Genomic DNA, 433,627 nt, shown 5'->3' on the forward strand with positions numbered 1-433,627 from the left:
GGTGGGGAAGAAACTCCAGTTACCTTTTGAAAAAGACCTTTGGGATAGGAATGGGGCAGATAGAGAGTCCTTCTACTATTATCCTCAAACAGCCCTTTCATTTTAAGTGAAAAGTTCAGAGAAAGCAAACAGTATTCCTGCTAAAGTTATGTAAAATCTCCATTAGCAGGCTTATTAAATATGTTAATAAGTATTTAATCAGTATTTTCAGTGACTTAAGCTAGCTCTGCAAGTTCACTGATTCATTCATCCAACTTATACGGCTGCCCAAAATGCAACAGAGATTCTTTGCTTTCCTTTCATTTGTTTGCATTTGATTCTCAGGGACTGGCTGGACAAGTCTCTGCAGTTTCCTTAGCAAGGTTTTTCAGAAGTGGTTTGGTGATGCCTCCTTCTTAGGGCTAAGAGAAAGTGACTGGCCCAGTCACCCACCTGGCTTTGTGCCTAAAGTGGGGCAAGAACTGTGAGTCTCTGGGGTTTATAGCCTGATGCCCTAACCATGATACCAAACTGGCTTTATTGAATAGCTAACATAAGCTAACAATGTATTTCAAAAAATAAAGTACAAAACAAAAACCTATAATTGCAACAGGACAAACACAAAACACAATGAATAGTCTGTCTGTCTGTCTGTCTCTATCTATCTTACCTCTTTTTTGAGACGTTTCATGTTTTCTTTTAATTTTCTCAGCAAATTGCCTTCCATCGCAAAATCAGCGATGGCAGCTAGAAGATAAAGTAATAGGTGAGAAAGCAGACAAGCATAAATATTTTTATTTCAAAAACTGGAATGTAGGTCTTGAGAAACAATGTTTAGAACAGCACATAATTTTTTAATTGCATTTATCCTCCAGTTCAGTGGTTCTCAACCTTCCTAATGCCATGACCCCGCAACCAGTCATAAGTCGAGGACTACCTGTATTTCCCTGCCCGGGAGCACCGCGCATACGTGGTGCCACCCCCTGCACCAGCTGAGGCGTAGCTGGCAAGCAGCAGAGACGGCGCAGGCCGACCACCGGCTGGGCCACCAGCTGGCCCAGCCCAAGGAGGTAAGGCACCCGTCGGGCCCCACGCGTGCCAGCAACCCTCCCTGCGCCCACCGCTGCCCCGCTAGCCTTACCTTGGCCATCGCCCATTCATGGCAGCGGCAGGCAGGCCCAGGGGCTCCTGGGCGGCCACGGCAAGCGGCAGCGACGGCGCAGGCCGACCACTGGCTGGGCCACCAGCTGGCCCAGCCCAAGGCAGGTAAGGCACCCACCAGGCCCCACGTGGGCCAACAACCCTCCCTGTGCTCACCCGCCTCCCACCTCCCACTCCTGGCCCTCTTTTACTTACTTTTAGTAGTTGCTCAGCAGGGAGGGAAGCTTTCTAGAAAGTTCGCCTTGCAGCACCATTTGCAGACTGGGGCTTTTGGCAGGCTCAGCAGGGCAGAGACAGCCTGGACAATTCCTATTGGCTTTTGAAAGCCAATAGAATTAGACTCTATTCAAGAGAGTCTATTCTATTTCGAATAGATTCTATTGGCTTTTAAACGCCAATAGAATAGAGTCTCTTGAATAGAATCCATTCTATTGGCTTTCAAAAGCCAATAGACTTCCGGTGGCGACGGCCGCAGCGATGGCGGTTTTCTTCAGCCGTCCGCCCTGAGATGTGTCAAAGCCAGCTGAGACAGCGAGCAACAGCTGTCTCGCAGCTTGGAACCTCTCTCCCAGGGCGAAGGGGAGGAGGTGAGCTTTCCTCAAATAGTGGTAGAGCTCTCCGAGACCCCAAAGTTTTTTTTTTTTTGGAGGTCAGAGGGTAAGAGCTCCCACGGAGTCTGGGGTGTTCTCCACATCCCAGGATGCCTTTGCCCTGATTTTCCCAGGGCAAAGCTAGATGCTGCTTCCATATCTGTGCTTAAAATGAATTTATGAGTAAAATTTAAAGCAGACAGAGCTGACCAGGAGAGATTAAAATGGGGATTATTTCGAGACTTTAACTCTGGAAAAGAACTTATCTTCTCCTTCTTTTAATTAAGAGTGGTGAAAAATGGCACTGAGGTGTTGTTTCTTTGAGTGAAAGGACCGGAATTTCTTTTTGGAACAATGTAACAGATTTTGTATTTGTATAAATTGCAAGAATTTTCTTTTTTTCTTTTAAGGGGGCTTTTGTCTTTTTTTCCCCTCTCCTTTTTTCTGTTTTTTTTGGGGGGGGTATTTGTTGATTTTATAAGATTTTAGTAGACTTTTTACAAGTGGTCTTAAAAATAAAATGGCTTCAAAGCGTCTCGGAGCTTCTTTTGCTTCTAAAGCCTCGATCTTCCCGGTAATGCAGACAGCTCAGCAAGCTAAGTCTAAGTTTCCACCACCTTCTCCATTGCCTTCAGCATGTATACTTAAAAGATTTACAGGATGCCTTGGAAAAAAAGGCACGACAGATTAAAGAAGAGATGGAGGGTTTTTTTGAAAATAAATTCATGAAACTGAGAGAGGACATAGTGTTCGCGTTTCAAAAGTTTGTTGGTCACATAGATCATCTGGATGAGCGTATTGATGATGTTGTGGAAAATTTTGAAAAACTGGAAGATCGAATTGACAAAGTGGAAAACAACGTGGAAATAATACAGGATGAAATTACTATGTTACAATACAGAAACATGGAATTTGCTTTAAGAATAAGGGGAATGAAGGAAAATGTGCAAGAGGATTTGAGACAAGTGGTGGTAAAAGATATAGCTTTCATTTTGGGGGCTGAGCCTGAAGAAATATTGAGAGAGACGGAAAAAGTTTTTAGGGTTAATTCTAGGGTTGCGAGACAGAGGAATTTGCCACGAGCCGTGGTTATCTATTTTTCTAGGAGATCACTTCGTAATGAAATTTTACAGGCTTTTTATAAGCAGAGATTTCAAATTGCAGCTCAAGATGTTATAATTTTAAAAGAAATACCTTCAAAAATTCTTAGAAAAAGAAAGGATTTTGCTTTTTTGGTTGATGAGCTCAAAAAACGACAGGTTCGATTTAGATGGGAGATACCGGTTGAAATAGTGCTGAACTATGCAGGGACGTATTACAGACTTAATACAATGTCAAAGGCGAAAGATTTTTACATTTTGGTTTTGAAGGTGGACTCTCCATCATCTTTACGACCTGAGATAATAGAAGAAAAGTTGGAAAAGCAGCCGGTTGAAAGTGTTACGGTATTGGATGTAGGAGACATACAGTCTGAACCTTTGCAGCAGTCTCTTCAGACAGAAGATTTTTTAAAGGAACCGAGAATGACTCGTGCAGCCTATAGACGTAAATTAAAAGAACAGCAGAAGATGGATGTTGGAATAAAGAAAAGGAAATGGTGAACTTTTGTAGTAGTTTTTTGAGATAGAAGATGTTTTAAAGGAATAGTGAATGATTTGTATTTAGTATGTTTTAAAGGAACAGTGAATGATTTCTGTCGTATGTAGATGTAAAGAAAAAGAATAATAGAAGGTGTTGATTTAGTGGAAAAGTTTAAATATTTGGGAGTATATATATTATAAATTCTTAATTTAAAGTGAAAAATAATTATGAGATATTATGGGTAAATGTGTAAAAGAATTTAAATTCTAATGATCTCTGTTGGTGAGAATTTTAGAAGATGAATGGTTTGCTGAAACTTTTTAAGTAGGAGGGTATTAATAGACTTTCTTAGGGGTAAAAAGCAAAGAGCCAATTTTATCGAACGTAAGTTTGTTGGTTAGGTTATAATGGAGGGAAAATTTTGTGTTTATTATGGATGAATGGTTGTTTAAAAGAAATATACACCTCAGCGAGGTGAGGATGGATAAATTATATGTAGAGTAAATATGGGTTATGATATGGGTTTAAAATGCATTATGCAGATTATGAATAATTTTTAGTTCTCAATTTGGAAATGCTTATATTGTTAAAAAAAAGTTTTTTCCTTTTTTGTATTTGAGTTAAAGTATATTACTGATTTTATTATTTGTATAGTTGGATAAGTTTATTTAGAATTTGCTTGTTTATTTGTAACCCTGTAACCAGCTCTGGGAAGTGAGGGGGGAGGGAGGGAGGGGGTTATTTTAGGGGGGGATATTGTTAAAACTTGTATAAAACTTTTCAATAAAAAAGCCAATAGAATAAGAGGGAGTAACACAGCTAAAGAAAAGGGGAAAAATGGCAGACAGCCTTGTTTGGCGACCCCCGTGAAATGGTTGTTCGACCCCAAATGGGGTCGTGACCCACAGATTGAGAACCGCTGCTCCAGTTCCTCTAATCCAGGGGTCCCCAACCCCCAGTTTGTGGACCAGCATTGGGCTGTGGCATGCCAGAAACCAGGCCACGCAAATAAGCAAAGCCACATCTGCGGGATGCAGGCAGTACATGAAACCAGCCCCCCTTTGGTCCACAGAAAAACCTCTCTCCACGAAACTGGACCCTGGTGCTCAAAAGGTTGAGGACCTCTGCTCTAATTTGAATGATCCTTTAGGACAAATGTTGAACATTTAAAGTAACATAAAAAGATAAGGAAATAAATAATGTTTCTGTCCTAAAGGATTTAAAGGAATAGTCACAATAATGAAATATGTGATTGGTAAATTAAAATCCAAACCATAAAATCATTGGCCCCTAAAGACCATACTAAAAAATAAGTGTTTTTACTGTATGTATTTTATAAACACAGAGCTTAGCAAAAGGCAACTGCTTCAAGAGAGCCTTTTAAACTCTGGGAATGTTGCAGGAAAAGGCCATCTTCCATCTGCCTAATAGATCAGTCTCAAAGAGCAGAACAACTTCTGGGCTTCTCCTGCAGAGTTCAACATCTGCTGAAAGGCATTCTCTTAGGTAGTCAGGCTCTTAAGTGCTTCAAAGGGCAACTCCCATTGCCTCCCCTAATAATAACCAGTCCAATCTTCCTGGATAGCAGCTGGTTGCCCATCCCTCTCCAGGAGTTTTCACTTTTCTTTTTTGTTTCAACTAAATATTTGGCATTGTATCCTAACTGATAAGATCCCACTAGCCTCAAGCTACTTTTCAATTTCCTGTAAGTTACAGGGGGAATTTATGATTTTTTTTCATGAAAGCAGATGGGTGAGCCAATTCAACATGTGGGAGACATTCTTGTTTCCCTATGTGATTTCCACCTATTAAATTGTTTCTAGAAGCTTCAACCTACATTTTCCATTGCAACAAAAGCATATCTAAGCCCCATAGAATTCAGCTTTCCTATTTATTTAACATATAAGTGGCCCATCTTACCTAGAGGCAACACTAGGTGGCTAAACCAAATAAACATTAACATATTAAAACAAGAAATATCAACACTAATATTGTTTTAAAAATGTAAATCCTACTATCTAGGGCAGGGGTACCCAACCTGTGGGCCGTGGCCCGGTAGTGGGCCATGGACTACTGGCCATCGGGCCGCAGGACAGGGTGACTAGTACACACACTACCACTCGTGCTAGCACTGTGGCCGCGGGGCGTGAAAACAGGACACAGCACCACGCGGTGCAAAAATGGGTTGCTGCTGCACCTCGGGGCACAAGAACAGGCTGCTGCTGTGCCTCGGGGCACAAAATGGGCTGCTTTGCACTGCGGGTCACAAAAAGAGGCTACTACCATGCTGCGGACACAAAAGCAGAATGTCACCACGCCACAGGGTGCAAAAACGGGCCACTATCATGCCATGGGGCATAAAACAGACTGCTGCCACACCATAGGGCACAAAAATGGGACACCATGCTGCCGTGCTGTGCAAAAAATGGGCCAACACAACACCTCAGGGCGCAGAAATGCTTCCCCCTCCCTTTCTTCCAGTCTGCCAACCAGACTGGTGACCTCTGATCTAGGGGATACAACAATGGATCTGCTGAACTATCTAGAATGATCTATATAACTGGCCATGAATATTCTCCATGAAGAGTTTTTGATTCAAAGAACATTTTTCTCTTTTACACAGACACAAACAATTCAAAACAATTTATAGAGGTAAAGTTTTGGATTCAGCATGGTAAAAGTTCTTACTTTGTTCCCAAATGCCAATCTGTAAAGATATCCCAACAAGTTGCTTTCTCACAGTTTAGGTAGTACCATTTTGTGAGATCACAACTGTATCAATAAAATTTGCAATGGTGATGAGAGCTTCATATGAAAAACAACTATTGCTATTTGCAGCTCTTTTTCTCCAAAGCTTGATCAGGTCAATGAATAGCTGAGGTCTTCTTAATATTCTATATTCATTCTATAATTTATCTGCCTTTAAGATGGGGATTGGCAACAGAATTTTACAGACATCCACCAACGTGTCTTCCACCCAATTTCAATGTAAAAACTAAATACTGAAAGCAAAATTTCATAAAGATTTGATGGGCCAATCACTGCTCCTTTTGTTTACTGGATGGAGCATTTTTAGAAAATACAAGGTGGGTGATGACATCTCAGTGCTTTCTCTGGAAGTGTAGTATCCTGCTGCCCTCCCTCCTTACCCCCAAAAGGCAAAGGACCAATGGTGTAGGAGAAGACATTCTGACCAAATAAGGATGGACTTGGATCTCTTATGTTGTTAAACTTAATTTGAAATATCTAGTAGATGACCTGTTACCCATGGGGTCATCTTTCCAGAGGTGTGTCCTTACCAGGATCCTCAGCACCTCAGCTCCTCAGCACTTCAGCTGCTCAGCACTTTAGCACCTGGGCACTTCAGCTGTTCAACACCTTAGCTCCTCAGCACTACAGCACCTCCACACCTCAACTTCTCAGCACTTCAGCTCCTCACCACTTCAGCACCTTAGCACTTCAGCACTTTAGCACCTAAGCATTTCAGTACCTCAGCACCTCTGCATTTAAGTATCTCAGCACTTCAGCACCTTAGCACCTCAACTCCTCAGCACTTCAGCACCTCAGCACTTTAGCTGCTCAGCACTTCAGCTGTTCAACACCTCAACTTCTCAGCACTTCAGCTCCTTACCACTTCAGCACTTCAGCACCTTAGCACTTCGGCACTTTAGCACCTCAGCGTTTCAGTACCTCAGCAACTCTGCACTTAAGTATCTCAGAACTTCAGCATCTTAGCACCTCAAATCCTCAGCACTTCAGCACCTCAGCACTTTAGCTGCTCAGCAGTTCAGCTGCTCAGCACCTCAGATGTTCAACACCTCAGCTCCTCAGCACTACAGCACTATAGCACCTTAGCACTTCAGCACCTCAGCTTTTCTGCACTTCAGCACCTCAGCACTTTAGCTGCTCAGCACCTCAGCACTTCAGCTGTTCAACACCTCAGCTCCTCAATTTCAGCATCTCAGCACTACAATACCTTAGCACTTCAGCACCTCAGCTCTCCTTAGCACTTTAGCACATCAGCACTTTAGCTGCTCAGCACCTCAGCTGCACTGCACCTCAGCACCTCAGCTGTTCAACACCTCAGCACCTCCGCACCTCAACTTCTCAGCACTTCAGCACCTTAGCACTTCGGCACTTTAGCACTTCAGCACCTCAGCTCCTCAGCACTTCAGTACCTCAGCACCTCAGCACTTAAGTATCTCAGCACTTCAGCACCTTAACACTTCTGCTCTTCTGCACTTCAGCACCTCAGCTCCTCAGCACTTCAGCACCTCAGCACTTCAGTACCTCAGCTCCTCCACACTTTAGCACCTCAGCACCTCTGCACCTCAACTTCTCAGTACTTCAGCTGCTCAGCACTTCAGCACCTCAGCACTTTAGCAACTCAGCACTTCAGCACCTCCGCTCCTCTGTACTTCAGCACCTCAGTTCCTCAGCACTTCAGCTCCTTAGCACTTCAGCTGCTCAGCACTTCAGCTGTTCAACACCTTAGCTCCTCAGCACTACAGCACCTCCACACCTCAACTTCTCAGCACTTCAGCTCCTCACCACTTCAGCACTTCAGCACCTTAGCACTTCGGCATTTTAGCACCTCAGCGTTTCAGTACCTTAGCACCTCTGTATTTAAGTATCTCAGCACTTCAGCACCTTAGCACCTCAACTCCTCAGCACTTCAGCACCTTAGCACTTCAGCACCTCAGCACCTCAGCTCCTCACTACACCACAAGGATTGAAACCTGGAAATAGATATATATATATGCAGCAAGCCCAATGTCATCATAATCAATGTTTCATGATGTGTTCTATTATGTCATAATCTCTATCTAGCTGTAGATAGATGCTAGGGGTGCAGCCTCATATGCCTCACATGAACTGTGCACCTTTGAAAATGAAGGGGGATAAGGGATGCCCTCATGCCACCAAAACAGGCATATCACAGTTCCAATACCCAAGTTGAATGGCAATTCTTTACTCTAAAATTCCCTCATTCCCTCTATATGTGGTTTTTTCATCCACTTTTTGGCTGAAAGTCCCAGCTCAGAAATAGTTTCAGTGATTTTTAATTTGATGGGGGATTCAAATTCAGCCTATTTCTGAAATCCCAGATCAATTAATCAGAGGAACAGCTTGCCTCCAGACATTGTGGTTGCTCCCTCACTGGAGGTTTTAAAGAAGAGATTGGACAGCCAGTTATCCCACATGATACAGGGACTCTTGCTTGAGCGCAGGGGGGGGGGAGAGTTGGACTAAAAGACTTCCAATGTCTCTTCCAACTTTGTTGTTTTCTTAAACAAAGACAATATGAGAACTGTATTGAATGTCATAGGATATTTACAACATAAAGAAAAACAAAGCATGTTTTGCAGAAAAAGCTTTGATGATTGGAATTGGTCTTTTTTGTTTAAGATTCTGGAAATTATGGATTTTGGCAACAATTTTATTCAAGGAATTAAGTCAATATATACATCTCAGAAGGTTCAAATTATGATAAATGATGATATAACTAGACTATGTGATATCCAGAAGGAGGAAAGATTAGGTTGTCCTTTGTTTCTTTGGCTGTTTCTTTTGGCTCCTGAAGTATTGACTTGTCATGACCCATGAAAGGAGAAAGGAGAGCAGAAGGAAGGTTCCATAGGTTAGTTGCCTAGTAACAGAGTAAGGATTCAGATAATGGAAGTTGGCTGCAGAAACATTCTGAGGAATGACAATCTATATAGTTTCCTCTCTTCTCTTAGCAAGGAATGGGGTTTAGCTCAGATGTGATCCCTGTGTATGAATTTCACTCTTGAACCTTAGACCCTTGGACTGGCTGACAACTCTGACTCTGCTCTTAAGCCTTGGACCAACTTTAGATTACTCTTTTGCATGCTCATATTTGGAAAACACACTTTGCAGAATGAACTTCCTCTGAACAGCCAGTTTCAGGAAGGATTGGCAGAAATTCTGGAAGAGTTGGCAGATACTGAGGGTCTGGGCACAATTCACTAATTCAGCTGTGCTTGCAGACAGATGGGCACTTATAACAACAATAGGTCAGAGCCTGAAGTCATAAACCTGTTGCCATGCCTGCAATACTTCAGCCCATGTATAATGCTGAAAAAACCTCCCCCGAGGAGCCCTTGCAGATTGGGACTACAGGGCCTCCATTGACAGAGGCAGAGAAGGCACAGAGATGGAGAGAGGGGCTTTCCTTCTGCTATGGGGACTAGGGACATATGGCAGCAAAAGACCCTGCCAGGAAATCCAACCCAGCCCTTTTGAGAAGCAGTTTAGGTCAGGGGTGTCAAACTCAATTTCACTGAGGGCCGTATCAGCATTGTGGTTGCCCTTGGGGAGCCCGGTGGGTGTGGCCAGGCTGGGTGTGGCCTACTGGGTGGGTGTGGATGGAGTGGGTGTGGCCTACTGGGTGGGCGAGGTCATCTCTACATCATTTGCATTAAGGGTGCCTGTGGGGCCCTGGGCAGGAGTGGGACAGATCTGGCAGAAAGGAGTGGGACCAGGGCAGAGCCCATCAAGCTGGATAGGTGAAGTAGGCAAGGGCTATTTTCTGGCCACTTCCAGACGATGGTGCATTTCTTCATTCCTCACAAAGGGTGACACCTCCCCAGCATGCACCCAGGGGGTGGGGCCGATGCAGCAGGGGTTGGTTCCTCGCTGTTTCCAGATGGCCTTGTGGAGCTAAGAATGAATGTGTTTCAGCATAGATGGCCACTACAAAATTGTACGTTGGCTCCCGGCCAGCCTGGGCCAGGGCCAAGGCAGCGGGGGTCATTCCCTCACTTTTTCCAGGGTGGCTTCATGGGCCACATGAAACCACTTCACAGGCTGCATCCAGCCCCAGGCCTTGTGTTTGACATGTCTGGTAAAGGTTTAGCTGGACTTCTAAATTGGGGACACGTTCTGGCAAACCAAGCCCAAACAACATGTCCTCCATCAAAACACCCAGATGTTTTGGTGTCATGGCAGATACCAGGGAAGCATATTTTGGAATGCCTGGCCATTTTTTTATTCTGGAGGTACAACCAACTTTTTAGACTTCCAGTTTGTAGTAGATCATAGCATTCCTGCATACGGCCTCCAATCCCTCCTAGTGTTCAGATCAATCAATGGCTGTCCACTATGATGTGGTACTGGAACTTGGGCTACAATACCATTTTTTTTAAAAAAATCCTTTCTCACTAATTTCAGAACAGCTAGGACACCTCAAAAATGCTTGGCTGTTTATCAGGCTGGATTTTAGGGATGCTTCTGCTATGTCCATTATACCAAATGTCAAACTATTACAGGTCATGAGACCATCTCATCTTCAAAATGATTATTTTGAAGTTACACTATTTCAACAAGTGTCCATCTACTTAAATTGCTGGGTAAGTCACCCCTTTTGGTAGCAGATTGAGGCTGGACCACTCACAAATGATTCCAAAAACTTTGAGCATTTCTCAGTTTCTAGCATGTATGCTTTGTCTCATCCCTCTGGTGAATTACTATCCAACTTTATCATCCTATTTAGCCTATGGAGAAATCCTTGGGACACATCTATGCCAGTAACACAACACAGATTAGTGTTCTCATGTCAAGGATGGAACAGGCCTATGTGACTCTCACTTATTGAAACAGTTCAGCTATGAGCAAGGTGACTGAGGGAGGGTCCTTCTGCCTTCCTCCCTTCTTTGTGGGGATGCCTTTTAACTGTAGCATGAGGACATGTTGACAGAGTGACTGATTAATCTCATAAAGAGAATTTTAAGGGAAAAGGGAATAACTGTCTCCAGAAGAACCTGAGAGAGAATTGACTTTTTCTCTGGTGCTTCAGAAGGCAGAATCAAAAGATGGAAGGTTTTCAGCTGGACATTAGGAGAACATTCTTCAGTGAAGGGAAAGATCAGAGAATGACTGCCATCATTTTTTCCTCCCATCTTTGGACTTCAAAGCCCCCACTTTATCCTTCTCTCTTTTTTATATAATATTTTATTGATTTTCTCATTTTACAATTGAATATTTAAAAAGCAACATGACTGGGTTGATCAATAGTTCAGTAGCGTACATAAGTCTTTAGTATAAATCTCATATTCCAACATCAAATATTTCCTCTCTTTTCCCATTAATATCTGCTATCTCAAACAGTTCTTATTATTATCAACTAAATAAAAACATCTTTGTTACAATTAGATCCATTTTGAATCTAATTCTCACTAACAGAGATGAAATGATAGACGGTGTTGAAGCCATAGGAACCCTGGGAGGAAGTGATCATGCAATATTAGAATTCAACATTATAGAAGCACAACCAATAGAACACAGTCAAACTAGAGTCTTGGACTTCAAGAGAGCTAATTTCAATAAACTTAGAGAGGGCTTGGGAAGGATTCCATGGATGAGAATCCTCAAGGGGAAAACAACTCAAGAAGCTTGGGAAATTTTGAAAAATGAGATAATAAAAGCACAGTCTAGCACAATACCAACAAAGAGGAAAAATAACAGCTCTCAAAAGAAACCAGCATGGCTGCATAAAGAACTCTCTGACAAATTGAAAGATAAAAAGGACAAGTATAGAAAGTGGAAAGAGGGGAACATAACTAAGTCAGAATATCAGCAAATAGCCCGAGCCTGCAAAGATGAAGTGAGGAAAGCCAAGGCTCAAAATGAACTAAGGCTTGCGACCAAAGTCAAAAATAACAAAAAAAGCTTCTTTCAACATGTAAAAAACAAGAAAAAAGTGAAGGAAATGATTGGTCCATTAGTGGGTGGAAGTGGCAAGAAGGTGACAAGCAACAGGGAGAAAGCAGAACTATTTAACTCATTTTTTGCATCTGTCTTTACACAAAGGGAAAAAACAGACCAACCTATCAAAAATAGTGCCATAAAAAACAAAACAGAAACACAAGTTAAGATAGGCAAGAAAATGGTTAGGAGCACCTGTCCAGCCTAGATGAGTTCAAATCGCCAGGACCAGATGGATTACACCCCAGAGTTCTCAAGGAACTGGCAGATGTGATATCGGAGCCACTGAACTATATTTTTCAAAGATCCTGGAACACAGGGGAACTACCAGAGGACTGGAAAAGAGCTGATGTAGTTCCCATCCTCAAAAAAGGAAAAAAAATGGATCCAGGAAATTACAGACCTATCAGCCTGACCTCAATACCTGGGAAGATCCTGGAAAAGATAATCAAACAACGAATCAACGAACACCTAGAGGCAAACAAAGTCATTACTAAAAGCCAACATGGGTTTGTCAAAAATAGATCATGCCAGACAAATCTTATTGCATTCTTTGACCAAGTGACAAAATTAGTGGATCAGAGGAATGCTGTGGACATAATTTACTTGGACTTCAGTAAGGCATTTGATAAAGTAGATCACAACCTACTACTTGACAAGATAGAAAAATGTGGGGTAGACAGAACCACCACCAGATGGATCCGTAGCTGGCTGACCGGCCGTACTCAGCGAGTGGTCCTCAATGGAACTGCATCTATATGGAGGGAAGTGTGTAGTGGGGTGCCCCAGGGCTCTGTTCTGGGCCCAGTACTCTTCAACATCTTCATCAACGATTTGGATGAAGGGATAGATGGGGAACTCATCAAATTTGCAGATGACACCAAGCTGGCAGGAATAGCCAACACTCCAGAAGACAGGCTTCAGGTACAGAAGGATCTGGACAGACTTGAACACTGGGCACTAACTAACAAAATGAAATTCAATGGTGAAAAAAGCAAGGTTCTACATTTAGGCAAGAAAAACCAAATGCACAAGTACAGCATAGGTGGCACCATGCTCAATAGTAGTAACTGTGAGAGGGACCTCGGAGTCCTAGTAGACAATCAGTTAAATATGAGCCAGCAGTGTGCGCAGCTGCCAAAAAGGCCAACACAGTGCTAGGCTGCATTAACAGAGGGATAGAATCAAGATCACGTGAAGTATTAATACCACTCTTCAATGCCTTGGTAAGGCCACACTTGGAATACTGCATCCAGTTTTGGTCACCACGATGTAAAAAAGATGTTGAGACTCTAGAAAGAGTACAGAGAAGAGCAACAAAGATGATTAGGGGACTGGAGGCTAAAACATATAAGGAACGGTTGCTAGAATTGGGTATGTCTAGTTTAACGAAGAGAAGGACAAGGGGGGACATGATAGCAGTATTCCAATATCTCAGGGGCTGCCATAAAGAAGAGGGAATTAAGCTATTTTCCAAAGCACCTGAAGGCAGGACAAGAAGCAACGGGTGGAAACTAATCAAGGAGAGAAGCAACCTAGAACTAAGGAGAAACTTCCTGACAGTGAGAACAATTAATCAGTGGAACAGCTTGCCTCCAGAAGCAGTAAATGCTCCAACACTGGAAGTTTTTAAGAAGAGACTGGACAGCCATTTGTCCGAAATGGTGTAGGGTTTCCTGCCCGAGCAGGGGGTTGGACTAGATGACCTCCAAGGTCCCTTCCAACTTTACTATTATTATTATTATTATTATTATTATTATTATTATTATTATTATTATTAATTATCAATAATTTTTAGCTTATACATATCTTAATTGCGTTTGCACTCAATCCTTGTATACAATCAATGTCCTGTTATTGCTTTTTTTGTCCAGGCTTTAATTTCCTATCAATATTCAAATTATCATTATTTATAATTTCCAAATATTTTATATTTAGGTGACCAAAGTTTCCCTTATCTCAACTTCTCCCTTTCCCCCCTTTCTTAGCAAAGTCTAATATTCTAGTTACACATCTTATCTATTTGATTATAGCAGTGATGGCGAACCTTTTGGAGACCGAGTGCCCAAACTGCAACCCAAAACCTATTTATGCATCATCAGGTGCCGGGTAGGTGTGAGCCATTGGCTGGGTGTGGCCCATTGGGTGGGCATGGCTGTGGTGGTAACGGCAGACAGGTGGGACTAAAAAGTTCAATCAATCAATTCCAACTTTGCAAGATCTTTTTTTCCCCTCGAGAAGTTGAAATTGACTGATTGAACCTTTTTTTTCTTGCACATGGCGGTGGAGGCCTAAAGCGAAAAGGTTTTATAAAACCCAGCTGAAGGCCTAGGACTGGGGCGACGGTGCGCGTGCCCACAGAGAGGGCTCTGAGTGCCGCCTCTGGCACCCATGCCATAGGTTCGCCACCACTGGATTTTTACTGTTTTCTAAAAATTATTTATTTTCCATCATGCAAACCATCTAATTAGTAATACAGTATCCCCTCCAATAAGTCAAACCATTATATGTGTTGTCTAGGACTAGATTAACCAATAGTTCAGTAATATACTTAAACTTTTAGTTTAGATCTAATATTAGAAGCTCAAATACTCCCTCTCTCTTTCCAGTAATATCTGTTATCTCATACTGGGCAAACAAAATTCTTATTTTCAACTAAGTAAAAACATCCTTGTTAGATTTATCAATACTTTTTAGCCAATGCATAAACTTTAATTTCCCATCAATGTTCAAAAAAGAAGAAGAAACCATTATTATTTATGATTTCCAAATATTTTATGTTTAGGTAGCCAAAAGGTTCCCTTATCTCAACTTCTCCCCTTTTCCCTTTTCATACCAAAGTCTAATAGTCTAGTTACAGATCTTACCTATTCAGTTATAACGTTACTCTATTTTTTAAAAATTATCTATTTTCCACCATATTCAACCATCCAATTAGTAATATAATATCACCTCTAATAAATCAAAGCCATTATTTTCTTCAGCCTTACTCTGGCTTTCTTCCTTTGCCAGTTAACCTTCCATGTCAGTGCCTTTGAATCATCAAATAGTTCTCCCTCTATTATTATAAATATTATCTGGAATAAGAAAGACCATTTGGTTGAAGTTTTTTTGGATCTTCAGTGTGGACCTGGTCTTTCCATCAGACATCATGCTGTCAAATTGTTGCCATTTCATCCCTGGGTCATAAATTAATTATTCATGACATCATGTGACAGCTTTAGTATAGTCTCCTTTACTGTATAATCTTTATTTCTTTGAATGCTTGGAGAGCTTAAATTCTTTGGCTTGGGAAATGGGGGAAGGGAAGGCACATTCAAGCAGGAAATGTTAAAATTTGCTGATGTATAAAAGGAACACTTATGGAACTGTCCCTGAACAACAGACTTACTGTATACATTCTCTCATATATAGTGCCAGGGTAGTCTGCTCAAGCCATAAGTCCAATCCTCCTTGAATTCTGTTTTCTCTCATCTAACTACAAGCAGGTGCTAACTGTTAATTGAGAAGATTCCCGTGCCTAGACTGTTTAGCAATAAATTTAATTGGATCTTCAGTGTGGACCTGGTCTTTCCATCAGACATCATGTTGTCAAATTATTGCCATTTCATTTGTATAGTCTCCTTTACTCTATAATCTTTATTTCTTTGAATGCTTGGGGATCTTAAATTCTTTGGCTTGGGGGCCAGTGATCTCTATATTTTCTTCATGCTTATAAAGTGGCTTTATTGCAGTCTCCAAATGCTTTGGTTCTTCTTAAGGGAGTAGATTATTTTATGCAACAGACAGTAATGTACTCAGCACCTAGATCAGACATGTCAAACACGCGACGTCACATGACGCCATGCAACCTATCAGAGCTTTTTTTGCCATTGCCAGCAATGGGGTAGGCGTGGTTTCCCGATGACGTGTCCAGCCCGTGGGCTGGCAATTTGACACCACTGACCTAGATCCTATTGTAACTGCCCCAGGATCAAAAACAGATTTAGGTTGTGATTGCTAGTATCTAGTAGCTCTCAGCTACTTGTAACAGTTCCATGGTGGATATGAATTTTGGACTGTCCCAGACTTAATAGCACTCCAGAGGATTTTACCAGCCTCAAGGATTCTACCACTAACCCAGCAATGAAATTTAGCAGCTGAAGGGGAAATGATGCCGTATCATTTAGAGCAGGGATGTCAAACTCACGTCAGATGATGTGTTGCGATGTATCACAACTTTGTTTCCATTGCTGGCAATGGGGTGGACGCAGTTTTTCCATGATGTATCTGGCCTGTGGGCCAGCAGTTTGACACCCCTGGTATAGAGGTACAACAGCAATAAACCCAACTGCTCTTTAGAACCCCAGCTTCAGTCAGATAATCCCACATCCAGTTATGTGCGAAAGCCTCTGAAAGCCCCCAAGGATATCCAAATGATTGCTGCCATCCTACCTACCCATGTTCTGAAGTCATGGCCGCACATCCCACAGCAACCAGTTATATCCACACCAGATCACATCATCCACAATCTCCAAAAGGAGAACTTTCACTCAGACCTTGGTTATTCACACTAGATCACCTCATCTACAATTAAGTCATGTATAAGGAAGACCTTACCACATTACTGACCTGGCATTCAAAAGCACCATTAAATCTTAAACATTTACACTGACAGGATTGGATTTTTAAGGGGAAGTTAAAAGCAGGTTAGAAATAAGGACTAGTTTCTTGCCTCCTTTTCCTACTAACACAGTTTGATAGGCAGCATTTTAAAAAAATATTTCTCCATTTTTGACCTATCGTCCTCTTCAGATAAGGAAGGTGTTTTTTCTGTTCAAATTCTGAATTTTAGTATAGGAATTGCTACAGTGGGAGAATTAATTTTGTCCCCATAATGTCAATAAGAAATTTCCAGGAAGGTACTAAAAGTCCAGCATATGCATCACAGCACAAAGTAAGGCAGCATGAAATGCACAGGAGCTAAAGATCACCTTATTTTTCTCTTCATAAGGGGTAGTGAGGGATCCAAGGGTTTCTAAGTGAAGAATAGAAAGCATTTGTTGATTCACTCTGGCAACAATAGGTTGTCTCTGTGTCTCTCCTTCTTGTCCTGTTTGGGGAATGGCTTGGGGCATGTATGAATATGTTGCATACTGTATACTTTCATGAATGATTACCACAATGGTCTTTTCTATTTAAGAAACAATTGCTGTGGGATGTGCAGCCAATTAAAAAGCAGCTTAACTGGCCTTTTAACATAGGAGGTTTTGCCTGCCACAATTCTGACCTTTTTGAATGCCTCTGTCACCCCAGCTTATCTTACTCCTTTTTTTTTAATGGATGACTGGCACTTCCAAAGAAGGTACTGATTTGATGCTCTGATTTTTGGGCTCACTGAAAGGCTGTGGGGGACATCTCTTGCTTAAAGGCATTGCTGGAAGTAAAGTTGATCTCGGAAGCTCTCCTTTTTCCTTGCAACATGCCAGTTTCACAAAAAAGAATAAAAGTCTCTGAAGTAATCCAAAACAGATGAGGCTCATACTCACAATTCCAATTTGAAGGAATAAATTAGTCTTATCTCTTCTGTAAGATGTGGTTTACATGGAATGAGCAAAGGTGCTGCATGTTTGTTCATCTGTTTGACATCTCCTCTAGGCAATATGCAAAGAATTGGAAATACAGAAATAAAATGTAATATAGGGAGCAATATAAAATACTACCGTACAATGAAACAATAATACACCAAATAATATAGAAACAATAACCATTTCTTAAGGAACAAACTACAAACCATACAAGATTTTTAAAAATTTTTTTTATTCATAATACAATTAAAACAAAAATGGACAAACATGACATTCCAGAATGAATTTTCCTAACAGTTTGTTTCTCATGGTACAAAAACTTAATACATCATTCTTAACCTCTATATAAGCCTCATCCTTCTATACAATACAATTATATATACAATTATATGTACAGTTATATATATCTTTTAATTCTACCATTAACTTGAAGTCCAAGCAGTTCTCCTTAATTCATACCAACGATAAAATTCGTCCCAGATTTCAAAGTATTCGTGTTCTGTCTTGTCTTTCATAATCATTGTAAGCCTGTCCATCTCAGCACATGATAAAATTTTATGCAGGATCTCTTCTTCCGTTGGAGTTCCCTTATTCCTCCAATTTTGAGCAAGAACCAGCCTGGAAGCCGTTGAAATGTGTAACATTAAATAAAGTATGCCTTTGTCATGCTTTTGCATAGTTAAACCTAATAGAAAGAGTTCTGGTTTTGGTTCTACCACTCACTCTAATATTTCTTCCAACCATACTTTAATCCTGTTCCAAAAATCACGAGCTCACATGCATTCCCACCACATATGATAGTATGTTCCACTTGTCAGATTACATTTCCAACATTTAGGGGAGACATTGGTACACATTTTAGCCAATCTTGTGGGTGGGAGATGCCATCTATAAAACATTTTGTAGAGGTTCTCTTTGTAAGAGGTGGCCAAAGTAAGCTTCTTGTTTCTGGCCCATAGTTCTTGCCAGATGTGCAGATCAAAATTAAGACCAAAGTCCTTGCTCCAATTCAACATAGTCACTTTTACTTGTTCCTCGTACATTGCCTGATCTAACAAATAGTGGTATAATTTTTTAATCATTTTATCCTCCGACCCCAATATTATTTTATCCAATTCTATTGGTTCTAATTTAATGCCTAACTCTTTTTTATCTTTCCAATATCTCACCTGCAGTTGCAGGTATGCCCACCATTCTAATTCTATCCCTTCATCCTGGAGGGTTTTCCTGGATTTCAATTCCCCTCTTTCATCTAAGATATTTTTATATATTATGGTCTTGTCTAATTGGGTAAATTTTGGGTGTACATATATTTCTAACGGTGAGATCCAACTAGGTACTTGAGTATAATTTGGTTGCCAAATTTTTGTCCATACATCAATAAGAGCTTGCCTAATATAGTGTCTTCAAAAATATTTATGTACTTTATATTTATGATCCCATAATATGGCATGCCATCCTATTTGTAGGTCATGGCCCTCCAGATATAATAGTCTCCTGTTCTTTAGTAATATCCAATCTCTTACCCATACTAATGCTGTAGCCTGGTAATATTTCTCCAAGTCTGGAAGACCAAATCTCCCCCTTTCCTTTGAGTCCGGCAATAATTTTAATTTAATCCTTGCTCTTTTTCCTTGCCAGATGAATTTACACATCATTTTATTCAAATTTTGAAAAAAATTCTTGTCTAATTTTATAGGTATACATTGGAACAAGAATAAGATTTTTAGCAACACATTCATTTTAATCACTGCAATTCTGCCCATAAGAGAGAGCTGTAGGTTAGTCCAAATATCAAAGTCTTTTTGAATCTGTTCTATTAACTTATCATAGTTATCCCTTTTAAGTGTAGTGCATCTGGCAGTCAATTGTATCCCTAAACATCTAATTTTATTTGTGATTTGAACACCTATTCTGTTTGAACTAACATTTAAGGAGTAGAAATGCTATTGTGAAAATGTTTATTTCAACAATATTGTTTCTGACCACGAGAGGGCATACTTAACTCAAAGGAGAAGAGGCTCTAATTTCCAAGCCATTTGAAAAGGAGGTGAGATCATACCAGGATTAATAATTAGAAGAAGAATAGGAAAAATTACATTCCTGTATTGGCGGAGGGGAGAATGCACAGTATACAAATGAAATGAAAAATATACAGTCCATTTCTGAGTGATTGATTTCATTAGAACAGTTAAATGAAGATATGATTAAATGTCTTCATTAAAATAAATGTGATTTACAAATGCTTAACTTCAGTGATTGCACTCAAATTCCTTTAAAAAAAAATACTTGCAATTTGGGCAGTTTTCTGCAGGAACCTAAGCAGCACTATAAATTTTACAGCACTTGTAAAAATGAATACTTAAGCAGTACAGTTATGCACGTTTACTTATATGTACTTTGGTAGATGTACACATGAAGATGTAAAAATCTTACAAAGGTTATTGAATTACCTCAAGTTAGTTTTTTCTGCATCTAGACTATATCAGAGACTTGTTTGGATGATGAAACGGGCTTCCCAGAGTCAGTATGTTACTGTAAGTGACAGGACTAGGGATATTTCTTGTAATGGTTTTCCATGTTCTTAGATTAAGAGTTGTTTATTTTACATCATTCAAACTCAGCCTCAGATTTTTTTTTAGTTCATCTTCAACTTCTTTACTGCTCTCCAGTGAACAATCCATATAGGAGATGTTTGTGACATCTGTGCAGTGGTGGGATTCAGCCAGTTCGCATGTGTTCAGCAAAACCAGTAGCTAATTTTTTGTTGCCAGGGCCCAGAATGGACTTCTGGAAGCAGCATCACACAGAGAACCGGTTGTTCATATATTTGAATCCCACCACTGCATCTGTGCCACTGTCTGCAAATATTACACTGTGGTCAGCAAGCCTGGAATTGGTTATCTAGTGGGTTTCCTCATTCTATACTCCTTGCTTTCTGTAAAAAAATTCCTTATTATAGCATTGACTACTGTATGACATTGAAAGTAGGGATGAGATCACATAACCTTGCAGAACATGATTTCAAACTGAGAATTGAGGCATACAGTAGTTGCTGGAAGTAAGCACATGCACAATGGCATATGATTTGGTGACCACATTGATCAGTGTTCAGTGTTTTCCAGAAAGCCAACAAATATACACTATTGAAAGTTGATGGAATTCAGTGATTGTTCATTGGTCTTCCATGAGTTGTCTGATGGTGAAGATCTGATTTTAACATCCTAAGTTTGGGCAGAAACCAGCTTGCTGTTGTCTGTTCTCGATGTTTTTGGAAACATACTTGAATGATTCCCATAAAAATATTTCGAATGATAGGTTAAGGGTTCATGCCCCAGTAGCTTTGCATTGTAGCTGTTGCCACTTTACAAAATAGGGATTATAATATCTTTCTGCCAAATGAATGAATGCAGTGACTGCAGTTGATTGTTGACATGATCTCCACCATTTCCATGTCCCTTACACTTCATGTCTTCTAGGCTTAGCATCTGAAGCTTAATTTTCTGGTGCACCAATGCAATGGACCTGCTGGTGGTCCCTGTGGCTCTTCATGGTGGCGTAATTGTTGGAAAAATTCTCTCCACATTTGAAGCTGAAGTTTTTGTACAGTCTTTTCCAGTTCCAGGGCCACAGCATTCCAGCATGCCTCACACTCTGCCTTAATGGCAAACTTCAGGCAGGCAATTGAATTGTTTGTATCACACATTGTCAGTAGGTTTGGCTCATTTTTTGGGTGTCCAAAGTCTAAACACTTATCTAAAATCCATACTTATGTCTGGTGATTTAATGTCAGGACACGCTTTTGGCAAATACATAAATAGCTTCAGAGAATTGGTTTTCTTCCATGTTTACACCATCCAGCAGTTTCAGGACAGCAAATATATTTGCTAATGTTATTTGGAAATCTTATTTATATCCTGAGGGTTAAAAATTAGAGTGAGCTCTTAGAATAGCACAATGTATGGACTCTTCAGGCTCCATACCCATGTTACCGATGCAAAGCCATTTTTTAGACCCTACTTGAAGACCTGCACAGTTTCTATCAGGGGTAGAACTATATTGTTGGGTATCATCAGCATATTGATGATACCTCAACCCATGGCTACAAAGACCTACCCAATAGCTTTGTGTAGATGTTAAAAAGGAGCAGAGAAAATACAGAACCCTGTGGCAATGTAGGGACCAAGTAGGGACCAAGTACAGAACAGCTTATTCCCAATCAACATTGCCCAAATTGGTTGCAAAGGAAGAAGGATCAGCAGAATTATGGTGCCACCCACCCTAATCCTGTGCAATAAGTCCAGAAGGATAGCACTGTTTTCAAGACTTTCAAGAAAATTTGCTACGCATTTGTGTTATATATAATACTGAAGTGAGTCTTCTGATTTTAAAGGAAGATGATCCACATGATTCTTCAAATAATGTTAATAGTTATAAATGGTAGCTGTAATGTCTTGTGAAGGAATTAAACAGCTTATTTCAGTTTTACTGTAGCTGAAATATTAACATCAGGTTTCCATCAATAATTTAGTTTCAAGTTCTGTAACATCCTCAGTTTTCTGTTCTTTTTACTGAATATATCTACTTCAGTGTTTAAAAAAGGAATAAAAGAAGATGGAAGAGCTCAGAATCTAAAGATTGTGTCCACTAGTTCAGGGGTCCCCAACCCCTGGTCCGGTTGTCTTAATTTGAAGGAAATCACAATAACATTTCAAATGTTATATGGATAAACTCAACCATTCTTTTCTTTATATTGTAGATATTTATAGGTGTACATAAGATCAAATTTGGTGCAAAACACAAACCAAAAAAATAAGCAATGGAATAGGATGTTGTTGTTAATTGCGAAGTCGTGTCCAACCCATCGCGACCCTATGGACAACGTTCCTCCAGGTCTTCCTGTCCTCTACCATCTTCTGGAGTCCATTTAAGTTCACACCTACTGCTTCAGTGACTCCATCCAGCCATCTCATTCTCTGTCGTCCCCTTCTTCTATTGCCCTCAATCTTTCCCAGCATTAGGCCCTTCTCCAGTGAGTCCTTCCTTCTCATTAGGTGGCCAAAGTATTTGAGTTTCAACTTCAGGATCTGGCCTTCTAAAGAGCAGTCGGGGTTGATCTCTTCTAGGACTGACCGGTTTGAACGCCTTGCAGTCCAAGGGACTCGCAGGAGTCTTCTCCAGCACCATAGTTCAAAGGCCTCAATTCTTTGGCGCTCAGCCTTTCTTATGGTCCAACTTTCACAGCCATACATTGCAACTGGGAAAACCATGGCCTGGACTATACGCACTTTTGTTGGCAGGGTGATGTCTCTGCTTTTTAGTATGCTGTCTAGATTTGCCATAGCTTTCCTCCCCATGAGCAAGCGTCTTTTAATTTCTTGGCTGCAGTCCCCATCTGAGGTGATCTTTGAGCCCAGAAAAATAAAATCTGACACTACCTCCATTTCTTCCCCATCTATTTGCCAGGAATTGAGAGGGCCGGATGCCATGATTTTGGTTTTCTTAAAGAGCCAACTTTTGCACTCTCCTTCTTCACCCGCATCAAGAGGCTCTTTAGTTCCTCTTCACTTTCTGCCATTAGAGTGGTATCATCTGCATTGAAATAGGATAGGATGAAACAAAGTAAAAACTAAGAAAAAATACTCATTTGGAAATAGTTCATCAATGAATAAAATTAAAAGTTGTTACCCTGACTTTAATTCAGTTTTAATTTTTCTTAAAATTAAGCAAATACATTGTTTTTATTTAGTGTTGAGCTTAGTAATTATTCTTACTTATAGAAATTTAAACAGACAGGTATATAACTTCCTGAAATTATCTTTACATACAGCAAGTGATTAATGCAGCAAGGAGTCCATCAATTGTAACTTCTAAATCTATTACTAACTAAAATTAATGTAATTCAGACTTCAAATTGGGTTATATTTCTATGAGCATTTTCAATAAAAGTGAATATGTCAACAAAAGATTGTCAGGATTTTTTTTTATTGAGGCTTATTCAATCCGAATAGAGCTGGAAAGGCCCTTAGAGGTCTTCTAGTAATCCAATCCCCTGCTCAAGTGGGAGATCCTATACATTTTCAAATAGGTGGCTGTCCAGTCTTTTTTTATAAACCTCCAGTGATGAAGCACCCACAACGTCTGAAGGCAAGTTATTCCACTGGTTAATTGTCCTCAGGAACTTTCTCTTTAGTTCTAAGTTGCTTCTCTCCTTGATTAGTTTCCATTTATTGTTTCCTTTTTTTAACAAAACAAAGGTTTATTGGAGAATAACATAAACAGAATAAAAGAGAAAAGAAAAAGAATAGAAGAGAGGAGCATTTGCAAACGCGCCCCCCCTGGATCCTTCCCTATGGATTAGATTCCAGGAGCACACTGGCCTGGTTTCAAGATCTGCATTTTATACCCCTATAATGCATGTCACATCTAAGCAGCTCTTTCATCTTTATAGATGTACTCTGAAGTTGTACTTTGTTAACCTGACCTCTTCCATCCATCTGCTGTTATCTTGTTTATTTGTAATTCTCAGCTTGGGTCAAAATCCCCCTCTTTGATAGTAGGATTTCTAAAAGTGTAAGTTCCTGTGTCCGGAGGATTTTTAGGCAGGAAATAGTAAACATATGGTCATATATTGGCATTGCATTGTTACATTTGTGTTACAGTGTTACATTTGTACTAAAGAGACAGTTTAATATAATGCCATTACATTTCTACAATTATTTCTACAATTATTAAAAGAATAACTTTTATTTCCTTCAATCCTCCCTTTTTCTCTTCCACCTGAATTTATTCTTTTATACTTTTAACAGTTCATAACTTCCTATATTTTCTTTAGATTCCTGTGCAAGCAAGTTTTCATATTCTGAGTCTTCTTTCCCCAATGTTCCTTAAAGTATTGGGCCCATGGTCCTTCCTTCTACCAAAGAAGGTACTAAGGAAACAACAGTAGCAGAAGAAAAACTTTTCAATACATAGTCCAGGTTCTAGGAACAGGTCCAATCCATTGAAGTTTTTCTCCCACTTAGATGGAAACAATTCAACAGGTGAGGCAGGTTGAAATTTTATTTTCAGGCCGTCCAGCTGCGGAGTTTTTCACTGGAGAGGATATGACGGGACTTTCCATGGACTCATGCCTTGATTCCTTAAATCAGGAGGATTTGGCATGGTTGAGACCACTCAGGACTGGTATTTCTAGGTGACAGTTCTTTTCACCTGAATCCACTCTCCAGGAACAATGGCCAGAGACAGATGGTAAGGCAGCCTGGGCCTGTACTGAGATAGAAGACAAAACCTGCGCCACATTATGCAAATACTGAGTAACTTTCTTCTCTTCTTCATTGACATTCTTGAATCTTCATGTAACAAAAGCCTCCCATTTCAAAGAAACAAAAACAACTTTCCAGTTGAGGCCTATATTGACATGGCCTCACCACTAAATGTTGTAAAGCTTTTTTTTTTAACTTGAATTTTATCACATATTTGTTTAACTAAAGTATAAATACAACCATCCTGTTTTAGAAAATATTAATCATCCCTTGCAACCCCCCTTCAGTGGCTGCTTCTATGTTCTAGCCATTGTTTGTTGTTGTTTTTTCTTTTTTTTTTCAACATCCCTCTCCCATCTTGCAACATCCACCTCCCATCTTTAGTACATTCTTGTTCCTTCAACATTCTAAGGCTTGTGTTAAGGCATACAATTCACATGTTTGGGCTGACCACGTTAATGGCAGTCTCCCTGCTTAATGCATGCAACTCACAAGTCTGTGCAAACCAACTTAAAACAACTTTCCTGTTTCTTTCTTCTATTATCCATTCCTTCCTTCCCTTCTGCCACTCTAGCATAATTTCTTTTCTCCTTCCACCAGCATTCAAGACTCCATAAACATACTTGGAGTCAGTGTATATTTTCTCCTTCTCCCTTTGTCATTTTTACACATTACTTACATGACTCTAATGGTTGGACAGGTTTTAAGAGTATAATAAGAACCCGCCCCCCCACCAGACATACCACCTTATCTTGCTTTCTGATGCTGTGGAAAACAAGTTGTCCACCTCTTCTTTGTGGCAGCCCCTCAAATACTAGAATACTGCTATCATGCCTCCCCCCAGTCCTTCTTTTCTCTAGACTGACCATAACCAATTCCTATAACCGTTCTTCATACATTTTAGTCTCCAGGCCTTTAATCATCTTAATTGCTCTTCTTTGCACTTTTTCCCAAGGTCTCAACATCTTTTTTTGTAATGTGGTGACCAAAACTGGATACAGTATTCCAACTGTGGTCTTACTAAGGATTTATAAAGCGATACTAATATTTCATGTGTTTTGGATTCTAAGCGTCTGTTTATACAACAAAGGATTGTATTAGGTTTTTTTTTTTAGCTGCTGCTGCAAACTGCTGGCTCATATTTAAGTGATCGTCCACTAGGACTCCAAGGTCCCTCTTTTACTGTTTTTGAGCCAGGTTTCGCCTAATCTGTACTTGTACCTTTGGTTTTTCCTGTCCAGGTGTAAAACCTTGCTTTTCTCCACATTCAATTTAATTTTGTTGGATAATCCCATTGTTCAAGTGTCAAGAACTTTTTGGATCCTGAGTTTGTCTTCTGGGGTGTTGGTTATTCCTGCCAGCTTAGTGTCATCTGCAAATTTGACGAGTTCCCCTTCTATTCCCTCATCTAACTCATTTATGAAGATATTGAAGAGTACTGGGCCTAAGACAGAACCTTGTAATACCCCACTGCTCACTTCCCTCCATGTAGATGTAGTACCATTAAGGACTACTCACTGAGTACAGTTTGTCAGCCAGTTACAAATCTGTCTAGTGATGATGCTTTCTATCCCACATTTTTTTAGTTTACCAAGAAGTAGGTTGTGGTGTACTTTGCCAAATGCTTTGCTGAAGCCCATGTATACTATGTCCACAACATTCACTGGTCTACTAATTTAGTCATGTTGTCAAAGAATGAAATAGGATTGGTTTGGTGTGATCTGTTTTTAACAAACTCATGCTAGCTTTTACTTATAACTTTGTTTCTAAATATTTACAGATCTCTTTTTTGATTATTTCTTCCAATATCTTTCCAGGTATTGATGTTAGGCTGATTGGTTTATAGTTTCCTGGGCCTGGTTTTTTTTTTTTTTTAAAGATGAGAACCACATCAGCTCTTTTCAATCCTTTGATAGTTCACTAGTGCTCCAGGATTTTTTAAAGATATGGTACAATGGTTTTGAGATAACATCTGGCAGCTCCTTCAGAACTCTGGGATGTAATCTGTCAGGTCCTGGTGATTTATATTCATCAAGGTCAGACAAGTGTTCTTTTACCATTTTCTTGCTTATTTTAATTTTTATTTCAAGTCTGTCTTGAAATAGGTTTTTGATAGGTTGGGTTATATTTTCTTTTTGCATGAAGATTGATGCAAAGAATGAGTTAAGCAACTCTGCTTTCTCTCTACTACCTGTTACTTTCTTTCCATCGTGTCTCTTTAGTGGACTCTTCCTTGACTTTTTTTCTTTTTATTTATATGTTGAAATAAACTTTTTTTAAAATTATCTTTGACTTTTGTTGCAAGTTTTGTTCATTCTGAGCCTCTGCTTTCTTGACTATGTCTTTGCAGATTCAGGCTATCTGTTGATATTCTGCTTAGTTATGTGTTCCTCTTTACATTTTTTTGAACTTATTCTTTCGGTCATTCAGTTTATCAGTGAGATCTTTGTGTAACCATGCTGGTTTCTTCTTGGAATTCTTGTTTTTCTTTTTCAGTGGTATTGTGTCAGACTGAGCTTTTTTGACCATATTTTTCAGTGTTTCCCGTACTTCTTGAGTTGTTTTCCCCTTTAGTATTTTCATCCATGGAATTTTTTTTAGGCTGTCTCTGAGTTTGTTAAAATCAGCTCTTTTAAAATTTAAGACACTGGTTGGATTATATTCTATTGCTTGTGTTTGCATTATATTGAATTCCAATATGATGTGGCCACTCTCACCCAAAGTTCAACTCCCTCTATCACTTCTTGATTAGTAAGAATTATATCCAGTATAGCTTTCCATCTAGTTCCCTCTTCTACCTTTTAGATGCCAAATTGCCATCTAAGTTGGTTAGGAATCTGTTTGATCTGTTAGTTGCTGCAGAGTTTGTCTCCCAGTTGATATCAGGGTAGTTAAAGTCTCCCATTACTATTATGGTGTGATTCCCCCATGCTTTTGTTAATTGATTAGCAAAGAGTTCATCTATTTCTTCTGCTTGGTTGGGTGGCCTGTAGTATATGCCTATGGCAATGTCATTCTTTTTTCCTTTTATATTGACCTGTAAGGATTCTAAGAGGTTTTCATCCTTCATTTTTCTATTTCTGTAGAGATATAGTGATCTTTTATCTATAATGCAACTCTACCTCCTCTTTTGTTGGCCTTTTGTTGGAAGTATAGATGAAAACACCACTTGTGCTCCTAATTCTTTAACTTTTCTCCTAGCTATCTCTTGTTATTGTTTTTAGATTCATTGTTGTGTCACTGGTCCCCACATGTAGGAGAAGAACGGGGTAGTATTCCATGGGGTTGATTATTTTAGTAAGGTACTCAGTTACATCTTTGATTTTTGCTCCAGGGAGACAATATACAATAAAAAAAAATATTGTTTGCTATCAATATTATATTGTTTCCTACCTTACCAAATTGAAATCATATAGCATAGAAAAGAGCAGACTTCTTTATTTGATGCTGCTCTATATTTGAAAAATATATATTTCTAGTCCATCTGAATATCCAGGATTTAATATTATTTGAAAATATTATAATGTTGCATATTTTATCTCCACTTATAACTTCACTAAGATAATCTTTATATTCATTCATTACTTTTGTAAGTTTATGATCCTATTAACCTCAGAACTAGTAGATGTATAACCGGATAAATAAATTTTCTATAATTACATTCTATATATCTTTTGCTTGGTTAATGGGACCTAATTTTTGTTGGTTATGCTGTTAATAAAATTTTATTCTTTTTCTGACCTTAGGAGTTAATAATTTTGAAGAACGATTTCCAAACTATGTTACCAATAAATGAAAGTGATAAAAATGTCAGCATTTCCAGCTTTTGCATTTCATCCCTTTTTGCTTTTAATTCTTCCTTCTTGATATGCTTATGGTATGTCTTCTAATGGCACCTTTCATGGTGTCCCACATAGTACAAAATTCCATTTATGCTTGAAAATAATTCTGTATTTCTTTTAAGGTTTAATCTTATATTCCAAGTGCTGCATAATAATTAAGGCCTGACCGCCATCTAAATCAATGGAAAACTAAAAACGGGATTAAAAAATCTGGAGCATGATCAGAATTCTTACTGTGGTAATTATATGTTTATTAAATATGGAACTAGTTTAAATGAAATTAGAATATTATGTATTTTAATAAATGTAATAAAACATAAAAGATATTCTCATCTGATAAAAAGTTGTCAACCTGCTACATGTTTTCTTAAGTCCTTGTTGTCTAGTTTATAGCACATCATGTACTGCTCTTAATAAATGCAATTTCTCTGGCACAATTCACTGCTTAAAGGATGATTGTGCAATTACATCATCTGTGGTTATCCAAAATCTGTCTAGTTTCATACCAGTTTCTCCCTATAAGCTGATATAAAAATGAGATTCCTTTATCCAAGCCAGCTTTCTTATGTTGCTATGCTGGGGTATAACATGACCTGCTGGTTAAATTCTTTCTTATTTATCTGGCAGATTTATATTGTTCAATTCCAATGGCTCTTGCAAACTTAAAAAAAGAAGTCTGTCTCAATCCAGTGGCAGTTTTACAATAAAGGTGTTTTCTATTAGTTTTGTGCTAATCCTCATGTATCACTTCATGTTCTCCTGGAAGGGCCGTAAAGTAGCTGTGAAGAACCTTGGAAAAGCTGCTGCTTCTTTGTGGTTTTTCACCAAAGTTTCAGAAGATGCTTCACTCAACATGTCAAAGGATCTGTACAACCCTACTGCTCAAGTATATTCGTCCACTCACCACTCAACTGCTGTGTTTAATTCTCACCTTGTTTTTATTCCTTTGCTACTTACTGAGAATTCTTGCATCCTCAAATTAGTCTGTGCTGAACCCACAAGATGCTCTTGAGTGACTGTTTAGGTCACCCAACTTCATCAAAATTCTCTTCTTTGTTCTATAGTCTTCCTTTTCTTAAAAAATATAAATTTTAAGATAAGAAGATAATATATACTTAAGTCGCATCCTATCATTTTTCAGAACAAAAGTATTTTCCATGAGGAAAGGAACAACTTGGTGTGGCCAGCTCTGTGTGGGCAAGTCACCTGTGCCAATGACTTATCATGGCCAATTCACCACAGGGACAACTCACCACAGCCAGCCAGAGGGAAGACTGGCTGCCCAGGTGCGTGGGTTGGCAAGCAAGCAGGTAGGCAGAGCACAGGGCAGTGGGGGCCAGGGCTTCCCATTTTCACATTGTTCTGCTACCACCACTGCTGACACATTGAGCTCCACACCATTTGGAATTTGGGCTGTTTGGCAGTGGTGGTGTTCGGGCCATTCAGGGGTAGCAGCGGAGGGTGGAGCAGGTATCAGAGAGCTGGTAGATATTGGGTGAGTCTCATGTTCACACTCTCTCACTGTTACCATCCCTGCCTCACCCACTGCTGCCCCCCAAAATGGCTAAAACACCACCGCTGCTGAACAGCCTGCAGCAGTGGCAGTAGCACAGGGTGTGAAAATGGGATGCACCCAGCCTCCTCTGCCTACCCACTGCCCACCCCATCCACCACCACTGCCTATGAATGGCTCAAACACTGTCGTCATCAGCTAACAACCCAAATTACAAACAGCCCAGAGTTCAGTGTGGTGGCAGCAGCAGGGTATGTGTGTGAAAATGGGAAACCCCCAGCTGCTGCTGCTGCTGCTCTGCACTCTGCCCACCTGCTCACTTGCCTGGCTCTCCCTCAGGTGGGAAGCACCTGGCCAAGTGCTGCTTTGCACTCTGGCCACCCACCCAGCCAGGTTTTCTACCAGCCGTTGTGGTGAGTTGTCCATGTGGTGAATTGGTCATGTTAGATTGTCCTGCGACAACTTGGTGGTAGTGAGTTAGCAGAGACAACTTGGTGATGGTGAGCTGGCCATGCTGAGGTGGCCGCCCTAAATTGTCCTAGACCCTTCCAATGATTCTTATAATTAATTTAAAATCTTATTTCAAATCTAACTGGGCCTTTAGTCTATTTGTAACTTTCCAAAATCAAAATTCTAATCATCCTTTTGCTGTTTATTCCAAAATATTTTTACGTCATTAAATTTGTATTTAAAACTTTTTGGGATTGAAAGAAACTCACTTGGTACTGTAAAACATGTCGATCCAAAAGTTCCTATTAGCTGAAAAGCAGTTAACAAGTAATTTCCAAAAGTCATTAGAAATATGAACCCAAGGTTTCGGTTTCGGCAGCTGATGAGACAGGTGGAAGAAGCCATGACTCCGGCTTTTCAGCCCGATTTCACTTTGCCCAGCAACCTTAAAGGATCGGAAAGTTGCCCTGGAGGGGCAACGAAGAAGGAGGGATACTTCAGGAGCCCGGACCAGACAGCGGTAGGTCTGAGCAGATTGAAGAAGCCCTCTGAAAGGATGGAGGAAAGGCTGCCGAGTGAGCCCAGGCAGCCCAAGTCATCGCCAGCCGAAAGGAAAGCGAGGAGCCATGGTGCTCCGCCAAACAGCTGATTGTCAACAGCGTGCTAAAGCTGGGTGAGCCAGTGATTTTTCCTTTTCCTTTTGAATTAAAAAACGTTGAGCCCCTGATTGGGAAGAGCTAAAAAGTAAAGACCCCAGAAGGATTGAAGCTAAAGGCGGCGAACAATTACAAAAGGGGAAGATATTTAAAGAATACCAAAAAAAATCTTCTAAAAATTGAACTCAGATTGATTCAACGAAGGATTACTTAATCTATAAGAGGTGGGAAATTTTTCTAGATATAATCTTAAGGGTAAACAACCTATAAAGAATTTTAAGAGAAAAACTTTGTAAAAATTTTCTAAAATCAGACATTGATAAAATAATATATGAGGACATCTAGTGGCAAAAGAAGAAATTATAGTATTATTAAATACTAAAAAAATCTGGAAATATTTGACCTTGGGACAAAACCTGGTGTAAACAAAGTGCCTTGGTGTGAGTCTACAATGGGAAAGATTTCTCATAACTATATTTGTTGACTCTGGATATAATTAAAACAGGAATTATTTGGAGACAGCAAACGCTTTACATCTGAGACACAACTGGAGGAGTTGGATTTGGCCTAAAGTAGTTGGCTCGTTCTTTTTGATTGGATTTTAGCCTAAGATAGTTGGCTTTTTCTTTCTTTTTTCTTTTAGCCTGCTCTATTTTGTTTTTTTTCCTTGAGATACTGTATTTAGCCTAAAGTAATTGGCTCCTTTTTACATTTTGGATTTTACCCTAAGACTGTTGGCTTAAAAATGAGTACATCAAACATCACCAGACTTATGAAGAAGACTTCTTCTGCACCTTTTGTTGGAACACCTAGCCCAACAACTCAGGGATCTATTGAAACAATGTTGCAGTGTGAGAAAATAAGCACTGCCCAAAATGAAATGCAGACTACACTAAAATTGATTCAAGAGTGAATGCAAAAAAATCATGAAGAGACAAAAAGCAATTTTGATAAATTAAGAAAAGAAATTTGATATAAAGGCACAATTTGAAGTTCATCATCAAATGATTGCCAAAAATGAACTAAGAATTCAGAAAATGGAAAATAAATCAAATGATATTGATAAAAATGGGAATACTATTACAAGAAAATGAAAAATTAGAACAAGCAAATCAAAATCTAGAAGGCGTAGTAGCAATCTTAGAAATGGAGAAGGCGGAACACTATTTGAGATTTCAAAATATCCCTGAAGACAGAGAAGAAAATATAGCAGTTGTGATCATTGAGATTCTGGCAGAGGCTTTGAAAGCAGACAGAGCAGCGATGCAAATGGAGATAGATGAAATATTTCAAATGAATTCAAGCTATGCAAGGAAATATAAACTATCTAGAGAAGTACATGTGAGATTCATAAAGAAAACAACAAGAGATGAAGTATTGAGAAAAGTGAGAGATGAGCCATTACAATACAAAAATAAAGAAATTGTGGTCTTAAAGCAGATACCTAAGAGAGTAAGAGATACTCGAAGACATTCCCATTTTTTAATTACAAAGCTCATTGCAAAAGACATACATTTTAGATGATTAATTTCAGAAGGTATTTTAATCAATTAGAATATTACAAGATATCAACTGGACTCAATCTGGAAAGCAGAAGACTTTGAAGTGAGAAACCAAGCACTCTTAGATGAAGGAGTGCAACATCGGCAAGAGGAGAGTAAGGAACAGAAACAAATGGAAGAGACAATTGAAGAAGTAACAACACAAACAGGAGAACAGAAAGAAAAATTTGAACAAGAGAGTGAAGGAACTGCCAGAGAACAGAGGACCACGAGATCGACTAGACCTAAATATAAATAATGGAAATGGAGAAGGAAAACAGAATTTTTTTCAGTGAATATAAATGGACTAAATTCCCCATGAAAAAGAAACAAATTTTTCAGGAAATTACAGAAATTAAATATAGACATAATTTGTTTGCAAAAAAACAACAACATAAACTGTTGGCATACTCCAAAATTGGGAAACTTTATTATGCACCAGCGCATCAGAAAAAAAGAGGTGTTGCTGTATATATTAAAGAGACAATAAATTCTAAAATGGTTTATTCAGATGAAGAAGGAAGAATTGTGATGGTAGAAATATATCTACATCAAAAACAAACATTGTTAGTAGTAATCTATGCACCAAATAATAACCAGGAAGAATTTTACCAAAGCCTCCATAGAAAAATAATAGAAATGGAGTACCAAAATATTTGTTTAGTAGGAGATTTTAATGCGATAGTAGATGGAACAATTGATTATAAAAGCAATAAAACAGGGAAAACTGGAAGAAGAAGACTACCTAAGACATTTTTTAATATGATAGAAGAAATTGGAATTCAAGATGTTTGGTGGGAAATTAATCCAGAAAAACTACAATATACTTTTTATTCAAATAGTCAAAAATCCTGGTCAAGAATTGACATGATTTGGATGACGTCTGAATTGAGGATGAATATATAGGAAATTGAGATAGAACTAGGCACATGGGCAGACCAAATCCTTAAAAGTGACATGGAGAGGAATACAAAAAAGACCAAGATGGACTTTAAATCAATCTATACTAAAAGAAAGAGAATTCATAGAATTAGCAAAAAAAAAAAAAAAAGGAATGGGGTTTTTCTTTAGAGAGAACAAAAAAGAAGATATAACATTACAAAATGTATGGGACACAGCTAAAGCATATTTTAGAGGTATAGCTATAACATACACAGCAAAAAAAAACAATAGAGAAAACAGCAATATGCACTACTAAAAGAAAAATTTGGAAAGTTAGAATCAGAACTACAGAAAAATCTGCAGAAAAAGACTTTGAAAGGAGAAATGAAAACAATAAAACACAAACTAAATCTGTTGGATTCAGAAAAATTGGTACAGCAAATAAAAAGAGCAAAGCAATTTTTTTTTGAAAATGCAAATAAACCAGGAAGATGGTTAGCTTATAAACTTAAAAAACAGAAGGAGAAGAAAATGATATACAACTTAGTAAATGAAAAGGGCTGTCTACAACTTAAAAATAAAGAAATAAAAAGATAATTAAGGAATATTACAAGAAACTGTATGACATAGAAGAAATTCCAAGAGAGAGAACGATCCAATATCTAGAAGAAAATAATCTTCCAAAAATTCCAGAAACATTTAAGACTATGTTAGAAAAAAAATCACAATGGTGGAAGTAATAGAGGCCATAAGAAGGCAAAAAAATGAAAAAAAACCCTGGGTCCAGATGGATCACCGGCAGAGTTATATAAAACCCTACAAGATACACTAAGTGAACCATTGAAAGACGTTTGTAATGTACTTTTGTTGGAGGCTAAACTCCCAGCCACATGGATGGAAGCAAATATTACTTTAATACCAAAAGAAGATTCAGATTTGACACAGATTAAAAACTACAGACCAATATCGCTGCTGAATGTGAATTATAAAATTTTTACTTCAATAATGGTAGAGAGACTGAAAAAATACTTAATTGAATTTATACATCCAGACCAAAGTGGTTTTCTACCAAAGAGACAGATTAAAAACAATTTAAGAATGATAATGGACATATTAGAATACTATGAACTATATCCAGGGAAACAGCTGGCAGTAATATTCCTAGATGCTCAAAAGGTATTTGATAACATTTCCTGGCAATATGTGACTCAGCAATTACAAATAATGGACTTTGGACAGAACTTTATAAATATGATAAAAACAATATACATCAAACAAACAGCGAAAGTGATCGTGAATGGAGATTATACTGAGAACTTTGAGATAAGAAAAGGTACAAGGCAAGGATATCCACTATCTCCATTGTTATTCATTTTCACTCTGGAAGTCTTAAATAGAAATATCAGACAAGATACAGAAATTAAAGGACTGGAAATAAAAGGCAAAACGTATAAACTACAAGCATTTGCTGATGATTTTCTATTTATCTTAGAAGAACCTTTGAAGTAAATTACTGGGAAATGTAGAACAGTATGGAGAAATGACAGGATTGAAAATAAACAGAGAAAAAACTAAGGTAATAGCTAAAAATCTTACAGATAAACAAAAAAAAATACCAGAAAAACAGAATTACAGAGAGTTAAAAAGGTTAAATATTTGGGTATACATTTAACAGCAAGATGTTCAACAATAAAAGAAAATAATTAAACAAAATTATTAAATCAAATAAAACTGGATTTGAAAAATGGAAAAATTTGCAATTGTCCATACTAGGAAGAATTGCCACAGTGAAAATGAACAATACCCATAAAACTTGAAAAATTGTTTTTTCAAGATTTAAATTCATTAATTTTGAAATTTGTTTGGCAAGGAAAGAAAGCTAGAATTAAGATGAAAACATTACAAGATGCTAAGGAAAATGGAGGATTTGGTTTACCGGAGTGGGTTTTGTACTATCAAGCATCTGTATTAACATGGGTAAAAGAATGTATAACTCTTAGAAATAATAGGTTGTTATATCTGGAGGGGCATGATTTACAATTGGGGTGGCCCGCTTTTTTATGGTACGGGAAAAATAAAATTCATAAATATTTCCAAAACCCACTATATAAGAAATGCATTGTTAACAGTATGGGAAAAAAATAAAAAGTAAAATATATTTGACAATTCCAGGGTGGTTGTCAACTATGGAAGCACTTGTACACCCAAATTTGGTAGACTTTGAAAAAATCTGGATATAGAGATATTCTAAATTCTGAAGGGAATCTAAAATCTAAACAAGAAATGGAAAATCAGGGTATCAACTTGTCGTGGTGGGCACATTTACAAATGCAAACTAGATATGAAAAAGATGTTAAACTGTATGGATTTTAAAAAGAACAAATGGCATTTGATAAGACTTCGTTAACTTCAGATGAGAAATTAATTAAGAAAATGTATAATTTTTTATTAACTTTGGAAATGAAAAGCGAACAAGTTAAAGAAACAATGATAAGATGGGCGAAAATTTTTGAATATAATATAGAATTAGAAAAATGGCAAAATTTATGGGAAAGAAATTATAAACTGACAATGTCAACTTCTTATAAAGAAAATTTATATAAAATATTTTATAGATGGCACTTGCCACCAGCAAGATTAGCAAAAATCTTTAAAAATATGTCAGATGTTGGAAATGTAAAGATAAGTCAGGCACGTATTATCATGTTTGGTGGACATGTGATAAAGTAAAGAATTATTGGAAAAAGATACATATTTGGTTAGAAAAGATGTTGGGAGAACATGTAGATTTTAAACCTGAACTTTTTTTTATAACGTATAATGCCAGAAAAGACTAACAAACAAAGCCTATATTTGATTTTACACATCACAACAGTGGCAAGAATTATATTTGCGCAATATTGGAAAAATGAAGGAATACCACCAAATGAATTAATAATTAAAAAATACTAGAATGTGCAGAGATGGGCAGATTTACTATGAGACTGAAAGAAAAAGAAGAAACAGAATATTATCAAACTTGGGACTTATTTTACTGATGGTTAGAGGAACAAATAAAGGATTAGGAATTAAATATGTATTAGCGTGTTTAAACTCAGACAGCACATTGCTTGAAAAATTATTATTGTATGTATGGAAAAAATTAATAAAATCTCATATAAGAAAAGAAATATGAACCCAAAAGTTTTTGGAAGGCACTGACCATGGTTTGAGCAAAAAGATGACTTTTTCTTGTCTCCCAGAGCTCTAAACCTACTAGAGACAGTTGTCATATTGTTTCCTCATGAAGAGCAATGATATGGATAGCTTGTGGACAATCTCAGGTTTTCTCCTTGTCCAGAGAGGAATTAAGAAGAGCTGGTCTACTCTCCAGCTCTTCATTCCATCACAGTTGTCTATTAAAAATAGAGCCATCTTCAGTTCACCATTTCTTCCCCAGAAATCTTGGCTTTATATTCTTCCAATGATGCATCACAACACATAGCAGAGCATTAAGCTCACAATGTATCTCTTTCCAACAATCTGGGAATACTGAGCTTTACATACATTTCATGCAAATTTATCCTGTTTACCCGTGGAAAGACTGAACTTCAAAGAAGCTTTTCTCATTCTCTTAATCTGCCATGTTTTCTAGACTTGTGTCCTGAGATCACACCAAATCAATTATTATAAGCATGCCAGATAGCTAAACATAATTCACATATCCTGATTTTCTAAGAGTTTTATGTTTCAATTTAGTTGGTGAATTATCATTGTCATGTCTCCAGACAACAAGGTGATTCCAAGAATAAATGGGAACATGAGACAATCTTGTGATGCTTTAAGAATTACTGCTATTGACTTTGCTGGTTCAGAATAGAATATATTTAGAAATACCCATTTTAAGTTATACACTTAAATAACTTTGATATGAACTAGTAGTGCGATAGCGCCTATTCTTTGTATATACATATGAAGATTATCCCTAGATAACTCATATATAGTAAAGTGTTAGGCTCTAAAAACCAAGAGAAACACACCACGTTTCTTCCAAGCAGTTTCCTTTATTATTCCTCACCTACAGACATAAATTTTGTCAGAGCAAAACAAAGTACTTGCATCATTAAAGATATATCTGAGAACTCCTAGGGAGGAACTGGATTACATTTTGGACTACAATCTACCATAGTAAATAACTAATGGTCCATAATAACCAAGTTCATTTGGAACTAGTAATATGCATATTGCCAGCTGGGATCTATTTTACATGGGTATCTTTCCTAGGCCTCTTGCTACAACAGTTTTCCAGATATTATAGCAGTAGTTTTTACTGTAGCACAAAAATTGGTAGTCCAATAAGATTGTTTTCATTTAAATGATTCTATCTATATTTATCTTGTTATATTATTAATATGTTTTAGTTAAAGCAATATGTTATAGATGGTAGTAAATCTGCATTTATTAATCATAATTTATTCTCAGGGAGTATACTCACATAGATAGTTCTATGAAATCTTATGTCATAAAACAAACCAGGTTTTGCTCACATAGTATTAATTCACTTGTCTTTATTGGTTCTTGATCTCTTATTTTGTTATGTAAGTGTGATTATGATTTATGTATTCATTTATATATTTACAGAGAGCAGTATGCTAGCCTAGAAATCAAGATGCTCATCTCCCACTCAAAAGGTTGAGAGTTCAATCCTAGGCAGTGGCAGATGTTTGTCTATCAGGGCACAAAGAGAAAATATTTGCTGCAAACTCCACATAGGCATCAGGATGGGCATCTGGCCAATAAACACTCAGCTCCATTCAGTTGCCCTGACTCCACCTCAAATAAAAGGGAATTTACAGAATATTGCAAGTCTGAAAGTATATTTCTCCCTTTTTACAGCTCAAGAAATTAGGGAGAGTCCCTTCTGAGATGTTCGCTATGTTCACATTTCTTTTACAGGCTAAACTGTTCTTATCTGACCACTTCACTGCCTGTGAGTCTTTCCACTGTGTCCCAAAGTCATTCCCAAATCCCATTACAACAAATGCAGGGGGAAAATCAGTAATTCAGGACTGACTCTTCCAGCTAAAATTGAGCCTCGCAATATGGGCATTTTGGGGGAAACTGCTTATAATATCTCACTTTTGTGAAGCTAGAAGTGCTGAAGGGACCCTGTCCTTCCCCCCCCCAATTGGGAGGGGGAAGGAGAAAGGTCTCCAAGGCTATTTTGTTATGTAACATTTTTTCTCCTGAAAAAAAGACCTGTCCCTACCATGATGGCCTTCCCAAAAACAAATGAAGATGGAATCTTAACTTGATTTTACATTTTATTAACATGTTGACAACTTGTGATTTTTTTTGTAGATTGTATAGAGAGTAAGGAAGATGATCTTTTGTGCAATCTTTTGGGGCCATTGTTGGAAATATTCAGGCTCCATTACTTAGGCAACAGGGGCCAACAAGGGCCCCCTCCTTCCTTTATGTTCAAAAGAACAAGGGAGAGTCAAGTTAAGACACTTTCTCAAATAATAGTTCTGGTTACAGCTTAAATTTATTGCTGCTGACCATTACCCAATCATGTAGCCCCTGGATAAAAAAAAGACGCCAAGTGTTAGATTCGCAGGTTGGAGGCATTAAGAGGAGACGCATAGTGTAACAACAAGTCTTCCTTATTGTTCTCTTCCACAACCAGCAACAGTAAAAATGGCACGCAGGCCTTTTATAGTGTCCTAGCCTGGACAATGTCAAGCAATGAAAACCAGGCTGTTTTTGCCCCTTGGGCAAGACTGTCTCCAGCTTCACAGACTGGAGACAACCAGTCTGGTCTGGTCCCGGGCTGCTTTTGGTCTGCTCGGGTCCCTTTGCAACATTTCTGAGCCTGCTGAATGCTCCAGCAGGCTCAGAACACAACATCCCTCCCCCCCTGGATGAAACAATAATACCTTATTATATAGCAGCACAGGTACGTGTGTTCAATGGACTGGATGTTAATGTGAAGCACAATATGCCTGCACACAGGTAGAGCACTCTTACATTTATAATTATTCAAAGAAAAAAAAATACAACAAATAATATGCTGGATAGAACACCCCTTTACTGAGTGTTTGTTCTGCATCTTGTTTAAGGACTAGTAAGGTTCCCTTGACTTGACAGAAACCTCAGATAGTCCTCAAGAAGTTTGGGTGGGCCCTTAGCCCGCTGTGACCTTCGATGGCCGGTGAGTGTGCCTGGCCTGCCAGCTCGCCTGCCAGGCTAAGCAGACCAGGACTTTGATGCCCCAAAGACTCAGGTGACCCACCCAGCTGCTGACTGGCTGGATCCTCTGAATCCAAGCCAGGGTTCCTTGGGGGGGGGATGAAATTCCCCAAGTCCAGTGGTAGGGTGGAATTCCCCAAATCCACAATGGACTTCTCTTGGGAGCACTGTCCCTTGAGCCCAAGACCAGCAGCTGGAGTGGCCTGAGTGGCTGATGTGCCCCAGTAAACCATGGCCCCTGTGTATGTGCCGGAGGTGCCAGAGTCAGGAGGCACCTCCATGGCAAGCCCCCTTTCTGGAGACTCCCTGTTTGGAGCACTTACTGAAGCCTGGAATGACCCCCTTTCTGGAGCAATAGCTGAATCCTGTAGATGTCCGGTTGGACGGAGAGACCATGGTCCACAATTGTAATTGTGGTCCTCCCCCCTCCCCAAGAGCAGAGCCAGAAGCGGAAGTGTTTCTCGGCAGCCTCCAGCTCAGTTGGTCTATGTGACATCAGATGACACACCCATTGCCCAAGGCCACTTCGTATGATAGTGGCCCAGAGACCTTGCAGATCATTGCTGTGACCCATAGATGTCCAGGTCCATAGTTTCTTGCCCAGACTGGATCACCCACCTGTACCCTTCTAGGCGCCCGCGGCTGTGACACCTGTGAAGCCACCCAGTCTAGGTGCAACCTGTCCAGTTTCGTGATGAGGCGGCAACCCCAGTGGAGTTCTGCTGGGCTCCTTCCTGTGGCTGTGCAAGGTGTGGTGCATTGTGCAAGAAGGAAATCAGCTAACCTGTGATGCCAGCTTCCATATGTGATCCTCTTGAGCGCATCTTTGGTAGTGCGCACCATCCTCTCAGCCTGGCCATTGGAAGATGCGTGGAATGGAGCTGAAGTTGTGTGCTGGATCAAGTTGGCCTGTAGAAAAACCTGGAACTCAAAAGAGGTAAATTGGGGGCCGTTATCTGAGATCAGGGCATCTGAAAGTCCATGAGAAGCAAAGATTCCTCTCAACATCTGGATGGTCTTAGCAGTAGTAGTGGAGGAAATAGGCACAATCTCTAGCCAGTTGGAATGGCTGTCAATGAGGAGAAGGAAGAATTGCCCCGAAAGGGCCCAGCATAATCTATAAGTACCCTTGACAAGGGGCTTGTGTTTCCTCCCACCTATGTACAGGGGCCTGAGGCATTTCAGGCCTTGATTGTTGGCACACTTGATACCCGTGCACCTGGGCCTCGCTGGCTTTATCGAGCCCAGGCCACCAGAGATGGCTGCATGCAAGCACTTTCATCCGGACTATACCTGGATGTCCCTCATGCAGAGAGATCAAGATTCTAGATCTCAATGAGGCTGGGATAACTACCCTACTACCCCATAACAGTCACCCTTTGAATGTGGAAAGCTCATGCTTCCTTTTCCAGAAGCTTTGAAACTCAGTATCTGGACACGTGTCAGTATCTGGACACATGTCACAACACCCATGTCAGCACACGTGTAAGCATGTGATCAGTGGCAGTTTCTGCAGCCATGTCCCTAGCATTGAGGGGAGATTCAGGTAACTCCTGAATGGAGAGAATGTTAATAGCAGGAGCAGAATCTGCCTCTATTTGTTTTAGAGGTAATCTGCTGAGGCCATCTGCATGGCCCATTTCTTTTCCAGGTTTGTGAATCAGTGTGTAGTCATATGCTGACAGGAAAATTGACCATCTCAGCATTCTAGGAGATATTATGTGAGGGGTTTGCTTGTTTGTTGTAAACAAGCCCAGCAGAGGCTAATGGTCTGTATAGACCGTGAAGTGGCAGCCATATAAGAAATCATGAAATTTCTTTATGCCAGCCACTATGGCCAAGGCTTCTCTGTCAATCTGGGTGTAATTATGCTCTGCAGATGACAGAGTCCTTCAGTAGTAGGCCACAGGGACTTGTGTCCCATCAGCCTTCATGTGACTGAGTACTGCTCCCACCCCATAAGGGGATGCATCGCATGTGATGCACATTGGCAATTGCTCATTGAAATGCGCTAAGACTATATTGAAGAGAGCAAGACCTTAACCTCATTGAAACTCCTTTCATGGACCTTAGTCCACTGCCATGGAGCCTGTTTATCCAAGAGCTGGTGTAATGGCTCAGTCACTGCAGCCTTGTGGGGAAGGAATGCGTGATAGAAATTTAAGAGTCCCAGGAAAGCCTGAAGCTTGCTTTTGGACTTGGGACTTGGGGCCTGCTGAATTGCTTGAAGCTTGGATTCAGCAGGATGGATGCCTTGAGCATCAATTCTAAAGCCTAAGAATTCAGTGGCAGTGACTCCAATTTTACATTTATCTTGCTTCAGTTTCAGACCCGCTTGGCAGAAATGAAGCAAGACAGCCTTTAATCTTTCAGCTAAGTTTAGAGAATGACTCCCCAGCAATGAGGACGTAATCGAAGTAGGGACATACCCCAAGAATACCACGGAGTGTGCACTCCATTACACTTTGGAAGATGCCAGGGGCTACATTAACCCCAAACTGCAGTCTTTTGACCGTAAAGGCTCCCTGGTGAGATTGTTTGAGCCTCAGCGATTGCCTCATCAACAGGTAACTGTTGGTAGGCCTGTGTGAAATCAAGTTTTGCAAAAATCCAGCCCCCCTTGAAGGAGGCCAGAATGTGGCTTACCATAGGCACTGGATATGCATGCTGTTGCAGTGCTTTGTTCAATGTACATTTACAGTCTGCACAAATTTGGACTTCTCCATTAGCCTTTAGAGGTGTTACAATGGGGGTTTCCCATGGACTAGAGTGCACAGGTTCTAAGATGCCCTGCTGGAGCAGCTTGTCCAGCTCTGCATCAGTTTGGCTTTTGAGAGCAAAAGGCACCCTTCTAGGCTTAATCCTAATGGGTGTGATAGCTGGGTCTAAGTATAGGGCAATAGGAGGCCCCTTGTATGAACCAAGCTCTGTGCTAAACACATCAGCAAACTCCTTGCAGACGTCTGCAAGGCCTAATGTTTGCAGGCTGTGAAGCCCAGTCACTTGGATCCCAAGGGCCTATAACCAATTGAGTCCAATGAGACTCGTGTGATCACCCCCAACTACCACCACATCTAGTAGGCCTTCAAAAGCCTTATGCTGCACTTTGAGCATAGCCTCCCCCTTCACGCTGACTCTGGAATTCTGGAAGCCAGTGAGAATTAAGTTTGATGGCCTGAGTTTGACTTGAAGGCCACTACTGCTGCAAATTCTTTTGAAGATGTCACGTGAAATGATCAATAGAGTGGATCCTGTGTTCAACTCCATTGATAAGGGAACCCCTTGCAACTTCATGTCAATGTGAAGCTTTTTCTTAAGGAGCTTGTGTGTCCCTGTCCTGAAAATGCTCCTGCGCAACGCGCAGAAACCCACCCTTTGTTGGCTGGGGACCCTGGTACCTTTCTGAAGCAATTCTTCCCAAGGTTGAACCTTCTGGTGACCCAAACAGACAGAGGCAATGTGGCCTTGCCTTCCACATGCCCGGCAAATGGCAGAGCAGAATCTGCAGTCAGCGCGCTTGTGGCGTCCTCCACACCCAAAACACTGAGGAGATGCTGGGGCCTTGTCTGGACACTCCTTCGGCCTTCTCTCTGCCAGCTGGATCAGCTTGTCCACCTCCTCTTCAAGATCCTGTTCTGGATCTTTTCGAGTGACCTCTTGATGGACGGTCATGGTGGCTGGAGGGTTTCTGGCGAGCCGCAAAGCCTTCACACACTGCCCGCTGCTTCTTCAGCTGCAACCTCTCTCAAGGCATCTTGGAACGAAACATCTTCCTTGGTGAAGATCTCCTGCTGCAGCTCATGACTCCTTAGGCCACCAACGAAACGATCCCGCAGCCTCTCTTCCAGGTCCTTGAATTCATAAGGCCTCGCTGCTTGCCTTAAGGCAGCAATAAAGTGCACAGCAGACTCACCAGGCCTCTGGTCCCTCTGCTCAAACGCATGTCGGCAAGCAATCACAGTAAGTTTGGGTTGGAAATGTTCTTTCACCATTTTCTTCAAGTCTGCATAAGTCACTGACTCCAAAAATGCTGGTGCCACCAGATTTTCTGCTATGTCAAACGTTTCTTGTCCACAGACACACAGCAGGATGGCCACTTTAAGGCAGTCTTCTCTTATTTGATTAACCCTGAAGTAATTCTCCACTCACGCCACATATGAATTCCAGCGTTCCGGGTGGGAAATATCAAAGTCTGACCACCAGCCAATTTTAGACATCTTAATCTTCTACAACCCTCGTTAATGCCTTCGCTGCAAGCCTGTTACCTGGGAAAGGGGTCCCTTGGCCGAGCTCACCTCCAGCGATGCTGTACTGGCAGGCAGAGTCGCTGTGCTGGATGCCGAACTTCCCAGGACTTCTTGGTAAGTCCTCTCTTCTTTCGTTGTTAAATGTTCCTTACAGCAATCCCATCTTCGTCGCCACTGTTAGATTCGCAGGTTGGAGGCATTAAGAGGAGGTGCATAGTATAACAACAAGTCTTCTTTATTGTTCTCTTTCACAACCAGCAACAGCAAAAATGGTGCACAGGCGATAAGGGCGGCAAAGCGTGTTCACTTTTCCGCACTTATTGCGTCCACAGAATCTCGCCCGGACGCCTTGTTTAGGGTGACCCACTCTCTTCTTAAAGTGGAAGAGGCGGAGGAACTCTTGCAGGGGAGAGCTGAGGAGTTTGTTCAGTTTCTTTTGGACAAAATCGCTCAGATTCAGAGGGACCTGAACTCCGACTGGGCAGTGCCAGCCAAGATGCCAGGGGCTGGTCTTAGTCATGTTATCTGGAGCGAGTTTGAGCCTGTGACCCCTGATGAAGTGGACAAGGCTGTGAGGGCGATGAATGCCGCCACCTGTTTATTGGACCCGTGCCCCTCCTGGCTGGTTTCTGCCAGTAGGGAGGTGACACGAGGCTGGCTCCAGGCGATAATCAACGCCTCCTTGATGGAGGGGTCTTTCCCGCAACCTTTAAAGGAAGCGGTGGTGAGGCCCCTCCTCAAGAAGCCTTCCCTGGACCCAGCTGTTTTGAAGAACTTTCGTCCTGTCTCCAACCTCCCCTTTGTGAGGAAGGTTGTAGAGAAGGTGGTGGCATCCCAACTCTTGCGATCCTTGGATGAAACTAATTATCTGGACCCTTTTCAATCTGGTTTCAGGCCCGGCTACAGCACTGAGACTGCTTTGGTCACACTGACTGATGACTCTGGTGAGCCCGGGATAGGGGTCATTCCTCTATTTTGGTGCTTCTTGACCTCTCAGCGGCTTTCGATACCATCGACCATGGTATTCTTCTGCGTCGTCTCGGAGAGGTGGGGGTGGGCGGCACCGTATTGTGGTGGTTCTCCTCCTACCTTTCTGACAGGTCACAGTCGGTGTTGGTGGGCGGACAGAGATTGACCCCTAGGCACCTCGATCATGGGGTGCCTCAGGGCTCGGTCCTGTCCCCCCTCCTTTTTAACATCTACATGAAACCGCTGGGTGAGATCATTCGGCGACACGGGGTAAAGTATCATCAGTATGCGGATGATACCCAATTATATATCTCCACCCCATGTCCTTCCAGTGAAGCAGTCGATGTGATGTGCTGGTGCCTGGAAGATGTGAGGGTCTGGATGGGGGTGAACAGGCTTAGACTCAACCCTGACAAGACCGAGTGGCTCTGGGTCTTGCCCCCCAAGGGTCATTCTGATGGTCCATCATTAGTCCTGGGGGGGGGAATTTACCTCCCTCAGTGCAGGCACGCAACTTGGGTGTCCTCCTGGACTCACAGCTAAATTTGGAACAACATCTATCGGCTGTGGCCAGGGGGACCTTTGCCCAGGTTCGCCTGGTGCACCAGTTGCGGCCTTATTTGGACCAGGAGGCTCTACTCATGGTTACTCATGCCCTTGTCACCTCGAGACTGGATTACTGTAATGCGCTCTACATGGGGCTACCCTTGAAGAGCGTTTGGAGGCTGCAGTTGGTTCAGAATGCAGCCGCGAGAGCAATTGTGGGTGCACCAAGGTACACCCACGTGTCACCTATCCTCTGCGAGCTGCACTGGCTTCCTGTGGGTCTCTGGACACAATTCAAGGTGTTGGTTGTCACCTTTAAAGCCCTTCATGGCTTAGGACCAGGTTACTTACAGGACCGCATACTGCCGCATAGTTCCCAGAGACCGGTGAGGTCCCACAGATTGGGCCTCCTTCAGGTCCCGTCGGCCAGGCAAGGTTGGCTGGTGGGCCCTCGGGGAAGGGCCTTTTCTGTGGTGGCTCCAACGTGGTGGAATCAACTTCCCCCCGAGATTCAAACTACTCCCACCTTGCTGGCCTTCAAGAAAGCTATTAAAACTCTCCTGTTCTGGCAGGCCTGGGGTTGATATCCCCAGGGGGGGGCGGGATATGATTAGGACTCATGAATGAGTGAATGTACTCATTTTTATTGTTATATTTATTGTTTACATTTTGTACGCCGCCCTGAGTCCCTAGGGATTGGGCGGCATATAAATTTTATTAATAAATAAATAAATAAATAAATAAATTTTATAGTGTCCTAGCCCCCGACAACGTCAACCAATGAAAACCAGGCTGTTTTCACACCTTGCGCATGCACGCATGGCTGGAGACAGCCAGTCTGGTCCCAGGCAGCTTTTGGTCTGCCCGGGACCCTTTACAACATTTCTGAGCCTGCTGAATGCTCCAGCAGGCTCAGGACATAACACCAAGGATAACCATATTGTTGTCCCAGAGACGAAGCGTTGGCTTACCTGAACGCCTTTTCTCAGCATGATGATGAAGAATCCACCAATGGGTTATTTCAGTCCTCCTGCCCAATCAGACTAAGTTGTCAAGTTGTCACGCCCCCTCTTTGCCTGGGTCCTCCCAGTTTCATCGACGTCGTAGCCAATGACAACAGTTCGACGTGATGACTCTCAAGCAGGTGTCAGGAAAAAATAACAATAACAAGTGCCCAACCCGGACCTGACTGACTTCTAAAAGGGAGGACGTGGATTCTTCATCATCATGCTGAGAAAAGGCGTTCAGGTAAGCCAACGCTCCTTCTCCAGCATGATGACTGAAGAATCCACCAATGGGACGTACCAAAGATTCTGGAGTCCTTATGGGTGGGTGTCAGTTGGGGCCGGTCCTCCTGATGGTGTGATTACTTATTGTAAAATACACCTTCCGAAAGCGGCCTCAGCCGATGCAAATTTGTCCAAACGGTAATGTCTAATGAAGGGTGAAGGCAAGGACCATGTCGCCACCCTGCAAATGTCCTCAATGGACGCTTGGGTTGCCCACGCCGCAGTTGTGGCAGCACTGTGGGTTGAGTGAGCCGTCACATGAGTAGGAACTGGCAGGGCAAGTGAGACGGTTGCGATGCAGGCCCTGATCCACCTACCTATGGTGGAAGCCGACAGCTTTTGATCCAATGAGGAAGGCAGAAAGGACACAAACAGGACTTCTGACTTATGGAAAGGCGCTGTGCACTTGATATAACAGCGCAAGGCTCTCCTTATGTCAAGACAGTGCCATTGCCTTTCCAAGTCATGTGACGGGCAAGGACAAAAGTCTGGGAGAATGACCTCTTGTGCTCTATGGAATACTGTGTTTAGTTTTGGAATAAATGAAGGGTCAAGTCGAAGAACCACTCTGTCCTCATGAAAAGTGCACAGGTCCTTTCTGATTGATAAGGCAGCCAATTCCGAAATGTGCCTGGCCGAAGTAATTGCAATCAGGAAAGAGACCTTGACTGACAGGTATCGTAGGGAACATGTCCTAAGTGGTTCAAAGGGGGATGAGGTTAGTGCCTGAAGACCCCGGGGTAGGTCCCAAGAAGGATATATATGAACCACTGGGGGTCTACTATTAGCAACTCCCTTGAGGAAGGATCGGATGGTAGGGTGTCTAGACAAGGATTCTGAGGAGTCCCATGACAGGACAGAGGAAAGGGCCACTAGCTGTCTGTGGGTAGTGTTGGGCTCCAACCCCTTCTTGACACCCTCCATTAAATATTCAAGTACCTTGGGAATGGTTACTTGTGACAGACTCACGTGATTCTTGTCGCACCAGCGACAGAAGTTCTTCCACGTATGGTCATAGATGTGGTTAGTCGCCAGTCTCCTGGCCGCCTGGATCATATCGATCACCTCTGCCAAATATGATTCCCTGGTCAGGGTGCGGCGTTCAAGTGCCAGGCGGTCAATTGAAGCCATTGGGGGTCTGGATGCTGAAGATCCCCCTGCGTCAACTGTACTCAGTTGTCTGGAATCCTCCATGGGACTGAGGCTGAGAGACTCATCAGGTCCGCGAACCATGGTTTTCTAGGCCAGTGAGGAGCAATAAAGATCACTTCCACCTACTCCTCCAGGACTTTCCTGATAACTGCTGGAAGCAGAGGCAGTGGGGGAAAAGCATACAATAGGCCTTGCGGCCACCGGCTGTGTAGGGCATCTGCCCCTTCTGCTCCCCGATAGGGGAACCGAGAAAAGAATTTGGGCAGCTGGGTGTTCCCCGGCGAGGCGAACAGGTCCACGATCGGATGACCAAATCTGTCCGAGATCTCCTCGAAGATATCTGGATGTAACATCCACTCCAAATGGTCCACTATTGACCTGCTGAGGAAGTCTGCCTGCTGATTTGCCTCTCCCGAGATATACTCAGCCCTGATGGAGAGCTGGTGTTTCTCTGCCCAAGAGCCCAATGCTTGAGCCTCTGTCATGAGGGACTTGGATTGGGTGCCCCCTTGCTGATTCACATGAGCTTTTGCAGCCACGTTGTCCGTCAGGACCAGCACATGCTGCCCCTTGATTATTGTGTGAAAATGTTTGAGAGCTAGGTGGATCGCTCTGAGCTCCAACCAATTTATGCTGTGCCTCAGGTCTGTCTGTGACCACTGACCCTGAGCCATCTGGGTTTGAAGGTGTGCACCCCAACCGAAGAGACTTGCGTCCATGGTCACGCTGATGCGACTGGGCTCTTTGAATAGAGTCCCCTTGTGAATGGCTGAGGAAGTCCACCAGCCAAGAGAGAGACACACCTGATGAGGTACGTGCACCAATTGGTTGGATGTACTGGTGTGTTGTGCTGGTACGGGAGCAGGAATCACTGAAGGGCCCGCGCATGTAGTCAGGCCCATGGCACTATTGCTATACAGGATATCAATTTTCCCAGGAGCTGAGAAAGTGTGGCCAATGACACCGCTCTGCTTCTGCGCACTCTGGGTGCTAGTTCTCTGATGTTCCTGTGCCTTTCCTCCGACAAATACACGTGACAAGAGTCCGTGTTTATTACCGTGCCCAGGTGTAGCAGGTGGGTCAAAGGAGTCATCTGGCTCTTTTTGAAATTTATCAAAAACCCGTGGCTCTGAAGGGTACTGATTGTGAGGGCTAAATCCGACTGGGCAGTTGAGGCTGACATGGACTGGATCAGAATGTCGTCCAGATAACACTGGATCCGTACAGGGACCAACCTCAAATGAGCCACCAGCACTGCCAGGATCTTGGTAAAAACCCTGGGGGCTGAGGAGAGGCCGAATGGTAGAGCCCTGTACTGAAAGTGGCGGTTGAGATAACAGAACCACAGATACCTGCAATGTTCCGGGAGGATTGGAATGTGTAGGTATGCCTCTTTTAGATCTATCAGTCAATAGATCTCCTCACCTGATGCTGCTTAGGATGGAATGCGATGTCTGCATCTTAAACCTCTGGTATTGAAGATGGAGGTTCAGCCCCTTGAGGTCGAGGATTGCTTTCCTTCCCCTTGAAGATTTTGGGACTACAAATAGGATGGAGTAATACCCCAGTCCCACCTGATTCAGGGGGATCTCTTCTATGGCCTTGATGCTGAGCAAGTGTTGGATGGCGTCTTCCATGAGCCCTCTTTTTATTGGGTTTCTCATGGCTGGGCAAGACATGAAATGGTCTATCGGCATGGATTTGAACTCCAGAGACAGGCCTTCTCTTATGGTGCGCAGAACCCAGGAGTCTGCGGTCGTGCTTTCCCATTGGCGGATAAAGAAAGTAAGTCTGCCGCCAATGGGGGGAGTCCCCTCTGAGTCAATTGCCATGACGGAAGGGGCGACCCCCTCTGCCACGAAAGGAAGACTTACTTTGGGGCTGGTACCGGGGTCTGTCCCTATAGCCTGCCCTGTCAAAGGAGCGCTCCGTCTTAGGGGCTGGGGGTTGGTAGGGTTATCCAGGATCCGTCATGGTTCCAGTCCAAAAGGACTGATGGCGACCGTAAGGGAGGAAGCGTCTAATAGATCTCCTTGCCAAATGAGAAATAACTTTCTATTTTTGTTTGTTTTCAATGAGATATGGGGTTAGGGTCTCCCCAAACAATCTGCCACCCGTGAAGGGGGCAGTGGCTGCACGCCACTTGTGTTTGCTCTCAGTTCTCCAGTGTTTGAGCCATAGCAATCTCCGAGCAACTATGCTGGAGGCCATTTCCCGGGCAGAGTGTTAGCTGAATACAGGGAGATGTCTGCCATACACTTGGATGTGGCTATTAATTTGGTCAGATCTTGATGGATCCTGACCTCCTCCAATGGGATTCTGTCCTGCAACTGCCTAAGCCAGGTAATGGAAATTCTGGCAAAGAAGGAGGTGGAGGTTGCTGCCTTTGCCACCCATGCAGATGTCAAGTGAACCTTGCGTAAGGCCAGTTCAGATTTTTTATCTTCCGCCCTAAGGGTGTCCGAGACATCTGCCAGGAGACTGGCTGTCGAAAAAAGTGGGGCCAGAGCCTCATCCACCTTGGGCACCTCCAATAAATCTGACAAATTCTTTGCCATATCCACTATCTTGCACTCAGCCGCTCCCTGGATTGGCTGAGCTGCAGGTGATTCCCATTGCCCCTGAATGTTTTTTAGGATAAGGGGGGGACAGGGAATTTAGAGGTGTTTGACTACTGGCTCAGCAAACAGGGGATTAGTGTCCTGGTCAGAAGAAGGTTGTGGGGTTGGAGCCGGATCGGAGGAAATCTTACTCGCTGCACAGGCCCTGCGCAACAAGGAAGGAAATAGCAATGCATTAAAGAGCTCAGCCATGGGCTGAGACTCATGGGTAAGTTCCTCACAATCAGACCAACGGTCCATACCTTCCTCATAATCCGAAACGTTGGAAGAGTCGGATTCAGGAGAAGGGGATGGGGAAACCATACCTGAGTGATCCAGTGTAGGTCGTGCAGAGGTGGTGGGTGCAGAAGAAGGCCCCGGAATGGGGGGATGCCTGGTGTTGACCCGATGATGCCATGGCTTGGAACACAGCCTGCGATATCCACACTTGGAGCTGGTCAGAGAAGGACTGCTCTAGCGGTAGCCTTAACCCCGCAGCAGTTGGTGTGATGGCAGCAGTGGGTGCCATCGACGGGCCGGGCAGATCAAGGTCCTCCCCAAAGAGGAGTGGTCCTCCCTGACCAAAGATCTGAGTCGAGACCTGCTGAGGCACTTTCTAAGGTGACCAGGCTCTCGATGTGGACTGCAGATGTATCCCCGTCTCAGGTGGTGTGGATAATGGAAGCGTGTGACAGCGTTCAGCTGACAAGTGTTGGGCTTGGGAGAATTGCTTCTCCAGGGCTCTGTGTGTACGGTCGGCCTCCTATCGCTTGCCTTACCAGCCTTTCTGCCATACTTTGATTTGGCTTTGGCCTTATCTCTAGGTGCCTCGGAAGCCGGCTCTGCTTGGACGGAGATGTTATCTGTGTCCAAAGGCTGTGGCTCAGTGGTTTCTGCCATATCGATCAAGATGCACCTCAGAGGCAACTCTGGACTGACTCGCTCTGCAAGAAACGTCAGGAGGCCCCCCCTTAAGAGGGACATGGAGTAGCGTGAGCTGGCCCACTGGCTAACCTGGACTCATGCTGGGTGCCTGAAGTGCTCGCCACCAAGGCAAGTAATGGACCTGAGGCCAATTGGTGATGAAATCACACATGTCTCACTATAGTGGCAATGGTCAGGATCTTGAAGCAACCACTAGATGCAGAGTGGCAGATATCGGCAATTTGGCGAGCAGGACTTGAAGGACCATCGCTGCAGCAAGGATTCCATGCTTTTGTAGAGATTTGATGTCCTGAAACATTTAAGCTCAATGAAAGAGTTAATATAGAACTAATTCAAGATTATATGTATGTATGTATGTATGTATGTAAGTATGTATGTGTGTGTGTGTGTGTGTGTGTGTGTGTGTGTGTGTGTTTTCTGAGGTTTTCGCGGATGTTTGTATGTAGGTCTTTGGTTGTTTGGGTTTTCTCCCGTGTAAAATTGGAAGTGCATGCATTGAAGAACATAAGAACTCAGAAGAATAAGTGCACGCATTGAAGAACATAAGAACTCAGTCAAAAAAGAGGAACCAACATCTTCCCTGGTCCAACACTTTAAAGCCACAGGACATGAAATTGACTTTAAAAATACCAGAACTATCGCCAAAACTGAACATTTTAATAACAGAATAATCAGAGAAGCCATCGAGATAGAAAAACGCCCACACAGCATGAACAAATGATACGTCCCGCCTACCAGCCATTTGGAAACCCACCCTTATTGACAAATGACTCCCTAACACAAAAAATGACACCAGACCCACACTCACAAAAACCACACAGGATGTCACCACCACACATCCATGCAAAAAGCAAACCCAAAGCCACACCGATGATGAGGCATGACCACAAACCAGAAGCCAGACCACAGTTGCATCGTTAGCCACTTTAAACCCCTCCAATCCATACATGAAGCAAACTGACACCCACCATAAAGATGAGGCACGACTGGGAACACGAAGCCAAAAAATAGCAAGGCAGCCCACCATCTCAAACCCCCCTGCAACTCAGACTGACCTGAGCACAACAAAGCCCCCAAGATGGTTGGCTTATCAACTAAGAAAGAAACAGAGACAGAGAATAATAGATAAAATAAACTATAAGGGTAAACTAGTGTATTAGAAGGAATTGATTAAGAAATCTTTTTTAGATTACTATCAAAAATTATATAAATCTACTAATGTGCAAATTTTAGATATAAATAAATATTTAAGTGAGGCCAACTTTCCCAAACTGACAGAGGACCAGAAACATGAAATTAATGGTTTAATTACTAATGAGGAAATTGCGACAGCAATCAAACAATTGAAACCAGGGAAAGCACCGGGCACGGATGGGTTGACATCTGTTTATTACAAAGCTCTAATGGAAGAGATGATTCAACCATTAGGTGATCTTTTTAATAATATTTTACAGGGCTCAGAGATTCCTCCTTCATGGGTTTATAACTGGTAGGTACATGAAAAATAATGCTAGACAAATTATTAACTTATTAGAATATCTAGATAAGAATAATCAAGTTTCTGCAGGGCTGATATTTTTAGATGCTGAAAAAGCTTTTGATCAATTGAATTGGCATTTTATGTCAAGAGTAATTGAAGAGATGAATCTTGGTGAAAAGATATTACAAGCTCTTATGGCAATATACCAAAAACAAACGGCACAACTTATTGTTAATGGAGGTTTGTTAGAGGTTTTTACAATAGAGAAAGGTACTAGGCAGGGATGTCCATTATCACCGTTGCTGTTTGTTTTAACATTGGAAATATTGTTGATCAAAATTCAAGAGTCGCAGGAGATAAAAGGAATAGAAGTTAACAAAAAAGAATATAAGTTAAGAGCTTTTGCAGATGACTTGGTGGTTACTTTGTCGCAACCTACTTATTCTGTAGTAAAGTTATTACAGTTGACTTATCATTATGGTTTGGTTTCGGGTTTTAAGATTAATGTTAATAAGACTAAAATCCTACCTAAAAATATGACTATTCGGGAGAAGCAGATTTTGGTTAATTTGACGGGTTTTGAAATTGTTAATAAGGTAAAATATTTGGGGGTGATTTTATCTGTTTCTAATGCAAAATTGTTTAAGAATAACTATGAAAGGTTGTGGGTTAGAGTACAGAAAGACTTGAGGAATTGGGAGAAGTTGCAATTATCTCTCATGGGAAGAATTGCAGTGATAAAAATGAATGTTCTACCCAAGTTCCTTTTCTTGTTTCAAATGTTACCGATTTTGAAGAATGAGATTAATTTAAGTGAATGGCAGAAAGGTATTAACAAATTTATCTGGGGAGGGAAAAAACCAAGGGTAAAGTTTAAAATCATGCAAGACTCCCGTGAGAGAGGTGGACTCAAGGTACCGAATTTGAAATTATATTATGATGCGGTGGTTTTAACATCAATTAGTGATTGGGTAAATTTAACAAATTTGGAGATACTCCATTTGGAGGGATGGGATTTACTTTTTGGTTGGCATGCCTATTTAATATTTAATAAAAAGTGGACCGGGCTTTTAAATCTCATATTATAAGAATCTCTTTACTTAGGGTCTGGAGAAAATATTATAAAAGTGATTTTAAAATACCATTATGGGCTATACCTTGGCATGTGATAGAGGGGATAAAAAGAGGTGTCAAAATGGATACGGTGTCTTATACACAGTTACTTAGATGGGATGGACAAAATTGGCAGTTAAAACTATTGGAAGAGCTAGCACATGAAAATATCATTTATTCTTGGTTTCAATATAGGCAATTAGTAGACAGATGGAAGATGGATCGTAAGGTGGGTTTTCTCAGAGAAGATGAAAATTTTATTAAGCAAGTGAAGGATCAAAGACAAACTCATATTAAGAGAATTTATGGGGTTCTAGTGGAATTGGATTCAGAAACAGAATTAATTAAGGATTGTATGATTAAATGGGCGCAGAATTTTGGTGAACCAGTTCTACTGGATACCTGGGAAACTATCTGGGTGAGAAATGTTAAATTTACACAAGCACAGAATTTAAGGGAGAATTTTTATAAAATGTTTTATAGATGGCACCTTGATCCACAAAAATTGTCTTTTATGTACCCTGACCTACAGCCTAAATGTTGGAGATGTGGTTGTTTGGATGCCACCTATTATCATATCTGGTGGTCGTGCAGAAATATAAAAGCTTTTTGGATTAAGATATGGTGGAATATTCAGAGAATTTTTAGAAGGAGGGTAAAATTTACTCCACAATTATTTTTATTAGGTATAGTTACTGATTGTGATACAAAGGAGGTTATATTGATGTTGAACTTGATCACAGCCGCAAGGCTGTTAGTAGGACAATATTGGAAGAAGGAATCTTTGCCTACTTTGCAGGAATGGTTTCTTAAAGTGTCTTATTTGGCGGAAATGGCAAAGATTTCGGCTTTCTTAAAAGAACAATCGCAAGAGAAATTTCTTGCTGTTTGGGATAAATGGATAAAGTTAATACAATTTAAATTGGATATAAAAAATATCATCTAGCTTTTTTATAACTTTTATTTATATATATATATATATATATGTTTTCTGAGGTTTTCGCGGGTGTTTGTATGTAGGTCTTTGGTTGTTCGGGTTTTCTCCCACGTAAAATTGGAAGTGTCTTGGCGACGTTTCGACGAAGTCCCATTCGTCATCTTCAGGCTGGTGTTTTCAGCTTCGTGCTTCGAGCAGCAATGTGTGGTCTTAGCTGTTTCTTCCTTTTAACTGCCAGTGGGGGTATGAACTGATTGGGTGGGAGCTTGGCTGTGTTCTGATTGGGTGGAGGTGTGTTCTGATTGGTTAGGGGCTTGGCTGTGCTCTGATTGGCTGGGGGGTTGGCTGTGCTCTGATTGGAGTGTTCTGTTTGGTTGTGCTCAGGTTAGTCTGAGTTGCAGAGGGGTTTAAGATTTTGGGCTGCCTTGCTATTTTTTGGCTTCGCGTTTGTGGTCGTGCCTCATTTTCATGGAGGGTGTCAGTTTGCTTCATGTATGGATTGGAGGGCTTTAAAGTGGCTAATGATGCAGCTCTGGTCTGGCTTCTGGTTTGTGGTCGTGCCTCATCATCGGTGTGGCTTTGGGTTTGCTTTTTGCGTGGATGTGTGGTGGTGACATCCTGTGTGGTTTTTGTGAGTGTGGGTCTGGTATCATTTTTTGTATTAGGGAGTCGTTTGTCAATAAGGGCGGGTTTCCAAATGGCTGGTAGGCGGGAGGTATCATCTCGCTTGTTCATGCTGTGTGGGCGTTTTTCTATCTCGATGGCTTCTCTGATTATTCTGTTATTAAAATGTTCACTTTTGGCAATGGTTCTGGTATTTTTAAAGTCAATTTCATGTCCTGTGGCTTTAAGGTGTTGGACCAGGGAAGATGTTGGTTCCTCTTTTTTGACTGAGTTCTTATGTTCTTCAATGCGTGCACTTATTCTTCTGTTGGTTTGTCCGATGTATGTGGTGGGACAAGTGGTGCATGGGATTTCGTATACTCCTTGATTTTCTAATTCAATTTTATCTTTGGGGTTTCTAAGGATGGTGGATATTTTTCTGTTTGTGCAGAATGCTGTTTTGATGTTGTGTTTATGGAGGATCTTACTGATTCTGTCTGTGGTGCCTTTTATGTATGGGAGGAGGGCTTTGCCGTTTTCTTGTTCTTTGTCTTGGATTTTAGGTGGGGGTTTCTTTTTGGATTAGGTTTGTAATCTTATTTCTATGGAATCCATTGGATGTTAGTACATTGGTGAGAGTGTGTAGTTCGGGTTTTAGGTGTTGTTCGTCAGCTAAGCGTTTTGTTCTGGAGATGAGTGTCTTGGCTACAGAGTTGATCTGTGCTGGGTGGTGGTGTGAGAGAGCGTGCAGATAGCGGTTTGTGTGTGTTTTCTTCTGGTAGATGGTGTGTCCTAGGGAGCCATTGGATTTCTTGTAGACTAAGACATCCAGGAAGGGAAGTTGGTTGTTAGCTTCTGTTTCCATGGTGAACTGTATTTTGGGGTGTAGGCTGTTGAGGTGTGTGAGGAAGTTGTCCAGTTTTTCTTTCCCATGTGGCCAGATTATGAAGGTGTCGTCTACGTATCTGAGCCAGAGTTTGGGTTTGTGATCCGATTTTTCTAGAGCTTGGGTTTCAAAGTGTTCCATGTAGAGGTTGCAATGACAGGTGAGAGGGGTGATCCCATGGGTGCTCCTTCTGTTTGTTGTATTTTTGTCCATTATAGATGAAGTATGTGTGGATAGGCAGTGGTTCAGATCAACCAAAATCAACCCCGACGATGCTAACAGAATCAGACTCGAAATCACCAACATCCTCTGTACCAGCAAGCCACCCAAAAGCAACTTACCCAAAGAGGAACAGACAGCACTACGTAACCTGAAAGAAGACACCAGCATAATAATCCTACCAGCAGACAAGGGCAACGCCACGGTGGTTATGAACACATCTGACTACCAAACCAAATTAACCAACCTACTCCAAGACTCCACATACAAACCCCTAAATACAGATCCCACCACCTACCTGGAAAAAACCACCAGATCCAAAATAAAAGCCTCCCCCATTAGCGAAGAGATCCAGCAAAGAATCATTCCCAGAGAGAAATCATCCAGATGCCCCAAACTCTATGGTCTCCCCAAGATACACAAGGAAGGAACCCCACTCAGACCTATAGTCAGCTCCATAGGCTCACCTCTACAAAACCTAGCCAAATTTCTCGCCAAACAACTACAGCCCTATGCAGAATCCATCACCTCACACGTAAAAAACTCATTCCACTTTATAGAGATCATAAAGAAACAAAACTTACAGCCCAGCGACCTACTCGTGAGCTTTGATGTCATATCCCTCTTCACCCAAGTGCCTATCAAAGAAGCCTTGACAGCTATCCAAAACAAATATAACCCCCCCAAACACATCTTAGATCTGACCAACCACTGCCTATCCAACACATACTTCATCTATAATGGACAAAAATACAAACAAACAGAAGGAGCACCCATGGGATCACCCCTCTCACCTGTCATTGCCAACCTCTACATGGAACACTTTGAAACCCAAGCTCTAGAAAAATCGGATCACAAACCCAAACTCTGGCTCAGATACGTAGACGACACCTTCATAATCTGGCCACATGGGAAAGAAAAACTGGACAACTTCCTCACACACCTCAACAGCCTACACCCCAAAATACAGTTCACCATGGAAACAGAAGCTAACAACCAACTTCCCTTCCTGGATGTCTTAGTCTACAAGAAATCCAATGGCTCCCTAGGACACACCATCTACCAGAAGAAAACACACACAAACCGCTATCTGCACGCTCTCTCACACCACCACCCAGCACAGATCAACTCTGTAGCCAAGACACTCATCTCCAGAACAAAATGCTTAGCTGACGAACAACACCTAAAAAACGAACTACACACTCTCACCAATGTACTAACATCCAATGGATTCCATAGAAATAAGATTACAAACCTAATCCAAAAAGAAACCCCCACTAAAATCCAAGACAAAGAACAAGAAAACGGCAAAGCCCTCCTCCCATACATAAAAGGCACCACAGACAGAATCAGTAAGATCCTCCATAAACACAACATCAAAACAGCATTCTGCACAAACAGAAAAATATCCACCATCCTTAGAAACCCCAAAGATAAAATTGAATTAGAAAATCAAGGAGTATACGAAATCCCATGCACCACTTGTCCCACCACATACATCGGACAAACCAACAGAAGAATAAGTGCACGCATTGAAGAACATAAGAACTCAGTCAAAAAAGAGGAACCAACATCTTCCCTGGTCCAACACCTTAAAGCCACAGGACATGAAATTGACTTTAAAAATACCAGAACCATTGCCAAAAGTGAACATTTTAATAACAGAATAATCAGAGAAGCCATCGAGATAGAAAAACGCCCACACAGCATGAACAAGCGAGATGATACCTCCCGCCTACCAGCCATTTGGAAACCCGCCCTTATTGACAAACGACTCCCTAACACAAAAAATGATACCAGACCCACACTCACAAAAACCACACAGGATGTCACCACCACACATCCACGCAAAAAGCAAACCCAAAGCCACACCGATGATGAGGCACGACCACAAACCAGAAGCCAGACCAGAGCTGCATCATTAGCCACTTTAAAGCCCTCCAATCCATACATGAAGCAAACTGACACCCTCCATGAAAATGAGGCACGACCACAAACGCGAAGCCAAAAAATAGCAAGGCAGCCCAAAATCTTAAACCCCTCTGCAACTCAGACTAACCTGAGCACAACCAAACAGAACACTCCCCCAGCCAATCAGAGCACAGCCAACCCCCCAGCCAATCAGAGCACAGCCACGCCCCTAACCAATCAGAACACACCTCCACCCAATCAGAACACAGCCAAGCTCCCACCCAATCAGTTCATACCCCCACTGGCAGTTAAAAGGAAGAAACAGCTAAGACCACACATTGCTGCTCGAAGCACGAAGCTGAAAACACCAGCCTGAAGATGACGAATGGGACTTCGTCGAAACGTCGCCAAGACACTTCCAATTTTACGCGGGAGAAAACCCGAACAACCAAAGACCTACATATATATATATATATATATATATATATATATATATATATATATATATATATATATATATTTAGTGTTATATTCTTTTTTTTTTCATATAATTTTTTAAACTTTTTTAAATTAAACCTATATTCTGCTCTGGGAAGCTCCGGGGGGGGGGGGAGGGAGTGAGGGTTTTGGGGAGGGTTGGGGAAGGGTTGTTTTGTTTTGTTTTGCTTTGTTTTGTTTTGCTTTGTTTTTGTATTGTATTGTATTGTTTTTTTTGTCTTTTTGTAAAAATTTATAAAAAATTTTAATAAAAAAAAGCCCCCACCCAAACAGAACACTCTCCCAGCCAATCAGAGCACAGCCAACCCCCCAGCCAATCAGACGACAGCAAACCTCCCAGCCAATCAGAGCACAGCCAAGCCCTTAACCAATCAGAACACACCTCCACCCAATCAGAACACAGCCAAGCTCCCACCCAATCAGTTCATACCCCCACTGGCAGTTAAAAGGAAGAAACAGCTAAGACCACATATTGCTCCTCGAAGCACGAAGCTGAAAACATCAGCCTGAAGATGACGAATGGGACTTCGTCGAAACGTCGCCAAGACACTTCCAATTTTACGCGGGAGAAAACCCGAACAACCAAAGACATATATATATATATATATATATATATATATATATATATATATACATACACATACACACACACACACACACACACACACACACAAACCAGTTACAACTATGTAAAACAAATTATACCTGCAGAAAGTTATTTGAGCAATCTCACAAAATGGCGTCCTAATCTGGATGTTACTGGGTGTTTCCCTGTGGAAATGTGCCTCAAAATGGCGGACACCCTGAGATCAGATGAAGAAGTGGGGGGCGGAGGGGGGTAAGGTGGAAAGGGAGCAAATGGCTTCTTAAAACCAGCAGTAGGTAAATTAAAGTGAAGAAAGAAATTTGAGTCTTTTGTATTCGACCACTAGCTCCGGAGTGCAGAGATTCAAAATTAGTGAGTCACGCCTAACAGCTGTTAGGCGCGAAATGGCTCACCGCTGTGGAACGAAACCTCGTCCCCTTCGACAGCAATCAGAAAAAGTGTGAATAAGGCCTCTGCAGTATTCCCCTGTAGTGCATTCAAAACTTCTTCAATCTGCTGATCTTCAGCCAAAGAAACTTCGGCGAAAGGCCAAGCTCCGCGGAGTCAAAATGGCAGCCGTTATGTAGAATACTAACCGGGCCCGGTTAGAAACGAAGCCATGTGGGCTCAAAATGGCAGCCACAAGGTAACAAGAACGCGCGCTTACAAGAGGAGTGGGAAATATTCAATCCCCCTTTGATTTTAATGAAGGGAACACCCCCCCACTCCTATCTAGCAATGAATTGGAAAACGATTCAGCAGACTGCTAAATTCAGGAAAGAGCCACCCCCCCCCATAGAGAGGAAAGTTACTCTATCCCTTGAGGGAAGGGGATTCAGATCTCCTAGAGAAGGGAATAATCACCACTAAATCTCCTAATCTCAAGAAGAATCCACCAAAGTTTTCTAATATCTAGTCTGACCTGCTATCCAAAAAAACTGAGAGTCAGGTTATCATGTCCTCATGGGTGAAAGACTAAGATGAAACTGGGAGGATCCAGGCAAAGAGGGGGTGTGACAACTTGACAACTTAGTCTGATTGGGCAGGAGGACTGAAATAACCCATTGGTGGATTCTTCAGTCATTATGCTGGAGAATAGTAAGAAAACACCAATATTATGGAAGCAAGAAACATTGAAAGCTAACAGAATATTTTCATTACGGATGAGCTAGGTGGCTGGATTTTTTTTTACAGTATCCCTAATGTGATTTGTTTTGTATGAGCTGGCAATTATTAAGAATATTAAAAGATCTGTTTTTTAATCCTTCAACTCATGTTTGACCAGAAAACATCAGGCAGAATATAAGCAATCAGTACCTTCTACCTTCCATTAGTAAAATTGACTGCACTTAAGATTGCCTTCCTGATACTCATTGTTCCAAGGGCATCTGAGCTGCTTTTGAGAAAGGGAAATGAGCTTGTATTCCAAACTTGATTCAAGTTATTTTATTTTTCTAGGGAGTGCACAAAAGTTAGGCAATATATACCTAACTGTTTCAGGATGTTCCTGCTTCATAAAATGCTTAGGCATTTCTGGCACCACAAAGACCTATTGAACAGACATAGTGACTCCTATAAACTCCTAGTGCTCTTAAAACAAGCCTCCCTCCCACAAAACAGCTCATAGTTCTCCATAAAGCATCACAGATGCCTTATTTAAAGTGATTAACTGGAAGACATTCCCTCTGTACCAAAGATGTGCAATCTTTTGGGGCCAAGAGTTATGCTTGGCCATTGTGCAGCATTCTAGCCACTTTCCAAAAAGTGAGGGTGGAGCCAGGACAAAGGCACTTGGTTTTGATTTAAATTAAATATGAACAAAGTATATGTTGTTAATATAATTTGTGTAATAATTTCATCAAATTATTTTGTGAGCCAGAAAATTAATATTGTGAGCCACATCTGAGGCTTTCGGATGCGAGTGGTATATTCCTATACTCTATGCTGCAATTATGAGTAAAATAGAATTGTTATCTCTCTAGTGGTTTAGTTGGTTTATTTTTTTGCCTTTTCATGCATTCTTAACATTAATACTAAGGATAGAAATTTCACAGATGGGCTTTCCATCATATTGGATTATGAGCTTTTCATTCCAGCCTTCCTTTTCCAAAGTAAGTTAAGATACCACTGGAGGTTACAAGCGTACCTTAATTTTCTATATCAGATAATATTAACTTAAGTTTTAAACTTATAATCAGATAAATTTATTTTTAAAGTGGAAATTCCCTTTAGAGTGGTGGTGTGGAACTATTAAAGACAGTGGGCAGAACTTGGTGGCTCATAGTAAATGGATTCTTTATGCAAAATTATTTAAACCAGCAGAAGAGGAAAGCCAGTATAATTCTATCTCTGCCCATTAAGATATTCATCTTTTTGTTAAGACAGCAAAAGGAAAAAACTAAAATTTAAAAGATTCAGATCAAACGTATATTCTTACAGCATATGGTAAGTTTAGTTGTTTATCAAAACAGAATATAATGGATAAAGGTTTCTGCAAAAAAATCTTCTTTTAAAATAGGTATATGTCTCATTGTAGTTGAAGGCAAAGGAATAGAAACTAGTTTTTCTTTAAGTTCCAAACTTTGTACTATCTCAATATTAATCCTCACCTTACTATCTTATTACTTATTGAGGCTACATTATTTTTTCTCATTACTATGTGATACATTGACAATAGCTCATAATAGAATATTGTCCTTAAAAACAACTTTTCTTTGAGCCACTTGTAAAAGAAAAAAAAAGTTAAAATGGGAAAAAAATTTGTAGGTCAATACACACTTAAACTTTTAGAATATTTTTCTAAAACTACAATATGTATGAGATATCACTCTTTTTTGCATGAGCCATTAGTCTCTTTTCTCATAATAAAGAGGGATTTTTTTAATAATAAAAAGATCAAAATAAGAAAGAATAGAATTTTTTTCTGCAAAAGCCATTCTAGCTTCTTTCCAGCAAAAATTACATCTGTTTGCACTATCTCTGTGCCTCACCTATTGTTTTAACTTTCCATCTTATACCAATGGAAGAATAGCACCACAAATTCATTTTTAAAGAAAAGAAAGTTTACAGATACCCTTGAGAAAAGAGGAAGGGGAAGAGTAGATCTATTCATAAATCAGAATTCATTTCGTCAAGACACAAATTTCCTTCTTTCCTTACCTCTTCACATCTTTTCAACCCACATATTAATCAGAACATACTTGCACATATCTGATAGAAGTATATTGGGAACTATGTAAAAGATATTTTAGATCATGGACACCAGGTAGTTTTCACTCATCCTGAATGAATGGAAGAGAGTCTTGGTGGGATGACTCCATTGGCTGGAACATAGTGATGAAAAGATACAGTTTGCTCAAAAGAAATGGAGGGAATGAAAAAGGGGGAATTCACACCATACATTAAAATTAACCACTTCTACTCAAAAATCCAAGTGAATTAGCTCAGCAGTGCTATAGAGTGCATCTGGATTAAAGTAAGTGGAAGAAGCAATACTCTTGATCATATCTTCTCTTGCCCACCCAATCAAGAAGGAAGCATGACTAATTCTTCCCAAAACAAATTGTAGGTGTTTCAAAGAGGCATAAAGCCATAATGTTGAGAGATTTAATTACCCTGACATCTACTGGAGAGGCACATTTTTCACTGAAGACCAAGAAATTCCTCTCTTGTTTTGCTATACCCCCAGTCCTTCAGAGGGTAGAGATGGGCATAGCTATCTTTGATGCTAACAAAAAAGAAAGGCTTGGTTGAGGAAATGGATGTAGCAGAAACAGTGGGGGAAAGTGACCATGTAATGCTGAAATTCTTTAGTTTAAGAGAGACCGAGAATAGTAAAACATGTATCTTGGGCATCAACAAAGATAATTTTAATACTACAGCAACTATAGACTGGCCAGTCTGACTTCAGTATTTGGGAAGATTTTATAATAGATCATAAAAAGATACATCTGTAACTACTTGAAAACAATATGGAAATTACCAGCAGTCAACATGGATTTCTCAATAGCAAATCTTGCCAAAATAAACATGTCTCATTTTACGATTTGGTAACAGCCTTAATAGAGTATGAGAAAGTTATAGAAATAATTATCTTGCCTTTAGCTAGACATTTCATAAAGTACATCATGAGATGATAAGTACACTATGACAGTTCCTCATTAGGAAACCAAGGTCAAATGAACAGGTATATTGTTCTGTTTCAGGAAAAGAGGCATTGAGACGAAGCAACAAGCAGCCTTTCTTGTCCCGGGCATCCACATGGTCTGCCCGGGCCAATCGCTGCAGCCTGTGCCTGCCGGCCCAGGACATAACACCCCTCCCCGCTTGGCTAAAATAATAAGGCACACTTATTATTTTAAATACTCCAACACTCCATTGCATTTCTTACATTGCATCTATATATACACAACACTAGAGTCTTGCTACCGCCATGCTCCCACTTCCCTTGAGCTGCATTACTTAACCCAGACTACTAGGCCTGCCCATGAACTGACAAGGACTGTACATAGTCGTGTAAGTATTTGGGAGGACCTCTGGCCCGCGCTGATCTTCTCATGGCCGGTGTGTGTGCCTGGCCTGCCAGCTTGCCTGCCAGGCTAGGCAGACCAGGACTTTGTTGCCCCAAAGACTCGGGGGACCCACCCAGCTGCTGACTGGCTGGATCTGCTAAATCCAAGCCAGGGTTCCTTGGGGGGGGTGGGATTCCCCAAGTCCAGTGGTGGAGTGGAATTCCCCAAGTCCACAATGGACTCCTCTTGGGAGCACTGTCCCTTGAGCCCTAGGCCAGCAGCTGGAGTGGCCTGAGTGCCAGAGGCCGGAGCTGCCTCCATGGCGAACCCCCTTTCTACGGACTCCCTGTTTGGAGCAATAGCTGAAGCCTGGAGATGTTGGAGAGGCCGTGGTAATCGTAATTGTGGTCTTCCTTCCCCCCCAAGAGCCAAGCCAGGAGCGGAAGAGTTGCTGGGAAGCCTCCAGCGCAGTTGGTCAATGTGGCATCGGATCACACGACCATCGTCCAAGGCCACTTCGTATGACAGCGGCCCAGAGACCTTGCATACCACTGCTGTGACCCAGAGATGTCCTGGTCCATAGTTCCTTGCCCAGACTGGATCGCCCACTTGTAGTCTCCTAGGTGCCCGCGGCTGTGACACCTGTGAAGCCATCCAGTCTGGGTGCAATCTGTCCAGTTTTGTGATGAGGTGGTGACCCCAGCGGAGTTCAGCTGGGCTCTTTCCAGTACCTGTGCAAGCTGTAGTGCAGTGGCAGAGAAGAAAGTCCGCTAGCCTGTGATGCCAGGTCCCGTGAGTGATCCTCTTTAAGGTATCCTTGGTTGTGCGCACATTCGTTCAGCCTGTCCATTGGAAGCTGGATGGAACGGTGCAGATGTGGCATGCCGGATCATGTTGGCCTGGAGAAACACCTTGAACTCAAACGACATGAATTGGGGCCTGTTGTCGGAGACAAGAACATCTGGAAGTCTATGTGAGGCGAAGATCCCTCTCAGCACCTGGATGGTCCTAGCAGTGGTAGTGGAGGAGACAGGCATGACCTCTAGCCACTTGGAATGGCTGTCCATGAGAATTAAGAAGAATTGCCCCTGAAAGGGCCCAGCATAGTCAATATGGACCCTCGACCATGGGGTATGAGTTTCCTCCCACCTATGAACTGGGGCCTGGGGGATTTCTGGCCTTGACTGTTGACAAACAGTGCACCCGTGGACCTGGGCCTCGACATCTTTGTTGAGCCCAGGCCACCAAATATGGCTGCGCGCTAACACCTTCATCCGGACTATTCCCGGATGTCCCTCATGCAGAGACTGCAGAACTCTAGTCCTCAATGAGGTTGGGATTACTACCCGGCTACCCCATAGGACACACCCCTTCAAGGTGGAAATCTCATGCTTCCTCTGCCAGAAGCTCTGGAATTCTGAGCCTGGACATGTGTCAGGCCATCCAGACAACGCCCAGGTCAGCACGTGTGTTAGCGTGTGATCGGTGGCTGTTTCTGCAGCCACGTCCCTAGCACTGAGGGGAGATTCAGGCATGTCCTGAATAGACAGGATGCGGTTGGCAGGTGCTGAATCTGCCTCTATCTGCTGTAATGGCAACCTGCTGAGACCATCTGCATGACCCATTTCTTTGCCTGGCTTGTGAACCAGTGTATGGTCATATGCAAACAGGAAGATAGACCACCTCAGCATTCGTGGGGATATTATGTGTGGGGTTTGTTTGTTTGTTGTGAACAACCCCAGCAGTGGCTTACGGTCTGTAAAGACTGTGAAGTGGCAGCCATATACAAAGTCATGGAACTTCTTTATGCCAGCCACTATGGCTAAGGCTTCCCTATCTATCTGTGCATAATTGCGTTCAGCTGATGATAGGGTTCTAGAGTAGTATGCTATTGGGACTTGCATTCCATCAGCCTTCAAGTGACTTAACACAGCCCCAATCCCATAAGGGGACGCATCATAGGCGATGCAAACTGGCAAGTTCTCATTGAAGTGCGCGAGGACCACATTTGAAGAGAGCAAGGCCTTGACCTCTTTGAAGCTCTTTTCTTGTGCTTGTATCCACTGTCAAGGGGCCTGTTTGTCCAAGAGCTGGTGTAACAGCTCAGCCACTGCAGCCTTGTGAGGAAGGAATGAGTGGTAAAAATTTAGCAGTCCTAGAAAGGCCTGAAGTTCGCCCTTGGATTTGGGGCTTGGGGCCTGCTGAATTGCTTGCAGCTTGGATTCAGTAGAGTGGATGCCCTGAGCATCAATGCGGAATTCTAGAAACTCCATGGAGGTAACCCCGATCTTGCACTTGTCTTGCTTAAGCTTCAGGCCCACTTGGCGGAAACGTAGCAAAATGGCTCTCAGCCTTTCGGCTAAATTGTCAGCTGAGTCCCCAGCAATGAGGACATCGTCAAAGTACGGGCAAATGCCAGGGATATTTTGGAGCGTTCGCTCCATTACACTCTGGAAGATGCCGGGGGCCACGTTTACTCCAAATTGCAATCTTCTTACCTTGAATGCTCCCCTGTGAGTCACTATAGTTTGGGCCTCAGCCATTTCCTCATCAACTGGCAATTGTTGATAGGCCTGAGTCAGGTCAAGCTTAGCAAAGATCTGGCCTCCTTGAGGGAGGCTAGAAGGTGACTGACCACTGGTACTGGGTACGAATGCTGCTGCAGCGCTTTGTTAAGCGTGCACTTGTAGTCCGCACAGATTGGACTTCCCCATTGGCCTTCAGTGGTATTTCCCATGGACTTTCCCATGGACTACTGTTCACAGGCTCTAAGATATCCTGCTGAATCAGTTTATCCAGCTCTGCATCTATTTTACCCTTTAAGGCAAAGAGCACCAGTCTAGCCTCAGAGAAATAGGAGGGCCTTTGTAGGAGACAAGTTCTGGACTAAACACATCTGCAAACTCCTTGCAGACCAAAGCTAGGCGTGTTGTTTGCACGCTATGTATTCCAGTCACCTGAATTCCCAGGGCCTCAAACCAGTCGAGTCCAATGAGACTCGTACGGTCTCCCCCAACCACAACTACATCCAGTAGTCCCTCAAAATTCCTACGCTTCATCTTGAATGTGGCCTCCCCCCTCACATTGACTCTGGAATTTTGGAAATCTGTGAGGATGAGGTTTGACGGCCTGAGTTTCACCCGTAGGCCGCTTCTGCTGCAGACCTTATTAAAGGTGTCTAGGGAGATGATCGATAGAGCAGACCCACTGTCCAGCTCCATCGACAAGGGGACCCCTTGCAACTTCACGTCGATGTGAAGCTTCTTCCTAAGTGGCCTGTGGACTCCCATTCTAAAAACGCTCCTACATGACACACAGAAGCCCACCCTGTCCTGGCTGGGGACCCTGGTACCTTTCTGAGGCAATTCTTCTGTGTAATGTTCCTTCTGGTGACCCAAACAGACGGAGGCAATGTGACCTTGCCTCCCACAGACCCTGCAGATGGCGGAGCGGAAACAGCAGTCTGCGCGGCGATGGCGGCCTCCACACCCGATGCACTGAGGGGATGATGCTGGCTGGGCCTTCCCTCCGTGAGGCCTTCTCCCTAGAGTCTGATGCAGCCGGTCTACTTCCAACTCTGGATCCTGTTCGGATTCTTCGTGAGCAACCTCTTGATGGATGGTGGCTGGAACTTGAGGGGGCTTGGCGAGCCGCAAGGCCTTCACAGCTCCGCCTGCTGCTTCTTCAGCTGAAACTTCCCTTGGGGCATCTTGAATGTGAGGCCTTCCTTCGCGAAGAGCTTCTGCTGTAACTCCAGCTTCGCAGGCCACAGACCAGCCGATCCTCAGTCTCTCCTCCAAGTCTTTGAATTCGCAGGGCCTAGCTGTTTGTCGCAAGGCTGCAACAAACTCTGCTGCAGACTCACCAGGCCTCTGGTCCCTCTGCTCGAACGCATGTCGCCAGGCAATCACTGAGAGCTTGAGTTCAAAATGCTCTCGAAGCATCCTCTTCAATTCTGTGTAGGTGATTGATTCCAATGGTGCTGGGGCGACCAGATTCTCTGCAATCTCAAAGGTCTCTTGCCACACACACACAGCAGCATGGCAGCTTTAAGGTCATCTTCACGAATTTGATTCACCCGGAGGTAGTTCTCCACCTGGGCCACGTATGAGCTCCAGCGTTCTGGGTTAGCTGTGTCAAACTCTGAATGCTGGCTATCTTTGCCATTGTTTCAGCCCAGGAACTTCGTCCACGCCTCCTGCTGCAAGGATTGAGAAGGGGCCCCCTTTTTTGAGCTCACCTCCAGCGTCTCAGTGCTGGCAGACTAAGTCAATCTCCAGGAGCCACACTTCTCCGAGCTGCAAGCCCCCTGTGGTGAGTCAGCTTGGCTTCTTAATCTGTTTGCCTTGCAGGCATCCCATCCTCGTTGCCAATGTTCTGTTTCAGGAAAAGAGGCATTGAGATGAAGCAATGAGTTCTAACAGTTCTCCTTTATTGCAAACACCAACAGAACAGATTTTAAAATGGTGCGGCCCCCTTTTATAGCCCCCCTGCACAATACCTTGCTAGCCAATCATTGCAAAGGATCTTTTCCCACCGTGCGTGTGCACGCAAGGCTGGGAGCAGACTTTCTTGTCCCGGGCATCCACATGGTCTGCCCGGGCCAATCGCTGCAGTCTGTGCCTGCCAGCCCAGGACATAACATATATGATGGGAGATACCTGGCTTACTGATTGTCTTTATAGGGAAATATTAAACAAGGAAAGACATTTTGACAGTGGAACCACAAAGGTGAGGCACTTCTCTTTACTGATGCGTTCAGGTGGAGGCTGGATATCCATCTGTTCAGGATGCTTTAATTTGAATTCCTTCATGGAACAGAGTCTTGGACATAGGGGCCTAAAAGGCCATCAACCTTTGTTTTTCTTGTGTGTGTTATGGTTCCTGCTAATGAAACACTTCAAAGAACTTCCAGGCATATTTTCCTAAAAGTCATTTATTGTTACAAAATGTCGGCACAGGCATAACAGAGGTGTGCCAAGATCTAAATTCTCTTCTTATGAGCAATTAAATTATCAGCATGTTCCCTCCCCAAATTAGCTATCATATATCACGTTATCCAATTAGTATGAAGGTCAAAGTTTTCCTTCCTCTCTCTTTCTCTTTAACCTCTTCTGCTCTGCATTAACTCTAAAAATACCAGACAGTTCTGCATATTGTCAAAGCAAGAATATACAGTATTTGCAGCATCGACAGTGTGTATGTTAAAAGACATGCAAACAAAAATTGGTGCACATTTTTGTTCATATTTTATTTTTGCCAGGAAAAAAAAAATAGAAACTGGAAAAAACAAAAAAGATTATAATCTGATCTGGATTGGTGGACCCATCTTTTCTAAATACCAGAGACAAATTTAGAGTCTTGGGGCCTGATAGAAAATACCACAAAACAGAGAAATATACCTGGGGAAATGGTCTAGGGCAAAGAATAGGAGAGAAGAATTGATTCAGAAAACACTACATATGGAAGATGATATACAAGATGATTTATGGATATTGTAGCCCCGTGGAGACATTCAACCATTTCACTGAGCATAGTTTGCTAATCTACATACACTACAGCACACAACATACTAAGTCAAAACCAAACAAGCTACAGCATGGTTAAGAGCAATGTTTTAGCCTGGTCTTGCTCTCTTTCAGCATAGGGACCTATAAGTTCTGTTGTCTTCCCCTTAGAGACTGCTCCAACTTTTGAGAAACTTATGCTGTATGTTGCCACATTGTCTTCTCAGTTCATTCTCTAAGCTCAAAGATTCCTTTGAGCTTGAAGCTCAAGTACAGTGATGTAAGAGCCATATGACCAGGTAGAACCAAGAATTATGCTTTCTTTCAGGAAGCGTTTATCCTTGGAGAAGGATGGTGCAACACTACAGTTCAGCTTCATATTTTTCCAAAGCAGTCCTTCTCTTCCTCGGCTCTCTTCTGTTCACCAATTTAATAGTAACCCTCACTTTTTCCAGATAATCTAATCAGTCTATATGGCAGAGTCTGAAGTGAAAATTGTGCATAGAAAACTGGATCTCAATTTGTTGGTGAACATTGGCAACTTTTTCAGGGTACTCAGTCTCCTAGGCATGCAACTTGGGAAATTTTTTTACAGAAGACTGCAAAAGAGGGTGGACCAACTTTCCTTCCTGATGTTGGTCATATAATCCAGTAGTTCTTAATCTTTTTGAACAAATCGCCCCCTTGAGCCAATGAGAAAGTTGTCATCGCTCCCCTCCCCCAACATAACCTCTCAATCACAAGATAGGAAATAATTCTTCAATTTATGCAAACACTTTTTTGTTTTCTTTAAAATTGTCATCAAGACATATCGATGCAAATAATTTATTTCCAGTCTTTTTCCCATATCTCCCATATTCTGGCCAATGGTGCGCCAATGTATGGGTAGAAGCTGCTGTGCAATGCGCATGAAGATAAGCGATGCGTATTCACATATATATGGCGTTCTGTACTGAAGCTAGCTGGAGGAACATTTGAAAACACAATTCAATCCACTAATAGCGATCATCTTGATGTTTTTGTATGACAGATATACAGCTATTCACTGTATGAAAAAATCTCAAAAGTGTCCCCAAAACCTCTCGCTCCATCGCTCCCACATCGCCCCCTTTTTGTTCCATTGCCCCCTTGTTGCCCCTTTTCGTTCCATTGCCCCCTTGAAAAATGAAATCGCCTCCTGGGGACAATATCGCCCAGGTTAAGAACCACTGATACAATCTACTGTCAGACCCCAAAACCCCTTGCCTATTCTCTTTTGTCTTCTATTCTTTTTGGGCCTGCCATTCTGTTGGGGGAGGGGTGCATGGGGGAATATGTTGGTAACTTTCACTTTCTTCTTTGTCTGGCCTCCTCCCGCTGAGTATGGAATGCTTCTCCTTATCTAGGAGACAGTTGCTAGGAAACAAAAGCTTTGAGATGCCCACTTACCATGCCAGTCAGCTAGCCATCAAGTCACCTGTGGATTGGCTGGAGTTCAAACGGACATTATGACTTTGATGGGAGGGAGCATATTGCTTGCTTTAATTATATCATTCACAAGGGCTTTTCTTCAGATCTCACCTTACATTCCCTGCTATCACTAGTCCCTAATAAAAGTTCCTTTTGAGACAATGCCTGTTTCAAGAGTTCTGCTTTCTTGGGTGATTAGTTGAAGTGACTCCTGGCAGAAGGCGAGATCTGCATAGTACTCAACCCGGAGAAGTAAACTGCTCTAGCTGGGGAGTTGCAACCGAATTCTTGATGGAGGAGTTCCAATCAGCACAATGGGCCGAAGACCTCCTCAGCCTTGAAGCCAGAGAAAGCCTCTCCAGGGACCTGGAAGTGGCTGGACCATCTGGTGAAAAAGATCAAGCCAGATGGTCACTCGGAGTTGGAAAGAAGGAAGGCTGGGAGGAGAAAGCCCTGAAAGTCACCTTGGGAGGGGGGGAAATAAGTAAAAAGCCAAGAAGAAGAATCCAGAGCCTGCCCCCCCCCGACAAAGACGCAGAGAAAGAAGTAACCCAAACCAGGATCTAAGTAAACCAGGAGTATGTGAAGAAAACCCTCGATGACTTTAAAAGGCAAATGAAAGGGGACCATGAATCCGATGAAGAGTTGGAGGAGGAGGAATCTGACAAGGAAGAGTCAGAGACTCGAGAGGCAGCAGCTGCTGGAGCCCCAAGGTGCAGCATAACCCCAAGGGTGCCCACGACAAGCCACCAGAGCCAGACACCCCCCCCCCCCAGCCAGCAGAAGGGAAGCCAATCCCAATCAGGGCAAAGTTTGATGGACCCCAAAAGGCTGGGGTATTTCCTGGTACAGGTATTCACCTACATGCAAATCTATGGGAGAACCCTGCCCACAGATGTGGAGAAGGTATGTGTAGTTACCTTGGTGCTGGAAGGGGCAGCGGCTGATTGGAGGTGACTCTTTACAATTGCAATGCCCACGAACAGAGAAACTTCAACTGTTTTATGGCTGTGCTCCGTAGGCATTTTGAGGACCGGCTGGCAGACAAGAAAGCCCAGGAATGCATAAAGACCGTGAAGCAAGGGAGAAGACCCATCGCTGAATACACTGAAGAATTCAGAGAACTGGCCAGCTGCCTTTGTTGGCCAGAGGAGATCCTGGTGAGCTGTTTCCAGGATGGGCTTAATGAGGAGCTGTATAATGCTTGTGTGGCTCGGGGAGCCCTGGGGCGACTTTACGATTGGTGCCTGCTAGCTGAGGAGGTGGAAATCGACCAATGCAAACACCTACACTACCTGGTGAAGCAAAGTTTTAAGCCACAGCCAGAGAAGTGAGGAGACTCCACAAGAGCCGCTTGGGTCCTGACATCTACCCATACTGTAATTCAGGTAGCTGGATACCATTCAAGCAATATTGAATGGTTTGTTAGTACCAAAGATGGGTGTGTTTCTTTTTAATTTTTCTTTTTAATACATGGAGTATTTTCAATTGTTATCAAGGCCACATATTAGTCCATTAAAATCTAAGGAAATAAAATACATTCAAAACAATCCTCTATTCCTATTTACATCCAGATCATTAATGCATTATCAAGCTAGCATTATAATTTCCATAGTATCCTGTGTTTGCTGAGAAAAACTCTACTCTTAAACTACAGTTATGATGAGAAAGTTATTGTTTTAATTTCTAGACCATTTCTGTTCCTAAAGCAATAAGGCTGTTTTATCCATTTCTTTCCTGAATACAGTTTCAATTCATGCTACAGCCAGCAATCAGATCCCAAATATATTCCCATCCCATAAAGATATGGGAAGCATTGCATAATGCCTTTTAAACAATCTTGACATTCCTCAACCTCTAGGAATGAAATGGTGACTCTGTATCTGTAGATACTGTGAGGATTAGGTGTTTAGCAGAGTGATGGCATGAGGGAAAAAACTGTTTCTGTGTCTAGCTGCTTTGGCATGCAATACCCTATAGCAGGGGTGTCAAATTGCCAGCTCATGGGGTGGATGCATCACAATGAAACTGTGCCCACCCCATTGCCAGCAATGGGGAAAAAGCTCCAATACGTCGCATAACGTCACGTGATGTCGCGAGTTTGACATGTCTGACTTATAGCGATATCCTGAGGGGAGGACTTGAAACAATTGATGTCCAGGATGTGAGGGGTCTGTAGATATTTTCGTGGCCCTCTTTCTGACTCACACAATATACAGGTCTTCAATGGAAGGCAGGCTGGTTACAATTATTTTTTCTGCAGACTCCGTTGAGTCCACACCTGTCCTGTTTAGTTGCTGTACCAAACCAGACACCATATCTCCTTCAATCAATGACATAGCTAAAGGCATACATTTTATAAGCACTGAAATCACTGCCAGCAAAGTGGCAGTAAAATTCCACACAAATGTGCATACAAAAAATATAATAATAGAGTTACACAATAACACGAAAAGACTATATGTATAAAATGAAACTATAGAAAAACACATAAACAAATCTAAATTTTTATTTCATTTCTCCACAGACACAGATTTTGAGAGAAGTGATTTACTTCTATTAAGGAAAAGATTTGCAGCAAGATACAAAATGCAAAAACAAGGAATAAAAATGCAGAATGGAAAGAATCTTTCCAAATCATGGACATAATATTTTGAGAACAGAATTCATTAGTTGGCCTACTTGATTAAAATTTAAAAAAAAAAAAGAATCTCCCCCACTAACAGGACTCCAGCCATCACCAGCATGGATACAATTCACCCCAACTCCTCCATCCCTTCTCCTCTCTGCCTCTTTCTCCCTCAGCCCCAGTCTCAATAGACTCTTGGTATCTGCTTTGGCTAATGGAGGGAGAAGAGAAAGGAAAGATGCAGAATTTCATAAAGAACCTTGAACCTAAAGTGACAGCAGGGAGTGCTGCTCTCTGAATATTGGATTAAGACTGTCTCCAGTCATATTGACATACCTATAAGAAAGAAGCTAGCCAGCCAGCCAGCCAGTCCACTTGTTTTAGTACCCTATGAATATTTCAGTATTTCATATAAGCTCCTTCCCTGCTCCAAGAACCTTTTTGGCTCAGAAAGCTTGTTCCCTTCAAATGCCCGCCAGCTGCATCACCCATGGGGTCATTATATCTGATCAGTAGACCCACTAGACCCACCCCATACTTTACACTTTAGATAGCTGCCTGTCATAATTAAGTCGAAGGCAGAGTTTTGGTGGAGATTGATGCTAATTTTAGCTAATTTTAATTTCAAATGCATTTGCTACTGAGGAAAAATACCACATGAAGATTCCCAGAAAGCCCTTAGTCAGGGAATAGGTACTTTCATAGCCCAGGCCTCCCTCACAAAATAGTTTTTTTGACAATGGGTCAAAAAGTGCAGAACAACTGGTAGTCAAAGGGTGGTTTCAGAGCCATCCTTCCCTCCTGTCCTCTTCTCATACTTGCTTCTTACTTTTTTATGCTTGCAACTGCAATGACTTTCTCTTAGTTATCCAGCTAGATAGAACAGAAAACTTGGTGGGTAGCTGGAAAGCAATGCCTGGCTAATTCCTGGATCACAGCATAGCTCAGACCCTCTTTAGACATGTTAGACACTTATCTTGAAGGTGAAATAGTCTCTCATATTTTTGTTGCAACACAATATGTTCTGTTCTTATGAGAAATCTCACTTGGCCTCAGCTCAGTTAAGTTCAAAATAAATATTCAATTTCCCATCAAGGCTAAACTACATGAGCGGCTGATTCCCAAGGAAAGATCATGGTAAAAAGACTGGTGATTTTCAGGTGCTCAAACTAAATTACTGATATTTAGTCATCCAGCAGAAGATGGATGGCTAATATCTGAATAGGAATTCTGGAATCTCATTGAATCAGGTGGTGTCTAGGCTTACCTAAGTGCCAGAGTATTTTAGGGTTTAAGTGGTTATGAAATATACAGTTACAGTCAATCAGGGCAATTGACTGTATATATGGCTACAGTCAAACAGGGCAATCCTTGACAGGCATTGCATGGGAAGATACATTAGATGGGCTTGAGTGATATATTGAGAATGGCACAATGCACTTGGTGGGAAACACAGCAATTGATAAGGATTTACTTTAAAAGTTTACATTTCTGTCTTTAAAAATATCAATGCAGTGCAAAGAATTTTCAGTTCATAATGCAATTATAAATTTTGGATTGTACTAATTACAGGCACTGTCAGCACATAGCGAGAGGGAAGTTACAGCATCATTTCCAGGATTATCTAGCAAGATTATTCTAGTCATGATCAATGGTCTTCTACTCCAGCTTCCATTGATTCTGAGTGTGAAAGTTCTGTTTAAACAAATGAGTCTTCTTCTAAAATGTCAAAAGTTCCTTAAATAATGCATTTTGTTTGCTCAGTTCTGCTGCTTTTCCAGTTCATGCCCTAAGTAGCTCACAATGCCAAGAAGAATAGCATCATTCAAATATAAATTTACACTAAAACTGAACAATGTCCTGGGAATTTGTAGAACAGCTATTGATAAAAACATACAGTCTAAATTGCAAAAAAGTAATACAATTAATCTAAGAGAAAATATAGCTCTATCAGCAAATCCAGAATTCAGCCTTTGTAATGGGAGTCAGTCAGACTTCCATGTCCCATGCCAAGAGGAGAGGACAGCATAGCCCAACAAAGCCCTTCAAGCATATTCAAATTCTGTGGTTGTATAAGCTTTAACAACTGGATGATTCCCATGTCTACTTCCCATATCTTGTTTCATGGATTGTGCCACGAGTCTTTTGCCATTACTCTAGAGATCTGGAACTCAATTCTGCATGTGGCTTTAAACAGCTAGTGTATCTCTGAAGTGGTCTGTCAAGTTGCCCTATCTTCCAAGTTACTCCAGTTCTATGCATCTTTCAAGTAGAGCCTATAAACGTGGTGGGATTCTATGAGATTCTGGATTACTTTCAATATGCTGGGCTTCATGTACCTCAAAACCAGTAATGCAAGGATTATAATTAGTTATTATTATTTATAAAATTTATTTTGTTTGCCCATCAAGGTAATTCTGGGCAGAGTTGGATGGGAAAGCATAGGATGGGAAAAGAGCAGTAGGAGGCCCACTGAAGAAAAAAATAGTTTGTATCTAATAGTTTCACTACACACTTAGATGGATGAGAGGAAGAAGTCATAAGAGCTCCTAACAAATAGTTAATAATGATCATGGCATGACTACTTTTAAAGAAACTGGAAGTCAAACAATTTTAAACTTAGGACCAAAGGAGCATAAAACATAGAGAAATTTAACTACTTTGCAGTTTTATTTCTTGCTTTCTTACTGAAACTATTCATATTTACCTGTAAATTCTGCAGAATCGTGGAGAAAAGAAAGCTTAAGGTCTATTGATAAATTTCTGGGATATGTGCAAATCCATTGGGTTCTGAGTTCTGGTGTACAAAAGCAGCCACAACCCAAAGTCTCTTTTTCTTCTTCTTCTTATTCTTTTGCACTGCTCTGATTAAGAGAGCTTGGGAGTGAAATGTACTCTTGAATTGCTTCTGGTGCTAAAAACAGATTCTTGAACAGCACTTGGCATGTGCTCAGAAATATGCTGTTCCTTAATTTAAAGAGTACCTGTATTTGTAAATCAGTGTTTGTTTCTTGGTTCCCAATAATTTGGGCTAGATATAAACTGCAGAATTGTTGCTGGAGGAGATGGTCTAACATTGGTTGCAACAGAGCAGTGTTTCTCAACCTTGACAATTTAAAGATGTGTAGACTTCAACTCCCCAAATTCTGGGAGTTGAAGTTCATTTATCTTAAAACTGCCAAGGCTGAGAAATGCTGTTCTAAGGCACCTATTCAGTTACAAAGCATCAGTTGCTAGCATGCTGTTTAGTACTCAGTTTAGCTATCCTTCTTGAGGATCAATCACTTACCATTTTTATCTTTTTTTCTAGCCTGATGGTAGCCACAGGCATTTTGGGGAGCAAAGAAAATTCTGGAAGACATGCCTGTTTTTCAAATAAAACCATTTATTTTTAATTAAAAAAAAAACAATTGAAGAAGAAAGCCTGGTAAGTGGGCATGTAAAGCCACCCCTATTGGTCATGTTGAAGATCAAATGCTTTAGAATTTCACAGATCATTGAAGCCTGTATTCTGTATTATTCTGACATGTAAATAGATAACCTTTATTGTCATTTTTTATTGTGGGCACAATGGCACACATTAAAAATGAAATTTAGTTGTTTGCTGTCAAAGTGTACACATACATAACACAAATTTAAACATACTATGTACAACATATGTATAGACCTACACCCTTACGTATAAGTAGCATATAAATATTAATCATTGTCCATCTTGACTACATAACGGAAGGAGGAAGCTTTAGAGTTCACAAGGTTAATACTATATGGAACAAAACTGTGACTGAATCTGGATGTTCTGCTTCGGAAACTGCCAGAAGGTAACAAGGAAAACAGGTCATGAAAAGGATGTGTAATGTCCCAGACAATCTTGTGGACCCTGCTCAAGCAATGCTTATATGCTATATCCTGGATGGAAGGGAGAGAACCACCAATAATCTTTTCAGCCATCCTCACCACACTCTGCACTGCCTTCCTATCTGAAGCAGTGATGGTTCTAAATCAGACTGTGATGCTATATGACAGGATGCTCTCGATCATCCCTCTGCAGAAAGTGGTAAGGATAGGGGAAGGAAGATGTGCTTTTTTCATATGATGCAGAAAATGCAGACCTGCTGTGCCCGCTTCACCAGTGTCTCACTGTTGAGTGACCAAGCCAGCCTACTTGTTAACTGCACACCCAGGAATTTGATGCTGGTGGGTGTTTCCAGATATTTTTTTTATTAAGATGTATGCTGGCTCAGGAATTCTGGGAGTTGAAGTCCACGAGTCATAAAAGAGCCAAGGTTGCCTACCCCTGACTTAGACTCATTTACAAACTTTTACAGGGGCAATGTCTATGATTTATAATCCCCATGTTTCCCTGAACACTTTTGTTATCTTTCTTCTAGGAAGAACATTCATGAAGAAGGAAAAATTGGAAAAGGTAAACCAAGAATTCTGTGCATGGAAGAGCCATTGAGCCCAAATTACTGAAATGACCTTGTTGAAACTACCACACTTTTGACAGTACTTAAAAGGTCAAAGTAACACTTCTACTGTGTGCCTTAGCTGGCACAGGTAATAGCAAGAAACACTACCCACTTACAGCTTATGTTTTGCATATATAATATTGGGAAGAGCATTTTGTTCTTTCCATAATAAATGAGAATGTAACACCATAACACAGAAATGCAGGTTTCTTTACAAACAAATAAGGGAAATCTAAAAAGACAGGTAAACTAAGCACACATATTTTTAGGTAACACCATAGTCCCTTTATGGATTACTGCCTTGTCGTGGCGAAGGGGCTTGCGTAACTCAATGAAGCTATAAGCTATGCCGTGCAGGGCCACCCAAGACGGACAGGTTATAGCAGAGAGTTCTGACAAAATGTGATCCACTGGAGAAGGAAATGGCAAACCACTCCAGTATCTTTGCCATGAAAACCCCATGGACAGTACTAAAAGGCAAAAAGATATGACGCTGGAAGATGAGCCCCTCAGGTCGGAAGGTGTCCAATATGCTACTGGGGAAGAGCAGAGGGCTAGTACTAGTAGCGCCAGAAAGAATGAAGCGACTGGGCCAAAGCCGAAAGGACGCTCAGCTGTGGATATATCTGGTGGTGAAAGGAAAGTCCGATGCTGTAAAGATTTTTTCTCCATAGGAACCTGGAATGTAAGATCCATGAATCAAGGTAAGCTAGACGTAGTCAAAAAAGAGATGACAAGACTGAACATCGACATCTTAGGAATCAGCGAACTAAAATGGACAGGAATAGGTGAATTTAACTCAGATGACAATCAGGTATACTACTGTGGGCAAGAATCCCTCAGAAGAAATGGAGTAGCCTTCATAGTCAATAAAAGAATAGGAAAAGCAATACTGGGATACAATCCCCAAAAATGACAGAATGATCTCAATTCGAATCCAAGGCAAACCATTCAATGTCACAGTAGTCCAAATCTATGCCCCAACCACTGGTGCTGAAGAGGATGAAATTGACCAGTTCTATGAAGCCCTATAGCACCTTATAGAATTAACACCAAAAAATGATGTCCTTATCATCATGGCAGATTGGAATGCTAAGGTAGGAAGCCAAAAGATAACTGGAATAACAGGCAAGTTTGGCCTTGGAGTACAAATGAAGCAGGGCACAGGCTAATAGAATTTTGTCAAGAGAATACGATGGTCATAACAAACACTCTTTTCCAACAACCCAAGAGACGGCTCTACACATGGACATCACCAGACGGTCAACATAGAAATCAGATTGACTATGTGCTCTGCAGCCAAAGATGGAGAAGCTCTATACAGTCAGTAAAAACAAGACCAGGAGCTGACTGTGGCTCAGATCATGAGCTTCTCGTTGCAAAATTTAGGCTTAAATTGAAAAAAGTAGGGAAAAGCACTAGGCCACTCAGGTATGAACTAAATCATATTCCTGATGAATATACAGTAGAGGTGACAAATAGATTTAAGGAATTAGATCTGATAGACAGAGTGCCTGAAGAACTATGGATGGAAGTTCGCAACATTGTACAAGAGGTAGCAACTAAAACCATCCCAAAGAAAAAGAAATGCAAGAAAGCAAAATGGCTGTCTGAGGAAGCTTTGCAAATAGCTGAGGAAAGAAGGGAAGCGAAAGGCAAAGGAGAAAGAGAAAGATACACCCAATTGAATGCAGAATTCCAGAGAGTAGCTAGAAGAGATAAGAATGCCTTCTTAAATGAACAGTGCAAAGAAATAGAAGAAAACAACAGAATAGGGAGGACCAGAGATCTCTTCAAGAAAATTGGAGATATGAAGGGAACGTTTCATGCAAAGATGGGCATGATAAAGGACCAAAATGGCAGGGACCTAACAGAGGCAGAAGAGATTAAGAAGAGATGGCAAAACTACACAGAAGAACTATACAAGAGTGAGCTTAACGTCCCAGATAACCACAATGAGATGGTCACTGACCTCGAACCAGACATCCTAGAATGTGAAGTGAAATGGGCCTTAGAAAATCTGAGCAACAACAAAGCTAGTGGAGATGACAGTATTCCAGCTGAGCTATTCAAAATCTTAAAAGACGATGCAGTAAAAGTGCTACACTCAATTTGCCAGCAAATTTGGAAAACTCAACAGTGGCCACAGGATTGGAAAAGGTCAGTTTACATTCCAATTCCAAAGAAAGGCAATGCCAAAGAATGTTCAAATATCGCACCATTGCACTCATTTCACATGCTAGTAAAGTTATGCTTAAAATCCTACAAGCTAGACTCCAGCAGTATGTGGATCGAGAACTACCAGAAGTACAGGCAGGATTTCGAAGAGGCAGAGGAACTAGAGATCAAATTGCCAACATACGCTGGATCATGGAGAAAGCTAGGGAGTTCCAGAAAAACATCTACTTCTGCTTCATTGACTATGCAAAAGCCTTTGATTGTGTGGATCACAACAAATTGTGGCAAGTTCTTAAAGAGATGGGAGTACCAGACCATCTCATTTGTCTCTTGAGAAACCTATATGCGGGTCAAGAAGCAACAGTGAGAACCGAACACGGAACCACTGATTGGTTCAAAATTGGAAAAGGAGTCCGGCAAGGCTGTATACTGTCGCCCTGCCTATTTAACTTATATGCAGAGCACATCATGAGAAAGGCAGGGCTAGATGAATCAAAAGTTGGAATTAAGATTGCCGGGAGAAATATCAACAACCTAAGATATGCAGATGATACCACTCTAATGGCAGAAAGTGAAGAGGAACTAAAGAGCCTCTTGATGCGGGTGAAGAAGGAGAGTGCAAAAGTTGGCTTGAAACTCAACATTAAGAAAACCAAAATCATGGCATCCGGCCCTCTCAATTCCTGGCAAATAGATGGGGAAGAAATGGAGGTAGTGACAGATTTATTTTTCTGAGCTCAAAGATCACCTCAGAATGGGGACTGCAGCCAAGAAATTAAAAGACGCTTGCTCATGGGGAGGAAAGCTATGGCAAATCTAGACAGCATTCTAAAAAGCAGAGACATCACCCTGCCAACAAAAGTGCGTATAGTCCAGGCCATGGTTTTCCCAGTTGCAATGTATGGCTGTGAAAGTTGGACCATAAGAAAGGCTGAGCGCAAAAGAATTGAGGCCTTTGAACTATGGTGCTGGAGAAGACTCCTGCGAGTCCCTTGGACTGCAAGGCGTTCAAACCGGTCAGTCCTAGAAGAGATCAACCCCGACTGCTCTTTAGAAGGCCAGATCCTGAAGTTGAAACTCAAATACTTTGGCCACCTAATGAGAAGGAAGGACTCACTGGAGAAGGGCCTAATGCTGGGAAAGATTGAGGGCAATAGAAGAAGGGGACGACAGAGAATGAGATGGCTGGATGGAGTCACTGAAGCAGTAGGTGTGAATTTAAATGGACTCCAGAAGATGGTAGAGGACAGGAAGACCTGGAGGAACATTGTCAATGGGGTCGCGATGGGTCGGACACGACTTCGCAATTAACAACAACATAGTCTCCTGATTTATTCATTGGAATGACAAAATAAAAGCTGAAAGAAGGGAAAAGATAAGATATGGTTCTGTTTCAAACATCTTTGTCCAGCTATTGTCATTAATAACATACAAGTTAGGTAAATATATAAATCAAAACTAGTAAATCAGAATGCCTGTTAGGTTAAATATAATGGATTTGCATTATGAAGAAGAGTCAGAGTTAGTTAAGCTTGTTCACTTGGATATTTTAGTTCAGCCAGAAAGGAAATAAAAGCTCTTGCTTCCATTACAGTAGATATAATTTAAAGTGCCATACCAATTGTGATTAATCATTCTAATGATGGTAGTAAGCCATGGTTTGAGATTGGCTTGTTTACATTAGCCATAGTAAACTTCAAGGGCCTGAATGGCATCCAAACTATAGTGAGCATAGATGAAAAAGAAAGCCTTTGGTGTTCATCCTATTGAGGCAAATAGGTAGATCAGAAGATCTTTTAATCTAGGGATAGACAACTTTGTTTGATTTTCTGCAATATTGGAGGTACTATACTTTTTTAAAAAAAGTTAAAATTTCATGAAATCATATATAAGAAACCAAAGATCTGTCAAGGGTTATTCACATTTTACCATGAACTAAAGTGTTGGCTACCAGCACAATATAGATCAATTCATGAAAGTCATGGGGATCAGTGGCAATTGAACTAGACTTCAAAGACAAATTTAAGATTACAATCTTATATCTGCAGAAATGCACATGACCCAAGACAAAGTCTCTCCAGAATGTACATGGGTCAATATAAAAGAGAAAAAAAGTGACATTACCATAGGTGTATATTACAGGCTACCCAACCAATCAGAAGAAACAGATGAACTCTTTACCAACCAGTTAACAAATGTATGTAGGAAGCACACCACAGTAGTAATGGAAGATTTCAACTATCCAGATATCAACTGGGTGACAAACTCTGCAGCGAGGGGGAGATCAAACAGATTTCTAACCAACCTAGCTGACAACTTTGTCACCCAAAAGGTGGAGGAGGGAACTAGACACAAAGCTATACTGGACTTACAAATAGAGAAGAAGCGATAGAGGGAATCAAAATTGCCGGAACCTTGGGTGAAAGTGACTACGTCATACTGGAATTTAATATAATGCAAACACTAGCAATAGAAAACAATCCAACCAATGTCCTAAACTTCAAAATATTCGACTTTGACAAGCTCAGAGAGAACCTAGGAAAGATCCCATGGATGAAAATCCTAAAGGGGAAAACCACCCAAGAAGCATGGGAAACCCTGAAAAACATGATCACAAAAGCCCATATCAGCACAATACCATTGAAAAAGAAAAACAAGAAATCCAGGAAGAAACCAACATGGCTGCACAAAGATCTCATGAACAAACTAAAAGACAAAAAGGACAAATACAAAAAATGGAAAGAGGGGCATATAACCAAGGCTGATTATCAGCAGACAGCCAGAACACGCAAAGGTAAAGTCAGAAAAGCAAAAGCTCAGAATGAACAAAGACCTGCAACAGAAATCAAGGACAATAAAAAATAGTTTCTTCCAACATATTAACAACAAGAAAAAAGTCAAGGAAACTGTAGGCCCACTAAAGGAGGGAAGATGGCAAGGAAATTACAGGCAGCAGGGAGAAAGCTGAGCTGCTTAACTCATACTTTGCATCAGTCTTCACACAAAAAGAAACCATAGCCCAACACACCAAAAAAACCACTGCAAAAGACATACTAGAAACAAAAATCAAAATAAACAAGAAAATGATAAGAGAAGGAGCGTTGGCTTACCTGACATCTTTTCTCAGCATGATGATGAAGAATTCATCAATGGGTTATTTCAGTCCTCCTGCTCAATCAGACTAAGTTGTCAACTTTTCACGCCCCTCTTTGTCTGGGACCTCCCAGTTTCATCGACGGCGTAGCCAATGACAACAGTTCGATGTGATGATTCTCAAGCAGGTACCAGGAAAAAAAAAAGAAGTCCCCAACACAGACCTAACTAACCTCTAGAAGGGAGGGCATGGATTCTTCATCATCATGCTGAGAAAAGGCGTTCAGGTAAGCCAACGCTCCTTCTCCAGCATGATGACTGAAGAATGCACCAATGAGATGTACCAAAGCTCCTGGAGTCCCTATGGGTGGGAGTCAGTTGGGGTCTGTGAACATGATGGTGTCACTACTTGCTGTAAAATACGTCTACCGAAGGCGGCCTCAGCCGATGCAAACTTGTCCAAATGGTAATGTCTAATGAAGGGGGAAGGCGAGGACCATGTCGCTGCCCTGGAAATGTCCTCAATGGACGCTTGAGTTGCCCATGCTGCAGTTGTGGCAGCACTGTGAGTGGAGTGAGCCGTCACATGACTAGGAACAGGCAGGGCAAGAGATACATACGCGCCTGCAATACAAGCCCTGATCCACCTACCTATGGTGGACGCTGACACCTTTTGGTCCATTGAGGAAGGCTGAAAGGATACAAACAGGGCTTCTGACTTATGGAAAGGTGCTGTACACTTGATATAACAGCGCAAGACTCTCCTTACGTCTAGTGAGTGCCATTGCCGTTCCAAGTCATGCAACGGGTAAGGACAGAAATCCGGGAGAATAACCTCTTGTGCCCTATGGAACACTGTGTTTATTTTTGGAATAAACGAGGGATCTAACCTAAGAACTACTCTGTCCTTGTGAAACATGCACAGGTCCTTTCTGATCGATAAGGCAGCCAATTCCGATATGCATCTGGCAGAAGTAATTGCTATCAGGAAGGAAACCTTAAGTGACAGGTACCGCAAGGAACATGTTCTAAGTGGTTCAAAGGGAGAAGAGGTTAGTGCCTGTAGAACCCAGGGTAGATCCCAAGAGGGATACCTATGAACCACAGGGGGTCTACTATTGGTGACCCCCTTGAGGAATGACCGCATGGTAGGGTGTCGAGACAAAGACTCTGAAGAGTCCCAAGAAAGTACTGTGGAAAGAGCCGCTAGCTGTCTACAGATAGTGTTGGGCGACAACCCCTTGTTGACGCCCTCCAGTAATATTCTAGCACCCTGGGAATGGTTACCTGTGATTCTTGTCGCACCAACGACAGAAGTTCTTCCACGTATGTTCATAAATACGATTAGTCACCGGTCTCCTGGCAGCCTGAATCATATCGATCACCCCTGACGAATTAGACTCCCGAGTCAGGGTGCGGCGTTCAAGTGCCAGGCAGTCAACTGAAGCCATTGGGGGTCTGGATGCTGAAGATCCCCCTACGTCAACTGAATGCGGTTGTCTGGAATCCTCCACGGAGCAGAGACAGAGAGGCTCACCAGGTCTGCAAACCATGGTCTTCTGGGCCAGTGAGGAGCAACAAAGACTACCTCTGCCTGCTCCACCAGGATCTTCCTGATAACTGCTGGCAACAGAGGCAGTGGGGAAAAAGCATACAAGAGGCCTTCCAGCCATTGGCTGCGTAAGGCATCCACCCCCTCCATTTCCCACGAGGGGAACCGAGAGAAAAATCTGGGCAGCTGGGTGTTCCCCAGCGAGGCGAACAGGTCCACAATCAGACGACCAAATCTGTCCGAGATCTCCCTGAAGACATCTGAATGGGAGAGCCCTGTACTGAAAATGACGGTTAACAAAACCGCAGATACCTGCGATGTTCCGGGAGGAAGGGAATGTGCAGGTATGCCTCTTTGAGATCTATTAATGTTAATAGATCTCCTCGCCTGATACTGCTTAGGATGGAATGTAACGTCTACATGTTGAACCTCTGGTATTGTAGGTGAAGGTTCAGCCCCTTGAGGTCGAGGACTGCTCTCCATCCCCCTGAAGATTTTGGGACCACAAATACCCCAATCCCTCCTGTGTCAAGGGGACCTCCTCAATGGCCTTGATGCCCAGTAGGTGTCGAATGGCGTCCTCCATGAGCCCTCTTTTTATTGGTTTTCTCATGGCTGGGCAAGAGACAAAGTGGTCTATTGGTGTGGATTTGAACTCCAGGGACAGGCCTTCCCTTATGGTGTGTAGAACCCAGGAGTCTGTGGTCGTGCTTTCCCATTGGCGGATAAAAAGAGTAAATCTGCCGCCAATGGGAGGAGTCCCCTCTGAGTCACTTGGCGCGACAGAAGGGGCGACCCCCTCTGCCCCGAAAGAAAGGTTTGTTCTGGGTTTGGTACCGGGATCTGTCCCTATAGCTCACCCTGTCAAAGGAGCGCTCTGCCTTAGGAGCTGGGGGCCGGTAGGATTGTCCCGGTTCTGTCGTGGTTCCAGTCCAAAAGAACTGACAGCGACTGTAAGGGAGGAAACGCCTGTTAGTTCTCCTAGCCAAATGAGAAATGACCTTCTGCTTTTGCTTGTTCTGAATGAGATATGGAGTTAATGCCTCCCCAAATAGTCTGCTACCCATGAAGGGGGCAATGGCCGCATGCCACTTGTGTTTGCTCTCAGCCCTCCAGTTTTTAAGACAGAGTAGCCTCCGAGCGACTACGCTGGAAGCCATTGCCCGGGCTGAGTGTTTGGCCGAGTACAGGGAGACATCTGCCATATACTCAGATGTGGCTATGAGTTTGGTCAGATCCTGATGGATCCTGACCTCCTCCAATGGAATCCTACCCTGTAATTGTCTAAGCCAGGTAATGGATATCCTGGCAAAAAAAAGAGGTGGAAGTTGCCGCCTTTGCTGCCCATGCAGATGCCAGGTGAACTTCGCGTAAAGCAAGTTCAGATTTTTTATCCTCCGCCTTAAGGGTATCTGAAACATCTGCCAGAAGGCTGGCTGCAGAGAAAAGTGGGGCTAGTGATTCATCCACTTTAGGCACCTCCAATAGGTCTGTCAAATTCTTTGCCATGTCCACAATCTTATGCTCGGACGCTCCCTGAGAAGGCTGAGCTGCCGGAGATTCCTATTGTCCCTGAATGTTCTTCAGGAATAAGTAATAGTAATAGTAGTAAAGTTGGAAGGGACCTTGGAGGTCATCTAGTCCAACCCCCTGCTCAGGCAGGAAACCCTATACCATTTCGGACAAATGGCTGTCCAGTCTCTTCTTAAAAACTTCCAGTGTTGGAGCATTTACTGCTTCTGGAGGCAGGCTGTTCCACTGATTAATTGTTCTCACTGTCAGGAAGTTTCTCCTTAGTTCTAGGTTGCTTCTCTCCTTGATTGGTTTCCACCCGTTGCTTCTTGTCCTGCCTTCAGGTGCTTTGGAAAATAGCTTAATTCCCTCTTCTTTATGGCAGCCCCTGAGATATTGGAATACTGCTATCATGTCCCCCCTTGTCCTTCTCTTCGTTAAACTAGACATACCAATTCTAGCAACCGTTCCTTATATGTTTTAGCCTCCAGTCCCCTAATCATCTTTGTTGCTCTTCTCTGTACTCTTTCTAGAGTCTTAACATCTTTTTTACATCGTGGTGACCAAAACTGGATGCAGTATTCCAAGTATGGCTTTACCAAGGCATTGAAGAGTGGTATTAATACATGATCTTGATTCTATCCCTCTGTTAATGCAGCCTAGCACTGTGTTGGCCTTTTTGGCAGCTGCAGCACACTGCTGGCTCATATTTAGGTGATTGTCTACTAGGACTCCGAGGTCCCTCTCACAGTTACTACTATTGAGCATGGTGCCACCTATGCTGTACTTGTGCATTTGGTTTTTCTTGCCTAAATGTAGAACCTTGCTTTTTTCACCATTGAATTTCATTTTGTTAGTTAGTGCCCAGTGTTCAAGTCTGTCCAGATCCTTCTGTATCTTAAGCCTGTCTTCTGGAGTGTTGGCTATTCCTGCCAGCTTGGTGTCGTCTGCAAATTTGATGAGTTCCCCATCTATCCCTTCATCCAAATCGTTGATGAAGATGTTGAAGAGTACTGGGCCCAGAACAGAGCCCTGGGGCACCCCACTACACACTTCCCTCCATATAGATGCAGTTCCATTGAGGACCACTCGCTGAGTACGGCCGGTCAGCCAGCTACGGATCCATCTGGTGGTGATTCTGTCTACCCCACATTTTTCTATCTTATCAAGTAGTAGGTTGTGATCTACTTTATCAAATGCCTTACTGAAGTCCAAGTAAATTATGTCCACAGCATTCCTCTGATCCACTAATTTTGTCACTTGGTCAAAGAATGCAATAAGATTTGTCTGGCATGATCTATTTTTGACAAACCCATGTTGGCTTTTAGTAATGACTTTGTTTGCCTCTAGGTGTTCGTTGATTCGTTGTTTGATTATCTTTTCCAGGATCTTCCCAGGTATTGAGGTCAGGCTGATAGGTCTGTAATTTCCTGGATCCATTTTTTTTCCTTTTTTGAGGATGGGAACTACATCAGCTCTTTTCCAGTCCTCTGGTAGTTCCCCTGTGTTCCAGGATCTTTGAAAAATATAGTTCAGTGGCTCCGATATCACATCTGCCAGTTCCTTGAGAACTCTGGGGTGTAATCCATCTGGTCCTGGCGATTTGAACTCATCTAGGCTGGACAGGTACTCACTTACCATTTTCTTGCCTATCTTAACTTGTGTTTCTATTTTGTTTTTTATGGCACTATTTTTGATAGGTTGGTCTGTTTTTTCCTTGTGTAAAGACAGATGCAAAAAACAAGTTAAATAGTTCTGCTTTCTCCCTGTTGCTTGTCACCTTCTTGCCACTTCTACCCACTAATGGACCAATCATTTCCTTCACTTTTTTCTTGTTTTTTACATGTTGAAAGAAGCTTTTTTTGTTATTTTTGACTTTGGTCGCAAGCCTTAGTTCATTTTGAGCCTTGGCTTTCTTCACTTCACCTTTGTAGACTCAGACTATTTGCTGATATTCTGACTTAGTTATGTTCCCCTCTTTCCACTTTCTATACTTGTCCTTTTTATCTTTCAATTTGTCAAAGAGTTCTTTATGCAGCCATGCTGGTTTCCTTTGAGAGCTGTTGTTTTTCCTCTTTATTGGTATTGTGCTATACTGTGCTTTTATTATCTCATTTTTCAAAATTTCCCAAGCTTCTTGAGTTGTTTTCCCCTTGAGGATTCTCATCCATGGAATCCTTCCCAAGCCCTCTCTAAGTTTATTTAAATTAGCTCTCTTGAAGTCCAAGACTCTAGTTTGACTGTGTTCTATTGCTTGTGCTTCTATAATGTTGAATTCTAATATTGCATGATCACTTCCTCCCAGGGTTCCTATGGATTCAACACCGTCTATCATTTCATCTCTGTTAGTGAGAATTAGATCCAAAATGGCTAATCCCCTAGTTCCCTTCTCTACTTTTTGGGAGACAAAGTTGTCTGCTAGGTTTGCCAGGAACCTGTTTGATCTTCCACTTGGTGCGGAATTTGTCTCCCAGTTGATGTCAGGGTAGTTAAAGTCCCCCATTACTATTGTGATGTGCTTCCTACATACCTTAGCAAAAAGTTCATCTATTTCCTCTGTTTGGTTGGGTGGTCTGTAGTATACACCTATGGCAATGTCATTTCCCCCCCCCCTTTTATATTGATCCAAATGCATTCAAGACAGTTTTTATCATTGTTGTGCTCTATTTCTGTGGAGATGTAGTTATTTCTTATATAGAGAGCAACTCCACCTCCTCTTTTATTTGGTCTGTTTCTTTTAAATAATTTAAATCCCTCCAGCTGTGTGTTCCAAGTGTGGGTTTCATCCCACCATGTTTCCGTAATGGCAACAACATGGGATTTGGAGGTGTTTGACTACTGGCTTGGCGAACAGGGGATTAGTGTCCTGATCTGATGAAGACTGTAGGGTTGGAGCCGGATTGGAGGTGAGCTTACCCACTGCACAGGCCCTGCGCAGCAAGGAGGGAAAGAGCAATGCATTAAAGAGCTCTGCCATGGGCTGAGAGTCATGTGTAGGTTCCTCACAATCAGACCAGCGGTCCCCACCTTCGTCATAATCTGAGACATTGGAAGACTCGGATTCAGGAGAATGGGATGGGGAAACCATACCTGAATGATCCAATGGAGGTCGTGAAGAGGTAGCTGGTACAGAGGAAGGCCCCGGAATGGGGGATGCCTGATGGTGACCTGATGATGCCATGGCTTGGAACACTGCCTGCGATATCCACGATTGGAGCTGGTCTGAGAAGGACGGCTCTAGTGGAAGTCGTAACCCCGCAGCTGTCAGTGTGAATATTGCAGTGGGTGCTGTTGACGGGCCGGGCAGATCAAGGTCCTCCCCAAACAGGGGTGGTCCTTCCTGACCAAAGGTCTGAGTTGAGACCTGCTGAAGTACATTCTCAGGCGACCAAGCTCTCGATGTGGATGGTAGATGTGCTCCCGTCTCAGGTGGTGTATAGATTGGAGGTGTACTACCATGTTCTGCTGACAAGCGTTGGGCCCAAGAGAATTGCTTCTCCAGGGCTCTGTGTGTTTGGTCGGCCTGCCTATCGCTTGCCTTGCTAGCCGTTCTGCCTTACCTTTAGGTGCCTTGGGAACCTGCTCAGCTTGGACAGAGATGTTTTCTGTGTCCACAGGCTGTGGCTCAGTGGATTCTGCCATATCGATCGAGATGCACCCGAGACTCTGGAACTGACTCGCTCTGCAAGAGATGTCAGGAGCCCTCCCATAGAGGGACTGACTGCACGTGGATAAGCGTGAGCCGGCCCACTGGCAAACCTGGGCTCACGCTGGATGCTCCAAAGTGCTCGTCACCAAGGCACAGGGCAATTCGTATGCCAGGCCTGAAGTCAAAATGGTGACGAAATCACACGTGTCTCACAATAGTGGCAATGGTCAGGATCTTGCAAGCAACCACTAGATGCAGAGTGGCAGATACTCAGGCAAAGTATGGCGAGCAGGGCCTGATAGACCTTCGCTTCAGAATGATTCCACCAAATTTGTTGATTTGATGTCTCCAAGTGGGACAGTAGATCCTGAAACTAAAGCTCAATTGCAAATGTAGTTTAGAGATATATCTTGTTAAAGAAATATCAGCTATAACTGAATAAATTGCATGCAGTCAAACACAAAATGGCGTCCTTGCCTGCCCTAGGCGTTTCCCTATGGGAATAGTAGCTGACAAAATGGCGGACGCCCTGAATCCAGAGGGAAGGGGGAAGAAACGAATTCCTATGCCAGGCTTTGAATGTTCTAAACCCAAAAATTGCAAAATCTAATTAATTCAATTTTCAAAGTATCTAATAAACAAATTGCGCCTAACAGCTGTTAGGCGCAATCAGTTCGCCACTCTTAAATGAGACTTTGTTTCTTTTAGCGGCAGCTGGAAAAAAGCGTTTTAAGACAAAAATGATCATCCCCAGCAGCACACTCTGTGTGGTAAACAGATCTTGATATTAGCCCAAAAATGCTTTGAAGAAGAAATGTAGGCCAGCAGACTCAAAATGTGGCCGTTAACAAGAATCTCTGACCGGGCCCAGTCAGCGAAGAAGCCACGTGGCCTCAAAATGGTGGCCGCTAGATGGAACGTGTCTGCTGCCCAAAAAGTGAGAAGAACTCAGTCCCTTTATTAAGCGAGAATGAAAGGAACACCCCCCACCTCTGTCTTTTAGCTTAATTGGGAAGAAACTCAGCAGACTGCTGAGTTTAGGGGAAAGGCAGCCCCCCCCCTCACATGGAGAGGAATACTATTCTGCCCCTAAAGGAAAGGGGAAAGAGACAGACCTCACAGAGAAAGGAACAATCAAAAACTATAATTCTCCTATTCTCCAAGAAGAATCCACCAATGATTTATCAATATTTAGTCTGACCTACTATCCAAATGAAGAGAGAGTCAAGTTATCATGTCCTCATGGGCGAAAGACTAAGATGAAACTGGGAGGTCCCAGACAAAGAGGGGCGTGACAACTTGACAACTTAGTCTGGTTGGGTAGGAGGACTGAAATAACCCATTGTGGATTCTTCAGTCATCATGCTGGATAACACCTATCCAATCTTGATGAATACAAATCGCAAGGACCCGACAGATTACATCCCAGAGTTCTGAAAGATCTGGCAGATGTTATCTCAAAACCATTGCACCACATCTTCCACAAATCCTGGATCACCAGGGAAGTACCTGAGGATTGGAAAAGGGCTAATATGGTCCCCATCTTCAAGAAAGGAAAAAAAAAAACAGACCCAGAAAACTACAAACCAATCAGTTCCCTTCCCAGATACCTGGGAAGATCCTAAAAAAGATAATCAGAAAACAGATCTGTGAACAACTAGAAGCAAACAAAGTCATAACTAGCAGCCAGCACAGGTTTGTTAAAAACAGATCATGCCAGACCAATCTGATCTCATTCTTCAATAAAATGACTAAACTAGTAGACCAGTGAAACGCTGTGGACATAGTATACCTAGATTTCAGTAAGGCATTTGACATAGTAGACCACAACCTACTCCTTGGTAAGCTAGAAAAAGGTGGAATAGACAACATCACAATCAGATGGATTTGTAGCTGGCTGACAAACTGTACTCAACGAGTAGTCCTCAATGGCACTACATCCACATAGAGAGAAGTAAGCAGTGGGGTACCACAAGGTTCCGTCTTAGGCCCAGTACTCTTCAATATCTTCATAAATGACAAGGGAATTGGAGGGGAACTCATCAAATTCGCAGATGACACCAAACTTCAGGAGTAGCCAACACCCCAGAAGACAAACTCAGGATCCAAAAAGATCTTGACAAACTCAAACAATGGGCCCTATCCAACAAAATGAGTTTCAATGTGGAGAAAAGCAAAGTCTTACACTTAGGCAGGAAGGACCAAAGGAACATATACAGAGTGGGCAAGACCTGGCTTGGAGGCACTAACTATGAGAGGGACCTTGGAGTCCTAGTGGACAATCATTTAACAATGAGCCAGCAGTGTGCAGCAACAACCAAAAAAGCTAATACAATCCTTTGTTGTATAAACAGAGGCTTAGAATCAAGATCATGTGAAGTACTAGTATCATTTTATAAAGCCCTAGTAAGACCACAACTCGAATACTGCAGCCAATTATCATCACTATATCACAAAAAAGATGTTGAGAGTCTGGAAAAAATTCAGAAAAGAGCAACTAAGATGATCTAAAGCCTGGAGACCAAAACATACAAAGAACGGCTGCAGAACTTGGGTTTGGCCAGTCTAAAGAAAAGAAGAAATAGGGGAGACATGATAGCAGTATTCCAGTAACTGAGTGGCTGCCACAAGGCAGAGGGGGTCAGGTTGTTCACCAGAGCATCAGAGGGAAGGACGAGAAACAATGGTTGGAAATTGGTCAAGGAGAGAAGCAACTTGGAATTAAGGAGAAACTTACTGACAGTGAGGACAATCAACCAGTGGAACAGCTTACCCCCAAAAAACATTGGCGCTCTATCGCTGGAAGTTTTTAAAAAGAGACTGGACAATTACCTATCTGAGATGGTATGGGTCCTCCTGCTTGAGCAGGGAGCTGGACTAGAAGACCTCCAAGGTCCCTTCCAGCTCTATTCTAATCATGAAAACACCCCACAACTGTCATCACGTGAGATTGTAATTTAGTCCTATGCAATTTCCATTTTCCATTACAGGAGTGACAATAATTCCCAGATGGAGAATGTAGACTTTAGTTACAGTGAAAGAAGCCGAAATACCATGTGAAAATTGCATTGTTGTGCAAATCTTTCAGTCTAAGGCAGGAAATACGGTTTTCCCAGGATAGCCTGCTATCCCCTTGCTTCTGCTTCAGCTAATAATCATGGGCAAGTTCTAAAAATGTATCCATTGCCCAGACAATATGGTTCAATTTCTGGGCCTAGATTAACTAACTGGGTGGCCAAATGTTAAACAACGTAACATGTATGAGTTGAAACTGGAAGCCTCATGCAGTTCATATTTCTCTCAGACCAATGCAAGGCAAGAGGTGTCATCTTGAGGTACGAAATATGGGATGCAGCTGCACTGAAACTAACTAGTACTGGGAAATTTAAGAAATTTTAATTGCTGCCAAAAGCATGACTAAACTGGACAAAGAGGAGATTGAGGAATGGACCAGCAACATGAATGGAACCATCTGCAAATGGAAGAAAGGAGTGTGTTTAAATGAGAAAAGACTGCATAATTTGAACTGAAGAGTGTTATGTGCCAAAGAATCCAAAATTTCAGGTCAGGGCATCTGTAAGTGTGGGGTAGGATATAAAAATAATCAAGGGCACAAGGGCAAAAAGCCCTACCCCTTTTTAATATACTTCATGTAATCATACTGCCATGGTGACTTTTTTGATTCCCACCCTGCAGATGCCCATATTTGAGATAGTGTATGTCTTATTATCTTTATATTATTATCTTTTTCCAGTGGACATGTTGGATGAGCAGGGTAGAATTAGTTCATCCTGGCTGCAGAGCATTAGGGGTGACTATTCCACTGATCTTTAGGAATACATTTTACATGCTATGCAATAGAAAATGAACAAGTTTAACTAATATTCCAAGTTCTTCAAGTCCTGACATTCATTTTGAAAAACTACTAAATGGATAGAATGACAAACCCATAGCCTTCCCAGCTCTGCCATTCAGAGACAATTTAAAGGAATAATTAAAAATATTTTTTGTATATCACTATCTTCCAGTATGCCTCAAATTCTTCCCACTAAAACAACCACTGACTTTGTCAGTTTCTCTCTGTCCAAGCAATCTACTCAGAAAGTTAAAATGGCAATACACACTATCTTTATTTTGCTTTAATACTACTTTTCTTGGGTATTTTACTCCCTGTTGTAGCTCATAACCAGCAGCAAGTCAAAGCAGCAGGTGAAGGAGAAGAAAAATGAGCACGAGTTAACATGGAATAGGTGACTAACAAGCAAGTACTGGAGCACATAACACCAGACATGTCACTAGAAGGCAAAATCATGAAACTGCATGTCATTTACTTTGGCCATGTCAAGTGGGGGAATTCCCTGGAGAACGCAATTATGTTTGGAAGAGTTAGCAGGAAAAGGAAACCAGGCTGTCAAAGAACACGGTGGCTGAACACCATCAAAACTGACACCAGCTAGAAGAGCATAGAAAAACTCAAAGAAGTACTGCAAGATCAGAAGATGTGGAGAGACCCAGCCCATAGAATCACCAAGAGTTGGACACGAATGAAGGGATAACATCATCATGATCATCATCATCATCATCATCCCAAACCCTAGTATAACACTGGTGGTGGAAACAAGAATATAAAGAGACTGAAGTTCATATTCCATTCAGCTGTGGGCTCCCTGGATAATCTCTGGGTTATTCTTTTCGTGCCTATTGTTAACTTGCATTCTGAACAGAATGTTATAAGAGGAACGGACAATGACATTTTCTATTTGTACAGTGTCTACGCGTTCACTTCTTCTTTTCAAGAAAAGGGAAAAATATCGGATTAACTGAAAAAGTTGTTACCTGACTAGGAGTCACTAGTCTGGAAGCATGCTCTTGTGCATTTCCTTGATTTGTAAAGTAAGAATTGCAGTATCCTCTCTCACCAATATGCTCAAGATAACATGCTGCTCTGTACAATATATTAAGATATCTTGATTAACTGTCCTGCATCCTGAAGACTCTTAAGATCGGAGCACTCTTTTGTATGAAATTCCTGGGTCCTAGAAATACTTCTGTTCATGGTCCACCTGATTGTGTTTCATGCTGCGTGGCTTGATACAAAGTTTCTTTGTAGAGAGGAAGCAGGAGGCTGGGGTATTGTTGGGGGTTGGGGACTGCCAGGTTTGAGTACTTATTGCAACACCCATGAAGCTGCAGGTTTCCCAAAGATGTCTGTGAAGCTTGGTAAAACTGGCAAGGCGGCAGTCAAAATATGCAAAGTTCTGCCCCTTTTTTATGTATGTTGTCAATGGTAACAAATTATGTATTATAAAGCAACCACTAATTTTCAAATATGCATATCCAAAAGAAGATAAAGGAGAAAACCAGAAAATAAGCCTTTGATAAAGGCATATAGATACCGCAAAAAAATAAATAACTGCATTAATGAAAGTGGGAAAACCTATATTTAATAGAGAACCAAGGATATTCAAAACAATTTAGTCTGAAGTTCAGAAGAAGTTTAAGAAAGGGACTACTATTACAGCAGCTAGAAAAGACCCTCTGAGCTGTCCCAGAAGGTACCCCTTTCACTACTAACTAAACAATTATTTCAGTAGAACTCTGAATATTAGAGAAAGAATTGTTCCTTTTGAAGCATGTAACATAGCTCTGAGTTTTTCTGCTATTGCCTCTGTAAAAAAACTCCCCCCCCCTTTCCCTGGCCATTGAAAAAGATAAATTTTCATTGTGGAGAAGAATCTATTTACATGTTAATCCATCACACAATGAGGTTGCATAACTCCAGGCTCAGTAGTCCACTTTCCATGCATAGAATAGCTAAGACATTCAGGACAAACCACTCTGCCCCTTCTTTCTCTTGACTCTCTGTCTCTCATTCTCTATTCTCCTAGGCAATTCTCCTTTGCCAACTGTGCCATCTTTCTGCATACTTTTTGTTTGTTTGCCTCTTTATCCTTTCCCCATTGTCAAAAAAAAAAAAAATATTACCAATGGGACTGGAGGAGTTCCAAATGCTTAATGCACTAATAAGGAACTGGCTATAAAGCTTTCCAACATTTCTTCAGACATGCCATGGAAACTTTCTCTTTTCCATAAAAGAGCCAAAATGAAATAAGATAAGGTCCTGATGCCTTAGAACAAGATTTGGGGGAAGGGGAGAGAACTAACTCTTACCAAATCTGAAGTTTAATTTCTGCACCAAGGAAGACTGAACGTGGCTCCCAATACTGGACTTTCAAAATGCTGATGTTTTACAGTTCCTAACCTTTCTCATTGTTGGTTCTGTTGCCTAGAAGCAATGGGAGAATGCAAAACTTCACATGAAGATTTCCCAGTTTTTGAATTGATGTCTTCATTGCAACAATAGACAAGTTTCTTAACCTAACCATTGTTATACATACTAAACTGACCATCCCACACCTATAGCTTCTGAGACCACCATATATCAGATAACACCTCCTTTAATTTTTACCTTTATCTCAATATTTTATTGCTTCTCTTGGAATATCTTAAAATCTTATGATAATGGATAATGCTGATTAGAAAAAACTAGAGAAAAGTATGGGAACACCTGAAGGAATCAATAGCAATTTTATATGCCCAAGGAAGTTAAAACAATACATGTTGAACACAACTCTTTAGACAAAACAGCAGATCCATAGTGTAATTTTCTGTGTTTCTGCTTTTTGGGAATTTGACACATATTTTTCAATGAATTTTCTATATCTTCTACTAAATCTCTGGAACATAAAGTGGATGCAAGGGAATTTTCTATGGCCAATATTGATCCTCTGTGAAAGAGGTTTCAAGCATGTGCAACGAAGCTTCAGATACTGTATAGGCACAAAGCTAAATGCCTGAAATGGGTTTATGAAAGCACACTTAATGGCTTTGCACTGCAGAGAAAAATCAGTGGTTCTGTGCAAGATCAGCTCTCTTTCCACATGCTTGCTTTTCCATTTAAGTAACACTGGATGTAATATAAACATAACTTGTTTTATATGATCTGTATGAGTTAAGAAAAAATCTGAAATGTTTTTTAATCTATAAGAATTTGTAAAAATGTATATGTGTTAGGCCCAAATCAAGAATGACATAGAATAGGAGAGTCAAAGTTCAGTTTTTACTTGCTTATATCCAATAAGTAGAATCTTGCCAGAGTAAACCTTTACTACTCTTACTCTAATGAACATACCTTGGAAGATTCTAAGGCAGCGGTTCTCAACCTGTGGGTCGTGAACCCATTTGGGGTCGAACGACCATTTCACAGGGGTTGCCAAACAACGCAGTCTGCGTTGAAGCCAATAGAATAGACTTTATTTTATTGGCGTTCGAAAGCCAATAGAATCTATTGGCTTTCAAAAGCCAATAGAATAGACTCTCTTGAATAGAGTCTAATTCTATTGGCTTTCAAAAGCCAATAGGAATTGTCCAGGCTGTCTCTGACCTGCTGAGCCCGCCAAAAGTCCCAGTCTGCAAACAGTGCTGCAAGTTGTCTGCAGCTAAGGCGAGCTTTCTGGACGTTTCCACCCCTCCCTGCTGAGCAACTACTAAATGTAAGTAAAAGAGGGCCAGGGGTGGGAGGTGGGAGGCCGGCAGGTGCAGGGAGGGTTGCTGGCACGCGTGGGGCCCGGCGGATGCCTTACCTCCCTTGGGCTGGGCCAGCTGGTGGCCCAGCTGGTGGTCGCCCTGCACCCTCGCTGCCGTGTGCCATGGCTGCCTAGGAGCGCCTGGGCCTGCCTGCCGCCGCACCAAATGTGTGGTGGCCAAGGTAAGGCTAGCAGGGCAGCTGCAGGCACAGGGAGGGTTGCTGGTGCACGTGGGGCCCGGCGGATACCTTACCTCCTTTAGGCTGGGCCAGCTGATGGCCCAGCCGGTGGTCGGCCTGCGCCGTTGCTGCCGCTTGCCAGCTATGCCTCGGCCAGCTCAGGGGCGGCACCACCTATGTGTGGTGCTCCCGGGCCGAGGTGGTCGCTGGGCGACGGCCTGCATGCACCCTCGGCCTGCCCAGCATGCGCTCCAGCCGCAGGAGAGGAGGCAGAGTGTGCGTGCCTCCTCCTGCCCCACCTGCAGGGAAATACAGATAGTCCTTGACTTACAACCACGTGGTTGGGGGTCACGGCATTAGGAAGGTTGAGAACCACTGTTCTAAGGAGTGACTGTCCTACATCTCTTCCTCTGTCTCCACCCTCCAGACTGTGTTGTTTCTGGTCATGCCTCATTCCTAGGAATGGTACTCCCTCCTTTCTTGGAAACTGCCTCTTCACTATAGTCTATCATACTAGAGTCTGGACAGCCACTTGTCTGGAATGGTATGTTTGAGCAAGGGGTTGGACTAGAACAGAGCTTTTCAACCTTTTCATCGATTGTAACACTTTTAGGATATGGCAATATTTGAGTACCACCTAGCAAGATGTCAAAAACTTGATGACCCCTCCCCAAAAAAGCCCTGTTCAAAGTTGCAAATGCACTGAAATGACTTATGACCGTTTTTCACACTTATGACCATTGCAGCATGCCCAGGGTCATGTGATTTATATTTGGATGCTTGGCAACTGATTCATATTTATGATGGTCACAGTGTCCCAAGGTCATGTGATCCCCTTTTGCAACCTTTTGACAAGCAAAGTCAATGGCAGGGCTAAGGCAGGACTTCCCTCCCTCTTTCTCATGCCCACCTCCTTCTGAAGGAAGAATTTGAAATACCCCCCCCCCCATATTTTCTCTCTTCCATATATTCATCAAACAAGGAAAAGCCACCAGAGACAGAAAAGACAAACTGCTGAGTGAACTAGTTTAAAAAGACACATTCCCCTTTAAGAATTAGCTACTGGCTAGAAAGGAAAATTAAGGAGCGCAGCCGGCACTTAAGGAAGAAAAAAAAATGTGGTAAGTATTGGCTGCTGGCTAAGGCAGCCTCCCCAAATGGCTCCATTCATATGTAAAGGAATGCTACAGGCAAAATTCATTCAGGAGAAAAATACTTCAAAATCCCTTGCAGCAAAACTTACAGCTGACTATAGCAGAGCAATAGAAGCTAACACCAGACATCAGCCAAACAGAAATTGCCAAACACTCCTTAAGAACACAAAGCCCACATTGCACAAATACCAGAACTACAAAAGCACATAAGAATCCTTCCACTCCCCATCTCCCTCCATGCCTCACCTCCAGCCATTGCTGCCTTTTTTCATTCCTCTTGGAGGGTGACCCCTTCCCCACTGCATTTCTTGCCTGTTTGCTGCTGCCAGCACAGGTGGCTGCACAGCAGTTGTAGATTGGCTCATGGCCAGCCTTTGTGGGCCTGCTTGATCTCCTCTCCTCTCCCCACACCCTCCTCCTCCTCCTTCTTCTTCTTCCCCATAGATTCTGCTAGAGCTGACTCCACCTCCTCCCAAGGGGGCTGCTTTTTCTCCCTCCCTCTCTCCCGCCCAAACTGCCTCCTTTTATAGCCTCTCCTGTCTCTGCCCCCTTCCTCTTCCTTTCTCATGGGGAAGGGTGAGCCAGAAGTGAGCCTGGGGCCTTTGCCTCACCCCAGCCATTCTGCAGCTCCGGAAGACTCTCTCACAGTTAAGTCCTTGCATGAGCTGGCTCTTTCCCTCCTCCACTACACTTGGCTAGGCAGGGCTGTGTACCACCTGCCACTCATTAATGTACCACAAGTGGTACGTACCGCCAGTTGAAAAGCCCTGGACTAGAAGACCTCAAAGATCTCTTCCAACTCTTTTATTCTATTGAGAGTTTGTAGGCACCATCCATCAGATCCATGTATTCTATATGATCAAAAGCCTTTTCTGCAATAAGTGTTTATGTGTTCCTTTTATTTTCCTGGAATTAATAACTAATACTGTGTGGTTTAAAACAAATTCTGTTATATACTCAGTTTTGTGAAAGAAATATACATTTAAACTATTTATAAATAACACCATGGGACAATATCAGATCACAAAGTTTTTTTAATGCTACGTAAACCTGAAGTTTTATTTAATTTCAGTGTCTTAATAATTTGCTCCATTTCTTGTGTTTAATATCTGATCTCATTGAAATCAGAAAAAAATCATTTTTTTCAAGTATAATTGCACATATAATTTATTTGTTTAACTAATATGTTCTTATTAATATGTAATAGATTTATGGATTAATTGCACTTAATGGGAAAGCCAGCAGGAAGTCAGAAGTTGCTTCTGCTCCCACTGCTTTTTTGTCCATCTGTGGTCATTCTGTTTTCTGTTTAGCTATGGATATATCTCTGAAACAATGACCCAACAGGGGCATGGATGTCTAGTTCTTAATAACATTTTAATTGAAAAATGTTTCATTTTGATTATGAGCTATAGTTTATGACACTGTAGGTGTTAAATCTATAATAACCAAATAAAGTAATCATTCATCTGATGAAGTGTTGCAGCTCATGAAAGTTTATGTCTTACAATAAATCATTAGTCTTGAAAGGTGCTACCAGATTCGTTCTGAATGCTACAGTAAGTAAAACATTTTCTTGATATTTCCAAATTATTTTTAACATCTCTGTTGATTGACAAGATTACTATTTTTTTAAAACAGCTTGAATAATATTAATTTAAAATACACACACTGCTCCTTTGGAGTAGAAAATAGCAGAAAACAATGAGCTTTACAACTCCTAGACCTGAAGTAGATTGTGTACGTTGTTTTGAAGATTTGTAAATAAAAATACAATAATGGATTAATTTGCCAATACAGTATTATTTTATTTTAAAGGTTTTTGAGATCTTTGTCCAAATTTCATTTGGTGTCTCACTACTGAGATATTCTTAGCCTTAAGCATGAATTCTAATTATGCTGCTAACTTAGGCCCCATAAATGACAAATATTAATTCCCTCTGTTTCTTTAAAGATAGAGCCTTTGGCATTTGGATATTGCAGATTCTTCACAAAAATGTTTTAAAACTCCATGTTCATCTGCTTCTTTCCGAGAATTTCAGGTGGTGGTTCAGTGTCTGCCAGATTTTGAGTTTCTGCTAAGTGCTGTTTCCCCCCCCACACACACTTTTTCTAACAATATATGCCAGCATTATTCCATTAAAATGTATCCTGTCACCAGCCTGTTGCAGGCAGAGTAGGAAGAAAAGTCGACAGAAGATTGGAAGTGTTATGAGTATACTTTTTTATTGCTGGTTCACTCTGTGTCATAAAATAAATGCACTTGGCTGGAAGGCAGTGGTCAAGTAAGTTAATAAACTAGTAATTCTGGAGGAAGAGGCCAAAAGATAAAGACTGAAATGTTTCATTATGTACTGTGATTTTTAAATTATTTATGGACAGCCCCCCCCCCTTCCCCAACACACGGAATCCTTAGTAATAGCCCTTAGAAACAAGTCCTTCTAATCCTTTATTACTTATGAAAAAAAAATGGAAAGTGGGAGCAGCTTTTAAAAATCATAGTAAGAATGCCTTTAAGCCCACAATGGCTGACTTTTGAATGTTGTGGAGGCTTTGCAGAACATAAAACAAATAAGTTTGACAATGTAATATTTGAAAGCATGCATTTGAATTCTATTGACTTCTCTGTCTTCCATTAAGTAAAAAAGACATGCCTGCCAATTTAGGCTTTGAATTTATATTGTGTGGACAATAAGTAGAAAAATGCCAATTAAATCTCACATGTGGAAATCACCTCATAAGAACAGGAAATGTGCTTATTTTAGTGCCACTCATGAAAGCAGTCCATGTTTCTTAAGAAATTACTTCTGCCTTCAAAACATTATCTGTAGAAATAGAAAATACATAGGAATGTTATTTTTATATATGTAAATGTATGTCAATATGTGCATATATGCAATTTTTGTGTCATATTTATATAGTGTATATTGGAGTTGGTGACCCTTTGAGAGCTGTATGCAACGAAATTTCATTTTAATGTATGCCGATTAGTCTACATTCAAAGTGACAATAAAGAATATTCTATTCTATTCTACCCTGCAACAAAAGTGAGCACAACTCTAAGGGATGGCTGATCAACTACTAGATTATTTAACTCTACTCCACCTAACATAATCTTTTTTAAAAATATATATATTCAGCCAATTTTTTTGTAGCTAAGTCTTTATTTTAGCAGAAATTATTTCTAAATAAGCATACATAAGTATGATTTAGATTTCTTGATTTGAAAGAGGACAGGAACAGCTGTTTCTAAGCGGGGAGGAAATCACATTCCTATCTTTGCAACATCATTCTGGAATAGGTGTGTATCTGTTGGGGTGTTCACCCTTCATCTCATTTAACTGGTAGTCAGATCCTCCTCTGCCCCAGATTCAAATCCTTCCCTTTCTGAAGCTCTCTTTGTCCTTGTTTGCCCCACAGCAGAGAAGAAAGCAGTTATTTTCCCCCTTGCTCCGTTTATGCAGCCATTCCTTCCAATCCACTTTCTTTATAAGTATATACCTGCACTAAACGAGATTCCACTCCTGCTTCTCAATTCCATCCACTAAAGTTTTCCAACCAATTTTGTCATCCCCTCTTCTGTCTTAGGTCGCTCCCAATTTTTTTCAAGGAACAAAAAGAGACAGGTCTTGCCAAACTTCCTTAAATCCATTCCATCCAAGTGTTTTTGTTTCGTTCATTCGTTCTTTCTTCCTTTTCCTTTTTCCCCCAGATTTGAAAGCCTGTACCCTAGAAGGGGCCTCCCACTCCCAGCTTTTTGCTGGCAACCTTGCTTTTGCCTGATTGCCACAGATAGTGCTTTGGAGAGAAGAAAAAGAGTTGAATACAGGAAAAGCAAGGGGGGGGGGGTAATTCAACCATGAGATTTCAAAACAGTTCATGCTAGCCTTTAAAGACCCCTACTTGTGTAAAATCAGGACATGAACTTTTTTTTAAAAAAAAAATAGACAATTTTCTGAAGTTTTCCTCCACCCCTTCCCTAAATGAGTTATTTTTGGCACAAGTGGTTTTTCCTCCTCCTCTGGCAGTGCCGGTGGATTTAAAACACTTACAAAGTGTGTGTGTGTGTGTGTGTCTCCCCTCTGAGGGCAGTGACTGCCGCATGGTAAGTACTGCATAGCAGGGCTAGGGGGCAGCGTATGCTTTAAGTACTCTTGACCCCCTACCTTTTCTTTTTTTTTTCATATTGCTTTGGCCAGCTTTGGCAGAAGGTTCTAACACGTATAGGTTACTTTCTTTCACATGTCAAACAGAAGTTTTACTTTAAACTAAATTCAAAAGGAAGAGGGAAGGATTGCCCCAAACCTTAGACTGGGGGTGGGAAGGTAGAGAGGGGAACATTTTCCTTTTTGGCTTTGTAAATTTGACACAGTGGAATTGACCAAAAGCACGTCTGGGTTCCAGACTTTCCTTTACTCCTTCCTGAATTTAAAGGCAGAGAATATGAGATGGTACAAAGCCAAGAATGTGATGTTACCACAGTTGTTGCAGGAAGAAAATCCTAGGCACCTGAGCAAAGAGAGAAAGGAGACGAGGAAAAGGCAGGAAAACTGTCTGGTTTGTGTGAAATGAGCAGTGCAGAGGAAAAAGCATGCATGTGGCATAGCAGATTTCATCTGATGGTCGGAGAGAGTTCTAAGTGAAGCTGCTATTTGAAAAATCAGTATGAATGAATTCTACAAGAGTTGAGCTCTTATTTATAAAACCTGATTTGGTTTTTTTTTGTTTTTAAATGGAGAGAACAAATGACAAGAACTAGTGTTGTTATTTAAAACATAGCTTGTGCTGATATTGAAGTCCTGAGAACATAAGAGACTTCTGGGAGAGAGTAGAAGTCTTTTATTATTTATAGATCTTTGTCCTTTTTCTTTTCATTCCTGTCTTCTGTGGCCCAGATATTCCAGTCCCTTTATACACTTTGCTACTGGTATTTTTGCATTTCAGTGGTAGCTCTTTTAGTCTTACAGTGAAATTCCAGCCACAATATCTTAAGTTGAAATTCCTGAGTTTTGCAATTATTTAAGAACCACCAAAATCTTTAATATAACAATTCATGAGGTCAATAGTATTTTGGACATTATCTGCTATAAAGAAGAAACAGGTGCATCTATAAACATTAATTTGCAGATCATCTGCAACTCTTATACCTACACAGGAAAAATGTTACTTCTGCTCTAAAAATAAATGTGATGTGGCTAATTCCAATTAGCAATCCAGAAATTTTAAATCCCTCCAAACAATGCACAAACACACAATCCTGGAGTTTGATGAAGGCTTTACCATTTTGCCTGTTAAAAAATCTGCAAGAATACCCAGTTTTGGAGATCTGCATCTGACTTTATTTTTTGGCCAGATGGATTATCTTTTCCCGGGTTAGCAGATAGAGGGGAGATGAAAATAGATACACAAGCTGGCCAAAGGATGATGCCACTCAAATTCTTTTTGATATTTTCATAATTGTGTGGGTGTGTTAATAAATTGTGCGTATTGCACATCGAAAACAGCCTGTGCGTTTCTAGTCACATTTTGTGTGCATGTCATTCGCTCTGCCACCACCAGATTCAATGTGCTAACTCCACCTGACCTCACTGGGCAGCTTTCTTCTGCTGCTTTGGCCGTTTGGCATCTGCACCAGTCTAGAGGAGATGGAAGTTTCATCACTCCACCCCATATTTTGGAAAGCAATAATCTTATTGCTCATCTCCAGCAAATGTTTGGTATTAATTAATTTTCTTATTCCAAAAGATCCTCAGCATATCAGCTGTAAGTCAAAGCACTGGAGATCTTTCCTGGCCTGCTTAGAGAGTTTTGGCATCTCTTTGGAGCCAACTGCAAGGCTTTGGTTGAATTTAATAGTTTTGAATTAAACTGTTAATTGGATCTTAGCTATTAACCTACATAAAACAAATCCTAAAATGTCCTTGTTCTAAGTGCATTTTTCTTAAAAAGTGTCTTCTGGTTAAAGCTTCAGTATTGTGTTGAAATGAGTACATTCCACTGAACTCAATGGGACTTACTTCAGAGTAAACAAGCACAGGGATCAAGCAGCATGTCCAGAGCATTACTTTGGACTGTTTGAATTGATCCAGGCTACCCTAAGACAAAGCACTTAGTGCAGGATTTTATTGGAAGATCAAGTACCATCAACATGTTTTTGGTTTGTTTGGGTTTTTTTTTTTTTTTGCAAGATTTGCTTCTGTGCAAATGTATTGAGGACAAAGATATCCAGCAATTCTTAAGTCAACATAACTCCAAAATCTAGAGGCTGAAGATAATTCTCTGTAAGTTAAAACACCTATCTTTTTGTGTGCAGTTGTATCCAGCATATGTTTTACTGGAAATTGAGTACCACTGAGTTGAAGGAACCTTGTGCTGAAGTAAAGGTGCATTGGGCTATAAGTAAGTGTGCAGTGCTAGAGTCACTGAGATGAGGTGGGAAGCAGGGCTGCCTGTTGTGTACTTGTTGTGTATTTTAAAAATAAGAATATTGAGCCTAACCATCAGAAATAAGTTCCAATTTCACTCGGTGGTGGCCCCTTTAGGTACTCCCTCCTGGAAATAAGTCCTGTTGATCACTGCAGATAAGAGACTTGGGCTTCCATCTTCCCCCACCAATATAGTCCTTAGTGAGGACCAAGCTGTCAAAGAAATTGCAAGCAACTCCCAAAGCAGTGGGGAGGAGCCATAGACTGGAAGGTGGGAGCCAGGATAGAAGGGGCAGAGAGGTGGAGTAACAAGACAGAATTTAGGAGGCTGGTCAATAGCATCATCATCATCATCATCCATCTTTTCAATGAGGTAGGGAGGCTCCTGCAATCCAACTATCTTCCGGCTACCTTTGTTTCTCTTATTCAGTAATCTAGCTGGACATCTAGCTGCACATTACCTGAAAAGAAATTGGGAATACCCACAGCACGGAACCGGCAGATCGTTGGCACTAACCTGCCTCTGACCTCAGCTTTTTGGAGAAGAGCAGGAAGACTCGCACCTGAGAGACCGAAAGAGGGAAAGAAAGAGAGCGCGAGAGAAAGCGCGAAAGATCGGGGAGGGAGCGAACAAAGAGGCTTTGAGGATGCTCTAACGATGCCGCGGGCGGCCACTCGTCCTCACGGAGCCTTCTGGGAAGGGCGTTGCTGGCCGAAATGATGCTCCCAATCTTTCCTCGGCGCTCCAAGCAGAGAGATTAGAGGCAAAACACAACCTAAGCCCAGGAGCGCTCCGGAGCAAAGAAACTATCCCGTGAAGGGGATCAAGTCGGGTTCGGAAAGGGCCTCAAGCAGGAAAGCGCCGTAAGAAAGCTGCGCGTCGGAGGATGGCTGGTCCACCTGCCTCGTCGCTCCTGGCGGCGGTCGTCTGCCTGCTGGCCTTGAAAGGCCCCCACCTCTCCAGGGGAAGGCAGAGCGAAAGCCGCTCTGCGGTATCCCAGGACGGGGAGCTCTGCTGGGTTAGCAAAGCCAGAGCCGCGACTCTCCCTCAGCACCCTTATGCGAGCTACCCGCGTCCCACCGTGGGAGCGGCAGCCTCGGCGTTGGGGCACAGAACAACGCCCTCGAGGCTCCGCCGCGCTCCCAGTTCCGACGGGAGCAGCGTGGAAGACACGTGGGAAGAGAGCAACATTTTCCCGCTACGCCAAAGCGCAAAAGCCGGCCCTTCTGCCCCAGCTGCGAGTTGGACGCCGGATTCCGTGGCTGCGCTTTACTTCTCCGGCAGAGCCGCGCAACTACTGTTGCGGCCGGGAGCCCGCGCAGAGCTGCCCCGTGCCGAATTCACCATCGAAGCTTGGGTGAAACCCGAGGGCGGGCAGAGCAATCCGGCGATTGTCGCAGGTAAAGTTGTGGAAGTAGGTTAGGCTAGGCCCGAGGGGGAGAATCTGGCCGTCTTGGCATTCATTCATAATTTATATGGACAGAAAGAGAACGGAGGTTCGTAAGAAGCTTAAAGGCAGAACTGGGCACAAACTAGGCACACGTGACCCGTGACCGAATCTCCTGCCGTGTGATCGAATAGCCCCGAAGGGTTTTCAGTCGGGTCGTTGCTTTTGGGCGTTGCGTTACTGTACTTGAAGTTTCAAATATTGTATCTGTGAGAGGGAGAAGGGACATCTGCAAGCAGCAGAGAGCCAGAGTAGTTCATTTCAAGCCTAGAATCCTACTGTGCCCTTGCAAATGGGTTTGTCAGCACCAAATATTAGTCAAAATCACGATTTAAAAAAACAACAAGCAAGCACATTGGCTAATAGCTATAATAATAGATATTGGATTGATTTTCGCCAGTAATTATCTTTTCTCCCCATTTCTTGATTTGCACTACTGAGGTAATGAATGCTGATGTGCTGAACAGTTATATTCTGTATTATGCAGTTGCGTAATATACATTTTCTATTTAGAGTTATGTTAAACATATTTGACATGTTAAGAGACACAAGCCTGGCTATACAGGAATCCATCTGTTCCCTTCTATACTTTATTTTGCAATGGACTGTCCTGTGTACTCTGCAACAACAGCTTTTGCTATTTAAAGCTACTCTGCATGTATTATTCAGAAGGAAACTCAGTGAATTCAGAGAGACAGAGACAGAGACTGCTAGATTATTACTGCCTTGCCCCAGTAAAAGCTGGTTCTCTAAAAAATAGCTCTGTCAATTCGTTTTTGTTTTGGAATTGTAAAAACAGTTTAGGACGGGAAATACCTAGGAGGCTTCAGTTGGACCTGGTTAATACTGGGTTGCCCATCCAAGGATTTAGGCTAGGCTGGAAGCTGGAAAAATATCAGTGACAAACCACGTCCTACTGTTGCCACCTCCATTTCAGTGCTGTTCTTTACCCTGCCTGAATTGCCACTGTGATCACACATCTGCTAACAGGTAGAGACATTTGTTGAAAGAACACTCAGTAGTTGATTATGGAGTCCTTGCTGAGTGACAAATATTGGTGAGTCTGTGAGTGGTCATAGAGTTTCAGTTCCTAGAACTGAATTAAGTACAGTAGCAGCATTTCAACTATGTCAGCAACTTTGATAGAACAGATGAAGTGTGTGGGAGCAGGAATATGGGAAGAGTCAGTAAGATGTATGTACATATGCAAATGAATCTCTTAAGTGATCAGTAGGCAACTTGTGGCCTAAAAAAGATTCTTTGCTCCTGTTGTATTGGAACAGATTAAAAACACTATAAAACGAAGAGCTGGATTTTGAACCTACAGTATGAGGGGAATGTAATTGCTTAGGAGTATGTTATAGCAGGGCTTTTTAGCCTTTTCACCCACTGTACCACTTTTAGGATATGGCAACATCCGAGTACCACCAGTCGCCTAGCAAGGTGTCAAAAATGTGATGACCAAAAAAAAAGTGATAAAGTACAGGTAGTCCTCGACTTACAACAGTTCGCTTAGTGACTATTCAAATTTACAATGGCACTGAAAAAAGTGCCCCCAAACCACAGCCGAGCAAGACGCCTGCCTGCCTGCCTGGCGGCGCTCTTCTTCCTGTCTGAGGTTTTCATTGTTGTGAGCATTTCTGTTGAGAATTGGCAGCAGGGGTGGGATGGGGGGTGTTTGGTTTTTATTCCCCCCGTCTGCTGGGTGGTTGCAGCAGGTTTTGGTCACTTCATATGACCCAGGGACATTGTGACCATCTTAAAAATGAATCAGTTGCCAAGCATCTGAATGTAAATCACAAGACCCTGGAGATACTGCAACATTCTAGCTGATCAGCGCTTCTTCTGGGCTCAGCAGAAGCACCAGGATCAGCACTGAGCTCCAGCTGGAGCCTGGTGCCGATCCTGGCACTTCTGCTGAGCCCTGACAGCCCTGCAGCTCCAGCCATCTCTAGCTCAGGCTTGTGCGGTGCTGCCACTGGTTCAGCTCATTCCCCTCCCCAGCTATCACTTTTCTAGGATGGTACCTGTACTACTGGTTGAAAAGCCCTGTGTTACAGAAAGCCTCCTCCAGTATGTTCCTGCTGAAATGTTTGTTTTAACACCCCTCCCCCCACTAACATGTGATGAGTGACTGCACCCAAGTAAATCTTGTTAGTGGCAGTCTCCTTGGTGGTTTGTATTGGCTTTCCCAGTGAGGCATGCCAGACCTGATTTTATTATCTTTCTGGCATCAATCAAGATATTGTTATCCTTATGCACTTTTTAATATAATGCCATGTCATTTTAAATAATTGGTATAAAGAATTTAAAGTAATTTCTGCCCTTTTTATGCTTGTATTTTTTAGTCATTCTAATTTAAAAAGTGAGATTGCAATTTCAGTATATTGTAAGCTATTCTGGCAGAATTCTGTTTTGAAGAGTACCGTGGAACTTTTTTTAAAAATAAATAGATTATGGTACTCCATATTTTTTCATCAAGCTGGATGATACATAAAGCTAGATATAGGAGGGAAGGAATTATGGAAACAAATTCTGCAGTCCACCAAATATTGTAACCAGGATGTTCATTTTTAGACCCAGCTGCAAGATGGATTAATTGAATCAAACTGCTACGTTCTATAGGTATCAGATTATGGGGATAAGGGAAGAGTGATTTATCTTGCTGTTGCTTCCTTTTGCCTCTAGCTGACCAGACAGAAAGCAAATAGTTAAAAGAGAAATTTAATAATTTTTATCTTTAGATTACATTAGGTAATGAAGTAGTTAGTCATCTGAAGCAAAATACAGTACTGTCCAGCAAGATGAATTGGGTTGCAAAGTGTTTGTTTACTTTATTATATAAACTGTGAATGTTACAGTTTTTCTTGAAATTACGGGCAACAGGGATGCTTTGAATTCATAAGTTTCCCCAGTTGGGTTTTGATGCATTATGCATATGTATTTTTCTTTTTTGGTGCCTCTGAATCAGTTTTTGGCTCCTGGTGGACTGCCTGGACAAGTCCTGCAGTTTTCTTGGCAAGGTTTTTTTTTAAGTGGTTTGGTATTGCTTATTTCCTAGGACTGAGAGAGTGGGATTGGTCCAAGTCACCCAGCTGCCTTTGAGTCTTAAGGCAGAACTCATTGTCTCCTGGTTTCTAGCCTAATGATTTAATCATCACACCAAAGTGGCTCTCTATAGGTCATGTAGATTGTACTATTTGATGCTTCTAAGTATGTATTAATTTATTTGTCTTGCCACATTAAAGACAAATAAGTAAAAACAATTGAGCCCATGCATTTGCAGATAAATGTAGCGGTAAAATCGGGATGTGCTTCATTCATGGCCTTTGAGATTTATTGTATAGAATATAGGAGACAAATAATAGAGGTTGAAATCCTAGTGTAGTGAGAATAAAGATTATTGAAATTTGGTGTGATATGGCTTGTAATTTTATTGATTCATTTATGTAATTTTACTGGCCACCTACTTTCAGTAGATTTGGGCAGTCCCCAAAACTAAAAAAGACACATAAGCAGCTAAAAATGTTAAATCAACATATAACCCAGAGTATAATTCTCTAATAACAAAATCCACAAAGTAGGGGCCATTAAACAAATAGCAAACATCAATCCCTGCTATTAAAATTATAAAATGATGTGCTGTTTACACAAGATTACAGCAAGCCTTTGGGTCACATGCTTATAGAGGCATATTCCAAAACAGCAGTATGTAAAACATGGACAGAAGCTAAATTTAATAGTATTTAAATACCTTTAAATCATATTAAATTATATGAAATTAATTACACCAATGCAATTACTTAACAGCTTTTGAAGCAGTTAAGAGGACTGCTCCCAGAAGGTCACATAGGTTCCTTGGCTACAGATTGTGCATATCTGTAATGCGCATAAATACTGTATGTTATTATGCATGAAATCATGAAAGTGAAAATAGAAATCCGGTTGAAGATTGGGAATATGAAATTAACACTGTATTTCTGGAAGACACAGTAAAAGTTTTTTGAAACAAGTGACAAAACTTTAATAGAAACAAGTCTTGCTGGCAATGAAGGATTCCAATAATTCTGACATCTACTGAGCATTATTATTTTTGCTTCATTTTGCTTTGTTGACAACCTCAATTTTCTGAAGCTGTAAGAAGGTGAATTTTGATTAAAAGGTGAATACACTGATTAAGTGGAATTACAAAGAATCTTGAGGAATAGAGACATCATCTTAGTATTTATAATGGCAAGAGTTATTAGAATTGAGTCTATTTAGTTTTGTAAATTGGATTTTCAGAGAACTTACAAAAGTTGATTGAGATTCCATAGTTAGAATTTATGAAAAAGAGAAGAATTCAAAAACTTTCACACGAGAATGAAAAATTGTAAATACACATAAGTTCTCTGATGATATTTTAAAATGATATGATCAGGAATAACATATAACTCAAGAAAATAGTTTAGTTTAAGCAAAGTATCAGCCTCAGAAAGAATTAAGGCTCTTGAGAGATACTGAGACAAGTCAAATAACTTATATTTGTATTTGCTGAGATTGATATTCTGTCAGAGGTGAACTGAAGATTGAAATAGTCAATATCCAGATTGCTTTAACTTGACTCCAAGAACAGTTATGTTCAATTGGGACAAGAATATTAAAATGATACAAGAAGTTGTTTTTTTTGCCAAGATAGATTTAGAGAATTTCTACTTTAAAAAAAAAAAAAAAGCTCTTGTTTTAAAGATCAGATGAGTTAATTGTAGAATTCCAAAAGAGCCTATATATATATATATATATTACTTAAGAAATTACAATGTGAACATTAGTTATAATCCAGAAAAATAGAACCAGAAAAATATCCCCATTTTCAATTAAGGAAGAAAGATAAATGCAAAAAACTTAAAAGAGTAGTCAGCATAGGGTTGGTATGGAGCAGAATTCAAGAACATATTATTATTAGTCAATCTGTACATATCTAGAATATGTTTTAATGATAACTAGGAACCACCAAATTTTAAACTAAGTAATTAAAATATTAATGATTATATCCTATTAGTCCAGTGGATCATAAGTAAATATGTTTTATTTATAAGATCACACACTATTGTAAATATAATAAATATAATATAATAAACTGCCATCAATTGTTAGGAATAAAAAAAATATTTGAAGGCAACAATCGTGCTGATTTGAGATAACATTGACAAATGAATGGTACATGTTGTGGAGAAATGGGAACAATTCAGGTGTTTAAAATCCTCAAATCTCCAGACTCAATAGTTAGGTTATATATGGAAAAATTGCATACCGTATGATTTATACCAGCAGCTAAAAGATTACATAATGGAAAACTGTTTCTTAGAAGCAAATAATTCCTAGAAATAGAAGCTAGCATGCTGAGAAAAAGGTTGGGACAGAAATTTGCCATTCACCTTTCTGGTGGTAGGAAGGGTGCTGAACTATGTAGACCTCCTGGGTATTGTTTCATAGAGGATAGGGAAGGGGAAAACTTTGACTTTGCATTTTACAGATTGAATTGTGATGCAATTATCTATTGACCTTTGTGCATTTCATGACTTTATGGTGAAATTTTGGGAATAAAATAAAGCATGCATTTTTATACTAGGGAAATTTACTTGCAGGAAATACATATATTTGCAAATACATAAAATATGTAAAATTAGGAGAAGTGTATACAATATATATGCCAGGATATCTATTTCTTGATTAGGGGAGAGAGGGAGGGAGGGAGGGAGGGAGGGAGAGAGGGAGGAAGGAAGGAAGTATACATATAGTAATTGTTCTGGAAACTCTGAATGTATTCATGTCAGCCCAGATACTGATTGACCTTTTATTTTTTTCTGTTCCCCCAACACTTTCTGGATAGTCTCCTTTGGCTGCATTCCCTGGATAAGGTCCAACCTTACCACAGTGAGAAGGCAGTATAGCTGCTTGATGAATGAGACAAGGAGAAATGTATTTGATGATTTAAGTTAAGTGCCATTAATAGTCTGATGACATGTTGCTCTATTTTTTCTTGCCATCTGAAATGTGAGGAAATTGAGTTTTGAAATGGAAATTAGCTGGGTATTGGATTGAATAAGGATTGGACAGAACGGGTCTTTTTAAGATGGTTGAAATGTGAATAGCTTGCTTGCCAGCATTTCTCCTGATTCAGAGGATGTTACATTCACCTTAAGGGGTTTTTGGAAAAGCAAAGTCTCTCATGACTTTTTGACAGCTTTACAGAGGCTTCCAGGTTTTACCACTTATGGACAGGATAATTTGCCATGATGATTCATACTCTGAGCATATGCTGGCAATACTACTACTGTAGATACCTACTTTCCAAAAAAGTTTGAATCGGAAGATCTTCCTATGCTAATAACTATGATTCAGATTAACATATTCAACTCAGTGTCCTCATCTACAAAAGCATTTGGGCTACATTGATGAGAACAAACATTAAATCTAATCTATTGTATGGGGTTTGAACATTGTCTCCAGATTTATCAAGAACTATAATACCTGATGTGCAGAAAAAATATTAGAATGCTAGAAAATTATTAAACAACAGAGGTTTAACTTCTCAATTTTTAGAATATTCACCTGAATAGGAAATACTATACAACTCTGAAATTGACAAATTTGTTTGAAGTGGAAAACTTTTCAAGGAAATATTTAGTCTCCACAAAGTTCTTCAGCCCATATTTCTGACTACTACAATGCCTTATATACAGCACTGACCTTGCAGAAAACTTGGGAATTTCAGTTCGCACAGAGAATTGTTACTTGAAATTTGATTGATATACCCAGATTCATCACATTTCTGTCAATTCTGACATCAGTGTATATGCATATTTGCACCCGCAGCTTGGGATATGAATGCTAAAGCAGGATTCCTTTGCATAACAGATCACATGTGCAATAATATTTTATTCTTTTCTGAAGAGAGACATTTTAAATAAAGAAAATCTAAATGATATTAAAATTGAACAAGAATGTTTCTAGCAGATGCTGAATGAAAAATTAATGGGCAAAATGATGATCAAAAATCTGCCCAAACCTAATATTGAAAATTTTAAGTTTTCAATTACAGTATGTTCCTTTGTCAGACAGAGTAAACCTGGTAAAGATTGGACCATTAGTTTTTTTATGATTTTTTTTCTAAAAAAAAAAAAAAAGCTAATGAGATACGCTTTTCACCAATCTATCCAGGTCCCTCAAAATTGAGATTTACTATTTGTGTCAACATAATGCCATCCCAATCCTGCAATGCATATCCTTAGAATCTTGGTAAAATTATTTTGTTCATTCAGATTTTTAGTCTGTTAGAATCAAGTCCAACGGCGCTTTTTCAAAAGGCAACTGGACTTCTCTTGTTTTTCCTTGAAGATGTTTAGCTTCTCATCCAAGAAGTTTCTTCAGTTCTTCCTAACTGAAGAAGCTTCTTGGATAAGAAGTGAAATGTCTTCAAGGTAAAACAAGGGAAGTCCAGTTGTGTTTTGAAAAATCACCTTTGGGGCAATCATGACCTGGATGACCAAGAATCTCCATAGATTGTTAGAATCAAGGCTTTTTTTTTAAAGTATTCTTTTAATGGATTGTACAGTACCTAGAATTCAGAACAGAATGAAAGGAAGTCTAAGTTAAACCACAACTAAAGATTGCTCTCCTGGAGAGACAATTTCAGGTCTTCATCTGCCATCTCAAGGCTTCTTTTGAATGGCATTAAAGGTTGTTGAGAGAGAAGCAGAGAGAGGAGAAGGTGGAAAAATATTGGAGAGGGACTCTATTAATAAATCAATTCACATTTTTTGTTGTTTTCTAATAATGAAATCCATCAAGGTAGTTGAGTGCTGCAGATTCTGGAAAATGTGGAACTTTTAAAGAGGAATCACACATGAATAACACTTTTGATTGAATTGCAGTATTTATACAATTTTAATTTGGCAATTCAAGAACAAAATAATCAATTGTAGATGATGTGTATATGTACAGTATAAACATTTTCTGATGAAAATATGCAAATATGTAACTAATACTAGGCATTTACAGAGTTTATTCCAGAATGGCTGCATGCAGATGTATATAATTAACTTTACCTTTTTTTTTTTTACTTTTCTAAATTTCTAAATTCGTGAAGTAAAAAAAGAATCTATAACTGAGAAGAAAATAATAGTTAAAAACAAATATTTCTTGTGAGATTCTGGTTGTGCAAAGAAGAACTTTCCTGGATCAAGCTAAGGTGTACAGAATCCAGAAGCTTTAGAAAAGTCCCAGTAATCTGCAGACAGTAAGATTATTGGCTCTGGAACCAGCCAATGGACATAATTGTCACACTTCTGCTGGATCCTGATGGTCTATATCTTCTGTTCTGGTGAAGGATGACAGGAACCATTGTTCTTGGGTTGATATATGTGGTCCCATCACTTTAACTATAAGCAAACATTGTATTACTGGAAAGGCTTGAAGCAACCCAAGCATTGAGCATGACAAATAAAAGGCATATGCAAATAAAGATGACTTCCTGCATCTTTAGTAGATGTGCAGAAGATGGCAAGCAAATTCTGTCAAAAATATTAACTATTCAGCATCCTGCTATCTTTGGTTTATGGGCATCCTAAATATATCCAGTCATTAAATGTAGAAATAGGTAAGATCAGAACAAGGAGGAATAATAAGAAGCTTGGAGCATTTTCATCTTTCAGTTCAGCTCATTCCTAATTGAATGTACAATAAAGAGTACAGGACCAGTAACAATAATTTAAACCACATGGTTTTGTGTGTTTCATTTTTTAAAAAAAAGAGGTTAAGCAGTACAGGAGGAGAGGTTTTTGGCTTGCTTGAAATTGTGAGCATAAATTATTCATATCTGAGGCATGAACTAATTGCTGAATCTTATGTCATGGGCCAGATTTCTCATTCCTCCTTTTATCTGCAAAAGTAATTGCTACATTTTTGAAAACAGGTGGAGGAGGCATCAGAACTAATAGATGCAACAACAGAAAAACAGTAACATGGATAGGGAAAAATGGGGTGGAAGAAGCAGTAAGAGAAGAAAAGCAAAATGGCCTTTCATGGTATAGGGCTTGAAAATTTTAGTATGTGGAAAGAAGCCTTTTCCAGTTTAGAATAGAGCAGTTCCTACAAGCACCTGATCGTCCTAGTAGCTATTTTCCCCAAGGACAGGTTTTTTTAAAAAACAAAAATCCATGTATTTAACAATATAAAGATATCTACTATACAAAAATGGAGAAATGTACTATACCTAGCAATTAGCCAGAGATCTCAAACTTTCCAAAGAAAAGGATTAAAGAAAAAGAAGCTACAGTCCCAAAGCATAAAATCTTGTTGTTCTTTATCTTTACCACCATGAAGGCAAAAACTATTAGAAGATTATGGTCCTGAAAGAACAACAGCTTTCTTCCAACATTTCACACCAAGCCGTGAGACACAATGAGTTCAATGAAAGTGAGCTGGGTGACTTTGGGCCAATCACCTTCAGCCAAACTTATAGACAGACAGACAGACAGACAGACAGATTTCCCCTGTTGGGCAATGAGAATAGCCTATTTATTTTCATCCTGAGTGCTCAAGTCAGTTGGTAGAAAAAGGGGAGGTGAGTTACTAGTACAGGATTATGTTGTCCTAACATGCCTTGAGAAATATGTGACTGAGTATGTAAAAGAGAAATGTGGGAAAAGGGGCTGAAGAGATGGAAATAATATGGAACAAATGAAAGGAAAAATGTAGAAGTGGGTGAAAGTTAATTATGGAAGCAAGTGTTACTAAAATATATGGATTTATGATTTCTCAAGAGGAACTTGTAGGGAGATGGTAACTTTTCTTGAGCAGCTTTTGCTAAGAGCCCCAGCCTCAGTTTTATATTAGTATCTCTTCTTTTTTCATAAATACCAATTGTGTTTTAATAATCCAATTTAGGATTGTTTGTTCTTGAGTTGGCTTCAGTAGCAACCTCACTAGTTTTCCTGGAGGAGATATTTGGGGCATAAGGCTGGTTGGCTGGAGATGCAAGAAGTTGTCTTTTTGTGACATATTTTGCAAAATGAGAAATGGTTGAGTAAGATTTGTACCAAGTACTTTTGCATCTAAATCCTGTCTCTTGGTTCTTCTGCTTCTACTTCCTGTTTACCTGTTCCTTTGCTGACCTCCCATTTTGCTGGCTGTCTGATTATGAGAACTGCTTGTTCATTAAAGTTGTATATTACCATTTTAAAAAGCTATTGCTGAGTAGAACTCTCTGATCCCATCTTCAGACACATTCCTGGCCATCTTTCCACTTGTTGGCTAGGTTTCTGATACAAGACTCTGAAAACATTCTGAGATTTTCCAAAGTAGATTCTCTGGGTTTTCAGAGCAGGAATAGCTGAGTCTGTAGCAAGAAAAGCTTAGCACAGTGTGGCGTTGAAGTTGAAATGACAACAAGAGAAGGAAGCATGTTTGTCACTATCTGATTATAGCAATGAAGGATCTGTGGAAACAATTTTGAGAAATTTGCAAGCAGGCAGAGGGGATTTTGATCCACTCAGATATTTGTGTACTTGGACAAGATAATAAAATAATCAGGAGGAAACAGCAAAAAGTTGCCGCTATCGTTTCATGTAATTGTTCAATGACAGCCAATGAAGATACATTTGTACAAACAAGTACAGAGTTAATCTGGGTTAAAATGAAGATTGAGAGTCAATTGTTCTTTCTTTTTTGCTACTTTAATATTATTGATTATGATTGTAGCTTTTATTTGTTTGCTGCCTGAGTGGTTATATAGATATAAATAAATAAATAAATAGCTTAATATATTCCTCCAGTTAAATATTGTGACATAAATTATTTAGGAAAATAAATATGTCTCCTGGAGGTTTTGGTCCAACAATTTTTTTCCAATAATATCGAGAAAAATATGCATGATATACATTCCTGTATTATTTAATTTACTGTATATGCCAATGCTTATGTAATGAGAAGGGGGAAAATATGTTCTCATTGTCATGGTTCCGACAGATGAAACCCTTCAAAAGAACTTTGAGACATTGTTTACCTTAAAGAATCTTTTATTTGAGAAACAAAGTATTGTCATTACATAGTTGAACCCAAAAACTAAATTCACTCCCCTGGGTACAAAGTAACAAAGTACAATTTCCTCCTCCAATAAACAGTCATAAATCACATTCCCCAATTCGCTTGAAGTGAAGGCTTTCTCCCCAGCTCTCCAGCCCACCAAAACACTATCAGCTCTGGGCCCAATGTCCTTGGGTTCCCACAGCTGAGTTATTATTGTTATGACTAGTTGGACTCTCATCCCTATTCCCCCTCCCAGCATTGACTAATTCTAAAAGCATAGAGAAAATGGCTGCATTTCCATCTGTTGTCAAAGCAAGAACATCCGATGTTAGCAGCGTTGACACTCATGCTTAGTGTGATGTCTTTAATCCTTAAAAGAGAAGTTTAGACTGTAAACAGAATTCTGAGAGACTATGATAGAAAGTTTATGCAAGCTTAGAGTAGTATTTCTCAAATTTTGTGTAATCATGAATCACTAAATAAACATTATATGTTTACCTCAGAGTCACTTGAACTGTGAGATTGGAGGCAAATAAATTTAATAAATAAATAAATAAATAAATAAATAAATAAATAAATAAATAAATAAATTCTTTAGTGATATGAAATTCATATATTCCAGCAAATGAAATGTTATAATTGTATAGTTTTCTTTATGTATGCCTTCCCCTTAATTTTAAAGGACTTTAATATTTAATAATTGAACACCATTGACATTGACAAATCATCATCAATCAATTGCAAAAGGCAGTTTTACTTGGAACAACTTATATCCTACAATGACACCTTTATTTTTTTTATTGTTGTTGTTAATTGCGAAGTCGTGTCCGACCCATCGTGACCCCATGGACAATGTTCCTCCAGGTCTTCCTGTCCTCTACCATCTTCTGGAGTCCATTTAAGTTCACACCTACTGCTTCTGTGACTCCATCCAGCCATCTCATTCTCTGTCGTCCCCTTCTTCTATTGCCCTCAATCTTTCCCAGCATTACGCCCTTCTCCAGTGAGTCCTTCCTTCTCATTAGGTGGCCAAAGTATTTGAGTTTCAACTTCAGGATCTGGCCTTCTAAAGAGCAGTCGGGGTTGATCTCTTCTAGGACTGACCGGTTTGAACGCCTTGCAGTCCAAGGGACTCGCAGGAGTCTTCTCCAGCACCCTAGTTCAAAGGCCTCAATTCTTTGGCACTTAGTCTTTCTTATGGTGCAACTTTCACAGCCATACATTGCAATTGGGAAAACCATGGCCTGGACTATACGCACTTTTGTTGGCAGAGTGATGTCTCTGCTTTTTAGTATGCTGTCTAGATTTGCCATAGCTTTCCTCCCCAGGAGCAAGCGTCTTTTAATTTCTTGGCTACAGTCCCCGTCTGAGGTGATCTTGGAGCCCAGGAAAATAAAATCTGTCACTACCTCCATTTCTTCCCCATCTATTTGCCAGGAATTGAGAGGGCCGGATGCCATGATTTTGGTTTTCTTAATGTTGAGTTTCAAGCCAACTTTTGCACTCTCTTTCTTCACCCGCATCAAGAGGCTCTTTAGTTCCTCTTCACTTTCTGCCAGTAGAGTGGTATCATCTGCATATCTTAGGTTGTTGATATTTCTCCCGGCAATCTTAATTTCAACTTTTGATTCATCTAGCCCTGCCTTTCTCATGATGTGCTCTGCATATAAGTTAAATAGGCAGGGCGACAGTATACAGCCTTGCCGGACTCCTTTTCCAATATTGAACCAATCAGTGGTTCCGTGTTCGGTTCTCACTGTTGCTTCTTGACCCGCATATAGGTTTCTCAAGAGACAAATGAGATGGTCTGGTACTCCCATCTCTTTAAGAACTTGCCACAATTTGTTGTGATCCACACAATCAAAGGCCTTTGCATAGTCAATGAAGCAGAAGTAGATGTTTTTCTGGAACTCCCTAGCTTTCTTCATGATCCAGCGTATGTTGGCAATTTGATCTCTAGTTCCTCTGCCTCTTCGAAATCCTTCCTGTACTTCTGGTAGTTCTCGATCCACATACTGCTGGAGTCTAGCTTGTAGGATTTTAAGCATAACTTTACTAGCATGTGAAATGAGTGCAATGGTGCGATAGTTTGAACATTCTTTGGCATTGCCTTTCGTTGGAATTGGAATGTAAACTGACCTTTTCCAATCCTGTGGCCACTGTTGAGTTTTCCAAATTTGCTGGCAAATTGAGTGTAGCACTTTTACTGCATCATCTTTTATGATTTTGAATAGCTCAGCTGGAATACTGTCACCTCCACTAGCTTTGTTGTTGCTCAGATTTTCTAAGGCCCATTTCACTTCACATTCTAGGATGTCTGGTTCGAGGTCAGTGACCATCTCATTGTGGTTATCTGGGACGTTAAGCTCACTCTTGTATAGTTCTTCTGTGTAGTTTTGCCATCTTTTCTTAATCTCTTCTGCCTCTGTTAGGTCCCTGCCATTTTGGTCCTTTATCATGCCCATCTTTGCATGAAACGTTCCCTTCATATCTCCAATTTTCTTGAAGAGATCTCTGGTCCCCCCTATTCTGTTGTTTTCTTCTATTTCTTTGCACTGTTCATTTAAGAAGGCATTCTTATCTCTTCTAGCTACTCTCTGGAATTCTGCATTCAATTGGGTGTATCTTTCTCTTTCTCCTTTGCCTTTCGCTTCCCTTCTTTCCTCAGCTATTTGCAAAGCTTCCTCAGACAGCCATTTTGCTTTCTTGCATTTCTTTTTCTTTGGGATGGTTTTAGTTGCTACCTCTTGTACAATGTTGCGAACTTCCATCCATAGTTCTTCAGGCACTCTGTCTATCAGATCTAATTCCTTAAATCTATTTGTCACCTCTACTGTATATTCATCAGGAATATGATTTAGTTCATACCTGAGTGGCCTAGTGCTTTTCCCTACTTTTTTCAATTTAAGCCTAAATTTTGCAACGAGAAGCTCATGATCTGAGCCACAGTCAGCTCCTGGTCTTGTTTTACTGACTGTATAGAGCTTCTCCATCTTTGGCTGCAGAGCACATAGTCAATCTGATTTCTATGTTGACCGTCTGGTGATGTCCATGTGTAGAGCCGTCTCTTGGGTTGTTGGAAAAGAGTGTTTGTTATGACCATCGTATTCTCTTGACAAAATTCTATCAGCCTGTGCCCTGCTTCATTTGTACTCCAAGGCCAAACTTGCCTGTTATTCCGGTTATCTTTTGGCTTCCTACCTTTAGCATTCCAATCTGCCATGATGATAAGGACATCATTTTTTGGTGTTAATTCTATAAGGTGCTGTAGGGCTTCATAATACCGGTCAATTTCATCCTCTTCAGCACCAGTGGTTGGGGCATAGATTTGGACTATTGTGATATTGAATGGTTTGCCTTGGATTCGAATTGAGATCATTCTGTTATTTTGGGGATTGTTATATATTATTATATATTACAGTACAACACACACAACACATAATATAATATAATATAATAATAATTCTGCAAAAAATGCCATTTGCTGCAAGCAAGAACTGTTAGGACAATAAAATAAAATAATAGAAAATAAAGTACCTAAAGTGCTGTGGGACTTTAGAATTCAAACAGATAGTCATCTGCCACATAACATGCCAGACTTAACAATTGTTGATAAAAAAAGTGAATGATTTCTAGATAGTGGTGTGGCAATACCTGGAGACAGCAGAATAGAAGAAAAAGAGCTGGAGAAAATAATAAAATACAAGGGTCTGCAAATAGAAGTAGAACAACGGGTGGCAAAGGAAAACAAAGATAGTACCAAAAATAATAGGCGTCTTGGTGTAATCCCAAAACAACCAGAGCACCACTTGAACACCATCGGCATTGACAAAATTGCCATCAGTCAATTGCAAAAGGCAGCATTACCTTGGAACAGCTTACATCCTGCAATGATACCTTTAATTAATACCAGCAAAAAACAACATGTAGATGCTGGTCCTTAGGAAGGACTTGAAAAGCGGATAAAAATGCCAAATCCAGTCTAAACAGAGTTTATTGAATATGTAACCAGGCATAATAATAAATTGATATGCCATCTGATTGCCGGTGACAAAAAAAGCTGTACTGTAGTTAAATTCTTTTATTCTGATTTAAGTAAAAGTAATTTTGTTGGCATCATCTTTTCTAGGTAAATGAACCATAATATATTTGTTTAGTTCATCTGAGAGACTATAGCAGATCACCTAGCAGATATTGATGGATCACCCAGGGGTACACAGACCACACTTTGAGAAACACTGCTTTGGAGCAATGATAATAAAGTTCAGGTATTTTGATGACTTTGTCAGCTGATGAAAGCTTCCATTGGAGAAGCTGCTTGTTGCCACAGAATTTTTAACACTAGAATTATTTTATTAGATTAAGCAACGTTTTTTAAACTGTAGGTATGTGAACTGTTTTTACTAAAAGCTTAGGAAATGGTCAGAAACAGAATAAAATTTCCTATAGGAATGTATTAACATGTTGTGCTGTCAAGTACCTTATAACTCTTCTTTTTGGAAGCAATATTCATAACCTCATGATTCATGAAAGGCAAACAAGAATTCAACATTCAAAACTATTTTGAATAAACAATACGTACTAAGGGACACATTTACCTTCCCCCTCCAGTTACATTTTGTTATTTCTGAACCATATGAAGAAGAATAGGATTGTGATTGAAATATCTTGCAATTTGCATTTATTACAAATGTCAGAATAATTGGTCATTTTTCAGAGATTCATATTCACCTTCTTATATCCTGTGTGAGAGCCAGGTTTTAATCACCAAATGTTTTGGCTCCAACATTTATAGAGTTTTCCTTCACATTACTGAATTCCAGATGATCTGGGAAAGTAATTGGAACTCAAGGTTGAAAAATAGTCTCTTATTTTTTTCCTACCATGTTAATATTTGAACAACAAGGAAATGAAGATGCAGGTATTTTTGAGACTTTTGGCCTTTATTTTTTTTCTTCATTAGTACATTTTAAAGACCTTGAAAATATCTTTGGAGTTTTATTTTTGCATGCGTTAAAATAGTTAACTGCTCTACTCTTGAATGACAGGATGGGTAATGGTCATAACAATGTATTTACTATAGATAGATAGATAGATAGATAGATAGATAGATAGATAGATAGATAATAACGTTAAAAATAAAAGTGTGATTCCTGGGTATATTCATCTTCTAAGCGACCAAAAAACACATGTAATATTATATATTACAACTATAGTTATAAAACTATAAAAGTTTAATACAGTTAATCACCTAGCTTTCGTCGGCAGCTACCGACATTGTCAGGGTACAATATTAGTCGATGGGAGAGTTCATTTATAGGTAAAGCGCTGCTTGCACCCGGCTCTTAGATCTCGTCACCGGTCCCAATTGGCTAAGCCGCGCTCTAGTCGTAACTTCCGTATCAGTGACTGTGCTTTTCTTGCATCTCCTGCCTACGTGTGTATTGTTTTGCATTCTCCCCTCATGTGATCCTAAGTTGGGGGAGTTTTCTCCCCCCTTTTTTGGTTAGTCAGGAGCTCCGCATCTCTCAGCTGCTCTCTCTTCTCGCACTTTCTCTCCCCTTGTCCGGGCTATCCTGCTATGATATATTTTCTCTCCCCTTCCTCCTTTCCGTATCCCCCATCCACATCCCAGTTGCCATCTTTTCTCTTGTGGGGTTGCGCCCTTAACACCTCCCATTGATTCTTGCTCTCCAGTCCCCCCCTTCCATTCACATGGTCATCGTTATTGTGGCTGCTGTCCCATCTGCCATCTGCTTTCTCCTCCCCCCCATTTCTAATACTGTTGGTCTCCGTATTATCTCAGGCATCTCGTGCGTCACTTCGTGGCCCCCGTTGGCGCAATTGGGCCATCCCTGTGGGGCAGATTGATGTAACCATCCTCCCCTTCTCGGGTGCGGTCGATCTGTCGCTGCCTCGAGCCGGCTCCTCCCATCTTCCCCATCCGGGGAGTCCAGTGGAATCCTAGGTTTGTTGATTGTCATTCCTTTACCACCCGACAACCCCCTTGTTCTTTGGGATATGTACATGCTCTCAGGGTGGGGGAGTCCTTTGATCCTTGGTTATCCCCCACCTGAATGTTCGTAGGTGGTGCTACTCCTCCCAGATACTTTGGGAGGCACGGGGGAGTCCCTGGTTCGTTAACCGCCGTCACTTCATCACTTGATAGTTCCCTTGTTCTTCGGGGGGGTGCTTTTGGGGTGGGGGTGGAGGTAGAGGTGGAGGGAAAGCCTCTCGGTCGTTGGTTATCCTCTGTCTGGATGTCCATGGGTGGTGTCACTCTTCTTAGGTGCTTTGGGAGGTGTGGGGGAATCTCTGGCTCGTTGGTCGCTGTTCCTTCGCTACCCAATAGTCTCTTTGCTTTTTGGGAGCGTGTACATGCCCTCGGGGCGGGGGGGGGTCTTTTGGCCATTGATTATTCCCCACCTGGATGTTCATGAGTCATTGGGGTGAGGGACTAATCTCCTCCATGGTTTCCTTCTCTGGGACCCGCGGTACGATGTCAGGTTGCTTCCACCAGGATGGGCGATCACACGTACTCCATGCCCTCAGGGTCAAATGTGCTGGTCACAAGTCAATATGTCGGTTGATAGAATCTCCATCCGAGAGCCAGGCTTCCTTAAGCAACCAGCCCCCTTTTGTGTTATCACTGGCTATGACACGTATGCTATCAAAATCAAATCTATGCCCAGATTCCGCCATATGTGTCCAGATCTGAGAGTACTGCTCCCCCCTTTTTACGGCTAACCTGTGTTCGTGGATCCTGGTTTTCACTCTCTTGGAGGTTTATCCCACATAATTGCTGGAACGGTCCTTGCAGTCGATCCTATATATGATCGCTGATTTTTCCACGCTGGGGAGTGAATCCTTGGGCCGCATAACCTTAGAGTGTAGTGTTTGGTTAGGTCTATGTGCCACCTTCATATTATGCGGTGCTAGCAGCCTAGCTATTGTCTCAGAAACATTATTAATGTAAGGGAGAGTAACACGGATTGCCTGTGATGGTAATTCTTCTGTCCGTGGGTTTTCCAGGGGTTTGGGCGGTATACTGTGGCGCTTAACAAATTTTGTTGGATAGCCATTGCATCTACATCTTTGTGGAAGAGATGTTTCCTTTCTTCCATTTTACCCCTGGTTGTGTTGCAGTGGGAGTCTACTCGTCTGAATAGTGTTCTAATGCAACTGACTTTGTGGGCAATAGGGTGGTTACTTCCATAATGGAGGACTCTATTAGTATGCGTAGGTTTACGGTACACCCTTGTCCTCAGGATTCCATCCGGTTGGCGGTGAACAAGTACGTCCAAAAATGCCAACATACCCTGGTTTTCCTCCTCCTCCATAAACTGGATGTCCGGGTATACTGAGTTGAGGGTGCAACCCCACAAGAGAAAAGATGGCAACTGGGATGTGGATGGGGGATATGGAAAGGAGGAAGGGGAGAGAGAATATATCATAGCAGGACAGCCCGGACAAGGGGAGAGAAAGTGTGAGAAAAGAGAGCAGCTGAGAGATGCGGAGCTCCTGATTAACCAAAAAAGGGGGGGAGAAAACTCCCCCAACTTAGGACCACATGAGGGGAGAATGCATAACAATACACACGTAGGTAGGAGATGCAAGAAAAGCACAGTCATTGATACAGGAGTTACGACTAGAGTGCGGCTTAGCCAATTGGGACTAGGAGCCAGGTGCAAGCAGCGCTTTACCTATAAATGAACTCTCCCATCGACTAACATTGTACCCTGACGATGTCGGTAGCTGCCGACGAAAGCTAGGTGATTAATTGTATTAAACGTTTATAGTTTTATAATATTCCTGGTGCTCATGTGTTTTTTGGTCGCTTAGAAGATATAGATAGATAGATAGATAGATAGATAGATAGATAGATAGATAGATAGATAGATAGATAGATAGATAGATAGATCATTGCATTGTTTTATCTGTATTTATAAGTTCGTAAGCATGATCTTTGGGAAACCTTTGTGAATGTTAAGGGCAGGCTTTATGTGGAACTGGTATGTATTTCTCCAACAGAAGGCTGTATTCTATTGATTAGGTAGATGGTTAAGACTTTGAGATAAGGTATTCTATACTAATCCTACAGTCAGTGGCTACTTCAAATATTCTTATTCTATCTTTCTTTGGACCTAACTAGGTGTAATCCTGTACACAAATGTTCTGGTCTCATCTACAAGATTCCCAATTTAAGACCCCAAATTATTGGTTATAAGGAGAACAGTAAGCAGCTTACAAGGAGTTCCAGTGAAGTATATTTTACATTTCATCACATCAGTGAGCCATTTGGAATATTTCAAATTTTACTTTATTTAATTTAAATGGCATCTTTCTACCTGCCAGGAATGTATACTTGGAAACATCTCTGTGTCACTGTAATTTAATATTTGCCACCTTTTGTTTACCTTGCATATAATAATGAATACTACTAACAACACTAAATAGGAATACATTATGCAAAAGTACTTGCAGGTACTTAATGTCCACATAATAGTGGCCTAATTACAGAATGAAGAGTGATGTTCCCCAGTATAGCCAGCTGTCGCAGCAAGCAATTGTATTAAGTATTTGTTTTCCAGAAGAAGAATGAATACCACAGGATAGGAAAGACAGATGGGACTGAGACCCAGGAATTGTCAGCATGAGCCATTTGCTCTAATGCTCCTCTGGGGTTTTACTTGCTCAGTCAGCACCAATTCTCTGGATAGCTCCACTGGCAAAGGAATAAGACTGGCTGCAAAGCTGAACAATTTAAATATAGTACTTGATGCAGTGTGATATGCAAATAGTGTCTACTCCTTTTTTTTACCTAAGCCATTAGACAAATCATTTTCAATTTCCAAGAGTCTTGGGGGTGGGTGGGAAATCAGATTCCAATCAGTTTAAATATGTAAGTTTGCTATAACTATACCATGTGGTGTATACTGCTTCTGTACTCAAAATGGGAGAAGATATAATACTTTTACTAGCATTCCTATATTGCATTCTTTTCCCTTTTTTTCTCTCTGTCCTCTCCATTTAGGTGTATTTGACAATTGCTCTCACATTGGCAATGATAAGGGATGGACATTGGGCATCCGTTCGGAGGAGAATCCTGGAAGAAAGAATGCCCGTTTCTTCTTCTCACTCCGTACAGACCGTGTCAAGAAATCTACCACTATATTGGCATACCACCGTTACCGGCTCCATACATGGACTCACGTGGCAGCCACTTACAGTGGGAAGGAGATGTTTCTGTATGTCAATGGCAAGCGGGTAGCTCGCAGTTCCCAGCAATCTGGTGACCTTCACAGTCCTTTCATGGCCTCTTGCCGCACTTTGATCCTGGGAGGCAGCAACTCAGATGGACACAACTTCCGAGGCTACCTGGCCCTGCTGGGCCTTTGGAACATTGCTATGCCCCAAGAGAAACTCCAGAGGGCCTTCCTGGGAAAGTTTGAAGGAAGAAAACCTTCTTTATGGCTCAGTGCAAAGTTCAGCCATTTGCAGCAGCAGTGGGCAACATTCAAGGATGGAGTCTACCCACAAGTAGAGATGATATATAGACCAGAACCTCAAGTTCTATCTCCACTTATACCCCCATTCTGTGGACAAACTGCCTGTGATAATGTGGAATTGATATCTCATTACAACAGCCACTGGCCGCTACGGAATGAGAAAGTAGTGCACTATCGGGTTGTCAATATCTATGATGATGATGGTCTCCATCCTACTGTGAGTGAAGAACAGATTGCCCACCAGCATCAAGCCCTGAATGAGGCCTTTAGCAGCTATAACATCACCTGGCAACTTCGAATTCACAAAGTATATAATTCATTGCTCCGTCACCGTGTGATTCTAATGAACTGTGAACCTGGAAAAATTGGCAATGAGTTTTGCAATCCTGAGTGCAAGCACCCATTGACAGGCTATGATGGTGGTGACTGCCGTTGGCTGGGGCGCTGCTATGTCTGGGAACGTCGGGATGGTGTGTGCAACATGGAGTGCAACAATATGCTCCACAATTTTGATGATGGAGACTGTTGTAACCCCAAAGTAACTAATGTAAGGAAAACTTGCTTTGATCCAGATTCTCCACAAAGGTAAGTAGAAGTGGCCAAGGCACTGTGATAGTCTCTGGGGGTTTCTAGGTTCTCAAAGATTACAGTTTTGTGAGTAAATTTCTGTTTTTAAAATTTGTTTTTTTTTCCTTTCATTGATGTACTGCTAGATATCTAACTCAAAACCTATCCTACTTTAATTTATAGTGTTGCTGTTATTATTAATCACACTACTGTATATTGTCTTGAAGCTTTCAACAGCTTTACTGTCATTGGAAAAGTCTTTCTCCATAGTGATTTACAGTATCTTTGTAGTATTACCCAGCTGTCATTGTAGTGATATAAAATCTATCCTAATTATTGTTTTTTGGGGTGGAAGCTGGAAGCACTATGTAAAGTAGGGATTTCTTTAAGGTGAATTGCAGAGATATTAACAGCTGGGCATAAAGTGAACATGTGTCTCCTGCAAGGTGCCAGTAGGCAAGTTGATACTAAAACTTGGCCATTTATACATTAAATTGAGAATCAGCAACAGATTCTGAAATTAATTTATTTTTCTCTAATAAATTGTGTTTAACATGGCAAAAACAAAGGAAATATAATCTCTAATTAAAACAGAATTAAAATTTAGATTTTACAGGATCCTAGGTCTAATATTGTTTCAGAAAAATCTTGCAAGGAAATATCCTTAATGTTTATAAATGGATATGACTTACTTTTGAGAAAATAATTTCAGGGCTCTGAATATACCTTTTTCCCAAAAGATATCTAGATGAAATACTATAAAATTTCTGAGAAACAATATAATTGTTTAATGTGAGCATCATTTCTTCTTCTCACACAAAACTAGTTAATTCCCTCTAGAGGATTTAATGTAGCAGTTGATGTCCACCCTCTTTGTACATCATGAACATTGCACTTGTAATGCCATGACTATAAGTTGTCTGTTGTAATCTATTCTATGGACACCGCTGTTGGATTAATCAACTCTTTAAACATAATGAGTCTGTGGACATGGGGTTTGGCTAAAAGAAGTATCTTACAGCACTGGGAGATAAAATCTACTCTGCTTTGCAGCAATGGATTGCTGATAAATGTTGTTTGTCAACATTTTAAATAGTAGCTTTTTATTTTTTAACAAAAAAAATAAAGAGAAAGACTTTTTACAAATAGGTTTGATGGTGGAGTGGAAATTCTGTTTATAATTTTTGAGGCCTTTTTTCTTTTTTTGTTTTTATTATAATTACATCTGAAGAGATAGTATTTTCTTAATAGTGTTGTATATAGCTATACCTTTCTTCTCCAGTACAGGAGATGGAGAATCCACCAATGGGTTTTCCCTGTCTGCCTGCTCTTGAGACCAAGTAGCCAAACTTGACACGCCCCCTCTTGCTAGGAGACCCAGTCTTAACTTGGTCTCAGCTTTTGAAGACGTATCAGATTTGGCTGTCAACTGATAGCAGGTTAGAAATCCATTGGTGAATTCTCCTTTTTCCTCTAAACTAAAGAAATATTATTTGGAATCCCCTTTATTCTAAATTCTAATTTGAAATCCTCCATAAAGATCCTTTAGTAACACTGGGATCAGTGCTACTTTGAATTAACAAAATTGAGGAGTGGGAGGTGGGGGGAGGCTTCTGTAGTTTGTCTTCTCCATCAGGATGGATGTAGACTCCACTGATTGATTGGGTAATTTAATCCCACCTGCTCAGACTAAGACAAAAAAACTCTGCCACGCCTCCTTCTGGGTGTGACTTCCCAGTTTTTGTCTTAGTCTCGTGCTCAGCAAGACGCTTTTCAGAAGGCTCCTAGCTAAGTTTGATTCTTTCCTTTTTTCTTTTAGGCTATTCAAATTAAAATTGGATACTTTAAATTCAAATTGATTAACAAATTAAGAGGATTGCGTTGGGGGGGATAGGGACTCTGTCTTCCCTCCCCTGCAGCCCTTTGGGCTTTGAAAAGGAGGCTGCAGGCTTCGTTCGTTAGGGAGCTCCCGTTCCGACGATCTGTAGCTTCTTTGCGATTCCGCCAATTCAGCTGGGTAGCGGAGGTCGGCTTTTCAACTCGAGACCTCCTGAGTGATTTACTTGCCTCGAGGCCTTGAGGGAGAATTCCTGACTGCAGCTTTATCTGGATCGCAGCAGGGGCTGCGCTACTAATCGCAAGTGCTTGGGGACTGGGGGAGGAATCCCAAATCAGCCTTGTGTTCCCCTGCTGTGTAATTGATTCTCCTGTTTAAAATACGACAGGGTTTTGCTTCTCCAGGCCTTAAGGCCTGGCGGCTGCCATTTTGACTGCATGGTCTAGCGCGGCTGCTTCTAGAGGTCCCACGTGGCGGATGCCATTTTGGAGGCCTAATTGAAATTTTTGCATAAACTTTGGCAGTTATTCCTGCATTATTGCGGACGCATAGTTGTTGCCTGTGTCACTTGGTCTGTGAGCAGACCTGTTCAGGGGGGAAGATATTTTTGTATCCACAGGAGTTGTGGTCAAACTTGAGGGGGCTATCCAGGTGTGGGCCTTGGCTGCATTTGAGCAGACCAAGGTGTTATTAACTGGTCCTAAGGCCTAGAAGAGAAGAGCGAAGAGATTCTTTTATTGTCCACCTGTTTCTCAGTTTAGCCCATGACCTTTTGTCACAAGGCCTGTACAGACAGCATTAGAACACTGTCTGGCTGTTCTTGCCATTGCCTTCTGTTCAGAGCGAGGATCGGTTTTCCATCTCTGACTGTGATCTGCGTGTTGGGTTCCTCCCCCCATTTCTAGGTACTACTGTCCAGGAATACCTAGACGGCAATGGCAGACAGCTCCTCGCCCCAGGCTTCTCAATCTAGTGTCCCCCCCGCTCAAGCAAAGCGCAGATCTGAAGAATTGGACATGGGGGGGGGGAGAAAAAAGCTAAAACCAAACATCTGTCTTCCAAAGATACTTCCAAATCAGCCGGGCGAGAGGCCACAAGGAGACACTTAGCATTGGAGAGAGAATTCTCCAAGGCACAAAGGCTCAGATCCAGTGGGACTGAAACGGTTTCCCCCGCCCCACTGGATACTCCTTTGACAGAACCTCAATTTGAATCATCTCAGGATGCCCCAAGACCTTGGTCTCCTCGGGGGGAAACCGAGCAGGTAGGTCCTCCTCGCTCCTCTCCTTCATCAGCACACCAGCCACCTGAGACCAGGTGTGCCTCAACAGAGGTTGGGGTCAGTTCCAGGGACCAAGGGGAAATGTTGTCCCAGGCTCAATTCCAGGCCTTCATGCACCAAGCATTCAGGCAGTTTATGTCATCAACTGAGAGTAGCCAGGTGCAGTCCCATCCTACTCCTCCCGCATCTATTCCCCCACCTCAGGTGGAGCGTGATACTAGACCTAGCTCTGCTGTTTCGGAGACATCCTCACAATTAGGGGAGGAGGGATCAGTGGAACTGGGAGTAGCAGACACTCCCTTGTCTGAGGAGGAGGATCCAGCTCCTGAACAGGTGACCTCTTCCGGGCTTTTTGATCCGTCCATTTTTCGGTCACTCCTCGTAAGGGCTATTGACACGGTAAAACTTACCTCAGCCCAGGAGGAGACTCCTTCTTCCTCATCCAACCGGGAAGCCAACCCTCTGTTTGCGGAAAAGGTCAAGGAGGAACCGCAGATTCCATGCCCACTAGTCTTCAGGTCTACGGTGGAAAAGCAGTGGGCATCCCTTGCTACCACTCCTTCACAGAGCAGTTTAGACAAGAAACTTTACAATGTCTCTTCTTCTTTCGCTTCTCTTCTAGAAGTCCCATCTGTAGACGCTCCGCTGACCTCTCTGTTCTCCAATACCGCCGTCCCGGGGGACATGGCTGAATTCTTGAAGGCAGAGGACAAAAAGTTCGAGTTCTCTTTTCGTAGAGCTCACCAATCTTCGGCTTGGGCCATAAGGGCGGCAACCTCATCCTCCTTCTTTGCACGCTCGGCAATTATGTGGTTGCAGGAACTCCAGACGCTCATTCCGCCGGATCAGGTCAGAGCGCACCAAACAATAGGGAAAATAGTGGCAGCATCCGAATACATTGCGGATGCATCCTTACACTCGGCTAGATGTTCAGCCAGATCCATTGCAGCCTCAGTGGCGTCACGTAGGCTGCTCTGGTTGAAGCAATGGCGCACGGATTTAAAGGCAAAGTGGCGCTTAGCAACATCTAGGTACAGTGGCACCCACCTTTTTGGTCCGGTCCTAGAGCCTCATATCATTAAGGGCAAGGACAAGTGCAAGGCGCTGGCCCATCCCTCTAAAAAAACAGATAGACGGCCCCAACAGGACTTCCGTAGGCCATCATCCCGTCCCAGCGGTTCCTGGGATTGGAGATAGCCCTTTCGGGCAGGGCAGTCCTGGGATTGGCCCAAAGGCTCGCGATCCTATTCTTTCAGACAGGATCGGCAACAGGACCGCCAGAATAGTGCAGCCAGGGGTCAGTTCCAGACCAAGTATCCCTTCAGGGGATCAGGCAGTCGTCCTTACAGGCGGTCCAAGTGACGCCAAGGAGGACTACCCCATTGGGGGTCGACTGGCACTGTTTTACGACTGTCGGGCCGCCTACCCTGAATGCAGCAGCAGACATCCGCCCGGAACAACTTATAGCCGGCCCGCCATGTAAACGGACAGCCGAGCGCGCCGGGGAAGCCAACAATCTGTCTTACGGAGTGACAGCCGGCCGGTGGGTGCACATGCGCAGACGCCAGGGACTGTTGGAGATCAACGGGGCATGCGCGGCTGGAGGAGACCGCGGACGCATTACCAGACATTGTTAGGAACTACTGAAGAGTCGCGAATCGTCGGGAAACGGCTGGGGCGTCGGGAAGCGGCCGGGGCGTCGGGAAACGTTTAGGTCAGGATGACGAAGCAACATTTGGGACGTTGGGTGTATGGGCGGTGATAGGGGGTGTGGTTTAGGCGCGGTTTCAGTAATTGTATAAAAAGGGAATGGGTGTATACATCGTCAGTGCTGACTTTATTCCGTTTGTTCGTGCATAATAAACTGGGTGTTCTCCGTTCCTGGCGAGGTGCTTCTTTTATTGGAGTGGGTGCCAAAGACGGGGTGACAGTAAGTCAGCACTCCCTCAGGGACGGTTGCCGGACTATTTGGTGCCATGGCCGAAGGGGTGCAAGGTGCCGAAGCAATGGAAGATATTCCGGAGCAAGAGGGGGATCCCGGGTCGCCTGTGGACCCTGGGGCAACGCTGGAAGGTCCGGTCGTTCGTCCGAAGGAGAGGGGTATTCCGCCCATGCTGGGTGTGGATCCTGGGCTGAAGCAGCAGCCGGCATTAACGGAGACTGTGGACTGGGGGTTAAGTTCTACACTTCAGCGTGTGGAAACTGAAGGGCGGTTTGTAACGACGGACAAAGGTCTTGCTGAAGGATGGAGGGAGAGGAGAGCGGTTAGCGGCGAAGAGGGTGATTGGAGCTACTCCACAACCCCGGGGCAGTATACCCTTGACGTGTTAAAGGCTAGGTTTGGAGAACCAGGATTCCTACCAAGACAGGGAGCAATCCCACGCCGTCCCACTGACTCACCTGGATTCCGTTTGGCTAGTCCACTATTGAGGGGGCCAGCAGTACAGTTGGACCGTGGGGGGCACGGAGCTGCAAGGTTAGGAACCATGGCTGCTACTCAGGGCACTCCAGCCTTCTTGCCTTTGGGACCCGGGGATCTTGGCCAGCGCACTAACATCGCAGACGGGCAGCAGGGAGGCCAACCTGTAGCGTGGCCCACAGGGATACCATGGACCCCTCCACCGATTGGAATTACTTTTGATGGAGATCCGGACAAGTTGGCTATGTTTTTGGGACATGTGCTAAATCATCTAGATCGTTTCGCAGCCCATTATTCCTCCCAATGGGCGATAGTGGTGGCGGTAACGGCCAGTTTACAAGGCGAAGCAGCTTCCTGGGCGGCTGATCTCTTTGGGGACCATGCTAGTGAATTGGCCGACATAGGTTCCTTTTTGGATGCCTTGAGGATTAGGTTCGAAGACTCCACCAGAGCTCAGAGAGCGGAAGCTGAAATAGTGACACTGAGGCAGGGAGGGAGACCGGTGAGGGAATTCATTAAAGAATTTCAGCGGGTGGCGGGTCGGTTGCGGTCCTGGCCAGAGAAATTACTGGTACATTATTTCAGGCAGGGCTTGGATGTAGAACTCCGCCAGGCTTGTTTGGTAAGAGGAGTGCCCTCCCGTTTACCTGAATGGTATAAGACTGTAACCGAACTCCATGCAGGACTACAAGAATTGGCGCCAAGAGCATCCGCCCTACTTCCGGCATCCGTTCCGCAAGCGGCAAATAAACCAAGGGCGTTAGGCGTACCAGTTCAAACAGTTCCACCTGGGGCGTCCAGGGGGACTTTCCGATGTTATAGGTGTAACAAACCGGGTCACAGGGTGGCTCAGTGCCCGATCCCACCTAGACAGGGTTTGAGTTCGGGACAGTCCACCCTGGAGACAAGAAGACAAACCATCACCCCGTTCCGAGGGAAGGATCAGACAAAGGCGGTACAAGATGAAAGTAGCATCCCATATAGGTCTACACCGGTAGTGCCGGGTGCCACATCGGAGGTAGTGCCTGAGACGTATGGCCAGGATGACCCGGAACAAGACCCCATGGTATGTACGCCGGTGGTACCGTTTAATATATCGATACGTCTGACGAATTGTAGATCGGGACAATATAAAAACTGTAAGGCTTTAATAGATTCGGGTTGTACTCGATGTTTGATTAGTCGGAAATTAGCAAATATGTTGGAGCTTAGATTGGTCAACCTATCTCGACCTATTAATTTTGAACAAGTGGATGGTTCTTTATTAGGGGGGGCGCCGGTATGTCAGGTAACCGAGCCGGTCCGATTGGAGATGGGGGAGCATTGGGAGTTGCTCCGTTTCATTGTAATTCCCTCAATGATTGAGGAAGTGATTCTAGGGCTGGCTTGGCTTGACAAATGGCAGCCGGTGATTTGGTGGGCAGATGGGTATCGTCGTATGAGGTTGGTAACAGGTCCCCGGGCTCCAGGTAATGGCAAAAAGAAGCCACAGAAACAATCACCCCGTAGGGAAACACAACACATGGAAAGAAGTAAGGTAGCAGTGGAAGCTACCGGGACGGCACGGCTATTCCCTGTGGAGTATGACGATCTAAAGGAGGTATTCAGCGAACGGGAGTGTGATACGTTGCCACCACACCGTTCCACGGACTGTGCAATAGACATCATACCGGGGGCGAAGCTGCCAAAGCCCCGGATGTATCCCATGTCACCTAAGGAGTTGGTGGAACTAAGGAAGTATATTGATACTAACCTGGAACGGGGGTTTATAGAGCCGGCCCGATCGAGAATAGCGGCCCCAGTGATATTCCAAGGGAAAAAGGATGGTGGGTTGCGGTTGTGTGTGGATTTCAGGGGGTTAAATGCGGTGAGCACCGAAAATATGTATCCATTACCCTTGTTAAAGGACATGCTATCTCATTTATCCCAAGGGAGGGTGTTTACTAAGCTTGACTTACGGGAGGCTTATTATCGCATCCGAATAAAGCCGGGGGATGAGTGGAAGACCGCATTCAACTGCCCTTTAGGCAGTTTCCAGTTTACTGTTATGCCATTTGGCCTTAAAGGAGCGCCTGCAGTATTCATGCAGACCATTAACGCGGTATTACATGATCATCTATATCGCGGGGTATTGGTTTATCTGGATGACATTTTAATATATTCTAAAACTATGACAGAACACATACGGTTAGTCAGGGAAGTATTACGCAAACTCCTTAAAGCTCAGTTGTTTGTGAAGCTTTCGAAATGCGAATTCCATAAAACCTGTATTGAATATTTGGGATACAAAATATCAGCTTCGGGTATCGAAATGGATCCAGAAAAGGTGAGGACGGTACTCGAATGGCAGGCCCCTCGGACGAGACGGCAATTGCAGAGCTTCCTGGGGTTCGCAAATTTCTATAGGCAGTTCATCCCTAATTTTGCACGGGTGGCTTTGCCTCTCACAGAATTGTTGAAAACGAGGAACTCCCCAGTTAAGGTACGCTCTAGTCAACCACTAGCGTGGTCCAAGGAAAGTCAAGCTGCTTTTGAATATTTAAAGACATTGTTTGCTCAAGAGCCCATTTTATTACATCCAAATCCCGATAAGCAGTATATTGTCCAAGCTGATGCGAGTGATGTGGCAGTGGGTGCAGTTTTGTTACAACGAAATGATAAGGAAAACTTACAACCATGCGCTTACACCTCGCGCAAACTGACAGAAGCTGAAAGGAGATGGGCTATATGGGAGAAGGAGGCCTTCGCTATTAAATGGGCCCTAGTAACATGGAGGCATCTTCTAGAAGGCGCGACACATGAAATAGAGATATGGACGGACCATAAAAACTTAGCTATATTGCAATCCCCCCGACGCTTAGCACCAAAGCATGTGAGGTGGGCACAATACTTTCAACGGTTCACCTTCCGACTTAAATATGTTCCTGGGGGACGTAATTTCTTGGCAGATGCCTTGTCCAGGTTACCTCAGTACGAGAGCCAACGAGAGGAAGTAGTACAGGCTATTTTGCCACCATATACCCAGGGGGTGAGTAGGCTAAGAGTCCGTTCCAATTTCGATAATTTTGAGGTGGAACTGAGGAAGGTGTTGTCCCAGGATTCGTGGTTCCAAACCCATTGTTCGCTGTTCACTCAGAGGGACGGGTTGGCATGGTTTGGTAGGAAGCTATATGTTCCCCTTGTTTTAAGGGCCAAGGTTCTTCAGAGGTGCCATGATGCACAATTAGCGGGGCATTTTGGGTTCGTCAAGACCTTACATTTAATTAGGCGCCAATTTTGGTGGCCTACATTAAGAAAAGATGTGGCACATTATATAAAGGCATGTTCTGTATGTGCTGCTTGTAAAAATCAGCCAGGAAAGCCGGTGGGATATCTACAGCCAGTGGCCAACCCTGAGCATCCATGGCAAGATATTGCCATGGATTTTATTGTAGAATTACCAAGCAGTAGAGGATATACTGTCATTTGGACAGTAATCGACCTGTTTTCAAAACAGGCACATTTCATTCCGTGTAAACGATTACCAACGGCTAAACGATTGGCATACATGTTTTTGACACATATATATCGGATCCATGGAGCCCCTCGGCGCATAATATCGGATCGGGGGGTTCAGTTTACCGCGAGATTTTGGAGGGGTTTTACGGCGCTTCTGGGGACGTCACAGGGGCTCAGCACCGCATACCATCCCGCCACGAACGGAGCTGCTGAACGGGCAAACGCAGCCGTTGAGAGATTTTTACGGAGTTACGTTTCCTATCAACAGGCTAACTGGGCTGATCTTTTGGTATTTGCGGAAGTGGCGTATAATAATGCGGTGCATACCAGTACTGGATTTGCCCCTTTTAAGGTAGTCTCGGGAAAGGATTTTGTACCTATACCTGAATGTATGGATTTACAGACACAGTCTTACCTTCCCCAAGAGTGGGTTCAATGGGTGTCAGGAGCATGGGCGGCAGTAAGAACAGCGTTAGCAGAATATGGAAGAAGGATGCGGAAGCAGGCGGACAAGAGAAGGCAACCCTGTAAACCATTTCGGATAGGTCAACTAGTATATCTGTCCACCAAGTATCTGAAATTGAAGGTCCCTTGCAAAAAATTGGCGCCCAAATATATTGGTCCGTTTAAAATTGTGAAGATCATTAACCCGGTAACTGTGCAATTGCACTTACCCAGATTACTGGGCAAAGTGCACCCAGTATTCCATTGTAGCTTAATCAAACCGGTCTATATGTACCAAAAGAAATCTGAACCAGGTCCCGTCAGTAATAATTTTTATGAGGTACAAGAAATACTCGATTCCCGGGTACAAAGAGGGGAATTGTATTATCTGGTCAAATGGAAAGGCTATCCGTTGACGGATGCTACATGGGTACGGGTGGACGAAGTACGAGCCCCCCGCCTAGTGAAACGAAACCACCAAATAACCCTGGGAAACCGAAATTGACCGGGCCAGGGGGGAGTGGATAAACGAAGTCATGGAAACGATGTAACCCTACTTTTCTTTCCCAGGGGGAGCCCTGGTAGAAGGGGGCAGTATGTCGGGCCGCCTACCCTGAATGCAGCAGCAGACATCCGCCCGGAACAACTTATAGCCGGCCCGCCATGTAAACGGACAGCCGAGCGCGCCGGGGAAGCCAACAATCTGTCTTACGGAGTGACAGCCGGCCGGTGGGTGCACATGCGCAGACGCCAGGGACTGTTGGAGATCAACGGGGCATGCGCGGCTGGAGGAGACCGCGGACGCATTACCAGACATTGTTAGGAACTACTGAAGAGTCGCGAATCGTCGGGAAACGGCTGGGGCGTCGGGAAGCGGCCGGGGCGTCGGGAAACGTTTAGGTCAGGATGACGAAGCAACATTTGGGACGTTGGGTGTATGGGCGGTGATAGGGGGTGTGGTTTAGGCGCGGTTTCAGTAATTGTATAAAAAGGGAATGGGTGTATACATCGTCAGTGCTGACTTTATTCCGTTTGTTCGTGCATAATAAACTGGGTGTTCTCCGTTCCTGGCGAGGTGCTTCTTTTATTGGAGTGGGTGCCAAAGACGGGGTGACAACGACGTTTGGGAAAACACAACCACAGACGCCTGGGTCAGAGAGACCATAAGACAGGGTCTCTCCCTAGAGTTTCGATCTTCTCCCCCAGATCGTTTTATACAGTGCCCGGTTTCAAACAATACATCAAAAACACAACTAATCACAACAGCCATCGCTCATTTATTAGAGATCAGAGCCATAGAAAGGGTTCCTCAGGAACAGATCGGGGAAGGGTTCTACTCCATCCTGTTTGTAGTTCCCAAAGCCTCAGGCGGTTGGAGGGCGATACTGGACCTAAAGGGTCTAAATTACTTCCTCATTTACAGGAGGTTCAAGATGCAGACCCTAAAGTCCATCTTGGCAAGTATCAGGAAGGGGGATTTCCTTTCCTCCATCGACCTGACAGAGGCTTACTTACACATTCCGATCATCCAGGAACACCGCAGGTTCCTGCGGTTCTGTTACGCACACAAACACTACCAGTACCGGGCTCTTCCCTTCGGCCTATCCTCGGCCCCGAGGGTCTTCACAAAAATCTTGGCCGTGCTGGCGGCTCATCTAAGGATGATACCCGTACGGGTACAGTGCTACCTGGACGACATACTGATACAGTCCAAATCTTTCCAATCAGGGCAGTTGGACCTGGCAATCACTATTCAAACACTTCAGGATCATGGGTTCTCCGTGAATTTCAAAAAGAGTCACATCACACCCACAAGACATCTGCTCCATCTAGGAGCTCTGATAGATTCCAGCCTATGCAAGGTATATCTCTCCCAGGAGCGACAAGTCAGCATCCGGAAGCTGACACTGCAGATCCGAGGGGAAAAAAGAGTACCCCTGGTACAATTATCCCAACTCCTGGGGAAGATGGTCTCTTGCCTGGGCATCGTTCCTTGGGCCAGACTGCACTCCAGGAACCTCCAGTGGTTCCTTCTTCCCTTTCAGAAATGCAATATCAGCGCCTCCAACAGGAGGGTCAGGGTTCCCCATCACACTCTGTCCTCCCTCCTATGGTGGACCTCGTCCGCCTTGTCCAAGGGCACTCTGTTCAAGGAACCCACCAGGATCACCCTCACCACAGACGCCAATCTGTTCGGTTGGGGCGCTCATATTCTGAACCACTTAGCCCAGGGTCAGTGGTCCAGTTCAGACCTGGCTCACAATATAAATTGGCTGGAGCTCAGGGCCATCCACCTGGCTCTCCAAAGATTCTCCCCCCTTGTATCAGGGAAACACATATTAATCCTGACAGACAACATTGCAGCCAAAGCTCACGTAAACAAACAAGGGGGCACCCACTCTTGGACACTCATGCAGGAAGCCCAGGCCATAGGGCTGTGGGCAGAGTCCAACCTGAGGTCCATCAGGGCAGAGCACATATCGGGGGAGGCGAATCAACAGGCAGACTCCCTGAGCAGGGTCACAGTGGATCACTCAGAGTGGAAGCTAGACTCAATCCTATTCCAGGAAATATCACGCAGGTTCAGACAGCCCATCCTAGATCTCTTCGCCTCTCCGATCAATACACAGCTCCCCAGATTTTTTACCAGGTTTCCGGCGAGGGGGGCGGAGGGAACGGGCGCCCTCCGGAGCAGATGGCCGGAGGCGTACTTTATGCATTCCCTCCTCTTCCACTAATACAAGCGACCATTCGCAAGCTCATCCAGGAACAGGCAGAGCTAATTTGGCTCCATTTTGGCCAAGACGCCCGTGGTTTGCCGACCTGGTGGACCTGTCAATTTCACCTCCATGGAAGATTCCCCCGGACCGAGTAGCTCTCAGCCAGGGGAACCTCCAACATCCGGATCCACAGTGGCTCCAATTAGCCGCTTGGCACTTGAGCGGGAGAGTCTGACCAAACAGTCTTTCTCCTCTGGGGTTATTTCCGTCATCCAGGTCTCGAGGCATCCCTCGACCAACAGAATCTATGACGCCACTTGGAGAAGTTTTTGCTCTTGGTGTACCAAAAAGTGGCTTTCACCGCTTGCTGTCTCCATCCCAGACATATTAGATTACTTACTTGAGGGGTTAACTAGAGGTCTGTCAACCAGCACCATACGTAGGCAGATAGCAGCCTTGTCGACAGTTCTCACCTGTGACAACCAGGTTTCCCTGTCCCAACACCCAGCAGTCAGTGCCTTTCTCAAGGGTGCGGCCAATGTAGGGCCCCCCACGGTTCATCGTTATCCATCCTGGGACCTGTCTAAGGTGTTACAGGCTTTAACGTCCTCTCCATTTGAACTTCTGAAAGTTTGCTCCCTTCACTTCCTTACATTGAAGGTAGCCTTCCTAGTGGCCATCACGTCGGCCAGGAGGATTTCAGAATTGGCGGCCCTGTCGGTCAGGGAGGACTTGTGCATGTTCCATGAGGATAGAGTGGTCCTCAGGTTGGATCCTGCATTTGTTCCAAAGATCAATACAGGGTTTCACCGCTCGCAGGAACTAGTCCTTCCTAACTTCTGTCCTAACCCTTCCCATCATCTGGAGAGACGGTGGCATATGTTGGATGTGCGCAGGGCTCTGCGCCATTACATTAAACGAACCTCGACCTTCAGGAAGTCCGAGGCATTATTCGTGTCCTTTCAACCCTCAACTATGGGTCGAAAGGTCTCTTCTTCCACTATTAGTCGGTGGATAAGGATGTGTATTTCCAGGGCTTATATTTCCCAGTCCCTTCCGGTACCTTCACATATTACTGCTCACTCTACACGTAGTGCCCCTGTCTCAGCGGCTTGGTCTACCCAGGCATCATTCGAGGAGATTTGCAGGGCAGCGACATGGTCCTCTCCTTCCTCATTCATAAAACATTATAGGATAGATCAATTTGCAGCAGCTGAGGCTGCTTTCGGTAGGAGAGTCTTACAGCAAATAGTGGGTTCTCAGGGGTCACAAGCCTAGACTCCCTCCCCATAGGGACATGAGCAGCTTTGGTATGTCCCAATCAGTGGAGTCTACATCCATCCTGATGGAGAAAAGAGCGTTGTCTTACCTGAACGCTTTTTCTCAGCAGGATGGTGTAGACTCCACACCCACCCTGTTAGTGTTAGTCTAGGCCTGTGTCTTTCTTTTTTGTTTGGAGCCTTGCTTCTGGTAGCTTCGCCTCGACAAAAACTGGGAAGTCACACCCAGAAGGAGGCGTGGCGGAGTTTTTTTGTCTTAGTCTGAGCAGGTGGGATTAAATTACCCAATCAATCAATGGAGTCTACACCATTCTGCTGAGAAAAAGCGTTCAGGTAAGACAATGCTCTTTTTCCTGTTTTCCCCAGGGCTCTGGGGAAATACTTCGGGCAGTTTTGCCTAGAATATTCTTCATTCCCCCCCCCCATTTCTTTAGAACGTGCAGGACCTCACTGTAGGCTTGGAACCCTTTAGTTTAGCCGGGAACATCCACGGGCACCATTTTGGTTGCCGTCGAAGGCAACGAACCCAGATTGATCAGTTTTTTTGCCTGTTGTTCAGAGGCTTCCCTTCGAAGCTCGAGTTTGGTGCAGCACTTAGCGCTGCCATCGCGATTTCTCCAAGCACCCGAATATTCATATTGGAAACCTCCGGTGCTGTTCCCACGGGGAGCAAGTTGCAGCCGCCAATTTGGGGCCGCTGCCCAGCGAACGGAGCAAAAAACCATTGAAAATTTCACTCGTTTGGGGACCTTTCCTGAGTTATTTGGAAAGTCCTTCGGTGTTCTGGGGGATTAGGGTCCTTAGGTCCCACTGAAGCCCCGTGAATTTAACAGCATTTTCGCGATCCCATCGCGGCCGCCATTTTGAAAAACGCCACGCGGTCATTTATCTAGGCCACATTGGAGCCCTGACTCAGTAACTCTGCAGGCTTCATCACATGACCTTACCCTGCAGGCCTCATCACATTACTCTGCAGGCCTCATTACATCACCTTAGTGAAACTTTATTGGCAGATTGGCCAAAAATTCAATCCACAGCTATTCTTCATCGCAAATCATTATTACAATTTGACCACATTGTTCAGCTGTCATTTGAACCTGATCTTTTCTTGCTAAGCCTTGTCTCAGGCCCTCTGCACCCTTCATTGGAAGTTTTTTTGCCTTTTCTGGTGCACCTTAACTGGCCACCTAAGGCCTCCGGGCAGAGCCCAGAGAGTGGTTCCAAACGTGCCTTCGGTATCTAACTCAAGAACTGTGACCGAAGCCCAGAGAGAAATTTTTTTTTAGTTCTGGTCAGGTGGTCAGGGGAACAAGTCTTGTTGCTAGTTCCAATCTCGCTCCTGCCAGCTACTTGCCTGCCAGAGCATACTCTCAGCTTGCCTGGGACGGCTCCACTGGGATGGAAGGCTCCACGTTGCCTCAAACCATGAGCATTACCTCTCCATCCTTCAGTCACGGCTGCAATAATCCCCCTGAACAAAGGGCGGCAGGCAAGTCCAAATCCAAGACCAAGCACACGCTCAAGTCTTCCAAGCTGGCAGAGAAGCAAGCCAGCCATAGGCACCAGGCTCTGGAGAAGGAGTTCTCCAGAGCACAGAGGCAAGCCGGGCTAGATTCGATGCAATTGGCAGGCCCTACCGCTGATCTCCCACTAGGACCTTCAACTTCGACCCAAGGCGTGTGGTCCATCCCAGGGATACCTCTCACTCTAGGTTCACCACCATCAGTGACACAGCACACAACTACATCCCCAGGCACGGTGCCAGAGGCCACCTTTACTCCCATGGCCGCTGGTCTCAGGGGACCGGATCTTGGAGACCTTTTCTCCAATGGTCGCCTTGAGGCCTTGCTTTCAAAGGTAGTGGATAGAGCTGTGGCACAGCGTCCTCTTTAGACATCTGACCAATGGTCCTCCATTTCGGCCATGCCACCTTATGGGTCCCCTACTGACCTTCCCATACTCCAGGAGCCTACCTCTCCCGCGCACTCCTCCATGAGCAGATACTCATCCCCTCAAGGTGAGGAGCTACCGGATATCATTTTGTCAGAGGATGAGGAACTTCCACCTGAGCCCTCCTCTTCGGGAGGTCTTTTCAATTCGGCCCTTTTTCTTTCAATCCTACACAAGGCCATGGCAACAGCAAATATAGGCTCATATCAGTTCCCTCAACCACAGGCTCCATCGGATACCAGCCCCAATCCGATATTTTTCGAAACAGTGGCACCCGAACATCATGTCCCATGCCCCTCTATTTTCCTGAAAGGGATCAAGAAGCCATGGGCTTCCCCTGCTTCCTTTCTTACTATTAACGGGACTGACAAAAAGATCTTTAGCACCTCCACAGATCTCACCTATGCGTTGGAGGTTCCTAAGATAGATGAGGCATGAACACCTCTGGTATCCCAGACGGCGATCGCGGGGGACCTGTCGGAGGCGCTTAAAGCGGATGACAAGAAATGGGAACACACCTTCCGGAAGACCCATCAATCTGCAGCATGGGCAATTAAAACGGCTAGCTGTGCGTCCTTTTTTGTCAGGATTACCCTTTTATGGGTGCACCAACTTTAGGCTAGAGTACCTGATGAGGACTTGCGGACTCACCAGGACCTAAGCAAGATGGTGGCGGCCACTGAGTATGCTGTGACGTAACACTCCAGTCCGCCATATTTGCCTCTAGGTCCATTGCTTCCAACATCACTGCCAGGCGGATGCTGTGGCTTAAACATTGGCAGGCTGACGCCAAACCCAAATGGCGTCTAGTGACTGCCCCTTATCTGGGCAACAACTTGTTTGGGGAGGCCTTGGCTCCATACCTTGTGGAGAACAAGGACAAGTGCAAGGTCATGGTTCACTTAAACAAGAAGTCCGAAAAAAGGCCCACCCCCTACTCTTGTAGGCAGGCCTTTCAGCAGACAACAAGCACAACAGTCTCCCAACCCCCTCTATCATACATTCCCAGACAGGAAAGACCGTACAATCGCCCTTATGATAGGTCAGCGTTTCGACCCAGACAACAGGCCCAGTCCAAGCGGCCATTTCGAGGGGCAGGATGCCCCTATAGAAAGTCCAAGTGACTCCTACTCTGTCCTATCCATCGGGGGAAGACTGACCCACTTCTTCCATAGGTGGGAACTCACCTCCACGGACCATCCAGTTCGATCTGTCCATAGAGTTTCTAGCACAACCCCTGGACTGTCTGGTTGTCTGTTCAGTCTCCAGGGATCCTCTCAAACAGGCACTTATGCAGGAGGCCATCCAACATCTTTTAGAAATTCAGGCCATAGAACCAGTACTGCCAGACCACAGAGGAAGGGAGTTCTACTCCATCCTCTTTGTGGTTCCCAAGGCGTCAGGGGGGTGGAGAGCTATCCTGGATCTCAAACATGTCAATCATTACATCACTTACAAAAAGTTCAAGATGCAATCCCTTCAGTCGATCCTGGGAGGCATCAGGCAGGGGGACTTCCTGGCGTCCATAGACCTCACGGAAGCGTACCTACACATTCCCATCCACCCAGCTCACAGAAAATTCCTAAGGTTCTGTTACAAGGGTGGGCATTTCCAATACAAAGCCCTTCCCTTCGGCCTTTCTTCAGTGCCCAGGGTGTTCACAAAAATCCTGGCTGTGCTAGCTGCCTAGCTGAGGAAGATACCAATACGCGTCCAGTGTTACCTGGACGACATCCTGATTCAAGCGTCATCCTTCCAGGCAGCTCAGGCGGATGTGAAACACACCATCCAGGTCCTTCAACAACATAGCTTTTCAGTCAACTTCCAAAAAAGCCAGACAGTTCCCTCATCCAGGCTCTTACACCTGGGAGCCGTGATAACCACCACCAACTGCACGGTCTATCTCTCCCAGGAGCGAGTGGCCAGCATCAGGGAGCTAGCTCACCAGGTTCACAGGGAACATACAGTCCAATTGGTCTTACTCTCCAAACTATTAGGAAAGATGGTCTCCTGCATAGCCATAGTTCCCTGGGCCAGACTTCACTTGCGGGACCTCCAATGGTTCCTGCTACTGTTTCAACGGGTGAATGCCAGCGCATCCAACCGTCCAGTCAGGGTTCCAGTTCACATTCGCAGGGCGCTTCGCTGGTGGTTCTCATGGGTGGTGACCAAAGGAACACCCTTCAAGGAACCGGACCGCATCACCATCACGACAGACACCAGTCTGTTCGGATTGGGGGCCCATCTACAGTCTTAGTTTGTGCAGGGCTGTTGGTCCCACGCAGAATTGAGACACAACATTAATTGGCTGGAGCTCAGGGCCATACACCTAGCTCTTTGCCAATTTAGGCACAGGATCAGGGGTCGCCACATCCTGGTCCTCACGGACAACGTGGCATCCAAAGCCCACGTCAACCGTCAGAGGGGCACCAGGTCCAGGTCCCTCATGTCCGAGGCACAGCTCCTGGGGGCCTGGGCAGAGTCCAACCTGGCCTTCATCAGGGCCAAACACATTTCGGGGGTCAACAACCAGCAAGCAGACTTTCTGAGTCACACTACGGTGGACCCCTCGGAGTGGGGGCTACATCCGGAACTGTTCTCCGAGGTCTCCCATAGGTTCGGCCAACCAGTCATCGACCTGTTTGCGTCGTCAACCAATGCCCAACTCCCCAGGTACTACTCCCGCTACGTCCAGCCAGAGGCGGAGGGGATGGACACCCTGCGGACTCCATGGCCACAAGATCTCCTCTACGCCTTTCCTCCCCTTCCGCTCATACCGGCGACCATTCACAAAGTAATCAAGGAGCAGGCAGAAGTGCTCCTCGTGGCCCCATACTGGCCACAGAGGCCATGGTTTGCCGACTTGATGACTCTTTCCCAATCTTCCCCATGGAAGATTCCCCCTCATCGCGTGTCCCTGCACCAGGGGTCCCTCCAACACCCGGAACCCCAATGGTTGCAGCTAGCCGTCTGGCACTTGAGCGCAGCATAATGACACGAGAACTATTCTCCCCTCGCGCCATTACTATGATTCAGGCTTTCCGCCGTCCGGAAACCAATCGCATCTATGATTCCACATGGAATAGTTTGACTGGCTTTCCCTTTCTTTTCATTAATTTGTATAGCCTTTGAGCTATAGATGTTGGATTCTGAATTCTTAATACAATTCTCAACCTCCAGAGTCCTGCAAAGTTCCTCCTGGAAAATGAGCATTTTACTGAAGGAAGTTGGAAACTGTAGCAAAGCTAGAATATTAGCTAGGAGCTATTTTTGGGAAAACAGCAACAAGTGCATCAAATACAGATGGGGGCTACTAGGTCCTGAATTGCTCTTAGTTTATTTGTCAGGGATTATCAAAGTCAGCTGTAAGATTTTTTGCAGCTGCCCTAAATTGTTATATGACTGTCACAGGTATTTGGTGGTAAATTGTTGGTCAGAAGCAAGGTGCACAATAAAAGTGATAAACATTCCTATCCCCAAAACCAACATAGAGCACTTCTAGTAGGTCTGGAGTCTGAAGAAATTAAACTTATAATTACTGGAAATAATCTTTAGGAATAGTCCAGTAGATGCTCCAGCAGTCACACTTTACAGAAATGCTTTTGGTCCATGGATTATAGGTTGCTTAACTCTGATCAGGACATTTTATGAAATTGGCATAATGAACTATAAGCCACAAAACTCAAGTATAATATATTTGTAAAATATTTAAATTTAAATATTAGCTCTGCTACAAATATTCAACACAGAGTTCATTATTTAGTGCAGAGTTGATTAGAATTTGACAGAAATCAGTAGAAAATGCTTGAATCAATGCCACAAATCAGTTTTAGCTTGTGAATGATTTTTTTTTTTTTAAAAAAAGAGAAGGATAGAAATGGATACTTTTCGTTTGGGTTTGGACTATAATTCCCAGCCATCAGTTATAATTTTGGCTGGGAAATCTGGATTGCAGTCCTAATTCAACTGGGGAGATCAGGAATGGGAAAGTTGATATTTTATCATCATCATCTCATATATACTTGTATACACTGAGCTATTGGTCAAGCAGAACTGTTCTGAACAAGAAAGGTGAATTTTGCAAGGGAATATTTTATAAATACATCAATTTTATTTTTGGTTGGCTCTTTGAGATATGCCAACTCAGGAAATAGACTTGGCAAGGATTACTGGAACTCTGTTTTATTGTTGCAGGGTATAATAACAAAATCCTGAAAGCCTATCCAGATATTCTTTCTTTCTTTCTTTCTTTCTTTCTCTATCAACTAGAATCAAGGCAGGGCAATTTTGAATTTCTTTCTTTTTTCTCCTTTCCTCCTTTTCAAAATAAAGCTGGTGTTTACCTAATGATTGTATGATTATTAAATTCTTTCTTTAAGGCCACCTCTGATTCCTTTCTTCTTTTCAAATGTATTGTGATTTGCCTTATTTCATCTTAACCATATTCCTGTTAAGGAGGTCACTTCTTTTATATTCTTCATTGTTTCTTCTATGCAAGAGAGTGATTTGCCCAAGACCCAACTATCTCATGGCAAAGTTGGAATCTGAAGTTTATGTCTCCAAAATACCAGTTTTGCCATGCTGCTGTTCAAAATAATTTTTAACTGGAAACAAATGAAGAAAAGGAAAGGAACAAAGATAGTACGATCATATCCCATCTGGTTAAAAGTCCTGGATGGGAGGGCTGGTGGTGTTAATAGAAAGAGGAACAGAAGGAGAACTTATTCTGATATCTTGCAAGCCCCTTTAATTTGATTCAAAAAGTCAGGAAGATAGGCATATAGTTTAAACATTAGAATGATATGTGTTTGATTCAATAACAATAAAGTAAGTGATAGTGATAGCATACTTGGGACTAAATGCTGTTTCAAATAGTTCCATCTTAACCAATTTCTGGAATATTTCAATAGATGAGGCAAGCCTTGATCCTAAGAGAAGATGACTGCAGAAGGTGACGGCTGGGGCTACCAGACCTTCTCTTGGTAGGCCAATTCTAACTGGCTGGGCTGGCCGATACGTAGGCATGATGGTATATAGAGCTTTCTAGGTCAAACTAGTACTTTGCATGGCATTTCCTGACGGCCAGTGCAGGGCCCTTAGCACATGTATAAATGTGAGCCTGATAAGTAATACTTGCCAGTGAGTTTCAAACACTCTTTGATTTCTGTTTTCACACTGTTGTCCATGTATGTAGAGTTTCTGTCTTGTCTGTGAGTTTCTGCTTTTAGCAAGTTCCTTACTATGAATTAAATGTCTGAAGAGGCAAGATTATTTGCTCCGTTTGGCAAGAAGCCTGGCAATCTTCTGAAAGTCTTCTACAAGAAGAATCTTGTTCTGTCTATAGCATTTTAACTTCAAAAAAGCCTGCTCCTTCCTATATTCAATTATTCAGAAACATATTCTATTAAATTGTGATTATTTTTGAATAAAGAATAATAACGGTTATTGTTATTTGTTATTGTTTCATTGGAAAAGGAATCTGTCCCTGTACTTCAAAATAATCCAGCAATATTCTTGGATGCACAAGAAAATTGCAGTTGTGATCCAATTCATCTATATTTGTGAAACATTGCAAGCTGTATATGAGATCCACTGTGGATATTCCCTTTAGTAAATAGTGCTTTCTTCTAACATCATAGGAGCCCTATGATGAGGTCCCTTCTAAGTGAGTTGGGCATTCTCCAGTCAGCTAAAGTCACAGAGATAGCAAAGGACACTTACCTATTGACAAAACTCTTTTGCCTAGAGATATTTAATCAGTAATCATGAAATAAGGTGGCAGGAAGCAACTGAGCTTGAGGGGATGATACAGACAGGTGGAGACAGTTCAGATCAGCTAGAGCATGGGTGTCAAACTCACCACGTCACATGATGTGTTGTGACATATCGCGATTCTTTTTGCATTGCCGGCAATGGGATGGGCGCGGCTTCAGTATGATGAAACTGCTGGCAGTTTGACACCTCTGAGCTAGAGAACTTTGTGGAATGCATAAACACAAATTCTTTCAGTGTAAATACACAGATAATCATTTGAACAATCAGTTGCAGGTAAGCTATTTCTCCATGGAATTTCATATTCTTACATCTCCACCAGAAGTCTGCAAGCAGTTATTTTGAGTTTTTTGAGCTTGAAAAAACTCATGTTGCATAAATTTTGTTCTGAGCTAGAGACAAAACAGAAGCATATTGAACAGAAATTGTTTGTCTGTTCTTAGTGCCATAATTAACGTCTTGTAACTTGTAATTGTTATTTTTTTTTCAAAATGCTTTTTATTTTTTTGTTGCATTTACTCCTAGGACCAATATACATAGTTGCATAGTATACCTCTCCTTGGAAGGCTACAGAAAAAGCTGCTTGTTGGAGTGGGGGCAGTATTTGTTTTCAATGTTATTACAACAAATAATGCTGGGTGGGGATTGTAGATATTATGAACTACCACCTTATTTACTTTTATGGCCTTGGTTTGAAAAATGAGAAAGCCTGGCTTGCTCTAGGTTCTCATCTTTTCCTATGGCTGGAACATTTGAGAAAAAATAATTTTTATTCCATACAGAATATGTGAGATGTTCCAAGTTTTGTCCCATTTGGACATGCAAACTCAGACTATTCCAATGAATCTATTGAGTTGGGAGGTTTTTTCCCTAAACTTGAAACAACACCTATTTTTCATTTTGTGCATAGCCCTGTGCATGCTCTTTATCTGAAAGTAGGATGACTTCAGCCAATAGATGTTTCATGCCTACTTTTCTTAATCTAAACTTCTAAACTTTGCAGGGCATCTGAAGATTACTTGGCTTTCTGGTGATGTCATTCTATTTAGCTGTGGTGAAAGCTGACTCTCTGCCAGTTATCCATTCAGGATCTCACTCAGACAAGTTTGTAAGGTTATAATGTAAACAGCAAGGCCTCTAATGCTGGAAATTCTTGCGGTGTTTTTCAGGGCCTGCCACTTAAAAGGAATTTTACTACCCTTTTCGATTTGTGTGCACTTTTAAACTGTCTGCTGGCGAATCTGCACACCAGACTCATGCGGCTCCTGAGCCATTAAGCTCCAGTCGGTCAATATTTTGCTTTTTCAAAAATCTATTAAGTTCCATTTGCAAGGGATTACTGCTTATGTGATTGATTCTGTCTAGCAGCTAACGTAAAAAACAAAAACAAAAAAATCAAAACAAACCTCAAGGAGACAGAGTAATAGAGCAGAAAGAGCTAGATTTATCCCTGAGGAAAATAGTATTCTGTTATATGTTGCAAATTGAGAATTTTCTCTTATGCACAATTTATATCAACCATGTAAAACCAGGGCAGTGTTTGTGGATGTTGTTCTCATTGTATTTTAAAATAAAAATACCTACAGTTTAGGAGGATTTCACGAGGCGACTAGTGAATGAATATAAGTCATTGCACTTTCTGATTATATAGATAGTTGAATGAGGGGTCTTTGGTGCTCTCTGAGCTTGGCTGTTCTCCAGCATGATGAGTGTAGAATCTACCGGTGGGTTATCTCAGCCTTCCTGCTTAGTTAAGACTAAGTCAGAATTTTAGCCACGCCTCCTTCTAGGATGACCTTCCCAGTTTTTGACTTAGTCTCAGCTCAGCAGGATGCAATTGTTTTGGCTCCTCCGTTTAGACTAGGTTATAGAATTAGTTAGTAGATTGATCAGTTTCATATTTCCAATTCTAATTATCTCAAATTAATTCTTTATACATTTGGCTCCAAATTAGTAAAATTATTTCTTACAGCTGACTGCAGCTTCGGCTCCAGCGAGCCTTGCAGGCTCCATACGGGCTGCTTTCTGGGGGTTTTCAGGAACACCGGAGCTACAACAGCTCCACTCCAGCTGATTCGCGCAAAACGGAGATTGATTCTTCTGGCCCTTTTTCCTTCGGAGCTCTGGTGGGCCAGACGGCCTTAATTGGACTGCGTTTTCACCGCAAGGCTTTACTTCAAGCAGACGATGCCCCTGATCACAGTGGAGGCTGCACAACACAACTGCAAGTTGTTGCTTATTCTAACTTCGAGGGAAGGGAGAAGAAAGCCTTTTCTACAGGCAGAACTCCCTCTGGGCCCTTACCAGGCCTGGCAAGGCCAGACTGACTTTCTGTTGGCTGTTATTTTGGTGCGGCCGCCATTTTGGAAGCATTAACAGGCACGGCCGCCATTTTGAAAAGGCCTTGCGCAACTCAGGTGGTAGTTGATCCTTGTTTAAGTCCTTATCTTGGCCTGCCACGTCAGGTCTAAAATGGGGGGGGGACATATTTCAGCACTCTTCCACTCAGGGGCAAGGTCCTGTCCACCGTATTGAGAGAACAACAGGGGCTGGGCGTGGCCGCCATTTTGTATTCACTTAGTGACCTATACTAACCATAGCAACAACAAATTCTTATTTCTCTCTAAATTTCAATTCAACGAGGGGGAATTTTCAATAGATTCCACCTGTCCAATTAGCTCGTGGCGCTATGCCGCAGGGCCTACACTGGCAGTTCTAGTGGACTGTCTGGCTGTTCGCCATTGTTGTTGCTTCAGAGCATGGGATTTCCCTCTCTGACAACCAGATCTGCGTGTTGGGTTCCCCCCACTCCTGGACATCTTCTGGAATATCCAAAGTGCAATGGCAGACAGTGCAACTCCTCAGCCATCGCAGGGCTCTGATGTTCCCCCTGCACAAAAAAACCCCACAGATCATCTGAATTGGATGCACGGGGAAAGAAAAAATCCAAGGCAAAGGCCTCTTCCACCAAGGATCCCTCCAAGGCAACTGAGTGAGAGGCCTCGAGGAGACATCAGGCGCTGGAGAGGGAGTTCTCCAGAGCTCGAAGGCTCTTATTCAGTGAAGCAGAAGTGGTTCCTCCCGTTCCACTGGACCGTCTCCATTTGGGCCTCAATTTGCGCCTTCCCATGATGCCTCTAGGGCATGGTCTCCTCAGGGGCAAACTGGACAGGTTGGTCTCCCTCCTCCTCCTCCTTCTTCCTTTTCTACAACACAACAGGGCCCTGAAGCCACGTTTACTCCAACAGCAGCTGGCCTCCATTCCTCAGAACAAGACATGTCAGAGCAATTTCAGGCCTTTATGCACCACGCATTTGCACAATTTATGGCATCCCCCATGGGTCATCGACCCCCACAGGTGTCACCTCCTCCACAGATATCTCTACCTCAAACAGGCCATGCGCTATTATCCAGCTCTGGCAATTCTGAGATATCCTCCCGGTTAGGTGAGGAGGGGTCAATTGACCTTGAGACGGCTGACATGCCTATGTCAGAGGATGAGGAGGCGGGGCCTGACCCGGCACCAACCTCTGGTCTCTTTGATCCTTCCCTATTTAGGTCGTTGCTCTTGAAGGCTTGTACCATGGCCAACCTTAATCCTGAACAGGATCCTAAGCCATCTACCTCCACCACCCAAGAATCGAATCCCTTGTTCTCCAGCATGATGAATGTAGCATCCACTGGTAGGTAATCTCAGCCTTCCTGCTCAGTTGAGACTAAGTCAGAACTTTAGCCACGCCTCCCTTGGGCAGTGCCTTCCCAGTTTTTGACTTAGTCTCAGCTCAGTAGGACGCACCTTTGTTGGGCTTCTCAGTTAGGCTAGTTAAAAAATATACTTCAGGTTTGTTAGTAGTATGATTGGATTTAGGACTTATAATTTAGTTCATTTACAAATTTGTCCTTATTTAAATTTGGTTTCAATTTAGTGGATTTCCAAGGGCAGCTTAGGTGTCTTTACATTCCAAGGGGCCTTACAGGCTCTTTGTGAGCCGGATCGCTGAGGGATTTAGCTATGATCAGCTGTTTAGCACTGAAAACGGAGGCTTCTTGCAAGCGGTGATTCCTGGGAGCGCGGCTCGGCCGAACGGCCTCATTTTACTCACCTCGTGGCCACGAGGTCTAGACTGGCGCAAGCGACAATCCAGATCGCAGCGGGAGCTACGCGACTCAAATGCAAGTTTCTCGGTCTTTAAAGATAAAAGGGGAGAAAAAAAGAATTATTTGAACTAAGTTCCCTCGGCACCTTTCTCATTCCTGACAGCCAAAAATAGATTCGTGGTATTTCTCCCTAACGCGTTGCCATTTTGGGAGATGAGGTGGTCTAATGGCCGCCATTTTGATTGCAAACAGGCGTGGTTGCCATTTTGAGGGCCCTCGTGTGCCATAGAGGTACCATCAGGCCTAATCCTGGATAATTTCAGCCTGCTGTGCCAGGTTGTCATGGAGGATTTCCCAGCACTCCTTTGCATATTCCTCTCCTATCAAGGGAAATAGCAGACGAAGGGGGTGTGGCTGCCATTTTGAATTCAGAAATTGGTCACATCTATATAAATCCTATTCTTTCTGTATTGCCTTCTGAGAGGGAATTAATTTAGAATCCACTTGTTCATATTAGTTCGCGACACTGTGCCTGCAGGGCCTAGACAGGCAGTTCTAGTGAACTGTCTGGCTGTTTGCCATCGCGGTTAATCAGAGCGCGGGAACTTCCCTCTCTGATAACCAGATCTGCGTGTATTTTCCCCCCTTCTTGGACATCTCTTACCTGGAATATCCAGTGTGCGATGGCAGACAGTGCAACTCCTCAGACATCGCAGGGCTCTAAGGTTCCCCCCGCACAAATCTTCTGATTTGGAGGCGGGGAAAGAAAAAGGCCAAGACAAAGAACACTTCCACCAAGGAGCCCTCCAAAGCAGCTGAGCAAGAGGCCCCGAGGAGACATCAGGCGCTGGAGAAGGAGTTTTTCAGAGCTCAAGTGCTCATGTCCAGTGAGGCTGAAGTGATTCCCCCCGTCTCACTGGACCGATCCTCATTTGAGCCGCAATTCGCTCCTTCTCATGATGCCCCTAGGGCATGGTCTCCTCAGGGGGAAACTGAATAGATTGGTCCCCTCCTCCTCCTCCTTCCATCACACAACAAGCCCCTGAAGCCACATACACTCCCACTGCAGCTGGAGTTCGTTCTGCAGACCAACAAGACATATGGTCAGAGCAATTCCAGGCATTTATGCACCATGCGTTTGGGCAATTCATGGCCTCCTCTATGGGTCAAAGGTTCCCGCAGGTACCACCACCTCCACCTATACCTTTAATTCAAACAGGGTGTGCCCCGTTAACCGGCTCTGGTAATTCTGAGACATCCTCTCAGGTGAGGAGGAGTCCGTGGACCTGGAGACGGCTGACATGCCTATGTCAGAGGATGAGGAGGTGACACTGGATCCGGCCCCGACATCGGGTCTCTTCAATCCTTCCCTATTCAGGTCATTGCTTATGAAGGCCTGTACTACAGCCAAATTGGCTACTGAACAGGAACCTAAACCATCTACCTCCACTGCACAAGAGTCTAATCTCTTGTTTGTAGAGCTCCTCCACTACCTAGTGGAGGAGAAACAAGTTCCTTGCCCAAGTATCTTCCGTGCCACGGTGGAGAAACACTGGTCCTCATTGGCCACTCTGCCTTCTCCAAATAGTACAGAAAAGACACTCTTTAATGTTTCCTCTTCATTTGCTTCCTTTCTAGAGGTGCCCATTGTAGATACTCTTCTCACTTCATTGTTCTCCACATCTACAATTCCAGGTGATATGGCAGAAGCCCTAAAGGCGGAGGACAAGAGGTTTGAGTTTTCTCTCCGCAGAGCTCATCAGGCCTCGGCATGGGCAATCAAGGCAGCAACGTCTTTGTCCTTCTTCGCAAGGGCATCCATCATGTGGCTCCGCGAACTACAGGCCCTGATTCCTCCTGACCAGGTGCGTGCAAACCAGACGTTGGGAAAATTAGTTGTTACGTTGGAATATATGGCAGACGCATCTCTCCATTCTGCCAGGTACTCCGCCAGATCCATTGCTGCCACTGTTGCATCCCGCAGGCTGCTGTGGTTAAAATAGTGGAGGACAGACTTAAAATCCAAGTGGCGCCTATCGACAGCCACGTACAGTGGAACACACCTGTTTGGTCCTGTCCTTGAGCCGTACCTTATAGAGGGGAAGGACAAGCGCAAGATTCTTGCACACCCCTCTAAGAGGTCGGATAGAAGGCCCCAACAGGAATTACGCAGACAAACCTTTCGTGCTGGAGGTTCCTGAGAGTGAAGGCAGCCCTTTCGGACTGGGCAGTCCTGGGAATGGCCCAGAGGTTCTCGCTCCTTTTCCCCCAGACAGGATCGACAGCAGGACCACCAAAATCCCAGAACCAGGGGTCAATTCCAGTCCCAAGTGTCCCTTTCGAGGATCTGGGGGCCATCCTTACAGGCGGTCCAAATGATGCCTAGGTAGACCCTCCTATAGGCGGTCACTTAGCTCTGTTCAGCGACATTTGGGAGGACACCACCAACGACTCTTGGGTAAGGGAGACCATAAGATACGGTCTCGCCCTAGAATTTTTATCCATTCCTCCAGAGCAATTTATACAGTGTCCCATATCAAGAAACTCAAGCAAGGCCGAGTTGGTATCCACGGCCATATCCCATCTGCTAGAGATAAAGGCCATAAAACCAGTGCCTCTGGAACAGAGAGGAACAGGGTTTTACTCCATTCTGTTCGTGGTTCCCAAGGCCTCGGGAGGCTGGAGGGCCATATTGGATTTAAAGGGACTAAATTACTTCCTAACCTACAGGAGGTTCAAAATGCAGTCCCTCAAATCCATTCTGGCCAGTATCAGAAAAAGGGATTTCCTCTCCTCGATAGATCTGACAGAGGCGTACCTCCACATTCCCATCCTCCCACAACACCGCAAATTCCTCTGGTTTTGTTACCCGCACTGGCATTATCAGTACAGGGCTCTACCCTTCGGCCTTTCCTCGGCCCCTCGGGTATTCACAAAGATATTGGCAGTCTTAGCAGCCCAACTCAGGTTGATTCCAGTGCGCTACAATGTTACCTGGACGATATAATTATTCAATCCGGTTCATTCCGTTCTGCCCAATCGGACCTACAACTCACAATCAATACTCTTCAGGAGCACGGATTTTCCGTAAACTTCAAGAAGAGTTACACAACCCCCTCCACTCACCTCCTTCACCTAGGAGCAATAATAGACTCAAATCTTTGCAAGGTCTATCTCTCCCAGGAGCGTAAAGACAGCATCAGGTCACTTGTTCACAAGATCAGGAGAGAGAAGGTAGTTCCACTGGTCCAGCTGTCTCAGCTGTTGGGAAAGAAGGTTTCCTGTGTAGGAATTGTCCCGTGGACCAGACTACATTCCAGAACTCTCCAGTGGTTCCTCCTTCCCTTTCAGAAAAGGAATGTGAGTGCTTCCACAAGGAAGGTGAGAGTCCCGCACCACACACTGTTGTCCCTTCTGTGGTGGATGTCGTTAGCAATGAACAGGGGATCCCTTTTCAAGGAGCATCCCAGGCTCACCTTGACTACAGACGCCAGCCTGTTCGGATGGGGTGCCCGCCTACAAACTCACATGGCACAGGGTCAATAGTCCCAGTCAGATCTATCACACAACATAAATTGGCTAGAACTCAGAGCAATCCATCTGGCACTCCGTCAATTCTCCACCATAGTGGCGAGAAAGCACGTTCTAATACTGATGACAACGTAGCAGCCAAGGCCCATGTCAACAGACAAGGAGGGACCCGATCGTGGTCTCTCATGCAGGAGGCTTGGACCTGGGTCTGTGGGCAGAGTCCAACCTGGAATCTATCAGTGCAGAACACATATCTGGGGAAGCGAATCGTCAAGCCGATTCACTGAGCAGGGTTACGGTCGACCACTCGGAGTGGCGCCTGGACCCGGCCCTGTTCAGGGAAATCTTGGCCAGATTCAGACAACCACAAGTGGATCTGTTTGCCTCCCCGACAAACTCACAACTACCCAGGTACTTCACAAGGTTCCCATCACCGGGGGCGGAGGGAACAGATGCCCTCTGCAGCAAGTGGCCCAAGGGACTGCTTTATGCATTTCTCCCTCTTCCCCTGATACCAGCGACCATCCGCAAGCTTCTCCAAGAACAGGCAGAAGTAATCTTAGTTGTCCCACATTGGCCAAGGCGACCGTGGTTTGCTGATCTCATGGATTTGTCACTCTCCCCTCTGTGGAGGATTCCGTTGAGCTGCAGCTCTCTCAGTCAGGGGAGACTTCAGCACCCAGACCCCCAGTGGCTTCAACTAGCCACTTGGCACTTGAACGGGAGAGTTTAGCCAGGCAGTACTATTCGTCTGGGTTGATTTCGATAATCCAGGCCTCAAGGCGGCCCTCGACCAATAGAATTTATGATGCCACATGGAGGAACTTCTGCATGTGATGTACTAAGCATAACTTTAGACCATTGGCGGTTGCCATTCCTGACATATTAGACTACCTCTTGGAGGGTCTGAATAAAGGTCTATCACATAGTACCATCTGCAGACAGATTGCCGCCTTATCAACAGTCCTCACATGTGACAATCTAGTCCCATTATCACAGCACCCTGCAGTTGGTGCCTTTCTAAAAGGGACAGCTAATGCTAAGCCTCCTGCGGTGCATCGCTATCCATCATGGGACTTGCCAAGAGTGTTACAGACTCTCATGGCATCACCATTCGAACCCATCCGGTCTTGTTCACTCCACTTCCTTTCTCTGAAGGTTGCCTTTCTGGTAGCCATCACATCGGCAAGACGTATTTCGGAACTGGCCGCGCTCTCGGTCAGAAGTGACCTCTGTATGTTTCTGAATGACAGAGTGGTCCTCAGATTGGATCCTTCTTTCATTCTGAAAGTCAATACCTGGTTCCATAGGTCCCAAGATTTGATTCTTCCAGATTTTTGTCCGAACCCGTCACATCGTCTGGAGAGGCTGTGGCATAAATTAGATGTACGCAGGGGTTTGTACCATTATGTCAAATGGACCACTGCTTTTCGTAAGTAGCAGGCCCTGTTTGTTTCTTTCTAGCCCTCTTCCATGGGTAAGAAGGTATCATCTTCGACCATTGGAAGATGGATCAAAGCATGCATTGCTCACGCCTATAGGTCCCAGTCTCTTCTGGTGCCTACAAACATCACCGCTCATTCCACACATAGTGCGGCCACATTAGCGGCCTGGTCTACCCAGGCTTCTGTTGAGGAGATCTGTAGGGCACGACCTGGTCTTCTCTCTCTTCATTTATAAGGCATTACAAACTTGATAAGTTCGCTGCTGCGGAGGCCTCCTTTGGTAGAAGGGTCTTGCAGCAGGTAGTTTCCTCGCAGGGGTCACATGCCTAGACTTTTCCCTCCCCGTAGGGACATGGATGGCTTTGGTATGTCCCACCGGTGGATGCTACATTCATCATGCTGGAGAAGGGGCGTTGTCTTACCTGAATGCCTTTTCTCAGCATGATGATGTAGCATCCACACCCACCCTTAACGGCAGTCTAGGCAGGTGTAGTTATAGGAGGAGCCATTGTGTTGGACTTCGTCATGGTTGCTTCGCCTCGTCAAAACTGGGAAGGCACTGCCCAAGGGAGGCGTGGCTAAAGTTCTAACAGTCTCAACTAAGCAGGAAGGCTGAGATTACCCACCAGTGGATGCTACATCATCATGCTGAGAAAAGGTGTTCAGATAAGACAACGCCCCTTCTCAGAACCGGTTGTGGAGGAGAAACAAATTCCTTGCCCAAGTTTCTTCCGAAATACGGTGGAGAAACAGTGGTCTTCATTGGCTACTCTTCCTTCTCCCAGTAGCACAAAGAAAAAAGCTCTTCAATGTATCTTCTTCCTTCTCCTCCCTCTTGGAGGTCCCTACTATGGACATCCCCCTAACTTCCTTGTTCTCTACCTCCACAATTCCAGGAGATATGGCAAAGGCCCTGAAAGCAGAAGAGAAGAGATTTGAGTTCTCTCTCTGCAGAGCCCACCAGGCCTCGCCATGGGCAATTAAGGCAGCAACATCATCTTCTTTCTTCGCTGGGTCGTCCATCATGTGGCTTCATAAACTTCAGGTTCTCATCCCTCCTAATCAAATGTGAGCCCACCAGACGTTGGGCAAGTTAGTAGCTGCATTTGAATACATGGCGGATGTGTCGCTCCATTCTGCCAGGTACTCCGCGAGATCCATCGCAGCCACTGTCTCGTCCCGCAGACTCCTGTGGCTGAAACAGTGGTGGGACGACCTGAAATCCAAGTGGCGTTTATCCACCGCCCCATATAGCGGAACACATCTGTTTGGCCCAGTTCTCGAATCTTACCTCATAGAGGGAAAGGACAAGTTCAAGGTCCTTGTGAATCCCTCTAAGAAGTCTCATAGAAAGCCGCAACAGGATTTCCGTAGGCAGTTCTTTCGGGCAGGTAGTACCTGGGATTGGAGGCAGCGCTTTTGGGGTGGCAATCCTGGAATTGGCCCAGAGGCTCTCGATCCTTTGCCCCAGGCAGGATTGACAACAGGACCGCCAGAGCCCTGGAGCCAAGGGCCAGTACCAGTCCAAACGACCCGGGGTTTGGGGGGGTCGCCCGTTCAGACGAACCAAGTGACGCCAGGGAGGGCTCTCCTACAGGTGGTCACCTGTCTCGGTTCAGCGACATTTGGGAAGTCACCACCACTGACTCTTGGGTGATAGATACCGTAAAACACGGTCTCACCCTGGAGTTCTTCTCCAATCCTCCAGAACATTTCCTAAAATGCCCCACCTCAAGAAATCCCGTCAAGGCCGGTCTAATATCCACAGCCATCTCCCACCTCCTAGAGATAGAGGCCATAGAGCCAGTGCCCATGGAAAAGAGAGGACGGGGATTTTACTCCATTCTGTTTGTGGTACCAAAGGCCTCGGGGGGATGGAGGGCGATATTGGACTTAAAGGGTCTGAACTACTTCTTGACCTACAAAAGGTTCAAGATGCAGACCCTCAAGTCCATTCTAGCCAGCATCAGGAAAGGGGATTTCCTTTCCTCTATAGACCTGACAGAGGCTTATCTTCACGTTCCGATCCTCCCAGAACACCGCAGGTTTCTCCAGTTTTGTTATGCGCACCGGCATTTCCAGTACAGGGCTCTTCCGTTTGGCCTTTCTTCTGCCCCATGGGTATTTACAAAAATTTTAGTGGTCTTGGCAGCCCATCTGAGATTGATTCTGGTGCGCGTCCAATGTTATCCGGACGATATATTCATCCAACCCGGTTCTTTCCAGTCGGCTCAGTCAGACCTGGAAATCACAATCAATACTCTTCAAAGTCACGGGTTTTCTGTGAACTTCAAGAAGAGTCACACAATCCCTTCAACTCGCCTCCTTCACCTAGGGGCGATAATAGACTCAAATCTAAGCAAGATCTTTCTCTCTCAGGATCGCCGGAAAAGCATCAGGACTCTTGTCCACCGGGTCCGAAGAGAGAAGGTAGTCCCTCTGGTCCAACTGTCACAACTGTTGGGCAAGATGGTCTCTTGTCTGGGGATTGTTCTGTGGGCCAGACTACATTCCAGAAACCTCCAGTGGTTTCTACTTCCATTTCAGAAACGGTGCATGAGTTTGTCCACAAGGAGGGTGAGGGTTCCACACCAGACACTATCATCCCTTCTGTGGTCGACCTCATCAGCGATGGCCAAGGGGTCCTTTTTCCAGGAACCAATCAGACTCACCTTGACCACAGACATCAGTCTGTTTGGATGGGGTGCCCACCTCCAGACTCATCTAGCACAGGGTCAATGGTCACGTTCGGACCTAGCCCACAACATAAACTGGCTCGACCTCAGAGCCATTCATCTGACACTCTGTCAATTTTCCACCTTAGTGACAGGGAAACACGTTCTAATAGTGACGGACAACGTGGCAGCCAAGGCACATGTCAACAGGAAGGGAGAGACCCAGTCCTGGTCTCTCACGCTAGAAGCTCAGGGTCTGGGTTCTTGGGCAGAGTCCAACCTGGGATCCATCAGAGTGGAACACATATCGGGGGAGGCGAATCATCAAGCAGATTCCCTGAGCAGGGTTAAGGTCTACCATTCGGAGTGGCGACTGCATCCAGCTCTGTTCAGGGAAATCACGGACAGATTTGGACATCCACAATTGGATCTGTTTGCCTCCCCGAAAAATTCCCAACTGCCCAGATACTTCACCAGATTCCCATCTCCGGGGGTGGAGGGAACAGATGCCCTTCGCAGCGAGTGGCCCAGAGGACTGCTATACGCATTCCCTCCCCTCCCACTGATACCGGCAGCCATCCGCAAGTTCCTTCAGGAGCAGGTGGAGGTCGTCTTCATTGCTCCACATTGGCCGAGGCGACCGTGGTTTGCCGATCTTGTGGACCTGTCAATCTCCCTGCCGTGGAGGATCCCGCCAGATCACATCTCCCTCAGTCAGGGAGCACTCCAGCATCCGGATCCTCAGTGGCTCCAGTTGGCCGCCTGGCACTTGACCGGGAGAATTTAGCCAGACAATCCTATTCGTCCGGGGTGATCTCCATGATCCAAGCCTCCGGGTGTCCCTCGACGAATAGGATTTATGATGACACGTGGAAGCATTTTTGCACGTGGTGCACTAGGCATCAGCTCCAACCACTGTCAGTCACTATCCCTAACATCTTGGATTATCTGTTGGAAGGCTTGGATAAGGGATTGTCAGATAGCACTATCCGTAGACAGGTAGCTGCCTTGTTCACGGTGCTTACTTGCAACAATCTGATTCCGTTAGCTCAACACCCGGCGGTTAGTGCCTTTCTTAAAGGGGCGTCCAATGCCAGACCGCTCGCTGTTCATCGTTATCCTTCTTGGGACTTGCCTAAAGTGCTGCAGGCACTGACATCTTCCCTGTTCAAGCCCATCCGGGCTTGCTCACTTAAATTCCTTTCTCTGAAGGTTGCCTTCTTAGTCGCAATCACATCAGACAGATGTATTTTGGAACTGGCCATGCTCTCCGTCAGGAGTGACTTGTGTACCTTTTTCAAGGATAGAGTGGTCCTTAGGCTGGATCCATCCTTTATCCTGAAAATTAATACCTGGTTCCATAGGTCACAGGAATTGGTCCTTCTGGACTTTTGTCCCAATCCGACACATAGCCTGGATAGGCAGTGGCACAAACTAGATGTGTGCAGGGCTTTATGCTATTACATTAAGCGAACCTTGGCCTTTCGTAAGTCGGAAGCATTGTTTGTGTCTTTCCAACCCTCTTCCATGGGTCAGAAGGTCTCCTCTTTGACCATTGGAAGGTGGATTAGGGCATGCATCGCTCGTGCCTATCTCTCTCAGTCTCTGCCGGTTCCTACACATGTCACTGCCCATTCCACACGCAGTGCAGCTACCACTGCGGCCTGGCCTACCCAGGCATCTGTCGAGGAGATCTGTAGGGCAGCGACTTGGTCCTCTCTGTTGTCATTTATACGACATTACAAGCTGGATAAATTTGCAGCGGCGGATGCCGCGTTTGGTAGGAGGGTTTTTACAACAAGTAGTTTCTTCTCGGGGGACACAAGCCCAGACTCTTCCCCTCCATAGGGACATGAGTGGCTTTGGTATGTCCCACTGGTGGATTCTACACTCATCATGCTGGAGAAGGGGCGTTGTCTTACTTGAACGCCTTTTCTCAGCATGATGATGTAGAATCCACACCCACTCTTCACGGCCGTCTTGGCTTGTGTGATAGTTGGAGGATCCAGTGCGTCAGACTTCATCATGTTTGCTTTGCCCTTGTCAAAAACTGGGAAGGTCAGCCCAGAAGGAGGTGTGGCTAAAATTCTGACTTAGTCTTAACTGAGCAGGAAGGCTGAGATAACCCACCGGTGGATTCTACATCATCATGCTGAGAAAAGGTGCCCCTTTCCAACGGTTGAATTTATGTGTCCTTAATTCAAGTATAGCCCTTTCTAGGCCTTATTAGCCCACCAGATATGTATCTTAATCAACTATTGATTCAATATGTCAATATGTGAAAAAGGAAGACTTTCAGGCACTTGAGAAGCAACAATTCAAAGTCACAAACAGTGCTCAAAATATCCCTATCAAGTAATTGGTTTCTGTGCATTATAAAATGCTGCTTCATAGCCAGTGTAATTGTTTTCTTGAGAGAGGAAAGGTATCTTTAGAATGTCAACTAGTTTTGGGACTTAACACTTCCATATAACACACTCCTCACCTCTGTGTGGGTACCAAATGATTATGGTTGTGGTGTGACACTGAGCTAGAGAGTTGGTCAGATTGCTGTTTTAAGGGAGCAACAAGAAAGCAGGGGGAAGGAGCTTCCGGTGGCTGTGCCGTGACGATGGCGGCTATCTGACAGCCGTCCGTCACAGGGAAGCATAAAAGCCAACAAAACAGCACGGATCAGCTGTTTTGTGGCTTGAAACCTTCCTCCTAGGCCAGGGGTAGGCAACCCAAAACACTTAAAGAGCCACTTGGACCCGTTTCCCACCAAAAACAAAACACTGGGAGCCGCAAAACCATTTTGATATCTAAAATGAAGATAACACTGCATATATCCTTTTTTACCTTTATTATAGGTGTGTGTGTGTTTGTGTGTGTGTGTTTGTGTGTGTGTATGTATGTGTGTGTGTGTATATATATATGTATATGTATATGTATGTATGTATATATATATATACACACACACACACACACACACACACACACACAGGTTAAAAAAAGGATATATGCAGTGTTATCTTCATTTTAGATGTCAAAAGGGTCTCTCTCTCTCTCTCTCTCTCTCCCTCTCTATCTGCCCTTGGTCTGCCACTCCTCTTCCCCCGCTCTCTTTCTTTCTCTCTCTCTCTTTCCCCCCTCTCTCTCTCCCTCTCTTTCTCTCTCTCTCTCTCTCTCTCTCCCCCCCCTCCTATCTGCTGCTCACCTGACAAGCTTCAGGCTGTTGTCCAACAAGATCAGGGGTAGTCAACCTCGTCTCTTCTATGACTCATGGACTTCAACTCCCAGAATTCCTGAGTCAGCCTAGCTGGGCTAGCTAGCTCTCTCCTGCCCTTCCTGCTTCCTGCAGAGACGCAGCAAAGGGAAGAGTTCCGCCCAGTAAGCTTTTCAGCTCCTCGGAGAACACTGTGAGTGCACTCTCTTTTTTTTTATATACACACACACACACACAAAAACACACACACAGAGAGAGAGAGAGAGAGAGAGAGAAGCAGGGAAGCGCAATTCCTCTCTCTGTCTCTGTCTCTCTCTGCAAAGGCAGAGGAGGCTGGGAGCCGCAGGGGAAGGCTCAAAGAGCCGCATGCGGCTCTGGAGCCGCAGGTTGCCGACCTGTGTCCTAGGCGAAGGGAGGAAGGTGAGCCTTCGCCTGGATAGAAGTAGAGCCTCACTAGCCTCCCAGAGATTTTTTCCTGGGAGACAAAGTGTGAGAGCTCCTTCAGAGTCTGGGTGCGCTCCGCTTTCCTGGACGCCTTTGTTCTCTGGCGGGAGAACGAAGCTAGATGCTGCCTCCACTGCTGCTGTTTAAATGGAAATCGTGAGTTAATTTAAAAGCAGACAGAGCGGTCAGGAAGATAAGAATTGGATGATTTTATTTTAAACTTAACTCAGTGAGAATTAATATCTTCTCCTGTTACTACTTCAATTGGAGTGAAGAAATATGGTGGAGGAATCCTGCTTCTTTGTTACTTTCTTTGTTTGAGAACTTTCACTTTTCACTTTCCTTTCACTATTGCTAACAGGCAACAAAGTTTCAACAACGTAATAGACTTGGTTTATTTAAAGAAGATTTTTCTTTTTAAAGGGGAAATTGCTTTTTCTTCTCCTTTATTCCTATTAAAGATTAAAAAAATTTTTTTTTCCTCTGTTTTAAAAAATGGCTTCAAAACATCCTGGACCTCTTTCTCTTCCTAAAACTTCAATTTCCTCTCCAGTAATTCAGAGTGTACAACAACCTAAACCTAAATCTTCCCCACCTTCTCCTCCACCTCAGGCAATTACACTTAAGGATTTACAAGATCCTTTGGATAAGACTGTACAAAAAACAGCAGAGCTCCTGGCTCAAAAAAATAATGAGCTGAGGGAAGATATTGTGTTTGCACTCCAGGGGCTTGCTGGTCTTGTAGAAAAAATTGACGACCGTGTGGATGAGGTGGTTGGTAATGTTGAAATACTACAAGACAGAGTTGAAAAAATAGAAGATAATGTGGATGTTGCACAGAATGAAATTATAATGTCACAATATAGAGAAATGGAGTATGCTTTGAGAATAAGAGGCTTGAAGGAAAATATTCAGGAGAATTTGAAAGAAGAAATTGCAGCAGAATTGGCTTCTATTTTGGAATGTGATCCTGAAGGAATGTTGAGAGATACAGAAAAGATCTTCAGAGTTAATTCGTGGGTTGCAAAACAGAGAAAATTACCAAGAGATGTGGTGGTTTACTTTGCTAGAAAATCACTTCGTAATGAAATTATACAGGCTTTTTACAAGCAAAGATTTCAGATTGCAGCTCAGAATGTGATAGTTTTAAAGGAAATACCTTCCAAAATTCTCAGAAAAAGAAAAGACTTTGCTTTTTTGGCTGAAGAACTTAAGAAACGAAAAATTCAATTTAGATGGGATATACCTGTGGGGATAGTGGTGACCTATGTTGGCACACGATATCGTCTTAATACAATTTCAAAAGCAAGAGATTTTTATGTTACTGTTCTGAAAGGAGGTCTACCACCATCTCCAAGATCAAAAAAGGAAGAGAGCAAGGCAGAAGCACAACTGAATGTAGGTTCAATACCATTTTTGGGAGAAGAATTATTGGTTGAATCTATGCAACAGAGTTTGCAAATAACGGAAGACCCAAGGGAACAGAGAATTACACGTGCTGCTCATAAACGTAGAGAAAGAGAACAACAACAACAACAGCAACAACAACAAAAGGTAGATGATGGAGTTTCATCACAGTCTACTTCGGAGCCAGTGGGAGGAGCAAAGCCAAAGAGGTCATTGACTGCAAATTTAGAGGTTTTGTTCCAAAGGCTTCAACTTGCCAAGAATGGCAAAGCTTCTAACCTGGAATGTTAATGGTCTCAATTCACCACAGAAAAGAAAGAAAGTCTTTCATTATTTGAAACAACACAGAAATGATATTATTTGTTTACAAGAGACTCATATTATCTTTAAAGATCAAAAATATTTGTTTAACCCCCGGCTGTCCCAACCTAGAAATTATAGGCCTATATCTCTTTTAAATACAGATTATAAGATTTTTGCAAAGATACTGGCAAATAGATTAATGCAGGTTTTGAAACAATTGATTCATACTGACCAATCTGGATTTATAATGGAAGATATATGAAAAATAATGTAAGACAAATTGTTAATTTAATAGAGTATTTGGATAAGAACAACCAAATCCCTGCTGCTTTAATATTTATAGATGCTGAGAAAGCTTTTGATCAATTGGATTGGAAATTTTTATTGAAAGTCGTAGAGGAAATGAACTTTGGAGATAAATTTTTGTGTGCTCTCAAGGCCATATATCAGCAACAATCGGCACAAATTATAATTAATGGGGGATTAACAGATGTATTTAAAATAGAAAAAGGTATGAGACAGGGTTGTCCCTTATCCCCCTTGCTATTTGTATTAACAATGGAGATTTTACTTATTAAAATTTGAGATTCATCTAGTTTAAAAGGAATAAAAATAAGTAAGATTGATTATAGGCTGAGAGCTTTTGCTGATGATTTGGTTGTGACATTATCATATCCAACAGATTCGGTCAGAGATTTGGTTGAAATTTTAGCACAGTATGGACAGGTCTCTGGTTTTAAGGTGAACAAGAATAAAACTAAAATATTATTGAAAAATATGTCTACGAAGGGAAAAGATATTATAGTTGAAGCAACAGGTTATGAAGTAGTTAATAAGGTTAAATATTTGGGAATATATATTACAACATCTAATGGAAAATTGTATAAGAATAATTATGAACGCTTATGGGTAAAAGTACAAAAAGATTTAAATGATTGGCAAAAAGTACAACTATCGTTACTGGGGAGAATCTCAGTAGTAAAGATGAATGTTCTACCAAAGTTTCTCTTTTTGTTTCAGATGATACCTATTTTAAAAAAGGATGCTAATTTGGATGAGTGGCAGAAGGGTATCAATAAATTTATTTGGGGTGGGAAGAAATCAAGGGTAAAGTTTAAGATTTTACAAAATTTTTAAGATAGGCAAGAAAATGGTAAGTGAGCACCTGTCCAGCCTAGATGAGTTCTAATTGCCAGGACCAGATGGATTATATTCCAAGGTTCTCAAGGAACTGGCAGATGTGATATCGGAACCACTGAACTATATTGTTCAAAGATCCTGGAACACAGGGGAACTACCAGAGGACTGGAAAAGAGCTGATGTAGTTCCCATCCTCAAAAAAGGAAAAAAAATGGATCCAGGAAATTACAGACCTATCAGCCTGACCTCAATACTTGGGAAGATCCTGGAAAAGATAATCAAACAATGAATCAACGAACACCTAGAGGCAAACAAAGTCATTACTAAAAGCCAACATGGGTTTGTCAAAAATAGATCCTGCCAGACAAATCTTATTGCATTCTTTGACCAAGTGACAAAATTAGTGGATCAGAGGAATGCTGTGGACATAATTTACTTGGACTTCAGTAAGGCATTTGATAAAGTAGATCACAACCTACTACTTGATAAGATAGAAAAATGTGGGGTAGACAGAATCACCACCAGATGGATCCGTAGCTGGCTGACCGGCCGTACTCAGCGAGTGGTCCTCAATGGAACTGCATCTATATGGAGGGAAGTGTGTAGTGGGGTGCCCCAGGGCTCTGGTTCTGGGCCCAGTACTCTTCAACATCTTCATCAACGATTTGGATGAAAGGATAGATGGGGAACTCATCAAATTTGCAGACGACACCAAGCTGGCAGGAATAGCCAACACTCCAGAAGACAGGCTTCAGATACAGAAGGATCTGGACAGACTTGAACACTGGGCACTAACTAACAAACTGAAATTCAATGGTGAAAAAAGCAAGGTTCTACATTTAGGCAAGAAAAACCAAATGCACAAGTACAGCATAGGTGGCACGATGCTCAATAGTAGTAACTGTGAGAGGGACCTCGGAGTCCTAGTAGACAATCACTTAAATATGAGCCAGCAGTGTGCTGCAGCTGCCAAAAAGGCCAACACAGTGCTAGGCTGCATTAACAGAGGGATAGAATCAAGATCACGTGAAGTATTAATGCCACTCTACAAGGCCTTGGTAAGGCCACACTTGGAATACTGCATCCAGTTTTGGTCACCACGATGTAAAAAAGATGTTGAGACTCTAGAACGAGTACAGAGAAGAGCAACAAAGATGATTAGGGGACTGGAGGCTAAAACATATAAGGAACGGTTGCTAGAATTGGGTATGTCTAGTTTAACGAAGAGAAGGACAAGGGGGGACATGATAGCAGTATTCCAATATCTCAGGGGCTGCCATAAAGAAGAGGGAATTAAGCTATTTTCCAAAGCACCTGAAGGCAGGACAAGAAGCAACGGGTGGAAACCAATCAAGGAGAGAAGCAACCTAGAACTAAGGAGAAACTTCCTGACAGTGAGAACAATTAATCAGTGGAACAGCCTGCCTCCAGAAGCAGTAAATGCTCCAACACTGGAAGTTTTTAAGAAGAGAATGGACAGCCATTTGTCCGAAATGGTGTAGGGTTTCCTGCCTGAGCAGGGGGTTGGACTAGATGACCTCCAAGGTCCCTTCCAATTTTACTACTACTACTACTACTACTACTACTACTACTACTACTACTACTATTATTATTATTATTATTATTATTATTATTATTATTATTATTAGATGCTCGAGAAAGAGGTGGACTTAAAGCACCTAATTTGAAATTATATTATGATGTGGCCACTTTAACTTTAGTAAGTGACTGGCTTAATTTAACAAATAAAAATATTCTTGCTCTTGAAGGTTGGGATTTATTATATGGTTGGCATGCATATTTAATTTTTGATAAGAAAGTAGATTGGGTTTTTAAATCACACATTTTAAGAAATGCTTTACTTTGAGTTTGGAAGAAGTATTATTGTAAGTTAAATTATAAAATACCTATTTGGGGGATTCCTGGACAAGCAATTCAGGGGGTTTCTAAGGGGGTGAATTTTGATAATATTTCCTATAAAGAGTTACTTATTTGGTCGGGTATTGATTGGCAACTAAAGTCTTCAGATGTGTTAAGGCAAGAAAATATTTTACAATTATGGTTTCAGTTTTTGCAAATAGTGGAGAGGTAGACCTTAGATAAGAAAGTGGGAATTACTTTAGCAGATGAAAATTTGATAATTCAGATTAAAGATCAGAAATGTGCTCATATTAAAAGAATTTACAATGAGTTAATAAAATGGGATTCGGAAACAGAGTTAGTAAAAGATTGTATGATTAAATGGGCCCAGAATATTCAGGAACCGATTTTATTGGATTTATGGGAGGTAATTTGGATTAGAAATGTTAAATATACGAAGGCTCAAAACTTGAGGGAAAATTTTTATAAAATGTTTTATAGATGGCATCTGGATCCTAAAAAGTTGTCTTGTATGTACCCGAACCTGCAACCTAAATGTTGGAGATGTGGTTGCTTGGATGCAACCTATTTTCATGTTTGGTGGATTTGTAAAAATATTAAAGCCTTTTGGATATGATTTGGTGGAACATTCAAAAGGTTTTTAAAAGGAAGATTAAGTTTACTCCCCAGTTATTTCTTTTGGATATTTTTGTGGATTTTGATGCTAAAGAAACTATTTTAATGTTGAATTTAATAACAGCAGCAAGATTATTGGTGGGTCAATATTGGAAGAAGGACTCTCTGCCTTCTTTAGAAGAATGGGTATTTAAGGTTTCTAATTTAGCAGAAATGGCTAAAATTTCTGCTTATTTAAAGGACCATTCACAAGAGAGATATATTATTGTATGGAGAAGATGGATAGAATATGTTCAGAAGAAATATGGAACTACAAAGTTTCATTTATTTTATGAGTAATAGATTTGTTTATAAAATTATGATGTTAAAGTTTGAAGAGAGTTAAGGGTTAGTATGATTTTGGTTATTGTATAATTAGTAAACTTAAATAGATTGTGTTTAATATGTTTGTATAACCCTGTACTTGGCTCTGGGAAGTCGGGGTGGGGGGAGGGGAGTGGGTGGTGGGTGGGTGGGTGGGTTGAAGATTAAATAGCTCAGATAAGTAGAAATAGTTTCATTGTGTATAATATTATGTTTTATTTTGGAGAGAGGAATTGCTCGGGCATTTCTCCTGGACTGCATCCGGAATGAGAAGATAGGAGGAAGGGGAGAAGTAAGTAGGAAGGTTGAGGAGAAGGAGGAGAGGGGGAGAGTGAAGAAGAAGATGGAAAGAGGGAAGTGAGAGAAGAGGTTAGAGGGTGGATGCGGTTTGGGGGGAAATGGGTGAGCAATACCAAAAGTTATGCGTATAAATTTATTTTACTCTTTATCTGAAGTATTTTTATGATGTAATGTAAAATTGAAAATAAAAATTTTTTAACAAAAAAAAAAAAGAAAGCTGGGGGAAGTTGGTTGTTGTCCTCCCCTATATGCAGACTTTCTGAAATCATTGGAAAATCTGTCTTTTGAAAGTTATCCAAAGGCATGAGGAAAACTGGAGATCTTTGGGAAATTATGGTTGTGGTCATAGGTCCTTTTCTTAATTTATCCAAAGGCAAATATGAAAAAAGAATATATTTATTTATGTATTTATGAATAAATGAATAAATAGCATCCTATGAAGGGATGTTAAAAATAGTGGAGCCACCTTACTAGTTCACCTATCCCTAGACCAGATTCCCAGGCCTGCTGGCATAACCAGATCTCCAAAAGTGAGCAGCTATTAATACATTGCTTTTGTAATGCTTCCCAAATTTCACTGCCCTTGTTTGCATTCTTTCCTCTTTTATACTTGTTTATATACCCTGACTTACAGGCTGTTGGCTTATTTCCGATGATACTTTCCTGATCTCTGTACTGCCAACAGCCAGATGGTTCTTCTGCACCAAGCCAGCCTCTGATTCATGCCCATGATGATGCCATATACTAGCCTGAATATTCCTATATTTGAAGAGCACACAAAAACAACAATAAGAGGATGGCCTGGAAGCTGTTATCTGTTTAATTTTATTGGCGGATGGATAGAAATTAAGTCATACTTAATAATAAAGTTAGTTTGAAATCCAAGCATTTGATTAATATTTAGTTTATCTGTTGCTTATAAAGTGATCAAAGGATTGGCCATGTGAAAAGGCAAATAAGGTACTGAGACAGCAATGATCAAAGAACAGAAAAGTTTGTAAATTATAATGTGAATGGAAATGTAGGGAAAACAAACTTCTTTCACAGCTAGCTTGCTCACAGAAACATGGTATGAATTATTTCAGACGTGATAGACCTAAAGTAAGTCATGTCTGTATTGTTCACCCACCCACCACAGTTATTTACATTCCTCATCTGAATTCTCCTTTCAAGGCTCTGTCACCATCTCAGAGAAGAAAAATAACTAGCTTCTTTCTAGTGATAAAGTTGTAAACGTTTGGGGACCATCCAATCTCATTATAAGGACCTGCTTCAAAACCTCTTCCCAAGAAAGCAGAACTCTTGGAACAGATTCATCCCAAAAAGAACTTTTATTAGGAGAAGTTGACAGCAGGCATAGAAGGCAGGATCTGAGGGTTTCCCACTCAAATCAATAGCTTAAAGGATCAAAAAGCAAACCCCACCCAGTTCATCCAGTCAGTTCAAACGGGCCAATCCCCAGATGTTAAGTCCACTGTGGGAACAAGGCTGATAAGACGCTGTTCCCAAGGTTGTGAAAACGTCGTTGGGTCTTCGCACTTCCCTTCCACAGCGAGAGATAAGCCAGATGTCTGAAGGCACATTTCTTTCTCACCCCAGGTTGGCATCAAGGGGAGAATAGTTTAAAGAACAAGCACATAGAGCATGAGTGTCAAACTCGCCATGTCACATGACGTGTTGCGACGTATCGTGACTCTTTTTGCATTGCTGGCAATGGGGTTGGCGCGGCTTTGGTTCGATGAAACCAGCCCATGGGCCGGCAGTTTAACACCCCTGAGATAGAGGAAGTGGAGAGGATACATTGTAGCAGTTAAGCGAAAGGCCAATACACATACAATCCCCCAAAAGCCTCCCCCCCAAGAGTTTGGCAGAACCCATAGCAAGGAAAAGGGAAAGGAGAAGGATCCCCCCACGAAAGAAATGGGTTCTGATACTTATTTCTGTTGTGTTGCAGAGGAGTTCAAGCATTCTGGCTCTTTGTTCATGCCTAGTTGTATCTTGCATTGCGCTTGTTAATATTACCTTGATATCTTGACTTAGGAATTCTTATCATTCCAATAGCAACAGCAAAAGCAATGACTTATATCTTTACTGCACGAGAGGTAAAAACCTTAAGGTTTATTGTGATTATTTTTTAATTGATTAGAGTAAAAGGAATTTCATCAAGGCAGGAGGGAGGGGGGAGGGAGGGAGGGAGGGAGGGAGGGACGAAGGAAGGAAGGAAGGAAGGAAGGAAGGAGGGATTAATATAGTATTTCTCAATCTGGCAGCTTTATGATATATGGAATTCATATCTCAGTATTCCCTAGACCAGCGGTTCTCAACCTGTGGGTCACGACCCCATTTGGGGTCGAATGACCATTTCACGGGGTCGCCAAACAATGCAGTCCGCCATTATTCCCCCTTTTCCTTAGCTGTGCTACTCCCTTTTAGTCTATTGGCTTTTGAAAGCCAATAGAATAGACTCTCTTGAATAGAGTCTAATTCTATTGGCTTTCAAAAGCCTATAGGAATTGTCCAGGCTGTCTCTGCCCTGCTGAGCCCGCCAAAAGTCCCATTCTGCAAACGGTGCTGCAAGTTGTCTGCAGCAAAGACGAGCTGTCTGGAAGTTTCCACCCCTCCCTGCTGAGCAACTACTAAAAATGTAAGTAAAAGGGGGCCAGGGGTGGGAGGTGGGAGGCCGGCGGGCGCAGGGAGGGTTGCTGGCACGCGTGGGGCCCGGCGGGTGTCTTACCTCCCTTGGGGTGGGCCAGCTGGTGGCCCAGCCGGTGGTCGGCCTGCTCCGTCTCTGCCGCTTGCCAGCTACGACTTGGCCGGCGCAGGGTCGGCACCACGCATGCGCAGCGCTCCCGGGCAGGGAAAGTCCTCGACTTACGACCGGTTGGGTAGTCCTCGATTTACAACCGGTTGGGTAGTCCTCAACTTATGACTGGTTGGGGGTCGCGGCATTAAAAAGGTTGAGAACCACTGCCCTAGACAATGAGGCATTGCTAAGAATTCTGGGAGTTGAAATTCACAAATCACAAAGATGCCTAAGTTAAGAAATGTTGTTACTTGTTAAAGATACTTGTATATTGGCAAAAGTTTTAGACTTTCTGCTTCAGGATACTTGGTGCTTACAGGTTTTCTGAATGGAGGCCTTGCTTGTTTTCCAAGTTAATTTCTTCTGATCACTTCTTGTAGCTTAGGCCCTTTGACTTGGCCAGTGGCTTTGTTCCTTAATTGTTGTTATTATTCTTGCTGCAGTATGTGACCTTCAGCAACTCTTATTGATGATGATGTTTTTCATTCTGTTGTGTCTGATTCTTGGCGATTCTTTGGGCCTGGTCTTTCAATCTTGCATTACTTATTTGTGTTTTTCTATGCTGTGGCTGGTGTCAGTTTGATGATGTCCAGCCATCATGTTTTCTTGGAGGCCTGGTTTCCTTTTGCCGTTAACTCTTCTAAGCATAATTGCTTTCTCAGTGAATTCCCTTACATGACATGGCAAAAGTAAGTGAGATTCAACTATTATTACCTTCTTCTAATTGCACCAGCCACTCCTTTCTTATAGGCAACTAAAAGAGTGCCAGAAGCAGGAGTCTGCCATTACGCTCAGTCACCTGCCTCTGTCTTCATCCCTCACCTGCAGCAGTAACTTTTTGCAGCAAAGAAAGAAGCAGGCAGAAAAGTAAGCTGGTCATATGTCAGAAGGGTGATAAAGCCACTCCCTGTTTGGCAGGGAAGGATACAGTTGAAGCAGCAAAAACCTTGATTTCTGGAATAAGAGAAGAATTCCAGAGAGGAAATGTTCAGTAATAGGAAACTGCACCACTAAAATGTTACTTACAGATTTCTAGAACAGGATTTAAGCCAGGGGTCCCCAACCCCCAGGCCCTGGACCAGTATCGGGCTGCAGCATGCCAGCAACCGGACCGCAAAAACAAGCAATGCCCTATCCGCGGGATGCAGGCAGCATACAAAACCATGCATCCTCTGGTCCATGGAAAAACCTCTCTCCATGGAACCAGTCCCTAGTGCCCAAAAGGTTGGGGACCTCTGATCTAAGCCAATTAATTTACAGGGTTAGAAGTTTTGACATATGAAGATTCCTATAGTGCAGGAGTATCAAACTTGCAATGTCGCGGGATGTGTTGCAACGTATCACTATTTTTTTTCCATTGCTGGCAATGGGGTGGGTCCAGTTTCACCATGATGCATCTGGCCGGGCCGGCAGTTTGATACCCCTGTTATAGCCTCTTAGGGGCATGAAAGGGAGTATTGAATAGTATATCCTTTTTATGCAAGGGCCCTGGTTTTGGGCACGGCTGACCTATACAGTAGTGGCATAAAAGATATCCTTGCTGGGAATAGATGCAGTGTGCTCCCTTTGATCAGTTATACCACTACATAAGAATCTGATCTAACTTTGGAGACTGAGGGGTTTGGTTGGATTCCAGGTGACTTTGAAAGTTATTTTCTTAGATCTGGACAACAACAGTAGAAGCATTATGATTGAGACATGGACTAACAAACTCTTTTTTTATATATAAAGATTTTATTGGTTTTTTTTTTTCATCAACATATGTTAATTTTTCCAATCAACAAGTTGTCTGGAGTTTGCTATGCTAATACATGTTCAATTCCTAATCCTTCATTCTTTCCTCTAGCCAAGAATAAAATAGGTCCCAAATTTGATAGTAGTCTGTATCTTCTTTATCTTTCAACCTCATAGTTAATCTGTCCATCTCTACACATTCCAATATTTTCCTGATTATTTCTTCTTCTGATGGCAATCCTTCATTCTTCCAGTATTGTGCAAAAATTATTCTCGCTGCTGTAGTGATGTGTAAAATTAAATATAATTTCTGCTTATTAGTCTTTTCAGGCATAATACCTAGTAAAAAAAAGTTCAGGTTTAAAATCCACTTGTTCACCCAATATTTTTTCTAACCACATATGTATCTTTCTCCAATAGGCCTTTGCCTTACCACATGTCCACCAAATGTGATAGTACGTGCCTATGTTATGTTTACATTTCCAACATCTATCTGACATATTTTTAAACATTTTTGCTAATCTAACTGGCGGCAGGTGCCATTTATAAAACATTTTATACAGATTTTCTTTGTATGAAGTTGACATTGTTAATTTATAGTTTCTCTCCCATAACATTTGCCATTTTTCTAATTCTATATTATAGCCAAAAAAATTTGCCCATCTTGTCATTGTTTCTTTCACTTGTTCACTTTCCATATCCAAAATTAACAAAAAGTTATACATTTTCTTAATTAATTTCTCATCTGAGGTTAACAAAATCTTATCAAACACAGTTTGATCCTTATAAAATTCATACATTTTTACATCTTTTTCATATCTACTTTGTATCTGTAAATGTGCCCACCAGGACAAGTTAATTCCCTGATTTTCCAGTTCTTGTTTAGATTTTAATTTCCCATCAATATTTATGGACTAACAAACTCTTCCCTTATATCATGGCTTTGAAGTTCCTCTTATTCTACAACAGATTCTTTAAGTTCCATAATATATGTAACTGTTTCACTCCTTCTCCAATTTCCCCCAATTCTCCTAACAGCTCTATCTTCCAATCAATCAGCTCTTCTTTCTTATCCTCAAGTGTGTTCTGAGATCTTGACAGGTAAGATATCTTTTCCATCTCTGATATTATTGCTATGTGTTCTAATTCTTCATTTGTCTGAGTCTATCTATTAGTTCCTTTCTTTAGGTCCTCCATCTTGGGATCTGCTTCCTCTGATTTTCTTTTTATTTTCTGGGTTGCTAGTTCCTTCTTTGTAGTCATTTTCTGAGTTTGTAAATTTAGATTAAAAATTGTTCTTTTATCTCCTTTGTGTTATTTTTAGTTTCATCATGAGCTAAGGCAATTGTCTCTTGTATTGATTTTAACATAGAAAGAATTTCTTTCTGAAATTCATCAACATTTTGATATATCAAGCTGGGGACTCTGGGGACAGGTGTTAGGGATGGTTTTTTACCATTTGAAGCTAAGTGTGGAACATCCACTTTGTTTTTGTCTCTTGTATTGATTTTAACATAGAAAGAATTTCTTTCTGAAATTCATCAACATTTTGATATATCAAGCTGGGGACTCTGGGGGCAGGTGTTAGGGATGGTTTTTTACCATTTGAAGCTAAGTATGGAACATCCACTTTATTTTTGTATGTAGTCTTTATAGTCCAATCTATTTAGGGATTTAAAAAGTTTCAATCAATTGTCATTTGAATTCCAAATTATCCAGCCAGCCTATCAGTCCACCCTTAAGTCTCCCCTCAGCAAATATAAATAAAGTTCAAGTTTTTCAAAAAAATTTGTCCAAAGAAAAACATATCCTTTCTGTCCAGAGAGAAAAGAGCAATTAAAAATTGTTCATCAATCAAAGGTTTATAACCCAAAAATTCCATCATCTCAATCAATAATGCATGTTTCTTCTATAGGGAAATAGCTCCATGACACAGCTCTAAAAGTCAGTTAGTATTTATATTCATAATCCAGGCAGGCCAGTTTCAAAAGAGTTTATTGTCTCTGCCATACAAATAAGCAGCTCAAGAGGGTTTTTTCCCCCTTTTCCCAGCTGCAGTCTTCAAAAGTGAAAGTTTCTGAAAACAACAAGAATCTTATCTGAGTTTGGGCTTCCAGCCAGGTTTCCTTTAGGCATAATAAATTGTAGTGCTGTAGTTTGCCATTAAATGTTGTTGACACTGTTCCAGCTTTTTACATCCAAACTTATATTACCAGCTTTTAAAGTCTCTTTTTTTAAAAAAGAAAAAATCTCAGAAACACTTTTAGTCCCCAAATTTCAAAGTTATATGTGTATTGATTCCAAATTAATCTTGTAATTTTCTCTGTTTTCTCCCAAGCAATTAATTCACCGCTTTTTTTTTCCTGAGGGAATGGGATGGAAATTCCCCTTCCCTCTCTCATTGTGGCAGATTCTTTGCTTTGGGCATTTTTTTTCCCAAGAAAAATTCTTAAAATCATAAAGAGAGGATAGGGTCTCATCCAGTTTCATCCACGTTGCTCAAATGTTGCTGGTTAATGCTTATTTTCTTCGGTTGTCAGCAGCTTCTGACTGGCCACATGAATGTAGCCAGTCTTTCCCCCACCGGTGTGGAGGGTTTCCTTGGATCAAATGGAAGGGCTGCCACCCTCCCATGATCAACAAGAGTCCCCTCCTTCTCCGTCGCCTTTTTGGGGTGATTTTTGACCCTTTTTAGGGTCCCCAGTGGGGCGAAATTGAATGTGGAAGATGGAGCTCCACCTTACTGCGCCCATCACGCTGTGACGTCAAACCAGAAGTTTGGCATATCAATGGGCTGAGCGTCCTTCCAAAAATACTTTAATCAAATTGTCTTTCTTATTCCAAACAATATACACAAAAATAGAGGAAGAATTACTTGATGATTCAAATGCATTGACTTGGAAAGTTAGCTGGCAAAGGAAGAAAGCTAGAGTAAGACTGAAGAAAATAGAGGTTTTGACCCATTAGATGGGATGTGATACTATTAATCAGATGTTTGAACATGGCTCAGAATAGAAGTATTATTATAAATAGAAAGGATTTGTAACTAGAATTTTGATTTGAGAAGGGAAATATGAAAATGCTAAGAGGTTTTGAATAAGGGAAGCTTTTGGTTACCCAAATATAACTTATGAGAAATTATAAGCAGTAGAAACATTTTGAACACTGATGGGAAATCAAAATTTTTTAAAAAGTGGGAAAAACAGGATATTAATTGAACAAATGGATATTAAGTGCAAATGCAATTAAGATACATTTTGGTTAGAAAAGATATTTTAAATCGATATTATTGATATTATTAGGAAAATGTAACAAAGATGTTGGTATTCAATTGTATATGTATTAACAACAATAAGAATTGTATTTGCCTAGTGTACTACCGGAAGAAGAAAAGAAGCATTGGATAGTGTAATATTGGGCCTAGATTGAAGAAGTTAATATGTACCACTACATTACTAATGGACCCAGAAAACACATTGTTTATTAAGTACTTATGATTGTAAAGCTGGAAAATTAATAATATCTATCTCTATCTCTATCTCTATCTATCTATCTATCTATCTATGTATGTATCTATCTGTAACTATTTCAGACAATGGAGTTTGAGAGCAGATGGCTTGCGTGACTTTTAGAGTGGAATTCATCTACTTACATGGAAGTGGAAGGATAAAAAGAGGCAACTGGCTTTCTTTTTGAATGCACTTGCAGACAATTGCAGCTCGTTTGAGCTCCTTGAGGTTACCTTGCAGATTATTTGTTTTTTAATCAATGATGGCCAGTATGCAGTAATCTGTACTCTTTTAGAGCACTCAAAGGAGTCAACAGTATTGCATCATGTTGTGATGATTCTGATATTCACTCTGGGCAGTCCTATAAGGAAATATTGAGAGAACATGACCTCCTAAATATTATAGTAGAGAAAGAGGTCCTGCAGTTCCTATCTTCCCTTTTATTTAACTTCTATAATATATGAAGTTACTGGAGGAATCATGTCTGAATTTGGACTTATTACTATCAGTATATACAGATGCATTGCTGGGGAGGGGAGGCAGTGATTCAGTGAGCGTTGCACTATTGTGTCATAAGCTTTGCCTGTTTCATACACGTGTCATTCTGACTTGTATGTATAAGATTCAGCTTCTATTGAGATCTTAAGATTAAACATAGATTTAGAATAGAATAGAATAGAATAGAATAGAATAGAATAGAATAGAATAGAATAGAGCTGGAAATCTTCTAGTCCAGTCTTCTGCTCAAGTAGGAGAACCTATAACTTTCTCCTTAATTCCAGGTTGCTTCTCTCTTTGATCAGTTTCCAACCATTGTTTCTCGTCCTTCCCTCTGGTGCTTTGGAGAATAATTTGATCCCCTCTTCTTTATGGCAGCCACCTCTTGCACATTTTCGGAACACTCTTGCTCAGGAGTTTCCAAATTACTGGTAAGCCTCTCCTTAGTCTCCACAGCATCACCACAAACAAAGTCTGACACAAGAATTCAGCCGTACTTTGATGTATCAGAGACTTGACTCTTTCAGTATAGTGGGAATCTCAAGTGTGCCTTAAATGATTTCAGTTTCTTGCCTCATTGAGATTCCTCACTAACAGCAGACTAGTCAAGGAGAGCTGTTCCCATAACAGATAAGTATAACTGCTTGTGCCTTGTACTTTCTTTCCCCTTATCAATATCCTCTGGCTCCCTATGTGGCTCATCATAGCTTCAAAAGTTTCTAAAAAAAAATACCTAGTCTTATATATGACATAAGATTAGTGTATTATAACAAAAATACAGCTGGGTGGCTTTTGGATGAATTGTATTTACTTTAATGCACTACTAAATTTGGTGAATTTAGTACTGTATAGTACAGTGGTTCTCAACCTTTCTAATGCCGCGATCCCATAATACAGTTCCCCATGTTGTGGTGACCCCCAACCACTTATACATCACTGGGTGCCAGGGGAGTGGCCAAAGAAAAGGGGAAAAAAAGGTGGACAGCCTTGTTTGGCGACCCCCGTGAAATGGTCGTTCGACCCCAAATGGGGTCCCGACCCACAGGTTGAGAACCACTGGTATAGTACTAAGATATGTTGATTGCCCAATTTGAGTGGACAGCAACCAGTGTTTTCAAGAGGTTTAATTATGGCATTAATATAAACATTTAAAAAGAGAAGGGCAAGTATACAACCTTACTTCACTCTTTTTTTAAAATTATTGTTGCCATGAAAAGTTGGCTCAGGCACAACTTAACCTCTGTTTGGGTATGTGTATGTAGCTGCATAATTAGAAGCTTTCCTATATATAAAATCTTATGACTTCAGTGATTGTTTTAGCTAATCATTTGTCATTTGTTGAAATATATGCCACACATTTTCTGTGCATACTGTAATATAAACCTGTTCTTGTTTCCCTTGTTCTTATATCCCTGTACATGTGAGAGAAAATCTGTAGTAGCAGTTACTACGGTTTGTTACATATAGCGTTCCATAGTACTGGGAAAATAAATCTATATGTAGGAAAGATAGAATGAGTTTCTTCTGCCAAGCCTCACATAGCTGTCAAACACAAGAAGTGAGAACTACTTGAATTTCAGAAAGGCTTTAGGGCAGGGTTGTCAAACTCGCAGCGTCACGTGACATGTCGCGACGTATCACAACTTTTTTGCCATTGCCGGCAATGGGGTGGGCGCGGTTTTGGTATGATGCATCCAGCCCGTGGGCTGGCAGTTTGACATCTCTGCTTTAGGGCAAAAACATAATCTTAAAAAATGAAAGAGTAAATTTCCTGGCTAATTAATAGTGAGTCAATTAAGATGGAATCTCTGAAATGCTTCCTTCTGGTCTTATTACCTTTTCTCACATAAACTGCATTCTCCTCCCCTGTTTCCTTCCCACCTGCTTCTTCACTTAAGGACACTGGTTGGGAGATTGTGGAGTATGAAGGAGCAATTTTAAGGAATAGCAATTTGCAAATGGAAGTAGAGACTCCTGACTTTGGATTTGGCATACAGAATTTGGAGGCTGTCAGGAATATGTAATTAATATTGCTTCTGTTTTAAAATTACATCCAGATGCAAAAGAGAGTAGTAATGGATTTTTAGCAGTTGTGACATCATTTACAGACCATTCAAAGTTACAATTGAAAGGTTTATCTCAGAGTGTACTTTACTGCTTGTGGATTTTTCAAGCAAATTTCTAGCAATTTTTTTGCATGTATGTATAAATGTACTAATGCATGCATTTGTGTAACTTTTGTAGATACATTTAACATCATCAAACAACAGTATCTTGTCTATCCTGGGTTCTTGGGAAGATCTTGATAAGTGGATAAAAAGACCAATTCCAGTCTATATATCAGCTGACCGTGCAACCAACCATGATAATAAATTGATATGACACCTGATTCCCAATGACTAAAACAGGTGTACTATATTCAAATTCTTTAATTTCCTCTTAGTTAAAAATAATTTAGTTAGCATCATTTTCTCAAGGAACCAGTTAATTAAACAAATTTTTGAGCCCCAGTGAATCTCTTGTCAAAATCATCTGTTTCACATAGATGAGAAATTGCCTGAAAAAAGCATCATCCCCATTGGGAGCTTCTTAAACTGTAAATCCTCCTTTGAACAATCCTGTTTATTTTGTACCTGGTTATTTTATTAATTTTCTTCAGAACATGTAGGTCCCTTCCAACTTTATTATTATTATTATTATGGATCATTGCACAGTCAGCCAGATGACTGGATTTGGCATTTTGTCTACCTATCGAGTCCTTACCCAGGACCTGGGATAGGCAGATGTGGATGTTTGATGGTATTACAGGTATCATCGCAGGATGGAAGCAGTTCCTAATAAGGCTGCCTTTTGCAATTGACTAATAGCGAATTTGTCAATGCCAATGGTGTTCAAGTGGTGCTCCAGTTGTTTTGGGATTGCACCCAAGGAGCCTATGACTATTGGTACTACCTTGCTTGCTTTTGCCACAGTCTTTCTATTTCTATTTGTAGGTCTTTGTATTTTGTTATCTTCTCCAGTTCTTTCTCTTCTATTCTGCTATCTCCAGGCACTGCCACATCCACTATCCAGACTTTTTTGTCTTTCTTATCGACAATTGTTAAGTCTGGGGTGTTATGTTGCAGGTGCTTGTCTGTTTGAATTCTGAAGTCCCAGAGCAGTTTAATTTTATCATTTTCTATGACTTTCTCTATTTTATGATCCCACCAGTTTTTGCTTACAGGCAAATGATATTTTTTGCAGATCTTCCAATGCACCATTGTTGCTACTTTGTCATGCCGCTGCTTGTAATCAGTTTGTGCAATCTTCTTGCAACAGCTTACCAAGTGGTCCACTGTTTCTTCAGCTTCTTTGCATAGGCGGCACTTACTGTCTGTTGCTGTCTTCTCAATTTTGACTTTATATGCATTTGTCCTTAAGGCTTGGTCTTGTGCAGCCAGAATTAGTCCCTCGGTCTCTTTCTTCAATTTTCCTGCTCTTAGCCATTGCCAGGTCTTGTTATTATCTGCTTTCCCAGCTATTTTTTTAATGTATTGGCCATGTAGTGCTTTGTCTTCCCATGCCTCTATTCTGTTCTTCATTTGGTCTTTCTTGTAGGCCAGTTTGGTCTCTCCAGTAGTCAGTAAGCCTTCCTGATATACTAACTTCAGTGCATCTTCATCATTGTTCTTCAGATATTCTTCCAAAGCCATTTTTTCTTCTTCAACCATCTGATGTACTTGTAGCATTCCACGCCCACCTATTTGCTTTGGTAGATAAAGTCTGTCAATGTCACTGCGTGGATGAAGGGCATGATTCATTGTCATTTTTTTTTCTGGTCCTCCTATCCATTGCTTTTAGTTCTGCTTGAGTCCAGTCCACTATTCCAGCTGTGTACCTAATGACTGGAATTGCCCAGGTGTTGATTGCCTTTATGGTATTTCCTCCATTGAGTTTGGACTTTAAGATCTTCTTCACTCTCTTGATGTATTCACCTCTAATCTTTTTCTTGACTTCAGTGTGCTTGATGTTGTCAGCTTGAAGGATACCCAAGTATTTGTAGTACTCTTCCTCATCCAGACTCTTAATGTTATTTTCGTGGGGCATCTTGATTCCTTCAGTTTTCACTATTTTTCCTTGTTTGATAGTAAGTGTGGCACATTTGTCCAAGCCAAACTCCATTACAATATCTTGGCTATATATACGGACAGTGTTGAGCAGCGATTCTATTTCAGATGATGTTTTTCCATACAGCTTCAGATCTTCCATGTAAAGGAGGTGGGATAGTCTGGCAGATGTTTTTGATGTTTGATAGCCATGTCCTGAGTTATTCAGTATTGTTGACAGAGGAAACAGTGCAATAACAAATAGTAATGGTGATAATGAATCTCCTTGAAATATTCCTCTCTTGATATTAACCTCTCCCAGCTTCTCACCATTGATCTGCAACTGTGTCTTCCATTGTGCCATCGATCTTTGCACAAATTTTCTGATGTTTCTACTGACTCCTGTTATTTCTAGGCACTTGATTATCCAATCATGTGGCAGAGAGTCAAATGCCTTTTTGTAGTCAATCCATGCCACATTCAGGTTGGTCTTCCTTCTCTTGCAGTTTTCCAAGATCATTTTGTCTATTAGGAGTTGATCTTTTGTTCCTCTGCTATTGGGGCGGTTTCCTTTCTGCTCAGGTGGAGAGAGATTGTTTTTAACTAGATGCTGTTGTACTGCATCAGCTACCACACCAGTTAGTAATTTGAAAGTTGTTGTAAACAGGTAATTGGCCTGTAGTTGCCTGGTGTTGCGCCTTTTGCTGGATTTTTCATTATTAGGTAGGTTTTCCCAGTTGTTATCCACTTTTCAATTTCTCCTCCTTGTAGTATATTGTTGAGCTGCTTGGCAATGAGTGGGTGTATAACAGTTAGATGTTTCAACCAAAACCCATGCAGTTTATCTTCACCTGGTGCTGACCAATTTTTGATTTCCCTTGCTCTTTTTTCTACCATTTTTGTTGTTATTACTAGTTCTTTCATTTCAACTTCTGTTTTATTTGCATCCACCTCTTTTAACCAAGCCGCATCCTTGTTGTATTTCTTTGGGTTATCCCATATCTGCTTCCAGAACTGCACTGTTTCTTCCTTGTCAGGTACTGACTGATTCCTTGCAGTTTCTCCATTGATGGATTGGTAGAAACGTTTCTGATTGGATTGAAATTGGAGGTTCTGCCTATAGTTTGCAATTCGAGCTTCATATCTACTGATTTTCCTGGCTATAGCTGTTATTTGTTGCTTTATTATTTCCAGTGCTTCCTTGATCTTCCTTGTTTCTAAGTGGTATTTCTTGATTAGGTATTCTTTGGTCTTCTTGTTCTTCAGCTTCTTTTCTTTCATCTGTTCTAGCTTGCTTGCATGTGATCTTAACTTGCTGATCTTATTTTCTAGTCTAACCTTCCATTTTTCTGGTGCACTGTTTGTTTGTTTTTCTTCCTTGTTGATTTTGCATCCCAGGTATTTGGTTGTAACTGCAGCTGTGCTGTACATTAGTTGGTTTGTTTCTTGCAGTGAATTGGTGCTTATACTTGATATTGCAGTATTTGCATCTTTTAATGCTTGTGCTAGCTGTTTCTTTGGAACAAGCTTCAATGCAGGCAGCCTTATTCTGTTGTTTTTGTGCTGTTCTAGATGCTCAGTTATTCTTTGTTTCAATTCTTTTATTTCTTTAGTTAGAGGGTTTTGTTCTTCCTGAGGTAGAGGTGCCTGGTTTCCAAATGAGAACAGTTTTATATCTCTACTGGATTCCTTCACTGCCAACTCCCCCTGGTTTGCCTCTACATTCTGAATTACTTCTGGTAAGGCTTTGATTTCTTTGCCCTGGGTAAACCTTTGCAGTTCGTCCAATTCTGTTTCTGTGAATACTTTATTTCGTGTTATAAATCGGCGTTGATCTGCTAGTCTCTGTTCTGTTATTTCTGATTCTGGATGTTGTTCTTTCCAGAACTGGTGCATTCGTTTTAGATATCCTCTTCTTGTTGGACTTGATCTGCAGTAACAGATCATTATTTCTTTGTTTTCAATCACTGTGTATCTGTGATGGGTAAACACCTTTTCTTCCAGTAGTTCTGCAGCTGCTGGCCCTGGTTGCTCAGCCAACAGTCCTGAGTCCTGTAACCCATTTTTCACCAGATATCCAGGAACTCCAATATCTAGCACGGTGTAAGGACCCACCCCACTTTGCATCTTAAGAAAACAGAACTCTTGGAATAATTCTTCCAACAGGAATCCTTTATTAAGAAGAAGTGGTTGCAGGCGTGCTAGACAGGACTTGGGGTCCAAGCTCTCCCATTCAAGGTTTTAAGGGGTTCCCCAGCAGTCCCACCCAATCACCCCCCCTTCCAGTGATAGTTTCAGGCATCACAATTCCACCCCTTTGTTCCTTTCTTCCGCCTGGATGGAGACTTCAGATAAACTACATGAAAGGTAAATAGCCCCTTTTGTTATGGTAAGATTCTTTGGTGCTATTTACATTCAAACTCTTTGAGGTTGCAATAAACACATTCAATTCCTTAGAAGTATACTGAAGGAAGTGAGGGCCATAAAGCCCCTTTGTTCTCCCCCTTCTCTCCCTCTTATGGCAGAATCCAGAGAAGGCAGAATTGGGGTTTTCTATATTTGATGATTAAAGATGAAATATAATTGGATTCTGACATCCGGCCCCTCTTAAAAATAAGAGAGATCCACCTGAAAGAAAACAAAACAGGTATAAAACTTAGTCAGGCTTGTTAGGATACTCTGTGAAACTTCTTCAATAGCTTCGGGGCTCTGACATGGCGTTTATGGACCCACTCGTTTTGTGAGGGAGGGAGGTGTTTCCAGGCAACTAGGTACTGAGTTGCTCCATGATATCTCCTAGAATCAAGGATTTCCTTTATTTCGAAGTGCTGTTCACCCTCCACCATGACTGGAGGTGGTGGTGGGGGGATTTTTGGCCGTAGAGGTGACTGATGCTCTCTTTTCAGCAAGCTGCAATGAAAAATTGGGTGTATTTGCCTGAGATTTTTGGGTAATTCTAATTCTACTGTTACTGGATTTATGATTCTTTTAATTGGAAAAGGTCCTATATATTTTGGTCCAAGTTTTTTACAGGCTGTAGGGACTTTAGGTATTTTGTAGATAAGTACACCATTTCTCCTATAATGAATGGTGTAGGCTCAACCCTTTTTTTATCGGCTTGTGCTTTGTATGCCTGCCTAGCTTCATCTAGTGCTTTTCTAACTATTGGCCAGGTGTTTTGTAGATTTTCCATCCATTCTTTCAGCGAAGGGATCGTTGGTTCATTTGGGGTTAATTCTGGCATGGGGTTGAAACTTTGACCGGTGGCTATTTGAAAAGGAGTGTAACCTGTGCTGGAGTGGACTGCATTATTGTAGGCAACTTCTGCAAAAGGGAGTAAGTCCGCCCACTCGGTCTGCTGGAAACTAAGAAAACATCTTAAATATTGCTTAAGTACGGAGTTCATTTTTTCAGCCCCCCCATTTCCTTGAGGGTGGTGGCTAGATGTCAGTCCCTGAGTGGTTCCTAAGAGGGATAAAAATTCCTTCCAAAATGCAGACGTAAATTGCACCCCCCTGTCAGAGATGATGCGTTGGGGTGCCCCATGCAATCTGTAAATGTGTTGGATGAAAAGTTTTGCTAAGGCTTTTGCAGTGGGAATCTTTTGGCAAGGGATAAAGTGCACCTGTTTGGAAAACAAGTCCGTGACCGTCCAGACCACAGTATTCCCATTGCTTTCTGGCAATTCCACTATAAAATCCATGGCTATTTCTCTCCAGGGGGCTGAGGGACTTGCCACTGTTTGCAATAGTCCTGGCAATTTCCCTTGCAACCTCTTTGCCGTGGCACATTTTGGACAACTGGCTATATAACTTTCAATGTCCTTTTTCATGGATGGCCACCAAAATTGCCGTTTAATTAAATGTAAACTTTTTACAAATCCAAAATGCCCTGCTGATTTTGTGTCATGGCAAAGGTGCATGAAAGTTACTCTTTGAGTTGTTGGTATATATAACTTTTCCCCTACCGAAGGCAACCCGTCTCTCATTGTGCACACATTTTTGTTTTTCTGGAACCATTCATCTGTTTCCAAACTTTTTCTGAATTCAATTCCAGTTTGGCTGTCCAGTTGTGGTTTTAATTTGGCTTGGGCTCTTGTGGTTACTGGTGCTGCCAGTTGTCACTCTGCTATTATTGGTCTAGAGTCTGTGGTTCATGCGCTGTTATATTGGGGCATGCGAGATAGAGCATCTGCCAGGAAGTTCTTTCTTCCTGGTAAATGTTTGAGCTTAAATTGGAACTGGTGAAAATGCTGGGACCAGCGGGCTTGTTTGGGATTGAGTTTCCTGGAAGTTTTCAGGGCTTCTAAATTTTTGTGATCAGTCCACACCTGGAAGGGGATTTTGTTGCCTTCCAGGAACTGTCGCCACGTGAGTAATGCCCAACGTATCCCATAAGCCTCCTTCTCCCATACGGGCCAGCGCTGTTCTGTTTCCGTGAGTTTCTTGATGTATATGCACAGGGTTGCAATACTGCATCATCATTTTCTTGTAATAGCACAGCCCCCACTGCCACATCACTTGCATCTGCCTGTATTACGAAGGGCTTGTCCATGTCTGGGTGCCTTAGTACTGGTTCGGCAGAAAAAAGTCTCTTTAGTCTCTCAAATGCTGCTTGGCACTCCATTGTCCATGTTAGTGGCTGGCTAGGTTTTACTGAGGATGCTCCCTTCGTTTTTAGTAAGTTAGTGAGGGGCAAGGCTATCTGGGCAAATGAGGGGATGAATTGGCGGTAAAAGTTTGCAAAGCCCAGGAAACTTTGTAGTTGCTTTCTTGTGCGGGGTGGTGCCCAATCTAATACTGCTTTGACCTTCTCTGGGTCCATTTCAATGCCCTGGGGGGATATGCGATAGCCTAGGTAGTCTATCCTTTCCTGGTGGAATTCACATTTTGAGAGTTTGGCATATAGGTGGGCGGCTCGCAGCTTCTTTAAAACCGCTCTGACAAGGTTGACGTGTTCTTCTTTTGTTTCAGTAAAGATAAGAATGTCGTCCAAGTAAACAAGGACCCCCTTAAACAGGTGCTCCCTTAGAACGTCATTGATTAATTGCATAAAGACTGCAGGGCCCCCTTGTAATCCAAATGGCAAGACTTTGAATTGATAGCACCCCATGGGGCAGTTAAATGCAGTCTTCCATTCGTCCCCTTCCTTAATTCTCACGCGATAGTAAGCTTCCCTTAGGTCTAGTTTAGAAAAAAAATTTCCCTTTCGATAGGTGTGACAGCATGTCTTTCATGAGGGGCAGAGGGTATAGGTTGCTTTCACTGATTGTATTCAGGGCCCTATAATCCACGCATAAACGTAAAGAGCCATCCTTCTTCTCTCTAAAAAGCACCGGGGCAGCCACTTTAGGCTTGGCTGGCTCAATGAAACCTCTCTCCAGGTTTTTTTTTATAAATCTTTCCATTTCCTCCTTCTCCTTTGGGCTCATGGAGTATAATCTGGGCTCGGGAGTTTTGCCCCAGGCTTGAATTCAATGGTACAGTCTGTGGGTCGGTGGGGGGGAAGCTCATTCGCCCTCTCCTCACTGAAGACTTCAGCAAGGTCTCTATATTCCTCTGGTATTTCTGTTAATCTTTTTTCCTCTCCTATGGATGCTTTTTCTATTCTTGATTCTGGTAGCCTCCCTTGGGGTTTTAAGTCCATAGGGTCCCCCTTCGGGAATTTGATTTCTGTCGTCCTCCAATTTACCCAGGGGTTCCATTTTTTCAACCATTCCATCCCTAGAATCATTGGGCATTCCATACCTGGGTCACCACAAACGTTATGTCCTCTTCATGTTTGCCCAGGGAGAGGTGTATTGGTAGAGTGGCTAGGGTAGCTGGCACCCCCCCTGCTATGGATCCATCTAACTGGCCAAATGAGATTGGTTGTTCCAGTCTCCTGGATGGGATGCCCAGATTCCCCACTAGTGTTGGGCTAATGAGGCAGCGGGTGCAGCCAGAGTCTATTAAGGCTTTCACCTTCATAGCTTCGGGCATGGGGGGGATTAATATAGTCACTGTTTTGAAGATGGGTGTGATGCATCCACTTACCAGGGGTTCGCCCTCTGAGCTGTCATCTGAGGCATCCACCGGCCCTGTGGTGTAGGCTGGAGTTCTTTCCTATTGGTGAGCAGAAGTGGGAGGTTCTGCAATTTCCATCATTCTCATGGCCGTTTCTTTTGGCTTAGCTGAAGACTTTCTGGATTTGTTGATTGGGGATCTGTCTGGGTTGTGCTCGGGGGCCTTTGAGCAGCATTCTACAGCTCGATGCCCTTCTCTTCCGCACTTGAAACACCCCTTTGCTTCTTGGCTGTAGCCGATGATTTCACCGGTTCGTGTGTCAGCTCAGGCGGGGGGCGGCTCCATTGTTTTCCTCGGCAGTGCCTCTTCAATATGTCGATCTCTGCTTCCTCTGCCAAGACGTACCATTCCTCAAGTCGATGTGGGTCCCCTCGGGGCAGGCAAGCGTCGTATAGATCATAGTTTAGTCCGTCTTTGAAATGGCTAAGGAGGATGTCTTCTGGCCAATTCAGTTTGATGGCAATGGTCCGGAATTCTTGTGTATATTCAGCTACCGGGCGTTTGCCTTGCCTCATCGTTTTTATCCTTTCACGGGCTTTGCGATCAGCCAGGGGGTCTTCAAATCGTCTTCTCAAAGAGGACATGAAACGGTTGAAGTTACTGAGTTCTGGGGCATTGGAGTCTTGCAAGTTCACCACCCAATCTGCAGCCAGTCCATCCAGGGTGGATTGCACGATCCAGATGCGGGCTTTGTCGCTGGGAATGTCCTGCCCGTATTCCTCCATGTAGCTGAGGACTTGGGTTAGGAAAAACCCCAAGCGTGTTGGCTCCCCTTTGAATTTCACCTCCACCGGTGGACGTCTTGGAATGGATCGGTGCCTCCGTTGTTGGTGGTAGTGTCTTCCGTCCAGATTGCCATCTGTGGTCCGGTAGGGGGTGGGGGCTACTGGATCAGTAGATGTCCCCGGGGTTGCAGGTTCCACGTCCCCCTCGGTGTCTCTCCCTTTGTGACTCCAGGAGCTGGGGCGGCCGTAGGGCTCAGTATTCTCCTCTCCTAGGGAGCTGAGAGTTCTCTTCATCAGGTCAATAGCTTTCTCTAGGATCCAGTCTGAGTATGGTGCCCAGCTTCCTCCCTCTTCACTTGCATGCAGGGATTTCTCCATCTCCTGCTTCCATTCTGGTTGCTTGGTCCCCCGTCTCAGGGTCACCTTTCTTGATTCCTTTCCCCACTCACTTTTCTTTCCAACTCCCATTGACCAGCGAGGCTTGTGGTCCCGTGTCTCCACCACTTCTTCTCCCGAGGAATCTGACCTCTCGGATCCCAACATCTGGCAAGGTTCCAACTGGGTCAGCGGCTCTCTTTCCAGGGAGTTTTTCCCCTCTCTTGCTCCATTGTCTGACATGGTAAATTTTTGCAAAATCCCCCGGCAAGGGTCTCCCTTCCAGGTGGAGTAATTTTGCAAGTCCTGTCTAATGTAAGGACCCACCCCACTTTGCATCTTAAGAAGACAGAACTCTTGGAATAATTCTTCCAACAGGAATCCTTTATTAAGAAGAAGTGGTTGCAGGCGTGCTAGACAGGACTTGGGGTCCAAGCTCTCCCATTCAAGGTTTTAAGGGGTTCCCCAGCGTTCCCACCCAATCACCCCCCCTTCCAGTGATAGTTTCAGGCATCACAATTCCACCCCTTTGTTCCTTTCTTCTGTCTGGATGGAGACTTCAGATAAACTACATGAAAGGTAAATACCCCCTTTGTTATGGTAAGGTTCTTTGGTGCTATTTACATTCAAACTCTTTGAGGTTGCAATAAACACATTCAATTCCTTAGAAGTATACTGAAGGAAGTGAGGGCCATAAAGCCCCTTTGTTCTCCCCCTTCTCTCCCTCTTATGGCAGAATCCAGAGAAGGCAGAATTGGGGTTTTCTATATTTGATGATTAAAGATGAAATATAATTGGATTCTGACACACGGACCTTGTTAACCTAGGTGACATCCGAGCCGGTATGGCATTCTGAAATTTACGTCTCACCATATTTTTTATGGGAGAGACACTCTTTGTCTGACTCCTCTGATGAGACTTGTCCTGTATGGTTAAACCTCTGGCATAGCTCTCATCTTCCTCAGAGTACACAAGCCCCACAACCACGTCAAGGTAGTGCCTCACTGGGGATTATTATTATTATTATTATTTTACTATTGGGTAGGAATAAGACAGACATTTGTTTTGCTTTTTTTTAAAAGTGTTGTTTGCTTGCCTTCCATTCCTCTGTGAGGAAGGGGTAACCTTTCTATAGCAATAAAAATGCTTTGAGCTCTCTCTTAATATATACTGGTTTAGACATGGGGAAGATTTTAGATCCGAAGGCAATTCACCACTGGGGTCGAGATCAGTAAATCTTTTCATTCTCCATTTTATAATTGTTTCACCAAAGATAGGTTAATGAGTGATCAGAAAATTGAACTGAAATTCCTGTCCTGAAAATACTGATTCCATCCCTTTCATCACCAGGATTGTTAAGTTCATTCTGATAAGAGATCACAACCAGTTCCACAGTTTAATTCAGAACCAAACCAGATGTTACATTAATTTTATGGTAAGCAAGTATGTCCATTTTTTAAAAAAAAAGAATTGTCAAAGAAATGGTAGCAGTGGTTTTCATCAAGTCTACCACATTTTGAGACTGGCAAAACAATAGATTTACAGAGGTTGGACCCTTTTGATTTTTTAAAAATTAATGCTTTCTATTCTGTATTGATCTGTGCATTAGGTATATTTTATCTAACCGGATTTCTGTTACTGATACATAAAAATGTTGGCCTGTGAACTTGAAGAACTTAGAAGTTAGATGTTTGTTGAGAGGGTTCTAGAAAACCAAGTCTTGTCATTGTGCATAGAATGACCGAATGTTTGCCATTCAGAGAGGGAATCCCATAATGGATGAAATGAAATGATTATTATACATTGATTTAGTTTTCAGCAATGGCTATGGGTTCATCATGATGTTTCTGCATGTTCTCTGTACTATTTTTGGGGGCCTGTGAAATCTTGAAGACAAAACTGTAAATGAACAAGCCAAAAGTATTTTGACACTGCTTTTGCTCTGTTCACATACATCCCTTGATAATTTCTCCATAGTTTCTATCAGACAACAAAGATTTTGCTTCCTGAAATTTTTTAGGTATATGAGGGTGGATGTTCATTCTCCGAGCTTGTGGGTTGGTTTCCAAACATTTCGTTACCAGGCTAGATAACATTTTCAGTAGAGTTTAGGGCACAGGTCGGCAACCTGCGGCTCCGGAGCCGCATGCGGCTCTTTGAGCCTTTCCCTGTGGCTCCCAGCCTCCTCTGCCTTTGCAGAGAGAGAGAGACAGAGAGAGGCAATTGCGCTTCCCTGCTTCAATCTCTCTCTCTCTCTCTCTCTCTCTCTCTCTGTGTGTGTGTGTGTGTGTTTTGTGTGTGTGTGTGTGTGTGTGTGTGTGTGTGTGTGTATGTGTAAAAGAGAGTGTACTCACATGTTCTCCGAGGAGCTGAAAAGCTTACTGGGCGGAGCTCCTCCCTTTGCTGCATTTCTGCAGGAAGCAGGAAGCAGGAAGGGCAGGAGAGAGCTAGCTAGCCCAGCTAGGCTGACTCAGGAATTCTGGGAGTTGAAGTCCATGAGTCATAAAAGAGACGAGGTTGCCTACCCCTGATCTTGTTGGACAACAGCTTGAAGCTTGCCAGGTGAGCAGCAGATAGGAGGGGGGGGGAGAGAAAGAGAGAGAGGGAGGGAGAGAGGAGAGAGAGAGAGAGAAAGAAAGAGAGTGGGGGAAGAGGAGTGGTAGACCAAGGGCAGATAGAGAGGGAGGGAGAGAGACAGAGAGAGAGAGAGAGACCCTCTTGACATCTAAAATGAAGATAACACTGCATATATCCTTTTTTTAACCTGTGTGTGTATGTGTGTGTGTGTGTGTGTATATATATATATACACATACATACATGCATACATACATATACATATATATACACACACACACACATACACACAAATACCCCCCCCCCACACAAACACACACACCTATAATAAAGGTAAAAAAGGATATATGCAGTGTTATCTTCATTTTAGATATCAAAAGGGTTTTGCGGCTCCCAGTGTTTTGTTTTTGGTGGGAAACAGGTCCAAGTGGCTCTTTAAGTGTTTTGGGTTGCCTACCCCTGGTTTAGGGGATATCAGTGCCAGTGTTCTTATGTTTATAAGGGCTTTGTGTGGTCAGTAGCCCACATGAAACCTTTATAGATGTATCTTATAAATTTTTGGCTGCTAACCAATAGCATTGTTATATATGTGAATTATGTAATTATTTAGTTAGATTAAAAAGAAACAAAAAAGATGAGATACCTTGCTCCACAGAACAAATACCATATGGTGTTAATGATGTGGCTTAAAGATCTGTTAGTGGAGCCAGAGAAAATCACCTGCAAAACTTTCAAAGATGTTATTGAGAATATTCTTGGCAACTGCAGAGCACCAAACTGCATTTAGCTGGCTGATAAACTTCTTACAGCATACAAGACCATGAAGTGCAACATGTCACTGAAGAATCTTTTTTTTTTTTTTTTTGCATTTACACTTCTTTCCCAAAAATCTAGATGCAGTCAGTGATGAACATGGAATAAGGTTTCAGCAGGATATTGCACAATGGAAAAATAGTATCAGTACTAGTAGAATCCATCAGTGCTAGCTGATTATTGTTGGACACTGCAGCAAGATGCAATGGACATTGAATACAAACAACAATCAACTTTGGGGCCCTGTTGAACTCATGCAGCATGCCAAAAATATTATGCAATTGAATATATTATAGTCACTAAAAGATAATTTCATATTTCTCAAGGTTCCTACATGATATAGTCATTCTGAAATTATATTTGTGTTCTGTTTGAAAGAGTCTATCATAATCACCAAAAGTTTTTTAGGAAGCAAAATGTTTGGAAAACAAATTGTGGCCCAGTTATATGGGCAAAGAAAAGGAGAAAGAGGATGGAATGGGAAGTAGTAGTAGTAGTAGTAGTAGTAGTAATAGTAGTAGTAGTAGTAATACTAATATTACTACTACTACTACTACTACTACTAATAATAATAATAATAATAATAATAATAATAATAAAGTTAGAAGGGACCTTGGAGGTCATCGAGTCCAACCCCCTGCTCAGGCAGGAAACCCTACACCATTTCAGATAGATGACTGTCCAGTCTCTTCTTAATAACTTCCAGTGTTGGAGCATTCACCGCTTTTGGAGGCAGGTTGTTCCATTGGTTAATTGTTCTAACTGTCAGGAAGTTTCTCCTTAGTTCTAGGTTGCTTCTCTCCTTGATTAGTTTCCATCCATTGCTTCTTGTCCTGCCCTCAGGCACTTTGAAGAATAGCTTGATTCCCTCTTCTTTGTGGCAACCCCTGAGATATTGGAACACTGCTATCATGTCCCCCCTCATCCTTCTCTTCATTAAACTAGACATACCCAATTCCAGCAACCGTTCTAATTGTAGCCCTGTTCACATAAAAGATTTGTGCAGAAATCTCTAGTGGCAAGAGTATCACTGCTGTTGCTTATTAGAACTGTTTGCATTATTTTTATTTGTTCCATTTTATTTCAGTTTATCCTGATCTCATTCTCCTTGTTCTCCTCCTGCTATTTCACTGGCTCATTTGGAAACCTGTGATTGCACAGAAGCTGAAACCTGATACTAGAATGAGCAATGAAGCTTTTTTTTTTTTTACAATGATAGAAATGTTAACTTCTCAACTTGAAAAGAAGAAATGTAAGACAGAGGAAAAGCTTTTATTGAAAAACTGTGGTTTTTTTTTTTACTATTTATTGAGAGTAAGAGAATATTAAAACAAATCCCAAAACCTTTTGGAAATGGATCTTCTGCCATTAATGGCTTAACTTGATTTTTTGGGTGCATCGCTTCTCAGTTGATGAGATGGAAAAGAAAAAGAGCTGGAAATGGGGGAAGTGTGCTATGAAAATTTGGAAATAATTGATTGGTTTTCATGTTAGAGCAGTGGTTCTCAACCTGTGGGTCAGGACCCCATTTGGGGTCGAACAACTATTTCACGGGGGTTGCCAAACAACGCAGTCTGTCATTTTTTCCCCTTTTCCTTAGCTGTGCTACTTCCTTTTATTCTATTGGCTTTTGAAAGCCAATAGAATAGACTCTCTTGAATAGAGTCTAATTCTATTGGCTTTCAAAAGCCAATAGGAATTGTCCAGGCTGTCTCTGCCCTGCTGAGCCCTCCAAAAGTCCCATTCTGCAAATGGTGCTGCACCAGTTGAGTAGTCCTCGACTTACGACCGGTTGAGTAGTCCCCGACTTATGACCGGTTGGGGGTCGCGGCATTAAAAAGGTTGAGAACCACTGTGTTAGAGAGTTCTCACTTCTCCCTTTATATAACAGAAGCAATGGTAAATTTGTATGTTTTAACCTTATTTGGTAAAATTATACTGAATGAACAAGCTGGGTAGGCACATATATGTAAGGACCAGAATTTTAAGGAAACTCTTGATTAATGCACATGTCATAGGCTTTGATTGTTGTTGTTTAAAATAAAGTGAAATAATTTTTGCTAGATTCTTTTTTCTCTTTTCACTGGTTGCTCCTTAATATAGCATTAAAATAGAGCAGTGGTGGCAAACCTGTGGCACGCGTGCCAGAGGCGGCACTCAGAGCCCTCTCTGTGGGCACACGGGCCGTTGCCCCAACCTTGTCTCCACCCGTGACCCCCTCCTCACCAGCAACCCCCTGGAGGAGAGTCGCCCCTGAGCGTGGCCCACGCAGAGCAGCTCAGCCAAGGACGTGGCAGCCAGGCAGTGTGGACAAGACTCTGCCCTCATGCCCCATCGTGCACAGTTGATGCTGCGGGGCGTGGGCAGAGGGCGTGGCTGCCATGGTGCTGCTGGGCTGCCTGGGCGATCTGCGGCGGGCCCTGGAGGAGTGAGTGGCCCTGCAGGCAGGGTGGGGCGGAGTGGGGGCAGGGCAGGGGTGGGGCCAGTTTTTGGGCACTTGGTCTCTAAAAGGTTCACCATCACTGAAATAGAGCATCTAAAACTTATTAATATGCTGATAATTTCAGTGGCTCCTCTGATTAGCAGCTGTAGTGAGGAGAACATAATGGATAAGTATAAGTACATAAAATCTATGGAGATACTTCTTTTAAGACATTGCCAGACACTAATGGAGACACCAGAAAGAAAAGTTTCTCCAAGGAGTTGCTTCTTTTTTCCTTGATTGGATTTTCTAACGATCTGGTTCCTCTCTTGTGAAAAAGTGCATGATTGGATATCTGTGTTATATTTATCAGTTGTGGCTGGAATATGCTACTTTTCATCATGTAGTTGTTCCATTTTTTTTTGCTTCTATGGAGCAATGATTTAAAAAATAGAGAAAAATTTGTTGTGCACAACAAAGTCCCTCTACATAAGATAGAGATAACTCTCTAAATATGATGGACCTCAATCCAAATAGGGTCCACCAGAGACGTGAAAAACTTCTTACCTGGAATACAAAATCCAGGTAGGGAATGGAAGAGCTTGTGGCCAGGCTTTGGAGCTGATAAGTTTTGTAGCCTTCATGTAACAAAATTAATAGGATCCTACTTCTGTTGCAATTTTTTCATCCCTTGCTATATTGCGCATGATACTTTATTTCAAGCCAATGCTCAATCAAGGGATTGTTTGGATGCCCAAGGATTTGCATTAAGAAGAAATAATTCTCTGAACCATAGAACCACATGGATCTAAAAAAACACCTGAACTGTAATGTAAAGATGTATCAGTCCACTGTTGCTTGTTCTGACTGGCCACAGCTCTTCCCAAACTCAAGAAGAGATTTTTCCAGACTGTAACTTTTGCTTGAATTCCCTTTAAATGCTGGAGTTTAAATATGGATCAGCCTATATGCAGCACTGCACATGTGTTCCTCTCATGAAGATGTTCAATTTAAATTGAACTAAATTTTATTGTGATTTATCTGTTTAATTATTAACTTTTACTTCTTTCCTCTACTGACTCTGCAGGGCCTATATGAGCATGAAGGAACTTAAAGAGGTCCTTCAGCTGAACAGCACACACTTCCTCAATGTCTATTTTGCCAGCTCCGTGCAAGAAGAGCTAGCTGGTGCTGGCACCTGGCCTTGGGACAAGGATGCCCTCAGCCATCTGGGTAAGTATAGCTCTTGAGGCTTATCAGTTGGCTTTGGTACATATTACGTACCTGTTATAGTTACAGAGCCAGTTTCTTGTAGTACTTAAGGTGTTGGCCTACAAATTAGAAGACCTTGAGTTCTATTACCATCTTAGGCATGAAAGCCAGTTGGGTGACCTTGGGCCAGTCACTTTCTCTCAGCCAAACATACCTCACAGGTTTATTGTTGTAGGGAAAATAGGAGGTCCTTAAGGACTATTGGTATGTTCACTACCTTGAGTTGGATAGAAATGAAAGGCAGGATAAAAATATTTTTTAAAAAATTCATTCATCATTATCCTTCTTCATGGCATAAGCCCAGTTTAGGCTAGCACAGTGGTGTGTAGTCATTTCAGGCTGAGGATTGTATTGGGAATGTGGTTGTCAGAGTAGACAGGGTTAAGGCAAAAATTGTGTTTGATTTAATTTTAAATAAATGTGAGAACATTCTACAAGTATTTAATAAATGTTTCTTTTGTTATTTTAAAGTGAAACTGCTACTTAAATGTTGGGAAGGTACAATCAATAGATAATCATGCTCCACAGTTATAGATAATGATCCTTAAAAAGTCAGTCTTTCCTTTTCTCCTACCACCTTCTAGTTTGCTTCTTCCATGTATAGATAATATGTGCAGTCTTGAAGGGAAAACTGAAGATCAGCCTTATACATATTAATAAACGTGGAGCATAGTTAGTCAGGAGTTCCATAGGAACTTTGTACTCATCTCTGACTATTTAAATGAGGTTTTCTTACCAGATCTTCAAAATGAATATAATAAATATATATTCTACAGCTGTTTCGGATTGTCTTTAAGAGAATCTCTTCTCTACAAGATATTAATAATGGGAGTAGATACAAAATTAGGACATCCACTTTCCTTTTACCTCCTTGGCTCAGGTGCCTTTTGACAACAAACTATATCTCCATGACATTATCATGTACTGTACATTTGAAAAAGGAATTTTCCAGAATTTTTGTTAAATTTAAAAGGAAATATTATAAAATATATATCGTAATTATTATGTCATTATACAATAAAAATGCATCTTTTTTTCTACAAAGTACACTTGAAAAAAATAGCCATTTATCCATTTTTATTCAAAAGTTTGTATATGTAGTTTACTCCTCATGTAAGAATGGCTTTGGGAATATCTGCACTATTTTGGTCAAATTTAAAATGTTAAAACATTATTTCATTTATGATATAAGCCAAAAGGAAATATATGCACCAAAGAGATATCAGAAACAGTGTGACATATATACTAACTTCAATTTATAAAGTTAGTGATCCTTCTGGACATTATCTGTCAAATGTCATATATACTGAAATTTTTTTAGCCCCTTTTAAGATGATTTTGTCATGTTAATTGGATAAAAAAATAACATAAAAAAATCCAATCTGGATATTTTATTAAAGAGGAGGAGATATACACTAAATTAAATATTTATTTTTTTACTTACTGGATTTATAGGGCTGCCCGTTTCACACATATTAAAAACAATAAAAACATGTACAAAAATATAAAATCCATCGAAGCCAGTAAAAAGATCTGAGCTAAACTCCAAGATTCACATAGTCACGCAAGAGGCTCCATTCAATACTTGGGCCCCAGGCTCACAAACAGAGTCCTGTCTTCAGACCTTACAAAAGGACAACAGGGATGGCTCCCATCTGATCTTTGGAAGGATGGCATTCCAGATGGTGGGTCTATGATAGAAAAGGCTGTTCTTCTGGGCTCTTCCAGCTTGTCACTCTTTAGTTGATAGCATCCAAAGCATGCACGGGATGGGTTGAAACAACCAGAAAGAGACAGTCCTGCAGGTAACCCTTATATTCTTATAGAGGTTATAGTCACTTCTTGTGAGATGGGCAGTTATATAAGTTTGACAGATAGACAGACAGACATGACCCTTGTTCCTTATTTGCCTACCAGTTTGTTTCGTAATCACAAGGGTACATTTGAATGCATTTTATATGACATATCTATGCAATAACTATGTAACTGAGTTGTTGGTTAATATAAGTGTGCAGAATCTGCCTGCACAACTTTTATTTGCTGTCAGACAAAATCTTTTTGTATCTGAGAATTTATCTTTAGTGGTATGCAAAAAGGGGAAAAAAAGCCAGAGTTGTAATAGAGTAATATATGGGTTATCGTTTTGGTTGTCCTAGAAGTACATAGACAAATTTAATATCTGAATATGATATCTTCATGTATCTTCTTTGTGGAAGTCTGCCAATTGGAGCACAGTGAAATGTGCAAATTACATCATCCTATGCTATTTTTGGAATACTGATCTAAGTACCCAGCTGGCCTTTTGTTATAAATCTGTATGCCTAAATGGATTGATTTTATTATCTTTCCTGATGAGACTGACAATCTATATTTAGGGTCCTCAGTGTGACCTCTGGTTCAGCATGATTATTAGTCATTGTGATTATAGTAGATAAAGAGAAACCATAATGGAGCAATTTCTTCCCTAACATTTGCTTCCAGAATGAGAGGAATTTATCTAACAAAATTAAGAATGACATTTTAATTTTACCAAAGATCAAAAATTCTTACTACTTCACCAAACACTGTTTAGTTCCATTTAATACATAGAACTGGATTTGGGGATTCTTGTAATCCACTGGGCATTTTGTGCCCTGCAAGTTAAAAGTCCACTGCATCTTGGAGGATAGCACCAAGTTACTTGAAGCATTTCATTTGTTCCACGATTGTTCTTCTGAAGTCCATTTTAGCATGCTGGTTTCATAGCAAAAACAATGTTTAGTTTTAGAATAATTAATTGATAGCAAATGTTCTTTCCAGCAGTCAAAGAAAGGATTCAAGTATCTTCTTCAACCTATTAGAGTTCGAGAGTAAATAAATAACAAAATTGCCTTTTTATAGTAATATTGAGAGAGGCATAGAAGATGCATCAAAAGGTGATAATTTGGCCTATCTAAATATTAAGACCACAGAAGTGATGTAATGATTCAAAATGTAATACAGTCCCATTTAACCCATTTGTCTGCTGGAATTTCTCCTTTAAATAAGTTTCAGGATTGCATCAGAATTTCCAACTAACATACAAATCAGAAGTAGCAGATGGTGGTCAGTTGTGGAGTTCACTCGTTCTTTGCCAGTATAATTACAAAATATTAAATCAAAAGTACATTTAAGAGCAACAAAACACCCCATTCAGGGCAGCAACTGGTTTGGTGCTATGTTTTTCAGCCAAATGTGATAAAATTAAGGCTTCTTTCATTTATGTGCAGCCTGAATAAAAGCCTGCATTCTCATCTGCCGTATGTTTTCTGCTTCAGTCCAGCCCAAAATTCTACCAGAATATATACCATTTATTTGCCATGTTAATAGAAAGACAATTGAAGTGAAATTCATTTCCATTTTGTAACAGTTCAGCATATTCTTTGACGCCATTGAAATTTGGGTTTAATAATGTGTAAAAACAAAGAGGCCAAGAGTAGTTCTAGAATGATTCTTGATTTTTTTAGAAGAGATGAAATCTATTCTTAATGCTTTAATTGATTGCAGTTTCTTGGCTAATACTACGATATCAGAAGTTCAGAGAGCCAATTGGATGGCAATTCATCAACAATATCAAGATCTAAAGTCAGCTTCCCATTCTGTCTTTTAGTAAATAATTTCTGAAATTGATCTTCCCAACCAACCACGTATATATGTGATTATTTAGTCCTGAGGGCTTCTGGGAAAAGGTCTGGCAGTTACTTGCCAGAACAAGTACTTCTGCCAATTATACAGCAGAAGTTTGAGCCAGAAGTAGAGACTGCCATTTTATTTTTGATTTTTAAAAACTTACTATTCTATCTCAGATGCTGTGTATTAGCTTAATATTTTTGAACGACCTTAATAAAAGGCCTCTCTTTTTTGCATTTAAAAAATCTTCATCAAGCTAGTACTTTTCTTTCTCTCTCTCTTTTCAACTTGATTTGGAACTCATCACTATTGGATCTTGTACATGGTAGTAAAGTGGTACCTGGAAAAATACTGATGGTCCGACAAAGAATATGGGTAAAAAGCAGATGGCCCACCAAAGAATGTGTATGAAAGGGAGGTTTGTTTTGCTTACAAGACAACTCTTAAATTTAGGATGGCCAGACATCCTGTTCCCAGCTCTGCACATGATATATTACTAACTGCTTGTCACATGGTGTATCTAAATTGCTTAACACTTGATATATTGCTGATTGCTAAAAACATTCCAATGTAAACGAGGAGCTATCGATTATAGATCTGTCTAGTAGTTTTTCTATAGAATGTAACCATGTGTGGAATGTGACCTGAAAAGAGTTATAAAAATGGTCATCAATGTACAATCTGGGTTCAGATTTCTTCAACCAGGATGGCTCTCTGAACCTGCGCGCAATAAACTTCCCTTTCCTGAAAGAGCTGATTCAAGTTTTTCAATTCTACAACATTTTCTGGTGCATTGGCCGGGAAAAGCTTGAGTGAGGCGATATTTCGCTGAGGATGGCTGGACCCTTCGGACTTGCTGGTAAGCCATCTCTGAACAATTCTCCAGGCGCCATGGGGGTGTGTTTCCTCCAGGAGACAGCTGTGGCTTCTCAGCAGAGCCGACAGTACTGAAGGCCAGTCCAAGAACCCTTTGGGAAAGGAAAGGAAGTCTGAACCAACTCCTGGCCAGGATGGGTGTAACTACAAGGCAGGCGAGTATGTGTTTAAAGTAATGGTACCTATCTCATTTGAAGATAGAAGAGGGGGCCTGATCACTCCCCTGGACTCGGGACGGCGATCCTAATGAAGTCCGTGTTAGGTTGTGTGGGTGGTTAAGCCAGTGCATTCCCTACTAGTGACCGCCGGCGCTGTAGGTCATTGGCAGTGTGTTAGGATGGGGGGGCGTAGTATGGATGTGGGGTGGCCCCCAGAGGGGACTTTTAAGAAAACTATCCCAACCAATTTCAGTATATAGATCAGTGGGGGGATGCAGTAGCAGGACGCAGGACGAGCTGATGAGTTATTGCAATGTCAGGCTGAAATGGTTCGTTTGTGTGTGGCTAGACCCAAAGGAAAAAAAGCTTCAAGTACAAACTAAAAGAGTGAAAGATTTCAGAAACTAAGGTGTCAGATGCTAAGAAGGAGATAAGGATGGAGGTAGAGGAGTTGATTCTCAGACCTCCTCCCTACGTTCCACCTTTCTCCCCCTCCCCCCCCAGTGCCGGCTGCGGCAGCAGCCACTCTGCCGGAGGAAGGGCTGATTGCCCCTGCTGTGTCCGAAGAAAGGCAGCCAGCTGTGAGACGAAAACAGAAAGGGGGAGGCTGTCAGCCCCCAAGGAGGAAGGGGATTTGGAAGGTCTCTCTGTAAATGTGAGGGGAGAAGTAAGTAAAGAGGACGTGGCAGGATGTACAGCAATTGTTGAATATTTTGTTGACTCCCGAGGAAAGGGAGAAGTGGAAGGCTGCTGTTAGGCAGTGTTTGAAGGATAGGTTGCCGGCTGTGCGGGATATACAGCCAGAGATGGAAGCCAGGGCACCAGAAAAGGACCCTGAATGGAATACACAAAATCCAGCACACATGACTTTGTTAAAGGAATATCAGAATTTAGTAGTAGAGGCTCTTTGCAAGGCTGGAAAGCCTTCAGTGAATGTGTTAAAGCCGTCTTTTGTGATGCAGGAGGCAGATGAAAGTCCGGAAAGTTTTTTGCAAAGGCTGATTGAGGCTTATGAGCTTTATACACAGGTTGATCCAAGGAGTGCAGACAATGTGCGAATGTTGAATGAGAGGTTCATAGCACAGAGTTATGAAGATATAAGAAAGAAGTTGCAGAGGTTAGAAGGAGCATTAGGAAAGAACACTACAGAATTGTTGGAGGTGGCTAGGAAAGTGTTTGTTAATAGGGATAAGGTGGAAAAAACAGGAAAGAGATGCTAGAATGCATAAGAAAATTGAGTTGTTGGCGGTGGCATTGCAAGGAGGGATCATGCTGGGACCCAACCAGTGTGCTAATTGCAAGGAGGAAGGTCATTGGCAAAGAGAATGTCCAAGAAGGCAGATGCGAGGTAGAGGTTGGAGAGGAAGAGAAGGCAGAGGATGTGGAGGTGTTGGCAGTGGGCCCCCCATGCACTCCCCCTTCATGGGTAGAGGGCAGAGAGGGGCTCCAAGGAATGTGAGAGATGGTCCAGGGAATGTAAGAGATGGTCTGAGGAATGGGAGACATTGGAATAGAGACTGGGAGATTGAGGGAATTGGCTTGGCAGGAACTAACTGGTCAGATTGACAAGGACCTGGCTTGGAAGAAGCCCCCCCTGAGCCATTGGTTACTTTAAATATAGGGGGCAAACAGACAACGTTTTTGGTGGATACTGGAGCAGGAAGATCAGTTGTGGATTTGAAAGCAGAGTCTTTGTGTGTGAAGTAAATATGACTGTTACTAACCTCAAGAGAAAAGAAGATACCAAAAAAAAAAAAAACCTCACTCTGTTTGTCTGGCCAACAAACAAAGTGAAGGAAGATGTGTTTGTTTATTTATTTATTTTTTCTCTCCCTCTTAAGAACAGCCCAAAGTTACCTGCTCAGGCAGGAAATCCTATACCATTTTCTTGCATATTCTGCTCTCTCCCTTTTGCAAATGTTAGTGTGTTAATGCCTTTTCAAACTCTATCTGCAGACACAACCCCCTTTCCCCCCCTGCTTTTTTCTGGCTGTGTTGCTTTGAGAGAGATAGAGATAGAGAGAGATAGAGAGAGAGGAGAAAGGGAAGGGGTTGATCTTTTTAACTTTTTCTCTGCTTAGAATTCAGGTTTGAGAAAGGTCGGGTGGCTGTGAAAATTTAATGCCCACTTTTGCAATTTTTTCTATTCAAAAGAGGAGTCAGTAATTGTTGGACACGGACAACTTTTTTTTGGAAATTTTTGAGTTTAAATTGTTTAATATCAACCAAAAGAGTTTGCTTAGATTTGTAAATGTTCTCCCTATTTAATGGAAATTTAATGGAAATCTGTTTCCATCTGAAGGGAATTTGATTAAATTGGAATTTGACTAACTTTATATTAAAAGCAATACTAGAGTTTAGAAAAAAAAAACTTTCAGTAACTCAGAATATCTTATTAAACTTGTTTATTTTTTTGTGTGAAGTTAGAACGAAGTTGAGAAAAATTTTGGGATTATAAATAGCTATGCTGTTTTGAGTAAAGATTTATATGCAAAACTGTTAGAAAAAGAGCTTGTGTTAATAAATGCAAACAGGGTTTGGTGAGCTCTCCTTTGTTGGTTCTTTGCTAGGTAATTTATTTATAAACAAGGACAAAGGTTGGAGGAGGTTTTGACCCAGAAGTGTGTGCGTGGGGGGGAAAGGCAGCCAGTGGCATTTTTATCTAAAATTGACATTTGGGGACATCTTGGTGGTTAGCATTTCTTATCAAGTGTGGACAATTTTAATCAGAAAGCCTAAAGGAGGTATACACTTGTTCATAGCAAAGTGGTTTTCAGTTGTGGATTTGAAAGATGCTTTTTTCACGATTCCTATTCACAAGGCTAGCCAGCCGTTGTTTGCTTTTGAATGGGAGGGAGAACAAAAGAATGCCTTTAGGGAAGTGAAACGAGCCCTCACATCAGCTCCAGCTTTAGCCTTGCCTAACTTAGAAAAGCCTTTCAATTTGTATGTTGATACCAGGAAGAATGTTGCCTTGGGGGTGTTAACTCAACAATTAGGACAGTGGCAACGCCCGGTGGCTTACTTATCTAAGCAATTAGATGGGGTTGCCCAAGGCTGGCCACATTGCCTGAAGGTTCTTGCTGCTATAGCAGTCCTTTTACAGGACTGTAATAAATTGACCTTCTCATGTCCCATAAGTGTCCACACCCCTCATGCAGTTCATTCTATCTTGGATAATAAAGGGCATTTGTGGATCAGCAGTCAAAGGCTTTTTAAGTATCAGGCGATGATGATTGAAAATCCTCAAGTGAAATTAGTGGTGTCTAACCGGCTAAACCCTGCCACCCTATTGCCCACAGAAGTGGATTCAGAACACAACTGCTTGCTGCCCTGAATTGGTATACAGACGGCTCGAGTTACATGAAGGATGGGAGGAGGGTTTCTGGATATGCGATTGTGAATGATGAGGAAGTGGTGGAAAGTAGTCCGCTAGGAGCAAGCTGCTTTACTCAAGTAGCAGAATTATGGGCATTAATTAGGGCATTGGAAAGAGCTGAAGGGGAAACTTTAAATGTCTGGACAGATAGTAAATATGCTTTTTTGACTCTGCATGCTCATGGGGCTGTGTACAAGGAAAGGGGATCCAGGGATTCTGCGGGCAAACATGTGTTGCATGGACATTTGATCAAGCGACTTCTCGATGCTGTGCAGAAACCAGCAAAAGTTTCTGTGATGCATTGCAAAGGACATCAGCAAGGGGTGGATCGGGTGGCTCAGGGGAATAGAAGAGCTGACTTGGAAGCTAAGAAGGTGGCAATGAAAACAGGGCCCATTCCTGATCTGTCAATATGTGTGGCAATAGACATAGGGGACTTGCCTCCTATCAGTAAACCAACATACTCTCAGCAGGAGTGTGTGAAAGCAGTGAATGATCTCAAAGCTACTATTAGGGATGGGTGGTATCTTTTGCCTGATGGACGTATTTTTGTCCCTCAATCTTCAGCATGGGCTTTACTTCAGGCAGCACATGAAACAACACACATGGGGAAAACTGGATTGGATGCTGCTATTGGGAGGGATTACTATGTACATGGGTCGGCTGGGATAGCTGCTCGAGTGGTTTCACAATGTGGCATCTGTGCTAAGGTCAATCCTCGACAAGGGCCCCTACTACCACCTGGAACCATACCTGTCTCTTACTTTCCTATGGACTCTGTCATGGTTGACTTTACAGACATGCCAAGATGTGGACTATACAAAGCTTTATTGGTATTTGTGGATAAATACACTGGCTGGCCAGAGGCTTTCCCTACAAAGACTAAACAAGCCAGGGAAGTGGCAAGACTATTGTTAAAAGAACTAATACCTCGTTTTGGTTGCCCGTCTTTTATTTCCTCTGATAATGGTCCTGAGTTTGTTCATCAAGTTAATCAAGCAGTGGCTACTGCTGTGGGATCCAAATGGCGGTTTCATTGTGCTTTTCATCCTCAGTCCGGTTCGAATTCTGAACGAATGAATCGCACACTGAAAGAGAAAATGACTAAGATCTGTGCTGAAAGTCACCTGAAATGGCCTGATGCATTGCCCTTAGCTCTCTACGCTGTGAGATGTGCTCCACGTAGACAATACAACCTATCCCCATATGAGCTGATGTTTGGGCGTCCTCCTACGCTGCTGAGAAGAAGTTTGGCTGGATGGCCTGATTTGGGCCATCAGGGGGGAGTATGGGCTCTGAAAATGGTGCAGGAACTGAATAAGCAAGTGGAAAAACTTAGGAATTATGTTGTTGAACAAACACCTCCTAAACTAATAACAAGATGTCATCCCTTTAAACCAGGGGATAAGGTGTGGGTAAAACATTGTAAACACGAACAACTGGAGGGGAGATGGAAAGGACCTTATGAAGTAATAATGGCCTCCCCTTTAGCAATAAAGATTGCAGAATCTAAATCTTGGATTCACTGGACCAGAGTTAAAGCAGCTGCAGAACCTCTGTGGACAGTGAACAGGGACCTCAAGGTTCCCACCAAACTCACTCTTAAACGTGTTTAGTATGTTTAAGGAATATTTTATTGTTTGTAAACCAGATAATGTATTAGCACAAGTGTATCCTGCACATATATCTACGGCTGTCTGGCTGAAATTCAACCCCCTGCTAAGCCACACCCGGAAGCTGGCTTTCTACGCACGGGAGAAGAAAGGATGAAAGGCTTCCTTCTGCTTTTATATAGTACTATTGTTGCATGTAATAATGTTTGTCTTTCTAATTTAGGCCAATGGAGCAAGCCAGAAGAAGCTCCACGCCTTATCCAATCTTATGCTATAGGCACGGGCACTTGTAAAGGTCACCCCCTATTGGATTTTCCCCAGAATGCTGGAATGGTATCTGGCCTCATCCTTGTCAATTTCCCCAAGCATTTGACAGAATAGTTAAAGAAGCCTCCTCCTCCTGTTACTCTGGAGTGTGGGCCTCCTTTATTCTGGGGATGGGAGCGGGTCACCCTAGTCTCGCAGTTGAAGACGGGATGGAAGGGGACTTGCATCGTACATGTAATCCCGGGGGAATTAGGAGTTACTATCCAACGACCCCCGAGGAAGCACCCAGAGAGAAAGCGAAGTAAAAGGTCCCAGCAGAATAAGGATATGCCCCATCCATTGGAGTCAAGGATGCAATATAATTTGTGGGTCCAATTGGCTAAACTAGCCAACACAACTGATTTTTGCCTTTCTGAAGCATATGACATGGAAATTGCTGTCCACATGTTTAATACCAGTATGTGTTCCTGTCACAGCAGCCAAGGAGTTCAGTCACCATGAGTTTAAAGAACATATAGGCTATGAAACAATGTACAGCTGGGGTCACATTTCCAAGTTTCTACCCACTGATGCTTTAGCTTTACATACTCCTAACGTAGCCATTCCAGAAGACCTACAATGTGCACATATCACAGGGTGTGAGCAGAATACACCTTCACCTCATTGCCTGAAAGTGAGCCAAGAAAAGCTAAATTGCACATCTTTCCAAACAGTGTCTTTTGGGTATGCAAACATATGGTTACCTAAAGGGTGGTTCTTCACATGTGGGAATTCCAGAGACAAGAGTATAACAACATACATACATCAGACCCAAGTGTTATGGAATGAAACTTATCTGCATAGATGAGATAAGTCTCATCAGGGGGGAATAAAGTGGTACCTGGAAAAATACTGATGGTCCGACAAAGAATATGGGTAAAAAGCAGATGGCCCACCAAAGAATGTGTATGAAAGGGAGGTTTGTTTTGCTTACAAGACAACTCTTAAATTTAGGATGGCCAGACATCCTGTTCCCAGCTCTGCACATGATATATTACTAACTGCTTGTCACATGGTGTATCTAAATTGCTTAACACTTGATATATTGCTGATTGCTAAAAACATTCCAATGTAAACGAGGAGCTATCGATTATAGATCTGTCTAGTAGTTTTTCTATAGAATGTAACCATGTGTGGAATGTGACCTGAAAATAACCCCCGCCAGAAGAGTTATAAAAATGGTCATCAATGTACAATCTGGGTTCAGATTTCTTCAGCCAGGATGGCTCTCTGAACCTGCGCGCAATAAACTTCCCTTTCCTGAAAGAGCTGATTCAAGTTTTTCAATTCTACAACAGTAGAGCCATTCGATATTATCAAACAGAGAATTGCCCTGTCTAGGTGTGATATGAAATCACATCTAAAGATGTATGATGTTGGGAGAATGGTCTTATCTCAGAAGAAGGAATTCTGGTTTCAGGATTGGCACAGGTGGTTGCTTCAGTGAAAAGTTTAGTGTTGATGGCACATAGGACAGATGTTCCAGATAAAGTGATTAGATAATGTTATGTGCTTCTGGCTACTTTCCTTTGTGACCAGAGGCAAGTTCGTCTGACCAATAACCAGTCAAGACACAGTGAAGGCCTTTTGTTTCGTTTATTGCAATAAGTGGGGAGAGAAGCTATCAAAGCTTGGTTCTCTCCAAAGTTTTAACCCAAAATATTCCTTCCTTTATATTCCCTGTCCCGGCCGCAATCTTTCCCCATTGGCTGAGGTACTATGAGGTTACACACTTTCCGACCGCCTCCTACATATTTCCTGCTACATCCTAAATCATACATCACATGTACATCAAAATAGGAGATAATTTATGCAAGGTGTGTCAGTTAATATTAATCAATTAATTGTGCATGCTCAGTTGCCTGAGTTCTGGCCCCCCTTTTTATGACTTCTTAGAAAAATAGGTTCTTTCCTGTTTTGCTAGTTATCTTCTCTTACAGATGTTTTTATAGCTATCTTCTTCCTTTCTCATTCTAAGACCTAACTATTTTTTGCCTACGTATTTATCTTACATCCTGCCTTTATGTTATCCTTTCCTGATTCTCCACTCAGTAAATTTCCACTGCAGCAAATTCAATTTTAAATTTCTCTTTCAATATTAAATTTTTGAAGACCTTTCCTTTACTTCCATCAATAATACTAGCTAATAAGATGTAGTGAACATTTCAAGTATGAACAGTTCTGAGTACATAAGAGATGGTTTGGGATGATCTGTGCCTGAACTGAAACATTTGTTACTGCCTCCTAGTGGGATATAGTATTTATATAGTATTTATTTTTTTAAATTGTACACTGCCCAGAGTCGCTCTGTCAGTGAGATGGGAAGTTTCTAAATGTGATATATAAATATATAAATAAATATTTTAGTCTGCATATGGAACTAAACAGGATTTCCACCTTTTTATTATATTGTTATAAATCTTAATATATTGTACTGTTCCAATAAAGTGATGTTTATATGATATGATTAGACATTATTAACAGTCTACTATTTAGGCAGCTTAAAGTATTGAAAATAAAAAAATGAAAGAAAAATTCTATCAATATTAACTACAATTTAGGATATCATATTAAAAGCATAAAAGTATTTGTCTTTTTCATTCAAAGTTAAATATAACATTTAAAAATATATTTAAAATATATTAGTTATATTATAATGGCTTCAACCTTAAGCAAATTATTTGATATTAAACTCTCTATTGTATTGTATGTCAAAATATATAATGTTGATAAAAAGTGGAAAAGATAGACAAAGCAAATTTACCAAAAATTAAAATACCTAAAAAATTAATGAAGAAAGAAAATAATGGTAAAAAGAGCTGTTGGTTTCTGACTTCCCCCCTTTGCTAATTTGCAAAATTTGTGGACATTAAAAGTCAGATGGTAAATGTATTATATTTATCATTCTGTGTGATGTGTTGTAAACAGAACTGTTGGTTCAATTGAAAAATAGAAACAGAGTTACTCCAGACAAAAGTTATTTGAGAGGAATAATGGGGGGAGAATCAAGGATGAGGGATTTTCTTCACAGCAGCATGCGTAGACTTGAGCAGCAGCAATAACAACAACAACAACAAGTTGGAAGGGACCTTGGAGGTTATCTAGTCTAACCCCCTGTTCAGGCAGGAAACCCATTTTAGACAAATAGCTGTCCAATCTTTTCTTAAAAACTTCCAGTGTTGGAGCATTCACAGCTTCTGGAGGCAGGTTGTTCCACTGATTAATTGTTCTCACTCTCAGGACATTTCTCCTTAGTTCTAGGTTGCTTCTCTCTTTGATTAGTTTACATCCATTGCTTCTTGTCCTGCCCTCAGGTGCTTTGGAGAATAGCTTGATTCCCTCTTCTTTGTGGCAGCCCCTGAGATATTGGAACACTGCTATCATGTCATGCCTAGTCCTTCTTTTCATTAAACTAGACATACCCAATTCCAGCAACCGTTCCTTATATGTTTTACCTCCAGTCCCCTAATCATCTTTGTTGAGGGGAGGGAGCGGAAAGAGAGAAGAGGAAGCTCTGGAAAGATTTTTTTGAGGGGAGAGGCTGGTACAGTGGAGTGATATCCTGGGTAGGGAGCTGTTCCTTATCATAGTAAGGAAGAAAAAACAGGCCAGTATGGCAGCTCCAATGGAGGGAGGGGAAGGCACTGGGAAGATAGGTGACAGGTCAGCCAGTGCATTATGCTACATCAGGACATCATTGATGGTGGCTGAAGGAAAGGATGCGATTGAAGGGAAGTCTGGGAAGTTCAAATAACAGAGATGAGGAGAGACTGTACTCAGTCTTGTCTTATTTGCCCTTCAGAACGACTCCAAGATCCCTCCAGATTTTGGTTCAAAATGTGCTGCATTTTATTTTGGCCAACCTTGACCAATCTAAAACAGTTTAGCAGAACTTTCCAAATGCACTGTTTGTTTCAGGCTTGAAACAGAAATATTTTCTGTTTTGTCCACACTTCTTTTTTACTTAGTATGCAAACTATTTTACATAGATTTAGCAGACCTGCTGAATTGCTAGGAAGAGCCACATAATTAATGCTTGAGATTCTATTTGCAGCATAGTTTGTAAATTCATCCAGATTATTATTTGGTACAGTATCATTTGTAAATTTAAATAAACAAAGATTTAGATTGAACAGAGACCTGTATTATTGCTCATTAGGCCTTTAGAGTATTTAAAGAATAAGAGAACTGCTATTAAATTTTCAGAAAGGTAGAGATAAACTGCTTCACAGTCACTAGGAGTCAGGTGGCATATAAATTAAATACATTATTATAATCTGTTCACAACAATGAGAAATCACAGCTGCCAATTTAGGTGGTATTCACCTTCATATGTATCAAGTTCTTCCCAAGAAATTAGGATGTTGTGATGTATCATTGCAATATATGTGCGGGTTCACACAGTGTAGCTTTGCAATTGACAGAAGGAAATTTTGTTAATGCACAAATTTTCTAAGGTCCAGGATTTTTGGGTATGGCACTAAATGTGTGGATAACCACTGGGATCACCACAGTGATTTATGCCATAATCTTTCAATTTCTATTTTCAGATCTTTATACTTTGTGATCTTCTCCATTTTTTATCGTCTATTCTACTATTGTCTGGTACTGTTACATCAATTACCTATACTTCCATCCTTTCTATATCTGGTGTATTATGAGCCAAGACTTTATTAGTCTGTATTCGGAAATCCCATAATATTTAACCTGCTCATTTTCTACTATTTTTTCCACTCTATGTTCCCACCAGTTTTTCATTACTGGTACATGATCACTTTTAACAACGTTCCAGTGAATCATTTTGGTGACTATGTTATATTATTGTTTATCATCTGTTTGTGCAATCTTCTTGCCCAAGCTGAGTATAATAATAAATGAATATTATGGTTGGTTTTGTTTAGACTGGATTCGGCTTTTTTATCCCACCTATTGTATCCTTCACAAGGACTCAGAATAGGCAGATTTTGTTGTTTGATTGAATTAAAAGTATCATTGTTCCAAATAAAACTGCCTTTTGCAATTGGTATTTTGTTAATGCCAATAATATTCAAATGGGACTATAGTTGTTTTAGGATTGTACCCAAGGTGCCTATTACTATTGGCATTATATTGCTCTAGTATTATTATAAAATAACATATGCTACTATGAAATATGCCTTTAATTGCATCTTTCAAGCACTATGTCAAATACTAATAATATTGTCTTAGATTATACATTACAAGCTATAGCATGTGTTTGAATTGATTGTACTATACATCTTGATTAGTCTGATGTTTCTACATTTTACAACCATAATTATTTCAATATACATATTAATGAAGATGCAGAGCACCCTCAACTTTCCTCTTCTATTTCTTTGAGTTGCATTCAAAAGATGGGAAGTAAATCTGTTTAGGTATGAAAATACACAAGCCAGATCTGTTGGTAAACTAAGATGTTAAAATTAGATCAGAATTTGAAAATGAAAAGATTTTTAGATTTGCTTTTGAACCCAGCAATATCTCAGGTAACAACTATTTTGGATATTTCTCTTGATAATATGATATAGGTCACGGGTGTCAAACTCGCCACGTCACATGATGTGTTGCAACGTATCGCAACTCTTTTTGCATTGCTGGCAATGGGGTGGGCTCAGCTTTGTTATGATGAAACTGGCTTGCGGGCTGCCAGTTTGACACCCCTGATATAGGTGCTTTTCTGTGACCTTTTCACTATACGTGCATCAACATTATGACCTAAAGGAGAAATTTTGAAAGCTGTCAAGCTTTTTTCATGATATTAATGATATTCAATTAATTTTGAACCAAGTTGATATAGATTTGTCAATTATGTATCTGAGCCTGCAGATTTTGCTCCATAAAATAGGCTGCTCCATAAATATGATAGTTAGATGATAAATGATAGATAGATAGATAGATAGATAGATAGATAGATAGATAGATAGATAGAGTCAGAATCCAATTATATTTCATCTCTAGTTATTGACTATGGAAAACCCCATGTCATACTACGAAGGTGAAGGGGGATGAGCAAAGGGGTTTATGGCTCTCACTTCCTTCATTAAAACTTCAAAGGGACTGAATGTGGATCTCACCAAGACGACTGACCATAACAATATGGCCATCACCTTTCATGTACTCCTCTCTGAAGTCTCCCTTCTGCCAACTGTGAGGAAAAGGGGGTGGAAATGTAACACCTGGGATTGTCGCTGGTAGGACGGTGGGGTGGGGAGGTTGCTTGGGGCCCCAGGTCCTGTCTAGAACGCCTGCAACCATCTTCTCTTAATAAAGATGCCTGTTGGAAATATTCCAAGAGTTCTGTCTTCTTAAGATGCAAAGTGGGGTGGGTCCTTACAGATAGATAATAGACAGACAGATAGATAAAAAGACAGACAGATAGATGGAAGATTCCCTGCTGAAATTGACCAAGGAGCTATTACTTCCAGCCTCATCTATAAATAGGCTCACCAAATGTTTTCAAGAAGACCATAAGAAAGTCTGAAAGGCAATAACTCTCTCCTATTTTTGCCTTGGAGCCACTGGTATTTATTGACAGACTTCTGCATTCAGAGACTTTTTCTTTTCTTTCATAACTAATGCCCTCGTCTTCATTAATTTGTATAATTATACTTTCCTCCTTGAGTGTCCAGTATGTAACTTTCCACATATTGTAGGACTCCCAGTACCTTATTCTAATGGACATGTTGATTGGAGTTGCTGGTTTTTTGTGAACCAGTAATTCACAAAATTCATAGTGGATTATGTTAGAAGTCATTTTTTTAAATTTTACTAGGATTTTCATTCTATATTCATTTATTCAGTACATAATTTTATTGATCTCTCTCATCCCAGAACAAATCTTCGATATTAGAAATATTGTATGGAACCTGGTTATCTTGGAGAGGTCTAATTGCCTGTAAAAATATACGTCTGGTTCTCACCCTCTTACCCAAGAAAATAATAAAAACATTGGCTATTCCAGTTGTACCTTTGAGCCACACATCATGCTTTATAGTTCCAGCTTAGGCCCATATTCCACATGGAGCTTTTAACTTCTGCACTATCCATTGATCAGTATGTGCGGTCTTGCAGAAAATTTAAGCAACTTCAGTTTCTCTTAACATATGCTTCACAACTGCCCATTCCTATTAGTATAATGCTTCCTTGTCAGACAACTCAGCTTAAGAAAGTTGAGATTTTAGTGTCACAGTGTCAGGTCTTGTGATAATCAGCATTGACTTTTCAGCTTTCTTGGTCAGTTCCAAGTTGTCAGAAGAATCAATGTCTTCTATGGTGCTTGAATACTTCAAGCCTGCTGAGCATTTTATGAAGGACTAAGTTCCTGTGTGGTAAATTTTCTGTTCCTAAGCAGATGCCAAAACACTGGCCTTTGGAAAAGGAGGATTAATACCTTACTCAAGTTGTGATCTCTTTTGTGAACTCATTTCACAGTACTTCCCTTTCATATTTGATGTGAAAGTCCTGGCCTTTGTAAGGCAACTTGCTAATGGCTTAAAAGATTTGTGAAAGCTGATTCATATCAAGCCCACATGTAAAGAGCAACAATGCATGGAGAGGCCACAACAGATACAAGAGAGAGAAGGGAATAATTTGTATTCAACCATCAAAAGCCTTGGTGGGCTTTCATCAGCTAACCAAAACTTTCATAAGAAAGTAGAGCATTCTCAAGTGAACTTTTCTTTATTTGCCCATTTTGAAAGCAAGCTAATGACCATAAAGAAAGAGCGAATGAAGTCTAACATTGTCATGATAAATTTTACAGGGCCTCACTCTCTTGTATTTTTTCATTTGGACTTAAAGATGGGAATAGTCAGTTTTAAGATAAATTGTGACCTCAGCAAACACACTCACTGTTCTTTCTCCTGTATTTGGAGATTCTAAGCCAGTGGTTCTCAACCTGTGGGTCGGGACCCCATTTGGGGTCAAATGACCATTTCACGGTCGCCAAACAAGGCTGTCCGCCATTTTTTGCCCCTTTGGCCACGCTCCTGGCACCCGGTGATGTATAAGTGGTTGGGGGTCACCACAACATGGGGAACTGTATTATGGGGTCGCGGCATTAGAAAGGTTGAGAACCACTGTTCTAAGCTCATATTTAATATGTTACTTTATTAGAAACTCGCTTTTCTTTTTTTAAAATATATTTTATTGTTTTTTTTAATATAAACATCTTGATATTTGGTAAACAGCTTGTTGTTTGGGTTTATATTTACAAAGTAATCATTAACAGTTAATTTCTATATTCCAAAATCCACATAATAACTTTGCTTGATTTTTTTCTTCTTGCAATAATATTCTCTTTGCAATCTAAATTAATACAATTTTTATTAATTTGATAGGTAACAATTAACTATAAAGATTTTTCTAAAATTTCTACCAATAATAATCTCATCAATATCATGTTTCTTTTCTATCTGGTCATCTTGGTTGTCTCGTCACAAATCCTGTTTACAATTCTTATTTAAATTTATTTTCCCTACAATGTTCAAAATATTTCTACTGGTTAAAATTTTCCCAGAATTAATTACCTTAAAGTATTTAAATCTATTTTCGTATCTTAAAAAATAAGTAAGAAGAAGACATAAAAGAAAGACATAGAAAAAGAAAAGGCACGAGAGAGAAAAAGAAAAAGAGAAAAAAGAAAATAATATACTGTTTAAAATACGTATCCCTCTTGAACTAATATACACTTATTTCCAAATTCTTTCTGTCCTTTTTACCCATAATTAAACCTATGTTTAATCATTAAATGTTCCATTTAATAAATCCAATCATCTAATCTTTTAACTCTATTCAAAACATTTTTCCCATATTTACTTATCCATTAGAATTTTCTTTAAATCAATTATATTTAAAACATTTCCTTTATGTTAATCATCCCACACATTTTTATAGTTCTCATATCGAAAAACAAAAGAAAAAAAGATACTATCTTACCTTACCCTCTTAAACTAAAATCTTTCAATTTCTTCAGCCATATTCACACAAGTGTTTAATTTTTAAATATTCCCTCTGATACACCCCATCATCTAATTCCTCAATTCTCACTTTAGCCCTCTTCTTTTGCCAACCATCTCTCCCAGTCAATATATTCCATTGCATCAAAGAGTCTTTCTATAATCTTGTAAATGTTAGTATGGATATAGTAGACAAATCAAACATCATGTCTTTGTAAAAAGATTTTGCCCCTTCATATTCATTGAAGATTTCTCTCATCATATCTTGTCTCCCCATTTCTTGTGGTACTCCAATGGTTCAGCAATCCATTTTGTCAAATCTTTTTCCTTATCCTCAAATTTACTTTGTGATCTTGGAGTTATTTTTTCAATGTTCAATGTTTCTTGTAAGTCCTTCTCCATTTGAATCTCCACTAGTTTATATTCAGTTATCTGATTTACATGATCTCTCTTTTTTGTTTTCTGATCATTTAATTGTGATGTTAAATTGAGAATGCATTCATTTAAATTTTCAAATTCATTTTTAATTTCCTCATGGTTTGAAGTTAATATCATTTTCAAAACAAACAGAACAAACATTTCCTCCTAGTAAGTATTTATTTTTTCTTGGTATGTTCTTTCTGCAGATCTCTGATGCTCCATAATGACCAAAAGTCCTTTCTCTGCCAATCACTTTAAAGTCTCAATTTTAAAAATATTTATAATCCAGGAAGGTCAATTTTTTCTAAGTTTTGTAATTCTCACTTTGTAGATAGTCCACAATATTTTTCCTTTCTTTTGTAACAGCTGCTCTTTGTTTAATCAACACCCTGAAGGTCACAACAACAGGCTTTTCTTTCTGGGCTGTATATTTAGGGCAGTATTTTCATCCACCACTAGATGTCAGTCCATCTTTCAATTTCCTCCCCCCCAAACTTAATTCGCCACTTTCGTTTAGAGGAGGGTGGAACAAAGACACCCCCTCCCTTTTGGAGGATTTTTACTTCTGGGTTTGTTTTTTTCAGGAAATCAGTCAGGTAGGAAAGAGAAAATGAATATTATTACCCAGTTCAGTCACACTGTTTATAATCACGCTTAGTTTAGTACTTTTTGGCTTTGGCTGCATGTAGCTTGGGCTAGAGTCACGAATGACGCTATCCTTTCTTCTGTCGGTTTTTGGAGAGCTTTCCCCAGACATCTGGATTGACCACCATCTCTCCCTCCTTCCTTCTCACCTCTCCGGGGTGGTTTTGGGCCCATTTAGGGTCCCCAAACAGAAATCAGCTATAGGGATCATCTCAATCCCTTGGCTGGTGCACTAGCTGCACAGACCCGGAAGTCAGAAACTCGATTTTCTAAGAGACAGAGAAAGGGAGAGAAATAATAGTAACAAAAATCAATCAACCAACCAAAAATCACCAATTTTATAAAGCAGTCAGTTAAGATTTAAAGTGTACCTCTCATTATTATTATTTCATTCAAATGTTGTCTTTCTCTTTCCCATCACAGAGGTTTCTTTAATACTGTGCAGACTTGTTTTGTGAATCCATTGGAAAGTTATTCAGGTTATAGTCTTAGTTTGCCTTGTTAATATCTTTGTCTTTCTCCTTTTGTTTTTCAAATCCTTAACCAGCTTCTTTTATGTATCCTCTAGAAAAGTTTGTATTCTTGTCATTCTTTTGGCTTTGTTTGTAATCCACACTTTTTCCTGCCATTTATATTTCTAGCTTAAATGTCTGTTTTGTAATCCATACATTTTAATCCAATTTCTGATTCCACTATTTCTGCATAAAGTTACAGTATTTTATATCTATAATTCCTTCCTCTAATTAATATCTTATTCACATAATTTTATCTATAAAATCTACCAGCCATTAGTGATATTGTAGCTAATAATTTCTTGTCCCACTCTTCAAAGATCTTTGTTTCTAATTTTGTAGCATTTTGTGTCGGTTTGTAAATAATAGTCCTAAAGACAAGTTTTTTTCCCCTTTTTGCTTAGACCGTGATGGTAAACCTTTTAGAGACCGAGTGCCCAAACTGCAACCCAAAACCCACTTATGCATCGTCGAGTGCCGGGTGGGTGTGGCCCATTGGATGGGTATGGCCCATTGGGTGGGCGTGGCTGCAGTGGTAACAGCAGACTGGGTGGGACTAAAAAGTTCAATCAATCAATTCCAACTTTGCAAGATCTCTTTTTTTCCCCGCCAGAAGTTGAAATTGACTGATTGATTGAACCTTTTTTTTTTTGCACATGGCGGTGGAGGCCTAAAGCAAAACGATTTTATAAAACTCAGCTGAAGGCCTAGGACTGGGGCGATGGCATGCGTGCCCACAGAGAGGCCTCTGAGTGCCGCCTCTGGCACCCGTGCCATAGGTTCGCCACCACTGGCTTAGACTTTAGTATCTAATTTAAATCGTAATATTTCTTATCTCTTTATGACTTGCAATAGTCAAAACAATTCTGGTTCTCGCAAAAATGAATTTATTTTGTATAGTTAATTCAAAAATCTTATAGTACAAATTTCAAATCCAGATTTGTCTGCATACTTAATTTGTTTCTAACTTTTTAGTTCTAAATCTTGTTTAACCTTTTGCCATTTATTTCAAATTCTTTAAGTTCTTACTGTAAATTTATAATTATTTTTTATTTTGTTCAGGAATAAAGATACATTCACCAGGTGACTTTTCAGAGTTGCCATTCCAAAGACCTCTAAAGCCTTAAGACATTTAAAAAGCAATTTCCAAAAGTGATTAGAAGTAAGGTTAGGAAATGTAATGTCCTTTAAAAGGCATCACTGCAGTTGTGAGTTTGATTATTAATCCTTTTGTCTCTTGGCACTCAGATTATTGAGATTGCTGTCTTGTAGTTTACTTGTAAGGAACAGCCATTTGGGGTACATGTGAGTTCTCTCCTTGTTTGGAGAGGCCTGAAGAAGGTCTAAAGAGGAACTAAAAAACTGATCGCTGCTGCAATTGTCATCTCTGCTCTCCATAGAGATAGGTTTAGCTCACCAGGTGCTCACTTTGGATGGCCTTTACTCCAAATAGCTTTCCAACTTGTTTATCCGCTTAGAATGCTAATACCTGGACATGTGGGCAATAAAGAGCCCTTTCCCAGAAGTAGGGCTTATTTTCCATGGTGTTTGTGCACAGGATTATATTCATTTATCTCAGAATTTGAGATTGCTTGCCCATATTCTTCTCTGTGAATTACATTTAGTTCACTTCCAATTTCAGGTGGAGTAGTTCTAAATCCAGCTTACTATGGGATGCCAGGCCATATAAATACTATGATCCATGAAATAGGACACGTCTTGGGACTCTATCATGTCTTTAAGGGTGTGGATGAAAAAGACTCCTGTGATGATCCATGCAGGGAGACTACACCATCCATGGAAACTGGAGATCTCTGTGCTGACACTGCACCTACACTCAAAAGCAAAGTCTGTCGGGATCCAGATCCTATCAATGACACCTGCGGCCATACTTCTTTCTCTGGAACTCCCTTCAGCAATTATATGAGCTATACAGGTAAGGGAAGAAAGCACTATTACTTCATCAGGTTCAGAGATGGGTATCAACTGGCATGTACAATCCAGAGATGCTGAGAGCCATGAAACATGACAGCTAGAATTTGAGTGGCAAAATCCTAGCTGCCCTGATTTCACTAAGAAATATTGAGAATAGGTTTGATCTAATGGTTAAGGCACCACGTGAGAAACTGGGAGACTGTGAGTGTTAGTCCCACATTATGTATCAAAGCTGGTTAGGTAACTTTGGGCCGATCACTTTCTCTCAGACCAACTTACCTCATATGATTGTTGTGCAGAAAATAGGAGGTGGAAAAACTGTTAGGTATGCCCACCATCTTGACTTATTTTAAAAATAGTAAAATAAAATAAGTACGAGCTCTTATGTTTAAAAAATTTGAGTATTTTCAGTTTTAGTTCTAATGAATGAAACTGGTTGGAAAATAAAGTGGCAACTTCTAGCACTTCATACCCTCTTCTGCATTTACTGTGCAGAAAAACAATGAAAAACAAGAGACTATATTTTATTGAATCCAATGTCAGTATTCTATATTTCAATTGTTTTCTTTTTCTTTTCTTTCTTTTTTTTTTTTTTTTTTTGCTTTGGCATTCAATTATGTTTCATTAGAGATAATTACCCTCTCTTCCGTTTCCTTCAGTTTGGGGGCATTTTGGCAAGGCTTTTCAGACTGGGGTCAATTGACAGTGTTTGAGTACTGTATTTCCTCTGTTCAGAACCTTGGAGACCGCTCATTCATTATTTCTGAAAACATATACATTATTTATGCTTTAAGTTTTCACAGTTGTCTGTAGTGTTCAGTAGCAAGGAAGACACTATTGATTGCTTGCCAGAGGATATGTGATTAAATACTACAGATGGAGTGCCATCTTTTGGCCAATGGAAGGAATAACATTGAGCAGGCAGAATTTTAGAGGCATCTATGTTAGGGAGAATGTAAATACTCTAAAAAAATGTGCAGGAGAATTTTTGGGATGATGAAAATATCTGAAAAAGCAAAGAAAGAGAAAGATGGATATTCAAATGTATGAAAGAGATAAAAAAATGTTTCAAGGCCAAGAGGCAATGGATATAATCACAATAACATGCACTTTGGTTTAGTTTTAGAAGAGGGTTTGAAATTGCAATACATATGATAATACTGGGCAAGATTCTTAAAGGACATTATAGGATCTAATTTTACTCCAGGTTTTCAAAGTAGGATGTCTTCTCTGGCCATGAAAGGGATTTACTTAGATTTCTTGCCCTAACTCCTCATCTGAATCCAGTATTCATTTTCAAATTGTTTAGTAAGCTGCCTTTCTTACTCTCACAGATGACAATTGCACAGACAATTTTACTCCAAACCAAGTGGCACGAATGCATTGCTATCTGGATCTGGTATACCAGCAGTGGACTCAGAGCAGAAAACCCACTCCTGTCCCTTTGCCGCCTATGGTGGTTGGTCAGAGCCAGGATACGCTCACCATACACTGGCTACCTCCCATTAGTGGAATGCTTTATGAAAGGTAAGTGAGTAGTGATAGATGAAGGAAAGATAGGAATCTTAGAAAACCACACAAAACACATACATACAAATACACACACACACACACACACACAGAGAGAGAGAGAGAGAGAGAGAGAGAGAGAGAGAGAGATGAGTCTGGCAACACTTCTTGTTATCCTTGGTTTACACACAGTAGCGCTTTCTATTCCTTTTTTGGCTGCACCAGTTACAGTTCACAGGCCCAACCTCAGATTTCAGCCTTTAAATTGTTCTGTCTTCACTCTGCTTTCTACTTGAAGGAGGAAAATACCGTAAGACATTAGTTCTCTTGCTATTGTTATTAAGGATGCTTCAGAAAAACATCCCTCTTAGAATATAATTTCTAGATATGAGTTCAGTTATAAATTTCAGTACTTATGCCTCTCCTATCTTGTTTAAAGTTAAACTGCCAATCATCTCTTTTTACACAATTTGTAACTTTAAGGATGCCTACTATTATCCTAGGGATTTTGGATTGCAATTAAACTTGATGTGAGGTGAGTTGAATTCCAAAACAACTGGAGGGTCCGTCCTTGACTTAGATTCAAGAAGTCCAGTTTGGTTTTCTTTCTTTCAATAGATTCAAGAATTTTAACTGATAGTCCTAATTGTTATGTCAAATGTAATAATCTATTAATCTGATGTGGCATGCAACCACATCAGGATAATCATAAAATGTGTGTGTGTGTGTGTGGGAGGGAGGGAGTCTTTACTACTCCAGATGCCAATAATTCTCCCTTGCCGCAGCAATGACCAGGATTACATTTATTTTTTTTAAAAAAAGACTTTGTTCCCAGTGCACAGTTAATCAAACCACTGTGGTTTGAAACCCAGTACAATGAATTATATAGTGAAGAATTAATAATCTGTACTCTGTGATAGTCCACATTCCAGAAATTTCTCCAATGTCTTTACATTCACTTTTGAACTGCTGAACTGCTGAAGTATGAGTTAGTGGTGAATTTCCTGCCATATTCTCTTTCTTTTAGTTATCTATCCAACTATTTTTCCTTCTCCATTTCTCATGACCTCTACAATATGGATTGTGATGATAGGAAAAAGGAAAATTTAAACAGGAATTGAGGTGCTTCAACTGTTCTTCCAGGGAAAGTCTCTTCTCTACCAACTAGAAGGGTGAGCTAAAGGTGATCCCCGTACTTCAAGATGTTGAGAAATCCTGTTGGTACATCATTAGGATTAACAACTGCATTTTATTATGTATGATAGCAAGTGAATAGTCCCTTGTGCACTGTCCCAGAACATCTGACTTAAGATGAAGCTGAAAATCTAGAATAGTGGTACTTACATGGTCCATGGAAATCCAGATGTTGCTACTGTTACCACTGAGCCCCTTTGAGCCAGTTTCTAATCCTTCTAATAATATATTCCCAAAGTGTCCTTATATTTTACTATTATTGAGTTTTATGCTTTATTATTATTTGCATCACAGCATTTCTCTTTTGGTGCTGGGATGACAATAGTAGAATTGTTCACTTTCTTTTTTTAATAAATCAAAGATGAGTTATATTTAACTATGCTTAAACTTAAAAGCAAGCTACTTCAAATCACAGTTTATCTTCGGATGTAATAGTAAATTGGAAATTTACTCAGATTGAAAATGTTCCCCTTAAATTAAGAGAGAGGCAACATTTAGTATTAGAGGTGGTATTAGTCCTGTGCCATTGTTTTTCAGAAGTTTCAGAATATATACAGCAATCTCTGCTGGAAAAAAAAATTACACCTTAGGACCATTTTTTTCCAGCCTCAGTGTTTTTTATGTATGTTTAATTCCTAGAATGCTTAGGTAACTTGACCTAAGGCCATGAGAATTGCACTTCAAGATATTTGGAGGGGACCAGGTTAAGAATCTTGGAGCAGGCAAGATTCTTGACCCAGCAATACCCCAGCAGACTGATTTTGTCAACATTGTTTTGACCGTGATTTGCAATGTTCCTTCTGTTATCCCCTTTCACCACTGTGCGCACGTAGTTCTTTCAATGGGAAGTTGTTTACATGAACATGTGTACCTTGGGAAAGCTGCATTGGCCTTCTACTGAGGAATTTAAGGAGGCAAAGAAGGTGATGAAGATGATTTGGCAATTTCTCTCAGCTGTTTGCCAGTTGGCAAAAATTTTTCTGGGCTTTATATATGAAGGGAGTTAGAGGAACAGACACTTATTTATACAGCTGTTATTCCAAACATGAACGGATTTTGATCTTCCTGCAATAATAGACAGGAGACATATAGCTATGCTGGAGATGTATATGTAACTGCAGGTATGCAGTTTATATATGTGTATGTATGTATGTATGTATGTATGTATGTATGTATGTATGTATATGTGTATAGTTGAAAGCTTCAAGCAAACAAGGTGTATCCTTGCTGTTAATGTGAGTGAAGCAGCTTTTCATAGAATGATAGAGCCACAAGATTGTAGGGATGGTGGTGATCCTACAGAGATCATCTAATCCAGGGGTCTTCAAACTCGGTCCCTTTTATGACTCATGAACTTCAACTCCCAGAATTCTGAGGAATTCTGGGAGTTGAAGTCCATGAGTCATAAAAGGGACCGAGTTTGAAGACACCTGATCCAATCCATCCTTTGCCCAGTCTTGGATCTGGTAGTACATCTGTGTCAAATAACAATCTAGAACATGTTTGAAGACTTCTAGTGAAGGAAAATTCCCCACTTCATATGGCAGCCTATTCTACTGGATGACAACTTATATAGACATGAAGTTCCTCCTGGTGTGTAGCCTGATGGAGTATCCTCATATATTTAACCTGGTAGTTCTGGCCCTACTCCCTGGGACAGTAAGTCTATTTATTCTTTAATATATTGTGAAATAAACCATCTATTGCGCCATCTTCTCAGTTTTGGTATAATATCTTATTTCAATACAATGATAGTTATATATTTAAATAACAGCACTTTTTTAATTAATGAGGAGGATGGGTAAATAGTAGCTTTTCTAGCCATCAAGTTCTTAGTTGGCTGCCTAGCTTTTGTTTCTAGCAGCCATCAAAGTTCTCTTGTTAGCTTTTTTTTCTTGGAAAATGGTAATGTTATTTGGTTACGTCCAAGGAAAATGTAAATCACAAACTACATGTGGACAGAAAGCCAACATTTCTGAACTCCCCTGGCATATTCTTCAGCTCAAGGAGTGGCAGGTATTTTACTTGCTGGCTTTACTAAACCAGGGAGTATTTCTTCAGCATTTTGAAAGCTTGGGAGTGCATGTGTTTGTTTGCATATAAAAGAGGAAGATCTCTGGTTGCCTTGATTTCCTTTCTTAGTGAACTGAGATACATGCAGCAGGTGGCAGTAGAACAAGAGAAACAGGATCCCTTCTGTAAAAAAAAAGTGGGGGGGAATTAGTTAGGGATTACAATCTTCCTGCGGTGTCATACTTGCTATCTCTTTAAGGGTAAGGAAAAAATATGCAGAGCACGGAAGAAGAGTAAGAGCCAAGTAATTTAAAGGCATAAAGTAAGGACAAGAAAAAGAAAAATAGTGAATACTAGTTTAAACCAATACCGTTGCTATTAATACCTTTCCATATGTTCTCTTTGTAAATCAACATTGCTTCCACCGGTTCCACATACCACTTAAAAGACCACATTTCCTTATTTTAATCCCTGCTTATTACTGAACTATTCAGTAAGCATTCCATTTATTTGCACTCATGCTTTTTTCATGTATCTCTTTTATCACATTCAACAGTTTTCACTTTCACATTCATACAAAATGTTCCATAACTCTTGCCAGTTCATTTTATTGTATAATTCCTTTAAATCCCCAGAATTACAATAAACTTTTATTTTCAGACTTGTACATTTCATACTGACTGTTGAAGACTAGAGAGACCATACTGCATACTTCCTGCGCAGCATAAAATCACACTACACCTCTCAAGTATTGTTTATTATTGCTTTATTTTTTCAATTATATCTCTTTCAAACATCTGTCTTGGCATATTTAATAAACTAGTCTCGTGAAGTCTTTGTATGCACCATTTCTGTATGGAGGCTTTTAGGAAATAACCACAGTTCTCCTTCATTCCTGAGTCTCCAAATGGCCCAATCACTTTTTTGTGTACTTCTGTACTTTCTCATCTTATTCTCATCTATAATGCTATAAATTAGAATGATTTTTTTCATCTGAATTTTACTCATTCAGAAGGTTGCACAGGTTTTTTTTCAGAATTTTGCTCGTTCTTAGCATGCATCTGTGAACGAACAAATGGTTTCTACTTTTAGATGCACCCTGATAACAATCCCAATAATACCTGTTTATATTTTCTGATATATATTTCATCTCTTTCATTCATAATTAACTTAGATATTCATTACTCTGCAGGCATTGTTTAGTTCCACTTTACATGATTAGTTCAAATTCAGTCAGATTTATATTTACATTGCATCCCTTTTCTCTTAAGTTGACAGATCCACAATATATTCTTTCTTTCATTTCGCCCCCCCCCCCATTCTTTGTTTGTTTGTTTGCTCATCTCACACAAATAATTCTGGATAGCATACAAGGATTGAAACCCAGGACATAGTTCATGCTCTTTGGCATTTATTCCTCTTAAATGTTAAACTGCAATCTTCAAGATACCAAGATACCAGATGAGCCAATTCATGTCTCTGCAATTAATTATAGCTTTTGTCATTTGAATCTTGCAAATAATGCTTTTAGTAAAACATAGAAGGGGTAGATTACTTTGCCAGTCTTAGTCATGCTGTGCCACGTTCAGTATTCCTTGTGAATGATGATAAGTCAGCTTGGCATATTTGCTCAATATGACTAAAGTGCCACCAAAGCCAGTTGTACCCCATACTAATTTATGAAAAATTAAAGTTTCTGATCTAAGACTACCTTAAATTTGTCTGCATCCCACCAACTAAGAAATAAGACACAATATTGCCACATACGTAGGATGCTCAGACTTTGTCTATATCAAGTATTAGATACTGTAATCATGGAAGTATAAGTAGGAAGTTATACATTGAGATGCTGGCATAGAAATTTAATAATAATTTAAAAGAAGTTGGGTAGAATTCTAAAAAAAATATGTCTGAATGGAAAAGGAATTAACACATTCATTTCTCTTCTTTCTTTCTTTCTCTGTTGTTAGAGAGTCAGGGAATCTCTGCGGAAATTGTGCTGAAGATGGAACTTTCAGCCAGTATGTACATGAAGCCTCTTCTCCTCTAATCTGTGACTCGTCTGGCTATTGGACTCCAAAGGAGGCAGTAGGTAAAGATCTCAGATCTTTTTTTCTATGACAAAGGGATTATCAGACATGACTGGGTAACCCATCAGCTGTTGCTGTGTATTCTGCCAGAATGGAGGCCAATAAATAAACTTGAAGAGCTTCAGTGGAGCTGTGCAAAGTTTTTTGAGTGTCTCTAGCTGTTTGGTGGCTTTGAGAAGTGAATTCAGAGGAGGAGATCTAGAGAAGTTCTCTTTTTCTCTTTCTCTTCAAAAACAAAATGAAATAACAATACTGATCAGTATAATATCATGTAAATTAAATATGTGGCATAGTTTTAAAAGAAACAGTGCAAGCTTTCGACTGACTTAATGTTCTGAGTAAAATTTTTCTTTCTGGGCCTAGTCTATAAATTGCTTAAACTGTTGTAAAAGTGAGTTGAAATGTATGTGCTGGAGAAAAGGGTAAAGAGAAAAATTATTTGGAAATTATTGAGAGTTTGTCTATCACAGTGATGGCGAACCTTTTAGAGACTGAATGCCCAAACTACAACCCAAAACCCACTTATGCATCGTCGAGTGCCAGGTGGGCGTGGCTGCAGTGGTAACGGCAGACTGGGTGGAACTAAAAAGTTCAATCAATCAATTCCAACTTTGCAAGATTTTTTTTTCCCACAAGAAGTTGAAATTGATTGATTGAACCTTTTTTTTTTTTTTTTTTTTTTGCACATGGCGGCGGAGGCCTAAAGTAAAAAGGTTTTATAAAACACAGCCGAAGGCCTAGGACTGGGGTGATGGCACATGTGCCCACAGAGAGGGCTCTGAGTTCCGCCTCTGGCACCCATGCCATGGGTTCGCCACCACTGGCCTATCATATGTGAATATATAGTTACTTCAGGAGCCTAAAGATGGAGAGAAAAGGTATTATAAAAAAATTAAAAAAGAAAAGAATCCCATACCACCTTTCCAGGATAATAATAAATGAGTTATTCATGCTAGTATATTGACTATACGGGCAGTCTTTGACTTATGGCCACAACTGAGCCCAAAATTTCAATTGCTGAGTGAAGTTAAGTGAATTGCACCTCATTTTACAACCTTTTTTGCCATGGTTGTTAAGCAAATCACTGCAAGTTGTTAGTGAATCATGCCATCTTTAAGTGAATCTGGCTTTCCCCATTGACTTTGCTTGCTGGAAGTCAGCTGGGAAGATTACAAATGGTGATCCCAGGACCCTGGGACACTGCAACTGTCATGATTTTGATTTTGATTATGTGACCATGGCAATGTTACAAAGATAGTAACTGAAAGTGTGAAAAATGGCCATAAGTCACTGTTTTCAGTGCTGTTGTAACTTCGAATGGTCACTAAATGAACAGTTGTAAGTCAAGGACTACCTGTATTCTCTTGAAATGCAAAACTAAAGATTTGAAACCATGATTTATTGAATGGATTCCTTGCACATAAAGTTAACTCTACATGATAGGGCTATGATCAAAAGCAAACAAAATCCTTTATGTGAATGCAGCAATTATTTCATCAGTGTTTGCAAGCTGCCAAAAGCAAGCGCACATTATTGTGCCCATATTGCAGAATGGAAATTACTTGCACATGATCAGAAATTAAGATGCTCTTGTGACCTGTTCTTTCAATCCATTTGCCAGAACTGTGGGAAAGGGTTGCAGCAGTAATCAACATGGTCTAGTACAGTATATTTGAATCCTTATGTGCCCACCAATCTTTCTGTCCCAATGCTCCCTGCAGTTTTATTTTCTTGTGTTTCCAGTAAGGTTTTAGTGATGCTGGTGGGGAAATGTACTGTAGGTCACATAATATTCTGCCCTGTTTTACTGTGCTTAGAAGAGAGCCAGAGAAAAACATATATACAATGATTTCACTTGAAAAGAAGAAGGTAAACTAGAGATCTCTAACTTCTTTGAACTCCTTCTCTGGTGTGTGTGTGTGTGTGTGTGTGTGTATGTACGTACGTATGTAAGTATGTATGTATGTATGTATATATGTAGAGATAGAGATAGAGATAGAGATAGAGAGAGCCAGTTTGGTTGAGTGGTCAAGGCATCAGGTTAGAAACTGGGATACTGTAAGTTCTAGACCCGCTTTGTGCATGAAGACATTTGGGCCAGTCCCTCACTCCCTCACCCAGGAAAGAGGTAGTGGCAAACCGCTTCTGAAAGACCTTGTCAAGAAAACTGCAGGGATTGTCCAGACAGTGTCAGAATTGGACACAATTGGAAGAAGGAAAAAAGTACACACACACACACACACACACACACACACACACACACAGATACTGACTGTAATTCAGTGTTTGCTGTTTTTGTCAGTTATCTGAAAAGGTATAGTCCAGGGACAGTGGTGTTGTACAACATTGCTGATTATATTCCCCCCCCCCCGCGCCTCAGACATTCTTTGACACTGTATATAGGAGACAGTTCTCTTCTCTTCTCTTCTCTTCTCTTCTCTTCTCTTCTCTTCTCTTCTCTTCTCTTGTTATCTTATCATCTTATCTTATCTATAGGAGGCAATTTCCAATTGGCAGGCATCTTGCTTGCCCTAAGTTCAGGGATACTAGGTAACCCCTAGATCAGTGGTTCTCAACCTTTTTAATGCCGCGATCCCCAACCGGTCGTAAGTCGAGAACTAAACCAGTCGTAAGTCGAGGACTAAACCGGTCGTAAGTCGAGGACTACCCAACCAGTCGTTAAGTCGAGGACTTTCCCTGCCCGGGAGCGCCACGCATACGTGCTGCTGCCCCCTGCGCCGGCTGAGACGTAGCTGGCAAGTGGCAGAGATGGAGCAGGCCAACCATTGGCTGGGCCACCAGCTGGCCCAGCCCAAGGGAGGTAAGGCACCCACCGGAAAAGGGGGAAAAATGGTGGACAGCCTCGCTTGACGACCCCCGTGAAATGGTCGATCGACCCCAAATGGGGTCCCGACCCATAGGTTGAGAACCGCTGCCCTAGATTGTGCCCATGAAACTCAGTAGCAAAATGTCAGTTGTTAGCAGTGCAAAAAGCAACCACTAAATAAGTATATAAAAATTCCACAAGTTTAATTTATCCATTTTGTATGTAAGTTGAAATTTTGCAAAAGGGAAAAAGTAATATAAAATTAGTTTATTATTATATTGTTGTTGTTGAATGTGACTTCCAGAGACATAAAAATTCATTTCTAATATGCAGCATTTGTCCTGAACTAAATCTAGGTCTAAAGTCTGAAAGACTCATGTCCTTTCATACGGGGAAGAATTTTTATAAATTAACGCAGAACCATTTGTTATATTTTTCCTTTGAAAGGCAGAAAAAATATTTTATTCTTTTTTTTTTCCCCTGGGGACTCTTAGAAATTAGAGCCATGGTGGCACATTGGTTAGAATGCAGTACTGCAGTCTAATTCTGCCAACTGCCAGGAGTTTGATTCTGACCAGCTCAAGGTTGACTCAGCCTTCTATCCTTATGATGTCTGTAAAATGAGGACCCAGATTGTTTGGGACAATATGCTGACTCTGTGAACAGCTTAGAGAGGGTTGTAAAGCACTATGAAGTGGTATACTGTATAAGTGTTATTTCTATTGCTATTATTCAGATTTCTATTCTACCCTTTTTTTAGCAGTGCTAGTTTTTCCGAAATAATATATTATATGAGAAATTAGAATGCCATGCTCCAGTCAAATTTATTTATATGTTGATATCAGAAATAAAATTTGAAGTGGATTAAAAAAAATGGCTCATTAAGAGATGGTAAACCTTATTTCCAAATCTCTATATCTCCTTTCTCATGTCCCTATGACCCTGCTTCTGAAATTCCACTTCACTTTGCTTATTCAGAAAACTCTTCCATTATTTTTGTCTTTCTAGGTCCTCCAGATGTAACTCAACCCTGTGAAACCAGTTTGCAGGCCTGGAGCCCCGAATTTAATCTGTTTAATGTGAGCATGACCACTCCTTGCCTTAAGCCTTTTGGTTGCATTTTGGAACTCTACTTCTTATATCCTGTGTATTCTGACTCTTTGCTGATATGGACTACAAATTTCTCCATCAATTCCAAAGCGCTGTCAGATATTGAGATCCTGACAGAGCAGGGGGATTCTGTACACCTTGGACCTATGGATACATTCTGTGACATTCCCCTCACGGTGAAACTGAATCTTACCAAGAAGGTGACTGGCTTAAAAATTTATACCTTTGATGAGAAGATGGAGATAGATGCTGCACAATTGATCTCCACACCACACAGTCTCCTTTGTTCAAACTGCAAACCTGTAAAGTACAGGATTCTGCGGGACCCCCCATTCCAAGATGGATCTCCAGCAATGGTGATGCAGCCAGGAAGAACATTTATTGACAAGTGAGTAAAAAAATTAAGTGTTTAGAAATCTATAGGCTTCTGCAAAAGTATTCTGACCCTCTCCCCTTTGTTTCTATTTTCTTTCTTTTCATTTTTTAAAAATAAGACTCCCAACTCTTTCCCCTTCAGAAAAAAGGTAAGTCAGATTGTATCATGTAGAAAATATATCATAATTCCAGTGTTCTGTCCAATGAAAACAGAATCAATGAGATGATTGATTCGTACTTGAACATTTGAACTTTAAGATCCATTTAAATTAATGTCTCAGTGTTACAAATATTTTCATATAGGTTTTTGAATTGGAAAAGTTGTGCTACCCTGCTTGATAACGGAACAGAATAACTGAGTTGGAAGGGACCTTGGGGGTCCTAATTCAATCCTGTGCTCAAACAGGAGACTCTACCATTTCAGACAAATGGCTGTCCAATCTCTTCTTAAAACCCTCCAGTGATGGAGCAGGCACAACTTCTGAAGGCAAGCCATTTCACTGATTACTTGTTCTCATCTCAAGAAATTTCTCCTTAGTTCTAGGTTGGATCTCTCCTTGATTAGTTTCCATCCATTGCATCCATTAGTTTTCATCTTGTCCTCCCTTCAGGTCCTTTGGAGAATAGATTGGCCCTCTCTCCTTTGTTATTAGCCCCCTATCCATTAGCCTACTTTTAACACTGTTGGGTTGGCTGCTCCTGTCTCTAATTTCTTCAGTCCTTCATTGTTAGCAGAAATGATGTAGAAGCTGTAACAATGTTATCTTTACATTTCTTAAGTTTTACATTTTAACTGGATGATTACAAACTCTTGCAAAGGAAGAATGTTGTTCATGAATAAGTGATTCATTCCCTTTAGCTACTTGGAGACAAAGCTTGCAGGAATTTCCTGCTGGGTAAAAGTTGCCGAATTTAATGTAAGACAAATAAATACGTACTTTGGAAGATTTCTATGAAAACACAGTAATTGAAAATTTTAAGTGGCCACATTTTATTGATGTAATGCTAATTGCTTTGGCTGCCTCTGTGATTCTAGATCTCAGGTAAGAATTTTCGGCCTCAGTTGTTGGGGTGGCATACGAGGAACCACTTGTATATTAGTACACAAGCTGGATATACTGGACAGATCTGGCCATGCTTTGTTTTGACAGCTTAATAGACAAAACCCAAGGCCTTTCTGAATGTGGCTTTTCTGACATGAATTCCTTGTTTTTTGTAAGGATTCACAGAGTAAACCCTGTGTTTTGGTTTGTGTGGTTGGTTTGGTTAGCATATTGACAATGAATGTTAAGGTTTTTTTTGCTGATAACCATTCTGGAATTTATTGGATGAAGAACTCTATACAGATGTCTTAAATAAATTGTTTAAATAATCCCTCATTATGTTTCTGAATCACTGAGCTATTGGAAAAGTATTGTAGAATTTTTAAAATCATAACAATAAAAGCAGGGCTTTTTTTCTCATAGAGTGCCCAGAACGGAGTTCCAGCATCTTTTTTGGATGGAACCTTGTAGGGTAGGCAAGGCGGGTTGTATAATGTGTGTGAGTTCCGGCACTTTTTTTTTTTTTTTTAGAAAAGCACTGAATAAAAGTATATTCTTTTTTTTTAATAATGGCACAAACATGATCTGTGTCCAGCTGTCTAATAGCTGTGCTTTTATTCAATTCTTCATTTGGCTGCTTGGCTGCAGTTATCCCCAGAAAACAAAGTTGAATTGCATATTTCCATTATTTTCTTGACTACTGACTACTTGTCATCCATTGAAGATGAGTGCAGAGCAGTAGTTAGCTTGCGTGTTTGCCAGTATCATCTCAAACTCTACCACTATGGGGGGCTTATAGAGATGAACTATCCCAACTCCCAGCTGCTCTTGCACTGCATTCCCTTGTAAAAAATAAGACCTGATAAACAATTTTTGGAACACATGTTATCAGTGCTTCTAATAAAGGATGAACGACATCAGTTTAGATTTAACTTGACCATAAAACAGCCTTTCCCTCCATCCCCTGAATCTTAGAACTTCGAAAATGAAAGGATTATTCTTAACCTGGAATCTTATAATTCAGTTAATCTTGTGGTACTTTAGGTAACAAATGGGAAAAGAAAATAGCATTTCCATCCTAAATAATCTTTAGATTCTGAAGATTCTTAGTAGTTGTTGGAAACCATGTTGTAGGGCAGATTGGGAGTGCTGCCACGGACTGGGACAACTTGCTGTGACCAACTCACCTTGGGACAACTCGCCATGGCCAACTTTCCATAGGACAACTCATTGCAGGGCAATTCAATGTGGGATAATTCAAGAGAGGGGCAAGTAGAATTGCAGTTCACTTCAGCCTCTAGGACTTCTAACTTGAGAAGGTTCAAACCTGAAGGAAGACAAGGGCCGCCACAATTCAGTTGTCCCTTTCTTGAGTTGTCTCGCATTGAATTGTCCCAGGGCGAGTTGGCTAGGGTGAGTTGGCCAGGTGAGTCGGCACGGTGATTTGTCCTAGACCTTGTTGCTCTGCCACTGGAGCAAAGATAACAAGAACTGGGATACAAATAAACAGCAGCAGATAAGGTGGTAGGTTGACCATGGGGTAGGAATAATGGTAGAACAAGAGACAGCAACCTGCTTCTTTACTACCATAGTCAAATCTCTTGCTATCGCAGTATTGATAATGTGAACAAAAATTCTGCATTAAAATACTTATTAAAATAAATGTGGTATGGTTTAATCTCAAAACTGATCAGAACATTTTGAAAGTGCAAAAGATAATTGTTTTGATTGTTCATTTATTTGAAATGTATGGATCAAATTAGTTTACATTAAAATTCATAAAAAGAAAAATTATTCAGGGATCCTCCCATATAAATGATTTAAAAAAAAGCTTGGAAATGATCCCGGTTGCCAGGTCATAGAACAGATCAAATTCAAGTAATTTGGAAGGTGCCTCCACCAGAAGAGAGCCAACAAAACCAAATTTGTGACCTACATGTTCCTGTGGCTAATGTGGTTTCTGGAATTATTCTTTCCAAAGATTGAGATGAGGCGAATTCATGATCTCTGATACCCGGAAACAGTTCATGGCTTATCTTTTTGGCTAAGTCTGGTTTAGATTTCATGCAGCTGGTCAATTTTTTTTGTCTCTAAGAAGGGCAAGGATATGGCCCCTAAAAGCTTTTATCTTTGCAATTCAGACCTCCTAGAATCAATTCATCAAATTGAAATGGATAAAATTTATTGAATCTAAGTGAACATTTAAGGTTGCAATTAAGTCTTCTTTCCTGGAGAAACTGGTCTCCGTCTGTAGCCATATTCCCACCAATTAAAGAAAAGGCTACAGACTTCCGGTGTTGCATGGTAGTGATCGGTCATGGGCTTGCGGATTCTCCACACCCCCGTGGCTAATTTCACCCTGCCTGGGGACCCTAAATGGGTCTAAGTCGCCCCGGAGAGGCGACGAAGAAAGAAAGTGCTCCAATGATTCTGAAACCGTAGCGGTCATTCCCTTCAACTTGGGGAAAGTCTTCTAACCCGACAGGAGAAAGGCTGGCTGTATTGCATCAACCAGCCCAAGCTACTAGCAACCGAAGTCCAAAAGCAGTAACCAGCACAACTGTGAACAGCATGCTTGAAACTGGGTGAGGAATTTGATCTTCTCTTTTCTATTCTACATTTATTTTCCTGGAAAAGATCTCCAAGAAGCAAAATACCTCTGAAAGGGAAGGAGGGGGATTTCTGCCCCACCCTTATACTAATGGAAGCGGCAAATTAATCTTTTTATGGAGGATCAAAATATATGGAAGTAAAAACCAAATAGTTGCTGACACCTAGTGGTGGATGAAGACTATGACAGCTATGTCATAGGAAATGATAAGAGAAGTGGAAAGAAAGAAAAAGAAAAAAGAAAAAGATTTTCAACAAAGGTGGAAAGGCAGAAGCCCCATACAAAGACACTTCTCCTGATTTACTTTTTATGTCTACAGCAACATTTACGAACATGCGGGAAAACTTTTTGATTCAGCAAAATACATTGATTAAGAAAGATACTGGGCAAAGGAAAAAGACTAAAGTGGAAACCAAGAAAATAGACGACGGGACTTAACAGAGAGAATACTTAAAAAAGAAACATTTCTTTGAATACGGTTAAAGAAATAGAAAAGTTTTGGAATATATATGTTATTCTAAGAGGGATGAATTCCCTAAATAATATAGTATGCTTTTTTCCCTTTTTTGTTCTCTTTCTTGATATGAGTAATATAAAAAAGTTGAATTGACTTAGATAAAGGAAATGTTTTAGATACTTAAATGTGATTGAATTTAAGAAAATTATAATGGATAAAAATGTTTTGAATAAGAGTTAAAGGACTAGATTACTAGATGTATTAAATGGAATGTTTAAAGATTAAACATATTTTTAATTATGGTTAAAAAGAATAAGAAATTTATGAAATAAATATATATTAGCTTAGGAGGGACATATATTTTAAGTAATGTTGTTTTTTATGTTTCTTTACTCTTGCTCTTTCTTTTTTTCATTAATTGTTCTATCTATTCTTTAAGAAATGTAAAACTGTAAGATGGTTCATATGGAAAAATAGAGTTAAAGTTTTAATTGTAATTAATTTTTGAGAAAAAAAAACAGAGAATACCTAGAATTTGGTGGGAGAAACAAATTAAATTGGGACTGTAACAGGATCTATGATAAGGCAACCAGAATGATTGGATAGAAAAGAAATATTATATTGATGTGACTATTATTTTCAGCAATATTGGGAAAAATATATATTTAATTGTTATCTATCAAAACAATAAGAATTGTATTAACTCAATGCTTGCAAAAGAGGATATTTTGGGAAAAGAGGAAATCAACTAAAACCATTATGTGGATTATGGATTATAGAAATCAATTGTTAATGATTGTTTTACAAATGTAACCCAGCCAACACACTGTTCACCAATTATTGTGATGTATGTTTTTTTAAAAAAAATCAATAAAATATATTACAAAAAAAAAGGCTACAGCTCTTCTTTTTATACACAAGAAAGAATAAATTATTAAGTCCTTAAAAGCATTAAGCATTGCTTTGGGTTTCACACATGGTAAAAGGAAACAAAAAGGAAATAATGAGTGAAAGAATTATACTTTAATAACAGCTTCCCATGATCATATACCCTTGAATAAGTATAGGTTTAATCCTGGCATATTAAATTTCTTTTATATTGTTCAATACAATATATTTTTGAAAATTATTTTAATTTTTCTTGTTCAGCTTTACAAGTTCATAGAGATATTTTATATTTTTTAACATAATTTATTTTTTAAGAAACTCAATTTGAAGTCTGTGTTCTTCAAATGCAGTAATTTTAATATTTTAAAGATACATTAAAAGCATTGTTCCTCCACTATAACCAAATTAATCTTGCCTCATGAAGTGTGCACTTATACTTTGTCATATTATTTCGTATTACTTAAATCCAACAGAATGGTGTATTTTGTTATGTATTATATCAGTGGTTCTTAACCTTTTTGAATGAATCACCCCCTTGAGCCAATGAGGAAGTTGTCATCGCCCCCCTCCCCCAATATAACCTCTCAATCACAAAATAGGAAATAATTCTTCAATTTATGCAAACACTTTTTTTGTTTTCTTTAAAATTGTCATCAGGACATATGATGCAAATAATTTATTTCCAGTCTTTTTCCCATATCTCAACTGTGTGAAAAAGTTTGGTGTCACCAGTCACTTTATTTCCAAACTTAGTGATACATGTATTTCATTATTATCTTATTTATTCAAGACACTTAAATGTAATGACCACTGAAAACAAAACACTGGGAGCCGCAAAACCCTTTTGACATCTAAAATGAAGATAACACTGCATATATCCTTTTTTACCTTTATTATATATATATCTTCAGTGTTATCTTCATTTTAGATGTCAAAAGGGTCTCTCTCTCTCTCTCTCTCACCCTCTCCCTCCCTCCCTCCCTCTCTCTCCCTCTTTCTGCCCTTGGTCTGCCAGTTCTCTTCCTTCGTGTGTGTGTGTGTGTGAGAGAGAGAGAGAGAGAGAGGGAGGGGGCACTTGCGCTTCCTCTCTCTCTTTCCTCTCTCTTTCTCTTTCCCTTCTCCCTCTCTCTTTCCTCTCCCTCCATCCCCCCTTCTTTCTCCAGGTGAGGAGAGAGAGAGAACGAAAGGCAGAGGGTGCCGAAGGGGCGGGGAGGGGGGTAGGAGGCAGCAGAAGACCCCCTGTTGCAGCTGGAGGCACCCAGCTCCGCTGCCTGCTGGGCTTCTGGGGAGGCGCCGGCTCATGGTCATGTTGGCAGGCTGTTCCACATGCCATTGGCATCCATGGGCTCAATTCAAGGCCACGGGGCATCTGCGGAATGCCCTGCCCGTCGGCTGCATCGCCAAGCCTCCCTTCGCACTGCCGGCGTCCCTGTGCTTAAGTCACAGGGCATCCGCGGAATGCCTCCCCGTCAGCTGCATCACCAAACCTTCTCCCGTGCCACCGGCATCCTCAGTCAGAACCGGAGCAATGATCTGCCTCCCGCCAGGACCAACGCTGGAGCCTCCCATGCTGCCGGTAGGTCTGTCATGCTGGAGGAGCTGGGGCCACTTCGCACTGTGCGGTGCTCCCGGCGATCCACAACCCACCAGCATCTCCCAGGGAGTGATTCCCCTGCCAGCCGCCGCTCCAGCCAGGACTGCCACCTGGGGGACAGCAGAAGGAAGAAGGGGAGGAGGAGGAGAGCAAGGAAGCTGGCGCTGGGCCCCAGGAGGAGGTGCTCCCATGGGTCTGGCTGGGACTCTTCTGCTGCTGGTTGGAAAATGCCTCTCCCCTCCCTTTCTCTTCCTCTCATCTGCTCACCTCACATTCTTCACCGACAAACCAGGCGGGACTCCGGCACACCTTCCCGGCCAGCTGGGCCAATGGTCCCATGGCTGGGGATCACAGGGGCTGCTCTCCCTCAGGGCTGCAGCTTGCAGGAAGGCTGGCCCACTCAGCTGAAGCTCTGGCAGGCTGCTCCCAGCGGGGATCTCGGGGCTTCCCCGCACGGTTCCCCGGCCATGTGCACATCGGACGGGACCAGCCAGGGAAAGGGACTTCCTGGCCGCGCTTCTCCCAGGGGGCAGGGCACCTGGGCTCAGGGCCAATCAGGAGCCCTGCGAGGGGGCAAATCCGCACGAGAGAGAGAGAGAGGGAGAGAGAGAGACGCACAAGTGCCTCTTTCTGTCTCTGTCTCTCTCTGCAAATGGCGGAGGAGGCTCAGAGCCGCAGGGGAAGGCTCAAAAGTGTCCCCAAACTTATTGCTCCATCGCCCCCATATTGCCCCCTTTTCGTTCCTTCGCCCCCACGTCGCCCCTTTTCGTTCCATCGCCCCCCTGAAAAACGAAATCGCCCCCTGGGGGGCAATATCGCCCAGGTTAAGAACCACTGTATTATATGATTAGTTCCATATCACATTATCTACTGACTTATGTTCCATAAGGATCCCTGGTTAATTTACAGAAAGCTCCCTCCACCTGACACAGCCACATATCTCTTCTGAAAATTGCCATTGCAAATTGAAGAGAGATTATTCCTTGCCAGAGATAAATTCCAAAGCAATAGCTTTCCCTTTAATTATTTCTTGTTCAAACCAGAAAACAATTAATCTTGCCTGGGTACAGGGATCTGTAATTGTTTCAATGGATTATTTTAAAGTATCATGTGAAATCCCAGCAGTGTTTTCTATTCCATTTTATAAAGTATCACATCTATTGTAAGTTATGTCAGCAGGTTTTTCACTTGTTCGTTATTATTTGATATGGTAGACATTATTCTCTGGTTAACAGTCAGTTACCTATGACATTCACTGCAGTTGCTAATCCTTTTGAAAGCCTAAACTGCACAAGTGGAATTGTACGAAGAATCATTACATATCACTGACTTCTATAAATTCTGGTTGGTTTTCTTGATGTGTTACCTAGAAACATGTTTATATGCCATGACAAGACAGTGGCCAAGAGATGTCTCTAAAGCAGTGGTTCTCAACCTTTTTAATGCCGCGACCCCCAACTGGTTGTAAGTCGAGGACTACTCAATTGGTGCAGCACTGTTTGCAGAATGGGACTTTTGGCGGGCTCAGCAGGGCAGAGGCAGCCTGGACAATTCCTATTGGCTTTTGAAAGCCAGTAGAATTAGACTATATTCAAGAGAGTCTATTCTATTGGCTTTCAAAAGCCAATAGAATAAAAGGGAGTAGCACAGCTAAGGAAAAGGGGGAAAAAATGGCGGACTGTGTTGTTTGGCGACCCCCGTGAAATGGTCGTTCGACCCCAAATGGGGTCCCAACCCACAGGTTGAGAACCACTGTTCTAAAGGCAAAAAGAGAACAAAACTTCACAAATTCAATTAGAAGCATTCACACTGCTTCAACGAGGAACATATCTCTGTTTTGTACTGCGAAAGATATACTTTCCTGAATGAAAATGTGATTGGGCAAAGAAATGTGGTTGGACCAGGTTTTATTGCAAATGTGGGCTCTCCAGTATATCTTTCATCACTTAACATCTAAGATAGTATCCTAGCTAGCAAGTTTTGATTCCCAGTTAGAAGGACTGATAGTGGAATGGCCCTAAAAAGGCAAGATTTCATTTGAACATTCCAGGTGAATGTTAGGATTTGAAAGGTTCCATCCAGTGAGACTGGGATGCAACTAGGCTTGTTACAAACTGTAATTACTTACACTGGAATCGTCTAGTTTGGTGCATATATTGGATCTTTTAATTTGGATAGGGTACTTTGTTACAGGAATTCTGGGCTCACGTTGCAAAAACAAGTCTTCTCCCCTTTTTCAATAGGGAGCAAGCCATGCTCTGTTTCCCTGACTAGAAATTCTTAAAAGACTTTTCCAGGAAGACAAATATCTTCTAAAATTCAAAACTATTTTTTCTTTAAATACCAATTTATTAAGTTTCTCTGTGTTACTTGCCTGAAAAGTTCCATTTTAAGTAGCCACAGGTTTTCTGGCTGATGGATTTTATAGATATATGGAGTATCCTTAGAATGTGGAAATGTGTCACAGGAGGAAGTGGGGTGTTTTGAGTCTATGGACCATAGCTGCTTTTTCCTAGTCTGCATTTTTGTGCAATCTAGAGATGTCCTCTATGGCTTGTTCTGTCATAAGGTATAATTCTGCTTACTTACTTCTCCAGGGAAGTCAGAATAGGCCAACGATACCAGTACCAAGTGCAGGCTATAGCAGGAGCTGCTATAAGTGAAGCTTCCCCACCTCTATTCCACATCCATGGCTCTTCCTATTGTGGGGATGGACAAGTAAGCAGGTAAGTTTTTGAAGATGACTGCTATAGTACCATAACTTCAACTGTTTGTTTTCCAGGCATACTCCCCAGTCTCATTTATCTTCTTGATTTAAGTGGGACTTACAACAAAATGCTAGCTCAGCCCTTTGTTTTTATCAAAGAAGAATTATTTCTTCAAGTTTGCAACAAAAAGCAGGATAGTTCCATATTAGCTCGGCCTCTGTGGAAGTAAGAATAAATTGATTTTTAAAATTGGGAGTTTATACTGTAGTTTAGCCAGCTGTGTCCTTCCCTGGAGAAGCTGTGGTAAGGAGGTGAAAAAGATAATGCATAGGAGTTCCAAATGCTCTAAGTATTTCATAAATGGTAATAACGTTAATATTATTTTCCTAGGAGTCTTGTAGAGGAATGCGATGATGGAAACCTATTAGAGGGGGATGGTTGCTCGAGAAACTGTAAAAAAGAAAGAGGATACCACTGTATTGGTGAGTCTAGAAACGTCAGCCCACTGCTATTCATTTCATTATAATTTTGCTGTAGCCTTGTCTTACTTACCTATACATTTTTGAATTTTGTATCTGAGATTTGTTAGAGTTCAGAAATTTAAATCTGAATTTAAATTTCACATCAATTGAGCCATTCCCTTTTTAATGAAAAGAGCACTCGGCCTCAGCCCATGACAGCTATGCTCCCAGCACCCCTTCTCTTTATACAAAAGTCTGCCTCTCTACAGTTTGCTATGGGTATTGCTCAAGATACTAGAGATATTTGATTTGTCCTCCCAATAAGAGTACAGGGAGTACCTGACTTATGACCACAATTGAACCCAAAATTTCTGTTAAGTGACACATTTGTTAAATGAGTTTTGCCCCATTTTACAATCTTTTTCGCCATAGTTGCCATGAATCACTGCAGTCGATATGTTAGTAACGTGGTTGTTAAGTGAATCTGACTTCTTCATCAACTTCGCTTGTCAGACGGTCCCAAAAGATGATCACATGACTCCAGGACACAACAGCGGTCATAAATATGAACCAGTTCCCAAGCATCTGAACATTGATCACATGATCCTGGGGATGCTGCAAAGGTCGTAACTGTGAAAAATGGCATAAGTCATATTTTCAGTGCTGTTGTAACTTTGAATGGTCACTAAATGAACTGTTGTAAGTTGAGGACTACCTATATGGCTTTCCTTAAATTTCTTTCCAGTTTGGAGAAAAACAAAACAAAACAAAATCAGAACAATGTTAATAATTGGCATTTAAAAGGATGTAGCTCAAATTTTCCTGGATCAATTTTTATGAAATTTGGAATTCTTCATCTGTTCACTGTGATCTTTTGCAAATGTACCTTTCAGGCATGAGGAGAGGAAGGAAGATTATACCTAAATGATAGATATAAAATTTGAGATTTATCATTCTGGCATATTTTTGACAATTGCAGGTGAACCAAGCCTATGCTATGTCCATGAAGGTGATGGCATTTGCGAGCCGTTTGAGGAAAGGAACAGCATTGTGGATTGTGGTCTCTTTACCCCAAAAGATTATGTGGATCAGTGGGCATCAGATGCCTATGCATCCCACCAAGATGAGAAAACATGTCCAGTGTTCATGGTGATTGGAGAACCTCTTGTGAAGGTGTCTGTTTCCTTCTTTTCTTTCACAAAAATGGCTGTTCTGAACATTCCATGTTTGCCAGCTGTTGATTATGCTTCGAAATGACATAGAATGATAGAATCATAGGACAGAGTGGGGTGGTATGGGATGGAACAGAACGGAATAAAACAGAACGGAACAGAGTGGAATAGAATAGAAAATATATTCTTCAGTAAAATGGAGGAGCAATTTCATTCCCAGAGGATATGAGGCAGTCTGGATTCTGCCACTCCTGTAGTTTTCCCTCAATATGAACAATTCCTTTGTGCCCGAATTTTAGGTCAGTAGTAGACCATGTACTTTATTTACACTTAGATGTTACATTTTTCATCTTTCACATACTAGTTAAAAATTTAAAGAACTGAATTTTGTTTTTGTTTTTGCTTGTTCTCCGGAGGGTTAGGGCCTCATTATTTCCGGTGGTCTGGCTATGTTATGTCAGGTTACAAATGAGAGCTTATATGCTTAAATGCTGTATTGTTTTGTCCAGGCCCTGTATGTCAGGTCACAAGTTTTTCTAGATTCGGAAGCAATAATGTCACCCGCATTAGTGTGTTAGACTTTATTCTAGGGCAATATAAAAAAGCAACATAATGACATAACATGAAACAATCAGAGAACATTCAAGACTTCAAGAAAAATCAGAGAAAGTAAGACAGAGCTATGTGTCTTATGACATTCAGGAAAATCCAGAGAGACAATGCAGGCTGAACTTCTTTACAACTAGCAACCTCCCAGTTAGATCTGCATCAAAGGCCATCCATGTGGATTTCTGACTAATTATGTACTGTAGGCTCTGAATCATCATTACTCACATCTGTTTTTAATGGTCTCATCTCATTGAAGTTTGCCAAGGACAAGCCTATCTTACTTTAAACTTGGCATCTATTCCTGCCAAGCATGAGACCATCAGGGTTAAAGAATATTTGTTTATATCAGATTTCTATAATTTCAAAGTTAAGAAGTATCTGTTTTGCAAGAGTTTTGGTTTGACAATTAAAAAGATCATCCTACTCTACACGAGTGTCTCCCCTCAAAATATATAAACTTAAGAATAACCCTTTAGAGATTAAAATAAATGCTTAATTTTTTATATATATACTTAACCATGGCATGAGAGTGTAAACTTCTATATACCAGCATCTAAGCGCAGGAGATGTGGACCACTATCCAATTCTTCTTCTCCAATCTTCCAGTAAAACCACCAGCATTTTAAATATTTTCTCATAAAATTTCTCCTGCTGCAAGGGTTGGGCAACCAAAGACTTACTAGTTTTGGCTGTGGCTAGCTTGATTTTGTATTGAATAGCAGTCATTAAGATGAATACCATCTACAACTCGGAATGGTACTGCGTGGTTATAGAAATGCTACCACAAGGACTAAATCCCCACAGAGAGAGAGCTGCCCGCATGTAGAAACTACTATGTAAATGATTAAAACTCTGAATACTTTTTTTAAAATGTTCAACTTTTTGCCCTTATTAATTAAATAGAAAAAAAAACCCAGTACAGGTAGTCCTTGACTTACGACCACAATTGAGCCCCAAATTTCTGTTGCTAAGTGAGACATTTGTTAAGTGAGTTTTACCCCATTTTACAACCTTTCTTGCCACAGTTGTTAAGTGAATCACTTCAGTTGGTAAATTAGTAACATGGTTGCGAAATGAATCTGGTTTCCCCACTGACTTTCCCCACTCAGAAGGTCGCAAAAGGGGATCATATGACCTTGGGACATAACAACAGTCATAAATAGGAACCAGTTGCCAAGCATTTGAATTTTGATTACATGATCATGGGGATGCTGGAAAAGTTGTAACTTTGAAAAACGGTCATAAGTCATATTTTTCAGTGCTGTTGTAACTTTGAATGCTCACTAAACAAACTGTTCTAAGTCAAGGACTACAGGTATTAAAAAATAGCAATGTGTGCATATGAGCTTGTCTCTTGTGCATTTAAAGTTTTGCACAATTGTTTTAAAAAAAGATGACCATGTAGGTCAGTGGTTCTCAACCTTTTTAATGCCGCAATCCCCAACCGGTCGTAAGTTGAGGACTACCCAGCTGGTCGTAAGTCGAGGACTTTCCTTGCCTGGGAGCGCCGCGCATGCGTGGTGCTGCCCCCTGCGCCGGCCAAGGCATAGCAGAGACGGCGCAGGCACAGGCCGACCACTGGCTGGGCCACCAGCTGGCCCAGCCCAAGGGAGGTAAGGCACCCGCTGGGCCCCACGCGCGCCAGCAACCCTCCCTGTGCCCGCCGGCCTCCCACCTCCCACCCCTGGCCCTCTTTTACTTACATTTTTAGTAGTTGCTCAGCAGGGAGGGGTGGAAGCTTCCAGACAGCTCACCTTCACTGCAGACAACTTGCAGCACCGTTTGCAGAATGGGACTTTTGGCGGGCTCAGCAGGGCAGAGACAGCCTGGACAATTCCTATTGGCTTTTGAAAGCCAATAGAATTAGACTAATTCAAGAGAGTCTATTCTATTGGCTTTCAAAAGCCAATAGAATAAAAGGGAGTAGCACAGCTAAGGAAAAGGGGAAAAAATGGCGGACTGCGTTGTTTGGCGACCCCCGTGAAATGGTCGTTCGACCCCAAATGGGGTCCCGACCCACAGGTTGAGAACCACTGATGTAGGTAGACCTCGTGTTACGACGGCAATTGGGCTGGATTTTCTGTCACTAAATAATGCAATCATAAAGTGTGACATTACCTGACTGCATCGCTTGGTGTGGCAATCCCAGCAGTTCCGATTGCTGTCATAACCCTGAGACCACATGGGTCATTAAATGGGAAGTGATGGAAGTCCAGGGGAAGTAGACCAGCAGATACTGTGAGAGCAAGGATGCCATGGGCAGGTGTGTGTGTATGTGTGTGTGTAAACAAAAGTTTTTTTAAAAATAGAACTTCTGAAAGAAACAACAAAAAATATCATTTAGTTATTTCTAGTTCTGAATTCCAGTACTTTTATTAGGTCATTTCAGGGTCACAAATATTGCACATATTTCCAAACTGAGCTGACTTAAGTATTTTTCCTAATATGAATTTTGGATTTTTGTTATGGTTCCCTTGCTTTTCATATTGTTTCTGATGTGATAAAACTGTGTCTCTCCAACTCCGAGAAGCACTGAAAATCTCTCTCTCTCTCTCTCTCTCTCTCTCTCTCTCTCTCTCTCTCTCTCTCTCTCTCTCTCTCTCTCTTTTTAGGTGTGCAGGCCCCATCATCAGGAGACTCTGGAGAGTGAATCACAACTGGCTTGGTTTCCTTGTATGAAAAATGATGTTCTTCAGGATACAGACATGGAGAAAACACATTTGAATGACAGAATTTGGCTGAAGGTGAGTGGATTTGGCAGTCACATAATGAACACGTATTGAGAAAAAAATGGCAGTTAATATGTGCATGCCAATCTCCAGGTTGATCATACTGAGTTTTGGCAGTTAACTATGGTTTAACTGCTAAGCATTATAAACTGCTAAATGCTAATCTTCTGCTTCACTACAACTTTGGATGCCTTATAATCCCTGATGTTTTACTGGGCTCTTATTGTCTTTTTCTCCAGAACTATTTGTGGGAGGAAAAGCCCAACTCACTGTGAATGAGAGATGAAAGAGTCCTTTTATTTATACATAGTGCTGCTACATGATGCTTTTTCTTACAATTTTAATCACCTCATATGTTCCCCCAGCTAAATATTTGCAAAGAGCAACCAAAATATTTTTTTAAGATGTAAATTTCATTTTAGACATTTAGTGTGGTAAACACTTCTGTGTGAATGCTGACATCCAGGACTCTCTAGTTGAAGAGTTCCTTGAACTGTTGCTGGGACAAGGACATATTCTTTAGTTTTGCATTGTTTTAAGCACATTCTTTGACTTGACATGATCAACCACAGTCAAGCAAATTTCTATAGTCAGCGAAGCAGAGGACCTTTTTTTGGTGTTGTTTGCCTTTTTCAATTATCCAGCGTGCATCAGCAATACTTTCTCATGTTTGTTGGCCTTTTCTGACATCTCCATTTCCATATAAATGTAAGGACCCACCCCACTTTGCATCTTAAGAAGACAGAACTCTTGGAATAATTCTTCCAACAGAAATCCTTTATTAAGAGAAGTGGTTGCAGGCATGCTAGACAGGACTTGGGGTTCAAGCTCTTCCATTCAAGGTTTTAAGGGGTTCCCCAGTAGTCCCACCCAATCAACCCCCCTTCCAGTGATAGTTTCAAGTATCACAATTCCACCCTCTTTCTTCTTTCTTCCGTCTGGATGGAGAATTCAGATAACTACATGAAAGGCAAATACTCTCCTTTGGTATGCTAACACTTCGAGGTTACAATAAACACACATTCAACATTCAGCCCTTTGAAGTGTACTGAAGGAAGTGAGGGCAATAAAGCCCCTTTGTTCTCCCCCTTCTCTCCCTCTTATGGCAGAATCCAGAGATGGCAGAATTGGGAGTTTCTATATTTGATAATTAAAGATGAAATATACTTGGATTCTGACATCCGGCCCCTCTTAACAATAAGAGAGATCCACCTGAAAGAAAACACAAGTATAAAATTTAGTCAGGCTTGTTAGGATACTCTGTGTGAAACTTCTTCAATAGCTTCGGGGCTCTGACATGACGTTTATGGACCCATTCATTTTGTGAGGGAGGGAGGTGTTTCCAGGCAACTAGGTACTGAGTTGCCCCATGATATCTCCTAGAATCAAGGATTTCCTTTATTTCGAAGTGTTGTTCACCCTCCACCATGAGTGGAGGTGGTGGTGGGGGGATTTTTGGCCGTAGAGGTGACTGATGCTCTCTTTTCAGCAAGCTGCAATGAAAAATTGGGTGTATTTGCCTGAGATTTTTGGGTAATTCTATTTCTACTGTTACTGGATTTATGATTCTTTTAATTGGAAAAGGTCCTATGTATTTTGGTCCAAGTTTTTTACAGGGCTGTAGGGACTTTAGGTATTTTGTAGATAAGTACACCATTTCTCCTATAATGAATGGTGTAGGCTCAACCCTTTTTTTATCGGCTTCTGCTTTGTATGCCCGCCTAGCTTCATCTAGTGATTTTCTGACTATTGGCCAGGTGTTTTGTAGGTTTTCCATCCATTCTTTCAGTGAATGGATCGTTGGTTCTTTTGGGGTTAACTCTGGCATAGGGTTGAAACTTTGGCCGTTGGCTATTTGAAAAGGAGTGTAGCCTGTGCTGGAGTGGACTGCATTATTGTAGGCAACTTCTGCAAAAGGAAGTAAGTCCGTCCAATCACTCTGTTGAAAATTTAAAAAACATCTCAAATATTGCTCAAGTACCGACTGGCAGCGTTCCGCTTGTCCATCCCCTTGAGGGTGGTGGCTAGATGTCAATCTCTGAGTGGTCCCTAAGAGGGATAAAAATTCCTTCCAAAATGCAGATGTAAATTGCACTCCCCTATCAGAGATGATGCGTTGGGGTGCCCCGTGCAATCTGTAAATGTGCTGGATGAAAAGTTTTGCTAAGGCCTTTGCAGTGGGAATCTTTTGGCAAGGGATAAAGTGCACCTGTTTGGAAAATAGGTCCGTGACTGTCCAGATAACAGTATTCCCATTGCTTTCTGGCAATTCCACTATAAAATCCATGGCTATTTCCCTCCAGGGGGCTGAGGGACTTGCCACTGGTTGTAATAGCCCTGGCGATTTCCCTTGCAACCTCTTTGCTGATGCACAGGTTGGGCAGCTGGCAACATAACTTTCTATGTCCTTTTTTATTGATGGCCACCAAAATTGCCGTTTAATTAAGTGTAAAGTTTTTACAAATCCAAAATGCCCTGCTGATTTTGTGTCATGGCAAAGGTGCATGAAAGTTAGTCTTTGAGTTGTTGGTATATATAACTTTTCCCCTACCCAAGGCAATCCGTCTCTCATTGTGCACACATGTTTGTTTTTCTGGAACCATTCATCTGTTTCCAAACTTTTTCTGAATTCAATCCCAGTTTGGCTGTCCAGTTGTGGTTTTATTTTGGCTTGGGTTCTTGTGGTTACTGGCGCTGCCAGTTGTGACTCTGCCATTATTGGTCTAGAGTCTGTGGTTCGTGCGCTGTTATATTGGGGCATGCGAGATAGTGCATCTGCCAGGAAGTTCTTTCTTCCTGGTAAATGTTTGAGCTTAAATTGGAATTGGTGAAAATGCTGGGACCAGCGGGCTTGTTTGGGATTGAGTTTCCTGGAAGTTTTCAGGGCTTCTAAATTTTTGTGATCAGTCCACACCTGGAAGGGGATTTTGTTGCCTTCCAGGAACTGTCGCCACGTGAGTAATGCCCAACGTATCCCATAAGCCTCCTTCTCCCATACGGGCCAGCGCTGTTCTGTTTCCGTGAGTTTCTTGGATGTATATGCACAGGGTTGCAATACTGCATCATCATTTTCTTGTAATAGCACAGCCCCCACTGCCACATCACTTGCATCTGCCTGTATTATGAAGGGCTTGTCCATGTCTGGGTGCCTTAGTACTGGTTCGGCAGAAAAAAGTCTCTTTAGTCTCTCAAACGCTGCTTGGCACTCCATTGTCCATGTTAGTGGCTGGCTAGGTTTTACTGAGGATGTTCCCTTCGTTTTTAGTAAGTTAGTGAGGGGCAAGGCTATCTGTGCAAATGAGGGGATGAATTGGCGGTAAAAATTTGCAAAGCCCAGGAAACTTTGTAGTTGCTTTCTTGTGCGGGGTGGTGCCCAATTTAGTACTGCTTTGACCTTCTCTGGGTCCATTTCAATGCCCTGTGGGGATATGCGATAGCCTAGGTAGTCTATCCTTTCCTGGTGGAATTCGCATTTTGAGAGTTTGGCATATAGGTGAGCGGCTCGCAGCTTCTTTAAAACCGCTCTGACAAGTTTGACGTGTTCTTCTTTTGTTTCGGTAAAGATAAGAATGTCGTCCAAGTAAACAAGGACCCCCTTAAATAGGTGCTCCCTTAGAACGTCATTGATTAATTGCATAAAGACTGCAGGGCCCCCTTGTAATCCAAATGGCAAGACTTTGAATTGATAGCACCCCATGGGGCAGTTAAATGCAGTCTTCCATTCGTCCCCTTCCTTGATTCTCACGCGATAGTAAGCTTCCCTTAAGTCTAGTTTAGAAAAAATTTTCCCTTTCGATAGGTGTGACAGCATGTCTTTCATGAGGGGCAGCGGGTATAGGTTGCTTTCACTGATTGTATTCAGGGCCCTATAATCCACGCATAAACGTAAAGAGCCATCCTTCTTCTCTCTAAAAAGGACCGGGGCAGCCACTTTAGGCTTGGCTGGCTCAATGAAACCTCTCTCCAGGTTTTTTTTTATAAATCTTTCCATTTCCTCCTTCTCCTTTGGGCTCATGGAGTATAATCTGGGCTTCGGGAGTTTTGCCCCAGGCTTGAATTCAATGGTACAGTCTGTGGGTCGGTGGGGGGGAAGCTCATTCGCCCTCTCCTCACTGAAGACTTCAGCAAGGTCCCTATATTCCTCTGGTATTTCTGTTAATCTTTTTTCCTCTCCTATGGATGCTTTTTCTATTCTTGATTCTGGTAGCCTCCCTTGGGGTTTTAAGTCCATAGGGTCCCCCTTCGGGAATTTGATTTCTGTCGTCCTCCAATTTACCCAGGGGTTCCATTTTTTCAACCATTCCATCCCTAGAATCATTGGGCATTCCATACCTGGGGTCACCACAAACGTTAAGTCCTCTTCATGGTTGCCCAGGGAGAGGTGTATTGGCAGAGTGGCTAGGGTAGCTGGCACCCCCCCTGCTATGGATCCATCTAGCTGGCCAAATGAGATTGGTTGTTCCAGTCTCCTGGATGGGATGCCCAGATTCCCCACTAGTGTTGGGCTAATGAGGCAGCGGGTGCAGCCAGAGTCTATTAAGGCTTTCACCTTCACAGCTTCGGGCATGGGGGGGATTAATATAGTCACTGTTTTGAAGATGGGTGTGATGCATCCACTTACCAGGGGTTCGCCCTCCGAGCTGTCATCTGAGGCATCCACCGGCCCTGTGGTGTAGGCTGGAGTTCTTTCCCCTTGGTGAGCAGAGGTGGGGGTTTCTGCAATTTCCATCATTCTCATGGCTGTTTCTTTTGGCTTAGCTGAATACTCTCTGGGTTTGTTGATTGGGGATCTGTCTGGGTTGTGCTGGGGGGCCTTTGAGCGGCATTCTACAGCTCGATGCCCTTCTCTTCCGCACTTGAAACACCCCATTTGCTTCTTGGCTGTATCCGATGATTTCACCGGTTGGTGTGTCAGCTCAGGCGGGGGGCGGCTCCATTGTTTTCTTCGGTGGTGCCTCTTCAATATGTCGATCTCTGCTTCCTCTGCCAAGACGTACCATTCCTCAAGTCGATGTGGGTCCCCTCGGGGCAGGCAAGCATCATATAGATCATAGTTTAGTCCGTCTTTGAAATGGCCAAGGAGGATGTCTTCTGGCCAATTCAGTTTGCTGGCAATGGCCCGGAATTCTTGTGTATACTCGGCCACTGGGCGTTTGCCTTGCCTCATCGTTGTTATTCTTTCACGGGCTTTGCGATCAGCCAGGGGGTCTTCAAATCGTCTTCTCAAAGAAGACATGAAACGGTTGAAGTTACTGAGTTCTGGGGCATTGGAGTCATGCAAGTTCACTACCCAATCCACAGCTGGTCCATCCAGGGCAGATTGCATGATCCGGATGCGGGCTTTGTCGCTGGGAATGTCCTGCCCATATTCCTCCATGTAGCTGAGTACTTGGGTTAGGAAAAACCCCAAGCGTGTTGGCTCCCCTTTGAATTTCACCTCCAACGGTGGACGTCTTGGAATGGATCGGTGCCTCCGTTGTGGGTGGTAGTGTCTTCCGTCCAGATTGCCATCTGTGGTCCGGTAGGGGGTGGGGGCTCCTGGATCAGTAGATGTCCCTGGGGTTGCAGGTTCCACATCCCCCTCGGTGTCTCTCCCTTTGTGGCTCCAGGAACTGGGGCGGCCGTAGGGCTCAGTATTCTCCTCTCCTAGGGAGCTGAGAGTTCTCTTCATCAGGTCAATAGCTTTCTCTAGGATCCAGTCTGAGTACGGTACCCAGCTTCCTCCCTCTTCACTTGCGTGCAGGGATTTCTCCATCTCCTGCTTCCATTCTGGTTGCTTGGTCCCCCGTCTCAGGGTCACCTTTCTTGATTCCTTTCTCCACTCACTTTTCTTTCCAACGTTCATCGACCAGCGAGGCTTGTGGTCCTGTGTCTCCACCACTTCTTCTCCCGAGGAATCTGACCTCTCGGATCCCAACATCTGGCAAGGTTCCAACTGGGTCAGCGGCTCTCTGTCCAGGGAGTTTTCCCCCTCTCTTTCTCCATTGTCTGACATGGTAAATTTTTTGCAAAATCCCCCGGCAAGGGTCTCCCTTCCAGGTGGATTAATTTTGCAAGTCCTGTCTAATGTAAGGACCCACCCCACTTTGCATCTTAAGAAGACAGAACTCTTGGAATAATTCTTCCAACAGGAATCCTTTATTAAGAGAAAATGGTTGCAGGCATGCTAGACAGGACTTGGGGTTCAAGCTCTTCCATTCAAGGTTTTAAGGGGTTCCCCAGTAGTCCCACCCAATCAACCCCCCTTCCAGTGATAGTTTCAAGTATCACAATTCCACCCTCTTTCTTCTTTCTTCCGTCTGGATGGAGACTTCAGATAACTACATGAAGGCAAATACTCTCCTTTGGTATGCTAACACTTCGAGGTTACAATAAACACACATTCAGCATTCAGCTCTTTGAAGTGAACTGAAGGAAGTGAGGGCCGTAAAGCCCCTTTGTTCTCCCCCTTCTCTCCCTCTTATGGCAGAATCCAAAGATGGCAGAATTGGGAGTTTTTATATTTGATAATTAAAGATGAAATATAATTAGATTCTGACAATAAGGCTCGAAAGTGCATTGGATGATCCTAAACATAATTTTGCCTACACACAAAATTAATGATATTGTACAATAGTTTCCATATTCTACTAAGTTTGCCTTTTTTGATATTGGAAGATAAGATGACCTCTTCTGATATGTTGGTCATTGTATTCTCCAGATATGCTTGGAATAGTTTGCTTAGAGCTCTTACTAATTTTTCTGTTGCTTGCTGTATTTCTGTAGATATTCTGTCAATTCCTATAACCTTCTGACCCAGGAATAAATGGAGTGCTGATCTAACTTCATCTTCTAGTACTAATACGTATGAATAAGGAATATTTTATAAGGTATCCTGAGAGTTGACACCTCTGTTTTATCAAATTTTAGTATACAATATTCCATTCATTTTTTAAAACTTTCTTTGAATTAGCTGCTATCTCTGTTCTTTTAACATACCAGTTCGGGGTTAGAAATTCCTTCTGAGTTTGGAGATCTTTTGAAATAGTTTCTTGTTTCTTTCTTTTCTGTTTCTATCACTAATGTCTTTAAAAATGTCATGGTAAAACTGCTTTTTGTCTCTTATAACAGTTATCTGAAATTATTTGTTAGGTCCCTTCCTGAGATCTTGGTTTTGACTTCTCTTCTCCTCTTGGCAATTTAAATTACCTGTTCTGACATCCAGTTTACTCTCTTCTGTTTCTTGGTCTTGGCAGTTTCTTTTCACACGCATGCTTAATGGCTTATTTGATTTCATAGTTCCACAGTTCCTTTGGTTCTCCATCGATGAAATTCAGAGTTTCAAAGCCATTCCTGATGTTTTTGAAAATGTTGGGCATATGCTGAAAATCATATTATGAAAACTGTTTGGCTTGCTTCTTCCACTTTAGCCTATCTTGGAACTTGTACATAAACACTTTAGTGATCTGTTTTATGGTCTGTCCATAGTCACATCTTTGCTGGTAAAGCTGAGCTGTTCTTCTACCCTATGCCAAAAATAAAATCAATTTGATTTAATTATACTTCATCTAATGACGTCCACTTAAGCAGGCACTGTTTTATTTGTTTGAAGGCTGTGTTAGCAACAAATAAATCCTTTGGCAGAAACTGATAAGGCATTCTCCTGGTTTATTTCTGCTTCCTAGTTCATACAAATGAATTAAGTTTTCTTCCTTACTATTTCTAGCTTTAGCATTTCAGGCTACAGCCCCAAGCAGTACATGTTTCTTACATATTCTGCCATTTTGACATTGAACTTGTCTATGCAACTCATCAGCTGCTTCTTCTGCATCAGTTGTTGGAGTATAAATTTGTATAATTATCATATTAAAAAGATGTCTGCAATCCAGTTGATATCATTTGATCATTAACTTTGTTATACTTAAATACTGTCTTCCTGCCTATGAAAGCAATAATGTTGCTTCAGAGTTATTCAAATCCTGTGCAGTAAGTGGTAAGATTTTCTGACAGAAAATGTCCAATTCCAGACTATTTCAGTTTGCTGGTGCCTAAGATATCAATGTGTGGTTGCTTTGCTTCACTGTTTACTGTGTTGAGCTTTCTTTGCATCGTGATTTTTACATTCCATTTTTCAACTGTAATTCCTTATAGCACGGGTGTCAAACTCACTGCATCACATGATGTATCACGACTCTTTTTTGCATTGCTAGAGCTAGGGTGGGCGTGGCCTCCGCATGATGCAACCGGCCCATGGGCCGGCAGTTTGACACCCCTGCCTTATAGCTTCAGATTTTCTTTTTCTGCATGATAGCATCAGCAATTAGGCATCTCAAAAGCTTTAATCTAGCCACACCATCGACACAATTAGATCCACAGCTCTTCCTCAGTAACATGTTGAATTCCATCAGTTTGATGAGTGCATCATCTGGCACGTATAATTATCAGCTTCTTTATATTGTTCATCTATGTGGATGGTTTGGTAAAACACAAGAATGGTATTGCCTTCTGCTGAAATGATACTTTGGTCATTGCCTTTGAAGTGATCATCCACCTCCATCGTCTCATATTGCTGCTCCTGATATTGGGTTCCTATAGCTTTAGCTACACAGCTAGGATAACTGTCATGCCTTGAGTGGACTTTGCTGGAAATATTCTTTACTCAGTTCTCCCAGGAACAACCTCGTTCCCTTACAATGAGGAGGAATAGTATAAAATAGGAAAAGAAAATACGTTGAATGTAAAATTAATTTAAGAATAAATAAATAATACTTAATAATAGATGTCAGGATATACACATTTTAAAATCATTTTTATTAAATACTTTTTAATCTATTAAAGAAAATAGAGAAGAAATCTATTAAAGAAATTTATTAAAGAAAATAGAGAAGGGAAGAGAAATAAAGAAAAAAATAAAGTGCAATAAATAAAAAGAAAAACAAAAGAATTAACTAAAGAAAGGAAACTAAACGATTTCTGAGATTCTTTTCAACAGATTTTAACAGACCCATCATCTCCTCTCCCTCTTAACTATTCCAGAAATCCCTTCAGCCCCTTATTTCTCATTTTTTTCTATCAATAAATCCATAAAATATCATTTCTCTTCTTTTTTTAGCAAACACTTCATAAAAGTTTTCCAGGATTTTAAAATTTCTTTATAGTTTCCTCTCTGACCAGTTTTGCCATTTCCACAAATGTAAGCTACCTACGTGTTAGATTGTGGGTATTTATTTATTTATTATCTATTTATTTATTTGGATTTACACTGCAATAATATTTGGAGGATAATACTACTTCTGTAGTATGGATGAGGATATACACAATAAGAAGTCAGTGACTCTTTTAATTAGTGGCTAAGATAAAATTACCATTTCATAAGTTTCATTATTACAATGGAATTGCTCGTTAAGTTGGTATTCTTGATTATATACTACTAGTTTTCGAACAGGTGAATGGTTTATTTTATAAATTACATCCCTCTGGTTTCTGTGATACATCTCCAGAAATGACCAAGAGATGGTCCTGAAGAACAGTGATGGTGAATCGCATGTTTAAAATAAAATTATTGCAGCACAAAAGTGAAAGTATCAGTTGTGGGAATTCATTCTCTTATCCAGCTGAATCAGAATAAGAAAGAAAACTGTTTAGCAAACAGGATTGTGGGAATCAGAAGGCTTCACAGTTTGAATGTCTGGAAATCCTTAGAGTGATCCTTGATAACCTAGCACTATCTACATGGATACTGAATACTGAAGGATCAACCTAAATTTCAAATGCTATTAATTGAAAATCTTCTGCAATGGCTCTATAGAAAACCATTTCCTACCTCACTTATTAGACTTTAGTTTTGCTTGGTTAAGGAAGAATATTGTTAACTTTAGATTAACCATGATGCATGTTCTTATATAGAGTCCTTTATTAGCTGGGTTTTCCTGAAAATGAAATAGGGAGTTAACCACGGTTCATAGCTCTGAGAGTTCAAACAACAATTTTGAAGAACGATTTGAATAACCAAACTAAATGAACTCAATTTCAGATTTAAATAGGAAAATTCTAGGATAGTACGGATGAGTGATAGGGTGAAGAAGAAATTCTGTTTTTCTGTCAGTTTTTTGACAGAACTGCTGTTTTTGCTCTTGTCATAACATACTCAGTCTTTGTACTGGTGTTCTTCAGGTGTGTTTCAGCCAACCCAGAATGGCTACTTCACTTTTTGTTTTCCTGGCATCTGTGGGAACTTCCAGTGGTGACCATCTCAAACCATCTATGACGATACACTTGGGTGACATCAATGGTCACAACCATTTCCTTGGTGAGTCTGTAAGTGATATACTAAAAATTTACCTAGGCATTTCTGTGAAGTTAACACAACATTTTCCTTTCTTTCTTTGCTTTTGTGAGTAACAATGCATTAATAAGATTGCAGGTGATTTGGTAGAGTAAACACTACTTACAAAATGTAGATTGATCTTGGTTTTGCCCCATTAAGTATATTGTGCAGCATACTTATATGTGAGATGCAAAAAGTTTGACTTGATAGTTCAGTATAGAATACCAAGGGAAACAAAACATTGCTTTAATTCAGTGTTCTGCGTTATATAAGTAGCAGCTTTATTTGATGTTAATGGGCTGCCTCATGTCAAATCACAGATATTAGGTTTGAATAACTCCCCCCCCCAACTGCCCCCCCAAAATCTTTACAAACCTTGTAGGTCAGACAAAACTCTAATGTAGAATTTGTTCTAAAACAAGTTGTTCCAAATCATTTCATTTGAATAACTGCAAACTAAAATATCACTGCTCAGCAGAATGTGCCTGCCTACTTTAATTCTAAGTTAGAGTTTAAAGCAAAAGGATCTTACAAAGAAGCACTTAACTTTCTGCTATCTTGTCAGTATGTTGCATTCTTTCATAGCACTGATTTTTAAGTTTCCTTCTTTTCAGAATTGTGTTAATATCTTTGTTTAAGGATCCTGTGACTGGCTACTGTCCAGCGTCCCATTTCTTGCAGAACACTATAGAGTCTGGTGTGCCTTTATGCGGCTGGCCAAATATCATTCTAAATACATAAAAAACCCATATATTTATTGCAGTGATAGATTGGTAGTAGTACGAATGCTGTTTTTCAGAAGTGGTCTAAAAGATAGTTTGAAAACAATTTAGCTCTCAGTATGAATTCAGGTTAAAGATGGCAGTGAGGTTTTCTCGTAGCAGGGTTGGAAACAGAAACACAACTATTTTTGAAGCACCCAATAACTCCTCTTGATTGTGGTGCAAGTCCAAAGTGGGTATTGCTTTCATCTCACAAAGCTGTCCCTGCCACTTTTAAAGTAGCTTTCCCAGATCTGGCCCTCTTCAAATGTATTGATTCTCAGATAGCAGTTGAAACCCCAATGTATCAAATTGGGCAACATTAACATATCATTTCTCTTCCCTTTCCTTCTATTAAGAGGTGGGACAGGAACAGACTTCCCTGTGCTGCCCTCCTGCACTCTTATTCTAAGGTACCATTGCTCTGCATTGGGGAAAAGAGAACAAATGCTGCAATGGCAAAATTGTGAAGACTATAGCTCTCCAAGCTTTATACTGTAGTTTTCCCCCCACTCTGTGATAAAACCCTCTCTCGCACCACAAAAAAAACTTTAGGAACTCTTACCTATTTTTAATTTAGAGAGATTTCACCATGATTTTTTAAAAAATATATTTTCCTTTAATTTCTCTCAGCTACATCAGAGCTGTCATGTCAGCAGAATCCCCTGGTCATCAACATGACTGGAAAAATTGCCTCCCACCAAATCACCTATGCCTTGTTCAACTTCTCCTCTCTCTCTGTGAGCATCTCTGCAGTGGCTTTGCGAACCCGTTTGCCATTTGACTCTTCCAGCCCAAGTAATTGTCTCCCAGAGCATAAAGGCCATGGCTGCCAGAGACACAGGTAATTAGATGTTTGGGATAACACATGGGCCTCTTAATTATTGCTGCGGCTGAAATAAAATTAAGCATATTTTTTTAATCTAAGCATTGTGAAAATAGAGATATAATTTTGTTCACTTTGTTTCATCCCTATAATGTGAAGAAGTATTAGGACATAAAAAGAATCCTGCTAGATCAGGCTAAAAGTCCTTTTAATCCAGCATTCCATGTCACATGTGGGCCAACTGGATGCATTTGGAAAGCTGATAAACCCAGATTAAGAAACAGTAGGGTTAGGGTGTTATTTCCCAACAAGCAGTATTTAACGCATTCTGTTTAGAGTAATAAATTGCTGAATATATTTGTAGCCACTAATTGCCTATTCCTCTGTGAACCCTTTCAAGCCACCCACGTTAGCTGTCATTTAACTATACACAGTCTCGTAAAATATTAACTTCTGATGGTTCTGAATCACTATGTATTTGTAGATGACCTCAATTACTAACATTGTGAGAGAGGGAGAAAGCTCTCTCCATGTTTTCTCAACCATGTGTGATTTTGTGTTCTCATTCACCCTTGTTCCAAAATAAGAGCTCCATCTATTAGTGTCTTTCCTCATAGGGCAGTTGTTCTACAACTCCCCATAAACATTACAAATTTTTGCATCTTTTCTAGTTGTATAATATTCTTTAGGAGCAGTGAGCAGTATTGCAGACAAATGGGCTTTCATCATAGATTTGCAAATGAGTATTATTATATTGGTGGTTCCCTTCCTAATGAGTTGCCCTTTTTATAGTAACTTCTGTCTACCATGGCTCCGAGGTTCCCTTTCAGGTCAGTCAGGTAAAGTCTGGATTATTTGTGCCCAAATACACTGGTATGTATTGTATGTACAGTATGTATGTATGCAAATAGTTTGATAAATTTTGCCATCTATGTTGGTAGACTGAATTTTAAGTTCAATTCAAGTTGATTTTTTTCTCCATATATACACACTATGTCATTCTTCCTTTGGGATACATATGGTCTCCTTTTCAAATGTTGAATAGATTTACATCTGCAGATTTTCTGTAGGAACCTGCGATGATTACAAATACTGGTGAAGGAGTTCATAACATAATGCATTCTTGAATAAGTCATATTAATTGCAAATAAATTTTAAGTAGCTTATGGCAACCTACACGTTTTGCTGCTTTCCTCAGGTTCTTGTCATTCTTATGATTTCAGGTGTGGACATTTTGCCACATGTGTAGCACTCTTAGACTTAGTCAACTCAACTCAATTTGGTTGGAGTTTACTTCTGAATGATGTGCAATGATGTCAAAAAGTTACATCTGATTAGTTTTGCTTCTACGGTTGTTTGATCTGCACAGACAGTAATTCCCATGCCGACAACATATTTAAAAGGCCAGCTAATACAATGGAAACAGTTCTTGAGGCTGCAATTGCTGCACTTCCTTACTCCATGTTTATTAAATAATATTTAATTGGAGATCTTTGTCCCATCTTTCACTCAGGAACTCAATCTGGGTCACCTAGTGTTCCCTCCTCTTGTTTTTCTCTACAACCACAGTCTCTGAAGTAGATTTGACTGAGAGGGAGCCTTTGGTCCAAAGTCACCCAGTGGACTTCATTGACTAAGGATGAACTCAAACTTGATCTCCTACCTGTAATTCAACTCAGCGAGGACTACATCACACTAGATCTCTTACTCTTTAGTTTTCTTCTTAATGTTATCATTTTAAACTACAAGTAGTATTTTACATGCTAGAATGTTGTGTGAATTTTAGAGAGGGCACATTCACAGGACTTAGTATAGATTAGATTTTGCATGTGATGTCTTTAATAGTATTTCACATCAACTGCTGCAACAAAGGTCTAACCCAGCGGTTCTCAACCTATTGGTCGCGACCCCATTTGGGGTCAATCGACCATTTCTCGGGGGTCGCCAAACAAGGCGATCCGCCATTTTTCCCCCTCGGGGGGCGCCGCCGCGCATGGGGGCGGCGCCACGCATGCGCGGCACGTTTGTGTGACGGGGGTCGCCATCACACAAACGTTGAGAAGCACTGGTCTAACCATTTCTAAAGCATTTGTTACAATATAGTATAATGTTTGTAACCTCATAGTTAGTCTTGGGATGCAACTGAACATTTTAATTTTTAAAACTCTTAATATTTTAGAATCAAAGGATTCATATGAACATAATGTTGGCTTGATGATAAGTTGTAGCCTCATGGTCTGAAGCTAAGTCACTGTCATTGCTCAAGACAACTGAGAAACTAGTGAATGTGAGGCTGGGCTTTGAAAGAAGCTGCTTCATAAAGAAAATACGATGCAGGAAGTGTCCTATTTTGAGATCTTTGGTTTAAAGAATTGCTTTATGAGGTCTGTGGTTTTTTTCTTAGTAGCTAGGATCTTGGGAGCTCCAGCTAAGGATCCAGCTGAGTCCTCCTATTTCATATTAGAAATGTGGCTGCTTGGGGTCAGTTAATCTCCTGGGGGAGAAGCAAGAGAGGGGATTTTATATTCTGTAAGAAGCTATGGCACATGTCATTGCATTATAAAAATGGCTTATGAAGGTAAAGAAAATAGCATTTTCATAGATATAGTATGATCCCAGTGCACTTCATTCCAGGGAGTGAACCTTCTGAAAACTGAAATAATTAATGCATATGCAAGGGCACAGAGTCACATTGACAGATAACTCATTCATTAAGAAATTACACATATGTAGATCCAAATTGCAATGTAAATGTATTTCTGCATTGTAAAGAGATGTACTCTTGCTATATGGCTGGTCTTACTATTATCTGGATGTTTGAAGGAGAAGACTAAAAGGATTTTAAATGATTGATTGCATCTAAAATCGAGTTGACACATTTCTCTGAGGAGAGCTAAATAAATCTTATCTAGAGCAGGAATAAGAGAAAATAAGAGAAAAAAACATGTGGTCATCTATGAAGCATACCCAATCAGTAATTTAAATGAGTTTAGTAAAATTTGCTTGTCTGATTAGGTTTTAGGAATGCTAAACATATTTTTATTTTTGTATAGGAATTTTTACACATGATGTGATGGGAAATTCTGGGTCCCTACTTACTTTAGTGACAAACTTTTCTCTGTGTTACCCTATTTCTGGCTGCAGCTGGAAGTTCTCATGGTAGACATTTATTTTTTTAAAAAAAATCTACAAGTAAAACTGTCAGGAAGAAATAGCTTTTGCATAGCCTGCTTCCTGGCTGGCTATTTTTCTATGTATAATGTATAATTATTTAGTTGCAGGGTTTCACAACCTTTTGGTCTCCATGGATTATGTAATGTATTGGCCACACCTGTTTTAAAACACTTGCTTAATTTCTGACCTACATTGCTGTATTGTTTAACAGTTGCTGTTACTGAAAGCCAGACTACCTGTCTCCAAGCTGATAATGAGGCGTGGGGTGGGAAACTGTTACTTTAAACCAGTGGTTCTCAACCTTTCTAATGCCGTGACCCCATAATACAGTTCCCCATGTTGTGGTGACCCCCAACCATAAATTACCTGAAACCCACTTATACATTGCTGGGTGCTGGGGGCGTGGCCAAGTGGGTGTGGTTGAGTGGGTGTGGCCACCAAGTGGGTGTGGCCACTAAGTGGACATGGCCACCAAGTGGGCGTGGCAAGAAAGACAGCCCCGGCCACCTTTAATGCTGTGCCGCCGCTGCATGTATTTTAATGCATGTGTACCCTGCCTTTAAATGTGGAACCATGTTGTGGTGACCCCCAACCATAAAATTATTTCTATTTCATAACTGTAATTTTGCTGCTGTTATGAATTGCAATGTAAATATCTGATATGCAGGATGTATTTGCATTGAACATAATTAAAGCATAGTGATTAATCACAAAAACAATATGTAATTATATATTGTTAAATATTTATTTTTAATTACAAAACAATGAAATTTTGTGTTGAAGCATGGTGTAGCATGGGTAACAGTCTTAATATAACAACAGTAAACTACATTGCTACATTTTTCAACAGTATGCGTAAAAAGCCAACATCAGTGTGAAGGTTGAGGTTGCTTATTTTTCACCAGATCAGAAATTCTCAGGGCAGTTTTTGCAAGAGCACACCGAAGATCATCTTCCACAACAAGTCTATTTCTGTATTTAGACTTGATAACCAACAAGCTGGAAAACCCTGTTTCACAAAGATATGTTGTTGGAAATGGAAGAAGAAGGCGCAACACAGTCTCAGACAGAACAGGATATGACTGCAAACATTTGATCCAGAATTTTGTAACTGGCATTGTGGAGAAATCAGTTCTCTCTGCATCACTGTTAATAAGTTCAATGAACTCCTCTTATGCTGTCTCAGGAACATTTTCAACGTTGACTGTGAATGGGCTTCTGGCAAGTGCAAATGGGGTATCAGGTAGATTTGGAAAGTACGATGAAATTTCATCTGCAAGCATGCGCAGGTGTTCTTTAACAGATTTTATCAATGTAATCCTGTTGTCTGGTTCAATGTCATGTTCCTCAAAGAAAGCAGATAAGGTAGGCAACATGTAAATTTTATTTTCATCCAATTTTTTTTTGCCAAAGCTGCAGTTTCATTTGGAATGATTGGATCTTTTCAGACAAATCAAGGCACATTGCATTTGGTCCTTGCAGTGATAAATTTAACTCATTCAAGATGGCAAAGATGTCAACCAAGTAAGCTATTTTCTGCAGTTCACTGTTATCGCTGAAAAGAACTTCAAACTGCGGTCTTGCTTTCTGAATAAAAAATGTTTTGAGTTCATCACGAAGCTCAAAAACACGTTTTAAAACTTTTCCTTTCGACAATCATCTGACTTCAGTGTGAAATAGCAGAGCATTGTTTGGCGCATCCAACTCGTTGCACAGTTGTGAAAACAGTCATGTGTTTAAGCTGCTTGCCTTTACAAAGTTGACACAATTTATGAAGCTTTTCATTACTTCTCGTAATTCTTGTGGCAGTGTCTTTGTTGCTAATATTTGCCGATGAATCATACAGCGAGTTCCGATGACTTTTGGTGACTCATTCAGTACCAAACGTTGAAATCCAGATCTACATCTTAGCATAGCTGGAGCACCATCTGTGCAAACACTGCAAACCTTTCCCCAAGATATGTTATGCTCTTTCAGAAATGAACCAACTGTGTCAAATACATCATGTGCAGTAGTTGTTGTTTCAAGAGGTTTGCAAAACAGAAACTTGTCTTTAAAGTTGCCATTGTTAATATACCTCATGTAAACCAGTAACTGGGAACAGTTTGCAATGTCTGTAGATTCATCAAGCTGGATACTAAATATTGGAAGTGGAGCAGATTTAATTTCTTGGATTACCTGATCAAGAATATCAGCAGAGATGTCATTTATTCTTCTGCAGACAGTGTCATTGGACAAGGAAACTTCATTCACTTTTGTCACAAATTCGTCACTGATCATAACTCGACAATGTCTTTGGTCGCTGGCAACAGTAACTCCTCAGCAATGGTGTGAGGTTTCATAGCTCTGGCGATTCTGAATGCCACCAAATATGACGCTTCAACGGCTGCTACATTTTGTTTGTGGTACTTGCCATCAGTGTCAAGTCTGCCTTTCTCCAGTCCATCAGCTTTGGATCTAAAATAGTTTGTATCCTTGCCAGCATAGCTTGGATGCTTGCTCTCAAAATGGTGTTTACGTTTGTTAGGCTTCATCGACTCTGCTGATAAAACTTCTGAACAAAGTACACACTGCGGCTTCTCGATTCTCGCTGTATATATTGACGTGAAGCCATATTGTAGGAAATCCTCACTATATTTCCTTTTCCCGATGTTCTTCGGATCCATTGTCTTGAATGGTTTGCTAGTGAAAATATGTAACAATAGCTTCAATAATACAAAACATGACACATGGCATAGTTCAGTCAAAACAGTTCATTAAAGTTTCCTATGATTTACCATTCTCTGTGTTGTTCTATTTACAAACCCAGTGTTTCTCAACCTTGACAATTTTATGGCATGTGGACTTCAACTCCCAGAACTTCACAGCCAGCAATCACCAACTCCATGGGAGGAGTCTTACTCCTTTGGTGGAAAATCAACTCTACTATCCTGGGAAAAAAACCAGACTCATGCAATTCAGATTTTTAGCCAGAGATCTGAGACCATGAGAAAACACAAGTCCATATTTAGGTGGCCACATAACTGAGTATTCATCATGATTTGGGAGCCCAAGATGCACCACCCAATCTCAGGGAGTATAGGCAGAATCTGCTCAATACATAGACATATATATGTACTTGAATTGAAAAAATGTTGAGTTTTTAGACTGGAACTTTGAAGTGCTTAAATTAATTAGGTGATTTTTGTGTATAATAATATGATCTGATAAGGTATGATAATTATTTGGATATAATTTCAAGTTTGTGTAATGAACTGAAATAAAGTAAGGTTTAACATTTTTTTTTTAACTAAGTTAGTTATTATTGGAAGAAGAAATAAAAGACTGGTGATTAAAAGAGGGATGAGAGAGATTAAGAACTTGAACATATCTGGAAGAGATACTTGAAGTGATAATCTGTTGATGTAAAACAATATTTGATTATGGAAATTGTAAATTGATAAAGTCTTAAAACAGGTTTAGTAGTAACAGAAACTGAAACTAGAAATGGAATACCACAGAGATCACCAAACCACAAACCAGAAGTCATAGGCAGCACATTGCAGAAGTTACCAAAACTGTATCAAAGATCTGTATCTCCAGATCACCAGTTGATAGCATCAGTTGAGGCAAATTCTAATCCATACATCAAGAGGCCATCCAGTTGAAGAAGATTCATTAACGAGGAAAGGAAAGCAGACTGACACCATTTGACTGCACAATCAGCTCAGCTAGTTGACTGGCTCCCTCCCAATCCCTTACTGATCTCAGACACTGATTCTGGGCCAAACACAAGGCAAGCAAAATGCCATCAGCATACTGATGCCACCTCCTTCCAAAGTCCAAGCTGATTTCTTTGAGCATTTGTTTGTACTTGGAAAAAAGCAGAGTAGAGGAATATTTTTTAAGTGGATCTGAGTCAGTGGGAGACAATGGAAGGTTGCAGGACCAATTCTGGGTATCTGCAGCTCTGTATCTGGTGGACATGGCCACCCCCAAATGACACAGGTTGTAACTAGAAAAAAAACATTTCTCTGGATTTCAACACAAGCACCCATTTGCTGAGGATTCTTGACATATGAGTTTCCTCTCCCCACAAAATCTCCAGGAGAGTCTATCCTTTCCAACTATTCCAGGCTATTCCTCTGAATCAGCCATCAAAATGGGGTAGGGATGTGGGAGAGTTAAGAAGGGAAGATTGCCGCTACAGAGAAAAAAGTTCTTCTCTCAATAGAGCGAATTCCTCTTTGACTGGAATTACAGATGCATGCCACAGAAACACCCCCCCCATTTTGCTAATAAAGTTTAGCCTTTAAAAGAGGGGGGATAAAAAGACTGGCTTAGGAAAGTAGAATAATAATATCAATAACATCTGGAACATCATTGGCATTAACAAAATCACCATCAGTCAATTGCAAAAAGGCAGCCTTGGAACAGCTTACGTTCTGCCAAGATAGTTTGAAGGCCATCAAAGCACAACACGCCTGCCTGTCCCAGGTCCTTGGGAAGGACTCGATAGGACAAAAATGCCAAATCCAGTCTAAACATCTGGCTGACTAACCATAATAATAATAATATCAGCCAGCATTCCATTTCCTGGCAATGTGTTATTTTAGGGTGGAGAGGGGGGGCTGTGCATTTGGCAAAGGAAATCAAAAGTTTCCAGAAATCTTTCCTCACTTTTGGCATCAGCGAGAACGGGAGGAGCCCTGGAGGACGGACTGGCCCGTCTGCATCTTTCCATTGCTTTCTCCAACGTGTCCCTGCATAGACAGAGACATTTTGCCAGAAGGGGGGATGGGGCGGGGGGGGAATAATTTTTCTTTTTCTTAAAGTGACACCACATCTTATTAGAAAGCCACGCCTCCTCCATTCCACTTGCGCCAATCAGCCTCCAAGGGATCGCTGTCTCCCGAGCGTGCCAGTGTTTGGAGGCAGGGGAGTGACGGCAGCGGGCGCTGTCTCATGAAAGGGAGGGGCTACCTGACAGGAGCGGCGGCACAAGGCCAGCCGGTGCCGAGCCAATTGCGACACGAGAGGCACCGGCAGGCAGATCGGATGGCTGCGCTTGACAAGGTAGGGAGGGGGGATGGGGCTTTCGAGCGCTGACAAGGCAGTGCCCTGAGAGGTGGCCGGGCCGGGCTCGGCTTTCCCGCGGCGAGAGGGGCCACCGGGAAGAACTGGTTCTGAGAGGAAGAAGCGGAGGACCGAGGGGGGAAGGATGGCAACCATGTCTCTTCAGTCCGCTTCCTCCTCCTCATCCTCGGAGACTCAGAAGTTCACGCAGGCGCTCAGCAAACTGGGCACAGCCGCTGAGTTGCAGCAAAGTTTTTCGCTGCTTTCAGACAGACCCGCGAGGCGGACGGGTGGGGGGGGAGTCTGGCCAACAATCTACAAGCAGGACAGGGCTGGGATGAGCGACTCAGGGGTGGCTGCTGCCCCCTTGTTCCAAGCAAGCAAGGGAGGAAGGGGCGCACTGGAGGTAAGAAAACCACCCGCTCTGCTCGAGGGTCCTCCTGGATTTTGGGGAAAGGAGGTAAATCGGGGGCTGACGGAGGAGCAGGGTGGAGGCGCCATCGCTTGACCACCACTGTTAGAAAGGCTCCAGCCCCCCTCCCCCTCCCAGGAAAGCTGAGTGGAGTCTCGCTGGATTGCTAGGAAAGGATGGAGCGTAACTCTCTGCACCCGCCCAACACTGAGGAAAGCCCTCCCCGCCAGTCTCAGCCCTCTACGCGGGTTTCCTTCCAGAAAGAGCCCCGCCAGGCGCGAGCAACCCGTCCCCTCCCTTCCTTCCATTTTCTGCCCCGCTTCCCTCCGCAGCCCTCAGGGTTAGACCCAGCACACCCCCTTCGCCTCTGACCCTCCGCATCGGCCCTCAGCCTTCTTCCTTCGCCCAACCCCAGCCCAACTTCGGCTGACTCCGAGTGGAAACTGCGGCGATCCCTTCTTCCCCCCCCTCCGCCCCCAGCCGGGGCAGCCCAAGAAATGGACTGAGCCTGCTTCAATCGAGCCAAAGTTTTTCTTTCGCCTCTTCTTTTCCCTTCGCTTCTTTAAAACTAGATCTCTCTCTTTCTCTCCCTTCCCTCCCCCCGCCCTTCTCTCCCCGTTTTCCCTTTTAAAAAATAATAATTAAAGCAGGGCGAAGAATCAAGGCGCTCGAGACTGAGGAATGGAGTAAGCAGGAAAGTATGAAATGCAGGGAAAGAAATGGACCGGGCAGGAAAATAATAATAATAAAAACAGAACAACTAATATATATATATATATGTATGTATGTATGTATGTATGTATGTATGTGTATATATATATATATATATATATATATATATATATATATATATATATTCCTCTGCTAAGCAGGGGAAGCTCAGCGGTTACCGATTTTGCTTGTTCTCTCTCTTACTTTCTGCTGCTTGTTCTCTCTTGCTTTCTGCCACTTGTTCTCTGTCTTGCTTTCTGCCACGTGCTCCGAAACTGAAACTTCCTAACTTTATATAGAAAAAAGCTGTGCATGCGCAAAGAGGAGGGAGGCAGGAACGGCTCTGCGTACCACCTGTGGCACTTTCGAAAGCCAATAAGAGGGAGTAGCACAGCTACGGAAAAGGGGAAAAAAATGGCGGACAGCCTTGTTTGGTGACCCCCGTGAAATGGTCGTTCGACCCCAAATGGGATCACGACCCATAGGTTGAGAACCGCTGCTTTAAACTTATTGGTTGCCACCTAGAGGCTAACTGTATAAATAGCTGTGCAGCAGCCTTTAGTACTGCTTTTGTTCTGAGTTAATAAACTTGTTTGCTGTTTCAACACTCTGCCTCATTCAATGCCTAAATAACTGAAGGTATAACAGATTACGTAGTATTTTTTGAGGGGCTTGGAATTGCAAAGTGATGGAGTCACATTATCTGGTGGTGGGACTGCATTTGGGGAGAAAGATTTGTTTTTTTAATTGTGAAATTTTGTGCTATAGTACAGTATAGTATAATGACTGTCTAATTCTTAACTCAAAGTAGTAGAAAAATGTGCAGCCATAACAATCTTTGTCAGACCATTAGCCATCAATTTATATCAACATTAATAAATAAACAATTTGATATTTTTACATATGGAAACAAACCAATTTCCTTGGAATAGTTATTCCTAGATAGCCAAGATATTAAATACACAGTAAACCCAGATATCTTTTTTCCCTTTAGTACTGTCCATGAGGTTTTCATGGCAAAGATACTGGAGTGGTTTGCCATTTCCTTCTCCAGTGGATCACATTTTGTCAGGTCGGAAGGTGTCCAATATGCTACTGGGGAAGAGCGGAGGGCTAGTACTAGTAGCGCCAGAAAGAATGAAGCGACTGGGCCAAAGCAGAAAGGACGCTCAGCTGTGGATATATCTGGTGGTGAAAGGAAAGTCCGATGCTGTAAAGATTTTTTCTCCATAGGAACCTGGAATGTAAGATCCATGAATCAAGGCAAGCTAGACGTAGTCAAAAAAGAGATGAAAAGACTGAACATCGACATCTTAGGAATCAGCGAACTAAAATGGACAGGAATGGGTGAATTTAACTCAGATGACCATCAGGTATACTACTGTGGGCAAGAATCCCTCAGAAGAAATGGAGTAGCCTTCATAGTCAATAAAAGAATAGGAAAAGCAATACTGGGATACAATCCCCAAAATGACAGAATGATCTCAATTCGAATCCAAGGCAAACCATTCAGTATCACAGTAGTCCAAATCTATACCCCAACCACTGGTGCTGAAGAGGATGAAATTGACCGGTTCTATGAAGCCCTACAGCACCTTATAGAATTAACACCAAAAAATGATGTCCTTATCATCATGGGGGATTGGAATGCTAAGGTAGGAAGCCAAAAGATAACCGGAATAACAGGCAAGTTTGGCCTTGAAGTACAAAATGAAGCAGGGCCCAGGCTGATAGAATTTTGTCAAGAGAATACGATGGTCATAACAAACACTCTTTTCCAACAACCCAAGAGACGGCTCTACACATGGACATCACCAGACGGTCAACATAGAAATCAGATTGACTATGTGCTCTGCAGCCAAAGATGGAGACGCTCTATACAGTCAGTAAAAACAAGACCAGGAGCTGACTGTGGCTCAGATCATGAGCTTCTCATTGCAAAATTTAGGCTTACATTGAAAAAAGTAGGGAAAAGCACTAGGCCACTCAGGTATGAACTAAATCATATTCCTGATGAATATACAGTAGAGGTGACAAATAGATTTAAGGAACTGGATCTGATAGACAGAGTGCCTGAAGAACTATGGATGGAAGTTCGCAACATTGTACAAGAGGTAGCAACTAAAACCATCCCCAAAAAAAAGAAATGCAAGAAAGCAAAATGGCTGTCTGAGGAAGCTTTGCAAATAGCTGAGGAAAGAAGGGAAGCGAAAGGCAAAGGAGAAAGAGAAAGATACACCCAATTGAATGCAGAATTCCAGAGAGTAGCTAGAAGATATAAGAATGCCTTCTTAAATGAACAGTGCAAAGAAATAGAAGAAAACAACAGAATAGGGAGGGCCAGAGATCTCTTCAAGAAAATTGGAGATATGAAGGAAATGTTTCATGCAAAGATGGGCATGATAAAGAACCAAAATGGCAGAGACGTAACAGAGGCAGAAGAGATTAAGAAGAGATGGCAAAACTACACAGAAGAACTATACAAGAATGAGCTTAACATCCCAGATAACCACAATGAGATGGTCACTGACCTCGAACCAGACATCCTAGAATGTGAAGTGAAATGGGCCTTAGAAAATCTGAGCAACAACAAAGCTAGTGGAGGTGACAGTATTCCAGCTGAGCTATTCAAAATCTTAAAAGACGATGAAGTAAAAGTGCTACACTCAATTTGCCAGCAAATTTGGAAAACTCAACAGTGGCCACAGGATTGGAAAAGGTCAGTTTACATTCCAATTCCAAAGAAAGGCAATGCTAAAGAATGTTCAAACTATCGCACCATTGCACTCATTGTAACTGCTAGTAAAGTTATGCTTAAATCCTACAAGCTAGACTCCAGCAGTATGTGGATCGAGAACTACCAGAAGTACAGGCAGGATTTCGAAGAGGCAGAGGAACTAGAGATCAAATTGCCAACATACGCTGGATCATGGAGAAAGCTAGGGAGTTCCAGAAAAACATCTACTTCTGCGTCATTGACTATGCAAAAGCCTTTGATTGTGTGGATCACAACAAATTGTGGCAAGTCCTTAAAGAGATGGGAGTACCAGACCATCTCATTTGTCTCTTGAGAAACCTATATGTGGGTCAAGAAGCAACAGTGAAAACCGAACACGGAACCACTGATTGGTTCAAAATTGGGAAAGGAGTCCGGCAAGGCTGTATACTGTCGCCCTGCCTATTTAACTTATATGCAGAGCACATCATGAGAAAGGCAGGGCTAGATGAATCAAAGTTGGAATTAAGATTGCCGGGAGAAATATCAACAACCTAAGATATGCAGATGATACCACTCTAATGGCAGAAAGTGAAGAGGAACTAAAGAGCCTCTTGATGAGGGTGAAGAAGGAGAGTGCAAAAGTTGGCTTGAAACTCAACATTAAGAAAACCAAAATCATGGCATCCGACCCTCTCAATTCCTGGCAAATAGATGGGGAAGAAATGGAGGTAGTGACAGATTTTATTTTTCTGGGCTCAAAGATCACCTCAGATGGGGACTGCAGCCAAGAAATTAAAAGACGCTTGCTCCTGGTGAGGAAAGCTATGGCAAATCTAGACAGCATTCTAAAAAGCAGAGACATCACCCTGCCAACAAAAGTGCGTATAGTCCAGGCCATGGTTTTCCCAGTTGCAATGTATGGCTGTGAAGGTTGGACCATAAGAAAGGCTGAGCGCCAAAGAATTGAGGCCTTTGAACTATGGTGCTGGAGAAGACTCCTGCGAGTCCCTTGGACTGCAAGGCATTCAAACCGGTCAGTCCTAGAAGAGATCAACCCTGATTGCTCTTTAGAAGGCCAGATCCTGAAGTTGAAACTCAAGTATTTTGGCCACCTAATGAGAAGGAAGGATTCACTGGAGAAGAGCCTAATGCTGGGAAAGATTGAGGGCAATAGAAGAAGGGGACGACAGAGAATGAGATGGCTGGATGGAATCACTGAAGCAGTAGGTGTGAATTTAAATGGACTCCAGAAGATGGTAGAGGACAGGAAGACCTGGAGGAACGTTGTCCATGGGGTCGCGATGGGTCGGACACGACTTCGCAATTAACAACAACAACAAACCCAGATAAATCCCCAGTTTCTACAAATTCTTCCCTAGAGGGTAAATATGAAATTAAGCTCCCATTTGAATAGAATGGAGCTGGAAGGGACCTTGGAGATCTTCTAGTCCAGCCGCCTGCTCAAGCAGGAGATCCTATACCATTTCAGACAGGTGAATGTCCAGTCTCTTCTTAAAAATCTCCAGTGATGGAGTGTCCTTAATTTCTAGAGGCAAGCTGTTCCACTGGTTAATTGTCCTCACTGTTAGGAAGTTTCTCCTTAATTCCAGGTTGCTTCTCTCTTTGATCAGTTTCCAACCGTTGTTTCTTGTCCTGCCCTCTGGTGCTTTGGAGAATAATTTGACCCCCTCTTTGTGGCAGCCCCTCAAATACTGGAATACTGCTATTATGTCACCCCTATTTCTTCTTTTCTTTAGACTAGCCAAACCTAATCCTGCAGCCATTCTTCATATGTTTTAGTCTCCAGGCCTTTGATCATCTTAGTTGATCTTAATTTTTTTCAAAAGTCTCAACATCTTTTTTGTAGTATGGTGGCCAATACTTGGTTGCAGTATTTCCGGTGTGATCTTACTAGGGTTTTATAAAGTGGTACTAGTACTTCACGTGATTTTGATTCTATGCCTATGTTTATATAACCCAGGATTGTATTAGCTTTTTTGGCTGCTGCTGCACACTGCTGGCTCATATTCAAGTGATCATCCACTAGGACTCTAAGGTCCCTCTCACAGTTACTGTTTTTGAGCCAGGTCTCGCCTAATCTGTACTTATACCTTACATTGCCTAAATGTAAAACTTTGCTTTTCTCCACATTAAAGCTCATTTTGTTGGATAGGACCCATTGTTCAAGTTTGTCAAGATCTTTTTGGATCCTGTGCTTGTCTTCTAGGGCAGGGCTTTTCAAATGGTGGTATGCGTACCACTTGTGGTACTTTGTCACATGGCAGGTGGTATGCGATTGCTAGCCAAGTGTAGCAGTGGAGGGGAATGAGGCAAAGTGAGCCAAGCCTGAGGGAGAGGCAGCTGCAGCTGCGGGACTGTCTGGGCTCTGCAGAGGCCTCAGGAGCTAGCAGGGCTCCAGCTGATTGGCGCTTCCAGAAGCAGCTGGGAGCTGGAGGTGAACTGAAGAAAAAGGGGGGAAGAGAGGAGAAGCTATAAAAGAATGTGGTTTGGGTGGGGGAAGGGGGAAAAAGACAACAGGAAAGGTTTAATCTCTTTAAACAAATGTAATTAGTTTTACCCCCTTTAACTGAGTCTGTGGCTTTTAGAAAGTTTTCTTTGAAGATAAACAGGCTTAATTTAAACCTAAAGCTTTTCGCAATTACAGAGCCTTTCAGTCTAGAATTGCAACATTGTGACACATGACAGCCCTGAGGCAGCTTAACAAGAAAAAAAATGGAGTTTGTGTTTCTTTGTTTTCTTGCTTTGCACTTGATTCCTGTGTCTTTAAGGGTACAGGGAAGGGATTGGAGGGGGGTGCATTCTTACCTCACTGTGGAGAAGGTCAGAAGGGAGAGAGAAGAAGGGCCGACCAGCTAGCTCAGGAGTCTACAAACTTAGCAACTTTAAGACCTGTGGACCAACTCCCAGAATTTCTCAACCAGCCATGAAGGCTGAGGAATTCTGGGAGTTGAAGTCTACAAGTCTTAAAAGTGCCAAGTTTGAAGACCCCTGAACTAGCTGGTAGTGGTGCATATTAATAAACATGGATTAATTCATCATACATTTGTCAGTGTAAAGGGAAATTGATTCAGCAAAGGAACAGTTACCGAAGAAATTAAAACTGGTACTTTTTTACTTTTTTTCTACAGTTTGTAATATTTTATTAGATTATAGAATAAAATACAAAAGCAAATAGTAGAACCCAGTGGGGAGGAAAAAGGGGGGGAAAGTGAGTGGGAGAAGGGAAGAGAACATACTTCCTCTGTTGCAGTAGAAGGAAGCATTAACATTGAACCTCAACTTTTTACTTTTCCATAATATTATAAACTAGCCATTTCTATAACAACAAATGAATCTAATTAGTAAAACCCAAAATCCCCCCCCCCTTTTTTTTTAGTCATCAAGTTTTTGACACCTTGCTAAGCACTGGTGGTACTCAAATATTGTCATGTCCTAAAAGTGGTACAACCTGAAAAGGTTAAAAAGGCCTGTTCTAGGGTGTTGGCTATTCCTGCCAGTTTAGTGTCATCTGCAATTTTGATGAGTTCCCTTCTATTCCCTCATCTAAGTCATTTACGAAGATATTGAAGAGTACTGGGCCTAAGACAGAGCCTTGTGGCACTGCTTACTTCTCTCCATGTGGATGTAGTACCAGTGAGGACTACTCATTGAGTACAGTTTGTCAGCCATCTACAAATCCATCTGGTGGTGATGTTGTCTATTCTGCCTCTTTCTAGCTTACCAAGAAGTAGGTTGTGGTCTACTTTGTCAAATGCCGTACTGAAATTTAAGTATCCTACGTGAACAACATTTCACTAGTCTACCAATTTAGTTACTTTATTTGTATAGAACAGTAGTGTACTTTTTGTACACATCTATAATAATTTCAGTATAGAATATTAGATACATAAATATCCATTAGACATACTGTAAATCATCAATATATAACAACAATCAGCATATTCATGTTTTTATAGCTTTTTAATATTTTTTATAATCAAGTAATAATGATAACTGTTTTTATTCACTGTTTTAGCATTATTGTACGCTGCTCAGAATTGCTTTTGGTGAGATGGATGGCTATACAAATCCAGGTTGTTTTCTGACAAATCTACAAACAGTCCATAATGACTGCCATTGTGATATAGTAGTTAAGGTGTTGTACTAGGAATGGATAAACCCTTATTCAAGTTCATCATTAGCAATGGAAATGTACTGCATGCTAGTCATTGTTTCTCAACCCATCTTACATGATCCCCGTGTAAACTTTCTTGAACTCCTGAAGAAAAGATGGGATGGAAATTGACCAAATAAATAAACTTATTTCTAACATGTATAATAACATTGTCCAGTCTTGTAGTAAACCTTCATGACTATTAATAGATGCTTTGTAAGAGAGAGATGATAAAACAGTTCAAGGACGTTTATAGCATAACTTATAAGACTTAGTGTAGATCAGACAAAAGTAAAAAAAATTGCATTTTTTTTCTTGGAGATATTCAATGATGTAATTGTTAAGTATAGGAAGGAGAGGATACCTTCCATCTACTCAGAACTTGATTTTACAGTTTTGGCAAACACTCAAGAAAGGACTAAAGGACTGCCTAAATGGGTTTTTAAAGATCAGTTTCAGTCCTATAGCCTAAATCTAAGATGAAAGGGTTGATTTTTAAAATCGTAACCAGATTATGACCTCACTATTCAAGAATATTAAAATTTTGTCAAGACTTTCTTTTTTGCAGCCCATCATTGGTAATAGTTTAGGGAGTACCAGAGGGTGTTTTGAGCTATGGCTCTACAGGTGGTCAAACTGATACTGGAATTGGTGATATTTTGGTGCCACTTAAAGGGTTTACTCTTGTCTCTGGCTATGGAATTTTGTAGACTCCAGTTACAGCCATATTAAATGATTAACTACAGCTTTTGTTGTGGTTTATTTTTCTTGTTTGTACTGTGCCTCCTCAGAGTCATTGCAATAGGGCAGATGATTAATATTTAAATAAACTAAAGATCTAAAATCTGGGTTCTGGGAATAAACAATTAAAGAAGAATGTTGTTTTCAGGAACTGAATCTCTATTTCTTGGAAAAAAACGCTTGTAAATTGCCCGAAGAAAACTTTTTGTTTTATAGAATGGCTCATACATTTTTCAAGAGAATAAGTTAAAATAAATTTTGATGGTTAGAAGAAAATGCTGTACTAAAAAAAACTGAGAAAATGTTGAAACATTGTTTTAATCCAACATTACACATTATGCTCAACATTACCTGTTGTTTTTTCCCTTTGTTTCATTAATTTTTTATATTTCCCCTCCACCAAATAATTTTCTTGTTTATATTTTAGGGTCTTTTTCTACAAATAATCTTTTGCCTTTCATTTTAATTTTTCTAATTCTTTAATCCCCCCTTTCCACTTTTAATACTGTTCCTCTTTGGCATTCAGTTTCAATAATTTTTTGTAAGCATAGAGTTATTAAACGTTCAGTGAGCTCCAGCAGTTTGTAATTAATGCTGAAGTATGAAAAATCATGCATTTTATGTTCATGACATTTGTTATGTCTTTTGCGTAGAATCAGTGGTTTGTGGATAAGTATCCTTGATTTTCTCTTTATGATTATATATAAATAATGTTTCTTTGCCAACTGAATAGCTGATACAAACAAAATACTTTTCAGTCGTATGCTAGTCATGCAGATGGAATTTCTTTAAATCTTTTTTATTAGGGACACGATGGGATCTTTAAATATCATTTTTATGCAGGATGGGGGGGGAGATAAGACAAATGCTCACATAATACAGAAAGTTATTAGCAGAAGAATGGTGCGTTATGAACTCAGCCACCCAAACCAAGCCAAAAAGGGAATATTCTGTGTCATATATAATTAAGAGAAAAGTTAGAGTTTCAGGGAGATGAGAAAGGATTATTCAGAAAATAACAGTATACATTTGGTCATGAAATTAAGAGATCCAGATTCTTAGCCATTTGACCTATGGAAAACTCAGGAACTTTTCAAAAGTATGTCAACTGCCGCTGATCTGTAATAATCTGCCAAGCCTTTGACTTTATCCAGTGTCATTTTCAGAACTCAAGTCAGGCATCAGAAAAAGAGGTGTGAAAATGCATGTGGCTTTTGAATTGTATTTCCTTGAACAGATTACCTGTGGTGCAGGCATCCTTCATTCTGCAGACTGCCATCTCCCATCTTTAACGTAATAGCTCTATTTTGTTTAAAAAGGCAATCCACTAATTTTTGGTAGCCCATCAGTGACTGATAAACTTTCCTCTTGGATTTGCTTTCTTGAATAAAGTAGTAATAGGATTTTCAAATATCTAGTTAATTAGGTTGGTGGTATCACATTAAATTGATCGGATTCAATCTTTAATTAAATCAATGCGCTTGGCTTAGTTGATCACAACTAAAGGAGAGTAAACAGTAGTTCATCATGTTTCCTTTATTGCAACTTCTACAAAATGAAAACAGTGCTAATCCTTCAACATAAGGAAGTTTATGTGGCAGGCCAACAGAATTGGTGCTAAGTATATTGTCCTATGTTCAAATTATTTGCCCGATGTGGAGTCCTTGCTGCTCTCTGAGATTGATTGTTTGCTTGCAGATGTTTTATTAGCAGACTAGACAACTTCTGCAGTGTAGAAGGGAATGGGGATTGCTATCCGTTTATAGATAGTAGCTTGCCTTCAATATTATTGTTTTCCACTTTCTTCCCATTTAGGATCACTAAGAGTAGCTATTATTTAGACTATTTCTCTGCAGTCAGGTTTACACTAAAAATAGTGCTTCTTGTCCTTCAGTGTAATACATGACCATTTGTAGCATGGATATACAAAAATAGAGGGTTATTTCCTTTGGATGAAAATTCAAATAAAGCAAGCCTTCATCCTTGCTTTCTGAAGCAACATGGCTACCTTATGAAAGCAAAACCAAGTGACCAGTTTGCTTCACCTTGCTCAACTCTGGAATCCTTTTCATCCTGCTCTAGAGAGATCACGCTAAAGAAAAAGGCCAACAGGATCTTTTCCCTACAATACTATTCATACTTCTTTGAAGTTCTCTGGCTTCAGGAGGCACAGCAGCTGTAATATTTTTCCTATGTTCAGGTTGTTCCAAGCTGAGCAGCTTCAGTACTCGCCACACTTAGACCTGAAAATGCTCAGCCTGGAGCTATTTTGGCCAGAAATGTTGGACTGGAAGACTGGAGTCTTCTAATTCAGCATTATCCTGAAGTGACTAAGGGCCATTTGTATTTGCTTCATAAACAGGTGAATCAGGTCACCTGTTTGCTTCAGTGTTTTTTTAGTAGTTTGATTTTAACTATTGTTTAAGTGCTTATATTTATTTATATGTATCCTGCTTTTATTGTTTTTTACAAATAACCTGTGATGGTGAACATATCCAACACATCTTCTTCTCCTATTTTTCCCACAACAACTCTGGAGATTGGATGGGCTGAGAAAAAGTGACTGGCCCAAGGACATGCAGCTGGCTTTCGTGGCTAAAGCAGGCTTTCAACTCAGTCTTCTACTTTCTATCGTGATGCCTTCACCATTTGATCAAACTGGCTATAATTTCATAGCTGAGAAGAAATCAGCTCATATAATAAAATAGTTCATGTTGATTTAGGGATGCTTAGTGTTTAGAAAACAAAATTTGTATCAGTGTTACAAGATTTGCTGTTGTTGTTTTGGAGCACTGCACACTTATTTTTTTTTCTCACTTTCTCTATGTGTGTATCTGTATTTTGTTTGTACATGTTTCCCTTTTCTCTTCCCAACAGCTGTACTCAACATACCTGTAGAGAGCAGGGAAGCTGTGTGCTTCCACAGATCCATCATGCTACTCTTGCAAACTGTAGTTCCAGTAGTCGGGGTCACCTAGAATGTGCTATTTCTTGTGAGAAAGGTTTTGTTCTCCATGTTAAACATGGACAATTGCTGCACCCACGACAGGTAAGTATATTGGAGTTATGAATGTCATTGTAGGTGTGGTTCATAAAAAAGGCATTTTTCCCATTATATATCTTAATATTTGGGGAGAGGGAAGCAGTACTTGCAACATTAGTTAGTCATGTGGCAGTGATGCAACCCTGAGATTTCTTGCCTAGAATTCACAACATAATTTGAAATGTTCAAAAATAATTCAGTACTTTCCCTAGTGGTCTTTTAATTATAAGTCAATGATAAAAGAGAAGTTATGGAGGAAAAAATCTGAAGCAAATGTAGATATTTGAGAAATAGATTTTCAAAATTAATCTCCACAAACATGCAGAAGCTTTATCATTTTATTTTATTCTGTCCATTGTTCATTTTTGTTGAAGGCCATTCTGTGTGGTGTATGTAAAATTTTCAAGCCTTTCAACAGTGAATTCACCAGATCTTTGTTAAGATCAATATTACATAATAGTGAGGCTTTCTACTTGAGTTTTCAGACCATGTTCCAGGCAACTTTCAATGTACTTCCATGGGTTTGCTAAAATCTTGCGAAGTTTCATGAACTTATATTTCTGTTTTTATAAAATTCTGGAGGTATAAAATATGTTTGTAACTACAGAAAAGGGGAAAGATGAAAAGAACATGTCTAAACATCTCCTTCATTCATAAATGTATGCTGTATAAGGCAAAAACGAAATTGTGATGGAACCAGCTTCATTCATCCATTTGTTTAAAGATACGTTCTTCATAGTTTTCCCAATATGGAGATGTTAGAGTGGAGAAATTAATACATGTATTTTCTCAAATTTTGCCTCATGTTTATACTTTGTGAACACCTGGAGAGGGTTGTAAAGATATGTTTACAGCCTAAATATAAACTTCTCTTGCAAAATATTTCCTTCTATAACTTTAACATTCAGCATAGCTTTTCAATTTTGTTTTAAAATAGCCTTTAGTTTTAATACCTGGTTTTGACTTGTGCCTTTATTACATTCCTGTATTTTTCTCTCAACTCCCACGTTGTTATATGCCAAAAAATATTTTAACTATTGGCAAAAGTTTAAAATACTGGGGATGGTGACAGAAAAATTCTCTGCAAATAATAACTAGCTGCAAAATTTATTTTCAGTGAAAAAAAGATTTCATTGTGTCAAAATGTAATATCTTTGGCACATTGTGTGTAGTTAGTCATGGATTAGGTCAAACTGATCTCTGATGTAGTATTGAGTAAGCTAGTTTTCCTTTGAAAGTTGAATAGAGTATAATATATTGGCAAAGAAACAGAGTTGTAAATTCATTTCCAGGTATTTCTGGCAAGCTATTGGATCTCAGTGACACTGCCCTCTGTTTCTAACTATGGAAGTGATAATAGAGCTAATCAATTTTATACAATGTTTGTATCAGTTACAAATGAAGTACTGTGAAAGTGTATGGAAATTAATAGTAATATTAGTTGTTAGATACTAACTGGACATCAATTGGTGCTGCTTCTGTATTACCTTATTTTTCTTTACTAACAAATCACAAGAACTGTAAATATGCAGATTAAGCTGACTATTCCAGACATTTATTTAGGAATTGTGCATTTCCACACACAGTAAAACTAAATAATAATTTTCCACTTTACTGGAAAAGTAAATAACAACTTTCCACTTCTAAGAGATCAACTTATAAAAAATCTCTGGAAAACCATAAAAAAGGAGTAATCGGAAATAGTTGCCTCATTTCAGAATTGTTTGATATCAGTAAGCAACAGATAAAAGCCTCTACAATAATATTTCCAACAATTTGTTTTTGCTCATTGAATTTTGTGGACGTAGGTAGTTTGATTAGCTTCTCTCACTCTGGCTTCTTTTTCATGACCATGGACCATCATTCTTTGTCATGGTTTTCTTCTTCTGCCCGTGAGTCTTTATGGTCACCTTCTTGACCCTAGAGCAGAGGTCCCCAATCTTTTGGGCACCAGGGACCGGTTTCGTGGAGAGAGGTTTTTCCACAGACCGGAGGATGCGTGCTTCTGTGTGCTGCCTGCATCCAGCGGTTGGGCTATGCTTGTTTGTGCAGACTGGTTGCTGGCACAGTACTGGTCCACAGACTGGGGCTTGGGGACCCCTGCTCTAGAGACCTCTTTTCAGCTTGTGTCTGCTTATAGTAGGTTAAAAGGAAGGAAGGGAGGGAGGGATATTCAGCACTGCTTTCTTTCTTCACAGGGTACTCTGAATAAAAACAGGCATAAGAACCAAGCGATCTCAGTTATCTGAATGCAACCAATAAAAACTTACTTAATTTCCCTTAGTCCCTTAATTCCATAGAATGAATCCTGAAGATAAAACAAAGGCAACAGATTAAAAAGAGCTACTGAAGTTCTAAAAAAACTATATTATTCCTAGCACATTTTGTTTCAAGCTTTATTTGCCTAAAACTGTGTTCTTATTAAGAGTAAAACACAATGCAAAATATTTCCATTGGAATATTAAGTGTATAATTCATTATATTCTTAAAGCATGAAAAGAAAAAAACAACAAAGCTAGATATATTTTCTTAAATAATAGCTACAGCAGTAAAATGAATTGCAGCTAATTTATGAAAATGGTAAATAATTATCTTTTCCAGTTTTTACTGTTATGATATACTGTATACTGTAACACAGCTTTATTAATTTAAAAAGAAAATAGTCCTGAAAAAAGATTAATTGGAATTATACATTCTCTCTTCACTGGACCCATGCTATTTGTATTTATTTTTTATCCACATACTTGGCTCTCCTCCCAGTTTGCCTTAATTTCCTTCCGAAATCTATAAAAATATACAGTATATACTGTATGTGTGAAAAAAATTAGTTATCTGCCTTAATTTGGGGGGGCAGGGATAAACAAAGGGAATAAATAGGTCAAATAAATAAATAATGTACAGGAGAGGTATGGGAATAAAAACAACAACAACAACATTGACTAATTGCATGTTCTTTAAATTAATGGCAGAAGGCCTGAGTTGAGCTGCCCAAATAAAGGTGCACCATTACATTGCATAAATTACTCTCTTATTTCTATTTAGGCAGGTGCATCTTGAGTTGAGAAAAGAGTGCTCTAAAATGTTCTTTCTTGCTTTAAAATATATATAAAAATTTAAGCAAAGTCAAATTTGCTACTTTTAATGTTTACATGGTTGGCAATCTAGCAAGAAACATTGGTGGAAAAGAATTCTTGGCCATGAAACCTCCTGTTAGATTGTTTATTTCTTTTCTACCGAGCACAATCAAAAGACTCTTGGCGGCTTACAATAGCATCAAGTTACATCAACAATCTGCAGTAGAAAACAATAAAATAGTAAATCATAGTCTAGCATATAACCCAATGCATTGAAAAGTTTTCAGAAATGCCAGATAATCAGCATTAGAAGCTTTGCTAATGAACCAGGAGAGTTGAAAGAAGGAAGATTGAAGGCTATCATGACTACCTGCTCTTTTGGATGATGGCACTAAAGCCCTGCTGTACAATGAAGGAGCTGAAAGAAAATCAGGTTGCCTTGAAGAAATGCTGATTGCACCTTTACATCCTGTTTTGCTTTAGCAATAAAGTAGAGTAGATGTTCCTTCCATACCAAAAGCAGGGAAAGGAAAGAGGTGGGAGGGAACATCTCCTTTGGTGCCAAAGACTGGCAACTGAAGACCCATGTATCTCTATGGATTGGAGAACTTGTATGAAAGGAGCAGCCAAGAAAACCAACAAATGGTTTATAGAACAAGTATAGAATGAGGGTCCTCATTGCAGGCATTAATAACCAGGCTCAAATTATCCTATTTCAGATGTATTATGCAAAGACCTTACTCTCTAGAGAAGCCCTTAATGTTGGGAAAAGTAAAAGGAGAGAGAAAAAGGGGATGATAGGCAGCAAGATGAATGGACTCAGTTACAGTGGCAATGAGTGCACTGTTAGAACACCTAAAGTTAGGGATAGATTGCCATGGAGAAAATCTATTTATATGGTTGTTAAGTGTTGACACAGACCTGACAGTACATAATTACATGAAATCAATATCAAAGGAACTGCTCTACTACTCCCCATTCAACTGCCACAGATTTGGACCACAATTTTATCCCTATTTGAATCAAGGTTCAACTTGCACCATTTTAGATACACAAAGGCAAATTCAGCATTTGCTTCATGTTCAGCATGTAGCTCTCAGACTTTTAAAAAAAAGTACTTCTAGAAATCCACATTGATGGACTTTTCCTTCAGGCATCATGGTAGTGCATAAATTGTATCTATTTGCAAATTCTGATGAACAGGTATGCCTCTGATCATCTCATATTTCATTGCCCTTAGAGATGTCCCTCCCCTCATTTCCCCTACATTTTTACAAATAAAGCTGTGTACTACGTTTATATCAAACAAAACTCTGATTGGCCCTCTGAGGTCAGACAGGTAGATAATTTAAGTGGTAGGCAGGGTAGGGCTTCCGCATTTATACAGCTCATTTATATTTGCATGATTCACAAATTTAGTATGAATTATGAAAAACAAATGGCACAATTATGCAAAATGGGAACATACATTTGTTAAAAACCCATAATTTGTGTAGGGTTGCTGAGAACTGCGTTTTGGACCTGGAATGTAGATTTCATAAGAACAGAATATTTACTGAAAGTCTTGGCATTTCTGCTTAGAACTAATTAGTATGGGCTGCCGTGTTACTGCTTTTCCTCCAAAGGATGTGAGCTTTTTCCCTTTGCTCCGCATCCATTGTAATTCTGTCATTTTGGTTTAGAAGCTTGGAGTCAGGGTACTATTTTTGTTTCCTTTCTTGGATTTTTAAGCCAGATTGGAAAAATATTTTTATACTGATTCATTGATATGATTTACATAGCCACACATGGTCAATAAATGACTTTGGGCAGCTTACAAGTTTTAAAGCACAGAAACTCACAACATATAAACCCAGATGCCCAAAGATAAACCACAACCCACCCCCCACTCCAAAAAACCAACACACCAACAATAGTAGAACTCATTTATCCAACTGTCCTGGGCCACCCGAATCTCCAGAGAGATGCTTTCCAGAGGGCAGGTACTACCACTGAGAAGGCCCAACTCAAGAGTCCAACAAGACGCCATTGTTTAATAAAAGGGATCCAAAGCATGCCCTCTCTGTTAGAACTGATGAGATGAGCAGAACTTGGCAGAAAGATAGTCTTGCAAGTAGCCTGGTCGTATGCCATGGACAACAGGAGAAGTAAATAAAGGGTGAAAGCTAGAGTGGCATTGCTATCAGTGCTGTGAACAAAAGACCACCAGTGGCCAAAGGTACTCCCTTTTTAAGAATCATTTGCTTATGATTCAGGATGTGTGGTTAAAATGAAAACAGAAGAATCACTTTCTTCATGGAGTTATGGCCAAAAGTAGAGATGATAAATTTCAGTTTGCCTATGTTTTAGGTTAGATTTAAATAAACTAGCAGATTATCTATTAGGCACTTGATTCAGTTCTAAACTAATCTCTTGTTAAAAGGAATGACTAGTCACAACTGGTAAGTTAACACTAGTTTCAATAGCTCTACCAGTATTGAAATTAGAAATGACTAATTTTTAAATTTTTCTTGACTCTTCCACTTTTCTTTCCCAGAAAGACATCTTGCTGACTTGTATCTCTGGTCACTGGGACACATCAGTGACATGTAACCCCATTGACTGCCAATTTCCAGACCAATCTCACGTCCTTTATGCAGAGTTCTCCTGCCCCAAAGGAACTACGTTTATGAAGCGATGCTTCCTTTCCTGTATCAAGCCAGCGAAACTCCAAGGTAGAATGGATTTTCTTGGGATAGACTTGGTTGGTGGAACAAAGTTCCAGAAAATTTACACTTGTGTCTTTGCTAATCTTTTGCCTGCATAAGAGCAGAAGAATGTGCTAAACATATGACTTTTGTTATTTATGTACATTTGTATACTTGGCTCCTTAATTCAAAAACCAAACTCTGCTGGTCAGCTAAATCCGCAAATAACTGATTAATGGGGCTGCTAAAAATGCACCCCTATCACCAGTCTCTTCAGCTACATGTTCACATTCAGGACAGATGTAAGATCTTCAACCAGCTGCCCAATCATTCTTCCGGTGTCCAGAAGAACTTTTATCTTTTTAATATTGCAAGTTGCCCAGAATCACCCTTCTGGTAAGAGGCATGGCCAATGAATTTAATAAATAAATAAAATCTCATGCTGCCAAAGTACAATAGAGAAAGACAGCATAGCATTTTCTATTATAATTATTTGTTGCTATTGTATAGTGTGCATATTATTTGGAGACTGTCAACCAATCAATCAGAGTAGAGCTGGAAGGGATCTTGGAGGTCTTCTAGTCCAACCCCCTGCTCAAGCAGGAGACTCTATATCATTTCATGACCCTATACCAATCAGACTAAAGTGGCATAAAAGTCTGTGCAAATAAACAAATGGTGAAGGTAAAGAAAATTGGATCAGAGTAAAATTCAGCCTAAGGTTCAAAATAACTAGTTATGCCATAATTTGAATGGTTTTTCTTCTTCTTTCTCTTGCTTGAAATCAGGAATTAATCAGTGGATCACCTGCCTGGAAGATGGACTCTGGTCACTTCCAGAAGCTTACTGCAAACTGGAGTGCGACTCTCCAGGCCCAATTGCCAATGCTGAGCTGTTGGTGCCTCGATGCAAGGAACGGAATCATGATGTGGGATTTGTCTGCAGCTACAAGTGTAAGCCTGGATACCATGTAGCAGAAACAAAAGATGAAAAGCCCAGGAAGTGAGTAGTAAAATGCCTCCTGTTTATATTTCTTCTGTTCTCATTTCTTCCTTAGCATCAGTGCTTTAATTCTTTGCAATACATTTTTCAAAAGTATGAAGGATGTTCAGTTTTGCTCTTTGCTGGCATAGAGCAGTGTAAATGTGATAAGAGGAGATTGGAAGAAATCAGCTGAGCAGACTGTAAAGGCAGCCTCATCTAGAGTGCACTGCAATAATCTAAAGAAGTGGTGATGAAGGCACTGGGTGCTGCAGCATGATCCTGTTGCCCATGTAGGACCACAATTTATGTAAACATTCAGCTACATATTATATATTCTATGTAAATATTTGTACTATTTACAAAATATATAACTTATCTATAAAGTAAAAAATATAATTAAATAAAGTATTAAAACCAGTATAGTTAAAATATCAGAAACAGAATTAACAATTAAGTTTGGTGATAAAAATTATTTTTGCTCTTTTTCTAAATTTTGCGAAAATGGGAGCCCAGCCTTTCCCTTGTAGGGGTGCAGCAGGGAGACCTTCAAAGGTTCCCCTGTGGCTGATCCAAGTAATCCTGCAGGAAGGTTTGATCCAGGGTTTGAAAGGTTGACACAAAGATCTTTATTTGGATAGACATACAGTACATGAGACCCCCCCCCCCACTATCTTGCCCTGGCCGATAGCCTGGCCCCTACATTTTCCACCAGTTGTAATTTATGGGCACTGTTCAAAGGTGCATCTGCATAAAATAAGTTGCAGTAGTCAAGGTAAGGTGTAACTTAGTGTAGACCCATTACATATATTGAATGCAATATATTCAGAGTGTTCACAAAATGTACATGAGTAATATATACACAAAAATAAATTCATCAGGAATGATACACATAAAAGTATATATGAATGTTCATGTACAATGTGGTACAGGAATGCTCTGAAATGAACTTAATGCTGTCTTGTAGAAACTACAAAGATTCGTTTTCAATTGGATCATGTTTAGGAAACTATTTCTAAACAAAAGTTTAATCAGATAAGGGAAACTTGCTCTGTGAAAATAATAATAAAAAAGATTGATCATCTATAGGAAGAGGAGGAAATTGGTGTTACTTTCTGAAACAAACACTGACATTTGAAGAGTGAAGGTGGAGGAAGCTATGTGCTTCATGTTTCAAGAAAGACAAGGCTGATACATAGTCCTTCCTCCTCCTCCTCCTCTATTCAGGGCTTCAAATTCCTATTTAGAATTCAATCGCTGCACTATTCATTTTTACTGCAGATGTTGCTATATGGCTGAAGGAATGCAAATACTTCTCATAGATCTCCATTGCCAGTGGAAAGTCAACTGGAGGCCACATGTTTGAGATGCCCTTTCTGTGTTTTAAATGCAGAGGAATGGCTACGACTTCATCTCTAGTTTGTTAGATTAGGCCATGTCCTTGGCTCTTCCACCAGCTCCAGTCAGATTCTGCTATATACTTAATATTCTATGAGCATCTTTCTACTAGTGCTAAAATTCTTCTGACTGATAAATTTATTTTTAATGTCCCAATTATATTTACAGCAAGATGTAAACAGATTGGGTGCTTTGGAATGATCACAATGTTGATTAAATTCAAAAACATGAAAAATAATTATGAAATATGGTCATAGGATGCTGTAGGTTTATTCCCTTTTTTGTGGCTGACAATGTATTTGTGAACCTATGACTTTTTTTTTTTGACAAGCAGAAATTCTGAAGATTTAGCCAAATGACAAAAAGATATCCTTCTTCCTGCACTTAGCAGTTACAGGACAGGTCTTTGGTCCAGATTGAGTGAGGATGGGGGGACTGTGGCCCCTGTGGACTTCAATTCCCAGAATCTTTGAGCCACCCATGGAAGTTGAAGTCCACAGGTCATAAAAGTCAAATTTCTTATATGTTCACACATTTAAAATTCCCAGAGATCTGTCAGCTAGTCTGTATTCATTCTTTCTCCCTCCATGCTATCAATTGTTGATGATGTGTGTGTGTGTATGTGTGCACATGTATGTATGTATATGTGTATAGTGTATGTATGTATTTGTGTATATTTGTCTTCAGTGTTGCAAAAAAAAAATCCTAGATGCAGTTTTAAAAGATAGTAGTTGATTAAAAAATAAATTTAAGTCTTCAAAAGCTTGTGGGTGCCACAACAACAGACCCTATTACATTCTAGATGTCCTGAGAGTTATAAATGTTTGCATGCCAGCAAATGTTTGTTCAATCACCTTTCCAGTACTGGTGACCATAGTATCATGGTGTTACCTCACAGGGTTTGAATGAAGGAAGACCAGTAACGCATATCCAAAGATAAATTGGAAGCTTCAGGAACAAAACACCAAAGTGGCTTGAAGATAGAATCAGCTTCATTTCAGTTGCTATCTAATAGTTTGAACTTGGGAGACAGTGCAAGATAAACACTTCTTACAAATTGTTCCATTGGGCTGTAGAACTATTTCAGGAGCTCCCCAATAAAGCTAGAAACATTGTAATCTAAAGGAAAAGTTGATATGCAATCCAATAGCTTTCCCAGCTGTCTTAATACTCATGGCAATACTTTGAGGTAGGACAAGACATTGATTTTTGGAATCCTGAGAACATTATGGAAACTACCGTATTTTTCCGTGTAAAAGACACTATTTTTTCCTGCAAACACCCTGTTCAAAAATCAGGTGTGTCTTATACAAGTGCAGTGTCTTATACACGAAAAAATAATGATAACCTCCGCAGCCCAGGGCATGCCTGTGTGGGTTGTTTACATGCCATTGCCATGCTGCCTGGTGTAGGAGGATATCGCTGGCCCGAGATGCCGCCTGGATGGGGAGAAAGCCAGCCCGAGATGCTGCCTGGTGCTGGAGGATCACACTGCCCCAAGGATGCCGCCGGTCTCATTGAAGCTGCCTTCTATGACCTGTTTTTCACTGGTGCAACTCAGGCTGAAGTCACAAGAGGCCCCAGGAAGCCGCCTCAGTACAGTGATTGACGGCCGAGGGGGTGGGCAGGACTTAGCCCACAGAGCGCCATCTGATTGGAGGAAGTCACCTCTCTTGTGTGATAGCATGGCCACTTGTTTTACTGCCACTAAAGATGTGGTTTGTTTAATATTTAAAATGTTGATTTCTGAAATTTTGTTTAGAAAATTAGGGGCTGTCTTATACAAGGGTGTGTCTTATAGACGGAAAAATACAGTACTACTGCTTTTGGACAGTGTGAGCCATTATAGTTTTCAAAGTGATTGGGAGTAATATTATAGTGGATGCCACATATATTGTATATGCCAAAAGGAAAACTACTGCCTGCCAGAATTAATTTTTCCCCAAACTGCCTAAAACATGGAGCCATCTGGCTACTTACAGATAGTCCTTGCTTAACAGTCTTAATTGGGAAGCTAAGCGAAGCAGTTGCTAAGTGAGAAATCACATGGCCATGTCTGTGCTTCCTGGCTGGAAAGAGACAAGACAATGTACTCAGTTTCATACCTTTGGCTTTTGTTTGCCTCCTATCCACTCCCCTGCCCTTTGGATGCTCCAGTGCCTGTTTACTGTCTTGGACACATCAAAATCCCTCTCTGATATCACTGCTCTGGGTGGGAAAGGAAGCCATAGGAGAGATTGTCTACAGAAATCATTTACTTTTCTCTCTCTCCACCCCTCTTGCAGAGCAGAGAGATTGAACAGGAAGAGATTTCAAGAAAGTACTGTAGCTGCTGTTATGATCACGTTGCTTTCAATTTGTAGAAAAGCAAATAGCTTACTTTCTTGCAAACCCTTTCTCTCCAATCAGTCTGCTCTGTAAGGGGGTGAAGAGGAAGAAAAAAAAAGAGGTCAGGTACTGGAAAACAGGTACTGACTGTAAGGCAGGGGTCTTCAAACCTGGCCCTTTTATGACTTGTGGACTTCAACTCCCAGAATTCCTCAGCCAGGCATGCGGGCTGAGGAATTCTGGGAGTTGAAGTCCACAAGTCATAAAAGGGCCAAGTTTGAAGACTCCTGCTGTAAGGAATATTCATAGAATTGTATTTCCCTTTGAGTCTGATTAATATAATACATTACACAATGTAATTCATCTAACACTACTGATTTTTAATATGCCTTAAGAATCTTTTGCTCACAAAATCCCTAAACCCTTTTATGAATTGCAATAAGTATGGAAAATAAAGATTATGATAATTGACCGAGGGATGCTGTGAAGATCCTAAATGGTCAGGGGGTGTAGAATTATTTTTGCACCATTGTTGTAACTTTTAACAGCTGCTGAATGAATGGTTGGTAAGTGAGGACTGCCTATATAGGCAGAGCATAAAACTCTTCCATTGAGCTATTGGCTGTCATTTCTGGTTTAAGATTAGGCTAATTTACAAGTGACAGAATTGCAGTTGTTAAAATGATAATGTTTAAAATTTAATATGTAATAAAATTTACATTGCTCATCTTAAGTATACACTTATCATTATATTTGTATATTTATATTTACATTGCATTTGTGAGTTTGTGGTTTTCTTTCCCTCAAGTCTATTAGCTAGGATTGCTAAAAATGATTTCAATAGGGGAGAAAAGGAAGAAGGATTGAATCTGCATCACTGTCCAGTTTACTATCACCACATTTGCTTCAGTTCCTCTGAGAACTTAATTCTTTCTGTTGACTTTTAAATATTTGCCAAGTCCAGTTCACAAACTGTCATCTGAGAACTCAGCAATATGCATGTTCATATTTTAAGAACCAGATTTGGGTAGGTGTTTATTCAAGTCATTGTTGGCTCCTGGCGACTGCCTGGAAAGTCTCTCTGCAAGTTTTTGGGCAAGATTTTGCCTCCTCCCTTACGCTGTGAGAAAGTGACCAGCCCAAAGTCACCAAACTGGCTTTGTATCTAAGGTGGAACTAAACTGGTCTTCTGGTTTCTAGCCCAGTGCATTAATCACTACACAAACTGACTCTTAAGAGACCGAGTAACAGCTAAAGGAAAGATAAATAGTGACAGTGCTTACTTGTTGAAATGAAAGGTGCTATTTAAGAATCCTTGTCTGTCTGACAATCTATCATCTGGCCTTTTCTCTTGAAACCTTCTCTTCACATTCCTACCCTTTTCCCTCTCTTTTCTTTCTTGATGAAAGCAGGAAAGATGCCTGATTGCCTTCACATCATCAGTTCTCCCAGTAGGCAACCTATTATCAAAATAGGGCAACTGAATAAGTTAATTTTTAAAAAAAATAATAAGAGGTCTATGTGGGGAAGGCAAGTAGAAATAAACACCAGAGTGGAGGCTGGAAAACTTCAGAAAGGCCAGTGTGGGTGATTTAGGATATAACTAGGATGGTCAAAATGTAGTTTGGCAGTAAGATGTCTAACGTTAACTGGAATGCATGCAGACTGTTTTATGTTTTTGCACCAAAATAATTCCAGGGAATGTGCCAAATAAGCCCATTTTCCCCTCAAATAGCTACATTCCAAATTATGAAAATCATATTCATGTTCGCTTGTTTTTACAAAATAAACCTGCTCATTTGGCATTGCTGAAGGTTTCTGAATCCTGCCAATACCATAAAAATTAAAGATCAGAGGAGGATTCAGTTGTCATAGCAAGAGGGACTTAAATTTTACTGCACTGAAGGATAATCCTAGATGCAACATGTGCAAAGGCACCTCCCTCAACATAAATGTGTACAATCAGGCAGAAAAAATGTGGGCAAACTAAAAGTGATCACTATGGAACCATTGTAAAATCAGTTTGTTTTTGGCTATATCATGTTTTATAGCCAAAAAGGAAAAACAGTAAGAAAGTTAGTCCTTGAAGAATGCAATTGTTTTACAGTGCCAATTCAATTGCAACATTTTCTTTAAACAACCTACCAACATTTTTTTTAAATAACATATTAAGATCTTTTATATTTTATCCAGAAATATTAATCCAATGGGCATTCAAAAATTTTCAGGAAATGAACAAATCATAATTGGCCAGAATTTAAAATATTAAAGAATGTTAATCTATTTTTTTTCCAAACCTTTAAGGCAAACTTTTAATTTGGCAAACTTTGTCCTTGCATCTCCAAAGCTTTGATTTTGTATTGTATAAGAGTAAGAACTCTACAGTCTCAGTGGAGGTTTTCCTTTTTTAGAATTCCTGTAGGAGTCTAGGTGCATGTTCTCATCTGGTGAGTGTGATTAAATGGCTATATTCTCACACTACCTTAAACCCAAGACTAACAGCAAACAATAGCAGTATTCCCACAACATGGTATGGATTAACAATTATCCTACATTATGTCATAATGTTATAGCACACGGTATAAATCAGACTAAAATAATGGCTTGGCCCATTATCTTACTGAATTATAGTTCAAACCCTTTTTAGCCCTAATCTAACATGTGATATGAAGCTGACCATTTTGTGAATGAATTGCCCATCACCACTGGAGCTTATAGAAGACATATTGAGGATCACATGGTGTAAATTCTGTTAACTCCAGGAAATGTTGCTGTTTTGCCTCTCTCTCTCTCTTTTTTAATAATACATTTTATTGATTTTTAACATACTTACCTTAATATTTGGTAAACAGTGTGTTGTCTGGGTTTATATTTAAAAACAATAACAATTAATTTCTATAATTCCATAATCCACATAGTAGTTTTCTTTGATTTTCTCTTCTTCCAATAATATTCTCTTTTACCAACCTTGAATTAATACATTTCTTAGTATTTTGATAAATAACAATTGAATATAAACATTTTTCTAGCATTTAACAACCACATCAATATAAAGCTTTTTTACTAATTGATCATCTTAATTACCTTGTTATACGTTGGGTTTTCAAAGTTCTTATTTAGATTTGTTTTCCTCACCATGTTCAAAACATTCTTACCAGTTAAGATTTTCTCAGAGTTAATTACACTTAAGTATTTAAGTCTTTTTCCTCATACAAGCCATCCCAATAATTTTACATTTCTCATATCTTAAAAAAGCAACAAAAAGAAGGAAAAAAGCAGTATACTACTTGAGAAATATGTCCCTCTTAAACTAAGATACATTTATATCCAAAATTTTTCTATGCTTTTTACCCATATTAAAACAAATGTTTAATGTTTAAATACCCTACCTTATAAATCCAATCATCTAATCTTTTAAATCTATTCAAAACATTTTTATCAATTGAGATTTTCTCAAGATCAATTACACTTAAATACCTAAAACATTTCCCTCATATAAACCATCCCAACATTTTTATATTTCTCATATCATAAAAAAATACTATGTTACTTGAGGGGCCCATCCCTCTTAAACTAAAATATATTTATATCCAGAATTTTTCTATTTTTTAAACCATATTCAAACAAGTGTTTAATTTTTAGATATTCCATCAGATAAATCCCATCATCTAATTTCTTGATTCTAACTTTAGCCTTTTTTTTTTGCCAAACATCTTTCCTAATCTGTATGCGCCACTGGACTAAAAAGTCTTCCCATAGTCTTGTAGATGTTGTTATAGGTAAAAGAGACAAATCCAGTAAGATGTTTTTGTGGGAGGGTTTCGCCCCTTCGTATTCATTGAAAATCTTTTTCTTTCTTTCTCTCTTAATTTCTCTTTTCATTTTTTGTTTCTCAAGTTCTCATAGTTCTCCTGACAGCTCTATAATCCATTTTGTTGAATCTTTTTTCTTGTCCTCAGACTTATTTTGCAATCTTTAAATGTAGGTTATCTTTTCCATGTCCGATATTTCCTGCAATTTTTTCTCTGCCTGGGTTAACTCATAATTCTTTCCATTGTTGGGTTCCATCTTTAAATCTCTTTCCTCTGGTTTATGTTCAGTTATCTGCTTTATCTGATCGTTCTCTATTTTTATTTTCTGAGAGTTTTTTTTTGTTGTTGTAAGGTTAAATTGAAGATGTATTCATTTATGTTTTAAAAGTTGTTTTTAATTTCCCCATGGTTTGAAATCATTGTTGTTTGAATTAGTTGCAACATAGCATACATTTCCTCCTGGAACATATTTGTTTTTTCTTGATATGTTCTTTCTGCAGATCTCTAATGTTCCATGATAGCCAAAAATCAAAGTTTTCCTTTCTCTGCAAAGAATTTTAGAGTCACAGTTCAATAAGTATTTATAATCCAGGAAGGCCAATTTTTTCCCTAAGATTTATAGTTCTCGACTTGTAGGTAGCCTAAAATGTTTTCTTTGTTGCAGCTGTTTTCTGTTTAGTTAAGATAGTGAAGGTCACAAAAACAAGTTATCTTTTTCTGGGCTTTCTGCCAATTCCTGTATTAGAGCAATTACAGTTGTATATTTTCATCCACCACTAGATGTCAGCACCAGTTGGTTTTCAGTTTTCAAAACAAGCAATTACTTTCTTCTGTTTTCATCAATGATCTTTTGAAAAGAAAATCTTAACAAATTCTACCAATTTCAAACTTATCCAGATTTAAGTCTTATATTCATTTCATTTCAAATATATTTCTGTCCCCCATAAAAGTTTAATTCACTGCTTCCTTTTGTGGGAGGGTGGGGCAGGAGTTCCCCTCCTTCTCACTTTTGGAGGATTTTTGCTTCTTGGTTTTTTTTTCCAGGAAATCAATTATCAAGTAGAAGAGAGAAAATTGATATTCTTACCCAGTTCCAAACATGTTGTTTATGATCAAACTTGAATTAGTGCTTTTTGGCTTTGGCTGCTTGTAGCTTGGGCTAGACTCTGGAGTGAAGCTAGCCTTTCTTCTGCTGGTTTCTGGAGGGCTTTCCCTGAATGACCGGATTGACCGCTGCCTCTCCACAGTCAGCGGGGCTCCTCTCCTTCTTTGTCGCCTCTCTGGGGTGACTTTAGGTCCATTTAGGATCCCCTAACAGGAAAAAAATTGGCTGTAGGGTGTGGAGCCCCACAATCTCTCAGCTGCTGCATTACTGCACAAAACCGGAAGCATGTTTTGCCTCTCTTAATGGGAATGCTAGGATTAGTAATTAAGGTTTTCTTTTAAAGTAGTTTAACTGTGAAGACCCAAGAGTTTGACTCAGAAAAAATTAATCGTAGAATTTAGATTAACAAACTTTAGTGCAATATATGCAGGGCTTTTTTTGTCATAGAATGCACCAGAACGGAGTTCTGGCATCTTTTTTCGATGGATTTTCCAGAGTTGCCTTGAACAAAATTCTAGTCTTTCAGTTACACTAAAAATTGAAGGGTTTTTTTTTCAACTACAAAGGTAAACCTTGTAGGGTAGGCAAGATGGGTTGTATGACATGTGTGAGTTCCGCTACCTTTTTTTTTTTTTTTTTACAAAAAAAGCACTGAATATATGTAAGACAAAAGCAAACAGTAGTTTAAAACAGCTTCCGCTTTCATCTCCTTTATACTTGTATACCAAAAGTTTGAGTTAGCTGCCTATGTCTGTTTTCCATCTGCTCTGTGTTCCTATTTCTGTGATGGCATCAGCCTTTGGGTTTAAACAGATGGCTGTAATAACATGAATTTTTGCACAACTCTATTGGAACTAAACTTTTTTGATCTAATTATTTGCTATCAAGTGTTCTGTTTACTGGCCAGCAATATTTAAATATGAAAATAAACCAAAAATAATTTGTCAGTTTAGCAAAGTATCACATCTCTTTGGAATGAGCTTAAATTGAGCTTCTTTGCCTTTCCTTGGTATCACTCCAATCTTTTTTTTTAAATTAAGATTATCATAATATGAAAGACAAATGAAAATGAAGATAGGGAAATGGGAAAGGGAACGAAAGAGAAAGGAGAAGTGTAGGGTAAAGGAGAAAAGAAAAGCAAAAACACCGGCCTCCAACATTTTTCAGAGAAATAGAATACAAAGTAAAATTACATCAACTTTTTACTTTTACATTCCTAGTAAATGCTAGTCATTTCTACAACAACAAACTAATTTAATCAGCAAGTCCTAAAGTCAAGTTTTTTTTCAGCCTTAAGCATGAAGTTTAGAAGGGGTTTCCAGGTAGAAACAAAACTAGATATATTCTTTTCTCTGATTAAAACAGTTAATTTTGCCATCTCTGCTAACTTCATCACTTTGTCCATTCATTCTTCCATCAAGGGGATTGATGCATCTTTCCATTTTTGCATATAAGGAATTCTCACTGATGTCAATATATACAAGAACAAAGATCCAATTTTTTTCAAGTTTCTTGTCCATAAGGAAGTCTTAACTTTTGAGTCTAAGTCCTAAAAGGAAAACCTCATTTCAATGTTAAATTCATTTTTAAAAAAATCTCAATTAAAATATAAATCTGCCCCCAATATTTCTTTGCTTTATTACAAGTCCATCCAAAATGATAAAAAGTTCCTTCTTTCCAATTACATTTGCAACATATCTGATGTTAGATACCAATAATAAATAATTTTGTAAAAATGTACTTATAAATTATAGTTCAGTGTAAATTTTAGATGAATTTTTCCACATATTTTTCCATTGCTCAAGCATCATATTATACCCAAAGTTTTTTGCCCATTGAATCATACAATGTTTCTTCTTCTTGTGCCATATCCGTTATCGGATGTTGGCGATCATGTTGACGATCCTGTTTTTATCAGCAGCCGCACGAAAAAGTGCTGCTGAGTTTTGTCCAAACCAGTCCCTTAGATTTTGAAACCACAATGTTCTTCTTCTGCCTGGACCTCATTTGCCTTCAATCTTTCCCTGGAGGATTAAATGGGAGTATGCCATATTTTTCTGGGTGTCACATAACATGTCCAAAATATTCTAATTTTCGTTTTTTAATTGTTTTGATGATTTCCCTTGGCTTTCCCAGGTGGCTTATCACCTCCTCATTTCTGATCTTGTCAACCCAGCTTATACATAACAGCCGCCTGTAAATCCACATTTCAAATGCTTCTAGTCTCTTCAGGTGGCCCTCTGTCAGAGACCAACTCTCTACTCCATAGAGCAGGATAGAAAAAATATAGTATCTGACAAGCCTGATTTTCAGTCTTAGGCTTATGTCATGAATGCAGAAGACCTTTTTCATTTTGAAGAATGCTGTTCGGGCTTTTTCTATCCTTGTCTTTACTTCAACGGTCATGTCCCAGCTTTCATGTAAATTAGAACCGAGGTACGTGATCCTTTCAACTTTTTCTAGTGGTATTCCTTCTGAATTTATTGGTGGTAAATTAACGGGTTGTTTGCTGATGACCATGATCTTGGTTTTTGAGGTTTTAAGCTTCAAGCCGTATTTTTCAGATATTTCTGTGACTCTGTTGATGAGGAGCTGAAGGTCTTCATGCTTACTGGCAAGCAGAATTGTATCATCAGCATATCTTAAGTTGTTGATCCAAACACCGTTTACTTTGATGCCAGCATTGATGTTCTTCAGTGCCTCGTTGAAGATTGACTCAGAGTAGATATTGAACAACAGTGTTTACATATTTATAAATAATATGGCAATAATATGTTCTTTAGCACACAATAAAATTTCAAATTCACATTTTACAGAGTCAAACCCATAACCTTTTTGTTTACATTACTTTCATTTGTAAATATGTAAGCCTTTGACAGATACCTCCTTCTGATTCCAACTCTTCTTTTGACTTGAGATTAAGTTGAGATTGTGGTATGTAGAAATATTTTTAAAAAATCTATATAATTCAACTCTGTGCTGGAACACATGCAAAAGCGTTTATTTGTTTATCAAAACATATATGCAAAATATATTTCCATTCTACATGTTTTACTGTATATGATAGATTTTACACATTATCTATTTTTGCCTAACTCTACCATTAAGGGAGGAAATCTTGCCACAGATCACATTTTCTCAGCATGAAAACTGCCTCATGTCCCATATGTGACAGAGTATTAGCCTGATAATTTTGCTCTTCTCATGAAGAATTAGATATAAGTATATGGGTTTTTTTTCCATTAATGTTTTAACCGCACACTGAGAATCAGTGACAGAATTAGATAATATCAGAGTGATCAATTGCATTATAATCCAATTGCCTATTGATTGCTTTTCTTTCTTTTTCCTGCTTTGTTGCTTGGAATAATTGAATCTCCTGCTCTGATAGATCATGTTAGTTTAGGGGCTAATTTATTGCCCTCTTTCTTGGCACTCAATTCTGGCTACTGTTACATCCATTTGGGAAATAGCCAGCCATTTGCTATATGGGTTGTTATGTTTTCAAGATTGACCTTGAGGCCTGGATATTAAACGGCCTCATATATCATCTTGTGGCTTCCATTATTATTCTTTCAATGTTGGATGGATTTTTAAAACTATTTGATTTTTGTTTTGGCTCCATTGCTAATTCTAAATAATGTCTGTGTTTTAGGATCAGAAAAAATGCTAATGGCTCTGTTACAAAATAATATTTAGAGTGAGTTTTAAAAATCTTGTTACCACTTCCTTTTTTAGCCTTATTACTTGATCTTTTCTTGGTGCCTCTCAGTAAACTGGATGCTTAGTTGGCTATGTGAGCAGATGCTTAATTCCTCTGCACACACATGGACACACAGACAATGTTTCAGGGTTAGGTAAGGACACACAGATTTTTCAGGCACTTGATAATTTTCTTTAGAGAATTTTGCTAAGGATTAGTGTGTCTGAATGAGCTGTATAGACTAATTCCTGCATCAAACTTTACTTTAGGTACAAAATAACCAGACATTGTAAACTAACTTCTTTGTGTTGTTAAGTAAATACAATTACTTACTGATGTCTGTTGGCTGCTAAGTAGTGATATACTCTGCTCAGTAAGGGGCTGAAAGAAACTGGCAGTTTAAATGAAGACGGTGGGAAATAAGTGATTGTTTTGTAGAGCTGGCAAATAACAGTTTTGTTAGAGAATTTTAATTTCTCTATTGGTGAAAAAATAAATCAGAAGCTCTCACAGTTGACTGCATTTAGCTGATTCAAATAACTTTATATTTATATAAAAATATTTACAATACCATTCTTCTTTACAGCAACATAGCTTAATGAAGACTTCTTACAGAGACAGACCAGAGACAAAACTTGAGACTGGAAATCCAGCTCCTAACTCAATACTCTTTTGCACAGACTCAGTAGCACTTTCTTCACATTGGCTGACTGAGTTACCACATGACTCTTCCTGCTCATGAATATTCCAACACTCCTCCCTTCATGACAGGAAGAGACATCAGACCTATTGACTTTATACACTTCTTTAATCATGAAAAACCTTGTGCCACTAACCTGGCCTTATACTGTACATCATTATTTGGCAATACCTTTTTCTTATATACCCACTTACAACCCACAGCTTTGGTTCCCTGTGGCAAAGTCACTGATTTAAATACTTCATGGTCTCCCATGGATTTTATCTCTTTATCCATGCCTCCTTCCATCTTTCTTGTTCAACTTTTGGTAATTCCAACACTTCTTTATAACTTCTTGGCTCATACCACACATTGCAAACCTTTACCTTGCAGGCAGAATACCTGTCAGGCGGAATTCCTTTGTTACATTGCTCTGACCTACGTGGTATTAACTGCTCCTGTGTCTCAATTCTTTCTGGTTTCATGTCTTGTTCAGCCTCTCCTCCCTGAACATTGACATCTTCAATAATAATTTTTTTATCATTAGATGAGTTATTGTCACTAAACAGATCACCATCATTAAGTGAGACATACCCAGAATTTGCATTAATTCTGTCCCAATTTTGTTCTGCAAAATTAGCAGACCTTGAAATTATAATTCTTTTATTTCCATCGCTAAAGCGATATCCTTTTGACCCTGGCTCATAGCCCACAAACCTGAGCTTTCTTACCTTTTGCTGTCCCTTTCTTCTGATTACTTTCGGAATATGTACCCATGCAGTACTTCCAAAAATTCTCAAATGTGCCAGTGATGGCTTTCTCCCATATAGAATGGCATATGGAGTATTATTAATGGAGGAACTCCACAGCCTGTTAACTATATAATTGGCAGTCAATACGGCTTCTCCCCAATATGACCTGCTCATACCAGAATCCTCTAACAATGAATCTTTCATTGTTTGCAAAACACCATTCCTTCTTTCAGCTACACCGTTCTCTGCTGCTGAGTAAGAATGTGTATGTCTGTGTCTTATCCCCAACTGCCCCAACCATTGTTGGAATTTAGTTGACATAAATTCAGTACCTCTGTCAGTTTGCAACTGACACACTTGTTGTCTGTACCTTCTCTTTACAAAACTTACCCACTGTTTGAATTGTTGTAGCACCTCTGTCTTATCTCTAAGCAAGTAGCAAAATGAATACCTGCTATAATCATCAACAATTACCAGTGCATATTTCGCTCCTCCCAAACTGGCTTGCATAGGTCCCACCAGATCTGCATGGACCAGCTCTAGAGCTCTTTTTGTTTGTCTTGTGCTATATTTGCTAACTGGGAATGCCTTTTACTTCGATGCTTTGCATACTGCACAGTCCAAATATGTTTTGCATCCCTTCAAATTTAGCCCTAAAGCCAAGTGGTTACAACATAAGCAAAGCTGGCTCTGAATTTTCCCATGTAAAGCCTTCTTTTTTCCCCTTCTCCCAGGTCCTCCCCTCTTGCCCAGTTCACAATGTCCAATAATATTCAGATTTGATGTTTTGGTAACAGCATTGAGGTTTGGTTCCTCTTTGGTTGGGTTTCATATTCCATTCTCACACTCATGTTTTTGGATCTACTAGTCTGTTCTGGATTGGCGTCTCTAGTTCCTGTCATCTTGTCAACCCATCCTTTACTTTTTCTGCCCTCCCCATGTTTTATGGCAGGATGCCAACAAAGTGAAGTAGGCTGCAATATTTACGATGGCAGACCTGGCAGCTACAGTCAGCCAGGAACTGCTGCTTCCCTGGTTTTGTTTGTGATCCCTTCCAGTTTTTTTGTCTGATCAAAAGAATCAAAGCCTGGCTTACTTGTAGATAGGTATACCCAGAGTGGCTGTATCTTATCATCAATATGTTATGGTAGTCACAAAAGGAAATGGGTGACCTACGGACCTGCTGCATGATAGAAGTAAAGGCTAAGCTTAGGGTTGAAAGGAAAAACTCAGATGATTTGCTTCCAGGGATTTCTATTTGTTTTGCCTTGAGAGGAAACATTGAAGCCTAGTTTGGAAACAGAGATATTTGAGGAGTTTGATCTTTGTGAGTTCCAATAGAAACTGCCCCTTACAGGCTAATGAGCTCATTGGAATGTCTCTCTCTTTCTGACTCTGCTCTTCTCCAAATGTTGTAGCTCAGTGCTTGGCTTAGAAATCCGTATCAATTTATTTTTAAAAAACTCTTGGCAGTTGAATTTGGGAATGGAATTGACCTCTGTCCTCTGGATAGAGTAAGTGGAATCAAGTGGAGTAAATTCATTCTAAAAGAAAAAAAAGAGTGAACTCAAGAAAAATATCATAGATTGGAAACGAATTCATGCATTTCCACTGATGGCATCTTAGTTGCTATTCTCATAATGAGTGAAATATGTATTTTAAGATCTCACATATATCAGTGTCAGTTTGTCTTTGATGTTTCATTGTTATGGAAACATCCCTAGGAAAGAACTACAGAGTCAACTAGTGGTGACCTCCGCATCTCCAGAAAAAGTATTTCAAATAAGTTACTTTCTAGTTTTCATACTTTTTAATGGAACTTGTAAAACTTCCCCACTCCTACCTGCTGAATTTCCCTTCCTTTTGTTCTACTCCCATTGTGAAATGCTTACTATCTAAGATGTAAGTGCACAGGAATAATTTCCCCCATAGTGTTGTGTAATGTTGATGCATATAGACAAAACAAAATAAAACCAGTGCACACGTGGAAAGAATTCGTTTTTGGGTAACTCCATGTCTCCCTCTTGCGTGCTTTTATTGGAGATATAGCTAATCAAGCATATTATTTTCCGAAGCCAATAATATATTTTGGAATTTTCACAGTGCAATATAAAATTATTTCTTCTTAGCTGGTGCTGAGAACATACTAAAGAATTTTAAAATCTGGATTGCCAGATTAAAATGAATGCAGTGCCCTATACCCTTCAGAAGCTTTCCTGTGTATTTTATGTCTTGGCAGATTCTGTAACACCTAGCCTAAGGAATGGAGAGTGAATTGTTGATAGATTTATTTTGTTATAAATTTGTAAAAACCTTCTAAGCCAGTGGTTATGACTACATCTTGTGATAACAATTTCAGTAGATTAATGGAGTGGTGAATTAATTCCTTTTTTCTGTCTTGAAGGTCCTGCCAATTATATTTCATTAGGAATTTATGTATTGGCTTTATGCAACAGGAGGATCAAAATCTCTCTATTCACATAAGTATCTCCTCTGTCTCTTCAAAGCCCGGTTTTGGCAGCCCACTAGAAAAAAGCTGTTGAAAAACAATTAAATAGATAAACTTGACATGTTTCCCATGTTTCATTAAAAACATGTATTCACAATCATATTTTATAAGCTGCAGTAACATTTCAGAGCAGAAGAAATAGTTGAATATAATGGTAAATCATATGTGCTGAGTATTTGGTGTTTATTATTTCTGATACAACTAGCCATCTGTTATCACCTGCTGTCTGATCTATTGCTTAGTTCTTTTATTAGCAGAAATAATTAAACTAACTGACATCCAATAAACCAGTGGTTCTCAACATTTTTAATGCCACGACCCCAACCGGTTATAAGTCGAGGACTACCCAACCGGTCATAAGTCAAGGACTTTCCCTGCCCGGGAGCACTGCGCATGCATGGTGCCGCCCCCTGTGCTGGCCGAGGCATAGCTGGCAAGGGCAGAGATGGAGCAGGCCGACCACCGGCTGGGCCACCAGGTGGCCCAGCCCAAGGGAGGTAAGGCACCCACCGGGCCCCATGTGCGCCAGCAACCCTCCCTGCACCCACTGGCCTCCCACCTCCCACCTCTGGCCCTCTTTTACTTACATTTTTAGTAGTTGCTCAGCAGGGAGGGGTGGAAGCTTCCAGACAGCTCGCCTTCGCTGCAGACAATTTGCAGCACTGTTTGCAGAATGGGACTTTTGGCAGGCTCAGCAGGGTAGAGACAGCCTGGACAATTCCTATTGGCTTTCAAAAGCCAATAGAATAAAAAGGAGTAGCACAGCTAAGGAAAAGGGGAAAAAATGGCGGACTGCGTTGTTTGGCGACCCCCGTGAAATGGTCGTTCGACCCCAAATGGGGTCGTGACCCACAGGTTGAGAACCGCTGCAATAAACTAACTAGAATTCAAAGACAGATTCTGTTTTTTGTTGTATATCCATAATAGTCCCCACATGGGTCCTATGCCAAGATCTAAATCTGTAAATGGAATAAAGGGATGTTCTTGTATCTGAAATTCAAAGGGTAAGTCAGCAGCAAGCAATAGAGCAGGCAAGTTGTGCTGTGTCAGGAATGATTTTATTTATTTGTTTCTATTTTCTATTTCCATTTCCTATTCTTATTTATACCAAAGAAAGGCAATGATAAACCTGTAGTTTCCAGGTTTTGTTTTTTTTAAAAAATACAACAAATTAAGTAGCTCGTGAAAGGACACCTGCAGTGATTGCATAGGTTTTAATCTTAAAAGACAAGATTAACAGCTAGAGCAAAAGACGTTTGTTACTTGCTTTCATCATCTTCAAGAATCACGGAATCTCCTGCTTTGTGCCCAGAGGAAGGTCTCTAGAACCTGCCAGGTGACAATTCAAAACTGGAGAGCTCAAAGCACAGCAGTCTTGGGAGTTCATAAATTGTGTAGCCTGGATTAGGAAGAGATCAATTGTTTTAATAGTGTAAATTATTAAAAGGCAATAAAAGCAAAAGTAGGTTTCTCTTAAAATACCCATTTTTTTACATTTTATGGTTAATAACTACCATGTTTATTAATGCTAGAAGTTAGCTTTATAATAACAGAAACAGTTGCTTATTGCTCTTCGGAAACCATAGTTTAGGAAACTATCTGAAGATGGTTATCTAGTCAGTGAGCAGGTGTCTTTAATTATATCCACTAAAGAGCTGCTGTTTATCATCATCTTTGAGGGCTTGATAGCCAGGCCTTCACCAGGTCAGAGTGCTTCTGGGCTGTCCTCCTTAGTAATGCATTATATAAGACTTTGACAAGACTAAGAGGGTGAACGGACAACTTTCCCACCTCTTTTCTTAGTATAAAGTAAAGCAATATTGTTTCAGCAGCACAAGTTGTTGTTCCTCTATTTTTTATTTTTTATTTTCTGGCAACAGAACCTTTTTTCTTGACCAGAGAGATATTAACATGCTGGACAGAATTCAGAGAAAAACCACAAAAATGACAAAGGGCTGGAGAGAGTAACTTCACAGAGGCCTCTGCCAAGCCAAAACTGTACAGTTTCAGGATGATGAAGAGAAAGGGGCACAGGAACTGGCTGTATGTTTCCAAATGGATTTGAATATGAATCAGAGAAGGGGGCCTTGTTAGGGAAGTTGCAAAATGGAATTGTTTCCTTGTGGGAGAGACTATGAGAGCCTGGAGAAGCCTGAGGCTGAAGCGGGGCAAGCAAACATTCTTTTGCATTATAAGGGAACATTGGGGCACAACATAGCTGGCTGTACTCCTGGCTAAATAATCACGCATCTGTACAACTCAAAGAGTGATATTCCTCCCCCTAAAATAATACTTTGATCTGAGTCAAAAAGGTGATGCTCAGGTGTGTATAGTTCTGTTTTCTAAATTATAGTATACATTCAAAATAAATTATTTTGATTTGGTAGGTATGATTATAACATTTGATTATGCCAACAGATTCTGCAAATATTGCAGTGTTTAAGGTGTGGTACTTCTGTGTCGGAATCACTGTATATTCTTTGCTTAAAATAAAATCAATCCACATTTTCCAAAAGTATCAGAATGCAAGTTCAGAATAATCATGCAGATCACAACTACGGATTGCACAGATGTCTCTAGCACAATACAGGATTCCTGCTGTTTAAAATAACTATGCATCAAAGTGTGCTGTTAGAAAATAAATTTCAAGTTAACAAGACATTATTGGTTTGCTAGTTTCCAAAGTGCCAATGAAAAATTAGCATTTTTCTGATGGATTGTTTTGTGCTTCTGAGTAAGAGTTTTCAGTCCTAAATAGCTGGACTGAATTAAAACTTATTTAATTTTAATGTTTCCATGTACTTGATGTCCCTTTGCAGTTACATTAAACATTACATTATGTCAGCAAATTTTATATCAACACAATGTTTATGCTTCAGGTTCTCTTCTTTTATGCCAGCCTGAAATCCCTTTGTAGAGCTAAAACCATTTTTTTTTCACATCCTATTATAATTGACATCTTAATTTTGTGTATTAATTTTGGTACTGAGAGCACAAAACTCTTGTATGACCTTCCAATAAGTTCTTGGGGGGGGGGAAATATATTTCCCTACTATTCAGAGAAAGTAGACAGTTTGTTTTTCACCCAAGTTTCTGGTTTTGAAGGGCTTTTAATTTTTTGCTTGTTTGTTTAGCACATAAAAAGATAATGGAGCTCTGAACTCAGTGTGATTTTAGGACAATAGCCTTACTGGCTGACACAGAATCTGACTGAGTCTTGGAATGCTCAGTTTGGGTACTCAAGTATTTCAGTGCTCCCTGCCTGGTAAATCTCTGCCAGCACAAATTTGTGCTTTCATTATGTTGCTATTTAGATGCCTTCACATGCTAAATATCCTTGTTTCCCCTCTCCGTGGTATGTTTTCAGATGAATCACAAGGAAGTAGACAATTGTGGTTATCTTGTTATTTTCCATTACCATTTTTTTCTTTCTTTTCTCCCTTTGCTTTCTAATTTCTCATGTTTCTTCATCTTTTTGTAGAATGCTGAAGCATCAGCATGAATTATCTCTAGCATATGCACTTCCTCCTTTCTTTTATTTTCTTGGCTAAGACTTAAGTCACTTTGCAAATAAACTTATATTTATTTTACTGATAAAGTTCGTTTTTCAGGACAAGTTCTAACCTTATTCCTGTCACTCCCATGTACTTTATGATAGCATGCTATTACTTATATCAAAATGTCTAAAAATGTGTGCTGTGCACCTATGGAGTTTGATAAACATGCTGGTTTCTATTTTCCATCAAAAGGGCTGCAATCAAAGACATATTCCAAATTCTCCACTTGCTGTTTACTCAGACAGCTTACAAATGTGGAAAAATAGCCTTAGTTATCAGAAGAGACCTGTGCTTTGCAAATGAAGTGTGGAATAAAAATAAATAAGCTGTTTGGTTGGTTATGGTGTAGCAGTACAGCAGTTCAGAGCTGAAAAAAGCAGAGAAACCACAGGAAAGAATTTACTAGAGGAGGGGCACGAGATGCAGATTCTAAGATATTTTTGTCTACCTGCCTGAAGTAACCTGTCTAGATAGAAGAGGGGTGGACTCCACAGGGTAATTTGTAGTATTTGATCAACAGAAGACTGGAATATGAATCCCAAAAGTCATCACAAAATACTGTGAATGGCTTAATTTTGGGAGCTATTTTGATACAGAGATGCAATAAAGTAACCACTTTCTCTTTTGTTCTTAAATCCCCAGAACATTTTTGAATATCCACTGCCTTGAAACGGGCTTCTGGGAGGAAGGGAGCTGCATTCCTGTGGTTTGTAAACCGCCTCCACCAGTCTTTGAAGGGATGTACAACTGCACCAATGGCTTTGAGCTTGACAGTCAGTGTGTTCTTAGCTGTGGTCCACAGAGTAAGACGGTAAAAACAATTTTATGGTCAGTTTGCAAGTAGGCCAGATTGAGTTGTGAGGCTGAATCTTGATCCATATGGCAGCTCCAGCTTCAGTTTTACCAAATGTTGATTGCCATATTTTGCCCTGTTTGCTGGCATCTCTTGAATTTGATTTTATTGTGTAATAAAAAGAGAGTGAGTAACTGAGCAGTTTTTATTTTCCTACTACTTCCTTGAATTTCTTATAAAGAACCATGCCATTGTATTACTCATTAATGAGTGTAAAGTATCAGTAATCCTTGCTTACTGACTGCCCCATTCAGCAGCCATTCAAATTTATGACACTGACCTGGGCCTGACATGTTTTTTCTTTGTCCCCCCCCCCTTGTAGATAAGAGAATAGGAAGGAAGGAAGGAGGGAAGGAAGGAAGGAAGGAATCACAAGAGAGTAAGCAGGCACATAATGGAGAATACACATTGAAAGGTGGTCCTTGAGCTGGGATCTGCAAATTCAGATAGCCCAGTATATTCCCCATTGTGTGACTACTTGTTCTGTAACCCCTCCAATCACACTGCTGGAGGATGGAGTGCAAAAACCCCAAAACAATTCAGACACAGGAAAGATTGCTTACAAAGATCACGTGAGTTTTTTTCTCCCCTCCTTTTCCAAAATTGAAAGATTGTAGAAGAAGGGATTACAAGAGAGTAAGCAGACATACAATGGGGACTACACTGAACTGTCTGTGTAGTGCGCTTATGGCTGTCAATGCCAGTGCATTACTTTTGATGTGTGTGTATTTTCCATTGTGTGCTTGCTTAATCTTTTGTAATTTCTTCCTCTCCAATGAATGTAAATACATTAATTCTTTTCTTGCTAATTAACCCATTGTGGTGGATGAGGAAAATGAAATTACAGTTTCAGTCACATGATTTTCCACTTAGCAACCATTTCACTTAGTGATGGAGTTGTCAGTTCCACTTTGTGGTCACTAAACAAAGACTGCCTACATTTTGAATCAGTTTCTTTGATTTTGAATTCTTATAAATGTTAAATCTCCACGGATTACATCAGTATGTGTGTTGGAAGACTGAAGAATGCATAACACTTGTTCAAAAATCTTACATTAGATATTTGAGAGACTTTGAGTAACTACCATGGCGAACTGATATCCCTAAACAAAGGGACAATATTATGTCTGAAATCGGCGTCTGAACACTGGCCCAGACTGCCAAACTCTTGTGAAAAAGGAGAAATCACAAAATTACTTAAATGTACTCCGGATACTGTTTTTTGTGACCAGAAGGAAGGAACCAACATTTTTGCAGTTGGCTTGAGATCAGCTGGGAATCACAGGATTCCACTGAAGTTATAATCATTAATATAGCCTACATGGACTATATGGGTGACATTGATTGTAGTGAATATGGTAACAAAGAGGGACTTTAAATTCTGTACAGTTCATGAATTAATCTGGTTCTCTTATGTTTCAGTTTCCCATTCTTTGCACTAAAAATGGCTTGTGGACAGAGGAATTTAAATTGTGTGAAGAACTGCAGGGAGAATGTGCATTTCCGCAGGAGCTTAATTCAGTGGAATATAAGTGTGAGCAAGGTTATGGAATTGGTAAGGTGAACAGTTTCTGATCATCCCATTCACCTAACTATCCTATCAAATTGTTTGCAGATTTGTGGAAAGGACTATATTTAAAGCTTCAATTTTAATCATTTTTTAATAAAGGGTGCATACTGTTTATATTTTACATCACTGCCAGGTGGGCGGCATGTAAATAAATAAATTAAATAAATATTTGTAGCATATTTCAGTTTTCTCTCTACTTGAGCTTTCTTCTGCTGTTTTAAAATCAAATATTCTGCTTAGATGTTTATATTTTAAAAACATCTTAATATCAGTGGGGCTTTAACACAAACAGCAGACCAATCACAATAGAAACAAGTGTTTTCTTTTCTAGTGTAACATTCAGTTATTCACAAGTAGGTCCCAAAGACAAGCAACAAAAATATATTTCTCTATTTGATTCATATTAAATATTTACTCTGGAAGTCAGAAAGAATGGAAGGAGTTGTGGATAGAAAAAGTGGTATAATTCTCAAAAGGAAAAATTAAATAATATGCAAAGGGGTGCACAGCCTAATCCTTAACGTTGTCTGTCAACTGTAAACTGTATTCTTAAATAGTGTTAAACCTCTGAATTTTCTTCTACTGAGATTAAGCTGATGAGAAAACATCTCCCTATCCCTGAAGAGGCTTTTCCAGATTAGTACATGCAGAAGTGTTTTAGATATAAAAGAAGAATTCATTATTCATAAAGGCTGGAAAGATTAATAAAGTTGAGAAGCTTGCTGTGATTTGTTAAGTTATCAGAAAGTGACTTTGAGAAAGAAGACCAGCACTATATCAACCATAAAAAATGGTGAATCTCTGTTTTGTTTACAAAAAGAGGAAGGAAAAAAAATAAAAACAAAAGGGAAAAGGTAGAAAAAAATTCTGTTTTTAATCATTAAGTCTTGATCCAATAAAATATTGATCAGTTTTGCCATTATGTCAGTAAAGATATAGTTAATGGAATCAGAAAAGCAACAGAATATCCAACATAATGAAATAAATAGCCAACCCTTTTAAAACATTCTTTGGGGTATACTGAAAGAATGTAAAGAAACTTCTGTTGAATTAATCTTAAGATCATAACAAACTTAACATTGATCAACTGACTTCTGGGTAATGCCATGTAATGATTATGTATTGATATTTTTCTAGCCATGCTTCTAGATCAGTGGTTCTCAACCTGTTGGTCGGAACCCCATTTGGGGTCGAACGACCATTTCACGGGGGTCGCCAAACAACGCAGTCCGCCATTTTTCCCCCTTTTCCTTAGCTGTGCTACTCCCTTTTATTTTATTGGCTTTTGAAAGCCAATAGAATAGACTCTCTTGAGTAGAGTCTAATTCTATTGGCTTTCAAAAGCCAATAGGAATTGTCCAGGCTTTCTCTGAGCCCGCCAAAAGTCCCATTCTGCAAACGGTGCTGCAAGTTGTCTGCAGCGAAGGCGAGCTGTCTGGAAGTTTCCACCCCTCCCTGCTGAGCAACTACTAAAAATGTAAGTAAAAGAGGGCCAGGGGTGGGAGGTGGGAGGCCGGTGGGCGCAGGGAGGGTTGCTGGCACGCGTGGGGCCTGGCGGGTGCCTTATCTCCCTTGGGCTGGGCCAGCTGGTGGCCCAGCCGGTGGTCGGCCAGGGAGTGACACCACGCATGCATGGCACTCCCGGGCAGGAAAAGTCCTCGACTTACGACCGGTTGGGTAGTCCTCGACTTACGACCAGTTGGGTAGTCCTCGACTTATGACCGGTTGGGTGTCACGGCATTAAAAAGGTTGAGAACACTGTTCTAGATTTTTCAAACAGCTGAAATTGAAGTTGACAAAAAGTGAATAGTTCCAATAAATAACATTGAAACCTATACTCTGTGACATTTAATAGTCTTTACGACCATTAACCACAGATTTTTAATGTATGCTAATTCTGTTCTTTGTGTAAGGACCCACCCCACTTTGCATCTTAAGAAGACAGAACTCTTGGAATATATCTTCCAACAGGCATCCAACAGAAAATGGTTGCAGGCGTTCTAGACAGGACCTGGGGCCCAAGCCCTACGGTTCAAGGTTTTAAGAGGTCCCCAGCAGCTCCATCCCACCCCACCATCTTTCCAGCGACAATCCCAGGCATTACATTTCCACCCCCTTTTTCCTCATGGCCGGTGGAAGGGGGAATTCAGAGAGGAGTAGATGAAAGCTGATGGCCCCATTGTTATGATTTAGTCTTTTTGGTGGTATCCACATTCAATCCCTTTGAAGTTGTACCGAAGGAAGTGAGGGCCATAAAACCCCTTTGTTCACCCCCCTTCCCCTTCATCGTATGACAGAATCCAGAGAGGGCAGAAATGGGGTTTTCCATAGTCGATAACTAGAGATGAAATATAATTGGATTCTGACACTTTGCATGTAACTGATATATATCCAAGACTCCTTGATTGCCTGTTAAAAATATTGTAGACTTTGAATAATTTAAAATGCTTCTCCATATTGATAATAAATCAGGAGCTGTACATGAAGCTAATGTATCTGGATCAAATTGTGAAATTAAAAAAAAGTTTTAATTGAACATACTGTCATTGCACAATTTTAATTACTTTTCTAGTAAAATGGATTTTAAAGCTAAAGTTACCATGTGACATATATTTATCATAGAACAGAACAGAAAAGAATATTCTTTATTGGCCAAGAGTGATTGGGCACACAAGGAATTTGTTTCTGGTGCATAAACTCTCAGTACACATACAAGCAACAAAGTGATAAATCATAAATCATAAGGTACAGTTATAAACTGTAAGAAATAACCAACAAAGGGATAATCATAAGATACCAATAGGAGCAGATAATAGGAAAAATTTGAAGGATAATAGTAATACAGCCCTACTACATGGTTAGATATCCTTAGGCATAAGATAGTGCTGTTGGAATTAGGTGTTTAGCAGAGTGATGGCATGGAGGAAAAAACTGTCTTTGTGTCTAATTGTTTTGGCATGCAGTGCCTTATACCACTATAAGCCACCGTCTTGTGGGGAGAAGTTGAAGCTATTTATGACCAGGACGTGAGGGGGCCTGTAAATATTTTCACAGTTCTCCTTCTGGCTCATGAACTAGACAGGTCCTCAATGGCAGGCAGGCTGTTGCAATTGTTTTTTCTGCAGTCCTAACTATCCGTTGAAGTCTATACCTGTCCTGTTCAATTTCTGAACCAAATCAGACAGTTATTGAGGTACAGATGACAGATTTAATCATTCCTCTGTCGAACTGTATCATCAGCTCCTTGGGCAGTCTGAGCTTTCTGAGTTGACACAGGAAAAACATTCTTTGTTGTGCCTTTTTAATGGCAGTTCTAATGTTAGGTGTCCATTTCAATTCCTGGGAGATTATACAATCCAGAAATCTGAAGGTCTCTACAGTTGATATTGTGTTGCTAATATTGTAAGAGGCGACAGAATAGGAGGGCTCCTCCTAAAATCTACTATCATTTCTACAGTTTTAAGTGTTTCAGTTCTAGATTGTTCCAGCTGCATCACAGGACCAGTTGTTCAATTTCCTATCTGTATGCAGATTCATCACCATCTCAAACTCTTCCATTTTGACTTCCGAAGAATGTCGCCTGTTCACATGGGGCTTCCAAAGATTTGTAAAGTCTTTTGGGGTTTCAGGAGCCAAAATCATTTGGGTCTTCCAAAGAACAGAGCATGTTCACACATGGAATTATATAGTATGGGTAGGGAGAGGGAATGAGGAGATAATATTGTTCATGTGTATCTTTTGAAAAGCAGCACATTTTGCTTTTTTTTTTTTTTGCTTAAAGATTTACTTCTTCCAGATTATCAAATGTAAAAATTGTAGGACACCAAAGAAACGGAGCAATGTGGCAGGGGACAACTTATTTACAGCTAATAATTGCTGTGTGGGGGCAGAGGGGGGAAAATAGCATCCTAAATATTGGGATATACATACTGTAAGCCCCAACCAAACAATCTAGACCAGTGGTTCTCAACCTGTGAGTCGGGACCCCATTTGGGGTCGAACGACCATTTCACGAGGGTCGCCAAACAACGCAGTCCGCCATTTTTCCCCCTTTTCCTTAGCTATGCTACTCCCTTTTATTCTATTGGCTTTTGAAAGCCAATAGAATAGACTCTCTTGAATAGAGTCTAATTCTATTGGCTTTCAAAAGCCAATAGGAATTGTCCAGGCTGTCTCTGCCCTGCTGAGCCCGCCAAAAGTCCCATTCTGCAAATGGTGCTGCACCAGTTGAGTAATCCTCGACTTACGACCAGTTGAGTAGTCCTCGACTTATGACCGGTTGGGGATCGCGGCATTAAAAAGGTTGAGAACCACTGATCTAGGCTTTCTCTTCTTTTCTAATTAAAAGATTATCACAATTGTTGATGAATGAAGTTTTGTTAAGTAGCAGAGCAGTATATCATTTTATGTTCTCAAATTGGAGATCATGCAAATCCTTATGGAAGACCATGCAATTTACACATTTCTCAATGGAAATTATAATCTGCTACTTCTCTTTTTTTTTTTCTGTGCCAGGAGCTACATGCATACCTTCCTGTCTGTTCCTACCGAGAGATCCTGTGATATTGCCTGAAAATGTCATTGCTGATACCATGGACCACAGACTGAAACCTACCAAAGTCCAGGTAAAAAGAAGTGGAAGTGCTGCAACTTTGAAAGTGGAATATATTAATCTGCTTACCTAGAACTGTGGAAAGCACTGATCTAAAGTTATATATTCTTCAGTAAACATTTCCATCTTATACTCCAGTTTCAGTGAGAAAGGTATGAGAGTGATGAGTAAGTGTGACTATGAGCAAAAAAAAAGCCAAAAAAAAAAAAACCCAACCCCACAGAAAAGGAAGTTGTTTTTGAAAAGAGCTTAAAGAGTTATGATGTGCAAGACTCATTGTCCTCCTTCCTCTGGCTGCAGCTTGGATTTCTAATCAAAGGGGCAAGCTTTTTCTCCATGCTTACTTAGAAGTTCCTTTTTTGGGATTCTAACATTTTGAATATTTTTAAAAAGGAGGTTTCATTATCACAGTCATCATGAACTGGAAAATCAAAGCTACATTTTTATCTGGAGAGAATGTAAATTATTGTTTCCCTTTTTAAGAAGTCCAATCTAGGCCTCGTGTTTGAAAATGACTTAGCTGTAGCTGCAGAGGGTAGATTTGGCCATAAAGTATTGGTAACAACCAATTAACTAGTGGAACAGTTTGCCCCCAGAAATCGTGGGCACTCCATCACTGGAGATTTTTAAGAAGGGGTTAGACAAGTTACTTGTATGAGATGGTATAGGTTCTCTTGCTTAAGTGAGGGGCTGGACTAGAAGACCTCCAAGGTCCCTTCCAGCACTATTCTATTCTAATGTTGCTGTTACCTCGTGTCAGATGGGCAGCAAACAAATTTAATAAAAAAAAAAAATCCTGTTCTGTTTTTGACTTGCAAGAGTAATGACATCCCAACAAACTGGACCTAACTAAGGAACCCATGACATATATATCAGGGCTATAGTTTTAACAGCTCTAGTAATGGAATCTTGTAACAGAATCCGAATGTGACCCCCCCCCCCCTTACTTTATCTCCATGTGAACTTGGATCTTTTTTGAGATTTTTTCTCATATTATTTTCTTGGCCAAGGCTCAAGCCCCTTTTATCTGACTATTGCCTTGGTAGTGGTTCTTCCTCCTGCTCTTCATGGTCATTCTCTCTGCTTTTGCATCATCACACATTATCTGCACTCACTTATTGATGTTTAATAAGCTTCATTGATTATCTGCTTGCTATTCTCCAACAAAACATGACATGACAACTGGACCACAACTGATGCAGCCAATATGTGAAAGATTGTGCTCCGTTGAAAATGTCATCAATGGTACAGCCCCCCTGTGAGGGAGATGAGTGGTTTCTAAATGTGATAAATAAGTATAATAAATAGACTACTAACTTTACGGGCAATATAGTGTTTCGAAATCATTGCTTTTTATAACTCATGATGAAGTTATTATGGAACAAGTATCCAACCAGACTAGCAGTGGGAAAAGACAACAGTGAAGTATTAATGGCTGGAAACAATTGGAATATAGTTTTAAGAACTTCACTTAATTATGTTTTTTTAAATAAGGAATGTAGACATATCCAACATTTTTCATGCTTGGTTGAAGGTTGGGAAGGTACACTAGTTGAGTCTTTGCCTGGCATTCTTTCATGCTCTTTCTGGGAAGAAGACATGCATAGGTACAGAAAAAAAAATAGGAGAAAATGGTCTGGAAACATCTGTGGATTATCTGTCAGCATTCTAAGTTATCATGATACCCTGGCTTTGTTATTCTGAATCTCTGACTCTGATGTTTAGCTTTTTTCTAGTTGCATTCTTATCCCTCTCAGTGGAATGGCTAAAATACCTTAGATATTATAATTCTGTTGTTTCATCTAAATTGAGTTTGCCTGAAAATGAAAAATATGGCTGGCATTTAAAAACATTTAAAATAAAACCAAGTTGTGTTATTATGGAGCTGAATTACCACCCAAGATTATATTTCTTTCTCCTCATGGGAATTTTCAGGATTATCGAAGATTCATTCCTTTAGACACTGTTGTGTGTTACATTATATAAACTCTACAGTTGTGCTGCTGGTTATGTTCAAACAGGGGAAGAAGGTATCTACTACGCCCTTTAAGGCCTGTAATTCTGAAGTGGAATGCTCTTGAGTTGATTTTCTCCCATTGTTGATTTTTTGTGTAATGTTTTGCCTTCCAGCTGAAAACCCCTTACTACATAAAAGTGTTCTCCTGGGAATAGGGAAACAGAAAAGAGATTAATATAGGGAGGAGGTTTTGTTATTGTGAAACTAAATTATTCCCATTGCCAGAAGCTGTCACTTAACATAATTCTCTTTTTGTTCATTTCTTGATCCTTCTGTATATTTTCAAATCACTTCTCTTCTTCCACTTGATGGTCGACTGGATATTCTGTGAACTTTAATGGCATTGTTGAATCATTGTCTCCAAGAGGTATCTGCCATACAGATCAGGGTGAGGTAGGAAGAACAATGAAGTGGATTAGGGACCTGGGCTAGATTGATTAGGGTCAAGCAGACTGAAATCTGCCAACTGGAGTCATCAACTACAAATGCAGTAATCTAAATGTATTTATACTTTATTCAAAGAAGCAAAAATAGTTACGTATGTGAGTTTACTTTTGTTCATTTCATTATATGGAAACAAGCTGGGTCTGTCAAGAGAAACCCTGAAATAAGTTGAATACAGTGAGAACGGGGTGCTTCAGAAATGTGTGTGACAAAACAAGAAATAATAATCAAGAATGAATTAATGTTGAGTGAATGAGGATGAAATACAGAAGGGTATACAGTTTTAAGGAAGCCTATTGAGAGAGATTGTTCATATAGAGGAATAGAGATTAAATCGTAAAGATGGGGAAGTTGTGGTTGGAAGGAGATCCTCAAAAACAGAGAATTGATAATTCCAAAGAAGAAAGGACAATATATAAAATATATATAAAAAAGTAAATGGAGACAGTAAAAACAAGGATGCAAGGATGCTTTTTAAGTATAGAAAAATATGAAATAGTGAATAGTGTAAACTAGTTTTAACTATGTTTCTTTTTCTTATCTCAGGACTTAATCTGCTTGGAAATATTTCACTACTTATTTCCTATTATATATAGAGTAGCCTTGATATAATAGCAGTGATGTAAATTAATGTAAATGCTTCTACAGTACTGTATATTCCGGCGTATAAGGCGACTAGGCGTATAAGACGACCCCCAACTTTTGAGAAGATTTTCAGAGTTTAGAAAGTCATCTTATACGCCAGAAAATACAATATTAAATTTCTGTTTATAGATGAGCACAATAGGAGCTCCTTTGCTGCTAGAAAGCTTTGTCTTGTTAGTGTTTATTTCTGTAAAAAAAATAGGGCTGGCCACTAGGGGGCAGATTGGTTTTAAATTCAGAGAACAGCTACCCGTATATTCCTGCATATAAGACAACCCCTGACTTTTGAGAAGATTTTAAGGGATTAGAAAGTCATCTTATACACCGGAAAATACGTTACTTACTAAAAAGTTTGGGAATGCTTTGAGGCTAGTTAAGAATAATATTATTTTCTTTGTTTGTTTTGTAGGGATTGGTAGGTTTAAAAATCAAATATTTACTAATATCTTTCAAAGATAAGCCTACAAATACTGTATAATGTTTACAAACCAAGATTTTTTTAGGAGGATGATGCGAATCTTAAAATTATCTGGAATTATTTTTTATCAAATAGGACAGTGGTTCTCAACCTTTTTAATGCCGCGACCCCCAACCGGTCGTAAGTCAAGGACTACTCAACCAATTGTAAGTCAAGGACTACTCAACTGGTGCAGCACCATTTGCAGAATGGGACTTTTGGCGGGCTCAGCAGGGCAAAGACAGCCTGGACAATTCCTATTGGCTTTTGAAAGCCAATAGAATTAGACTCTATTCAAGAGAGTCTATTCCATTGGCTTTCAAAAGCCAATAGAATAAAAGGGAGTAGCACAGCTAAGGAAAAGGGGAAAAAATGGCGGACTGCATTGTTTGGCGACCCCCGTGAAATGATCATTTGACCCCAAATGGGGTCCCGACCCACAGGTTGAGAACCACTGAAATAGGAGATTGTGTATAGAATTTGTAATCCCAGTCGCGCAAAATAGAATGTAATAGATCTTTAGCGAAATAAGATATTTTTTTTGAAAAACTAAAGATTGCTTGCTGTTATCCTCTGACTAATGCAAAACTCTTTTTATCTCTCTTCAGAGTATTGTGTGTACTGGAAGATTGGAATGGTATCCTAGCCCAAAATCTATTCATTGTATTATTTCCTGTGAGGTAAGAAAAAGTCTGTCTGTTTCTCTCTCTCTCTCTCTCTCCCTCCCTCCCTCCCTCTCCCCCTCTCCCTCTCTTTCTCTCTATCATCTGCCAAAGAGACGGAAAAATTCTTGTGCCTCTATGCCCCCCCCCAATCATCTCTTTCAGATTTGATTTTATTTAGGTGTTTTGTATATAATGTACTTCATTGCACTCAAAAGGATTTTTAATTTGCTGGGTCCTTTTTATTGCCACTCAACTAAAATTGGTATTATTGTCGCCAGTTCCCAGTTTTTGAGAATGTACCCTGTGTAATCAATACACATAGAGAGAGAAGAGATGCCCATTATATATAGTTCAATTTAAGCAGTTCAGGAAGGATGCAGTCACTACAAGGGACTTTTCCACTGTGAGGGATTCAATTAGTCTAGTGGCTTCAGAGAGGCTGGTCACCAGCTATTTAGTGTGTCCAACTCCAGGCCCTCAGTGATATGCACCAGACTGGATTGGAGTATAGAGCTCAAAAGTGTGCATCTTGTTTGTACAGGGACTTGATTAGCAGGCTTCTTAACAGTTTAACACAGTTGTAACTTCCAAAGAGTGATTTTTTTTAACTGACTTGATTAAAGTCTGTCAACTGTCATTGGTAGCTTTTTACTACTCATGAGGGCCTTAGAGATTAAAAATTGTAGTGTAGAGGTCTTCAATACTCTTACAAATGTAGAGTGAATGAATGAATGCCCCAAATGTTGATCTATCCATTTTGAAGGGAGAACTCTCAAAGCCACAATGTGGTTGTTGACTAAGGGTACTTTTTACATCCCTGAACTTGATTTAAACATGTTGCAGAAATGTCCTCTGTGGTTATCAAACAAATAATGCCTTTTCAGGCTGAAAATCAATCCTGTAATCCATATGGAAGAAGAAATCTGACCTCTGGAGTACAGGTAGTTCTCAACTTATAATCATGTTGAACCTAAAATTCTGATCACGTGATCATGGGGATGCTGCAATGGTCGTGTGAAAAATGGTCATGTCTCTTTTTTCAGTGAAATTGTAACTTCAAACAGTCACTAAATGAACTGTTGTAAGTCAAGGACTTCATATAGTTCATTTCCTGATGCACTGCTTTTTAATCTGCACAGGATTCTTAAATATAAATGTTCAAATGTTCATATATGTAATCTCATATTACAATTTGAATTGGTATAACCCATGCTATCACGCCTGGAAGTTAACCCAGATCTTCTTTCATTTTGTAAGTAGAATCAATCTGCATTTACTTGGGTCATTTCTGGATCAAAGTCTAGTGCTATTTTTAATTGCCAAATAAAAAGCCTTCTTCCATGTTCTTTCATCATTTAGAATGTAATGACTTCCTAGGACACGTGGGCATGAAATGTGAAATCAGTTAGCACCTTCTCATCACAAAGTGTGAGGATATACTATATTTGTATAATACTTGTTCCTAATTTCCCACCAATCCTGGGAAACATAGTTCTTTGAAAGTATGGAAAGGATTAGTAATAGAGGTCTCCATATTTCATCAAAAAACATCAAATTTTGAAAAATGCTATGATAGTTAATTTACTATAAATCAGATGCTGGGGTTCAGTAGTGACTAGCCTTTTATGTTGTGGTCCAGCAAGACCCTTTTCCTAGACTTAAAAAATGGCAACTTTATGATGTAATTTGGATTACTTCTAACTCTTCTTTCTTCTTTGTCTGATTCCAAAATAGCTAAACTTTGTTTTTCCCTCCTGACCGTTTATCTTTCTTTCTGAGTTTTTCAGACTCTCTCTGCCAGGAATTAAGTGTAGTGAGGAATGAAACATTTGTAAATTCACAAGGAGGGTGCAAAAGGGAGGAAGCATTTGGAAAGTTCATCAGCAATAATGATGCTAGTGCAATAAACTTTGAATTACAGATGCTCCAGGTCACTTTAATCTTGTACTATCATGAGAAGAACAGATGGCATAGAAAGCGGTTTCATGCGTCTCGTTTTTGGAACTGCCCTTTTTCAAACAACAGCCAAGTGTGCTTTCTAGTCCTTTTCTTTTCCTTGCTGAAAGCAGAATTTGTACAAAGTGATCTTTTCCCCCCTAATTTAATACTTTGTAATGGATAGTTGTCTATCAAATATGATTAAAAATTTCAAATATAGTTTAAAATTTGCTTTTTTTCAGTCCTTGTCCTTTTGTTCCTCATTGCTCTCTAAAGGAAACCTGGGAACCGCTTTTTTTTCCTCCCCTCCCTGAAGATTTTTTTTGCCTATGGTTCACTTTCACTTCTAAGAAGTTTCTCATAGGCAGATTATTCCTGCTGTCAGGTGCAAAACAGAGAACACTACCACAAAAAGCAAAACCAGTTGGGATACCTTCAGCCACAAATTCCTGACCTACTCAACTATTTTGAATCAACCCTAGAGTCACATCAGAGGAGATATCAGCACTTAGTGATATCACCTTCAGAAACCAAATAGAGGGAGACAGACCTTGGGTTCTGATACAGTCTGGGAATGGTTCTTAAATTTTTGAGAAATGGGATCTTCTGCTTAAGTCTGTTGGGAGCTCTTTCTAGCTGTCATTATTGAAAGCAGATGAAGTTTTCTACCATTTTGAGGTGGGGAACAGATGCAGATCACCACACGCACTCTAAATAGTCATTACAGTTATAAATAAATACATTTAATAAATAAATTTAAAAATAAATTTGGCCAAACCTACTTCTGGCATCTGTGTAGGCATCCACTCCTCTCCTCCCAAAATCAAGTGTGGTCCTTGGTCACAGCAGATTACAATTATGTAGACAGCTTACTTGAAAGCATTTTACAGTGTTGAGACAAACTTACAATAGGAAAGGAGCCTTGGTTACTGTGGGAACCATGGTAGAGGGCTTGTAGTTATAAAATAGAGGTTGTAACATGTACTGTAATTTGGGCATCAGGCATAGATATACTTCTACATTTTAGAAGTATATGGAAATGCATCTTTTATAAGCCTGGTACAAATTAAATGAGGTAGGAAAATAGGTTTATAAAGTATCCAAAATAGCAGAACTCTTCTGATTTTAAAATGATGTGTACATATGTACAGCATGTGTACATGCTATTTCAGTGTGTAGGGGTGAAGAGCACTAAGCCAATAGTAGCAAATATGGGTTTGCTCTTTTAGTTCTGCAAAACAATCAGTCAGTTGTCTGCAGTGGAGAAGAAAGCCAGTTTCCCCAACAGTTTCGTCCTTGTTATAACATTTGCTTATTTACACGTATGTTTGCATAAAGGTATGCAGGATTTGATGCAGGGAGCCCTGAATATGGAAGTTAACTGAACAACACCCCCCCCCAAATAAAATGAGCTTATACAAGGTCCTTTAGAAGCATTTGTTTTATTAAAATGACTGATGACTTTAAATCACAGTTCAGGGATATAACAACTGAAGATATTAGCAGTAGAATTAGCCTCTTCTTTGATTGCTAAGTTTCAGTCTTCTCTAATTGCTCTTGCTTTTGCCTTATGTGTCCAAACTGTCTTAGCTTCATTATGAGTGCTTCAAGATGTTTTATTTCATTTTGTATTGAGTTATTTGTTGTTGTAGTTCAAAATAGTCTCCAAAATAATTTCCAGCATTAGAAATGAAAAGAAATTCTTTTTTTTTTTTTTGGCTCAGACTTTCTGCTGGTCCAGGTTTCACAACTGTATGTTGGAAAGAGAACTACCTTGACAGCATATAACTTTGTTATCTATACGATACCTCTAAATTTTAATGTTGTGTGTGCATTTGTCATACATATATGCTTTTCAATAAAAGAGTAAAATTCAGAAGACACCAGTAGCAAAAGCCTCAACAAATATGAGCTTAAAGCTGAAATCTAAGGGTTTGGTTTGGTTGGGAACGTGTCCAACCTAAAGCCAAATGAGTAGCATCTTCAAGACCTAATGACTTTTTCAAAAGTCCTATAAATCCCTGTTTAAGAGTTAGAAACAGGTGTCTCAGCTAAACAACCAGCCTAACCATCCCAGAATGTCAAAAATAAAAAAAATAAAAACCGAGCCTTACCTTTTACTGTCTCAAAAATTCAGGTAAGCTAAATAGATGCTTGGGCTGGGAGGGCTAAGGAATCATTTGAGTTATTCAAGTTCTTTACAGAGTGATCACATGTGACCTCTTCTGAGATCCACAAACCAGGGTGGATAATAATTGATATTTTTTTTTCAAAAAAAAAAAAATTAAAAAAAATATTATTTTGATTTAAATCGGATTTTTTATTTAAAACAGATTTTTTTAATTTTTTATCAAATTTATTTTAATAAAATGCTTTTGGAGTAAAAATCTATCTAAATATAGTTTTTATTTAAGATACATTAATAATTTAGTTTATTCAGCATGAAATGGAGCTTAGTTATGTAGCATGAGGCTGTGTATTCTGCAGTATTTACATTTTTGGAAAATTCATTCAATGAATCCAAGCTCTGCAAGCTGAGATAACATGCACTGCACTGATGCATTCACACGGTTTCATAATAACCATGAGATAAATCATAAAACAAAGTTCAGGAATATTCCTTTATCCCATTGTTTTACAAATCTATGTATACTACAAACTGTACGATTGTTTGAAGAGAAATGCATCTGTACCAGGCTCTAAGTGTTTTAATTAAATAAAAGAATTTGAGTAGTTTTCCAACTAAGTGTGATTAACCTATTAGGTTCTGATATCCCCGTTTTACTAACCTGACAGCTTATTATTCTAAATAGGAAACCTTCATTTTATTTGCAAATAATAATATTAAAGATTCTAACTATCAGCAAGGATGACATTTACATTTAAAGAGCACCTGTCATTTCAGATCCATCATGGCAGCGCCTGTTAGCGGGCATCCACCCACCTGCTGCCCGGCACGTCCCTCAACATGTTGTGTCACTGCCGCATCACCAGCCGTCTCATTAAAGTGAATGGGACTGTCGGTGAGTCAACAACGAGTCAGAGGAGGAGCTGCTGTGGGACAGAGATGACAGTTGCTCTTTAAAAATTACGATTTAAATCGAGTTGATTTAAATCAAGCTTTTTTACTAGTGATTTAAATCATAATTTAAATCGTGATTTAAATTGACCTGATTTAAATCAAATCCACCCTGCCACAAACAACTTCTGCACAGCAAATAGCAAAATTATTGGAGATTGAATGGATGACTTAATTCTGATAAACCCTTGAAGACTGACTCTGATTGGCTGGATCCAATACTAACCTCCTTGTTCAGTTCCATTAACTGTTCGCTCCTGATACCTAAGGACGAAAAAGCTAGAACAATCCGGCTAATATCTGTCCAAGTAGCCTTCTAAGTATTCTCAGAAAAGTGTATATGCTGATCCAGTCATAAATCCAATCCTAATAATCCTGTTATTGAATGTATATGGTTGCTTACCCCAACCTCAACGATACATTCAGTAGGTAAAATTGCTTTGTGGAATTTTTTTACTTCATCAGTTTGGATCAATCCATCCAATGTTTGAATGTCTTGCCACAGAGAACTATTTGGGATGTTGAACCAGATAGAGTTCTTATGCTCATTCAGTTTATTATATTGGCCATTTGCTAAATTAAAGGGAAAATAAAATAGATCAGTGTAGATCTGTATCAATACCAAAACTACATAACATTACTGAAATGCACATAAGAGTTTTTGGATACAGCTTACATGAATAATACTTTTAAGGTTGTAGTAATAAGTCCATAGAAAATTTGTGATTCATTTAATCTCTTCATGTTGTAAATTAACCTTGTCTTCCAAATAAGTCCATAAAAGTAATAGTTTTCTTGTTTACAAACATTATATAAATCATTTGTGGGGCATTAAAAACCTGGAAAAGAAATGGGGTTTCATTTATATTTTTGCAAAAATGCTGTTTTGTTGTCATTGATGTGTGGGAATGGCTGTTTATTTATTTGGACTTCAATTGGGAAACACAGAAAAATGCTTTCTAGACTTTGATGGAAACTTCTTAACGCTTGTCAGGGGATGGAATTCAAACTATGAAAGTCTGGGAATGATTTCCTACTTGAACAGGATCCTCCTTTCCTCTTTTTTACTCTGTAAACCTGAATTGAAACTCTGTAACTGGAAGAAAATGTGTTATAATTCCTATAGAGAAAAGAAACACCTTTGTAAAAGGTTACTGTTTATTGAAAATAATTTGCAATACCTGCTTGTTTGCGCTCAGAATCAAATTCTCGTATACTGCAGCAAAATTTATCATGCTATTGCTCGAGAGCATTTGTGTGTGCATTTGGTGAGTACAGATCGTCTTTGATTTACAATAGTTCATGTGGTGACTGTTCAAAGTTCCAACGGCACTGAAGAAAGTGATTTACAACCATCTTTCACACTTACAACCATTGCAGCATCCCTATGGTTACGTGATTGAAATTGAGATGTTTGGCAACTGACTCATATTTATGACCGTTGCAGTGTTCCAGGGTCATGTGATCCCTTTTTGTGATCTTCTGACAAGTAAAGTCAATGGGGAAGCCGGTTTCACTTAACAATCATGTAACTAACTTAACAACTGTAATGATTCACTTAACAACTGCAGCAAAAAGGTCATAAAATGGAACAAAACTCACTTAACAAATGTCTCACTTAGCAACAAAAATTTGGGGCTCAGTTGTGATTGTAAGTCAAAAACTTGTACAGAAAGAAGGGAAAAGTAATTCAGAAATACGAGACAGCTGTAGTCAAGTATTTCTGCTTTGTAAAATGCCAACAGTTATTCTCCTGGAATATATATAGAGAGTACCCGGTCTACTGTTATGATTACTTTTGCCTTTCAGCCCCAATCTAGGAGCGTTTTGCAGGCTCAAGTTGCTACTGCGAAAAACTATTTCTGTAAATACACACACACACACACACACACACACACACACACATATATACACATACATACATACATACATACACATACACACACACACACAAACATATATATGTAGGTCTTTGGTTATTCTTGTTTTCTCCCGCGTCAAATTGGAAGTGTCTTGGCGACGTTTCGACGAAGTCCCATGCGTCATCTTCAGGCTGGTGTTTTCGGCTTTGTGCTTCTAGGAGCAATGTGTGATCGTAGCTGTTTCTTCCTTTTAACTGCTAGTGGGGGTATGAACTGATTGGATGGAAGCTTGGCTGTGTTCTGATTGGGTGGAGGTGTGTTCTGATTGGTTAGGGGCTTGGCTGTGCTCTGATTGGATGGGGGTTGGCTGTGCTCTAATTGGATGGGGGAGTGTTCTGTTTGGGTGGGGGCTTTATTGTGCTCAGGTTAGTCTGAGTTGCAGGGGGTTTTGAGATGGTGAGCTGCATTGCTGTTGTTTGGCTTCGCATTCGTGGACGTGCCTCATCTTCATGGTGGGTGTCAGTTTGCTTCATGTATGGATTGGAGGGGTTTAAAGTGGCTAATGATGCAGCTGTGGTCTGGCTTCTGGTTTGTGGTCGTGCCTCATAATCGGTGTGTGTTTGGGTTTGCTATTTGCGTGGATGTGTGGTGTGACATCCTGTGTGGTTTTCGTGAGTGTGGGTCTGGTATCATTCTTTGTGTTAGGGACTCGTTTGTCAATAAGGACGGGTTTCCAAATGGCTGGTAGGCAGGAGGTATCATCTTGTTTATTCATGCTGTGTGGGCGAGATGATACCGTCCTTATTGACAAACGAGTCCCTAACACAAAGAATGACACCAGACCCACACTCACAAAAACCACACAGGATGTCACCACCACACATCCACGCAAAAAGCAAACCCAAACCCACACCGATGATGAGGCACGACCACAAACCAGAAGCCAGATCACAGCTGCATCATTAGCCACTTTAAACCCCTCCAATCCATACATGAAGCAAACTGACACCTACCATGAAGATGAGGCACGACCACGAATGTGAAGCCAAACAATAGCAATGCAGCTCACCATCTCAAATCTCCCTGCAACTCAGACTAACCTGAGCACAACAAAGCCCCCACCCAAACAGAACACTTCCCCATCCAATCAGAGCACAGCCAACCCATCAAATCAGAGCACAGCCAAGCCCCTAACCAATCAGAACACAGCCAAGCTCCCATCCAATCAGTTCATACCCCCACTAGCAGTTAAAAGGAAGAAACAGTTACAATCACACATTGCTCCTAGAAGCAAGAAGCTGAAAACACCAGCCTAAAGATGACGAATGGGACTTCGTCGAAACATCGCCAAGACACTTCCAATTTGACGTGGGAGAAAACCTGAATAACGAAAGACCTACACACAAACACACACACACACACACACACACACACACAAATTTCCATTCTGACTTGTTTTAGGTTAAGTGATGGGAAATCTAACTGAAATTCCAAGTATGGTGGAATGCAAAGGACCTGAATTCTAGTTCCTTACCATTCCAACTGATCCAGCCACCATTTAATTCGCATTACTTAGCAGTAGTTAAGAACCTATGATTTCCAACATATTTTATGTCCCATTTTATTGTTTTTGTTCTTTCATTTTTCTTCTCATTATTTTTAACTTCCATTTTTCCTCTTATAAGCATTTTAACATGAATTATCATGGTTGCCTATAATTATAATAGATGCCCAAATTTATCTCAGTTTCAATATATTTTTTGCCATTTGAAATGGTTGAGATAAGAGCAATTAAGAGTCATATTGCTATGACTCTTCATATCATATAACTCTTAATTGCTGTTATCTCTACCATTTCAAATGGTGAAAAATATATTCATACTGGGATAAATTTGGGCATCTATTATACTTTCCTCATCCCAGGATTTCCTCTCTTTAGATGCTGATCTGGAAGTCATTTTAAACCAGCATTCACTACAATAGGCAGTTAGTAGTTGTATTTGTGAACTACAACTACTATTACAGACTAGGTGAAACTTGTCTTAATGTCAGTAACTGTGAGAGGGATCTTGGAGTCCTGGTGGACAATCACTTGAATAGGAACCAACAGTGTGCAGCAGCAGCCAAAAAAGCCAATGCAGCCTTAGGCTGCATTAATAGAAGGATAGAATTAAGATCACATAAAGTTATAGTACCACTTTACAAAGCCATAGTAAGACCACACTTGGAATACTGCATCCAGTTCTGGTCACCACAATACAAAAAAGAATTGAGACTCTGTGCAGAGAAGAGCAACAAAATGATTAGGGGGCTGGAGACTAAAACATATGAAGAACAGTTACAGGAATTGGGTATGTCTACTTTATTGAAAAGAAGGACTAGGGGGGGGGGACCTAATAGCACTGTTCCAATATTTGAGGGGGTCAAACTATTTTCCAAAGCACCAAAAGGCAAGAGAAGAAACAATGGAAGGAAACTAACCAAGGAGAGATGTAACCTAGAACTAAGAAGAAAATTCCTAATGGTTAGAGCAATCATCCAATGGAATAGCTTGCCTTCAGAAGTTTTGGGTGCTCCATCACTGGAAGCTTTCAAAAAGAGACTGAACAACCGTTTGCCTGAAATGGTATCTGGTCTCCTTCCAAGGTCTCTTCCAACATTATTCTATGTTCTAATTGTCATGATTTTCTGGCTTTGCAAATGAATCATTGTCTAGGTAAACAAACCCTACTGTGTGGAATACAGCAAAAAATGTGGGGAGAGTCAAGTTATCTCTCCTTAGTTATATTGGTTTTCTTGTTTACCTGTTATTCTCTAAGAATACAGTAGAGAGGTGATATTGCCATAACATCCTCATTGACCATGTATCTTAAACTGTTATAGGCACAATGTATTAAAACATCCCTCCTTGATTACATAACAGCAAGTTTTTATTTACAAATAGCATTACCAATAAGAATGACATGTGATATGATCCCAGGTCTTTCAAGCATTCGTGTTAATTTGTTGCTTCACTTTCATGTTGGAAATATCCAGTATTTGTTTTGACAAATTATCTCTCTCATTAACCTCATATAACTCAAAAATATACATGAACTTGATTTCACTTAATTTAAATTGACTTCTTCTGAATGGATAGTCCTGAATGCATATCAATTTGTGGCAGGAGAACCATTTCTTGGGGGTCATTTAATCATCTGTCATATATATATCTGCATTCTTCAACCATGATAACTAAATCAGTAGTATGTCTACATATTTAGTAATTCTTGTCATTGAATCGGTATAGCTGTTTTGATGGTCTGTTTCTCTTCTCTTGTTTTACAAAAAAAGCTGTTTCCATATATTGTTTCTAACATGTGAGTGCCAGACTTAATTGATTTTCCCTGTTGCACTTCATTCACCGAATGCTTTTTTTCTCTTTCTTTACAGCCTTTCCATGCCGATGGCTGGTGTGACACAATCAACAACCGAGCCTATTGTCAGTATGATGGGGGTGACTGTTGTTCCTCCACAGTCTCCTCAAAGAAGGTAACTGAAAATGGAATATACCTTACATATTTGCAGATAAGCCGAGAATTTTAAATGCCGAAAGATGTCCAAAGAAAGTTCAGCTTATCCAGAAAATATATAACACACACACACACATTTAAGTACCTGCATTTCCCATATATACACATAGACAAGCTCATTCACGTGTGAAATTTTTAACCAAAATACCATGAAAAATGTGGATCGGCTTATCTACGGGTGGTACATTTTTTCATGGTATTTTGGTTAAAAAAAATCAACAATTATTATTTATTCACTTATTTATTAGATTTTATCTAATAAATTTTATTATTTTATAACTAACTCAAAGTGGTGAACACACATAATATTTCTTCTTCCTTCTATTTTCCCCACAACAACAACCCTGGCAAGTGAGTTGAGCTGAGTGAGTGTGACTGACCCAAAGTCACCCAGCTGGCTTTCATGCCTAAGGCCAGCACCTGTACCAGTACAACAAACTGGCTCGCTTATCCATGGATGGACTTATCCACAAATACATATGGCAAATTTATAGGTAGCGTCTTGTCCCGGATTTCTGTGTATAAATTATATGCTGAACGTCTTGACCTGCTGCATTAAAATAACTGGATTTACATAGGAGATGAATTAACCAAAAGTGAAGCTGGATGTTTTTATTAGTTTGGTTTTTTTAAACAGCCACAGAAAGATCATTTCTTTATAAATGATGTATTTTGTGTGGCACAATTGTACCAGAAAAAGGGCATTTGTGTCATTTGTCAAAGAAATCGTCTCAAACTCTCAAGGTTGCTCAAGTGATGGTCCCAAAGAAGTTGATTGCTGGTATGGAAAATATAAGCAGAATTCATATGTCTTTTTCAAGTCATACAAACAGCAAGGACAGGGAACTCTCCAGAAAGAAACTATTGAGGCACACAAAGAGACCAGCTCACAGTCTCTGGCTTTCCCTTAACTACTCCTGTCTGCAAATATTTAAACATAAGTGCAGCTCTTTTAAACACTGCATTGAATGAGTTCCCATTTTATATAAAACTACGGATGAAGATGAATGGAATGGCAGGTATATACAGATTATCTTTTCTAAGAACACTTATCATTGTGCCCAGGTAAAACTCATTCAACAAGAAGTGCTTCATGAAGTGTGTTACAGATTTCATCAGTGCTGGTAGAATGGGAAGTCTATGCATGCTTCATTAAATTTAAAGAGCCACCAAATCAAGAAGACTCAAAATCATAATCAAAACATACAGCAAAGAGAGAAATACCAATGCCCTGAGGAAATATGCAAAAAAGAAAATTCCAACCACTCATCATCAGTCAAACAAGATCACAAATTAGCATGGCTTCTGGCCTGTTTCAAAATCCATATTTTGAAAGCTTTTCTAAAGAAGAAGAGGGTATTATTTTCCCCTTGCACATGGCATCTGATGATCACTAAAGCAACTCATAATGCAATTCTTAAATCCACCTCAACTGTTTCTTAGGTTAGTGTGGAAGTCTGGAAAAGAAGTTGCTTTAGTGGATAACAGAGAACTAGCATGCTTTTTTAGCAAATATAGTCTGTTAGGTTCTCGAATTGAGCAGAACCTATAAGCAGCTTAGAATTTAGTTCCTGCTCTTGTTGAATAAAGAAATGAAACTGTCTTAAGTTAAGTGTTGTGGGTGGAAACCAATTTGGTTTTATTCTGCTTCAGTTCTGCTAGAACTTTTTATTTTGCTCTTGGGTTCCTGGTCTCTATAACATTGTCTTGGAAAATTTGAAGAATAAATAGCTGATAAATAGTTCTAAGTTGTACTACTGATCCATATGAGTGAAGGGTAGAAGAGATACTTCCCTGAATTAAGCCTCTGTTATCCTAAATGCCATTGCTCTTCCAATCCTTTAGGTTGTTCTGTTTCCCAATGGCTGTGATCAGGATGAATGCACCTGCCGGGATCCAGCAGCAGAAGAAAATCAGTAGCGCCTGCAGCTGCCACCAGGACACATTGTGCTGCCAAGGTTCAAATTGGAGGAAATTACAAAGTCTTGAGGGAAAGCATAAATAGGAGAACAGCAAAGGCTGAAGAAAAAGATTCAGGGGAAGTCTGGTCATAAAGATCCTGCACTTGATGTGTAAGTGCATAAAGGAGAAGGAAATTTTTGAAGAAAGGGGTGGAGAGGAGAGCGAGAAAACAAAACACCCTTACCACCTTTGGACAACTTCTTTTCCATCAGAACTGAAATACAATAGGGTCTTGTCAGTTCTGCTGGCAAACTGGATCTGAACCAAGCCCGAAAGCTACTTTCCTTGCCGCATCAATGGCTTGCCACCTAAACTGTGTCTTTGCTCTGATGTTTTATTGGTGTGCGCCCCTCTAGAGCTTGATTTAGCTAAGCAGGGAGGGAAATGTGATCTGTCTGCAAATATTTAAACATAATTTTATTACAAATCTATATAATATTTTTACTTGCTGTTTAGTAAACTAAACCATGCTGCTGTGAAATACACTACATTAGAAATGTGGGATCATGTAATGAACATTTCCAGAAATCCAGCAGAATTCCAATGGGGAGCTTATAAATATCTAAATGAAGCAGAAATTGCTTTTTTCCCTAAATTATATAACACTCAACTGCAGACTTAAAGTCATGTATGAGAACGCTCTGTCAGTCATATCTGTCTGCACTTCTACCACAAAGAAACCAGGCCTGATTTTTTTTTTTACTAGGCACACATACCTATCCCCCTATTTCCTAAGCAGCACTACAAGTAGTAACTTAAAGAAATGAAAGGCATAAGATAAAAGGAAAAAAAAACCATAAAGCTTAATGTATTTTCAAACCACACCAGTCACTATGCTTTTCATTCCATTTCTACCCTTCCAAATCACCCTTACTTCTTCTGTGTCATACACTGCTTTATACAAATGGGTCTTTCAACTTGTTTCCTTTGGAGGACTTCATCTGCTCCATCTGACCTTCCTCCTTCTTCCCCTTCCTTTTGACTCATTCACTCTTTCCTCATAATTATTTTGCAATTAAATATTTATTCTCTTTATAAAACTACATTGTTTCAGTCTACTTCTTTTATATTGAACTGATAACTGTTTATTCAACATCCATTCAGTCTTGACACTTTCCCTTTTGTTTTATACACAGACACTTCTTAAGCAACCCAGTTCAGCTCTATTCTGCTGACTTTAACTGGGATGCTGCTTCTGTCATTCTGAACTCTCCTTATAATAAAGAAAGCAGAAGCATCCTATTAAACAAAACCATTTTTGCATTTTACAAATATTCATTCCACACAACAGACCAAATACTTGCCATTATCTTTTCATCTCTTAAAATTTCTCTAGTTTCCATTCTTTTGTAAACATTGTAGGGAGATACATAAACTTATTTACTTTTTCTAGTTTTAGTATTTATATATGAGTAACAAACATGCTCTAAACACAGCTTCCTTGATCTTTGATGCATCAATTTTAAAATCCATACTGTTATTAACTCTGTCAGCCTACCCATCTAAAATTTGCTGCAAATCTTTCAAAAATGTTGCCAACCAATCCACTTCAAAGATTTCTTATACAGTACAGGTAACCATAAATACAGTAAAAGAATGAGACACCAACCTCTGTTTATTCTCACACATACTTTTCTTTCATCACTCTTCTTACCAATTTAGCAATCAACTTTCAACTCTATACTCATTCAGATCATCCATAATTTAATGTATTCACATTACACACTTTCTCTAAATCAATGTATAATGTATTTCTTTTGTATGTATTTATGTTTCATATTCATGCATTTCTTAGTGACCTGCTAAAAACTGGTTGCTCACCACTTGCCTGGCATAAAGCTGGATTAGAATTCTGCAAAACATTTTCCCAAATACATTTAACAAATCCCATTGTAAATATTTTACTCGGTCTTGCTATCTTTCCCCGAAGGAGAATAGTGATAACAACATTCATCCATTTATCAAACCCTTCCCATTAAATGAGCCAGCCATTCTGTAGGCAAATTACATCTATGTTTTAAGATTTATACCACCTATGCTTACAATTTTACCATATCCCAACAGTGAATATTTATGATAGCCTTATTATCATTTTTCCTCTTTGAACACTATTTATATTTTAATATATACGTGATTTCATTAAGAATTTTGATTATATAATTTCTAATACAAACTAAAAGACAGAAAAAAGAATAGAAAGAAGTAAAAAGTGCAGAAAAAGAAAAGTAATAAAGAATATAATATAGAGAAAATAAATATATAAAGAAGTGTCTTCCAACCTTCATCGCAAGTATAAAGAAATGTAATAACCCTTAATCCACTCTAAGGCTATAAATATTTATCTTTTCATCCCATATACCAGGGGCCTGGCTGAGGAATTCTGGGAGTTGAAGTTCACAAGTCATAAAAGGGCCAAATTTGAAGACCCTTGCCATATACTATCTCTCATCTATAACCAAATTCATAAAATACCATTTTTTCAATCCTCATCTCAATAGTATGTACATAAAGGGTTACTAGAAGTAATAACATATCTTGGGTTAACCATGTTCTTGAATCTCATGTTCCTTCCTTTTACCTCAAGCAATCTTAATTTTTAGTTCATTCAAATATTGCTGGATTTGTTTTATCTTCATTTATTCTTTGTCTCATTGCTCAGAGTTGTTTAAGGTTTTAACAAGCCTGTTTTGTAAGTCAAGTAGGAAAACAAAATCCACGCATCCCAAGTCATTCTCTTGGTTTGTCATTTGTATTTCCCTTTTAAATTTTAAAACCTCAACCAGTGTGTTTTGTAGATCCAGTGAAACATCCTTTTCTAGATCATTCTCTTGATCTGTCAGTTCTAAATCTACTTGAGGTGCCATCTCTATTGTGTCAGATAAACTTTATTCTGTCATTTCTTCAATAACAAATAATTTATCCATGGAAGCTGACATCATTACTATATTGTTGAAACTGTGGCTACCATTTTCTGATTCCATTCTTCAAAAGTCTTCTTCAATATTTTATTCTTGTTATAACATGTTGCAACATTTTTCAGGCTTGTGAATCTTTCCTCTACCCAAAAACTTTAGTCCCCTCTAGTGTCCAGTTTTTGAAATCATGACATTGTTTATCTTTCTTTTGCCTTATAAAAAAGAGTTTATTTCCCATTAGCTGTGTGTTCATTATAATTAATTCAAAAATCTTATTGCAAATGTTTCAATAATCCAATTTTATCTAGACCTTTAGCCCATTTATTCTTTCTCTTTCTCCACTTGCACATTATACAGTATCTTTCATCTGTAATTTTGCAGCAATCATTACTTTATGTGATTTTTGTTTTCCTTTGTCACTTCTTAATTTCATTTAGCATTCTTTTGCATAATTCCATTAGCAGAATTCCCACACTTTTGTAGCCCTGTGTAATGTAATTCTTTTCTCTTGGTTCCCATCAGCTTCCACATCTTATTTTAGGTCTTTTTTGCAGTTATTCTGTTTGAAGAGTAATCTACCTTTCACATAGAACTTGTACTTCCTCTTCGTGCAGAAAAGGAAAGGATAAAGTACAGTGTTGTTTACTAAGAATCTTCTAGCCGATTTCGTGCTTTGGGGTAGAAAGATTGTATGTCTTCAGGGAATAATAGCCTGAAGAGATGCAATTCAAGGAAAGTGTTACTGCTTGATTTTGCTTATTGTATATATGGCCTCATCATGGGTATTCAATGTATGCTTCCACATTTCTTTTAAATGAAATATATGCATATATATAATTTGATAAAGGAAACTTGTCATCAACACTCAGAAATTAGAAGTTTAGCTATCTTTACTATAACATCACTATATATATACATACATACATACATACATACATACATACATACATACATACACAACCTACTTTTCCAATCCATGTTTTAACTATTTAAATCCACAACTTTATGAAAACTTTCTGAATGGTCACTACTGATAGGCTTGTCCTCACCACTAGGCATATTTGATCAGACACTGTCTAGCACACTTAAAATTTACTTCATGATGCAGAATTACAATAGGATAGTTTTGTGTGTGTGTGTGTGTGTGTGTGTGTGTGTGTGTTTTAAAAAAACAGGTTTTGAATTATGCTATAAAAATGTCAACCTGGTATAAAATCTATACCAAAATGTATCATGCTTCCCTTGAGTCTGAAACCTTAATTGCCTCATTTTGGTCCTCTTCATCTGGGAATGATCATGACATTTGTACAGATAATGGAGTAATTTCATCTCTTTCTGGCCCCTCTGCAAGTTTGAATGGTAAATTAACCCCAGTATGACACTTTAAAAGCTCACAGGAATACTATTTAGTTAACATGGCTTAATGGGCTAAAGGACCTGAACATACTGAGATGTTCACCATATAGAAAGTTCTGTATGATTTGCAACCATCTATCTGGGTTCATAAGGAATTGCTATGTCTCTGCAACAATTGCCTTATCCAAGCAAAGTACAGTTGGGGACTCTAGCAGAGAGAGGAAAAACTGCTTGAAGTTACCTACTTCTGCAGTCAATGATAATTTTCTTAAAGTATCAGATTATGTCTTATTTGACACCCAGAGATTTATAATCTGCATTTAAATAGAAACAGATGTTTGAAATGTGATTGCACTGTTGGGTAAGCTGGAATAAGTTCTACTGCCTGGATTTGTTTTCATTAATATGTATTTAAATCAATGTGTATATGAAGGAGGCATAGGAAGAAATCGTTTAAGGGCAGAGAAGCATTGACCCCTAACCCAGAAAGATCTGTAGATCCTCTAGAATTATGCAAGCATGTCACTGTAGTATGTGCACCAGACGTTGGCCACAGCACACTTTTTTAATTGGGAAAATTCCCACCACCCTTTACAAATCAGACTTTTATTTCCTTTTTTTAAAAAAATATGTTTTTCAGAAAAAAAAAATTAAAGAGGTATATCTTTATTTATTGGTTATGTATGGATGAAGCATTCAGGAACTTGTGTAATTATATTGGTACTCTCTCCAGAGGGTGAAGTGAGATTGAATGGGATGGTGATTTCCACAGCAACACAACCCCTTTTATTCACTTTTGTGTTTCATTTGAAATGATGTTATGAGAAACAAGATTCCCTCTATCACCAACACTATGGAGATCAAGACATTGTTGGGGGAGGGAAGAGGGAATCCAGAGGAAGGCTTAATTTCCTCTCTCCTATGAATGCTGCTTGCCAGTTCCTTCTAGAGGGGATACAGTAGCCATCCAAAGTGGTCTTTTAGGAAAAACTGGGGGCTGCCCACTAAGGAACAAATGCAAAGGTCATCTTGGTGCCTGTTAAGCATTACTCTAGTTTAACCCGTAGTGGTAGAGACACTTTAAAGATTGATGATAAGAAATTGGTAATTTTCTGGTATTTGGGGCAAGATATAATCTGTACTCCCAACAGCTGTGTCTTTCACACCTCAGTCACATCATATGATACTACCTGAGTTTCTGAAATTCAGTTCCAAGGCCTAGCAAATATACAGATAGATGTCACTGATTGACAGCTTTCACCCACTGACTGGATGGTTTTCCCAATTGCTTACAATAGCAGTAAACTAGCTAATTATCTCAAATTAGATGAGTTAGGAGCTATATTTCTGTGAATAGAGCATTGAGGACAAAGATTTATTGCATTCCTCCAATAGAACTGATTGAAGATATCAATTGAGGAAAAATCATTTTAGTGAATTGCTCATTTTTACAGTACGAGAATACAGGATTGCCTTTAGCAACACAGCACATCATGTCCCCTTTTAGAAGGATAGCTTTATTCACAGTCGAGGCTGCTGCTATTTTTTGTTTTTGTTTTGTATTTGATATTTTTTTTATAAAAATCTATAAAATTAAATAATCCACTGATCATCTGTGTCTTACTCCATCTTGTTACCTTTGATGTGAAATGAACAGAATTTCCAAGAAAAAAATCCATCTCAGCATGAGTTTTCTAGGACAGTAGTTTGGCAAAAAGAATTTATATATATCAATATGTTGTCCCTGAAGTTAAATATAAGCCTACTGTGCTGCAGACCTGCCTTTGCTAGTGAAAGAAATAATTCAATGGCTGACTCACATTTCAGACCTTGGAATCAACATATAGAAGTTCTTGGAGATCCAATGTATGGAGTTTCACATGGCAGATTAATTTGTTCCCAATAGGAACCAAGGAAGAAAAGCCCAAAATAAAGAGAGAACTGCCTTAAATAGTTCCCTGCAAAATGAAATGTTGATTTACAATGGCCATGCTGGTGTAATACCTCATTGCACAAATACACTATTATACAGGTTATATATTTTTTCTTTTGTTCACTTTAATACTTAATAACAAATAAATAATTTTGCTGGAAATGGAGCAGTATTAAATAGTTGTCAGAAACAGGCCCAATGTTACACTTGCTATCAAGAGGTGCTATTTTTGTTTGGATCACTGGGGAAACAGAGGATTTAGCCAGAATCCTTCTCTATTCATGTTTTTTTTTTACAATTTGCCTTCTGCAGTAATAGGAATGTCTTTCTAAAGTGCACATTTACTCTACAATGTACTATACCATGAATTTATGTGGATAATCTGCCCTGTGTTATGTTGTAGCAGCTGGGAGTGGTAGAATGCAAATTGTTGTAGCAGCTGGGAGTGGTAGAATGCAAATTGCAGCATGGACTTGCAGTAGCAGGCCCTCCAACCTGGAGATCTACCAATATCTTGGACTAATTAAAAGCTACAGGATACTACCTTGTTAACATTACAATTCTGATAAAGTCAGTGCTATGAGTTATAGCCCATTAAGATTGTAGAAATATTGTTAAGGGTGTTTAGTCTTAATACTTAACAGCAATTCAGGCCTAAAAGACCTGAAATTGAGATTTTCCCTTACCCTTACCTGTCAATTGTAATTTAGATGTGTACTTAGGTTCTTGTGTTGGTTGTACATATATAATAGAGGAGGCTGCTTGATGCCTACTTATTTCAAAGATCATAGCATATTGAGGTAATTAATCTTGCTAGTTATATTTCTGAAAGCATCACATTGTAAACCTATTTATGTCCTATGCAGTCAGGTTCACCTTTCTAGAGTTTTTACCAAAGCTGAAAGAGACATCTGTACCTGATTCTCCAAATGGTAATTTGTGCCGGCATTTCATGCATTGGCATCTTCCCAATGTTTTAGAGCTTAGAGGTTCTTTGATCCTAAGTGTGTCCTCTTCTGTGTAAAGGCATTATCACTGTTTATTGCAGTCCTTTCAGGCCACCACTATGACAATTCTCATAACATTGCCCAGAGGAAAAGAGAAGCTTGATCAGAGGAGCTGTATGTTCTGATGGACTGTGCACTGAGCCGTGAAAAATAATATCTCGAAAAGCTTCTTATTACAATGTGTCTGTCTGGGGAGCTGCTGATAGCCCACTGAGAATGAAGGGCTGATTGCTTTCTGCTGACCATGCAGAACTTGTAAAATATAAAGCAGTTTGCTTTCAAGGAGGAACTTCACAGAGTTTGAAATAACAGAATTTTGGCAGGGGAGTTGAAGGGGAGGTTCTTTAACAATTTCCCCCCTTATATCAATAGTTGATTTTGGCTAAGATAAAAACTTGTGAAATAAACAAGAATGAAGAAAAGCCTTCTTTGGTGCTCTAAAAAGAAAAGGTGAAGATGAATGGAGCAGAATCTGCAATCATAATGTTCGTTTTCTTGCCTGAAAACCTGACATATATTTGCAGCAAATGCTAAATTATAGCAGTTTTTGAAGAAAGTGTTAAAGCATAAAGCAGCAAGTGACCTTTGCTGTTGATAAGCTTAAAGCTGGATAGTGGAAATAACCATCCTGAAGGAGGACAGACAAATAGAGGATCAAACTCAATGCGTGATAGTAAGATTCACTTGTGTACTATAGAAAATGAGATGGTTGCTGAAATGGAGCTTCTTAAACCACTCAAAAGCAAACAAACCAACCAGAAAATACATTGGTTCATTAAGTACATAGTCTTCATTGTCTACATAATGCTCTTCAGAGTTTGGGAATAAGATACACTTAATATCTAAGTACAGAATGGCAAATAAGTATAATGGATATGATTCCAATGCTTGAATATAACAGTTAAAAGATATAGAAGCAAGAGAAAGGAGAAAATTACACTATGGCTTAAAACTGTTTACTCCTGCTCAGAAAACCAAAATTAATTAACTAGGCAATGCTGCAGAGAGCATTAGCATTAAAGTTACTTTAGGACCAAATAAAAGCAGCATTGTGGCGCCTCCAATTAAAGAGGCAATGTAGATGCTTTCCAAAAAGTATTTCAAGAGGCATGAAGGTATAGTAATTTAAACACTAACAATTGTTAAGATTCCGTCTTTGCCAAACAGGATCTTTTCAGAACATTTCTGATATATAAAGATAAAGGACTGAAGAAGATCAGCTATCCTTGATTTGATACTAATCAATAGGGAAGACATGAGGAGGTGAAATAACAGTAACTCTGGGGGAAAGAGACCATGTAATGCTAAAATTCTTGATTTTAAGGGAGCCAAATTTAAGCACAAACTTTTAACTCAGATTTTGAAAAAGTAGATTTCAGTAATGCTAGAGTATAGGATACCATTGCAAAATCAGGGTGGAGGTTGAATTTGACCCATATAAAATTCCCCCCAACAGCTCAAACTGTTTTGGAACTGGAGAATTATTTCAAACGGCTAAATGCACCTTTGTTTCTAATAACCGATCTATATAAAAATGTAAAGACTTTTCTATGCAAGCTCAGATGAGGTTTCAGAGCTTGAAAGCAAAAATAACCACAATTTTGGGAGTGGGTGGAGATGACATCAGTTGGTGAGAAAAATAAACAGACATTGTAATTCCTCAATCTCACAAATTACTAACAGTGCCATTTAATATTCAGTTAGATGTTCAGTTCATCTGAATTTTACAGGTGTAATAATGATTGCTTTGAAATCTTTTTAAGAATAACAATAACACTGCTGTTTCAAAACACTTCTGCCAACTGCACTCTTTACAGAGAGTAGCAAAACTTTTGAGTTAGAATTCAAGCAGCAAAAAAGTGAGAATCATACTGAATTTTGGGAAGGCATGAAACTGATCATATTAACTGCACAACAAGTAAAAGATAACTAAGCTAATACACAGTATAAAATCTTCGAAAGGATAATAGGAAAAATTTGATTTGATTTCATTCTTTCATCCTAAAATAATAAAAATATAGCCAAATGAAGGGTTTTTAAAATTGGCTTAATAACAACAATCTTATGAACTTCTACATTTGTAGGTCAGTATCCTAAATGTCCCTTTTATTTCACAACACAGTAAATATAAGTACATTAATAGTTGGAACAAAATCTTCTTGTCCAAAAGTTTCAAGAATCAGGAAGATTCCTGAAATGCTCTTAGATATCAATGAGTTTAGGTAGCTTTTGCTTTCTTCTTTTATACCCAAATTAAGGGATATTATTCCAATGAATAGTACCATATCGAAGCTGGTAAAGCTCACATCTGTCAATTGGAAAAATAGTTTGAGATAGCACTGGTCCTTTCTTAGACCTTTTTCCTCAGCCAGAGATCCCTTGTTCAGAGAATGACTGAACATAATAGTTTTGACTTGGAGCAATTTGAAGCAAAAAACAAAAACAAAACTATCACTAGGGTACAATGGATCAAAATTGTGAAAAAGCATGACTGAATTTTTGTTTTAGTTAAAAATACTGTCAAATTCTTGTTAAATAAAATGCAGATTTTTGTTTAGAATATTCTGAATTCAAAATTTTTGATTTCAAGATGGCGGCAGCGTAGGAAGCAGCATTAGATCAAGAGAGAGAAGCAACCAACTAAGTAAGAAAGTACTAGGAGAGACTGAAGAAAAGGGAGGAAAAAGAACCAGAAAGCTAGATAAGGAAGATAGAAAGGACAAAGGAAAAGAAGAAATTAGAGCAAAGAGGAAAACACCAGCAAATAGGAGCACAGCAAACGAATGGCTACGTGTGGAGGCAGCTGGCAGCAGAGAATGAGAGCCAGCTCCGGAGCACAGCTAAGCAGCTCAATGCAGGGAAGGAAAAGAGAGAGAGAGAGAGAGAATAGCGAACTGGAACCGGAGCGCCCCCCCCCATCCGACAGAGCGGCCATGCAGGATAATAAAGAGGACACCGGAAAACCTCTAGACCAATGGAGGCCTAACTGAAAGGCCCAGTGAAGCACAGGACCGGTGAGACAGCTGGGGAAAGTGAAAAGGAGGCGGCCGGAGGCAATGCAAGCTACCGGTGAGGCTGCTGGGGGCAGCATAGAGATGACGGGCGGCGGCAGCGGCAACCCAGGAGGCCCACAGGTGGCTGAGAAGCAGCAGAGGTGAACCGAGAGGCCTGTAAGTGGTGGGCGGCGGTAGCGGCAACCCAGGAGGTCTACAGGTGGTGGAGAGACAGCAAAGGCAACCCAGGAGGCCCGCAGGCAGCAGAGAAGCAACCCGGGAGACCCGCAGGTGGCAGAGAAGCAGCAGTGGTGTGCCTGAAGGCATACAGGCGGAGAGACAGCATAGGCGAGCCGTAGGCCCGCAGGTGGCAGAGAAGCAGCAACAGTGAGCCAGGAGCCCTACAGGTGGCGGAGAGACAGCAACGGCAAACCGGAGGCTCACAGGCAGCGGAGTCCTTCTTGTGGACCAGGAGGCCTGCAGGTGGAGGCGAGGCAACAGTGGCAAATCGGGAGGCCTGCAGGTGGTGGTGGAGAGGCAATGGTGGACCAAAGGCAGCAAGGCAGCACGACAGAGCCTATCAAACACCAAACTCATGGAACAGGCATCTGAGGCTATCGTGGTATGCAATACATGCTCCATGTACTGATGCTAAAAGAACACCCCAACTACAACTGCATCAGATGCAAATTATGTGAACTTCTACTAGAAAAGGTCAGGAACTTAGAGGCAACTCTTGCCAAACCCCAACATAGGAAAGACAGCTCCACCCAAACCACAAAGACAGCTCCACCCAAACAGAGCCTAATAATGAAGAAATAACTCCCATAGGACTTGATCCCACTGACAAATCCTTGGAGGAAGACAAATGGAGGTATGTCACAGAAGGAAACACAACTCCCAATGAAAAAAACAGTATGCAACAAATAAACCCCTTGTGCCCAATCCTACTCAACCAGAAACAGCTCCACTAGAACTGACCAATTGATTCCTCCCCTTAGATGGAAACACGCACACCCACAACCCCCCTTCAAAGAAGACATGCAGACACCTAACAAAAAGACAACTTCAAATATCCCTAAAAAGGTATATTTGAAATAATTTTAAAAATCTCATTCCAAACATCCCCCCAAAAGCCACATCAACAAACACACCTGAGACAACCAAAAAAGCACCCCAGATTGTAGCACCCCTCAAAAAAAGAAAGGAGAGTGTTTGTAAGAGGAGATTCTATCCTCAAAGGAACAGAATCATCCATCTGCAGACCAAACATACAATTCAGGGAGGTATGCTGTCTCCCTGGAGCAAAAATCAAAGATGTGGCTATGAAACTAGCCAAAATAATTAGGCCCACAGACTACTACCCCTTCCTCCTTCATTGGGATGAATGACACAACAAACAACCTGAGTACAATAGTGAGGGACTAGAAACATCTAGGCAATGAAGTCAAGAAGCTAGGAGCACAAATAGTGTTCTCTTCAGTTCTCCCAACAAAAGGCAAACACCCATTGAGGGAAAAAGAATCTTAAAAATAAATAATTGGCTAAAGGGTTGGTGTCACCAAGAAAACTTTGGCGACACCAACGCTGGATCATGGACTGCACTTCCTACACAAAGGACTATTGACAAGGGATGGGCTACACGTCACAAAAAAAGCCAAAAATATACTTGGAAAAAGACTGACCCAACTCATCAGGAGGGCTTTAAACTAAAAGTGAGAGGGGAGGGCGACCAATCTCTAGAAACTCTAGAACCTAAAACCAATCACAAATCCCAAGAAAGCAAATCAAACAATAAAGTAAGCAGAGATAAAAAAAAAGAACTCAAACAACAACCAGGAGACATAGGAAACACCCCCATGGACAGGCATAAAAACCTTAAATGCTTATACACAAATGCTCAAAGCTTGGGGAACAAAGAGGGCAAACTAGAAGCAATAGTACATGAGGGAGGGTATGACATAGTTGGCATAACAGAAATTGGGTGGATGAAACCCATGAATGGAATGGACAGATAGATGGATACAAATTGTTCAAAAGAAACAGGTCTATAAAAAGAGGAGGAGGAGTTGCACTATATGTAAGAGAAGACTACATATCTGCAGAAATGCACATGACCCAAGACAAAATCTCTCTAGAAAGTATATGGGTCAATATATAAGAAAACAAAAGTGACATTGCCATAGGTGTTTATTACAGATCACCCAACCAACCAGATGAAATAGATGAACTCTTTGCCAACCAACTAACAAATGCATGCAGGAAGCATACCACAGTAGTAATGGGAGACTTCAACTACCCAGATATCAACTGGGAGACAAACTTTGCAATGAGCAGGAGATCAAGCAGATTCCTAACCAATCTAGCCGACAACTTTTGTCACTCAAAAGATGGAGGAGGGGACTAGACGTAAAGCTATACTGGACTTAATCCTTACAAACAGAGAAGAAGTGATAGAGGAATCAAAATTACCGGAACCCTGGGTGAAAGTGACCACATCACACTAGAATTTAATATAATGCAAACACCAGCAATAGATAACAATCCAACCAAGGTCCCAAACTTCAAAAGACTTTAACAAACTAAGAGAGAACCTAGGAAAAATCCCATGGATGAAAATCCTAAAGGGGAAAACAACCTAGGAAGTGTGAAAAATGTGATCACAAAAGCCCAGACCAGCACAATACCACTGAGAAAGAAAAATAAGAAATCCAAAAAGAAACCAGCATGTCTGCACAAGAACTCACTAACAAACTAAAAGACAAAAAGGACAAATACAAAAAATGGAAAGAGGGGCACATAACTAAAGCCGATTACCAGCAGACAGCCAGAGCATGCAAAGACGAAGTCAGGAAAGCAAAGACTCAAAACGAACAAAGGCTAGCAACAGAAATAAAGGACAATAAAAAAAGCTTCTTCCAACATATTAACAACAAGAAAAAAATCAAGGAAACTGTAGATCCACTAAAGAGAGAAGATGGCAAAGAAATTATGGGCAACAGAGAGAAAGCAGAGCTGCTTAACTCATACTCTGTGTCAGTCTTCACACAAGAAGTGTTGGAGCCCAACACTCCAAAAAAAACCACTGCAAAAGACATACCAGAAACAAAAATTAAAATAAGCAAGAAAATGGTAAGAAAGCATCTATCCAACCTTGATGAATATAAATCACTGGGACCCGAGAGGCTACATCCCAGAGTTCTGAAAGAGCTAGCAGAGGTTATCTCAGAACCGTTGCATCACATCCTCCATAAAACCTGGAGCACCGGGGAAGTATCTGAGGATTGGAAAACGGCTGATGTGGTCCCCATCTTCAAGAAAGAAAAAAAAACGGACCCAGGAAACTATAGACCAATCAGTTTAACATCAATACCTGGGAAAATCCTAGAAAAGATTATAAAAAAAACCAGATCTGCAAACAACTAGAAGCAAACAAAGTCATAACTAGTAGCCAGCACGGGTTTGTCAAAAATAGATCATGCCAAACCAATCTCATTTCATTCTTCGTTAAAATGACTAAACTAGTAGACCAGTGAAACTCAGTGGACATAGTATACTTGGACTTCAATAAGGCATTTGACAAAGTAGACTACAACTTACTCCTTGGTAAACTAAGAAAAGGTGGGATAGACAACATCACTACCAGATGGATCTGTAACTGGCTAACAAACCGTACTCAATGAGTAGTCCTCAATAGCACTACATCCACATGGAGAGAAGTAAGCAGTGGTACCACAAGGTTCCATCTTAGGTCCAGTACTCTTTAAGAACTTCATCAATGAGTTAGATAAGGGAATAGAAGGGGAACTCATCAAATTTGCAGATGACATCAAAGTAGCAGGAGTAGCCAACACCCCAGAAAACAAACACAGGATCCAAAAAGATCTTGACAAACTCAAACAATGGGCCCTAGCCAACAAAATGAGTTTCAGTGTGGAGAAAAGCAAAGTCTTACATTTAGGCAGGAAAGACCAAAGGCACAAATACAGATTGGGCGAGATCTGGCTCAAAAACAGTAACTGTGAGAGGGACCTTGGAGTCCTAGTGGACAATCATTTGGCTGTGAGCCAGCAGTGTGCAGCAACAAACAAAAAAGCTAACAAAATCCTGGGTTGTATAAACAGAGGCATAGAATCAAGATCACGAGAAGTCCTATTAGCGCTTTATAAAGCCCAGTAAGACTATACCTAGAATACTGCAGCCAGTTTTGGTCACCATATCACAAAAAAGATGTTGAGAGTTTGGAAAAAATTCAAAGAAGAGCAACTAAGATGATCAGAAGCCTGGAGACTAAAACATACGAAGAACAGCTATGGGATTTGGGTCTGGCTAGTCTAAGGAAAAGAAGAAATAGGGGGGACATGATAGCAGTGTTCCAGTATCTGAGGGGCTGCCACAAAGCAGAGGGGGCCAGGTTGTTCACCAAAGCACCAGATGGAAGGATGAGAAACAACAGTTGGAAACTGACCAAAGAAAGAAGCAACCTGGAACTAAGGAAAAACTTCTTGACAGTGAGGACAATCAACCAGTGGAACAGCTTACCCACAGAAATCGTGGATGCTCCATCACTGGAGATTTTTAAGAAGAGACTGGACATCCATCTGTCTGAGACGATATAGGTTCTCCTAACATAGTTGTGCATTACAAATCTAATGGTGCCTACAATTAGTGAGTGTGGTTTTACGTCTATAACATTCCACTAATTCAAACATGAAATCTTATACAGAAAAGAATTCTGCAACAAGAAAACCCTAAACTGAAATATGAGACAAACTAAGAGGAAACTGTTCTTCAGTATAGCCAAATGGCTATAGCATTTTGGGAGCCAGGATTTGAAAGGTAAAGGAAAAGGACACTGGCCAAAAAAAGGAAAAAAAACAACGGTACAAGACACTGAAAGGAGAGATGGTGCATTAGCCTATGCATTTTCCTGACACTGATGGGATTAAGCAAAAAGCATCTGTACCATCTATAAACAACCATCCCTTTCTCCCTCTATAATCATCAGAAAGTTGTAGTCATTAGACATGTAGCAATTTTAAGCATGTTTCATTGACTAAGGCTTTTTTAAGAGCGTAAACATCTCTAGTTGAAATATTTAATAGACAAGTAATTTGTTCTAATATTTCAGAGCATTCAGCTGGAGACCCATTACCAATGTTTTTGACATTAAAAAAGTGAATACTTTAAGAGCTAAAATTCTGTTTCCATCCCCTCTTACTTATTGTTGAGCTCAACATGAGAGTGTAATGCAAAGAGCACATCTACCATCTTTGTTAGATTGCAGGCAAGATATGTTCCATTTGAAGTCAGAATGGCAGTCACACACTAGTAAGGGATTTCCCCATGATGATTTTAGTGACTAGTCTCCCAGCATTACTTTCCATAAGAGGAAACTGACAACAGATGTTGCTACCTCACTACATTCGGAGCCAAATTAGACAGGAGGGCTGTGCATGCTTGAAAATGGTCATGAGGCCATCCATACTTTGGATCTGGTGCAAGCACAGTATCTATTTACTAATCATTAAATCAACCTGCCATTTTTAGACCACTCATGGACTTGAAAGAGATCCCATATACTAAGGAATTTTAGAATACTTTTAGAATTCTTCATGATAGGTTTTTAATGAAGGGCACCTGTGGGAAGTCTCAACCACGAATGGGTGCACAGCAAGGCAGTGAGGAAGTGATCCTCAATATCAGCAACTTTTAAGATATTCTTGGAGTCGAAGTCCCCACATCGTAAAGTTGCTGAAATTGAGGAACACTGCAATAGGGAATAAATGCAGCCTTTTTTCTGCTAAAACATTACTTCTAACCCCAGAGTCCTTTAATAAATTAATAATTTAACAAGGAAGGCTTTAAAAATGCACATTTTTTTCAGACCATGTTCTGCAATATATTCTAAGGTAGACTATGTACATTTTAGAAGCACATTCAGACCCTTGTAATCTGAAAGTATCCTTAGGATAGGCAAATATTGATGGGTAGAACATACTGTATATGTACATAATTACCAAGTTTCCAAATAGTTTGAAAGAAGCTTTAGATTTCGATGGAATGAGAGGAAGCCGAAGCCTTTTGCAACAGTTGCCAGACATTTCAGGTTCCCTCTTTCCTATCAGAACCATAACAAGCAAGAGTATGTTGCTTTTCTTAGGAGCTGAAATTTTGGCTTCTGTGATTAGAGCTCTCACCTTTGGGGGGTTCTTTTGTTATCGCTGACAAATAAAAAATTGCTGAGCTGAATGTAGTCATGCCTCATCTTATTGATTCTAGCTATGTTCCTGAAGATCATTATTACTTGGTGCAGATAAAGATTTCTCCAGCTCAGTTTCCCTGAGAAGTTCTTGGCTGAGAATATTTTCAGAGTATGTACTAGACAAAAAAACAACCCAGAACTGGACATGTAGGTTTCTAGAATGACTGAACATTAATCCTACTGGACACTATCTGGCTCTAAGATTTCCTGTTATCATCTCCTTTGTGGGCATGTTCAACAATACACAACACTGTTTGGATGGCAAATGACTCTTAAAGAGGTGAAAGAAGCATTTGACCACAGCAGCCAAACATAGATGAAACTTTTCGCAGTGGTGGGATTCAGCCGCTTCGCACCACTTCGGCAGAACCAGTAGCTAATTTTTTGTTGCGCAGGCCCAGAATGGACTTCTGGAAGTGGCATCCACACAAAGAACTGGTTGTTCACATATCTGAATCCCACCACTGGCTTTTTGGCAAATCACAGACCCTCTCAGCCAACTGATTTCTGGCTCATCAGCAGCATATGCAAGGAAGCTCACCAGGTATTCATACATTTGGAAATTATAAATCTAATTATATATCCTGGTAACTAAATACTGAGTGTACAGAAACTAACTCAAGCTGCATAATCCAGATTGCAAAGCCTTGTTCCAAATGTAGCAACTCTATTAGATGAGTTGCTTTTTAATTTCTCTCTTTCTACTTCTACAACTATGGATGCACTTTTCTTCCCACTAATGTTATTGGACTATTTGCAATCAAGTCTTAATAACTGCTGGTGCAGGCTGGATGGCTGTGGGTTAAGATTCTCCAAATTTTATTTTAAATTTGTTTCATCTGAAACATTTCAAGCTATGGAAGCTCCTAAATTATGTTGCGGTCTCGGCCGTTTGGCATCTTTGAAATCTTTCATTAAATTTTAACGTGTCTCAGTGATGCATATCCAAATGGGGACTGCAAGAAGAGATGCTCTGGCTACCCTAGAAAGACATTCAAGGGTGAAATAACAAAGGAATGGCTGCTATAAAAGGAAATGAGGCAAACATCACATAAAGGAACTTTTATGTGGAAGATATTTAGTTAATTCATTCTATGTATTTTATCCTTTCCTTTAAATATTCCTGCATTTTTCTTCCTGTTGCTGATTGTTTAGAATTGTGTTAGCTTTGGTTCTTCTGTTCTATTTCATGTGCATCTCTGTGTGTGTCCTTGTTATCAGTTCTAGGAGTGTTTTCTTGGTGGCTCACACACATGCAGTAATACCTCCCCACACGAGACTAAGGAATAACTTGGTAAAATGAGCAGAGCACTTCCCTCATTCCAAAGACAACATCTCCCATAACCACCATCACACTAGATATCACATCACTTGCAAATGTGGGAAAGCTTTGCACCATGTAAAGTCAACAGAAACAACATAATCTATCTCTCTCTCTCTCTCTCTCTCTCTCTCTCTCTCTCTCTCTCTCTCTCTCTCTCTCTCTCTCTCTCTCTCTCTGCAGCACTATCATTAGAGATCTATCTAGTGTGTTGAATATCCATGTAAAAACCCCAACAACCTGCTCCTACAAAACTCCCCGTCTTCCCAATTCTGAGAAAATTCTTTTGATGTCTTTCCATGAGCCTGTTCAGTTGTCTTTGTCTCCATAGTCATTGTAAAGAATACTCAGCGTCTGCTCCTCACATGTTTTCTTTAGGTCACGACTCAGCTCCGGCCAACTGAATCCATATGGCTTGATCTCACTGTAGCGGCAGGCAAGGAATTTGAGCGTTGTACGCTGAAGACTGATTTTGGGCTCTTGTAAAAGACTGTGGCACCAGCTACTTAGATCCCCAAGCTGGGAAAGGATAAGACCAGCTTTTCTGCAAAAAGAAAAAATGGAAGGGTAGTGGGTTTGGATGTGGCATGTCGGACAACAATATATTGTAATATGAATCTTGAATGTGAAACACTGAGGCACTCCACAACTTCTTTCTTGAACTCTGGCTCTTCATCAATACTTATGGCGAAGCTAGACTACACAAACCCAGACAGCTGCTAGATGGCAGGCAAGAGAGACAGATGATTCTGGTACTTTGCATCTATCTAGTGGTCAATAGTGAGACTATACATTGCCCCCCCCCCAAAAAAGCAGAGCACCCAGGGAGTAAAGTACTGCCCTGAAATACATTTTGTGGGGTAGCTAAGGGCAGCTTTTCCTGTACTTGGTGATATTGGTCAGGAAATGAATTTCTGATGAGAAGATAGCCAACCAATTTTAAGGGGTTGCATGCTAGAGCTGTAAGAAGAGTGGCATATTACAGCACATTTCAGAGGCACATCAAGGGGCCGCATGATTTATGCCAATATAGTTCCTTCCCAATTCTTGAGGAAAGCACGACAAATTGGCTATGTGGATAACCCTTATACGTAGAGCTCTTTGCTCCATTTGCATTTCGAATAAGAGTAATCAATTTCCATCTGAAACAAAAGCTAATTTATCCGAAATTGTTGGAAGACTAACAGACAGGGAAATTCTATAACAATCACCTTTATTTTGCAAAGAATGACGAGAAGAGATATACAATTTCAGATCCTTATCTGTTCACTAAGTTTGACCTTGAAAGAATTTAATTCTGTTTGAGGTTTCATTTTCTGCAACATAAACACTGAGTTTTTTTGTGTTACAACAATTCAATTAATTGAAACAATACAAAAACCTGTGAACACGCTTGATCAAAGGCGAAAGTATAATGGGTACTCTCTTATGAACATGATTTCCTCTTGCAGCAATTTGGGGTGGAAGGGAATGTTTGTTTCCAGCTGGAGGAGAAATGCATGAATGTATGAAAGAGAAAAATGTAAAAAGCAGAGCAATGACCCAGCCTCCTGGTTAAGAATGTGCAAATAATAGGTCCTGACAATCACATAGCCTGATCATCTACCTAAAGTTAGAGGCTTCAACACCTGATTTCTAAGTTTTATTATGATCCTTTAGAGCAGTGGTGGCGAACTTATGGCACAGGTGCCAGAGGCGGCACTCAGAGCCCCCTCTGTGGGCATGCACACCGTCGCCCCAGTCCTTCAGCTGGGTTTTATAAAACCTTTTCACTTTAGGCTTCTGCTGCTGTGTGCAAAAAAAAAAAAAAAAAAAAAGGTTCAGTCAATTTCAACTTCTCGTGGGGAAAAAAAAGATCTCGCAAAGTTGGAATTGATTGATTGAACTTTTTAGTCCCACCCAGTCTGCCGTTACCACTGCAGCCATGCCCACCCAATAGGCCACGCCTACCCAATGGGCCACACCCACCGGGCACTCAACGATGCATAAGTGGGTTTTGGGTTGCAGTTTGGGCACTCAGTCTCTAAAAGGTTCGCCATCACTGCTTTAGAGACTGCTAGAACTGGAAAATAATCCCTTTTTAATAATTCTAGTTGCTAAGAATATCATCATCATTTGACTGATAGTTAGGCAACCTGAGATCATAGGGCTGCTGGTGACCATATCTCTGCAGTCATCTTGTCAGTGTTATGGAAATGGTGTCCTCATTTCTGTAATGCTTTAAGTGAGCCAAGTCTCATTAGAATGGCACATGAGGTCAACATAAATCTGAATGCACCAACTTTGACAATAATGTAACTACTTGTTCAAGACTTTTAACTAATTTTAACCTCTTGCCTTCTCTTAATTTATTTTTTTCAACTTTTATATACAGTATATTGTTTTATATTTCAATATTTTATTGGACACCACCCACTCTGTTTGAGGGAGATGAGCAGTACAGTAATGTAAAAAACAAACAAATAAGATTACAAAGCAATTTCAGAAAGGAAGGAAGGAAGGAAGGAAGGAAGGAAGGAAGGAAGGAAGGAAGGAAGGAAGGAAGGAAGGAAGGAAGGAAGGAAGGAAGGAGCATCTTACCGAGGTCCTAATTCATCCTCACAGCGCCAAGTGAACTCCCCAAAGCTTTCATAGTGCTGATTGTAGTGATAGAGGACCCGGTGAAGACTTGGGGGGCCCAAATCCAGTAAGGTATTATAAGCTGTTTGTTGCTCTTTTCCACTAGTGTAGCCATTAAAGAGGTTGTAGATCTTATCAGCTATTTCTGGATTGGAGGAAAAAAGGTGGATATAGTGTGGATGTATATGGTTTCTGTACATGGTTCTGGTTAATAAATGATAAGCTTTCTCTAATACCTTTGAGTGAGGCTAGGCGAGGTAGGCATTTGCATGTCTGTACATGCAAGGTGAAGACTTTAACCTCGATTGGTTACATTTGGTTTGTTATCTGCAGTACAACCCAATTTAATAACTTAATGAACCTATATAGCAGCAAACTGAACATTAGATGAACTCTCAGACTTCTCCCAACCAAACTAGGAGAAACAAATTTTTACAGAGCCTAACTACAATTTATGCATAATCAGTTTTCAGCCTACATGTTCACAAGGCATCTGTTTCATCAGAATTTGCTTTTAAGCCTTAATATATCCAATTGCTGATCCCAAGGTTCAGCTAGGAGACTTCTAGAGATTACACTAAGATAAACTTAATGGATCATAGATTCACAAAATTAGAAAAAAATGACAGGCTAAAAGTAAATTGTCACTGAGGAGGCAAATACAGGTCTGACCAATAGCACACTAACATTCAGAACTTTAAAAGAAATCATAATTGAAAAAGGACAACGAAGAAAAATTGTAGACAAGTTATTTACTCAGATGTCCTGGCTTCATCATGTTCATGTCAAGGATCGTATGATCTTTTTACATTACAGACAAAAGTGTCTTCCATGGAAGAGATATGAAGTTTGTTCTAGCACTTTCAAATGTCCAAACCCCAATTTGTGGTAGAGACAAGACTTTTCAAAATTGTTCAGGAAGTAGTCAGGATCTTCAACCTTCCTAAATTCTGGAACTTATACTTTTCCACAAGAAGTGCTGGGCATTTGGGATTGACTGCAACAGGACATACTCTGCTTTCCAACTTGAAAAACTTGTCCTCACATTTTTCATCTTTCCACCTGCTTCATCTCACACACTTAAGATACCAGGGTGGTGTCACATAAAGGGATCTTTTTTTTGGAAAAGTCAACAGTAAGCACTAAGCAGCTCTACTGAAAAAGAAAGTAGTTTTAAGTTTCTGGGAGACTTGGTTTCAGGCTTCTAAGTTTCCTTGGCTGCTTTAAATGGTGAAAGACTGAAAGGAAAAAGCTGGAGGCATTCTAACAAGCTAAACTGACATTTATTCCATAATATAACAGGGTCAACCAAAGGTCTATAATGATTATTTGGCACTATTCAGCAACATGTAAAAAATAAGGCTTCCTGTGGAAATAGAAAGGCTGCCCTAATAAGCAGCACAAAGAAGAGCAAAAAGAAAAAGTAAGGTGACACTAGGGAATCAAGCTAACAAGGGAAGATATTTTAAGAATGTTTGAGGAACTATACAAATCAAATCAGTGGATACTGATGGTGTCTATCCTTACATTACTTTAAAGTATTAACATATTATTTAAAATAGAGCTCAGGCTAAAAGCTAAAATAGGGGTGTCAAACTCGCCATGCCACATGACCTGTCGCGACATATCATGACTTTTTCCCCATTGCTGGAGCTGGGGTGGGCTTGGTTTCAGCATGACGCATCTGGCCCATGGGCCAGCAGTTTGACACCCCTGATCTAGAAGGTAGTTAATGTGACATCCATTTCTAAAAGGAGAGGCCCTCAAAATTATATGTTGTTCAGCTTAGCATGTCTTCTGGACAATTTGGTAAAAATGATAATCAAAGGAAAAACAACTAAGCATGTAGCATAGCAAACCTTGCTGAAGAAAACAGAGTTGAATTCTGCAAAGGTAAATCTTGCCTCTGCAGTAAATATAGCAGTGACTGAGATAAGAGGACCTGTCATTTTCTGGATTACTAACTAGTTAAAAAAAGGAGAAAGCAAAAAGTAGAAATAAATGGGAAATTCTCAGTGGAGGGGAGTAAATGAGGAGATCCTCAAAGATCTATGCAGGATTTGTGTTTTTTCAACTGGTCATGTTTGTGCATGTTACAAACTGCAGAGCCTGAGTACCTATTGTTCTTCCTTTCCTTTCCTTTCCTTTCCTTTCCTTTCCTTTCCTTTCCTTTTTTCCTTTCCTCTGATTCAGCTGCTCATAGAATATGCTTATAATTTTTACTTCATTAATCCACTATATTAAAAACACTTGATATCAATTAATGTAAACACATTCATTTCTTCGATTCTTCTTTTAGAGCTGAAAGTAAAATGGGTATTCCTGCATAAATAATAAAGAAGCATTAAAGCCTTCCCATTTTGGGGAGGAAAAATTCCCAAAGGAATGAAATTTCTTCCTATTCAAAGAATTCAATGCGTTCATAATTTTGTTATGTTTGTAAAAGCATTTGGCTCTATTGCTTTGGGAAATGATCAAATTCACTATATGTCACTAGATACAGAAAAGCAAACATTTTCATAGATTTTTTAAAAAAATAATTACACAAGATTCAATATAATTCTAATATTTGTGGGTGGAAGAATAAGCTTGTCATCTGAAGAACAATTTTGTTTAAAATAAGCCACTATTCTTATAAGTGAAAGCTTTTTTTGTTTTTGCTTTTGTCTTTCCTATTGATGGAAAGTTGTCTCTTACTTGTCATAAAGTTACCTTGCGCCTTGATATCATCCACCACTGGACAAGGAGTCTTCACTGTCACATCACTTGACCTGGAGCGTCTCCCAGTGTTATCTACACCCCAAAGTGTAAACCTGAAAATAGAACGGATAATATAACTAGAGGTGTGTTATAAAGAACCAACTGGATATACACCTAGTACAGGGGTAGGCAACCCAAAACACTCAAAGAGCCACTTGGACCCATTTCCCACCAAAAATAAAACACCGGGAGCCGCAAAATCCTTTTGATATCTAAAATGAAGATAACACTGCATATATCCTTTTTTACCTTTATTATAGGTGTGTGTGTGTTTGTGTGTGTGTGTTTGTGTGTGTGTGTATATATATATATATATATATATGTGTGTGTGTATGTATGTATACACACACACACACACACACACACATATATACACATACATACAAATACACATACAGGTAAAAAAAGGATATATGCACTGTTATCTTCATTTTAGATGTCAAAAGGGTCTCTCTCTCTCTCTGTCTCTCTCTCTCCCTCCCTCTCTATCTGCCCTTGGTCTGCCTGCCACTCCTCTTCCCCCACTCTCTTTCTTTCTCTCTCTCTCTCTTTCTTCTCTCTCTCTCTCCCTCTCTCTCTCCCTCCCTCTCTCTCTCTCTTTCTCTCTCTCTCTCCTATCTGCTGCTCACCTGGCAAGCTTCAAGCTGTTGTCCAACAACCTCCGGGGTAGGCAACCTTGTCTCTTTTATGACTCATGGACTTCAACTCCCAGAATTCCTGAGTCAGCCTAGCTGGGCTAGCTAACTCTCTCCTGCCCTTCCTGCTTCCTGCTTCCTGCAGAGATGCAGCAAAGGGAGGAGCTCCGTCCAGAAAGCTTTTCAGCTCCTCCGAGAACACTGTGAGTGCAATCTTTTACACACAGAGAGAGAGAGAGAGAGAGAAGGAAGCAGGGAAGCGCAATTGCCTCTCTCTGTCTCTGTCTCTCTCTGCAAAGGCAGAGGAGGCTGGGAGCCACCGGGGAAGGCTCAAAGAGCCGCATGCGGCTCCAGAGCCGCAGGTTGCCGACCTGTGACCTAGTATAATGACCTTGGGAATTCGGGAATGATCTTGAGGAAGGGGGCGGGAAGAGAAGCTGCCTAGGAAAGAATCAGACAAGAGAGGCAGGAGCTCCCAGTGGCTTAATGGTCAGAGGAAAAATAACATAAAAAGGAACCACCCTAATGGATTAAGCAGTTAAAAGTGGCAGCGGGAAGTTTTGTAATTTCAGACATGCAAGCTTCTGTTAGCCTTACAATAAAGTAGATTTAGCTCATGTTTCTGGTCTGGTTTACCCAGGAAGGCTAACACCTAGATTCACTTAGAATTAATGCACTTATTTTATTGTATGGTATTTCACAAATATTCCTCAATCCATGCAATGTTAAGGTATTCTGCTTCCTTCTATTTTAGTCAAATTTAAGTGTTCTTCTCCTTTAACTGTATCCTTAATTTCAAAATCTTATTTCAAATTCATCTATTGGTAACTTTACAGAATCAATGTTGTAGTACCCTCTTGCTTCTTTATTCCCAATATATTTATATATATATAAATCCTTAAACTTATATTTAAAATTCCTTTCATTATGGATTGAAGGAAACGGGGGTTGTCCAAACCTTGTTGATCCAAAGATTCCTAATACCTGAAAGGCAGTTAACTAGCAATTTCAAAAGTGATTAGAAAAGCAGGCAAAACCATTGTCCTTAAAGGGGCTGACAACGTCTGAGCAAAGATGACCTTCCTTCAACTCCCAGAACTTTAAACCCACTAAAGACCATGGTCTTGCAGTCTCCTCATAAGGAACAATTGTCTGGAGAGTTTGTAGACAATATCAAGTCTCTCCTTGTTTAGAGAGGAATTACAAAGAGATGGACTGGTTCTTTATTTCACTGTAGTCATTGGCTCTGCTTTTAGGAGAGGCATCTCCAGTTTGTTGTTTCTTTCCTGGAAGTTGTAAACTAGCAAATCTATAAAAGTTGCATTGCTCAATCTTAAAACACCTTGCCAACAAAATAAGCAAAGATTCAAAAATAAATCTGATGAATAGTTCCCCCACTCCTACCCCCACAAAGCTTATAAGGTATGCTGAATGCTATTATTTTATCAGCTCAAAGAGTGCAAAAAGAAATCTGTTATTGGCATTGTAACTTACATGTACATAGTGTCAGATTCCAGACAACGAATTATCAAGGAAATAGTTGTAGATAACTTGTCAGGCACCTGGGCTGGCATCGCACAAGGTGATTTGGCTCCAGAGATTATGTCATCCACAAAACTCAGCACCGTCTCTAGGGAAACAGGCAAGCCAGCCATTATGTGATAAAACTGGTAGGAAAAGGAGCAGGAACACAAAGGAAAGTGGGAAAAGTAAATCCATGTTAATCTAATTTACACTAGCCCAAAATCAGGAGGAGTCAGATAGCACTTTTTATGACTAACACTTATATTAAAAGACCTAAGCCTTTGCAATATACAGAGAAGTGAGATACAGGTAATAAAAGCTAATACATATGAAATGTATCAGTCATAAAAATGCTACCAGATTCCTCTGATTTTGAGGAAAAGGAAGTGTGACCATGAGCTGATAGTCAAATAGTGCTTGATACTGGCACAGTACTTATTAATTCAGTAAACTATTTCATTTTTTATGCCCCACTTAATGATCATCAGGATGATATTTCTCTTACGATCCTATATTCTTTCTTATCTATCTCGCAAAAATATTGTTTGACAAATTTCTTGGCTTTTCCCTTCTCTGTACACATGCCTCCTCTAGGTTTAAATCATGGCAACTTTAGCCTGGTTCCATTCTCATAGTTCATAGGACAATTAATTCCAAAACATGGGTGTCACAACTATGAGGATCCTAACTCAGATGTATTTATTTATTTAAGAGATTTATATAGCTGCCATATTACAGCAATGACTCTGGGATGGCACACAAAATTAAACAGGAACAACCCAACAGTCCAAACCACAGAGTCTTAGATTAAAACAATAATCCCACATTATAAAGAAACACAACTTGCCTAACGTTTTGAACCAAATGCCTTATAAGAGGCTACCAAGTCATTTAGATTTCTGGAGCAATGCTTCTCCCACAGTATAAACGTTGCCAAAGAGCAGGCATGGCTCCTGAGTCCAACAAAGTAACATTATTTAATGGAAGGAATCTTAAGCCTTTCCTGACTGAGTTGGTGGGGTGGACAGAAAATATGGGAGGTCCTGCCATATGGTCCTGCAAGTGGCCTGGCCACATAGACCTTTTTAAGGGATAAACTGCTCCTTGAATTGCACCTGGAAGTCAACTGGAAACTAGTGTTGTATAATAGTGAAAAATGCCAAACGTGCCCATGCTGCTGCATTCTGGATCAGCTGTAGATTCTGAGAGCTCTTCAAGAGTACGGTAGTCCCACATAAAGTGCATATCAGTAATCCAAAGAAAAGGTGACTAAGGCATGAGTCTCTATTAGTGAAGCTTCCTTTGCTTATGGTGCAAAGTCTAATACGGGTGCAATTGGTGCATAAGATATACCTTTGCAAAGGCTTCCTTAGTTACAGCATTTTGAACTGAAGCTGTGAGTCCAGAAGAACTCCAAGATTGTGCACCAAGTCTGAATGGGAAGTACACCGCCAGGCAGAGTAAAAGATAGAAACTCTCCACATTGTGTGTGTGTGTTGTTTGTGTGCATGTTTTAAAACCCACAACCATTCAGCCTCCCCACTTCCTGAGACAGAAAAGAACCTTGATGGCAACAAGATGGTCGATGCAGCGCAGAGATGTATAACTGGGTATCACCAGCATATTGATGATACTGCATCCTGTACAACAAATAACCCCACAAAGCAGTTTTATGTACAGGACTGGAGAAAGGGTAGAAATCTGAGGCATCCTGCAAAGTAGGGGCCTTGGAATTAATCCTACTCCTCAGCAACATTTCTCTTAAGACAAGTAACAATCCTTGGAATACTACAATTCATATCATTAGGGATTTTAAAGTTCACAGCGCACAAGAACAAGAACACAATGACCATTAACAATAGCCATTGGAATTATGTGTCTTGAAAATAGGGACTTTCTCTGCAGTCTTTGTACCAATTGAATTTTCAAACTAGAATTGAAAGAACATTCAGATCTAAGTCTATAATTTATAATGCATTCAGGTCAGAACAGATCCAACCAGTATTATCTGCAAAACAGAATGCAAACTGGGAAATTTGGATTATACTGAAAATTTCTTCACTATTTCCTGGGTATCAGTAAGTAATGGGGTATATTCATTTGGATTAGTCCGCTGGGTTAATCCTGAATAATTACAACTTTGTTCTAATGTTATATTTTGCTACTGAAATTATACATAGTGATATGAGAAAAGAGTCTGCATTTTCCATGGTTTGCATTTAGCTCCCTACTAAGCAGTAAGATTTAAAATGAGATGGATGTTTGAAGAAAGGGAAACAGAAAGAAAACAAAAAACCCCTCAGAGCGTGACTATTCCAGTAGTTTATTTCCTTAATATTATATCTTAAGGCCAATGTGCTAATGGGACAGAATTTTATTTTAATTAAATGTTTTAATTGGAACTGTTCTAGATACAAGTTGGTAACCAATTACTCTTCATTTATTTCTTAAATTTTGACCATCTTCAGAAGGATCAGCTGCGCTCACCAGTTTCCACCTTCGAATGGTCCAAGCGGTCAGTGATCTTCTCCTGGCGGATGAGGTAATCCACAATCTGCACGCCAATCGGTGGCTCTGAGTGTTCCCATTCCAGCACCACTAGGGAACTGCTGGGCTCATGAACTGTGGACAGTCTCAGCCTGCAGGGACAGGAGGGCAAAACAGAGGTTGGGAAGAGCTTTACATGAGGAAATTAGATTTATTTGGGGACAACTCATGTGTATACAGGAGGAAAGGACTCTATTTAACCAGAATAAAACCACCCTGCTAATAGTTAATCTAGAAATGAATGCAAAGTGGTTTTTAAACTGAACATGGGTAATGGGTGAGAAAAGCGCATTACATGGTGCAAACTGACATTATCGCAAGCAATGGCAGAATATTAAAAAAAATTTGGAACATTTCTGAGTCATATCTAATAGCTTGTTTCAGTGTGTAGAGACAATTCCTTTAGTAAATTGATTAATTGTAGGTGACTTCAACAGATTGTAGATAGATTAACCCACAATCAATTTCATGCAGCTTTGATGCACAAGTAGAAATTTGAAACATCTTATAATGTCATCTGAAATCAAAATTGTTGAATTTTATGCTTTTTTATAATAGCAGTAATTCATCAGTACTGTGCAGATAATAATCATTTTACCTTGAACCACCAGAAAATCAGTTTTTCAGCACAAACCTTGCCATTGGGAAAGAAATTTAGCATATTCTTCTGAATTCTTTCAAAATTGGCTGGCATTTGATTAAAATAGCTGTTACAAATTAATGTTGAGTCAAGGTTTATCTTTTCCAGTTTAATTTCTCCCTGCCTGGCTGCCCTACAACTGAAAAGGGCACAGTGACCCATTTAAACCATTACCTAACTCTTTTATTCAGATTAAAATGATATTTCCTGGCTTTTAATCCATTTTGTTCTCTGTTTTTAAGGAGCAAGCAATTTTTTTTGTTCATTTTATTTGGAATACTGGATTATGAAATCCTTAAGTAAGTAGCTCAAGTTATTAAAGTGGTGGATCAATCACTGCAGACACCAGGTTTAACAGTATTGTGATAGAACCACAATGGAATTATTACCTACAAGGCACCCCAGATTATATACCGTACACTGCTTTTGCTCCAACAAATTGATGTGGTTTCCCTATAACAATTTCAGTATGGTAGTGCAGTTAAAGTGTGATTTAGGACTGGAGAGACCCAGGTTCAAATGTACTCTTTATTATAGAAGCTCATGGGGTGATTTTGGGCCAGTCTACTTCCCAAGATTATTGTGAGAAAATACAGAATGGAGGGTTGAAACTGCATAAGGGACAGTTGACAAGTGTTTAACAAGAGAATGGGAGAAACTTCCAACACCATGTTTGCATCCAGAAAGCAAACTCTGTGTGATAAGCACCTTTCCTCCCTCCTTTTAATTCAGCCCTTCAGTGGAAGCACTGACTTCAGGAGAGAAGGAAAACTCCTACTTTATCCTTGTCCCTTTAAATTCAGTGCTCCTGGATTTTAAAAGAAGAAGGAAAGTGTGTGTGCCCATCTGGGGTGAGGTATTTTTTACATGCAATGTTTGTTACTCTGATGCAAGGGAGTACACAACAGAGATGAATCTGAGAGAGATGGGCAGTTAAGAAATATGGAAAATGAATAAAGAAATAAACAAACGAATGAATGAATGAATGCATGCAAGCGTATGTCAGGTGAGTCTATCTGTTCAGGCAAGGATCTGAGTATGCCACTTTTCCTCCCATAGCCAAACATCTGTTTTGATTCTTCTGTTCTTGCTAAATTGCTTTAAATTGCTTGCCTCCAGAAGTTGTGGGTGCTCCATCAATGGAGGCTTTTAAGAAGAGATTGGACAGCTGAAATGGTACAGGGTCTCCTGGTTGAGCAGGGAGTTGGACTAGAAGACCTCCAGGGTCCCTACCAATTTTGGTATTCTTTTAAATTATGGAGTAATTCAGATCTCAAAATACCACTTTTATGGAAGATCTGGATTTTTATATTAGAGCAACTAATGGATGAAGTTTTATTGCTTTCTATGTTTTTAAAATAGCTAATTAGGTGTCATAGGCACCCAGCTAGAAACTGGGAGCCTGCGAGTTCTAGTCCTGCCTTGGGCACAAAGCTAGCTGGATGACTGAGGACCAGTCCTTCTCTCTCAGCCCCTAGGAAAAAGGCAAGGCCAAACCAATTCTGAAAAACCTTGTTAAGAAAACTACAGAGCCTAATCCAAGCAGTTGCTAAGCATCAAAACTGACTCAAAGGCACATTCCCACTTACAAATAAAAATATTAATTTGGTATTTATGGGTCAGTTGCCACCACCTGGAACTATTTACATTTACAACATTAATCGACATCTTTCAGGAGCATTTTCAGTTTCAATGATACCTATTTTGTTAGACAGGATCATTAAATCCTGAGACCAAAAAACCCACAAGCAACCTAAATGAATAACTGTAATCAATAAACCAATTTCCTATGCAAATTTAAAAGAAGGAATAGAATAAGGAACCAGAGGCCCTCATTTTGCCTCAACAGTTGGAAAATGTTTTAACCTCACTAAATGCCAAAAGTCTCACTAAAAACTTATACAACAAAATGTCTTTCAGATTTATCAGATCCCCCTGCATTTGTACAGAAAGACAACGAGTAAATCATTTTAGCCATTGATATGATGACGAGCTTCAGGGCTAATAAGCCGTAGTGTAATTATTTGTTATCCTGTTGCTGGTGAAACATCAGGATACCAAATAATTACACCATGGCCTATTACTCCAGAAGCTCATCACTACTGGATTAATGCTGGCTGTGAAAGCCTGCATTGCTATGTAGTAAATCACTGTATTGTTGAAGATGCAACCAGAATAATACTTGATTTTAATATATAAATTTGCAATATCCTAAAGTTACTATTTTCTGGGAAGAAATGATTACATATACTGATTATAAAACAAAGTTTAATATTTCTCAATGCACACACATTTTAAAACTATACCGCTAATACATGGAAACAGATAGTTGGAAAATGGAAATAGACTCTCCCGGCTCATATTATTGCCAAAAGAGAAGTTCTTCAACATTGGAAAGATAAATTTATGGCCCCAATTATTTATGATACATATAAAAAATACTTGATCAGCATACTTGAATTTCAAATCTAGAAGATTTTAGCCTCAAGTAGAAAGATGTTATCTTGGCTCAGATTTATCCACTGAAAAAACAGTCCTAAGAAGCCAGTTCCTCTCTCTAACTTGGCAGAATTCCTGCACCAGAAGTACCGAAAATGTAAGAACTGTTCCTCCACAGTATCAAGTTTTTTTTCAATGTACAATCTATCTGGGCTATAACCTCTATTTAAATAATATTTTTGCTGTGCAAGATTCAAAAAATGCCAAGGTACTATTCAACCCTATGGTGTGTCATATTCTGGCATTTCCTCTGCAAAACACATTCCTTATGGACTGTGACTCTTTTAGGGAATCTGTAACAGTGTTCTGTGAGCTAAGCCAATGGCAGAGTTCCTGCTTTCCACACAGAAAGGTCCAGGTTAAAATTGTGGTCACTCGTGATATAGACTTCATAGTGGAAGCCTTAATAGCTGCTATAAGTCACAAAACTGAGTTAGATGGACTAGGATTTGAATAAAGCTTTTTCCATGCAACTGAATGGTATTTGTGGAAGAAAAATAGAATGGTCTGCTTTACTGGTAGACATATATACTGTAATACATATATCCTAGCACAGTAGTGGCAAACCTATGGCACGGGTGCCAAAGGTGGCACTCGGAGCCCTCTCTGTGGGCACACATGCCATTGCTTCAGCCTCGCCTCCCCCCGCGACCCCCTCTTCTCCAGCAGCCCCCCTGAAGGAGAGTCGCCCCTGAGCGTGGCCAAAGTGGAGCTGCACACCCAAGGACATGGCAGTCAGGCAGTGTAGACAAGACTCTGCCCTCACACCCCATCATGCACAGTTGATGCTACAGGGCGCGGGCAGAGGATATGACCGCCATAGCACTGCTGGGCTGCCTGGGCGATCTGTGGCGGTCCCTGGAGGTGGTGAGTGGCCCTGCAGGCAGGTGGAGCGGGGGATGGGGGGTGGAGTTGGGGCAGGGCCAGTTTTTGGGCACTTGGTCTCTAAAAGGTTTGCCATTATTGTCCTAGCATCATAAGATATAGAGAAATTAATAAGAAGTATGTATGGTTCTGACAGATGAATCTCTTCAAAAGAACTTCAAGGCATTGTTTTCATTAAAGAAGCCAAAAACTGAAGTCCCCTCCCTGGCACAAAGTAAAAAGGCACAATTCCCTCCTCCAATTAACAGTCATAAATCACATTCCCCAATTAACTTGAAGTGGGGGCTTTCTCTTCAGCTCTTCACATCTCTATCACCTCTGGACCTAATAACCTTGGATTCTCATGGCTGAGTTATTATTGTTATGACTAGCTGGACTCTCATCCACATTCCCCCTCCCAGCATCAACTAACTCTAAAAGCGACAGAGGAAAAATGGCTGCATTTCCATCTGTTGTCAAAGCAAGAACATCCGATGTTAGCAGCGTTGACAAAGTGTTTCACAGAAAGCATGGGTTTTATTTCCTACACAGTTTTATAAAGCCACTGCCCTCTGCAGAATATGAGGAACCGAACATGTTTAATGGCTATTTTTATGAAATTTCTTTTGGTTATTGTGGAGCATTAAGATTTAATAAGATTTTAAAAGTATAATACTTCCATGCATCAGAAAATGTCCCAATTGTGGCTTTAAAAGGTTTCTGAAAATAAAATATAGTTCAAAGTAAGAGGATTTTGAGACTTCACACTTCCCAAAGTTTCTCTGATTGATAACCATTTCAAACCCTGACCTGCCAAGATATTTCCTGGCTATTTCCACCCATTTTCTACTCAACATGGAACAAGAAAGCCACTGATCATGTCCACTTCCTGTGAAAATGCAGGTTTTCCAGGTGGCTCTGAGACATTGATTTGCAGTAGTGACACTATTTGTTACAAAGAAGAATGCTTAACATGGTAACATTTCCCTAGAGAACATTTAGCATGATCTTAAGTTTGAAAGTTTGACACTGTGCACCTACACAGGGTGTGGGAGTGGTGCACAGGCTGGAAGTCCATCTGCGCCAAACGCACTTGAATCACATCGACACCAGTCCTCAATGACATCTCCACTGCCTGAGCACCACAGGGAACTCATGGTGGCCTCTTGCAGCAGCTAGAAAGAGAGAAAGAAAAGCACAGAAGGAAATAAGGAATATGTGAAAAGATCCCCACCAAGATCAGCCCTGAAACTTACTCTTTGTGTTTATAGAATGAGACAATCAGCAAGGAAAAAAAAACCCTCCTTCTATTTATTTTTTTCCTATGATGGTGGGGATACATCTTACAAGAAAGGTTTCTGGTTTGGGCAGAGGCTCCTTTGGACTATTTTCCCTATTTATTTCAATAACATCAGAATTATTTTGCAATCTGAGGCTTACACTGATCAAGCCAAAAAATAACAGTGCAGTCTAAAGAAGAGTTCTAATTTTGATCACTTAAACTTGAATAAAGACCTTTGCACAATGGTTTCCTTCAATTTTGCTCAGACAGTGTGAGGAGTACAAGAATTCTTCTATTGGATCTTGCTGCTTAACACAACATTGTCAGGATCTGGAAGGGCAATAGCCTATAGCCCCATGCCCTCTACAGAATGTCCTCCCCTGGTTTACTGATTGAACAAATCACACTCAATATACAGCCACAAACCTCAAAGCAGGACGAGGGCATTGCTTTCTAATTTCACTTCTGGAACAGTTAAAGAGGAGAAAAACATCACCAGCTATTGCATGAATGCTGGCAATTCAAGGTGAATAAATAGAAAAATAAAGGAGGACCAAGTCACTGTGAAATTTGCCATCCAATTTAATTCCCCTGTTTGCACTGAAAATGTTTACAACACCTGAGTCATGTGTATTGGAATAAATTGCTACTTAGCAGACCAGTCTCACTGGGATATTGAGCTTGCTCTAACTTGAGTCATCGCTTTTCCTTCTCGCTGCTCTCCACACCTGCTCTCTGCTGCAATTCTTTCTACTTAATGTGTTTATAATAATGTTTACTTATTTTCAATATTGCCACCATATATCACAACGATTTTTAAGTCAACCCAATATTATTTCCATATTATTGATAGTATGTGAAACTTAGAATGGTTTACCAAAGGCTACATAATTAGTTTTCATTTTTCATTTTATTTCATTGTATTTATGAACTCAGACCAATAAAACACAAATACATAATTTAAAATATGGGCAGCAGGAGGGGATATGAAACCATAAAGAAAAGAGGATCTGACTCAACCTTCATATCTCAGCAAATACACATACAGTTATTTTATGGGAGATTAGTATATTTGCTTATAGTCTCCATAATAATCTATTATTACATAATTAGTTCATGGTTGATTTAAGAGATGTGTAAGAAATGTCTTTATTCTTTATTCACCACACGGATTTTATGTAGCACACCAGTATGGTCCTGCTATGGTGAATATCAATGAATCTGAGAGATATGGCCATACTACTGTACATATGTTCTTTACTAGACACTGGCAGCAGTGGAGTACATGAGAAGGACAGGAAAGAAAGATTTGGCGGCTTAGCAGACATGGCAGAGACGATTGGTATCATGGACATGGTTTCACTTCTTGTCTTCTTATTGTGGATAGGGAGATATCTTTCCAACTCTTGGGAACTTCAAAGCAGACATCATTACATCAAGTACTTTGGATAGTCCTGTGAGCTGCTATATACAGTTTTGAAGATTCTGAGCCTATCTCAAAGCAATATGTACATTCGTATGCATATGGGTATTTCCAACTGTATTATTTTCTACCCAGGCAGAGAATCTGTGCAAGCAGATGTTCCTAAATTTCCATTTTGTCTGTACCATGGTTAGAAAACCTGCACATTTTCAGTTGACCAAACAAACCTCAGAATTAAAAAAAAGGAAGATTAATTAATTAAGAAATTATTGCAGTTCTGCATACAGGGATTAGGATATGGGTTCTCCAAAATACAAGGAGATTCAGGAGCATTCATAAATATCCCTGTGCTGAATCTTAAATAACTCACATTTTATGCTGTTTTGAGTCATTATGCTTTTGAAAAGATTTTTCTTTTAACTTTTCTTTTTTCCCCTGCAAACCATCTAATTAATTTCAAATTTTGAGATTCTCAGAAAATGTAATGGAATATTTATTTTGGAATACTTATTTCTTTTTACCTGAGACCCCACTGGATCTTTTCATCCCTATGAAAGCACTCACCTTCTGTGTCTGATTGTTGATGACCAACTCATAGATGGGCGCTGCTTTTGTGACTTCCAAGAGGATGGGTTCAGCCACGGCATCTGGGCTAGAGGTCACATGACATAAAGGACAGGAGGAGGGGCATCGGCCCCTGCTTTGGCACTCCATGCGCACCCCAGCTGCCATGCGTTTGGTCCCGGATTCTGACAAACTGGCAATGTATTCTGGAAAAGTGAGGACCCTGGGATCTCGCTCACGCTCTTCAGATTCGTCTGACGGGGAGTTACCTGCAACATATACCACTGGATAAAATCAGAAATCAAAGTGGAATAAGCAACCAACTTTTATTACAGAGTCCTACAAATCTGAGAGAAGCTGCGCATATACTGTAAGGGTGTGTAAGCATTCTCGGGAGACTGATGTGGTTTTCAAATTAGGTTTCTCCCTATATTTCCAGCTTCTAGTTGTTGTGTTATTTTATAATAACAAATTTTCTATTGTGACCTTCTTCCCTTCTCCCCCCAATTTGGGAGCTGTACTTGATTAATGATGCTTGTAATCTTCTATTAGATATCGTTAGTTCATATTTTTCTGGCATTATTGGAGTTACTTTTAAAAGTATCAACTTATTTTCCTTCTCAGCACAGAGTAAAACATGCATAATTATTTTACCCTTTCTTCGTGTTACTAACCTTCCAAAAGCTTGCACATCACACAAATTCCTTCTTGAACTGATTTCTTTTTAAAAAAATAAAATATCATTAAAAGTGTGTATCCGTGTGTGTGTGTTGTACATTTCTATATACAAATTTCATATGTACAATATATGAAAATCAGAAAAAAGAAAACTAAAGAAAAAAGACACTCTACATATTATTGAACATGTAGAGGCAACACTTAAAAAACCCAGCATTATATCTGATCAGTTTTTTCCATATACATTTTGGAAAGCAGTCCATAAACAGTCTATGAACATGTATATCAATTCAAGATTAAATGGCCAGGGTTGCGATGTCATCTCATCCTAAAAAAATATTCTTTGCTGACTAATTTCTGATTTCTCTTTACTTATCTTTAAAAACAAATTCAAAGCAAACAGAGTTTTACAAACAGTGTACTCTGGATAGTACTCATTTTCTCATTCTCAGTGGAACTGGATTTTAACATCATATCTGTTTAATGTGATAGAAAGCTACACACTACGAACTACACAGAGAGGCATGAATTCTTAAATCGAAGATGGTGGAAACACAACACTTCTCAAATAGACCTCATCTTTACTGGGTGTGTTTCCACTCCAGTTCCCATTTACATATGCAATTAAATCCTTCCCAATTTGCAAGAAAGCAAAATATGTAAGTTGGAGATCAAAGGGGATGAATTCCACACCAATTATTCTGGTGAGAAAGAGAGAAGTTGTGAACATAAAATAATATCTGCTGCAGCCAACTGCAGCCAATATGCACAGAAAAGCTTTTGATATGCTTTATTCTTAGAGATGTACTTTAAAAGGATGACCAATACACAGAACTGCTTTTAAAGTGAACTCTGGAGGAAAACCAGAAAAAAATAACTGGGGAGATGTGATGGAATGTAGTCAGCTGGATTCCAGGAGGGTGGGGGCACTTTCCAGGAACTCTATCCAGATTTTTTTGTGTGAGAGAAAGAGGGGGGAGACAGCCCCTCCCTAACAGTTCTCAGAGAATATGGTAGATGCAGATAGTAAAGTGCTTAATCTGACCAAAATAAATGTGGAAACATTAAGGAGCTCAGTTTGGAACCAGGATCTCATTCTTTGGGCCTGACAGTAGCCTTCTGTGCAAGCCAAATGTATAAAGAACCAAATGCACAAATATTCTAAATGAACCAAATTTAGATTATATAAAATTTGCTCATGAGTGGAAGGTGTTAAAGAAGATGAAGAGTTGGAGAAAAAAGACAACTGAACCAGTTGATGGCTTATTAACTAGAGAGGAATCTAAAGTGAAACAGGCCATAGTCTGGAGAAGTGTGCTGAAGAGAAAGATGAGATGCTCTGGGAGCTGTCCACCCAATGTAAATGACAGTGATGGAAGGCAAAGAAAATGGAAAGTGGCAGGATTACCAGTAAAAATAATAATAATAAAAAGTCAACTGCCAGCCTGAGTCTCAGAGGGAAATTTGCTATCAGAATCTGTAAGGCCTCAACTTCCTGAAAGCACCATAGCAAGTTGAAGCCTGGCTGGCTTTTACTGGCTAGCAAGATAGCTTTTGTGCAGGGAATTATGCTGGATCCAAGTCAGTGTAATCTCCCCTGACCAAAGGAGAGATCACTGAGATTGTTTACACGACTTCGAATAGCTGCTCCTCATGAGTAGACAATAGAAACTGCTATTTTTATGATCAACTTAATATGGAAAGAGTGAGAGTTGGGACAATATCAAACACACACTTGCAAAGGAGCCTTTGCAGACATTAAGCTTGACTGAACCTTTTATCTTAATCACTTTTTTATTTATTTCTTATTTTTTCATATTAGAGAAATTAAGATCCTTCAGTTTGGCAAGGTTTTACTGTATTCATCGGGTGAGTTTCTTTCTGTTTAAAAGATGATCTAAATTTGACTTTAAAAGTTTTAAAAATATGATTGTTTTTGGACCATGCAGCAAAAAGGTGTTTAGAAGATGGATTTTGGAAAGTTAATAACAGATTAAGAGGCCAAGGGATTTGGGATTATAGTTTTGAATTATTTAGAAGATATATTCTAATGGGAAAATGGAGATTTGCTTGTTTTATGGCGAGGAGATCTTGACTGCTGGATACTAGAGCTAGAGGAGAAAAAAATGGAGCAGAAATCCTTAGTGCAAATTTTTGAATGGATCAAATGCTTGATAAAATTAACAGACCATATTCTAATGAAGTTGTAAACAAGAATGAGTTGCAATGGATATCCATGAAATTAATTTGAAGGGGGATTTAAATGTAATACAAATAGATCTGATGGATGACTCTTTCCCCAATGGAGATGAACAGATATTAAAATAGGAAACTTTTTTTTTTCTTCTGGACAGACAAAATCTACTAAGATCGGAAAAATCCTTTTTAGAAGTTACAATTAAAAGGATACATTTATGAATACAAAATAAATTTGTTAAAAGTTCTGGTGGATTTTTACTCTGCAGCACAAAAGAACAGTGAACTACCTCAACTTTTTTTTGAAGAGATTAAAAAATATTTTTAAAAAATCAGGGAAGATTTGTAAGATTGGTTTATTCGACCAGGATTAAAAGAAGGAAATAGTTATTTCTGGCTGCCCTTATAAATATTAGTTGACATAGCATTTGGATCTTGTTTTCATTATCTGAAAGATGAGCTACAGAGAGAAGAGAGATTATGCTTTATTTAGAGATGTTTTCCTTGTCCTTCCCCCTTTCCCTTTGTTTTTCCTGTTTAACCCTCATTTTTTTCTGTTTATTTTTTGTAGTTTTTCCACAGAAACTCTCTCTCCACAGAACTGGTCCATGGTGCCCAAAAGGTTGGGAGCTGCTGTCATAAGACATTCAACTCTTGACTCTGAAGACCTCAGTCACCACCAAATCCTCAACAACTGCATTTCAACAATTTAAGGTCAGTCCAACAAAACTGAGTGTCCGCTCAAGCTGTATTAGGCACTCATATTGGAATTCTACTCAAGAAGAGGAACATTACAACAAATATCAGGATCAAATGCCTCAGTACTTTCTAGTAATAAAAGGACATCTAGACAATATTTAAATTCAGTTGGCTAAAAACTTCTAGTGCAACAGCTTCAATAAACTTGCTCCTAGCTTAATGATAGTTCTTCTCCAGCTCAGTGTTCAGCCTCCTGATTACAGTCACGGCTAAACCTTCTTCTTCTGATTCAAAAGGTCAGACATAGATAAGCTCTATGTGCAAGATCTGGGATGGGCTGAATGCTAACCTGGCCATTGTTTTCCAAAAATTAACTAGATACATGGTGAAGAAGTGAACATGGCTAAGACAATAACTTAATTTGACTAGGTATCATTTAAATTGACTTAGATGAATCAAATATAATTAACACAGTTAACATGATTACACTCCATTTAGTAATATCTTCCAGCTTCTCTCACAATAAAAGTTATTTAAATGATCGCATAGCCTTAATGGCATTGATTGTGCACTTTAATTAAGCCATTACTTTGAAACAATAGTTTGATGTAGCTTGGAATGATTTATTTCAATACTTCACATAAATATTTCAAATTCTGCCAGAAATTTACACCTACTTTTAATGAAACAAGTTGCACTAATTTCCAGGACAGAAAGTGAAAAGAAAAAAACCAATTTCAATAGAAAAGTCTGCTAATGATCTAGTGAACACTAGATGGTGCTATGAAGTCACAGAACACACCAAGTTTGAAATCTTTTATCAGAAGTCTAATAGGAGATATGCATGCATGTTACAGTAATAATCCATAGGATCTGAATTAATAACAAAGGAGCTATAAGTATGCACTCTGGGCAGAAAAAAAAGAGTATTCAGATGTTCCATAACTACCAAATGGTGTATTCTTCTATAGAGCAGGAGGTTGGACTCAGTAAACTAAGTTAAGAATTCTCAAGAATTTTGCACTAAAAATGTTGCATATGTGGACTAATTTTAGTCCTCTCTGTTGAAGCCCCACAATACTCTGAAGCAATATCTGTGTTATTTGAAATGCACTCCCATGGACAGAGAAGGCAGCAAAGTCAGGTTCAGTAAGAGCTTTCAGAATTTGTTGGTGATGGTGGAGGAGAACTATTATATTATTATTTACCACACAAGTGTTTGCTAGCAATTCAATGGGTATCATCATGTCCTCTGTCATCACCAATATGATCGTTATAAAGGGAAAGAAGAAGAGAAGGAAGTAAACTCCTCCCCAATTTCCACTCAGAATTCTTTTACTAAATTTCAGTTAGAAGAGAAAAAAAAGGTAAAGAAATCTCATCATGCTTCTCTGAGTAATGCTCAGCCATTTGTTCCTGTATCTGTCCCAGTTACTCTTATTTCTAAACATCCTCCTTTGGGAATCCATAGAGAAGAGACAACCTTGGAGTGAATGAGAAAGATAGAGTCATTATCAGGAAAATGATCTACCCTAAAAATAGTGGTAGGATCAAGGCTGCATTGCTGAAAGGATCTGGGCTAAGACCAATTTGAACTTGACTCTCTGGATAAATTCAGGACATATTTTGGGTAGGGTTTATATCAGGTTCTGGCATCTATATGGTTGCAAAAACCCACTGCATTTTTCACAACTACAGAAAAATTCATAAAATATTAGTCCAGAGGGTTCTGAACCTGGTATGATAGATTTCTTAAGTAGATAATGATTTCTTTTACTAATGTTTGTCCTTGGATTTATTCATACAATAGAGGCAAGGAAGGATGCAGCTCTAGAGATCTGTTATTTACACTCCTTCATAGATATTAAAACAACTGTTGGAAGTCAGGTTGATATAGTAGAGAGTATTGCTGTTAGGTATAGTGGTAATCAGAACACAGAGCACAGAGCAATAATACAGAGTGTGTATTATTTAAAGACTGAAGATTTATGAGTTTTTTTCAACCTCATGGGCATCTTTGCTCCTACATCAAGTAGACCCTTCCACTAGTCATCTTTTGGCTTGGAACTGTTGACAATGCTGCAGTGCTAAGAGTTGGTAGGCATACATCCCTCACCTGTAAGGTACCATCTGTAGAAAGTGTAGTCCTAAAAAAAACAACTAAAATTTCATTGGTCAGATGTCACATGTAGCTTAATAGAAATGAGGACACAACTTAAAATATGTGGTGAACAGAACTTAAACAAGTGTGGTATGAATGCACACAGCTATAAGGCTCTGATATACAACAGAAAGAGCATTTGTCTACCTATATAAGACAGTTTTAAATTTCTAAAATAGATCCTTAGAGACCAATACATAATAGGGAAATATAACATGGTCCACCAGCACTCTCCAAGAAAAATGAAAAGCAACTCTAATTTTGTTAGAGAGGAGAAAGATATTAGGAAAACTCAGTTCTTTGCTTGCTTGCTTGCTTGAAGAAAGAGAGGGCTTTCATTGTGACTGCTGCAGGAACTGAAGGGAAAAGTAGGATTTGAGCCTTTGCATATGAGAGAAGAAATATAGCTTATGCAAATCATAACAAACATATTCAATGCAGAGACCACTGTGTGTAGTGATTGCTATGGATAGAAGCTTCTGAAACAGGGGAATTTGGAAGATATGTCTTCACTTGCCAACAGAACGTTCTCTAATGTAAATGGAATTGTAAACTGTTATTGACATAAGAACTTGGTGGATTACTTGTTTGAAGTCAATTATAATAGGTAACCAAATGGTCAGCATTCCAGTTCTATTTCTATGTTTTACTTTTGCCCATTTTCCCCTACTTAACTTCTTCTCATTCCCAACCTTCTTACACATCTTTTCCAGATTACAAAAAGTGCCATATGGTTTACTTGCGGCATTTAAATTGTGCACATTGATGCAAAACTAAACCTGCTTACAAAATCATGTGTGCAATACATTCTGAACATAAAGTAGGACTGTTTCCAACATAGACTTTGGTTTTAAGTTAGCGAACATCATTAATACCCCTTCTCCAGATTTTTAAGATCTTTACCGTTGCTCTGACTCCTGCTCATTAATATAAATTGCCTGGCCAAGGTCAAAGCAGTGTCCAAAAGCCAGAAATGACTGCTTTGAATTTCTTTTGTAGGGATTTTGAACAACATTTAAACTTCTCCTGCGATAGCTGGAGGTCATGGGTTTTTTTTTTTTTTTTTTTAAATTAGATTCTTGCTATCACGAGCATATGTTCTCTTATGTTCGCTTGTTATCTTTTAATTGGTTTCTATTCTAAATTTATGCCAACTGTTCCTGCTGGCAGCAGAGGCTGCTATTGAAGCTGGGATGGTGCCTTGTCAACTTTATTGAGGCATGTGTGAAATGTATATTACCATTCCCATTTGCCTCTCTATATAGCTCAATTGCTTGCTAGGCTACTGAGAAAGATTTCCCCATCATTATCCATTTATCCCTCTTTTGGAAGTGGCTAGTTCGGAAGTCTTTGTAATTTGGCAAAAACGCTCAAATAACTGTGGAATAAAAATTGTACAAAAAGAAAAATCTTGAGGCAAAATGAGAACAGAGACTATTCTAACTATTTTTGCAAAAATAAAAGTAAAACCTAAAATAAAAGTAAAAAAATAATATCCTTCTGAGGGGTGAGAGGAGCAGAAATATATGGAATTATTACTAAAATCCACTTATTCAGATTCCACTCTTTTTTCCTATCTCTTATGAATGATTCTGACTTCAAAATGCTTTGTCTTAACAATTCAAGAATCCATATTTGAATGGAATTCTTGAATATCATAATACAGAATGTGAGGGAGGAACTTGCTATGGTAAAACCACTTACTCTTCTCCGTGAGATATAAAGGATAGAATCAAACATCCTTTAATATCTAAATCAGATGCTTATTGCTCGGAGAAAAGAGATACAATCCCATATGTTCTGCCTTGAGTTTCTGGAAGTAACTCTGCTTGAGTTTCTGGAGATCAAAATTATTGTACTGCTAATAGTAAAATACTTACTTGGGAAGACTCAAGATGAACAGTGATTGATATTTGTATATGTGTTTATGTAAGGGTGTAGGTATATACTTATGTTGTATATAGCATGTTTATATGTGTGTTATGTATGTATACACTTTTGAGAGCAGTCAACAAAATTTCATTTTTAATGTGTGCCAGTGTGCCCACAATAAAAAATGACAATAAAGGTTATCTTATCTTATCATCTTATCTTATCTCCTGATCCCTCTCACAAAAGATCCTGGACAGTATTAGTTGTGCTGTATGGGAACTAGATTCTCTGCATGCATGAAACACAACCTGCTAGTAGCCTAAATATATGAAGGCAGCTGTCTTGAGTCACAGGAGACTTGAGACCTTGTGGCATAAAGAATCCATCATGTTCTCCTTGCCTCTCAATCCTGGTCCAACATCTTCTACCAATTCATTGGCATGGATTAGGGCTGCTCTATCTGGACTGCCAAATATCTAGAATTAGTATATGAGATGCAGAAACAGTTAACTCTTTGCCTTATGTCTCTGTTCATATCCCTGCTATCAGGTGCTGCATATCAGGGGTAGGCAACCTCGGCTCTTTTATGACTCATGGACTTCAACTCCCAGAATTCCTGAGTCAGCTATGCTCCATGAGTCATAAAAGAGCCAAGGCTGCCTATCCCTGGGCTAGATCATGAATTGGCTTTTGGACAATGGAAACAGGAATATGAGAAGTGAGAGATTTTTCTCATCTTTCCTGGCTCTGGGACTCTAGGAATCTAATCACAGGAACTATCTAGCAGTCGTAGGACACTTGTCTTTTAGTACTAGAAAGACTGCAAAGTAGATATCAGTTATGGGCATTCCCAGGGGAAGTAGCAGGCCCCTCACAGAGAAATCCTTGTAACTCCACCTGTTTAACTTTACTTGGAAGGAACATTCAGAGTTCAGTCACTAGGAGGATAGATAGGAAAAAAAGTATTTATTTACATATTCTGACTTCTAGCTATCCAGACATTAGATCAACATCAACATTTTCAGCTGGACCTAGAAATGAATCAATAATTAGTACAATATGTAAAGTACTTATGTAAGCACTTTTGTTACCTAATCATATCCATCAGTCACAGTTAATAGCCTTACAGCTTTATCATGAAGATGACATTAACACAGTGAAATATATGGAACCAATCAAGAGGCTATGAGGATATTTATACCTGATACTAGCCTAACCTTGTCAAGATAGGATTACACTTGGTTTTATCAGACAAACCTGATACATGCATCCTTAGCTATTGAGACCATTTGTTTCTCCAAAACCAATGATGGATTTAAAAAAAACAGGTTACCACCACTTTTTTGTTACAACAATCAATCCACCAACAGTATTTCTGTCTGGTCTAAGATTCTATTTATTAACATTCATGCTATCAATGATACGTTCTTTGTGGCTGCCCCTCAAATATTGGGAAACTGCTTTCATGTCACCCCTAATCTTTCTTTTCATTAGACTAGACATCAACTCCACTAGGCAAACTAGGGCAGAAAATTAACTCCACAGAAGGACTACAATGATACTTTATTGAGAGAAACTCTAATAATAGAATTTTGCAAGTCTGATTGTGCTATACCTCTCCTGCCTTTTTACACCCCAGGTCCGATTGAGACACTTCCAAATATTATCTTGTTTCATAGGGCTTAAGTAATGTTTCTGCCCTTTTTGCCTTGATTCTGGTTCTTGCATATCTCTGTCAAGATCATCTTCCTCAGTCTCTACAAACAGCCAAAATTTGGATTACTGCAAACTTTGAGGACATATTTGATTGCAAGGGACGTTGGAGGTCTTCTAGTCCAGCTCCTGCCCAAGGCTGGAGTTCTTATATCACCCCAGACAAATCCTCCAGCAATGGAGCACCCACAACTCTTGGGAGGCCAGCTGTTCCATTGATTAATCACAAAATCCTCCTTATTTCCAAATTGGATCTCCTTCTGACCAGCTTCTGCCTTCTGCTCCATTGCTTATTTTCCCAATTTTTCCCCCTGAGTTAAAATACTTCCCCAGCCCAACATCTAATGCCCATGTCTGTTTTCCAGAGCATAAGCTAATACCAGTAACTGATCAAAGAAAAAAAATCTCTGTTATATGGGGAAAAAAGCAGAGAGTGGGCCCATAAAGATATAGGACATTTCATAACCTTCCCATTGTGCTAGAAATGGACCAGCTCTGGCTGCCTTTGAATTGCTGCTTAGCAGGCTCAGGGGAGAAAGAAACAGTGATCGAGAATGGTTTATCTCTTGCAATTTTTCAATCGATACAAAGCTCCTGACATGCACTAAAGGGAAACAATAGAGAAAGAAAGAGAAGCAGAGCAGAAAATGTGGCAGGTGACACAGGACTGAAGAGAACTGAAATGAGAAATTTGGTGAAAGAAAGAAACTCAAGATCTAAAGTAACAAAAGGGGTTACGAATAGTGTTGCCTGGAACATAAAAAGCAAAAAAACAAACAAACAACCCCCCCCCAAAAAAAACCTCTGTGTTTTAGAAGATGCTTGATACATCACAGCAGGGTGGGTGGGCCTATAGAAAAGGTAATTTTTCAACCACATCATGCCCATCGCAATTAATGCCAAAGTAAAGCTTCCAAAGTAAGATTGTGGTTAGGCCAACTGCAACCATATGCACTGATCAGTCCAAGGTCTCTTCAGTCCTATGATTCATTATCAGGCAGGCACTGCTTAATTTCTCCCTAGACAGTAGCACTCCCCGGAACTGGCTCTCAGCCATATCTACGCTGTGCTTAGACTCTGCAGAGTTTTGAATTTATGTTGTGAGTTAAATCTAATACTATCAAAGTGGGCAATTGTAAAAGTAAGAGGGAAATTTCAAAAGAAAAACAGTTGGCAGGAGAAAGAATTAAGCATTCTCTCTTTTTTTTTTTAAAAAAAAAAAAAGACGTCCTTACAAAAAAATAATCCCTCCTCCCCCAAGGAAAGGACTGTTCAATAGAAGGAGCTAGTTAAACATGGCCAAAGTACCACTAGTCTTTGACTTACAACCATTTGTTTAGCAACCGTTCAAAGATACAAAGGCACTTAAAAAGTGTCTTACAACCATCCTCACACTTACAACCCTCGTAGCATCCCCACAGTCACATAATCAAAAATTTGGGCACTTGGCAACCGGCGTGTATTTTTGATGGTTGCAGCATCGTGGGGTCATCTGAGTGCCACATACAACCTTCTCAGTTGGTTTCTAGTAAGCAAAGTCGGTAGGGGAAGTCAGATTCAGTTAATGACCATAAGATTCACTTAACAACTGCAGCGATTCACTTAACAGTGGCAAAAAAAGGTTGTAAAATTGTTACAATCAGTTAACAACCACCTTGCTTAGAAACAGAAAGCATGGTCCTAATTATGGCCATAAATCGAGGACTACCTGTATAACATGTATTTTATCCTAAATCATTATTAACTGGAAAATCGTATTTAAATCACTAAAATAGTCTATATAAAGCCTTGCAACGCTGCCAATTTTATAAAGTTGAAATAGTGCAGCAAAATCAGGTAGGTAAGCCAAGAAAAGGCAAGAATGGCCCTTTACCTATTTATCAAGAATATGTTACTTCAATGAGGTTAACTTAAATGAATGGCAGAAAGGTATCAATAAATTTATCTGGGCAGGGAAAAAACCAAGAGTAAAGCTTAAAATTATGCAAGATATTCGTGAGAGAGGTGGACTCAAGGTACCGAATCTGAAATTGTATTATGATGCTGTGGTTTTAACATTAATTAGTGACTGGGTTAATTTAACAAATGTAGAAATACTCCACTTGGAGGGTTGGGATTTACTTTTTGGATGGCATGCCTATTTAATTTTTAATAAAAAAGTTGACCGGGTTTGTAAATCTCATATTATAAGGATTTCTTTACTTCGGGTTTGGAGGAAATATTATAGAAGTGATCTTAAAATACCATTTTGGGCTATACCTTGGCATGCAATAGAGGGGATAAGGAGAGGAGTTAAGATGGATAGTGTTTCTTATGCGCAATTACTCAGGTGGGATGGTAAAAATTGGCAGTTAAAATCCTTGGAAGATTTAGCACATGAAAATATTATATATTCATAGTTTCAGTATAGACAAATAGTGGATAGATGGAAGATAGATCGTAATGTGGGTCTGCTCAGAGAAGATGAAATTTTTTTTAAACAACTAAAAGACCAAAGGCGAACTCACATTAAGAGAATTTATGGGGTGCTAGTAGAACTGGACTCAGAACCAGAACTAATTAAAGAATGTATGATTAAATGGGCACAAAATTTTGGTGAACCAGTTCTACTAGATACCTGGGAAACCATCTGGGTGAGGAATGTTAAATTTACACAAGCCCAGAACTTAAGGGAGAATTTTTACAAAATGTTTTATAGATGGTACCTTGATCCACAAAAAATGTCTCGTATGTATCCTGACTTACAGCCTAAATGTTGGAGATGTGATTGTTTGGATGCTACTTATTATCATATTTGCTGGTTATGTAAAAATATAAAAGCTTTTTGGATTAAGATATGGTGGAATATTCAAAGAATTTTTAGAAGGAGGGTAAAATTTACTCCACAATTGTTTTTGTTAGGTATCGTTACTGATTGTGATACTAAGGAGGTTATACTGATGCTAAATTTAATTACAGCCGCAAGGTTGTTAGTAGGGCAATATTGGAAGAAGGAATCTGTGCCTACCTTGCAAGAGTAGTTTTTTAAAGTTTCTTATCTGGAGGAAATGGCAAAGATTTTGGCTTTCTTAAAGGATCAATCGCAAGAGAAGTTTTTTGCGGTATGGGAAAAATGGATAGATTTTATACAACATAAGTTGGATATAAAAAATATTACTTAGTTTTTCAATAACTTATATATAAATTTTAATATTTTATAGATTGTATCTTTTTCTTTCTTTTTTCTTCTTTTTTCTCTTTCCCTACATTTCCCATTTTTATTTTATCTTTTTATATCTCTTTTCTTCTTTCTTTTCTTTTTTATTCTTTTTCCTTTTAAGTTTTTTCTTTCTTTTAATATTTATGTTTTTTCACTTATATATTATTGTTAATTATTTTATAGGTTGTTTATGTAATGTATTTTGATTTATCTATGGTTTATACTTTTAAATTTTTATTTTTTTTTAAGATTTGTAGAAATTCTAATTAGGCCTATATTCAGCTCTGGGAAGGTTGGGGGGATGGAGTGGGAGGGTTGGGGTGGGTTGGGTTGTGTTTTTTTTCCTTTTTCTTTATTTGTAAAAATTTCAAAAATTTTCAATAAAAAAAAAAGAATATGTTACTTCAGACTTTCCACAAAGAGATAATGATAATATATACTGTTTCTGTTACTTCCATAATAGACTTCTGCTTTGGATGATAAAAGATCATGTTTTGCTCAAACAAGCTTGATTGCAGACAATGATCTATGTCACCCCACTCCAGCATTCTGCCACACTGATCCCCAATACAGGAAACTGTGTGTGATCTGTGGACAAATCATTCAGCAGCTGGTTTCTAAATCAGAACAGGACCTTTAATTGAGAAGCAGGAAGCCTGGATGCTTTAATCTAGATTCTGGTGTCAAGTTGGGCTTTGGACTTGATGGCTTAAATAGCAATTCCTAGCTCTATAGTTTTTATGAAATAATCCCTGAATGCAGAGGAAAAAGGTACCCAATATATGGATATCAAATGACAGCAACTAATCAATTTTCTGATTGACTTTTAGCAAATTTAATAGAAGTGCCAAACTGGCAAAAACTGTCTTCCTGATCTTCGGGATTTTAAACTGGACATGTCTATGATCCATCCACCATTTCCATCTGACTGTTAATGAACTTAAGGACTAGAAATAAAAATGGGCAACTCCTGCAAACCCAAAGTCTGTCACTTCTAATACAGAAGATTAACGAGTTGATAAATGGCCAGAAAGGAGTAGGAATATATGGCCATCATGCTGCAATGAAGAGTTCACCTAAAGACAGATGGTGCAATTTTGCTATTGAAGAATGAGTAGGCGTAGTCCTCAAAACTGCTGAGTCCCAGAGAAAATTAGAGAAAAATTGCCTTCCCCAACCACCTCAGATTTTCTTCATGTACTCCAAACCACAACCAAAAACATGTCCTGTTCTACACACACAGCCCCCAATCTATGAGGGAAACAAGTTTCTTGTTTCTACCCATGTTAAACTGCCATTTCACCTTCATTTTGATGCTGTCCAAAAATAGCCTCAAGATATATAAAATCTGTTAGCCTTTGTCATCTCGGACTTTCTTCTCTTGGGCTAATGTCAGCTGACTGCAGTGGCTTGTAAGAGAAACAATAAAGACATGATAGGGATTGGCAATAGGAGACAACCAATTTCACACCATTGTGATTTTCTGGTGAGTAGCACATTCTTAAGGCCAAAATAAAGATATGAGAACTGACGACAATCTCAAAATCCTAGTTACCCCCCTGTAGTTCTACTACAGCAGATCAAATAAAGATATAGCAGGGTTGAGCTGAGCCCAGCAGCAGTATATTTCCTGAGTCTTAAGATAAATGATGCGTCCACTAATAAATTTAAAATGGCATTTTGCCATTATAATGTCTGTTGCCTCATGTTCAGTTTGTTAGCATAAATAACCATTAAATCTTTCTTGGCAATGCTACCACTTTATTAGTTATAGCCAGTAAAACCATTCATAGATTTGTGTTATGACATCCGTAATTACAGAAATAAAGGGCATAAAAAGGATAATTCATCAAATCCATGGTGTATTGCAAAATTATTCTTTTTCCTCTTCAGATAAACCAGTAGTCAATTTATCAAGTCTTCAAAATATTTTTAAAAGGAAATTCCAAGAATAAAGCAAAATCCTTCATAGGTTTAATAAGATTTTAACCTGTGAGGAACTCTCACAATTAATATTTGCTGCTATTTTGCATAATAAGCACAACCCTTGGATTATTCTCCTCCACAAGATATGAACAGAAGCTTTAGAAGGGCTTATGCATGAGAACGTCCTAGTTAATTTTGCCTATTAGCTTCTATGTTATATTCACATAAATCTCTTGCTCTTTATAGTAACCTATCACAGACCATTTCCATAAGGATAATGCTCTGTTATATGACTCCCCATGGATACCCAATTGTCCTTGGGACTGATTCAATTCCAGACCAACATGTCCTTGGTTAACTTATCTAAAGGCTTTGGAGTTCCTATATAACCCCGTCAGATTCCTGTTAGTTACCCCCAAATCTGTCTTTCCTTCCTTCCTTCCTTCCTTCCTTCCTTCCTTCCTTCCTTCCTTCCTTCCTTCCTTCCTTCCTCCCTCCCTCCCTCCCTCCCTCCCTCCCTCCCTCCCTCCCTCCCTCCTGGAGTTTTATTTTCTCTAATCGCATAGTAAGATGTTCATGTGAAAAAAGTGATCCTCGCATGATACAGATATATACCATTTAAATGTATATCTGAGCACACATCTCTTGTTTCATATAACCATTTGCCCCATTTTGATGTACAGATCATTATAATTAAATAACCGACTTGGGGTGGGATGTTGAGGGAGCTGAGGATTAGCTTAGTCTAAGGACAGCTGGTAAATTAATGAACTAGGTGAGATTTGAGTCATGATTTTTCTGATTGGTAAGTCTGCCTCTTGAACCATATTGTTACAATAGCTGGTAACTTTGATATTGCAAACGTGTTACCATTAACCAATACTGTATCACTTAAAATCATGCATGCATGCATGCATGTACGTATAATGTATGTTTGTGTTGTTGCATGTATAGCACTGTAAACTAAGTTCTCACAAAGTCATGCCCAAATAGAAGAAAATTGAACAACTGTCTGAAAACAACATACTGTAGCCTATCCTTGATCTCTAATTACTGCACAAAGCCTCGTGTTTTTCCATTTTTAAGAACAATGTTTCGATATTCTAACAACATTGCAATCCTATTGATGTCTATTCAATAGTAAGCCTTGCCAGAATTTGTTTAGCAAGGCTATTCCCAAGTTAGTCAATTTAGAATTATTTTGCTATGTAGTATATTGCAATAAAAATACATGAAAAACCTCAGGCTAGATCAGGGGTAGGCAACCCAAAATACTCAAAGAGCCACTTGGACCCGTTTCCCACTGAAAACAAAACACAGGGAGCCGCAAAACCCTTTGGATATCTAAAATGAAGATAAGACTGCATATATCCATATATATATGGATATATGCAGTCTTATCTTCATTTTAGATGTCAAAAGGATCTCTCTCTCTCTCTCCTCTCCCCCTCCCTCTTTCTGCCCTTGGTCTGCTAGTCTTCTTCCCCCTTTGTGTGTGTGTGTGTGTGTGTGTGTGTGTGAGAGAGAGAGAGAGAGAGAGAGAGAGAGAGAGAGAGAGAGAGAGAGGCACTTGCGCTCCCCCCCCCTTTCTCTCTTTCCTCTCCCTCTTTCTTCTCTCCCTTTCTTTCCTCTCCTCCCTTTCTCTTTCCTCTTTCTTCTCCCTTTCTCTTTCCTTTCTCCCTGTTTCCTCTTTCTATTTACTTTCTTCCCCTTTCCTCTCCCTCTCCCTCTCCCTTTCTCTTTCCTTCCTCTCTTTCTCCCTTTCTTTCCTCTTTTCTTTCTTTCCTCTCTCCCTTTTTTCCTTTCTCCTTCTTTCCCCCTTTCTATTTCTTTCCTCTCCCTCTCCCTCCCCTTCTTTCCTCTCCCTTTCTCTTTTCTTCCTCTTTCCTCTCTTTCTCCCTTTCTATTTCTTTCTTCTCTCCTACTCTCCTTCTTTCATCTCCCTTTCTCTTTCTCCCTTTCTTTCCTCTTTCCTCTCTCCCCTCCCTTTCTTTTCTTTCTTCTTTTCTTTTCTCCCTTTCTTTCCTGTCTCCCTTTCTATTTCTTTCCTCTCCCCCTCTCCCTCACCTTCTTTCATCTCCTTTTCTTTCTCCCTTCCTTTCCTCTCTCTTTCCTCTCTCCCCCTCCCCCTTTCTCTTTTCTTTCCCTTTCTTTCTTTCCTCTTTCTCCCTCTTTCTATTTCTTTCCTCTCTCCCCTCTCCCTTTCTTTCATCTCCCTTTCTCTTTTCTCTTTCTCGCTTTCTTTCTTTTCTCTTTCCTTTCTTTCCTCTCCCTCCCTCTTTCTCTTTCCCCTCCCTTTCCTCTCTACCTTTCCTCTACTTCCCTTTCTCTTTCCTCTTTCTTCTCCCTTTCTCTTTCCTTTCTTTCTCCCTCTTTCCTCCCTCTTTCCTCTCCCTCTCCCTTTCTTTCTTTCCTCTTTCCTTCCTCTTTCTCCCTTTCTTTTCTTTCTTCCTTTCTCTTTTTCCTTTTTCTTTCCTTTCCTCTCTTTCTCCCTTTCCTCTTTCCTTTCTTTCCTCTCTCCCCCTCTCCCTTTCTCTCCTCTTTCCTTTCTTTCCTCTTTCTCCCTTTCCTCCCTTTCTCCCTCTTTCTATTTCTTTCCTCTCTCTCCCCCTCTCCCTTTCTTTCATCTCCCTTTCTCTTTCTTCTTTTCTCTTTCTTTCCTTTCTCCCTTTCCTCTTTCCTTTCTTTCCTCTTTCTCTTTCCTCTCTCTCCCCCTCTCCCTTCCTCTTTTCTCTCTCTCCCCCTCTCCCTTTCTTTCATCTCCCTTTCTCTTTCTCCCTCTTTCTTTCTTTCCTTTCTCTCCCCTCTCCCTCTCTCTTTCCTCTCCCTTTCTCTTTCTTCCTTTCCTCTTTCTCTTTCTTTCCTCCCTCTTTCCTCCCTCTCTCCCTCTCTTCACCTCCCCCCCTTTACTAACAGAACCAGTTCACCTACCAAAACATTTAACTTCCTCCTTTAGAGATGGGCAATGCAGATTCATCACATTCTGACAAAGAGAAATGCCAGCACCTCGCATCAATTCTGCTGCAGGGACAGCAAATGCTGTATGTTAGCAATATCTGGAGAGCTACAGTTCATCCGCACCCTCCTGAAAGGCTGTCTCATCCATTGCAATGTCACGCTTTGAAAGGCCCCTCCCCCTCCTCCGCTTCAAGCCGACTGCACCTGGCAGGGAGCCTCAGTAGCCGGCGCGGAAGAGAGCAGGGGAGGAAAAGAGACAGACCATCTCCTCGCAGCTCACTTCCAATCCCAAAGTGGTGAATCCTGCTTGGGATTTGGGACTGAGAGGGGGGAAATCCTGGCTCCTAAGCTGCAGGGACTTCCAACCATAGAGCTTGCTTGGCTCTGTTCCCAACCAGCGCCACGCGTGCGCAAAACAACAGCAACAAAATACTGCGATCGAGACTTACCCGCCTGCCTGGCTCCCGGGCCTTGGTAGCAAACCATTTGAAGCAAGCAGCCTCGTCCGCAGAGAGAGGAGAGGAGAAGAGAGAGTGAGGACGGATGAGCTGAGTTTGTGGCAGGGATAACAAGTATTCGGGAGAAGCTAGCACGAACATTCCGTGTCTTTTGATTTAGCTCGCCTTGTCCCCCACTGGTTCTTTGCCCGAACAAGTCACCCTCTCTCTTTCTCTCTTTCCTCTGCCCCCCCCTCCAGATGAAGAGAGAGAGAGAGAAAGAAAGGCAAACGGCGCCAAAGGGGCAGGGAGGCAGGAGGCAGTAAAAGTCGCTGAGAGGTGCCCGGGACCCCACGGACCAGCCCGGGGAGATGCGTGGTGAGCTTGGCTCCTAGGGAATGGCCTGGGGACGGACCAGGAAGTGATTCCCCCCTGCTGCAGCCTGCCCAGCCCAGGGAGACATATGGCTGGGTGAGTGGCCCAGGGACGGCACAGGAAGCAATGTCCCCCTGCCACCCAGTCCGGCCTGGGGAGACGCGTACCGACTCAGCGGCCCAGGGATGGCCCAGAAAGCAATGCCCCTGCCGCCGCCCCAGCCAGGACTGCCACCTGGCCCGGGCAGACACGTGGTCGGCTCGGCGACCTGGGGACAGCCCAGGAAGCGATGCCCCTGCCGCCGCTCCCCCAGCCGGGACTGCTGCTCAGCCCGGACCAAGGAGATGCGTGGCCAGCTCAGCTGCCTGGGGACGGCCCAGGAAGCAATGCCCTCCTGCCACCGCCCCAGCCTGGACTGCTGCCCGGCCCAGCCTGGAAAGATGCATAGCCGGCTCAGTGGCCAGGGGACAGCCCAGGGAGAGATGACGCCGCCACCGCCCCAGCCGGGATTTCCGCCTGGCACGGGCAGACACGTGGCCAGCTCAATGGCCCAGGAAGTGATGTTCCTGCCGCCCCAGCCGGGACTGAAGCCTGGGGGGACAGCAGGAGGAAGAAGGGGGGAGGAGGGGGGAGGAGGAGGCTCCGGAGCCGCAGGAGATGGCTCAAAGAGCCGCATGTGGCTCCGGAGCCGTGGGTTGCCGACCCGTGGGCTAGAGAATTACAGAAAGTTCGGTCTTTGATTGGGAATAAATTGCCAATCTTTGTCCTTAGCTAAAAAAACACCCTCATTACCTTGTGAAAGAGCAACAGGGACATGATGAGCAATTTACAGGTGAATGTTGAGACAGAGTGCTTTTAAATAACATCAAGCTTTAGAGAACAGCAGCCTCTCCATCACTAGTCCTGCACACTTCCTTTCACAGAAGCAACAACACATCTCTGCCATCTCAACTCTATATAAATTTTGTCTCGTGAATGGAAAATTGCAAGTCTTACAAAACTAGCCCAAGTTTCTATAGCACAAAGTTATTTTTTGAGTAGTTCCCTTGAATGCTGAGAAGTTCATGGGTCTGTTAGTTAGTATATTTATTTACTATTTCAGCTTATATGCTGCTCCATTTCCCAGGATTCTGAATAGTTTACAAATAAGAACCCAATGTTAAAACATAAAAAAGTATTGACATAAACACAACAAGAGGCCCCTGATATATCACCATCTAGGCAGCAGAACCTTCAACTATGCTCAGATGAAGAGTTATGTTTTCACAACTGCTCAAAAATATAATAGGTAGAGACTAGACTGAATGTATAGAGGTAGGCTGTTGCAGAGGCAGTAGTCCAGCTGGGAAGTAATTCAGGCAAGAGTGAACATGACAGAGTCTCCCAATCTATGCACAAATATAACTGGCACACAAGATGAGTTTTGTGCAACAACTTTCCAGCTGCTGACGTGATGAAATATGTAGCTGCAGGAGCAGAAAGCTTTCCCAGAAAGAGGTCTAGATTAAAAGTCTGTACAGTCTTGAGCTGGATGGGGAAAGGAGGACAAGGTTCAGGGTAGCCCTAGAATCCCTCAGGATATACCTAGTAGGTTAGGGTTAGGATTTATAGCTTTAGTTTAGCAAGTTTTGGTCCACTGGGAGTAAATGAATAAAGCATTTTTTTCAGTGTTATCTCTTGGACCTAACAGCTACCAATTTGTCAAGCAGGGACTCAGAACAAAGGCTCTGAGGAAATGTTACCCCATCCAGAAATAACAATGGAAGGTCTATAGATTCAAAATAGGCAGTAGTGTTGCTAGAGATGAGTTAAAGCTTATTTTCCCGATCCAGATCTTCATAGCATCCAGGTGCTGGAAAAGGACCTTGGTGGCATTCTTGGTCAGCTCAGGGCAGAGATTATGTAATTGACAGCAGGTCAGAGGAGGAGGAATGCTAGAAAAGAGAGGATGGACAGAAATGGATGAACAATAGGCAAGTCAGCAGATTACGGGGAGGACATTGGAGAGGGGAAGATGGACAGTGGTGGAGGAGGGTAAACAGGAACAGCAGGTAGAGCAGCGGATTAGGAAGGAAAAGACATTGAGGAAGAGAACATCAATAGGAATGGTTGATGAAAGGCAGGAGCAATATGTTAATCAACAGGTGGGAGGGTTGAAGGAAGGGGGGGAAGGATGACAGGAATGGACAACAAAGGGTGTATGAATCGGCAGGCTAGGAGAGGAGGGGAGTTGGAGGAGGGAGATGAGATAGGAACTGGCAATGGAATGCAAAAACGGCAGGCAGACCAGCAGCCCAACAGGACTCGTGTAGTGCCGAATCGGAGGAGGCACCTTGCATTGGGTAGAGAGGAGGGATTGAGGAGTGTATTGGTGATAACAGCGCAGGGAGGGGGAGACGGCACAAGGATGACAGAGCAGAAAAATACAATGTTAGAGTGCAAAAAAGAGAGGGCAGTTACAGGCGATCAGGAAGAGTGGCCCTGTCACGAGGGCAATGAGTAGGCAATTGGATCAGCAAGGGGATAAAAAGAACTTTCCCACCCCCTAAGCCCCACTCTGAGGACGCTGGCAGAGGACCAGCGAAAGCTAAGTTGTTTTAATCTTGTATATAACTGTTTTTATTGTTTTAAATGTTGTTTTAACAATAAATAACTGGAGTATACTCTTCCCGGAGATCAAAGATTGCATCATTGAACAAATATATATATATATATATATATATATATATATATATATATATATATATATATGTGTGTGTGTGTGTGTGTGTGTGTGTGTGTGTGTGTGTGTGTGTATGTGTATGTGTTGTGTATATATATATATATATATATATATATATATATATAGAGAGAGAGAGAGAGAGAGAGAGAGAGAGAGAGAGAGAGAGAGAGAGAGAGAGAGGGAGGAGATTCCAGTACCAACCAGTGCCACGGTCAAGAAGCTCAGTTAGGAATTGTACAACATGGAGGCCAGTAAAAGCAATGCCCTAACTTTTCCCTGGAGCCCAATCTTGAACAAACAATAACTCACAAATTACCTAAACAACAATGCCCTTGATTGCCTGCAGAGTATTCCAGATGACAATCACAACTCTACTTCCCTGCCATGGAATTGTAGTTTATACAACTCTAGCAAAAAGACCAGCACATCTCTGAGGGTGGAAGAATCCCTTGTCACAGTCATATCTGCTCTGACATCCAAGTTCAAGTCAGATTTCCAATGCAGCACAATTTTCTTCTTTGCCCAATATTTTGTGCCCTTCAATTGTTCTCCTTCCTTTCATCCCCTTTATAACCCCTGAGAGCTGTTAAAATGCAATCAAAGTTTATGATGCAGATGAAGCAACCTTTTGAAAATAGTTCCAAGTGCAGAATTTTCCTGGCCACAACAGAATCTTTACTATCACCTCTCCACACTACTGATACTTGCCCTTCTCTACCATACTGTGTCTCAGTATAAGGAGAAGGAAGAAATGAAGTTTACCTTTGCTAATATCTTCATATTCCAGCCAGAGCTGTTTTTGGACTTGCTTGTTGGGATACCAGATAGAGCAGGATTCCTCAAATCCATAGACAGCTTCCTGTATATAGTGGTTGCCAAAATGATCCAGCAGAGCCACAAAATCTCCCCGAGACGTTGCTCCATCCAGAGAATGAAGGGCATTGCCAAACGCTGCAGAGAACAGAAGTACAGCAAAAAAGAACTTAAGAGAGAGAGAAAAAGCAGAATAGGTAGACAGGCAGGCAGGCAGACAGACAAACAGACAGACATTTTGCTACTACTTTTAGATGCTTCTGGAAACTCATGAGCAGATTAACAATCCTTGCTCGCTCTAGTACCTAAAGCATAGTCTGTATGTAAAAATGAGGTGAAATGTACTTAATGGAACTGTGATTTAAACAAGGTCAGTGGCTATTTCCAAATGTTTCAGGACTGAATTCACTGTGTAAAGAAGTAAACTCCCTTGTTTTAGCCTCTATAAAAATGTTTAATTTCAGTAGCAGGCTCTTAGTTGTTCACAACTGTTTTTGCAGTTTGTGGGGTGATGAAGTTTGTAGGGTGATGAGGAAACAATAAGAATTGCTGACCAAAAATTGTTACAGTATCAGTTCTCGTCAAAAATTAAATTGCTATCTTTGATTGAATAATGCTATGTTTCTAAGGAACATTGTTTACAGAGTTGCTAAGAAAATATCAACAACACCCTATTATGAATGGAATAGATAAATATTTTTCTCTATTAAAGTACCTCTTTTAATATTCAGATAAACTGTCTTTGCGCAGACATTTTTATTTAAAGTTGAGCTTCTGAGACTGAAAACCCTGTGTGAAGACACAGCAACATCTGCCACAGTGCCATCCTGCTTGACCTGCTGGTCTATTTCCTGATGTTTTTCATCAATCATTTTGAAAAAGAAAAAGCTTAAATATTTCTTAAAAGGATAAAACATTACATGCTCAACAGACAATATATGAGGTGAAATTTTGGCACCCAGTTTGTGGTCTTTTCCAAACTGCTCCTAGAGAAGATGAAGACACCCAATTTGCTTTATGTCATCTACATGTTTCAAGATGTATAGGAGGGTGAACAAGCACCAAATATTCAAGAAGGCAAATATGACTGAATAAAGACACTTAAAATTTTATTTAGTCTGCATTCTCAGCAAACTCATTTGCACTCTCCAGACTTCCACTGTACTCAAATTTTCTGTTTTTATAATTCTTTGAATTGTGCAGCATGGTTTTTAATGGAAAGAAATGCAAGCTGTGTTAAAAAAAAGCTTACTTTAGTTGCAAATGCATACTTTAGGATAAAATTGTAGAACACAGTATAAAAATGTAGTACACCTTTTAATGTGAAAATCGTTTAGAATGGAACTAGGAATCAATATATGTTAAATTAGTATTCTCCAGATCTGCAACTACAAATCTCTAAATTGCCATCCAACATTGGAATTAGGGTTCAACAGATCTTTTGGGTATACAACCAGACATATTTAACTCTTCTAACTCTTACATATGAAATTGCTGATGACTGACTAAAGAAAACAGTGATGTCCAGGATGAACACAAAGTTAGAATGGCTGCCTCTTTGGCTGGTCTCCCCCAGCCCACTTCTGCTGTGGTACTATGGCCAATCTAAAGCCACCCCACCAAGTAACTTACATTGAGAGGTAGTCATTTGGTTCAATCGAACATGGTACATGACAGAGCGAACCTTCCAATGTTGTAGCAAAGGATATCCAGAAATTTCACTAAAATTCACCATCCCTGTGGAAGAAACATGGACAAAATACGAAAGGCAAAGACGTTCGGCATAAAATATTTGCAACATAATGGTATTCCAAATCTGACATACAGTAGAATCCAAACTGCTTTTCCCATTCAGCAGAATCACAAGGAAAGTACTTTTCTCATGCTGAGCTATTTTAGGTTGCAGATGAAAAATCTGTTTGTAAAATCACCTTATCCTGAGTTTGTAAAGCAGATTCAGAAGAAATTATCTGTGTGATTTATTTTTCCTATGGATGTGGCAAAGAAGAGGTGGTGCATCATGTGCCTGTCACCTACAGCCTGTCAGACCTCTCCCTGGGATTTCAATACAGGTAGCCCTTGACTTACAACCATTCATTTAATGACTGAAAAAAGTGACTTCTGTCTATTTTTCACACTTATGGCCATTGCAGCCTCCCCATGATCATGTGATCCAAATTCAGACACCTGGCAACTGGCATGTGTTTATGATGGTTGCAATGTTCCAGGGTCATGTGATCACCTTTTGCAATCTTCTGACAAGCAAAGTGTCAACGTTGTGACAATTAAGAAACTGCAACCATTTTACCTTTTGCTTTTACTGTGCTTTTTCTGCTGTTTGAAATATTTAGATGTAGAAGGGGGGATGAGGGGAATGCTCCAGCGTTTTCAGTTAACCATACCAATTGCAGCTGTGTGTGAACTCAGGGTCAATGTTAGATAAAGTTTTGGCAGGTTGAGAAGTTGGAAGGAGAGCCCGCCTTTTGGAATAATTGGTGAATGTGTTTTATGACAGCCTTTCTGGGGTGGGAATTACAACTTGTTACTTTATATTTGGGAGAGGAAACTTCAGTCTTGGGCTCAACTATGTAAGTGCCAATACTTTTGTTTCCTGAATAAAATGTTCTTTAGGGAAGAAATCTTTGCCTTGAAGTTCTTTTAAATGGTTTCATCTATTGGAACCATGACACAAAGACAATGGGGAAGCCTGATTCACTTAACAACTGTGTTACCAACATAATAGCTGCAGTGATTCACTTAACAAGTGTGGCAAGAAAAGTCATAAAATTTGGCAAACCTCACTTAACAACTGTATTACTTTTGGGTTCAATTGTGGTCGTATGTTGAGGATTATCTGTACCCAATGCTTTTTTTCTAAAAAAATAAAAAATAAAAAATAAGGTACCGGAACTCACACATGTCATACAACCTGCCTTGCCTACCCTACAAGGTTTCATCCCAAAAAGGTGCCGGAACTCCATTCTGGGTGTTCTATGAGAAAAAAAGCCCTGCCTTTACCTGCACACCATCCACATGAATGCTAAGATATGTGGGTATGAATCTATCCCAAATGGAAGAGTCTTCTTTTACCATCTGTTCTTAAAATGGGAAATGCCTCTCATCTGAATGGGACAGAACAGGAAAGCCTCTCTTCAAAGTGTCTCCTTTTAATGGCCAGAACTAAGTGGACTTGGAGGTATTAGGCCTGATTACAAACCCAACCCAAAATCAGAGCAGATATAACATTATCCAAAACTGAGTGAGCAGCAGCAAATAGAAATGAAAAATCCTCATACCTTCCTAGCTAACTTTACTTTAGTAGTTCAAGTTCTCCCAGGAGGTTTTGATTATCAGCCTGAATTCCTCAGTTTAGTTCCATCAGATATGTTTTCTTAAGGTGCTCGCTCACTGCAAGGCCTCCAAGCAAGATTCAGAGAACAAAGAAACACTTTGTTTCCTCTTCCCTAATCCAATTTCCTTGCTCCTCAATGGAGAAGACGACAGTGGCTATGATTGGAAAATACTAAGTCCCCCAGCCAACGAAGCTATTAAGTCAAAATTAAGAGACCCTAGTTACAGCTATCCAGCAGACCATTAAAAATTAAAGTCCCTTTAATAAGTGCAATGTGTAAGTTTTTAATCCTCATTACAAAGTATTTTAAAACTATTTATTTATTTATTAAACAAAAGTATATGGTTGCCATAAACAAGAATGGACAATGAATAAAATAAAATTTTAATGCAGTCATCAAACTAATTTAAAGTAAGGACAAATGAAAGCACTCTTGTTCTGCAGCTAGAATCCTCAGCCTTGATTCTATGAAATGCTCTTATTATTATTTCTATTGAAATTCAAAGCTGTTGCATATTACTTTCTGCAGACATGAGGTCCTACCCATATTCATACACATGCCTGTTTATTTATTTATTCTATTCAGAGGCTGCCCAATTCCTCAGCACCTCTAGGCATTTTACTTATAGTCATTAGATTATCGATGCTTCTTTATGGTGGGAAATTGCCCCCTAGAATCAAATTTTATTAGAAAAAATATAGTCATACCTTCTGAGACTCACATTCTCTACACCTAGAGAGGTCTCCAGGGCACGTTTTAGATTAGAGAGTATGCTGATTAATATCAAAACAAGAGTTTAGCAATTATCTATCTATCTATCTATCTATCTATCTATCTATCTATCTATCTATCTATCTATCTACCTACCTACCTACCTACCTACCTACCTACCTACATACCTACCTACCTACCTGTAGTCCTCAACTTACAATGGACTTTCCTACTCATGATCCAGTTTGAAAGTTATAGTCATTGTAGCACCCCTGTGGTCACAGGGACAAAATTCAGATGGATTTGCCCTTTCAATTGACTGCAGGGTTGCTGCAACACTGTCTCTTATCTCCCCCTATTTCTCCCCCATCCTGCCCCACCAGTTCCTCAAAAAGGCCATGGGCCTATTTTCTCCCCCCCCCCAGTCCCAACAGCCTTGGGTCCACTTCTCATCCCATTGGGTCCTACACCCTCCTCCCCGTCCCATCAGTGAACCAAAAATAGTGCCTGCTTCCCCACAGCCTAGGGATGCTGAGGCCTGCTCTCCTTCCCATTATGAGCTCCAGACATCTTCCAAAGGTAAATGTATAATTGGTGACACAGGAATAGGTGGGGAGGAGGGATCCGGTGGGGTGTGAAGCAGGCCTGATTTTCTTATAAATATGGATTACAAGAAAGCCATGGAACTTATTAAGTAAATATTAGAAGATATTGACGTAAGTTTTGCAATTATAGATCCCAGATGTAAAAGAATCCCTGTAATGCTTCGGCAATACCTTTGCACTTCTCAGGTTCTTCAAACCCTAGAACATGTTTTTCTAAGATATAAATTCTAGGTGGAATTGCATTTTTAATTAAGCTACCCTGGAAAGACACTGGCATTCCAATCAGCATTATCAATTTTTTTTTTAAATGACAAGTATCCTGAAATCATCTCTTAATTGCTAAGTTTTGTGCCTTCACCATAAAGCTATGTCATATCCAGATTTTTTTTCTCTCCCAAGTAATTGTTTTATTGCATCATTAAGATATGAACAATACATTATAAAATAAAGTTCAGAGGTATTTATGCAATACAAATGAAAAATTGTTAATACTACAAAGTTTGGATAAATAAATTTATTAGATAAATTAAACCTTAAATATAAGAAGAAAAAAGTTTATAGCAATTTTAAATATATATTTTTAAATGTTAAAACGAAAAAAGGAGCTGCTTGGAAAAATAGGTATTTCATTTCTAACATCCCTCTTTTTTATACTTTGACTGATCTGAAGTATTTATAAACATGTAGACCTCCTTAGAACCCACACAATGCTTGTATTAGCCTTGTGGCATGATATATTGTGTACTGAAAATGGAAAGCATTCTTGCTTGAATTTGGTTAAAGTTCTGTTGTGGATATATGCCATTAGTTTTGTCGCTGCTGTGTGTGCTCCAAGTTTAAATTCCTAATCAGATATCATTAGTGTTGTATTTTTCTTTCAATGTTGGACAAGTTAATTCTTACATCCATAAGCAAGTATCTCAGTAAATTATATTTCTTGTCAATATATTCTGAAATTATACCTATTAAAATTGTGATTTCATTTCAAATGTAATTTCTAAAATTCTATGGATGGTACTACTAAGTGGGTTTTTTTTTTTTTTTACATCTACCACATTTGTTAAAATATGCCTTCTGATTCATGGTATTTCCACAAATTTGTTAATTGAAGCACACTATATTATGCTTCAATTAACACATACTGTGAATTGTACTTGAGTTGTTTGAACTTACATTTATTCTGGACTATAATACCACTATTACTATATGTACTTATTAAAAACACACATTAAAATATTTCAATGCAGTTTACAATCAAGTATATGTCATGCAAATCGAGTTCTAAGATGAATTCTAAGTCAGAATCTGGTTTCAACTTCTTTTTTCTTTTTGTCTGGACAAAATACATTTGATCTGAAGTCAACATTCTTGTATCAAAATATTTATCATATTCTGATCAAAAACAAATTGTAGTTCTCTTTCCATGAATCATACATAACTTTGACTACATTCCAATGACATCTAAATCATCTCCCATGCAATTGTTCTTGGTTAACTTTCTACAGATTCTTTGAGGTTATACTCACTTCTTAGACTTTTACCCATCTTCTATCTGAGCCAAGGAAAGCAATCATTTGCTGCATAATAAATGATGGCGTCCAGTTTCCCAGGCACAATAGTTCAGAGAGCAAAAAATCCAAAGACAGGTATGAAGGAGGCAAGTACATGAAAGAAGGCTTCAGGAAATAGTGGCCTTTTTGTCTTGGAGGTTTGGATAGAGAAGAAGGGAAATTCTAATCACACCAAAGAAATGTCTATCGGTACTTTTTCAGTAATTAAAAAGAGCTTGAAAAGATTTTTCTTACTTTCTCCGTCTTAATATACTAAATCTCCTTCTTCTAATGCCTCACTGTAATTCTGGCTATAAGATCAGTCACAAGACATTACCCTATAGTGTTAATTTTTCTACTAATTACATTTTAAAGAGCAATTTAATATGTGCTGCCATGGAAAAATTGCAATTTTAGTTGATGCCATGGGATGTGGATGCAGATAGAAATCTCAGAACAACATGTGCAGGAGTAACAAAGGAAATAAATGGTTCTTAATGGATCTATGTCTACATAATTAGACAGTGGCTACCTCTGGGTTTTGTCCTGGATCCAGACCTCCACAAAGTTTTTATAGTTGACTTAGATGAGAAGATAAAGAGAGATTCATCAAATCTTCAGACAACACAATTCTGGGAGGGATTGCTAATACCTCAGAAGACAGGCTCAATGTTCAAAGGGATCTTGGACATTAGGCCCTTCCCTACAAAATACTGTTCAGTGATGAAAAGTATCAGATTTTGCATTTTGGGCAATACAAGATAGGTGGTACCTAGTTTAACAGTAGTATTTCTGGGCAGGAACTTTGTAGGCCATAAATTAAGTATGAGTTAGCACAGAGATGTCTTAGTCTGCATGAAAAGTATAATGTTGAAATCAAGGGAAATGATATTTCCACTATATGCAGTGACCGTTATATCACACTTGGAATACTTGTCCAAACACCTGTCCAGTTTTGGTCACTGCAATACAAAAAGGATGCTGAGGTGCAAAGAGCAACCAAGACAATAAACTTTTTAGAGAGAAAAAATCTTACAAAAAACAGTTAAAGAATTGGGCATGTTCAGCCTAAAGAAGAGAAAGCCAAGGGGAGACAAAATAGACGTCTTCTAATACTTCAATGACTTTGGATTTATACTCCACAAGCCTGCAGATAAGACAAAGCCAAATTGGTGGGAACTTTACAGAGAGAAATCCAAACTCAAAATAAGGAAGAATTTCCTGACCATGAGAGCTATCAAACAATGGAACAACTTGCCTCCTGAAGTCGTATTAATCCATCACTGGATGTTTTCAAGCAAAGGTTTGATTGTTATTGATCCGAAGATTCCTACTGTGGGCAAAGAACTGGAAAAGAAAGTCTGAAAAGTACCTACCAACTCTCTATGTTCTGTGATTGTCCCAGATTTTTTAAATGAGCACTATCAAGAAGGATGAGTTGGTAAGATATGTCTTCCTATTTGCTCTTGCAAGTTGAAATAACAAATTTTTCAATTATATTATTATTTTCCTCTTTTGTCATAGCTGGCACCCAATAGACACTAGACACTTAATTGTCACTAATATCATGTAACTTTCCTTTTCTTACACCTGAACTAAGCAACTTGGGAGTGGACGGAAAGAGAGGTTGACGAGCTATAAACCTTGCCTAACAAAAGCAACCCCTTTGGGAGTCATGTCCATCTACATTGTCACAGTCCACATTTACCACACTGCTCTGAGAATCTCAGATGCTATTGTTATGGAGTCCATTTGAATAAATGTTTCTTAATTGTAAGCATCCTGGCATATTTACCTAGTGTCCATCTTTTTTAGTATCTGACCTATAACTGCACAAGCTGGCAACACAGTAATTATTGTTCTATGGCAATGTGGAGAATCTCAAGCCAATTTTAAAAGAAAAAACATTAACACCAAAATAATGTATCTCTTGTTCTTATTTTTTATAAAATTTGTTTGACGTTTTTGATCTATACTAAACTGACTGACCATAAAATATTTGCATTTTTTCCAGTTAGTCATGTGATATCCATATGGCAAAAATTTAAGGTTGAACAAATGACAGGATTCAGAAAGTGACATCTGGGAAATTTTATACCACAAACAATTCAACTCCATATCTGCTCTCTCACAAAGCACCAACCCACTATTGTTGTCAGCACAAATCCTGGCCTTTCATCTTTACACATATGTAAATTAAATGATTTATCTCACAATGCACATTTTGATTACCCCCTTGCCTCCTACCCAAAGAACCTAGGAATTTAAGGAAAAATGTTAATGATGGTAAACCAATAGCTTCAGATAAACTGTAACTAAAACAGAAATACCTTGACTCAATTCCAAAACGATGATAGCATGATAGCAGTTTGAGGACTGACCCAAGACTAATGCAAAAACTAGTAGAAATGACCTCTAAAAGGGATCACTTACCAGTTAGAAAATCTGGATCAGGAGTAGGTTCAGATAGCTCCTCTTGGCACTGATTCTCTAGTGGAACAGTGGCCAACATTAGTCCATCTGGCAGCTGTTGCTCCAAGCCACGAGCAAAGTTATTCATCCTGAAAAGTGCCAAATGAGAAGTTCAAAGCAAAATCCTAGCAAATCTATGTATAGCTGTTTCCTAAACTAAATTCCTTGTACAAATTATACAATACTATAAACACCTTCAAAGGCTTTCAAGGTTCTGAACTTTTTCTTCAAAATATATTTGTGAAAAGCAGACTTTTCAGTGCAATTTGAAACCAGATGAAATTATGACAACAGATTGAATATTTCATCCATCTCTAGATGTTGAAATATGCAGGCTCACAGATCTCATTAAAATCTATAATCAATGTATCAAAGTAAGTGGAAATAAAGAGTATCATGAAAATATTTTATTACAATTGTTCCTTTTATTTTTTTTCCTTTTTTGAAAGTGTGTTCTTCAAAATTGTTAAAAATTATTTTAAAATCCTGCATTTTAGGTCTACATACAGTGTCATCAATATCAAAGTATTCCTCATGACCATTAACTGAAATGCTGCCAGTGGAGCCTTTCTTTGGGCTCCATTTTTGTCCTCCAGCTCTTACAAATTGAAGGATTGAAGAACTGTGTGAATGCAGAACCAGCATGTGCAGAGCTTTTCTTCAAAGAAAGAAGGAAAGAAAGAAAGAAAGAAAGAAAGAAAGAAAGAAAGAAAGAAAGAAAGAAAAGAGTAAGGCGTATTGAAATTTCTTTTGCTCCATTAGGAAACTTCACACACAAAGAGAAAAAAGGGCCCTTCACATGTCTTAATTTTTGACTTAATAGGTAAATGAGGATGTGCCAATCACCTGTAAGAAACATCATTAAATCAGAACTCTTGTTTCTCCAGAACTTGGTCATCTACCAAATTTATTATGATAAATTTGTGATAAAAAGACAACTAGTGTTTTTCAATAGAAAAATCAAAAGGTAATGGAATTGCATGAGTAAATATAAAAGAGACTTCAAGGAGTATTTCTTCTAATCCAATTAAAACTCCTTTATTACACACCTGTCCAAGACATAGTCTTTTAAAACATGGAATTGTTTCATGGATAATATGTTCTCTTAGTGGACAGCATAACTGTAGAGGGCTCTGCATGAATACTAATATCTTCAGGAATTGGGTGAGTAGTGCTAGAGAAAGGTCCTTCAACAGAAGTCATCCGTCCCTGAAAGAAATTCACTTGGGTCAAATCCCAAGTCTTACTACAGGCAAATGAGGAAACCTGGGAAAATTTAATTTGCAATTTGCTTTGTGCAGAGCTTTGTTTTGCTTAGGGCAGTGTTTCCCAAACTTGACAATTTTAAGGCATGAGGACTTCAACTCCCAGAATTCCACAGCCTTAAAATTGTCAAGTTTGGGAAACACTGGCTTAGGGTATGATGCTTAGGGTATGATGTAAAAGCACTGTGGATAACCCAGTACAGATAATACAAATAACAGGACTTGGAATCCCGCAGAACAGCAAGCTTTTTCCCCTAATATAATCATCACCTGAATGTCCCCTTCAGCACCTGCCCAGGTGCCAACTCACGAGTTTGATTGTTGTAACCATAGAACATTTCCCCAAAGAGAGTTTGATTCATGGGCAGCTCTCGGCTTTCTTCGCAGTCAGCACCCCCTGGACAGGACTCCGAAATTAACTGACAAGATCGGCCGTCCATACCTAGCTTATAATCTTCAATGCATCTGCCAAGGAATACAAGAAAAACTATTTACAAGATTTCTAAAGAGAAGTATCTTTTGTGTTCAAGGAAGAACGTATAGCAAATATGGTCACATAGATGAAAAACACGGCTCCTCTCTTATAAATCTGTAACATTGTGTAAGACTAATGGTTTAGGTCTAATTCTGTGGTGTTTCATATTTCTGAACTTCAGCAAAACTTTTCCATGCATGACTTTTGTGCCAAGTAATGCCTAATGCTGGAGTATTTCATAAAATGCCCTACCAATTTACATGGGGACAAAAAGAACCATACTGACATTGATATGTGGAATTCAAATGAAGAAAGAATTGAAAAATAATCAGAACAAAATAGGTGAATAACAAAACAACAGTTGAGTGAGATGAGCAAAATCTCCTTAATCGCTAATTATAGAAATGTCTACTGAAGAAATGACTAAATCTAGAATGAGAACTATAACTCAGCAACAATTGGAGGCAACAGGTTTCCTATTTTTTCATGACCATGCAATGTCTCAACCTCTGGTTGCTAAAGACAATTCTTTAATCTGTTATCTAGAATCCTGTCACTAAAATTGTCAGGTAAATAAGCGTTTCTTTCACTGCAACAAAATATACTATCATAGGATTCAACAAAAGATGTTAAATATTAGTGGTATGCAGTACTTTAGTTTTCATTCCAAAAAGATATTTCAGAACATGTAAAGCTATAATTAGAGCACCTGTGTGCAACTCTTTAAAACAGCTGTATCTTAGGATCATACAGCAGCTGCAGAGATAGCTGTGTGAGCTTGAGAACCAACAAAATTATTGTACATGGTTACAGAAAGGTGCTACATTCATACTCTCATGGCCTTCAAGAAATTGAATCTAAATGCTGTGAATTGTTAGTTTTCCAGGAAAAAAGGATGAAAGGGTTCATACACAAGTATTACAAACACATGTACCTTGCTATATATAATTATTGCTGCACTCAAGAGAGTGAATATGAAATGTATAAAACAGTTTAAAGACAACCATTGTCATATATTCATTGGTATGGGCTACATTTGGCAGGTTTCTTCAGGAAGGAACCCTTGTTATTTAGATACCATATTACATAACAAAAAGCAATAGTTAGACATTGTTTAAATAGTAACAGGCATCCATAGGGAATGGAAAAAATGTCAAGATGGAAGTCACAACAGTGTAATTAAAGCTATACCTGAAACCCACAACTTTAATTGCACTATCACAGCTGCCACCCTAACTTTTTTCTACCAACAACTTTGAATATTAAAATTATTATTATATGGAACAGTCAGGAATTCATTATTTTGAAATGAGCTTGAGTATCCTATCTGCCTGTCTGTATATGGTTTGGAGTAAGGTCCAACCCTAGAGGATACTAGAAACTTGTGAAACTCACCCACAAAACATAAGTATATTGTACAAGGAAGGGTCTTCTGGTAATGGCATCATATGTTGTAGACAGAGTTGCTCGCAACCACCATTGAACCCATCTGAACAGTCCACTCCTATGTGGCGATCGTAGCAGCCTGTGCCGTCTTTCATGGGGCTGAGGCCGGGGGGACACTAGCAGAGGAGGAAAAATAGCATCACGAACCAGGTGAGCATAGATTTTATGCAGAGTGATTGTTTTGCACTGCACAGTCACAAGAGGGTTCATTACACCCAACAGAAACATCACACGTTATAATTGTACAATATTGCTTGTTCCACATATTCCGTTCATACAGTGAGGAGAAAAACTGAATTAGTGGTATTGTTTCATCTTATCATTAGCACTGAGATTTGTGGTAGCTTCCTGCAAGTTTTCTAATCAATTTCTGCTAAATAATTCTACAGTATCATTCACACTTTGATCTTACAATCTGTGTTGTAGTTCCTTCCTGTTGCAAAATTTCTTCATTTTCATTTTTACAGTTTCTGCAACCATTGTTTTTTCACATATGAGACAACTGAGTATCTTGTGCATGTTCTCTCTCCCTCCTGTCTTATTACTGTATTTTTCACCTTAATCTTTTCTTTATATTTTCTTTATTAAAGACAGTATTGTTCCTGACTTTAATTTTAAATCTGGATGCTGCATTTTCTTTGGCCTAGAGCAGGCATGTCAAACTCGTGACGTCACGTGATGTCGCACAATGTATCGGGCCGATTTTGCCATTGCCGGCAATGGGCTGGGCGCGGCTTCCATGTGACGCGTTTGGCCCATGGGCCGGCAGTTTGACACCCCTGGCCTAGAGACTTGTTTTTCTGTTTCACTTTCAGCGAGCAAGGGCAGAAAGGAGAAAGGACTTCTATATTTAATGGGTCAGGACTGTGCTCTTCTCTCCCACAGTCTAATCTCTTTCTCATACTATATGGGTGCTAAAAATGTTCAGGTTATATCGAGGTTTTCTTGTACCTAATTTCTATTTGTTAAAAGGCTCAGGGCAGCATCTTCCAGTACAAAAGTATATAACCTCAAATACAGATCAACACCAACCAGGATGACTAACAGTCAGAGCCAGCACTGTATTCCCTCCAGTCATGTTCAAGAGGAACTATGCAGAGAACTATGAACTAGGTGCTGCCTCAGGCTACCTTAGAAAACAACCACACTCTGCTTTCAAATAAATGAAATAAATGAGATCCAGAGGCTCCCATTAACTAGGAACTACTTTTTCAACTTTTTTAAGTTTTGAAATTGCCGAACCCATAAACAAGTCCAACTGAAGTGAATTAAAGGACTATAAAGCTGACTGATAATACCATCAATAAGGTTTTGCTTTCAAGTGGGACATTTTGTAGGATAAAGTAGGAAGAGCTGCAGGCTTTTTTTCCCCCTCCCCTTTCTTCTGCTTTGGCACATGTGGATTAAACAGAGGATTTCCATCTGAAATGTTTTTCCCCTCGTGGTCCTGGTGATGAAGCTCACACAACAAGACACAGGTTGCTTGATGACATTAATTCTGCAATTTCCAGAACAAACGGTCCCCTGTAGGCTCACTAGACTCTCATTCTGCCCCATGTTGCTCCTCCTCCATCCGTGCCAGCTGGAATGGCTACGCACAGGAGAATTCTAAATGTTTGCATAATGCCAGCAGTCAATGAGAAGACCCAGATGTTTGGGATGATGGCAAACAAGCAAATGAGGAGTCTAGGAATCCTGCCCTGCACCTATCCTCATCAGAGTGACTTCCCATCTGGCTGACAGGATGTGCTTCAAAGTTAGGGGTGGACAAAACAGACCTGAGTATATGTGTGTTTTCTACTGATGAATTGATTTCTTTGCAACTCATGCCTTAGACAAGGGCTTAGAAAACTACAGAAACAAAAATAATCTTTTTATAGGAATGCTTTTGCATGACTCTCTATTAAGTGATATAGGTCTTTGGCAGGAGAATTTGCAAGTGAATTGCAAACTCAGCTTGTACAGGTAAAAGTATAAAATCCGCACCTTAATGTGATGTTGTCTCAGCTTCCCCCTGTGTGCCAGACACAAATTCATGTGTTAACTATACTATAGTTGCAACAATATTACAGGGGTGAACTTGCTGGGAGAGATTGGTGGCTTTGTTTTGTCTGGTAGTTTATTCCTTACAGCAATGTTTCTTAACAGTGGCAGCTTTAAAATGTGTGAACTTCTATTCATGCTGGCTGGGGATTTCTGGGAGTTGAAGTTCATACATCTTAAAGTTGTCAAAATTGAGAAACATATACCACCACAATTTATTCCACACTAAAATTCAGAAAGACCATTTCTGGACCCCTTTTAGGAAAATTCCATCAGCACTTGACAAGCTCTCCTTGTACTGTTGTTAGATTATGCTTGTTTGGCTTGCCTTCGCAATTTGTTTCACATAAACCCAAAGGGACTTTTATAATTCAGTGCTTATGAAATTACTTTCTTACAGAAAAGATAGCTGGATTCTTCTTCCCTTTCAACTCCCTTTGGTTACCTTTTCAATTTGACAGCCAGTCTAATCTAGTGGTTATGATGTAGAATTAGGACTCAAGTGATGCAAATTCAGGCCAGTCCTTAGACTTGGAAACAGACTGGGGGGCTTGGGGGCAGTCAGGGTTATTTTTATGGGGCAAAAAGAAATGAGTACTGTGTGTGTATGCATGTTTGCTTATAAATATATTTGCATTTGTACAAGTATGTTTGTATATACACTTGTTTAAACAAACAAACTGCCTTGAGCATAGTCTAACAAATTAAAACCTGAATTAATATCCTTCCATATTGATTTAGTGTTAACTCAGGTCAAACAATATTGTAAGTCATCAGCAGAAAATTCCAAGAAGGGCAATTTTCTGCATTCTTTCCAAGTCCCACCATACTACAATATCCCAACCTCTTTCTGTTTTGGGATTTGTAGCCCAATGCATCTGAAGGAAAGCAGGTTGGGGAAAGCTGCAATATGTATTTATTACATTTCTTTCCTTCCCATATGCTATTTCTCAGGAGAAAAGAAATATCCTGTGAAAATTTTAGCTTTTGTCACACAGTCACATTTACATAGATCTCTACTTTCTAAAAGACCCTTGCTCCTGGGGAGTAAAGCTATGGCAAATCTAGACAGCATATTAAAAAGCAGAGACATCACCCTGCCAACAAAAGTGCGTATAGTCAAGGCCATGGTTTTCCCAGTTGCAATGTATGGATGTGAAAGTCGGACCATAAGAAAGGCTAAGCGACAAAGAATTGAGGCCTTTGAACTATGGTGCTGGAGAAGACTCCTGTGAGTCCCTTGGACTGCAAGGCGTTCAAACCGGTCAGTCCTAGAAGAGATCAACCGTGACTGCTCTTTAGAAGGCCAGATCCTGAAGTTGAGACTCAAATACTTTGGCCACCTAATGAGAAGGAAGGACTCCCTGGAGAACAGCCTAATTCTGGAAAAGATTGAGGGCAATAGAAGAAGGGGACGATAGAGAATGAGGTGGCTGGATGGAGTCACTGAAGCAGTAGGCATGAACTTAAATGGACTCCAGAAGATGGTAGAGGACAGGAAAACCTGAAGAAACGTTGCCCATGGGGTCGCGATGGGTCGGACACGACTTCGCAATTAACAACTACTACTACTACTTTCTCCCAAAATTTAGTAAGGACAGGATATTGTAAAAACTTGTGTCTTAAAGAAGCATCATTCATATTTCATCTCCAATAAAATGCTATCGTAGGCCAGGGGTAGGCAACTGTGGCTTTTTTATGACTCGTAGACTTCAACTCCCAGAATTCCTGAGCCAGCCATGCTACACGTGAAGTCCACGAGTCATAAAAGAGCCAAGGTTGCCTACCCCTGGCCTAGGCAATCCTTTTCTATACAGATGTTATGGAGTACAATAAATTCTGTATGTTATGTTTTGTTGTACAAGTCATAGGTTAAGATTCGTTGACATTCTAGGTATAGAAGTTAAGACACTCCCATTTTTCTAGGCAATGTAAAAACTTTATTCTTTATTCTACTTATCTCTAATCATCTGCCTATCAAATTAAATTGTCATTAGAGCTAATAGTACCTTTTTAAAAAAAATTTAAAAGTTTTAATAACTTGTTCTAATGTCTCGGGTATCTCAGAAATTGAAAATGCTACTGGTCTAAATAATATTAACAGCTATTGTAGCTGTAAATATTTCCACTGAATTATGTCTGATCGATAGTATTTGTCTCTTAGCAGAGCGTAGGTTAAAAATTCATCTTCGTCATCTATCAATTGATCCAAAGTCAATATCCCCATTTTTATCCAAATTTTCCTTATCACCATTTCCCCCCAATTTGCAATGTTTGATTTCTTCATAAAATCAATTTAGCATGGAAAAAAAGATTCAATCTTTTTTCAGATATTACATTCCATAGGTAGACCTCGACTTACAACCACAATTGAGACCAGAATTTCTGGTGCTAAGCAAGGTAGTTGTTGAGTGACTTTGTTAATTTTACAAACTTTTTTGCCATGGTTGTTAAGCAAATGACTGAAGTTGTTGGGTGAACCATGTGGTTGTTAAATGAATCTGGCTTCCCCCATTGACTTTGCATGTTGGAAGTCAGCTGGAAGGTCTCAAGTGGTGATCACATGACCTCTCTCTCTCTCTTCCTCCCTCCCTCCCTCCCTCCCCCCACCCACTGATCTATCTATCTATCTATCTATCTATCTATCTATCTATCTATCTATCTATCTATCTATCTATCTATCATCTTCAATTAAATACCTATTACATGGAATTTGACAGTTACACAATATAATGGATTTTCCATGCCTTTATTTTAGCTATAAGTGTGATATTGCAACATTCAAAAGGTAAATGGAGTGAAGACCTGATTACATAGATTTTGTATGGCTAAATATTTATGAAATAGGAGACTTGTTTATATAAAGTACAGTAGGTTAAAAAAACACAATAGTTATATAAGTATATTAGAACTACAACACAGACACATGCACACACTTGAGTGTGTGTGTGTAACTTATTGTTTTAACAACAAATACCCTTTGATATTTTTGTATTTTCCCTTATTTTTAAGCATTTGTTATGTATTTTTATAACATATGCATTTATTTATTTTGTTCCTCTTTTTTCTTTTTCTGTTATTATTTTAAAAGCAATAAAAATATTATTGGGATAAAAAATTTGTTGACATGGTTCTCTCCAATGGCTGCACCTGGGGTTGAAACAGCCGCAGGGTCTGCCTGTTTTATCTCATTGCACCACACAAACATTGAAACTCAAGAGAACAGGATTTAAGATTTGCAGATATATCACGTTGGCTGTACAAGACCATGATTTTATATCAGATGTATTATTTATATGTCTTGTCACATCTTCCATGAATATTTCTACCTCACAAAGAGGCACATTGGAAATTATAATTATAGATTAGCACTGGGATGGACAGGTCTGCCAGTTCTGCCTTCTTTCTATAAGTAATTTTCTTTTCTTTTTCTTTTTTTTAAATTCAGTTTCAAGATCTTTCTATAGGATAAATTCAGGCTTCTCAAAAGAAATTCTGCTTGCTATTATCTATATTGATTGGCTTAAATCTTCAAGCTTCCAAACTTAAGGCCATGGAAGGTCTTTTTTGTTCTCTCTAAAGATACCCAAGATTAAACTATGGGCCTCCTGAATATAAAGAACTGGAGGTAAGCCCATTACCTTCAAGAAAAAATGGATGAATAAAACATTCTGGAGTTTCAGACCAATAGGTAAAATATGAACACACACATGCACACATACATCTCACAGGTACAGGGAAGTGTTTGTGAAAGGTACTGTCAGAATCCAATTATATTTCATCTTTAGTTATCAAATATAGAAAACCCCAATTCTGCCTTCTCTGGATTCTGCCATAAGAGGGAGAGAAGGGGGAGAACAAAGAGGCTTTATGGCCCTCACTTCCTTCAGTATACTTCTAAGGAACTGAATGTGTGTATTGCAAAAGAACTAACCATAAGAATGGGGCCGTTTTCCTTTCATGTAGTTTCTTTGAAGTCTCCATCCAGCCAGGCAATAATGAAAAAGGGGTGGAAGTGTAATGCCTGAGACTGTCGCTGAAAGAGGGGGTTGACTGGGTGGGGCTACTGGGGGAAACCCTTAAAACCTTGAATTGGAGAGTTTGGACCCCAAGTCCTCTCTAGAACGCCTGCAACCATTTTCTCTTAATAAAGGATTCCTGTTGGAAGAATTATTCCAAGAGTTCTGTCTTCTTAAGATGCAAAGTGGGGTAGGTCCTTACAGGTACACATGTTTAAATGCACATGAGTGATTATATCATAGCATAATACAATAGTTCACTTTCCAGTTCTCTAAATTTAGAGAGGCTATGATTTATTTGTTTTTACCCAAAACAAAACAAAAAAACCCTGCTTTTGTTGGGAAAAGTTTCCAAAACATTTTCATACAATTAAAGGGGTGAGAAATTGCAAGCGAGCAAAGGCATTCCACCATTAAGCCAACACACAATAATGCTTGCAAAATGCATTCAATTTATGTTTAAATGGAAAATGAAATACAGCTAAATTATATGCAAAAATATGCTGAACTATGAGACTGCAAAATTTCTCAAACTCAATTCTGCACACATACATCCATTTTAAAAATTCATCGTCAGACAGTGACAAAGATCATGAAATTGCTTTACAAGATTTGGCCACAATAGCAACATGTATTATTACTTCATGGATTTAAGGAACAGAAAGTAACACCAAGAGGTTTTCAGAAATGTATCACTCTGATATATCCCTAATATTAATTCATTGTTTAAAATGGATATACATTTGTTTAAAACCCTGTTACTGACTAAAACGATTATATATTATCAGCTTAGATTGTGTATTTGTCTATTATATATCTGCATAATGAAGCAAGCTATAATGTTAAGAATGTTTTATGCATGAATATATGAAATATGTTATTAAATGTTGTAATTGTGCGTGTTGTCTAGCTTGAGTGTTACAGAGAAGGGAATTCTATGCACAGATTCCTCCTCTTTTTAATCCATACTTCTGCTGCTGTCAGCACAGATTCTCTCAGCAGCTATTTTAGAGGTAGCTGTGTAAAAATATTTCCATTTGCTGATCCCTCCACTAATTCTTTTACACATCCATCTTTGGCACAATGCCTCTCCCAGCACAAAAGCAGGTGAAAAGGGAGAATGTCAGCACTAAGACACATTCAGCAGCTTCACAGCCAGAGTATGAAACAGATGGATTGCTTTCCACCTATTTCTCATGACAGCCCTGGTGCAAAGGGGGGCAGGAAGATGTGCTGTGAGTCAATGAGATACAGTGCAGAGGTGGATGAAGGGAACATCTGCCACAAAGCACTTAGCATGTATTTCCTCGTAAGAAATGAAATTGGCAGATGCACAAAGACAGCAGGCAAGAAAGGAGTACACTCTAGAGAAAAAAATAATTTCTTGGTTCAGTCCCCATGTTACTGCTTAGTAGAATGTCAGAGCCAAAACTTGAGGAAACCCATGACATATTCTGATCCACAATCCTTTAATGACACTCTGCATAAGCACAGATGATTTCTTGTTCCCATAAGAAGCAATCACAGCTAATACAACATGTAGAACTTCTAAAGCTTAGAATTAAAAGAGGCCTATCCTATCCTACAACCTTCCTTTCGTAGTTCAATGCAATGATCCATGAAGTTTCCTTTCCTTTCCTTGTCCACACACTGCCTTACACGCTATTTTTCATGTTTATAGGTTCTCAGTTTTCTTTTCTTGAGGATTTCATAAACTCCATCCAATTAAGACTTTCTCAGTTTCCCCATTCCTTTTGACTTATTCACACTTCTTTAAAATATTAGCCATGCAATCTGATCTTCATTCTTCTTCCTATATAACCAAACTACCTCAGCAAACCTTCACTTCTATATTCAACCAAAATTCATTTATGGTTCATTCATTCTTGACTCTAACATAAGTACCTTCTTGTAGCTGGTCGAAATGTCTGCTGTGTGCCTCATTGGTAGTTTCACTTCATCAGTCTTAGCTACCTTCCCTTTCTTAATTACATCCATCCACACTTCTCCAATCCCAATGTCTCACTGTAGATCAGGTATATCAATGAGCTGATGTCTTGATTATTCTTAGCTATACAGTTCGATATCTTCCATGTAGAGGAGGTGGCTCATGATAGTTATACTCTTAAACCTTTATCCATATCCAGTTCTTGTGATTATTTCGTTGAGAGGGTTCAAGCCTATGCAAAACAGCAATGGGGGCATGTCTAGAGAGATTTTCAGTAATCCAGGTCATAGTTATCCCAAAGATGCTTTTTCACGAGGCAACTGGGCTTTCTTGTTTTTCTTTGACGACATTTTGCTTCTCATCCAAGAAGCTTCTTGAGCTCTGAAGCTTCTTCAGGACTCTTAATTCTAAATGCATTATCTTGGTATATGTTGCATTTGATGGTCACTTGTGTGAACTGTTTTGAGCTGACTTCCACTGTTTTCTTCCATATCTTATTATATTTTTGAGGAAGGTCTCTGTGCTCTGTTGACTTTGTATAGAGCCAGGCATGATAGATCTACATGTGTGGCACTGAGTCATAGGCTGTGCTGTAGTCAAGCCAGGCTGTGGTCGGAGTGGTCTTGAGTCTTGGCCAACTGCTGTATTTATGAACAACTCATGTTTTGAATCTCTTCTGTTGTTCCTAATGTGTGAGCTTGATGGCTATGATGACCGAGAGGACCTTTCATGTTGTAGGTAGGTAGGTTATTGGTTGGTAATTGGACAGTGCTGTTCTTCTTTCTTTCATGGTTTTTCATGATCAGCACTGTCCTTTCTTATGTCAGTCTGGGTGTGAGTCTGCTGTTAGCAGCTGGTTCATCTGTACTGCTAGACATTCATGCGTGGCTATTAGTTTCTTTAGTCACTAGGTATGAATTATGTTTGGGCCAAGTGCTGTCCAGTTCTTCATATTCTTGACCCACTGTTGGATGTCTGCTACTAGGATGGTGCTTGATTCATATTTTGGGAGACTGTTGTGGTGTGCTTTCAGATCCTGCAACCAATGGTGTTTATATGTCTTCTCTGTCTCACATATATTTTTTCCAATACTGTTCAATTCCATATTCATGCAAAACTAAAATATAGGCAAATTCACTTTACTATACACTTTCTTCAAATCAATAAATATTTATTATATTTTTCTAAGATTCATATGTTTCTCAATAATTGTTGAAGAGCAACAAGCTCATCTGCATATCACTTGCTCAGCATCAAGCTGGAAAGCATTTCCCATACATATTTTCTTCCCCAATATTATTAATTAAATCAAAATTCTGCCAAACATATTCCCAGGCACATGTAGCAAACTAACTCACCTGTAGTTTTTGCATTTACTCTTGCTATTTAAAAGGAAACAATAATTGCATTCTCACAGTGGTCAGGCACAGTTGCAGGCTTCACACAATATTAATATTAAACAAGCTAGATAACCAATCTGTGTCAAAATTACACCCATATTTTAATGTTTTGCTGTTATATCTGCCGTTTTACCAATTTTTCAATCATTCTTATACCATTTCCTTTATATCATTTTTTTTTTCCTCATGGGCACTAGCATTTATAGCATTTGTTTCAATTCCACTGCTAAACATAACACAATTGTACCCATCCAAAACTCTACACTATTGCTTCCAGAAATTCCTTTCTTCAGTTTTATCCCAAATCACTTTTATTTTTTTAATCCATTCAATTTACATAATTCTCGTACTGCAAACAGGATATTTTTTATGGATGGTAAACATTTGAATTCATAGGTTAGTACCTAAAACACTATGCTATCCTAGCATGCAATAAAATCATATAAATTTCTATAAAGGGCAAAAAGAACATACTAGTAAAAAGCTTCTCCACCAGGGATTTTATTCCAGCACTAAAGAATCCATTATCTAAATCTGAATGATAAGGATTTGTAGACTATGCAATGGTAATCTATATATACCTCGCCTCTTTGATGGCAAACTGTCTTCAATCTGAATTGTACTTCATTTTGCATTCTGTAGTCTTCCTATCATTTTAAGAACATGTAGTAGAACAAATAAATAAACTTTGATCTAAAGAGAAGCATCATACAAAGGACACTATCTCTGGAACTCCAGAATTTTTTTCTAACGGTTAAACAAAACTGTAACATATTATGCTAATAAAGAAACTCTCAAGTCACTTTACATTCATTTAAGAATCTCTTTGTCGATTAAAAACACATCTATTGAAAATGTAAAGTGCAAGCACACAAACAGATGTTTGCAATATTCTTATCATGCAAATACACACATTAGGATGCCAAGTATAAATGCTTCTTCCTGTCAGGTGCATAGAGAGCAACAAACTTAGTATGTTAATTATATAGCATGCAGCTTCCTTTCTAGGTTTTCTTTCCTCTAAAACTAAATTAATAGAACCCCCCCCCCATTTCTTTTTTTTAATTGAAAATTTTTAAGGTTTTACAATAAAATACTCTCCCCTCCCACCCCCCCATCACCCTCCCCCATCCTTCCCAGAGCTGAATACAGGGTTAAAAACAACAAAAAACATACAACTTAAATGAACATCAAGCAATTATACATACATCCAAAAACAAAATTTTAAATAATTTAACTCCAGTACATAAAAACAGAGATTCTAACCATTACCCTTAAACATAGGTTATTCAAAAGCTAAGTAATACTTTCTAATCTCATATTTATTCTGTATAAAATTCATCCATCTTTTCCACACCAAAATATATCTCTCTTGCAATTGGTCTTTCAGATAAGCCAAAATTTTTGCCATTTCAGATAAATAAGAAACTTTAAGAAACCATTCTTCTAAAGTAGTCAAAGAGTTCTTCTTCCAATATTGCCCAATCAGCAACCTTGCCGCTTAATTAAATTCAACATTAAAATAATTTCTTTATCATCACAATCAACAATAATACCTAACAAAACCAATTGTGGTGTAAATTTTATCCTTCTATTAAAAATCTTCTGAATGTTCCACCAAATCTTAATCCAAAAAGCCTTTATATTTCTACATGACCACCAAATATGATAGTACGTTGCATCCAAACAACCACATCTCCAACATTTAGGCTGCACATTTGGATACATATGAGACATCTTTTGTGGATCAAGGTGCCACCTGTAAAACATTTTATAAAAATTTTCTCGTAAATTTTGAGCTTGAGTAAATTTGACATTCCTCACCCAGATTATCTCCCATGTATCTAATAAAATCGGCTCATCAAAATTTTGAGCCCATTTAACCATACAATCTTTAACTAATTCTGTTTCTGAATCCAGTTCCACTAAAACACTATAAACTCTTTTTATATGAGTTCGACTTTGATCTTTAATTTGTTTCATCAAATTCGCATCCTCCCTGATAAAACCCACTTTTTGATCTATTCTCCACCTTTCTAATAATTGCCTATACTGGAACCAAGAATAATTAATATTTTCTTGCGCTAATTCGCCCATAGATTTTAATTGCCAATTATTCCCATCCCAATTAAGCAGTTGTTTATAAGAAATACTATCCATTTTCACTCCTTTCCTTATCCCTTCTATTGCATGCCCTGGAATTCCCCACAATGGTATTCTAGAATCTGATCTATAATATTTCTTCCAAACACGCAATAAAGCAATTCTTAAGATATGGGACTTAAAAACCCTATCCACCTTTTTATTATAAATTAAATACGCATGCCATCCAAATAATAGATCCCATCCCTCCAAAAAAAGTATATTTAAATTTGTTAAGTTGATCCAGTCACTAATCAATGTTAAAACCACCGCATCATAATACAATTTCAAATTCGGCACTTTGAGTCCACCTCTCTCTCGAACATCTTGTATAATTTTAAGCTTAACTCTTGGTTTTTTCCCCGCCCAGATGAATTTATTGATACCCTTCTGCCATTCTTCTAAATTTGCCTCTTTCTTTAAAATAGGTATCATTTGAAACAAAAAAAGGAATTTTGGCAGAACATTCATTTTAACTGCAGCAATTCTCCCTAACAAAGATAATTGCAATTTTTTCCAATCATTCAAATCCTTCTGTATTTTAAACCATAACATTTCATAATTATTTTTATACAATTTTACATTAGAAGCAGTTATATAAACCCCCAAATATTTGACCTTTTTTACAACTTCAAAGCCCGTCAATTTAACCAACGTCTCCTTATCCAAATTAGTCATATTTTTAGATAGTATTTTAGTTTTATTATTATTGACTTTAAAACTGGAAACTTGTCCAAATTGATTTATCAACTGTAACTACTCTAATACAGAATAAGTTGGTTGAGACAAAGTAACAACCAAATCATCTGCAAAAGCTCTTAGTTTATAATCATTCTTATCAATCATTATTCCCTTTATTTTAGATGATTCACGAATTTTAATCAACAAAATTTCCAACATTAAAACAAACAACAAAGGAGACAGTGGACAATCCTGTGTTGTACCCTTTCCAATTTGAAAAACCTCAGATAAACCTCCATTAATTATAAGTTGTGCCGATTGTCTTTGGTAAATACCTCGAAGAGCTTGCAAAATTTTATCTCCAAAATTCATCTCTTCAACCAACCTTAACATAAATTGCCAATTTAACTGGTCAAAGGCTTTCTCAGCATCTAAAAAAATAAATCCTGCAGAAATCTGATTGTTTTTATCCAAATATTCTATTAAATTAATAATTTGTCTAACATTATTCTTCATATATCTCCCAGTTATAAAACCTGTTTGATCAGTATGTATCACTTGATTCATACTGTCATAAGTCTATTGGTTAAGATTTTTGAAAAAAATTTATAATCTACATTCAAAAGAGATATAGGTCTATAATTTTTTGGTAAAGTAAGATCTTGATCCTCTTTTGGAATCAAAGATATAAAAGCCCTTCCCCAAGATGGGGGAGTCTCTAAGCCCAATAATATTCAAGAGAGTCTATTCTATTGGCTTTCAAAAGCCAATAGAATAAAAGGGAGTAGCACAGCTAACGAAAAGGGGAAAGAAAATGGCGGACTGTGTTGTTTGGCGACCCCCGTGAAATGGTCGTTCGACCCCAAATGGGGTCCCGACCCACAGGTTGAGAACCACTGCTTTAAGGGCTCTATCATCTCATCACTTAAAGTCTTGTAATAAATTGATGTCAATCCATCGGTGCCAGGTGCTTTACCAGCTTTTAATTGTTTAATTGCCATAATAATTTCCTGTGAAGTAATAAATCCATTAATCTCATCTCTTTGATCATTCGATAACTTAGGAAAATGAGCATCTTGTAAATATTTATCTATATCTGAATTCTGTACCTTCTTACCCATATATAATTTTGTATAAAAATCTAAGAAAGATTTTTTAATCAATTCTTTCTGAAAAACCACTTTACCATTATAATTTATTTTATCTATAATTCTCGACTTCTGTTTCTTCCTTAATTGATAAGCCAACCACCTACCTGGCTTATTTGCATTACAAAATGTATTATGTTTCATATAAAGTAAATTAGTTGCAGCCTGATCAGCCATTAACATATTAAACTGTGTTTTAAGCAAATTTATAGAAGCCTTTACATTCTTATCCAAAGGATTCAAAATTAATGCTTTTTCTTTTATTTTGATCTCATCTTCCAATTCCTTATGCTTTTGCATCTGTTTTTGCCTGTAAGCCTTGTTCATTTGAATCAGAACCCCACGCATATAAGCCTTACTAGCATCCCAAACCATTGCCATTGAGGTTCCCTTATACATATTTAAAATAAAATATTCCTTTAAATACTCTCTAAGTTTCTGAACATTCGCCTCTTGTCTAAATAAATTTTCGTTCAACCTCCAAGATCTTCTCTCCTCTTTCTCAGCAACCAATTCCATCCATACAGGACTATGATCTGTCAATGTCCTTGGAAAAATCTTTATATTTTTTACTCTAAAATATAAATCTGTTGTAATCAGAAAAAAGTCAATTCTTGAAAACGATTGATGTCTGTCAGAAAAAAAAGTGAAGTCTCTCTCTTCCATATTACGTTCCCACCAGAAATCTCTCAGTTCCAAATCCTCTTTCAAGTAAAAAAAAAGCCTTAGGTAGTTTGGCTTGCTTGAAAGAAGTAGAAAATCTTTTCTTATCTCTATGTGTGTCCAAAACTCCATTCCAATCCCCCATCAGAATAACAGATCTATAATCCAATGAAATCAATTTTTGGTGTAAAAATCTATAAAACCCACTATAAGCAATTTCTTACCATACATTCCCACTTCAATCATAACATATCTCCCTTGAGAATCAGAATCTATTAATACAGCTGATAAATTTTCCTTAACATAAATAACAACACCCCCTTTTTCCCCAGGAGCAGAAAATACAAAATGAGAACCCAATCGAGCATTAATCAAATATTTTTGATCCTTTGAAATAATATGGGTTTCCTGCAAACAAACAATGTCATTATTATATTGCTTCAAATAATGAAATATTTTCTTCCTTTTCTGTGGAGAATTAAGGCCATTAACATTCCAGGTCAGGAGCTTTGCCATCTCCTCCATCTATTAGCCTAGAGAAGACTGCTTGAAGATCTACCATCGAAGATTGAACCAAGGAAGATCTCTTAGGTCTTGCTCCTCCCACAGGCTCAGAAGCAAATTCTTGTGTAACTTCTTTAATTTCCTTCTTCTGTTGCTCCTTTTCTTTTCGTCTATGTGCTGCTCAGGTCATTCTGTGTTCTTTCATCTCAGACTGCTGTAACAACTCTGCCTGTAATTTTCCAGCTTTCATCTTCGGCCAACTGCTCTCCCTTCTTCACTTCCAAAGCTTTAAACATTATAGATGGTGATGAGCGCGCTCCCAGGACCGAAATATAAAACTTTCTTGCCTTAGAGACAGTATTAAGTCTATAATGTGTCCCCGTGTGACTCACCACAATTCCAATTGGAATATCCCATCTAAATGGCATCTGCCGCTTTTTAAGTTCATCTGATAAAAAAGCAAAGTCCTTTCTTCTTCTTAAAATTTTAGATGGAATCTCCTTTAAAATTATAACATCCTGAGCAGCAATCTGGAATCTCTTATTGTAAAATGCTTGTATAATTTCATTGCGTAAAGATCTTTTTCCAAAATAAATCACCACATCTCTTGGCAAATTTCTCTGCTTTGCGATCCACGAATTGACTCTAAATATTTTTTCAATTTCTCTGAATATATCCTCTGGATCCCTCTCCAAAATCACAGCAATATCATTTGCCACCACCTCTCTCAGATTTTCTTGCATATTTTCCCTCAAGCCCCTGATTCTTAAAGCGCACTCCATCTCTCTGTACTGAGACATAACAATTTCATCCTGTGAAGTTTCCACCCTTTTTTCTACACTTTCAACCCTATCCTCCAATGAATCCACTTTGTCTGCAACATCCTCAATATGAGAGTCCAGCTTTTCAACAACAGAAACAAGTCCTTTCAAAGCCAATACTATGTCCTCCCTCAAGATGTTATTTCTCTCTTCTAAAAGCTCCTTCATTTCTCCTCTAATTTGACATACAACATTTCCCATAACATCTTGAGAACCCCCCCCCCATTTCTTGAAGTGGAGGTGGTTGAGTGGGAACAGAACAATTTAGCAAAGTCACTGGAGAGAGAAGTATATTTCCTTTGTCCTATCTAGATCATGCTTTAGATCAGGGCCTAGAAACTTCCTTTGGAGCAGGGGAGAACAAGTGTATTCCTCCTCCAGGAATAATTTGTTAGAGGTTGCAGAGAAATAATGGGGGGGGGGATTTGAATCAAGGAGTGATTTAAGGGCAACATTGTTTATCTTTCTGTCATTACCATTCCCTCTTTTTCCTTTTTCTTTCTGACGCACTCAGTTTCCTCAATTTCATTTTTGATGTCTTTCTGACAGAGAGCTTTTGAAATTATGTTGATGGCCACATATATTTGGCCATAGGCTGGTACATATGCCCTTCATCCTGTAGGTTGTTCACTTCTGCTTAAAACGAATTGCAAAAAGGATGCAATATGCATGGTACAAACTTAATGTAGATGTAACTAGATTCTCAGCATAGCACGCTTAGGTTGCTAATAATACGTAAGATAGCCTTAAATACATTTTTACAAATTTAGTAGAATGTAGAATAGTTACAGAACTTAATGTTCAAGACAAAGCAGGAGCATGGTATGTTTTTCATGGTTTTAGTTTTATGCTATGAGCAGAAAACTGGGGTCAGTCTTAGAAAAATAAAGCACCATGTTATGCACGTGTTTCTTTGTAAAAGGTATCTCAATACACAATTTGTGCTGATCTGCTGTCTTAAACAAGGCAAAGTGAGGATATCAGAACTAGTTTAAATCCTGAGATCCTCTATTTGCCTGGGTAAGCTCTGTATGTTGCATGAGGATACCATATAGCCTGCAGAATTATAATGCTCTATATCAACAAGCTCAAATCCAAAGAACTCCATTTGTCAAGGAACCTTATTGTCTTATTCTCATTTCTCCAGGACATCCTTTCATAATTCCATATCAAACACATACGAACCATACATCCAGTGGAGTCCAATTTTCGATCTGCGATGCAGCGGAAATTCTTGCTGCAACCCCCATTATCCTTGGAGCAGTCCCGTACTGGGCCAAAAGAATCTAGGAGAACCTCCAGGTTATCAAAGGAGGAAGAAGTCATCAGTTCCTCCCTGCAACATAATAAAACATATTTGCAATTATAGTAACAATTATAACTTAATAAGATTGTTGTTGTTAATTGCGAAGTTGTGTCCGACCCATCGCGACCCCATGGACAACGTTCCTCCAGGCCTTCCTGTCCTCTACCATCTTCTGGAGACCATTTAATAAGATAGAAAACAGTAATTCAGCACACCAGTGGTTCAAATATCACTGATGAGTGATATAAGCAGAAAAGAGCCTGAAGTTGATGAACTGTAATTCTTCCCATCTTTTACTACTCTTTTGAACAAGAGTGATGGGAATCAACCCCCCAAGAGGAGAGAGGCATAAAGTTCTTCATTATTTGACTGAAAAGCTTGCAATCTAAATTGTTACTGTAAAATAGAATGTGATAAAAGGCACAGAACAGCCAAAAATAAGTGACAGAGATAACATGACGTTAACAAGTTATTAATGATCACAATAATGCTTTATACAAAGAAATCTGAATATATACCAGATGACTTACAATACTGTGTTCCAACTTCAAATCTAATTGACTGATGAATGTTTCCTCATAGATTTTGCACATTTATTATTAGAAGTACACAGAAAGTACATTTGCTTCTTTAGTATACATATTTCTTTGACATCACTGATTAAATGGTTCAGAATTTTCCTTACTAGCCATAAACTTGCACTGTTTGAACTAATGATTTCAGAGTACAGGTCCTGAGAATTATGGTAAAACGTGTATTGTATAGTTTAGAGTGGAGCTTTATTGTGTTAAAGTTCTATGATTATCACCATACTCTGTCCAAGTACTTTTTTTCTCTTTCTTCTTTTAGGCAATCACAAAATATCAGTCAATTCTTTTTGCAACTGATGCATATAGCACTGCAGAAAGTTTTCAGAGCCGGATGTAGTATTTTCAGGACTATCACCGAGATGGATGAGAAATTTGATTGATTCCCATTTGGATACAAGCTTGCCAATTCTGCTATTTCTGAAATAAATACATAGATGAAAATGGACTCTTGTGGAGAAATGCTTCTTTCTCTGAATTTAATGTCTTCCTTCAAAATATAAACACAAAAGGTATATAAAGGATTGCTTAGGGAATATATACAGTATATATATAGTCAATTACCAATAAAACGTGAACACCAGGAATATAATAAACTATAAAAGTTTAATACCATCACCGATCACCAAGCTTTCGTCAGATACTTCTGACATCGTCAGGGTTAATGCTGGTCTATGGGAGAGTGCCTTTATAGGTGAGCCGTCATTTACACACAGCTCCTAGATCTTGTCATAGGTCCTAATTGATTTAACTGCTTTTTAATTATGGCTTCCATGCTGATGACTCTTCTTTTCTTGCTTTTACTGCTTGTGGGTATGTCATTGTTCCCCTCTACCTCCCACTGTCTTAGATTAGGGAGGTTCGTATCTCTAAGTTGTTCCCTCTTCACACCTCCGCGTCTCCTACCTTCCTCCTTCTTCTGATCTTTACTTGCTCCCCAATTGTCATCCCTCATTCTATGGGGGCGCACTCTCAGCCTTTCTCCCCATCCCTTGCTTTCCATTTCCCTCCCTTTGGCTGAATAATCTCCGTTTCTATCGTTGCCATTCCGTCTGACATCTACTTGCTCTTTCACCCCATTATCAATGTTCTCGGACTCCGTGTCAGATTGAATCCCTCAAATATCTCCTTCCTCCTCATACAAGTCCTTGTGTGCCCTCCTTTTTTGAATACGTATGCCTGGTTCCTTTATGTCCCTCCCTCCATCAACACAATGATCTTTTTTACAGTTTCTATCACGTTCTACACTTATTTGCATTTCCCCCCCCATTCACGCTGCTCTCGATCTCTATATCCTCTCGGGCGTTCTGATTGGTGCTCTGTTGTTTCTGTTGATGGACTGTCATCACAGGACAAGCCGGTCCCATCCTCCTTTTTTCTCGATGTTGCTGGATCATCGTTGTTTTGGGTTTCGGGGGATCGGGAATAATTGTTCATTGGCTAATTGCCTCTTTCTCATCATGCAACCGTTCCCTCACTGTCCGGGAGTGTGTGCATGGTCCTGGAGCAGGAGGGGAGGAGTCCCTCGATCGTTGATTATTCTCCTGAATGTCCATGGGCCGTTGCTGTTGTTGTGGGGGGCAAAAATTCATCCACTCCATAACTTCTTCCCTAGGGTTATGTGGTACTGTCGCAGGATGTCTCCTTAGGGGTGGGCGATCTCGCATGCTCCATGCTCTTAAGGTGAGATGTGCCGGGTACAAGTCAATGTGCTGGTTGACAGAGTCCCTGTCAGAGAGCCATGCCTCTTTTAGTAACCGGCCCTCTTTCATGTTGTCACTGGACAGGATGCATATATTATCAAAGTCAAAGCAATGTCCAGAATCTGCCATGTGCGCGCATACTTGGGAATGCTGTTCCCCCCTTTTTACTGCTAATTTATGCTCATGGACCCTAGTCTTCATTCTTTTTGAAGTCTCTCCAACATAATTGACAGGGCAATCTTTGCAGTTGATTTTATATATGATTGCCGATTTTTCAGTGTTGGGGAGCGGGTCCTTTGGGCGCATCACTTTGGATCTTAAAGTTTGATCAGGTCTGTGAGCCACCCTCACTTTATGGGGGGCTAACAACCTGGCTGTCACTTCTGAAACATTGCTGATGTAAGGGAGGGTGACACAGGTTATCTGTGATGGGAGTTCCTCCATATCCGGGCTCATCCAGGGTTTGGGTAGTATACTACAGCGTCTGATGAACCTGGTAGGGTAACCATTGCGTCTGCATATTTGGAAGAGATGGTTTCTTTCTTCCCTTTTAGCTTTGGCTGTGCTGCAATGGGAGTCTATTCATCTAAATAGCGTTCTTATACAGCTAACTTTGTGGGTCATAGGATGGTTACTAGCATAATGCAGAATTCTATCTGTATGCGTAGGTTTTCGGTATACCCTCGTGCTCAGGGTCCCATCTGGCTGGCGGTGGACCATTACGCCCAAGAACGCCAGTTTCCCTTGGTTCTCCTCCGTGAACTGAATGTCAGGGTATACCGAGTTGAGTATGCCCACAAGTATGCCTACATTGATGACCACGAATGTGTCATCAATGTAGCGGGCCCAGAATTTAGGTTGGTATTGGGCCAACGCTACATGCTCTAGTTGTTGCAACACAGCCTCCGCTATGACGCTAGAGATTGGGGACCCCATGGGTGTTCCTTTGACCTGTTCATACGTGGTATCTTGAAATGTAAAAAAGGTTTTTAAGCACACCTCTAAAAGGTCTACTAGATCGTTAATTTGGAGGGAGTCCTGTAGTTGTTGCCCTAGGCCCTTCTGGTTCAAGCGGTCCTTTATTACCGTGACCGCGAGATCCTGTGGGATAGAGGTGAAGAGCGACACGACATCAAATGACACCATTAGCTCATCATCCTCTATTCTTAGGGTCCTAATCATATCCAAGAACTCCCCTGCTGACCTTATAGTGGTAGTGCTATCGCTGACCAAGTGACTGATACGGTTACTCAGCCACCTAGCCAGACCCGAAGTCGGGGTATTCTTAAATGCTACAATAGGGCGGAGGGGGACGCCGTCCTTATGGATCTTGGGTAGCCCATAGAATCTGGCCATTGCTGACGTACCCTTCTCAAGGTGTTGTCCCCTATCCTCCCCCCATGTTTGAGGCCATTAAGTATCTTGTTGACACGATTTTTAAGTGCCGTCATGGGGTCCCTCTCTATTACCTTATACGCTGTAGTATCCTTAAGTAGTTCAAGTGCTTTGTTGGTATACTGCACCCTGTCCATCACGACTGTGGCCCTTCCTTTATCCGCGGGTAATACCACAATGGAGTTGTCTTTCTTTAATTGTTCCATAGCCTCCATTTCATCTTTCGATAGTACCTGATGGTTTTTGTGGTTCATCAACAGTCCTGTGACTTGTTGTCTGATAAAGTTCTTCACCTCTTCCCCCACCTCAATATGGCCCATAGCAGGTTCTAATGCTGCTACAAAATCCAATGTATAGGCGTCCATGAGGTTACATCCTGCGTCCTGTTGTAATAGAGTAAGTTGTGAGGGGGTGAGTGCTTTTGTTGAGAGATTACATACCAGCCTCACGGGAGGGTTTCTTTTCCCAGATTCTCGGAGGGCGTCCATCCTGTGCTGGAGTGTCCCTTTCACACGCTGGTTTGCTCTTCTGGCAGTTGTCCGAATATGCTGCTCCAATGCCTGAAAATGGTGGTCCATCAATTCATTACGGCATCGTTCCCGATGTTCCTGAGTCCATGCCTTTAGACTATTGATCCGTCTATGTAGGTCATTGATAAGTGCTCGTATAGTGCGGCGCTGATATTGATGGACAACTTGCCGGCATTCCATGGAGTTGATAGCAGGCTTTCTCCTGAGTGACTTAGGGGGAAGGTCCTCCTTAAGGCAGGCATGCAAGAATGCCAGTTTGCAGTAATTAGTCGAAATGCGGTGCGCAAAGCACCTATATATATATATATATAGGTCTTTGGTTATTCGGGTTTTCTCCCGCGTCAAATTGGAAGTGTCTTGGCGACGTTTTGATGAAGTCTCATTCGTCATCTTCAGGCTGGTGTTTTCGGCTTTGTGCTTCTAGGAGCAATGTATGATCTTCCTTTTAACTGCCAGTGGGGGTATGAACTGATTGGATGAGAGCTTGGCTGTGTTCTGATTGGATGGAGGTGTGTTCTGATTGGTTAGGAGCTTGGCTGTGCTCTGATTGGATGGGGGGTTGGCTGTGCTCTGATTGGTTGGGTGTATTCTGTTGGGTGGGGACTTTGTTGTGCTCAGGTTTGTCTGAGTTGCAGGGGGGTTTAAGATGGTGGGCTGCATTGCTATTTTTTGGCTTCGCGTTTGTGGTCGTTCTCATCTTCATGGTGGGTGTCAGTTTGCTTCATGTATGGATTGGAGGGGTTTAAAGTGTCTAATGATGCAGCTGTGGTCTGGCTTCTGGTTTGTGGTTGTGCCTCATCATTGGTGTGTGTTTGGGTTTGCTTTTTGCGTGGACGTATGGTGGTGACATCCTATGTGGCTTTCGTGAGTGTGGGTCTGGTGTCATTCTTTGTGTTAGGGACTCGTTTGTCAATAAGGGCGGGTTTCCAAATGGTTTCCAAATGTCTGGTAGGCGGGAGGTATCATCTCGTTTGCTCATGTTGTGTGGGCATTTTTCTATCTCAATGGCTTCTCTGATTATTCTGTTATTAAAGTGGTCGTGCCTCATCATCAGTCAAGGGAGTATATACAGGAAGTTTTTCAGACAGTTTTTCGGCTGGCAAAGAAATTTAGATTTGTAAATGTTTCGCAGTTGCAACTTAAGCCTGTTTAACGCCCCTAGTTGGGGGGCTGCAAGGCAAAAGAGATTGTAAAAAGTAGAACTGCAGTTTAGCAGTTAAAATGCCAAGATGTAATCAATCAGACCGGTCTGTCTGAAAAACTTCCTGTATATACTCCCTTGACTTGGCTGGCAAAGAAGGGAGGACAGCCTGTGGCTTGGTGGTTAAACAACTGTCTAGCATGTAAACTACCCAGGTTCGAATCCCATAAAGGGTGTGGCTAACTGAAGAGAGCAAACGAGCTTGAAATGGCCATCTTAGTCTCCCAATTTAATTCTTTAACTTTTTGTCAGAAAAAGAAATTTGGATATATATATATATATATATATATATATATATATATATATATATATATATATATATATATATTCAATAATGATGGTGAAAATGCGACTTCCGGGCATAATTATAAATGGAATGAATAAAGCGCGTTCACCAGGAGAGTTTAAAGTTAAAATACTTTAATTAAAGTATTTTACTATATTAAAAGGTTGCCAAGCTTTCGTTGGGAAAACTCCCCAACATCTTTAGGGCTTAGAGACCGTTTCTAACAAGGTGGTTCAAACAGGTTCCATAGACGTCTGCGCTTGGTTCCTAGACTGTGCCAGCATTCCCTGCTGAACAGCTGATAGGTGGGAGGGGGAATTGGAGTAAAGATTTCTTCTGTCGTTCTCTCTCCCTGGCTCCTGGGACCTGCATCTCCAGCATGCCGGCCGCTCACCGCAGAGCCGAGAGCGCCCCGGCACCCAACGCCGCCACCATCGCCGGCCACAAAGGAGGAAGCCCCGGGGGCTGCCGTCCCACGCCCCGCGCCCGCCCTGGCTGCCTGCTGGACCTGCCTGCCTGCTGGAGCTGCCTGCCAGAGCTGCGCAACCAGTGCTCGAGTCCCTGCAACGGGATGCCAGAGGGGAGGTAGGGACAGCGGGCAGGCGGGCGGGGGTGGCTGAAGCTGGGCAAAATGCAAAAAATAAATGGCCAAGTTCAACTTAATGATATAAAAATCAATACTAAAGCTGAAGTGAGCTTTATAGATTTATTCATTCCTGTCCATATTATTAATGTGATTAGAGAGAGTATAAACTATGTCATTCTGAATGAATGTGGCTTGCTTTAGAAAGTGAGGTAGGAAATTATAAGAAAGAGTATTTCTCAATGCATGGACCTTACACACAGTAGTACTGTAAGTTCAGGCCAGTGTATACATTAAGATGATAAGTCAATAATGTATTTCAATTGATAGTAGGTTCTATTTTAATTGAACTACTTTTCTAATTTTGCTTTTAGATTACTTCAAGTTTGTTCCATGATATATGGCAGATCATAGTTTTAGGAGGATTTTTTAAAAAATGATAAACTATCAGATTGTTTTAACAGAAAAGTGTCATCTTTATATCAATTTTACATATTTTTCTCAGAGAATATTTCTTATTAGGTAGGTTAAAATGTTAATACATTTGAAGATGTAAAATAAATGCTTTAAAATAAATCAGTGAATTATCCCCTTTTGCTTATTTCTCAGGAGTGAAACTAACTTGACATAATTCAAAAGTTCCCTAAATAATTTCTCTGGTCAATTATCTCATGTAGAACAAAGGAGGAGCACTGACACTTTCCAGATGTCCCCTCCTGCCTATTGCATTTATTCAAATGCCATACTCTAAATGTAGGCATATGATTATTAGTACAGAAATAAAATAGAGCTGGACCAGCAAAATGACCATCTGTACATAATTTTATATAATTTATAGCATCTGGAACTGCTCCATTTCTGATGGGTGATCCTTCAGCAGAGACTCATTACTAATAGGAGTTTCTTTCTCTGCCATGCATAATTTCCAGCCATTCCAAAGATTCATCTGTGAAAGGAACATACCTGACCTCTACAGCATCCTCCATCACTGTCATATCAGTTTTGCACTTGGCTGATGGATTGATGGCCAATTCAGCAGGTGGGATCACAAAGCTTTTGCTCAGTGGCAGCCACATCCCTTCCCCGAGAGTGTAGGTGAATCTGCATTCATAGGAGAGAGTTAATCAGTTTGAAAACTACATGGAAAAACACAAGAAATTAGTATTTTTCTACTAGTTTATTTCTATGCTTGCAGAGAGAGGTTATTTAAATTACCTTGCCCTAGTCTGCAATTCGGTTACTTCTTTCTCTCCAATCTTATTTAATGTACACACACACACACACACACACAGAGAGAGAGAGAGAGAGAGAGAGAGAGAGAGAGAGAGAGAGAGACAGAGAGACAGAGAGATAGAGACAGAGACAGAGACAGACAGACAGACAGACAGACCGACCACAACTTATGTATGGTGACTCCTTCTACTCCATGATCATAATGCTATTTGATTTAATACTAAATGCAATTAACATTATCTAGACAGTTTTTCAGTTCTACAATTTCAAGGTAGCAAAAAATGTGTCATTGAGGATCTATGTATCTTTCACTGATACACCTTATTAAGTGTTGAGTTATTTCATTTATCTTTTTTTTTTTAAATAAGGTGACAATTCTGTCTAGAAGAATTTGTAGGAGACGTGCATAGAGGAGGGAGGAAAAAAAAGAAGTTTTTTTTAAGGAAAGAGCAATTCTTTTAACAAGCAAGAAACAGACATTGCCACAGGTAGTGACTGCAGGAAGTAATGCTTGTTTTCCCTTTTTCTTGTAGTTTTGCTATCTTCCCTGCAACAGAAACCTTCTCCCTTATTAGTAGGCAACTAGCCACAATTACTTTCCCACAAAGCATGTAACATCATGGCAGGGGAGAGTGGCACAAATCATGTCATCAGTCCAGGAGAAATTTCACTATGATTGGAAGCTAATATGAAGAAGGCTCAAAAAGAGAATTTGCTCACCAAAACCATTTTGTTCATATATTCTTATAAAGCTTTTATGATTGCTATTTTACCACAAATTGGGGATTTTTTAATATAAAATTTGAACTGAAAGTTCAAAAAGTTGAATTTTGCATTCAGTCCTTCAGACAATCACTGACATTTTCATAAGCCAACAGCAAGCTGTATGAGATACGGTCATTTGAGAAGATCTAACTTAGAATTCATATTCATACTGTTTCAAGTTTAATTTAAGCAAAATCATATTAGATGCTGGGGTACATCTCTAACTGAAATCCCAGGACTTCCCCTTAATAGCTGTTTCTCCTTACTGACAGCACACAACCAAATCTGATGCTGAATTCTACCTGAATATCTTGTCAGAAGGTTGTTCTCCCAGCACCAAATCAAATCCCCGCTGGAATATGGTATATGGCCATGGCCTGGAAAAAGGGAATAACACATGAAGCACAGAAACAAGTATAAGTGGACCAGCTTTTCCCAATTATTTGTTGTATGGTTATTTGAGAACCTGATAACTGACTCAAGAAGTAAACTGACTCTAGGCATCTATATCAGAACAACTAAAAACAAAAATGTAATATTCAATTATTCCATACATTAGAACTTCACAAATACATATTGGGTTTAATCCCCACAAAAAGGAACAGAGCTGAATTCTTATAACAGCCTCCCAGTCTGACACTATATAATAGCAATGACATTTTAGGCAAGGAGTATGATAGTCTCCCCCAGATGGAAAGGGAGGATTCACTGTAGTAGCCAGCACTAATATATTTGAACACTCCCCGGGATCAAGGCTGAGCATGTGTTAATAAAAATCTAATGCTAAGCCAAGAACTTTTTATTACTTCTTTTATTTGAATGAGTCAGATGTCCATCAGCATCAAGAAACATCCAACTAGATTTGCAGAAACTGACTTTGTGTATACTACTGTATATACTGTATACAATGTATGTATACACATACTGTATGCACACAAATACATATAAACTTATTTCTATATTTTGAACATGTTGTGAAATTCATTTTCATTCATTTATACAATATCTTTACCATTTGAAATATGTACTCTATAGCACTGCATATTAAAAAGAAAGCACCCCTATTTTTTCTATATTAGCTTACAACTGAATCAAGAACATTCTTTAAAACCAGTGTTAAACACAAATGTGTTAATATGCAAATTAGTCTCTTTTATTAGAACTGTAATAAAAATGCATCTAATTCTGAAGGATCAGAGAAATAAATCAGCAACTGCATGAAAACATTTTTTCAATTTTTACTATTTATTTATTAATCAAATTTATTTAGCCATCCATCACTGAATACGATTCTGGCCAATGCAGGTTATTAAATTATGGTTTTAATAACAAAACTAATTTAATTTACATTAAGAGAAAAGCTTCAAGGAGAAAAGATTTTAATTCCAAAATAACTGAAAAATATTTAGACTGTAAATCTTAGCTTGGTTTATCTTGAACAAAAATTATAGAGTTTACTTTGCAATAAAAATTATTTGTTTATGCTTATAAAATCTAGCCCAAGTCTGACTCAAATCTGGAGAACACTTACTTATTAGTAGTCTATATAAACTAAGACCTTAGTTAATACATAGAAAACAAATTGATTATATTATTGCTAAAAGGAGGAGGAGATTAATTATTGTATCAAAGACATGGCCAGGTGGTTTCTGTGGAATTGTGTTTCATAAATGAATGAATGAGTAAATAAAATATGCTACAGAATTTTCTCATTGATAACTCACAGCGATGAACAGCCTGACCCCACTGAAATTCAGAATCAGCCAGTGTAAGCCCACTTGCAAAACCCTCTCAAATAGGATACAATCTGAAGAATCTTGGAGGAAAAACTATCATTACTGATTTTGGTATTTTTCGTACTGACATATGCACTGGTTGGAACTCACAGGATAGAAAATGGAAGAAACAAACAATTTTTTTCTACAGTGATTCTAACACTTTAAAATGTGTCCTGTGGATAGAAACTCTAACTATTATCTCTGCCACCATTTCCCGAAAGAGATATTGGCTTTTTTCCATGTGCACAATGAAAACTTAGAGACTATTATACTTGCTCTTTTAGAGGCCTAATAGAAGGATGATCATTCTTCACTTGTTCCATCTTTTCAGTCAATATCATTTTGCCACCTGTCATTTATGTCACTTTGTTTATTTCCAATGTTCTTCTCTCTTTAGTGCTTCTCTCTTCTTTTCCTTTATGTTCCCTGCAGGTTGCTTGGTAAAAGGATTCTTTACCTCTTGGTGAGTATTTTAGCTGACTACTCTTTATAGTTCACAAAGAAAAGAAAAGCCAATCAAATGCAGTTCAGTGCCTGATGAGCCTGGTTTCATATGTTACTCAAGCTATACATTCAATCCGTATATAAAATTGGTGAATAAAGGGGTTATGCTGAACAAAGGAAACCAGACCAGTTACTCCATTAATTACAAAGCAAAATGTGAAACTTGGAATTTTAGCATCCTAACATTATTTCTATTTAATTATACATCTTAATGGTTGAAGAAACCACCTGCAAATGGGTTAAAAAGTATTTTTATTTTGGAAAAAAATCCCTGTTTTATTCCTTATATTACTTTTCATAGCGCACCATCTCTAGCTCCCATGCCATTAAGCCTTTCTTTTTTTTCAGTTGATCGTCTTGCATTCCGTATTTCAACACTTAGTAAAAAAAAATATTTGACATTTTAAAGAACAATTCAACTTTCAAATTGCAAGTTATGGCATGGTACATAGTCTTAAAATGTAGTCCCATGAAATGTCAATGAAATAATCATGATCAAAAGAAAAAGCACGACTGTAGTAAAAATGTATATGAGAATGGATTCAATATCTCCTTAACTGAATGACAACAGAAAACAGTGGAACAGAATGGTTTGAAAACAAGACTGAGCAGAATTACACAGAACAATTCATATGGATGTATTTTAATTAATAGGATTTATTCTAAGTTCAGAACCTGGCTACCTTGGTCAAAAAACATATGAGATTGTGAATGGAGAACTGGAAGTGCTTATTCATTTATCCATAACTGCATGGGAAGAGTTTTACTACAAGTTGATTTCACAGCTTGTGTATATGGGTTCCTGTTTGTGGGCTGCACTGCTATGGTTTGTTGATCTGTTCTTTTTAAGGCCTTGTGCAACATCCAGAATCACTTTTGGGAGATCACTGGTCATATCAATTGTTTAAACAAAAATTAGATAGGTATTTAAAGTATGTCCATTGTTCCCAAAAGCTTGGGGACTCTATATTAAATTAGGGATGGACAACTCTATGAATAACAACATAGCTAGGCAAACTTTCTTTTGCAGAGTAGCCTATCTTCTCCACACCTTATAGAAAATGTTCTGTTACTTGTACGTACTACCATAGCTCTGGGAGGATGGAATATGAAGGGATGTGTCAGTAAACAGTGCAAACAGTTTGAAATGGGTGTAGGCAATTCTTAGCATATTCTGGTTTTAAACAATTCATACCCTAAGGATGCACAATAATTTGAATTGAGCCCAGAAGCAAAATGATAACATGCATACATGCATACATACATACATAAGTATGAAAAGAATGTATATATATATATATATATATATATGTTGAACAGTCATCAAATGTAGATCTACATAGCCTAGTGGACTAATTTAAAAATTAATAGCCTATTAAATAATATAGCTCGGGCCAGCATCTTGAAATGATTCAAGATGCTGGCCCATGATTCAAAAGAATACCACTGTTAGCAACATCAGAGAAATGATTAGAAACAGAAAACTGCCTTCAAAATGCTACGGTCTTGCAAAATGAGAACTCAAAACATAGCAAATTGGCAGAGTGAGAGCAAAGACAATAAAAAATGCAAAAATGAGCAACCAAAGGCTTTTAGCAGCAATATGTAAAGTATAACATATGCAATACAGCATGTTCTGTTTCTATATAGTGGTGTTCCTAGAAAAAAATAAATTTCAAATAGTCTGAGAAGTCATATTCCTGGAAATAATCTTATGAAAAAGAAAGTGGTTCACTGGTTTGTGGACTAGGTTCACACGAGGGGGGGAGGGACAGAGACAGACTAAACGGGCAATAACTACCTGTGTAGGGAGCTGGACCCGTGTTGGACAGCTCAGTAACAAAGTTTATCCAGTGTTTAGCTACTGAAAAAAGATCCATATTAGGAATCACCAGGAAAAAATTGAAAACTAAATTGAAAAAATAGTAATGCATTTAGATTATTGAAACATTGTCAATTTGTGGCCAGTTTCTTATGTACTATTTCAATCAAAATAATCGGGAAAAAATGGTGGGTCAAAGTTCATGATGGGCACCAGTGTGATTTTCCAGAGAAATCTCTCTTGATCAGATCAGTGGCTTATTCAGTCTGATGTTCAGTCTACAGTAGTAGGAACCTTTTGAACATGGATGCCATTTCCTGTTTATAAGCAGCATCTTGTATTAGTCAAAACATCTTCAGAAACATTCTTATGCTAATGCTAAACTAATATTTTAAACCAAATCTCACAACAGCATTTTTTTTATCAGTCTGGGTAGAGTATATACCCTAGATAGGATAATGGTTCATTATTATTATTATTTGAGGAATTCCAGTGTAACTATCATTTTAAAAAATGCTGAGAGGCAATGATTTAAATGTCTTTTGACATCTACATATAACTGACAGCCCTCAAGGGCTTCAAAATGTCTGTGTTAGAAAATAGCTTGATCTTTTCAAAATAATAAGACTATAATAGCTATTCACAACAGCCATTGAATTATATCAGATTAAATGTCCAAGTGCGAAAGCAGATATGAAATACAGATTTTTTAAAGAAATTGTTCATTCATATAATTTAGAAGTGATGTTGAGCATTCAAAGTTAATTGGTTTGATCTGACAGTGAGCCATAGCAGCATCTTTTCAAAACTGATTTCATATAGAATTTAATTCCACAAGTATATTTGTAACTGTTCATATACTTTTGAATTACAAACTATCTGGGGATGGAAAGGAAGGCAATGGAAATGGAATTCTATGCTTTAATGGTTATTCAGAGGCTAATGCTACAAAACTGTGACCATAACTTTTGTTCTGTATTAATTATAAAATGGTATGAAAAGATCCTACTTCATTTGAAAAAATACTTTACATTCTGGAGTGAACTGCTTAGAAATCTAGATGATATATACTAGCCTAATTGCTTGATACTGACCTGCCTGCCTGCCACTGATTTAACTTTTAATAATTTAATTGAATACCATACTAATATATATGTAAGTAAGTTAACTCTTCGTAGTGTTGAGCTCAAATGCTAGTGGCTTGCTTTACTTCATGTTGTTTCCTTGGCAAATGGTGGGGAAAGGGTTTAGCAGTGCCTTTTCCCAGGATTTTATTTTAACTTTTAAATTTCTTAGTATAATCTATAGGAAAGTATGTCTTTATGATTTCCACCCAATTATTAACCAAGCTCAATCTTTCCTAGATTTTTTTTTTTAGATCAACCAAGGCTGATTATAGCAGGGTAAAACTATTTTTCTATACATGTAAAACTGGGCTTTTCTTTAGTTCATCAGAGAAATATGCTTCCCCCTCCCTCTCCTCCAATCTAATTAAAATAAAAATTAAAAATACATGTTCTTATTTAAACTTATGGTGGTACTAGACATATCCTTGCTTGTTTATTCTATAAGGCCTATGTGTTCTATTGAAAATCAAAACAAAAACTTGAAAAAAAACAATAGAACCTATAAGAAAGTACCTTCAAAATAATTTGTTATCTGAGTTTAACTTACCTTCATATTGCTGGAAAGAAGAAAATTCATGATAACTAAATTGTAAATTCATGCTCTGAATTTCTTCTAAATGTTAAAAGGAGCATTTACATTGCTGTAATACCTGCTTATTAAATAAAATCAGAATAGGGACTTTGGAGATCTTCTAGTCAAGTCACTGTCCAATTTCTTCTTAAAAATCTCCAGTGATGACACACCCACAACTTCTAACATCAAGCTGTTCCAGTGGTTAATTGTTCTCAGAACAAAGAAGTTTTTCCTAAATTCCAGGTTGCTTCTCTCCTTGATTAGTTTCCATCCATTGTTTCTTGTCCTGCCCTTTGAATACAAAACATCTGCTTTCTAAGATTAGGCTTAAGATTCGTTAGCATTGGCTAGAAAGCCTATTGAACACAAACTGCCCTAAGTCTGACCCTATTGTGAATTTTCTGTCTGAAAGGAATAATTCCATCATGTACTTTATAGAAACAATTCAAACATTCATCTTAGATTCTCCAAGAGAAAATGTAAACCTCTCTGCAAAGCCAATGAAAGAAGCATAAATACTGACAGGGAAGGTCAGAAAAGGCACAGCAAGGAGAAAAAAAGAATTAAAAACCAGCAAGCTCTTCTGGAAGGAACAGACGCTCTGTAGAATCATGACACTGAAAAGAGAGGTGATTTTGTATCTTAAAAGAGAAGATAATGAGATGAGACAGTTTAAGTGTGACTTTTTGCTGAAAAAAAACTTTAATCAAAATATAACAGATAAAGCATTTTAGAAGTGTTCCCAAAGTGTCTGAAAACTGAGGCTGTTTTGTTTTGCTTTAAAAAGTGGAACACTTATACCTTGGGCATTTTACTTTTTGAGTATAATAAGAATAAGACTGGTATGGCTTGAGGAGTTCAACTATTATATATTCTCTGTAGGTTTGTGGTCTGGATGATTGGAAAATAACAGATTGCAAACGTGGGTAGGTGCTATGTAACCTTCCTTGAAAATGGGTAAGTTTTCTGTGATTCTGCATAGACTCCCCTAATGGCTTTACCTAATGAAAATAGGATCTTAATCTTAATAGAAAAAAAGTTCCAAAGATGAATTAAACCTATTTTAATTCTACTTATTATCTACCTTTCCCTGAGATGACCCTATACGGAGAAGGACAACCAGTTCATTCATTTTTTCTAACCTGTACTGGATTGGAGGTCTCTACACGGTCACTAATTATGTAAACCATGCAAATCCTCTTTCTCATGCCTAGCCACGACATATCCTCTATACTTCTTCTGTCTCCAATTATTCCAGTTGTTATGGACTTTTGACCTAAGACCCCAAGAAGCTAAAAGCATTCACAACTGACTTCCAGTTCCGGGTTGTGGTGCTCCAAGTCATATGAAGAGACTTGTCTCCTTGTCGGCTAGCCTCCCTCCGCCGGTAGACCCTTATGCGGGTCTAAAGTCACCCTGGAGGGTGTGACTTCTGTCGAAGAGACTTTGCTCGGCTGCTAAGGAGGAGCGGTGGCTCCTCCAGCTGTCCGGGCTGACTCTGAGGACCGACGGAGAAGAAGATCAGCCAGTAAAATGGCCGATCACTTAGCCGCTGGTAACCGCAAGTCAAAGAACAGCTAAGCTTGAAAACCCACTATGGTGAATCCGGGTGAGATCTTTTTTTTTTTCTTCCTCTCTTTATGCCTTTTGGCTTCTTTTTGCCTTTAAGAGCCCTCTTGGAAATATTTCCCTGGCTTGGAAAGGCAGCATCTATATTTGGGAAGAAAGGCTAACAAAAGAATAGAACAAAACTTCAAAGACTACATTTTTTCTTTATATAAGTTTTGGGGTACTGGAAAAAAGTTTTTTTCTAAGAATTCTACTATCAATCTATGCTGTTCTGCTTTTTTTAGTATTTCTTCCTCCACTTTTTCCTGAAAAAAATAGAAGAAAGGGAAAAGAAAAAACGACTTTTGAAAAAGATTTCTTAGCTTACTGAGGACATCTACTGGTTAAAAGCTAATATTGTATTTGTTGTCTATCTGGAGAGGAGATGGTTTTGGCCTTTAAACTGTTCTTCAAGAGAAAGATAATTTGATGCAGCTGAACAATTTTTATTTATTTATTATTTTATTTTTTTTATAAGATACTTTTAATAAAATGAAATAAATACATACACATGACTTTTGGTGTTGCTCGCCCATTTCCCCTTTCACCGTATCCACACTCCTTCTTCTCTACCTTCTTTCTCCCTTTCTTCTCTTCCCTACTTCCCTCTTCTTCCTCTCCTCTCCTTCACCACTCTCCTCCCCTTTCTCCCCACTTCTCCTCTTCAACTTTCCTACTTCCTCCTCCCCTCCTTTCTCTCCTCTCCTTTCTTCCCTCTCATCCCTCTTCAGATACAATTCAGGGGTAATGTCCGAGCAACTCCTCTCTCCAAATTTCCCTATCTGTATTATATACAATAAGATTAATACTTCTATTTATCTAACCTTCTCGGTATATACTTCTATAAACATTTATACAACCTCCAGTTATTCAATACTGTGTCGCCTGGGTCTCCCTCCTTATCTGCTCCTTCTTCTTCCATCTAAATTGATGTTAGATATTTTAACCATATTCTCTTTTCAGCCAATTATAAAAAGTTCCCCAGATTTCATAGTAGTCTGACTCTGTCTTATGTTTAATTGTCATTGTTAGTCTATTCATTTCGGCACATTCCAGTATTTTCCCAATCACCTCTCCCTCTGGGGGGGCTTTCAGTGCTTTCCAATTTTGTGCAAACACAATCCTGGCTGCCGTAATTACATGAATAATTAAATATGTTTTTTCTTTATTGTATTTCTCTGGTAGAATACCCAACAGGAATATTTCTGGTCTTAGTTCTATACGATGTTGTATCATCTTTTCTATCCATGTTCTAATTATATTCCAATAAGTTTTAGCTTCTACACACGTCCACCACATATGGTAGAAGGAACCTGGTATCTGATGACATTTCCAACATTTCATAGACCTGTCCTTAAACATTTTAGCTAATCTTTCAGGAGACATGTGCCATCTGTAAAACATTTTGTACATATTTTCTTTATACGCAGTCGCCATTGTCAATTTATAGTTTCTTTCCCATAATTGCTGCCATCTATCTAATTCAATTGTGTATCCAAAATTCCTTGTCCATTTTATCATTGTCTCTTTCACTTGTTCCTTCTCTAACTCCATATGTAGTAGATAACTGTACATTTTTTAATCCATTTTTCTTCCGTTCCTGTGAGTATTTCATCTAACTTTGTTGTCCCCAAATTAACACCATCTATTTTAACATCTTTTTCATATCTAGATTGTATTTGCGTTCTCATGTACCAATCCATCTTTATTCCTTGTTCCTCTAATTGTTGTTTGGTTTTCAACTCCCCCATATCTGTTAATAAGTCTTTATATCTTATAATGTTTCCCATGTTAAACATATTGGGGTGTATTAGTGCCTCCATAGTTGAGAGCCAGTTTGGAATCTTCAAATAATTATTTCTCTTTACATTCTCCCAGACCACAAATAAAGAATTCCTTATATAGTGTCTCTGGAAATAGTTATGTATTCTGTTTTTTCCATACCATATGAAAGCATGCCATCCCAACTGTAAATCATGTCCCTCTAATGTCAATAATCTTGTATTCCTCAGTAAGATCCATTCTCTCATCCATGATAATGCTGCAGCCTGACAGTACAATTCCAAATTAGGTAGACCAAACCCACCTCTCAATCTTGTATCTTGCAACATTTTTAGATTAATTCTTGCCTTTTTTCCCTGCCAAATATATTTCAAGATTATTTTATTAAACCCTTCAAAATATTTCTTTTCTAATCTTATTGGTATTGTTGAAAACAAAAACAATAATCATGGTAATATATTCATTTTGATTATCGCAATCCTTCCCATTAATGATAGTTGTACATTTTTCCATTTATCCAAATCTACTTCAATTTGTCTTTTCAATTTATGATAATTATCCTCTTTAATTGTTGTGCATCTTGCTGTCAGGTGGATCCCTAAATATTTTACCTTCTTTACAATCTGTATATCTAATTTTCCCACCAGTTCTTTTTTTTTTTGTTTTTCAGTAATATTTTTCACTAACATTTTGGTTTTATCTTTATTAATTTTCAACTCAGCTACCTCACCATATTTTTCTATTTGTTCTATTAATACAGGTCCTGTCTCTAATGGTTCCTCCAAAATAAATACTAAATCGTCTGCGAATGCTTGTAGCTTATATTCTTCCCTCTTAATTTTCATCCCTTTTATGTCATTATTCTGTCTTATACGTCTATTTAATACTTTTAATGTCAGAACAAACAACAGTGGAGATAGGGGACAGCCCTGTCTTGTTCCCTTCATAATGTTGATCTTCTCAGTCATATCTCCATTTATCATTACTTTGGCTGATTGCTTATTATAAATTGTTCTGATTACGTTTATAAATTTCTCCCCACAGTCCATAGTCTGTAATTGGCTTATCATGAATTGCCAGTTCACATTGTCGAATGCCTTCTGAGCGTCCAGGAACACCAATGCCATCTGTTTCTCGGGATGTGTTTCATAATATTCTAGTGTGTTCAATATAATTCGCATATTGTCTCTAATCTGTCTTTTGGGTAAGAAGCCATTTTGATCCGATTGTATAAATTCATTTAAAAACTTTTTAAGTCTTTCCGCCATTATTGATGCAAATATTTTGTAGTCCACATTCAGTAGGGAAATCGGCCTGTAGTTCTTTATTTTCTGTGTCTCCATTTCTTCCTTTGGTATGAGAGTAATAAGAGCTTCGGACCACAAATCTGGTATCTTAGCTTCAGAAAGAAGTTCATTATAAAGTTCCAACATTACATTACCTAGTACTTCCTGCAATGTCTTATATAGCTCTGCTGGTAGTCCATCCGGTCCTGGTGTTTTACCATTTTTTTGTCTGTTGATTGCTTCTATTAATTCCATCATTGTTATTTCCCCTTCTAATAGCTTTTTAAATTTCTCCGGCATTTTAGGTATCTCTGTTTCTTCCAAAAAATGTTTTATCCTATCACCTGAAACTGTTTGTTGCTTGTATAGGTTCTCATAATATTCCCAAATTATTTTTTTCTTTTCTTCATTTCGATGTTGTAAAATCCCCTCAGCATCTTCCAATTGTTTAATCCATCTCTTCTCTTTCTCCTTTTTAATTTTATATGTCAACCATCTCCCTGGTTTGTTTGCATGCTCAAAAAAGGTTTGCTTAGCTGCCTTTATTTTCATTGCCACTTCTTCATTTTCTAGTAAGATCATTTTATGTTTGTTCAGTTCCATTAAATTTTTAATCTTTTTGTTTTGTGTATCTTTCTGTAATTCTTTCTCAAGTGTCTTATATTCTTCCTCCAGTTTTCCCTTATTTTGTCTTTTCTGTTTGTTCTTTTTTCCCAAATAAGTGATAGCAAGTGTATGCTTTTGCCGTGTCCCAAACATTTGAAGTGAAGTATCTTCTTTTTTGTTTTCCTTAAAAGAGAAAAGTACTTCTTTTTTCATATATTGCTGAAAATCCTTTTCATTCAATATAGTTTGGTTTAATGTCCATCTTGTTCTCTTTTTTTTGTCCTTTCCATATGATTGTAACTGGGTTGTGATCTGCCCATGTGCTTGTTTCTATGGCTATATTTTGTAAATAAATCTGTTGACATCCATGTCATATCAATTCTCGACCAGGACAGGTGTCTGCAGCTGAACAATTTTTAAAATGGAGTTGCACTCACATTTAAATTGTAAACTTATTCTGGAAAAGATCTATGAGGCTAAAGAAGAAATATGTGCTACAATAAAAGAATTTACTATAGAATTAAGAGCCAGAATCTTTCCTTCAAACTTCAAAATTAACTTTCAGACTACACCTGATTCTTCTATAAAACAGATTACACAAGAAGAGGACTTGACTGAGAATAAAGAAAAATTGATTTTGCCTTATAAGCAAGTCATTTATGGTGCTGAGGACCAGAAGCAAAGACTGAGACTTTAAATGTTAAAGCAATGAGACTTTATAGTTAAGAGAGTCAGAGGACCAATGCAGAGGCCAAGATGGTTCTCACTGATCCAAATGACACTACAAGCAATAAACAGAGACTTATCAGCTGGAAGAGAAGCTTT

The 433,627-nt window shown here is 40.1% G+C and overlaps 2 protein-coding genes across 6 annotated transcripts; one reads left to right on the forward strand and one right to left on the reverse strand.

Moving 5' to 3' along the window:
- The first annotated feature begins 105,884 nt into the window (after positions 1-105,884).
- Positions 105,885-337,806, forward strand: PAPPA2 (pappalysin 2). Its single transcript, XM_039348678.1, has 22 exons — positions 105,885-107,263; positions 127,415-128,474; positions 197,757-197,902; positions 220,119-220,412; positions 221,746-221,938; positions 227,098-227,219; positions 231,053-231,542; positions 240,720-240,848; positions 241,221-241,312; positions 242,271-242,464; positions 245,685-245,816; positions 255,954-256,089; positions 257,502-257,712; positions 277,558-277,729; positions 283,334-283,511; positions 284,273-284,486; positions 304,951-305,119; positions 306,584-306,716; positions 311,247-311,356; positions 315,515-315,586; positions 325,883-325,981; positions 327,868-337,806. The coding sequence occupies exons 1-22, from the start codon at positions 106,750-106,752 to the stop codon at positions 327,940-327,942; spliced, it is 4,935 nt and encodes a 1,644-aa protein (XP_039204612.1). The 5' UTR covers positions 105,885-106,749; the 3' UTR covers positions 327,943-337,806.
- On the reverse strand, positions 334,303-422,401 carry ASTN1 (astrotactin 1). 5 transcript variants are annotated; one of them, XM_039348691.1, is made up of 16 exons: positions 422,018-422,400; positions 420,681-420,818; positions 413,312-413,462; positions 396,707-396,873; positions 395,107-395,301; positions 393,533-393,660; positions 386,513-386,617; positions 384,830-385,018; positions 363,132-363,400; positions 360,904-361,037; positions 355,800-355,951; positions 353,283-353,418; positions 351,091-351,206; positions 348,355-348,538; positions 346,140-346,318; positions 334,303-338,665 (listed from the first exon to the last, which is right to left on the reverse strand). In XM_039348691.1, the coding sequence occupies exons 2-16, from the start codon at positions 420,791-420,793 to the stop codon at positions 338,403-338,405; spliced, it is 2,481 nt and encodes an 826-aa protein (XP_039204625.1). In that variant the 5' UTR covers positions 420,794-420,818; positions 422,018-422,400; the 3' UTR covers positions 334,303-338,402. The 5 variants fall into 5 exon arrangements, 4 of the variants coding, with proteins under 4 accessions (XP_039204625.1, XP_039204633.1, XP_039204641.1 ...); XM_039348699.1 differs by having other exon boundaries at positions 351,106-351,206; positions 422,018-422,399; XM_039348707.1 differs by having other exon boundaries at positions 338,481-338,705.
- Between the last annotated feature and the right edge of the window lie 11,226 nt (positions 422,402-433,627).

This window comes from Crotalus tigris, unplaced genomic scaffold, assembly GCF_016545835.1.
Source record: "Crotalus tigris isolate CLP2741 ecotype Arizona unplaced genomic scaffold, ASM1654583v1 scf7180000017560.2302168, whole genome shotgun sequence".
Classification (NCBI taxonomy): domain Eukaryota; kingdom Metazoa; phylum Chordata; class Lepidosauria; order Squamata; family Viperidae; genus Crotalus; species Crotalus tigris.

Excerpts from the sequence above, each read along its gene's own strand:
- PAPPA2 (XM_039348678.1), top strand. The coding sequence starts at position 106,750 with ATGGCTGGTCCACCTGCCTCGTCGCTCCTGGCGGCGGTCGTCTGCCTG. Across the intron at positions 231,543-240,719 it reads GGAAGAACATTTATTGACAA|GGAAGTCAGAATAGGCCAAC; the intron begins GTGAGTAAAAAA and ends TTACTTCTCCAG. Across the intron at positions 245,817-255,953 it reads ATGACAGAATTTGGCTGAAG|GTGTGTTTCAGCCAACCCAG; the intron begins GTGAGTGGATTT and ends GGTGTTCTTCAG.
- ASTN1 (XM_039348691.1), bottom strand. The coding sequence starts at position 420,793 with ATGTGGCTGCCACTGAGCAAAAGCTTTGTGATCCCACCTGCTGAATTG. Across the intron at positions 413,463-420,680 it reads GAGGATGCTGTAGAGGTCAG|GGAGGAACTGATGACTTCTT; the intron begins GTATGTTCCTTT and ends ATTATGTTGCAG. Across the intron at positions 355,952-360,903 it reads GCACCACTCCCACACCCTGT|GCTGAGACTGTCCACAGTTC; the intron begins GTAGGTGCACAG and ends CTGTCCCTGCAG.